Source organism: Equus asinus, chromosome 8, assembly GCF_041296235.1.
Source record: "Equus asinus isolate D_3611 breed Donkey chromosome 8, EquAss-T2T_v2, whole genome shotgun sequence".
NCBI classification, from domain to species: Eukaryota; Metazoa; Chordata; class Mammalia; order Perissodactyla; family Equidae; genus Equus; species Equus asinus.
This window is the reverse complement of record NC_091797.1, coordinates 23,066,914-23,633,902: the sequence shown is the minus strand read 5'-3', so window position 1 is coordinate 23,633,902 and position 566,989 is coordinate 23,066,914. Positions and strand designations below refer to the sequence as shown.

Genomic DNA, 566,989 nt, shown 5'->3' with positions numbered 1-566,989 from the left:
AGTGAGCAATCTTGACATAAGCATAAAGTTGAAAACAGTGATGATGGGGGCTGGCCCAGTGGTGCAGTGGTTGGATTCGCATGTTCTGCTTCTCGGCAACCCAGAGTTCGCCGGTTTGGACCCCAGGTGCGGACATGGCACCGCTTGGCAAGCCATGCTTTGGTAGGTGTCCTGCGTATAAAGTAGAGGAAGATGGGCACGGATGTTAGCTCAGGGCTGGTCTTCCTCAGCAAAGAGAGGAGGATTGGCAGTAGTTAGCTCAGGGTAATCTTCCTCAAAAAAAAAAAAACAACAACAACAATGATGATGGACTTAACCAAAAATTGAGATGCAATTAGGAGACTTGGAGAAGGGGTACAAGTGAGCTAAACTCATAAGATATATATCAGTCAGGATGGACGAAGATATTCTGTAGTAACAACCCTGAATTCTAAATGGCGTCATATAATAGATGTTTATGTCTTACACTACACTCCTCAAATGGGTTGCAGGAGTTCTGTTCCATACGGTCATTCGGGGACTCAGTCAGAAGCTCCACCAACTTGTAGCTACACCGTCAGGAACACCTGGCACCCTGGGTCCCAGGGAAGGGCAGAGAGACTAGAGAAGGATGCCTCGGACAGAGGCGATACTCACCCCTTCCTCTCATGACTTCACTGTGCAGAAGCAACCACATGTCCCTGTCTAATGGGAAGGGGACCCAGAAGCAGAGTCTTGCATGTGCTCTGAGGGGAGAAGGGCTGCTAATGCTCACCAGGGGCAGTTTCCAAGACAATCTAAAATGAGTGAGTCAACAGATAGCTATATGCCTGTAATTTTAAAATATAGACGTATCAGAACATGTTGAAAAGCTAAAAGAAAAAGGGAAAACGTTTCAGAATGGTGCCTCTGGGGAGCCTGGCATGTGAGCAGCATGGGGAGGGAAGCAGGGCGGGCTGCAGGGGACGGCTGGGTGGCGGTGTAAGCATTTTAGCATTGTTTGACTTTTTAAACTATCTGCATGCATTGTTTTTATTAAATTATACATAACATTTTGATAAGTTGCTTGAAAAAGACTGGAGGGAAACTCACAAACGTACTCTCAGCAGCCCCGTCTGGAGCCGTAGCTGAGGTCAGTGTTAGACAGCAGGTCAGCGGTTCGCAGAATCCCCATCCTCCTCATCGCTCCCAGGCCGCTGGCTGCCTGGCTGAGCTCCTTCCCTGGGTCTCGCTCAGGAGACTTGAATTTGCTTCGAGGACCGGGCACTGTCTCACAGCCGCTGAGCCCTTCCCAGGCTGCGGCTCTCTCTACCAATGTTTCCCTTACACTCTTGCATCCAAAGATGCTTCCCCTTGTGAAGACGAATACAAAAAGCCAGTTGAAGAGCTCTCACTCGCACCCTTCTCTGTTAGTAAAATCCCGTTGGTCCAAGCTTTTCAGTTTGTCCTGACAATCTCTTCTAACTTTCTTCTTGGAAACTTAAGTTTAAACTTGGAATTTATCTGAGCTGTGAGGACTTTCTATTTCCCCCTTTTTGTCCTCATTACATGCTCTGCTCATCGCCTTTATAGATGTCCTGCTAACACCCAGGCATTCCCGGAGACTGCCGATGCCGGTGCTTCAGATGCCTCCCCTTCCCTCCTCCACACCGAGGCCAGAGAGCGCGTCAGTGAAGTCCATTTGGTCACGGCATCCTTAGCAACTCCTCTTTGTCTTCTTAGCAAAATATCCTAGGCCCTTTCCAATCCGTCCTCATTCCCTTTCCCACCCCGACCCTTCCCTGCCCCGCGCTCCCTATGCTCTGGCCATACCCCTCTAGTTGCTGTGTCTAGGACCTGCCAGGAATTTGGGGTCGCCATCTTAGCTCCTGCCAGGCTCCCTTCCTGGAAGGCCCTTTCCCTGCGGAGCACATCTCACTCAGATTAGGAAGCCTTCCCATGTTCCTGGCAGCAGCGGAGGAAGGGACAGAGGCCCATTAGAATGGGTGGTGCAGGTTCAACACCCACTTCTAACATTGAGAAAGTCACTCGACTTCTCAGAGCCTCAGTTTCTCAGCTGTTATATTAGGTTGGGTCTGGATTATCACTAACATCTCATTCAGGTCAAATACTAGCCATGCTCTCCTCCCTCCTCCCCCCTCCCCCCGCCATGAAAATTACACTGAATTGTAATTTAGTTTTTAAGGGCACAGATTCTGGGGCTACAGCCGAAGAGATTGGGTTCAAATTCCAGCTCTACCACTTACTAGCTGTGTGACTTTGAGCATGTTACTAGGCCTCTCTGTGCCTCACTTTCTCACTATTTAGTGAGAGATAGTAATAGTATTTGTCTCATGGGATTGTTGTGAGAATTAAGTCAGAAATATATTACACATATACATATATTGTGACACATACGAAGCGCTCTGTAACATCTCTAGTAAACTCTTATTATCATTAGTCTCCACTACCAAACTGAGCAATTTAAAGAACAGGACCACATCTCCTTTCTCTCTAAATCCCCAAAGCCAAGGACTTTGCCCAGTATGTATAAAAAACTCAATAATTTTTTCCCAGTGAAAGGAGGAGAGAATTGGGATAAACGCAACCACATCATTTGAGTTAGGTTTTAAGAGCTTTGCCCAACCTCCTTGAACTGTCTTTCCTTCCAGGAAGTCACTCCACCAAGTCATGTCTGGTTTTTCACTCCACATTTGGAAGGCTTGACAGTAGAGACGAGGAGGGTAGGAGGAGGGTTGTTGTTGGGAGGAGAGGAGCTTGTCATAAATTTGCTAGGCCAGTCCCCGTGTCTCTGAGACTTCTGCAGGTGTGAATGTCTGAATTTAAGAAACCCGAGAAGCTACCTCCCTGGGGGGCTGAGAGTGGTTGAGCATTTAGCACACCCGGGAGCTCCCAGGAGGCCACGCCTCGACCCCTCTTTGGGAAGGCCCAGGGAGACCCGCCCTCCCTGAAATGTACAAAAGACCAGTGGCTTCTTCACGCCAGGCCCCTCCCTGGAGATGGAGGACATCGGGGAGGGGCAGACCGGGAGGAAGGAGTCGCTCCACTCCCCAGGGCAGCCTGGAAAGCATTGCCCAGGGAGGGGGTAAAAGCAGCAGCTGCTAAAGGCCACAGGAGTCCAGGTCAGAGCCCAAGAGAATGAATGATAATGGGGAGAGAGTAGAGCTGGGAATCGGAGAGGACCCCAGGGAAGGCAGAGGGAGGAGGCAGGTCTCAGGAAAGGCTGGGTATTAGGTGAATAATCCAAACTGAGCCGGCTCCCGCTGCCCGTTGTATCTATCGCGAGGTATTTAATAAAGAGCTGCCAGAGTGACTGCAAGTTCATTGCTAATGTGCCAGCGCCTCGCCGTTCTGCGTCTTAACCTCATTGCTGGGGCTCCAGAGACCCCCTACCCACCCCAGCCGCCCCCCCCCCCCCCAGCCCGGTGTCCCCCTGCAGCCACGGGGCGGAGCATCTCATTTTGCTAGAATGTCATCCATTTATCAAAGGACAGGATTAGCCTCCATCCTCCACGTTCGGAAGGCAGAGCCTTCCTCTTTCTAATTTCAACTTGGCAACAGCTTAGGTTATTAACCTACTGAAACATCCTCCAGGGTCTCCCTCTCACGCCACGCTGCTTCCCCCATGTTTTCCCAGCACTCGCTCCCTGATTCTCTCTTTCTCTCGGGCTGTGACACTTATAACTTTTTCCACCTTCAGATCTTTACATGTGGATGAAAGACATCCCTCTCCCCACGCCCGTCTGATGCTGGATGGGGGTGCAGGGGCACTGATGGTGAGCGGAGGGGCTGAGGGGTGCTCTCAGGACCAAGGGAAAGACTGGCTGCCACTTTTGGTGATCCATCAGGAAGCCAGGGAGGGAAGTGGCAGGAGCTCCAAGCTAGGAGGAGGAACCCTGGGTTCAGGACCTAATTCTGTCACTTACCTAGCCTTTGACCTTGGGCAAGTCATCTTCTCTGGGCCTCACTTTCCCTGTCTGAAAGGACAGGGATGGATAAGAACCAGAGTTTCAAGGACCAGGGGTCAGGTGGGCTACCCAAATGAGTGCAGTGGCCTGTGTAAGACGATAAGGAGTGGAAGGTACAGCGGAGCATCCATGTGCAAACTAAAGGCATCCAAATTTTAAAAATCAAGATTTCACCAACCAAAATAACTCTGCTGGACAAGTTAGGTCCAAGAATCATCAGTTTGTAGCCTCTCGAGAGTCCTACGAGGTCCCTTTCCATTGTAACTTTCTACCACATAATCGTCCACATGGATAGACCCCATCTTGAAAGTGCGCTAAGTAGATACGGCATGAATTCAGGAAATAGGTCTCCTGTCCACTCACCCTCCAGGCCCTGACATACAAGTGATACTATCTGAAATTCCTTGAAAAAGTGTGGTTGGGTTAAAATATGTCGACAAATTATTTGATACTCAAAAGGTAAAACCGAATTCTCCTCCTCTCATGTGTGAGTTAGGCTTAGTGACTTACTTTTAACAAATAGAATATGTTGGAAGTGATAACTTCTGAGACTAAGTCATAAAAAGCATTCGGCTTTCTCCTCCTCCTCCTCCTCCTCCCCCTCCTCCTTCTCTCTTTCTCCCTCTCTCTCTCATCACTCTCTCTGGGAGGAGCCAGCTGCCATGTTTTGAGGACACAAAAGCAGCCCCAGGGAGAGGCCCACAGGCGAGGCACGCGCTCCTGTCAACAGCCACGTGAGGGAGCATCTTGGAAGTGGATCCTCCAGCCCCAGGCAAGCCTTCAGGTGACTGCAGCCCTGGCCAACACCTTGACTGCAACCTCGTGACAGACCCTCAACCAGAATGAGCCACCTGAGTCACCCACACTCCTGACCCACAGAAACTGTGATGTAATAACTATTTGTTGTTTTAAGCTGAAAAGTTCTGGGGAAATTTGTTACACAGCAATAGAGAGAATAAATACATTAAGAAACAAGCTTCCCATTCCCCAGTGAAAGAGAAGACAAATTCACATTCCTGGGAAGAACAAAAGAGCACAAGTGAGCCCCAAAAATTAGAAGAAAGGGGGAAAGGCACTACCTGAGCTGAAGACAAGCTCTGCCAACTTTATAATCTGCTCTAAACCAACACTGGAATTATCATAAGTAAATCATTGTCAGAAATGGGGTGCTGAGCTGTATTATAAATCATAACTCAATGTCACCTAACTAGACTGCCTGCTGGACACCTTAAACTCAGATGGCCCCGTCACCTCCCCTCAACCCGTCCCACTCTCAGCCCAGCTTTTCCCCCTCAGGCTCCGTGTCTCAGAGAATGGGACCAACCATGCATCTAGGGACTGAGGCAAAGAGAGGGCCACCTCAGGCTCCAGGTTTACCACGAACCATGGATTTCACCTGAAACATTTCACCAGTTTAATGGCAGCAAGGAAACAGGGAGAGAAGTGGGTCTCTAAGTTTTTGAGAGTACTTCTGTTTCTTCAAGGACAAGCATATCTGTCTTTCCATGTGTTCTGGTTGGGTACCACTGTGTAACGAGCCACCCTAAAACTCAGTGGTTTAAAACTACGACAATTGTCAATTTTGCTTGTGAGTCTGCCACTTACGTGAGACTCAACAAGGACCACTTCTCCCTGCTTCACGATATCTGGGGCCCAGCCAGGGTGATTCACATGGCTGGAGGCTGGACAGCTGAAGGCTGGCCAGCAGCGGTGTGCCGAGGCCCATTTGTACCCGTCCACAGCAGCCATTTGTTAAAGATTCAGAAACGTTTACAAGCCAGTTGTTTTTCCATTTGTAGCTTGAAATTGGCCCTGGTGGGACTAGTCACACCCAGAAATCAACAAACACTATAAACCAGGACACAGTTTTTTGAGAGAGCAGGTTTACCAGCATACCACCCCTGTTAGCCAGGGATCCATCTCTTCCCTCCCTGCCACGTGGCTAGCTTGGGCTCCCTTACAGCATGGAGGTCTCAGGGTAGTCAGGCTTCCTGCAGTGTGGCCAGCTTCCCCCACAGCCACAGTTGCAAAAGATCTAATCAGAAGATGCACAGGCTTCTTATGACCTCAGAAGTCCCAGAATGTCAGTTCTCTCACATTCTATTGGTTAAGCAAATCACTAAGACCAACCCAAAATCAAGGAGAGAGATTATACTCCACCTTTCAATGGGAGGAGTAGCAAAGAGGGTGTGGCCATCTTTAATCTAACACAGTATAGTGACGGAAACTGAGGCTGGTGGACTAAATATCAGAAGAGTCAGGTCCAGCCCCTACCTCTACTTCCTATGGCACCTACGCCTTCAGCAAGTCATTTAATTTACTCGAACCTCCTTTTCTTCATGTGTTAAAAAAAAAAGAAAGGAATGGCAATAACCTTTATCCTGTCTACTTCTCAGGGTTATCGTTAAAAGCAAGTAAGATCATTTTAATGTACCTATATGCAACCTAGTGCCATCTAGATCCAAGGCTTTGTTGCAATTGTTTTCCACTTATGTGCTTTCACTAGGGTGACCACAGAATTCATAGTTCAAAACAGGGCACTGTGGGCCAGCCCTGGGGGCCTGGTGGTCAAGTTCAGTGCACTCCACTTTGGCAGCCTGGGTTCACTTCCTGGGTGCAGATCTATACCACTTGTCTGTCAGTAGCCATGCTGTGGCACAGCCTCACATACAAAATAGAGGAAGATTGGCAATAGATATTAGCTCAGGGCAAATCTTCCTCAGCAAAAAAGAAAAAAAAAAAGGACACTCTGCAGATAAAAAGGAGTGTTATTAAGAATTGTATTAAAGGTGGAATCAGGACTGACCCCAGCAAACCAGCTCACGTGGTCACCCAGTGCTAATAAATATACCAGTTTTCAGAGAAGAAACTGAGCAATGTCATTACCCAAGAGTGAGTATTTAGTGGGGAAAAAATAAAGAAACATCCTGGGAGGAATTTAGCAAATCAGAGATCTTGCTGAAAAATCTTTAATGGAATAAGGCATATATAAATATATAAAGTAAAAATAAGAGAAAAAATTTTTTCTACAGTTCAAATCATGCCTTCATTCCCAATGTCAAGTAGCCTGTCCAGATTCCCTATTCAATTCCCAACTGACGTTCTTGCCTCCAGTCTCACCTCTATCCAGTTATTTCTCCACTGACCCCCCCCCCACACCCCACCCCCCGACACAGGATTCTATCAAGAAGGCACCGTTTCTGTGTCACTCCCTGGCAGGAAACCCTTCAATGGCTCTCCATCACTATGGAAAATGCCTTCAACTCCACGCGTGGTACAAGCTCGCCGTGGTCTGGCCCTCTTCCTACCTGTCTCTCCAGCCTCCTTTGGCCTCACACTTTATTTACATTCTAGAAATTCCAAAAAAAGTTGTATCTCCTGGCACACAGTGCTGGGGTTTACATGGTGATGCCTCTGTCTGCCATCCTTTCAGCCTAGAATGTTCTTTCCCATTCCCTTTGTCTCTCCAACCCTCAGGGGTCATCTCCTCAAGGAGGCCTTTTTAGATGCCCAAGGCCAGTGTCAATGCCCTCCCCAGTGCTCCCCAAGCATCCTTGGGACACCCCTGACCTCAGAGTATTGTAATGTTAAGGGCACGGACTTGGGGCTCAGATGGCCTGGGTTCCAACCCCAACTGATCTTGGGCAAGTTACTTAATCAATCTATGCCTCAGTTTCCCCATCTGTAAACAGATTTGATAGGACTCACCTGTTGGGATTGTTATGAAGATTTACCGTGTTAATATAATACACATATCACTTAATATAGCGCCCTGGACATAGAAAGTACTCAGTAAAGAGCATCCTCCTCTTGTGACGTGGCCTTCGTCTGGCTCCCCCATGTGCAAAGCCTGGGTCTAACTCACATCTGTATCCCTGGGGGGTCCTGATAAGTATTGGTTGAAATGAACCAAGTTAGGGCTCTTGGAGACCTGCAGGCACAGTCTCTGCTCCCGAGGGAAAAGACTGGAAGTCAGAGGGTGGCAAGAAGATTAGAAGACAGACCGGCAGTTGGAGAGCGGACTACCACGATAGGGGGCATTGAAACGCCAGTCTCAGCTGGGGATGGGGTGACTGCCGTGAGGAAAACGGCCTTTGTACAAAGGCATGCTCCTCCTCCTTCAAAATCCCGGGGAAAACTCAGCTCTGGCCTCGCGGGCTCCGCCTGCGCTCGCCTTTTCTCTGTGTCTCCTTCTCCCCGCCCTGTTCCTGAGACGGGGGCAGCCTCCGACACCCCCCCTCTGGAACCACACCTGAGCCTAACCCCGTGAGGAGACAGACAGAGTTCATAAAGCTCCTGGTGTGCGTTTCCTCCCTCCAAGTCAGGGAGGAAGAGGTGCTCCCTCAACTCTCCTTTCTCTGGCCTTGCATTTCTAAACACACCCAAATGAAGATTTTATGAGCAAACCAAGTCATACATAAAGCACTTTTACATTCCTAAACTGACAGCGTGATTTAACTTCGTAAAGGGTGCTTAAAGTCTAAGTGTTACACATGCTTCAAAATTTCCTCAAATTTCCACTTAAAAAGTGGGAAAGGGTTTCTGAACAGCTCCAGAATTCCCAGACGTTTGTCTGCTCCGGGCCGACCCTTGAGCAGCGAGTTGCGTCCGTGAAGCAGCCTGTCCCATGGACAGCCCTCTGGAGCTGAGAAGGCACAGGCCTCACCACGTACTCTGTGTCCAGACCCCAGCGGCTCCACCACCATCCCCTCTCCCTGTGCCGACCTTCACAAAGAGAAGAGGTCACAAACAGCTGGAGTTGCCTCTGCAGCGTCCAACTCCCAGAGGCCAAACATCTGGGCAGCTGCCACCGGCTCCAGCTCCTCCACCCTCCTCCATTCCAGTGACAGGAATGCCCCTCTCTCTCCCCAGACCTCTCGACAAATGCCTTACTGCCTTATGGGAAAGGACACCCAGTAAAGTGCCTCATTGGGTCAAGGCAGAGCAGGAGAGGAGCCAGTCACTCTGCCAGGGTCCTGTCTGAATAGCTCTGGTGTCCAGGTGATGGATCCAGAACAAGAGGGCGACAGCTGGCCTTGATCTCACAACAGACAACAGGAGATGGTCAGAACTGTACCGGCAGAAATTCAGGCCCAAAGTTGCTGATAGTCAGATAGTGGGTGAATGAAGACCAAGATCTTTGCGATGAACATGTATACAGTAGGCACCCACTGTGATGTTGGCACCAGAGGCAATTTGACCTGAAGGCTCAGAGCTCTGGAGTCGCTCAGTCCTGGGGTTGAATCCTGGCTCTCCTGCTTACTGGCTGCGTCCTTGGGTAAATATCCTACCCTCTCTGAGCCTCAGCATCCTCACCTGTAAAATGGGGATGATAAAAACAGCATCCACACCATGGGTTTAACATGAGGATTAAATACAGAAGGGCCCAATCTAGAGCTTGACATATACCAAGTGCTCAGTAAGTACAACAATCACCATTGTTATTCCCAGGGTTTGTGATCCCTTGGAAGAATAAGGAGACCAGTCTGAGTCAGCACCTGCCTCTCCACCATACGACCGATCTGCACCATGGAGGCGGGGGTCCAGTTCCCTGCACTGGACAATCGCCTCAAGAAACTCATGCAGGCCCTCCAGGGGGCTACCCCCAGCCCCATGGAGATCCATAAGTCTTCCCAGTTACCTGTGTCCACCCTGGCTCCCTGCCCCACCCCACCCCACCCCACCCCAGCTCAGAGAGTGAGAAGTCTAGCCAGGACCCCAAAGACCCATCCACAACTCCCCACCTCCAAGAAAGGGGGCTCCAACAAGCCAGAGCAGTAATGAGAGAGAAGATCTGGGCTAATCCCGAGCCAAATGAGGGTCTAATTCGTGCTGTAAAAATCTGTCAGCTGCTAGTTAACAGTTCCTGCGGCCCTGAGCTTGGGGAGCCGGGAGGCCTCTGCTTGCTGGAGCATTTGGGCCTGTTCCTAGGGTGTTGTTTTTCTCTCCTTTCCTTGTTTTTTCATTTTTGGAATGTGAATATAAACTTTATGGAGGGGCCTGGTCTCTGTTCACACCGGGTGCTAATAGCCCACAGCTGAAAGCAGAGGTGCGGAGGAAAACGGGCGGTGGAGCCGCCCAGAAGGCTCAGGGAAGCTGGCAGGGCGGCGGAGGGGCTGGTGGAGGGGCCCAGGAGGCGGTGGAAGGATATTTAATATTGAATTTGCCTTTTTTTTTTTTTAATGTGGAAACTTTTAGACACAAACCGGCCCCTGTGTTTAAGTCATTAAAACATCTTTAAGCATTTTCTGGTTTGAGTTTGCTCCGCAGCCGTCCTGGTTCCTGGAATGTATTTTATTTTTCTTTTAAGTCGGTGAAAGCAGAAGGAGAAGGGGGGTGGCAGGGGGAAAAAGTGCATTTCCAACAGATTTTTCTTTTTCTTCTTCCTGGGGTGGGGAAGAGGGCGGGGAAGGAGAGAACAGGGCTCCCTGTGTCTGATCCTTAATCCCCAGGAATCCCATTCGGCCTTTATGGCCCATGCACTTGCTGACACGATACACCGATACACCGATACACTTTCCCCGTCGGTGTCAGGGGCGTCGCCCGCCCTCCCGGAGGACCCGGGAATCGCTACACGCGCGGTTTAAAGTCGCCGGGGCGCGGTGGCCGAGCGCCTCACGACACCGCGCGCTGGGTTGGGCGCCGCGGGCCTGGGGGTCTCGCGGCCCAGCCGGGCAGCCGGGCCCCCTCTCCGCCCCCCGCGCGGCGGAATCTCACCCACTTCCGCTTGGCACCCAGGCCCGGCGTCTGCCTCTGCCGCCTGGGCAGGGCGCCACCCCTGGCGGGGACGGTGACTAATGCGGCCACCCAGCTGCAGGGGACAGAACGCGCACGTGGCGGCCAGGGCCCGAGGGGTGACCGGACGCCTCGGTCCCGCCCTCCGCGCCTGATCCCTTGACCCCAGGGCGAAGCCCTAACGCTCTGGCACCAGCAAGCCTGACGACTTAAAGCAAAAGGCCTGGAATCCGGATTCCTGGGCTGCCGGGTCTGCGCCGCAACTCCGAAGAGCCGTGGCCAGAAGATTGGCTCTGGATTTCCGCACAGAAACGGCGCTTTCAGCAGAGCCGCCCAGGCCAGCAGCGCGGCTGGGGCTTAAATGTGGTCCCCAGGCCACGTCTGGAAAGTAGGGTAGTTACCCTGACACTACTCCATCCTCATGATCCGGCCAGAGGATTGGCATCCAGGGACCGAACCCCACACAGGCACCGGTAGGTGTCCAGTAAGGGCCGAATTGGAGCCCCATCAGTGGCAGGTCAGACTTTCATGGCCCCCAGAGTTCCAGCCCCACTCCCAGCTCTTCCGGGACCCCCTGCCCCTGCTGAATCTCTGTTTTTCCATTTGGACAATGGGGAGGGAGGAATGCTCAGTTTTCCAAAAAGTTCTTTTCTGACAAAATTGGAAAAATAGAATGGAGGTGCATCTAAGAGATGCAAATTGGGCTGGCAGTTCCAGCAGCGAGTGTGCTGAAATAGACAGACCCCTCAGAGAAACTCTTCATCTGGGAAAGTGCTCTTGTAAGGTGATCGCCTCCTCCCTGGTGGCAAAGAAGCTGCTGGGCCCAGAAGATTAGTCTACCTGCTCCCGAGGGGCCCCTCCCCACCCCAGTCCTCCTTGACTTGCAGGCAGGCCAGACTTGAAAGCTTAGCCTGGAACTGGATTCCTTTCTCTTTCCCTCCTGCAGTCTTTCAGGGTGCCCACACACTATGTGGGTGTGGGAGGACCAAGTGGGTTGTCCAGGAGTTTGCAGCCCTGTAAGGAGGAGGGAAAGCACCTTGTGTGGTCATCACAATGCCCGAAGTTTGACTCCTGACCTGGACTTTCTTACGGCCTTCTCAGAATGTAACTTGTCCTTTAGGGGATTTTGTCCTAAAATTAGAGGGCCTTTACAGGTCAGGAAACTAAAGCTCCAGGGGTCCCTGACCCTCCTGGTCCCATGGCATGAACAGCAGGCCCAGTCCATCTTCACACCACCTGTGCTGGCTGGTCTCCAGGCTTGCCTGGCCTCTAGCCCAGCACCTCATGCATGGCTGCCCCTCCTGCCCACCCAGCAGAAAGCATGGCAAAGACACATTGCTTAATTCCCCCAAAAAGAAAAGAAACGTGTCCACGACCAGCTTCATAAAAGACCCCTTCCTGATCCCCTCTCTCGAGGATCAGGATCCACGAGGGTCGGGGGAAGAGTGAGAGCTCGCACGTGCAGGCCAGATAGACTGCAGGCTGAGCGCCCTCTCCGCAGTGCGCGGTGGGTTTCCTGAGTGGGGCCACGGGGACCCGATGGACTCTTTTCGCAGGACCCCGAAAGCTCTCGGCCCTCCCGGGAAGAGCAGTACCAGCCGTCACCCGTGGGCCCTGCGCTGCAGAATCTGGGAACCCTGGCGGCGCACACGGCTCTTCCTTCCGGACGCAGTTCCGTCCTGCAAATGGGTGGAGCTCTGGCAGTCATTTGGCTCTGAAAATTGGTGCCACAGGAACAGCTGAGAGCTGGCAAGGCCGGCGCCCCTGCGGGTCAGCGTCTGTCAGTCTGCATTAAGATATGCAAAGCCACGGCGCCTGCGCGCAGCCCCTGTCGCCTCTCAGCCTGGTGTGTAATTGGTGTCAACTGTTTGATTGGGATAATTGCCACTGTCTGGGGAAGTGGATTCCAGGCCCGATGGGACACAGCCTGGTCTGCAGGCGCCTGGGCTCCCTGCTGGCCCCTGAGCTCCTCCCCGACCTCTCCTCTTCTGCCTCCTGCTCCCAGACCTGGAGGCCTGGGACTCCGGTGGGACACCTCCTCCCCCTCCCTTTCCCTGAGAGGGAGGGAGGAGTGGGGAGGAGGAAGAAGATCTGTCCCCCCCCAAAACAAACTGCTTCTCCTCATAGAGGGAACAGGAACTGGTAGGCTTAGGCCTGCAAGATGCACCCCAAGTCTGACCTTTCCCACCCCATAAGAGTCACGATAGCAGTTAGCTGCCTGGCCATTATCTTGGCCGACCCTTGCTGAAGCCTGTGAACCCATGCTTTAGAGATGAGAAGACGGAGACTCAGGAGGGTGAGGTCACATACCCTCTGTCCTGTATCTGGTAAGAGGCAGAGGCAGCAGGAGAGGGCAGAACTTGGTCCCCCAAAGCCCTCCTCTCTTTCCCATCCGACTGATGGGGAGCCTGCTGCATTTGGGAGTCTGTAGTCCATGCACTAGGCCCCATTACTGTGGGGTGTTTGGGGCTGTGGAGGCAGGGCCATTAGGGGGGAGCCATGCTAGCCCTCCCAGCCTTGTATCATCTCTTACAGGCTTGGAAAAGGAAAGTGGTTGTCCAGGGCATCTCATGATGGAGCTGGGCTTCTAGAGCAGGATTTCTCGAATTTGGGCCGAATAAGTCTGTGTCGTGGGGTCTGTTCTGTGCATGGTAGGATGTTAGCAGCATCCCTGGCTTCTACCCACTAGATGCCGGTAACACAAACACACCCCTCTCCCGGTTGTGACCCCCAGAAATTGCCAAATGTCTCCAGGGAGGAGGGAGACAAACTGCCCCCAGCTGAGAACCCCTGGTTCCAATGGGGCCCCATGGTGTCAGGAGCCAGACGTCTGACAAGTGAGCTCAATTCAATTCATTCAAATAAAAGTTCCCACATCACCTGACTCTGTACTGTACGAGGAGGACGCTAGGCCCGGGTTCGCAGGGGCTGCAGAGACGACTAGAGAACCCTTCCTGCTCTCAAAGCTTAGCGTAGTGGTCAAGCACATGGAGTTTGCAGCCAGACTGCCTGGGTTTGAATCTCAGCTGCCATTTACTAACCAAGTGAATGTCTGTGCCTCAGTGTCTCCATCTGTAAAATGGAGGCAATAATAGTAACTACCTCATAGGCCTATAATGAGGATTGAATGAGCGAATGTTTGAAAGTGTTTAGAACAGGCCTGGCACATTGTAAGCACTCAATAAGTGTTTGTTAAATAAAATAAGTAGAAAGAAAGTCCTCAGTGGCAGTGGAGGGAGTGGAGGGTGGGGGGTGGGGTCCTTTGGTGTCTACAAATAAGTATAATATGGGGCAGAATCAGGTAAGGGTTAGCCAGAAGCAGGAGTGATGGAAGAAGCACGACCCTGCCTGGGAGACAGAGGTGGCCTTGGAGTAGTGAGGAGACAGAGAAGGAAGAGATCCAGGCCCAGGATCCACATGCACTGGGAGCTCTGCCCTGTGCCATCACCAAGACAAAGCATGTCTTACCTGCATGCAGGAGCAGAAGCAGGGAAGGCGAGGCTCCTGACGGTAGCCTGCTTTAGAGCCTCGATGAAGACCTCCCTCCTCCAGGAAGTCTTCCCTGATCCCTCGGCCATTGCAAAATGACCCCCTGTCCTCAGTCTGCAACATGGCTCGCTCGACTCATTGGATGTGCAATCAAAGAAGGCCTGCTGCTGCCATTCTTAGCTGCCTACTTTGTGCCAGGAATATGCAAGCACTTTACATTTATTATTATATTTCAGAAGTGTTATATCTGTTATTCTGATGATTATTATATTCATTATTATACTTATTAGGCACCAGGCTATCTGCTCATTGCTTGTATGCGCTGTTGCAGTTAATCCTCACACAACTCCATACATCCACTGTGTAGAGGGCGAGAGCCTGGGCTCTGGAGTGTGAATCCAGCTCTGACACTCACCAGCTAGGTAAACTGGATGCATGCAACCCCTAAAAGCCTCAGTTTCCTCATCTATAAAATGTGCTTAATAAAACCTACCTCCCAAGATGGTTGTGAGCATCAAGGGAACTAAGGAATGTGAAGCACTCAATACAATGCCTGGACCACGGTATAGGTACTGTTAGAAACTTGCTACTTATTAAATAACAACAACAACAACAATGATGATGATTTAAATGTATTGCTATTTGCCTTTGTTTTCTTAACTTGCCTGGATTGGGAAGGGTTTGGATCAAAGGTTTCTGGAATTTGGGGCTGCAAATGTGCAAACCCCAATGGAGAAGCAGGGGTGGGGACAGTGGGAGCCGTCCACCTTGGCTGCAGGCAATGAAAGGGTTCATTGTCTGTAGAGAACTTTAAAACAATAATAAAATTGCCTCCAAGTCAATCTGCCTTTTTCTTATCACCGTGCACCAGCAATTCTGTGTCAGTGATAAAATACTTGTCCCTGAAAAAAGTCTTCTGTTGTGCTGTGTTCTAAGTAATTGCTGTGGTTACTGTTGAGTTTCAGTACCATCTACGTGAGCTTCCAATGAGCGCATCTCTGTTACTTATCCTTTCATAAGGATCGTCCGAGGCACGTGAGTTCATTTGAAGAACTCCCGCGTATATAGTCAGGCCGGAACACACAGAACCCGGCTACACTCCATTTCGAGAGGAAGTTTGTAACAATTCAGAGTCATTAGAGCTGCTTTCGGTCACAGTTCTCATGAGCTCCTGTAGTTCTAAACATTGTGGTGTTTAAACAGTAGGTTCAAAAATAAACAATGACGCATAGAGATGGCAAAGACAAAGTCACAGGCTCCAGCCACTTCAATCCTGCCTTTCTTCATGCAAATCATTCTCCGAAACTTGCAGAGTTCACTCTTTGGGGAACTTTTCTTCATCTGGTTTCTTCCCCTACTAAAAAAATATTAATATAATTTTAAAGGGCAATTGACTACTTTTGTCTTTTCTGCACTGTAATATTCATGTTATTTATTATTTATTTACTGGTATGATTATACAAAGTTTAATGGGAGAACATTTTCACTGTCTGATTTTTTTTTCTGGCCATTGTGATTATTTGTTATTTATTATTTATTATTATGACAATAATTTTGTTATATGAGGGGGGTGTTTAAAATGATTCATTCAGGGTGTCTAATGATTAGGTACCCCACTGGTCTGGAAAGGGTGCCCCACCAGGCTGCTGCTGCTCAGACCCTCATTGCTGCCCACCAGGCCCTGGGACCCTCCTCACCCTGGGGGCTGGCAGACAGCCCAGGGGGCAACGTGGACCGGTGCTTCCCTCCCCCACCCCGCCTCCCCAGGGCTTCTTCCGTGCTAGGTCCCTCCCACAGCAGCCCCCTCCCCACGCCCTTCTCCTCTGGCCGCAGCTGTGACTGGGTAGGGAAGGGTCTCGGAGGAGTGCATGTGTGACCTCAGGGGCAGGCACACGTCAACACAGGCCACCGCCTCCCGGCAGGACCTGAGAAAAGATCTTATTCAGATCCCCAGCGTACTGGGGACACAGAAGCCCAAAGAGAGGTGGTGCCCAGCCTGAGGTCAGCCAGCTAGTTAGTGGGTCAGGGTAGAATTAGAACTCATTATTCCCAGCCTCCAGGCTGGCGCCCCCCCCCCCCCCCCATGACACCACTCAGCCCTAGCCTCACAAGGACAAGCTAATAGTGAGGCTTTAATCATCAGAGGCAGGCCTCAGCGGATGCTCTTTCCAGCCAGGAGGACCGTCCTGGGGCCCCTTTCTGAGTCCAGAATAGCCAAACCTCCCAGCCTGCCTTTCCCTCCTTCTTGTTCTCCCAGTGTGAGCTGGGAGCAGGGCCAGGTGTGTGATGGAATTCTCTAGACTGGGTCCATGTGGCCTGCAGCCCGGAGGCATTGGCCTTTCCCCCGAGCAGCTGGCGTTGGCATCACCCCACACCTCAGGACCCTTGGCCTAAGCTGAGGAGGGGTGGAGTAGGGAGAGAAGGACTGTGTGACTCACATGGTGAGGATGCCCCTCTTGTCCAGGAAAAGGCAAACCTGGGGTCCCTTCAAGGGGAAGACTCTCAGCATCTGTGAGTTCTACTTCCAGGAAGCGCCTTTCCCTCCTCCCCCCGGTTTTGCTGCTGCTGAGCCGGCTGCTGCTCCCATTTCAGCCAGCACCAGATCCATTAATAGCATCAATTTTATTTGCACCAGCCTTGGCTCCCTCCCCACTCCCCAGGGGCACTCGATCCAGAATGCCAGGCCCTGCTTCCTTTTCTCCTGGAACACGCTGACTCCCTCCCTTGGGTGCCCGGGGAGTTGGCAGGATAATAACCTGCGAGAGGAAAACTCTCTTCTCCCTGCCTTCTAATCTTCAGCACTCACCAAATTAGAAAAGGCATCAGAAGCCCATCGGGCAGACAGCCGCAGGGATGTCATGCCATTAACCCCGGGCCTCCTTCTGCTGGTGTAGGCAACTGGGGGAGGATGTTTCAGGCCCCCCAACCCTTTCCAGCCCCCTGCCTCTAAGCAGGAATGGAACCCACCCCCACTCCCACTTCCCTGCCCCTCCCATCAGTTGGCATGAAACCCCTACCCCATCCTCTTCACCCTGCATCCTCCTCTCCCACCCCCCTCTCCCTATCCTCGTCTGCATCCCCACCCCGTCAGTTGTCATAGATTTCTAGAATAGCCAGAAGGGCCCTTGGAGTCTGGTCTGAGCCCTCATTCAATATGAGAAGATTGAGGCCCAGGGAGGGAACATTTGTCATTCTGGTCCTTCTTTAAGACCTAGCTCAATTGGCTCATCACTTATCCATCAACCAAGATTGACAGCTCCTACTCTACACCAGGCCCCATTCTAGGCACTGGGGACACAGCAGTGGGAAAAACAGACAAAGTCCCACCCTCATGGAGCTCACAAGCTACTTCTTCCTGGAGGCTGCCCCTCATCCCGAGGCTGGGCTGGGTGTCCCCCACATGGGACTGCAAATGTGAGTTTATTTGTCTGCCTCCCCACGAGGCAGAGCTCATCCTGGCAGCAGGGACCACATCTTGTTCAACTCTGTATCCTTAGCACCTGGTGTGGGCCTGGTGCATTTAGATGTCCAATACATCTTTACTGAAAAGTCAGGACTAACGCTTATGTAGCACTTACTGTATGCCAGGCACTAAGTGCTAAGTACTATCATTACTCCCATTTTACAGGAGGAAAATGAGTCCCAGAGAGGTTAAGTGACTTGTCCAAGGTATCCAGCTCACAAGTGATTTAAGCTCATGCAGTCTGGCCGCAGACTCCAGGCTCTTAACACCTTGCCACGAAGGAAGGAAGCAATGGAACCAGTGATGGGGATACCAGTCTTCTTTGGTCACCTGTTCCCATGCGTCAGGGCCAGAAAGTTCTTCTTTCTACCTAACATGGATCTCTGTAACTGCCACTGCCGTCCTGTGCTTTGTTTCGCGACCTCCACGGAGAAGGAGAGTGCAGACAGACAGCTCCTGGCCTCCATAAGAGCATCTCACTAAGGCCTGGAACCATGCTGGAACGGGACCAGGGTCCCCAGTGGTCCTCAGGTGTTCATTTCCATCTCCCTGCCCAGGAGTCCTGCCATCCCCATCCCACCCATGCCACCCCTCCAGAAAGCCTTCCTGTGCCTACAGCACCAGCCGGAGCAGGAAGAGGTCTAGGCCAGCCTGTGGACCACCCAGTGCGGCACAGCATTGTCCTTCCCTCAGATGACCTTGGGCTGCGCGCATCACATCTGCTAGGTAAATATTGGTTGTTTGACTAACTAGTTCTCCTTAGGTGATAAGTGCAAAGCCAGGACTGAATTCTAGTTCCAGCCCTGCTAAAATGCACTATGAGACCTGGGGCAAGTCATCCCCTCTCTGAGCCTCAGAATCTTCATGTACTTGAGGGGTTGGACTAGAAGGTCTCTGGGTTCCTTTCCTCTGTAGAACTCTAGGTTCTCCTGTAAACAGGAGTTCCCTTTACCGGTCAAGCAGGATCTCCTTCCTGACACTGGGCACAGCTGGTCTGCTGAGACAGGTCATCAAGTGAGGAGCATCTGCAAAATGGCCTGGAGAGGATGTGACACCTTCAGGGAGAGACTGGACAACCTCTGGAAAGGATCTTTCCGTGGAATCTGGGAGGCGGGAAGGAGGAACAGAAATAACACTGAGCCCCTCTCTGTGCCGGGCCCTGCCATGCATGAGTACTTACCTGTTTTCAGGTGCTCAGAGCTCATGGCCTCCCGGAAGTGAGCGTCCTCACGCCCACTTTACAGATGAGGAACTGAGGCTCCTCTCCAAGGTTACACAGCACGTGAGTATCTGAGGGAGGACTGGGGCAAGTCTGACTCCAAAGTGCGGGCTCTGCCCACGGCACAGAGCTGCATCCTCCAGCCGCCCTGGTCTGTGTGCCTGGACGCTCTCCTAACCCGGAACTGCGTGCCGGAACATGCAGTGTGCATGGGGAGGCAGCGGGGCGTGTATGGGGCTGTTGCGCTCACACTCTATCTGGAGAGCCACATCCGAGAGAGAGAGAGAGAGAGAGAGAGAGAGAGAGAGAGAGAGAGACAGAGACAGAGACAGAGACAGAGACAGACAGAGACAGAGACACAGAGAAATTGAGAGAGAGATAATCCACGTGAGCTGAGGGGAGGATTGGGAACCCAGAGGGGAAAAAAAAAAGAAACGGTTGAAAGAACAGAGGGAAGGAGTTAATATGCGGAGTAACGAGGTTGACAATAACAACAATAATAATAACAAGGATAGCACAAACCTTGCCTTTTTTTTCTAGCCCAATGTGAGCTGGAGCGGGGCTGAGGGGATTAATCTCTTAAAAAATAAGTGCCGTGTGAGGAGACAGGCAGTGATTAAGGTTTTAACTGATCAGTCTGCATCTGACAGTGAACCAGCTATTATCTTAACGGAATCAAACGAACATTCAAAGCCGTGCTCAGCCCCAAACATGAAAGGAGATGTCATCTCCTGGCAGCTGGCAAGCCGCAGGGGGAGCCGAAGGGGAGAGGGGAACGGCGGGAGAGGAGCAGAGAGAAGGAAGGGAGAGGAGAGTCACAGGGAGGGAGAAGGGAAGATGAAGAAAACGAGGAGTGACCACTAGCAGATCACGGTCCTCAAACACAGGTCCAGTCGTGTCACCCCCTGCTCAGAAGGCTCGGAGCTCCCCCTTCCTCAGGGATAAAGATGGGACGTGATGAAGGCTGAGGCCAGCGGGCCGGGCTGCGAGGTCGGCTCAAGTCTTGCTTTGCGGAGAACAGAGACCAGGACTCCTGTCCCTCTCTTTTCCCCACACTTCCAATATATCGAAGACTCAGTAAATTTTTCCTAAATAAATGAAAGAAAAGGGGAAAGGAAAAAGAAACAAGACAAAAAAGAGGGGAAAACACCTTTGTTACGCACTTAGGTTCATTTTCTCATTTAATTCTCCCAACAACGCAGCGACAAACGTCGTAAGGATCTTTGTTGTGCAGAAGAGGAAACGGAGGCCAGAGAGGTGAAGCCACTTGCTGAACATCACACAGCTTGAAAGAGGCAGAGCTGGGATTGCACCCGGGCCTCTCTGGCTCCAATTTCTCCGCTTTTCTCACCAGAAGGGGGTTCAAAAAGTGGAGACACACCCAGGAAGTAGAACGGCAAACCCAAGAGAAACAGGGAGGGTGACTCCCGTTCCTGCTCTTTATTCCTCAATATGGAGCAAAAGATGCCCTTCCCACCCCACTCTCCCAAAGGAGGGCACTGGGGGAGGGGGACTCCAGCGCTGGCTTGCCCCTGGTCCCCTGCGCTGGACCAGTGCCTGGCGCATCATTTGGGCTCATTATGTGTCTGTTAGAGGAGGGCAGAGGGAAAGGCACGCTCCCAGGACAAGGTTTGGCAGAGGCAAGATGGAGGGACTTCCCTGGTCTGTGACCCCACCCCACTCCTATTGGGGCCTGACCACAGGTCAGGAGGTGGCACAAAGGAAGGGAGCACGGGTCTCCTGGCCCTCAGGATCTGGCTTGAATCCCATGACCGCCAGGCAGAGGGAATACCAGGCCTGTGGCTGTGTGAGCTTGGGGGAGAGAGAAGGAAAAAACACTGGAAAAGGAAAGATTGAGAGAGAGAGAAAAAAGGAAAATATTTGAAAAATCAGAAAAATTGGCACACACAAGGACCCTGTCCATGGGACGATTTATTTGCTAATGTGGAACTGATCCCCTAACCTCACTTCCCTCTTCTCTTACGGACTCTCTCGACCACTTGAGGAGACATCTGTTTCTCAGAGAAAATAGACATATGGTGCCCCCCTTCCCTCTTTGTTACTCACTCACAGTCTCTCTCGTGCACGCATACGTACACAACAAACACACACGCACAAGCTCTCTCGCACGTACATACACAACAAATACACACACACACACACACACCCTTTTACGCACACACAGAGTCAGTCAGTGCTGGGACCCTGCTCGCTCTGGCACTCTGGGCCTGCAGGCCTGGTTTGGGTCACAGGCCCCTCCCAGAATTGCTCCTTTTGTTCCAGGTCCACACTGTGAGACCAGGTGGGGTCCAGGCCATTCTCTGTGGGTGGAGCTGGCCATGTGTCTCCCTGGTGTCCAGGTGCCCCTCCCCGAATGCAGCCTTCCAGCCAGGCCCAGAACGGAGGAAGCCACGCAGCAGCCAGCAGCCAGGCACTGGGGGCCGAATGGGCAGAAGCAGGGGGTTCCCCCAGAGCCACGGTGATTCTCTCTCCAGGCTGCCAGTGCCTGCCCTTTCCCTCTGCCTCCACCGGGGTCAGGACATGCCCCTCTCATGCCCCAGTTGAGGCAATAGCCTCTTAAGCCATTTCTGTGTCTTCAGCCCACTTCCACACCACGGCCAGGGGTCCCCTTCTGAGACAGCCCAGATGGCATCCCTCCCTTGTTAGAGACCTTTCAAAGCCCCCCTCAGCCTGCGTGGGTCAAGTCCAGTACCCCAGTGGGCTTGAAGGCTCTGCAGTCTGCCCCTCACCCTCCTCTCTGCCTTAGCTCCCCCCAACCCCCGACCCTGCCCCAGAATATCTCCCCCTGTATAAAGTCGCTCCCTCTCGGTCCCTGAGCATGACACACACATCTTCCTTCTTTACACACACAGCCGCCGTCCCCATCCCCCTGGGAGGCCTGCCCCTCCCCTCCAGCTAGCCAGTCTCCTCTCCTTAGGGGTGATGAGGGAAACTTGTTGAGTACTTACCACATGTCTAACGCTGCGGCTCTTTATAGGAAATAAATCGTTTACTCTTCACTTGAGGCTTACGAGATATACCCACGTTACAGAAGGGAAACTGAGGCCAAGAGAGGCTAAGCATCTTTCAGGGTCTCAAAGGCACATCCATAAAGTGGCAGCACAGAGATCTGAAAGCAGGGTGTTTGGCTCAGAGTCTGTGCTGACCCGTGAGACAGCCCTGCCCCTCAGCGGGCGCCCTCTCCCCGCTGGAAGCCCTCTCTGGCCACCCAACCCCCAAGCCCAATCTCTTTGTCCTCCACTTCCTCAAGTATGTTATCTGTACCTCTCATGGGCTCCTTAATTACACAATGCCTCGAATGAGTACTTTGATCGCAGCGTGTGTTAATTTTATCTCATGAACTAGATTATTTATTATCAGGAGTATAAACTGTTTTGCCGTTACTCTTATAGCCCCACCCCACCCCCAGCCCCCACCAGTTACCTAGCACAGGGCTGGCCCTTTGGGTTAGAAATAAAAATAGCACAGCTAACATGTACTGAGGGCTTACTATGGGCCAGGCACTGTTCCAACTACTTTCCATGAATCGATGTATCTGTTCTTCACAGATGAGAACACGGATGGAAAATCAGAAAGGTTAAGTAATTTTCCTTCCCAGAGTCACACAGACTGTTGTGGGTTAAAGGTGACTGCAAATTCTTGGTCACTCCTCCACCAGGAAGTGGCATTTATTTCTCTTCCCCTTGAATTTAACCAATAGGATGTGGCAGAAGTGAGGCTGTGCTATTTCTGGGCCTAAGTCTTAGGAAGGCCTGGAAGCTTCCACTTGTGTGCTTCTGGGAGCTCTGAGCCGCCGTGTAAGACGACTGGTAATCCAGCTGGAGACCTCAGGTGAGGTCCTGAGGGTCCACGGAGAGCAGGAGGCCCGGCCATCCCAGCATCCAGATCGGTCCTCCAGATGCCTGCCACCCTCAACTGCAACAATGAGAGACCAGCAGAGGAACCGGCAAGCTGAGCCCAGCGGCACACGCACTAGGAGAGACAGCACAATGGTTGTTTGAAGCCACTATGTTTTGGGATGCTTTGTTACACAGCAATAGAAAAATAAAACTGGTAGGTCCTGTTATTATTCCCATTTTTCAGGGGAGGAAATAGATGGAGGGCCTCAAGTTTACATGATTTGCTTGCCCAAGGTCATGCAGCTTTGTGAGCGGAGAGTGGCAGCTGAGGTTAGGGCCCAGGTCTGTGCGAGAATGAGTTGCTGCAACAGTTTGTGACTGAAGGCAACATGTTCTCATGGAGTGGGTGTCTGGACACAGCCCCCAACCAACTGTCAGGGTCAAGGGGGTGAGAAGACAGGACACTCTGGACACCACCCCCGACTCCCCACTGCCTGCGTTGATCTGATTTCTCTATAGAACTTCCACAGAAGCCTTCCTTTGAAAAACGCGTCCTGGTTTAAAAACCACTGGACCAGATAATCTCGAAGGCCCCGTCTAGCCCTGACATTCCAGGACTCCATGAATGAATGATGGAAGGAGTGGATGGCTGGATGATCAAACTGCCGTGGCTCCCGTCTCTGGATGAATGATGTGGAGGCACACAGGGAGGCAATGAATCCACGAAGCTCTGAGTGACTTGGAATGCAGGGGAGTTCTGGAACTTGGCAAGAGAAAGGTAGGGAGGAAGGTGCTAGAGACGTCTGTAGGGATGAGAAGGGATAGAGAAGGGTAGGCCTGGGTGGGGATGAGCTCAGGTGCCTGGCATTCAGCAGAGAAAGCAGGTGGCATCAGGGGTTAAGCACACATGCTCTGGAACTAGCGGGAGTGGGTTTGAATTCCAGCTCTGCTCTTTACTAGGTGTTGACCTGCGACACTGTTTTTAACGGCTCTAAGCCTCAACTTTCTCATCTGTAAAATAGCAATTAGGTAGCACTTATCTCATAGAGCTCAGGGAGCAAATGAGACAATGCAGGTGAAACGGGTGACCCAGTGCTTGGCACTTAGTGAGCAGTGGATACATGGGAGCCATGGCTTATTTTTAGGACATGCAGAATGACTTACATTAGCTGAAGCCCAGGAACATAGCGAACCCCAGGAGGCCCAGAGGTGCCCTCCGCGTGCACCCAGGTACACAAGGAATGCATGTTTGAGGAAGGGAGGTGGGAGGGATAAAGCAGAGTCTGAGCCTGATGGGGCTTCAGTGTCATGCAGAGAGAGAGCAGGGACATGTGGCAGGTACCCATGTACACCAGATACGTCCAGGCCTGCCAGGAGCTGGGGACCAAGCAATAGGCTGCAGAAGAGATGGTGGTAGGGCAGGGACAGGGCTGTGAAGCTAACGGGGATGTTAATGAGGTCACACAGTGGAGTGGACCACTCGAAAAGTCTGGGGATGAATGTAGGAGGCTCGGGTGCCATCCCACCCTAAGGTCCACCATGAGAGGGTCACCCCTTTGGCTTGTGAGCGTCCCCAGTGTAAGGCAAATAGAACCTAGTAAGGATTTGGCAGCTCACGGAAAGTGGGGCCAGGCCCAAGAGTGACACAGGACAGAGCCCTCCGGTCAGAGAGACAGTGTTCCCTGGTGGCCAAAAGCATAGACTCTGGAGCCAGGCAGCTGGGGTTCGAATCCTGATTCTTCCATTAACTAGTTGCATGATCTTGGGCAAGGTATTTAACCTCTCTGTGCTAAGTGCTGGGGCCATAGTTGTGGTTCCTGACCTCATGGTACTTGCAGTCTATCTGGGGAGAGAGATGCTCAGGAAAAGTTTGCTGACCTTTCTGTGGCAGGCGGCATACCCATTCACAGGAGAGCATCAGTGGCACGAGCTGGAGCTAAGGAGGATGGTGATGTGGGTTCACAGAGAGGGCTTCACGGAGCATGAAATGCCAGCTGGGTTTGGAGAGACTAAAGGGAAGGCATTCAGGGAGAGGAGAGCCTAGAGACAGGGATGCAAAGAGTCTGACCCACCGGAGCAGGAGGTGGGCTCATGGGGTGGGGGTGAAGGCTGGAGCGGCCCTAGGGAGCCAAGCACCTTGCATGGGGATGGAGAAGTCTGAAGCTCCCAGCTACATTCACTGGCTCTGGGCTGAGCCAAGGGGAGGGGACCCAAAGATGTGTCAGGAGGACTCACAGGTGCCTCTGCTGAGGCTGCATCCATGCCGATAGCCCCTGCCAGCTGCCCCAGCCTCCCAGGTCCCCAGGGTCAGGCCATTACAGGGTGAGATTGATCATGGGCAGGTGTGCTCCAAGACGGTATATTATCCAGGATTATGAACTGTAACAGGATAATCTCTCTAATGTAATTCAAGCTCTCGACATGGCTTATGGCTCCTTAATGTACCTCAGACTGAAGAATTACAAGAACATTCTCCCCCAAGCTGCCCATGTCCCCTCCCTCCCTCCTCTGTCAACCCCTAAATGATTTAGGCAATTGCCTGAAGCCAGATCGTGGCATTTAGTCATAATTCAGTGCAGTTCAGTAAACACGATGGGCAAGGAGCTTTCCCTGCCTGCCCTCCTCCCACGAAGGCCTCTCTCCTCCTCCACCCAAACCACCCCCCAGGGCCAGGATGGATGCAGGACAACGCAGAAACCTCACTACCCTGGGACTCACCCCATGATACCCTCTGGGCATCGAGGCTGAAGCGGCCAGGTTTGGGCTTGGGGTCCCCAGACATCAGCATGATACCCCCCTGGCCTTTGCACCCTCCAGACCGAGAAGATCACCCCGGAGCCACAGAACAAGTGGGACCAGGGGTCACAGCAATGCTCTGGTCCTGTGAACCAACCCTGTAAACTCGTGGCCCTCAGGGAAACATTCAAATCTTCTACAAGACATATCACAGAATGTTTTACCAAGGTTTACTTTCTATAGTTTTGCCTCTCCTGGAAAACAACCACTACCACCACCTTCCCCGGAGAGCTGTGGCCCCCACGACTGGAAGTCACTCATCCAACTCACTTCTTTCAAACGTCTAGGCGATGACGTTGTAACTCAGACAGGTCTTCCCTAATAATAGATACATTTATTGAGCACTTACTATAGGCCTTTTCCTAAGTGCTTGATATGATTCATTTACTTAATGCTTCCAACAATCTTTGAGTAGGTAGAGTAGGTACTATTATTCCCCATTTTACTGATAAGAAAACTGAAGCCCACAGAGGTGAAGCTGAGGCCACAGATCTATTAAGTGGGGAGGCTGGGATGTGAACCCAGACAGCCCAGGCCAGAGCCTGTGCTCTCACTGCCGTCTACACTGTGTGGGTCTTACAGCTCCTGAACCCGGAGCCCAGTGTGCTCCACCCCTGGTCTCAGGGTTTCCTCCAACTACCAAGCACCCTGCTGATGCAGCAGTGGGACAGAGCAACAGGGTCTTCTCCTGGCTCCTGGACAACGTCAGTACCTTTGACACTGGCCCTCAAGCCCACCTTTGCTCTCCAATCCCCAGGGTGGTCAGAAATCCAGGCCTCCCCTCCGCCAGCCAGTGGGAGGCTATGTGAAAGCCCCTCAGCCCAGGGCAGACAAGCAGCCCCCTTCCCCTGCTGCATTCTTTGTGTCGACCTCCCACCTCACCCCGCTCCTTCAGCCTAGAGCCAGAGTCCCCTCCAGGCTGCCAGGACCCAAAGAAGGCAGGAGAAATCTCCCCTGTGGCAGGAGGGGACCACAGGCTGGGACGCGTTCCTCCTAAATTCAGCTCCATAAGAACAAGGCAGCCTCACGGGCAAGTAATGGCCTCTCTCAGGGCCTTCTGTGTGCTTGGCCTTGGTTCCTCTTGATGGTGGCAAATCACTGGGTCCTTCAGTGACTCATTGTTCTCATCTCTACAGTGGGCTAATAATAGCAGCAAGGACTAAATCAGAAGATGCAGGTTAAAAAAAAACCTTGGATAAAGCACTCCATACTGACAACTGAAATACACACACACATACTCCCCACTCCGTTGAATTGGTCATTTAGCTGTGGATTTAGCCGTCACCCACCCTCATCCCTGCACCCACACCCCAGTAAAAAGAGAAAAATCCAGCTGAGTTGTCTATCTCTCATCTTTGGATCCAGAACAGATTAGCTCTGAGGTTATACCAGCCACTCTGGGTGCAGACTCTCTGGTGTTTGGGAATCTTTGCCCTGGGAGGGACGGCCGCATGGTCAGAGGCCCTCAGCGGGAGGCTGCCCCATGTGGAGGGAATTTGCAGTCTGTCCTGTTTGTTCGTTGAGTTGCATGCATGCCTATGATACTCGGTGTACTGGGATGAGCACCAGTGGAGCAGCGTATGGACAGCTGAGTCATGGTCCTGCCTCTGACTTCCTTTTCCCTGAACCTCAGTTTGCTCAGCTGTAAAATGGGCTGTGGGAGGAGGTCCCAGGTCCCTTCCAGTCTAACATTCTGTTTTAGGATTTACTTCCTTCGCCGGTTTGCCCTGTTCCTTTCCCAGGTCTTCAGATTTTCCCTCTTCTGGTCTCTTCCTGCTCCCTCTTTGTGGTCAACCCGGCCTGGTCTCTTCTTGCTCAGAGACCTGTTATTCCAGGAAGCACCACGAGGGGGAGCCTTCACTTGGATGTCTGGGGTCAGGGAGAAGGCCAACTCTAGTGTAAGGTGAGGGAGGTAGTCTACCAGTCCCAGGGGCCCCGAGATCCAGATTAAAGTAGAAGGTACGGGAGCCTAGGGAGGGGACTCTAAGATACAAAGACCATATGCTAAACTCTTGAAGGACTGAGACCTTGCTTCATGTTATTCTTGTCCCTCTGCCTTCCACTTTTCAGTGCATGTGGTAAGATTGTCCCATTTGACCCTCAGTCTAATCCATGAGTCATGCGGGACACCTGGAATTATCTATCACCTCTAGATCTGGGAGAACTGAGGCTCAGAGAGGTTCCAGGGTCACACAGACAACCTGGACCAGAGCTGTTGATGGCCCAAGTCTCCTGACACTGGCCCAGGTCTCACTCCGCGTGTTCCTGCTTCCCTCAGGGCCTGGCCCCAGGCTGGGCACACGAGGGACCTTCGGAGATGCTTCTTGAATGAGTGAGTGGGCCCTCTAGACTAGGGCACAACCTCCCTGGGGTGAGCCTTCTCTGCCTTGTGCTGGTCTGCACAGGCACAGAGCTAGCGACACCTTGACAGCTGACACCTCAGTTCCACTTTTTACCCCTGACTCTTACCTTTCCAAATCACAACATTCGTCTCTTACCACATCACTTCCAGGATCAGGAAGTGCTGGCCCTGCCGTCATACCCTCGCCAAGAGCCCTGCCCTCCTTTCTCTTTCCAGTCTGGCTCAGGTAAGTCACCTCCTCCAGGAGGCCTCCTTTGACAGCCCCTCCCACCATGGGAAGAGTTGGAGTCATTCCCTTGTCTGCCCCCAAATGAGGTGCCTGGTTATAACACGTCAGTCATTCATTAAAAATTATTAGATATTAGTCTGAGCTTCTCCAGCATGGGAACTGAGTCTTGTTCATCTTAGACTCCCAGTGCCCATCAAAACTCAGGGCAGGGGCCGGCCCGGTGGTGCAGTGGTTAAGTTCGCACATTCTGCTTCAGCAGCCCTGGATTTGCCGGTTGGGATCCTGGGTATGGATCTACGTGCCACTTGTCAAGCCAAGCTGTGGCAGGTGTCCCACATATAATTAGAGGAGGATTGGCAGCAGATGTTAGCTCAGGGCTAATCTTCCTCAAAAAAAAAAAAAAAAAAACCTCAGCGCAGCCATCAAAGACTCATCTTGGGTCCTGCCCCTTCTCCCCTCTACAGCATTAGGAGCCACTGTGCCTCTGCCCTGGGGACCTTTGTGTCAGGGCATTTGAAGCATATGAGCCCTGAACAAATGAGGGATCAATTAGCGATCCCCTCCCCTTCACCTCTCCTTGTCCCTCCAGTATCAGGAAAGGGGACAATTCCCTATTTCTGGAGATCCTTCAGGACCCTGCTCAACCCACCTTCAGCTCCTCTAAACCGCCAGCTCTTTCCTCCTCATGGGGATATTTGATACAGCTGGCATCCTTCGGCCTCTCCAGGGGACCAAAGGCCTCTGGCCAGAGGGGAGAGTGGTCCCCAGGAGTGAAAGGAAGGCTCCAGCTCCTTCAATAGGAGACGGAGTTCCTCTTCCATCCCTTCCTACTCACCAGCTTTCTCCAAGCAAGCCTAGCCTCAGGTCCTCCCCCTGCCAAACCTGGCCTAGACTTCCCGGCCCCCCTCCCCACCCCACCAGGCGAGCTGTAGAAGGCCTAGGATGGGATCTTTAACAGGTCAGGTTTAGGAGGAGCCATGGGACTCTCAGAGCTGAGGGGGACTTTCACTGGACACCGCTCACTCCCACAGGGGAGAAAAGCAGGCCACAGGCAGGACAGGTGCCCAGTTCATTCCTCCATTTGCTCATTCACGTGGCAAAGATGTACTGAGTGCCTACTATGTGTGAAGCTCCGTTCTAGCGCTGAGACCTGTTTTTAAAGCCTCTACCTTCAGAGCATCTACAATCTAGTGGGAGGAGACAGACAAACCAGTCAGCAGGAAATATGGAGCATGGCAGATGGTGACAAATGCTACTGACAAAGCCTTAGCTGGGAGAGAGAGGAAGAGGTGTAGGAATCTGGAGAGAGATTATTCCAGGCAGAGGGACTAGCGAGCGGAGAGGTCCTGAGGCAGAAGTGCCCTGTCCTGCCTGTGGAACAGGGAGGCGGCCAGTGGGACTGGAGCAGAGGAGCGGGAGGGACGGGCAGAGAGGGAATCAGATCATCTAGGGTCTTGTAAGGACCTTTTTCTCTGAGTGAGAAGCTCAACCATTATAAGATTTTGAGCAGAAGAGGGACATGATCCGACTTGGGTTTTGAAAAGATAACTCTGGCTGCTCTGTTGAGACCAGACTGAGGGGGATGAGGGATGCAGAGGAACAAGTTAGGAGGTGTTGCAATATTCCAGGCAAGAGAAGATGGTGGCTTGGCACAGTTGGGGAATGGGGAGAGTAGCAGATTCTGGACATATTTTGAAGGCAAAGTAAATAAGATGGGCTGAGGTATTTGGATGAATGATGACAGAAAAAGAGAGTTGGAAATAACTCCAAGATTTTCTTCCCGAGCGACTGGAAAGATGAAGTTGCCCTTTTCTGAGGTGGAGAAGACTAAAAGGAGCAGGTCTAGGGGAAAAGATCATAATTACAAAGTTGGACAAGTTGAGTTTGAGATGCCCGCTAGCCGTTCAGGTGGAAAGAGGAAACAGGATTTACAGGTCTGCCGATCAGGAGAGAGATTACGGTAGAACTAAGAGAACACAAAATCTCAAGTCTGCCGACTCCCAACAGAACTCTTTCCGCAGCCCGGAGAGGATTCTCCCGTGAGTTGGAGAAGTTAAATACCTGCGCTCAAAACCTAGAGCGCAAGAGAGGAAATACGGTAACCCTGTGCGCGCGCCCCCTGCCCCAGCCCGCCCACCGCAGGAGCTGGGGCAGGTCGGGGAGAGGGGCCGCGCCTGGAGGGGCCGGCTATCTGGGGGAACTTGGGCGAGGCCCGAGGGGGCCGAGGGCTCCGCACGCATCAGGGGCGGAGCGGGGGGGGGGGTTGTTACTCGGGCTCGGGGGCGGATCTTCACTGAGGTCTGGGTTTCTTCTCCCGGCAACGGTCTTGACTCGTTTCCTTGAGCCACCGTCAGATATTTATTTAACCTCGCAGTTCAGCCTCCCAGGGGCCGGCTGGGAGGGATGGAGGCAGGGCGGGGGAAGGCTGGCGGAGATGGGGAGCGAAAGGGGAAACCTTTTCTTCTCTCTGCACAGGCCGCGGCTACCTCGCCCACTCGTGGAGTCCCACCCCGAGCCCCTAGACCTTCGGGGCTCAGCTAGCCCCTTGGATTCCAAGGGAAATCAGGAATCACGGCAGTCCACTCCATCGATTTAAGAACGAGGAAACCAGGGGAGGTGTAACTTGTCCAAGGTCCTACAGTGAGTCTCAGGCAGTGCCAGCCTGCCAGTCTCTGGGGTCCCCCATTCCTTGCCCGTGAAATGAGCACCTGAGGCCCCGCGGTGCCAGGGGAGTCGAGAGCCCTGAGTTCTGTGCGCAGCCCCAACGTTTCCCAGTCTTGTGACTTGGACTAGACACTTCACCTCTCCGTTCCTCCGTTTCTTGGTCTGTAAAAAGGGGAATCATCACTCTCACCCCACCTTCCTTGTCTTGTTGAGGGACAAATAAGTTTTCTAAAATACCAGCTACCACTTGCCGAGCCCAGGAAGGCTGGCACTGTCCTGGGCGCCTTGCACGGGGCCTTGTGTCCTCCCAGCTTTGTACACCCCGCCGCCTGTCTAGCCAGCGAGGAGGAGGGGTTAGGGGGAGGGGCGAGAGGAGGTCAGAATCCAGCTCTCAGGTCAGAAAGGACCCCTCCCACCCCCGGCCCCCACCACTGGGCCAGGGGTCAGTACTAGGGGCACTGGGGGAGGGGAAGCTGGGGGCCAGGGGGAGCGGAAGTCCCCGCTCCAAGGCCCCACTTCCCCTCCCCCCCGGCCGGCCCGGGGCAGGTGAAGTGGGGACCGGGCTCCGCTCCAGGTGGCGGGGCAGCGACGGGGGTGGGGAAAGCAACAATAGCACTTTTATTTGGGACTGTTTGGTTCTGAGCGGGTGGGCGGAGGAGGAGGAGGCCGACGGGGCTGCGGGGGAGGGGGGTGGTCAGCGGCATCTGGCTACACACCTGCTCCTGCTTAACCCTGTGCGCGCTGGGGCCGGGCGCTCGGGTGGAAGGCTGGCAGAGCGCAGAGGGCGAGCCCCAGGCAGGGTAGCGCGCGGCTGCCCGGGTGGCCAGCCTCCCGGGTCCCTGGGCGGGCCTGGCGGGCTCGGGGCGTTGGGGAATGGGGATCCCTGGCGGGACAGTGGGGAAGTCCCCGTACCCTTGGCTGCCCCTCGACCTGCTCTGGCCTTTTGGGCGCAGCCCGCGCCTCCAGAGTCCGCCTCCAGTGCGCCAGCGCGGCTCAGGCGGGAGAGGGAAGGTGAGGGGTGGCTCCAGGGCCTCGGCACGGATTCCCCGCCGCCCTCCGGCTGTTCCGGGAAGCCGGCCTTCCGGAGGCGGCGCGGCGGCCACGGCCATGCCAAGGGCGCGGGGCGCGGGCCAGGCCCAGCGGGCGGCCGCGGGGCGGGAGAGCCAGCGCCGGGCGCGCCCTCTCGCGCTGAACGCTTCCTGGCGCGGCGCTGCAGGTGAGCCGGGCGCCCCGCGCACCCGCCCCGGCCCGGGCTCCGCGGGCGCTCCCTGCCGGCCGGGCCCCCAGGCCGCGGAGCCGCGCTGCACCTGCGCGCCGGGCCCCCGCACGCGCACCCTCCCACCCGGCGCTGGCGCGCCCGCCGGCCCGCGGCACAATCGGAGCTTGTTTGTGGGCGGAGGAGCCGCGCCGGGTGCGGCGGCCCCGCGCCAGCCCACTGATCCCATAAAATATTATTTGTGTTTAAAAATTCCAGTAATTGGCTATGCAGCCGCTTTTTCCGAGCCCCGTGCCAAGCGCAGTAAAATCGCAGTCCGGCTGGGGTTATTTTCATCATGCAAATTCCCATTTCTGCAAACAGGGTTAGAGCCCCTGGAAGAGGCCGCGCTGGACGGAGAGAAGTTAAAAAGAGAGGCATGTGCTCTGGAGTCTGGGAGTTGGTCAGACTGGGTCTCCATTCCTCCGATGACCTGAGTAACCTGGGGAGAGTTACTCAGATACTCCACGCGCGCGCGCGCGCGCGCGCACACACACACACACACACACACACACACGCATCGCTGTGCCTTGAAGACCAGTGCCTGGACTCTGCTGACTGCGTAAAATCCTGTTTCCTTAACTTTCCCTTCCCTTTTCTCATCTGAATAACTTACATCATCAAGTCATGGAGTCCTAATTCTTTTCTCCTTTTTCTTTTGGTCAGGAGCAGATGCGCTCAGAGAGGGGAAGAGACTTGCCCAAGGTCACATGGCAAGTTTGAGCCAGAGCCCAGGCCAGCACACAGATTGCCTGAGTGCCCTGCCATCAGGGCCCCTGTAGGGCTTGGAAGAGGAAGAGGCTGATGCAGGTGCCCAGTGCGACCAGCACAGAGAGCCCCCGGGACCTGGCTCTAGGATGCGGACTGTGGGCAGGTTAACTGGGGGAAGACCCGCTGCCTCTCCAAGCATGTACACTTCCTGTCTCTCAGGAGCCTGACGCCTGGAGAGGAGGAGGGAGTCCCTGCCAGGGCTCTGGAAACCCTGAGTAATGGACAGGGGGGCCTCTGCCAGCTCCACCCGGGGATGGCAGCTGCCCCCAGCAGGGAGCACCAACCACACATGTGGGAGGAACAGATTGCTTAGACAGATGCAGAAAGGCAGCCCAGATTCTGAAACCGGTGGGAGAATTGGGGCTCAGAAAAAAGTAAATAATAGTATATTATTCATAATATAATATTTTATTATGTATAATATATTGTTACTACATTGTATTGAGCCCTTAGGATGTGCCAGGCACTACTTCACAATGTCTCATGTAATCCCCACAGCAAGCCTAGGAGGTGGATATTAATATTATACCCACTTTCCAGATGAAGATACTGAGGCTTCAGGAGGCTCAGTCCCTTGCCCAAGGTTGCCAGGAAGGAAAGCTCACAAAAGAGGGGTTTTTTTGGGACTGGAAGACCTCTAGGTTTCCTTCTTCTTTCCTAACCCCAAGTTTTCATACCAGCCCAGGCTTCCTCCTGCCTCCTCCCCGATCTGCAGGCCACCTTCCCCTCCTCCTCCCTCCTCCTGTTCTCAGTCTTTCCCATCGCCTCCCCTTCTTCAAACCCTCGGCCCCTAAGGCTCAGAGGCTGAAGACACGGGGATAGACTCTCCCTGACGCTGCACTTGGACCGCTAGCTGAGGAAGGTTAAAGAAAGCAGGTTTTGGAGCTCTTTGCATAACAACAACAACAAAAATTCTTTTCCCAAGAAAAGTGGTGTGCGCTCAGCAGTGCCTCCTCCATGCACCTCTGAACACCCACCGCCCAAGACCAGGAGTCCCGGTTGTGGTTCAAGAGAAGGAAGGCATTTCTAGTGGTTCAAGCTTATTCGACAGCAGAGTGGGCAGCCTCTTGGGGCTCTGGGCCTCCCGTCACTGCAGATGTCTCAGCACAGGAGGGAGGTCCCCTGTCCGATGGTGGTGCCAAAGAAATTCCTGGATTCCCTTTCTCTTTCTTGCTGAGAAATCAATTCCAGCCCTGGGATTCCAGCTACATTACCGCACAAACATCGGTCCTACTTGTAATCAAATTGGATTCAGAGTTAGTGTGTACGTTTCTCGTCCATCTCTGAATAGAAATCTATCGAGGTGGCTGATGTCAAGGGGAGGAGAAAGGACCCCCAGCTGTGCCAGGCAGGAGGACAGCGGCCTGGGGGGGGAAGGGATACATTGTGGTGGTAATCTTGGGGTGGGCAGGGGGTTGAGAAAGGAAGGAAGACATGGAAAACGGCGTCTGGTGGATTGTGGGGGCACCTGCAGCAGAAGACTCTAGCATGGGGAAGCATTAGAGAAAGCCTGTTCCCAGAGTTCCAGGGGCCAAGCAGGGTCCCCAGGGGTCTCTCCCCCGTGGGGTTCATCCCAGCCTTCTAGATTTCCTGTCTTCAGCCTTGCTTCCTGCTCAAGCAGGGCCTTGAGAGGGTTACGTTCAGGCGAGGAGCCCTCTTCCTCCAGCCCTGCACAGCCTGGACATGGGTCTTTGGGCCCAGGGGTGTGTGAAGGATGCCTCCTCCTGCCTACGCCTCTGCCTAACGCTGGATCTCAGCACCCTCCTTCCCAGAGCCTGTCACAAGAATTAAGAAGTGGAGCGACGGCCTCATCCCTCAGGGAAGGAAAGAGCTCCCCAAGTGAGCCAAGGGCTCTCCCTGTGAGGCCTTCTGTGACACAGGATCGGGGGGAGATTGGGGTGCAGTGGTCTTCCGGGGAGCCCTCCCAGGCCAGGCTTGGTGAAGCTACCGTGGCTTCTCAGGGTGTAGACCCATGAGTATGATGTCACATGGGATTTGGAGGCATGGCTGGCACCTTGAGCTCATTTCTTTTGGGACCTTGAAGGACTGAGACAGGAGGGCCTCGTGCCCTCATGTCCCCACCCTGAAACCTCCTTTCCCCCATATGCTGCTCAGGCAAACATACCCCTCCCCCACTTCTCCTACCCAAGATATGAATGATCCTTTCTCCCTTAGTATTACCATCACCACCCTCAAAACCCGGTCCGTAACCAGTTGCAATATGTCGACCTAATTTGAACCTGATTCAAATAAGCCGAAAGGAAGATATATTTGTGATACAATTGAAAATTTGAACACTGACTGGATATTTGTTGATTTAAAGACAATTTTTTAATAATGCTTTTTTAGAACAGTTTTAGATTTACAGCAAAATTAAGAAAATAGTGCAGAGAGTTCCCACATACCATCCCCCCCCAGTTTCCCCTATTATTAATATCTTCCATTTGTATAGATACATTTGACACAATTAATGAACCAATTTTGATACATTATTGTTAACTAAAGGCCATAGTTTACTGAAATTTCCTTAGTTTTTACTTAGTACCCTTTTTCTGCGCCAGGATCCCCTCATTACATTTAGTTATCCTGTCTCTTCAGGCTTTTCTCGGCTGGGACAGTTTCTTAGACTTTCCTTATTTTCGATGACCTTGGCAGTTTCGAGAAGTACCGGTCAGATATTTTGTAGAATGTCCCTCTATTGGAATTTGATGTTTTTCTCATGGTTAGACTGGAGTTTGGGGTTTGGGAGAGGAAGATCACAGAGGTAAAGAGCCATTCTCATCACATCCTGTCAGAGGTGCATAGTATCGGCATGATGTGTGACTGTTGACATTGACCTTGATCACCGGCCTGAGGTGGTAGTGGTCAGGTTCTCCACTGTAGTTACTCTTTCCCTGGCTTTCCATCTTCTTTGGAAGGAAGTCACTATGGCCAGCCCACACTGAAGGGGTGGAAGCTATGCTGCCCGCTCCCCATTGAGGGCGGAGTATCTACATAAGTTATTTAGAATTCTGCACGAGAGGTTTCTCTCTTCTCCCTCATTTATTTATTTATTCAATTATTTATACCAGCATGAACTCTGGGATATTTATTTTATACTTTGGGTAATAATCCCATACTACCATATTTATTTTGTTGCTCAGTTGTTCTAACTTTGGCCAGTGGAGCTATGTCAGTAGGCTCGTGTGTCCCTTTGACATAACCCCACCAGTGTGGGATTTTTGTTTTCCCTTTGTTTAGCACTTCCATACTTTCTGGCCCTGTAAGACACTCCAAGTTCATCTGGCATATTTCCTGCCCAGTCCTGGAGTCAGCCATTTCTCCAAGGAGCCCTGGTTTGTTTTCCTGGAGAATGGTTCTGGAAGCCTAGATCTGGGTGCTGGGTATGCTCCTTGCTAGTGGGGTTAAAGATTTAATTTTAACTTTTTACATGATAATGGTATTGAAGTTATTTTTTAAAAGAGTCTTTATCTTTTTTTAGATACCTATGGAATATTTATGGCTGAAATGATATGTCTGCAATTTGCTTCAAAATAATATGGAGAGAGATGGGACAAGATTGGCCATGCATTGCGCATTGTTGAGGCTGGGTGATGGAATACACGGGGGCTCTTTATAGTGTTCTGTCTACTTAGTATATGTTTGAAATGTCTGGAGTAAAAATTTTAAAACAATAAATCAAAACTCAGTCCCAATCACCTCCTCTAGAAGCCCTTCTTGGTGACACTCTCTGGCCTGGCGTCTGCCCCTTCCTCCTGCTGGGTGTTTCCATCCTTTCCGCGCTGGAGCACTGCTCTATAGGTGTCCTGGCCTCAGCTCACTACCTGCCTGAGGACGGGGTGTCTCCTTGGAGCGGTGCACCACTGCAGGAGTCTGCAGGGGCTCCGCACCAGAGAGGGAGAGCAGCTCCCCCTAGCCGTGCCCGGGTGCTGCGGTGTGGCAGGCCCCATGCCAGGCACCTTCACAGGTACAGTCCCAGCAAGTGGGCATCATTCTTACTCTGAGTTTACGGATGAGGAAACTGAGGCTAAGAGAACCATAGAGTGCCCCTGACTGGGCAGCTTCCGGCCCTTCTGAGCCCACCCTAGGGAGAAGGGATCCAGGGTGCTAAATGTCTCCATCTGCCCTTCCACACCCACTCTCCAAATTTCTCCCCCCGCCTGTGCGCCCAGAGCCTGACCCTCTGGACTGCATCACTCAGCTCTCCGTCCTCTGGCTCCCCGTTGGGTTTGGCCAATGTAGGCACCGGCAGAGGGCCAGAGGGTGGAAGAGAGAAGTGGGGGTGTTTGTTCCCTCACTGTCCCAGCAGCCTTTCCTACAGCTCCAGCACTCACTGACTTAGGGAACCACCACCTCCCCTGCCCTTTCAGGCCCAGGTGCTAACAGCTTCACAGTCGCATTCGCGTTGTCAGCATCTGCATTCACATCCCTCATTGATTCTCTGTATTAGATGCTCCTCAGCCCTCCAGAGTGGAACCCTGTTGACACACCTGGTCCCAGTGAAGAAGGCTGGACGCTCAGCTGAGGGTCACTAAAAGACCGAACGCACCGCACTGGCCCCTGTGCACGGAGGAGACAAGAAGGGTCCAGAGCCCAGGCTTGGAGCAGGGGGATCTTTGGTTTAGGGCTGAGGCCTTTTAATTAAATAAATGTGCTGGGGGTTTTCTTCCCTTTTCTACGTTGCTGCCCCCAGGGATCCTTCTGTCACTAAACCTCTGTATAGTCCCCTTTCTCCCTCTCTCTGCCCCATTTCCAATCTCTGTCTGCTCAAGCATCTGTCTCAGCCTTTGTCATTTTGGCCTCTCAGTATCAGCCCTTTTCTTAGTGTCTTTGTGGACTTCCCTGCCTCTGGTGGCCTCATCTGTCTGTCTGTCTGTCTCTCCCTCCGTGCCCGGCTCCACCTCTTCGGCTCTGCTTCTATCTGCTCCATCTCTGTCTACCAGTGTCTTCTCCTTCTTAATCTCTCTGTTCCCACCCTTCTGCCCCTATTTTGTTCTGTCTGTTTCTGCCCCTCTCGCTGTCTCTCTTGTCCCTCAGGCCTGCCTCTGCCCAGGGGTCTCTTCCTGGCCTGAACAGAAGAGGCTGGATCAGGCAGGATCCCAACGGATTCACCCCCAGTTGGTTCAAATGACGAGACTTAAAGAAAGGGATCTTCCATTTAAGAGTTAAGAGGAGGAGCTGAGAATGTTGAGGCATGGAGACTACAGCATGGGAGGCCATTACCACCCCAGGTCTGGGGTCAGGGAGGAAAAAAGTGCCGGATGAGTCCAGTGCAGGCTGCAGTCCTGGAGGAGGGGCTGCCCCGCAGGAGCTGAGTCCTGGAGAGATGAAGCCACACCAGAGACCTGGGGCTGGGTCCCTCCTCCCCCTCCCAGAGCACTGCTGGCTGCTCCCATGGGCCGAACCCAGCAGGAGGCCAGAGGGCTTGGCCTCCCTGGCACAAAGCAGAGAAGGTGGGGAGTAGGCCTGGCTGGGATGAGGCACAAACAGGATAGCCAGCATATTGGGCGCCCTCCAGAGTCCTGGCTGAGCAAACCGTTGGGTCACCAACCTCCAGAGTAGGCTCCTCGGCCCCTGCGAAGCCCTCCATAGACCCAGTGTCTGAGGAGCTGAGGTGGAGGCCTTGGCCCTGCTCTTTACTGGCAAGGCCATACATCCCTCAAAGCTCAAGCGAGGGGATGCTGTGACCATCTGTCCCCCTGCTCCCAGGCAATCCCTGCTAGTGTATCAGTTAGAGTTAGGATTTTGCAAGTGTCAGAAAGTCCAAGATAACAGTTGCTTGTAAAAGGTAAAAGTTAATTTCTCTGACACCTACAGAAATCCCATATATAGGAAGCTCAGAGTCAGGTGGGTGGGTTCACAAGATCATTAGAAATCCAGGCTCCTTCTGTTCTCTTCTTCTGTCTTCCTTACTACATAGCTTCCATTTCATGATCCAAAAGGGCTGCTCAAGCTACAGCCATCACACCCTCATTTCAGTGAGCAGCAAAAAGGATCCTCAAAGAAGGATTCTCCTTCTATTTCAGAAGATTTCTGGAAGCCCCACACATTTTCATGACATATCATGAGCCAGGACCCTGTCTCATGGCCACACCAAGCTGCAGAAGAGACTGGGAAATATAGTCCTTATCTGAGTGGGAACAGGTGTAATAAAGGAATTGATGATTCTGTTACTAAGGGAGAGGATGAGAATAGATATTGGAGTCAATTACCAGCAGCTTCTGCCATAGTGGGAATGGTTGGTGCTGCAGGATTTGGAGATGCTGCGGAAACCGGGAGAGGGTGCATGTAGCAAAGTTGAAGGAAAAAGAAGAAACACAATTCAACCTCTCACCCCTCATTTGCTCTCTTCAGGGGACCTCCCCCCAGAGGTCTTCCCTCAGCTGCAGCCGAGTGAGCTTTCCTTCCTGCTGGTACTCAGTTCTCACCGACACGCTCTGCCGAAGCCACCCACTGTGGCCAAGACCCTCAGTCATTTTTCCGTCCTTACCTTCCTCCACTTCTTGACATGATGGCGGCACCTTCTCCTTGAAACCTCCTCCTCTCCTGAACCTCCCATCACCCTCTCCTCGCCCCCTCCCCCCGCAGGCTCAGTCACTCCTTACTTGCTGTCGCTGGCCTCTCTTTAACTCTAAATGGTGGGCTTCCTCCTTCCCAGGCTGGACCCCTTTTCTCTTCTATGTACACACTTTTCCCAGGTGGTCTCGTCCCAGACCACAGATTCAGAGATTCTCTTGCTTAAGGCCTAAAATTTTATCTCCAGCCCGAACTTTCCCTCCTGATTCATTTCTCCAACTGTCCCCCTCCCATCCTCACGGACATCTCCGGTGTAAGAGAACCAGGACAGAGTTCTGGTGTTCCTCCCCACACCTCCTCCCTCAGGCTTTCCCACTCAGGAAGCGCTTCTCACATCCGCCAAAACACTCAAGCCCACGGCTTAGGCGTCCTCTGGTCTCTCCCTTCTCCCCTCCTGTCCAGCCCATCAGCCAGCCCTGCTTGGTCAAACCCATCTTTTCTCACCACTTTCACTGCCACCAGCCGAGGCCAATCCATCTCCCCTCCAGCCTGACGCCTGCTCTGCCCCCAGTGGTCCCCTGCTCCCACCCGTATCTTCACCCATCGCTTCTTCTCAGAGCATCAGGGACAGTCTTGGAGCATTAATCAGAAGGTGTCACTCTTCTCTTCCCGATGACCCCCAACTGCACTTACAAGAAAATCGCAGTACCTCACAGTGGCCAACGTTGTCCTACGTACACATCGTGGCCTTTCGTTGGCCTCTTCCACTGATCTCTTCCACTGATCTCTCCCACTCTCCCCTTATTCCCTGTGCTCTTGCCTCACCACTGTTCTCTTTTTCTTTTTCTTTTTTGTCCGTTCTGCAAACAGGCTAAGATCTTTCCTGCCCTGTTACCTCTGCGCCATCCGTCCCTTCTGCCTGGTCTGCTGCTCCCCAGTTCCTCCTTGTCCTGCAGGTTCGACCTCCTCGCCATGCTCTTGGGTAACTGTCCATTTGAGCCTCTTGTTGATTTTCTTGCAATTCTTTTGCCATTGTTTTATGTGTCCATTGACTTTCTTTTTGTCTGTGTTTCTCCACCAAGTGGAAGCACCAGGAGGGCAGGAAATGTGGCTATCAACACAATTGGTCCAGCATAGTCCTTGGCACATCCAAAGTGTTCAAAAATTCTGTTTTGGATCCATAAATGAATCCGTCTGTATCCTCCATCGTGCCTAACTCCTGGCCAAGGCAACCGCTGGAACTCAGCAAAGATACTGCTGACCATTTAGTTCCCACCTTGATCCATTCCCAAACATTTCCAGAGTTTTTCCGAGGCCTCAGCACCAGAGATTTCTTTGAGCCTGCTCTAGGCTGCCTGCCATCTGGCTAGCTCTGCCTTCTCTCTCCCTCCTGCTCTCCCCAGGGCACACCCTCACCCACCACACACACAGGCGCTCACTCACCAACAAGCCTGGAATAAAGCATCATTTATAAAGCACCTACTAGGTGCCAGGCATGGATAGTCCTCACAACCAACTCCAGTGGATAGATTAGAAAAAGGTGGATTCTTTTCCAAATAAAAAGACACGCCCAAAGAGCTTAAATAATTTGCCCATGACCACACTAGTGGATGGTAAAACTGGATTCAAATCCAGGGCGATCTGGTTTACTTCCACTGCACGAAGCTGGCAGGTGGGGCTGTGAGAAGGTTCTGAAGCCCTCCCTCCCAGTAGCACACTCAGCCCCGCCCCCCCACACACACCCCCTCTCGCCCCCAGCCATGGGGTCCCACCAGGAGCAGGAAGTAAGGAAATGGGACCCTGAAGGGTGGAAATTCCGGGAGAGTAAGGTCAAGGTGATGGTGCAGGGGTATGGGGTTTGCTCTGGGGCAGGGACAGAGCTCTGGCTTCAGGGGGCACATGAAAGGAGGGGGTGGGAAAGGAAAATATGGGCAGAGAGGTTCCCCGGGAGGCTGAAGCACCCCAAACTCTCGATGCTTCTGCCTCCTTGCCTTGCCTATCACCCAGCTCTGCTCAGGAGGTTTGAGATTTCCCCTCAGGCAGGGGAGGGAGGGGACCCGTAGCCCCCCCACGGCCCACTTGATAGGCAAAGGGTTAGCTGGAGCCCTGGAGCCAAGGAGAGAGGAGAAGGGGCAGGCTGGATGGAGGAGGTTCTCTCCATCTTTGGGAGAGACGGTGAGAGAGAGAGGTGAGGGGGCTCTGCAGCCAGGAAGGAGGGAGCAGCAGGGCAAGAAGCCTGGGCTAGGGGTGGCACAGCTCCTCTGCCTCACGGATGAGGAGGGGACCTGGCAAGAGAGAGCAGGGCCAAGTGGCAGCAGAAGTCCCCCCCAGCCCAGTTCTGCCCGGCCTGGGAAGGGAAGTGGGGAGGGGCCCTGCTACCAGGAGACCCTCTGCACTGCCAGCTTTGTGCAGCAGACAAGCCCTCTCTAATCTGCTGCCTCCAGCTCCCAGGCCTGCTGGGATTCACCGCCCTCCTTGGGCCTCAGGCCTATGGGATGGGGACAGTAGGAGGTGTGGGAGCCTCCCCACGGGCCACTCCGAGGGTCAGCTGGGGCTGGTGGCAAACTCTTGCCCCAATTTCCGACCCTGGGAGAGGAGCGCCCAGGATCAAAGGGTGAGGTCAGGCTGGTCCCTGGTATCCCTGAGACCTTTTCGGGCTGCTAGACCTGTGCCCTGCCCAGTGGGTGGATCTACCATCCGGCCCACACTCGCTCTGTGGCCCTCTCCTTCCCTTTTCAGCACCCTCTTCCCATATGCATGAGGGGAAAGGTGGGGGACACTGGACTGAGAAAAACTCAGTTTAAATCCGGACCTTGCTTCTCGTGGCTGTGTGGCCTCAAGCAAGTCGCTTAGCCTCTCAGAGCCTCAGTTTCCCTGTCTTTAAAATGTTGTCTCTAAAAATCATAAATGTAGGAGCTAGACAGAGCTCATGACCTCTTGTGAAGACGGAGTGACAGGATATCTGGGAAGCCAAAAGCACCTCACAGACATTCTCCACAGGGCTCTTTTCCAGGGAGGGGAAGCCCTGCCGGCTTCCTGGAGGAGGTGGCTGGGTGGGTGGGTGGGCACTGAGGGGCCAGTAGGGGTCGCTGTGAGTGCGCAGGCCCATCGGGATCCCTTTGGCGCTGTGGGAAGAGGGGTGTCTGGTCTTGAGAGGACAAAGTAGAGCCTATGAGCTAACACCCACCCTCCACAAACACGCACCTCCCACCCTACCTCTGGTCCCTCACGGCCCAGGGCAAGACTTGGGCCGCAGCTCCCGGGTCTCCCGGCAAGGACCCCCCTGACCCACCCCAGGGAGGGCTGGCCTTCCCTTGGGGGGCCGGGGCCGAGAAGGGGCGCGTCAACTGGGCAAATTAACACGTAGGCAAACACCCCGGCACCTGGAGAAACAGGAGCCGGGCCGGGGCGGGCGGCCAGGGCCCTGGAAGTCGGGCCGAGCGCAGCGATAATTCACGGGCCGCGGCCGCCGCCCGCCCGCCCCCGCCTCCGGCCTCCGGTTTCAAAGGCGCACAAACAGCGCTCTGTGCCGCCGGCTCCCCGCTAAATCTTCCTGTCTTCGACTGCTCGTAACCCGAGCCCGCGAGGACCCTCCCTCGGAGGCCAGAAGGGTACTGCAGAGGAGGGAGGAGGGAGGAGGGTGGGGAGGGGGGAGGAGAGAGGGGAGGGGGGAGGAGGGGCGGGGGGAGGAGGATTCTGGCCACTTCCGCCTGGGCCTCAGCCCGCACCCATGCTGTCTGGATTGGCCGGCTTCTGGGCCCCCACCTCCCGCCAGCTGCCCCCTTCTCTCCGCTTTGCGGGGATCTCTGTGGGGCGGATGGTGCTTTAGAGGATGGCTTAGCTGTCACCTGCACCGCAGCTTTAGAGTGTGTTTGTGATTCTAGATGCTTCTGAGCATGAGTGTGTGTGTGAGTGGGGATGGGGGAGGCCGATGGGGGAAGCTCACACCTCAGCATGTGGAAAAGTCATTTTCCAGCTTGACTCGGGAGCAGACAGAGCTGGGAGGCGAGGGAGTCCCCTCCTCCTCCTCTGACCCCCAGGGGACAGTGGAGTCACCGGAGGAGCCTCCCACAGCCACTCCCAGCCTGAGACAGCACTGCTGCACCCAGAGTCCTCCTCCACAGCTCTTCTGACAATGACAAGGAGTGTGGCCTTGCAGGAGCAACCGGGGGCCAGAGCCAGAGCCCCATCCCCTCTTCGGGGTTTCACCTGGAGAGCCTGCAGGGTGGCCCCTTTGGGGTTTTCAGTGGGGGTCCTGCTTCAAGCCCAGGGTGGAGTGGATCTCAGAGCCCCCGGGGAGCTGGAGGCTTCCAGGACTGGCAGAGGGCGTTTAGTTAAGAAGGTGTGGGGGCGGGGGGGGGCGGTGGGGCGGCAAGGTTTAGAGCAGAGGTGAAGGGCAGGGCCAGGGCTGCAGTTGAATCAGGGCTAAGAGGGCAACAGTGAGATCTGAGGGTCAGGAAACAGATTTGGAGGGGTTAGTGTAGCAGCAGGCCTACAGTGAGGGGGGGCCACAAGTTAGTACTCAGAGTAGGGACACATGTGGGGACAAGGCATAATGGGAAGTCCAGAGTTCGTTCATGCCCTATCGATCAACAGTTACGGATGGAGCCCCTCCCAGATGCCAGGCACTGTTCTACTTGCTGAAAGTTTACAGCAGGGCGCAAAACACAAAACTCTGCCCCCTCCAAGGTCAATGTGTCAGTGGTGGGGCAGATAATAAAATTAAAAAGTGGGCAAATCCTGTGTGAGATGGTGGTAAATGCTATAGGGACAAGGCTGGGAAGGGATAGGGAGTGACGGCCCCGTATTACGATTTTTAATATGGCCTCCCTGAGAAGGTGACATCTGTGTCAAAACCTCAAGGAGGTAGGGAAGCCAGCAAGCAGCTATCTCGGTGAAGAGCATTCTAGGCAGAGGGAACAGCAAATGCACAATGTCCGCCGGGTAAGTCTGCCGGCATGTTCAGCTCAAGGAACAGCAGAGACTGGTGTGGCTGCAGGGCTGAGGAAGAGGGGAGGGCGTAGGAGGGGAGGAGGCCAGTATGGTGACGGGCTGGGGTTTAGGGGTAGAAGCAGAGTCAGGGTCTGTAGTGGCTCTGTCTTCTCCCTCTGAGTAATGGGGAGACCGAATGCGTGTAGGCAGAGGCCGGCGTGGAGGAAGGAGAGAGCGAGGAGACCACGGTGGGGGCAAATGATGCAGGGGGGCCCCTGGGAGCTCCAGGCCAGGAAAGCCTCTGGTTGGGCTGGGGCATCTGACTTCAGAACCTCTCCTGGTCTTCTCCAATGTCACTTCCCTTGGAGCTTGTCTTCAAGAACTTTGTCATCCCCCCCTCATTTGTTTGCTAATAAAAAGATGGGAGGGGGGCCTGCCTGCCTGCCTCCTCGGGATCGCCAGCCTTCTCCCTCCCTTCTCTCTGCCTCTCCTCTCCCTTTCTCTCCCCGAGAGCTGATGCAGTTAATTGGAGCATCTTGAAAGTGCACATTAACACACAGAGAGCCAAGGAGACATCTTGGCAGCGAAATATCATTATCACTTCTTGAGCTCCAGCCAAAATCCCCTCGCGGTCAAAACACAATTCTTTAAACTAAACAATTAAAGATTTGTGCAAGTGTGGCTGCCATGAGGTATCAGGCTGGGAGCGGCCGCCCCTGCCAGTGTCAGCAGAAGTTAGCAACCTGCTCCACGCTCAGAGCCAGGTGACTGCTAAGCGACTCTGGGAAGGAAGATAAACAGCAGGCCCACTGCAGATGCCTGGCTGCCAGGAACAATCTGGCCCCATCCCCAAAGCCAGATAGTCACAGGTTTAAGACCCCCAAAGGAAACATGGCAGCCCATCCAGGTCACCCTCACCCCTCATGGGGAGTTAGGGTTCGACATAGACTTTATAGTTATTCTGGACTCAGACAGCAAGGGGCTCAGTCCCTTCCAGAACCCCTAGGATTCTGAAATGCCAGACCTCCGACCCTTTTTATTCCCTGCTCCTACCAGCCCATTTTCAGAAGCCCCATGCCCTGGAATGAGAGTCAGTGAGCACCACAACACCCCCTGTGGCTGGGACTGTGGGTCTTTTCAGTCTGGGTCTCAGGGTTTGAAGGGGGTGCTCAAGGTCACAAGGCTAAGTTCCTCTGATTCTTGGCGCCCTGTGCCGTCCGCTGTATCACAGAGCCCGCTCCCTCCTTCCTAGAGCCCAGGCTCACGCCGCCGGCCCCCTCTAGCTCAGCGCTCTAATGCTAGTCACACACAGGGCCGTGCACACCACATGGCTGAGTTTGGAGCAGAGAGATGCTGGGGCCACCCCTCCAGCCCGTCCCCAGATGTGTAGTTTCCACCCTCTCCAGACCTCAGGGAGGACCCCACGTATGCTCATGGGGCGAAATCTGGACTACAGATCTCACCGATGTGTCACAGAGTAACTGTGGGGATCTCAAGCAAGTGCCTGCCTCTCTCTGGGCTTCCATGCTCATGTCTATACCGTAGGATTTGAGCTTGAAAAGTTCCTCTTGTGTTGTGCATTTCAGCAAACCAATTCAGTCCGACATTTGCCATGCCCTGGGCAAGGAGAATCGGGAAGTCCAGGGATGGTCCCTCTATCTAGAGCTTTTTTATGAGATAGATGTCTCTCTGTCTAGACTGCCAGGGAGCCTTGAGCCTGGTAAAGCAAAAACTCTGGAGCCAGACAGCCTGGATTCAGTCCCAAATCCCCACTTACCACCTATGCAACCTTGAGCAAGATGCTTAACCGCTCTGTGCCTCAGTTTCCCCATCTGTAAATGGGGTTAACAATAGTACCCACTTCTTAGGGTTGATATGAAAGTGAAATTAAAAAAAATATGGGCCAGCCCCACTTGAGTGGTTAAGTTCGTGCACTTGGCTTTGGCGGCCCGGGGTTTCGCTGGTTCAGATCCTTGGCACGGACATGGCACCGCTCATCAGGCCATGCTGAGGTGGTGTCCCACATGCCAAAACTAGAAGGACCCACGACTAAAAGACTATATACAACTATGTACTGGGGGGTGGGGGGGTAGGGAGAAAAAGCAGGGAAAAAAAGTGAAATGAGCTAAAATATGGAAAACAGAATAATGCCTGGTTCGTGGAAAGCACTCAGTGACTAGTAGCTGTTCTTATTGCTGTGGCTTCTCCAGTGGGAAAGCGTGGCAGCTTGTCCCTAAAGATGGCTTCTCAATTAACCACGCTTCCCCGCATTCATACTCTTGTGTAGACCCCTCTCATATTAAATCTGGGACAGCCCAGGGTAACCAATAGAACATGGCAAAAGTGACACTGTGACTTCCAAGGCTAGGCCAGAGAGAGCTTTCCTGCCTGGGCCTCCTGACAGGTTCACTGTCAGGCACCGTGTGAGAAGTCCAGCTACCCTCAGCCCGCCGTGCTCTGAGGAAGCCCTGGCTGGCCAGTGGAGCAGCCACAAGGAGAGAGAAAAAGAGATGCTTGGCCAAGCACCGGGCTGAGATGCTAGACCTGTGGGTGAAGAAGATGCCCTGGACATCCCACCCAGTCCAGCCTTCAGATGCCCCCAGTCCCAGCTGCCACCTGATTGAACCCCATGAGAAACCCCAGCAAGAACCGCCCAGCTAAGCCCAGTCAGCCTGCAGAACTGTGACTGAGAAACAGTAATTCTCATTTTAAGCAACTGAGTTTGGGGGTGAGTGGGAAGGCACTTTGGTGATCCTAATCTGAATCAAATCCTAGTCAGATCATGATGTCACCCACCTTCCCTTAGCCCCACAGTGGCTTCCCATCACATTCTGAATAAAATCCAACGTCCCCTCTTAGGCCTACCCACCCTTATAGGCTCTGTGCCCCACTCTCCCTCCCACCTCCTCTCCTGTCACTCTGCTCTTCCTTCCTCTGCTCCAAGTACTCTGGCCTCTGGTCATTCCTTGAATGTGCCAAATTGGCTCCTGCCTCAGGGCCTTGGCTAGTGCTGTCCCTCTGCTGGGAGTGCTTCCCCCCTTATTTTGTCACAGCTTATTCCTTCACTTTCCTCAGGTCCCTGATCAAATGTCACCTCTTTGAGGGCCTTTCTTGAAATAGGACCCTCCCCCCATCCTTTGAATATCCTTTTCCCTCCCTTTCTGCTGTATTTTTCCCCAGGCCCCTTGTTACCTGACTGTATGTCACACATTTCTTTGTGCCTTCGTCCACTGTCTCTCTCCCTCCACTGGAATGTGAGCTCCAGGAGAGGAGGGTTTTATTTGCGTGGTTGACCACTGAGCTCCAGGCCCAGACCTGTGCTTGACACATAGTAGGTCTTAATCCCCAATTGCAGGACACATGAAACTTCTCTGTCCCAGGTAAGGGAACTGAGGTCTGGAGATGAGACAGGGACTTGCCCAAGGCGACACGCCCACTGAGCCTGACCTGTCCCAGGGCTCTCTCTTCCCAGTCGCCCCCATCAGACCTGCATCCCCCGAAAGGCCTCGTCTCTCCTTTGCCCACCAGGCAGCAGCAGCCACTCCTGTCTGTCACTCAGGCAGGCAGATAGCCCTCAGATCTTCCAGTTGTTTCTATCACACAGTATTTACAATAAACTTTGTTTGAACTTTTGTCTAAGTGATAATAATAATAACACGATAATTATATGGAGTATAACGTACAGCCAGCTGTATTTAATTAAAGCTGTAATTTCACTAAGGGTTTCTGGAAACAGTAAACCGCAGGAGTTGTACCACCCGTACCCTGATGTGGGGGTTACGTCTGCACGGGAGCAGGGTGACTGCAGCAGAGGCCCCAGAAGCCAGAGGCCGCCAACAGGGTCCAGCCTCTGGAGTCTGGGGCTCCCATCCTGGAGCCGTGCACAGGGTGGGTCTGCGGTGGCCTCAGGCCAAAGACTGAGTCTGGAAGGTCTCAGAACATGTGTGTGGATTTCTTCTGACCTTTGCTGGCTTGTGGAAGGTAGTTCTTTCAAGACTCCGGAATAGAGGGCTGAGGAGCCAAAAAGACACCACATAGGAGCAGGGAAGATGGCACGGAAGGCCAGAGGCCCAGGGTGTGGGACAAAAGGAGGGAGCTAGTGCCAGCTGCGGGGGGCAGGGCCGGCGTGGACTCTGTCGGCAACATGTTTCTTGGTGTACATCACGTGCCTGACACGGGGTTAAGGAGATGTGGGTTTTGCACGGCTGAGAGTCGGGCTGAGCAAGGAGACAGCCTTATTTATATGCCACCCTCAAGAGGTAGGCCTCCAAGGAGAACTGGACAAGCCAGTGGCTGTGAGCTCTGCCCCTGGGCTAGAGCATGCAGGCGGAAGTCCTGGCTCCACCCTGCTCAGCTGGGCTTGCCTTTCACCTCTCTGTGCCTCACTTTTTTCTTCTGTAAAATGGGGATACTAGGATCTACTTCTGAGGGCGATTATGAGGATTAAATGGGTGAATCTGTGTCAAGTGCTTAGGACAACAGTAGAGGGCCTCAAGAAGTGTCAGCTAGTATTGTTGGATATTTCTGGGAGCACAGAAAAAGGGGGAATCATTTTGACCTGGAAATAGGGGGGCCAACCATCCTGGCTTGGATGCACAACATTCTGTGCTAAAACCAGGACAGTCACAGGAAAACTGGACCGTTGGCCACTCCACCTGGAAAGCCAGAGCTGGGTCTTAGGGAGAAGGTGATGTCTTAGCCAGGCACACGCTAAGGATGACGGGGACTTCGTTCAGCAGGAGGCAGAGAATGTATGGGAAAGTGTGGAACAAGGGATTCAGGCCCAGGTCAGTGGCGAGCTCCCTGTGTGACCCTGGGCTAGTCACATGCCTTCTTGGAGACTCAGTTGTCCTACCTGTAGTGCCCCTGAGAGGGGACTGATTGCTCCCTGGGGCCCCTCGCATGTCCGCAAACAGAGGAGACTGGGGCTGCAGGAAGGGCCTGGTGGGAGCACCTCATGGGTCCCCCCGTGTGCCCCCAGCACGCATACATGCACACAAATGCACACACACGCACACACACATGCATACACAGAACGGTAGGACAAGGGTGAGGGGCTGGCCGCACAGGATAAAGGAGACACTGCCACCTATCAAATCCCCTCTTTGGGGCCTGTGGCGGGGCCGGATCAGCAGGGTTAACTGCAGAGCCGGTTTTAATTGTCTAAAGAGGCTTGCGGCTGGGGGTGGGGGGTTGAGCGGGAAGATCTCTGAAGAGATGCAGAAATATTCCTGGGTAATAAAATATCCCCTTTTCAGTGTCAAAGTTAATGTTCCAGGCCTCAGGTAAAACCGGCTTCTTATCAGCCCGTGCTCTCTCCCTGGAGAAGACTGGGCGGCAAGCAGGGAAGGAGGAGGCCACCTGGCTCCCCTCACCCTCAGAGTGGGGGGGGTCGGTGGCCAGAGGAGGCTGAGCTCCTGTTGTGACCCCCCACAGTGTCCCCTGCACTAAGTGATCAGCCCAAGTGCAGGATGTGCCGCCTGGGTGTCAAGCTGGCCGGAGCTCTGTCCCCTCCTCCCTTTGCAGATACTCACGCATCCTGCCACCATCCCTGTCTCTCACTCACTGGCTCTTTCTCCTCCTTCTTTTCCCTCAGTGTTCTTTCCACCTGTCTGCCCCGGTCCTCTTGCATGTGCCTGCATCTGTGACTGTGTTTGTGTCTGTCTGTCCTGCTGAGGTTCTGTCCTCTGAGGCCAGGACAAGAGGCAGGAGACCTCGTGCACTCCCTGGGAGCAACATGCATGCACTGCACACTTGTGCACCCCCGTGCAACTCTGCACAAGCAGGCATGGGTGGGCAGTGGCTTTGCCCCATGCCGGGGGCACCTTGCCCGTGCCAAGAGCTGCCGCCTGCACCCCTGCCTGGGCACTGGGCCCCAAACATGCTGGCGTGTGCCAACGGCACAGCACAGTGACTCTGACAGGCCGCTGGTTTAAATATAGAGTTGTATGCACAAGACGGGGCTAATTTTAGCAGGAATGCAGTAGAAACTTTCTAAGGGCTCTGTTCTCTAGCTGTCTCCCCTGTGCTCATCGCTCAGGGCTGGAACTAAACCTGCTAGTCCCCCATTCCTCACCTTCCAGCCCCTCCCCTCCAAGTCACCCCTCTCCCCAACTTAGGCCCCAATTGCTGGCCCTGCTCCTTGTCTTCTCTGTGCCCTGTTCCCAGGGGTCCGAGCCCACTCAGTTGGGCTCAGAGGTTCTAAACCCCTCGCATCCCCTCACTTGCCCCAGTATCCTTGGCAATGCCAAGGCCAGTCAGGCCTAGGAATACGATCAGGCAAGCAAAATTTTCCTTCATCCTGCACCACCCCAGTGCTGTGTCCTGTTGGAGAAATACACCTGATTGACGTGCTGACACAGTCTGCCACTTGCTGAGCCATTGCTGTGTGCCAGGCACCGGGCTAAGTGCTTTATAAAGAGTCACTCATTGAATCCTCACAACCCTGAGGTAGGCATGAGTAATAGCCCCATTTTACAGACCAGGGCACTGAGGCCCAGCAAAGTTCAAGGACTTGCCCAACATCACTCACCACCACACTAGAGGCCACCAAATACGTTATCTTTCACAGGGAGTCCATTTGCCTTTTAAATGAGAACCCTGGAAAGGGATGTCATGTTTGCCTCAAAGGAATAACTCTGTGATGCAGGAACCTCTAGGACTACGATTCTGGAAGAGCACAGAGCCTGGGGGCAGGATTGGGGGAGCCCCTTGACCCTCATCCTTCCTGCGTCCCATTGCCCCACCCGGGGGCCTAGGGCAACAGGCCAGGCTTCTCCCCCACCCAGATTCTGTGTTTGTTTTTGTTCCTCTCCTGCCCTGCTTTCCCTTACCCATTCAAATGGCATTTATGGAGTACCTACTGTGTGCCCAGCACTATCGCAAGTGCCTGCCTACAACGATAAATGAGGCAAAGGGCAGAGCTGGGCTCCGAAGTCCTCACGGATCAGTTGGTGGCAGGCGGGAGCCCAGAGTAAACAATGAGCTGCGTTCTCCTTGGTAAGGATGCTAATGGGAGATAGGGGGACAGGGAGGAGAGAGAAAGTTGACATCCGGAAGGGGCTGCACCCCCCGCAAAAAACTCCAGAAGGCATCAACTCTTCCCCCTGTGCTGCCTGACTGTTCTCTCCGGCAGCTCCAGAGAAATGCCCTGTCTCCCCGTGGGGCCGTGTAACAGCGCTGCGTGGTTGTTGTGTTTGCGTGCGAGGACATTTCCCCGTAATGAGGATTAGAATAGTAACGAGGAGGATGACACGCTGTAGTTAGAGAGCAACAGACCTCCGGGGAGCGCCGGCCCACCCGCCACGGGGATGCCAGCTGCCGGGACCGTGACAGAGGCCGAGTCCCATTAGCCAGGCCAAGAGCCACCGGGCAAATGTCCAACTCTGGCCACTGTCCCTGGCCCACTCCACGGGGAGGGGAGCCGTGGACGGGGGCCCATAGGGCTCAGGCTCCTGCCCTGGCATTCGGGGCGGAGAGGGAAGCCCAAGAAGATGTAGAGGACGCACGTAAGGCTGCAGCCTCCTCACGCTTCTTTTCCTCCTTCGTCTTTCTCCGTAGCACTGAATTCCTCCTAACACACAGTATCACTTCTGTATTCATTGTCCTTACTGTCTGTCTCCCGGACTGAAATGTAATCTCCATGTTTTGTGCCCTGTTGTTTCTCCAGTGACTAGAACAGTGCCTAGAGCATAGTAGGTGTTCAAGAAAGATTTGTGCGTGAGCAAATAAATTTGGGTTTCCCCATACTTTGTGGACTTTTGGTACCTGTGGGATTCCGGATGTGTTCCCATGTGGCTGTAGTCTTTGTGCCTGTCTGTGGGAGGAAGTCTGTGAGCGGTGTATGTGTCTGTGAGGTAGGTGTGTCTGTCTGTGAGATGTGTATGTGTCTGTGAGTGTGTATCTGTGAAGTATGTGTGTCTGTGAGGTGTGTAGGTATCTGTGAGGTGTGTATCTGTGAGATGTGTATCTGTGAGGTGTGTGTGTCTGCATGGTGCGTATATATGTGTCTGTGAGGTGAGCATATGTCTCTGTGAGGGGTGTGTGCATCTGTGAGGCATGTGTGTCTGTGAGATGAGCATATGTCTCTGTGAGGGCTGTGTGTGTGTGTGTGTGTGTGTGTGTGTGCTTTCAACCTCATCACCAACTCCTTCACACACTTCAGCAGCTGCATGGTTGCACCGACTCAGGTGCTGGTCTGAATCTCCTCAGGCGAACACACTCGGTGAGCTGACGGACAGGACAGGTATGCATCTGCCTGCTGAGGTGGGGTGCCCTGTTTCCAGCTGGAGGATCCTGCTGATGCCCTCGCCACACCAGGTACCTGGGACAGACGCCACCAGGGCCGTGCCCACATTGAATCATGCCCCCCTTGGTGCCTGGGCCACCGTGCCAGCTTTCAGAACAGAGGCTGCTATCTGCAGGAGTGGGCACCACCCGGTGTGGCATTCCCAAGTGGGTGTGGAGAAGCCAAGGCCCATGAAAAATAATAAAAACGGCCCATTCTTTGAGTAGTGCCAGTTATGTACCAAGCGTTGTGCCAAGACCCTGAAGATTCTCATAGCTCTGTGAGGTGGATATTATTGGGGCGGATGAGGAAACAGAGGCATTGAGGGCAGAAGTAGCTTGTCCAAGGTGACACAACTGAGATGTGGGACATGGACATGGGTGCCGTTCCTGATGCCTGACGTCCTCTTCCTCTCTGCTACCCGGGCATTCCACCCGAATGAGACAGTGGGGCTTCCTCCCTTACCTGGATCCGCCACCTCATCCTTTTCAGGAGAAGGAATGGTGAAGGCGTGAAGGAGCTGTCTGCTTTCTAAGAGTCTTGCATGTGGGTTCATCACCCAACCTTTAGTGACAGCTGTCCCTGCCCTCATGCAGACATCCCCTGTAGTGGGCACAATTGTGTCCCCCAAAAAGATTTGTCCAAGTCCTAACCCCTGGTACCTGTGAATATGACTTTATTTGGAAGTAGTCTTTGCAGATGTTGTCAGGTTAAGATGAGGTCATACTGGATCAGGGTGGGTCCTAAATACAGTGATTGGTGTCCTTGTAAGAAGAGGGACATTCAGCCACAGACACAGAGACCCACAGGGGAGAGCACCATGTGATGATGGGAGACTGGCGTGATGCGTCTACAAGCCAAGGAACGCCAAGGACTGCTGGCAGTTAGCAGGAGCTGGGAGGGCGGCGTGGAAGAGACTCTCCCTCCGAGCCTCTGGAAGGAACCGAACGCTCCTTGCGCTTGATCCCAGACTTCCGGTCTCCAGAACTGAGAGAGAAGAGAGCCCTGTTGTTCTAAGCCACCAAGTCTCACTAATACAGCAGCCCTAGAAATTAGCACACCGCCCCTTGCTGGTGCAGAGGGCACATGCGTGCGTGCTGACACGTGCTCGCACACACACACACATGCACACACACAGTAACTTAAATACCCAATTACTTAGGCTCTCACTTCAACCAGGCCTACAGCCCATGTCGAGCGGCTCCTGTGCAAGGTGCGCCTGCTCACAGCTGCCCCACACCCAGCAGGGTACACACTTCCTTGTGCATCACTTAATGGCCTTTTCCTCCCCCAGGCCCGCCAGGAATGCTCAGTGAAAAGCTCCCTGGGGACAGAAGCCCTTCAAACTCCTTCCTTCCAACTCCTTCTGGGCCTTCCTCCCTAGTCTCCCCTTCTGTTTGCTTTGCAGCCCCCAGCCTCCTGGTCTGACTTTCTTCCTTCCTTCTCTCCTCCCACCCTCCCTCCCTCCCTTTCTTCCTTCCTTCCTCCCTCTGCCTCTTTCTCTTCCCCTCGAGTAAACATGGCCCTGTTGCGAGGCCCTGCCATGTTCCTGGAGAGCTGCACGTTGCCACCTGTTGCTATGGAGAAGCCTCTTTATCACAAACACTGGGTAAACAGCTGCTGCTGGGAGCCCCTTTCTGCTGGCCAGGGGTTTATTTGGAGAAAGTCAATAAGGAAAAATAAACATTCCCGGCCCTGTGTATATACAGCCTTGGGACTAGCGCTCCACGGCGGCTCAGACCTGCCAGCTCTCCAGAGGGTCGGGCGGGCCGAGCCCCACCCCTGCCTCTGATCCCAGAATCCTCCATTCTCAGTCGGGTGAGGATGAGGCAGCCACCACCCTGGGCACTCCATCGGTCTGTCTGTAGGCTGCACCCCGTACTCTAGGCTGGGCCCGAGCTGAGAGTTCAGGCTCTGACCTCCATTTCTCCCTCCCACCCTGCCTCTTCCAGGTCCCTCTGCCGGTGTCTTCTCGGGAAGTCCACTCTGAGCTCCCCCAGGAAACTGGAATTCCTGGGAAGAGACATGGTCCATTTGGCTAGGATTCTCTGTTCTTTGGCACCTTAGATTCAGTTGAATTCAACGTGCAAAGTGTTTAATAATATGACAATTCACTCATCCAGCACATATTTATTTAACAGCTGTGATGATGTCCAGGGGTTGTACTGGCTGTGCTGGCTCCTGTCCTCACGGTGCTTATGGTCTAGTGGGGAAGACACAGAGTCAGCTGTCACGATGCAATTGGCTAAATACAGTGCGTGCAGGCCCTGGAGGAGAAGTACAGGGCGCTGTGGGAGGGAGAGAGGCACTCCACATCTTGCTAATCTCTATTACGCGCGTTCGCTCAGTTAATTCTCCGAACAATACTGTGAGGTGGTAATATTTTTATTCCCATTTTACAGATGGGAAGTAAGTCACCTAAGATCAAACGGCTATTAAGTGGGAGACTTAAGCCTTAAACCAAGACTGCCGGAGGTGAAAGTCCCAGGGACTAAACCACTGTGAAGTTCCATCAGGCTAGCAGTAGAAATGCCACAGTCCTCAAGAAGCTCACAAGAAGAGCCCTCAGCAATGTTGCCATGACAGGTGGGGACAGGCAATAACAAGAGTGGCCAATGAGGAACGCCAGTCATTCAGAGGACATCAGTGTAATACAGAGGAATGGGAACCCGAGGCAGGTGGAATTTAGAGAGGACCAGAGGCAAGGGAGAGTCTCCCAGGGATGGAGCTGGGGACAGCCTGGCTGGGCTTGGGGAGAGGAAGACCTGTTTTGGAGAAGGGGGAGGAGGCCTCCACCTTGCTTCTCACCCCAGACCCCTACGCCCCTTTTAGAAACTTGCCTCCCTCCACACCGCCCTGCTCTGGGCCAGGACCTCATCCTGCATCCAAGCAGCCTCGTTTCTGGTCTTCCCACCTCCGGTCTTGCTCGGCTCTAATCCCCTCCCACTGCCCCCAGGATCTTCCAGAAACAAAATCCAGTCATGTCACCGCCCTCCCCTTGGCCCTCTCCATAGAAAGGTGCCCTGCTGACCTTGCTCCTGTCTCTTCCTCTTTTCCATGAGCATCCTGTGCACCAGGCTTAGAGAACCAGTCTAGTTTCCCGCAGGCATGGGGCCCTCCCGTGCCTCTGAGCTTTGCACATACTCTTCCACCTGCTCAGAAATCCTTCCTGAAGAGTCACGTTCATTCACAAACTCGTAATGGGCACCTACGTGTGCCTGGCACCGTTCTGAGCCCTGGAACAATACAGTGAACTAACAGAGGAAGATCCTGGTCCTCATGGAGTTGATTTCCCAGTGAGGAATGTACACTAAAACCAAACAAAGAAGTAAACTACAGACAACAGCAGGTGCCACTGAGTGAGGCGGAGGAAATACAGAGGGAAGGGAAGGTGGGGCCTGAGGCTGCTGTGATGATTCTGAGCGAGATGGGGACCCTTTCTGAGGTTTTACGAGGATCCCTCTGGCTGTTGCATTGAGAATAGATGGAAGGGGGACAGGGTGGGAGCAGGGAGACAGGCAGGCCATAGGAACTCAGGGTTCCCACTTCCCCACCAGGCCTTCAGGGCCTCTGTCTGCTCCTGCCCCCCAGGGGGTTCCTGAGGACAGCCAGGTATGAGAAGGCACCCCCTCCAGGCCTCATCTAGCTCCAATGGTCCCCACTGTGTTCTGGTTTAAGGGCGCATCCCTGCAGGCCTCCAGGCCTGGCATTGCCTCCCCACCCCACCCCCGCACCGACTCCCTCCAGGCGGCCTGCCCGTCTCCCCTCCCCGTCTCCCCTCCCAAGGCTCCAGGAGGATGAGCAGGACAAGGAGGACGGGAGCCCCGCAGAGCAGTGATCCGCATTTCAGGAGCAAGGGAATTAACATTCCCAGGCTGTAATTATACCTTCCACTGGTGACACCTAAGGAAGCATCTTTATATAAAAGCAGGTAAATTGAGGGCTTCTGGGATTGTGGGGAACGGGTGTATTTTTAGCACACTCCCCTCATCACCCCAGATTGCCAGAATCCTTGTTCTGGCGCCAGGGGCCTGAACTGAGGCTGGGAGCTCAGAGTGGGGTTGAGGGGTCCCTGTGATGGGGATCTGGGAGGCACTGTGGACCTGGTTAAGCCAAGGGAAACTCTAGGAAAGAAGCCTAAAGAAGCTCCCTCTGATGGGGGAATTATGGGGAGGAGTCATTCAGAAGCTGGCAGCGGTACATTTTTTAAATTATATCTATACCTACAGTAATAGTAACAATAATAGTAAGGATAGCTAACCCTTCTATGGTACTTCTTAAGTGCCAGACAGCGTTCTAAGTGCTTTTTGTATATTAATGCCATTCTTACAACAATCGTATGAGGTAGGTGCTGCTATTAACCCCATTTTACAGATGAGAAAACCAAGGTCTAAAAAGTTTAAATGTAATTTTGAGTCAGACATTGGAGATACATAGATACAGCTACACACACATAAAAGTTTGCTTACTTTGCTGGGTGAATGAATGAATTCCCTCACTCTGTGTTCTCCAGATGTTTACAAAGAGGCCTAAAGCTTGGCGGATTAGAAAGCTCTGAAGTTAGGAAGTCCCTACCTTTTTGGGCGGGGCCTCTGATCACACTTCCTGTTCCTCTTTAAGAACCTGACATCCCACGCCGCGCGAAGGCAGCCATCTTGGTTGGTGGGCAGCCCCGCCATGTTCTTGAGCACAGAAAACTAGAGTAAGAGGCTGCGATGAAATGTTTGAGGAGCTGAGAGCTGGGTCCCTTGTGCTTGCAGGGTCTTCTGCCCATTTAGAGACCTGGTTGAAATAGTGGATCTGCTGGTGTTGGAGAAAGTGTGGAGAGAGTGGAGGAGAAGGAGGGAGTGGGGTCTCCCTAGATCTTGTCCAGTGGCGGCTGCTCTCTGGGGACAGCCCTTCTCCAGTAAGGACATCAGCCTAGAGAAGGCACAAGAGCCAGAGAGGCAGGGGGCAAATGTGATTTTTAATGCAAGCCTCGGTAATCAGCTATTTGTGATGGAATTTTATCTGTCCTGGTCTCTGAGGGACGAGAAGCGGGAGTGAGGGAAGAGGGGTCAGAAATTAGTATGCAGAAATATCTGATCAGCCAAAGTAATTTTCTTTAATAATCGTATTCATCCTGCCTGCTCTCTGCTCACTAGAAGAATTAAGTATTTAATAGTAATATATTTCATCTGGCAGTGGTTCCGTTTCGTTAGGAACCGTGATGCTTCGTTGGGGCATGTGGATGGGTGGAGGTCTGGTGGGGGAACAGGTAGGAGGTGTGGAAGCAGAAAGAAAGAGATAAGCGAGCAGGAGGGAAGCGGGCACGGGTGGGCAGGCAAGGGAGCCGAGGGGGAGCTGCGTGCCAGGGTGAGCCCAAGGGTGCCTTGGCTGCCTGAGCTGGGCTGTCCAGCTCTGTCCTCTGGTTGCAGTTGATACCCACCTGAGGCCCCCGCTTCTGACCCAGTTCCTCCAGCTTCAACCCTAACCCCAAAGATAGATCCTTCTTTCCGATCTCTGGCCTGTCCCTGGCCTCCCTCCCTGAGACTCTCCCAAAGACGGATAGAGGAGCTGGGTACCAGATCCTGCTTGGGGAGCATTACACAGTGAACTCCAGACTGTGCTCTGACCTCCACATCCAAGCTTGGAGAGCTCCGCAGACGGATTCCTGGGGCTGCCTCCATGTGGCTCCCAGGCCCCCGGGGGAGCCTGCAGTTCCTGGCTCCTGCCTGAGCAGGGCTGGTGCAGGGGAGAGAAGCAGCCCGTGTTGGCTGAAGAACCTGACAGCTGCCTCTCTGCCCCGGGGCTGCAGGAGCAGCGTGCTTTAGCTATTACATGATCTTAATAGTTAAAAAGCAGGCCCAGCGCACGCCGGGGCCATAATTGATGACAGCTAGTGCTTGGGAACCCGATCTGCATTGGAAGCATTTGGAGAGGCTCCTTGCCTCCTCTGCCAGGCTCCCTGAGCTCAGCTGCCCCAGCGGAAACACCCGTGAGAGAGGTGCAGCCGCATTTGCCCGATGAGATTGGAGACAAAGAGAGAGAGGGCTGAGCTGCAGATAGCAGAGTTCAGCTTCTCCCGGTTCTTTTAAGAGCCCAACTCCACAAACTGATGTGCAGTGAGGCTGGCATTTCCAGGAGCCTGACAGGCTGGAATTAAACACCTGTCCGTTAAACTGACAGCCCAGGAAGGAAAGAGAGGAGAGGAAAGGGAGAGGGGTAGAGCTGGGAAGCCAACAGCAGGCTGGCTCCTTCCCTGCGGGAGGCAACATGCCTGCTAGAGAGAGAGGTCAGGGTGGGAGCCAGCAGCATCTCGGGTCTCTGCTCTCTGCTTTCTGAGGCAGCGTGTAGGCAGCTGACAGCAAACTAGTATTCAGACCTGGACATTGGGGATGGAGAGGGAGCAGGTGACACCACCAGGAGATTTATCCTCATTTGCTCTAAGCTGCGGCTCACTGGCTTGTTGTGCTCTGGCAGCCTCCCCGGCCTCCCCACATGCATGATCTTTGTCTGCTCTGAACCCTTTAGGCCTGTACCAGGCACTAGGCAACCCATCCCATGCTGGCCTGAGACACCTCTTGGGCAGCTGTTGAACATCTGAGGGAGTCTGTCCTGGCTCCCCCACTCCTGTGAGCTCCTAGAGAGAAGGAAGCTTGTCTTCTACTTCACGGCTTCCTCTGCAGTGCTCGGAGCATACTCGTGGTGGGGCTGTGGTGGAATGGTTTCATGGATGGATGGGGCTCATGGATGGAGAGATGGACGGACAAACAGATGGCTGGATACAATGCTGATGGTTAGGTGGTACATCCCAGTGTGCCTGTACTGGTTGCTAAAATTTCTCTACTGGTTAGTAAAAGTCATTGTCCCTAGCCTGTTGAATGCCCTACTCCCCACCATCCTAGATTTGCTGGACATCCCCAAGATTCAGCAACCAAACGTTAGCACCCAGCCCAGCAGGGGGCCTCAGGACCCTGCTCCATTGCTATGACAAGTGTCCGTGCTAACTGGTCAGTATATGAGCTTATTATTTTAACCAACACCCTTGGGTGGGTAGATGAGCAGAGGCCGTGACCGAATATTGAAATTCGATGATTTTAGAGAAGGAAGGACGGGAATGGAGTAGGGAGGGACAGAAATGCCAAATAGCTTGTCAGGTGGCCGAGTTTTGGTTTTTCACACTGGCCACCACCTTGGGCTATTCAGTTGAGCCCTCTGAGCCTCCATGGGCTCACCTGTCACATGGGGACAATATCTGCCCTGCCTCCCTTAGAGGGGGCTGTGCCCAGTTGGAACCTGTCCCTCAGTCTTCTGGTCATTATTCTTTGCTGCGTGCATACCCATTTCTCTAATAGATGACGAGCTCCTGAAAACAAGGATGCTGTCTAAAACATCTCTCTATCTTTGCTGCGTGCATACCCATTTCTCTAATAGATGATGAGCTCCTGAAAACAAGGATGCTGTGTAAAACATCTCTCTATCTTTGCTGCGTGCATTCCCATTTCTCTAATAGATGACGAGCTCCTGAAAACAAGGATGCTGTGTAAAACATCTCTATATCCCAGCGCACGCTTGGTAAACGTTTGTTGAACGGATGACTGCAGGAGTAATGAAGAAGGGAATGAAAGAAGAAGCAGACGCTGAAGAGCATAATGGGAGGGGGGTGCCGATGGGGAAGTTATTACAACATGGACAGGGAAGGAGGAGAAGGAGAGCTTGGAATGGTGCTGCCGGGGACCAGAAGGGATCTTCTCTCACCCTTGGCCAACCCCTCACATGCCTCTCCCGCCCCCAGGGATGCATCGGGCCAGCGTATGTTGGCAGAGAGTGGGCCCCAGATGGCACAGGGCCCATTTGGAAGGCTAGGGTAGGACTCTGCCTCCAGATCCTGCAATCTCAAGGCCCATGTCGGCCTCCTCCCAGCTTAGGACCACGCAATTTAGCACTTAATATTTCCCATCTTGCATGAATCTCCATTTGCTGGTGTGAGTGTGCGTTGCACTTGAGGGTGACCTCCCACGACATCCCCCTCCGACTGCCAGGGTTGATCCAGCTGATCTGTCTGGCGAGGCCACTGTTCTTTTCTACAGGGCTTCCAGCAAGAAGGAAGCTGCCGCAAGTGGGGGGCGGGGAGCAGCCTGCTGGGCCAAAGTGTGTGTGTCACTGCACCCCCTGCCAGAAATCACACGTGTGTGAGCGTGGGTCTTAGAGCCAGACCGCCCGGGGTTCAAATTCCAGCTCTGTCATTTATTGCCTGTGTGACTTTGGACAACTTAGTTAACCTCTCTGGATCTCACTCATTGGCCCTGCTCCCTTTAAAGGTTGTTCTGAGGATTTAATGAGAACAGGGCTGTGAAAGTTCTCTACAAGCCACAGGATCCACGAATGCACAGGAGCGGTGGGGTCATTACTGGGATCGTCGTCCTGATCACTGTTGGTTTAGGTGCGGTCGAGGAAGCAGGAAAGGGCAACGGCCAGACCTTATTGAAGTTCTACCACGGAGCAGAGTGATGCTGTGCAGACTCGTAGGGGAGAAAAATCCTTTGCCATCTGTTTGTTTAGAGCAGAGCCTTTTGCAGCTACTCCAGCCCACACCAGCCCCTCTGAACGCCTTGGGGCCTCAGCATTGGCACCGCTCATCCTGACATTCGGCCGCCCGCTGTCTCCGCTGCTCTCAACCTCCTCTGTCTGGTCCCATCTCCTCGCCCGGACTGTAAATCTCCCCTGGCCGGGATGGCTGCTGTGTTTCTGGCGCATCTTTATAGCATTTAGCACTGGGGGCGGGGGGGGGGGGGGGGGGGGGGGGGGGACGGGACACGACACAATGTGTGAAGGAAAAAAGAGAGGGAAGAGGGAAGGGAGGAAGGGAAGGAGCCGAGGAAGACTAGCACTGGCCTTGGGAGCTGCCACTCTCACTAATCTGAATGGCCTTCACCAAGTTACTCAGCCTCTTCGTGCCTCAGTCTCCCCATCTGCTAATGAACTTTCTGGCACCTTCTGCAAAGAGTCATTGAACCAGAGACTCTCAGATCTCATTTCTAGCAACCACATCCTCCCTTGGACCCATCTATACAGAAGCCAGCCCCATAATGTTCCATTTCTGGACCCCTGGGTCCCCCACGACCTTCCTCCCCCACTGTCCCCCCACCCATATCCTCACAGGGGCACCCCAGCTCCAAGCCCGTGTTTGTGAGCTCACCAGGAACAGCGGGACACGGGCCTTTCTCTCTGCCGTAATGAAACCCTTTAATCATATTCAAATAGGTTACTGTTCAGGGGGAAAATAGAAATATGGATTTGATAGCAATAAATTTCCCTGGCTGGCTAAGCCCAGTTCTTAATTGTCCTGTCCCAGGGCTCGCACATTTCATTGTTCGTTAGGTGCTTAAGTCCCCACTCTCATTTTGTGGCGGTGACATTACCGTTGATGGCTCTAATACTCTCATAATTTGAAAGGGGATTTGCATGATAGAACGCAGAGTATTAAAAGAAAAAGAAAAAAGGGAGAGTGAAAAATGGGGGGGCAAGATGGGAGGAGGAGCTCGGGAGGGAAGGGGGACGACAAGAGGGGGAGGGGGCGGAGGAGGAACTCAATCCAGCTTTCACTTTAAAAAAGTCACTTTCTTCAAAGTCAAATCATTGTTTTCATTAAAGTGAAAAAAAAAAAAGGAAGAAAGGAAAAAGCCGAGGCTGCACATTGGGCTGACTGGGCACTGGTATTCTCCTTATTGTTCCTAATGGTTATTAATTATTATTATCCGGCCGTGCCTGGCTCGGTGGACGTGATGTCCCCAATGTCCTTGGGGCAGAGTTAGGGGAGGGAGGGTGCCGGGGGAGGGGCTGACTCCGATGGGGAGATTTGCTCCTGGGCCGCAGGAAGATGCAGATGCCCACCTTGTGGCAGATGCCAGCAGGAGCCAGGTTTCAGTAAGAGGAGGGGAGAGGGGACAATTTCTTAGAAAGAAGGCCTCTGTTGGAGGAATCCAAGCCTCCTGGGTCCTGGCCAACTCTTCTTGAGTTTCCTAGAAGTTTCTTCTTTCCAAACGCCAGTGATTGGGACACAACCAGCCTTGCTGGACACAAGACAATTCTGGTCACTGGTGGGATCTTCGGAGTCCCTTTTGCAAACTGGATCCGTGCCGCCCCACTGTCCCAGTCCAGAACTGGAAGGCCTCGCACAAGTTTGGCTGGATTCCCAAAAGCGTCTCTCGTAACTGTATCATTGGGCATTCAGGGTCAGTGAATGCTGTGGCCAACCTGCCCTTTCTTCCCGGCTGGGGAGTCTTGGGGTCCCAATGACGTGTCCCCCAGCCCTCACCCTCCCACTTAGCATCTTTCTACCTAGGGCCAGAAGTTCTAGAAATCACTGCAGCTCTGGGTTTCTGAGGTTTGAGGGGTGGCTAATCCAGCTTTCAGGGAGGTGACAGTCTGTATTCCAAGCAGGGCCACCCCAGGGGATTCCTGAATTTCCTCAGACATGAAGAGGGTGTGTGTAGCTTGGTCTCCTTGGACAGACAGTGTGAATGTGCCAGGGAGCAGTGCAGGGGACCGGACGTGGCGTGTGTGACCCTGAGGGAGTAGGGAGGATGGCCTGTCAGGGCTGATGAGTTCGGGCGCATGGGCTCCCCCACTCCACGCAAACCCTATCCCTCCAGTTTTGTCACTTTCTAATCTTCACCCCCTGGCCCGGCCCCTGTACCTTCCCCCATGGGACAGAGCCAGGCCCCACAGAGAACAGTGGCCGGGCCAGGCTGTGAGCTGCTCACGTGTCTTTGCCACACCTCACACCTGCACCTCTCCTGTTCCTGCCAGTCCTCGGCGCCTCCCCGCAAAGCCTCACCCCCTCCACTTCCCAGGGACTCTCTTCTGGATTAGAATTTTAAACCAAATAAATTCTGGGATTGGAACAGAAGCTGTCTGCAGAGAGCCTGGTCGCACTTCTCTTTCTCCCTCTTCTTGGCCCCCTGCTGGAATTTGGGTGGTTGGGAAAGCACATCCTCAGGGCATCCTCAATCCCCTTGCCCCCAACTGCCCCTGCAGCCCACTTGGCTGCCCCACCCCCCTCACTCCTCCTCACTCTGGGCCCAGGACCACCATCAGTGCTGGAGGACACCCCATTCCTAAGGGATGGGTCTGGAAGCCACTTCCCCAGAGGGAGTTGCCATTGCTCAGCGATCTGCAAGTGCAGAAATCTAGATTATCCCCCATTTACTGGGGCTGAAGTTGCAGGGTGAGGGAGGAAGGAGTAAAGGAGCTGTGGGCGATGATGGGGAAGGAATCCAGACCATCCCAGAAAAAACTGTCTGCACTCGACAGTAAAACCCGAGGTGTCGACGTATTCTCCATTGTGTTTCATCATGAGGGTCCAAGTGGAGGATGGACAAGTGGCAGCCCTCTCCGCATCCTTCCCTCCACACAAGTGTGGCGGGGTCTCCCCCCATCACCAGGAGTGATGGAACGCCACAGACCCAGCCTTGTGCTCCCCAGCCTGACTCCTGGATTCATAACATTTTAGACCTGAACGGTCTTCAGAGGTGCACTCTGAAGCCACAGGGAAACGAACTTGGTGCCCCCCTCCTCGTGTCCCACCCCCAAGACCCCCAAGGAGAAGCTGTCTCCAGAAAGAAAAAAAAAAGCCAGAGAGACAAAGTGATTCTTAAATATTTTCCTTCTCTGCAGTCACTCAGGGAGGAGGGGGTGAGGGGCGAGGGAAGCTGGAAGGGGGGACAAAGGGGGTTTAATAGGCTCCGGTGACAGCACAGTGTCCACATTGGGAAAAGATTAATGACGAAAATTAATCGCCTGACCTTTCTTTCCAGGAGCTGGAGGTGAGGCGGGCCATTAAAGCCTCTTATGTTGTAATTAACGTTGGAGGGGAGAAGAGAGCTGCCTTCAGAATGGATGTGATCATTTAATTAGGCTCAGGCGTAGGTGCCACAACAGGTCCGGAGAAGTCATAATTTAACTATAGCTTTAAATTACGCAGGCAGAGTGGGGATGGCAGAGTTTGACGGCAGGAGAGCCTGCTGCGGAGCTCAGGAAAACAATTAAATAAACACCCCGAGTGAGGGAGAGAGACGGTGGCAGAGAGATAGACAGACAGACAAAGCGAGCAGTAGGCGCTGACAGCGAGAGAGGTGGGGAAGCGCGAGGAGGGGAAGAATTTGGAGTCACGTGAGGAAGAGAAAAGCGAGATCGCCCAGAGTTAGCAGGGGCCTGGGGAAGGGGTGTGTGTGTGTGTGCGCGCGCGCGCGCCCGCACTCGTGTTCTGGGGCGAGTGCCTCTGAGCACCGTTCACTCCAACGGAGATGCAAATTGCATTCCACAAACACATCCCGACCTTCGAGTATTTGCAAAGACACTAAGCTTAGATGGCGGAGAGGCCCAAGCTTTTCCCTCCGTCCTCGCGTTCGCGGCGCGCCTCTTTCCCCACAGTCTCCCTACCCGGGCTTGGCCGAGAGGGGGCGCCCTCTCTTCCTAACCTGGAGAGTCTGGGGGGTCCCCGAGCGAGCGCCACGCGGCGCCCACGTCCTAGGGGACAACCAAGGCCGCGCGTCCTCGGGCGGGTGCAGAGGCGCAGGGCGCGGGGACGCAGGGTGCAAAGCCCGGCAGGACAGCGGGAGCGAGCGGGGTCGGCGCCGGGCCGGGGAAGTTCAAGGCCGGGGCCCCGCGCCGCGCGGAGGAGGAATGACCCGCGGTCTCTGGGGCGCCAGGGAGGCTAGTTGCTCAACCTGCGGGATTAGTCACTGGGCGGGAGGAGCAGGACCGTCGGAAAAAGGCGCAAGGAGCGCTACTTCGAGGCGGGGAGGAGAGGAGAGGACAGAAGAGCTTGTGCCGAGGGAGAAGAGGGCCCGGCCACTCGGCCCAGGCCGGGATGAATGGCAGCTGGGGGTGGGGAGGGGGCGGGGCGCGGGATGGAAACCCCGCGGAGCTTTTGCCGAACGCTTTTATAAAGATGCCGCTGCCACCCTCTTTGTTCAGGGCAGTGGAGGTGCTTGACCCCGGACCGGGTCCAAGAAAGGCTCAGGGGGAGCCCCAGGACACCAGGGTCCCTCCTGTGCCTTCAGACGCTGGTCACCGTTGGGGCTTCCTGGTCCCCGGAGGACTGCGAGGGCCTCACTGTCCCCTCCCGCTGGAGTCCTTTGGGAGCTGGAGAGGACACCTGGAGAGAGAGAGACCAAGGGTGGAGTTGGGGAAGTGGGGCAGGTTGGGACTTCCCATACCCTCCAAAGGACTCCTGGGGTCCTGGAGGCACTGGGCTGAACCCAGGTGCCACCCCTTAAGGCCTGGCCAGGGGACAGCACCTCTCCCTTCCCCCACCATTTGGGTCGGAAGAAGAGAGTTATGGGTGAGGAGGAAGACAGAGATGGCCCTCAGCTTCCCATTCATTTACTAGCCCCCAACGCGGATGATCAAGCTATAAGGTCCTGCCTCCAGCCCCTTCCTCACAGGAGAAAAGGAAAGCCACCAAATGGTCGCCTGAAGGACACTTTTCCCCCTAGAGCAAAGCAGAGTTTCCATTTTGAATAAACATCTACAAATTCTCCAAGTTAGTGAACCTCTCAGTTGGGGCTTGGTGCCTGCCCCTCTGGTTGATTGACTGATGAATTGATTGATCATCTAACGGGTCTCTTTGGTCTCTGCCGCAGCTCGGAACTCTGTCCTGAGAATGGCCAGACTCCACTGGGGATAAAGGAGGAGCTGTGGCCTGGAGAGCCATGGCAGTGGGACTAGGCAGAGGTGCAGGTAGTGCCGGACAAGGGGTAGGGCTCCTCTCCTCAGACCAGGTCTCTGCGGGCCCATGAGGCTTGGGGTAATGTCCTGATTGTGCCCTGGGCTTTCCTTGCCATGTGGCTGTCAAAATGACCCAAAAGCCCAGATCCAGAATCCCTGAGGCCCTGGCTGAGTCAAATGGCGAGGCACAGGCTGCCTGGCACCTGGAAGGCCAGATGGAGAGTGTGGAAAGAAAGTGGGAATGGAGGAGGCACCTTCAGTGAAGAGAGAAGAGAAGGGGGAGGGGTGGGGGAGGGGAAGCCTGACCAGGCCCACAGGCTGCATTGAGCCCCTTGACTGAGACTGACAGAGAGAGCCCCTGTCCCCCACCCCCTAAGCAGGACACTGCATCTGTCACAGAACACCAGCTCATGGGAGACCTCTGGACCCTACATTTCAGGGGTTCCCCTCCTCCCTCTGCAAGATTGTGGCTTCCAGGGGCCCTCCCTCCAGCCCTTCTCATTTTGGTTAGGATGCGATCCAAACCCGACAAGGCCCACAGTGCCCAGGCCCCTCCTTTCCAGCTCAGTCTCATCTCCTCTTCCCTCCCCACCCTGCTCCAGCCACAGCTCCTGGGCTCTTCTCTCCCCCAGCTGGAATTTAAGCTCCATGAGGGCAGGACCAGGCTGTGGGGCTCACCTGTCGCTCTGCAGTGCCTAGAGGGGTGTTTGGCCAGTGAAAGCCACCAAGTAAGCATTTGTTGACTGAATCAGTCTGACACTTCTGTCTCTGCAAGCCCTCCCCCCACCCACTCCCCAGAAGGCCCCTCCCCTAATGGACCCTTTGTATCCTGTTTTAGCTCTTTCTTCCTACTCTTTGTATTGTTTCCTTTTCTGCAGAGACCAGAATTGATTGTCTCCGGAAGGGTCTCCATTACCCTGCAGCAAAATAAAACAGTCCACTTGGAACCCTGACCCAAATGGCCAGTGTGGAGGGCTCAGCAGGCAGTGCTGGGGCTCACCTGGTGGGCAGGTGCCCCATCCCACCCTACCTGAGGCTCTGCCAGCACATTCCCGGAAAGCAGGGATGAGCAAGCAATTGAGGGAAACAGCTTTTCAGAGTGGGCAGTGGGCTATCCCCTTCCGATGAGATGGACAGGAGCATGGGGGCCCTGCCTGGAGGAATTTGGTTGGGAAGAGTCTGGGGGTGGGGGAAGGGAGGAGGGGTCTGCCCCTCCGTGAGAACAGCCCAGGCCACTGGCCTGTTTGTTTTTCTGTCTGACTGTTTGTTGGATGGGGGCGGGGGAGATAAGGACGTGGAAACAACCTTAAAATAACCTCCACAATTCCCTAAGCGGTGCAGGACTGGGGACTGGGCGCCTGCATCTAGCTGGGGGCTTGCAGGCTTGTACTGTGGCTGAGGAGGGTGGGGTTAGGGGCCTTCTGGCCTGTGTGTATGTCTGTCTGTACGCATGCACTGTGCTCTGGCCCTGTTGCCAGCCCCGACTTGCTCCCTTGTGTGCTCCGGGTGAGCTGGAGTTGATTTCAGCCCTCTCAGCTGACATTAGCAGGAATAAATAATCCCATGACTTGAGTTAGGAGGCAGGGCCCCAAGGAGGCACGGCAACTGCATAAATCGTGAAGATGTGGGGCTCAGGTGGGCCCCCCCGAGCACGCAGGTCACCCCTTGGGAGTTACGACTCCTTAATTCAACACTTGCCTCCCCCTCCTTTATCCCTGCCCAGTTGCATCCCACACAGAAAGCTTAATCCTGGACCCCTGCCACAGGGCCCTGGGGGGCCTGGCCTTCTCTGCAGGATAGGCTGGAAGCACAGTGATGCTGAGACTCTCTTTCTCGGGCCCCATCTCCCCCCTACTCCTCTCCAGGACCCCCTTTCAGGACTCCCTCCTTTGCCATCCCCACCCTACAGAGTATCCACAGCCCAGCCATGGAAGCACCTACTCCTTCCCACCACCATGGGGGGTGTGGACCCAGACCTAGGGATCTACAGGCAGGATCAAGATAATCCACCCCTCCATATCTGGGCCTTTCTGTGCCCCAGGGTCTTAGATAAAAGTGCAGAGTGAGGAACATTTGCCTTGAAACCTGCCCTCTTCAATTGCCCTTCTCTAGACCCAGATTGGAGCTCCCACTCGGCCACCAGCCCAGCTCTGGGAGCTGGACCTTGAGCAAATGTTCCTCCCCTCTGCCTGTGGCCTGTAATATCACCCAACAAAGTTCTTTACTGCCTGGTTGAGGGATTGCATCTCCTCAAATGATTGTCTTAAGTATTAAAAGAGGGGCTTTTTAACCACAGTTTTGGTCGTTAGGTGGAAGTGTGAGTGTGGGGAGAATTTCTATGAGGGACTTTCTAACGGATGCCCCCTTGCCCACTTGGAAGGCCCCTTCAAACAGCAGAGAACTACCCATTGGCCCCTCCGCTTTCCAAAGGATGCTGGTCTCTGCCGTCATCACCCCAAACCCAGAATAGTTGGTGTGGGAGTTTTTTAATGTTTCTGAACAGAGGGGGCCCCAAACTGCCAAATATAAAATGATTTTCCAGTCTCCAATCAAACTGTAAAAGAGCGTGTCATTCTTCCCTTCAGACATTAAGCATTTATTGAACAACAAATACAAAGCACAGAGCACTCAGGTGAACACCAAGATAAGTCAGACAATCCAGATTGCAGCTGCGTGGTTGATGGTTTACAGTCCAGGAAGTCATTACGGCCATTCAGGAGATAGAGATACAGACAGAAAAAGGAATGGGGAAGAAGAGGGAAGGGATCCGAGTAGAGTTAGGGCTATCGCCCATCTCTGCCCTTGACCCTTCAGACAGATGTGATCTCTCTCTCTTGCTGGGGGGCTGATGCTCGCTGCTTTTTTTTCCACCCCAATTGTAGCTTCTAGATTGGGCCTAAAGCGAGACTTGCAATTTCAAGGAAGTTGGGTGTTCTGCAGCAAGTCACCCAGGGACTATTGTCGACTCCTTTCTTCATTCATTTCTTCATGCATTCAACAGGTATTTCCCAAGCACCAATTTTATGCTCAACAGAAGACTCCCAAGCCACCAGCAGATGAAGGACATCGCTATTCATTTGGAAAGATCGAGCTAATGGAGATGCTGGTCAGAGTGTGCTCAGCATCCCATGAAGGGCATAGACGGGCAGGGCTGCAGGAACTCAGCAGAGGGAGGTTGCACTGGGGTGGGTGGGGGTGGGCAGTGAAGGAAAGCTTCCAAAGGGAGATAGTACTTCACTTGTCTTTTGAAGAATACGTATGGCTGGTACAGACTGGTACAATGAAGGGAGAAAAATTTGGGCATTCAGGAGAGAGGAAGGATAAAGATGGAAAACCACACATCAAGCCAGGCAAGTGGGAGTGAGAGGGAATGCTAAGTTTTATGGGATTTCAAAGGAACTGGTTTGGCTGGAGCTGAGTTGCTGGAAATGGGGCTGGAGAGGTAGGTGAATGGAGACCTGGTTGGAGACGACCTTGAGGCTGTGTTAGTCAGCCTTTACCGCAGCAATGCTGCCTAGAAGTCGCATGACCACTCATGGTTTACAAGAACAAGCCTTTGTTTTTCTCACTCACAGACTGTGGGTTGGGCTCAAGACTACTCCACATTCTCCTTGGACCAGGATGGCAATCACAGGAACTCAAGAGACCAAGCCAAACAGCACAGACATTTTTAATCCGATGCTCTCGTCACGTCCACTGACACTCCGTGGCCAAAGCAAGTCACAAGGCCAAGCCCACCATCAGCGTGTTGGGAAAGTGGAGTCACGTGACAAAGGATGTGGGTGTAGAATCCTCTTACTGCACCAGGAGTGAAGTTTGGGGACCAATGATCCAATGTGCCTCAGCTACTAGGCAATAGCCGTCGAAAGTTCCTAAACAGTTGAGGGGTATGAGAACGCCCCGTGATTGCTGAATTCTTCAGTTTCTGAAGCGCTTTCACAGATGCTATCCTATTTTCATCTTCCCAACAATCCTCTGAAGGAGGTGTTGTTATCCCATTTTTCAGATAATGGAAGGAGACTCATAGAAGTGATGTGGCTTAACCAAATGACACAGCTGGAAAGAGAGGGAGCTGAGATTTAAGCTGGTGTCCTTGGGCTCCAAGTCTAGGCTCCTTGCTCTCCTGCACAGCTGATTTAGAAAGATGGATCCTCTGCTGTATGCAGGATGGGGGAGAGCCATGAGAGGCTGCCGATGGCTGAGAGCTGCGAGCTGAAAAGTGGTCCCAACCCTGGGAGGGGGTTGAGCTAGGCTGGTGGCAGAGGAGGGGAGACAAAGGTCTGAGTTTTTTGGTTCGTTTTTGCGTTTTCTTCCTTTATTGAGGTATAGTTTTCATTGAGGAAAAAAATGTATCTGTGTTATCAACACCCAGATCAAGGCAGAGAACCTTTCCACAATCCCAGGAAGTTTCCCTCATGCCCCTTCCAGTCATCCTTCTTCCCCCAGGCACCACTTTTTGGACCTCTTATCACCATAGATTAGCTTTGCCTGTCTTTGTACTTTATATAAATGAAATCACATGGTATGTTCTCTTTTGTGTCTGGCTTATTTCACTCAGCATAATGTCTTGGAGATTCATCCATGTTGCCTGTCGCAGTATTCAGGCCATTTTCCTGGAAGAGCTGGGCCAAGGAAACTTCAGGACCTCACACATGGAGAGCTCTGCCCTGGCCCCAACACAGAGGCCCAGAGGGCTGCTTCTGAATTTGGCTGTCAAAGGACACACTTGGATACAAAAGCTCTCCTTGATTAAAGTAAATTTTTCATAGAGAGTGGATGGGGTCTGAGGTCAAGATGGTGCTAGCCCATGTTTTAAAAATGAGTCTTGACCTCTGCCTCACAGCATACACAAAAATCAACTCCAGGTGGATCGTAGATCTAATTGTGAAAGATAAGATGAAAGAAGAAAAGCATAGAACATTTTCATGACTTTGCGAGTAGGCAAAGATTTCTTAAAAAGAGGACACAAGAAACACTTAACCATGAAAGACAAAAATTGATAAATTGTCCAACATTAAAATTAAGAACTCCTGTTCATCAAGACACTTTGAAGAGAGTGAAAAGACAATGCACAGGGGTGGGCAAAGATGTTTGTAGCATGTATACCCACTAAAGGACCCATATCCAGGAGATATATATCTCCTACGAATCAATACAAAAAAGACAAAAAACCAATAGAAAGATGGGCAAAAGACTTGAATAAGCATTCCACAAGAAGAGGATATCCAAATATCTAATAAACATTAAAAAAGGATTCAGTTTCATTAGTTATCAGAGAAAGGCAAAAATTAAATACCACAGTGCATTACCACCATCCATCCAGCAAAGCAGTTAAAATAAAAAAACAGAGAATATCGGGGCTGGCCGGGTGTTGCAGCTGTTAAGTTTGCACGTTCCGCTTTGGCAGTCCAGGGTTCACCAGGTCGGACCCCGGGTGTGGACCTATGCACTGCTTGTCAAGCCATGCTGTGGCAGGCGTCCCACATATAAAGTAGAAGAAGACGGGCACAGATGTTAGCTCAGGGCCAGGCTCCCTCAGGAAAAAGAGGAGGATTGGTGGCAGATGTTAGCTCAGGTCTAATCTTCCTCAAAAACAAAACGAAACAGAGAATACCAAGTGTTGAGCAGGATGAGAGGCAACCTGAACTCTGATGCATGGCTGGTGAGAGTATAAATTAGGTTAGCAATTACTGAGAACTGTTTGGCATTATTTGATAAAACTGATCGTATGCATCCTCTATGACCCAGAAATTCTACTCCTTGACAAATGTTCATAGCAACATTATATGTAACAGCAAAAATCCAGAAAAACTCAGCAGTGGAATACAGAAGCAAATTGAAGACTGTTCACACAGTGGAATACTACAAAGGCGTGAGAAAGAATGTGCTACTACTGCGTGCAACAATGTAAATGAATCTCACGGACATAATATTGAGTGAAAGGAGCCAGAAGCAAAAAGTGTACGCACTGTATGATTCCATTTTTATCAAGTTCAAAACCACACAAAACAAATCTATGGTGTTAGAAGCTAGTATAGCAGTTACTTTTTGTGGGGAGAGGGTGAGTATGGACTGGCAAGGGGCATGATGCAATATTTCAACGTTCTGTTTCTTCATCTGAGTGTTGGTTACATGGCTGTGTTCACTTTGCAAAAACTCACCAAGCCGTACACTTGTGATTTACGCTCGTGTCTATATGGATATTATACATCAATAAGAATATTATTTTTAATGGAAGAAGTATTAGACTTTGGGGAAAACTAGAGCGAAGGAGGCAAGTGACCCAGAGTGAAGGATGGCCCAGGGTTAGGGACAGGGTGGACTTCTGGAGTTTCTTCTGCAAAACCTGGTCCTTTCTCCTCTGACATTGCAGCTTCCCCTTGGGTCCTGGGGCTGAGGTGCTAGTGCCACTATGGGAAGCAAAGGCGGGCAGGCAAGGAACGTGGACATGGAGGCAGAAGCCCTGGCACACTGTCCGAGCCCTGCCATTACCACAATGGGTGTCACCTCTCTGAGCAGCAGTAAAATAAAAGAGATGCCACCCTGGTTGGCTGCAAGGGGCGCTGCAACAGCACAGGTGAATGAACCGGGCCAGGTGCGGAGGGCTGCCCCAGTGGGGCTGCCGGGGAGTCACAGCCTATGAGCATTTACTCAAAAGTATCCAAACAACAGAAAAAAAGAGAGACATGATTTAAACCCAGAGGTGCCCCTAGTGAGCATGGTCCTGCCCCCAGCACCATGCCCAGCCTCCTTGTCTCCCCCACCACCAGCACTGCTCTGTCTGAAAAACCCAGCTGCCCTCCTGCCCTTCAGCCTGGAATGTCCTCCATCACCTCCCTCCAGTGAGCCAGCACTCATTTCCTCCCAGACTCACTCCCCTCCGTCTTCTGGAAGCCCTGTTCCACTCCTGGGCTTACCGCATCATAGCTCTCCTCACTCACTGGCTGCCATGCTGTGTTTTCCCCTCTACAGGGAGCTTCTTGGGAGCAGGTCTTATTCACCTTTGTGTCTTTGGTACCCAGAACTTGGGAAGCGAACAATAAATATCCTGAAGGAAGGGAGGGAGGAACCTTCCCATAACTACAGTCAAATTGTAAGGAGTCTGCTAAACTCACTCACAAGAAGATGATAAGCTATTGAATTCCAGGGGTAGTTAAATAGGGGATAAATACCTTAGCCCAAAGGCTGGTAGTGGCATTGATCATGGACTGAGGAGGGAAAATATATTTTAGCTGGGATCCCTCACAGTGATGCATGGACGTCATCGTATGGGGAGCTGTCTCTGCATGTCTGCATATCCATCATCGTATCATCAGCTCCATCACAGTGGCGTACCAGACGCTCTGCCAGATGTGTTGTCCTGTTTAATCCTCACGATGACCCTATGAGTTGGCTACTATCAGCATCCCCATTTTACAGATAGAAATCTGAGGCATGGAAAGACGAAGCAGCTTGTCCAGAGAAACAAAAGTGCTCAGTAGCAGAGCAGGCATTTGCACTGCGGCTGGCTGACCCCCATGCCCGTGTGCTAATCCACCAGCTCAGCACCTTCCTATGACCCATCGGAACCATCCTCACGGATCGGCCTCCGCAGGGCAATTCAGGAGGTCAGGGTCCCAGCCTGCTTAGTCTCAGAGTTTAAGGTGAACTCACTAAGTTAACAGCAAAACGTATGAAGGCTGAGGGAGATGGGAGAGGGTAAGTCCTGTGTGTGTGTGCATATGTGTGAGCGTGCATGCATATGTGCCTGTGCTCACATTTGTGTGCAAGTGCATGTGTGTACATGTGCATGCATGCACTCATGGGTGCATGCGTGTATGCACGGGTTTGTGTGTAGATGTGTGCATGTGCCAGGGCTGAGGGGAGGGGTTTGCCAGTTAGGAGAAGTAATTGATGTGAAGGTTCCTCACATGGTCGGCACAGTAAATATTTGCAGAACTGAATTGAAATGCTAAAGAGAGTGCTCTACAAATGCGAAGTGTTATTATTACCATCACCTCCAAATTGCCGCCTCAGGAAGACAGAGACAGGTGGAGAGTCAGGAACAGGGTTACTCGGCTCCTTTCACTCCAGAGCGCACTGCACCGACACCCTGCGTGGACTCTCTCTGCGTGGTTTGCCTCCTGAGCTGGTTGAAGCAGGGATCTTGCAACCTGTGAGGATGGCGGTGACAATGACAGTAGTAACTAACACGCAAGGAGCCCTCTGTAAGGTCTGGCCCCATGCTAAGTGCTGTGCATGCCCGTTCTCCGTTACTCCTCCCCAAGCAGCCAATGAGGCGGGTGCCATCAGAATCCTCAGCGTGGGGCAGCCCCTATGGGCGAGTGGTTAAGTTCGCGCGCTCTGCTTTGGCGGCCCCAGGTTTCACCGGTTTGAATCCTGGGTGTGGACACGGCACCGCTCATCAAGCCATGCTGCTGCGGCGTCCCACGTAGCACAACTGGACGGACCTACAACTAAAACATACAACTATGTACGGGGCGAGGGGGAGGAGGGGAGAAGAAAAAAAAAAGATTGGCAACAGATGTTAGTTCAGGTGCCATTCTTAAAAAAAAAAAAACACCCTCAATTTGTTAAAATGATAATAATAATAATCCTTAGCATTCTCAGTGTGCAGAGAAGAAAAATGGAGCTCTGCAGGGTTAGCCGAGAGGACCTGTACGTGGTATTGAGAACAACTGGAGGCCCAGGGCTGTACATTTTCCGCCATTTCCACCCTGAGTCCTCCCGCACAACGCTAACACATAACAGGTTAACAGGTGGTCAGGGCCTCGAAGTGGCCTGAACAGTGTGGAGCCACAGGCCCCAGAGCCCGCCAGCCCTGAGCTAGGCACTGCATCTCCCACTCCCTCGGGCTCCTCCCTGCACAGTGGGATTGAATAATTGCCACGGCAGAGGGTTGCCATGATGAGAGAAGGTCTGTAAAATGCCTAGTACGTAGCGAGTGCTCACACATGTTGGCTATTATTGTAAATGTGCTGAGTTTTCACTTGAATCTAATATTCACTCCTCTCACAAAGGAATGAAACTTGACTCAGGGAACTGGAGCACGTTTAGGAATCATCTAGTCCAAGCCGCATCCCGCCCCCACCCTCCTACCCTGGGTAATGGGCAAGGAAAATTGAAGCCCAAAGAACAGCACTGAGGTGGCTGGCTGTAAGTGGCAGGGCCTAGATTCAAACGTGGACTTTCTGCTCCCAGGCAGGCCTCTCCACCTGTGCAGACAGCCTGTGTTGGGGGCTCTGGCTGCTCTCATGGAGCTGCCTGAGGGTGCAGAGGGGCCCAGGAGAGGTGTGGGTGGGGTGCCAAAGCTCCAGCCTCCAGAGGAGTGACAGCAAAGCCTGGGGGAGCACATCCTCCCACGGTAGATGCCAGGCAAGGAGGCCAGAGCGTGGGGCGACCCTGAGAGACCACAAGGTGGCCCGGCAGCTTATGCCAGACTGTGCCATTCGTTAAGGCTTGGAGCCCCTCAACCCTTCTGGTCTCATGGAGACCAGAATGCCCCTTTCTTCTCCCTGCTCACGCAGCCCCACTAGCCTGTGGTCTTTACCAGTTTGAAAGCCACTGACCAGAACACAGAGAGAGAGATCCTGGGAACTGGGCTGGCCCCCAACCCTCTCCCCTGCCCCTGCCCACCCCTTTCTAAGGCCTTTGTCCTCCTCCTCAGCCCCAGTCAGTCTCCCTCCTGACTGTCACATAAACCCAGAGCCCACAAAACACCCGTGTCAACGTGCCTCCTCCCCGGAGGTCCAGGGCCTTAAAACTTAATAGTCTCTCAAACGCTGTAACGCTAGAGGGGGCTTTTATGGACTCAACAGGGATAATGTTATGACGGGGCATTAGCCGCCTAGCTTGGGCTGCTCACAGTGGGCCACCCGCCCCCAGCCCCTCACACACACCTCAGGGGCCTCCCAGGGGCCCCGGCCTGAGAGGGCCACCAGTGCTCCACTCTAATGCCCCAGCCGCCAGCTCCTCTGCACTCTGATGAGGTCGTTAGAGAACAGTTCGCTGCAAACAGGGGCCTAGTGGGCGGTTGGGACCCCGCTGGCCCTGGCTGGATTGAAGCTAGACGAGTGGGAGGGGTTGGGGGAAATCTCTTGGTGACTAATGAGGGGGCAATTGAAAGCTCGATGTGTCAATGGGGAGCAGATGGGGAAGGAAGGCCTGGCCTCAGAGGTGTGGGTGGCTGGAAGGGAGGGGGCGATGGGGGGCCCTGCGAGGTCAGCAGGTGAGGGAGGGGGAAGGGAGAGAGGACTGGCCCCGGCTGTCACCCACAGAGCACCATGGCTTCTGGGACCCAGACCCAGGGGACCAAGCAGTGGACTAGGGACAAGGCCACTGTGTGTTCCGGGTCACTCGGCTGTTTTTCTTCTCTTCCAAGGGCCTATTTTCTGCATGTTCCTTCTTCCTCTGTCATTACCTTTCTTGCCCACGTGGTGGGCACCTCCTTGTCTGTCCTTGCCCTGCCCTCTTCCCCACTCTTCCTCCCTGTTCCCCCTTCTCAACCCTCCATCCTCTTATTCCTGAAAGACCACAAATAAGTTTTCTGCCCAACCTTCAGTAGGTGTGGGCAGCCCCCCCAAATAAATAAAATGCTAAATAAAATGCCCTGGCTGACTTGCCAAGAGACACACACACACATTTATCCCACACACACACACACACGTGCACACACACACACAGGCACACACACATATTGTCTTCATTACCTCCTCTAATACTGTCTTTTTTCCATCTTGAGTTCAATGTTGTTTTTTGTCTCTTTTCCACCCTCCCTCTCCACTTCCCCTCAATGTATTCCAGCTGTGAAAACCTTTTTCCCATCTCCTCTGTCACCCCGGCAGATAGGTGAGTGACAGGCAGAGGAGTCCACTCCGCAGCCACCGTTGGTAATGGATGCCAGATGTCGAGCTGGCCCCCGGCCCAGCCCCAGGCGGGGCTCCCGCGCCCCTCCTGCATCTGGGTGTGAAAGCGAGCTGCAACCCAGGCCTGGGTCTTGGTGGGATCAGCAGCCCCAGGCTCGGGGGATGAGGGTGGGAAGCGCTGGCTCCGGGGGCTACAGGAGGGAGGAGGCTGGGTGCTGAGGATGAGGCTGTGGGAGCCCCTCAGAAGAAGGTGGCCGCCCAACAGGTTGGCTGGGATGAGAGAAGCCAGGACAGGCTCCGAGCACGGGCTTCCGTCAGCCCCTTGTCAGCCATTTCATTTCCTGGGGGTGAAAGGTTTGCTGCTGCTGTTGTGTATAAGTATATGTATTTGGTAAAACACAAAAAGCCAATTATGACTTCTGGAATTCTCCATGATTATTCTACTACTAATGGTAATGAAACCAGCTAACATTTATGGTGTGTTTTAGGTGCCTTCTGAGTCGTTGGACATGAATTCACTCATCCTCTCATTTAATTTTCACAACGATCTGTGAGGTAGGACAACAGAGTTGTCCCCATTTTACAGATGCAACCAACGAGGCCTAGAGCACCTAAATGGCCTGTCTAGAAAGCAGGGGTACCAAGATCTGAGACCAGACAGTCTGACTCCAGAGACCACCTGCGGCTCCCAGAAAAGACTTTAAAATCTTAAAAGGTCACAGCTAGAAGGAACCTGGTCCAAACCCTTTTCTGAAGGAGGAGTGGAGGTCCAGAGGGGAGACCTGACTTACCCAAGGACATGCAGTGAGGCAGACCCAGAGCACGGCTGAATCCCAGGGCCCCTGGTCCCTGTTCAGAGCCCTTCACACAGCGCAACAGTTCTGACTCTGGTCTGCAAGCCCCTGGCTAAGCACCAGGCTTCCTGGAGGAGGTGCCTTTGTAGGAACAGGATGAGGATCAAAGACTGGCTGACAGGCAGGAGGAAGCACTTTCAGTGGAAAACATTCTGTTCAAAGACCGGTGTGTATGGAGGGCTACAGCAAGGTGGGGCTGACAGACATCACTAACTGCGTCTCTACTGCCAGGCACTGAAGTCACAAAGGGACTTAAAGACAAACTCTACCCTCAGAAAAAAAGAAAAAGAAGACAGGGCAAGCAGGACAGGGAGGACCATGGTGGGCAGTAGTAGGCTGTTTTAATATAGTGACAAGGTGATGTTTGAGCAGACCCTGGAAGAGATGCAGGAAGGAGCCATGTGGACATCCAGGGTAAGGGTGTCCCAGGCAGAGGGACAGCAAGTGCAAAGCCCCTGAGGCAGGAGTGGGCTTAGCCAGCTAACATGTCCAGAATACAGGGAGCAAGGGAGAGAATAACAAGAGGCAAGTCAGAGAAGGGAGGGACAGACCACAGAGGGCCTTGGCTATAGTAAGGGCCTGACTCCCAGCGCAGTGGGAGCCATGGGGGATTCTGAACAGAGGGGTGACATGGGACCGGAAGGGCAGCAATGGAGATGATGAGAAGTGGTATATTTTGAAATTAGAGCCCACCTGACTTCCTAAAATTTGGGTGTGTAGTATGAGAGAAAGAGAGTGGTCAAGGATGACTCCAGAGTTTTCAGCCTGAGCAACTGGAAGGCTAGAGCTGCCTTTCCCGAGGTGGGGAGACTGCAGGAAGAGCAGGGTTGGGGGCAGAGCAGGAACTTGCTTTTGAATCCGCTGAATTTGAGCTGGCTGCTGTCAGTGCGGCCACGGGCTGTACTGGAGACGGAGGCGACAAAAGCAACCAGTGAGACTGATCCTGTCTTTATTTAAAACTGGTCTTTCATTTATCATGGATTTTGGGGGCATTAATTTTGATTTTTTAAAATATTACATCAATATATTATTTATCTTGATTATTGAGGATTGGGGCCCCCGCTGCAATTGTGTATCCTAGTCTGGGCCCTGCCTGTTACAGAAATCCACATGGAAGGCGGGGGTCGGGCTGACTTCTCTCTCCATTCCCAGACACTCTCTCTGTCCACAGTGAGCCAGTGTCCCCGGGGTGGGATCTGTGGCAGGAATGTGACCTAAGGGGTAGCCACATGCAGCCAGGAGGTGGTCCTGAACACGGGGAGCTCAGCCAGGGTGGGCAAGGAGAGGACCTGTCCGGATGTGTGGCTGGCTGACCTAGAAGCAGCCAGAGGGTGTGAGTGCATCAGCTCACCGCGCCCCACCCGGGGCCCCTATGATGGATGGCATCTGTCTTCTGCTTTATTAAACTCACGCCGCTCAGTTCAGCCCTGGATTTGCAAACGGCTTAATAAGCATTTGGAAGGGATCGGGGAGGGAGGCCGGGATTTCAGGGGGTTACCAAGACCCAGACAGGAAACGGCTTACGCCCCCCGAGTGGGCCCCGGGAGGGAGTCAGGTGTCCGGGTGGGCGATTGAGGGAGTATTTGGTTTCACAGAAGGCACTTGGGGTCCCCAGAGGAGGAGGGACCTCAGTCCTTTGGTGCCACCCCTCCCCCAGTATTGCTGTTGCCACACGCTAGGAGTTCACAGCACCCAGAGGGGTGTTCTGGGCACCTGGGAGGGCAAGGGGTGCAGGGACTGATGAAGGATGGGGGAGGAGAAGAGGCCTCCCCATCCTCTAGGAGTTCCCAGCTGCAGAGGACAGAGGGATACACAAAACAGATGCCCCCCCCCCCCCCCGCACCAGCCACTCCCCACAATCCTGTCCCGCTTGGGAACCTCTACAAACTCCACAGCATGTGCCATTGGTTTGGGACCTCCTGCATAACACCTGGCACTGGCGCCGAGTGTGGGTACCATGTGCCCCTTCTCTTCTGAATGAGGCTGGAAGCTCCCAGGGGGAAAAGAGGGGCGACACTATAGTCATCTTCTCTCTGCACCGGCCACTTGGGCCCCACATGCTGGGGGTACTACAGGAGCCAGCTCACGCGGGCTTGCCAGAGCGGAAGGCAGGCATCTCTTCCTGACTCCCCATGGAGTGAAGGTCACTGTGGGAGCTGGGAGTCGGCCACGGTGGGAGTGTCTACACCTTGGAAACTGGCGAGCGCTTTTCTTTCCTCCTGGAGAGCCAGTTGTTGAACGTTTACCAGCGTCCCCCTGCCTCGCCTGCTCTGCCACCAGCAAGAACCACAAGCCCCTTCAGATTCTATATAAAAATTAGCTTTCCCTCCTGAAAAGGCTGTGCAGCTCCTTCTGGACGGTGGAGATCGGGACTGTGTGTCTCATTAATGAGGACAGTACGCAGTGTGAGAGACAGTCAGCTATCGCTATCGGGGTTCAAATCACGGCTCCACCGTTGAAGGGTTTGTGATTGACAGTGTTCTTCGGTTAGCTCTTGGAGGGGTTGTTCTGAGATTTAAATGAGATAATATCTGAAAGATGCTTTGGAACAGGGCCTGCAAACAGTAAGCAGCCAATAGATGTTAGTCCTTACCCTGAGTCTCTGGTGATGGCAAATACATTGTGCTAATGTGAGTCTACAACCACCCTTGAGGGAGACACTGTTGTTATTCCCACTCTGTGGATGGGGAAAGCGAGGCTAAGCTGTATTTGTCCTTTACCTGAAGTCAGGGAGTGGCAGAGCAGGGATTTGAACCCAGGACTGTCATGGTCTAACAACTCACCTTTCACTGGTATGCCATGGGACCTCTCCAACACCAGAGGGGCTGAGGATCTTAATAACGATGAAAGTGGTCCTTGGTTTTCCTCCTCGCTCCATCTTGCCGCCAGCAGAAGTGATGAATCCTCTTCCTATATGACCCCAAGAAGAAGCCCTCTCAGAGCCCTGTCCCCCAGCCCATCACCTCCACACCTGCTCCCGTCCATCAGACAGTCCCTCCAGAGGCTGGGAGCTGCCTTATCAGGGAAATTCCCATTTCCCTCTGGCATTTTCTGTCTATCTCCTTCCCAGCTCACTACCTTCGTCTCTGGGCTGCTTCCCAGTCTGTCTCTCCTTCCTCTCTCGTCCATGTCTCCCCCTGCCCATGATCCATGGACCCCTAGTCCTCTCAAGCTAGGAAAACACGTGCTCCAGAGCCGCTTGCCTCCGCAAGGGGCTCAAGGCCAGGGTCAGCAGAGCCGGCCCCAGCAAGGTCAAGGGCCCAGCAGCCAGCCTGCAATTTTCCTTCTAAGTCTCCTTTTTTTCCCTGATTCTTGCCAATTTCACCTTCTCTTCTTCCTTTTCCTCCCTGCATTTCCTTTATTCTCCTCAGCCTTGTTTGTCTCTTTGGTGTCTCCATCTTTATATCTTCTGTCCCTCCATCTCTCCTTCTGCCTTTGTCTCTCTCTGGGTCAGTCTGTCTGGTGACAAGTGTGTACGTGTGTGTTTCTCTCTCTTTGTTTTTTGTGGATGTCTGTGTGTGTGTCTGTCTGTCTCTCTCGCTGTCTCTCCTCCTCTGTCTCTCCTCCCTTTTCCCAACATCCTGAAGTGGTGGTGGGGGGGGGGCTCCCCATGTCTCAGAGTCTAATTCTACCTCGATGCCTTTCCTTCTCTGTGTCTGTCTGTCTGCCCTGACTCTGTGTGTCTGTCTCTGGGTGTCTCTCGGGGTCTCTCTCCAGCAGCATTTTGGAGGCTCCCGGAGGAGACCCCCAGTCACCCCTCCCAAAGTTCACTGCCTTGTCAAACGGAGCTAATCTCTTGCGAGAGGAAAAAGCCTCATTCAAACTTGGGAGCGGGGAGTAGGGGCAGAGGGGGAAGGGGAGGTCTCCTTGGCTGCAGCCTGAAAACGCCCCGGCCCATAATACCCCTTTTGTTCTAGGCTGGTGGGAGGGGGTGGGCGGTGGAATGAAAGAGGGGGGGATATTAAAGGAGCAGGTGAAAGACATGTGTCTTCAGCAGCCAGAGATAAGCGCTTACCCCTTCTAATCTGACTGAGGCCTATTATCTTCCCGCCACAGTCATTACTATTAATATTAAACACCCCCCAATCCAGCTAGAAAACAACCTGAACGGCTGACTCGCAGCCCCAGCCAGTTCTGACAGGGAGACGCTGCCCTGAGCCCTCCTCCTGCAGCACTTGACCACTCCTCGCCTCCCCAGACCCCTAGTCCTCTTGAACTTCCCCATGACCTCCCGCCCTCGAGAGCCCCCTTCTACTCCCCCTCCCCCACCCCCACCCAGCAGCCTCTCTGATCACCAGCCCTTTCTCTCTCCAGTGTACCCCTCATTTCCGCGTCATTTCTTGGGGTTCCTCTGCACCGCAGCCGTCTTCTCTGCACACATCTGCATAACCTGGGATGGAAGAAAGAAGCCGGTAGAGGTTTATTCCCTGAGTGTGACATCTGACAGAACTGGATTTGCATTCCAACACCACCGCTTACAGAGTGGGTGACCTTGGGCAAGTTCCTTAACCTTCTGAGCCTCAGTTTCTCATCTCTAAAATGGGGGCAAATTATAGTCCCTATGACACAGGGTTGTTTTGAGGATTATGTGAAAGAACAAATGAAAGAGCTCTTAGCATGTGCCTGATCGATTGTAATGGCTCAATGGTGGTCACTGTTGTGACTTGGACAAAAAGTGACCCAGGGCAACAGGTCTCTCCATTCATTTCCTCACTAAGCCACTGAACAATCCCTGGGCCCCTACTCCAGGCCGGCCTCCGTGTTAGCACCGGAGAGATGGGGTGGAGAAGACAATCGCCGCAGGAGTTCACAAACTGGTGGCAGCAAGAGACACACAAGCAGGTAAATGCAGCGCTGCACTGCTGGTTCCTGTGAACCACAGCAGTTAGGACCAAGGGCTTTGGGAACATGGGACAGTGAATTCCCTCTCTGTGGGTGATGTTGTGTCTACACTAGCAAAGAACTGATTGCCTCTTCAGTATCTACAAGGTGGCGGAAGCCAGTTATCACCATGCTCATGTCTGTGGTTATAGCCCCCAAGAGGAGAGGGTCATGAAGCTTCTGCCAGAAATGGCAGAGGTTTAGCCAGGGGCCATGTGTGGGGTCCCTTCCCTGCTCCCTGGATTGACGGAGCCCTGAGGGCCCTGCAGACACAGGAAGAAGAAAGTGAGAGCTGACATTTACAAAGTGTCTTGCTTGGAGCCAGGCACTGCACTGGCGTTTCCATGTTAGGCCACTTACTCCTTATCACCACCCCTCTCCCAAGCAGGCACCATGGTACCCATTTTACAGGGGAGCAAACCAGCTCAGAGAGAGGATGTGACTTTCCTAAGAGCACACCGCTACAAAGTGGCAGAGCAAGATTTTAAGCCACATCTCTCTGGCTCCAAAATCCATGTTATTTCCCTTCCTAATGCATGTCAAACTTTCCAACCCCATCTCCATCCTTAACATCAGAGAAGCTTAAAAAATACACAAGGGGTAGAAGAGGGTTGGATAAGGAAAACGGCCTACTGCAAGCCCCAAACGTTGTTGATATCTTCTTTTTTATCTTAGAAGTCTACATAAACTTTGAATTTTACTCCATAGTATAGCTATGTGTGTTATAAATAAAAATAATGTTTTAAAATGTCATTAAAATCTTTCCCTAAAATATCTTGGACTAAAATTTGAGGCTCCCAGAAGGTGTACCAAGTTTATTAAATTGTTTCCTCTGTCCCCCATGTGGGGGATACTTCTTGTTTGTGTCTCTCCAGCAGCCTTGTCCACTCTTGTTGATTGCATCCCCTCCTTCACAGAACAGCTGTTCCCGGATTCTGTGTAATTTTCTGGGGCTTCCAATCACCATTCCCCCATCCTCTGGCCTCAGGGTGGGACCACGAGCCAGGCCTAGCCAATCATTGCAGACTATTTTCCTAGCCACCTGATTTGTCCAAGAGGTAGGCACATGACCCAAACTAGACCAATAGGAGTCCTCCCCTAGGATTCTATAGACAGAGGGTGTTGGGAGGGGTGGAATGCTCTCTTTCCTGAGATGTGAGCGTGAAATGCTGCCTTGCTCTAGGCACCCCTCCTTGCCCTCCAGCAGACAGGAGCCCTGACATCCCTTTCCCTCCCCACTCTCCCAGTGCTGTTGACAGGAGGCCCAGCTGCAGTAGGGAGGGGCAAAAATGAGGCTTTCGCACATGAGAAAGAATAGCCAAGATATGGATGAGATCAAGAAAGAACGCCAGAGAGAAAGCCGGTGGTATCTTTTGAGGCATGGCAATGTGTGTGTGTGTGTGTGTGTCCTTCCTGGTTGAGTCAATAAATCCTTCCTTTGCTTGAACTACTTGGAGGTGGATTTCCATCCTTTGCTTCCTGAGCAATGCCTCCTGGAACACTCAGTCCTATTTAATTCCACCCAGCTCACCAGCACCTGCAGGCAAGAGAAGGAGCGGGAAGCTTGGTTTATGTATGGCATGGCTGTCTCGTTCTTCTACCCGGAACCTCCCGAGGGCTCTCCCTCCCAGAGTTTTGGGCTGGAAAGGACCTCAAGCCGAGGGGATGACAGAGAATCCATCCTACCCCGAGACCTCTCTGCTCTCTTCAGGGAAGACTGAACGTGACTGAATGAAGGTCGGCTTGCTGAATACTCTGAGGATTTGAATCCTGGTTCCTGTCCTTGGGTCTCTCAATAGTCCCACAGGGATGGTCATCAATTCTGGCCTCTCCTGCCCCCAGGAGAGGAGCTTCGTCAGGCAGAAGGAGCCTTGCAGCAAGTAACAAGAGAAACAAAAGCAGCCAACTCTGCCCTTTGTACAGCCCTTGACAGTGTCCAAGCTTCTGTCACAACACCACACAACACCACCAGGTAGACAGGGCAAGGGTCACTCTGAGCCTATTTTACAGCTGAGTAAACTGAAGTTTAGGGCAGTTATGTGATTTCCCAAGGAGAGACACAGCTTGCTAGTGGCCCAGCTGAGCCCACAGCCCAATCACCAGACTTAGATCTCTGTCAGTCACATCCCAGTGACCAGATGCTCCCTTCTTGTTCCCTCACGGCTGGAGACAAACAAAGCCTGGGCCATGCAGCACCCACCATGCCATCTTGGTCCATTGTGGTCTAGGCAAGAGGAGAGGGGTCCAAAAGCAGATGCCTCTGGTTGCACCTTCCATATATCTTGATATTTGGACAGCCCAGTGGGAGGGTGATGGAGTGGAAGGGGAAGCCCAGAGTCCCAGGAGTGACAGTGACTCCAGAGCACACAATGGCCCATTGTGCGCCTCCCCCCGCCATGGTCCCCTCTCCCTCCACCACACCCAGCACACCGCGTCCTGTTTACCTGCCTCCAGGACCTGGCTCCATCTCAGGTGTCACTCCAGTTGGGCCCACGCACAGGCATTGCCAAACTCTCTGCCCACGGGCCGAGGCTTGGCAGTGGCACACCTCCCTGGGACTCCCCCAGCCTTTGTCCTGCCCCACTCCCTTCCACCACCACACAGACACCTCCTCTTGGCTCCTAGCACAGTACCTCGCGCACACTAGGCTCTCTGGAAATCGTTCCTGACAATAATGAGTGGTTCCTTGGTGATGAAGATAACCTCCACGCACATGGGCCTCTGTGAAGGATGGACTTCTCCCAGCCTCAGAGGTGGGAGTTGGCATTGTGAAGGAGGGTGGGTTGGGGGTGAGTGTCAGCTGGACTTAGAAAAGGCATCCTTTCCTGCCCCCTTCCCTGAGCCTGGGATTCGGGAGGGAGGGCAGCGTGGGAATACAGAGCCTGCCAGTCTCTGGGGACACAAGACCCATATTAGGCGCTCTCTTGGTCCAGCTGGGATGCCATTCTCCCACTCTCTCAGAGGTCAGAGTTCAAGGGTCAGGGCACCCCCAGGCCTTTATGGACACACTCTCGGCCAAGAGGACAGATGGAGAGGCACAGCTTCTCAGGTCCAGGTTCTGTTCGGAGGTCAAGAAGCCAGGTAGAGGTGGGAGGGGGAAGCTGCCGGGGGAAGGACTCGAGCACCAGTTCATCCACACACTCTCCAGGCTGTGGGACTGTGGCAGAGGAAGAGGAGGAAAGAGAAAGAGAAGAGGCTAGCCAAGGGGAGTAAAAAGGGAGCAAGAGGGGGACATCATAGAGGAAAGCCAAAAAGCAGGCAAGAAATGGGACAGCAGAAATCCACACCCTCAGACGAGCAGGAAGATGAGGTTCCCACAGCTCAAAGGAGAAGCAGACATAAATGACAAAGGCTGCAATGGAGCCTGGAGAGCATCCAGTCCAACCCACTCATTTTACCTACGAGGAGTCCAAGGCCCAGAGAGGGGACATGTTTTGCCCAAGGACACTCAGCAAGTCAGGACTCAACCCAAACCAGAGTCACAGAATAGTGGCTCCAAGCCAGAAGACATTTCTAGACTTTCTGCTGAGCAAGGGAAAGGGGCTTAGGGGGGTCCCGCTCTGCTTGGCTTCTGGAGATGTCAGAGCAAGAACAGCCATCATGGCTCACCTAGCCCGTGGCCGGGTATCAGAGGGAGGAGACAACACATTCAAGGCCCACCACCCACTGCACACAGCATTGTCTACCCAGTGTCACCCGAGCCAGGGTCTGACAGGTTTTCTGTTTTACCCACCCATTTATTCCACCACTCCCACCACGGGGTGCCCAACACCATGCCAGGTCCTCAGGTTGGGAAGAAAGGACACAGGGAAGGGGACAGGAAGGCTACAAGGTGGTCTGTCCACATCCTTTGACAGAAAGACAATTAAAATGCACATTCAGAGCTCCCCATATGGCAGCTGCTTGCCCTGTATCATCCCATCAGATCCTCATAAAGTAGTTACTACTGTTAGTCCCATTTTTCAGATGATGAAACCAAGGCTCAAAGGGGCTCCGGAGTCCTAGATCCCACAGCTGATGTGGCAGAGCAAGAGGGTGACCTGTACCAGCCCCTCCTCTTAGCCACTGGCTGCACTGCTCCCAGGATGGACTTGAAGAGCTAGAGCAATGGGGCTCCCCCACCACCACCCTGGGGTCCATCACACCCCTCCTCCCATCCCAGGCAGGGTGAGTCAGTCCCTCCTCTGGGCACACCCTGAAGTTTTTCTAAATGCCTCACTTGGGCTCTTACTTTCTGCCTTCTCTTAGGATTAATTCCTGGCATGTCTGTCTCCCTGGTAAGTTTGAGGACAGACATGGTCTTCCATCATCTCTGGATCCCCAGTAGCTACCACAGGGCCTGGCACATGGCGGGTGCTCAGTGACTGCTTTTTGAACCAGTGTAGTTGGGTAATATGACATCCCCATATGAACAGAACATAAGGCCCAGTAGAGGCTAAAGCCCCCAGGGGCAAGGAGTCCCATCCAGCTCCATATCCTGAGTCTAGCACACTGCCTGGCGTACAGTAGGTGCTCATAAATGCCTGCGGGAATGAGTATGGTCCATGTGGATGATGCTCCAGATCTGAGGCTTCCGTGGGCCCTGGAAGGTGGGGTTAGGAGGTTTGGGACTGCATCTGGATTGGGGCCGAAACTCGGGGTCTCTCCCCCAAGAAGTCCGAGGCCCAGCCAGGCTGTCAGGAGAGCCTGTAGAGGACTGGGATTGGGGGTGCTGGAGGCCTCTTTTGGGAGTGTAGGCTGTTGCTGGGGCCTTTGCCAGGCCTGGCGGGTAGGCTGGATCTGAGTGAAGAGGAGTGGGCACATTCTCCAGCCTCTTCTGTTTGCAGGTGCTCCCAGCCAGCAACCTTCCCTGCCCCCTTGTACAACTGTCCCCAGCGACAAGGGAGGGGAATGACAAAAGGCTGTGCCGTGGGCTCCAAAGTCTGGGAGAGGAGCCACAGAGACTAAGAGATGGACAGAGAGAGGCCAGGAGAGACCCATGGAGGCCTCTGGGGAGGGGAAGAGAAAGTTGGGGAGGAAGGAAGTCTGCACTCCCAGCCAGCCATGCCTCTGGAACCAGCCCCACTGGGCCAGGGTCCCAGGGATTTATTGACTAATCCTCAAATGATATAGTCTCTCTGATTTATTCTCTCTCCCGCTTGCTTGCGCCCTCACAAGACCCCATTGTCTCCGGAAGCTGCTGGCCCAGGGCCTCCACCTCGGGGCCTCCTGCTTCCCATCCACTTCCTGGGGGAGCGGGAGATGGAGGCTCCCCTCTGCCAAGCACCACGACCCTCCCGCCGCTTCCCTCTCCCAGGGTGAGGGTCAAGGTGCCAGGCCACCCCGCAGTGCCAGGCAGGAGGCTGGCAGCACCTAGTCAACCTGAAGAGCAGCCGGTGAGCAGGGTGACTGCCTGGAGCTGCTGGCGTTTGTGCCGACTGATGCCATTGCTCCCCGAGTCTGAGGGGGGAGGCAGCGAGCGTGTGGGAAGTGTCACCAAGGAAATGGGTGTCAGGGTGCTGGGCGAGGGGGCAGACGAAGGTCAGAGTCGAGGTTTTCATTGACCTGAGTGGGTGGGGGTAAAGGGAATCCATAAAACGTTTCTTTCTTCTTTAATGGTCTTTCTTCCCGATCCGACGGCCGGAGGGCCGGGCCCAGGGAGCGAAGCCGGGCGGGGGCAGGGCAGGCCCTCCGCAAGTGACACTGAATTCCCGGTCTGGACTGGGCCGGCACTTGAAAGCAGCTAAATTAGCAAAACAGAAGTCAACTGTCGATTGCTTCATTGGAGGATTAAGTGTGATAAATGGGGGGTTTGTTCGGTCCCAGGTCCAGATGTTGTGTCTAAGTGAGGGTTTTTTCAAGTTTTTTTTTTTTTTTTTTACATTCTTGGCCCAGGGCCCATATATATTTTGGATACTGCTGGGAGTATATAATATCATTGGAAAATGATGCGGTCTGCTAACCTTTTAAATAACATTTCCTCCCTCCTCTATTTTCTAATAGTTTGTTTTTCTTTCCATGTTTGCCTTTTATTGGGGGAAATTTTTTTTTGGAAATTAATGAGGCTCAAGTTTGGAGACCAAAAATAAAAAAAATAGGGGGCGGGGGGAGTGTGAGAGGTAGAGGGGTGTGGAATGAGGTTGGGGTGGGGGGAGGGTTGCTCTTTGTGTCTTTTCAAACTTTCCTGGTTTGGTTTTTTGTTTTTTTTTAAGTTTTCTCGGCGGAGGCTGCCGTGGCCCTCGGCGGGGCTGCGCGGTGGCGCGCGCGGGCAGGGCGCCCGGGACTCTCCGGCGCGCCGGGCGCCCGCTCCCCAGCCCCGGGCCAGGGCTGCGCGCCGCGGGCCTCCGGGAACAACCTGCCTTCCCCGGCAGCCCGGCCCGACGGGAGAGCGGGTGGGGGTGGGGGCGCCTCCTTCCTGAGTGAAACCTACGGAATCCGGCAGGAATTCGGGCCTCCCAGATTTAAGAAAACAAACAAAGGAAAGATTGTCAGAGAGGGGCCGCCAAGAGCCGCCGGGCCGCCGCACTGCCCTCCGCGCTCACCCCCGGGGCGCCCGGGCCTCCCGGCGGGGGCGCAACGCGAAGCGGGGGGGGGCTCCCCCGGGTGGTCCCCGGTGGACTTCCCTGCTCTGGGCCTCGGCTAACCTGCCATCCCCCTGTCTCCGGGGCTGACGAGGTCCCAGGGCGCCAGGGGAAGGAGGGTGCCGCCGGCTGGCTGCCTGGTGGAGGAGGGGCCCTGCAGGAGTCCTTCGGGGCATCCTCCTGCCTCGAGGCAAAGCCCCGCAGAGCCCCGTCCCGCACCTGCCCGCAGCGGCCAGGTCTCCAAGCCAGGATTGGGGCTGAACTCTCGATGGCTCAGGTTCCTCTGGGGGCGAGGGCTCTTCCTCCGCGCAGTCGCCCAGGCTCCTCCTGCGGGCGGACCCAGCCCCAGGTTCGCCGGGGTCTAGCAAGAATTCTAAAAAGTGAGAACGTGAGAAGGAAGCTCTGTAAAACTGGAGGGGTGGACACCCGTAACGCGGCAGCGACCCGGCGGTGCCATGTGGGTCTCCTGGGCGGGTGCTCCCCGGCCCGTCCGCGCTTACTCCTTGTAGCCTTTGAGCCTCTTATTCTGTTCTCCTCCGCTCTGCCCTGCCTCTGTTTCCGAAAGTCTCTCCATCTCTGGCTGTGTCTCTCCCTCTTTTCTGTGTCTTTCTCCTAAATCTGACTAGGGCTCAGTGGTTCTGGTTCTCCCTTTATCTCTGCAGCTCTCTGTCTCCTTTTGAGAACGTCTCTCTTTCTGTCTGCCTCTCTTCGTGCGTCCCTGTCTCTGACTCTCTTTCTCTCTCTTTGCCTCGCCCTCCCTCCCCTCTCCCCCCACCCCGCCCCCGCCCTAGGTAGTTCGGCGGACGGGCCCCGGGCCAAGGCCGCCCCCGGCAGGGCCTTGCCCGCGCTGACAGAGCCTCGCGCCCGCGGCCCAATTAGCGCGCGGCGCGAGGGACGCGGCATCTGGAATTGCGCTGCGCTCACGGCCAAGGCCGATTGTTTAGTCTGCGCGGCGGGGCGGGCGGCCGGCGCGGTGGCCCCACATCTGGAGCCGCGGCCAGACGGCCCTGCTGGCGGCTGGCCGGGGTGCGTGTGCATTTTTAACTCTGGGATTTGCTGACAAGTTAAGAAGTCAGAAAGTCAGTGGCGGCGGGAACTGGCGAGGCGCGCGAGGAAGGGAGGGGCGGGCCGAGGCCCGGGCGCACACGCCGCGGAGGAGACACGCTCCCGGGGCGCGCGCAGCCGCTCGGCGCTTTGGCCCAGCGTGGCTTTCCCCAAATCCACTCCCACCCTCAGCTGGCAAGCGCCGCAGCCCGGTGTTGACTTTTCTTCCAGGATTGGATTCCCCATCCCCCATCCCCCACCTCCCCACCCCCGCCTGTATTCTCTCCCACTTCTCCTTCCGCTTCATTAATTAAGTGGCTGAATTATCCCGAAATCCCACACTCCGGATCTGGTCAGAGCTCCTTGGAGGCCAGCCTCTAAGGGGGAAGCCCTGGAATCTCAGGGCTCCCACGCTTTTGGAGGAAGCACACAGAGGCCCAGAGAGGGCCAGCGACTTGGCCGAAGCAGTTCAGCAGTTAAGCTAGGACCAGAGGCCAACTCTCTTGACCCCTAAAGGACTCTTGGCACAGCTCCGGGTCCCTCTTGGGACTGGTCCAGACTGACGAGTGTTCTCACATTGTCAGAGTGCCTTCTCATCCTTAAAAACGGACTGTGTATTTCCACTCATTCATTTAACTAATATCTGCTGCATACTGTGTGCCAGGCTGAGGGATACAACTGTAAACAAAACAAGCTTGTCCTTAAGCTACAGAACTTACGTGCCAGCAGAGAACACAGAGATGTGGGGAGACAGAGACTTCACAAGGAACAAATAAACTGCTTGAAGTTACGATTGGCAAGGAACAGGAACAAAAAATAATGATAATGTTTATTGAGCGCTTTTATATGCCAGTCACCGTTATAGGCATTTTCATTTGCACTAACTCATCAAATCCTCATAATGTCCCAATCAGGTAGGTGTGTGTCCCCACTTTGCAGATGAACAATCTGAGGCCCAGTGAGGTTAAGTGATTTGTCCAAGGTCACACACATGCACCCGTGGTGGAACTGAGATGTAGTTCAGGTTTGACTCCAAAACCAGGCCTCTTAGGCTGCAAGGGCCTGCAGGAGAATTTCATAGTTGTCCAGAATTGGGTAATGCAGGTGGTCCACAATTTCCTCCCAGCAGCCAACAATATTCACCAGGCCTCCACTGTAGTGATTGTCACTAGCATTTGTGTACAGCTTCCTTTTTGTAAGCTGTTTCCGCTCACTTGGTCGCCTTTAATCTTCCCCACGACTTAGACATGTAAGCATTATTATCATTTCCATTTCCACATCTGGAAACTGAGGCCAGCTAATGTGCCCAAGCTTCTCGGTGACAGGGACTTCCTTTCGTTTCCAGTTTTGGTCTGGTTTTCTCTTGTTCTGTTTTCCGTGGGAACAGACCTCAGCACCCACCCTCACCCCCAGGGAACATCGTGCCTTTGAGATGTCTCTCCAGGAGCAAGGAGAGACGGTACTGTGCTGTGGGCTCTCACACAGCCTCCTGGGGAGCCAGGCCTGCCTTTCAGGTTGTGCAGACCGAAGTGACCCACACAGCCACACAAGCTGAGGGACCCTGGGTTTCGTCTGTCCCCTAATGTGACCCAGCAGTTCATGTCCCCTCTCTTGGCCTCAGTATCCTCCCCTTTCAGATGGGAGATTTGGGGTAGGGCAAATCTACTTTTCTTGGGTCACAGGCCCCTTTGAGAATTTGCTGGAAGCTCCAGATTACCAACTTACAGCAGTTCATGTGCACACATATACTCACACGCTCAATTTTACATGTATTTTCAAGAGATTTAGGGGCTCTTAAAGCGTATCCATGGGCATCCCAGGGATTCCCAGACCCCCAAGTTAGGAATTTCTGTACTGGGCCGGCCCGGTGGCACAGCAGTTAAGTTTTCATGTTCCGCTTCGGTCGCCTGGGGTTCCCTGGTTTGGATCCTGGGCGCAGACCTACACACCGCTTGTCAAGCCATGCTGTGGCAAGTGTCCCATGTATAAAGTAGAGGAAGTTGGGCACGGATGTTAGCTCAGGGCCAGGATGTTAGCTCAGGTTGTTAGGTCCTCTGCAAAAAGAGGAGGATAGGCAGCAGATGTTAGCTCAGGGCTAGTCGTCCTCACCAAAAAAAAAAAAATTTCTGTACTAATGGTTTCTACATTTGCCAGCCATTGGCAAACCCCACTACCGACCAGAAATAAGGAACCACCGAGCATCCCACTGGATTCCCTTGGATCCTTTGGGATTCTTTCCACCGAGGAGTCAGCGATTCAAAGCCCTTTGTTCTTTTCTTTCTTGATCCTTGGCTGTTGCAGCTGTCACAGGATAGGAAGATACAGGAGAGAGCCCAGAAGAACACACCTGTGTGTTCTGACCCCAGAGCGTGTGTGAATAGTGTGCCACTGGGCACCTCTGGCTTGGCTAACACCCAGGTAGGGAAACCTCCCCGGCCCACACATCACAGCCACACCTTACCTGTTCTGAGCACTCCTGAAAGACCATTCCAGCTTACCACGACAGGGCTATGGGAAAATCAGAGAAGGTGGCAATGTCCCAATTTTACAGAAGGAGCTGATGAGGCCCAGAGTGGTCGTACATCTTGCTCAGCATCACTGAGCAAGTTAAATGAGTTAAAAACTGAGTAGTGGGGAGAATCTAGATTTTCCCAGCTCTTAGCCCATACCTCTTTTTGGTCCACAAATAATTATGGTGTGCCCACTGAGAGCAAAATGCTGCCCTGGACGCTGCAGGGATAGAAAAGAGAAGAGTTCAGCAGAGGATGCTATGACACCTCCCCCTCATCCTCTGGGGCTGCCTCGTAGTTCAGCCGCAGCTGTGATGGCAAGGGGGTAGTGGTGGGATTGTCCACCCCAAGGAGCCTTTCTGCCTCCCACCTGCACAGTTCCTCCAGGGCTGGGCCCAAGGGAGCTCTACTCAGCCCATAGGGTGGCTGGGAAGTGCCAGGCACTTACAGCCCCAGGGTCAACCCTCAACTAATGAGTGGGTGGATAAATACCCTGGCTGCTTCAGCCCTCCAAGGGACAGTTCTAAGATATGTCCTCCCCTGTGTTCTTCAGCGAGCCCCATTGCCACAGCAACTCGCTCATTAACCACCCTTTTCTCCCTCCCCATTCCCTCCCTCCAGCTTCCAGGGACCACCTTCCAAATAAACTACCTGCGCGCAAGTTCTTGTCTCCAGGTCTGTTTCCAGGGGACCCAAACTAGGACCCCCCTCCCCCCCGCCCCCCCCCCCACCCACACACACACCTGCATGCATGTCTCTGTGAAAAGACAGGGCACGGAGAAGTGTGCTGTCCAGTCGTGACTGTGTGGCACCTATGATAGATGCTGACACACACACAGCTCTCAGACTGTGCCCCTCTCTTTGCTAAGCACATTCTATACTCACTTCATTTAATCCTCATGACCATCCCATAATTATACCTATTTTACGGAGTAAGAAACTGAGGTTGACAGATTAACCTGCACCAGGTCCCTCGGCTTAGTGGTGAAGCCCTGTCCACCTCCAAAGCAGCCGTCCCATAATGACCACGTGTCTCCCAGGGGCCAGGGCTGTAGGAATGGAGCCCGGAGAGGTCCAGGAGGACTAACTAGGGGTGGGGAGACTTCCTGGAGGAGGTGGGGCTTGGCTTGGGCTTGAAGGCAGAGCCTGCTTTAACTGGCCGGATGGAAAGTTCTGGGCAGGGGGTGAAGGACTTTGAAAGCAACAGTGGGGATCTGGGGCTGGCTGCCCACGGGTGTGTGTCTGGGAATTGGAGCAGGTCGAGGCTGGGCTGTGGAGGCCTGAACATCATCAGCCCAGGGGCTGTCTTTTCCCTCCCCTCCCCCCTCGGGCTCTGTCAGAGGGGGCTTCTCCCTAGCTGTCTCCAGGAGCAGGGATGGGGGAGGTCGGGGACTGGCTGGAGGAGTCCTGCTCAGGTATGGGGCGCAGAGGGTTCCCACCAGGCCTGTCCCCTGTTTCCTGGCCAGGCACCCTGGACTCAATCATCCCCCATCTCCGAGTAGTAAATAGATGTAGAAAGCAACCATCTCCATTTAAAGCTCTGCAGGCCGGGGGAGGAGGGCCTGCAAGCCATCTGGGCCCTTGTTTGGCAATGTTTGTGCTCACAACAAACCTGATAGACAGAGATTTATCGCCGTTTTCATTAGCTGGGGTTGGTTTGGTTTGCTGGTTTTCCACCGGCTCCCCCCCACCCCGGCCCCCCAACACACACACACACACTCCAGAGTTTCAGATTTATGGTGAGTGAGAGGGCCAGGGGCTGAGGGAGAGGGGAGGGAGGAGGCTGAGAGCAAGGTGTGGGCTTGGAACAGCGGGCGGGGAAGGAAATCAGGGGCTCTGGAGGGTGGGACGGTGGCCAGGAGCACCCCAGCAACAGAGGAAGGACTGAGGGAGGAAGTGTGTGTGTGTCAGGGAGCTGCAGAAGGACACCTGCAGCAACACTCCCCACCCCCCGCCCCACCCCCCGCCCCCAACACACAGGCACATACACATCTCATAATCACCATAATTGTTGAGCATAGAAGCTAGCGAATTCTAAGCCATCACTACCAATGCTAGGCCAGAAGCCAGGAAGGATGCACCACTTTGGCTGCCTCAGGGTGCACTCTGGTCTGAATGTGTGTAACAAAGGCTTGTTACAGTGCTTTTCGCCTGCCAGGCACTGTTCTGGGGCCTTAGGCACAGGAACTAATTTCACCCTCAAACAACCCTCTGAAGGGGACACTATTATTCTTACTATTTCCTTGGAGCTGGTTCTTCCCCATCCGCTCACAGCAGGGCACACCACGCCCTCCTGTAGGAAGGAGCCTGCAGACATAATCATTGCCCCTCGATGCTCCTGTGAAGTCCCCACGGATACCACCTGGGAACCCCTTCCTTGGGCTCTGTCCACTCTTCTCCTGTAGGACTCCTGGTCCAGCCAGGCTGCCTCTGTGCCAGCATAGACCCTGCCTATTGTCTCTGTGTCTGCATCTTTTCTCACATCCTACTTCCCACCTGGTGTGCCCGCTCCACCCCTCTACGCATCAAAATCCTTCTAGCCTTTGAGTCCACCCGACTTCCTCCACGAAAGCTGTCCTGAGCTTTCTCAGTGTGGTTCAGGCCTTACAATCAGAGACACTGAGAGCAATTATCGGAAAAGAAGAGAAAGAAGCCAGAGTGGGCTCCCCACTTCTCAGAAGCAGAGCAGCTCTACTTTTTGGGCAGAGTCCTGTGTTGGATTTTGTTGGAATGACAGGTCCCATTGCTAAGAGGAAAAACCAAGGTTTAACCCAGTGATTAACCCTAGCTTTCTCATTTTATGGACGAGAAACCAAGATCAGAGAGGGTAAGTGACTTGCCCAAGGTCACACAACGAATTCACGTCTGGACCAGAAGGCAGGCCTCAGCTGGTGATCTTTCCACATGAAACTCCCCTGGTGTATATGCCCATCCTCCTATGAGATTGTAAGCTCTGGAGGGCAGGGGCCAGAATCAAATGTCTCTGTCTTCACTCAAAAGCAAATGATGGGGGCCGGCCGCATGGCTGAGTGGTTAAGTTTGCGCTCTCTGCTTTGGCGGCCTGGGATTTTGCTGGTTCAGATCCTGGGCACAAACATGGCACCACTCATCAAGCCACGCTGAAGCGGTGTCCCACATGCCACAGCTAGAAGGACCCACAACTAAAATATACAACTATGTACTGGGGGGCTTTGGGGAGAAGAAAAGAAAAAGAGATTGGCAACAGATGTTAGCTCAGGTGCCAATCTTTAAAAAAAAAAAAAAAAAAGCAAGTGATGGCTGAGTGTCATGTCAGGGGCTTTTGCTCCCCAAGTCGGGCAGCTTTCCAAGGAGCCCGTCAGCAGCTTGCCTCTGGGGTCCCCAGTAGAGACAGGCTGTGGGGCTAAAACAGGGTCAGAGTGGAGGAGTCCCCTCCACTGGAACCCACACGGCCAAAGCAAGCCTCAGAATTTCCAGCACACAAAGTCCTTCCTTTCCAGACCCATTCAGAGCCCAGGGCCCTTGCAGAGAGACGGCTGTTCTGTTTGTTTGCTTGTTTGTATTTCTGCCTGGAAGGTCCTCAGCTATAATCTGAGGGAAACCAAAGGAACTTCCTCTCCCCAACAAACCAGAACATCAACCCACCGTCGTCCTGCTAAGTGCCTACAACCCGCCATGGGCGTGCCTCGTCTGGGACAGGGCCTTGTCTCCAGTAGGTCTAAACTCCAGGAGACAGGCGTGTCACAGGAGCTGGGAATAAGGCCGGATTCCCGACGGGAAGGCATGGACTGCGGCCACACATTCTTGGGTACTAGTCCTGGCTCTGTACCTTATCCGCTGAGAACTCCTGGGCAAGTTACCTAACCTCTCTCTGCTCCAGTCTCCTCACATGCAAAATAGGGATAATAGTGTCTGAAACAGGATTACGTCCATAGGATGCTCATAGGATTATTAAAAGGATTGAAGAGCCCATGTGTCTAGGGCACTCTGCACAGTGCTGGGCCCATTCTTGCCCACGGGCATCTTCCTGTGAACAGGGGCCTCCAGAGTAAGCAAGTGAGTTGCTTGCAAGGCCTCCAGGGAATGAGAGGATGGAGAGGTGTTGCTTGAAGAGGCAGAGAACAGAGGGAGTTACCTGAAACAGCAGACAGCCCTGGGGCTGGGGGGTCAGGGGAGGGGCACCTGGAGGTGGGGGGGCGGGGGGAGGGGGGGCCCCTGGGAGGGACAGCCGGATCACTGAGTGGCCCTCCACGGGGAACTCCTGCAAGAGGGAAGAGAAAGATCCAGCACCAAAACCAACTTGGGACTCCTTCCTTGATTTGCCAGGAGCTGCCCCTTAGCTTGAAAGTTCCCTTGAACGGGCCACTTTATGTGATAGTAATAGCAGATGTTTCATAGAGCTTACCACATGCCCGCTGCATCTTCCCCCAGTACCTGTGAGGTGGGGCAATTAGGGATTGCCGCTGAAGCCCTGCAGGATGCAACAACCTGCCGGGGCCACGCAATCCCAAAGAGCAGAGCTGGGCTTTGAACCCCTGGCAGTCTGCATGCCTCAGTTCTGCTCTTAACCCTCTGGGCCCCGGTCTGTCCTCCCCTGCCCTAGCCGCACCATCCAAAGGCCTCCGCAGTCAGTCACCTGACTCGCCTTTCCCTAGGGGCCACATCAAGTCCACAGCTCCCACGATCAGGCTGGGATCTGATTCTCTTTCCAGTTTGATGGACATGACCAAGGCCCAGGGAGCCCCGGGTGGGGTCGGGGGAGGGAGGGTGAACAAGGCTAATAAGACATAATCCTGGCCCTGGGGGTTTTCCACTGCTCCTCCTGGACGGGCAAAAGTACAAATGGAGGCCCACATTCCATATGTCTAAATATTTAAAAAGTTATAAATCAAGTTAACAAACTGTTAAATAAAATGTGTTCCATTCTCCTATGCTGACACATACACCTTCTGAAGATCTGGAAGGCCACGTTCCCATTTCGAGTTCTCCGGCTTCCTGGAGTTCTGCACAGGGCAATGCAAGGAGAAACTGCCTCTGGGCTCCCTTAGTCCCTGCCCCCAGCCTGCCTCCTTTCTCTTCCCGCCCCAGGCTTCACCTTCAGCTAAGAAGGGCTTCAAGAGCTCTCACGGTGGATCCGCGGTCTGCACACCCAAGCTCTGTGCACATGCCCGCCCTCGGCCTGCAGCACGGCACGCTTCTCACTGGAGGGTGGAACTGGGGAGGCAGCCCGCACAGGTCCTGCATAAGAGAATTCCGAGGCTGCGGGCATCTGGAGAGTGACCTGCAAGGAGTGGGGCTCCCAGTGGGCTCTGTAGACTGCTTGCCTTGTGAGGAGCGCTGGAAGAGGTCCTGAAGTGGGGGCCCCTCGTATCTGGTCCAAGGGTGCTGGAGCTGAACGTGGGTCCCTCTCTATTCCTCTGTTTTCTAATCCTTTTATCCAATCAGCCAGCGTCTGAACCTCCTGGCCACTTTCCTTTCTAAACAGTTCTTCAAACCCCATCACGGCTGCTGTGGTCCAGTCCACTCTCACCTGCCACCGGATCACTGCGACAGCCTCATGATGGCCTCCCAGCCCCCAGTCCTGCCAGTTCCCCACCCACCTTCTCCACAGCCAGAGAGATCTTTCTCCAGCACAAATCAGATTAGGATGCGGTCAGGCCTGACACCCTCTGTGGCTCCCTACTGCCCACAGAAGGAAACCCAAACTCTTCCACTCGGCTCCCAGCCCTTGGGGGCCAGCCCCCCCATCCGCTCCAGCCCCCCCCACACCACTCCTTGCCTCTAAATGACGCTCTGGCCGGGCTGTGCTGCTCCCAGCTCCCTGTAACACGTGAAGCACGCACCTCAGCACTTCCTGTCCCCTCTGGCCCATCTCCCATCTCCTGTCTGGACCAATTCCTCCTTATTTAAGATTCAGTTCTGTGATCAAACCTCCGCAATCCTTTCTTGTCAACAGCCCAGCCCCGCCTCCAGGTCCGCCAGGCATCCCTGACTTGTGTGCTCATAATAGAGCGTCTATGCTGTATTAAAGCTATCTCTAGGGGCCTGTCCGGTGGCACAGTGGTTAAGTTCACATGCTCAGTTTCAGTGGCCCAGGGTTTGACTCAATCTAATTGTTTCACCTGTTCTCAGATCCTGGGAACGGACTTACGCACCACTCATCAAGCCATGCTGTGGCAGGTGTCCTACATATAAAGTATAGGAAGATGGGCACAGATGTTAGCTCAGGGCCAGTCTTCCTCAGCAAAAAGAGGAGGATTGGCAGCGGACATTAGCTCAGAGCGAATCTTCCTCAAAAAAAAAAAAATAATAAAATAAATAAATATCTATTTATCTATCTATCTATCTGACCACTTCCCAATACCCCAACAACCACCCAACATCAACCATCACCATCTTTTGCCTGGACTGTGGCAGTAGCCCCCTAACTAGTCTCCCTGCTTCTACTCTTGCCCCCACTCCAGGCTGTCCTACACCAGTAGCCAGAGTGAGCCTTGTAAAACATATGTTTGCTTATGTCACTCCCTGCTCAATATCCCTAATGGCTCCCATCTCACTCTAGAATCCAAAGACCTCACCGAGACTACAGAACCCCTCATGGTCTGGCCCCTGTTCCTTCTGACTCGTCTCCTCATCTCTTCCCCTCACGCATTCTTCTCCAGTCACACTGGCCTCTTGCTCCTCCTTGAACACACAGGCACCCCTGCCTCAGGACCTTTGCACAGGCTGTTCCCACCCTTCCCCCAGGTCTCTGCTCAAATGTCCCCACCTCCGAGATCCTTCTCTTCCCTGCTGCTTTTTTTCCCTTCACTCACTCATCTCTACCTGGCAGATGATATATCTCTTTGCTTATATGTTGCTTCCTGTTTCTCCTTCCACCATATAAGCTCCATGAGTGTGGGGCCTTGTTCTATTTTGTTTTCCTTGATGTCCCTGGGGCCTAGAAGATCACCTGGTACCTAGCAGGTACTCAACAAATATTTGGCAAAGAAATTAATCTCTTTATATTTCTATGTTCCAACTAGATCGTGTCACCTGAGAGCAGTGTCCATGACTTATTCATCCCAATGTCCCCACCACTTGGCCTGGTGCTGGGCACATAAATGGGTGTCTTCATTTGGATTGTGGAGGAGTAGAGGGTAAGAGGTGGGCTGGAGCTAAGGTGAGGTCAGGCCAAATTAGGGAAGAGCTCGAAGGCTCCTGGGAAGATGTGACCCTACCTGATAGGGAGCATGACAATGTCTTGGGCCAGAGAGAGGAATTTGATACAGAAACCAGGATTGGGGGGAAGAGTAAGCAGGAAGATAGAGAGGTGGAACTTACTTAGAGATTGCAAAAGACCCTCAGGCCCAAATCACAAAAGATCCCAGAGGAGCAGCGTCATCTTTGAGCCAGACACCTCAAGGCCGCCTCTGACCCTTCTGGACCTGCTGACCTTGGGCCAGTCAGTTTCTAACTCTCAAAAGTGGTTGTGGACACACCTGCCCTGACCCCCCACCCCCACCCCAAGGATGCTGGGATTTGCACGAGCAGGTGTATGAGAGAAGGGTTAAGTGTGAGGGTTCTCTAGGGGTGGGGTGGGCAAAGGACAGAGAGATTACAGTGGCTCTGCCCATGGGGACAATCGAAGGTCCCTTTTTGGCATCACCTGTGGCCCAGCCCTTGGTCACCAAGAAAGGCCTGGGAAGCAGGGCGACAGTGCCTCTCGGGTCTCTCCCCACCCCAACCCCCAGGCTTTACTCTGGGTCCGTTGGAGCCTGAAGTGGCTTTTAAGCTATTAGACTGAGCTCTGGGCACTTGCTAATCTAATTGTTTCAAAAGCCCTTGAAGGGTTTGAGTCTGAGCTCTTAAAATGCCAGAGAAGAGGGAAATCAGCGGTGGTGGGAGGTGTGAGGGCCTGGCTTCTCTTCTCCCGCCCCCCTTTCTGCTCTCCGTCTTCTTGGGGTTGGGGGAGGGGCCAGTTTGGGATGGAAGGGCCCCTCCCTCCAGGCTCTAAAGGTTCTGTGGCCCCTCCTCCGCCCCGCCTCAGGTCTCAGAGCAACCGTCTAATCAAACGCAACGCTGCCCCCGCTGAGCTGATGAGAACTAGGGCTGTCCAGGAGGCAGACACCCCGCCCCATGGGCAAAGCGTCTCACCTTCACCCCAGAAAACATGTCAACAGCTTCCCTGTGCCTGCACACCTATTCACGGGCTGGATGCTTAAGACAAAAAAGATGTCCCTGACCACAGAGAGCCCAGTGGTCCAGTGGGAGACCTGCTCTGGATGAACAGAAATGCGAGAGAAGTTGATCCTAAGAGCAGTGCAAACACAGTGAGCCCCAGGAACAGCGGGCGGGGTGGGGGGGGGCAGAACTGGATGAGAGAATGGGGGAGCGCTCGACGAGAGGTGGCGTTTGAGCTGAGCCTGAAGGGTGGTTGGATTTTGCAGGTCGAGTTGGAAAGGAGGACACATCACGAGTCCAGGGAATTAATGTGAACCACAAACAGGCCACGGGAGAGTGGAGGACCCTAAGGACCACCATCTCCTCATCATGCTCTGACTCAGTTTCCTTGTCTGTAGAATGGATCACTGAACTAGCTCCTTGTGGACTTGAGATGCGTTCTTCGAGCTTTGGAGTTCTATAGGGGAGCTTGGACCATTTCAGGGGGTAATCGGGGGAGCAGAACATGCGGGTCCAGCCCCCCACCCCCACTTCAACGAGAGCGAGAACTCTTAGCTGTTTTATATTTTGGATTTCAGTGTGAATTAAGTTCGTTAAAGGGTTGTACCACTTTTAAGCCCCTCTACCCTCTGTAAACTACTGGACTAGATGATTTCTTGGGTCTCTTCCAGCTCCGAGCTTAGAATTGTCTCCTTTCTCTTAGAGCCCTTTCTCTACTGAGAAGGACAGAGAGAGAAACAAATCCTGAGCTCTGATTGCCAGTGGCCCCGTTAGGAAATTCCACCCAAGGTCTGATGTCCTGGGTGGACTCATTCCCAAATGCCCTGAGGAGTTCAGCCCCTCCGCCAAAGCAGAATAAACTGATGAGCTGATTCCTGGAATTCCACTGTTAGAGCACCATCCCTTTCATTTAAGCCAAAGTCCCCCAATTTTTTTTCATGAGGATGAATTACATTTCCTTTCAGTGAATAGTGAAAAAGAGAGCTTGGGTTGCTGCCGATATACCTACAAGTTGTATAAGAAGATGGGGTTGTTATTATTGGCAAAGGCCAAAGTTTGGACAGCAGCCCACCAAAGGGCTCAGAGATGTCCCAGCTAAGGCTTTCAGAGGGGATGGAGGGTCTCCAGGAACGCCGAAGGAAATTGTCAAGTAATCAAAGAATGAATGGACAAACAAAGAGGCCATTGCCAAAATGGGCTTCTCTCTTGAAAGGGCCACTGTAGATGCTGTTATCAGTCATGTTTACCTTGGTGTGAGTGAAGTCTCTTAGAGCAAGAATTGGTGGGGAGGAGGAAAGGTTTTAGAAACTAGATGTCACTATATAAAAACATAACACAAAAAGAAAGGTGACGAGGGCAAGACAGTCACTCGAATAACTCTGTCCTGGCCTGGACCACCTGCCACCTCCCATCTTACCTCACCCAACCCCTAGCCTCCTCTTCACACTCTGCCTTTCTTCCCTGGAGGCCCAGCCCAGCTCAGGGCCTGGTGCTGAAAAGAGCTTTCAGGGTGAAGGGAAAGATATTTGGCCTGGAGCAGGTGGGGAGAGAAAGGGGGTGTCAGTCTGTGCCATCCTGATGGGTGTGGCCCACTCAGGGTAAACATGGAGGAGGGGCAGTGGCTTCCAGCCTCCTGAGCGATGGGGAGGAAGGAGCGGAAATTCCTACCTGCCTTCCGCTCCCTTCCCCACCTGCAGCCACAGCCCTGCACGTCACAAACAAAGCTCCAGTAGGAAGTCAAGGAGTCTTTGCAATGACATCTGCCCCTGCCCAGGGCCTCTGCCCTTGGCAGGATCCAGGACAGGCCTTGGCTCCAGCCTTCAGCGCCTGGACCCCAGGACCGCCCACAGTCTCAGAGGCCTCTGCCCTGGCCCACTTCCCCGGCCCCATTCCCCACTTAGGAGCAGCTTCTGTCTGCAAAGCCGGGGTAGGTTTAAAAAAACAAAATTGATAGAAACTCCAGCGGGTCTTGCACATTCTTGGTTGAGAAGTCAGGTGTGCAACTTAGAACAACAGGCCACTTCACCTCTCTGGATTTCAGAGTCTTCCTCAACGGACAAAATCAGCGTGAAGACAGCTTGAAAAGTATACAGCCCCTTTCAAGGGTCAGCAATAAATATTAGGCCACTTAATCGTGGGTTCAAATCTTGCCTCCACCTCCCACTAGCTGGGTGCTCTTAGCCAAGTTACTAACTTTTTGGCACCTCAGTTTGCTCATCAGAGGTGCTCCTGTGACCTATCTCAAAACTTTGGGAGGTGGGTTAAATGAGATAATGTGTGCAAACCACCCAGCCCAGGCCCCACAGGTAGCAGAGGTTACTTGTCTATGACTAAATTCCCTCGAACTGGAGATTGTAAGATGCACCGTTGTTTTATGTTCCACTAAGAAAGAAATGCTGCTGTCAATGGATTGAGAGACACATCTCGGATTTCAGAGACATGTGCACCTTAGAATTGATGAAATACTGTATCATTGGGAGGACGAGGAGGGGGCAACAAGAATGTCAGTCCCGGGGCTGGCCTTGGCAAGCCATGCTGTGGTACGTGTCCCACGTATAAAGTAGAGGAAGATGGGCACGGATGTTAGCTTAGGGCCAGTCTTCCTCAGCAAAAAAGAGGAGGATTGGTAGCAGATGTTAGCTCAGGGCTAATCTTCCTCAAAAAAAAAAAAAAAGACTGTCAATCCCAGTGGTAGTAGCTTTCCATTTGGGATGCATTTTAGACTAGGATGCCCAGATTGCATCCCAATTAAACCATAACCTCTGGGGTGTGGCCCAGTAATCTCTCTGTGCCTTGGTCTCCCGCTCTATAAAACTGGGATAATTCTAGAATCTACTTCTGGGGCTGTTGTATTGAATGAGCTAATTCATGTAAACAATTTAGAATAGTGCCAGGCCCACAGAAATGTTGAAATAAATGTTAACGATTACTCAACTCTGTACCTCAGGTCCTGGCACACTCGAGGTGCTTCCTAAATGTGGGTTGAATACAGGAGTAAACACAGTCATGTGACTGCTGCCCTGCCGGCCTGGCCCCCAACTGGGAGAGGCCCAAGTCTGGGGGCGGCCTCTGTCTGGGGGTGGGGGCCCAAGAAGAGGCTCACCTGCCCAAGGGCCTTCTGTCCAAAGTTCAAGGGAGCCGCACCCTTCCCTTCCCGGGCGCTGCACCCCGCCCCCTAGGGCTGCCGTGGGGTGGGCGCTCCCCCGCCAGACCCTACACAGCCTCCTGGAGTCAATGACAAGAAGCAAACCTCTCCCCCGGTCTCCACCCCTCCCCTTTCCTGCTTTTCTTATGTTCTTTTCCATAAAGATTAGTCTGTGTTGCTCCTCTATCAAGGCCTGGAGGATAAACATGTGGTCCAGAGGCAGAGAAACTCCAGGCTTGAAGGCCCCGCTGCCCCCACCCCGGCAGCGTAAACCCAGGGCTTTTAAGCAAGGAATGGTTTTCAGTAAATCTCTCCTATCAGCAGAAACCTTTGAAAGAGTTTGTTTAAAGGCCAGGGAGATAAACAGCAAGGAGAAGTGTTTGTTTAAGATGTATGTTCTGTGTGGCCACTCTGGGGCCCGGATTCACATCTAAGGGAGAGGAGCCACTCAGAGACCAGGGTGGGGGCCTCCCAGGGGCGCCCAGGGCCCGTGGGTGTGGACTCCAGCCCAGGCAGGGACGGAGTTGTCAGGGGAGAGAAGCGAGCTGGACTGCACCTGCAGGCCCCTCCCAGGCTGGGGCAGGACACGGGGGTGGAAAGGAGCTGCAGGAAGGGGAAGGAGCCCTCCTCACCCTGTCAGGAGGGGAGGGAGGGGCTCCCAGAAGGAGCTGCTGGTTGGCTGCAGGCAGAAATCCCCGGGGAAGCCCCCTGCCCCGCCCCCAACTCAAAGTTCAGAACAGGCCCAGCTCAGGGCCCACCCCAGATGGCCCATACTCAGCAGCGCAAAATAAACGAGGACTCGAATCTGGGTATCGCCGGCTCTGACCTTGGACAAGCCACCTACCCCATAACTCGAGCCCTACTTCCTCTCTGTTGTGAAAATAACATGCCTGTCTCAAAGGATTTTGAATATTCCTCTTTCCATCTGACGAACAGGCATTGAGTACCTGCTTTATACCAGATACTGTTCTGAGTGCTTGGGATACAACGGTAAACAAAATAAACCAAGTCTCTGCCCATTTGGAACCTAAAATGGAGGGAAATAGACAATGAGCATGATAATGAGTAAATTACATATTACATTAGAAGGTGATGGGGGCCAGCCCCATGGCCGAGTGGTTGAGTTCACGCGCTCCACTTCGGCAGCCCAGGGTTTCGCTGGTTTGGATCCTGGGCGCGGACATGGCACCGCTCGTCAAGCCATGCTGAGGCGGCGGCCCACATGCCACAACTAGGAGGACCCACAACTAAAAAAAAAAAAATACACAACTATGTACCAGGGGACTTTGGGGAGAAAAAGAAAAAATAAAATCTTAAAAAAAAAAAAAAAAGAGGCAGAAGGTGATGGGAGCTATGGAAAGAAATGGAGCAGGGTACAAGGAATTGGGAATGGATGGTCTGGTTTGGGCTCACTGAGCAGGTGGCTTTGAAGGAGATGCAGATCTCAGAGGGGAGAGGGGTCCAGGCAGAACCTCAGCCAGGGCAACACCTGGGGAACTGAATGAAATGCCCTGTGTGAAACGCATGGCACAAGCTCTGGAGCATGGTCCTGTGGTCATAAATAATCGCGGATGTTGTCGTTAAAGCAATTATTAGGGCAGGGGAGCTCTCAGGGAGGAAGCAGGACCTGAGCTGGGCTTCCCCTGGAATTCCTTGTCCCTACCAAGTAGACAGGAGATAAGGCATCTCTGGAGCAAAGCATCTTGGAGATGGGGAGACAGGCAGACTAATGACAGGGCTCGTGGTACCTGAGGAGTCTGGGGACAAAGGCAGCTGGATTCCTAGGAAAGCCCTCAGCCAGGAGCAGGAGTCTGGGCTCAGGTCCTGGCTCTGCCCCTTGCCTGCCAGGTCATCTGGAGCAAGTGAAGTGACTTACTGCTCCCTGGGTCTTTCTTTCCAGTAAATGGGAATAATATATCTTGCCCTCACAGGATGATCGGGAGGATGGAAGTGGGCACAGTGGGTGCTTGTGCCTGGGACACAGTAGATGCTCGGTAAACATTAGGTGTATTTTGGGCTCTCTCATTCTTTCAGAGTCCTTTTCGGTTCTTCCATGGGAGGCTGAGCTGGCTGGTGATGGGCCCAGCAGGTCCCAGAATTGAAGAAGCTGTTGGATCACTGAGCATTGTCATCATGCAGCTGCAAGGCTGTCCCACTGGGGAAAGTTTAGATTTGTTCCTGGGCTCCAAAGGGAAGGTGGGAATTCCAGGGAAACAGATTTTCACTGCTCTCGGGAGGAATTTTCCAGTAGCGAGAGCGGTGCAGCAGTGGAATGGATCTCTTGAGAGTTGGTGAGCTCCTGCTGATGGGAGTCCTATGAGCAGAGATGGCTGAGTTTTGGATGGAGATTAAGCAGAGGGGCCCCCTGCTCTGGGAGGAGTTTGGGGATCCCTCCCAGCTGTGAGATTGGGGGCCCTATTCGAGGCTCCACAGTCCACGGAGATCTGCCTACACTCCAGACTTCCTCCATTACCTCGTGAAAACTTGCCTGACCTGTGTCCTTAGGGTTCTGCCATGAGAGGCCAGCATATTAGTCCTGCCGGGTAACCCAGGGGCAGTTAACAGGGTGAGGATGTGTTAACTCAAAGGTATGAGGAACGGAGCAATTTCAGGCACCGTGAGAGACCGAGGGACAGAGATGTTTGGGGAAACGTGCCTGAGTAGTTTAGCAGATAATTCCTAGTACCCTGCAAACCCTACCTACAAGAAGATGAACTTCGGCTAAGATCACAGACCTGAGGGCCCCCCTCGACCCTCCTCAAGAACCAGCAGAAGGACCAGGGGATCTCTGGGCGCCTTCTCCCTGCCCCACAGATGCCTTGCCAAGGAGAACTCGCTTGCCTGGCAGCTGGAAGCCTGCACTTTTCTTTTCAAAGCCTCTGCATCTCCTTTCCCTCCTCCTTCCTCCACCCCCCCCCCTCAAAAGGAGGATGCCCCTTCTGTTGAGTACACAGCCTGTAATTTTGCTGTCAGATCTCAGCCAGGAGGTCAGTGTTGTGACTGACTGTGTAAGGATCGCTCCCTTAAGGGTAATTACACTAAATTCCCCTCTGAAGGACAGCTCTCTCTGGATAGAATACAAGAAAACCCCGCATCCCCCATTCACGGAAATTCATGATTTCTGTGGTTGTCACGGGCACCCGGGCAGCGAGACACTGAGACGCTCCAACTACTCAGAGGTGAGTGTGCAGGGTGGCAGGACCCAGGCAGGAGGAGGGGAGGGGTGGATGGTCAAGCAACAAGAAGACAGTGGATCTAGAGGAGCCACATTGCGGGGGGGGGGGGGGGGGGGGGGGGCGAGCATCTTCACACTGAGCTGGCCACTCCCTGAGCTGGAAAAGCAGGAAGGCCCCCTGCTGACATCCACCCCAGGAGAGGAGACCCCTGGATACTCACTCATTCCTTTGTTTAACAGGTTGGCTTTCGGTGCCCTTCACCTGCTCTGCCCTGTACTAGGCACTGAAGGGGGACCCCGAGATGGGCAGCAGCCCCCTCTGAAAAGAGCTGGAGGGCTCTTGGGCAAAACAAAGCAGTCCCACATGAAAAGTGAGTTAGTATCCAAGCCCCCCACCCTCCCCGCCACCACCATCCCCAGACCCCTTCAGAGGGGCAACGCCCTGACCTTTGTCCCCATCTGCCCGGAGGTAGGATGGCAGAAATGGCCAAGACCATCCAAAGGGAGTATCCGCACCTCAGCAGCCCCTGCACGGGCCCTTCTCCCCACCCCAGGGAGACCCAGCGAGAGTTGGGGAGTCACTCACCCACGACAAACAGTTAAAAGGAAGAAAGTGGGTCTGGCGATATCAATGCACTTTGATAACAATAAACTCCGCTTTTAATTTATGCTAATGTGTAGGGCTGTGGTGACAGTAAGAACTAAATTACAGAGTGGCTTTCGAGCTGGTAATTATCCCTCCATTTTTCGCTGCTCTGGAAGATGGACACACAATTATGCTCTCTTGCTGTATATTAATACAGATTCTTGACATCTTCAGCAGACCTGGAGCTGTCATCGAGCTTTTTGTCTCCTTTAATTGAAAATTAATGGTTACTGGGTTGCCACGGAAACAGAGGCCACGGACGCCAGTGGCGCTCACGTCTCACCGAGGGACTGCCGGCATCAGGAGTCCGGAATGACCTTGAAAGTTAAAAGAAAAAAAAAAACTTAAAAAAGAAGGGGAGAGGGGGGAAATGAGGACAGGAGGCTGGGAGAGTGTGTCAGAGCTGAAAGAAGAGAGGAGAGAGAGAGAAGAGAAAGAAAGGAGAGAAAGGAAGAGGGAGAGAAAGGAGAGGAAAAGAAAAGATAAGAATTAAAAAGAGAAAATTGCAGAGGTTGGGAGCAGGGAAGCTTGAGAGGGGACATTAAAGTGGTAAGTTTTACCTCTTGGTTTTTGTCTCTTACATTTTTTCTAAAGGCCCGTTGAAACACTGGGAGCCGGGTCTCAGCTCCAAAATCCTTGATTCTACAAATCTGTGTGAGGAAGAATGACAGCATCGCCCAGAGCCCCCGAGGGGAAGTGACAAAGGCTCCTGGGTGCCGTGGGCAGCGGCAGCAGACCAGGGGGCAGGGTGGAGGTGTGCGGTGTGGGCACCTCCCCAGGGCCAAGTGGACTGTGCTGTCGAAAACGGGGGCTGCAGAGGGGACTTTGTCATGGGGAGCCCGGGAGCTGCCCCAACATTGCTCCCGCAGCAGTGAGCAGGTGAAAGGGCTCTGTCGGCTGGGCCTTCAGCCTGAAGACACAACAAAAGAACTCAAATGAGTCAGAGATGGGGGTACGATGACGAAGCGGGAGGGTCCTGGCAGGGGGAGGCCATGGGTGGTTTGCCCAGGAAGATAAGAGATAAAGGGAGGCAGTTAAGTGAGCCTCTAGGACAGCCCTCCAGGGAGGCCAGTGGCTCTGGGCTTAGGAATGTTTTTTCCCTAAGAGAAGGTGGCAGGCTCAACTTAGGGGCACTGGGGACCCCTGAGCATTCTAGCAGGAAAGGTGGGCTCTTTCCTGATCAGCCCACCATACCAGTTCTTCAGTCCTGAGCATCAGCTCCAGAAATACAATTCAATTCAACAATTACTGGATGTCCACAGTGAACCAGGAGCCAAGCTAGTGCATCAGACGCAGAGCCGGCTCCCACTCCAGGCTGGGGGCAGACAGACACATTAACAAACAATTGCAAAATTAGCTGCCCCTCAGAGATTTCTCTGCAAGGATGTTCATCACAGTAGTGTTTATACTAGCAAAAATCTAGAAATAATCTGGATGACCAGCAATTGAGAATTGATAAAATGACATGCCTTACCATATACCCCCAAAGATGGCACTGCACAGTCATTTTAAATTATACTGAAGTCAAATTATATTCAGTGACCTGGGGGAAACGTTCACAATATTTTGTTTAGTGAAAAAAACAGTTTACAAAATGGTAATGTATTCATGATTCTATGATCCTGTTTCTAAATTTTTTGAGATATTTGTACATTAAGTATGTTATGCTATAATAAAAAGTTACATATGTGTATGTAAATGTATGAATATGTTTGTGAATGTTCAGGAGTGTGTGTGTCTAAGTGTGTGAATGTTCAGGAGTGTGTGTGTCTAAGTGTGTGAATGTGTGAGTGTGTACTTTAAAAAAGTGCAAATAAATCTTATCATGGTTGTCTCTCAGTGGTGGAATTATGGCTGAACTTTATCTCCTTTTTTGTCTTTTTTGTATTTCCCAAGTTTTCTACAACAAATATACATAACATTTATTGACAGGTAAAAGAAAAGATGGTTTTGAAATTAGCTTCTCCAGAAACCGGTCCCCTAGAGATAAAATCCCCAGCCAGCAGCTCCCCCCTCACATCTCTGCAGAGATGAGGCCCCCCGGCCCAGGTGCCTTGCCCAAAAATCAGACTTGGCAGACCCTTGCCTCAATTACCAGTACACCATCCCAGGCTCTCACTCCCACTCAGACCCTTCCCCACCCCCTGCTGGCAACCACAGTGTCCAGAGATGGGAGGAGGGGCTGAGGACCCCCAGGAGGGGCTGTGGGGTGAGCCAGGCTGAGCGGATCCTCAAGTATACAGCCCTGGAGGCCAGGAATGAGCCCTCCTTGGTTCCTGTGTGGATCTTAATCTCATTTCACAGACCAGGGAACTGAGGCCCAGAGACGCTAATTGACTTGTGCCAAGTCACACAGCTGGTCAGTGGCAGAGCCGGAACCCAACCCCAGGGACTGTCTGCTTCCAGGTTTGTAGCCTGTGCACCTTTCTCTCCTGCCTCGTCCCTCACCTGGTCCAGAGAACCCAGGTACAACTGGAAGCCTCTCGGAAGTGCTTGGATTTCTGGAATAAGCTCCATTCTGGGAAGGTCACCATGACAAACAGCATCTTTTCACCTTGGCAGGGCTGGAAGAGAGCAGTCATGAGACCCCAAGTTAGAGCTGGAGCTTTGGAGAAAGACTGGCTGGGAGTGGGGCTCTGGGGAAATGCATCCTTTCCCTCTCTCCCCGGGTACATCTTTAAGTCCCTGCCCCTCTCAGGCCCCCCACACACCCGGCAGATGGGAGCTCTGTCCCTCCCCACAGTTCACTCCTTCGGCCCTGCCAAGTCTCCGTCTCCAAAATCAGAGCCCACATTCCCTTCCTCCAGGAAGCTTCAGGCGATTATCTTCATGTTGCCACAATTATTCCTCCACTCTGCCCCCTGATAATGAACAAACTACCCTCATCGCACACGTCCTCTGTGGCAGGCCCTAGTCCAAGCACTTTTCATGTGTTCACTCCATCTTCTCAACAACCCTATAAGGGGGTGCTCCTACTTTCTCCCAACGAGGCATAGAGAGGTTAGCGGACTTGGCCAAAGTCACACCGCAAATCAGTGGCAGAGTCAGAATTCGAACCCAGGCAGCCTGAGACCAGAAGCCACACTCTTAATCACCCCACTAACAACAATGCAAGGGTTTGAGGTTTCACTAGAATTCTGTTGCACTGGATGACCTGGAAATTCAGCAGCCCATCTGGGCAGGTCAGGGTGATAGCCTTGCCCCAAACAGGGGATCTTGCATTTGCGAGCAGGTGGAAACAGGCTCCTCCCCTATCTAGAGGGTGTAGCACATCTGACACATTGGCCTGGTCAACTCTGTCCTCACTGCCCTGCCACCAACACTCAGGACAGGCTCTGCACATGGGGAAGACTCACAGCAGGGCTGGCTGGCCAACTGAGGACAGTCCCTGGGGAAGGGTCCCAGGGGAGGGCCCCCATGTCTCTGCCTGCGCCGGGCTGAGCCCTGAGAACCAGAGGAGGCCTGGCATCCTTTCCTCTCCACCAGCCTCCACCCGCTGCCTACCCTTCTCCACTTCTCCCCTGTCCTTCCCCCCACCTCCCTGCCTCGCCCCTGCCCACTTCCCTTCCCGCCCACTTTCCCGGAGAGAGAACAAACAAGAAGACAAACCAGCCAAGGAGGAGTCTGCGGAGGCAGCGAGGGGAGCGGGGAGCCAGCCTTCACTTCCCGGCTTCCCTGATCCCGACCTTAATCCCCCGCTCAGCATCCTGTCAGCCGGGTTGTTCTCGAGCTGACATTGCTGCAGGCGCCTTCTCGGCAGCCCTTCCTCAGATCTGCCTCCTCCGGGGACTTCTAAAGAGGAGCCTGAGGTTTCTCTGTTACAGCCGGCTTCACTCGCTGCCCTCAAGCAAAGCCTGGGCTCCCAGGGGGCCGTGGGGAGAGGGGGCTGCAGGGGGGCAGTGCTGGGCCTGACGTTTCGGAGGAAGATGGGAGGATGGAGGTGGCTGCACCCCAGAGGCTTCTAGAGTGAGGGTCAGGCCTGGGGCAGGAGCCCAGGCGGGGCTCTTCCTCTCCTCAAACAGGGGGAACCTTGCTCAGGTGTGTGAGCCTGAGAGGCAGAGGGGAAACTGAGGCTGGAGTCCAATGAATTCAGGCTGGCACTAGTTCAGGCTGTGGAGCAAGCAGAGGGGTCTGTGATTTTCTGAGTCTGGGAGATCAAGCTCAGGGTGGGTTTTGAGAAATGGGCAGCTGGGGTCTGCACAGTGTAGACGAAAGGAACCCACTTATACACAGTAATCAGTTGACTTCCTGAACACCTCCTGGGTGCTGGGTGCTAGGTGCTGGGAGAGAAACAGGAAAGGCAGCGAAGAGGGAGCTCTGCCATGCAGTAGCTGTGTGGCCTCGAGCCAGTCATTTGGCTTTTCTGAGTCCCATTTTTCTTATCTACAAGGTAGTGTGTGTGTGCGTGTGTGTGTGTGGGGGGGGAGTATGATAAAAGCTTCCTTGCAGGATCAGTGTGAAGTTTAGAGACATGTGCAGAGCACCTGGGGTTTAGGAGGATGTTTACTATTCATATCACTGTCCAGAGTTTTGTCTGGGTCCTCAGGAAGGAGGCTCTACGCACAGGGGCGTCACCGGAGAGCATGCGTGCAGGTGAGTGTCTGGGGCGTGGTTTGGGCAGGGCCCCCATGACACTGCTGGGTCTCTGTGTTTGAAATCAACATCCAGGGCAGTGGGCTCTGGCCAGCCCTGCCCCTCCCCCTACACTCCCACCCTCCTGCTTGTGACATACCCGTCCTGCCAAGGGGACAGGGATACAGGAGGCTCCTGCAAACCCAGGAAAGGGTGTTCCTTGAGCCCCTTCACGTGGCCCCTCTCTCCCTGGAACCCCATCAGAGCCACGAGTGCTCCCGGGACTAAAGTGGAAGGTAGTACCCAGGACCCCAGATGCCCAGCTTCCTGTCCTGGGCATTTGCCCTCAGGCAGAGAGCTCTGAGACCCGGGTGCAGGCCGTGTGGGCTTCATGCAAGTCCACAGGGTCCCAAAGGCAAGAGGCTGGGGGAGTGGCAGAGAGGTTGCCTCTGCATCCAATCTTTTCCTTCCACAGGTGGGGGGAGCAAGTCCTGGGGAGTGGGCTGTGATCATGTTCTGAACTCGGTTACTCTACCTCCTCACTACGATTCCTCTCTGGAGCAACTTCAAGAGCACTGGCTCTTCCTGTTGCCGGAATTTACATAGCTGGGTGGCCTTAGACAAGTTACTGAACCTCTCTGAGCCTTGGTGTCCTCCTCAGTCAAATAGGAATATTATTGCTTGTCAGTGTTGCGGTGCAGTAAAAATAAAGCAACTTAAAACAATGCCTGGCACGCAGTAAGAGCTCAAAGATGTGCAAACCACCTGAGCTGACACAGAAAGTTTTTTTTTGTTGAGTTCATAATAGTTTACATCGACGTGAGATTTCAGTTGTACATTATTTCTTGTCTGTCACCACATAAGTGCTCCCCTTCACCCCCTGTGCCCCCCCATCCCCCTTCCCCTGCTAACCACTGAACTGTTTTCTTTGTCCCAGTACTTGTTTATATTCCACATATGAGTGAAATCATCTGGTGTTTGTCTTTCTCAAACTGGCTTATTTCGCTTAGCATAATTCCCTCTAGGTCCTTCCATGTTACTGCAAATGGGATGAATTTGTCGTTTTTTCTGGCTGAGTAGTATTCCATTGTATATCTATACCACACCTTCTTTATCCAATCATCAGCCGATGGGCTTCCATGTCTTGGCTATTGCTAACACAAAAAGTTTTGACTCAGGCTGAGACGGGTATGTCTGTATGAGCATTACTCGGTAGGAACAAGAAATAGAATGTTTCAGAGACAGAGTTTTAGGTTTCAGAAATGGGTATGAATGTCAAAAAGTCAAAGCAGCCAGATCAAAATGTCATATAATCATGCTTGGCACCTAACGGATGTTGGTAAATTCTCATTTCCTTCCTTACCTCCCTCTCTCCTTTCCTTTCTTCCTCCCTCCATTCCTTCCTTCCTCCTTTCCTTTCTCCCTCCCTGCATTCCTTCCTTCCTCCTTTCCTCTCTCCCTTCCTTCCAGCCAAACCAGTGTTATCATTCTTCTGACCACTTCATTCCCGGCCTTCAGGAAAAGTCAGATTCCCCCCTACTCCATTAGGGTTAGACCTAACCCTAATGCTTCCTTCTCATCCTTAGGGGCAGGAGGAACTTCTGGGGCCCGCTTAGGGCTCTGTCGTCTCCAAGTCTTTGGGAAACCACTCGTCTCAGAATTCCCAGGAACTTAACAGCGATTCCCATTCCTGGAAACTCCCTACCCGCGGAACTGGCACCCAGGGGTGAGCCTGGGCATCAGCATTTAATAAGCTCCTCTGTGATTCTCACACCCACTGAATCTGAAAACCACCTCCTTGTGCTTTTCCTCTTTTGCACTGGGTCCACGCTGTGTGATCTCTGGCTTGTCAGAGAGTGTTTATTTAAAGTCCTTGTCTGGGGAATGTGGCCACTTCTCCCACCAGCCAGGAGATCCCTGAGGTCCAGAGGCCACTGGGCAGGACTGATCCCATGGTACCTGTAAACCCCACCCACCCCGCCCCGGTCTGCAGGAGTCAGGGGCTTCCTGGCCCATTTTCCACAGTAGACTCTGCATTCCTTGGGTTGGTACCCCTGGGTTTCCCCAGTAGGTGGCCTGGGACACCACTGGGGCTCCCTGCCCTGGCATTCAAAGAGACAGGCTCAGGCGGGGCGGGGCGGGTTGCCTTCAAACTTCCCAAGAACCTCTTGCACTGGGGTTTGCGGAGCAGGGCAGCTTTCTGCTGCTTCTTCCCTCCCTGGAGCGTCCCCCAAAGGATGGCTGCCCCAGTGACCGCGGGAGGACTGGGAGGGGGGCATGTCTCAGATCTCGGCCAGCTCACACCCCCAACATTCCAAGCCCCCACACCCTGGTAACTATTCCCACTGGCCTTAGCATGAGTTACGTTCAACAGAACTCCTCCACAGGAGGTGCCCCTGGGAGAAGAGGGGCAGTGGGATGTATGAGTTTGAAGTCCTGGCTATTCACAACCAGTGGAACAGACCATGGCAAGTCCCTCCTGGTCTCTGCACCTCAATGACCCCATCTGGGAAGCAGCAGCTGAAAGTGGTGGGGCCTCAGAGAGACCATGGACATAAAAGTGCTAAGTGAACACACGTATGGATCCCTTAATTCGTATTTTATAGAATGAACCCTTTTGTACCCTCCCCCCAACAGGTGCAGGCTACCTAGGAAGCCCCTGGTCCCACTGCCTCCTCTCAGGGAGTCCCAGCCTCAAGCTCTCTGGCTCTTGAAACAAATCCATCTGTTTAGGGGGTTTCAGAGACAGCTGGGAGGGGCCCCCAACGACCCAACTCCTTCCAAATCGGTGGAGTCGGGGAACCCCATTGGAAGGCAGACTTGAGCCGTGATGTCTGCTCTGGGGGTGTCGGGGGAGACAGGGAGGACAGGCACCAGGGGCAGAGGACTCTGGGAGCAGATCCCGAAAATCCCATGGGTGTGAGACCAGAAACCCAAACCCCAGGCCCCCACCCCACCCTTCAAGCCACCGTCCGGAAAAAATAAACGATTTCCTGCAACCAGCTCCGAAACAAAGTCTGTGAGTGAGCTGTGACACATGTTACATAAATAGAAGCCGCAGAGGGGAAAAGCCTGTTTTCTCTTTCATTATTTATCACTCTCTAACTATCTCCAGCTGGGTGAGTAAACAGGCGCATTGGCCCATAATGAGGAACAGACCGCTGCCGTGGGGCTGCTGGAGGGGCCCGTGAGCGTGAGAGTGTGTGCCTGTGTCTGTCTGTCTGTCTGTCTGCTCCGAGAGGGACGCGTGGGAGTCTGCGAAGAAGAAGGCTCATGGGGTCACCTGGTTCCAGACAGCAAGGGGCTACCCACCCGGTGCCTGCCGGCAGCCTCCCCTCCCTGAGGGCTGGGCTGGGGATCGGTGTGCTGGATGGAGGAGGAGTCAGAAGGGGAGAGACTGTGTGGGCGGGAGAGGATGTGAGAGGTAGAGCAGAGTGTGAAGCTACGAATGTGCCGGGTCTCGGAGCATGACCCCCCCAGGGGTGGCCTCTGAGTGTGGCCTGGGGGGTGTGTGGGAGTGGGGCGGGGCGTGAGGGCGTGTGAAGGAGGGTGCCTGGAAGGGCTGTGTGGGGCTGTATGTAAGACAGCGAGACTGAGGGGGAGTGTGTATCTGATGGTGTGGCCACATGTGAGTGTAGGTATGGGTGTGTGTGAGACCATGGGAGCATGTGTATGTGTGTGTGTGTGATCCTGGAGGTATATACAGATATGTGTGATTCTGTGACTTGGGAATGTGTGAACTATGTGTGAGTGTACATACCTGTGTGTCACTATGGGAGTATGGTATGTACATGTGAGTTTTTATGGCCTTAAGGTATTGCTACGGGTTGAATGTGTCCCCCTCCAAAAAAGATATGTTGAAGTTCTAATCCCCGGCACCTCAGAATATGACCTTAGTTGGGAATAGGGTCATTGTAGACACAGACGATGAGATCGTACTGAGGGCCGGCCCTGTGGCCGAGTGGTTAAGTTCCCACTCTCCACTTCGGCAGCCCAGGGTTTTGCCGGTTCAAATCCTGGGCGTGGACATGGCACCGCTCATCAAGCCATGCTGAGGCGGCGTCCCACATGCCACAACTAGAAGGACCCACAACTAGAATACACAACCACGTACTGGGGCCTTTGGGGAGAAAAAGAAAAAATAAAATCTTAAAAAAAAAAAAAGATGAGGTCATACTGGAGTAGGGTGGCCCCGAATGCAGGATCACTAGCATCCTAATAAAAAGATGTCCACATGAAGATGGAGCCAGAGATTGGAATGATGTATCTACAAACCAAGTAACGCGTGCGGCTATCGGGCCCTAGCAAGAGACAAGGAAGGGTCCTCCCCGACAGGGTCTCAGAAGGGACCTTGACTTTGGACTTCTAGCCTCCAGAACTGAGACAATAAAGTTCTGTTGTCTTCAGTGACTCATTGTGTGGTGCGTTGTTACAGGAGCCCTAGGAAACTAATCCTGATGCATATGAACATGTTGTGTGAGCTTGAGAGGCTGCAAATAAGTGTGGGAAACCATGGGAATGTGTGTATATGAGATCCTGGTAGTGAAGATGGGTGTGGGTGTGACTGTCTGACTATGGGAGTGTGTAAATACGTGTGTAAGACCAGGGAATGTGTAAATGTGTATGTTTGTCCCTATCAGCACACACACTCAGTACCTACATACCATCATCCTGGAAAGGAACCCAACAACCATCCTTCACTCCTGGCTGTCTCTGCATACCCCAGAACCCTTCCCTGACCTTGGGCAGCCCTGCCTGAGGCCAGGTCAGCCCTGGAGGAGGGCTGAGACAGTGCTGCTGAGGGCTGCCCACAGCCTGCCCCCACCCCAGGGTCATCTCGACATCAAGGTTTAAACCCTACCCCGGCCTGCAGGACCGAGTGCTCATCAGGGATCCTAATGGGGCCAGAGCCGGAGGCTGGAGGCAGTATGGTGTGGGGTCAGACTCCTTGTCTGTGGTCCTGGGCATTCTTGCCTGAAGCCTGATTCCTCTCTAGTTTGGGCTACTGAGCTGGTGTCACCTGTTCTGCATGGGGAGTTATAATGGAGATAGGCCTAAGCCCACAGAGTCTTGGAACAGAACTGGGTTCCTGAGCACCTGTGTTGACCAGGCCCATCCCAGTCGACAGCTGGGTGTCACAGAGCCAGCTGGAGACCCAGCCTCCCTGGCCACGTCCAGACCAGCCTGATCTCCTACTGGCCCAGCCTCTGCTCCCCAGCCAGGGGACACCACAATTATTCAATTACTCAACAAAGCATACATCCACACGTCCCAAGGCCCATGTCTCAGAATCCTCAAAGGTGTCCCAGAGATGTCTTGTGGTGAGACCTCCGAGGAGTCACTCACCTCTGAGCCTCAGTTTCCCCTCTGTGAAAATGGCACAATCACCCTTGCCTTGCCTACTTTATAGGAATGGTGTTGGGAGAAGGGGGTCTAACGGACATGAAGTTGTCTTATACAGAAAGACATGGCCTGACCTTGGTGAACGGCCCATCACAAAGGTAGCCCCACAGACAGACTACTGACGTCACCTCCGCCATCACAGTGGTTGGCTGTCTCCTTTTCCAGCTCCCCACCGTCTCTTCCCTTGGCTTTACAATCATTTGACTTAGTTCAGGGGTCAGCAAACTGGCCCCCACACCAAACCCTGCCTGTTTTTGTGTGGTCTGTGAGCTAAGAACGACTTTTACAACAGACGGACGTTTGCGGTCAATCTGATAAGAGGGAGCATTAACTCGAAACCCCAATCAAGCAAAATGGTACCCTTCTCCCAGCCGGAAATCCCATTCTTCTCATTAGCAGACCTGTATTACAAAAAATTATAGGTAGTTATTATTGTAATTGTAATCCCATCAATAAAAATTTTGCGGAAATTTGTTTTCTCACATATTTCTCTTATATTGTTATATAAGTCCCTACATGATGTCCTTAATTTTGCCTCAGCCCACAAAGCCTAAAATATTTACTATCTGTCCCTTTACCGAAAAAGTTTGCTGGTCCCTGCCTCCACTACTGAACTCTGCCATTACAGAAACAAGTGGGCCATAGTTTGCCAAGCCCTGAAGGAGAACACTAAGCCCTTGGCCATTCTGGTTGGTTTGGAGAGGGGCCAAGTAAATCCCTAGACAGCTCCCAACCAGCCAGTGTTTGCTGGAGCAGTTCACTGGAATGAACTGGGCAGGATGTAAGTCTGAAGGTGATGGGACGCCCTTCAAGGACTCTGAGACTGAAGCCTGTCCAGGGAAAGGCAGAGTTAGCAATGCAGAGAACCCAAGGGCACTGTCTTGAGCCCCTGGATCACACATCACCTGCAGCCAGCCCTACCCCTCGGTTTTTCAGTAGCACGAGCCAATCAATTCCCATTGTTATTTAAGCCCATCTGAAGTGAATTTTCTGATACTTGCACCGATCTAAGAGGACAAAAGAAGAGTCTAATCCAGCTCAGGGCATTCAAGGAAAACTTCCAAAAGGAGGTGTCACCTAAGCTTGGTCTTAGGGTCAGCTATGAAAGCAAGTAGAAGAGAGGGTATTCCAAACAGAGGGCATGGCTGGAGAGGAAAGAGCACAGCACAAGCCACAAATCCCCAGTAGCAGAGCTGGAAGTGGCCACAGAGAGAACTGGAGGTTCAAGAATGGACACCTTGTGTCCTGTGCACCAGGCCAAGGTGCCTTGAATTTGGCCCTGTGGGGATGGATCTTGAGCAAGGCGCGAGAAGTTCAGGTTGGCATTTTACATAGACCTTTTTGACCAATGTGGAGGATGGACGGGAAGGAGGTATGGGGAGGGGATCAGGTTGGAATCGGGGGGCAGTTAGAGGTTGCCGGAACATCCCAGGTAGACAACGATGAGGGTCCAGACCATTGGAGTGGGGTGGAGAGGAGGGAATGACCCTGAGTTCTATTTGGGAAGCCACGTCCACAAGACTTGGTGACTGACTGGATGTAAAAGGAAGGGACAGAAAGAATCAAGGGGGGATCCCTAGTTTCTAGAGTGATGGGGGTGGGGACGTGATGCCACCACTGGGAGAAGATGCAGAGGTGGGGCGTGCTTTTGGATACAGAAGAAGATCTGCGTCTAGGACATGTTGAGTACGCCATCACTGGAGGCTCACTGACATGGGGGTGGGAGCAAGGTCCAAAAACGCACAGTACTGGAGCCATCAGTGTAGACGAGAGTGTCCAAGAGGACATGTAGCTTTGGAAGAGTAAGGGGTCAAGGTTGAAGCCTTGAGAACACCAAGCATTCAAGAGTGGACAGTGGGCGATGACATGAACCCACAGAAGCACATGGAAAGGAAAAGTCAAGGAGAACAGGAGGGCAGGTGTGGCGGGCGCCATGTCTCTTGGCACTTACCTCTAAAGGGGAAGGCTTCTCGCTTCCAACACCTGCTCTTTCCTGGCCGTGGAAACACCCTTGGCTCCAGCTCAGGAAAAGAGAGTTAATGTGCCTGGAAGCAGCTCTCAACCAATGACAAAGAGGGAGTGGGTGCATAAACACCCCAGCTCCTTGCCTCTGGTGTGGACAACTTGAGGCATGTCTCATACATTTTCCGGAGTTCCCCAGCAGGATTGCACTGCTCTTGGTCACAGCGGTGGCATAAGGTGCCCTATAACCCTCCCTGTATTAGTTTCCTGCCCTTCTTCCTCACTTTCCCACTCTCCTACTGGTGTTTCCCAGAGCCATATCCCAAATAAGCTACTTGTGCTTGAACCCTTGTCTCAGAGTTCACTTCTGGGAGAATCTAAACTAAGACAACGGTGTCAATGAAAACCCAGTAAGTGGAAAATTTTAAGATGTTCTCTCCAGGTAACATTTGTTTTGGGGGGATCAGGTCATCTCTGGCCCATGCACAGTGCCCACCTCCCCACCGATGAGAGAGGCAGGCCAGTTTCTCCCCTGGTCCTGAGATTCTCAGCAGGGGACTTTCCACATCCTGAGGCTGGGCAGACTTCACTATCAAGAACCCTTTCCTACCTCTTGCCTCGGTTCCTCCTGCTTTCCAGGGGCTGCTGTGTGCAGGGAAGTCTGGTCACGGCCCCTTGCATAGAGCAAAGGCTTGGAAAGACTCCTCGGCCTGAGCCCACCCTTCCTTGGACCCCTGGCTCACTGCTCTCTCCTTCCAGCACTCCAGGTGCCTTTCCCTTTTCTCCCTTCATCGTATGTCCAGCCCTGTTGGTGTTCATCGCTTCTCTTTCTGTCTGCGATCCAGGGACTGGCTCTGACTGCCAGCCAGCGACCCACAGCAGGGCAGGGAGGGCTGGATGGCCTGGAAACACTCTCCATTTCCAGCTGACTCCTCACTTCTTACCTCTCAAGGCAAGGAACCAGGGGGAATGGCCTTGAACCAGAGTTCTGGGGGCAGGGCCCTCGAGAAGCCATGTAGCAGAGCGATGAAATGGACACTCCAGTGTGTCCCAAGCCAGGGTGTGAACACAGGCACCTCGCTTACGTTATTGTGGAACCATGAGTGAGTTCCAACCTCTTTGGGCGTTGTTCTTGTCATTTGTAAAGTGAGGATGATAATGGTATCCACCTGACTTGGGCTGGGTTCCTCAGAAGCAGGCCCTGGGACCACTATTCCAGTGCAGATGGTTGATTTAGGAGGCAAAGGACACAGCAGTAGAGAAGCGAGGAAGTCGAACAAGGAAGGGAAGGCAGGCAGAAAAGTGTGCTGTCAAGCAGCTGCTAGGTGGGCTCGGTCGTGTTGGGGAACCTCGGGAGTGCACATAGACACACACCTCAGGTGTCCCACCAGAGGGGTGAAGGAGTGGGGGTATTTATACACCAATTCCCATCCCTCACAAGTGGAGGGCTCCCCGGGAAAGGGTTAATTTCCCACACTTCTGCCTCATCCCCCCACAGTGGCAAAGTGGGCTCCAATGCCCAGAGGCAGCCCTCAGGCAAGGTAGGCAGGTGCCAGGGGCATAAGTGGTCAGGGTGAGGACATAAGGGCAGGGTGCCACAGCATCTGGTGCACCATCTCAGAGGGCTGTTGGGAGGTGAAATGAGGTCACGCGTGAAGAATGCTTAACACACTGCCTGATCCCTGGTCGGTTCCTCTCTCATCAAGATCCAGCCTCTCTCCAGTCTTCAGATACCTGGTTCTACGGACTCCCTTCTGCCTAACAACCATGAGAGAGATCTCGGGGGCTACAGGGCCGGGGGTCAAAAGCAGAGGGGACTGGAGGAGAAAAGGCCAGAAAGAAGAAGGAGTGCAGGAGAAGCAGGAAGGAGGTGGGCCCTGGGGCCCAGGCGAGTGTGGAATGCGACTCGGGCCAGTATGTGGAAGCCCCAGGAAACTGTGTGAGCCCCACTCCATGGGACCAACCAGATGCCACACACAATAAGGGACTTATAAAGACTCTCCATGATCTTCCCTTATAGCCACACTATATCCATTGCCTCTGCCAGTTGGGTTACTGACTTCTCTTAAAAAAATAACACAAAACATTAAGACCCTTGTGGGGATCAGAGATACATATAAAAAGTGCCTGCTAGACAGTAGGCGCTCAATAGGCGGTAGCTGTTTCCAGTGTGAGGTTACCTTGGTTTTGACCTTCCTCCTCCACATCCTACCTCACCCTCCAGCGCCAGCATCTGAGACCCCGAACCCCGGCCTCCAAGGTTCCATGGGGAAGGCATGCTTCCCTCGCCAAGCACCAAGTTCTGAAGGCACCCTGGGGGATCAACAGAAAGGGAGCACGGAGGAGCAATGGAAAGAAGGGGAGCACAGCCCTCTGGGAGAAAGGGATGGCCGGAGGGAGGGTGCTGCCTAGTCTCATCTTCTATCCAAGTCCCCACCCTGACCCCCAGCTCTTTCTCTCCAACCATTGCAGACACATTTACTGGAATCTTCTAAATCCCCCACCACACCTGCAGGGCGCTGACTTGCCCTAAAGTGTCAGGCTATTTTTTTTTTTTTACTTTGCTCTGAAGTATCAAATCCTAATCAAATCAAATCAACAAGCATTTACTGTACACCTACCATGCAAAACACACCACGCTGGGTGCAACAGGAAATCCCAAAACGACTAAAATTCGTGGGTCCCTGACCTCAGGAGTCTATTATCTGGTTGAGAGATGAGGCATAAATGGCTAAACAATTAACGAAAATTACAACGTGTTAAAAGTTACTAGGTGCTTATTAAAGAAAAGTTAGCCAACAACACATTGTAACAACAGCATGAGTGCTAAAGAGGAGAGGGAAAGAGGTGGAAGTAGCCTGGGTCAATCAAGAAATAAGGGGAGCAGCTCGTATCTACCCAATGCCCGTTTGAGAAGAACCCTACTGACTCATACTACTCCTCACCACCTCTCTGCCAGGCCCTCATCTTTCTCCCTGTTCCCAGTGGAAGAAAGCAAGATTAAGCCCCTTGCTTCAGGATTTCAGGCTAGAATGTAACAGAATTGGGATGTAAATCCAAGCATCTTCACAAGAGAGGAAGACGTAGCTCAGGTGCATCTTCACGTAGCTGCAAGAGCTCATGTAGCTCTTGAAGGATGAACCACACGAAGGGAGAAGGGGTTCTTTGTCTGTGCCCGCTCCATGGCGTCCTTGCCCCCAGGCACACCCCCTCCTCAGTGAATGGCAGGGTGCCAGCATGCAAGAGGGGACGGTGTTGGGTCTGCCCTCTTGGCCCATCCCTGTGTGTGTCCTCTCTCTCCTTGTAAGGAAATCCCTCCATGGAGGGGTCTCATGTGACCCCTAGACGCTGTGTTCTAATTGATGGAAAATTGTCCACTGCTTGTCAGGTTATTGTTCATTTCCTGATCCTTAATGACTCATTTTCCACCAATCAGCCCAGAGTCCCCTGCCTACCACCCCCTGGACAAGGCCTGAATCGGAGCCCCTAAAAGTGGCTACAGGGGGGCCTGCAAACATCCCCCAGGGCCTGGCACCAAGAGGGGTAGCCTGGCCCCACCCCCAGCCCTGGGTGCCCTGCCCTCCCCAGCCCCTAAGGACTGCTCCCCACACCGCACGGTCCTCTACTCAGGGCAATGTGGTAAGCTGATAAGCCTCTCCCCAGGGCTAGGAGCCCCCCTTAAAAAGGGGGGAGTCTGCAGAGTGCCTTGAAGGTTCCTGGCACAGTTCATTAAGATATCAACCCTTAATGAAATATTTCTTTGTTTAAATCATCATTTATCTTGGGGAATGGGAGCCTTTGTGGCAAAGGAGAAGGCTGCCCCCTTCCAGCCCTCCCCCATCTCCAGCCAGCACAGATCCTGGGTCTTCGTGAGTCAGAAAGATTGGGAAGCAGGGTGGGGAGGAGCAGCTAAGAGGTGGTGAAGGGAGGGTTCCAGAGTGCAGGAGCCACAGGGGGAGGGGGGAGCAACTTGACTGAGCAAGAGGCAAAGGAGGAGAGAGGAACAGAAGGCCCTGGGTGGGGGGAGGACACTGCACAGAAAGAAGCCTGTGTGCAGTGTGACCCCAATGGCCAAATGTCGGAAACAACCCAACTGTCCACCACGGGGAGGCTGGGTCCACTGATATGGCACAACGCTCTCCAGCAACCTTGCCAATCAACAACCTAGAGATACCTGTAGCAAAACTGAATTAATCTCAGCAACTCGAAGTTGAATAAAAACCACCACCAACACAAAGTCAAGCCAGGAGCAGAAGGATATTTTTCATCTAAAATTTCAAGATACCTAGGCACTACTAAATGATTAAGAGGGTAAAACTTACTTGGGAAGCTATCTACCAGCTTCAGGAAACTGGCTACCTCTGCAAGGGGAGGATGGAGGGAAGGAGAGAGTGTGGGGCAAGGAAGAACCTCAGCCATATCCGCGACCGTTTTTAAGCTTTTTATTTTTAAGCATAAAGAAAGATGTGTAAATCGTAACTGCACATCAGCCCAATTAATGTTCACAAAGTGAACACACTCATGTAACCACATCCCAAATTCAAAAAACACAGAACATTCCCAGATGCTCTTGCCCTCTCCCAGTCACTCCCCCACCGACAGCAGCCACGTCCATTAATTTGCTGGGTTTTGAATTTAGATAAATGGAATCATACAGTGTGTTTTCTCTTGTCTTGCTTTTATGCCCAACATTCTGATTGTGAGATTTCTCCCTGTTGCTGTGTGTGGCAACGGTTGGTTCATTCTTATTGCCAAGTCCTGGCCCGTGTACGAGAACACCAAGCTTTAGGCACCTATCCCACTCTTGATGCCTATTGAGAATAGTGCTGCTAAGAACATTCTAGTGTTCTTCCCACTTCTTGGAATTTACTCTAAGGAGATGTATGCACATTACTGCTTGGAAAAAAAAAAAGAACATTCTAGTGTATGTCTTTTGGTGAATACATACACGTATGCATTTCCGATGGAGCTGCTGCGTGATGCTAGTAAAGTTTTATTCCTTTTTTTTTTTAAAGATTTTATTTTTTCCTTTTTCTCCCCAAAGCCCCCGGTACATAGTTGTATATTCTTAGTTGTGGGTCCTTCTAGTTGTGGCACATGGGACGCTGCCTCAGCGTGGCTTGCTGAGCAGTGCCATGTCCGCGCCCGGGATTCGAACCGACGAAACACTGGGCTGCCTGCAGCAGAGCGCGCAAACTTAACCACTCGGCCACAGGACCGGCCCCAAGGTTTTATTCTTTAATAACTAAAAAAAGTTTGGGGGTAAAAATTAAGACTCAAACAGTCAGATGAATGGAAACATAAAATATCTGGGCCTCCTTGTGGCATAGTGGTTAAGTTCACATGTTCCCCTTTGGCAGCCCAGGGTTCGCAGGTTTGGATCCCAGGCGCAGACCTACACACTGCTCTTCAAGCCACGCTGTGGTGGCATCCCACATACAAAATAGAGGAAGATAGGCAACAGATGTTAGCTCAGGGCCGATCTTCCTCACACAGACAAAAAAAATAAAATATCTGGGCCTTGATGTGTCGGGACTGTGGGAATAAGGAGACTAATGTTTCCGGACACCCCCCAACCCCAAGTGCCATGCCTCGTGGTAGGAACTAGCTCACCCACTAGCCCACTTCATCCTCACAACAGGGAGGCAGCCTCCCCCGGAAGGGACATCTGCTTTGGAGCAGGAAGACTTGGGGCACGTCCTTGCTGCACCACCTCCTAGCTGTGTGACCTGGGGTAAGTTGCCTGACCTCTCTGAGCCTCAAGTTCCTCACCTGTCAAATGAGAAGAGCCACCATGCCCAGGTGATAATGCTGAACAGCATGTGAGTCAGGTGCCTGGCACACAGCAGGCATTTAATAAGTACCAAGTGCAGTTGTATGTATGATTTGCAGTTGTATGAGGTTGGTATTCATCATTGGTTTTTGTTATTTCCATCTTTTGTTTTTTAGTATACTTTTTTTTTCTTTTGGTGAGGAAGGTTGGCTCCGAGCCAACATCTGTTGCCAATCTTCCTCTCTTTTTTTTCTCCCCAAAGCCACAGTACATAGCTGCATATGCTATCTGTAAGTCATTCTAGTTCCTCTATGTGGGATGCCACCTCAGCATGGCCTGATGAGCGGTGCGTAGGTCCGTGCCCAGGATCTGAACCGGTGAACCCCAGGCTGCCAAAGTGGAGCGTGTGAATTTAACCACTTGCCCACGGGGTCAGCCCCAGTATTCCTCATTTTTAGGGGAGGAAACTGGGACGCACAAAAGAGAAAATGAGCATTCATGGAAAGCTCTCAATGAGCAGGTCCCCGAGCTGGAAGCCTTGCCCATGTTTTCCATGCTATCCCCCGCACCACCCCAGGAGGAGATCTCCCCGTTTTGTAGATGAGGAAACTGAGGCTCAGACAGCATGCAACTTGCCCAGGTCACACTGCTGGTAAGCGATGGAGGCTGAAGTTCAACCCAAGGCCACCGCCCTCCAGCCCCTGCACTCTTCACCATGGCCTGCCTGGTGTGGGGCCCTGCTTCTCGCCACAGCCATAGGCCCTGGGCCTGGCCCCTTTGAAGGAACAAGGACGGGAAGGGGAGGCCCCTGCCTGCTCCCAGTGGCTGCCTCAGGAGCCAGGGCCGCTCTTTTGAACCTTCTCACAGAGCGCTGGCACCAGAAGGAAGGGCTTTGGACTGGCTGCTTTGATTTCGAGGTGTTTGTTCTGTATCTTTCTTTGGTGAGGCCTTGTTTTCCTCACTAAAATGCCCTTTAGGGGACGACAAGACAGGTTGTCGGTCTCCCTTGGCCCTCCACCCCCACCCCCCCGTGACTCACAGGGTGCTGAGAACCGAGCCAGCCTGGAGATGAGGGGTAAACTGAAACGAAAGCATTTCCCAGGGAAATCCCTAGGGCAAGTGAGCCAGTGTGTGAGGGAGGAGGGCTGTGGCAGGAAGGTGACGGGAAAGGATTCAGTGGGTGTGACAGCCAGCCAGAAAAGAGCCGGAGAAGCCCCGTGGAGGTCACCTCCCTCCATCTCCCCTTCTTTTGTTCTCACCCCACACTAAGCCTCTGTAGGAAGGATGGGAAGGGGGCCCGAGGGGCTCATCCTGGCCCAGCTGGGCTCACCCAAGGACCTGCCAACTCCAGGCCAGGCCCAGGCCTGTCCACACACCTCCCACCAGGGCTGACTCTCCATAACAGATAAATCAGATCACACTACCACCGGCTTCCTTCCTCCCAAACTGACTCCTTCTCAGGAACCCACAGCAGGCCATGTGGCTTTAAAGACCTCCATGAGCTTCTTCCCTGTCCTCACTGAAGTGGCTCTGGGTGGAATCCTGCTTCATCACTTACCCTCTGTGTAAGCCTGGGCAAGTGACTCAACCTTTCTGTGCCTCAGTTTCCTCCTCTGTAAAATGGAGAGAATAGTAGTACTTATTTCATGGGATTATCATGAAGATGAAATGAGTCCTATGCCTGGGATGTGGGATGACTTGGATGTTAGCTGTTGTTATTTTGTTCTAATTGCTATTACTGGTGCTACACTGGAAAGGAGACTGTGGTATCCACATAAACAGCACCTAGAGGCCTCCCCCCAACAATTTCACACCTAGATATCTGAAAGGTTCCAGCAGGACCTAAGTATGCCTGTCACGCCCGCCCAGCTGGGCAAATACATAGGATCTGGACCTGGACAGGTACCACTAACATTACACAACTTCTGGCTATTTGCAGCCACAGAAAAGGAATGGCATAAGTAATGGAGAACAATCCAAGAGGGAGCCTTCTCTCTGGAAACGCTTTTCTTCCCAGCCCCATTGGAAAGGCTTCTCTTCCAAGAAATTCTCTCCCTGGGCGACAGCACCAATTCCTGAAGCACCCCCTCCCTGCTCACACTCCACAGGGGCATCATGTGTCTGCCCTGTCTCCACCTGCCTCAGGTGATTTGGGGCCAGAAGAGCCTTCAAGAGCCACTGCCTTCATCCAACAGCAGGGTCCCCCCTTGGTCAAGGGCTCTCCTTGAGGATCTCTGAGGCGTCTCTCAACCCTCCCTCCAACACAGAGAGACACCTGGGAGGTGTTTTCGGGGTGGAGGGTGGGAGGGAGGATTTATTCAGATTTCCACGGGTCTCTGAGTGGGACGTCTGCTACCAGCATCGCCCTCCCCCTTGGATCTTGGGCCTTTCCTCATCCGGACTTCCCCCTCCCAACCCCAAAACCTCCACCACCGCAATCCCTCCAGTTCCTTCCCTTCCCCACCCCACCTGTGGCAAAAGACATTGAGTTTTGTTTACAACCTAATTTGTCTGGATAATTGCCTCGACTTTGCACTTCGCTTTGACGGCGTGCATCAGGCTTGGGGGCCCCTTCTTCACTGGTTCACAGAGCACTTTATGGGAAATTCCCTTCCGGAGAGGGAGGCAGCGCGCGCCCGGGGTGACGGTTCACAAAGCCCAGAGGAGCTTCCCCACCTCCCCCACCCCCGGTTCAGAAAGCCCACCCCCAACCCCCACGCAAAGGGCAGCAGGAGGGAGGCAGGGAAGGACCCGGGCTGACACCAGGCCCCCGGCCACTCCCCGCGTCGAGCGCAGCCCGCCGGGAACCAATGAACCGTGTGGGAGCAGAGCTTGGCCGTACCTCCAGACTCCAGGGAAAGGCCAGGGCTTGCAAAGGGCGCCATAGGCTTCGCGAGGCCAGGGGGCATCCCTGCGGTCTCTCCACCACCCGCCTTTTTCAGGTCCGCAGCCCCATGTCTTGTGCCCAGACCCCCACTTTTCTTCCCCCGAAGTTTGGTCCACGTGGTCTTCCCTCGCTCACGGCTGGCTGCCTCGCAGGGTGGAAGTGGCTGCACCTGCTTTAGGCGAATTATGGTAGCGCTAGAAGTTGGTCTGCCCTCCCTCCGCCGCTCGCTCGCTCCCTCCTCCCGCTCTCCGCGCGCTCCCTCCTTCCCCTCCACCCCTCCTCCCCCGCCTCCTCCCGCCCCGCCCGCGCGCCGCCCGCTCGCAGCCACTCGCAGCCCGGGCTCAGTCGCAGCCCCTCGGAGTCCGGAGCCGGCCGCCCCTGCGGACTGGACAGCGCGGCCGGCGGCCGGGACGGAGCCCCCAGCCCGCGAGGAGGGCGCGGCGCAGGCGGCGGCGGCGCGGCGGGGAGGAGCCCGGGCCGGAACCAGGGCTGGGCCGGGGGCGGGGACGCCGGGGTCCCGGAGCTCCGGAGCCGGAGCGAGCGAACGAGCGTCGCGGGAGGATCGGGAAGGAGGAGCCCAGCCGGAGCGAGCGGAGCTGCCCACAAAGTGCGATGCCCCGGCGGAGCTAGGGCGCGCGGCGGCCGGCGCGGCGCGGCGCGGAGGGAGGACGCCCGGGAGCGGCGCGGCGCTGGGCGGCGCGGAGGGGCAGCCCCAGCGGGCGGCGGCGGGCCCGGGCTGCGACCCGAGCGAGCCCCATGCCCCGCGCGGGCTGACGGGCCGGAGCCCGCACGGAGCGGCCGGGCCGGACAGGTAGGTGGCGGGCCGAGCCGGGGACGCGGGTGGGGGCTGGGCCGGCGAGCAGACCAACTCCCCGGCTCGCGCACTCTCTCGCCTTCTCACTGGCTCACTTTGTGTTTGCAAACTGCCCGCCGGAGACGCGCCGGGCGCCGGGAGGAGCCGGGCCCAGGCCGGCGCACTTTGTTCCAGCCAGGGCCGGCTGCGGCGCACTGACCCCGCGCGCCCGCGACACCCCGCCCCCGGCGGGGCCCCCGCGGCCCAAAGCTGCCTTGGGAACAGGTGGGGGCTCCGCGCGGCGGCGGGAGGGGGCAGACAGCCGGAGGTCGGCCCGGGTGGGGGGGCTGGAAAGGCTCCTGAGGCCCGCCCTTCCCCAAGAATCTGGGCCCCGCCCCCTCCCGGCCTGGCCGCTGGGAATGGGGTGTAAGGGGGCGCGACCCCCCCCCCCACGCCCGGAGTCAGACAAAGACTACTTCCCGGCCCGGACTTTCCTGAGCTGGGGAGGGAAGGGGTGCAGTGAGCTCCTCCAACCCCAGTCCGTCCAGGACTCCCTAAGACGCGCCGGAGGCAGCTGGGGGGGGGGGGGGGTGCGACGGTGGACCGCGATCTCACCCGCCGCGTCGCCTCGGGTGTGGAGGGGACTCGTTTTGCTGGGGTCGCACCTCGAAGGTTTCTTTGACCAGTCAGCCCCTTTCCCCCATTCCTCGGTCAGCTCGGAGATGGAGCGGAAAACTTCTTGAGGACTTGAGAGTGTCTGGAAACGGCCCCTTTGGTTTTGTGCGCTGGTGCTGGAGGATAGGGGACTGACCTGACGGTGGTACCTTCTTCACCCCGTTTAGGGAGAGCCCCCACCTCGCCATGTAGGGGAAAGGGAGGGCGGCAGCAGGGTTCGGAGGCCGCCTGGAAAGCGTGTCCTGGAGTGACCAAGCGCCCCCCCCCCCCCAGGTTTCTAGTGTCTCCTGGACAGCCCCGCCACAGACACCTCTCTTTGACCGGCGGTCATCCCGGCCGCGCTCCTTCCTCCCGCTCCCCATTAATTCCAAACAAACTAACTTGGGCTGAGCCCGGGCAGGGCCCGTGGCGCTAGAATGCGGGGCGCCCTGAGAGACATGGGGTCCCTGGCTCCCTGGCAAAGGACCGTGTGATTTCGCGGGACGCGGATTCTGAGGCGGAGGCCCTAACGGCTGCGGATTCCTTCTCTCCCACTGGGGCGACCTCGTCAACACAGCCGCATCCCACCCGGCCCCGGACTCTCGAGGCTGGGGGAAGAGGATATGGGACCACGGAGACCTTGAGCCCATAGAGCACCGGGCTCCTCCCTTCGCACCCCTGGCCTCTTCTGCCAACCCCCGCCTGGCCGATTTCCTCGCGCACTTGGCGCCTGGGGTTTAAGGCGTCTGGAAATCACCGCGCGTCTTGCACCCCGGCCCGCGCCAGGTCTCCCTGAGGTTGACCGCGAGGCCTGGAGCAGGGAGTGGAGGTGGGGGGCCCGGAGGAGCAAACCTGAGTCTGAAGCTGTCATCCCGGCGGTTCCTGAGAAAGCCCTGGAGCATTTTGGCCCATGCGGGTTTTTACTTAAATTTAAGCATCTTCATCCCCAGCTTTAAAGCACCCGCCTGGATTATCCTAGAGCGAACTGCGTGGGGTCTGAGACTGAGGGCTGCGGGAGCGCAGCTTGAGGGGTAGCTAGGGCTGGAGCTGGAGGCTGGCCCGGGTGCCTCCTCCCACGCAGAAAGGGCGAGCAGCGGCATCCTCTATACGGAGGGTCTGACTAGTCCCGCCGCCAACACAGTGGGTAATGGACACCACTGGGAATTTGAGCCTAGAAGCTCACTTTCCTTGGAGAACCGGGACCAAACCCTATGGAAGCTGAGCATTTTAAGCGGGTGGGTGCTGGGGCTGAAGACTGGGCTGGCAGGGCCTCAGCTGCCTGAAGGGGAGCCACTCACTTCAGACAGCCGCGGTCCCAGACAGCCCCTGCCCAACCTGGCAGAAAACCGGCTGTGGAGAAGGGGAAGTGTGCAAGCTTGGGTTTGTTTTTTTTTTTAAACTTGAGAAACTTTGTCTTTCCCCAGGCCTGGCAGGAGGGAGGGCCCCCGGACTGTGCTGTGGGCACCTGGATGGCTCGCTTGCTCAGGCAGCCTTAGATCTGAGCCTCTCGAAAGCAGGGCTGTGCCTTGGGGGGCTCCCCATCTGATGTTGCTCCCACTCTTATCAGTGGGGCAAGGTGGAATGGGGAGGAAGTGGTGCTGTGGGTGCCCCCTCCCCCCCCACACACCCAGGACCCCACTAAGATCTGAATTGCTCCTCCTGGACCCTTCAAACGCTGTCTTCCGGGGCCCTAGCCTTGGCACTAAGTTGAGGGAGACTGCAGGAACCTTCTCTCCTGGCACTAAGTGCTGGGCTCCTGGGTGGGGTTGTCTATCCTTCTCCCAGTCCTGGGCAGGTTTCCCAGGAGTTATGGAGTTGGGGAACCCCTGAGCCCCTGGGGAGAGAAAGGCCTGACACCCATGCTGGGGAATGCCGGGGGCAGGGCAGGTTGGGCCCAACTTGCAAAGGGACCTGTCCTGTCCCTTTCTCTGTGGGTGCCCTTCTCACACCTAGACACCCCCACCCCACCCTCTTTCTTCCGCCTTTGGCCAGGAACTTCCTTTCTGGCTGCTGGCAGGTAGGTCCTTTCTTGCCAGGAATGTGCATATCCTGCTGGGCCCCTACTCCAAACACACCTCTTCCTTAGGGGGAGGAAAGTAGGGGGACGGGGAGTGGGGGCTTCCTTTGATCCAGTAATTCCCCAAATGTTTGCTGAGCCCCTGCTCTGTCTGGGCAGGTCCCAGGCTGGGCACTGGAGTGCCCAAGCCGTGAAGCTGGGGTTTGCTCTCTGGACCTCACACTGTCGGGGTAGGAGAGAGAGGTAAGAGAGAATAGCAGGGAGAGGAGGAGGTGAGCGGAGGTGTCTGTTTCAGATGAGATGTGTAATGTGCCAGGGGAGGGGAGGGTCGTCACCCCCAGAAACCTCCCCTGCTCGGCTGCACCCTCCCTCCCTGTATCCTAACCCTTTGCTGCCCTGCTGTCTTGGTGGTTTTCGTGTCTCTCCAGCCGAAAAGCAAGCCCCTCCACTCCCAACAGGCACAATGTCTTTACTTTTCCAACAGCCCAAACATGCAGAATAATCATTTCTTCCATCCAGGGAGCTCCACACAGTTTCCCTTCATGGTCTGACACTTCTCCCAGTTGCCCCACACCAAGGCACGATTTTTGACAGGATTCTGAGACTCCATTGGCTGAAATGGCTGCCTCGGACTTGGTTCCAGAATTCTGGAACCCAGGGCAGGGAACTCGGCTCCCTGGGGCAGAATACCGGTCAGAGTGGAAAAGGCTTCAGAACTTGCCAGTAGTGATGGGGCTCTGGGGAACTTAATTAAGCTCATGGAACCTCACTTTTCTTATCCTCACCTTAGAGAGCTGGTTTAGGAGTTGAAAGGGCGAGCAAGTGCCTGGCATGTGGTGGTGCTGACTCAGGGGTGGCCTTTCTGTTCCATTCCCAGCACTGCCAGGCCATGTGTTGGACTGAATACTGGAAATGCGTGAGTATGAACCTCCATTTTATGGGTTGGGAAAATGAAGCCCAGAGAAAGCAGCAACTTGTCTGAGGTTACACAGCTAGTTAGTGGTAGAACTGAGACTAAAATGTGGGGCTCCTAACTCCCAGTATAACCAGTAGGGCTTGAGCCTCTGCTGGGGGGCAGGAAGAAAGGAGGGCATGGGAGGGCCTGCCAACTCTCCCCTCTCTCCACAAGCTCGGGCCTGGGCCGCCCCTCTGCCCTTCACTGAGAAGGCTGTGTTTCCCCTTCCTGTCTTCCCCTTAAAGGAGGGTCTGGATTGAGAACCTGCTATTTCCCACCTACACACAACCCTAGAATGTCCAGTCGTATCCCCCCCACCAGCTCCAGCCCTCCTAAGGTACTCGTGGAGAGAAATAAAAATGGGAGAGAGAATTCCCCAGGACACAGAGCAGGAAAAATGGCTGGTACCATTTCTCCAAAATAGGAGACTTCTACCATGTGGAACCCTAGCCTACACAGCTTTATGGAAGACAAGTTTGGCAGCCAGTCTCAAAATCAATTTGGGACCTACTCCTGGATGGATCATCTCGAACAAACAAAAAGAAACTTCCCCCTGAGCCTGAAGTTGCTGGCCCGTTCAGCATCGTCGTCCTGGATTCTCTGTGGAAATGCACACCTTCTTTGCCCACTGCCGGTTAAGCCATGCTGGGCTCACAGCAGGAACTCTCTTGACTCCAACCTCGCAGGCCACCGATGCAGTGGTCTTGTGAGATGGCGCTCAGTGGGTCCCTCACAGAGCCTGCCTGAGCTAGACATCAAGAGTTCCCACACAAAAGGTGCACAGTTGAACTGGACCACAGGGCATTGGGCTGTGGAGTTCAAGCTTCTGGTGCCTGGAGGGTGCCATCCAAGCCTGAACCTGGCTGATGCCCTCTCTTCCCTTCATCCCTGTCCCAGGACTCCTCCCCCCAGGGTCTATACAGCCCTTGCCTTTCCCTCCCCAGCCCTGGCCATAGCCATGCGGCCTGTGTCCCGAATCCTACCAGCTCTGCCCACCTCCCCACGCTCCATCCTCTGTCCAACTGGAGCCTCCGGAGCTGGAACCTGAGGGTGAATGGGGTCGTTGGTGGTACAGGACGGGTTTTCTCTCCCACTGGGAATTTCTGATGGCACCTGACCTGGGCTTCCATCCAAATGAGGGAGTTGGGGGGAGATGGTGGGTTTTCTTCCTACGGTAACAAAGTGGAGTGTGTATAGAATGGCGACCCTCTGGCATTTGTTCAAGGCAGGCAAGGTCAGTGGGGCAGAAGTTACCCAGAATTTCCACTAGTGAAGGAGGGACAATTGATGGCAACTTGAGGGCAGGGTGGCTCCGGGAATAGAGACCCGGACTCCTCATCATCTCCATTCCACAAACGTTGTGGAGCTCTCACGGTCTGGTGGTGCGCAGAAGGGTGGCAGTGAAGAGGCTTAGTAAGAGGTGGCTTGCTTGCAACTTGGGGAATCAGAAGTGGAGCAAGTGCCTCAGCGCCCATCGTTTGGATTGGTACTGGTGACGAGGCAGCTCCCCAGCAGGAACAGGATGCCTATGTTGGCCCCCAGAGAGCCCTCAGGAGGGCTGCGATGTGTGAAGGGAACTGGGGAGTGGATGGGTGAGGGGGCTTCCGTTCTGGTTTCCTCAACTAGGCAGGCGCCCTTGGATTTGGTTCCTCAGCTCTGGAGCCCATGCTTCGAGGAGACCCTGGGGAAAGAAGTTGGTGCACAAGATGGTAGGGGTGTACTTCCTCCTTGCCTTCAGGGGTTTCCTGGACAGATAGCATCTGCACCGTGGAAGGAAAGTGCGCGGCCGGGAGAATTCTGGGGAGGATTTGCAGGAAACTCAGGGAGTGGCCGAGGCTGTAAAGCGCTGCGCGTGGAGATGTTCCCCAGCTTCTCGAGGCTCCCGCATCCTTGTATTAGAGATGGAGGCGCTTGTTTGCGAAGGTCGGAAGTCTGCTTGTTGAGCGAGGGCACAGAGTTGGTGCACTTGGGAGGATCTCTCCTTGAAGAAGCCTCCGCGATTTCCCCGAAGAGCCAGGGCTACCTGGTCTTCCTTCCCCAGTCGAGCGCGCTCTCCGGGCCAGGGCCAGCACTTCCTTGAGACCCCGCGAGCGCAGGAGTGCGAGTTGCAGAAAGCTCCTTGATCATCGCCGAGACCTGAGCTCCGGGATGCAGCGCCGGGTGTCTGCGGCCCTCACCGGAGCGCCGAGAAAATGCCCGGGCGCAGGCCGACTCCGCGCGGCGCTTGGGGGTCCAGGGAGGGCTGGAAGAGCTGGCGGCTCGGGCAGTGTGGCCTCCGTCTTAACCACCGGGAGGGCCGCCCGCGCCGTGTGCTGCCCAGGATCCTCGCTGTTGGGGATGACTGCGCGGCTGGGTCACAAACAAGTCTGGACTCTCCCGTGAGGGGTACCAGTAAGCGCACTGCTGCCAACTTCCTAATTCCTCTGTGGCCTTAGGCATGACCGTCTTCTCTCTGGGCCTCAGTTTTCCTAACTGTACAGCTGGCAAGGGAGAACCCGCACTTCCCTCTCCCTGGCCTCCCCTTCCCGCAGCTGCCGGTGGGGTGTCAGGCGTCAGGCGAGTAGAGCCTGGAAGGTCTCAGTGCATCCCCCTTTGTTCCGCCTCGGCCAAGCCTTCTGTCTCTGCCCGTCCTTCCGAAGGGGCGCTCTGGAGCACGGGGCAGGCGACCCTGCGGCCCAAGCTAGTCTCCTCCCCAATTAGGCGGCTGAGCCTGATTAAAGGGGGGCGCTGTCCACCCCCTCCCGCCCGATCCCCATCGACGAGATTTCTCTTCATCAGAATCTCACATCCTCCAGAAATTAATTTGATGCCTCTTGTTATCAATTAATTGAATCTCGTAGGGAGAGAGAGCTCAGCGAGGCTGGCTGCGGCTTGGCCCTGGTGCGTCGCCCGTTCTGCCCTCCCCCTCACACCAGGACAGCCTCACCCTTCACCGTTTCTCTTTTACGGCCTTGCTTTCAATTTTACTTATTTTCTAACATAAAACCACTGCTATGTCCAGCTTGGCTTGGATGGTACCCATGGGCTGGGCACTGCCTGGGATTCACTGGGTCTGCGCTGTGGGGGGCCCCTTCCTCTCCCCTTGGCCCCCTTTGATCCCACCTTAAATCAACAAAACCTCACCCTTTGGGAATTCGACCCTGACTCTGTGCTGCAGGGGCTGCTGGTGAGAAACTTGGAGAGGAACGGGGTGTGTGTGTGTGGGGGGGGGGTATCTGTCTGGAGAAAGACTCCAAGGAGACTCCCCCACTCCACACCCACCCTAGTTGGGGGAGCAGGGCACTGAAGGACCAGGCTACGGACCTGTCAGCCGCTGGGATTTTGTTCCTGTGAAAGTTCCATCTTTTTAGAAGAGTCATTTAAGAGCTGTTGCCCCCACCAGGGCTGACCCGCTGAATGCACAGGTGTGTGGTACCTCCGAGCTGCCCAACAGCCAGGTCAGGCATCTAGAGGAACGAGCCCTCAGCATTTCCAAGGACTCTTAGAAGCCCAGACTCTGCCTCCTGAATGGAAGGTGAAGGAGGAAGGTTCTAGAAGACGTCTCAATGTGGGAGGGGATTGTAGCAGGCACGGGTAGGACTCGGTGGTCACCAGACCCTGACTGAGAAATTGTGCCTTGCCGTTTCACATACCTCCTTGTTCTGATCCTCACAACCACCCCAAGAGATGCTCCAGGTATTGATATTTATTCCTCTCATTTGACAGGTGAGGGGCCCAGACCCAGAGAAGTGATGTAGCTTGCCCAGGGTCACACAGCTAACTGGAACCTGCCTCTCTGGAATGCTGGCCATAAGGACTGAGGTCACAAATTGACTAACTTCACCCCTTATGAGTTTTGGTGACCCACACAAAATTTATTACAATGGTAAATTTCACATAAATATCCCCACTTCAAGCTTCTTTTGAAAAAACCCAAACCCTGTCAACACTGAGGCTACATTTCTGTGTGGTTAGGATAGACAGGGTTTGAGTGCCCTCCGCTTATCACCTGGGAGGCCAGCCTAGCCCCTGAGGGCATTTTGGTTAGCAGCTCCATCAGGGGGATTTCACTTGTCCTCAGTATTCTTCAAGGAAGAGCTAGGAGGACCAGTGTCTGAGAGACTCTGCAGGGTCTGTACCAGAGCTCAGAAAAGACCTTTAAGGACCCCCGGACCCAAATCTAATCCCACACAGCTGCTTAAGAACTGATGGTGGTGGATAATTTTTTTCCTTCTTTTTACCATGGACGGAATTATAGGGTCTTGTGTCTCCAGGGGCCTGTTCCAAGCTGAAACCAGCCCGGCCCTGTCCACGTGAGCCCCTCTGTAAAAGTCAGTACCCTCCTACTGCCCCCCCACCAAACTTAAGGACTTTTTGTTGGGGCTGGGGGAGACTTTCTTCCAAGAACAGAGCCACTGGTGGGGACTAGAGAAGAACTGGGCAGACGTTGCCCTTCTGGAACTAATCTTGGAACAGGGAGAGAGATGTGAAAGGGTGCTGAATCTCGCATGTTCAAATGTGGATGTGTTTGGATGCCCCTGTGTTGGTGCCCAACATCCCTGTGAATGCCGCACCTAGATATCATCAGAGGAGACAAGGGAGGGGCCAGGGCATGTCTGCAGGCTGGGCATAGCATCGAGGGCCCCAGCGAGAGCCAGACCTAGCGCTCTGTCCCAGGTTGGCTGGAGCCCCTCCTGTGCTCACGGGAGCCCCCTGGTGCCAAGGGCACTACCAGAACTGGGCTCCAGATGGCCGCTCAGGTCCTGAGCGAGTTGCCCCCACCCCTTAACCAGCAGGCCCCCCACGTAAGACGTCACTATTTAATTAACCATCTCTGATTAACCAAACTTGGCATTCGGCTCCTCTTGCCCTCATCTTTCCCAGCTCCGAATCAATGGCTTTGATATGCTAATTAGGGAGTAATTTAATTTCAAAAGGCCGCAATTAACAAGGGTGTTGTGGACATGCTGTAGTTAAGCGGAGTAATCTAATTTGCATTAGTAACAAGCGGGGACTAATTAGAAGCTTAATTAGACACTTAGATGGCTCTTATGTTTACTTTCTTAATGAGATGGAGTGGGATCTTTGGTTCTTTTTCTTTTTTTTTCTTATTGTTAAGTCTTCCTTTTGGTCATGGTACTACTAAGGAGTGTGGAGGGAGGCCACCTTGGGAGGGCCGGGTAGGAGCATTTTGGAGCCGGAGCCAGTGAAAAGTGAACTGGGGGTGGTGGGGGCAGCGTGGGGGGAGGTTCAGATTCCAAGGAGATTCCAGAGTGACCGCCCTCCAGGCCTTGTACCTCTGAGGTGGGACTAGAGGAAGAGTACTGGTTTGGGAGTCAGAAGAGCTGTAGGGTTTCAGTTTAGCTCAGCCTCTTAGCAGTCAGGTGACCTTGTCAAGTCACTAGACGTCTCCTAAGTGTGGTTCCTTTGTCTGTCAAAGTGAGTGCCAGGCTGAGTGGGGAAGAGAGGAGGAGACAGGGTAGGGGAAAGGGCTTTCAAGGACTCGCTGAGTGGAATGGTTGTTATTAAGAATAAAATGTATTCACAAATTGTGTGCCCAGGCTTCACTTCCTTGGGGGGTCAGCTCAGAAGTCACCTCCTACAGGAAGCCTTCCCAGAGCACCGCCACTCCCTCTAGGCACTCAGAGCCCCCCAGTGTGTATTTAACATAACATTTGTAAAGTTGTGTGAGTTGTGTAGGGCAGAGGTTCTCAATCCTGGCCACACTTGAAGTTTAGCATGCTTGGAAAAACTTCTAAAATTATCCATGCCTGGGTCCCACTCCCCAGAGAGTCCAATTTAATTGATCCAGGGAGGAGCATGGATATGGGTGTTTTTTTTTTGTTTTTTTTTTTGATGCTTGTCTTTGCCTGTGTATCTCTCTTTCTCCTCCACCAAATTGTAAGCCCCCCCCCCACCCCAAAGCAAGGGCTATGTTTTATTCAGCTCTATATGCCCAGACCCCAGGGCCCACTGTGCTCAGCATCAGTTGCAGGCAGAGCCCAGCCCCCCCCCCCCCCCCAGCTACGTGCCTTGTAAACTCACCCAGATTTGACAGAGTCTGTAGGGTTGGGGATGCCTTATGCTGGGTCTGAGAATCTTCTGGAGAAAGAGCTGAGGAGAATGGACGGAAATCAGTAAAAAGGTGAAGGGCTGGAGAATCCTGCGACATGGCTGCATTGCTGAAGGGCAAAATTGGTGCAGATTTTATGGACATCAATTAGGAAATAAATGTCTCAAGAGCCTTAAAAATATGCAAATCCACCTTCTAAATATGTATCCTAAGCAAACAGTCAGAAATGTGGAGTATTCTGTTCCCAGAGGGTGTTTATTGCAGTCCTAGTAAAAATAGGTAACAGTCTGGATGTCCAGCTCTAAGGGATTGGCTGAATAATTTCTGGAACAGCAGCCCATTCGAGCAGCTATGTGACCACTAAAAACTGTTGCTTAAAATATTCGATGTCATGTGGAAATGGTTATGATAGTAAGTGGTGAGTGGAAAAATAGGAAAATTCAAACCATGTACAGATTATGACCCCAATTTCACTTTTTAAATGTTTGTATGCCAAAAGAGAGTGAAAATGGATGGATTGACTGGAAGGGGTGTGGCCAAAAGGCTGGCTCTCTGGATGGTAGAATTATGGGTACGATTTTTTTTTCTTTATACTTTTTTTTCCTTCCAAATTTTATACTAAGATGTCTAGTACTTTTATGACTAGAAAATAAAGTTATTTGAAACTTGGGAGAGAGCCTGACACTGATCGCCCAGGATGGCGGCTCACCTTCCAATCCGAGGCTTGTTGCAGCCTTTTATTGGTTTTTATTTTTTATTTTTCCTTTTTCTCCCCAAAGCCCCCTGGTACATAGTTATATATTTTTAGTTGTGGGTCCTTCTAGTTGTGGCACGTGGGATGCCGCCTCTGCATGGCTTGATGAGCGGTGCCACATCCGGCCCAGGATCCGAACCGGCGAAACCCTGGGCCACTGAAGTGGAGCTCATGAACTTCACCACTCGGCCACAGGGCCAGCCCCTCGTTGCAGCCTTTTAGAGAGCACATCCGCTCCCTGCCACGTGCACTAAGTATCAGGCAGAAGTGGGAGTAGGGAGGGGAGCCAGCCTCAGACCCACACAAGGGGGAGTCCTGAAGTCTATGGGCTTGGAGAGGGACTAGGCTTTTTCCGGAACTCAGGGAGCCCCGTCTGCCTGGGGAGGGACACTGCTGGCCTCATCAGAGAGCCACGTAGTCATGTGACTCACACCACCCCCTTCTGGTTTGGGGACCCATTGTGGAACCAGAGAGACATTCTGACCCTTGGGTCTTGCTCTTTCCTCAAGTGCTGAACCAAGGGCTGGGCTAAGGCAAGGGGATCAATTTTTAAACCATAGCCCCCTCAGAGCCGGGTTGTGGCAGGACCTTCTGCGCCCCCATAATGATAGTAACTACCCTTCTCTGAACGCCTTCTTCATGCAGGATCTTTCGATAGCACAGCAACCCTGAAAGGGGCTTGACTGATATCGGCTACATATGACAAATCAGGAAATCGAGGGTCAGACTGGTGACCGCACTGCTCCGGGCTCTTGTGACAAAGGTAGTAAGAGTCCAGAGAACGGTCTGCAGGCAGGATGGCAGATGAGAGGCTGACTAAGGGGCTGAGGTGAAAGTGGCTGCTGTCTGAACCACCAGCCCCCTCCCCTGGTAGCCTGAAGCCAGTGGGCCTTTGGGGCCTGAGCTGGGTGGGGGAGGGGGGCCCCTGGGCCTTTGGATGACAGACTGGGGAGCATCCTTCAGTTCCTTGTGATGTCAGTGCTTTCTGCTCTGAACAGCTCTCTGCTTTATGTCCCTTGACACAAGTAGGATCTGATAGCAGGATGGCTAGAGAGAAGGGAAAAGAAAGAGAAAGAAGGAAATATAAGGCATCCTCATGCTCTGTTCTATGTGGTACCCATGTGTGTGTCTTTTTATATAATCAAGAAATGTGTCCATTTCAAAGACTTTTAGCTCTGGAAAAGTCTGAAATTGGTGACCTCTCTTGTGAAATAAGGAAATTTGCATATGCCATTTGCCCTGCATTCAGTGTACACTGTGCCTGGCCAGTACCTACTCACCCTTCATTTCTGAGCGTATATGCTATTTCCTCAAAAAGAAGGCCTTCCCTGTCCCCTTCCATTTAAATTAGATTCCCCCAGTTATTCCCTGTACTCACATTTGATAGGATGTATTTTATTTGAGCTTATTTGAGTCCATGTTTATCATCTGCCTCTCCTCACGGGAACGTAAGCTCCTGGAGGGCAGTGCCTGTGTCTTTCCGATTCGGGTCTGCATACATGGAGCCTAGCACACTGCAGGTGCTTAAATAATGTTGAACCAATGAATGGATGAGGGGTCACTGCTGGTGAAATATGCTCCTGGCCAGCCACTGGAGAGAGAAGAATGACTTGGTTCCTGGCCAAAACTCTCCTAGTGACTAAACTTTCCAAAAGACTGCCAGTTTACCCAGAAAAAAGGGAAGGAGAATAGGACCTCCATCATTACCAGCTGCCCTCAAAGTATCTGGGACACTACAGCACTGGCTTGGTCGAGTTTTGTAAGCCTGCAGAGGGTAGGGGCCACATTTCCGTTTCCTGCAGATAGATCCTCAGTGCTTGGCACTAAGTCCCTGTCGAAAGAATGAATGGCTTTGGAGATGAAGTATCTTGTTCTGGCCACCAGGAAGCTCATAACTAAAGTCAGTGCTCGTCATTGGAGCCCTGTTGCCTTGGACAAGCAGTATCAGCATCACCTGGAAACTTTTTAGAATTGAAAATTCTAGGAGCCAGCCTGGTGGTGCAGTGGTTAAGTTCACGTGTTCTGCTTTGGTGGCCCAGGGTTCACCGGTTCAGATTCTGGGCGTGAACCTACGTACCACTTATCAAGCCATGCTGTGACAGGCCTCTCACATATAAAACAGAGGAAGATGGGCATGGATGTCAGCTCAGGACCAATCTTCCTCAGCAAAAAAAGAAAGAAAAGAAAAGAAAGAGGAGCTTGGCAGCGAATGTTAGCTCAGAGCTAATCTTCCTCAAAAAAAAAAAAAAAAAGAAAGAAAATTCTCAGGCCCACTCCAGACCTATTGAATCAGAAACTCTGGGCCTGGGTTCCAGCAATCTGTGTTTTAACAAGCTCTCCAAGGTGATTCTGATGCGCTTAAGTTTGAGATCCTCAGGCTTAAGGTTTTAGTCCGTTTATTCTCCTGCCTACTACCCCATGATAGTATATTTTATGAAGCTTTTATCTGTCTTTTATTGCAGTCTGCTTCCCAATCTCTCTTGGAAGTTGATGGGGGTATACATGATAAATAGCACGGGTAGTCCAGTTTCCTCCATTATACAGAGGAGAAAAGGGAGGAATTGGCCCAAGTCACACAGCAAGTTGGTGATAGAGCTGGGGCTAGATGCCAGGTTTCCCAACTTCTGGTCTCAGGCTTTCAGTTTCCTCGACTAGAGTATAGGTTTCCGGAGCGCTAGAATCAGGGTCTCCTAACTTCAACTCAAACCACCCCCAATTGCTCTGGGTACAGGTTATCTGTGTCCACGCCCCCACCTGCCAGCTCTCTCTTGAGAGCTGGAGATGTACCGCGTCTCCAGCTGTGCGCATGCACGTGTGCGCCCTGGGGGACGCGTGTCCCCGAGAGCGCGCCGGGGGCTACCCCCCCTTCCCTCCCTCCCTTGCTGGTAAACTCCCGACATCCATCAGTCTGTTAATTGCACTAATTAGAGATCGCGGAGGTGTTAATTGGAAAACCCTGGTATTGTGCCTGTTTGGGGAAGAAAACGTCAATAAAAATTAATTGATGAGTTGGCAGGGCGGGCGGCACGGGTTCGCGGCGAGGCGCAGGGTGTCGTGGCAAATGTTACGGCTCAGATTAAGCGATTGTTAATTAAAAAGCTACGATAATTAGTACTCCCTACGCCATATGGGCCCGCGGAAAAGGCACAAAAGGTTTCTCTGCGTATGGGGCTCCCCGTTCCTCTTCCCCTCCCCTGAAAGCACCCTAGCCCTTGGGTCCTCCCTTTGGCCCCCAGGTAGGTGGAATAATTCGTCACTTCCGGCCAGGGAGGGGACGGGGCGGACCCGCCAGTTTCTAGGCCGCCCTCTCTGCGCGCCCGCCGGGGTTCTTCGAAGGGCCAGGAGCCTCGGGGGAAGTGGGAGCCCCCAGTGGCCCACAGGCTCCCCCAAGCGGAAGAGGCGGCTGCGGCTTTGACCCAGCTTCCTTCCTTCCTTCTGACGGCGGCATCTGCGGCAGCTGCCGGAGCTTCGGGGCCTAGCTGAGGGCCCTGACGTGCTCTGGCTCCCCAATGGGAACCCTGAGAAATGGGAGACTAGGATCTGCATAAGGGCAGGACCAGAGCCCCAGACAGAAATCCTAGAATGCCTGAAATAACTCAGGCCACGGTGGCTGTCCCCTGCCCCCAAGCCGTGGTAGGAGAGGGGTCTGGGAAGGCCGGAGTGGGAGATCAGGGCCTCAATGTTGGCAGATCCTACAAAGACTTCTACTTCCCTCTTCCTTGCTTGTTGTATGAAGACAAAAAGAGCAACCAAGTGAGTTGGGTGAAGGCAGAGACGTGCCCAAGGTCACACAGTGGCCCTGGAAGCCAGGTGGTCTAATTCCCAGAGCTGTTCTCCTCTTCTGCAGGTGTTCATCTGCTCTTTGCTAAGGAAATGGGTGACTAGGGGAGGAGTGGGGATGGGAGGGTAGGAGTGTGTGGAGAGAGGCAGAAGGGCAGGAGTGAAACAAAGAGGGGGCTCGGGGAGGGTGCCGCCCTAGTACCAGAGCAAGCAGCTCAAGTCTACACTGGTGGAGCCCTTTGGGAAAGGGACCACAGCTGTGGCTCAAATGGACCCTCAGTGGCTCCACCAGCCCCTAGAACACTGTGGCGTCATGTGCCCATGCTTGACTAGGGAGTTTTACTCCTGGAGCTTCTAAGTCAGTAGAGACCTTCAAGACTACCTCTCCGTGGGGAAACTGAGGACCAGAGAAGGAGGAAGGCAAAGGAATCACAGCTGGTGATGGCTGAGCCCAGGCCACCCCATCCCCCGTCCCCTGTCTTCTCTAGCCCAGGTCCAGGGTCCCAAGGACGCTGACTTCCTTTCCCTACCCCCACACCCTTGTAGTTACAGGGCACTCATATCAAGGCTGGCCTCCAGCACCCCAGCCCATCCCCTCCCTAGCTGGCTGGGCCCCAGGCACCTAGAGCCTGCTCACCCGCAGTGCAGGGAACACCCCAGTGCTATTGCAACACCTGGTGGAGAGGTAGGCAGGAGGCAAGAGGCTGCTGGTGTGTTCATCCTGGGAGGGCAGGTGTCTCGGGGCAGAGGTGACGGTGGGAAGATGCCTGGTAGCATTCAGCCACCTGCAGGTTTGCAAGGGTGTTGGTGGGCGGGAACATGGAAGGAGGTGAAGGCCCAGGGAGGGGGCAGAGCGTGCCCCATGGGAAGTAACGCCATTCATACACCCTGCGGAAATGACTTTTCAAATGCATATAATCTCAAGCATGCAAATGAGAGGCTTGCTTCACCCTGTTTAATATGAATGATCGGCCCTTGAATAGCTATTATTATACGCCACATTGCAGCAATTATGTCGTTCACTGGGTGTCGCTCTGCACCCCCCCAATAAAAAGAAAAGAAAGGGACAGCTCTGTTTGCATCCTCCTTCCTTTTTTCTCCCTTTTTCCAAACTTGCTGCCCGATCTACAACTTTATGGTGTGTGTGAGTGTTGGAAGGGGGCACTCTCCCTTACCCCAGGGAGGGAACTGCTGGATTCTCTTTCCTTTCTCCTGTGCACACACACACACACACACACACCCCTGAGGCTCTGGTCTTTGTCCCCTGGGGCCCAGGAGTTCTCAGATCTCAGAGAAGCTAGACTTGGAATCAGGGCAGGCAGCTGCTCTCCACCCCCAGCAGGGCCAGCGTTGGGGGAGAGGGAAGGCAGAGTGGGCCCCTGCCATCTCCCCATCCCCCTCATGTAGCTGGAGCCCAGGCCTGAGTGGGGGAAGGTGCTCTGTAGGCTGCTGCTGAGAGGGATCTGGGTGGGTGGCTGGGGGGAGGGGGGGCCGGAGCCCTGTGCTCTGGCGGGTGGAGGATCGCGCCCACCCCATCCATCATTTGGCAGCCACTGGCCCTCAGGCTGACATGGCCATTAAGGCCTGAGACCAAGTGCTCAATCTCTTCCGAACCATCACCCCCAACCCTGCCCTTGCCCCTGGCCCAGCTCCTCGCAGAACCCAGGAGTGGGAGCAGCAGCTGGGGAGGGGGACAAGCCCTTGGGAACACACAGAGAAATGCACCAACACAGGACACTCCAGCAACATGGGGTCCCTCAGGAGGCCACACAGAGCCACTGGGACACCTGAGTCACAGATGGAGAGGGACCACAAGAGCAGTAATGTGGCACATGTGTGAACTGCTGGGCTCTCCATGGACCTTAGCAGCTCTCTGTTTCCATGGACCTTAGCAGCTCTCTGTTCCCCTACCCCCATGCCCTGACACTTCCCCCGACTCTGCTTCCAGCAGGGACAAAACCAGAGCAAGTGGCCCCCTTGTCGAGTGAGGGAAAAGAGCTCTTCTGGAGTGAAAGAATGTGGGGGCAGGAGGGAGATGCTCTTGGGAGCTGCCACCTTGCGGAGGGCACTAGGGAAATAACGAGTGTCTTCCAGCAGTTTCTCTAGTCTGCCACCTGCAAGGTTCAGGGAGACCTGGTGGTTGTGGGGTCTGCCTAGGCCAGAAGGGAATCAAGAAGGGAGGAAAGAACACTGGCCGGCTCCACAGGCCCCGCTGGATGCTCGTGGCTTCTGCCCCTTCATCTCTGTGATCTGGGCCAAGTCTTTGACCTCTCTGAGCCTCAGAGCCTTAACCTGATTGGAGCTTACTCTGCCAGATAGTTTGTCTGGGCTGTTTTATTTCCTCTTCCCAGGACTCTTAAGTGTCTGGGATTAATTACTTCTACAGGCAAAGAAACTGAGGTTTAGGGATTTTAAGACAAGTGTCAAAGGCCAGTAGTAGACACCAACCATGTCCTGTTTGACTGAAATCCTTGTTCCTCTCAAGGGACTGTGGCTTTGGGGATACTTGGGGACACCCCAGACTTTGAGAACAGCTCTGCATACTGCAGTTCCCCCGCCTGCATCACAGCAGGTGTGCACAAGCCCTGAGATAGCGGCACCTCCGCGAGGTGCGGATGGAACCTGGGGTCTCCTCCTCACCACCCTTGACCATCCCAAATGTACCTCTCTCTTTCTGGGGAGGTTTCCACCACTCCTAGAGAGACCATTGGGGGAGCCGGGGCAGGGCGTGGGATTCAGGCCTTGCCTCTTTACCTTGGGTAAATCCCCTATTTCTCTGGATCCTCAGTTTTCCCATCTGTAAAACTGGGATGATAACAACTCTCTCTCACAGTTCTCGTGAGAAGGAATCTTGGTGCCTGTGGAAACAGTGAATATTCCAGAGTGTCCTCCTTTGACCAGGCGCTGGGCCGAGGGCTTTAGAATGGAAGGTCAGAGAAGTGGGACCCCGCTGCCTTTGCTGCACAGCCCCAGGCCCAGCCAAGTATCAGGCTGCCAGTAGGTGCTGGGCAAATGGCAGCCGTTTTTGCTGTGGCACAAACACTGATTGGAGCCTTTCTATGTCCTGGGGAAGGAGACGCAATAAAGAGGCCCTGCCCCTGGGGAACAGACACAAAGGCCATTACAGGTGTGTGTTGGGGGAGGCAGTACCTGGGTCCCAGCAAATAGCTCATCCACTCTTAAGTCCTTGCAGGACCCTCCACCGGGGGTCCCTCCCTGTTCTCCAAAGCCCCTGTGGCCTGGAGGGAGAGGCCAGAACAGCTTTAGGACAGGTTGAAGGCATTCCTCCTGCCCTTCCCTGCTGGGGTCTCCTGGAAGTCGAGGAAATGGGGGTGGAGGGGGGACAGCGGGGCAGCCCAGCTTCAGTCTGGAGCTGCCCCTACCCGGCCTAGGGGGAGGGTGACCTTGGGAGGGGCCACACCCCAAGAGGGGTCCCAGGGGCAGCCTCCAGGAATGAAGAGGAGGAGATGCCCCAGGGCTGGGGGTGGGGGGATTAGAGGGAGGCCGTTGTGTTGTTGGGGGGCGGTGTTGAGGGTCATCGGTTGCTGCCCCCAGTGGAACGCGGCCTGCCCTCCAGCCTGGAGCCTCAGCCCCTCCCCCGTGCCTCTCCTCCCCCTCCAGGTCCCGCTAGAGCGACATGATGGTGGAATCCGCCTCGGAGACAATCAGGTCGGCTCCGTCTGGGCAGAACGGCGTGGGCAGCCTCTCCGGGCAGGCCGATGGCAGTGGCGGGGCCGGGGCTGCGGGCACAGCCGGAGGCGGCGCGGGTAGGGACGCGGCCACAGGCTCAGACAGCAACGGGGAGATGAGCCCTGCGGAGCTTCTGCACTTCCAGCAGCAACAGGTAGGAGCGGGCGCCCCTCCTTGTGGACTGGGGAGGGGGAGGGGAGCCGGCCAGGTCTCTTCCCACTGCATCCCAGCGACCTGGTGCCACTGCTCCCCGCCAAACAGCCTTGCTTTAATGTTCTGGAGAAAGTCTAGCCTGCAGGGACTCTCTCTGCACCCTCCCGTCCTGGTGGCCAACATAAGGCTGGGGAGAGAGCAGTGTTCCCAAGAGAGAGAAGTGGGACTCAGGGGGCCCTGAGATCATGGAGCCTAGAACAGTCTCAGAAATGCCCAGATGCCTGGGCAGCACGCTTAAGGGTGTGTGTGCATCTTGGGAGGTGGACACGGACTCTCCGATGGCACGTTGGCTAAGTTAAGGGGGTTGGGGAGGGAGACCCCACTTAGGTGTGTGCTCATTGGGGGAGGGGTCTGCGCACACAGGGTGTCTTCACTTTATTTGTATTATGAAACATTCACCACCTGCAGCTCTGCCTGGGCCCCTGATCCAAGCTGTGAAGAGATTAAACTTCCAGGCATCAGCAGCCAGGGCAGCTGGGAAAAGGCAGGCTGCCGTTTCTGGGCTTGAACTGGGAACCCTTTTCCGCACCCCCCTCCCCTCCTACCCCTCTGTCGTTCCTACTCTAAACTGCAGAGTTCAGGAGTTCAAGACCAGACTCTCCAAGGATTGAGAGGCCCTAGGGTGGGGACCCTGGTTGGGTGATGACAGAGCAGAGGCCCCAGGTCCTGGCCCCACCCGGGGGAAAAGGGGAGAATCACGCTTGACAAGTTCAGGAGAACCTGCCCAGCCAGCCCTGGCCTTGGGATTCTCCTTCTCTTAGTTGACTCTGCTCCTTGAGTCACTACTGGTGGCACTGCCCCTTGTGGGCTCTGCTGGGAATGCGGAAAAGTTGGGTCCTGCATGCACCTCTGGGCCCATGCTCCAACCTCTGCCTCTTGAGTGCACAGATATGTGTACCCACATTGACCTCATGCTCTCTCTCAGCTTCACCCTGGGGCTCCTCCCCCGACTCCATAGCCCCTAAGGGGCCCTTTCCCACCACACTCCTTGGAGCCAGAGGTCAGACTGGAATCAGCACTGTCAGATGCCCAGCACCCTGCACTGAGCTAGTCAGCCAGCACTAACACAGGAATCGAACAAACCCAGGTTAAGTGCCAGCCTGCCCCTTACCAGCATTGTGACCTTGGTCAAGTCCTGGGCCTCCCTGAGCCTTGGCCTCCTTGGCAACTAAAGTATGGGGGTTGTTAGGAGGGGATGCAAGTGGGGTGTGAAATGCCTGCACACACTGACTGGTTCGTGAGGATGTGAACAGAATCGAGAACTTTAAAAATCACTTCCTCTCGCAAACAGTGGAGACTTGAGCGGAGCGGGCCTGTCTCCTTTCCCCAGGGAGATGGTCCCTGGGAATTTGCTGGCATCTCGCAAGCCTTCCTAAGCAGGTTCTCCGGGGAAGAGACCCGCAGAGTCTGTGCCATTTACTGGGGACAGAAGGTCAAAGGGCGAAATCCTACCCTTTATCAAAATAATAACAAAACACACCCCACAAGAAATCTCCAAGGCCACCCATTGGGCATGGCCAACTCTTTCCCTCCCACACCTTGATGCAGACAGAGCTAAAAAATTTGCAGGAAAATTTTGAATGTGGTTGGGGGGTGGGGCGGCCAGGGGGAATACTGAAACTAGAAAGTTTCTTGTAAAAATTTGCATAAAGACAAGAGTGGACACAGCTATCTGGATAAGTGGGGAGGTGTGTGGGGTGGGAAGAGACAGAACTGTCTGTCCCGATCGGGTTTCTGCATCACACACAAGCCATGTTTTACCGTCTGTATTCCACGTTCCAGTTACTCCTGTTTGTTTTGGGGAATATCCCAAAGTCCTGGAAAATCCTATATCTGTTTCACAAATAAACTGGGGTGGAGATTTGCAGGCAGGCGGAGGGCTGTTTTATCCATTTGGGCTCACTATGGGCGGACTGCCCGGGGCCAAGGAAAATATTTGAGACTTTAAAAAGGTTTTGTTGGCTCCAGACTGTGAAAAGAACCCTGCAAAATTAAAATTACGAAATTTTCGATTAAAATGAAACAGAACGTGGGCCATCCTTCCACCCCCAAGGCTTTTGGGGGAGCTTTAGGGGTAACACTTTCTGGAACCCCCAACAGTTGTTCCTGACTATTTATGGGGTAGACCTATTGGAAAGAGGGCCTGGCCCAGCGGGGTCCTCCTCCCTCTCAACCCCAGCCTTCTCTGAGGAGGAACAAGCAGATACCTTGCGTCTGCTGGTGCTCTGGTCGTTCACGAGCGCTGTGTCATTTGGCCACCTCCCCATCCCTGAGCGGTAGATGTTGTTATTCCCATCTTGCAGATGAGAGGGCAGCAGAGGTGGCACTGACTTGTCCAGGCGACATGGGAAAGGCTACGGCTAGACCTCACACCTCCCAGTTCCTAGTTCAGGGCTCAGCCCAGCCTCCTTGCCGCTCCTCCTGCACTCATACGGTCCCCTGTGGGAAATGGAGGAACACAGTAGGTGCTAAATAGACGTCTGTTGGAGAGAGAACGAGAGCACCCCCACTCCCAACCCAAAAGTGCTCTTAAAACAGAAGCAGCTCTGCCTGCTGGCCCTAAGGAGCCCCTCTAGAGGGCGGAGGTTGCCAGTGGGTCGGCACCGGTCTGTCCTCCTTGTGCGTCTTTGGGTCTCTGAGTCCGTCTCCCTCTGTCCATCTGTCTGTTGGTCCCTGTCCCTCTGCTCTGGGTAAACAAGCCCTGGAAATGCAATCTTGGCCTTTGGGAGTAATGAGTTGACAAAGGAGTGGGAGAGATAAACAGGGCGAGTCAGAAGTCAGGCTGGTGACAGGACTTTAGGCTGAAACAAACAGCGCTGAAGAGGGCAGCCACGTCACTTTGGAACAAGAGCAGGCCCCGTTTCCATGCAACAGCAGGCCGGGAGCTTGTTTAAACAGAGGCTGGGGCTGGGGGTGGGGGCTGACGGGGCTTGGCTGCCAGGCCCTGTCGACTAGAGAGAGGGTCCCTGGCTGGCTGCTCCATTTCAGCAGTCAAGGCCCCAGCTTCCTGCTCCGTCCTCCCAACCCCCTTATGGGTGAGTGACAGAGCCACAGCACCTCTACCCTGTCCTTGAGCTTTCCAGAGTCTCCAATCCCAGCCCCTCACGGGAGAATCTAGCCCGAGAAGAAGGCACGGGAGTGTGGGGGCCTCGGACCATGCATTCACTCAGCAGACACGCATTGAACCCATTTTGCACCAGGCACCCTGCTGGCCAGCTGGAGCTGATGATCCCCAGCTGCTGTTAAAGAATACCCAGGACCCGCAGACCTGCCAGCTGCCCGTCCATCCGCTGCCCTCACCCAGGCAAAGTCTCCTTCCTCATTGTCCCTTGCCCCATATTTCCCTCTAAGATGGCTTTTTTCTTTAAAGGTTTCTCTTGCATTTTAGCCTCATCTGATTTCACCTGTATGAAAATGTTCCCAGTGGGGCTCAGGGAAGGGGGAGTGTCCCCAGGGACTCCGCCAATACCCTTTGGGCTCTGGGATGGGGGGCAGTGAGGGCTGGGAGAAGTGTGGGCCAGCTTTTGGGAGGTGGAGGGCCCGGGGAGGTCTTGGGGACCGGACTGGGCACGTTGGCCCAGGAGAGCTAGACTTGGGGGCCGTGAGGGCTGAGCCCAGCGGGGTGGGGGCAGGCAGAGCTGCTGGCAGCCGCTGAAAGGCGTCCTGGGCCCCCAGGGCCCGCACTCCCATTGTTCGCGGGTTGCAGGGGTGATAGGTCAGCGAGGGTCACGGGAGGGTTGCCCAGCGTCTGGGAACTCCCACCACAGTTGCCATGGTAACCAGAGCCAAATCCCACCCTGTTCACATCCTGTGAGGAGATTGAAAAGGGTTGGGGGGCTCTGCACATTAATGGGCTTTTAACTCACCCCCCTCCAGAGAGACGGGGGTGTCAGGGAGTGGGGCGAGGGGAAAAAGAAGAATGGAAGAGAGTAGTTTTCCTCCCCCATCTGGCTCTCCTCTGCCCAAGCTACTTAGGGGGGTTGGGGGGAGGGCGAGGCTTCAGAGGTGAATTAGCGCACCCCCACCCCACACACATTGTCAACAGTTGTCTTCAGGTCTGGGGCCCATTTCTTCAGTGTTTGGGACCCACCCTCATGCCCCACATTCTACTCTTTCATCTCTGTTCCCACACCTTCTGGACTCTGCTTTTCTCTCTGTAGAATGAGCCCCTCCCCAGGAGGTGCCGGGGGCCCAGAGGGAGAGATGGGGCTGCATTCCCCAGGGGGAGACTTAGAAACTTCCATCAGGAAGTCCCTGACTCTCCAACATCTGTGGGGCGGGGTTAGACCCTGCCCTTCCCTCCTCTGCCTGGGAACAGAGGGCAGGTGAATGGGGGGCGGGGTAGCAAGGGGACCCGGGTGGAGTTGTCCAGGTGGGGTTGGTGGGGTTGTCAGAGGACTGTGGCCGGGAGAGGGCCTTAACCTCCCCTTCTTGTGCCCCTCCTGGGTTACTAAACCACCCTGTTTTGTGGGTCTGCCTCCAACAATAAAGGAAGTTTCCCAAGGAGGGAGCTATGCTAAGAGTGGAGGGAAAGGTAGGGGAGAGGGCCCCGGCCGGGAAAGGGACCCTCAGACCCCCCGCTTTCTTGGGACCTGGAAGGAGCCAGCCCACTCTACCAGCAGGCTTCCCTCTTGATATGGAATTCTGAGACCCCCCTCTTTTTCTCCCCCTCTCTCCCAGAGTTCTTGTCCTTACTGATTAGGAGTTTGGGGACAGAGTGGGGAATTGGGGGAGGGAAGGTGAAAGTTTCCTCTTCTGAGGGTGAAGGATTGAAGTGGGGAGGGCTGCACCCCAGGGCCACCCATCAGTGAGTGAGCTAGGTTTTCTCCTAGGGGAGCTCCTTTATCCTGAGAAGCCCCAGGGAGTCCTTGGGAAGGGAATTGCATGTCCCCCACGGCCTCCACTCTACATCCTACATTTACAGCCCCCTGTAGAAGTGGCTAGTGTGGACGGAGTGGCTGGGTTCATGCTGGCTCTGAACCCAGACCTGGGAATGGACCTGCTTCCAGAGAACTCCACAGATACAGCGACACGCCTGGAAGGAGTCCCTGAGCACAGTGGAGAGCAGCTGAGGAAGGCGACGGCCATCCCCCACTCTTTCAGCTCCCTTCCAGACGTCCCAGGCCCTGCCTTTCCCAGCCCAGAGGGGCTGGAGGGGCAACCTAGGGCTGCACCAGGCAGTGGGGAAGGGAGAAAACGAAGGAGCCACTCAGAGGAACACCCTTCCCTTTTCAGGACTGTTGGGTTCATTTGTTACTTCTCATCTCCTGAGGGGAGAGGCTGGCTCCTTGCAGAGAGCAGGCATCTAGAGACACTTGGCGGGGAAGGGGTCCTGAAACCAGGCTATGAGTCTCCCACCCACGTGGGCCTGTCTGTATCTGTGCGTTGCTGGTTTTCATTTTAATGGTTCTAATTTGAGAATGCGCCGGTGTCATTTTTACGAGGTTGGTGTAAAAAAAATTTACAGCCTTTTCCAAAAAGCTTTTTTTTTTCCAAGGGAAAAAGGTGTAGAATCACTTCGGGGGTTTTATGGTCTCCTCTCCCCCATCCTCCTTGCCCCCCTTCTCTGTGTAATTTCATTTTTATGTCTCTTTGCTGGAGGACAAAGCCAGGCTGGTGGAGAACCCAGATCTCCCCCAGTCTGTACCCTCAGTGGTCGGGGCCAGTGACCTCTGACCCTTCTCCCTGCACATCTTCCCTTCACTCTCTGGTCCTGGAAGAGTTGCATTTCAGGGGGTGGATGGAGAGATGTTTCCTGCTTAATTCAAATCAACAAGTACTTATTAGGCACCTACTGTTTACTAGCAGTGGGTTACCTATCTACGGTCAGAGATTATATCACTTCTTGCTTAAAATCTTCCGGCAATTTTTCCTCAAGTGTAGATTGAGATAAAAAACCATTGTCGCCATGTGATCTGGCTCCTGCTCACCTCTGGGACTTCCTCTCAGGCCACTCGGCTTGGCCACACTGGCGTTTTTAGTCCACATGCACCAAGCAACCACCCCAGCGCTCTTGCACCAGCTCTTTGTGCCTGTGAATACTCTCCCTGAGAGAGCTGCTGTCTCATCTTGAATGTCTCGTCAGAGACAGCTTCTCTGGCCACACAGCCTAGGTAGCCAGCCAGCCATCGTGCACGTAGTGCTTAGCACCATCTCTTAGCTCGCTCCTGTGTTTTAGTGTCTTCTCATCCCTTTAGAATGTGAGCCCTGTGAAAGCCAGTGCACTGTGTCTCATGTCTAGGACAGTGCGAGTGCCCTGCGGGGCTTCGTTAAGTCCTTGCTGAATTCTTGATCAATGAGTGGAAAGTCATACTGTGGCCCTGGGGGAGAGGCGATGGGCTTTCCTGCGAGTGCTTTTCAGGTTTGAGATGGGCCAGTGCCCCCAAACACACTCCTAGTGCCCCTTCCCCTAAGTCTGGCCAGCTCCCAGTTGAAATTAATTATCGAGACAATTGAGATCCCAATTTTGCTGAAATTGGCTGATGCAGACAGAAGAAGTTTGGATTTTGTTTATTTCGGCTGCCCCTCACCACAGTCCAGATGAAACCAGAATTGGCTAGGGGGTCCCCCATCCTGCCTGGTCGGCTCCTGGCTCTGCTTCCCTGGGCAGAGCCCCATGGCAGGCCCAGGGGATTCAGGTTCTGCTTCTGCCACTGTGTGACTTTGGGCATGTCACTGCCCCTCTCTGGATCTCCGTTCCCTCACCTATAAAGTGAACTAGATCGGCGCTTTGCAGACTTTGTGCTTGAGATCTACAGTAAGAAAAATATTCTCCTTGGAGCCCAGCACACACATTTCATGACACAATGCTTATGCTTACCTGGTAATCTGATGTTTTCTTTTGTGTGTGTATGTGTGTTTTCCTATGTTTTTTGACCCACTAAATTGGAATCCTGACCCACCATTAGATCATGACTAGCAATTTGGAAAACACTAGACTAGATGCCCTCTAACATGACCAGTGCACCAGGCCCATGGTCTGTGCTTCTACCTCTCCATTCTCGAAGTTCAGTCCTTCAAGCTTGTTTCTCTGAGCACCACATCCCCACCCTCCCGAACACAAACACCGTAGGGCTGGGCCCCCAGTCGGACCTGGACTCCTCCAGCCTGGAGAAAGGACCGGTAAGCAGCCCTGCGCCTGGCTCCATAGGGAGACACCTGTGCCTGCCCTGAATCTCAGAGATGGAATGAGGGTGTGCTCTCTTCCTGGAGATGAGAGACCCCACTGTGCCAAGACTTGTTTTTCCTTTCACAGCAGCTCCCTGTTGCCCTCAAAGCATGAGCTTCATTCACCTCCACCCCAACCGCCCTCCCTGGATGCCATCCGTTATAAGCCATTTGTTCCTAATTGTGGAGATCCTGCTAATGACTCTGCATGGGCGATGGGGGGAGGAGAGTTCAGCTTCATTAGCGAGACTGACTTCTTAGGCTTGAGGGGGAATGAGGGTGGGTGTAGGCTGGAAGAGCGTTTGGTTAGCAAGTTCTTCCAGGTGGCACTGGACAAATGACCAGGAGCTGCCTGGGACGATGAAAGATTAATAGTAATGTCAATAGTTAACGTCCATCCAGAACCCACTTGGCGCCAGGCACTGTGCTGAGTACTCCATGTACATCATCCCATGCGCTCTTCACAACAACCCTGTGAGCTGAGTCCAAGGTTATTCCTATTTTGCACAAGAAGAAACTGAGGCTCAAAGAGGTGAAGTGACTTACCCAAGGCCACTCAGTATACAGTGGAGCTGGGATTTGGATCAAGATCTCTTTGACCAGGGTCCAAGCACAGAATGGACCAGTACTGCCTCCCTTAGAGGAAAACTAGACCTTTCTCCCCAAACCACAGAGCTGGGCATTTGGTTTTCAGGCCAAGAGGTGGAGGGAGGAGGAAAATGAGGTTTAAGAGGCCAAATGGCTCCCAGTTTTCCATTCTGCCCTGAGCCCATTCTCTTGTCCGCCGCTCCGCCCAGGCTCTCCATGATGGCTCCTTCCGGTGTGGGATTCTAAATGCCTTTTCCCACCCAGGGCTGTATTTGGGTATCTCTGGCCCCCAGGGAAGGGAACTGAGCCCACCTTCCTCCTGGAGATTCCTTTCCTGGTCTTCTCTGCCCACCTTAACCAGCTTCACCTCCCCTTCCCACCCAGGCAGCTGAAAGCGCACAAGATCCCAGGGAAGGCGGATTCACAGGACTCTCGGGACTGTGCCTGAGATCACGAAGGCCCCGAGTGGGGTGAAGGGGGCTGGGCAGTCAGAGGTGTCCACATTCCGCTTCCTAGCCATGGGACCTTGGGCTTCAATTTCCTTGTCTGTAAAATGGAGACAGTGACATCTGCCCTGCCTAGCCCAAGGTTGGGAAGTTCCAACTCAGTGTTTGTAGAAGTGCTTTGAAAACTGCCAGGCGCTATACAAAGGCTGGTTCCTAAACTCTGTGTCAGCCTGTGCCTGCCTCCATGTTCCGCCCAGACTCAAGTGAATTTCACAAGCGTGTCTGCTGTGTGCTGCTGGCTGGGGCGGGGGCGCAGATACCATTGACGACATCTATGTTTTGAAGGAGGCTGTGCCTGGTCAGCATCATCAGAGAAAGTGGAGCTGGATCTGTCAGGGTGGGGGGCTGTCATTTCCCACGTCTCTCAGGTGGGTGGTCCAGTGATGTATCAGGCCCTAGTCCCAGCAGGCAGTGTAGACGCTGTCGCCTGGTACGTCAGAGTGGAGCATATGAGTTGAGTGGGGCTTCAGAAAGTCTCAGACCTATCTGATCCCTTGGGTGACCACCCTGGAGGAGGACATCATGGGCTAGAGGGCCTCCCCACACCCCCCTCCTCCTAGAACACCATCTCTGGCTGGGGGTCTGGATGTGTGGACAGTGATGGCAGTGGTGGGGAGTGGAGAATGGAGCAGCATTAAATGAATGTGTCCAGGCTATCTGGGGAGGGGAGCTTTGACCCCAAGCCCATGGTCTGCTCATCACCCCCACCCCTGGGCGTCTACAGGGTGATCTTTAGGTAGTACCGAGTCCCAAATTGGGTCAGGGCTGGGCTGTAAGCAAGTTACGTGAAATGACCTTGTGTTGTCCACCATCGCCTCCCCACCTCCTCCAGGCACAGGGCCTGTACGTGGCAGGCGGCCATGGGTGTGAATGAAGGGAGGAGAGGATGAATGGTGAAGTCCCTTGAGGGCTTCAGACCCTGTGGGCTCCTCCAGCCTCTCCTGCCACTATCCCCAACACAGCTCGATTTTCTGCCCCTGGGAATGGTTTCAAGGTCACTGGACTCAATGGCCAGTTCACCCCTCTCTGGGGTGAGGGGTCGCCATGCCTGGAACACACTTCGCCCTCTTTGTCCACCTGGTGAACTTGTCCTTCAGGCCTCATCAGTGCTGCCCCCTCCTCTGGGCCCTGGTGCCCAATGCCCACCTCCACTTCAGTCTCTGGTACCTGCTGTCATTCACAGCACCCAAGCCGCGAGCCCCAGGGCAGGGCCACAGTCTGTTGCTGTGTATCCCCAGCACCGCGCATGATCCTGGCACCCAGCGGGCGCTCAGTAAACAGGAAGGAAGGAGTGAGTGGGAGAAGAGTGGGGAGTCAGAGGAGGGGGCAGCCTTGGCCAGGCGAGGGTCTCACCTGGCTCCTCTCAAGCGGCCTGAAGTCGAGGCCCTGGCTGAGGCCTGAGGAAAGGCCCAGGGTAGGAGGAGGGGCCTGTCACAGGGACGTGTCACAGGAATGAGGTTGCAAGGCTGTGTCGTTTTTTTCTGTAAATCTTGTAATTTCATGCTCCAGGGGACCACAGAGTAAGGGAGTCAGTGGGGAGTGAATCCAACTCCCCAGGCCACCCCACCCAGGAGGCTGCGTGGGGCTCCCCCAACTTCCCCCAGAAACCCCTCTTCTGCTGTTCCCCTCTCCCCTCCAGGCATCTCGGGGGCTTCAACTCCCCACCCTGACCTTTCCCCTCTGGGTTGCCTGGGCTGGCCAGCTCCTCCAAGCCATCCTCTTCCCCCATCTTGCCCTCTGACCTCTGACCCCTCCACTTCTTTATCCTACCTCTGCCTTTGGAGAATGAAGAGCATTTGTCCAACTCCCGTCTTTAGACATGGAGGGGTCACTAGAAGCAAGGTAGACAGGCAGGGGCTCCTTCCTGAGGACCACCTGGCCACCTCCCTTCCTCTCCTCGCCCCCTCCCCACTTTCCACAGCCTCTCAGAGCATTTTGACTCAGAAAGGTCAGGCTTCTACTTTCTGAAGTGAATCTTGAAGAGAAGAAACCCCAGGCCACCTCTCCAGGTGTGAGGTTCAGGGGAAGAAAGAGGGGTCGGGGATGCCTGGATCCGGGCGGCTGGTGAGAGCTCGCTGGTCTGAACTCCAGGTCTGTGGGGGTCACATTCCCATAGACACACCAGTGTGTGTTTAGGTGCCGTCCTAACGTAAACGAGATGCCAGGCTCCAGAGAGGCTCAGCTGTTCGATGACAACGAACGGGCTGCGAAGGGAGATGTGTCTGTATGCTCGGTACACAGTGGGCGCCCCATAAGTGTTTGCTGAGTGGCGAGTGTGTGTGAGTGCATCCATATTCTACCTTAGAGGTTTTGCCCTATCTGTGCTTGTGGTAGGGTAGGAGAGGAGGAATACGTAAGGACAAGTGTGCGTGTGGACAGATGTGCAAGTGAGCCACAAGTGGGCACAGCTCATCTAATAGGTGTGCTGGACAGGAGGCGAGGGCGAGAACTGTCCAGAGAGTTATGAGAAGGAAAGGTAGTGGACACTTTATGAATGCCAACTAAGTGCCAAGCATTGGTCCCTAAGCCCCCAGATTTAGAGATGGGCATTTCAGAGATGGGCAGTGCCCCAGTCTTGCAGATAAGGAGACTGATGCCCAGAGATATGGAATAACCTGCCCAAGGTCACAATGCTGGTAAGCACATTCAAACCCAGGTCTGCCTGATGCCTGAGCCCATGTCAGAGGCCTGGACACAACTGCTCTGGCTCCCGCAGAGGTCTTCGAGGAACCTGGAGGCAGGCAGGTTTTGTGCTCCTGGAATGGGGATTCAGGACGGGTCCGCATGTCCCCTGCCTCTGAGCCCCCCACTGACTCAGAGTAGGGGGATGGAGGGCTTGGCTGACCTCATGGAGAACTTCCTGGACCTCCCTGATCCCTCAGTCTCCTACCAGACCTCTCACTGCCCATCTGCCCATCTCAGGCCCACTGACTGGCTTGGGATGCTCCTGCAAACTCCATATTCTTCCCACTCCTATGACCCCGCTGGCTCACAGTCCGTGTTACTCGCCTATAGTGCAGACAGACCTTTCAGAACTTGATTGAATTCCCCCAGTGCCATGAGGTCCTGCACCAGACCGCCCGGACTCGGAAAGCCACACAGTGCTCAGACCTTGAGACCCTACCCTTCTCCCCCTGACAGGTGAATACTACTCCTTGAGCCCCCAGACTGACCACCTAGTAAGGCAGATGGCCTTGGAGCCAGGCTTCCTGGGCTCAGATGCTGGCCCTGACCCCTCCTGGCTGTGTGGACAAGTTACTTAACCTCCTGGAGACTCAGTTTCCTCATCTGCAAAATGGGCCTGATATCCCTGCCTCACAGCCTCACAGGAGAGGATGACATGACATCTTGCCTGTAAAGTGCTTGTCACATAGTAGATGCTCCACAAATAGTTCCATCATAACACCGCGAGTCCACCTGCTGTACTTTCCCCTGGGGGCCCCTTCCATTGGCTGTCCCCACTGAGTCCCAGCAAAACCTCACCACATCTCAGAGTGAGTCCCTAGGGGCTCTGATCCCCAAGGCCTGGCAACTCCTCTCAGTGACTCCTACCCTTGTCTTTACCCCAAAGGCCAAGTGGCCCTGTGACCCTCTCACCCCCAAGACCTTCCACCTTACCTTGACCTGCTCCCTTTTGCTACTCCCATACTCCCCCTGGATCCCGCATTGACCCTTGACCTCCCACCCGGCCTTTTGGGCCACTGCTGGATCCTGCAGGCCCACTGACCAGCCCTATCTTGCAGGCTCTCCAGGTGGCCAGGCAGTTCCTGCTGCAGCAGGCCTCCGGCCTGAGCTCCCCAGGGAACAATGACAGCAAGCAGTCGGCCTCTGCCGTGCAGGTGAGGAGGGCACCCCTCTGGCTCTGGCTGGGGCTGGGACTGGGGCTGGGCCAGGTCGGGAGGGTGGGCTTGGCACAGAGGGAGGGGAGGGACCAGGTGGAAGACTGCTCTGGCCACTCCCAGTGCCAAAAATTGGGCGGCTCCCAGGGAAATGCAGGCCCTGCAGCGGTGGGCAAGGAAGCGCCCACTTTCTCTCAGTTCCCACCTGGTCCCCCAGGCCTGCCTCCGCTTAGCCAGTCTCTGTCCTCAGAGTCCAGTCTGCACCCAGCTCTGTCTTTCTGGAGCTCCCCGCGTCCTTCCTCTTGCCTGGCTCTGCCTCGGTCACTTCTTAGGGCCTTTTCTCCGTCCCTGTGGGTCAGTCAGCTGCCCTCTCCGCTCCCCTCCCGGGCTCTCTCAGTTGCAGAGGCCACCACGTCCCCTGGTATCTCTCAGCCGCCACTGTCTGTCTCCCGTTTCCTGTCTCTGGCTGTCTCTCGGTCTCTTTTGTTTTCCTTTGCACAATCTGCCCTTTTCTTCCCCCTCCCTTCCCCGCAGCGGCTGGCCCATCTGGCTGGCGGGGGGAGGGGAGAGCTGTGGGGGGTGGGCGGGGGTAAGCCGGGCCTTATGTTTACCTTTTGTGTTACAAAGAACTTGGGAGAATTGCAGTCGGAGTCGGGTGGGTCACCCCTCGGGCAGCCCGCTCCCCCCCTCGCCCCGCAGCCAGCCTCCTGCTCCCCCCCACTCCCCACCTCCGCGGCGGGGGGAGGCGGAATGGGGGAGAGGATTAAGCGGGGCTTTGAAAGGAAGTTTATCTAAGGGAGGAAGGGCGAGCGGGATCCTGAGCGAGAAGCCTGGAGTCTGGCGGGCGGGTGCTCAGGGAAGGAGGGAAGCAGGAGGAGGGCGGGCGTGGGTGCAGGGTGCTGGAGCTGGACCCTGAGAGCGCCTTGAAGAAGCTCACCATGCCGACAGTTGGCCCTCTTAGAGGTCTTAAACCTGATGAGACGGCCCTCGAAGGGGAGGAGTCAGGCAATGAGGGGGTGTGGCCTGAGGGGGGGAGGGGAGGACCACATCTGGAAGGTCAGTAATTGGAAGAAGGGAAAGTTCTCACCCCATGTGGTGGCCGGACTGGGTCTCTTAGAATTAGGGACCACCCTGCCCATACTCCAGGGGTCTGAAGTGGCCCTCGGGCAGGGGCAGGCTGGGGAACAGGTATGTTCCCCCAGACCACAAAGGGCTTGCTGACCCAAGGCAAGAGCGAAGCAGCTTGATGGTAGTTGGAAGGATGGAGGTCAGGTATCAGGAGGGACTTTGTAGCTGGGTACACTGGGGAGGAGATCTGAAATGATGGAGGGAAGAGGGGAGGTGATGGAATCTTCCTTAGAATGAGAGAGATCTCCGCATGGCCTAGAATGAGAGGCAGAGGTTTTGGTCCGAGGGACAGATAAAATGGCCCTTTTCTCAGAACTTCTCTTTCCTCGCCTCCTCATCTCCTAACAATTGATTCATTCGTTCATTCAACAAATACTTACTCAGTACTTCCTAAACTAACAAGAGTGCTTACCAGGAGGCAGACGTTAAGTGCTTTACAAGTGTCATCTCATCTGATCCTCACGGTCATATGGGGTGGATGCTGTTATTAGCCTCATTTTGTAGGTGAGGAAGCTGAGGCCCAGAGAGGTTAAGTAACTTGTCCCAAGTCGCACAGCTAATAAGGGACAGAGCCAGGATTTGAACCCAAATAACTAGCTGCAGAGCCCACACTTTAATGCCTGCACTGTGACGCTGCCGTGTGCTTAGCACACAGTAATGCCCTTGTATCACCAGTAATCCCCAGGTACGGAGCCCGGGCCCGAGGAGTCTCTGGGTTCAGAGAGATGCGGGTTCTTGGGGCCATGTCTGAACTTCCCCAAGAGCCTGGAGCCCTGACTGTTGATCCTTCTCCTTCTCCTCCAACCGTGGATACCGTCTTTGCCTCTGGTCCCCACCTTCAAGCTCACGGTCTCCGGGGAGGTGGGGCCTCTGTCTTCGCAGTGGGGTCCAGGGCCGAGAAATGGCTTTTCCGTGAGCACAGGGCTGGTGGGGGGATGGGGAAAATGAGTAGGAAAGTGCATTTTGCTGATTTGGAGCTTGAGTGACTTGAATGCAGGGGGTCCGTGGCAGCTCCTTTCCCAGTGGCCCCCACGGGATGCTGCTCTGCTCCCCAGCTCCAGGCAGGATTGCCTGCCCACTCACCTCTGAGCCGTGTTCACCCCTTCTAGAGCCAGCTTCACAAGACTTCCTAGAGCAGATGGGGTCTCGAGTTCTAGCCTAGAGACTGCCTGGTTTGTGCCTTAGCCTGGGCCCCAGGCAGGGAGAGGGCCCATAGAAGGTGGCACTGGTAGCTGGGAGTTTGGGCAGGGGCTGGCTTCTGCCAGGCTCCTTAGCTCTGTCCAGCCTTTGTCTCATCTTCTCAGCGCCCCTGAGGCTTACCCTTCTGGCATGTCTAGAAGTTCTTCTTGGTCTCCCACCACTATCTTTCTTGCTGCAGCTCCAGCCCAGAACTAGTCTGAGGACTTCCTTCTGGTCCTTTGCAAGGGAGCTTAACCTAAACCAAGCTGTGGCCTGGTCTCCCCACTCACCCAGGGACCCCAGACCCCATACTCTAGTGGTTGAGTTTGGTTCCTTGATTCTTGCACCAAATTGCATCCATCCCAACCCTCAGCGTCAGCACCTTCCCTGCTCCTCCTCCTCAGGCTGTCCAGCCCAGCACGCTGAGTTCGGTGCGTGGAGGGCCTGGGGCCTGAGCAGGGCCCTAAGGGAGGGGGCTGGAGGCAGCTGTTGGCATTTAGCTTCGGCTCCCACTGCCAAGGCTTCAGTAAGCATGTAACTAGCCTGGCCGCTCTCCAGATGGTGAGTCACGGCCTTGCCGAGCTGACAGTGCCCATCCTGACACATCCCGGCCTGGTGAGGGGTCAGAGGAGACACCAGGGGAGCTCCAGCTCAGTTCTCAGCACCCCGAGGGATATGAGGGGAGATGGATGGGTCAGCCAGCTCAGGAGATCACCATGTGGCAGCCACCTCACTGACCTCTCTTGACCCCATTGGGCCACCTTAGAGACAAGTACCCACAAGGTAGATTCTTCCAGATCTCTGTAGCCGCCTCTCCAGCCAGCTGCTCAGCCAATTGGCAGGAACGGAGGGGCCGGGGAGGCCTTCCAAGGTCATCTCTTTCTCTGCCTTCAAGTAGGAAAGCCCCAAGGAAGGAAATGCCACATCCTTTCTTGCATGCCACTCGCAGTGACTCACAGTGCCGGTGCCTGGAGACATCTCCTGGGTGTCTGGTCTCAGTCTCCCTGCTGTGGGCCACGTCCACATCCTCTGGTTCAGTTCCTGCTGTGACAAGAATGCAGTGCCCCATGGTTTTCTCCTAAGTGACCCTTGCCATGCAGTGCCCTCTGGGGCCCCCGACGAGCCTCAGGTGCAACCAGGGAGAAGGAAGAGGGGAGGAGAATAGAAAAAGGAAGAGGAAAATCCAGAAGGTTTTAAAAGTAATTTTCTGAGCATTTGTATGGAATTTAATGGCATACAAGTCACTTGCACTGACTCCTCTTGATACTCTCTTCCCGGGGTGGCTGTGAAGATTCAGGGAGATAATGCACGCAGAGGGCTTAGCCAGGTGCCTGGCCCATCCTTAGCAGTCAACAGCATCCTCTGTGGGGTCCCAGGACGCAGGAGGGTGGGTGTTCCAAACCCAATTAGCAGATGGAGAAAGTGAGGCTTGGTGATTTCAAAGACCAGTCAGTGTCAGGGACAGGAACCTAGGTCACCTGACTCAGAGATCCAGGACTCTGAGCTCAACACCACCGTGTTGGGTGCCCCCCTGGGAGGAGGAGGAAAGAAAGGACAGATGAGCAGCCGCCCCGCTGCCTCGAGGCGAAGGACACAGGGGCTGGCTCTGAAAGGAAGTGGGTCTGTGCCACTGCCTGCTCCCCACGCCAGGCCCCTCTGAGAGTGAGGACCAGAACACCCCTGCAGCCTGGCCCCCCACAGCCTCCCCGGGGTACATGGTAAAGAGGGAGGTTGGCCTTTGGGGTCTCCAGCTCCCTCTCTGCCCCCTTCAGATGGTTGGTTCCCTTTCCACACTCTCCCTAACCCTTCTCAGGACCTGCTCTGGGGTGGGGCAGACAGTGTGGGTTGTGGAAACACCAGGAACCTGGGCACGCAGACCTCGGCTTGAATCCCAGCCCTGCCACTTCAGGCTCCTCACTGGAGACCCCCTCGGAGCCTTTGCCTTCATTTGCACAGTATGCCCGTGGCTAAAAAGCAGGGTTGTGCCCCTGCCAGACGTCTGCACAGAGACAGTGGAGGTAAAGGAGGAATGTCCAGGACTGGGGCTCAGCCCATAATTATGGGGCAAGAAGAGTTGGGGGCAGTGGACCTGCCTGATGTCTCTGGATCCACCACACTCCCCATGCCCCCCTGCCTGGGGACTCCCTAACTGGTGGTTTGAGGCTGAGTCCTGCCCCAGCCAGGGATCTGGAAGGAACTGACTCCTCCTCCCCTTCCCCACCCCCCGGGCTGGGGGGAGGTTGACAGGGGCCACAAGTCCCCTGGGGACCTAACCTGTCACGTCCTGCCCAGGACAAGTCCCTGCAGGACACTCCTCCCTGACTGGGGCGCCCTGCACCCCTCCCTCCCTGGCCCAGAGCTGGCAGAGGGGCCTCTGATCTGCTGGGGAAGGTATTTCAGCTCACGAGAGCAGATGCTTAGTGAGTACCTGCTGTGCGCCGGGCGCCTGGGAGTGAGACGGGGGTTAGAGAAGAGTCTTGTGCAGGCAGGGCTCAGAGTGGTGGGGGTGGCAGAGAGCCCCATCAGGGCACCCATCCTGCTAAGATGGGAACAAGACAGTGTTGCACCTTGGGCCTCGCTGGCAGTGACTGCACCAGCCTGGGGGGTTCAGGGGAGGTGGGGCTGGGCCAAGAATGACGTTATTGCCTTCCCCTGAACCTTTTGTCTGTAGCTAGATTCTCTGGGTCTCCTGTAGAGGCCTAACCCAGGGCAGGGGCCGGAGAGCTGCTCTACTTTGAGAATCCTGTGTGTTCCAGCTGGAAGGGGTCATCTCTTGTAGTCGAGTCCCTGTTTTCTGTTTGAGGAAACTAACACTCAGGTGACTTGCTGGAAGTCACACAGCGAGTTCAGTGCAGACCTGGGAGTAGAAGCCTGCCTCCTAACTCCCTGCCTGGTGTTCTTTCCACGCCACTGTAGACGTAACTGCACCTACACACACACACACCTCTCCAAGGATGGCACTCCCGGGGCTTCAGCTCTGGGGCTGTGTGTGTGCCATCTAGACAGGTGTGCTGGAGGATGTGACGTGTGTGTGAGCAGGGCCAAAGTCCAGGTCCTCCTGCCGCATGGGCCTCTTTCTGAATCCTTCCCGTCGCTGCAGACGGCCCTCCTGGCCAGGCCCGCCTTGTACACAGTGTTCTCAGGATAGATGAGCAAGAGTTGGGAATAGCTGGCGGCTGCCCCTCCCCATCACTGGCGGAGCAACCGTCCAAAGCATGGGCTCTACTGAGCAGTGTCCCTCGAGTCGTATCTTCCTGCCCCAAACATAACACACCCCACAGGAATAGCCCACCCTTAGCACTTGGTCTGTGCCAGGCTCCCATCTCAGTATTAGCTCACGAATCCTCACGACAACGTGGAGAGGTGGGCTGTTGCTCCTTCCATGTCAGAGGCAAGAGAACAGGGAACAGGGTGGTAAGTCACTTGTCCAAAGACACCCAGCTAGTCGGTGGCAGAGCCAGAATTTGAACCCAGGCTGTCTCACTGTGGACCCACTCTCCTGTACTGTGGGTGGGGCCTTGGCGCACGCCCTCCCCAGGGTGGGGCTGAGGTGAGCAGGCTAACAGGGCCGATCCCACAGGTGCCCGTGTCGGTGGCCATGATGTCGCCGCAGATGCTTACCCCCCAACAGATGCAGCAGATCCTGTCGCCCCCACAACTGCAGGCCCTGCTCCAGCAGCAACAGGCACTCATGCTCCAGCAGGTGAGTCTGGCCCCAGGGCAGCGGGAAGCCAGGAAGAGGAGGGCGGTGGGGGCAGGCTCCCACCTCCCACCTGTTTACTACCAACACCACTGAGGGCCAAAGCATGGCAGAAACCAGAGAGACTGCTTGGGCCGGCCTCGTCTGCATTCCTCCTGGGCAGCTGGGGGGAGGTCAGAGGTCAGGCCTCTCCCACAGCAGCCCTCCCATCCTCACTCCCTGCATGCTGGCCCCACCTCTATCTCCAGAACCCCAGAGAAGGGCAAACTACTAGAACATCCCGGCAGCTTGTCATGACCTATTCAGGAGACCACCAAGAGGCAGGGGGCTCAGAGGTGTGGGATGAAGCTCCGCTCCCTCCCGGTGCAGACCCTGCTCAGGGAGCCTCTCAGAGCAGACTAGGGAGAGCAGACCTCTCCATGCCCGGCCACAGTGAGACTCCCACTCCTGCCTCCAGGAGCCCAGTCACGACGGGGCTGGGGTTGCTCTGAGGTCAGCACTGCCCGAGGTCACCCACTCCCACCCCTGCCTCTGTCCCCCTCCTCCCGCCCCCAGCTGCAGGAATATTACAAGAAGCAGCAAGAGCAGCTCCACCTGCAGCTCCTCACCCAACAGCAGGCTGGGAAGCAGCAACCCAAAGAGGTAAGGGCGCTGTCACCTGCCGCCCAGCCCCAGCCCGGCCCGAGCCTGGGAGTCCCAGGGCCGTCAGGAGAGAATCGCCTTGTGGGAATAGTGGAAGTCAGGAAGAGGCCAGCGGAGGGGGTCAGGGAGCACGGGGAGGAGGGCTCACATTTCTCCATCCCCATGCCCCCCCCGTCCTCTCCTTGCCTTGTGTTGTTGGATTAAGGAGAGCAGGAAGGCAGAGCCCTGGGCTGTCTCTGTGCACAGGCGTGTAGACATGTGTATGAGTGACCGTTGCGTGGTCCGCTCTCATGACCAGCTGCCTCGGGTCATGCCTGCTTCCTGCCCACTTGTCTCTCAGTGACCCAGCACTTCAGCCCTCCACTCTCTTAGGAATCTCTCAGTCCCTCAGCAAACCACACGCCTACCCAGCCCTGCCCCCTCCAGAGAACTCCCCAGCCTACACCCCATGTCTCATCTGGGCCACGGTGCCTCCTGAGCTTCCCTCCTAGGCCCTGCTGCCCTCCTCCTAGGACCCAAACATGCGCCTCCCTCCTGCGGCCCACCACAGCGAAGTTCTGAGTCGTCTCTTCCCAGAAGGCTGCCCTGCTGACACCCAGTCATTCCCCAATGCCCTCAGCCTCCCCCCTCAACCGTCTTGTAATTGCTGACTGCATTCTCGGTGTTATCTCTAGGCTGGGTTTACCCAATAGCCAGCCCCCTACCCCACCCCACCCCACCCCCAGGGGAAGCAGGCAGGCAGTGACGTCCCTGCCTCCCAGGCACCCAGGACACGCTTGGCTCCTGACTTGCTGACAGCCTGACATGTCAGTGCCTGTGTGAAGAACTGAATCTGGAGGGGAGGGGGGCAGGGCCCAGAGCAAGAGAGAAAGAGAGCGAGACCTAGAGCATGCGAGGGAGCATGCACCTGGGCAGTGCCATGTGCCTGTTCCCTGAGCCTGGCCCTGATGACCAGCTGATGCTGATCTTTTAAAGTCAGTTGGACCACTTGATTATCTGTATCTAAGAAGCAAGAGAGGAAAGGAGCTGGAGGGGAGAATGCCCCCTCCTCAGAGCAGGTGGGGGGGCTCCCCGGGCATGTGGGAAGGGTGCCTGCCAGGCGGGAGTGGCCCCCGGAGTCTGACAGGCTCATCGATCATCGTGAGGAGAGCCCCCCCCAGCCAGGCGCGCACAGCTGTGGTGCGGGAGCAGAAGCGGCAGGAGGAGGGGGGCGGGAGCAGGGAGGGCGTCGTGCTGCGTGTCTGGGTCTGGCTGTGTGTGTGTTTGCGCGCGTGCGTGCGTGCATGCGTGTGTTTACTGCGAGGAGGCATGCAGCCCTATGGAAGCTGGGCCGGGAGCAGAGAAGCTGCAGCCGCGGACGCCGCAACGACAGCTCCGACAGCTCCGGGGGCTGACCGGCCCTGGGAGGGGGTGGCCGCAGGCTGGGCGCCAGATGGCACGCCCGAGGCTGATGGCACCCCTCTCTGCCCGCCCCCTCGGGCCCCCCACCAGGCACTGGGGAACAAGCAGCTGGCCTTCCAGCAGCAGCTCCTGCAGATGCAACAGCTGCAGCAGCAGCACCTGCTCAATCTGCAGAGACAGGGGCTGGTCAGCCTGCAGCCCAACCAAGCCTCGGGGCCCCTCCAGACCCTCCCGCAAGGTGAGTGGCCCGCCCCTCTCCCGGACCCAGCCCCACAGCCCTCACTGTACCCGGGGGCTAGCAGCCCCTGCTCCAGGGGCCAGGTCGGGCGTCCCTGCCAGCCTCCCGCTGCCTCTCTCCCACAGCAGCCGTGTGCCCATCGGACCTACCCCAGCTGTGGAAGGGCGAGGGTGCCCCCGGGCAGCCCGCCGAGGACAGCGTCAAGCAGGAGGGGCTGGACCTCACCGGCACGGCCACCACCGCTACCTCGTTCGCCGCCCCCCCCAAAGTCTCACCCCCCCTCTCCCACCACACCCTGCCCAACGGACAGCCCACTGTGCTCACACCTCGGAGAGACAGGTACGGGGCCCAGGCTCAGAGGGGGTGTTGCTGACCTGCCTGAGGGCACACCTGGACCCCGAGGAGGGCAGCCGTGGTGGGGGTTGGAGCTCGGGGACCTGGAAGTTTACCCCTCTCCCAGGGCACGCACACTGTGCCCAGCCTCTGGAAAACCCATATTAGGGACAGAAACATCACCAGCAGGGGAGCTGGGGCTGAGCTGGACCCACGGCTGCTACAGTCTTCAGGGTCCCTGACCACTACCTCTTTCTGCCCTCCTAGCTCCTCCCACGAGGAGACGCCCGGCTCCCACCCCCTCTACGGACACGGAGAGTGCAAGTGGCCTGGCTGTGAGACCCTGTGTGAAGACCTGGGCCAGTTTATCAAGTAGGTGTCCCCTCTACTCTCCTTTTCGCCCATCCCTCCCTCCTCCCCCGTGGCAGCCTTTCCACAGAGCCCCCTCACCCCTCAGCCTGGGCCCAACTTGCCCCTTCAGCCACCACCTACCTGCCATCCTCCCCCAAAGAGGGGCCTAGTTCCTTCCCTGCCTCCATCAACTCCCCCATCACTCCCACCCCCTCCCCAGTCTCTATTCCCCGCCCCGCAGGCTGCCCACCCGGCCCCAGGCTGCTGGAGCCCAGCAGGGTAGGGGTGTGAGGAGGAGAGGACTCCCCCACCGCCCTCCCCAACCTCCCCCAGACTCAGCCCCAGAGAGTGACGGCCTGGTGACGGCCGAAGGCCGGTGGACAGGCAGGGCCGGAGGCGGACAGGCGGCTGGCAGCGGGCGGCCAGCTGCCATGGCGGTGCCAGGCTCTGTCACTGACTGATTAACTCCACTGTCTCCCAGACCCTGGCAGCATCAGGGTCAAACAAATTGTTTTCACACTTCGTCAGAGGTTTACTTAATCAGTTCATTTGCAATTAGATCTCTCTGTAGTGGGGATTTTAGCAAAGACATCAAAGGAGGCTGACGAGAAAGTGGCTTCCTCCATCGCCCCGTTTTTTTTCCACCTCTTTCCCTCCTTTGTATCTTGGTCTGTCTGCTCTGCAGGCCGTGGGCGGGATTAGAGGATGGGACGGGAGGGTGGTGACAGCAGGAAAACCAGGCCCGACTTTCTCTTCTCTGCCCTCCTCCCTCTGAAGACACCTCAACACGGAGCACGCCCTGGACGACCGCAGCACGGCCCAGTGCCGTGTGCAAATGCAGGTGGTGCAGCAGCTGGAGATCCAGGTGCGGGCAGGGCCGCGGGGGAGGGGTGGCAGGCTCTGGCCCCACCCACAGGCTGCCTCTCCAGGAGGGGTTAGGAGGTCCCACGGAAGGGTCGTCTTAAATTTCTAGGTCCTAATTACCATGGTCAGGAGGTATGGGCAGGAGGTACAGGCAGCTGGATTGTGAGGGAAGCTGAGGTTAGGGGTGTCTGCTGGGAGACTCATACTAATAAAAACAACAAAAATAATGTTAATTGCTACCATTGAGCACTTTGTGCTGTACTGACTACTTGACCCCTGTAACTCAAGGGATCCTCTTAAACAACCGTATATGGTGGATACTACTATTATCCCTATTCTGTAGATACAGAAAACAGAGGCACAGAGAGGTGAAGTAGCCTGCCTCCGATCATACAGCTCGCGGGTGGCAGGGCCGGGATTAGAACCTGGAGGCAGTCTGGCCTCCCAGTCTGAGCTCTATAGCACGACACACTCAGGAGGCTGCTCAGGACAGTCCACAGGCAGCCAGTCAACTCTTGCCCATTTCCCTCTGGCCCCGAGCAGACGCCCTGCAGGGAGAGGGTAGACATGAAAGCTCTAATGAATTTATGAATGGGGCGAATGCGTCATCTGTCCTGTGCTCCATTCAGCATGTGAGGACCCTCTCGGGCATGAGTGCCCCTGAACTTGGGTGTTGTTCTGCCATAGCTTCTGCCCTTGCTGGGGAGAAGAGGCGTGCATTCTTGGGAAGGAGGCCCCGACTTACAGCTGCTGTGATGAGCCTGGGACACTCAGTCGGGAGGAGAAGCAGGGAGGGCTTCACGGAGTAGGCAGCCCCCAGGGCCTGGCCTTGAGGGTCAGGGTGAGGAGTCAGAGGGGCAGAGGAGAGCGGAGGCCTTCCAGGAGCAGGGGCCAGAGAGAGGGAGCCGGGGTGCCGAGGCAGAGAGGCGAGTGGTGGTGGGAATAGGGGCTTTCGGGGGAGTCTGGTGGGGAGAGGTGGGATGTAGAGGAGGAAGAGGACCCGGCTGCCTCCGAGACAGGTGCAAAGGCCCTGCTCACCTTCCACCTCTCCACAGCTCGCCAAGGAGAGCGAGCGGCTGCAGGCCATGATGGCCCATCTGCACATGCGGCCCTCCGAGCCCAAGCCCTTCAGCCAGCCGGTGAGTGACTCCCCTGCCCATGGCCCTCCCCAAACCCCTCTACAGCCCCCCGGGGACCCCCACCCTCTGGTGCTGGTCTCAGCGCCTCCCCGTTGCTCACAGCTGAACCGGGTCCCCGGCTCCTCCTCATTCTCCAAGGTGACCGTCTCCACAGCAGACTCGTTCCCAGATGGTCTCGTGCACCCCCCCACCTCGGCCGCGGCCCCCGTCACCCCCCTACGGCCCCCTGGCCTCAGCTCTGCGTCCCTGCACAGCGGGGGCCCCACCCGCAGGAGGAGCAGCGACAAGTTCTGCTCCCCCATCTCCTCAGGTAAGGGCCGAGGGGAGGGGCGTTTTCCCTAAGCTGGGCCCCCCAGCGGCTGCCTCATCCTCCGCCTGTCTCCCCCAGAGCTGGCCCAGAATCACGAGTTCTACAAGAACGCCGACGTCAGGCCACCCTTCACCTATGCCTCCCTCATCCGCCAGGTGAGCGGGAAGGGGACAGACTGCCTCCCCTGCCCCTGCGCAGCCCTCCGGAGGGTCCCGGGCAGAGGAGACCACCTGCCCCCTCACATCTGTCCTTTCCTCCTCGGCTGCACAGTCTCTCACACACAGGCGCGGCTGGGCACACGAACAGGTCTCTGGGGGCACACAGTATTTTTGCTACTCAACACCCACTGTGTCATTCATTCGCTCATTTCCACGTACACACTCCCGTGAGCCTATTTTCTGATAGACTTATGGTCACTCTTCGTCTGCCTCCTCCCCTCCCTCTCACACATGCACACACACACCTCTCCTCCCTTCTCATGTCCTCAGTGCTCACGTAATAGTCACACTCACACATGAACATACATTTACACATATGTCCTCTCGCTCTGATCTCCGCACACAGGGACACACCCTCACACGTATTCTCATACACACACACACCCATCCATCTCATGCTTAGGGTGCCCTTTGCCAGAATCAGGATCAATTCCGTCAGCCCCACCCCTGGACATCTCGCTCCTGAGAATACTCCTTTCGTTCCCACTCCAGGGCAGGGGTGCTGGGAGCCATTTTCACTCCACAAGAAATGTGTGTGCCCCTCACACAAGTGTGTAGGTTCCCTTTGGCCTCTGGCTGGGCTGTGAGCAGCCTGCCCCTCAGGGACCAGCGAGCACCCACCAGTGCTCTTGTCCACACACTTCGGAGCAGGTCTCCTCTGCTCTCAGGGTGACGTAGGGGCCAGGTGGAGGACAGATCCTAGGGGAGAGAACACAGGCCTGTGACCCTTCGAGGCCCAAACTAAGGGTCCCTTGGCATCTTCCTTGCCCACAGGCCATTCTGGAAACCCCCGACAGGCAGCTGACCCTGAATGAGATCTATAACTGGTTCACCAGGATGTTCGCCTATTTCCGGAGAAACACGGCCACCTGGAAGGTGAGGCGTGCCCTTTCCTCCTTGCCCAGGGCCCCAGCCACCCTTGGACATCTCTACATCCTGTCGAAACCAGGGCTGCCTAATAATTAGTCCCCTTGAAGAGCCGGTTCTACAGAAATGTCCCCACCAGGGTCCAGGCTGGGTAGTGGGGCCCTCCACCCCAACTCAGCAGGGGCCTGGAATGTGCTCTGACTGCCTCTTAATGACGCCTTCCTTCCAGCCTTGTGCTGCCTTCTTTCTGGGAAGAAACCCTCCTCCTCTCAGAAGTGCTCTTTCATGGGCCCCAAAGACTCCAGCCCCATGAAGTATGGCCTCAAGGTGTTGGTATGCCTGAGCCTGGTGGGGAGGCTTGGCTCACATTCACAAGAGACCCTAAGGGTCCAGCCAGGTAGCTTGGCTAAAGGCGCATGTTCTGAAGCCCAGGGTGGGAATAGGGGTTGCGCAGGCCCAGACACGCGCATGGACCAGGGCCCGTGGGCAATACACTGGGTCACAAACACAGGCACTCACACATTGTCCCTGGCTCTGCCATCGGTGGCAAGAAGATAATTGTCTTCATCCAATTAGTCATTTCAACATCTTCAGCCATAAGAGTTTTCCTGGGGGACCAGAGACAGGCAAGGGAGGGACCCTAGAAAAATGGAATAGGGAGATGTGGGCTGGGGCACTAAGCCATTTGTTTTTCTGTAGGCAAGATGGGGTGTGTGTACCTGTGTGTGTATCTGTCTGTCTGTCTGATGGGTGAGAATATTAGGGTCTGTGCAGCAGGGCCGGAGAGAAATATCTAAATTGGGAGAGAGTAGGAGGAAGGGGAAGGGAGTGTTGGCACCCTGTGGGCAAAGTTAGACGCCAGGGAAGGCACCCCTGTCTCAGAACCTTAATTGGATCTCTGGCTCTTGAGTCCCCCTGCTGGCCAATGCAGGAACTGCAGGTTACAGGCCACCTCCCCTCCTCCCCCCAGGTTGCAACAAGTGCCCCTGGGGAACTCGCAGCAGTGCCCGGGACTGGGTGGGGTCTGCACAGGGCCCAGCCTTCTCTACTCCGGGGGTGTGTAAGTGCAGCAGGAGGTGCTGCTCCATGACCCTCCGTCTCCCCATGCCCCATTCCCAAAGCTTGGGAAAGAGGCTGCCAGGCTGAGACAGCAGCTCGGATTGGCTGTGAGTGATGTCATTTCCCGCCAACCACAGTCCTGCCCTCTCTTATAGCCGGCAGGGCCTCCTTGGGACCACCTGGTCCTGTCTCCAACCTCCAAGCCCATTCGGATACCAGGTTTCATAAATGACAGCATCCCGTCCAAGCCCAAAGGGTCATCACGACCAGTGTCTGATGTTTACGTTAATGCTGCAGCTTCCTCCTCTGCCTTTAGGGTGACGTGTAGACAGTGTAGAGCCTGTCTTCTGTAAAACAGCCTCCTTCTTGGGGGCAGGGGCCACTCACCTCCTCTCCTCCTTTCCTGTTCTCTGTACCACCCCTCCTGCAATTTCTCTCCTTCCTGGAGGACGGGGAAGCTGGTTGGGGTGACTTGCTTAAACCTCTCAATGACCATCATGAAGCTGCTTCTCCCGTAGGCCAACCCCCTGGCCTTCCATACCACCTTCGACTGGTTGCCCAGCCTGGGTCATCTCAGTAGTGCGTCTCTCCCTCCCTAGTCCTCACTCCATCTCCCCTCACCTGGTCCAGGTCCCAACAGGAAGCTGGCTGAGTGACTGAGTAGGTGACCTTCCCAGTTAGTGGGGCTCTCCTGCTGCTTCCACCACTTAGGGCACTGCCTGTGCCCTCCTCGTGGTACAGCAGAATCCATCTCAGCTTGAGGTCCACTTTGACCTTCAGGATTTTGGCAGCCAAGCTTCATTCATGTGACTTGGGAGATGCCCCCTGGCCACACCCAGCTGTCTTTCCCTTCCACCTCAACTTCCCACCCATTTGTCTGCCCTTGGAGGTCCCACCTCATCTTCTCCTCAACTATTTCAACTTCCCTCCCTCTTCCTTCGCCCTTTCTGGCCCCTATCCTGAGATGCTGTCCACTTGAGACCAGGGCAGAAGGGTCGGGAGCCAGCGTGGGCCAGGCCAGCTGCTGCTCAACTGGCGACGGTGCTGCCATCTGCCAAGCTGATGGTCCTCGCCGGCCCTCCCCCGTGTCCATCCCTCCCAGGGCCCATGTTGTGGGCCCATCCTTTTGTTTACGCAGCCCCTGCCAGACCCCTTAAATTGCCGTTAATGTTTCAGCGTAACGAATTAGTCTCTCATCACGAATCAGGCTTCGAAATGAGGGAAAAAAGCCCCGGTGAGGCCATCCTCGGAAATTGGGGTCATTCTCATTTGCAAAGCGGAGGATCGGAGCCCCGTAATGCGGGCAAATTTATTCCGAGGCAGGAGCCCCGGCGTGATTAGGCCCTTTGTAATTATCGCTCCAAGAGATTCCACTCCAGCCGCCCGCCTCCCTCGTGGATTAGCGAGCGAGTCGGAAAAATACACAGGATTTAATTAGAGGCAAATTAAAATTGGTAATGAAATCGGGCCAGTTGCAAGTGGCAAGAGTTGGAAGGGAGAGAGGGAGAGGGGATCTCCAGGGGCACGGGCTGCCCGCCCTGCCTGCTTTCTTCCCCGTTTAGAAATGTAAAGAGGAGACAAGGATGGGGACAAGGGGGAGGCTTAGGGAGGACAGGTACCAGGGACAGGGCCAGGCACGGCTGAGGGCAGGCTGACAGGAGAGTGCAGGGACAGGACTGAGGGACCTGGCGGGAGGGTAGTGGGTGGATTGGGGCCCTCGCCCAGGCTCCCGGGGGGAATTGGGCCAAGCACCCCCGCCCTCACCAGAGTGTCCTACAAACCAGATGACCTCAATTCCTGAAGCTATCCTGCCAGGAGGAGGTGGGAGCGACAAGGTGACTTTTCCTCTTTTCTCTCTTCTTCCTGCCTTACAGCGGCTAAGCCCACACTCTCCTTTCGCCCAGTTTATTTATTTCAACAAGTATGTATTAGGCCTCGACTGTACACCTCGTGCTCTCAATAAGCTGTCTGTTCTGAGCCACAGCTCAGAGTCACGACGCCCACACTGCTGGGGTCGAGGAAGGTCGTGGTAAGGGTCTGAGCTATTGAACGGAGAGTCTGTGGGCACCAGAGACAGGTGTCCCAGGCTCCAGGTGCCGGGGCTGAGGGATGTCGTGCCGATCAGGAGCCCCAGGTCACAGCTACCTGTATCTGATTAATGATGAGGGGAAAACAAATTATGGCTACGTAGATACCATTTAGTTGGTAGACCGAGTTTCCCAAGGCATGGCAGGGAGAAGGGGAGCGGAGAATAACTGGGCTGTCGGTGGTAAAGACGCTGGGAGCCCCTGGCTCCAGGGGCAGGTGGGGGCCTGCCACCCCCTCTGGCTGTGTCTCCTCCCTGCTCGTCCCTTCGTCCCTGGACTGGGGAAGGTGGGACGAGGGGGCACATGAGGACTTTCCTATGCGTGCTCACCCGAGCGGAGGAGGAGGGCTGAGCACCTGCCCCTCGTCCCTGTGCCCCCAGAACGCCGTGCGCCACAACCTCAGCCTGCACAAGTGCTTCGTGCGCGTGGAGAACGTCAAGGGCGCCGTGTGGACCGTGGACGAGCGGGAGTATCAGAAGCGGAGACCGCCAAAGATGACCGGGTGCGTGGGCCCAGACCTGGGCAGGGGCAGCCACCCGTGTGGCGTGGGCCGGGGCCGCCCCGTGCCTCTCCGGGGGCTGTGCACCAAATCCTTCCCACTTTGGGGTGGGGCCACAAGACAAGGGGAGGAGGAGCCCAGGGAAGACAGGAATGTGGAAGTGACAGATGATTAGAAAGAAGACATTTATTTCTGTCTTGTTCTGTTCTTCTGACTGAGGGAAGGAGCCGAGGGGGACCTGGCACCAGAGGGAGATAGCAGCCCAAGGCATCCATGGCTAGAGCTGGGACATAGGCAAGTGCCAGCCAATGTGGCCATTGGTCAGGGAGCTGCCATCCTCGGAGCCACTCTCCCCCATCTTATCACAGGAGGAGCCAACCTCTGAGATCCCCAGGCTCTCTTCTTCATTTTTCAGGGAGAGGAGGCCCAGAGAGGGCAAGGGGCTAGAGGGAGGTCACACAGCAGATCATGGCAGAGGGGGTTCTCCGACCTCCTATCTTTTGTGTTCTGCTCTACCACACAGCATTTTCAGTGGAAACTGAGGAACCAGGGAGGAGGGGGCAACCTCTTCTCCTCACTTCCCTGCCAGTCCAGAGGCCTTCTTCCCCACCCCACCCCAAGACATCCCCCACACAGGCCACCCTCTGGCCTGTGCCTCTTGAGCCAGAGGCCCATGGGGAGGAGAGCAAGGTCTGAAGCAAGCTAGAGGCATAGCTCTGTGGGTGCCTGTTCCCCTCAAGATTCCCTCTCCCCCAATAAGAGCCTCCCCATGCCCAGGCAGTTGTGGGGGCTGGGCAGGCTAGAGCCTGGGAAGGGGAAGAAAAGCTGTCCCCTTCTGAGTGCCCCCACATGCCAGTCACAACGCTTGGTATCTTCATGTCTCATTACCAACCTGGCATCAGAGGATGTGGTTCTAGAATCAGAAAACCTGGCTGCAAGTTACATTTCTACTTCTCACCAGCTGTTTGTCCTTGGGCCAGTTCCTTAACCTCTCTGAGGCGCTCTGTAAACTGGGGGTCCTCACTGTGGAAGAGGGACAGCCCTTAAGCCATTGCTTTTCCTGACCCAACCCCTGAACACCTTCCTGTGCAGAAAAGCCTCTGGTGTGGAGCGTGTGGGGACAGGGTGAGCACACGGCTTATTAGATGTCCCCAAATTCAGGAGGGCCCAGTGTGGATTTTACAGATATGGGACTGTAGATGCTCTAGCTTGGACCTTGCTGAACACTGGAAAATCTAGACTGAAGAGAAAAAAGGCTAGAGTAGCAGGATGTGAAGACACATACGGGAGGGATCCCCGTTCCCACTTACCTGCTCTGAGAGGCGGGACAGTTCCAGAGTCCCTGAGAGCCCCAGCGCCTCCCCCAGGAAGGCGGCTGTCGGTCCCTGCTGGGCCAGGTCAGCTCAGGGTTGAATAAGATGGGGCACACACAGGGGCCAACCCCACTCCGGCCCCCCAGGAGAGGGGACAGCCCCTGGGCCGGAGCAGGCCCTCAGTCAAGGTCCAGGTGTGTGCGAGGAGGACGTGGGTGAGCGAACCGAACATCCTCTCTCCCCAGGAGCCCCACCCTCGTTAAGAACATGATCTCGGGCCTCAGTTACGGAGCACTTAATGCCAGCTACCAGGTGACCGGGCCCCGCCAGAGTCCACCCGCCCCCTCTGCCTCCTGCCCCTCCATCTCCCTCCAGCACACACACGGGCCTGTAGAAGAGACCCCCCCCCCCCATGCAGAAGGCCCATCTGTCAGAGGAGGGGACAGTGGGAAGGAGTGTGAAGAGCACTCCGGGGGGGCAAACCCCAACCCTCTGCTGACCCCGCCTCGGGGCCCGGCCCCCACCTCTCCTGACAAAGCTGGGTTCGGGCGGGACGGGACGGGGCGGAGAGCAGGGAGGTGGGCATAACCAGTGGGGTCCCTTCCCCAGCTTGTCAGTCTGGGGGTCCTCTGTCTCCCAGGTTCCCAGGAAAGCAGGTAGGGTCAGAGCTCTGGCCTTGTAGGGGGAGCTGTGTTCGGAAGGTTGAGCCTGGGCTGGGGGGCTGCCGAGAGAGACCTGCCAGCGGCCGGCACAGACACACACAAGGCTCTCTAGGGAGTGGGGAAGCCCCTGACGGGTGAAGCCCACTGACGGGGCCAACCCTGTGCCTCCAGGCTGCTCTGGCCGAGAGCAGCTTCCCTCTCCTCAACAGCCCTGGCATGCTGAACCCCAGCTCAGCCAGCAGCCTCCTGCCCCTCAGCCATGACGAAGTGGGCGCCCCCGTGGAGCCGCTGCCCAGCAACGGCAGCAGCAGCCCCCCTCGCCTCTCCCCACCCCAGTACAGGTGAGCACACAGCAGGGACCCCACCCGCCCTGGTGCCCCATCAGGAAGTTGGGATCTTCTCACTGTGAGTGGCGTCCCCATCTCACCAATCTCCGCCACCTCTTCCCAGGACAAGTGGCCTCTCTCCCTTCCCATTGGTCCTCCCCTCCTCTCTCCCTTCTCTCTCCTTTCTTATTCTCTTCTCTCTCCCTTTGTTTTACTTCCCTCCTTCCCCTCCTTCCTCCATTCTGGCCTCCCCTTCTCTCCTTCTCAGCCAAAGGCAATCTCGTCCATCCCAGCGTCCCCTTTCCCTTGGAGAGAGCCCTGGGGGACATCAGACCTAAGGCATCAGGCCTCAGTGGCTCAGGGATAGTGGGATCCTGGGGAGGTGAGCTGTGGACACCCCACTGTGCCCCCAAATTCTAGATGTGTTTGCGGGGGCAGAGGAAAGCCCCTGGGGTGCCCACAGGATCCCTTCTGTCGCAGCCACCAGGTGCAGGTCAAAGAGGAGCCTGCGGAGGCGGAGGAAGACAGGCGGCCCGGTCCCCCACTGGGGCCCCCCAACCCCAGCACCTCGGGGCCTCCGGAAGACAGGGACCTGGAGGAAGAGCTGGCACCGGGAGAGGAACTGTCCTAAGGGCCTCCAGGGGCAGGCAGGGCAGGGGTGAGACCCCTCCCTTCCGGAACCCAGGCCCCACCCACCCCCAGTCCACAGCCCCGCCCAAACCTCAAGGCACTTCCAGGACTCAGATGGGGGGCTGGGCCAGCAGCACCGCTGTGACCTGAGTGACAGACGCTCGGGGGGCAGGGACTGCCCCGCTCCCGAGGGGACACAGCACCCCTGGTCTGGGACCAGCAGAGGACACGGAGGGCCCAAACCCCTCCTCAGACCCTCCCCTATATCTGAATACCGCCTCCCCGCAACCACCAGCAGCAGCAGGGCCCTCCTCCCCCACCAGCTGTCCCCTACGGGGCCCCTCAGCGCCATGGAGACCCGCAGGCGGGGCTAAGCCACCCCTCTCAGACCCAGGGCCCCTCGCACCTGGCTCCTGGCTCCGGCAGTGATTTCTGGCCAGAGGCCCCCCCCCCCCCCCCCCCCCCCCGCTTCCCTCGTTCGTGCTCCCTTCCGCCGTCTTCTCCGTACTGTGAAGAAATAGCTCTCCACCCCGCCCGGGCCGGGATGGGGCAACTGAGGTTTCAGACCTTCAGACCGGCCCTGGGAGAAGCCAGCCCCCTCGGCTGTGCCCCTTCAAAAAGCCACAGCTGGGGCGGGACAAGTTGTCCCTTGACGGGGTCCCTGCCAGGCTCCAGCCCCTCCCCCCGACCTGAGCCAGACCCAGGCTGACCTGGGCCCTCAGCCTGTGTGCTGGGTGCTACTCCGCGACGCCCACACCAGGGAGCCCAGGCAGAGGCCCGGCGCGGCCGCCTCCCTGTGGACGGCTGTGCCAGGTGGACTCTGGACGTGGAGCCGCTGATAGGAGCCCAGGTGCCCTTGAGGCTGGGGTTGGGGCCAGAGGTGGCACCGGCTGGGGGAAGCACCCTGCCTCTGTCACCCGGAAAAGCCAGACTAAAAGGAGGCTGAGGGGCAGGTGGGATTAATACCGTGGCTGCTGTGACCTAACGGTCACCCTGCCCCCAGCCTACAGGTCCCCTATTGCAGTCTTCCCTCACCCTCGCTCAGCACCCCTGTCCCCAGTTAAACGGATGACCAAAGACCTTTCTTATGCCGGAAGCAAAAACCAAAACTTTTTGTTGGCTTTTTCCTTTGTCACCTCCCTGGCCCACTCCTCCTGCCCCCTCCCCTGCCCCAGGCTGGAACCCTCCCTCCACTTAAGTTATTGTTTAAAACCAAAGTTTACAGTGTCTGTTGGTGGCCAAGACCCTCTCCCTCCACCCTTCCTCCACCCCACCCTGAGAACCCTGGGACTCAGGAGAGGCTGGGGGCCCTGCTCACCCCCCTCTGCTCCTGCCCAGCCAGGGGGAAGGAAAGAGGGCAGAGAGGAGGAGGCGGGCAGCCCTCGGCACCCCGCGGGCAGGGGGCACAGGAGCCAGTTCCCACCTGGGGGCTCTCCAGACCCCTGTCTAGGACCAAGTCCCCCATCACGCTGGGAGTGTGGATTCCAGCAGAGGAGCTGGAAAAAAAGTGAGACTCTCCACAGACCCCCTATGGGGGACCCCACCTTAAGGCCAAGGACCGGGAGTGTTGGATGCTCAGGACACCCCAGGCCCCTTTGCTGAGAAGACTCCTTGGACTATTTCCCAAGAAACCCCCACATACACCCCTTCACAGCCACCCCTCCCGCGAGGCGGGGGACCCTCCGCCCCCTCCCCTGTGTACCCCCCACCTGTGTTCCGTTTGACCAGCACAGAAATATTAAACGTCCTCTATTCACCGGGCCCTGCGTGTGTCACCAAGGTGAGGGAGGGCCAGGGCGTTAACGTGGAAAGACTGCTCTGAGGGCAGGCGGTGCCAGCTGGACGTGGGGCTCCTGTGGGGACATTCTCTTCAAGAGCCTGAGTGCGAGGGTGTAGGCTTTTACCCCTGACACTGGCCAGGCTCCAGGTTTACAACAGGGCCTTTGGTCCTCCACGCCCCTCCTGTCCCCCTCTTCCGCTCATCATGGCATTCTCTGGGATTTTATTTCAAACGCGGTCTCTCCTATTTTCTTCCAAGGTCACAGCTCCTTGCCCCACTTCCTTCACAGTTTGGAAGCCGGGTTCCTGCCAGAGCGTTTTCAGCAGGTGGTCGATTCGTCCTGGGATGGGAAGGACCCCTGCTGTAGGGCCACTGCCTGGGAGCCGTCCCCCGGCGTGCCCGGGGCCCTTCTGGGCGCATCACCCATGTCTTCGTGGGGGCTGCCTGGATAGGCGCGTGTGTGTGTGTGCGCGTGGGGGGGGTGGCATCGAGATGCGTGCGGTGGGGCTGTCAGCTCATGCACGCCCATGTGTGCGGTGTCACAGTACGGGTGGGCTCGGGATCGGAAAAGGGGTTCTTCTAATTGCAAAGGGCACCCTGGACAGTTGGGGGAGGGAAGGAAAGGAGGAGGAGGTCCAAGTTGTGAAGCCAAAGGTGGGTCCTGACACCTCCCTCAGCGCCCCCTCAAGTCCCCAATCCCCACTCACCACCCCTCCCCACCAGGGGCGCCCCCTGCCTTCTCAGACCCAAGTGCTCATTACCAGGGTTATCTACCGGTTCCCTTCTTCGGACACCGTGGTCACTTTTCAGACACGCTCCTCGAGAGTCGGGGTCCCCGGGCCTCTGTCCTGGGGCAGAGCCCAGGAAGGAGTGTGTGTACTTGGGGGGAAGTGTGGAGACAACAGCAGAACTGGAAACAGTCACCTTTCCCACAAATCCCCAAATGGCTGGAACCTTCCAGAAGGCAAACTTGGGATGGAAGTGGGGCAGGCAAAAGGGGGTAGGATCCAGAGATTGAGTCTTTGTCTCAGGCCTGTCTTGTCCTTTCCCACGCCTTTCGACCATCAGCTGTTTCCTTCTGTCTCGCTTTCTGTCTGTCTCACCCGGTCCACGCCACCTCCACCCCCTAATCCTCTGGACACCGGCGTGGAGCCTGGGGTGAACTCCCTGTCCCTCCATGGAGAGGGCCAGGCCAGGGGAGCTGAGCCTGGGGTCTCAGAGTCGCCCCCTCCGCCCACCGTCCGGCCCCCCCAGACACTGTGTCAAGCAGCACCGCCGCGTGTTGTACTCTGCCCTCCCCACCCTCCGCAGAGGCCACCTGGGTCCTGTGCAGTAGAAGTAGCATGTGATCCCTGTGGACAAGGGCACTGTCTACAGTGCAATCAATTACCCGTGACTTCACCGCTTCCCCTCCCCCTTCTCCCCTCCTGGACCCACCAGCCCAATAGAAAGCCCCCTGAGAATCCAGAGTGTTGGCTGCCAAGCTCCCAGCTCCTCCTGCTCCACCGACAGAAGATCTGTTCCACAGGCTGGCCTCAGGGGCATCCTTTCCACACCAGGGACTCTAAAGGGACAAGGCTACGCCCAGCCTCACTGTCAGGACGGTCCTTCCAGTAGTCTAACTTCAGTTTTTCCTGCTTCCACCAGAGTCTTCTTTTTTATTCCCTCCCCAAAGGGATATGGCAAGTGTCTGGTTAGTGCATTTGGACGTGGGGAGAAGATCTTAGGTGTTGGCAGGAGGTCTTGCAACATCAGAAACAGAAGGTTGCTGTGGATCTCCGTCTTCTGAGTGGGCTTACAGACTCAATAATTAATTTTCTGACTGATCTGACAGATCCCACAAGGGTCAGCCCCCTGCTGCGTTATTACCTTCTAAATAAGAGCCAACTCTGCCATGCCCCCCAATCGTGCTTTGCTGTCAGGAAGTTCTGCATGCTGTCTAGCCTCTCTCCTTCCTGCTGTTATCTGCAGCTACTGGGGGCAGGTTCGCTCTGGCTGGCAGCTTGTCCTGGTCTTGGCATTTCTGCCCTGATGGGGCGAGGGAAGCTCTCTTCAAAACCTGTTCTCCGGCTGGCCAAAAAAAGGGATGCTCCAAGCCGGGCATTTTGAGGATGGGAAGGTAGCGCTCTGGGGTCGGCATTGGGCAGAAGTCCCCCCCTCCCTGTCAGAAAGCTCTTCCCTCCTCCCACCATTGACCGGCCACCCTTGCCCAGGGTCTTTTGCCAACGGCCAGCAGAGGGCGCTTTAGACAAAGCGGACTTTCTGCTCCTCCTCTGGACAAACTTAACCATGGGAGGAGGATGGGGGCAGGAGATGGACGACCGCCCTAGACCCCATCTCCGGAGAGCAGCCGCCAGCTAAGACCAGAAAAGGTTCTTTCTGCCATTGGGGGGCTTTCAAGACCCTCCAACCTGTGAGCTGTGAAGCATCCTGAACAGAAACAGGAGAAGGCAAGAGAGAGAAGAGCAATCTAGGGGAGCCTAGTACCCCAGCCCAACAAGGGGCTCAACAGAGAGTTTTACTGGTAATAATCATCACACTTAATGAGCTCTTATTACCTCCCAGACACTGTTCTAGAAGCCTTCTATTTCCTGTAATCCTCACAACAACCCTGAGTTAGGTGCTGTTATTCTCCCCATCTACGGATGAGGAACTGAGGTCAGGGAGTCAGCGGTTAACAGAGGAAGCGTGAAGAATGAGGAGCCTGCGCTTAGAGTGGGGAAGGGGGGCTGAGTGGCGTAGTCTTAGCTTTCTAGCAACACTAAATACTTTGGTTTCTCCCCTCACCCTTTCTTGGAGACTCCCAGTGGGGAAACTGAGGCACAGAGGGCCTCAGAGCGAGGCATTAGGCACTGGCTCCCCCAGCTGCTGTTCTTCTCCAGGCAGAATGAGGTCAGCTGGGGCTTGGGAGAGTCTGAGGGACAGTGAAGCGGAGGAAGAAGGCTGAAACACCCTACAAAACCATCAAATGGGGGCCTCCTGCTGGAGCAGGGCGTCAGCGGTGAGCACAAAGCGGCCCTTGTCTGAGGCGGGGAGCTCACACACACACACACACACACACACACATGCCAGCATACACCTGGCCTGTGCGCAGACACGGGCACACACACGTGCCGCCACTCCGATGTGTTTATGCCAAGAGGTCCCTTCTGCCTTGAAAGCCTGCGATTTGCCTGTGGACACCCAGGGCACCACCCAGGCCCGGGTCCCCTCCACACCTGCAGGCTGCCTCCACCTCAGGAGCAAAAGTTTAGAAAAACAGCCCCTCCCGAGAAGGTGGGCATGGTGGCAGCCAGGGCTGAAAGGCCCTCTGTCCTGGCCAGGAGGGGCCAGGGACGGGGCGCGGGGAGGGGTCTGGCCACCTTTGGAAGATGGGCTGAGTTAGCGGGGCCGTGCAGAGAGGCCTGGGCACACCGAGCCCTCTGGAGCCTCTGGTCCTGACTGGAAGGCTCCCACCCCAACCCTGGAACTCAGACTGTCTACACCAGGCCACTCCTGCGCGCAGGCGTGGGGGACGGCAGAGCAGCACGGGGCAGGCCTCTGCTCTCAGAGAGCCGCTGCTCGGGCTGGGAAACTGCTGGGATGGGCTGGGTGCTGCTTCAAGGGAGTCAACTCAGGCCCGGCGGGAGGCAGCCCGGGGAGGGTACAAATCTTGCCTCTGCTACTTATGAGCTCTGCAGCCTTGGGAAAGTTTCTTGATCTCTCTGGGGTTTGACTTCCTGGTCTGTAGAATGGGGGGGGGGGGGGTGCAATCATCATGGGCTTGTTGAGATTAAGGACAAAGCATAAAAAAAGGTGTCTGGAGAATATTAGGCCCATGACACCTAATAGGTGTTCATAAAATGCAGTCCTGGATGCCAGTTGGGGTCAGCGGGACTGGAGTGCTCCTGGAGGACTCCCTGGAAGAGAGGCTGGAGCAGGGGAGGGGAAATCGGGGTAGGAAAGGGGACAGGAGAGGCTTTCTAGGCCCGTACAGGGGCTGCAGTGGGGCTTGGGGAAGGCTAATGTGGCAGAAAAAGGACTGAGTGGAGGCGGCTGACGCAGTGGCAGCAGCAGGCGCAGGGAGGCCAGTGGGTGCCACCACTGCCATGGCCAGCCCACGTTTACCTCCTCCAAGCTGGGCTCAGCCTTGCGCCAGTGAACTGTGGTGCAGTTTCCTCGTCTATAAAGCACTGAGAAGAATGCCTGGCTACTCAGAAGACTCGGGAGGATTAAGCGGCACAGTCAATGTGAAGCCTGTCTCCAGGGCCCACACCTGTTGATACCCAGCAAGCAGTGATGCTGATGCTGATGCTGATGAAGGTAAAACGATGTGGTCTACGTCACAGAGGAGTTTCCAGCCAGAGGGGGATCGTCTTGTGCTTAAACAAATACACAACGGGTTTGGCAGGGGCCATGTCAGTGGTTTCAATGGCACACGCTGTGGCCTTCAGAGGTGTTCCAAGCAGGCTTCTTGGAGGTGAGGCTTACAGGAACCTTGAGGGAAAGATAAGACAGCAGGAGAGCATGGCGAGTGGGGCAATAGCTGAACGGAGGCAGGGGGGTGACAGGTTAGGACATTTGGGGGAGAGCCTAGAAGGCCAGAGACCCTGCAGTACTGGGAGATTATTCTGGAAAGGTGGGAGCCAGGCTCCTGGGGTGCCGAAGGCCAAGCTGGGGATCCAAGTTGGGGGCTGGGGCAGTGTGCCCCAGAGAGGGTCTAGAGCAGAGGAGTAACGATCAACATGGGGTTTGGAGAGAAAGTAGCTGGGGGGAGAATAGGCGAGGAACACTGGGGCTGTGCGACCACTTAGGTGACCACTGGGGTCGTCCAGGTGGCAGGTGAGGAAGTCCCAAATAAAGAGGTTGCTTTGGAGAATGATGTCAGGAAGCTTTTTGAACAACAGAGTAGCAGATGGAACTGAGTGGCTGCATGAGAGAAGAGAGATCCAGAATGACCTCAACTGGGTATAATCTAAAGGTCTTTTCACCTCCTAAAGGTGAGGAGGTAAAGCAAGTGTGGCACAGTTTTACAATGGAATATTATACTGCAGAGAAAAGGATAACCAAGAACTATTTGTATCTGCAAAGTAAATGAGAAAAAAGAGTAAGTGGAAGAAAGATATGTAGAGAGTGTATCCATTTACATAATGCTTGAAAACATGCATAATAATACTATATATCACATAAGGGCACATACACATGTAGCAGACATTTAAATAATTTGTAGAAACGGCAAATAACAAATTCACGATGGTGGCTGCCTCTCTGTGGAAGGGGGATGCGATGGGGAGGGGCATTCAAGGGTCTTCAAGCATATCAATCATGGTTAATTCTTGAGCTGGGTGGCGGGGTCATTCTGTTGCTCCCTGTACCGTTTCTGTGACTGGACTATTTCATTTAAAAACAAAGAGTGATTCCGGTTCAGGTCCTGTGCCACAGGAAGAATTCTCATCCTTTCAGCCCCTCGGGCTCAAGATAGGGCCAAGGAAGAGGCCAAATGTTCTGCTGGGCTCACAGGGCGGGCAGGACGTCCGGCTGCCCCCATGGAGAGGGGCTGGAGAAATGGACTTTGGTGGGGCACATCTGGGCCCCCGTCTGGTCATGGGGTAAGAGGCATGGCTGTGAAGGAAGGCGGGGATCATCGGTGGACAAAGAGGAGAGAGGGCAGTCCCACGGCCGAGGCAGCAGTCTGCAGGCACAGGGGCTGCAGGGTCCATGGACTTCAAGGCCTCGGAGACCCCACCACCGCCGCCGCACCATGGACTTCGGAACAGGTGGCCTCTGGTACCCTAGGACAGAAGGGCTTCCAAGGAGATTGAGAGCAGAAGAGGGACGAGTTAAGGAGTCAGTGTGTGGACTGGAAATGGAGGGTTGGATGTAATTTCTCTTTCAAGGAGTTTAGTAACAGAGAGAAAGAGAGGACCGCCAGAAGTGGAGGGGAGAGAGGACCGGCCGTGGAATGTCAAGCAAAGGTTTTATTATGAATTTTCTCAGCTGTGATGACGTTTTGTATTTGTATGTCTTTTGAAGGGGTGGGGAGAGGGCAGAAGAGGATTGGGCTGTGCTCTCCTGAGTGTGTGTGGGCCTGTCCTCACTCCTCCGTCAGACCAGGCATTTCTCGCATCTCCTTCTTCCTCGTTATCTCCTCCAGGACTGGGGATCCAGCTGCTCAGGGAGACGGGTGGGGACCCCCTCTGGGAGGGGGAGTCTGGACGCAGTCATGGGACTCACCTCTGGCTGGGGGAAGGAGGGAGGGGTGGGAATCCTATCCATGAGCAGAGGCCCAGGTCTAGACCTGATGGCACTCGGGGGGAGGAGGGAAGTGTCGGCAGCAGTGAAGATGAAGACGGCTCTGACACGTGTGCTGCAACGTGGAACTCCTGAGGTGAGCAGGAGGCGGGGGAGTGGGAAGGAGGGTGGGGGCTGTCCAGCTCGTTGGAGTGAAGAAGTTGCCCTAAGGCCTCACTCTTGGGGACCTACTTCCCGCCTGCTTCGCCCCTCTCCCAATGCACCTGCCCCTCCACACGTTTCTCTTCCCCCACCGTCTAAGTCCTTCCTCATCCTTCTCCTGCTCCCTGCTTCCCAAAGGGCTCTTGGCTGAGACTGACTGTTCCCAGATGCCCTCTCTCACAACCTACGTTGGTCCTCGCTGTCATGCCTTCGCCACCACCCCCAGGCCTGACCTAGGCTCACCTGGCCTTCCCGATTTTCCTTCCATACCAGAGAGTCACCCCAACCTGACCCACTTGTCTTCCCCTACCCCGGAGCACACACAGTCGTCTACAGATCCCCGTTGAGCACCTAACTCTAGGCCCAGGCTGGTGCTGGGTGCTGGGCGTCACAGCTCGGCACAGACCCTGCCCTCGGGGGCTCACAGAACAGCTGGGAAAGAACACTGCTGCCCAAGGAAAAGAATGGGTTGCGATAAGGCAGCATGGGAAGAACATACTCTTCTCCCTTATGCTCTCAGTAATCCCTGATAGAGAGAAGGTCCTTCTTCTGACTCTTTCAAGGAAAGTCAAAGAGATCTCTATTATCAAAAAGATCTTCCTTGGGGCCAGCTCCGTGGCCGAGTGGCTAAGTTCGCGCGCTCCGCTGCGGTGGCCCAGGGTTCGGATCCTGGGCGCGGACATGGCACCGCTCGTCAGGCCACGTTGAGGTGGCATCCCACATCCCACAACTAGAAGGACCTGCAGCTAAGATATACAACTATGTACAGGGGGGGTTTGGGGAGATAAAGCAAAAAAAAAAAAGATTGGCAACAATTGTTAGCCCAGGTGCCAATCTTTAAAAAAAGAAAAAGGAAGATTGGCAACAGTTGTTAGCCCAGGGGCCAATCTTAAAAAAAAAAAAAAAAAAAAGATCTTCCTATAAAGTTGTGGTTGTTTTAAAGATTTTATTTTTCCTTTTTCTCCCAAAGCCCCCCAAGTACGTAGTTGTGTATTTTTAGTTGTGGGCCCTTCTAGTTATGGCACGTGGGACGCCACCTCAGCACAGCCTGATGAGCGGTGCCGTGTCCACCCCTAGGATTTGAACCAGCGAAACCCCGGGCCGCCAAAGCAGAGCGTCCAAACTTAACCACTTGGCCAAGGGACCGGCCCCTAAAATTGTTATTAATATGGTGACAGTGGAGGCAGCAGCATGGAAAGGAGTAGACACAGACAAATAATGAAGTAGAGCTGTAAAGTCAATCATTCTTACATTCCACACAAATGAGTACTTACTGCATACAACGCACCACGCCCCGAAGGTACAGGGTGAAGAAGACACAGTCCCATCCCCCAGAGAGACAGATAGTAAGCAGAAAAGTGACAATACCACATGCTCGTCAAGGTTGGGAACTCAGATGAAGGCAGGCGCATCTTCCCTGGGGTAACTCGAGAAGCTTCGCGTCAGAGGCAGCATTTGAGCTGAGGCTTTTTTTGTTGTTGTTAGTGAGTTTTTTTTCTTCTTCTTCTTCTCCCCAAAGCCCCCCACTACATAGTTGTGTATCCTAGTTGTGGGTCCTTCTAGTTGTGGCGTATGGGACGCCACCTCAGTGTGGCCTGATGAGCGATGCCATGTCCGCGCTCAGGATCCAAACCCGCAAAACCCTGGGCCACTGATCAGAGCACATGAACTTAACCACTCGGCCACGGGGCCGGCCCCTGAGCTGAGTCATAAGAGGTGCACGGGCAGAGGGAACAGCGTCAGGCAGGGACCAGCATGTTCAGAGCAACCGTGCACAGCAGCAGTGGCAGGAAAATTAGACCCGGAGAGGAGAGGCAGACGGGAGTCGTATTGTGGAAACATGCCTGCCCAACTCAGAAATTTAGACTTTTTACTCTAGACAAAATATTTCCGAGCAGGGAGTGACAAGACCATGGCAGCTCTTTTTTTTTCTTTTTAAACAGTCATTTTGTAGGTTAGATGTGAAGAGCGAAAGCTTGAAGATCATCAACAGGCCATTCGTTCAAGCCTGGGTGTGAGAAGCCGGATCTGGGTGGTGGCTGTGAACAGAGAGGAAGGGACATGGGAGAGACACCAGAAAGGAAGAAAGAAGGAGGTGAGATGGTTCCACAAAGAGGAGGCAAGGGAGGTGGAGGTTCGCGGGGACCCTGAGGTTTAAACCTTAGGTAACAGGGCAGCAGAAGCCACCAGCAGAAACTAGGATAGATGGTGGAGGAGTTTATTTTGTGGTGGAAGATGAGGAAACTGGTCTAGGTTAGGTTAAACTTGAGGTAACAACAGAAACTCGAGTTGGACTTCTAGTTAAAGATGGCAGCTTGAGCGTGTGCGTTTCCCTTCCCGCCCTCCTGAAGGCCTGTTAGACCACAGTGGAGGGACTTTTTTTTTAAGGTATAGACTCATAGAAACGAATAGAACAAGGCGGAAGACAACAGCAATGAGTTCTGGAAGCTGGAGAGAGGATGACAGAGAGATCTGAGTCCTGAGCCGCCATGAGGAGAGCCAGCTGAGAGGCAGCCGACCCCACCTTCTGGACCTCCACCCGGGGCCCAGGGATCGGTGGCTGGCAGGGTTACTCCCAGACGTGGGGGTGAGGGTGAATTTTTAAAAAGTAAAAAAGTAGGTCGTTGCCAGGGGCTAGGGAGGTAGAGGGGTGACTAGGAGGAGCACAGAGGATTTTTAGGGCAGTGAAACTACTCAGTATGATGCTACAGTGTGGACACATGTCCTTATACATTTGTCCAAACCCACAGAATGTACACCACCAAGAGTGAACCCTAATGTAAACTACGGACTTCGGGTGGCGATGACACGGCAATGCAGGTTCATTGAGGGTAACAAATGCACCACTCTGGTGGGGGACGTTGACGGTGGGGATGTTGCACACGTACGGGGCAGGTGGAATATGGGAATTCTCTGTACTTTGCTCTCAATTTTGCTGTGAACCTAAAACTTCCCCCAAAAATAAAGTCTGTTGTAAAAAAAAAAAAGTGAACTGGTTGAAAGTCGGTTTAAGGAGCAGACAGGTCTCCAGATCGCTCGGCCATGCTGTGCAGGCAGGCCTCCCCTCCCTGTCCCACTGCGGATGACGGGAGATGCATAATAGAATAGAGGGTCTTGGGCTGGGGGACACTGAGGTCATCGAGGCAGGGGCACTCCACGGGGGTTAAGTGAGAGACTCTGGCAGCAGAGTTTCTAAAGGCCAGGGCGGCAAGGCCCACCGCCAGGCACAGAGCTTCTAGAGTCCAATTCTTCAACAGAAATCCGAGGACCAACAGACTATGAGGAAAGCATCTGACATGAAAACAGAGACCCACACAAACGGACGAAAGCAGCTGGGAGGACACTGCTGGGCAGATGGAAGAAAAGTTTTTAAAAAATCATTTATTCCAAGAGAAATATGATCTTGCACCCATGAAATAAGAATAAGATGCTTTAAAAATGAACACTCAGAACCCAAAATGAGGTCTTAGAAATTAAAAATAGAACAGAAGTGAAAATTAAACAGGAAGGCTGGAAGTTAAAGATATCCTCCCAAAACTACAGAAAACAAAATGACATCAAAGGAAAACAGAAGAAAGGATGGAGTTCAAGGACCAGTTCAGGAGGACCAACATCTAGACAACAGGAGATCCAGAAAGAGAGCAATATAGAAGAGGAAATCCCTAAATGGTAATTCAAGGGCATTTCCCAGGATGAATGGACAGAGTTTCCAAACTGAATAGGCCAAAAAGCATGTAAAAATGTCCCCTCACCAAAGCACATCGTCATGGAATTGAGATCCCTGGAGACAGAGAAGATCCTACAAACTTCTAGAGAGAAAAATAAGTCACATAAAGGGTCAAGACTCAGAACAGCATTGGTTGTTCAACAACGCTGCCACAGAAGATAAGGGAATATTGCCTTGAAGTTCTAAGAGAAAATTATTTCCAACCTGAAATTCCGTACCCTGCGAAACCATTAATTAGGTGCAGGATAAAAACATGTCAAGACAGGCAAATCCCCCCAAAACGGCAACTCCCCTTCACCATTTGTCACAGTGGGAGGGCGGAGGATGTGTTCCTCCAAACCTTAGAAAAAGGAAGCAGAAGATCAATGTAAGACAAAAGTTAGGGACCCAAACCAGGAGGAGAGCAGCCAGTCTGCTGGGAGAAGTCCAAGGGCTGTGGGAGCCATCTCTTCGAGAAGGTAAACTGCATGGAATGCCTAAAATTTGAGCAGATTGTGATGAGATCTCCACTACTGGGAAAGATTTGGGGATTTGTATAAAGAAAACTAAGCAGATGAAAAAGGGTAATTAATAGGGCTGGCCCGGTGGCGCAGCGGTTAAGTGCTCAGGTTCTGCTTTGGTGGCCCGGGGTTTGCCAGTTCAGATCCCGGGTGCGGACATGGCACTGCTTGGCAAACCATGCTGTGGCAGGCGTCCCACATATAAAGTAGAGGAAGATGGGCATGGATGTTAGCTCAGGGCCAGTCTTCCTCAGCAAAAAGAGGACGATTGGCAGCAGTTAGCTCAGGGCTAATCTTCCTCAAAAAAGAAAAAAAAAGGGGGGCAATTAACTCTAGAGAGAATGAAATGTTGAAAGAAAAGAAATAACAATGTACTACATGGTTTAGCTTTAAATACCATTTAGTCATAATAATGGAAACCCTGAACCCTAATCTAACTAAGCGGACGATGTGACCATATTGGGAGAAAGGGGAGACAGGCAGGGGTTCTGAGAGAAGGTTATGATGGGGAGGGCAGATGAAAGAGAATTTAATTTAATTATAGGGTGAGAACTTAATTGGCTCCTAAAACTGAAAAATCAGAAGGTAGTGATGCAAGTCTCTTTTCTACAGACGTGATGCTAGAATTCAAAGGGATCATCTAAAAGGACTGAGCGCGCCTATACTGGCGACCAAGGCTGGGAGAACAAGCCGATTCCTTCAACTGCGGCACGCAGGCCTCTGCGTCATAATTCCCTGCTTATCCCTCTGCCTGTCTTCTTGAATCTGAGCTCTACAAGCACAGGGACCAGGCCCCATTTATCTTGTTGCCCCGGCACCTAGCCCAGTACCTGTCACACCGCAGGCCCTCAATTACATGTTTGTGGAATGAATCATTGTAGGTTCAAGCTGGGAGGGAACTTTCATTTGAACCCTATCATTTTACGGGTTAGGAAACTGAGGCCCACAAAGAAGAAATGATGGGTTTCCTAGTGCTCAGGTGGTGGGTGGCAGTTCCAGGGTTACCCTGTCAACCTCTGGATGCTCTGTCCATTGCTCCTGCCACACCAGGGCTGCCTTCTAAGCTGCCTAGAAGTGACAGTTATGGGAGCTGAGCAGCTCTCTTGGGGAGACGATTGAAAGAGAGGGAGAGGGAACAAGAAGAGGGAAGACAAGCCACCCGGGAGAGGGAGGTGTTAGAGAGGGGGGTGCGGCTCCTACTAGGATGGTGTAATTTTGCCCAAGCCGAGGGAACAGCATCTCCCAGAAGAGGAGGTGGCCAGCCGGGACCCAGCAGGGGGCTCCTCCCTCTGAGGCCCCCCTGGAGCTCAGAGTTCAAGAACACACCCCGTGGCTGACATCCGGGACCAGGAAACTGCTATTGCTGCTGCCAAACCTGCTCTCAACAACCAGGAGGCTGGAGAATGGCCCCTGGAACGCTCCTGCAGAAAAACTGCTTTTCCACCGTCTCACCTCTGAGCCAAAGCCAGCAGAAGGGGCGCAGCCTGCTGTCTTCCAAATGGCACCGAGTGCGTCGACATTGGGCGGAAACCAGTTTGCACCTGAATCCCCATTGCCAGTGAGTTTTGAGATATGTGGCTTTCTGCTCTCTGACGTCTCCAGAGCAGAAGGGTGGAGCAGAGGTCGAGAGTGACACACCACCGACTCCTCTGTTGTTTCCATGTCACCCCTCTCATCTTTCCCTGTGGCCCAGGCAACTGCACCAGAAACGTCCCTTCTCTTCCCAGGCCTCCAAAGGATGTCCACCCGGGACTCAGAAAGCTCATGCAGACAGGTGCCTGGAGGGCCCCCAGCCCCCAAGTTCCACTCCTAGCCCAAGTCTGAATCCCACTGTGGGCTTAGCAGGGATGTCCTGCTCTGCAAGCCTAAGGAAATAGTGTCACTAACAGGCCACCTTGTCCTCCTCTCTCATCCGTCAGAGAAAGCATCCAGCATCCAGAGGGGAGAGGGATGTAAGGTTTAGCTTGTGACCTGAGAAGAATGTTCGACAGGATGTCAGAACATGACATGGAGAGGCAGGAGGGAGCAGTGGGGTCAAGAGAAAGGAAGCAGGGGATGTTCTCCACAGAGGGAGTCTGATGTGATCCCTCGGCTCTTGGACTCTAGCTCTGTGCCAGGGAGGTACCCAGCGCGGGCAGCCCTGTGACCGTCACAGCATGGGCACTAGGCAGCAGGAGGCTGGCCACCTGGGTCCCCAGGTTCGTGAGCTAGACAAGCCCAGAGACCTTTCCAGAGATAACATCCAGTTGGGACCGTGTGAAGAATGGTGGTATCTCAGGCGGGTGGGGGCTAGGGTCGACTTGGGTCAGAGAGCTCCCAGCCATGAAGACTCTGACTCCGAGAGCTCCTGGAGTCAACCTTCGGTGCAGACCTGGTCTCCCCGGTCCATATCTCACTTGCCCTCCTCAGCCAGCTATGCTCCTGTTGCATTACCAGGACGGTCCTCTAGGGGCGTGAGGTGGGCAGCACCATGTCCCTCCCTCCTGTGACTGGAACACAAGCACTGCCCTGGTCTTCTAGGCATCGGCTTGTCCTGCCCATCTTAGAGTCAGACAGACTCAGGTCCAAATCCATGCTCCACCACTTTCTAGCTGTGAGACTGTGGGCAAGCTGATGTCACCCTTCTGGACCTGGATTTTCTCATCTGTAAAATGGAGCTAAAGGCAACATTCTCCCAGGGATGCTGTGAGGCTCTTCGCGATGTTTGGCACATGTTTCAGTTATCTACTGCTGTGCAAAAACTGCTCCAAAACCCAGTGACTTAAAACCACAGCTATTTATGATTTTTCACGATTCTCGGGCTCAGCTGGGCAGTACCTCTGCCCCTCATGGTGGTGGCTGGGGCCACTCATTTGTCTGCCTTCAGCTGACAGGTCAGCTGGGGTGGCTGGAACGGGTGGGAGCTGGCTGGACCTCTTTCTCCAGCAGGGCGGGCTTCTTGCGTGGTGGCCCAGGGCTCGAAGAGAGTCCAGGCAGAAACGGTCAGTTAACGCCTTGGCTGGAACCGGCCCAGCATCCCTTCTGGTGCGTTCTATTAGTCAAAGCAAGTCCCAAGATCAGCCCAGAATCAAGGGGAGGGGAAACAGCCCCTGCCTCCTGGTAGGAAGAGCGACATGGCACAGGGATGGGGGAAATTGTTGGGGGCTGGTTTTGGAAACGTTGTAGCCAGCACACGCTGTTAGAGAGTGGTAGAGGGAGAATGGTGGAAGTCTGGCTTGGCCGCTGGGATTAGCGCTCTCTTGGAGTCTGGCCTAGAACAGTGTTTCCCAGACCAGCAGGGCTATATCTCTGGGGCCCGAAGATGATGCAGTGGGCCTAGATGTGGCAAAATGTAACTTTGCGTTTTGAATTCATTTTCAATCCTTTTTTTCAAAAGGAATTTTTTTTTTTAAGATTGGTGCCTGAGCTACCATCTGTTGCCAATCTTCTTTTTTTCCTTCTTCTTCTTCTCCCCAAAGCCCCCCAGTACATAGTTGTATATTCTAGTTGTGGGTCCTTCTGGTTGTGCTATGTGGGACGCCGCCTCAGCATGGCTTGATGTGCTAGGTCCATGCCCAGGATCCAAACTGGCAAAACCCCGGGCTGCTGAAGCGTAGCACACGAACTTAACCACTCAGCCACAGCGCAGGCCCCTTTCAATCCTTTTGATACCGTTAAAGAGAAGGATCTCAGCCTAGTGCTAGCCTGGCTCTAACACCTCTCTCACACTAGCTGTCTCAGCATTAGCAGCATCTGGCAGGCACGAGTATTGCTTTGTTTCCCCTGTATTCATTTACTTATTTTTATTTATTTATTTTCAAGAAGTTTATTTTTTTTTTAATTTTTCTTTTGAGGAAGATTAGCCCTGAGCTAACATCCGCCGCCAATCCTCCTCTTTTTGCTGAGGAAGACTGGCCCTGAGCTAACATCCATGCCCATCTTCCTCTACTTTATATGTGGGATGCCTGCCACAGCATGGCTTGCCAAACGGTACCATGTCTGCACCCGGGATCCGAACCAGCGAACCCTGGGCCGCCGAATCGGAACATGCGCACTTAACCGCTACACCACCAGGCCAGCCCCTCCCCTGTATTTATTTTTATGATTGTCAAGTGACACTGGCTTTCCATTCCTGGGGGTGATAGGGAGTTGGCTAAAGTCAAGAGAACCATCTCAACAGAGGGATCAGAACCCAAGGACTTCCCAGCTACAAGCTCTCCGGGCTACAAGCTCTCTCCTGATAAGCCCCCTTTCAGTGAGTCTGATGTCCCAGAGGAAATGCCAGTGCCCCCAGCACCCCCACCACCCTTAGTCTGTACTCCTGACCTCCAGCACTCATCAAACTTTTCCCCAACACTAACTTCCACTCCCTACAGAGGTTCCTTGGCATCTTCACAGGCCTCTTCCAGAAACTTCTGTGAGCATTACTCTTCCAAAATACCCTCCCCATTCTCTACACCCAGGCAGTATGGTTCAATAGGAAGCACTTGGGTGCTGGGGCCAGACCGCCTGGGTGGGGCCCTGGGTCCATCACCTGTCAGACACAGCTCCACCCTTCATGTTTGCAGTCTGGCCAAGAGTGTGAAGGATGTCCCCATATTCTACATCTTGATAGTTAAAAGTTACCAAGACAGCTAACAAACCATTACAAAAAATAAGTTCCAGCTTCCCAGGCTGACAATACATCTTCCTTATAACCAAAAAATATGTGTGTACGCACACAGAGCTATGGTGAAAGACAGAAAAATATAAAAACACTGAATTTAATTAATATTGTACATGTAGGGGAGGTTCTATTGAGGGGTTGGCAATGGCTGGATGAATAATCAACAAAAATATCCATACTGCATGAATTATTATATATTTATTCTATAACATTTTTTTTCTTGCTCTCATTTCATTAAAATCACCAATTATGTTTTTATAATCAAGATTCCCATGTAATTGTTTTGTTGACAGTAATGATATGAGAGAGTAAAACAAAATGTAATTGTGTTCAAAGTATACAATGTTTTAGTATATTTTTATTATAAATACCTTTTAAAGTAAGTGTAAAAAAATAAAATAATTAGGTTCTTTTAAGTTTTATTTTTATTTTAAGATAGTCAACATTGTCTATTATAATTTAAAAGGAAGATGCAAATTTCCAGTTGATGAATACCAATTGATCATTTGTCTGTGCGGGAATACCACACTGTAATTTTGTTCAAGACTTATTAGTTTTGAAATTAGTTAGTGTTAGTCCTCCTACTCACTTCTTCATTTCAAATTTGCTTTGGCTATTCTAGAGCCCAGTTTTTCTATGTCTGAAAAAGTCTTCAAGTGTCCTCCTTCATTTTTGAAAGATATTTGCACTAGGCGTAGAATTCCAGGTTGACGCTTTCTTTTTTTCCCCTTCAGTACTTTAAAGATGACTGTCCATTGTCCTCCGGCTTGCATAGTTTCTCGTGAGAAATGTGCTGTCCTTCCTTGTCTTTATTCCACTGGACGAGATGTGTCTTTTTTCTCTGGTTGCTTATACAGTTTTCCCTTTATCACTGGTTTTCAGCAATTTGATATTGATCCATCATGTAGTTTTCTTGATGTTTCTTCTGCCTGAATTGATCAAACCTCTTGAATCTGTTGTATTTAGTATTCATCAAATCTGGAAATTTTTTGACCATTATTTCTTCAACTATATTTTTTATCCCACTGCCGCAATCTGGATCTCCAATTACTCACGTGTTAGAGGGCTTGATATTATCTCAAATCTCATTGATGTTCTATTTGTTTTTCCCCCTCTTATTTTCTCTATGGGCTTCATTTTGGATGTTTTCAATTGCTATGTCTTCAAATTCACTGATCTTTTTTTACTTTTTTTAAAAAAAGCTAATCTGCTCTTAATCCAGTGTATTTTTTTATTTGAGATACTGTATTTTTTCATTTCTGGAAATCACATTTGGATTTTTTTTGTAACTTCTGTTTCTCTCCTCTTAAAGTTCATGTGTTTCTCTGTCTTCCTGAATATGTGAGGCATATGGAATATATTTATATTATCTCTTTCAATGTCCTTCTCTACTAACTCCTTCATCTCTTCATTTCTGGGTCTCTTTCTACTGATTGATTTTTTCTTCTGATTCTGGGTCATACTTTCTACTTCTTTGCATGCCTTTTTTTTTTTTTATTAATGTTATGACTGATTACAACCTTGTGAGATTTCAGTTGTACATTTTTGCTAGTCATGTTGTGGGTACACCACTTCCCCCTCTGTGGCCTCCCCCCACCCCCCCTTTTCCCTGGTAACCACCGATCAGATCTCCTTATCAATATACTAACTTCCACCTATGAGTGGAGTCATATAGAGTTCGTCTTTCTCTGACTGGCTTATTTCGCTTAACATAATACCCTCAAGGTCCATCCATGTTGTGAATGGGCCAATTTTGTCTTTTTTTATGGCTGAGTAGTATTCCATTGTGTATATATACCACATCTTCTTTATCCAATCATCAGTTTCTGGGCATGTAGGCTGGTTCCACGTCTTGGCTATCATAAATAATGCTGCAATGAACATAGGGGTGCAACGGACTCTTGAGATTTCTGATATCAGGTTCTTAGGATAGATACCCAGTAATGGGATGGCTGGGTCATAGGGTTTCTTTGCATGCCTTTTGTTGCTATTGTTTGTTTGTTTTTAGATGTGCTTTATCAGATTGTGGAATTTTCCTTCTATTCCTAGTTTTCTAAAAGTTTTTATTAGGAATGGGGGTTGACTTTTCTCAAATTTTTTTTCTATGTGTATCAAAATGATCAGATAGTCTCCCTTTTTAGTTTGTTAATATGGTGAATTAAATTGACTGGTTTTCAAACATTAAGTCAGCTTCCTGAGATAAACTCCACTTGGTCATAATATATTATCCTTTTTACATATTGTTGGATTTGATTTGCTAAAATTTTATTTAGAATTTTTGTATCGATGTTCACAAGGGATATTGGTCTGTTGTTTGATTAGATGCTAGACATTGTAAATTTCCCATTGATTGGTGTTGAAGTTTGTTGCATTCCTTTAAGTAGCATTCAACTTTGCTCTGGCACATAGTTAGCACACTTGGAAAAAGATGTATACTTTTGAGGCTTCCTTTTAAGATTTTTAGGACAGATAAAGAGTAGCTGTTCGTCTAAGGTAAATTTAGACCTCTATAAGGCAATACTCTTCTGAGGACTGTACCCCATGTATTACCAGGTCTTTCCACTCTGCCTCTTGGGAACACAAATTAATCCCAGCCCCGTGTGAGCCCCAGGCATTGCTCTGCCTTCAGTGGCTCTTTCCCCAGCCTTTCCTTTCATGTGTGTGCAAATCAGTACTCAGCCAAAGACTCAAGGAGACACCTCTGCAGACCTTTCTGGGTAAATGTTCAGCTGTCCTCCCTCGGACTCTGCCCTGAGAATCCTAGCAGCTTGGCCTCTTCAACTCTAAATCTGCCTTCTCAATCAGCAAGACATCCAGGCTCTGTTTGGATTCCCTCCTCCCCTCACTGAAGCTTGGAAACTGCCCCGGGCAGTGCGCCGGGGTAATTATAGGACTCACCTCATTTGTTTCCCTTTTCCCAAGGATCACACTCCTCAGTTGCCTTTGTCCAAAGTCTGAACATCCCTGTTTCATCTATTTTGTCTGGAGTCCTGGTTCTTGAAGGCGGGAGATTAAATCTAGGCCCTGTCACCTCGTTATGGCCAGAAGCTGAAGTCTTGTTCTGTTAATAAATTTCTTTTTTGTGTGGCTGTGACACGCAGAGCCTTCTAAAGTGCAGATCCCAGGTCAGAGGCCCCATCCCTACATCTAAGAGCAGGACTAACTAGCTGTGCTACATTGGGCCAGTTACTAATCCTCTCTGTGCCTCCACTTCCATTACTGTCAAATGGAGGGGACAAGAGTAGCATTGACCCAAAGCGTCGTTGTGAGAAATGGGTAAGATTTTACCTACTTGGCCCCTAAAACAGTGCCTGGCACATAGTGAGCGAGTGTTCAGTAAATGCAGATTCTTTCAGGGACCGTCAAGACCACCCAACCAGGGCTCCCTCAGTCCCCTCCCACCTTCGCTCAGAGAAAGAGGCGTCCTTCCTTTTCTTCTAAGGCCATAGTATCCCCTGGCTGATGAAGCAAAAACATCTTTTTTGGTGATGCTTCTCTTCATTCCTTTTTTTCCCCTAATATTTCAGCCTCTCTCTCTTTCCGCAGACTCTTTTCCCTCAGACTAAAACATATTCCTGTCTACTGCCTTCTAAACACAAACAAACAAAATCATTCCCTCCTTCCTACCTCCCCCTTTGAGCACCTCTCCTCTGGCTTTATTTCCTTTCACGGCCAAATTTCTTGAAAGAGGGCTCTGTCCTCCCTGCCTTCCACTCCTCACCTCATGCTCGGCCGACGTCGTCACACGCCCTGCACCGCCCAGACACTGCTCTTTCACAAGCCCGGCAACCTTCTCATGGCAGGGGCCACTTCTCCATCCTTGCTCCTCTCAACCTGCCAGGAGAATTCGACATTGGACAAAACCTCTTCTTAGGGCCTCCATGATTCTATCCAACATGGCCCTTAGACCTGGACAACAAGGAGTGCCTGACACGGCAAGGAGCTCACGGGGCCAAAGAAATAGGACTTGTCTTCTAGGCCATGCTCCAGGTGCCCAGATTTGGGAGTTCTTTGCCCAAACAGCCCTAGACCCACTGCCAGAGCCTGCAAGGTCTTCACTCAGTTTGCCCTCTTGAGGGTGAAGCATGACTAGCGTGTGCACCTGGGCCTGACAGGCGATCAGGGGCGGCCGTTTGCAGGTGGACAGTGTGGACAGAGCTGGGAGGTGTGGTTGGAGTGTGTGTGCACAAAGGTATGAGACCCCTCACTCTGCAAGTCAAGGTGGGAGGGTGAAAAGAAAGGTGGCAGGCTGTGAGCCAGGGGTGGTTGTGTGTCCCCAGGCCCTGCAAACGCTGGGGTGGGCTGCATTCTGTCCTCTCGGCCCTCCTGCTGCTCTCTGGCCACTTTTCCCTGTCTCCTTCACAGACTTTGCTCCCTCTCCCATCCTCCTGAGAAAGGCCTCCCCGAGCCAGGCTTTGGCCTCCACACTTCCCCTCCGCTGTGCCCGTCTCCCAGGGCACTAGCTGGGCAGTGAAGTAGGTCAGCGAAGTAGGTCAGCATCCACACATCGGCCTCCTCCTCCAGAGGGGAGGTCCTCGAGGGAGGGCTGCTGAGTTACCTTGGTTTCCCCAGCACAGAGCTGGCACGCAGTGAGTGCTCCATCAATGTTTGTTGAGTGGCAAAGGGAATGAACAAGTGCAGCTCACTCATTCACTCTCATTGTCTAAATTCACCCTGATAAACTTGCATTTCCCCAGCGGATGTGACAAAAAGACTAAGAGCAGGGGCTCTGGACTCCGACGGTCGGGCTGCAAACCCCAGCTCACCACTCACAACCTGGGTGTGCTCTAGGGCAGGTCACTCAACTGCTCTGTGCCTCAGTTTATCCTGCGAAATGAGGATAACAAAAATACCTACTCAAAGAGGATGCCATGAGCAGTAAAAGATCCACAGGCCTCCGCTTCCCTTCCTCTATGCCTTTGCTGGTGCTTTTTGTCCTACCTGGAATGCCACTGGCATCATCCCTGCTTAGTGAAGCTTACCTGTTCTTTAAGACTCAACTTAACCACACCACCTCCTTGCAGCCTTCCAAGATTCCCACAGCCTGGTGCCTCCTCCCCAGTTAAACAACCACGACATGCTTCCTGAAGGCCACATCCTACTCTGCCCCAGGTTGTGGTTATGCCTGTCCATGCCTCACTCCCCCTATGGAACTGGAACTTCTTGAAGACAGGGCCTCCATAGTTAGCACTTAATGGATACATAATGAACGAATGGCTGCAAGATATTCCAGACCCTCTGACAACGTTCTGATACATGTACAGGGACTGTGTCTCGGGGGTCTTGAATGGAGGCCTCTGAGAAAGCAAACACACCTCCTTTAACTAACCCTTTGGATTGAAAGGGACTTTGGCTTCCTGAAGAGCCACCTCCAACTTGAGAGCTAATTATTATGAGAGGGTAGAAAGGCAAGGGTCTTTCTCTCTGTCTGTGCGGTAAATAAGGAGACAGTACGGTGCGGTGTGCAGACTAGATGACACAATGTTTTAAAAGCCCTAGCAGAGTGCCTGGCGCAAAGCTGGCCCTCAAGAAATGGTGGAGTCGTCATCAACGGAGTTTGGTTGCTGTTGTTATTGGTAGGAAGAACCGAGTTTGCAGGGGGAGAGGGCTGGCAAGCTGATGCCTTTGCAATTAGTAAGTAGTAATTTCTGCTTGAGCACTGTATTTCCACTTCCCGCCCCACGCTTGTCAGTACATGTATTTCCTATTGCTGCCTTAACAAACTACCGCAAAGTCAGTGCCTTTAAACAATGCAAATGTATTAGCTCACAGTTCTGTTGAGCAGAGGCCCAACGCAGATCTCACGGGGCTAAACTCAAGGTGTGGTGGGGCTGCGTGGCTCCGTGGGGCCTGTGGCCCCCTCCATCCGTCTTCAAACCTGGCCACGGTAGGCCCTTATGGTGCCATCTCTGACCTTCTGTCGTCATAGTGTACTCTCTCTCTCTGATCACAGCCAGGAAAGTTTCTCTACTTTTAAGAATTTGTGTGATTAGATTGGATATCTCCCTTGGATAATCCAGAATAATCTTCCCGTCTCAAGGCCGCTACCCTTGGGCCTGCCCGGTGGCGCAGCAGTTAAGTGCGCGTGTTCCGCTTCTCGGCAGCCAGGGATTCACCAGTTCGGATCCCGGGTGCAAACATGGCACCGCTTGGTAAGCCATGCTGCAGCAGGCGTCCCACATCTAAAGCAAAGGAAGATGGGCACAGATGTTAGCTCAGGGCCAGTCTTCCTCAGCAAAAAGAGGAGGATTGGCAGTGGATGTTAGCTCAGGGCTAGTCTTCCTCAAAAAAAACAAAAAAACAAAAGGCCCCTACCCTAACATATTCATAAATTCCCAGGCCATCCTTGACAGGGCGGGGTCATTATTCTGCCTGACACAGAATACTATCTTACAAGCTGCCCTAAGCATGTTTTCTGTGTGGGCACTGTCCTGTCCCCTCTTCAGTGTGTCTCCCCGTCATCATCATAACTGCAAATCACTAGGTGAGGTTCACCACATGCCAGGCGCTGATCTCAAGGACTTTACATTTCTTAAATTACTCAATTCACACAAAACCTCATGACGCTCCCTACTCCTTAACTATGGGCTGTGCATAGTGACTTCACTCCAAAGAGTGCCTTCAGGAAGGAGGAAGTAACTGGACAGAAGAGAAACCTGACAAACACCACTCAGCTGGGTGACCAAGGTCAACATCAACAATCATAACTGTCGATAGTAGGTACCATTGACACGACATGATGAAAAGGGCACTGTACCCCTGTGATCGTCCTTCCCAGATCCATAACCCCAGTCCAATCATAAGAAAACCATCGGACAAATTCCAATGAGGGGACATCCCACAATATGCCTGCCCAGTCCTCCTCCAGCTGCCAAGGTCATCACTAACAAGAAAAGTCTAAGAAACTTACAGCCAAGAGGCCCAAGAAGACACGACAACTAAATGTAACGTCGTATCTGGATGGGATCCTGGAACAGAAAAAGAACATTAGGTGAAAACTAAGGAAATCCGAATCAACTACGGGCTTTAGTTAATCATAATGTATCAATCTTGGTGCATTAATTGCAACAAATGTTAATAATAGGGGGAACTGGCTGTGACATATATGAGAACACTGTCCTGTCTTCTCAATTTTTCTGTAAATCTAAAACTTTTCCAAAAAATAAAGTCTATTATGAAAATAAATAATTTGATAAAACTCTATACGCTGGATGCTATCATTATCCCCATTTTACAGATCAGGAAACTGAGGCACAAAGAGGTAACTTGTCCTATAAATGGTGGAGCCAGGATTTGAATCCAGGATTCCGGCTCCAAAGTCCATGCTCTTAGCTGCCCTGTTCTTCTCTTCTCTCAGGGCTTCCAATGTGCCCCATTCGCTCAGAAGTTCCCCAAGGTCAGGATCTGTCTCTTCCCTGGGACTAAGGAGAGGATTGTGTCTCTCTGTCTCGAGGGGCAGGGACCATATTTTCTGTCAGACAGAGCACCATCTCCTGGCCACTGGGCATGTGTATTGTAGAGCTATGCCCCTGGTTTTGGGGGATAGACCAATGCTTTTCAACTGGAGCTCCTTTGCTCCCCAGGGGACATTTGGCAATGTCTGGAGACATTTTGGGTTGTCACAACTGGGGGAATGCTACTGTTATATAGTGGTTATAGACCAAGGGTGCTGCTAAACATTCTACAATGCCCAGGACAGCTCCCCCAAACAAAGAATTATCTGGCCCCAAAATGTCAATAGTACCAAGGTTGAGAAACTCTGGGATGACCCTATTTCTAATACTTGCGCCCATTTTCCTTGTAAGGACAGTCATGTATGTCTAACCATGTGTACCAATTCTTGATTTGGGAAATATGGTCACCCTAAGTAGAGCAGTGACTGTAGCGGAGAGCTCCTCGCTCCTGTCTCCTCCAGCCCCTCCTCCGTTGCCTAGGCTACCTGACCTCCATCATGTCCTTTTGGCAGAGCCTCTGGAATGCCCTGCTTCCTGGGGCAGAAGGAAGTGACCAGCCGGGAGGAGATCACAGCTGAGTCAGCCCTTCTTGGCCTCAGCTCCACGAGCACATGGAGACATGGAAGAGACATCCACACTGTGGCTCACAGCTGGCTTGAGGCAGCCCAACCGGGAGGTGTGGCAGGGAGCAGGAAGTGGGCAGCCGAGTCAGCCCTGTCTTTACCCAAAGCCTGAGGCTTGCCAGACAGGCTCCTCATGGCGGCCGGGGCCCTTTGGACAAGTCATGACTTTCTGGACCTTGGTTTCTTTGTATGTTAAAAGTGGAGAACAATCACTTTCTATTTGTGAGAGGACAGGTAACCAGGGAGAACCTTTTTGTTGAGCACTGACTCAGGCACCTGTTCTGGGTGCTGGAGAAAGCATGGTGGACAAGCAGCACCCTGTCCTCAAGGAGGTCCCACTCTGGCGAGAGGAGACAGGAAACACACGGATGAACAGTGAATCTATTCCTAGTGGGGCTCTGCAGTGGCTTCCGCGACCTGCTGGTTCCCTGCCTGCTGGCGGTCAGCTTCACCCCGTCCCTTCTGTGTTCTGTGGGTGCTGGGAACCTGCAGACCACATTTCCCAAACTCCAGTTAGGCTCTGCCCATGGGAGGAACTGGTAAGAGCTGGGAAGGCACGAGGGAGGGAGAAGCAGCTTTATCTGCTTCTCCAGGTGACTTCTGACGTGGCAGCAGCGGTGGCGGGCACCTGAGGTCGGTGCTTCCGCAGCCTCAGTTGGCGTGCAAGCTGGTTGGGTGCTGCTCAGTGGCAGCTGTGCCAGCAGTAGCAAAGCAGTGTGGTAGCACTTCCAGCTGCTCAACGCCTAGTGTGGGCTTGTGGGTTCCAGCCCAGGGATGGTAGCAGCTTCCTAGCCTCTGAGCATCACCTCCTCCCTCCTAAGACATTTGGGACCAATTCCCTGTATTAAACCTCCTTCTACTTGAAGCACCTGGAATAGTTCCTGTTTTCCTGATCAGACACTGATACAGATGGCAATAAATTAGGTGATAAATCTGAAAATGCTCTGTTTCTTTTCTTTTTTTTTTATAGATTGGCCTTGAGCTAACATCTGTTGCCAATCTTTTTTTTTCCTTCTTCTCCCCAAATTCCCCCAGTACGTAGTTGTATATTCTAGTTGTAGGTCCTTCTGGCTCTGCTATGTGGGACGCCATCTCAGCATGGCTTGATGAGTGGTGCTAGGTCCGTGCCCAGGCTCCGAACCAGCGAAACCCTGGGCTACTGAAGTGGAGCACATGGACTTAACCACTTGGCTATGGGGTCGGTCCCAGAAAATGCTCTGTTTCTTATTACTGCAAGACACAAAGCAGAAAGGAAACCCAAAACACAAACTTTCAGTGATTTTCCCTTTAGTGGGAATCTGACATCATTCCAGCCACCAGCTTGACTGCTTTAGGCCAGACCACCTGTCACCCCCAGGGGAGTCCATGGGCATCTTCAGGGACCAAGATACACACCCCCAACCAAACACCCCCTCCTCTTCTATCACCTCCCTCCTAACCTGCAGTCCTGTTTTATTCTCTTGGCTATTTAGAAGCACTTTCTGATTATCTGACTCAATGCCACACTCTGTATTTTCCATCTATTTTGCTTTGTTTATTCTTTTCAACAACGTCAGATTGCCTCAAAAACTTATAGGCTCAGAACAGGGCCTCAGAGGTGGATAAAATTCTTTCTCTCTACCTCCAAATGCCACTCCATGCAGATGACTGAAATTCCATCTCTGGAGCAGGGCTTCGGATTAAGGCAAATAATCTTAAACGAGGCTTTCTGAGAGCCCATGAATCTCCCAAACTTGTATTGAAAAGCTGTGTTTAATTGAGGGGGATTTTTTGGGAGAGAGTGCCCGTAGCATCCATCAGATTGTCAAAGAAATATGGAGTCCAGGTAAAGATGACAGTGGATGGAGGCAAGTCTGCCTGTCAATCACGTATGCTCCTTCAGGAAGAGCAGCACGTCATTGGCTCCAAAGTGGGGTTCAGGAAAAAACACCTATTGATATTCACTGCTATTTACATCCAATTCTTTCATATTTACTTTTGTCTCACCCTTTCACTTTTGACTTTGATGTATGTTTATCATGTACATTATATATTGACACAATAGCGCAGGTATAGAATTTATAAGTAAGTAGACACATACCAGGATTGATGTTCAATTTTTAAAAATTGATCTAAGTGCCCTGTCAAAATAGTCTGGAGAGAGCAGGGCACAAACGGATACTTGTACACCAATTCTTTGCAGCGTTCTTCATAGTAGCCGGAAGATGGGAACAACGCGAGAGTCCATCAGTACATGAATGGGTAAACGAAATGTGGTCTGTCCATACGATGGAACGCTATTCTGCCACAAGAAGGAATGAAGTTCTGATACATGCTATAACATGGATGAACTTGGGAAATATAATTTGTTATTAATTCTGTTGGGTTGATTCCAACTCCTAGCCACCCTGCATACAGTAGAGCCGAATGCTGCCCAGTCTTTTCACCCCATGGTCTCACCTTCCATCACTATATTAGACAACGCTCTGCTGCTATTCATAGACAATTTTTTGGCCAGCCAGTTTTCATGGCCAATTTTTTCAGAGGTAGGCAGCCAAGCCCTTCTTCCTAGTTTGTGTTAGTCTAGAAGCTCTGCTGAAACCTGTCCACCATGGGTGACCCTGCTGGTATTTGAAGTCCTGGTGGCACAGCTTTCAGCACCACAGCAATACACAGCCACCAAAGTATGACAACCAACAGATGGCTGGTGTGGTTCCCTGACCAGGAACAATCCAGGGCCAGGGTGGTGAGAGCACCGAATCTTAACCACCAGAGCACCAGGGCTGGCAACGAAAACATGGTGCTAAGTGAAACAAGCCAGACACGAAAGGACAACATTGTATTTCACTTAAATGAAATATTCAGAATAAGCAAATGCATAGAGACAAAAAGTAGATTAGAAGTTATCAGGGGCTGGGGGGAGGGAGGAATGGGGAGTGTTATGGGTTGAATCATGTCCCTGCAAGATGACATGCTGAAATCCTAACCCCCACTACCTCAGAATGTGACGTTATCTAGAAACAGGGTCTGTGCAGATCAAACCAGGTTAGGATGAGGTCCTTAGGGTGGGCCCTAACCCAGCACGACTGTGTCTTTATAAAAGGGGGAAATCTGGACACAGAGACAGACAGACACAGAGGGAAGAAGATGTGAAGACACGGGGAGAAGACGGCCACGTGACTGGGGTGGTGCATCTGCCATCTGAGGAACTCCGAGGATTGCCAGCAATCACGGCCAGAAGGGGCAAGGCAGGATCTCCTGCAGAGCCATCTGAGGGAGCAGGCCCTGCCGGCACCTCGATTTCAGACTGCTCGCCTCCAGAACTGAGATAGTGAATGGCTGTTCTTTTAAGCCATTTAGCTTTTGGGACTTTGTCACGGCCACCCTAGGAAACTAACACAAGGAGTTATTGCTTAGGAGCGAAGAACCTCTGTTTGGAGTGATGAAAAAGCTTTGGAAATAGTTAGTGGTGATTGTTGCATGACATTTTGAATGTCATGAATGCCACTGAATTGTACAACTAAAAATAGTTACAGTGGAAAATTTATATATATATATACATAAATATACACACGTATATATATAAACTTTTTACCACAATTTGAAGTGATTAACAATGTCACATACCAAAAAATCATTGAATTGTACAGTTCGAATGGGTAAATTGTACAGTATGTGAATTATGTCTCTCTAAAGCTTTTAAAAAATAGTGCATCTGGAGACGCGAAAGACCCAGAACAGCCAACACAATATTGAAGAACAAAGTTGGAGGACTGAGGCTTCCCAACATCAAGACTTACTATAAATCTACAGTAACCAAGACAGTGTGGTACTGTTGAAAGAACAGACAGAACAATGAGACAGAACAGAGAGCCCAGACATAGACCCACACAAATACTGTCAACTGATCTTCTGACAAAGGAGCAGAGATAGTCTTCCACAAATGGTGCTGGAACCACTGGACATCCACGTGCAAAAAAATGAATCTAGACACAGACCTTACATGGCTCACAAAAATTAACTCAAATTGATCCATAGACCGAAATGAAAACCTAAAACTATAAAACTCCCAGAAGATAGCATAGGAGAAAACCTAGATGACCTTGGGGATGGCATTGACTTCGTAGATACGACCCCAGAGTCAGGGGCCATGAAAGAAATGATTGATAAGCTGAACTTCATTAAAATGAAAAACTTCTGCTCTGCAAAAGACACTTTCAAGAGAATGATAAGGCAAGCCGTAAACTGGAAGAAAATATTTGCAAAAGACATTATATGATAAAGAACTGTTATCCGAGATCTACAAAGAACTCTTAAAACTCAACAATAAGAAAACAAACCACACAATTTTAAAAATGGGCAAAAGAGCTAAACAGACACCTCACTGAGGAAGATATACACATGGCAAATGAGCATATGAAAAGATGCTTCACGTCACATGTCATTGGGGAAATGCAAATTAAAGCAACAATGAGATACCATTACACGTCTATTACACCCCTATACCTAACACCCAGCAGAATGGCGAAAATCCAAAACATTGACAACACCAAATGCTGGTGAGGACATGGAGCAACAGGAACTCTCATTCATTGCTGGTGAGAATGCAAAATGGTACAGCCCCTTTGGAAGATAATTTATCAGTTTTTTACAAAACTAAACATACTCTTACCATACGATCCAGTAATCATGCTCCTTGGTATTTATCCAAATGAGTTGAAAACTTATGTCCACACACGAATGTTTATAGCAGCTTTATTCATAATTGCCAAAATTTGGAAGCAACCAAGAGGTCCTTCAATAGAAAAATGGATAAATAAACTGGGGTACATCCAGACAATGACACAGTATTTAGCACTAAAAAGAAATGAGCTATCGAGCCATGAAAATACATGGAGAACATTAAATACATATTACTAAGTGAGAGGAGCCAATCTGAAAGGTCTAAAAACTATATAATTCCAACTATATGACGTTCTTGAACAGGCAAAGCTAGGAGCCAGTAAAAAAGATCGGCGGCCACTCGGGGTTAGTGGAGAGGGAGGGACGGACAGGTGGAGCAGAGACGAACTTCAGGACAGTAAAAACACTCTGCGTGATACCACAGTGGTGGATCCATGTCATCACACATTTGTCCAAACCCGCAGAACGTACGAGAGTGAAGCCTAATGTAAACGATGGACTTCAGGTGATACTGATGTGTCACTGTGGGATCACTGAGTGCGACATGTGGAGCCCTCTGATGGGGGATGTTCATGGGGGGGAGGGCGTGCATGAGGGGGTATATGGGAACTCTGGATGCTTTCTGCTCAGTGTTGCTGTGAATCTAAAACGGCTCTAGAAAACAAAGTCTATTTTTTAAAAATCCAAATGCTGGCAGTGTCCAGAAAATTTTAACAGGTTTATTTATAATTGCTATAAAGTTGAATTACTAAAAAAGAAAAGGGTTGGAGGCCACTGCCTGAGGGCATTGGTACGTGACTAACAGAGTTTGTGACCTGACCCCGGGACGAAAGGGAAAAGATCCTTCAGGAGAGTGGAGGACTGTCAAGGACTGGAGCCTCCTCCCTCATCCCAGAGAGCTGCGGGGCTTAAGCAAGTGGCTTAACGTCTCTGTGCCGCAGTTTCCTCATCTGTGAAATGGGGGGAATATTGGTGATTAATATTAATTGATACTTAGTATCGTGAATATTAAATTGGTTAATCCACGTAAAGTGCTGGGAACTGCGCCTGCCGCAGAGTGAGCACTGTGTCAGGGTTTGTAAATCAGACTCAGGACAACGGACATGCTGCCCTCGAGACTCCCTTGCTTGCCGCTGGGGGAGCCTGGAGGAAGGAAGTATGGGATGAGAGAGTTAACATTTGCTGAGAGCCAACGAGGGACCAGGTGCTCACTTAATTTTCCCCTGATTATGAGGTGGGAACTGTCCTTCCAGATTTACACAGGAGAAGTGGAGGTTCAGAGAGGTCAAGTGGTTTGTCCAAAATCACAGAGCTAGGTAGACTGACTGAGTCAGGATGCAGATTGGGTCTCCATGACAACAAACCAAGCCCCACTCTTTCTACTAAACTCTGCCAAGCTCCTGGTACCTTAATTACCAGTGAGACAGAGGAAGGGTGCAGTGGGCCATGTCTCCCTTGTCGGCAGCCAGCTTGGAGCTGGGGGACGCATTCGCAAGAATTTCACAGTTCTCTCACGTGCTGAAGGCTGTGTCAGGGATTGCAGTGAGCAATGCACCTGGCCTCAGGAAATGTGGTACAAGTCCCAGCTCCACCCACTACCATGTGTGTGGCCATGGGCAAATCACTTTACCTCACAGTGCCTCAGTTTCCTTATCTGTAAAATGGGAGTAATAACTATCCAGACTGTGTGGGTATTAAGGGAAGCAAAAAATCTAGAAATATCTAGCAAAGGGCTGGCATACAGAACATACCTGCCACCATCACCCCCCACACCAGGAGAGAAGAGAGAGATGGGACCAGGCCCCTCACCCCTCACATGTCATTTCTTCCTGGAAGGAGGAGGATTAGCGCCCCATTCCCCACCCAGTGCCCGTCAGGGAGGGGAGCTGGAAGTCCTCAGCCCCTACCCAGCAGCCTCCCCCCGCCACTCACAAGCACACCGCCTTCCACACAGCCCTCTGCAGAGATTGCTCCACAGCGTCCTGCCCCCATTCTCCAGGGCACGGCAGAGACCACAGCTGTGGTCCAGCTGTGGAACCCAGTCTGGCCTCCAACCGGCCCTGTGCCAGAGACAGGAAGCTGGGAAGAGCTCTGCATGCTGGGGAGGGGAGCTGTGCTGCTGGACACAGGGGAGCGGCGGATGCCAGGGGCTGGAGCTGGGCCCCGCCTTGTCAGTGCACCATGTAGAAAGGACTGTGCTGGAGGGCTGTGCAGGGTGGCTGTCACTTTTTGTTGCCTGGAGGCTTCTGGGGGTGGGGAGTGAGAATGAACCCCAGAAGGGAGGGGGGAGGAAGGAGCACTGGGTTGGGAGTCTGGAGACCCAGGATTTAGTAAGACTTTGCACCAACTCATTGCATGACTTGCACCAGCCCCTTCCCCTCTCTGGCCTCTTGTTTTCCAGGCCGGAAATAGTTACTGAGCGCTCTGTGGAGACACAATTCTAGGGAAAACACTAGCAGACAAGGCAGAGTCCCCCCTCTCCTGGAGCTTTCATTCCACCAATAAACAAGCAAATATGTAGTAGGAAAAGTAGTGAAAAGGTCTATGAAGAACAATAAGCTGACGTGAGGGGACAGAGAGCAAGGGGTCCAGGATGGCCTCTGTGAGAAGCTGACATAAGCAGAGGACATGAGGAAGGGGGCCGTGTGAATATCAAGGGGAAGCACATTCCAGGCAGAGTGAAGAGCAGGTGCAAAGGCCCTGAGGCAAGCACATGAGGCAAGTTGGAAAAACAAACTCAGGAAGCAGCAAGGCTGGAAGGAAATGAGGGAGGGGAGACAAAGGCCAAGGCAGGTAGTGCCCAGCTAATGGAACCTGAAGGCCATTGTAAGGACTTTGCATCTTACTCTGAACTGAACAGTGAGCCTCAGGAAAGCTAGGCCTGGGCCTGGGTACAGAGCTCACCTGGTGTTTGGGGTGGGGGGGAGGCACAAACATGCATGTGTGTGAGGGTATCTTCAACCTCCATTCATTTACCCTGGGGTCCTAGCTAGGTCCTCCAGGAAGAGACAGTAACAGGCCAGGGACCAGGGTGAGGTGTGTAAGGCCTAGAGTGAGTGAGGCACTTGGCTCAGGTGCAAAACTTAAGAGGACATCAAAAAACTCAATAATTAAGATAAACAATATTTTCCTAAAATATATCTAAAAATCAAAATTAATGCAAAAAATCATGATGAACAAAATGCCAATATTTCAAATAAAGACAGGATCTAACCCTGAACTTGCACCATTGTATGTCACTCACTTCACCCTAATCCTGGCCCTGGTTCCAATAAAACTTTATTTATAAAAATAGCAGCTGGCTGGCAGAGCTGTAATCTGCTGATTTGGTTTTTGAAAATATTTGATTAAAACATTATTTATCTTGGTACCCTCCTAAATTTTGCACCCTAGGCGAGAGCCTCACATTAACCCTTGTCCTGGCCCTGGATAACAATGAAATGATTGGGTTCCACACTGAGGGCCCCAATGTTCATCCCTCCTGAGGCTCAGAGAGGTGGAGGGACTTCCCCAAGGAAACAGTGTGGATGGTGGAGCTGGGCTCTGAACCGGTGTCCCCTGCCCAGACCTACAGCCTGGCCGTCACACCCTGCTATGCTCTGTCCGGGAATATTGATTTGAATGAGCATTGATTTTTTTTAACTTTTTATTCAAGTATAATAGTCATACAAAAAAGCACATATACCTAAAATGTTCAGCTTGCTGAATTTTCACAAACTGAGCACACCTGTATAACGAATATGTGAGATTAAATTTAAAGTATATTTTACATTTCAAAAAAACCAGACATATTAGTACCGGGCCAGATTCAGAGGACTTTTGAGCTCAAGCAAGCAACTCGGACAGGAAGGCTGGGGTACAGGCCCCACCCCGAGTTTAGGGACCCTGGATAATGATTGAGAAGCAGGGGGGTGTTGGTGCAACACTAGAGGCTGTGGTTGGGGAGAAGGACCTACACGCAGGAAAGGACAGAGAGAGAAGGACAATGTCCAGCCCCCTTTCTGCCCCACTCCCCACCCCACCCTTGGCGGAGGGTGAGGCCTAACCCGCGGGCCCAGGTAAGCCGGTAAGAATGCAGCAGTCGCCGAGCCCCAGTGCGGGCGCGTCCGGGTGACTCAGCCCTTGCCAGGAAGGGGGAGTCCACCCCGCTCTCCGGAGCGCCCAGACAGCAGCCTGATCCGGGCTGGCTCCCGGGCTGCCGGCCGGGCCCCCGCAGCAGGCAGCCCTGCCCAGGGAGCGGGACCCCCTCCTCCTAGCCCGGGGCCCCCTCTTCCAACCACAGCCGCCTGGGCTCATCTCGGGGACGACGCCGCCGGTGGCGAGAGCGCAGCGGGCGCCGTGGGGGCCACGGTGGTCCCGGCTGCGACGGCGCCGCGAGGACCTTTGAGCGCTGTAAGTAGCGACTGCGGAGACTGGAAGGAACCAAGGAGAAGCCCCAAGTCCCTCACTCGGTCCCCCGCATCCCAGCCCCCGATTCAAGCCCGGGCTGGAACGCGGGACGAGGAGAACTGGCCTGGCGCCGCCGCCTCCCTAATTGCTCACTGGCCCTCGTGGTGGGGAGCCCGGACTCGGCTCCCAGGCGGCCAGGGCCAAGTGTAGCCGAGACGCTGTCACCCCAGCGGGTGACTCCACCTGAGGATCGTCCCATCGGCCCGCCCAGCCCCACGCGGCCGGCCGCAGGCTCCATGCCCTCCCCCATTCTCGGGGACCTGGTCCCCGGGTCACGCTGAGGGTCCTTGAACCCCCTCGGACTGCCTGGCGGCGGCTCCTTCCCACCCCCACGGCCCTGAGGAGGGACCCAGCGCACAATTCCAGATGTGCCGCCAGGCTGTCCCCGCCTGGAGGGGCCCCTTCTCTCCCCTTTCCCCGCGCACCCGCGACGTGGAAGGTCTCGGATTCCAGGATGCAGCCAAAAGAAGGGCTGAGCTCGGAGAACCTCTCTTTGCCTCCAAAGTTGGTTTTCGGACACGAATTCCCACGCACAGCTGGTAGGGGTTGGGGGTATTAGGGATGCGCAGAGCTACCACAGGACGCAGGAGGCTAGCTCGTCACTAACCGGATTTCCCCGGAGGGACAACTTCTGGCGGGGCGGGCGCCAGGATCCAGCCGAGACCGAGGGGCTGGGCGAAGGGGGCCAGAGGAACTCGACCACTTCCATCTTTGGGACAACGAGATTTGGGGGCTACAGTTATTCAGACAATTGGCTCGAGGTGGTTGTGGTCACAGTGGCTTCTCTCTCTCGTTTCCTGATTTTCCTCAAACTTCGGCAGAGTTTAGCACAGGCGAGGGAGAAAGCGCAGCCCCTCGGGGCGCTGGGCCTGGGGGGCGGAGATGTGGGGAGCCGGGGCCCAGCGCGGCGAGCGCGGAGGAAGCGCGCTGAGCCGGCTTCCTGTGGGGGCTTCGGCCGCGGCGCCCCGCGGACAGACGTGTCCGGCCCAGGCAGCGCCCAGCCGGGCGGGGGGAAGGGACGTGGTGGGGGGACGACCGGCCGGGCGAGGAGGGGGCGGGGAGAGGGTGGGCCAGGGACGAGGGGAGGGGAGAGGCGAGCAGGGGAGGAGCGAGGGGGCTGGAGCGAAAGAAGGAGGAAGGAAGGGGGCGAGCGGCGCGCGCTGGCGCCGAAATGGGAGAAAGGAGCGAGTGAGCGGGGCGGGGGCGCGGGGCGCGGGGCGCGGGGCGGGCAGCGAGGAGCCGAGCGGCCCCGGCTGGGGTGCCTGCAGCCGGCGCGCATGGCAGGCCCCGCGCGGTGACCGGGCGGGCGGGAGAGAGAGCAGCGCGCAGCCCGCACGAGTAAGTTAGTCCGGGGCCCTGCCGCGCTGGAAAAGGGGCAGGCGCGCGGCTGCGGCTGGGTCCCCCCTGCCAGTCCCCCTTCCCCGCACGCGCGGGGGAAGGCCGGCCCCGCCCGCTGAGCCCTGTTTTCCACAGGTCCCGAGCCGATGTCCCAGGTGAGTGGCCAGCCCTCCCCTCACTGCGACGCGCCCCATGGAGCCCCGAGCGCAGCCCCGGGCCCAGGTAGGACCGGGGATGGAGAGCGAGTCTGGACGGGAGCTGGGTAGGCGGCTCGCGGGGTGGGTGGAGGTGGGAGGCGGGGGGGTGTTAATTCTCCCCCCTCCTCCCTGAGACGTGGAGAGACGGTTCGGGGAGCTCGGGTGGAGACCGGGACGAGGAATTTGGGTATCGGGGCCCGGGTCCAAGGGGGGCGGAGGGCTGGGGTGATGGGGGCAGGGCCCGAATGGAGGCGGCTGCCGCGCCAAGTTGGCTCCGACTCCCCCTACTCCCAACACCAGACACACACACACCGCAGTGTCTGTCTGTCCGTCTGGGATTTGCGTCCCGACCATTTCTGCCCAGTGTGTAAATATTTATGGGGGCCTCAGGCGTGGGTGGGGGTGTCTGAGTCCTTCTCTCCTTCCCCTCCTCCAACCCAACCAGAGCTGAGCGATTCCCAAAACTTTTGTCGGCCCCTCCCCTCCTTGCCATCTCGTCTTTCTCGCCTTCCTCCCCACCCGGGCTAGGCCTGGCTCTTACACACACGCACACTCACTCCAACTCTGTGCCCACAACCGGAGTGAAATGCTCCTTCCCCAACTCGCAGTGTCCGTATGGTCCCTGTCCCTGGGATTCCCACAGGAGCATCCCAACCCCAGGAGGGTGTGTGACTCCCTGAGGGTGCTGGGGTGGGAGCTCTGCGAGCTGCGGCCCTCGCTTCTCCTCATGGCGCCATGTAGGCCAGGCTCACAGTGGAACCTGGGGTCGGGGATAAGTCTGGACCACGTGGGATTTGCACGGGGACAGGCAGCGGGGTGAAGGGTACAGGCCCACATCTCAGGACTTAAGTGGCAGCTCCTGGCTAGGCTAGCTCTTTCGCCTTTCTCTGACCCACCCCCTTCTCCCTTTCCCCCTCTTCGAGTCTGAATCATGAAGGTCTGGTCCTGGACCTCTGACACTAACTCCCTGCCCTGCCTTGGACAAGTTCCTGCCCCTCTCTGGCCTCAGTCTCCACATCCGCCCATCAGGGCTTGTCTGCCTGTTCCGAGGGGCCTGTCTCAGCTCCCAGGGTCTGCCTGGTGTGGACACTGGGGCTCTGGACGCCCAGGGCTGTGGAGGTGGGAGGGGGTCTCCTAAACCCGAATGAGGACAAGTGGGACATGTCTGGCCAGGGGCCAGCACATAAATGAGACTAATGTGTCTGCTGCACGTCCCTGTTAACCCTCGGATTCCCTCCTGTCTGCGGGGCCCCTGGAGCGGGGACTGGGGGAGAATCAGTGCCTCCAAGCGCTGGCTCCTTCAGCCTGCAGGGAGAGCTCGAGGCAGGGGGCGGGGAAGGCTCTTGCTCTGTGTCTGGGAACCCTCTCTCTCCTTCATCTTCCCACTCTCCCCTGCTTTCTTCCCCCGCTTATCCATTTTCTCTGCTCTCTTCTCCACTGCCTCCTTCCAAGATCTGCTCCGCCGTCTGACCCATTCTGAGCCCCAGCAGGGAGAGGAGGGGGCTAAAGGTGCTCAGGGCAGAAGACAAGGGCCAGCGTGGACCACTGGGAGGGTTAAGCCCTAGGCTGTAACTTGAGGCCCCCCCACAGCACCCCAGGGAGCCCCCTCCCCAGCCTGGGCTGGGCCAGACAATGTGGCTTTCATAACAGGAGAAGGCCCAGCTCTGCCGCCTTGGGAGAATGAGGCTGCTGCCCAGGAAGCCCAAACCGCAGGAGACCCAGCCAAAACCCCACAGACGCCTAACTCCCAGACCAGAATCCCCCACGCTCCTTGCTGAGCACTGACAGAACAGCAAGGCCATAGCGCTGCCCCCAGGGGCCCTGCTGGCAGGACGGCCAGGGATCAAGTCAGCCCCTCCCTCAGCCACCCAAGTTGCAGTCAGGGTGCAAGGGGCCTGAGGGCAGCTCTGGTTGGGGCAGGTGGCCAAGCCCCCACACCCTTGGCTCCCCCAGTGGCCTCCCCACCCACCCCTGAGAGCCCCAGAGTCTGGCTCCCTAACCCACAGCAGATTTCTGCCTAGCACTGGGGCGTCACACTCCTGCGCTTGGTTCTAAATTGAATTTCCTGGGGAATTGGAACCTTCAGACCTAAAATAAAACCAACCCAACCCAGCTAAACTGGCCAGCTCAGGCCTTCTCCGGTCCCCAGCCTGTGTCACACGTGTGCATCAAAGGAGTCCACAGCCTCAGTTTCTTGGGATTTGGGGCCAGGTGCCACCCCTAATCCTTGCTGTCTCGTTCTCTATCCTTCCCCTGATCTGGGGCATTCCAAACTCCAGAACTCAGTCCTCACCAACAGACATTTGCTGAGTGCCCACTCGGGGTGCAGAGGTGAATACTGACACTGCCTGAAGGGACTGAGCTGGGGAGGGCTGCAGGCCGGTTGAGGAGCCAGGACTTCACTACCAAGTTATAATCACCAACGGGAGGCACTGGGTGCTCGGTTCTCAGCAAGTGGGCCGCTCGGAGGAGGGCCTATCGGCCGGGGGTCAGCGGGGGCTTTCTGGAGGAAGAGATGAAGCTCCAGCTGGGTCATGAAGGATTTGGGGAGTGGAAGGGGGGAGGGGTAGCACCATCTGGTCAAGAGGAATAATATAAGCATGGGTGGCTTGGTCAGCAGGCCCAGGGGTGGCCTGGGGCTGTGGAGAGGTCAGTTGCTTGAACCGCAGGATCCTTGTCCACCTTGAACAGCAAGCCCAGGAGAGACTGGAGGATGGGGCTCCAGGTGCTACTCTGAGCAGATCAGGTCCTCGTCCTCTCCCTCTGAAGACGGTCAGAGCTCCGAGTGGGGAGCCCGGATCCACTGACCATAAAGACCATGGAAAGGGCTAGACTTGAGGGACCAGGCACTGGAGCTCCAGAACGAGGGTCCTGTGGGCACTTTCCAGGTTTGGAGGGAACCCATCCCACCTAGAAGAGGTCCCCGTTCTCCTTCTCGGTCCAGGAGCACCCCCCGCCTTGGAGGACGGCAGGCAGAGGGAGCCCCAGTTCCTTGCTGAGATTGCTGGTCTCTCAGCCTTCGCTCTGGGGCTGACAGATTTAAACATGACTTTCCCACTCCCTTCTGGGGCCTTTTCCAGAACCCGGGGCATTGACTAGAACCTTGTCCCGTCTTAGGGGTGAGAGTGTGTCCAGAAAGGGCTGTTCCTTTCTGTATTTCCCCCTTGTAGATGAACACCTGTGAGAGGGGAGGTGCAGGCCTGAGGGCTTCTGCCCAGAGATGCCACCAGCATGGCTGGCCCCCTGTGCACATTAGAAAAAGGTGGCCCTCTGGTCAGATGGAGCCGGTATGCAGCTGGGTGAGCAGATGGCACCTCCGGGGAGTAAAGGGCCCCAACCAGGGACTCCAGCCCCACCCCTGCCCTCCTTGGCAGGCGCCTGTATACAGAACAAGAGTTGCACATCCGCACAATGGCCCTTGGCCTTTGCTGGCCACCCCCACATTTGGGTGGATGTGGCCCACCCCACATTTCTACCCTCTTGAACGTCCCTCGGGGAGTTTCTCCTCGGAGATGTTCTCCCTCTGTGGCTGGACAGCAGAGTCTCGTGGTCCCAAGAAGGAAAGCTGGGCTCTTTCAGTGTCTTGGTGATTGAGCACTGGGACTTCACCTCTGGCCTGGATTCTCTGCTCCTGTGTTCCCGGCGAGAGCCGCTTCTTGGCATCCGGGCCCTCTGGGCAGTATCTCATTCACAGATCGGGTCTTCCTGCCACTTCTTCTTCCTTCTCAGTCTGCTTCCATGTCTCTGAGCACTTGGCACAGTTTCCTCCTCTGACCTCAGTGTTGCTCTCTCGGGTGTCTGCCAGATCCCCTCTGTTGCCCCTCCTGGCTCCAGGAGGTCTGTCCCTCTGTGTGTCCAGGTCAAGATGACTGGACTGGATTTTCGTTCCTCCCTGGTTTCCTCCCGAGGTCTGACGCTCACCCTCGAATGGCAGGTTTCCTGCAGGAGGGGTCTCCTTGGGACTCAGTCTGTGCTCTCTGTGATTTCCTGTTCCCACCAGATTCAAGGTCACCAGCCCTGTAGATGACTATTAGGAGAGACTACCCAGAGAGTGGTGACACTGGGGGAGGAAGACAGAGATGGGGACCAATCTCCCTATCCCCTCTTCCTCCCCTTCCTGCCTCTCCAACCCTGGGGGCCAGGAAAGCTGCCATCCTGGCTCCTTCTTCTACAGGACCCACGGTGTCATCCCAGGGCACCCCAGTGACCTCAGCAGAAAGCCTAGGAAGTGACCACAGGCCTGCCATGCACCAGCTATCATTCTAGGCATGGCTCTGGTGTCCCTTGTTCACTCTGCGGCTGTTCACCCTGGGGCCCTTGGTTCCTGTTGCTCATCTCGAAATGTCCTTTTCTTCTTTGCTGACTGATTACTCAAGACCCACTGTGGGCATTGCCTTCTCCTAGAAACCTCCTAGACACACACACCACCCCCTGGGATAAGTGCCCGTCTTCTGCATTTCCACAGTTCTTCGGGCTGCCCCCTGCAGGAACTCTTGCCCCTCAGTGTGTGTGACCGCCTTGCAATCCACTCCTGACAGAGAAGTCCTGAGGTGGTGACCTGGTCTTTCTCATTTTGGCCTACCCAGTGCTTGATATATTGTGAGGTGCATCATCGCTGCTGGATACGTGTTGAATCAAACAGCACAGGGAGGCAGGGAAAGAGGGAGGGAGGAAGGACAGCGGGCAGGTAGGTGGCTGTGTGGATGGACGTGGTCGTGAATGGCCCCCCACAGGCCAGGGCTCTGCTGAGCCTTTCACTGACTCCTTGAAACTCTGAGGGATAAGCGTTAGGACCCCCCCTTTACACACAAGGTAACCCAAGACCCGCTAACTTGCCCCAGCTGTTAACTGGTAAGATCCAGGGCTGGGGTCTTCAGCATCTTCCCAGGCCTTTTTCATTACACCACGTGGGAGAGTCTGCACTCCCGATTCAGGGCCCTGGCAAGATGCCTCTGGGGCCAGAGGCTAGAGCTTAGCAGGCCCCCCTCCTGGGAGTGAGGACCCAAGCCCTGAGCCTCCCTCTTTGTGCCAATTTGGTCTTCGCCCTCAAGAGTTGTGTCTGAGCTGCTGCAGACCAGCTCAGGGCTAGGAGCAGCAGCGTGGCTCCTCCTTGGGAGTCATCTCCACTCGCCTGCTTCCCCCTCGCCCGACCCTGTGATCTTCCCAAAGCCTTGACCCTTCTCATTAACCCAGTTGATGAGGGGGCTCTCAACAGGCCCAAAGAGTGGATGGGACTGGAGGGCCCTGTCCCCTGCCTCCCTGGAGCAGCAGCAGGCACCATGAGGGGTCCCCAACACAGGATTCTGGGGCCCTCAGGAGTTGCAGGAGCCCCAGCCCCTCCCTCCTCCCTGCCCCAGCTCCTGTCTCCAGGCAGGGCCTGAGGTCTCCCTGGGCAGGCGTGAGCACGCCAGCTCGGCCTGTGCTCTCTGTGCTACCCACTTGGGTCCTCGGGCCCCTCCATCCCCCTAGCCACGGGAGACCAGGGTCTTTGGAACAAGGACTGCTCAGGGGTCTTTGAGGATCAGAGGCCACAGAGGGATGCTCAGGATCCAGGGAGGCAGCCGAGCCCCTGGATGGTCCCTCCCCTCAGGATGTTCCCCTCCCCAGACCTGCATGGTCAGCCTTCCTTTCTCCCTCTAATTATCTCCCTCCTCTTTTCTCCCGCTGTCGCTGTCGTTTGGAGATAGCTCAGAGAAGGACCATATGTTCTCTGGGATTGATTCCGCTTCTCTTTCCAGGACTCGTCTGTGTCTCTATCTCTCTGCCCCTCTGGGTGTGTCTCTCCCAGTCTCTCTGTGTAGTGTCCATGGGTGGGTGTGGATCCTTTTCTCTCTGGGTTCCACCGCCCTTTCTTTTCATCTTTCTGTCTCCCTGTGTCTCTCTCCTCTCCCTATGAGTCTCTCATTTCTTCCTCTCCCCTGCTCCCAACATGGCGTGGGGGGAGGCAAGGAGGCCACCCTCTTGAGGCCCCTGTCATTCCAATGGCACAACCTGGGGTCTGATTAGATGCTCAGGCAGCACCCTGTAATTGACTGGCCCGGCCGCTGGCCCTGGGGCCCCTGCTTCACCCTCTCTGCCCCCTGCTCACTCTCAGGCCTTCCCATCCCTGGTGACTGAGGGGCGGGAGCTTGGGCTCCTTTCTGCCTCCCTCCTCCATGTCCCACCTCCGTAATAGTCTCCCCTGGCCCGGGGGCCCTAGTGCAGCCACTCAGGAGCTGTGGGTTTGAAGGTGGCTCCATTTCTGTTTCCGCCCACCCTGCACACAGGGGCTGAGCCAGTCACTGTAATTACATGTGGCTGCGGTCCACCTCAGTCCGCCTCGTCCCAGCCCTCATGGGCCATGTCCCTGTCTCTCTTCCTGCCTGTAGGCCCTCTGCCTCAGGCCTGATCGCTCTCCTCACCCCCGGGGTTCTCTGACTCTTTCTCTCACTGTCATCCTCTCTCTCACCCCATTTCTTACTGTCCATCTCCCCCTCACTCTGTCTGTCTCACGCTCCCTTCTCCATCGCCTCTGTCTCTGACCCTGTCTTTGTCTTCCTCCCCATCGCTGAGTCTCCCTCCCGTCTGGCTGTCCCGTCCCAGCTGTCCGTCACAGGGTTTCTGCGGCTCTCTCTTCCCGCCCCATCTCCCGCGTTCTCATGCGCTATCTCTTGGTTTCTACCTTTCACTGTCCCTTTGATTCTTTCTCTCTCCCTGTCACTTTTGATGCCTGTCCCTAATCTCTCCATCACGACTGGCTGTCTGTTCTCTCCGGCTGTGTGTCTCTGCCTCCTCTCCCCACTCCATCTCTACCACGTGTCTCTAGCCCCCTCCTGGATACCACACACACATGTGCACACACACACACTCACATCCTTGCTCACTCACGGGTTGTGGTTTGGGAGCTTTCTATTTTGGAGTCTGGGGCTGTTGCCACATAGGATAAGGGCTGGGTGACTGGTACAGAGAGAGAGAGAATGAAGGCTCACGGCATTCTGGGCTTCAGGGAGGGGACCAGGGCAGGGAAAATATACCTCAGTTGTCTGCTTTTTCCCCAGCCCAGACCCCATCCCTCCCACCTGGGCTGGAGGTAGTAACAGGATCCACTCACCCTGCGGAGGCAGCGCTAGAGGAGGGCTCCCTGGAGGAGGCGGCACCCCTCATGCCCCAAGGCAATGGCCCCGGGGCCCCCCAGGCCCTGGACAGCACTGACCTCGATGTCCCCACAGAAGCTGTGACACGTGAGTCCTGAGGGGCCGGGGTATGGGGTGGCAACATGTAGGGGTTGCACGCGGGAATCCAATCCAGATGGGCTGGCAAAAATGCAGTGAGTGCCCATGTAAGCCCAGCCCTGGGCCACGGCCTTGAGATGTCGGTAATGGAAAGGCATGTGACACTGTCACCGTCCTTTCTGTCTAGGAAGAAGACCTCCACGTACAAAATGGTTAGTACAAAATGAGTGTGGACAGGCTCCAGGCAATATTGTTCAGGACCAGAGGGTGTGTGTTTGTGTGGAAGGAGGTGCCTCTCACCTCAGAAAGAAGCTGGGGGGCCGTGCAGGGAGCGAGAGCCCAGCCAGCCCCATCTTTCAGGGCATCAAGGACTATAAGGAAGGAGAGACGCCCCCAGTTGCTCTGGGCAGAAAGGACCAAACTTCAGCTCTGTTCCCAGGCTTGGCTCGACCTCTGAGGAGGTCCTGGGAGGGAGAGCATTCACCCTCACCCTCAAGAGCAGGAGAAGGGGCCGCCAGAATCGGGTTGTAATTACTAATAAGATGCGCAAAATCTCTAGCCACGTTTGCACTCTCCAACTTTCTTTCCCTGAATGATCTCACGTGCTCTCCAAGTCACCCTGGGGTGACACAGCGGGAGGGTCATGGCCAAGCCCACTCTGCAGACAAGGATACTGAGGTGCAGAGAACACTCACCCTGGACACAAGCTGAGGAACTCAGGGCCCCCGGCCCAGCGCTGTCTCCTGTGCCTGCCCAGCTGGCCCGGCCTGGGGAGCCGCCTCAGCTGGGACATCTGGGGCTACGCTGGACTCCCTGGAAGGCTGGGTTACTAAATCCCGCTAGCGCGCTGCCCTCAGCCTCCTCCAGACACACCCACCGGCAGCACTGAGAGAAAGAGGTCAGCGCCGTGGCCACAGAGGAGGGGGCCTGCATGGGAGCTGGACAGACACTCCTGTGTCTATGGGCCTGAGTGTTTGCTCTGTGACTCAGCCCCCACGGCCATGGCCACAGGCGGGCTCTGTCTGCCCGAACCTCCCGGGGCCCTCGGCTCACCACACACGCCCTCCCTGTGCCCGTGTTTAGGCAGCAGGGCAGGGGGCACTGAAGCTGGCCAAAGACCCAGCCCGGTCACCCCCCATGCAGCAAAGAGGTAGGAGCAGAATGATTCAGGCCTGACCACTTCCCATGGCCTTACCCCTGTTTACCCAGAGGCAGGCACCAGCTGGACCTCAGGGCCGAAGGCTCCCAGCGCGGAGCCTCTCCCATCCTCTCCCTGACTCCCCACCTTGTCCTTGCCTTCTTTCTCCCCATCATCATCCCCCACCCCCACCTCCACTTCCTAGCTGGGGAAACTTAGTCGTTTTATCCTCCCTGGACCTCAGTGTTTTCATCTGGAAATGGGGCCAATCAGAGTGGATCTATCATGATATTTAAAGTCACTATCCATAAAGCTCTTAGCACTGTGTCTGGCAGCTAGTAACAACTCAAAATGTGTATGCTGCTAGTTAAGAGAGTAGTGACTGTTGTGACAGTAGCAGCTCATTGCCCAGTCCCCTGTCTCCCAACCTCTGCCCCTCCCTGGCCGCTCTGCCCTCTGAGCCCTTGCATTCAGCCTCCAGCCTGGTTCTGTCTCTGACACATACTGGCTGTGTGACCCTGGACAAGTTACTGTACTTCTCTTGGTCTCAGTTTCCTCATCTGTAAGAGGAGGATGCTGCCCTGTAGAGATACTGAGAGGATTCAGTGAGAGAATAATTAGCTTGTCAAGCGCTTAGAACAGTGGCTGACGCAGTCAGTGTGCAGTGATGTGACCATTGCTAGAAGGCCCAGCCCCCTGAGTCAAGGAAAGCACGGAGGCCACCCTCCCCTCTCCTCAGCCTCCAGGGCACCCCAGACGTCTCCTCCCACCACAGTTCAAACACAGAGGCCTGGCCTGGACGGGGTTGAGGATCCAGATCCTGATGCCTAAGCAATGGAAGTGTCCCACGTTTGCACACTGACAGAGGTCCTCAGGCCAGAGGGTCCTGCCCAGGAGTCAGGGGCCGTGAGCTGAGGGGTTCCAGCCTCCTGGTGACCCCTTCTCGGTCCCCTCCCTGACACACACACACCTGCCCTCGTCTCTTAAGAACAGAACCGTGCCATCCAGGTGAGCACACCTAAGTGAGGGGAGGAGAGGAACTGGGTGTTTTGGGGAGATCGCCAGGGCCAGCTTCCCTGCACCCCACTGATAAGGCCGAATCTGGTCCCTCAGCCTGGGATGGGCAGGGGGTTCCTGGCCTTGGGGGTCTCCCCACTGGACTCCCTCTTCCCTTCTCTCCCTCCTCACCCAGACCTAAGGGCCCCTCAGCAAACTGCTTCTGCCAGCCGCCCCACAGAGGCAGGACGGGGCGGCGAGCAGAGGCGGAAGGAGCAGGAGATAGAGGGGCTCCTGTGAGGAGCCCCTGGATTCCAGGGCCAGGGCGTTCATCTCCAAACAGATGTTTCCAATAAATCACCCAGCACACCAAGGGCAAAAACAGCTGGGGGCTTGGCAGGGGCCGAGGCGGAGGTTAACCGCTTCACTGCTATCCTCCCACCCCAGCTGAACCATCCCTGCCCTCCATCCCCCACCACACCGCCCTCGCCCAACTCCTGGGACCCCAGGGGTCAGAGAATAGATTTCTTCTGGGGTAAGAAGGTGGAGTCCAGGGCTCTGAGCCCTCTCCCTGCCCCTCTGGGAGTCAGGAGACAGGCTCATCTCTGCTGCTATTTCATGGTGTGCCCCTGGGCAAGTCAGTTCTGCTCTCTGAGCCTCAGTTTCCCCACCTGCAGAATATAAGTCCGGCTACGTGACCTGTGGTGTATCTAGGAATGAAGCAGGCAGGGTTAGAGCAGAGCTCTGGAGGCTGTGCAGCCCCATACTTTCCTCCATCCCTCTTTCTCGTCATCTCTCTAGGCCAGCCTCAGGGGAACCCCTTGGGCTGCACCCCACTAGTGGCGAATGGCTCTGGCCATTCCTCGGAGCTGGGCGGCGCCAGGCAGGCGGGGAATGGTGCCCTGGGTGGCCCCAAGACCCACCGGAAGTTGCAGACACACCCGTCTCTCGCCAGCCAGGGCAGCAAGAAGAGCAAAGCCAGCACCAAGTCAGCTGCCTCCCAGATCCCTCTCCAGGCGCAGGAAGGTGAGCCCTGCGCCGCTCCCCCCCCTCCTCCCTGGAGAGGCCTCCAAACCCAAGGTGCGAGGCAGGGGCTGCAGCATCTTTGTCAGGCGGCTGGGGCGGAGTGGAATCTCAACCCCACGCCAAGCCCACCAGGCCTGAACCTCTGAGTGGGACCCAGGAGTCTGGGTTTTAACAAGCCCTCCAGGGAGTCTGGTGCAAGACTGTCAAATCAGAGAACCTTGCAAAGGACCCCTGTTGGGTAAAGTGAGGCATATCTCAAGGCCAACGCCTTCCCCTCCCTGCTCTCCCAGAGCTGCTGTAACAAGGAATGGAACCATCTGGACTGAACCAGCTTAAACCCCCCATGTCTGGACACAGAAATTTTCCTCAAGGACTGGAGCGTCTGTTCAGTGAGAACAGAGCACCTAGCAGAATGAAATTATGCACCATCAGATGGTTCATTGGAGGTGGGGCGGGGGCTGCCAGGGGCAGTGGGAGAACAGAGGACCTGGATACACCAGCCACTGTTCCTCCAGCACAAAGGAGGTCCTTGCCAGGGCCACCCTGGACAGCCAGGTCCAGCTCCCCCACCAGCATGAGTGACAGCTGCCTGTAACTCAGTGGTGCTTGACCTGCACCCCACAATTTTTAAGCAATTCCTGTCCATGTTGGGGGACTCTAGCTGGTCCTCTGCAAACAGGATTCAGTGTACGTGTTTGCACATAATGTGTTCATAAATCTTGCCACCCACAGAGAGGCTTCTGCCCAACAGTCTCACTTACGAAGCGGGTGTTCATTCACTTAAAGTGTCTGGGGCATCTGCTCTGAGCCAGGCCCTGGGCTGTGTGCTGGGTACCCAGTCCATGGCCTCATGAGAGAGGCACAAACAGCTCATCAAGATATGGTGAGATTTTAAATACGGTGATAAAGCCACAGGCAGGGGATTATGCACACACAGGGGGACACCCACACCAGCCCAGAAACCTGGGGAGGGGAGTCAGGAAGGCTCTGGAGGTGGCTAAGCAAGCCTTAAAGGACAAGTAGGAGGGTCTAGCCAGGGGGGCATTAGCACAGGGGTGAGAAATGGCTGGTGTGGGTAGATTATGAAGTTCAAGGTGAAGAATGGTGGGAAGTGAGGCTCCAGGCAGGCAGGGGCTCACTGCCTTGTAAACCTTGCCGTGGGCCTAGCGTTCATCTGGGGGCAATAGGGAGCCAAGGAAGGGTTTTTAACAAGCCACTGACCTCATCAGATTTGCGCTTGAAAAGAACTCTCTTATCCAGGTTGCAGATAGACTGTAGGGGTTCCAGCTGTACCAGACCCCAGTCCCTCCACACAGGAAGAGGGTGGGGGAGTCAGGCCCTCCATGGTGGTGTGAGTCTCCCACAGGACCAGCAGCCATGTGCCAGGGGCCCACCTGGTCAGGGGAACTCCACACTCTTCCCCATGGCCTGACCCCTGGGAGGGGTGACAGCTCAGCATCCTGGCAGCCGCCTGAGCGGTTCAGAGCACGGGCTCCAGAGCCAGGCCACCTGGGGTCCCAGCTCCACTTAGCAGCTGGGAGCCCATGGCCAGGCTCCTGTGTCAACTCATTTACCATTTATTTACTCAGCGCCTACGATGTGCCAGGCACTGTTCTGCAGACTTGTACTATATCAGTGACCAAAACAGACAGAGACGCCTGCCCTTGGGGAGCTTCCATCTTAGTAGGAGGAGAAAGCAGTGGAGTCGGTGGAAGGTGATCAGTCCTCCGAGAAATGGCAGAGCAGACCAGGGCAAGTGGTGGGGGGGAGCTGGGGGTGGGGCAGGCAGGGTGCAGTATTATAGAGCGTGCTCGTGGAAGGACAGACTCACGAGAGGGGACGTCTGGGCAAAGAAGGAGGAAAGGGAGGGAGCCGAGCGTGCATCTGGGACAAGAGCCTTCCGGGCAGGGCAGCAGTGCCCGCGGGACCAGGAGACCAGTGTGGCCACAGCAGAGTGATCCGGGGGTCAGTGGGAGAGGGGACCAGATCACGTGGGGCCGTGGGGGCCACTGTGAGCACTTTGGCTCCTACTCCCAGTGAGGCAGAGGCCATTGGAGGGTTCTGAGCACAGCAGGGGTGGAATGCGACTAAAGCTCTTCCAAGAATCCCTCTGAACGTGTGGGGAATAGACACGGGGAGGCCGTTGCCGTGGCCCCAGCGAGAGAGGAGCAGAGTGGTAGGATTCTGGACATGTTCTGCAGGGACTTCTCTGGGCCTAGATTTCTTCATCTGTGGAGTGGGGCTGATCGTAGCGCCACGTCATGGAGTTGTTGGAGGTTTAAATGAGTTTAATTCATGCCCAGCACCCAGAGCAGTGCCTAGAACATGTCATCGCTCCATGTGTTTGTTAGATAAATGGTGGAGGGTGGTTACGAGCAGGGACTCGGGATCAAGACGGCCTGGGCTCGAACCTCCGCTCTGCAGCATATGAGGTAGGCGTGTGCCACTCTGTGCCTCTGACGGCCGTCACCTATAAGGCGGGGCTCCTCGCAGTCCGCACTTGGTGGAGCTGCCCAGGGTTGCATGAGCTTAATTCCTGCCGAGCACCGAGCTCTCGGTGGACACCGTCCCCGCCGGGCTAGGTCCCCTGCCGCCGGCTGTCTCACCTGGCTCTCTCCACCCGCAGACTGCTGCGTCCACTGCATCCTGTCCTGCCTCTTCTGCGAGTTCCTGACGCTGTGCAACATTGTCCTGGACTGCGCCACGTGCGGCTCCTGCAGCTCCGAGGACTCGTGCCTCTGCTGCTGCTGCTGCGGCTCCGGCGAATGCGCCGACTGCGACCTGCCCTGCGACCTGGACTGCGGCATCCTGGACGCCTGCTGCGAGTCGGCCGACTGCCTGGAGATCTGCATGGAGTGCTGTGGGCTCTGCTTCTCCTCCTGACCCGCGGATTCCGGCAGGGGCTCCCCAGGGGGGCTGTGGCACAGAGGTTGATCGCCCGTCCCCCTGGTCCTCTCCCACCCTCCCAGGGCCCTCTCAGAACCCCAGCCCGTGAGAAGGGGGCGCTCGGAGGCCACCTCCATCCCGGGAGCTGAGCCCACTGCAGAGAGCCAGTCCTCCTCCCTGGTTACCAGGGACAGATGGCACCAAGGACCTGGGGGCAGTGGCTGGGGTGGGGGCTGCTCCTGGGCCAGCTGCCAGGGCTGCAGAACACTGTGAAAGTTGGGGTGGGGGCGCAGGAACATGGGGGAGGCAGGGACGCCGGAGCTGTGTGCTTCTCTACCTCTCACTGCTCCTGGCGTCCGCCTCCCCTGACCCCCAGGCTTAGAGGACAGCAAAATGTGAAAAGAGACCCCCACCCTACCCTCAGTCAAGCCCCTCCCTGTCTCCTTTCCTGAGCTCTTTTGGGGGCCTGACCCATACAGTGACCCCAGAGGGTGCTGGGCTTAGGCCTGGGGCAGGGCACGAGGGGGAACAGTATGGAAAAGACTGGAAGGGGAGAGGGAGGGCATGTTCTATTTGTTGCTGTAAATAAAGATGTTTGTCCATCTCCGATTTGCTCAGGACTCATGAGTAATGTCCATGGACCACGACTCTCAAAAGGAAACTCCCCACAACGTCCTTACAAGGCACCGGAATGGATGAGGCTTCCCTGCCCTCCGGCGTCCCTTCCTTCCCGTTCCCCCCTAAGGGGAGGAAGGAAGAGGGGTCCCGACTCCCCACCATTATTTCCCTCTTCCCACCAAAGGGAAGGGGAAGCCCAGAGAGGGAAGAGTTAACCTTGGCATAGAATTAATTAACAACAGATGTGTTCAGGTTTTGATTAATTAATCTCCTGCTGACTCCAGCTTCTCCAAGCCCTTCCCGAGATGGCTCCCAGGCAGAGGGTGACGCCCATGCCTCTGTCGCTTGCAGAGCAGTGGTGGGTAGGGGGCAACCCTGGGCCTGGGCTTGCTCCTGGGCTGCACTGGGAGGCCAGTGTGGCCTGGGTTGGGGGTCACATGGCCCAGTCTCAGGCCCAGTCATCCCTGAGACAGAATAAAACTGCCAGGGCTGGCGGGAGCCTCAGAGGCCAAGTGTCCAGGCCCTTGGTGTGCAGGGGTGGGGGCAGACCTGGGCACTGTGGGGTTCCCGGGGGAGAGTGGGTTCTGCCGGTGGGGAGGGCTGGCTGGACGGAGCCCCTCCCCACCCCATCCTGGACCTGGAGGAAGCCGGGAGGGGTCCAGGGTGAGTGAGAGAACTTGGATTGCCTCGTGGTTCAACTTGGATTGTCCTGATGAGAAGACGTGGCTGAAGAAGGCCTTGCAAAGTGGAGACCTCATGGGAAATCGGTGAGCACAGCTTCCAGGAACGAAGGCTGGAGAGGTCTGGAGGGATGCTGGAAGGAAGGAGGGAGCTCAGAAAAAGGGCCAGACGAAATCTGAACTCTCTCAAGGATTGTCAGGAGGGAACAGCCCACGCCCTCTGAGCGGCTGCAGTTACAGCAGGAGGAGGAAATGAGAGGGGCTGGGAGGACCCCCCCTGCAACTGCCGCACCTCCCCTACGTGTACACAGCCCTCACAAGGCCAACATTAAGGTTTTCTGACCTCTGGGAAACTCAGGACACAGAGAGGAAGTGAGCTGCCCAGGGTCACACAGTCAAAATCAAAGCCAGAGAGAAGCCCCGTCACCTCAGCCCCCAGTGTTCATTTATTTGTCTCGATTTTTTGCAAAGTTATTGCACGCCCAAAGTCCAAAAAGTTCAAAAGTCTAGTCTGTGCACACACAAGCATTTACACTTAGTGGGTTTTTTTTTTTTGGAGGAAGATTAGCCCCAAGCTAACATCCGCCACCAATTCTCCTCTTTTTCCTGAGGAAGATTGGCCCTGAGCTAACATCAGTGCCCATCTTCCTCTGCTTTATATGTGGGACACCTGCTACAGCATGGCTTGATAAACAGTGCACAAGGCTGCACCCGGAATCCGAACCAGTGAAGCCCCCGGCTGCCGAAGCGGAGCGCACAAGTGTAACCACTACGCCACCAGGCCAGCCCGACTTACTGGGTTTTTTTAAACAAAAATATTAGAAGCTATACACATTGCCCTGCACCATTTTCATCACCTAACCGTTTGTCTCGGGCCTCTTCTTCATCAGCACATTGACGAGCAGCCTGGAGTTCCACTGAGGGACGAGCCACAGTTCAGTCACCCAACTCCTGCTTAGTTCTCTCCATGTATTTCCCTTACAAACAAGGTTGCGTGAACACGTCCTTTTGTGTGGGCAAGCTATAGCTGTAGAATATTCCTGAAAGTGGGATTGCCAGGCCTCAGGGTGCATGCATTTGTGACTTTGATAGGACGGCCCCATGGCCCTCCGTGAGGGTGCGCCAGTCCCCTCACGTGGCCACGGGGAGCATCCTCCTCTCTCACTGCTGTGGCTGTTTGTCCTGAGGAGGACAGACAATGGTGGGAGGGCTCCCGTTCCGTCCAGCTCAACCTCAGGTCCTCCCCAAGGCTGGGGTCTGAGGGACGTTGGGAGGCCGGGCTGGGGAGGGGGCCCTCTGACCACCTCGAGGTCTGGTCCAGGTGGGCAGGAAGGCCCCCTCCCTGGGCCTCCCTCCTCCGTGGGGACCATGGGGGCCGCGGCAGGAAGAGGCGAGTCTGCAATCCAAATAGTGATTTCCTGCTGCAAGCTCCAGGCTGTTTTCTTTAGGACAGTGGCTGAAACCCGAGAGGCTGCGCTGGGTGGGGACGGACGGGGAGGATTTAGCCAGCCTCCCCCCAGTACACACACTCACTCACTTACTCACACACACTCCTTACAGTCAGACTCACATTCCACAAAGTCACACAAAGTCACACGTACCACACTCCCCCACCCCCACCAATACCCATACATGCCCTCACACACCGAGTTTCGGAGGCTGCAACCCCCGCCAGCCCTGATCAGCTCCAGGCTGTGCTGCAGAGCCCTGTGCCCCCTCCCCCTCATCCCATGCCCGCTCTGCCTGCCCCACCGCCCCCATCCTCGCCCAGGTGGCCCTCATCCTCGCTGAGAAGCGGATGGCGCTTGTCTTAGAGCCCACCACCCACCCACCCCTGCCCAGATATCCTCAAGGGCAAGTCCTAATTCGGGACCCCTCTCCTCCACTACATGGCCCTTCTCCGTTGGCTGCCAATTTCCAACCAGCTGGGCTGAGCCAGCTGTAGGTTCCAGCCTGGCTCTGCTGTGGGCCCCAGGGAAGAGACCCTTCACGCTCTGGGCCTCAGTTTCCTTACGTGTGGAATGGAGCAGCATTGAGATGCTAGAAATCTAATGGTGGCCACAGTGTTCAGGGAAATAGTTTGCACCTCCAGTTTTCTTTCATCTCTGGAGCAGCAAACTGGCCTCCTTTTGCCCAGGAGACTTCTCGAGGGGCCACCCTCAGGCTGCAGGTTGTCTAACCCAAGACAGGTAATAATTAGAACGCTTGTGGGAGGAGAAGGGGGTGGGGCCAAGTTAAGTGGTCCCTGGCCAGGCCTGCCATGACTACTGGGTGATCTTGTGTGCCAAACCCAAGAGATTTTGCTCCATGACCAAGCAAGTAGCTGAGCCAGGGGCTGGCTCGTGAGGGGAGGGCTGGTCAGCCGCCCCCTGCCCCATGGCCTCCATCAGCCTCTCCCCGTTCTTTGGTCCATTTAATAGGCATTCCCTCTGCTCATATGCAGAACCAGGCACACTGGGCTTCAGGCCTCACCACCTGCATGGCCCCCGGGCTGCAGGAAAGGACACTTTTAAGCAGCCCCAGGGCTGGATCACCTGCAGCCAGTCATGCCCCAGGGCCTTTGCCAGCAACCTGGGGAGATGAGGCAGGAGTGGGGGCCTGAAGGCTGGTCCCCAGGCTCTCAGGACAGTTGCTTCAGACACTCCTGGTTGCTGAGCAGTGGGAAAGAGTGCAGTAGCTCTCAGGACTGGCCCGGTACAAGGAGGGGTGGGGAAGAAGCAGGGGCAGGAGCCTCAGGCCACCGTGAAGACAGCAGAGGGGACAGAGATCACAGACCTGGCCCCTTGTCACCCCGGTGTTTGTGCTCCGTTCCACATTCCGACCTTCCTAGGATGATAGGGCGACAGGCATGGGATGGTTCCTGCAGCCACAGCCCCCCTACGGGTCCAGCTAGCCCCTCACCCTCCACCTCCTCCAGAGAAAAGGCCCCCAGCCTTCCTTGCCCCTCACCTGGTTTTATGCTTCCCCCGACCCTCTAGCAGCCTCTGTACCCCACGATTCCTGCCACCTCTGGGTGTGCCTCTTTCTGGGTTACAGCCTAGTTCCCTCCCACTGCAGACAGGTTGGGGCCGGGTACGGGGTGGGAAGGGGCGGGTGTTCACATGCTGTACCCACCTGGTGTTTCTCAGTGTTGCCACATCAGAGGTGCAGGGAAGGTGCTAAGGCTTATTCCTGAGCCAGCCATCACGGGGACAGAGGGCAATGAGGGCCAGGCCTCTTGGCCAGAGAGGGTGGGTTACTTGGCTTCCCCTCCAGAATCATGTAGAATCAGGGAGGGGAAGCTCCCCAAAGAAGTAGGGGTGCTGGAACAAAAAAAGCAGGAAAGGCTGGCAGATTAAAACAACAGAAGAGGATGCCAACTATGGGCTCAGACTACCACCAATGAGCCCAGAGCAGGTGCCTGGAGGAGGAGGCCTGACTGGAAACCTCGAGTCGGAAATGCAGCTCAGGGCTTTGAGCTGGAGGAGAGAAGTCCAGGACGATGGCCTTCATATATCTGAGGCTTGTCCTCAGGCTCCAGCAGGAAGAGGCAAGACCACGAGGCAGACAAGACAAGGAGACAGCACTCAGCTCCAGGCATGAAACACCCTCTAATTTTGAGAACTGACCCAGGCGGAATGGGCTGCAACTGTGGCAGTGGGGGCAATTCCAAGGACTGTTCTGGGGGAGGGTGTGTAGTGGGGTCCCTGCCCTGGGGTTGACTCGGGGCAGGGAGTAGAGCTGGTGGAGGGTTGTTACAGGTGGCCCCCGCAATTCCTGCTAACTCAGATCTTCCACGGCTCAACAATGCAGACAGTGATGCTCTGATAAGAGAGAAACAGAGAAGGAAGGTAGACTGGAGATGGAGAGAGCTGAAGAAAAGGAGGCGACAGAAAAGCGAAGCAGGCAGGCTGCGGTACGCATCCCTTGGCTCCTCCCAAGGTCGCCGCCGCAGGCTGAGGGGGCGGTGGTGCCCCTCAGCCGGGTCCCTCCCGTGCCTGGAGACTTGGCAGCGCCCGGCAGCTCAGCATTAATTAGGGGCCCGGCTAATGGCTCGGAAGATCGGCCGGTTCCAGGGACGCTGCTGAAGAGAGACCTCGGTGAGATTTATTCCTAATTTATCTCATTTGTCTCCCCCCATTACTCTTTATGGTTGGGATTTATGGGGCCATTAGTGGGGCCCGGCCAGGTTAAGACGATTGTGAGCCTTGAGATGCTTCATAATAATAACAATAACAACGCTCACCCTGGCCAGATTAATGGGGGATTTGCCTTCTGCCCTCCCTACTCACTGTCCTTGGGACCCCAGATATCAGCTGCCCACATATCCTTCTCCCTTTTGGGACCTCAGCTCCAGGTCTTCAGCCACCTGTGGAGTTCAAGCCTGTGGTGTCCCCCCTCTGCCCCGACTCCACCCCAAGCCTGTCTCTTAGCCCTTCTCTGGGGCCACTGATTGGGAGCTTCTCGGTAGTAGTGGTGGGAGGCTGAGTCCAACAGTAATGCCTCTGGCACAAGGGCTGTATCAGTAACTGATGAGTTTGGCTGCAAACAGCTGAAAACCCAGATAGAGATGGCTTAGTCTGTAAGGATATGTATTGTCTCCTTAACAAGAAGTGCCAAAGGTAAGTGACCCAAGCTGGTTAGGAGACTCAAAGATGCTGTCAAGGAGCCTGGTTTCCATCCTTCTGTTCTGTCATCCTCAGCATGTAATCCATATCTGCCTTCCTGGTCACAAAGTGGCTACCACAGCTCCAGGCATCAAGCTCGCACATAGCATCCACACAGAACAAAAAAGCCAGATGGGAAAGAGAAGCTTTCTCCTGCTGTACCTTTTACCAGAGAAAGGAAAAACATTTCCATTTCCAGAAGCTCCTAACAGATCTACTTACCTCTTTGCCCAGACTGGGTCACATGCAGTCTTAGGCTCCCCCAGAGCAGGCTCTCGCTCGGCAAGGCTTCGAGTGCAAGGAAGTTTGTGTAGGGAGGAATTCCAGGAAACACCAGTAGAGGAGGGGGGAATGAGACTGGGAGGGAAGGCAGCCAATACAGGGTGTGTTATCAAATTGGTTACCACTGTGGGCGCCTGGCGCTCAATCCTGGAGGACATATGCCTTCGAGGGGGCTGATGTATTTGTCCACCAAACCCGCAGTCACTGGTTGCAGGCTGCTCCCAGGGAGTGTCAGTTTTCTGGTACTTGCTGCCGGACTGGGCTGCTGAAGGGAGCCGCAGGGCAAAGGGATAGAGATGCTGGCCAGAGAGCTCTTCACTGCTAAGCCCCAAGGAGGCAGGTGGCCTCATCCCCTGCGATGGGTTTGCAGTGACAGGCAGCCAGACCAGCCTGGAGTCGCTGTCGGGCAGGAAGAAAGGGGTTAGCCGTGGGGGAGGCCACCACAGGGCCTGCAGCAGCCTTTCCTCACCTTCTCTCCAGGGGACCCTTTTGGACTCTGCCACCACAGGCCAGTCACAGGGGCTGAGCAATTCCACTTCAGGAGAACGCGGGGACAAATCCTTTAGAGAGAAGGCGAGTTTCAGCCCCACTCCTGTTAAAGTCATCTGAGTGTCACCTCAGCCTCCTCTCCCTGCTTAGCTTAGAAGGAAAGGCTGAGATGGTCCTTCTAGAGTCTTCCTACGGTCATCCACTCTATAGGCTGCAACTCTGTCCTCTAACCCCACTCCTGGGGTGTCACCTCCCCCGCCTTCCCGCTGCCAGCCATTCTCAGGGTGGAGAAGTCCCGTTTTTTTCCATCCAGGTATCAGTGTCCCCCCATTTTGCTGTAGGTAGAGGCGGCCAACCTCATGAGGGTGTCGAATGCCTGGACTCTTGCACACCATCACTGGGAGTGTAAATTGCTGCATCGCCTTTGGCAAAACCTACTACAGTGGACATACGCAAAGCACATGACTCAGCAATACCCTGCTAGGTACATACATGAAACAGGCATGTGTACACGCATGCTCAGAAGGCACAGACTAGAATGTTCACAGCAGCACTGTTCATGATAGCCCCCAAATGGAAACCCAACTGTCCAGTAATGGTAGAATGGATAAACAAATTGTGGTACATTCACATGATGGAATTCTACACAGCAGAGAGAATGGACGATCCGTAACCGCTCACAACAACATGGAGGAATCTCACAAACCCAGAGTCAGGGGAGAGAAGCCAGACACAAAGAGCATACAGTATGGTGCTTTTTGCATCAAGTTCAAGGACAGGAGAAACCAGTCTATGGTGTGGAAGTCAGTTACTGTTGCCCATCATGACCCTAAGAGGTAGGGCTGGGAGGGGGCGTGCAGGACTTCTGCAGGGCTGGTACTTTTCTGTTTCTTAATCTGGGTGCCAGTTAGATAAATGTGTTCAGCACGTAAAAATTCACCAAGCCATATGGTTATGGTGTGTGCAGTTTATGTGGAAATGCTGCACTTCAAGAAAAAGTTTTATGTATATATACATATTCCCGACCCACACACGAGAATGGGAAGGAAGCAAGGGGGTCATCCAGCCCTGTCCCCTTGTGTTACATAAGAAGAAACTGAGGCTCAGGGGGATGGAGACTAGCCCAGCCCCCTGTCTGGTTAGCACCCTGGGCGGAGGAGAAGCGGCTCTCGCAATGCCTGGCTTATCATGTTTTCTTTCACGTCACACCTGTGTGAGAACTGGTGCCCTGAAGAGGGCACGGGATTTTGACGCCTCTGAGAACAAGCCTCCCTCTGAATTCTTCCCTCCTTTGCATCGCACAGAGCCTTGTTGTACAGGGCGAGCAGACACATGCATGCTGAGACCTCACCGGCAGCATTTCCGGGAAGTGAGATTCCCACGGAGGGAGAGGGTAGTGCAGAAGAGAAGGGTCTTGCCAGAAAGAAGAGGGAACGAAAATTTAGTGAATAAACGCTGTATTTGTTATCTATCGCTATGTCACAAATAAACTCAAACCTAATAGCTTAAAGTAACACCAAATATTTATTCTTTCACAGTTTCTGGGGGTCAGGACTTTGGACATGGCTGAACTGGGTGGGTCTGGTTGGGGGTCTCTTGTGAGGTTGAGATCAAGCCGTCGGCCAGAGCTACAGTCATCTGCAAGCTTCTTGGGACTGGAGGATCTGGCCCAGGAGAGGCTCCCTCTCATGCCTGGCAAGCCTGTGCTAGCCACTAGCAGGGGGCCTCGGGTCCTTGAATGCACACTTCTCCAGGGAGCTGTCTGAGTGTCCTCACACCATTGGCAGCTGGCTTGCCCCAGAATGAGTGATCCAAGAGAAGAGGGTGGGAGCCACAATGTCTGTTATGACCTGACCTTGGAGTCCCATGCCATCATTTCTGCATTAGCCTCTTGGGTATAGCAGTCAGCCCAATCAGAGTAGAAGGGACACAAGGGCATAAGTACCTGAATACAGAAAGCCAGAACCACCGGGGGCCATTTTGGATACTGGCTACCGTATTTACTATGAACCAGACCCCATAGCCTATTCAATCTTCACTTATCTGTTGTTAGAAATTTGCATTAAGTTTCTATAACACGCCAGGCCCACTCAAGTGCTCAGCGCCTATGTAGTGGGAATCATTATCCCCATGTTACAGACGAGGAAACTGTCTTGGAGACGTCAAGTAACACTTTCAGCATGACATCTCCAGTGAGGCATGGCGCCAACCCGGACCCCAGATCTTCTGGCTTCAATGCCTGATCTTGTCTCTCTTCGCCACGCTGCTTCCTAGAAAGCAGAATGTGCCCTGCGCTAGGAGTCAGGGGTCCTGGGTTTGATTTAGGCTCTCCGCTAACTTACTGGGACACCCGAGCAGTCACTTGCTGGAGCAGACAGTGTTGACTGCCTGCCTGTGATCATTAGGACTCTGTCTGCTGCAAGTGTACTAGCCCTCGCGTAGACAAGTGTAGAGATAGTGCAGAGCTGGAATAGCGCTCTGCTCTTCGAGGTTCTAAGGCCCCAGCCTCCTCCAGCTCACTGCTCTGCTGTGACCCTTGTTCTCAAGGTCCAGCGTGGTAGCACCCACAGTCCTGGCAGCAAATGGAGGAAAGAAGAGAAAAGAGAGCAAAGGACTCATGGCAGATGTCTCTTCAAGAAGATTCCTGGAAACGTCTGTGTGAAACTTCTGCTGACTTTCCATAGCCCAGAACTTAGTCACAGGGTCCTATCCAGCTGCAAAGGAGGCTGGGAAATGTATTCTTTATTCCGAGTGGCCATATGCCCAGCTGAAATCTCTATTATTTGGGAAGAAATGGAGAATGGATATTGGGGGAGCACTAGCTATCTCAACTACCCTACCCAACAGCCATTAGTCTCTTCCTTTTTTAAGCAGACCCCTAATTTAGTTCACTCTCCTCCAATCAGCCACGAGCTTCCAGGAGGGCAGGCCTCAGCTCCAGGGGATGAATCATGACTGGTCAAAGCCAATCATGTGGACTCATTCCTTTGCCAGCGATTTACTTAAGAAGGGCATATGACACCATCTTGCCCAATGAGAAACAAGGGTAATCTCTGGAGGGTTCTAGGACATAAAACAGGAATAGTCCCATTTCTGCCCTTAGTAGTTGTTGTCTACTTATAACCTAGACAGAAACAGCCCCCTTAGGACTATGAGGGGAGCCAGTCTAGGAGATCAAGACAACCCTCCAAGGATTCCGGAGTGGAAAGAAGAAAAATATCTGTTCCTTAGAACATCTTTGAGTCACTGGATTAACCAACTCTGGAATCACACTACCTTCAAATACCGCCTGTTCAGAGTATGTGATAATTCGTATTCAAGCCACTTTAATTGGGCTTTTTATTATTTGTAGCTAAAAAACATAATGATTTGTGAACAACTATAAGCCAACAAACTGGACAATCTAGAAGAAATGGAAAAATTCTTAGAAACATATAATTTACCAAGGCTAAATCAGGAAGAAATAGAAAATCTGGATGAACCAATTACTAGTAAGGAAAATGAATCAGTAATAAAAAAAAAATCTCCCAATGAAGAAAAGCCCAGGACCAGATGGCTTCACTGGTGAATTTTACCAAACATTTAAAGAAGAATTAGCATCAATCCTTCTCAAATTCATCCAAAAAATTGAAGAGAAGGGAATACTCCCAAACTCATTTTATGTGGCTAGCCAAGGCCTCTCATTTATGAGGCCAATCCATTTTACCAAAACCAGAAAAGTGCACTACTAGAAAACTACAGGCCAATGTCCCTGATAAATATAGATGCAAAAATTCTGAATAAAATACTAGCAAATCTAATTCAGCAGCACATTATAAGGATTGTTCATAATGATCAAATAGAATTTATTCCTGGGATGCAAGGATTTTTCAACGTACACAAATCAATGTGCTACATCACATTAATAGAATGAAGCAAAAGAATCATATGATCATCTGAATAGACACACAGATAAAGCATATCACAAAAATCAACGTCCATTCGTGACAAAAATTCTTAACAAAGTAGGCAGAGAAGAAACATATTTCAACATAATAAAGGCCATATATGACAAGGCCACAGCTAACATTATACTCAATGGCAAAAGGTTGAAAGTTTTTCCTCTAAGATCAAGAGTGAGACAAGAGTGCCCATTCTCATCACTCCTATGCAACATAGTACTGGAAATCCTAGCTAGAGCAATCAGGCAAGAAAAAGAAATAAAAAGTATCAGAATCAGAGAGGAAAAAGTCAAAAATTTTCTCTATTTGCAGGTGACATGATTTTATATACAGACAATCCTAAAGACTCAACCAAAAAAACCTGTTAGATCTAATCAATGAATTTGGTAAAGTTGCTGGATGCAAAATTCAGTAGTGTTTCTATACACAAACAGCAAATTTTATGAAAAAGAGATAAAGAAATTTATCCCACTAACAATAGAATCAAAAACAATAAAATACTTAGGAATAAAATTAACCAAGGAGGTGAAAAATCTCTACTCTGAAAACTACAAGACATTGATGAAAGAAATCAAAGAAAACACAAATAAATGGAAAGTTATCCCATATTTATGGATTGGAAGAATTAATATTGTTAAAATGTCAATATTATCAAAAGCCATTCAATGTAATCCCTATCAAGACTCCAAAGGCATTTTTTACAGAAGTAGAAAAACACTCCTAAAATTAATATGGAACCACAAAAGATCCCCAATAGCCAAAGAAGTTCTGAGAAAGAACAGAGCAGGAGGCATCATACTTCCTGATTTCAAGCTATACTATAAAGCTATAGTCATCAAAACTGTATGGTACTGGCATAAAAACAAATAGACTAATGCACAGAATTGAGACCCAAGAAATAAACCCAAGCCTATATGGTCAACTAATATTTGACAAGGGAGCCAAGAATACTCAATGGAGAAAAGACAGGCTCTTCAATAAATGATGCTGGGAAAATTGGATCTTTACATGCAAAAGAACGAAACTAGACCTCTATCTTACACCACTTGCAAAAATTAACTGGAAATGGATTAGACTTAAATGTAAGACCTGAAATCATGAAACTCCTAGAAGAAAGCATAGGAATAAAGTTCCTTGATGTGGGCCTTGGTAATGATTTTTTGGACATGACGTCTAAAGTACTAGCAGCAACAACAACAACAAAAAAAACAAGTGGGACTATATCAAACTAAAAAGCTTCTGCACAGCAAAAGAAACCATCAACAAAATGAAAAGGCGACCTATGGAATGGAGAAAAATATTTGCAAACCACATATCTGATAAGAGATTAATATCCAAAATATATAAAGCTCTCATACTCAATAGCAAAAATAAAATAACCCAATTTAAAATGGGCAGAGGACCTGAATAGACATTTTTCCAAAGTAGATATACCAAAGGCTAACAGGTACATGAAAAGATATTTGACATCACTAGTCATTAGGGAAATGCAAATTAAAACCATAATGAGATATCCCCTTATACCTGTTAGAATGGCTATTATCAAAGAGACTAGAGCTAACAAATGCTGGCAAGCATGTGGAGAAAAGGGAACCCTTGTGCACTGTTGGTGGGATTGTAAATTGGTACAGCCACTACAGAAAACACTATGGAGGTTCCTCAAAAAATTAAAAATAGAACTACCATATGATCCAACAATTCTACTCCTGGGAATATATCCAAAGGAAACGAAAATACTAATTCAAAAAGATATTTGCATTTCCATGTTCATTGCAGCATCATTTGCAATAGCCAAGACACGGAAACAAACTAAGTGTCGTTCAATGGATGAATGGATACAGAAGCTGTGGTAATGTAAATACAATGGAATATTATTCAGTCATAAAAAATTAGAAAATCCTACCGTTTGCAACAACATGGATGGACCTCGACGGCATTATGCTAATTGAAATAAGTCAAAGAAGGACAAATACTGTAGGACCTCGCTTATATACGGAATCTAAACCAAAAAACGAAAAACCAAACACGTAGAAAAAGAAATCAGACTTGTGGTGACCAGAGGCGGAGAATGGAGGAAGGGGAAATTGGAAGAAGGTCATCAAAAGGTACAAACTTCCAGTTATAAGATAAATAAGTACCAGGGACGTGATGTACCACATGGTGACTGTAGTTAACACTGCTGTATGATATATAGGAAAGTTGTTAAGAGAGAAAATCCCAAGAATTCTCATCACAAGGAGAAATTTTTTTTCTTTTCTTTTTATTGTTTATATGAGATGATGGATGTCAGCTAACCCTATTGTAGTAATCATTTCACAACATACGCGAATCAAACCATCATGCTGTATGCCTTAAAGTTATACAGTAATGTATGTCAATTATTCAATAAGACTGGGAAAAAAACCATACTGACTGACCTACTTCCCTTCTCTTGGCATTAGCTGTTCTATGAGAGGAATGGAGAGGTTGTCCCAATGTCTCATTTTCCTGGCGAGGAATCCAGAGAGCTGTGTGTCTATCATGCTAGTGACAGAAATCCTATGCAAACCAGCTTAAGCAAAAAAGAAATTTATTGGCTCTCATAGCTGGAGGGAACACTCTGGTATTTGTAAAATTAAAGAAAGATCTTCCAGAATTGGTGGGAGCTGGGGACTCGCTGCCACCAGGATTCGCTCTCCCCTTCCATCTCAACTCTGTGACTGCTTGTGTGTTGACCTCAATGTCTCCTGTTGCAGACAAATCTCCTCCACATTGGTGGATAGGGAGAGAACAAAGTGGACAGGAATCAGAGGTGCCAGCAACCCCAGTGGGAAAAAGGATTCTTTGTAGATTTATCAATCCAGGGAGCATTCTCTGGATGGCTCTCTTGGATCACATGTCCATCCTCTGGATGAATCATGTTGCCAGGAGCATTGGACACACTGACTGATCAGGTTTGAGTCATCTGTTTACTCCTGTTGGGGAGGGGACTGGGGTAATTGAGACCCTCATCAGAACTACATGGAGGGGAAGAGGAGCAGTTCCCCAAAGCAGGGGTATTGTTGCAGAAGAAGCAGGGAAACGTTGCTTGGAAGACAAAACAAGAACAGAAGCTTAAGGCACACCCCGTTCCCCAAGGAAAGAGTCCTCAAGTGGTTCTTTCTACTGCAAGTTGCCATGCGTCTTTCCAGTACGTTGAGTGAAACCAACCCCTCTGCCCAGAGAAGGGCTTCCGCTTGAAAACCCCCAGGGGCCACTATTCACACTGACTCTCAGAATGGTGCCTCTTGAAGCTGGGCTTTGTATGGCAGCCCTGAACTGGATCATGCCTGGTTGGACCACGGATGAGTGGCTGAGCCTCGAAGGAAGCCAGCCATCTCTTGGGGTCTTGTCCTAAAACTGTAGCCAGAGGGGCTACTGCATTTTGAATGATGGCTCTATGAGTCTGGACCAGTTAGGAAAAGTCAGAGTTTTCCAAATGGTGCTTGTATTTGAGGGAGGGGGTGGAGGGTTTAATTCAAGAGATGGATTTAAAGGGCGTAGAAGAATTGAGAAGCCAACAGGATGGTGAGGCATCCCAGAGCTTAGCAACCCTGGGAAGGGATAGAGGGAAAACAGGAGGTGGTGTTACCAGAGCCCAGAAGCCAGGGCCAAGTGGAAGAAGCTAAACCACAGCAGGGGCTGCCTAGCAGAAGTTGCGCCCATGGAAGAGGGCTGTCTCGGGGAGCAGAAGCCACAGAGGGGACACAACTGCTTCTGGAGAGGCCACCTGAGGCAAAGAGAGAGGGAGACAAACACCCTGGCTGCTCCCGTCCTTCCGTCCTACCGTCTCCCTCCAGTGGCCTCCACTGGCTGAACTCGGATGGAAGTCGGCTGATACAGGAGCCCAAGAAACGCAGACTGCAAGGGCCAGTGTCTGGGATTGCGTTGAGTCTGTAGATCAATTTTGAGGACAGTTGAAAATTTAATCATATTGAGTTCTCTGATCCATGAACACAGTACATCTTTCCATTTCTTCTTTTATTTCAGCAATGTATTTTAATTTTTCCATGTACCAGTCTTCGTACACGGTATACTTGGTACAGTCTTTGTCAGATTTATCACTAAGTATTTCTTAGTTTTCAATGCTGTTATAAGTGTTTTTCTGGTAATTTTAGACTGACTAGAGGGTTATCAGTTGTACTGATTTTTCTTAAGGAATCAGCTCTCGGTTTCATTCATTTTCTCTATTGTTTTTGTTTTTCTATTTCCTATGTCATTGATTTCTGCTCTGTTCTTTATTATTTCCCTTATTCTGCTTATTTTGGGTTTCACTTGATTTTCTTTCTTAACTTTCTTTAAGTGGAAGTTCTGATCATTGGTTTGAAATCTTTCTTCTTTTCTAATAAAGGCATTTAGCAATGTAAATTGCCCTCTAAGTACAGTTTTAGCTGCATCCTACAAATTTTGACATGTGTTTTCATTTTTGTTCAGTTCAAAACATTTCCTGGAGTGTGGTGGTGATGAGGTTAGGAAGCCATGGAAGGACCTCCCTCCCTCCTGACCCCGGGCTGGCTTCCACGGGCTTGCCCTCCTCTGCACCGTGCTTTCTGTTTTCTCAGCTACACAGCTGGACGCTCTGCCTTTGGCAGCACTCCTGTCAGCACAGGCTGGAGCTGGAGGGAGCAGCAGCTCAGACTCCCAGAACTGAGGGGTGCCAGGCTGAAAGGATGTACAGCGAGGAACTTTCAGAGGATGAGGGTTCATCGTGGGACACTGAGGAATGTGCAGACACAGATGCGGAGTCACTCAGGGACTCTGAGCTTCCAGAACTGGGATGTCAGCAGGCTGTATGAAAATGACCTCTGGTGGCCTTCACTCTTCCCAAGGGAGAGGATCTGATGGGGCCGGCTGGCCATCGTGTCTGTCATTTGCCTATTTGTCCTCAGATCCATTCCTTGCCCTTCCTCTGCTCTGCATCTCAGGGACACTGGTCCTTGTAGCCTGCATTTCTCAGGCTCCTATATCAGCTAGGAATGTAAAATGACACAAACACTTTGGAAAAGGGTTTGGCAATTTCTTTAAAAGCTCAACATACAACCACCAAATGACCCAGCCCTTCCACTCCTAGGTACTCCCCCAAGAGAAATGAAGTATATGTCCACACAAAGACTTGTGCACAGATGTTCACAGCAGCATTATTCATAATAAGCCAAACTTCTAAACAGCCCAGTGTCTATCAAAAGGTGAATGGATAAAAAGTTGTGGTACGTCTATACAATGGAGTACTACTCAGCAATAAAAAGGAGTGAAATACTGATACACACAACAACATGGATAAATCTTAAAATAACTATGCCTACTGAAAGAAGCCAGAGGAAAAAAATGCTGCCTACTGTAGGATTCCATTTAAGTTAAATTCTAGAAAATGCAAACTAGTCTATAGTGACAGAAAGCAGATGAGCAGTTGCTGAGGGACGGAGGTGGGGTGGGAAGGAGCCTGAGGGAGGGATTATAGACGATCACAGGGAAGCTGGAGAGACATGGATGAGGTCACTATCTTGATGGTGGTGATAGTTTCATGGGTGGAAACATATGTCAAACTTCATCAAATTGTACGCTTCGAGTATGTGCAATAAATGCCAGTCACACCTCAAAAAAGCTATTTTAATAAATGGAGAAGAAATTATTTCATAGAGGAAAAGTGAGGCAGCAGAGAACAACTTAGTGGTGAGGGGCAGTATGTCATCGTGCCTGAGCACATGGCCTGGAGAGCCAGGCTCTCTGGTTTCCTGCCGTGGCTCCACCACTTACTAGTGCTGGACATTCTAAATAACACTGTGACGGGCATCCCCAAACACAAAACCTTCTAGCACATCTTGGAGTATTCCTGTACAGTCAATTCCTATATAGTACTTAACCTCTTGCTATCTCAGTTTTCTCATTTGCAAAATGGAGATAATGATATCTATATCATTGGGTTGTGGAATTAAATAACTGTGTGTGTGTGTGTGTGTGTGTTCTAGAAGAGTTTCCTGATCCATAGGATCCTATGTTACCAAAAGCCGCCTGGAAGCTACAAAGTCAAAAACACAGATGACCCCACGTTCTTGTGGTGTTGGCCGATGGTTCCCAACCAGATGGCCACCTCCTGGGGCTCAGGGACCGGGAAGGGGACACAGAGCGCTGGAAGGCATGAGGAGGACCAGGCGGGTGTGGGAGAGGGTGAGGGATGAGGTTAGAGGCAGAAGAGAGAGTTTGTTTTCTGGGCAAAGCCCCCAAGACAGAGAAAACCAAAATGTTGTGATAACGTATTTCTTCCCCAGATTTCATCCTGGTAGAATCACTGGCCAGTAATTATTTAGCAAATTAGAGAATCTACCAGGACCCCAATCAGGTATTTGAGGACGTAATTGTTCCTAATTAGAAAAAGTTCTCAAACAGGAGCAATGATCTCTGTTCTGTTTCCTTCCCTCCCCTCCTCAAGCTCAGTCTCTCTGCTTCCCCTCCCCCATTGGGCCTTCCTGCAGCTCCTGCTACTGGGGGACGGGGTGAGGCGACAGCTCAGGTCCATCACCACCACCAGCGCCTGCCTGTAGCGTCGTGCTAGGGATCCGTGCTGTGTTCCCAGGGGCCCCATGCCTCATCACCTTGTTTTCTGAGGGCCTCTTTACTGGTCTCCTCTCCCACTAAATTAGGCTCCCTGTGGGCAAGAGTTTGTCTTATTTATCTCCTGTCTCCAGACCCAGCTCAGGGCCTGGTATCCAGAAAAGGCTTAGAAATGATTGTCGAAATGAAATGACAACTCAGGCCCCAGAGTGATGGGGCCAAGTGTCTCCTTCCAAGCTCAGGACCCTCGCTCACCCTGTCACTGCCCAGAAATGCCATCCTGCCTGCCTCCGGCAGAGGAAGCCCTGTAGGAGGCGAGATCTCAGCCAGCCACCCGCGGGCTGCGTTGCTCCAAAGGTGGTGGGATGCTCTAGGTTGAGGGATGAGGGAGCTTCATGAGCAGCTGGTGTTGGGTTTGGGGAATTTGGAGTTACAAGGAAAAGCCAGCAGAGACCATCGTGGAGGGTCGGAGGTGGGCTGTCCGGGCAGGTGAGAGGTCTGGTCTGGCTGAATTATTGGAGATGCTCAAGGAAGGAAGGAGGCTGGGGGGTGTGATAAACCTTGGAGGGCCACCCAGGAGTGTGGGCTTCATCCCGTCAGCACTGGGGAACCATCCAGCAAAGACATTCCTGGAAGCTGAAGCCAGAGTTGGTGCTCATGACAGAAGGGAGAGGAGAGAGACGAGGGCTAGAGAAAGGAGGCAGGAGGTGGCGGCAAGGGAGACGGTAAGGGCCCTAGAGACAGGTAGCTGTCAGTGCAGGGACGACCCCAAACAACTCAGATGAGACGGTGAAGGCAGGAGGCGAGGAGGAAATCAAACCAAATGCCTCATTAGCAATTTCCCTTCTAGGAATTTACCCTAAAGAAGTCATTCGGCATGTGCTTGAAGGTCTTATGTTCCATGATCTCCATCACAGTATCATTTATAATAGTAACATGAGTGGGGAAAACATTAGGCCAAGTGAAAGAAGCCTTTCACTGAAGACCACATATTGCATTACCCCGTTTATACGAAATGTCCAGAATCAGCAGATCCCTGAAGGCAGCAAGTCAGTGGTTGCCAGGGCCGGGGCTTGGCGGGGTGGGGGGGATGGAATAGGGTGCCTGCTAATGGGTACAGGGTTCCGTTTTGGGGTGATGAAAATGTTCTAAGAATAGATTATGGTAACAGACAGACAATTCTGTAAATATGCTAAAAAACCATTGCACTGTACATTTAAGATGAGTGAACTTTATGGTTTGTAAATTATATCTCAATAAAGCCATTCAAATTTCAAACAGCGCAGGGGCGTCCAGGGCACCAGGGGGATCCTGTGCGCTGTGAGGAGAGTGCTTTCTGTGCAATGACCCACGGACAGCTCTGGACCCCAACACGATGAAGCTGCCCTGCAATAGGAGCCAGAGCCCCTCTGTGAAGAGGGTGACATGGAGTCATGGACAGGACAGCCTCCGGGAAACAGCTGGCGGGGAGGAAAGCCCACCCAGGGTGACCCTCCAAAAATGACTGTCGCCCCAAGTGCCTTCCTCGTGGACAGCCAAGCAGACGGGGCCTGCTCTTCAGGCTGCCATGCTCTACCCGCAGCCTCCTGTCTGCAGCGGGGTGACCAGGGTTGCTCTGTACCCAGCCGCCAGGTCAGGTCATGGCTGAGTAACAGAGGAAGGCAGGGTGCCCAAGGAAGGGGCAGAGGAGAGAGAAGCAAGAAGGAATCTGACAGTCCTGGGGTTGAATTCCAGATCTGCCTCTTAACCGGGTGTATGACCTTGAAGGAGTTCCTTAGCCTCTCTGCGTCGCAGTCTCCTCACCTTCCTCAAGGGGGAGCAGTTGAAGTTACCCTAAAGCAGGTGTGGGGAATGGGGTGCAATGCCTTAGGGGCCCCTTTCCATGGGAGCTGGGCAGGGGCATCATCACTCTGGGGCAAGCAAACCCTGGAGATGGGGGAGAGCCTCACAGGGCCCCCAAATCTCCATGACCAGAGCCAGTCGGGGCAGGGCCAGAGGGCAATAAATCACGGATGCCTGAACTGGAGGGGGGTACACGATGAGGAAGTGGGGCTCCCCCCGACACCCGTTGTCCCTCCTTGCATCCACTTCCCCACCCCTCCACCTTCCATTCCAGAAGCTTCCAGCATGAGGGTCTTTCAGGCTTCTCCGAAGACCGAACTAATTAAACCTTAATTGAACAGCACTAATTAGCTTCTTAATTACACGGAACCACATGATCAGCCACGCAGCAGACACTCACTGTTCATTAGGAAGCAGCCTCCCCTCCCCGTCCCGTTTCCTAGGACCTACCAGTTAAGGCGCCTGAGGGGCCCCTGGTAGGCAGCAGCCCCAGCCCCTAGTCCAGCCCCTGAGCCCATCCTGATCCTACAGGGGTCAGCTGGCACGGAAAAATCACAGTGCCTGGCCCGAAGTCATGTGCCCTTCCATGACAATAATATGAAAAATAGCAACTTCTATCATCTTGAGCATCTTAGATTCAGGACCCTGCGGCCTACCTCCTTCAAAACTCCTGACCCAAATCAGGGTGGAAGTGTGTGCTCTGGAGCCCCGAGTTTCAGCCTCCCTGGGGAGAGGGGAGCCCAGGGCAGGCCCAGCTTGGAGAGTGAGACAGAGGGACCCCACATCCATGAAATACCCGCCTGGTGCTGATCACCCCCCGCAGCCTGGCATCTAGAACCTCAGACACCCAGCAGAGCAGGTACTTTCCAGATGAGGAGACTGAGGCTCCACCAGAGACAGAAATGGACCAGGAGGGTCACACAGCTAGGAAGTCATGGAGCCAGTTTCAGACCTGGGTCTGACTTCAACCCTGAGCCACTTTCCACTAGTCCTACTTCCTCCTGCAGAATATCCCAGATCTCCATGTTCAAAATTGGGACCTGGAGCGGGAAGGTGACTTGTCGCTCCCTGCGGAGCCATTTGGCCCCAGCAACACAGCTCAACTTCTCTATCGAGCCAGGTGCAGGGTCCTCAGGGAACAGGGACAGGCTGCCTGAGTTCAGATCCCAGCTCTGCCCTTCTAGCTCTCAACCTCTCTGTGCCTCAGCTTGCAGCTCTGTAAATGGGGATGGTAATAGCACCCCGCACCCCAAGGCTCACTGTGAGGATTAGACGAGCCAACACGTGAATCCTCACCGACAGGTGCCCGCCTCACAAAGCCAGTGCTTTACAAGGGCAGTGGTTACTATTTTCTGTAATGGAAGTTGACGGTGCCTCCAGGAGAGCATCTTGGGATTTGGGGACCCCCACCCCTCCTTCCCACTCCTCATGGTCCCTCTCCACTGTCTTGCTTGGGAACCACTCCCAAGAGCTCCACCTTTAGTCTCTAGGTTGTCACCTCCTGAGATTCTGCCCCCAGGTGTGACTTTCTCTATATGCCTCACCCACCCCCAGCCAGCCTTTACTGGCTCCTGAGCAGGCCCCTAGGTGGCCAAGCCTGTCTGGTCAATGGGGGCACACAGATGCCCCAGCCCATCCTGCAGGAGGTGTGGGCAGGCAGGGGACAGACACTGTGTATAGATGTAGTGGCCACACATCTTGCTTCTCCCAGGATGGTCCTCGGTTTCACCTGTTGCCCTGGTGTCGTGATTCCTTGTGTCCTCTTCCACCCTCAAAGTGTCCTGATTTGGACAATAACTGATATGACCCCGCAGTGGACACCCCTCCCCTGCCTGCTAAGGATCAGTTGCCGTGCACACCAGTCCCGGGGAATCCTCAGCTAGGGGCTTGGGTTGTCGGCTCCCCGGACAGAAGGGGAGAAAACAAAGGCCCTGAGAGGTGGGTGGAGGACTTCCCCAGGTTCCCACCACAAGAAAGGGGGGAGTTGAGAGGCTAAGCCACGTTTGGGGGCCTCGAATGCATGCCCCTTCTCCTCCTGCCCTGCCACGCTCCTTCTCTGCATTGGCAAGAGGACACCATGAAAGCAGGGCCATGCGGGATAAGGAGTGCCAGAGGCTACTTTTGGGGAGCGTGGCCTCCGAGTTGGTGTTGGGTGGGCAGGGGAGAGGCACCCTGGGATATGGGGAAAGGGCTTAAGGCAGAGGGACCAGTGTGAACAAAGCCACGGCCAAGGGACCCGTGTGTGGGAACAGCAACTCGGCGTCTGGAATAAAGGCTGTCTGGGTCGGCAGGTGAGGGTGGGTAGGTGACTGAGTGGATTGGGAGCAGGTAAGAGAGAGGAGCCTGCAGAGGGCAGGGGACAGGGGCACAGGCTCCTATCCAAAGAACTACCCAACCAGACAAGGTGTATCCCCTTACTTGTGTTCTGCCACTGGCCTAAGGACTTGACATACACAGGGCGGGGGGGGCCCCAAAGTGCTTGACTGAGAGCTTCGTGGAGGATGTGGCACTTATGTTGGCTGGGGGTTGAAAGACGTACTGCAAGAGGGAAGAGCTCGTGCCGGCGCTGAAGAAAACCCATCTATGGTCTCTTCCAGGACTGGTGGACCTGGACCAGCTCATCAGGTCCTGGGACGGTTTCACAGACACGTGGCCTGTTCGCGGAGAGCTTCGGGTGCTCGGAGAAGTTTATCCTCACTGAGGAGTCCCGGGGAACCAGCCCCTGGGTGCCCATGCTGGCTCCAGGGTGGGGTGGGCAGAGATTTGCTTGCTGCCCATGCCATCTCCTCCCACAGCTTCTTGCCCTCCTGAGTCTTCTTCTGGTCCCTTTCCAGGGCTAGGATGCTCAGGATGACCCACCGCTTCCCTGCCTCGGTCCTTGGTGAGGGAGGAAGGGGAAGTGGAGATGCCCAGCTCCGGCTCCTGCTCCAGCAGCTGTGGGCACTGCCGGCCACCCCCCACCCCCACCAAGTCCCTGGTGTCGCTACAAGAGACACAGCAATTAGGTCAGAACGCCCCTCCAGATGCTCAGGCCCTCTCATTTTCTGGAAACTGTTACAGTGTATCAAGGAAAGCCCTCCCGGGGCGTTCTCCCAGCTGTTGCTCTATTTCTGACACAGGCTGCTCTCCCACCTGCGATTCCCGTGCACTGCCCTCCCCTTAGCTAAGGCTTTCTGTCCTTGGACTCATTACCAAGTCTCTCTTTGCCTTTTTCTCCTCATCTGTAATGTGGACACGACAGTACCCACCTCCTGGGGGGTCACAGAGGACTTTGGGGGTTCATTCATACAAAGCAAGGGCCCAGCACAGAGTAGGCGCTCAGGAAACGGCGGCTACAATTCTTCTCAAGGCCCAGCTCAAATCCCTCTTCCTCCAGGAAGCTCTCCCTGACTACCACAGCCTTAGGTGGGCCCTCTCTTCTACCTTCCACTGCCCACTCCTCAGTGCTTGCTATAGCCTGATGTGCATCGTTTGTCAAGATATACACCTCGCCCCCACGTTTCCTGGGGGCTCACCATGCGCCAGGCGCTAAGTGGCTTACTGTTAACTCATTAAACTCTCACAACATCCCTATGAAGTAGGTAAACTAATAATATCTCCATTTTACAGAGGAGGAAAATGAGACACAAAGAGGTTAAGTAACTTGCCCAAGGTCACACAGCAAGTAAGTGACAGACCCAGGCCAAGGACCCAGACAGTCGACATGCTTTTACCCCCTACTATAATCATAGATTGACAAACATTTGGGGGTGTGCTCAAGATATACACACGACAAGAACCCATGGGCTCTTCGGAGCTTCCAGTTTCACTCGTATGTACACTTGGGGATCTACGCCAGGGCTGTGTGTGTTCATTGCGTGTGTACAGAGCTGTGTCTAAAGGCTGCATGTTGCATGTATGCAGAGCTTAGACCCCACGTGGTCAGAGTGTGTGCACATGTGTATGCCGTCTGTGTGTGCACCCAGTGTGTATTTCCGCAGGGGCTTGTGGGAGGGCACGTCACACTCCTTTGGGTGGCTGTCATTCTGCCTTAATAACAGTTAAATCCTGGGGAGGGAAGTGGGGCAGGACTTGCATCCCCTCCTTTGGAATTGAGATGCTGGAGCCAGGAGCGGCTACCTGACCTGTGCAGTGTGTGCAAGGAGGTGCACATTATGTGATCTGAGCATGCGCACGCATGCGTATGCCTGTGTGCATGCTAAGTACACCATGCACGTGTGTGTCAACAGTGCCCGGGTGGATGTTTGCACAGAGCACTGGTGTGTGTATTTGGGTGCACAGAGGATGTGTGTGCTCTGTGTGGGATGAATATACTTGCACGTGCGGACCCGTGTGTGTGTTTGTACATTGAGAGGTACGTGTGCAAGTATCCATAAGAGGAAACGCGATGGAGGCAAAGATGGCAAAGTCAGACAGACTGGATTTCAGGCCTGCCTCTGCCACTGCCCGGCTGTGTGATCTTGGAGCAGTTGCTTCATCTCCCAGGGCTCCGTTCCTGCGTCATCAAATGAGAGACTAATCCCCGTCTCAGAGGAGAGTCAGAGGGTTCAGGATAACAGACGTGAAATGCAGTAGGGCGTCAATGCGCGCGAACTATGTGAGGACACGTTTGTGTGCACGCGTAAGTGTGTCCCAGGGTGTGGAGTGTCTGAGGGGGAGCATAACGGGGGCCCACGCGTGTGTGTCTAAGTGCGTGTGCACACTAAGGGTGTGCCCAGGGGGTGGGGTGCACAATGGTGTAACTGTAACTTGTGCGACTGTGTGTGTGCTCTGTTGCACACTCAGGGTGCGTGCGAGGGGCTGTGTCCTGGGCCCCTGGTCCTAGGTGGGGCTGGCTGTCAAGCCATGGTGGGCGGGGTGCCCCACCGGTGGGGACTGAGCCCCTGCTCTCCCACCAGGCCTGCCAAAATACAGCGAGACAGGGTGTAATTACCGGCACTTACTGCGGCCATTACCCCCCTCGCCGCGGCGCGTGACACACGACCCGTCAGCTCAGCGTTCGCACCATTAAGGGGCCTCATTAGCATCCCGGCTCAGAAGCAAAATTACCCTCACTGCTCATTTCAAGATGTCATCAATTTTAATTTAGGGCCCAAAGATAGTACAATGGGAAGGCCCTCCCCGGCCCGCCGCACACGGAAAGGGAGGAGAGGAGAAGGGAGGGGTGGGGGGGGCAGCCCAGCCGAGGGGGGCATAAGGGAGAAGAAGGACAGAGGTGGGGAGGGGGCAGAGGGCTGAGTGAGGAGGGAGAAAAACGCTGATCTCCCTCTGCCCCAGGAAGGTGCCCAGGCTAGGGCCTCGGCTGCAGCTCCTTGGAAAAGAAAAGGAATTGAAGACGCAGCCGGGGGAAGGGCCCTGACCCACCACCCCCTCAAGGGCCATATGGAAGTATGATGTCTGGAGCCACATCTGGAGCCAGAGGCTGTGCCTAGCACTTCCCTTCAGTTGTTCCTTTAATTCCCACAATGACCTTGGGAGGTAGATATGGCAATCCCCCACCATAGAAGGGGAAACTGAGGCAAAGAGACCCCCCCCCCCCGCCGCCATCACACAGCAAGCCATGGCAGAGCTCACATCTAAACGCAGGCCTGTTTGACTTTGCTGCCCCTGCCCTCCTGGACCAGAACCTGTGGGCTCGTGGAACGGTCTTCCAGTCCGCATGCCTGGGCCCACCAGCTTCATCGCTGCGGTCCCACCAGCCCTCCCATGCACTGGCGCCCCCATTCATGGGGCCTTCACACACTCCGTGCCCCATGCTGGAATGCCCCTCTCTCTCCTCATGAGCCTGGTCCCTCAGGACTCAGCTTTGTATCACCTCTGCCTTTCCCTAACCCCCTCGCTAAATCACCCCTGCTGTTCTTCATGGCTGTCTCCCCGCCTCTACCTGCTCCGGGCGGTGGGGGGGCGGCTGGCTCCTAGAGAGCAGGGGCTGACCCTTATCCACCTAAGCATCCCCAGCACCCAGCACAGATTCGGCTCAGAGTGGGTGCTCAGGGTTTGCTGAGTGAGTGAATGACCACTACCTCCCAGCCAGTCTTCCTGCCCTCCGGCGGAGGTGAGGGCTGCTGTCTGGGCAGAAAGGGACAACAGAGGTCTCCCCAGCCCACCCTCCATTGTTCAGATGAGCAGCTGGGGCTCAAGATGAGTTGAACGGGGCCTCAAGAAGAGCTATTTCAGTCTGTCCGCGATGGCGCAACAGCGAGTAGGCCACAAATGTTTGCTGAATAAACGATTGATTGAACACACGAATGAATGAACAAGCACATGAAAATGCCTCTCACTGGGCACTGTCAGGTCCCTCTGGGGACAGAATTTTAGCTATTCCCTCACCAGGCCTTGCAGCAACTTCACTCCTGGGGCATTTGCATTTTATGAGCCAAGCCTAGGCACGTGCTACGCCTTTGAAGAGCCTCTCTCTGAAAGCCGGAGCTTCCCAGGCCAGTGGAAGTTTTCCAGAAGGCCTGGTCCAGGAGGTTGGGGGAGACTTCTCGTGATTTCCAGCTAGGTCTGCCACCCTGGTCCATCGTAACTCACAGGGGGCCTCAGGTCAAGTCCCTGAATCCTGCGGGCCTCCATTTCTACAAGTGGAAAGGAGGCCATGGCCCACACACAGGCTCTTCAGGCCATGGTGGGAGGCTCGGTGACCGCGCGGTGGGGGAGTGGCGGAGTGGGAGGCTCTGCCAATCATCACACCTGCCCTCGCCCAGACCAGGTCCTGCCGGCCTCCTTTGCTGCCCGACAGCCCCTCCAGCTCCCTGCCATTGCCAGGGTGGGAGGAGAGGGAAGGGCCCTGTCCTGAGCCCCCGAGACAGGGTCCTCGCTGCGGCAGGCGCCACTCCCCAGCCTCACAGAAGACAGATCGCTCCCTTAATCACTCTGGAAAAGAACCCCAAGCCGATATAATATTATAATTAATTAATTCACTAAAAAGGTATTAAATTTCTCTCCCCCCTGTGGATATTATCTGAATTCATTGACCTTTAGAAAAATCACCCTCTAATTGTAACCAGGTCCAAAAGCATTTGCAGCCCGTCCCTTTTACATTAATAATATCTTCCCGGACTCGGCTCTGGCTGCTTAAATATTGTATAAATTCCACTGCCCCCCTCGGAAAAGAGAGAGCAAAGAAAAAAGATGAGGCTGGGGGAGCCTGAGCTGGGGCTGGGGGTGGACCCAGAGAAATGGGGGTCCCAGGAGGTGAGGGACGGGGGTGAATTGAAGGGGCTCTTTCTAGCTGCTCCAGCTGACATGCCAGGTGGCTTGGAGGGGCCCAGGAGGGGAACGGGCTCTGAGATGGGGAACGGGCTCTGAGATGGGGAACGGGGCGTGAGTTGGGAGCAGGAGTGTTAAACTGCGGTTCATTTTCAGGAGGCTGGGAGGGCAGGTGGATAAGATCCAAAGTGTGTAGCAGACTCTCATCCAAGTCCACGGCTCCAAACAGTGAAGGCAGAACTCTGATTTAAAGGCACGGTGGGTGATGGAATCTTGTGAAAGTCCGAGGAGGACATTCTGAGGGCCTGCTTCTCCCCTCCCAGGCTTCGCTCCAGTGCCAGCCTTCCGGACCGCCCTGTTCTACAGACGGTGGGGCAGGCCTCAGAGGAGATGCGGTTGGACATCCAGAACTTCCTAACGCTGATGAGGTAGGTACTAAGGAACAAAGAGCCAGTGCCACCCCCGGCCTGGCCTCAGCAGGGCCCACAGTCCACTCTTGGTCTTCTGTCCAAACAAGCAGAAGGGGAAATGTGCCCCGGAAAGCAGGGGTGGGAAGCCATCTTCCTGTGTGTACACACCGGTGAATGTGTCTACCTTACTCTGTGGGCCTCGGATCCCAACTGCCTCAAGGTGCAAAGAGGCGAGAAGCTGGAAGCAGGTGGGGAGAGACAGACAGAGGGAGTGGAGCTGAGGATGGCAGATCCTCACTCCGAGCACTCTGGCTCCTGCTTTGGGGCCCCACGTGGCACCCACTGGAGCTACAGCTGCTTATCCTCCCCCCACCTAGCTTGGACCCCTATCCCAGAGCCCACTCCCTTTTCACACCTTTGCTTGTTCTCAAAGCCTTGGGGGCTTCCTCAGTGAAATGAGGGGGTTGGACAGGTCCATCTCTGCTTTCTCACCAGCCCAGCCTACCCACTCTACCTTTTTAAAAATAACTTTTCCCTCATGGACCTGATGTCTGGAAAGGTGTTGTCTAGCAAATAAAGAGCACAGATGAAGAATGCACTCCCTTCTTCTTTAATGAGATGCTCATAACCACCAGTCGGAAGCTGTCGGCCCCACCCCATTCCAGCCACAAGCTAACTAATGGGCATGCAGACCAGTCTCAGACACTCACACTTTCTGTAGCTTGTTGAAATGCTGGAGGTCGTACCTGTGCCTGCCTTAACCAACCTGGTAGGACAGCAGGGTCCCCAGGCAGAACTTGGAAGGCACAATTAAGCTGCGACTCCCCGACCCCGACCAGCTGCCGGCTCCCGGCCCTGTGGCACCCTCTGGTGGGTGGAACCCCACTGACACCCTCAGTCCCGCCCAATGGGCCATCCAAGCTGCTTCCCGAGCTGCAGGTGGTGGCCAGGCTGAAGGAACCCAGGGGGAAGGAGGCCAGCAGGCTGGTGGACGGGGGTGATGTGGTGGTCTTGAGGGGCTGCGTGAGGAAGCAAGTGGGCAGCTCTCCACTCCACTGAGTCCCCAGGATGAAAGAGAAGAACAAATGGGGTAGGAGAGAGTTCTCAATGGCCTGACTGACCCCCACCCCCTCCCGTGCCACCACAGCCCTAGGTTGGACCCATCAGGTATCTCCCAGCCAGAGACCAGGGCTTGCCCCAGGCAGGTCCCAGGCAGTGGGGTGGGGCCTGGAGCTGGAAGGAGGTGCCAGCTGGCTCAAACTGCCCAAGGTCATCACAGCTTCATCTGACCTTGAGATAATCCCGCAGCCTCCGCCAGCCCAGCCTCCATCAGCGCCCACGCGCCCGGCCCCCTTTCCTTCTCTCCCCTCATGCGTTAATTGCTCCAACGCTGATTTGATCTCCCATTCTGCACAGAGGAAATTGCCCTCTTAGCCATTTTCATCCTAGGATTTCTTTATTTTTTTAATTAGGCCCCTTGGCCTCTCAGGGCCCCAGGAGGGGGAAGCCATTTCGGTCTCTGGGAGTCGAGGGAGAACTACGTAAAGCCCCAAAAGACCCTCGCCCCCCAGGCAGCTGGGGCTCACGAAGCTTCCACTCACTGCCCCAAGCCCATATCCCCATCCTGGATGAGGTCATACAATCCCAGGATCTTGGAGCAGAGGCCCTCGGAACTACTGTGCAGTGGAGGAACGAAGCCCAGAGGAAAGTGGCCTCACCGCGGGACAGCCCGGAGGAGCGGGGAGTAGAACCCGCATCCCTGGCATCCTGCATCCTGTGCTCCTGCCTCCTCCCCAGCTAGTTCATGCAGGTCCCTCTCTCCCCGAATCCATGGAAGCGCGCAACCTCTCAGTCACAAGGGAGCCTGTCCTGCTGGAGACACTAAGTAAGAGAGCAGACTGCTGCCCTTGCCTCCACAGAGCATGCAGCTCCACCTTCTCCAGCATGGTCTCAGCCCCCCTAGGGAGAGGGAAGAATCTGGAGAGGTTGTTGCTAGAACTGGGGGCAGGGAACAGGAGAAATATGCACCCCACCCCCGGCCAGGGCTGACCTGGGCCAACGGTGTCCAAAAGCAGCAGCTAAGAACAGTAACTTGGTTTATGAGCAATCGGGTACCCCACGTCATCGGGCCCAGCGTCTCAAGCCACAGCTGGAGGTGTGAGACCGGCGTGGCTGCAGTGCCATCTTGTGGCCCTGAGGAGGGACAATGCCCCTGTCAGCACCCAAGCCCCCTAAGTCAGGCCACTTCTCCAGCTTCCCATGGCAGGGCTGGGGAGGCGGGGGAAACCAGGTGAAGGGCTTGTTTCCTCCTCTCTGTATCCCCCTACCCTGACCCCCATCGGGGGCATTCAAACTCTGATTCCAGAAAGGAGCCCGCTGGCTTGAATCCTCCCTTATTGTCTGTCAGCCCCAGACCCACTCCAAAGAGACAGGACAAGCGGGTACAAAGCACAGTGTTTACTAAAGGCACAAAGTGGGGATCCTGGAGGGGAGCTGCTCTTCCAGCAGGCACCCCACACTCTAACCTGAACCCAGTGCCCCCTCTTCCGGCCACCCCCTACCCTCACACCGCCTGGTGGAGAGCTGTTAGCACCAAAGGGGGGTGGGAGTGCCCCACCTGTATGAGGGGGGAGTGCGAGGCCGGAGGATGGGCTTGTTGCCATCTGAGTCCAGCAAGGCAGGCCTGGGCACCCCCGGGACCAGTCGCTGCCTCGGAGAAGGAGCTTTCTGAACCCCCTGCTCCAACATGTCCTCCTTCATCGGTGGGGGGTGGGGGGGTCAGGCTCAGAAGACAGAACCCTCCCAGGGCCTCTTCTCACCTCTAGCACACCCTGTCCCCTCCCTTCTCCGCCTGATTTCACCTCTGGGAGCTGGGTTGAAGGCCTGTTCCTGCCCAGCCCATCCAGAGGGCTGCCCCTGGGGAGTACTGAGCCGGGTGGGGGGCTTCTCCTGACCCCACGGGCTGCCAAGCAGGCACTAAGTCCAAACAGGGGGCCGGCGGGGAGGAGTGAGGCAGGGCAGGTGGCTACTTCACACACAAGTGCAGCCTGAAGGGTGGGAGGGAGGTGGCCCTGCCCTCCCAGCCCCCAGGCCTGCCCCTGTTCCCCGACGTGGAGATAGCCAGGGTCACAGCACATCGCCCTCCTCCATGCTGAAGCTGCTCCGGCGGCTGCTGGCCTTGGAGGCCTCAGGGGACATGGTGGAGAACAGGGGGTCAGAGGCCAGTGGAAGCAGTGAGTCATCCAGGAGCATGAGGTCCAGATCCTTCTTGGACAGGTTGGGGAACAGGGAGCCATGCTCTGGCCCCAGAGGTTCGGGGTAGCCTGGGGGCCCTTCATCGCCCCCGTCCCCAAAGCTCAGGCTGTGGCTGAAGTCCAGGTGGTGGAATGAGGACGGTGGCTGGGGTGGCTGGGCTGGTGGGGGCAGCGGGGCCTGGGGGGGCAGAGCCGGCAGTGGCTCAGGGTCGGGGACCTCGGCCCCCAACAGCAGGGCCTCCCCTGGGCCCTCCTCGCTGGGCAGCTCCTGCTTCACCACCTGCTGGGCCAGCTCGGCCATGTTCATGCCCGATGGAGAGGTGGTGGGGAGGCCATGCACTCGAGCCTGCATCTCCAGCTCCTGTGGGTAGGGCAGACAGAGGGCTGGGGGCACACACCCATGTGCACCAGCTGCCCCCCTGGACCCCCACTTGAGCCTGGGCCCCTCCCGTGTGGCACCCAAGACCAAAAACTGTCTTAGCTGGAAGGAAGCATAGGGTAGCTCTCGAGTCTAGACCAGTGTTTTTTCAAACTACAAGTCGCAACTCATTAGTGGGTTGTAAAACCACTGCGGTGAGTCTTGACCAGCTCTCTCTCTCTTTTTTTTAATTGAAATAGACTTGCCTAGACTAGACTAGGATAGAAATTATCAGAATGCATTGCATCTATTAAGGATGAGGGTTCTTTCATGAAACTTTGATTTTTCACTTTGAGTATGGCCATGTGTGCTGGATTGTAATGTAAATTGTATTATCTCCTATGAGAAATAGAAAAGTTGAAAAGCTTCAGTCCAATCGCCCTTGGTGTAGATGATCAGGCTTGGGCCCAAAGAGGACAGAGGCCATCCACACAGAGCCAGGACGAGAACCCGCGCTCCAGGTAATTGACTCCCCCAAGCCTTCACTCTTTAGTTGGCCCCCGTGATGATTCTTAGCACCATCCACCAAACAGTCCCAGCTCTCTGCCTCCCACACATGGGGGTCAGCACTTTCCTGCCCCACTTGAGGTTAGGTGTAGATATGTACTTGCATTGATGAAGGAAATGTGTGCAGAAGCGACACAGGTCACTTAAGAGTGATACATGGCTTTAGGAGCCAGATCTAGATGTGCCTGTCTATCAGCCTGGGTCCCAGAGTGAGCATCTCACAGGACAGTACCTACAGCTGATATCTGTTGCCTAAAGGGGCCAGGGACTGTTTGTTACCAAACTATGACATCCTGACTGACACAGCCTCCTTCCTCATGGGCGTCATTCCCATGTCCCCAACTTCAGAGTGTAAGCATTGCCCCTGGGGTCAGGAGCCAGGCCAGGGGTCAGGGGTTAGAGCTACCCAAGAAGTCCAATTGCAGGGGCCAGACCTGGATGCGGAGCCAGAGCTGCTTGTTGGTCATCTCCAGGCGCCGAGAGTGGTTCTCAAGCTCCCGGGACTTCTGCAGGTCCTTCTGCATCCGCCGGATGTAATCAACAGAGGCCTTGAGGATGGTGCCCTTGTTCCAGCGCACGTCCCTGCAGGCAGCGCAGAATCAGAGGTGCACGCTCAGAGGAGCGGCCAGGTATTTGCCTTGAGCTCAGTGGGTGGAGGTCACACCCTGCTCTAGTTTCAGAAGCCTGTGTTGTCCATCCCAGCTTTGCCCACAAACCGCAGCCCTGGCCATCCCCTATTTATGGAGGAGGCTGATCTCCATCTGCAGAGACCAGGCCCTCCCAGGTGACCTCATTGCCACAGCCCACCTCACTAATACCAGGGAACCAAGCAATTCGGAGCAGCCTCCTTCCCCAGGCCTTCCATGCCTGCCGCCAAACCCACGCCTGCCCTTGCCTCTCACTGCTTCTACCCTCGGACCACCTCTACACCAGTCCAAGGACTCACGTGACTCCTCCTCCAGGAAGCCCCCCAGCCCCAGCCCCACTTCCAGGACATCTGCTCCTCTGTCTTGAGCTTTCCTGATTTGGCAATAGGCAATAACTCCTAGAAGGCTGCAATCAAGGGATTCTCTTCCTGTCCCTCCCCACTGGCCCGAGCTCAGGGGCTGGGTACAGATAATACCTGTCAGCTGCTACCCGCCCAGCCCCTGCCCTTCCCCCTAGAAACCCGCTCACAGGTCGTTGGCCTTGGGGATCAGCATTCCTAACTCCTTGATGCGGTCGTTGATGTTGAACCTCCGCCTCCTTTCAACTGCAGTGAACAGATTGCGGAGGGTGCATTTAGAGGGATGGGGGCCCCACCTGGGGAGAAGGCCCCAGCCCAAGGAAGGCGCCCCAGCCCTTCTGGGAAGTAATGGGTGACCAACGTGACCAACAAGTTGGGATTTCTACAGGGGTGAGGGGGCCAGGGCGCAGGCCAGACGCAGTTCAGGGGCCCTGGTCAGGCTGTTAGCACAGCACAGCTGCCTGGGGCAGGACTCCTCCCGCTGCCCAGAGTTCCTCCCCAGGGGCTCCCAGGTTCCACGCCCTAAGAAAACAATCTGATAAACTCATTCCCTCTGAGGCCTGGGGATTTCATGACTATCTCTTCCCTGGAGCCCCCTCTCCCACCCCCTCCTAAAGAGGGCTGGTGGAAAGACAGCAGGGCTGAGCCACAGGAGTGGGAGGATCTAAGTAAGGCTGGGTAGCAAGCCTTCCTAGAACCTGTGCAGGGCAGGGTCCAGGAGAGAGGGAGGCAGGGCGAGGCAGGGCGAGGGGGCTGGTGGGACTCACTCAGGTTGTGATTGTCTTTCTTCTGCCGCTCCTTGGCCAGGGCCCTGCTCTCAGCATCTGGAGGCCAGGGAAGAAGGAGAGAGGAGCTGGGAGGGAGGCAGAGGAGGCAGAGGAGGAGGAGGGAAGCCGGGGCCGCAGGGAGGCAGGGAGATGGTACCTGTAAGCTCTCGCTTCTGGGTCAGGTCCGCGGGGCAGGAGCTGCTGGTGACGCCCACCAGGGAGGCTGTGACCTGGGGGTCACCACTGTATACGTTCAGGTGGCTGCTGGACAGGGGCAGCTGTGGGGTGAGGTGGGGAGAGGAATGCAGTGAGCAGCCTTCTCTCTGTGAGGGGCCCTCCCCAGGGCCCATCGTCCCAGGAACAGCTGTTCCCAGAGATCCCCGGCGGGGAAGCTGTACTGGTGCCTCCTGGGCGGCAGTGTCAGCATTAAGGGGTCTGCAGCCAGCACCAGGGATGTCAAATTCACCCTGGGCCTCTTCCCCCAGCAATTCCACCTGAAAGCCTGCAGAGTCCAGAGTTGAATAAGGTGCAGCCCCTGCCCTCAGGGAACAACCAGCCTAGAGGGGCTGGAAGCACCGAGAGGGCGATCAGACCAGTGATAGTGCGCTGGGAGGATTACACCCTAGGCCTGGGAGCCCAGGGGAGGGGCACCTAATCTATTTTAGAGTTTCTGGAAGGTTTCCAGAGGGCGTGGAACTTGAATTAATTCCTGGCAAAGATGCGAGGAAGGGCACAGGCAGGGCAGATGGCCGAGCAAGAAGGCGGCTGCGCAGAGCGTGGCAGGCACAAGCAGCTCAAGCTGCAGAAGCGCAGGGTGAAGCGGGCAGGGCAGGAGGAGCGCTGGCTCCTGCAGTGCCCGGTTCAACTTGCAAAGACCCTGGGATTTTGCGATGAGCAGCCAGTGGGGGTTTAACCAAGGACAGATTTGAACTCTGGAAAGATCTCCCCAGCTCCTGCCACAGAAACACACAGAGGCAGTCACAGGCCCAGACCCCTACATGGTTCACAGGCATCTTACAGGGTACACGGAAGCCACAAAAAGGACCAAACACTCGTGCCCGCCCGCGCCCTCTCTCCCTTCCCAGCCCTCGCCATTGACAGGTTTCAGGCTCAACTGGCCCTTGCCAGCTCCTGGGGGCCACTGAGCAATGTCACCAGGGCAGTGGGGATTGAGGATTGATTCCTTGCCTTCCCACCACAAGAACTGGGAACTTCCCATTGGTGGCATGGGTGGGGGCCGAGCTTAGGATAACAGGCTCAGGCCCAAGGGGCAGAAGTGAGCAGCTGAGGTTCTAGACCTCCAAAAAAGGGGAGGGGGCACCCACAATTCCACCTGCTCAATGTAAATACCTGTCACCCTTGCACAATGCTTGCTTGCCCACAATTTCTCGCCTTATCTAATCTTCCCATAATCCTGTGGGTAGAAGGCAAATCCCCATTTTTGCAGCTGAGAAAACTGGGGCTTAGAATGGTTGAGGGACTTCCCAGGGTCATAACCAAAGCCAGAAGCCCGGCCTCTTGATTCCAAGCCTGGCTCCTTCCCACCAGCCACCTCATCTCTGCCCAGTAGGCCCAGAGAGCATTCACGCTTCCAGGAAGCTGCCAGAGGGAGGAGACTAAGCCAGCCCCATATCACTCGCCCCAGGGAGTGAGGGACACAGGCCTGTGCCCACTGGGCCCTGGGCTGGGTAGAGGAGGAGAGCCCCAGATCCCAAAGGAACTCATCAGCTCCAGGCCTTCCTGTGGCCATGCTGCTCCCTGCCAGGAATGCTCTTCCGCCTGCCCTGCGCTGAGGCCCAGCAGCAGAGCCTCCTACCCCAGCCCCATCCAGGAAGCCTTCCCCGACTGCCCAGCCACCTGTGCCCCTGAAGCCCTATCATGCGCGCAGGCTGAGGAACATCTCTCCGGATCCATGATTCTGCTTGGCCCTGGGCCCTCGCCACATGATTTGATGGAGGCGACTTTCATTTCTGCAGTGAGATGCCAGCTCTGCCCAGGTGAGGACCCGTCTCTCTCCAGGCTCAGAGCCACTGTAGGACCTCTGTCCCCTCCCTCTGACCCACCCACCCCACCCTGGCCAGCAGTACCGTGTTGGGCATCTGAGTTTCAGGATTGATGAAGCCCAGGACATTGTCCAGACACATAATGTTGTCGATGACATCAAACTGAAAGAGAGAAAAGTGGTCTGGGGAGGGCCCACCGGGAAAAGGACAAGGGGAAGAGGCACAGGGACAGGCACTGACCTGAAGGGATCTTAGAGCCCACCTCACCCGACCTGCTCATCGGGGGAGAAGGAAATAGACCCAGAGAGAGGATGGGCTGTCTAGGTCCCACAGGCCCGAAGCCCCAGGCCGGAGCTCTTCCCAAGGAGCCAAGGTGCCCAGGGAGGTGGCTTTATGTGCCTTCTGTGTGGACACAGCTTTGCAGTGTGTGGGGCTTTCCTGTATGAGTCTCCTGTTTCTCTCTAGCAGAGCTATCGAAAGTAGGGATGATGTTTCTCCTGTGAGACCAGGGCTCCCTGAGGACAGGGCAGTGTCTCCTCCCTCAGACTGGGACTCCCTGAGAGCGGGGCCGTGTCTCCCATTAGACTGGGACCCCCTGAGGGCAGGACTGTGTCTCCCCTCAGACTGGGCTCCCTGAGGACAAAGCCGTGTCCCCCCTCAGACTGGGCTCCCTGAGGGCAGGGCTGTGTCTCCTGTCAGACTATGATCCCAAGGGCAGCACCTCGCCTCCGCCATCAGACTGGCTGTCCCAGCAGCATACAACTGGCCCTGGCTCTGCTGGTGGCAGCCCCTGGCCAGCGGCACTCACCTCCCTCTCGGGGTTGGAGCCAATGTGCAGCATGGCCATAGGGCTGTTGGGGGCGCTGTTGCCAGCGGAGGAGGACAGCACGTGGCCTGGCCGCACCCCTGGGGAGGCGGCGGGCAGGGGCTTCGGGGAGCCCTGGGCCGGGCTGATGTGCGCAGCGAACTTGTTCCCGTAGGTCTCGGACAGGTACTCCCGCACCTTCTGGTCCCGGGACTGCTGCAGGTGGTAGGAGGTGGGGTTCTCCAGGTAGGACTGCACCTGGGTGGGGGAGAAGACAAGGGCTCTAGGGGGTCCTGGGAGCAGGGCGGGGCAGGGGGACAGGCTGGAGCAGGCCCTACCTTCAGCACCTCCCCGGGCACCGGTGGCGGAGACTGGAAGTGGACAGGCGTGTTGATGGCCGGGGTAGGTGGTCCCCCCAGCTGCTGCTGCTGCTGTTGCTGCTGCTGCTGCATGTAATGCATGACGGCCTGCTGCTGCATGCGCTCCCGCTGCTCCTCCTGCTGCGCCTGCTCCCGCATGAGCTGCATGCGCAGCCCGATGCGCGACGCCATGGCGGCTGCCGGAGCTGGCTCCCTGTGGACGGGGGACAGATCTGTGAGGCATGTGTCCTCTTCAAAGCACTGGGTCTTGGGGAGGGGCCAGGACGAGGGGCATCACGCCCAGCATGGAGCAGAAAACACTGAGGCCCAGAGAGGGGAAGGGAATTGCCCAAGGTCATCAAGCAAGTGGGTGAGAGAGCTGAGACTTGAATCCAAGTTTCCTGTTCCTGGGCCAGAAACGGAGACTCCCTCTCCTCCATCCATTGCAGTTGGTCGGCCCCAAAGGCTTGGAGTCACCCTGGGCTCCTCTCTTCCTCTCGCACCACGTGGTGATCCTGTCAGATCTGACCTCAGGTGCATCCTCCTGTGCCATCACCTTGCTGCCACCAGCGTGGGCCCAGCCTCTACCAGGCCTCCTCTGGATTGCTGAAGGAGCTCCTGATGCCTTGCCTCACAACATTCTCCTCGTAACTCAGTAATTAGAGGGATCCTGTCCAAACCTAAGTCTGATCCTGTCCATCCCTCTGCTCAGAACTCTCCATGGCTTCCCCTTCACTCAGAGTAAAAGTCGGAGTCCTTTCCATATAAGGCCCTCTCTAATCTGTCCCCTCTGACTCCGTCTCCTCCTGCTCTCTCCCTTGTTCCACCCACACCCGAATCCTCAAACACACCAGGCACACTCCTACCTCAGGGCCTTTGCATCTGCTTTTCCCTCTGCCTGGGATACCCTACCCCAGATAGCACCATAGCTCATTCCTTCACTTTCTCCAAGGCTCAAGTGTCCCCTTCTTCCAGAGACCTTCTACGACTCCCAATTTAAAATTGCAAAATGGCCCCCCACTCCATACGCCCCTTCCCTCTTTTATGCTTCTGCATGTCACTTATCACCATCTTACATATCATGCATTTTTGCCTAGTTATTTCACTCATTGTCTATCTCTTCCTCACTAGGAATGCAAACTCCCCTAAGGGTAGGCATTTCGTCTGCCTTGTCCACGCTGTGTCTTCAGCCTCTAGCCCAGGGCCTGGGACACGGCTGATGCTCTATGAATGTACGCAGGGAATGTTTACCATTTAGGAACCGGCCCTGGTGAGACAGCAGCAAGCCACTGTATGCCTGAGCCTGTGGAGTCTACAGTCCACTGAATGAGAATGGCAAGTCCCCAGGCCATTATAACCTGCTCAGGGAGGGCCACTTCAGGGCACCCGGGCCTGCCAGGGCCCAGGGAAGGCCACCCTCAACCCAGCAAGTCAGCCCTAATCTCTGATAGGTCTCTGTGGGACAGGGGGACTAAGGCCCCCAGGCCTAGTCTGGAAGGAGGGAGGACAGGACAGGATGAGTCCTGGAGCTGGGCCCACTCTGTCCCTAGCTTGCTGAGTGACCCTGAGCACATCCCTTCCCCTCTCTGAGCCTCCATCTCCCCAGGCACAAAATGAAATTGTTGGAGCGGGTGACTTCTAAGGCCCCTCCTAGCTAGGATGCGCCGGCTCTCTGAGCGGTGAAGGGCAGCCGGGGGTGCCAGGACTCCATAAAGGTCCTGGCAGGGGCTGGAGGTCCCATCTCGGGGACATTGCAAGAGGCAGTATGACTTCCGGTTGAGCAAGCACTATCAATCGGGGCAGACACGGGCTTGAATCCCAGCTCTGCCACTTCTTTGCCGTGTGACCTTAGGCAAGTCACTTAACCTCTCAGAGCCTCCGTTTCCTCATCTATAAACAGTTTCTACTTCAGAAGATCGGTGAGAGCGTTAAATGAAAATAACGTGTCTTGCACAGTCCGTGGTACTTGGTAGACTGAGAGGGTGAGTAAGGATAAGCACAAGACTGGCAGGGTCAGCCGCGGTGTAGACCAGAGGCCAGAGCTGCACCCAGGTCCTAAGAATGAGACCCAGACCTCTGAGGAAAGCAGCACAGGTTGACATGTACTGCCTGATGCCAGACATCGGCCTAAGTCAGCATTAGCGGAAGGTACCGGCAGATACTCAGTGAAAATCAGTGGATCATGGAAATAATAACAATTTGCATCTATTCGAGCGTTTACTGTGTACTGGGCACTGTTCCAAGCACTTTAACCTAGAACAGCCCCACTCGGCAGTTTTGGTTATTATCCTCCTATTACAGATAAGGAGAAACAGAGGCACCAGGAGGTTAAAAGGTGGGGACAGAGCTGGGACCCAATCCCAGGCAGCCTGGCTCCCCAGCCCATGCTGGGGGGTTCTGGAGACCACCGTCTCTGTGCAGAGCTGGGAAGGAGCTTGTCTCAGGTGGCGTGTCTGGTGGATGCAGGGCCAGGAGTGGAGCCCAAGCCACCACCGCTCCCTCTAGCACCACAGCTGCTTCCCTACCAAGTGGGACAGCACCATCCGCCCGGAGGTTTGAGAACTGGGTGACCCTTCCCTCCCCATCTGTCCTCCCTTCTCTGACCCCCAGGCCAGGAATTAGCGGAGAGGCCGCCTCAGCCCCAGGGGTCTCTCAACCCAGCTCACAACAGGACAGTCCCGAGGAGAAAGGAGCAGACGCCCCCTTCTCCACCCTTCTCCGCCCTGTATCAGGGACACAGCTGCACCTCCGCCCCTCTCCCTGCTCTGACAGAAGGTAGCCTGTCTCTGCCCACCCACTGCAGCCCTACAGACCTCAGGGCTCCAACCCCAGCCCAGCCCAGCCCAGTCCCCTCGCAGCTGCATCCCAAACGCACTCACACACACGGCGCTGGGGAGCCTGCCCCCTCGGGAACAATCTCACTTCAAATTGGCCCCTGGAGGGAGGGGGTGGTCATCGGGCCTGGCAGTGCCAGGCAGCCCGGGGAGGGCTTGAGAAGAAGGAGCCCCTTGTTCTCCAACAGAGGGCTGGGGCCCGTCCTGGGCTAGACTGGAGCTGGCCCTGCGCAAGGAGAGCCTGGGCTGGGCCCTCTTCAGCCTCAATGGCTGCACCAGCCTCAGTTTGCTCCTTTGTGAAATGGACACAGGTGTCCCCGCCCACCACCTGTCTGGGTGAGCCTCCCGGGAGAGGATATTGGAGAATTGTGAACAGCAAGGTGTCTGTGCATCAGAGTGTCAGTAGCCTTGGTGACTGAGCAGAGTGAGGCTTTCCTGCCCCCACCCCCGTTGTCAAAGCTGTCACCCCCCTCACAGGGCCGCTTCTTCCCACTGCGTCCCAGCCTCCTCCCCTGGCCCCCAGCCTGGGTTGCTCTGAGCTGGCCTGGGCGGGATGGGTGTGGGCTTAAGGGAGGGACATGAGGGGATCTGAGGGTGGATGGGGTGGTGGAGGAGAGACCCTGGGCATGCTAACCACAGACACCCCCCACGCCCCCCGGCACACCTGCTCACCCTCAAAGCCTGAGGGGCCACGCACAGCCTCCCCCAGTGCACAGCCTGGTCAGGAAGAACTGAGAGGAGGGACACGGGGAACCAAAAGGCCCCCGGACCCCTCCCCACCATCTGACCTCCAGACCCCCAGGCCTGGAAAGGGTCCACCATACATGTATTCAGCAATGCTAGGAGCCTCAGTGCCCACTCCGTGCAGACCCTGGGCTAGGGTGTTACCCTGGAGAGACTTCTCCCCTGCCCCCATCCCCAGGTAACACCCTCGTCCTGAGGGGACCAGGGGTCTGACGCCCCAGAGAATTCCCGCCCCTGTCCAGTCGCATGGCAAACACGGTAGGGGCTGAAGTGTCAGCTGAGGCAGCGAGAGCTGCCTCCATCTGCACCCTCAGAACCCACAAGTCCCCTCCCACTCTGTCCACCCAGAACCTCCCACCCGGCTCTACCTCTGCGCTAAGCTGGGTCCGGTTCTAGTATAGTTGTGACCAAAATAAGCTTCGCTGTCTAACAGGTGTGGCTTTGAAGCCCCTGCTCTGCCCACACTGGCTGGGTGACTGGGAAAGCCACTTAACCTCTCTGTGCCTTGGTTTCTTCCTGGATAAAATGGAGCCAATAACGGCACCTGCCACACCATGATGTTGGAGGGAGACCGTGGGGAAGCAGAATGCCCTAGCAGGCCCCTGGGCAGTTGATACCAGGCCGACACCGATCTCCCCTCCGAAACTGCGCTCCCCTGGTCAGGGCCAGAGCTGGTTTCAGACCGCCTGTGGGGGCCTCCCTCATCAGTCATCTACACCTCAGTGTAAGCAGGCTGGTCAGAACCTCCCCTGAGGGAGGATGTGGACAGAGGGAGGGGGAAGACAGGGAGCAAATCAGTGGACTCCATGCAGGAAAGGCAAGGAGAAAGAGGACCCCAGAACAGGAAAGTCTCAGATATAAGAAAGAAGATTTCAAAGACAGAGCATCAAGTGGAAAAAGCAAACTGCAGAATAAAACATACGGCCCAAGCCCATTTAGGCAGGAAATGGGCAAATGTGTAGAAAAGACTAGAAGGATCCGAATGCCCCTTTGAATGCTTGCCACGAGTCAGGGCTGGCCTATGTGCTTTTCAAATATTGACTCATGTATTCTTCACAACAACCCTATGAGGTGACTACTATTATTGCCCCTAATTTTCAGGGAGAAACTGAGGCACAGAGAGGTAAAATAACTTGCCCAAGATTACACAGATGATAAGTGGCAGAACGGAGATTTGAATGAGGCAGCCTGGTTCAGAGCCCCCATTCTTTATCCACCATTCTGGGCTCCCCCAACATCCCAAACTGTGTGCAGTGGTTACCTCCAGGGAGGTAGGGAAGGGGCAGTGAAGTGGAAAGGGGAGGAGTTTTTAGAGTTTCTCATTCTACTTTCGAAGCACTTAGCTCTTAGGACATGAATATGTGCTACTTGTGTAATTCTTTTACAACAAAGGGTTTGTGAGGGGCCCGACGTGCTTCCAATCACGTCCAAAGGTGGGGTCCCCCTAGCTGCATCTGGAGTCTGGCCCAAGCCCTGCCCTGCTCAGTGCAATGGTTGTCAGGCCAGTTGATGATCCTGGGTGAGGACACTGAGTGGCCATGAGAGGCACAGGGCCAGGGTCAGAAGCCACATGCCAGTTGGAGCAGGAGGGCCAGGACCCAGGGCCCAACTCCATTTCCACGACAGCCGCAGACAGGAGGCTTCAGAGGGGCACGATCTTTATGTGGTGCCCCTCAAACTACTCTTAGCTGAGGCAGGTCCCTTCAATTGCTTGTGGGGCCCAAACTGTCCTGGGGATTTTTCTGCCTTCCAGGTAATCCTTTAAAAATTGGAGCAGGAAGCAGAAAATACATATATCCCATGAGCCAGCAACTCCATTCCTAAGTATATGCCCAACAGAAAAGCACGCATGTGCTCACCAGGGAACATGCACTAGAATGTTCACAGCAGCACTCTGATAGCGCCAAACCTGGAAGACACCCAGATGTCCATCAACAGGGAAATGGATAGAGATGCTGTGGTCCATCCACCCACTGGAATGCTCCTCAGCAAGGAGATGGACTAGCTATTGCTACACACAACTCAGAGAACTCTCTCAGATGTCGAACGAAAGAAGCCAGACACAAAATGCTTACCACATGATCAATGCATATAAAGCTCAAAAAGAGGTGGAAAAACCTTCTGGGTTAGAAGTCAGAATCCTGGTTACCCTTGTGGGGAGTGACCGGAGGTGGCACAGGAGAGCCTGGGGTGGCGGGGGGACTAGGAATGCTCTGTAATGTGATGCAGGTGTTGGTGACATGGGAGTGCCGACTTCATGAAAATGCATCCAGCTGCTCACTCACCAGTTATACACTTTTCTATATGTGAGTTATGTAAATTTCATAAAAATTTACATAAGTCTGAGGGCAGACCTTAAATAATTTAAAAGAAGCGTTGAACAAATTACCCCCCACCCCCTACACCCGTACAGCTCCAACACAACTGCCCAAGTGTAGCTTGGTATATCCTCTTTGGAAAAGCAATTGGCAATATGTATCAAAACCTCCAAAAATATCCACTAGCCCAAGGAAGTAATCCTAAATGCATAAAAGGCTTTTATGCATAAAGATGCCCACACAGTATACAGAGAAAAATCAAAACTAATCTTGGAGAAAAATAAAAACTAATCTCAAGGTCCACAGTAGGATGGCTGAATAAATTATGCTGTGTTCCTCCTAACGGAATGTTATGTTTACAATAAGTAACATGGGGATATGTCAAGTGACAAAAAGTAGGATGCAACATTGTATATAAGATCTGGTCATCACCATGTACAAATCTGTGTAGAAAAACCTCTTGGGAAGAAATATACAAAAATAATACTGATTTATTTGGATGATGCAATCATAAGTGATTTTTTCTTTTTACCATTTGGAAGGTTGTTCTTTTTCCATAATGAACATGTATATCTTTCTAATAGGGAAAAATATTTTATACTAAGAGCTAAAGCTTATGCAGTACTTACTCTGTGCCAAGTATTATTTGAAGCACCTTATTTAGTGATCACAATGACTTCATGACATGAGTACCAGTAAGTACTGCCCTCCTGTTATGGATGAGCAAACAGGCACAGAGAGGCTGCACTCACCAAAGGTCACAGAGCTAATAAGTGGTGAGGCTGGACCCCAGCAGGCTGGCTCCACCACCCTAACCCTGGAGCTTAGAGTCCAGCCTCAGTTCTGCACTTGGGCTGAGGGTTGCCACATTTTATTTTAGGGATCCCACTAAAGAAGACCCGCTACAGTCAAGGGGTTTCAGCAGCTGATCTCTTTCATCCAGCCCAGGGGCCAGAGGGTGCTTGGGACGATGGAATGGTCTGGAATCCTCAAACACAAGCAGAAAAAACTCTACCCTTCCTCAAAGGGCAGAGATAATTTCCTGTGTTCCCAGAAAAACACATGTCTGGCGGCTGAAACAACAAAGTGTGCAAGCCCAGCGGCTCGGGTGCCTGTTTAAGCCATTTATTACGTCCTGTGCCTCTGTGGTCGGAAGACGTTTTCTTCTGATCCAGTCTGTTACAAACGGCCAGTAGTGCAGGAGCTGTCCGGTTGTGGAAATCAAACCCACCACGAAAGGAAGGCCTCCCGAACAGGTGCCAAGACTCCCGGAGGCTGGGGAAGGACCCCGTGACCTCCTGGGCAACCTTTCAACCTTGGAAAGGGCAGAGAGGGGAAGATTCCAGGATTGGGGTTGGTTTGGTCTTCTCTGAGCCCCTCTGGCAGAGGAGGTGGCCAAGGAAGGCCTGAAGAACTGGGAAACAGAACAAGAATGTCCACACAATCTCCCTGCCTTAGAACAGGCCATTCCAAATTACCAAAGCAGTCACAGGTCCCCGCAAGGCCTAGGGGGGCATCAGTTGGGTTGGACCCAAAGAGAGCCATGGGTGGGGAGGTGTCCTAAGATTCCCGGGAGCCAGCAGTCCTGCCTACAAGATGCTGTGGGAACCTGACATCTGGATGCTTGGGTTTGAGTCCCAGCCTTGGGCCCGACTCAGTGTCTGAGCCCAGCCTCAGTATTCCCATCTGTCTAGTGGGGCTTACCAGCTGGGGCCACCTCTCCCATACAGCTGTAGTGACCTAAGTTGGGATGCTGAATGTAGGGGCCCCCTGAAAGGGTGAAAGTGTGGGCAGAGGGAAGATATCGCCATTTGGTCACTGTTCATTGTCACTTCATCCATGCCCAATAGAGATGTCCCTGGACGGGTCTCCTCTTTCTGTTCTAAGTTTCTTTTGAGAACAGGGTCCCATCCATTCATTCATTCATTCACACACACACACACACACACACACACGCCCCACATCCAGGCCCCAGGGTAGGGCAGAAAATCATAGTGGTAACCGGAGCCTCTGTCCCTCCTTACTGGACAAGGGCAGGAAGACCTCAGGCCAGCTTTTCCCATTGAGGGGCACCCTCTATTTCCTCTCCAAAAGCCTTGGGTTTTAAAAGATTTCCTTCTCCAAAGTTTGTCTATCACCTAATTCACTGCAGTGTGATGGGAGATGCAGGTAGATAAGAAAGATGCCCACCTCTTTGGGTTCGAAAGAGATCATGAGCCGGCAGAGTACCTACACAGTGCCTGCACGCTGGAGACACTTAGAATACGGGTTGTTGTTCTGTTATCTGGCCCAGTGGTCCCCTGCAGGTCGTGAAAGGCAAGAATGGGGCCCTCGGGCTACTTCCAATACTGAAAAAGAGCAAATGGAAGGGACACTGGCCCCTGGTAAGTGGGCACTATTTGAGTGGAAGGTATTTGGTACTGGGAGTAGGAATGAGGTCAGTAGTACATGCTTCTAACATTTTTATTTTAATGTTCTGGCCTTGTTTCTTTTTATTGAGGTAAAATTTATCCTAGCAAAATGCACAGGTTTAAAGTGGATAGCTTGATGAACTTTTACAGATGCGTACCCCTGCATCATCACCACTGAGGTCAAGATGGAGAATGTTTCCATCGCCCCGGGAAGTTCCCTCTAGGACCCTCCCCAAGAGGGAACCTCCAGTCTGACCTCCATGCGGCGGGCAAGTGTCACCTGACCCTGGACAGACATAAAGGCTATCATGCAGGATGTGGTCCTCCGGGTCTTTCATGCCACATAATCACTCTGCCAAGTGGGGACACTCGGCACACACTCGTCACACCTCTGTTTGTGATGAATACAGTCTGGGGAATGAATAGTGAAGGACAGCAGGAGGCTAAGGCTCCAGAAGGGTGATCTGCACACCAGCGGCAGCACAGCAAGACTTGAATCTAGGACGCACTCCATTCCACAACGCAGAGCGCCTGTCTCTCTGGGACCCACCGCAGGACGCTACAGGAGGCTGCAGGGCTGGGGACGGGGGTGCCATTGGGGGCTTGTTTTTAAATCTCTGAACAGAGAGGGGAGAAGGGAAAGGAAGGAGGAGGGGAGGCGAAGGGCAGCCACAGGAGCTCCCTGCCTGCTTAGTGGCCTCCAGTGCCAACAGCTCAGGCCCGTCAGCCCCACGTCCCAGCTCACATCCCGCAGAAAAGGGTGGGAGCTGGCACCTCCTGGCTGGCCGGCCTGTTGCCTGGGGCAAGGCAAGGCAATTGAACAGCAAAGAGGGCACTTCAAAGGCAATCCCAGACCAGAGAGGCGCCTGTGCTGTCCCACAGGGACCAGTGGGCCCTGGGTGGAGGCCCGCCCCCGGAGGACTGCCACTGAACTTTAAAGGACAGGGGGACATGTAGCTGAGGGAAGCATGGAGAGGAAAAACCAGAAAGGTCCTGGGAAATGTCCGGTCTTGTGATATGCATGGAAATAGCCCAGCCACACATGCAGACCTTCTGTCTGTCTTCTGTCTGTCTGTCTGTCTCTCTCTCTCTCTCACACACACATACATACGTACATTGTAGAATCCCTCAACCCGCCTTTCTCCTGGTTGGAGTGGGGACCCCTCTTCCTTCGCTCCTGCACCCCCCTTCTGGACACTCCATCCACTTGAGCGTCCTGCCCGTGGCCACACTGACCGCTTGAATGAGTTGTTTCCTGGCCACCCATCAGTCTCCCCAGCTATAAGGGAGCTTCCAGAGAAACCAGCTTTCTTCCTCAGAACCCCCACCCCATCCCACCCCGTCCAACTTCCCAGAACGAGACTCGGGGCCCTCGGATGCTGCTCGTCGAATGGCCCAACACGTGCTCGCTTACCACCTGCTCACTCATTCAGCACAGAGTCCCTACTGTGGACCAAGCACTGCCCTTAGCACACGCCTTACATTGGATCTCGTTTGTCCCCCGCAAACACCGCACAGGACACAGAACACTTCGGGCAGATGAAAAAACCGAGACTCAGAAAGGTTAAGTGACCTGTCCAAGGTTACCCTGCAAGAACACGGTGAAGTGGGGATGCAAGCCCCGGCCCCTCCCACATGTGTGACCACCACCAGCTCCTGCACAGATGAGGGAACCGAGGGCCCACAGGAAGACCCATGGAGATGGATTATGGTCCCCCTAAATTCCCAGCCCTGCCCCACTCCCCCCACTCCATGTCGCCTCAGTGAATCCCACAGAGGGTCCCCTGACAGGCCTGCACATCCCTCGGCCCTCCCAGATGCCCCAGAACGCAGGCCAGACCCCACCCACCTGCAGACACCCTTCTCGCCTGCAGACAATCTCTTCTGCTAAATGGCCAAGGCCGATCCATGCCCAGGGCTCAGACATACATCTGGATCTCACCGAGGCGGGGAACGTGGGCCACGAGAGGGCCTCAGGGGGAAATTATATCAAACTGGCCAGACAGAAATGCAATTAATGGACCAGAGACCTGGCACTGGACAGCAGCAGAGGTGAGTGTGGTGGGAGCGAGGGACAGGGAGGGGAGTACAGCCCATAGATGGCTCCCCAGACAGGAAAGAAGCCTGAAGGGCAAGGCAAGGTTTCAGGATGGGACTCCACGGGCCCCAGCCCCCTCTGACCTCCCCCTGCCCGCCCCAGAGGCCTGCTCCCTTCCCCTGAGAGCGAGGATCAGCCACGCGTTTGTGGATGATAGGTCAGCCAAGATTGTCACTGATGCCCCTCACCAGGGAAGTCAAGGCCCAAGACCACCTGGCTGGTCAGTGTGTGCCATCATGGATTCAGGGCCCAACAGCTTTGACCCTCTGTTCTAAAAGGGCAGGGTGGGACTGGAAGACCTGCATTTGGCTGTCCCATCGCCCAGCTATGTGAACTCAGGCAAGGCCTGTCCCCTCTCCAGGCCTTGGACCCCTGACTAATAACATGTGGTAGCTGGATGGGACCTCTGGGAGCCCCTTCCTGCTCTGTCCAGGCACACTGAGGGTTGGGCAGCATGGACATGTCCGAGGCCAGGTACTCACGGAGCCAGCCTACCGGGCTCAGCAGGGGGCAACCAGGCACTGCTTCTCACTGTCACTTCTGCTGCTGCCCAGCACTCAGGAACTCCCTCTCCAGACCTTAGGGCCCACTGCAGTTCCCTGACAGCCATGGTCCAGCTCCTCGCCCATCCCCCTCGGCTCCATCTCATCCTGCTGAGTCTGCTCTCTGGCAGACAGTTGGGTTTAGTGGAACACTCATATGCTCTGGACCCTGAGAGACCAGAGTTCAAGTCTGTCTTTGCCACTTACCAGCTGTGGGACCCAGGACAGGTACTTAACCTCTCAGAACCTCAGTTTCTCCATCTGTAGAACAGGATAGTGGTAATGCCACCTCCCTCGGAGCAGGAGAGGGGATCAAAGGAGCTGAGCGTGTGACGTGCCCAGCACCCGGGGTGGTCCATGAGTGTTAGTCCTCTGCCTGGGTGAGCAGCGTCGATCCAGCTGGAGTTTAGATGGGAGAGGGCCTTGTAAGGCCTCACCATGCAAAGCATGACCCCCAGCCTCACATCCCCTGGGAGCTGGTTAGAAATGCAGACTCTCAGGCCCCAGCCCAGACCCACAGAATCCGCACTTTAACATGGCATCCTAGGAGATTTGTGGGTACATTAAAGTGACTGGCAGCCTTCTGGGGGCTTGGTCACCTGGTTCTAAGCCTGCAAACTGGTGACAGGTAGGAGGAGACAGCAGGGAGGGGCAGGCCCTTGGTGGAGAGAAATACTCTGAGGGGCAGGCAGGGCGCGTCTGAGCCCACAGTGAACCTCAGCCAACAGCCCTGACCCTCAGGCCCAAAGCCAAGGTGGAGGCAGAAGGCAGAGCTCCAGGCCGGCCCTGCACTCGGTGCTCACTGGCTGCCGGGGCTCTGGCTTGTGCAGGAGGGGAACAGTGAGGTCTGTGGGAAACAGCCTGGAAGCTGACATGGTTACTGGTGGGAGAGTAACCCAGAGAGGCCATGTGAGACACACCTACTCACAAACACAGCACCCCTACACACACACCATTGCACACACATGCGCACTCACCACACACACACTGCCCCAGGACTTGCCTGCCCAAAGAACAGCTCCCACAGACAGCAGACAACCTTGAGGACAGGGTGTGCCTGTGCCCGTGTGCCGTGTGGTCCCCAGGAGGCATGGCAGGTGCTGGAGCCCCCATGTGTCAGGCCTAGGGGGCCACCCTTTCCTCCATACTGCTCTGCACCTCCTCACCTGCCTGAGCCCCAAATCCACCTAAGCAATGAGAAACCCAAGCCCTGCTCCCATGAAGTTGACAAGGACCCACATGTCAACTGGTCACCTGCAATGTGCCTGCTGACTGGCCCCCACATGCATGAAACCCACCAGCCCAGGTTGCTAGGGGGTACAGAGCAGGGCAGAGCTCTGCCTTCAGGGTCCCGCTGAGAGGCAGCAACACAGAGTGGAGGCTGTACCCGCCCCCCTACCCTCCTCTGCCACAAGTTCACTCAGAGCAATAGCAAGGCCCACCCTCTCCCCAGCTCAGAGCTTCAGGAGAGGCAGGGACCCCTGTCCACCCCACCTACGGATGAGTGACAGCTCTCACCTCGACACTCCCACCTTCAGTTCAGAAACACACACCCCACTGACCTCTTTCACTACCATAAACTGGACTGCTGGGGGCCCCCAGGCTCATGGAGACTCCAAAGAAACCGTAAAATGTGGGGCCAGAAGCTGTAGCAGGCCTAGGATGCCCAAGAAAGAACCATTAACTAGCGGAGTGACATTGGTGCTGCTGCAGGGTATGTGATGTCATGGGTTCTGGAAAGGCCCTTGGCCCCAAAATATCTCCCCTCGGGGTCCGGAAATCCCTCCCAACCCTCTGAAAGTCACTGCCAGCAGGCTCCCACCGAAATCTCTTGTCAGCTCACACCCCGGGGAGAGGCGGCTGAAGGCTGGCCTGAGAGTGGCAAAGACGAGCAGGGGATGGGTGAGTGCCAGCCGGGCAGTGCTGACAGCCAGTGACCGTCATCTCCCCGGGGCCGCCCCGCCTGCGAGCTCTCGCCGGGAGGGGGAGCCAGCACCTCTTGGCTACGGACGGGGTGGGGGGTCCAGCAAGGGGAGGAGCTTCATGCACTCCCTCCACATTCATGCTAGGGGAAATCAGGTCCTGTCCCGACTGTCCCCTTGAGGATGGCAAAGTGCTGGTGACCAGGAGGGGGTGGGAGCCCGGAGAGAAGAGAGGTGGGGGGACAAGAGGGGGAATTAACCAGGTTCCAAAATAGCACAGCTGGTTCTGCCTCGCTTCACCCTGCGCAATGTCTGGCAGCTTCTGCTTTCGGTCTGACTCACGCCTGGTGGGGGCAGGACAGGGCGACCGGCACAGGCAGAGGCCGGGGACAACGACAGGCTGTTCTGCCCTCACTATACGCAACTACCCCCTGGGCCTCCTCCTCTGCCCTGCCCGTGAGCTGGGCTCCTGAGAACAGTCAATGGAGGCAGGAAATTCAGAGGTTCCCTCACCTGGGTCCTATTCCAGCCCTCCCCTACCCCAGGGCCACTCCAGTGATGGCAACTGCCCAGACCCAGACCTCAGCTTCACTCCTGCCCTGCCAGGTACACACCAGCTGGCACCTCCACCCATCTCCACCTGGGGAGCCAGAGGGGCCAGCCTCTCTCCCCACAGGAGAAATGGCCTTCGACAGCAGCTTTCCCACCCTGGTCCCCGGAATGAGTGAGCTGCCTCCACTGGCCATGACCCCCACCCCACAGATATGAGAGGAACACCATGGTCTTACTCTCAAAATTCACAGAGTGGCTTACCCACCCCTTTCTTCGTCCTAAACACCACAAGAAGCACTGTGCCCTTAGCTGGGCAGAGAGATGAACCGAGGGCCCTGGATTTTGTGCGTGTTGGGGTGGGGGAGGAGCATCAGAGCCTCTGGTCTCCCCTTCCCTTATCTCCTGCCCAGCCTATCTCCGTGTCCTTCTGCCTTCCGGGCTTCCCCCATAGAGGTGGGACCCGGGCAGCCAACCTGCAGCTGCCTTAGACCTCCTCCCTGGATCCAAGATGCTCAGTCTCCCACCTGAGACACCATCAGAGAGCCTCATCATCAACGCCACCTCCCCAGCCCTGTCCAAGTCATCTCCGTTCTCCTCCCAGCCCTCACACCAACACGCCTGCCCGGAATAAGGCCAGCCACCTTTCTATCCAAGTGGGGCAGGTACACGAGAGATGTTCACTCTGCCAATGCCAGCCCTGCCCACGGGGTGGGGAATAGATGCCACTAGTAAGTAGGGGGGAGAATGTCAGAGGTAACGAGGTTAGCCAGCACAGGCAGACACACTCCTGGCCCCGCATCCTGGCACACGCACCCTGACCAAACCCGGTTTGGAAGTGAAAACATCAAGGCGAAAGGCTGTAGGCAGCAACTGGGGAGATGAGTCAAAGGGGCTGAAATTTGGCCTGCCTGCCTGTGGCTATGGGGTTGTCAGTGTGGATGAACCCACCAGGCCCAGTGCCCGCCCCCTCTCCTCTCTTGCTCTTCCCCCGCCCCCACACCAAAAGCCTCACCTACACACCACTTCCCTCTCTTAACTCTTCCCATTCCCTGGGCCCCATAAGGCATGAGACTGTAGTGTGAGTCTGCAGGATGGGAGCAGGAATCAAGAGGGAGGAGGCCCCTCTCCAGGAAGTAGGCACCGGGCAGAGCCTTCACCAGGGACAAAGAAGGGTGCCCTTGAATAAACTGACCCCCCCACCCATTGCCCTGTGAATTGCATCCTGTTCCCCATAGAGACACAAAGGGAGGGCGCTAGAAGGCTCAGTTCCCGAGTGACTAAAAGGCAGCCACGTGGCAGCCGTGGGGCTAGTGGCCCCAGGAGGGGAAGAGGCAGGGGCAGTGAGAGAAGGAAAAGGAAGTCAGAAAAACCACTACAATCACAGTCTCAGGATGCTAGGGCTGGGAGGGGACTCGAAGGTGGCTCCAGGCTATGTGCTACCCAGCAGGTCGGTGTGGTAGCACAGAGAAGTTGGTTTGCCTCGGACGGGCCTGGAAGGGGCTGCCAGTCTCTGGCACATGGTAAGGACCCCATTTGAGGTGGGTCCCTTCCCTCTGCTCTGAGCGCCTCGAGGGATCCTGACAGCTTCCTCTTCTCACCCACGATACCTGGCACGTAGTAGGTGCTCCTTAAGTATTGAACGCAATGAATGTAGTCCTGGTGACTGGCCCCAGTGGGAAGGGTCTGCCCAGGGCAGGTGGGGGGAGGCAGCTTTGTGGGCACAGAGAGAAGGGAGATGTGGGAAGAGGACTGGATAAGAGGCCCACTCCAAGGGCCCCCAGGCCTGGACTCAGAGAGTGCAGCAGAGGCTGTCTGTGCCCAGCCACATCCCCTGGACACTCACAGTCCAGCCTTCCCACCTGAGCACCTCTAGCTGCCAGCACCTGCATTGGTGCCAGAGGCGACGGAGGTAGCACCTGCCCTCCTCCAGCAGCCAAAGACCAGGGGAGCTAGTGAATAAACACCCAAGTCCCTCCACCCCCACCCCGCTGGGTAACTCAAAAACACATTCTACAGAGACCCGCAGTGAGACGGAGCTCCAGGTGGCCACAGCAGTCACCTGCCCCCTAACACAGTTTATCAGCTTCCTTCCCTTCCCTGTCTCACTTATCCCACCTGCTACCCATGTTTCCCGGGGTCACCTCCCAGGTAAACCACCTGCACTCACATCCTTTTCTCAGCCAGTGGGGCCTCAGGAAGCAGTTCTGACCTGAAATTGAGCAGCCAATTCGAAAGCTTAGAAAGAGAGGCCAACAGCAGGGCCAGAGTAAAATGAGGCTGCATCCCGCAGAGCAGCTGAGAGGCAGGCGTGCAGGAGCCCAGTCACCGGGGGAGACTGTGTGGCTGGATGCAATGGCCATGCATGGACCCAGAACTTTCCCACCTGTGGGAGGTAAGACTGCCCTCAGAGGCAGAGTTGGCCGGATGGAGAGAAGACCCAGGGACAGGCCAGGGTTGCAAGTTATGTGAGGAAGAAGCCCCCCTTCCAGGGCGGTGACAGCAGCATTAGGCTACTGCTTGCAAATGCAGTAGGACTAGAAGCCCAGCACCACCTCCCACCCCCGGCTGCGCCTAGGATGGAACTACAGAACTCCAGCATTCTAGAACCTTAGCATGCCTGCTCATCCAATAGAACGGCTCTTACATTCCATGCTCAGAACTAGGCTCTGGGGACACCAAGGGAGGCCATTTGATTCAACACCAAGAGCAAGTGTTTTGAAGCAGGTAGAGCTGAATCCAAGATCTGTTGCTTACTGGCTGCATGACTTTCAGCTACTTATTTAACTCTATGGGTCCCAGTGTCCTCATGTGTAAAATGAGGATAATGTCCATCTTGCAGAGTTTCTGTAAGGATTAAATGTAAAGTATCTAATATAGGTGCTCAATAAATATTTGATGGATGCATGGATAGATGGATGGATGCATGGATGGATATAATGAGTGTATGCATGGAAGGATATAAGGGATGGATGGATGGATCTAATGGATGGATACATGGATGGATATCATGGATGCATGGATGGATACAATGGATGGATGCATGGATGGATATAATGAGTGGATGGATGGATATAATGGATGGATGCATGGATATACTGGATGGATGGATGTAATGAGTAGACGCATGGCTGGATATAATGGATGGATATAATGCGTGGATGCATGGATGGATATAATGGATGGATGGATGGATGGATATAATGGATGGATGCAAGGATGGATATAATGGATGATGCATACAGGGATAGGTGGATGGATGTTTGAAAGGAGACAGAAGACACACAGTAGCTGTCTGCAATCTGGTTCCCATCTGGTTCAATATCCCTTTCTTCTAAATTTAATAACAAGAAAATGAAGCCCCATCACTCTCTAATTTATCTGTTAGAGAAATCAGTGTCTCCATTTATCAGGTTGACAAATGCAAACTAAGATCTTCCTAAAGAGCCTTAGCCACATTACTGGGGGCGGGTCATTCCCTGAAGGCGTAGAGGGCTATGTCAGAACAGAAGGTATCCTCCTGGCTCAGTCTCCATCACACTGGTCCCCACCATGTGGTCCCACCATGCCGGTATCCCTCTCCCCTCAAGCCCAACTCCACCCAGCCCCTACCCTAGAGAAGGTGGGCCAGGGGCCAGGAAGAAGAAGCGGAAGCCAACAAAAGCAGGCAGGGGGAACAGGCCAGGACGGCTGAGCAGATGAAGTCAAGAACACAGTGTGGACATGTGGGATGGGGTGAGCAGGGATTCGAGAGAAGGGTTCATCGTCTTTGGAGAAATAGAGGAAGAAAATAGCCCTGAGGGAACAAGGGAGCAGAAACAAAATGGACTGAGCAACACAGGAAGGTCACTCCCCTGCTCCATCACCCCCAGTGGCTCCCCGCTGTCCACAGATAAAGTCTAAACTCCCTAGTTGGGCCTTCAAGGCACCCAGGATCCCCCTGCCTTAAACAAGTCCTGGCTCAGCTAAAGGGGCCTCCTCACTCTCTCTCTCTCTTCAACACAATCCAGGCCTCCAGATGCTCTCCCGCCCTACCCACTTCCATCGATTGATTCCCACTCGTCTCTGGAAGCTCTGCTCCAAGGCCACCTCTTCCAGGCAGGCCACCCTGCCCTCACTCTCCTCTGATCACCATTTGAAAACAGTTACTTAATCTGCCCCAAGCCAGACTCTGGGCCTGACACCAGGATGCTGAGATGAATACGACAGCACCTGCCCTCAGGTACTCACAATCTAGTTTGGAAAAAACAGCACTCCCTGATATCATATATCGTACTTCTTCTACCACTAGTGGTAGGACTACTACCACTCTCAGACCTGAACCGAGCACTTCCCATTTGTCAGGAGCTGTGTCTAAGGTCTTCGTCATGGATTAATTCCTCTGACCTTCCCAACAACACCAGTACGGAAATGTTAATGTACTCATTTTACAAATGAGAAACTGAGAGACAGAGAGTTACCCTGTCTCATTTCCTCAGCTGCTGTATAAGCTCCCTGAGGGCTGTCCCCAGGTTTTCTCTTTCTTGGCATCTCCCAGGGAGGGGGCACTCAAATGTGACGCTGCTCGGCTTGGCATGCCCACGACTGTGGCCTTGGATGACGATGTGTTGGCTGGTTGGTGGGAATGGCATAACCAGAGAAAGATGTGCCCAAGCAGAGTGGGGAAGGAGAAAAGGCTCCCAGGTAGGGTGAGAAAGGAGCCAGCCTCAGTGGCCCTGTCTAGCTTCTCTCTTCCCCACCTGTCCCCATGGCCCAACCCTGGATTTCACAATCTTGTGGTCACCGCAGAATGCCCTGTCCATTTGCTGAGTGGGCTGAGGTGGCACTGAAGGACGGAGCCAGGCTACATGCCCAGGATGGACAGGGGACAAAGAGGGTGGGCCGAGGAGAAGGGAGGAGCGTCATCTCTGCCCAGCCCTGTGGGGTCAGGGCTCGTGGAGCACATAAGTTGAGCCCAGAAAGTGAGACATGGGGCAGACCCCATAAGAGTCACATCTGGGCACCCTCCACCTTGGCCTAAGGGGCCTGGGTGCTTGGCAGAGGCGGGACCCCCTCACACCCTAGAACTGGACTGTGCCCCCGCAGGCTCCCCAGCCTTAGAGGCCCCTTCAGGCTGGGAAACCTGAGGAGACGGGGCAGCTCAGGACTCACTCTCAGAATAGAAGCAACTGGAGGCCTCAGCACCCCCACCTCCAGGGGAGTCTAGGTTGGGGAAGGGGAGCTTCCCGGCCAGCCCGTGGAGCACAGGTAAAGGGGGTGAGCCCTGGCTGCAGCTCACCTCTACATTCCTGTGCCTTCCCAAGAGGCACAGGGTATATACAGTGCAGGTGGGACAGGCAAACTGAGGCACAGAGCGGCCCTCCAGTTCTAGAGACCTGCTCTGCCTGCCCGACCACCAGCATCACCACTGTGCTTCTCCCAAGTACACAGGGACTCCAGACCCTTCTGTTCCAGGGTCCCCTTCCATCCTAGGGACATATACCTTCCCGGGCCTGCCTCGCTCCCCTAAGTTGGGCTGGAAAGAAGGAGGCCTGCCTTCTCCCGAGCCCTGACTCAGAGGCCGGGGTGCAGCTTGGTAAGCGGTGCACACTCTGGGCCCAGGCTGCCCGGGCTTGAACCCTAGCTCCGCCACCTGCTACCTGTGTGACCTTGGGTAAGTTCCTGAAGCCTCTCGATGCCTCGATTTCCTCAGTGAATGGGCATGATGCTCCCTGCCCTTGCACCCCACAGTTGATGAGAGAAACAAAGGGCCTCATTTGGCTCTTCAGGTATCTGAGTGGTCCCGGCCCCTCCATTCAGGACCCGCTCGCACCTAATCACCAGTCCCCTTTCCTCCTCCTCACCAGGGGCCCAGTGGCTCGGGCAGGGGGTGCTGAGGAGCGGACGAAGCCACTGCTGTCGATAGAGCTGGTGCCAGGCCCACGGCGGGCAGAGGGCCCAGGCGTACAATGGGGCTGTGTGTGCACCCAGCCTTACTCAGGAGCAGAGCTGGGCAGGCCGGCATCTGGGGTCAGGCCAGGAATTCATTTCCCTGGAGAAGGCCTCCCCACCCCCTCCCAGGCTGCACAGCTCAGGAAGAGGGGACAGACACCAGCCACTCCCCTGCCCAGCCCAGGGAGTGCAATGGGGACATGCCCTGTGGAGGGCACTGGGGAATAGGGACTCCTGAGTCCAGACGCCTGGCAGCTCCCAGGTGAGGCATTTTGGACCCATTACACAATCTAGGGCTGCGGCCTCCCCTGGGGGCAAAGGGAGGGTGAAGTCTGCTGCGACCCCTCCCCATACAGAGGGCTCCCTCCTCCCTCCCCAGCTTGCTGGGGCCCTGGGCTCAGCACCAGGGCCCCGGGGTGCCCAGGGAGAGGAGCCAGCTCATTCCCCAGGGGAATGAGTCACCAGCCGCTGCAGCCAGGCCGGCGGGAGACGGTGGGCAGGTGGAACCTCTCCTCTCCCCTCGCTGGCAGGTCTTCTCCAGCTGGAAAACCACTTGGCTAGCATGGGGTGCTGACCACGGCGTCCCAGCCAGGCCTCTGCAGGCCACTTCCTCTGGTGCAGGGCATTACTGGCACCAGGATTTGGGGGCTTGATGCCCTCCTGGTCCCCACACCGGCTCTTAGAGCTGCAGGTATGGACCATCCCATGAAATGCCCCTGAGAAGGGACGACGACTTCAGGTCAAGGCAGCCACTTACCCCTGAGTGAGAAACGGGGTCTGAGACAAGGCAGGAGAGGGAACACAGGCCTCTGGTGGGTGGGGGAAAGGGAGGAAGTCAGGCCACCCTATACCTCAGATTTCGGCCAAAATGGGGAGACGGGGAGGGGCCCCTTTGCGTAAATCACTCTTCATTCTCCTCAGAGCCTGGGAAGCTTCCAGCCACAGGAGATAACTGCCCTTGCTCCCTCACTGGCTCAATTCACACATCCCCTCACACCCAGTCATAACGACACAAATATGTGCCCTACGGGCTGCCACCCACACTCCCAGAAGGTCATACATGAAAGTCACGGTGGTGGCCCCAGCCCAGTGGACACAGTCGGATGCTCACCCTTCCCCTCACACCTAGAGGCCCCCAACTCCCAGCCGAGCCACAGCCCAAGCACGTCACATCCTCGAGGCCCCGGTGGGAGCACCACAGCACCCCAATCTTCACCTCAGGAGAACCTGAGGGCTCCTGCTTGGTGAGAGGGAGGCCTTCCCCAGCCAGGCCCACTTCACCGAGCCCCTCGTGTGCGTGTGCGTGTGTGTGTGACCTGCCCTGAGAAGAGAGGCCGTGAGAGCCAGAAGGGGCCTTCTGAAGCCGAGCCCGTCACCCTCAGGTTACCCATGAGTAAACTGAGGCTCAGCTTGGGGAAGTGTCTGGGGAAGTGGGGAGGCTCATTTCAAGTTCATGAGCAAAGCCGAGCCTGGACACCAGGGCTGGGGTGGCTTAAGCCTGGTTAAACAAAGCAGGGGTGGGGAAGGTGGAGTGAGGAGGGGGAAGGAAGTGGGGAGGGGAGATCTGCCACCCCCTCCGAGGTACCGCTGTCCTGGGATGCTGCGGTGGTTCCACTTTATTCATTTCAAACATTTCGTGAGCACCTACCACGCGCCAGTGCTGTGGCAGGGGCCTTTCTGCCCAGTCGCAGCCTTCACCCTCCTGTGAGATTTTGCTTCTGGGATGGAGTACTGTCTTCAGGGCACCCACGTCCCGCAGGCAGCAAGGCCGGGCAGCACGCAAACCTCTCCCCAGAGGAGCGGCCTGGCAGCCCCCCATGCCCCCACGCCCCGAGGGGAGACCCGGAACCCCCAGAACAGGCCACCTCCCAGAGTCAACGCCGAGCCGGACGGAGGGCACAGGCGTCAGACAACGAGGAGGCTGGGAAGTCACCCACCAGACTGCCAAGCTGTTTTTAGCAGCAGGATCCTTTCCTCAGGCAAAATTTACCTGGAACCTTAATACGTAAAACATGAGAATGAAGCAGCTCTGGGGAGAGGCGGGGAGGGCCAGACCACCTGGCCTCCCACTGGGGGCCTCCCCGGAGCTCCCAAACTGCCCCCAAAGCATCCCCTGGGGTTTGGAGGAAGAGTCTGAAAACCAGTTTTCTCTGCCTCTTCGTGTTCCGGAAGCTCAGAGGAAGCACAGGGAGAGCTAGGACCATGGCCCACACCCTCCAAACCTCCGGGCCAAGCTCTCCTTCCTGACCCCCAGGCAGCGGCACCCATCCCTCCCATCGCAAGGGGACACAGCAACCGCCCCCCGACACAAACACACATGCAGAAAAGAGTCTCATGGATTCAGCTCCTACCTTGTGCCCAGCACTGGGCAAAATGCTCCACGAGCATCAAAAGCTTTATTTCCACAATAATTCTATGGCCTATGTATTATCATTTCTGTCTTGTAGGTAAAGACCTGGATGTTCAGAAAAGTGAAGTGACTCATCCCATCTGGGAAGGGCAAAGCCCCCATTCCAACCCACCTGTGTGTGCCTGACCCCCGCGCCACAGCCTGGCAGAAATCACTGCCGTCATGACAGCTGGGTGTCACCACTCCCTCTGAGCCCCACCCCAAGCTTCCCCTCACTCAGAACACCAGAAGTCTCCTTCCCAACTCGCTCCAACAGGACGGCACATACAGAGCTCCTCGTTAGGAATAGTAACAATAGAAATAATAAACTACCATCACCTCCTTATTTTACAGAACCTACTATTTAGGGACTTCATAGATTATGATCACACTTAATCCACATGACGCTATACTCGCATCCTCACCTCATAGATAAGGCAACTGAGGCACAGAGAGGTAGATGACTTCCCCAAGGTCACAGCTAGGGAGCAACAAAGCCAGGTCTTGACCCCGGGCAGTCTGGTTGCAGAGTTTGCAAGCCTAACCACTGAGCTACACTCCCTCCCTATAATGCCTGCTGGCTCCCCCTTGGGTGCTGGCTGTACCAAGTGGCCTAGCTTGGGGCTTGCCTCTCTCCTCTGAGGCCTGTCTCTGCAGGGGTCAGAGGCCGACTGGAACCCCCAAGGGATGGACATGGGAAAGCCTACCTGATGGGCATCAAGGGTGAGGGTAACACCCATCCCACCTTTCCCACCCCCAGGAGCTGAGCTGGAAGGATGAGATCTTGGGAGGGCAACCAACACACAAGCATGAGCAGGACGCCTACTGCGTGCCCAGCTTCAAGTTGCGGCAGGTGCAGGAAGTAGAAGACTGTCTTTGCTCTCCTGCCAGAGGCTCCAGTCCCCAGGAAGGTCCAAAGGGGTCTCCCCGGCCACCCCCACCCCCTTCGGTACTGGCTGCACCAGATGTTGGCAGCACTTAGAAACAGGGCTAAAAATAGCCTCTACAATGAGTCAATGCTAAGAATAACTCGGGCAGGCAGCCCTCCGGGAGAGGACACTCTCTGCCAGGGAGGCACCACCTCTTCCCACCTTCCACCCCCGCCCAGCCGACCCCCAGCCTTTCACTTGGAGCCCTCATAGTCAGCAGAGGGCCAGGAATATATACCCCAATGCTATGCTGACAGAGACGTGGGCATGCCAGCGTGTACTCCCATCACTCAAGCCAGGTGGCCAGCCGCCCTATGCAAAGTGGGGGTTTGGAAGGGGTGGGCAGAAGCTGGAGAAGACCTCTGTGCTCAAGGCAGAGCCCCACTGAGGCTCCAAGACACTGGAGTTTCTTTCCCCACTCTAACACCAACTCCCCACAGGAAATGAGGAAATCACGGCCCCCGCCCCTCCCCTCATGTCTCACCTGTGAACTGGGTCCCTGGTGTCAGCCAGACTGGCCCACTTCCCAGGTGCGCAGGGGGAGTGAGATCAGAGAGGGACAGCAACACACTAACTAGAAAGCAGACATCAACAGTGGGGCAAGCTGGAACTCAGGGGTCCAAACCGCGCCAGGCCCCGCGGTCTCCTGCAGGGAGGTCCCCCTTATTTCTTCCACATTCTCCCCTCCGCATCCCCAGAAATGACAAGAATCGTTAGATTCATGGACACCTGTACACGAAGTGAAAATTAAGAGAACACACGCACATAAGGTATCAGAGCTGTACCTGTCTGTAGCTCCAGACGAAAAATGAGAGGAGGAGCTTCACCCCACAGTGGAGCGGACTGAGGCTCAGAAAACCGAGGGAGGTTTCAAGGGGCCCCACGGCTGGGATGAAGCCTTACTGCCTTCAGTCACCCCGGGAAGCATCTCGCAGGAGCCCACATGCCTGGCACAGCCTCATCTCCCAGCAATGCTTGAGGGAAGAGGACTACTGGGAGCCAGAGGGAGGGGGCTGGAAAGGCAAGGAGCCTTCAGGAAGGGAGCAGTACTACACACAACATTTCTCTGGGAAGAACAGAGGACGGGGGGTTGGGGGGGGCGTGGAAAGGAAGGGGTGTCCCAGGAGGAGCACTGGCCACGGAGTCAGGAGCCCTGGTTCTAGTCCCAGCTCTGTTACAGATAACTATATGATCTGGGAAAATCATTTCCTAGGCTTTGCTTCAGGTCTCAGTTTCTCCACCTGGAAAACCGAGCTTTGCACACCAAGCCTTTGAGATATCCTGGGGGATATCATAACATTTTGAAGGTGCACGATGAATATTATGACCATGTTGAAGGCTCTGACAAGTCCTGCAGCAAAGAAACCCATTTCGCTTTTTTTGACTCACACTCTCCCACACCTGCTTGACCACCAAACCCTTCTACAGAACACATCTTGGGAAACCCTGGAGTAGATTTGGGGTCAACAATGCAAAGGCCTGCAGGGGCCAGGAGGAAACCTGAAAGCTTGAAGCAGGCCCAAACAAAACCCATCAGGACCTGCAGTTAGCTGCAAGCCCCCAAAACCCTCTGGCAGCTCTGGGGGTACAGGGAGTCTGGCACTTCTGTTCTATGAAGGCCTCCCTCAGGACCCACCCAGGGTTTTGATCCCATCTGATCCTCAATAATCCTCCTGAGAGGGACGAGGGAGGGGTCAGCACCCTGTGTCACACAACTGAGGACACTGGGGCCTGGGGAGACTGGAAAACTGGTCCAGGACCACATGGTGGCCGAGGGCTGAGGCAGGAGAGGTCATGAAGCGGATCCCACTTAGGGCCCTCACTATTAATTCTCACTACAACTCCTTGAGGAAGGCACTGGTGCCCCCACCTCACAGAATAAGAAACTGACGGTCAACGAGACGAGAAGCACTCACTGTCCAAGGTCACAGCCAGCAAGTGGTACCACCCAGCTTTCAACCCTGGCAGCCTGAATCCAGAACTCACGCCCTTGGCCCGGCTCTGCCACTCACTAGGTAGCCACCCTAGCTGAGAAACTGAACCATTCTGGGCCTCAGGTTCCTCACCTATAAAATAGGATGATAAAAAGATCTGTGTATGATGTTACTATGAAGATCAAATGTGCAAATACATGAGAGTACTTAGCACAGTGCGTGGCACCCAGGAGGTGTTCAATTTTTGTGACCTATCATTAAATACCACGTCCACTGTGGGACTTCACACCTGAGCCTCTGGGCTCTGGGCTCAGCAGGCTGGAAGACGCCACGGCCTCCTGGAAAGCGGGGCTCTGCCAATCAGTCCCGGGGAACAGCCCCTTCCACCTTGCAACACAGACGTCCAAGCTGGGGCTCCTGGCGTGCCCCATGTAGGTGGCGGCTCTGGAAGTTGGAGTTCCCAGACCGAGGTCAAACCTGGGTCTCATGGTCTGAGGCCCCTACCAGGCCACCTCCTCCTCAGAGCCGGGGATATCCCCAGCTCACCATGGGTCACGGGCCTCTCCCCGCCATTGCCCCACAGCCCCAGGTCACGGGATGGGGAGGCAGGGGGCTCTCCAACCAGGCAGCTGATGTCCTCGTGACCTTCCCCGGCCCTCCCAGGCTTGGATATGACAACAACAACCCATCCAGAGCTCTCCCCACTTCCCACAGCCGGCTCTTCCACGTTAGGTCACAAGATGGACATCATCACCCAGAAGGCCGGCTGCTGAGGGGCTAGTATGCCCACTTCACAGATGAAGAAACTGAGGCTCCGACTTGCCCTGGGCAGGGATCTAAGTAATAGAAAGGTTTCTGGCTCCTGGACCAGGGCTCAGGGCTAAGCCAGGTTCCAGCCCAGACAGGCCAGAGCCAGCTGGGGCAGCAGAGGGGAGGAGCAGGCTCAGGAGGCCTCCGGAAGCTGAGGGGGAGAGAAAATGGCTGAGCCGTGGGCCCTGGGTCTCACCCGGTCACTGCAAATCCAGCAAGTCCTGTGGGTGGGGGGAGCATCAGTAACCCTGAGTCCTCCTCTGCCCCCACCCCACCCCAGCAGAGGAGATGGGCACAGCTCTTGTCTAGCACTGAGATGACCCCCACCCAACTCTCTGCTCTTGCTACCATGGGCACCTCCGCCATCCTGGCTCTGCAGCCCTCTACAGACAGGGAGCCCCCGCCTCCCAAGATGGCTCTCCAGCTCCAGACCCCGAGCCAACCATTCACCCCAGGCATTGTCTCCTCTCACTGCCCCCCAACATGTGGGCATCACTCAGAAGCCCTCCCTGCCATCCCTGCCCTCTACCTCTGCTGACCCCCACATGGCCCACTCGCCCAGCCACCTCGCTAAGCATTGGGTCTCCACTGCCCAGTCTGGCCCCTGGCATACGGCTCTGGGTCTTGCACTAAGTAGGTGCTCCAGAAACATGGCAGCAAGGGACAGAGAGCATCTCTAAAGCAGTGGCCCCAAATATTTTGACCAAACATATTTTCTTTGGCCCAGCACACGTGCACACACACACACGGAGTGCATATACACATGCATATGAACAAAAAAAGTTGTGCAAACAATGCTTACAATACTGTGCAATGCACTTGGATGTTTTCTATGATTCTTTTTCATTTAATATATTACGTCTTTTTCATTTCATTTTCATGGAGACCAACTAAGCTAATTTCACGGCCAGATGAGGGGCCAGTCAGTGGCCCTGATCCGCAGTTCAGATAATGGCCCTCCAAGGATGTCTGTGCAGCCCAGCCCCCGACCTGGCACACCACCCTGTCTGTAACAGGTGCCTAATAAAGGCATCCATTTGTCAGACACTTACCCGGGGCAGGCCTGTGCTCAGCATTTTGTTATGGTATCTCATTTCATCCTCACCATCGCCCTCTCGCCCTCTCGGAGGTAGGGGCTGTGAGGAATTTAACATGTGAAGAAACCCAAGGTCACACCGTCAACAGCTCAGGCAGATTCAAAGCCAAGTCTGCCTGAATCTGGAGCCACATCCCTAACCACGGCTCACACTGCCTGCCGGGTGAGTGGCCCTCAGCCCTCTCCTAAGTCTGCACACCAGCAGGAAGCTCGCCCCAAGGAGGGCCACTCCAACTCCAACTGCTGAGAAGCTGTCTCTGTATTCACTGCATCCTTTCTGTGTGTTGACTATTCGACTGCAGATGGGGCAGAGAGAAGACAGGGCTCCTGGCAGAGCCTCTCACCCCTCACAGCAGACCCCGCTCCCTCCTCCCCACCTGCCCACTGCCAGCTGACCCCAGAGAAAGCCCTGGGATGGAGGTGGCGGGTCCACCTCAGGGCTCAGGAAGACCATCCTGCTGTCTTCATCACCGATATTACTGCCCTGGGGCAAGTCCCTTGACCCCTCTGTGCCCCCATGAGCCCATCTGGGGTGACTGTGAGGTTTCCAGGGGCTGATCCAGGTCATGGAGTAAGGCCTGGGGAACACAAGCTCTTATTATTATCAACTTGAATTCCCACCATCAAAAATAATGCTCTCGAACCCTGGGCAACTTCTGCTGTTTGCACACAAACAGACTCTCGTACAGGTAAACCGTCACCTGTGCAGGGCCTCCCTCACCTGGCACCACACACCCGCTGAGCACTCAGCATGAACTAAGTCTTAATCCTCAGGATGAACCCACACGGTGGGCATTCTAATTGTCATCTCCGTTTAACAGAGGAGGAAACTGAGGCACTAAGAGGCTAAGCTTCCCAGGATCACAGAGCTGCAAGAGGCAGGGCCAGGATTCAGACCCAGGCAGGGCGTCTGCTCCCGGGCCCTGATGGAAGCGGGCGTTTCCCGGTGGCCTGGCCGGCGCCCAGCTAAGCACCTCCGCCGTCACTCCTCCCGGGGACCTGAAGACAAGCCCGGGAGACAGCAGCGGAGGCTGAAGAGCTTAGAGAGCCCGCCGGGGATGGGGGTGGTCCTCAGAGGAGGCCCTGGCAGCCGGCTCCCCATTTCGCAGGGTCTCACCATCCCCGCCCCTGAGCCTGGGCAGGGGGCAGGGGGCAGGGGGCAGGGGCCCCTCCCCTGCACCACCTGCCTCCCCAGCCCCAGCCCGCTCAGTATCTCCCCTACCCCGCCTCAAGAGACATCCCCATGCCAGTGCTGCCTGCGTGACCTCGTCCCCAATCTCCCACCTCCCCAAAGACGCCACCCGCACGCACACCCGCACACACGTGCGCGCACACGCCCTCCTACCTGGGGGAGGGCGGCCCCCTGCAGGGAGGCCCCCTGGAAGGCTCAGCTCCTCGGGGGGCCGCAGCCCAGGGCCGTGGCCCTGCCCCAGCGCCAGCCCCAGTTTCCTCATTTCCCCCGCACTGTTTCTCACCCAGCCCCCTGCACCTCGGCCTGAGAGGAAGTTGCACAATCCCCTGGGAGCTGCAAATGTGGCGGAGGATTACTCACGGCGCAGGGTAAGTCCTCGAGCAGCGGCCAGTCGACCAAACGCGGACCTGGCGGCTCCCAGCTCCCATGTCACCCCCGCGGGGCCTCCGGCCACCTCCAGTGCCCCTCCCTGCTCCCAGAGAGAGCCTCTGGTAGCCCCCCACCGCCCTCACAGCCTGGCCTCGGGGCCCCAGGCCACGCTGCCCCCTGCACCAAGATGGAGAGGCGCAAAGGGGCAGGAAATTGCAGAAATACTACCAGGTCCAGTGTGGCCGAATCCTAACCCACACCTCTTCCCAGCCCCGCCCGGAGACATGTGTCCTTTTAGCCAGAAGCCCCACAGTTCACCACCTCCTTGACTGACCACACACCTGTCACCTCAGCCTTGGGCCTTCCCAGGGCCTCCACACATCCAGATCATGGTCTTACCGTAGCCCACCCTGAAATGGACCCTGAGACCAAGCATATTCCTGTGAAGCTCTGGGAAAATCTGAGTCACCGCATAATTTCCACTTGTGGGAAAACTGTCTTGCTACACATGCAATTTCAGAGGTTCCTCAACCCCCAAAGTACTTCTCTTAACAACCTGTCAAAGAAAGAGACTTGACATTTCACTAGTATTTCTTTCTGGTGGCCAAAAGATTCCCATCTTTAGTAGATAAATAATAAATACTCCTTGTCAAGAAAGGCTGGCAGTCACTACGCTGTTATCAGCCATCTGTACCTCATGGCGGTGAGTTGAGTAGGCCCTTTCGTGAGAGTAGGTTTCAGGAAGGGACAGTGTAGCAGAGGGAAGATTAGGCAGGCCATAGCTCCTGGAGAAGGCACAAGATGCCACGGGGGTGAGGTGAGCCCCAGAATGGGGAAGTCAGAGAGGCCCAGGGAGCTCTGACCCACTCTGGCCCAACCTTGGGCCCTCCCTGGGACAGCAAACTCTGGAAGGACACAGAGGGTAAGGAGGAGCCTGGCCTGGGTGTGCAGAGACCCCAAGGATGACCTCTGGCTCCTATCCCTCGCTGCCTGGACTTGCAATGGGGCCTCAGATAAGGAGAATGATATGCACCTCTTATCACCCCACACAACCTTGGACTCCCACTCAGCTGCGGACAAAGTCAGACATGGTTTTGCCTGGGCCCCAGGGCTCTCCAGAGAGCCCCTTATTTCTGCAACCCTCATCAAAAGGCTGGGGCCCTCTGGGCAGTTCCCTCACAGCCCTCTGGGGCCTGGACAGCAGCAACCAGCAACGAGGCTCACCTGCCGCCTCCAGCTCAGGGGACTGGGAGCCCAGTCAAGGGGGAAGGGCCGGCGAGGGAAGGCCCTCACTCTGCCGGAAACAGTGGCCACAGGCCCCTTTGCAGGGATGCCTCCCAAAACAGCCTCACAGCCCGCCTCTCCCCAGTCCTGACGACAAGGCCATGGAGGGAAGGGAGCAGAAACCCTTGCTACCCTCATTTTCAGACCAGGAGACTGAGGCTCAAAGCCCGTAGTGGCTTCCCTAAGGCCAGGCAGCCGGTTCACGGCAAATCTCGGTTTCCTGGCTCTTTTCCCAGATCAGAGTTTCTCAATCTCAATCCGACTGACACTTAGGACCAGAGAATTCTTTGTTGAGGGACAATCCTGAGCATTTCAGGATGTTTAGCAACATCCCTGGCCCCTCCCCACTAGATGCCAGGAGCAGTCCCTGAGCTGTGACAACTAAAAATGTCATCAGACATTGCCAGGTGTCCCCTGGGAGGCAAAATCGCCCCCGGTTTGAGAACTACTGGCCTAGGAGCCCCTGAAAGATGAGCGTCAGCCAATTCTAAATTGGAGGTAGCTGCAGGGGGCTCTAGAGGCCCACTCCTCAGCCAGATGCACCAAGGAGAAGGCCTGAAGGCGTCTTCATCTGGGTGGTAGTTAGCTGGGTGTTCACTTTTCTAATTATTTTTTACATTATATATATACATATATATACACATACATGTGTTTTCAGCAATTATGCTATACTTCTCAATAAAAAGGGAGAGAAAAAGATGAGATACAAATAAATAGACATTCTAATATTTTCTTCTCACTCCTTGCTTTGAAAACCACTATAATTAGGCCAAAAAAACTGGATGAGAACCTATAGTCCATCACAGGTCTGGAGTATCCAGTGATACTCAGGGCTGTGTGTGGAGGGACTGGCGCAGCTGGCCCAGCTGCTGGATGCCCCTCAGCCCACAAGAGTTGGGCACCACAGCGCCTTTCATCTCCCACCCCTTCCCCAGGGCGTCCCAGCCACCACAAGCGCCTTCCTGGCCAAAGGCAGGGGGCTGCCTCGGCCTGGGCACCCTCACACCCGCCTCACCCTGCCCTGGGCCATTCTTCTGGGCCCCCAACAGCAGAGCTTGGGGACTCATGCTAGGAAGGCACTGAGGGAGCAGCGTGGGCCTCAAAAACACCCTCCAAACACACACAAAGAAGGGAGGCAGAAAAAATAAGTTGAGGATGGAGAGAAGCGGAGAGACACACACACATGCACTGAAGGCCAAGGTTCCAGATGTCGTGGAACTACATGGAGGGTCAGAGGGATAGGACATGGGGGCAAAGGAAAGCAGGCGAGAGAAGGTACTGGAGGGGAGGGCAGCAGACGCATGGCCTCAGGTTCCAGGCCCAAGTCTTGGGGCTCAGCAACAGGCAGCTCCAAAAAGGCCTGAGTTGTTGGGCCCAACTTAGCACCACAACCCCAGGGCCCAGGGCTTCAAGTGGCAGGTGGGTGGCTCAGGGGCCTCCCTGTGGCCTCCCCTCACACTCAGCACCCTCTAGTCTTCCTGGAAGGAAGGACTTCGTCCAGGAAGGAAGGCTCTCGGGCCTGCAGAGGTGATCCCCAAGTGACAGGACCCAGGGGCCCGAGGGCGGGCAGAGGTCTCTATGCTGGCATGGGCCCTTTGTAAAAACTCTCTCTGGATCGAAGAAGAATGCTCTTCAGAGTGAAGGGCCCGGCACCGACAGACACCTCTCCATTCAGTGAGGACGTTATTCTGTGCTATCATGCTCTGTCCTCTGGGGGGGTGGGCGGCTGTCAGCATTGAGGGAGCAGCTGCATTCTTATTCCCACCACGCTGCTGGGCTGGCACAGTGCTAGGCCCCCAGGGGGGCTCAGTCCCACCTGTTGACCCCAGTGGTGCTCAAGGCCATGGGGTGCAGGAGTGGCTTCCTTATGCTCCCTGGGCCTCAGTCCCCTCCTCTGGATGATGTGGAGGCAGCAGCAACCGGCCTCTAAGGCCCCCAGTCCCACAGCCCCAATCAGCCTCCAGCAAAGCCAGCCAGCACTTTCCTGGCAGGGGCAGCCAGGAGTGCACCTGGCTACAGCAGGGAGGGGAGGAGACGCAGTGGGGGTGGACAGTATAGTGTGTCACCTCCTGGCCACTCTGCACCCTTCAGGAACTGCAGAGCGCTGGGGCAGGTGCTGTCCCGAAACCAATTATAAACAAGGCAGAGGACAGGCTGTGACTTCCCTTGGCAAACAGGAGAAAACAAACCAGAGCCCCACCCCACAGCCCCACTGGTAGAACTGGGCAGGGGGCGGGGGTGCTGGCAAACTCTCTTCAGGGAGGGACAGACTGTAAGCCCATGCCAGCCAGAGCAAGGCTGGGCCTGCATCACGGGGGACGGAGGCAACGAGCGCTTCCTTGTCCAGCTGTGTGCAAGTCCCTGGGTCTCAGATGGTAATGCTCCTACAGGGCAGAGGTCACCCATAAGGCATTTGTTGTGTCCTCATTTCCAGGCACATGATGCGGGCTCAATTCACGTTCACCCACTCACTCCACAAAGATTTCCTGAGCAGCCACTATACACCAGGCTCTCTTCCAGGTGCTGGGGATACCACATCAAACAAAACAGACCCAACCCCTGCGCTCAGGATGCTGATGTTGGAGCGTTCCATTCATCTGTTCACTGGCTCAGACTCCAAGCTCATCCGCCACCCTCCTACAGGGCTGAAGGACCTGCCACCACTTCTTACTGCCTACCAGGCTTCACCCCAACTCTCCCAGCTTCCAAGGAAGACTGCACCCCCACAAGCCCAGGGGTGAGCCCCAGGATCACTCAACTATCTGCTACCCTCAAGGCCCAGGACCGCCTAGAAGATGATGGAGACAGCCACCCGCCCTCCCTACCTCTCCAGTCTGGAAGAGGAAAGGAGAAGGGCACAGCTGCTTTTTCTGTGTGTTTTATGGTTTTTATTATTAACAGGAAATACAAGTCAAACACTGATCCAATACTTGCCCTCCACGGGGTGGGAAAGTACAGTAACACGATGGGTCTCTCTACAGCCTCATTTCAACAAACCGAGGGGCCGCTGTGGACACCTCCCCCCCAATCCAGTCATGCTGCGCTGGCTCCAAGCACGTTTGCAGGAGCTTCAGACCCTGCCCTGCATTCTGACCACTCTCAGGGCTAGTGGTGTCCTTCGTGGTCCGCCTCATCCTGCCTTAATTGAGCAGCAAATATTTCCTGAGCACTTGTCCCAGAGGGTGGGGCCCACACCACAGGCTGGACAGTGGTCAGTTTACCGGGAGGTGGGGAAGGGAGGGCTGACTATACCAGGGACTGGGGGGCACCAAATGGTCTCAGAGCGGTCCCTGTCCCTGGGGATCCAGCTTGGAAAAGGAGACAAGCCTAAGAGGCCCCGGAGAGGCCCACAGCAATCAGAGGCCCCGGAGACAGAAAGCTCTTGCCTGGGTAACTGCAAAGAGGCAGGTTCTCAAAGTGTGGCCTGGGGACCAGCAGCATTAGCATCACCTGAGAACTTGTCAGAAGTGCAAATTCCACACCAAATGGAGTTTGGAGACCCACTGCAGCCCTGCTGATTCCAGACCCTCTCAGTCAGCAACCCTGGGAGTGGGCCCAGCGAGCCGTGTTTTCACAGTTGCTCCAGGTGATTCTGATGCCCACTCGAACTTGAGACCCACTGTCCTAGAGAAGGGGCATCAGAATCATTTGGGGAATTTTTAAAAATATTGATGCCTAGGCCCCTCCCCCAAGATTCAGATGCAATGGTATTTTTTAAGAGCTCCCAGGTGATCATAATATCCAGCCAGGGCTTCGGTCAGATGAACAGTCCCCTGGTCTCCTGGAAAGGTGTGCCTTGACGGACAGAGGATTCGGTTACAAGGAGGGGAGCAGGGAAGGGTGTGGCAGGAGAAGGGACCAGCATGAACAAGGGCTGGGAGGAGGGCATGGGGATCATGGGTTTCTGGATAGTCTGTTGGAATTCCTGGATTAATCCTCACGGCATCACACTTTACCCTGGGAGCCTCTTTGTGGATAAGAGCCAACGAGGAGGGCTGTCCCCAAGGAAGCTGGATGGAGGTAGGGACGGCCAGACTTCATTTCTCCTCCTCCCTATGCCCCCAGTTAAGGGCCAGGAAAGAAAACTAGTGATGACTCTGCCTCTTGCTTCTGCCCCTCCCGACTGCCCTTGGCTCTCAGCCACTGCCCCATCACCTCACAGCCAAGCACTTCCGGTGGGCACAGTAAGTCCAGATCCTGCCCCATCGCTGGGATTTTCTCTGCCCTCAGTGACATCGCAGCCAAGGGCATCTGCACCTCTGGTGCAGAAAGAAGGAGGGGCAGGCAGCAGGCATGCAGGGAAGAGCAACAGGTCACCAGTGGGTAGTAAGCGGCCAGGCCAGATGCTACCCAAGGAATCCCGAGGGGCAGGGCTGGAGTGGGAGTGATGCTGCAGGCACTGCAAGTCCCCTGTGTTATCTTGTTAAATGTGGAGACTAGGCTGGGTGTGGTACAACAGGGAGTGGTAGGGACTGTGGCCATGGAGTCTACAAAACCCCAGGTAAGGCATTTCATTTGAAGATGTTAGACGCACCGGGCAGGCCTGTTTGCAACCCATGGGTCTTTATTTCTTCCCTAGAGCTCTCTATGCCTCTATTTTCTCACTTGAAAATGGGAAATCAAGAAATAAATGAGTTGTAAGACTTAAGTATGATGATAACTAACATTTCCTGAACATGGCACTAGTCTAAGTCCCATCCATGCAGCACACATCGACACGCTCAGCCCTCACTACAGCACTGTTAGGTAGAGCTACTATAACCTCGCTTTTCAGGGATGGCAATGGAAGCACAGTGGGGTTAAGCAGCTGGCCCAGGGTCACACAGCTAGTAAGTGGCAGAGCTGGGGTTCCAAGCCAGGCAGCCCAGGCCCGGAGCCCACACTCCCAACAACCCCTGGTGAGGCTACACTTCACTCAGTGCTTGATACATGGCAGCTGCGGCTATGTCTAAGAAAGCCTGGCTGGTCACTCCACCAGGGCCAGCCTTTAGCTAAAGCTCTATTGAGGGGACTTCAGCGGTCCCCCAGACCCCATGTCCCTCCCTTTCTGAAACCTCTCCTGTCCGGGTGCCTTAGCCAAAGATCTGCAGAAGGTTCTCATCAGAGGGGACCCCACAGGTGATCTAGGTTCACAGATATGGAAACTGAGGCTGAGAGGAGCAGCGCCCTGACTGAGGCAGCGTGCGGTGCCCATGTTCTCCTCATGTTTTTGCTGTGTTTCATTGTCCCCTAACAGTCCCCACAGCCTCTTCTCCACATCTGATTAAACAAGTTAACGTCTGAGGTTTCCAAGGAGACCCAGGAAGCCTGGTTGGAAGCCATCTCATCCTCAGGCCAATCAGGAGTGCTCGCCAGGGTCCTTTGGTCTCCTGTGTCTGCAGCTCAGAAGAGCAGCAAGGAGACGAGTGTGGTCCTGGGGCAGGAGCCTCAGCAAGTCCCCACCCCTGCTCAGAGTAGGAGACCCCGGATGGAGAAAGAAGTTTCCCAGACCACCACACCTCCACCTTTTGAGAGAACTCCTAGGGCCGGCCCCATGGCCTAGGGGTCAAGTTCAGCACACTCTGCTTCAGCAGCCTGGGTTCGGTTCCCAGGCACAGACCTACACCACTCATTGGTGGCCATGCTGTGGCAGTGACCCATGCACAAAATAGAGGAAGATTGGCACAGATGTTAGCTCAGGGTGAATCGTCCTCAGGAAAAAAAAAAGAGAGAGAACTGGGAAACCCTGCAGTGGTCTTCTTTAGGGACTGAGAACACGCATCTCGGAGTCAGCTGGGCCTGCTTAGAATCCCTACCGCTTCCAGGCTGTGTGACTTCAGGCAACTTGCTTAACTGCTGTCTGAATCAGTGTAATGAAAATAATAATTCCTACCTCACTCTAAAGAGTAAATGCATAATAAATGTTGGCAACTATTGTTTATAACTAAATTTCATTATAAAATTGTCTTATAGCATAAAAAGAATAGATGAATATTTTATTAATATACTCTTGTGTTATTGTTACATTCCCATAGACACACGTAGACAAAATTCATCTATACACGTGTACCTAGATACCTGCACTCTCACAACCACACACACAAACTCCCTTTGGTTACACACACCCCACACTGACACACAGAGCAACACCACGGGCTCACCCCGTGCCAGCACTGCTCCACCCTGAATCCTCACATGGCCCAGCGTGCATTTCATCGCCCTCTCTTCAGATGAGGATGCACACATCACATGCATATACGCTCGCTCTATCCTGGTATGTGGACACTTCTGGCAGCTGTGGAAATCCTGACCTCCCTCCCTCTGTATCAGAGGAGGTCAACCCAATGTCCACGGTCACCTCCAGGGCAGCCCCACACCAGCCCCCAGTGCTGACGGCCCCCCATCCCTAGGACAAAGGCCCAACCTGGCTTTCATGCCAGCTGCGGTCCGGGAAACCCCTGCTGCCACTGGTAGAAATCAAGTTGACTTTGAAAAGGAAGACACAGAAGCCAGGGGGTGGCTGGGCCACTCCCTGTGGGGGCAGGTGCTAAGTAACTCTATAAACTCCTCATGATGCAATTACAGCCATAAACAGGGCCCCAGGAGGGATCAGGGCCAGAAGCCAGACCCTCAAAGGGCAGCCCTGCCTGAGGGGTAGGAGGCCCACTCACCTACTTTCCAACTGAGAGGCTGAAAGGAGGGCCTGAAGGGCAATGTGGGGAGGCACTGGGTATCCCCACAGCCCGGGGCCCTGAATGGGCTCCTGCCTGCCCTGGCCCAGCCCTGCCATCAGCCCTCAGAAGCCCAGGTGGTTCTCCGGGGACTCAGTGCTCACTTGAGATGTCCCCTGCTCCACCCCCTGCACCCCTTCCATGGACCAGAACCAGGAGACCTGGGTTCGCATTTGGCTGCACCTCACAGAGTTGAGCTGAGGACGAAATAGGATTGCAGCCGTAACAGGCCTTGTCAACTATAAGCAATATTGGCTCCTCTCCCAGAGAAGCAGAGCTTAGAGTCACCTAAAAATCACTCTCTGGTTCGCAGCTCGCCCATCCCAGTAGTCAAAAGTCAGGCAGAAAGAAGGGGGCCAAGCAAATTGCTATGTTTCCCATGGCTGGGGAAACTGAGGCATGGTACAAGCTTACAGGCAGACTACCAGGCACAGCTCTCAAGGCAGCCAGCCCTTGCTCTTCCACTGCCTCTAAGGCTGCTGTTGCTGGCTGGCTCTCTCCCAGATGTGATCTGCCTGCCCGAGGGCCTGGGGGCTGTCCCCGAGGCTGGGCACAGAGAAGGCCTCAGAGGGAATAGGCCAAGGAGCCAAGAACTGTGTTCTGATATGAGCCACCTCCCCTTCAACCCCCCCCCCCCCCCCCCCCCCGCGTCTGGCCGCCGCCCTACAGGAAACCAGAGACCAGCCCCCCACTGCCCCCCCCACCCCCACCAGTTGCCCAAGAGTGCCGGGTCTGGGGCTGGTGGAATCTCAGACAGGGTGGGCGCAGGGGCCTGAGCCCACATCCCACAGGTATCACTGGGCGCCCACCCCGGCCTTGTCCCCGTCCCTGCTAGACTAAGCAGCCCCTCCCTCAGGGTGGGAGGCGGGAGCTGGGCGGTAATTAACTGACACTTCCCCGCGAACGCTAAACCAAAGCTCTGCGCACAAGTTCAGTCCAGAAACTGTCGGCAAAGAACCGTTCCCAGAACAGACAGGCGAGTGGGCGACGGCTGGAGTTGACGCGGGATCGGGGAAGGCCGCCACCGCGGCGAGGGGCTGGCAGGGATCGGGGACGGGGGAGCCGGGGCAGTGCGGGCGCTCGCGCAGACGAGCCCCGCCCCGGGCGCCCTCCCGCCCTCCCCCCGGGCGCGAGGCTGGGGCGCGCCGGGCGGCTGCGGCGCGAACCTGCTCTCGCAACCCGGAGCAGCTAGGGGCAGCCGTGCGTGAAGCCAAAGCCCGGGCCGGGAGGGGGCCGAGGGGCGGGGACCCAGCTGGCATCGGCCCGCTCCCTTCGAGGAGGCAAGCGCACGCGCTGCCGCCAATATCTGACCCGGGTACGGGGAGGGGGGAAAAGAAGGGGCGCTGATTTGCGGGCCGGACAGCCTGGGGTTGGGCGCCGCGGACTCAGGGAATAGGGGGAAGGAGGCGTGTTTTCTGGGATTCGGGAGCCAGACGGTAGGGGACACTCGGGGGGCGGGCAGATGGCTGAGAGCTCCAGCGAAGGCAGAAAGAGGGACTCGCGGAGGGTGAGCTCTGGGATTGGGGTTCCCTAAGGTCGTGGAATAACGCAAGGGGAAGAAAAAGGCTGCGCTCAGGGATACCAGGGGACGCGGGCAGGGGCGGCCGCTTCAGGAAACCAAGGGGGAGAAAGGGACGGGAAGGGAGCGAGGGATGGTACTTCCCCTCGCCCCCCCTCCAGCAGCCCAGCCCCCGGGGCGTGGCGCCGCTCCGGCCCTCCCACTCCCCCGGACCATCCAGGCAGGGCCTGGCCCGGCCGGACTCGGCCCCCGCACACCTCCCCTACCTCCGGCGCCCTCCCCAGAACCACCCGCCCCAGCCGCGTCCGGTGGAGAAGAAGTGGGCGCAGGGCCCACACGTCCCTTAAACTTCTTGCAAGTACACTCCCACGCCTCCCGCCCCTTCGACTCCCAGCTCCCCGGCCGGGAAGGCCCATGCCCGCCCCGGCCCCTCCCGCCTGGTTACATAAGGTCGCAGAGAAGCCGCCCCCGGCCCCGGCCTGAACGGAGAGGCCTGAGGGGCTCCCGGGCTCGGCGAGCAGCCCCGCTCTGGCCACGCGCCAGGCGTCCCGGGCTAGACGGACAGCGGGGCGGGTGGCGGCGCGGCGCACACGGTCCCACTCCCCTCTCCACCCGGCACCCCCACCCACCCACCTGTCTCCCGGACCCACGGGATGGGAGCGGGGGAAGCCTGGGGCGGGGGTTCCGGGCCCTCCGCGCTCTCCTTGTCCCCCAGCCCCGCTCACCTAGCTCTGAAGGTCAATCCGTCCGCCGCCCGCGCCCCGCGGCTCCGGCAACTTGTCCCAAGTTCAGGTGTCCGGCCCGCGAGCTGTGCCTGCCGCCCCCTCCCGGGCTCTCCGGCTCCGCGCCACCAGGGAGGCCCGCCCCGTCCGCCCTTCCCGCTGCCGTCGGCGCCGCCGCCGCTCCCTACGTCCAACCCGCGGCCGCCGCCGTCTCTGCTGTCACCGATCCCCGCGCCCGGCGCCCGGGCTCCCGCTGTCACTCCGCACCCACTTCCCGCCGCGCCCGGCAGAGGGCAGCACCCGCCCCCGCGACTCCGCCCCGCCCCTCCCCGCCCTGCCCCGCCCCTCGTCGTCCCGCCGCGGCGCCCGCTGGGAAGCGTAGTCCTCGCTGCGGCTCTGCCAGGCACGCCGGGATTTGTAGTCTCGCTCTGTGGGCCCAGGACTGGATACAGGGACTTGGCCTTGAGCTTGGAACCATCCTTCCGGTTCGTATCTGCCCCCTTTTCAAGTTTTCTTTCACCTCTCAGGCAGTGATGTCCCGAACCAGAGATATACCCTCTGGCCTGCCTCACCCCAAGGAGAGGCCTGCAGCAGGCTGCCTTTCCTGAGTCTAGGAAAGATGTAGGGTCCCAGATGGTGCGCTGTTGCCATAGAAATTCCTCCATGCCAAACCTGTTACCCTCCTGGTTTATAGTAGGGTACCTGAACTGGATCTGGAGCTTTCGCCCTTGACCCTGAGCGTAAGGGACAAGGTTAGGGTCAGCTAGTCAAGGACAAGGTGAAAGAAATATGAGTGTAGAATGGAACCCACCTCCTCTCCCATTATGAGTTTTCCATTTATACTGCCTCTACACTTGGGCCTCATCAGTCTGAGCTTGCTAGTACCCCCCACCAACATCAAAAATCAGATATGTTCTGATCTCCTTTCATGTCCACTTTCCTTGTTGGAAGTTACAGGGTCCTGAACCATCATACTCTGCTTTCTCCTCCTCCTCCCCATCCCATGCTGCCCTAGCTTTCTGGATCTTTTGCTGGATGGCTCCTAAGGAGAACATGGATGAAGTCCAGAGGGACAAGACCTCTTGATCAGTTGGTTAGAGCAAGTGGGTTTGATTTCCATGTGATTCAAGTAGCTATTCCTCCTACCCACCATTGAGGGCCAGCCCTTCTTCAGATACAAGCCCTGGGACATAAGGGTTTGGATGAAAAGAAGCTCAGCTTAACTCCGCCTAGACCTTCTGAAGTTTTCCTGGAAACAGGGTCTGGTGGCATCACCCTCCTTGCTAAAGGACCCATGACTGTTACAAGTACACAGAGGCATCCAGCATTCCTCAGAAATCTCCTAGTGCAAACTTATCACAGAGAAGGAGGCGGAGGCCTAGGCTGGAACGCACTGGACTCCTAGTCATACAGCTAGTGGACAAACATGGAGACATGCGTGTGGACATGCATGGGCTAATTCTGCTTGTACTTTTGGGATATTAGGTCAGCAGAGCATTCCAGGTTGAGTAGGGCTCCTTTGCCCATCAGAACAGAATGCCCTGCCTTGTGCCACTACCCACTGTCTTCCCTCTCCAGGGAGAAGCTGTGAAGAGACTCCGAGGGGTACAGGGCCCATCCCCAAGCCTCACCTTATGCTCCAGTTCTCTTAGAATCTCAGTGACCCATCCAGAAACCTCCTAGCACCTCGGGGAGAACGTGGTCCAGCAGAGGCAAATCTGCCCCTGGCTCTCTCTCTCCCATTGCCCTACAGGCCACAACTCCCCTCTAAAAACCATGAGCTGGCCAACATGGAGAAGAATCATCTATTAGGAGAGAAAGTTGAGAGTCCAGAAAAGGAAGGCTGAATCCAAAGAAGCACAGAGAGAATCCCCTGCAGGGTGCGGGGCCGAGAGGAAGAAGAGAGCTCAGGGGGCCAGGCACTGAGTCTAGGTGGCAGTGGCGAAACCCACCCTGTTGTTGCCCATGCCGTAGACAGAATAGTAGGACCTGAGGAAGACGTCCCGGAGGACTCACAGGGGCTGGCCATTCTGGGAGGCCAAGTAGGTGGGTTTGACCCCCACAGTGCAGTAGCCATTGTTCTGCACAACACAACCGGGCAGCACTCATTCATTCACTCACATGTGGCCAGGGCACTGCTCAGCCCCGAGCCCCGGGCCAGAGGCACAAATGCAGAAATGAATGAGACAGGGGCTCTGCCCTTGAGGACTCGCAGGCCAGCTGAGTCACCAGCAGGCGGGCTAGTGAGAGAACATTTCTGGAATGGGTGAATGCAGGCTGCAATGGCCGTCTGCAGGGTCTCCTCTCCCTGTGTTCCCTCCAGCCTCCCTCTTGCTCCCGATTGGGGCAGGTCAGCCTGGTGGTAAAGCTTTCAAGTCAAACCAACCTGCATTCAAACCTTAGCTTCACCCTAACTAGCTATATAGCCTTGGGTCACTTACTTAACCTCTCTGAACTTCCAAGTTTTCACTTGTAGAATGAAATTTAGAACCCTCCTCATCGCATGTTGTGACAATTAAGTGGGATAGTGTTGGCAAAGTGCTTCGCACAGCTGCTGACCCTGGTAAGTGCTCAACAAAGAGCCCAGTGCTTCTCCCCACCAATTAATAATAATAATTAATAGTAGATGACATGCTTCTATGTCACAGCCTCGTTCCAGCGAAGGGAATTTAGAATCAATGAATGGGGAAAATAAGTCAGCGCTGCGAGCAGTCGGGAAATGGCACAAAGTGAGCAGACCGAGCATTTCTGGCCCCGCCCCCCTGCCTTCCTCCCACCCTGACTCGTGTCCCTCCTGGCTCAGCCTGCAAGGACCACGACTTAGGTTGAGGATGTAGGAGGAGGGTGGCAGAGAGAACTGCACACCACTGATGATAAAGGAGAAGGTGGGCAGGTTCTGGGTGCTGTTACAGTCCACAAGAAACTGCAGAGAGGAACAGGGCCCACCTGAGAGTACCTGCCACCCCCGCTACCCCAGCCCCTCTAGTCCCCAGCCTGAGCCCCAAGTCTGCTTTTGGACTTGAGGTTGCAACACTAAGGGAAAGTCTTGTGTAAATCCTGCTGGCGTTACACATTTGGACTCACGCACAGTAGGTGGCATTTGGGGACACCTGAGCATCTGCCCCCTAAAAACATTAGTCTTGCCTGGATTTCTTCATGAGAGATTGAAATCTATGCCCCTTCTCTGCGAGTGTCTTCTTAAAACACATAGGTCTGGAGAAGGAGTAGCCCAGCAGCCCCTCAAAGTTAGTGGGATGCACGAACTAGGCAAACACTTTGCTGGGCTCAGGAGAGAGGCAGAGCAGCGGGCACGGCCCTGTAGAGGTGAGGGGCTGTGGATTTAAGGGTTGCCCCTGTCTCTCACTGGCTTGGCCCCCAGGACTGTTCTTTTGCTCTTACTCCGAAGCCCAGCAAGTGTTTAACCTGTTTCCTCTGAGGGGCTGAAGCTCAGAGGAAATTCTGCCTAGCGGTAACCTCCCCACAGCTCCTCAGCACAAGCAGCTGGCCCCCCCCCCCCGAATCAGCCTCCAGGCCCCCAGGCTGCCCCCAGCCCCAGCCATCCCAGTTCCCTGCACCCTACTCCCACCCCCCACCCCCCCCCACCCCCCACCCCCCCCCCCCCCACCAGTGCCTTGGGGCAACTAGAAGCTTGGAGGCCGAGAATCAAGCTATTCCTGTGCTCCCAGGAGAAACCATAAATGCCTCCTGGCTGGCCTCTCCTAGGAAAGAGGATGCCTCCACCAGACACACCTGTCCGTACTGGTCCTCCTGGGTCCCCGTGGCCTGCAGAAGGGCACTCACATATTGCTGGGGCACAATGAGCAAAGATGTACCTGTGTCCATGATGGCCTGGCAGCCCTGGGAGCACTAGCAGGAGGCCTGGCCACCAATGAGGAACCTGAATGGTGTGAAGATGAACAGCCTCAGCACCCTCCAACCCAGATCAGCTGGCAGGTAGGCTTTCCCCACCACTGAGGGGCAAACAGCTACAGCCACAGAGTCAGGGTGCATCTCAGGAAGGTAAGAACTTTGCAGAGGTCAATCCAGCCATCCACCTGCCTCACACCATACCAGAGTCTATCTAAATGGCCATGGAATCTGTTTCTAAAAAAGTTCCAAGGAAGATTCTAGAAACACTGAAAGCCACAGCAACTGATTCATTGTAAGTACTTTGAGCAAATTAGTTCTCACTGCACTCACATCCCAGTTTCTAATCTGTAAACCCATAGGGTTGGACTAGAGTCTGGAGTGTTTGGGATTCCGAGTCCTGCCCCTTCCTATGTTGCCTCCATCTCACCCCTCTTCTCTAGGCTGAGCTGGGTCTTGAATCTCCAGAGGGCAGCTGTGGCTTTGTAGGGGCAGGCCTCAGGGGTCCTCTGTCCCCACCCCCCAGCAGTACCTGGATGTGTGTGTGTGACGTGAAGTGCCTCAAAGCCTGCTCCAAGGAAGTGCCCACATCCCCAAAGCCCTGCCACAGACTCACTCAGCACCGATCTGCCAGTGGAGCTCCAGAGTGATGGGGGCCTAGGAGATGTGCCACGTACAGCCTGTTGTCCACACCCTCAGAGGTGACTGCTCCCCCGTCCTGAGACCCCTGCTGGCTGCAGGAGGTGAAAGGAAAGGTGAGTCAGGGAGTGGCTGTGGAAAGGGACTTCCTTGTTGAGCAGTCACCCTCAGAGGAAAACAGAAGTCCTGCTCTGGCTCCAGACCGGGGCTCCCTGAGGCAGAGCCATGTCCCCCCTCAGACCGGGGCTCCCTGAGGCCAGGGCCGTGTCCCCCCTCAGACCGGGGCTCCCTGAGGCCGGGGCTGTGTCCCCCCTCGGACTGGGGCTCCCTGAAGCAGGGCCATGTCCCCCCTCAGACCGGGGCTCCCTGAGGCCAGGGCTGTGTCCCCCCTCAGACCGGGGCTCCCTGAGGAAAGACAATGTCTCCCCATATCTCTGACTGGGGCTCCCAGGCTGAGCCTATCAGAATTCCCAGTGCCTCAGGCTCCCAGATTATGCTGCTCCACAAAGTCCTGCCTGTGGGGAAAGCACTGGTTGTCTGGCCCCTCCTCCTGACCCCCTGTTTCATTCTCCTGTCCCTTCCACTTCGTGCTGCTAGTGCACTGTGTCACTAGGAGCCTGACCTGGGCCCAGCTTGTTACTTTTCTGCTGGGACTGAAGGGAGGTAGAGCCTTGGTGGAGAGGATGGAGGGACATTCTGTGTTTGTTGCGGAGGCCTCGCCTGGTAGCCGAATGTGAGCGTGGAACTGGATGGTGCTCCTAAAAGCCAAATTCAGAGTAATTGTAAACAGAGGTAGAGAGTAAGTCAGCAACATTAGTAACAGGGTAATATCATAGAAAGTCCCACTCAACTGATTAAACTCCAGATACTAGATGCTGCCAATCTCTAGAAAGTGGTTGGTTAATTCTGGCGAGGAAAAAAGCAAAGTCCATCCCAGGCCACTGACCCTCTTCCACCTCCCTGGGTCCCAGGCCCATCCCTGTAAATAACCTGCATTTACTTGGTAACTTGTTAGGGGTCAATGGCGGACCTAGCCCAGAAGACTCCAGGACCTGGCTGGAACAATGGATCAAAGGAGATGAAGCAATAGATTACCATACAAAGAGGTGTCCCGATGGAAAATGTTTGGTCAGAAGACAATGAGTTGACTGGGGCGCTGGGCAGGAGGTAAATCCAAGAGGTACTGAGAATCAGCAGCAACACTCACAGCAAAGCTCAGCTAGAAGAGAAGAGATTCTGTTGTGACCAAGAAATGCAAAGAAGTCAGAGTGGGTGGGGACAGAGGCAGGGGTCGGGGAGAGGGGTGGGGTGCGGGAGGAATCAGAAGCCCAGGAGGGAAGGCCCTAGGACAGCAGTGGCTGGTGCCAAATGCCTGCTGGGAGGCCTCCAAACCCCAAAGCATTGAGCCTCAGTTGTCCAGGCCTGGGGCGGGGGGGGGGGGGGCGCTGGGAGTTGGGGACCTGCAGGCAGGTCCTCACTTGCTGAGGTAGACGCTGAAGACTGGGCTGGTGAGGGCACCCTCCTGCAGCAGGCCCTGTAGGGCTGTGGTGGCCTCACGCATGGCCAGAGCAGGGTAGGCCCTGCTCGTGATGCCTTCAAACTTCAAGTAGATGAAGTTGGCCCCAGCCCGTTCTCACTCAGGTTGAACTTCTGGTTGGGGGCATGGATGCTCTGGACCTGGAGGGGCCACAGAGGATGGGAGGTGACAAGTGTAACTTCGCTCCCCATCCCACACTCCCCCAGAGACCCCTCAACACTCGTTCTTCATCCCTCCCTCACTTTTGCTCCTTCCCCTCTTGGCAGGTCCTGAAAGAGCCGCTTTCTCTTTCAAGTAGCCTTCCCTGATGGCTGAAGCACTCGCCTTACCATCTCCTTCTTCCCCAGGCTTTCAGCTCCTTAAGGAAAAGGACCTGTCACCCCATTCATCATGATTCCTCAGTGCCTGGCACATCATGGCCCCAAGTGAGGGCTGGAGGAGTGAATGAATGAGCCTTTATTATACTATTTCCTGTCCTGTACAGTAGAGCACAAGGTGTTTTTCCATATTCAGGGTGTCTGGCTCAGTCTCCCCATCAGACTCCGTGTCCTGGCGTGGGGAGCGGCAGACAGCATCACTCACCATCAGAGTGTGAAGAAGCCGGTGAGGCTGCCGCTGCCATACCGCATGCAGCGAGAAGGTCTGTCTGTTGGCAGAGTGGGTGAGGGCTGCCTGGGATTGAAGTGGGCGTGGTCAGCTGCAGGGTGAGGGAATTCTGGCTGGCTGGTTGGGGGCTATCCAGCTGTCAAGCCTGTAGGGTTTCCCACCTGTCTCCCAGCCTGTGCTCACATCCTGGGACTTCAGCACTCCCCAGGCCACCCAGTTAGGGGTAGCCAACCGAGGTTCCTGGAATTGGAAGGTGCATGGGAGCTGGTCAGCCTTGGCTCCAGAGCCCCCTCTGACTTACAGACTCTTGGGGTACCCTAGGACTGTGATCTCCCTGTGGCGGGTTGCATGGAATCCATCTCTGTCTTGCTTGCCCCCAGCAGATCGCCTGGCACAGAGTAAGTGCTGAGAAATTACTCATCAGATGAAGAAGTGAATGAGGGTCTGGGGCATCCCTGCATTCCCCCGACCCTCACCCAGTCAAGATGCTGCCGTGCCAGGATCCCAAGATAGTATAGGGCAGGGCCAATGAGGAACCCTCTGGACTAGAGGGGTCAGGACCCAAACCCCAAGGCTTCGGCAGGGACCAGGGCAGCCTTAAGAAAGTAAGTGAACATCGCCAGTCTCCAAATACAGGTTGGGGACCACATCCTGTATTGTTCTCCCATTTGCCTTGGAGAAACTCAGTGAGAACTTTGTAAAGAGTGGAGCAGAGTGGGGTGGGCTGGAGACATGAAGGACTATGAGCAGAGAAGGTAAAGGGGCTACACAGCTCCAGAGCCAGCTTCCCTCTGGCTTAGGTGTGCCGTGTGACCCTGGACAAGTCCCTGGTCCTCTCCAGGACCGAAGCTCCCCCCAGCAATCCCTATTGCTTGGCCATTTTCCAGAGGGTGTCAGTGCCCTGCCTGCTCGCTGCGCTCCCCTGCCCAGCCCAGCCCTCACTGCGGGCCTGGCTCTGGCAGTAGACAGAGGGCACCCACAGGCTGGAAGAACCCGTATCAGAAAGGCCCAGGAAGTTCTGTGGTGGGGTCCCAATGCTGGTCTTGCCAAAGCAGGAAGCCTGGGGGGACATGAGGCAGTCTGTTAGCTCTGGAGGGATCCAGGGAACATCAGGCCCAGCCTCCTCCACGGACAGAGCAGGGGAGGGACCAGCCCCTGCCCTACAGCCCGCACCAGAAGCAGGGGCCTGAGCCTTCCTTCCATACTTGCCCAGAACCTACAGACCCTCAGCCCATGCCCACCCAGGGCAGCTAGCTGCAAAGTTCTCTCAGTGGACTGAGCTGCCAAGTGAGCAGGGGCCCTCCCGTGCTCTGCCCAGGGAAGGCAATCTGGGCTGGCAGGTCTGAGAGAAGGGAGCAAGCTACAGGGGACGGGTGGGAGGGTGCAGAGAGGAGGGGTGCAGCTCATGGCCCTGGCCTGGCCCTCAGCCTTTGGCAGCAGGGAGAGGGGTACCCCCGGGGAGGGTCAGGACGCACATCCTTGTAGGCCATGGGCTCATAGGCCACGCCGAGGTCGCCAAGGCAGTACTTCCGGACGGGGCTGTACTTCTGGGTCCTCTGGAGTTCCTTCAGTAAGCCCTTTTCCTTCGTCGTTTCATGGACGGACTTTACTTCTCCAGGGGGACTCCACAGCAGGTTGGGGGTCAGGGCGCTTCTAATAGCCCTGACCCCCAATCTCTCTCCACTCTAATGTATGCCTCAGTTTCCCTGCCACTCTGTCCCCCCATATGTGTCGCTTGTGTGTGTCTGTGTGTTTCACTCCTCCTCTGTCTCCGTCTCTGTCTCCATCTGTTTCTCTCTGTCTCAATGTCTCTTTCTATCTCTGTCTCTGACTTTTTCTCCCTCTGCCTCCCTCTTTCTTCCCCTCTCCTTCTCTTTCTCTTTTCTTTTCAAAACTCTTTTCAGGACTTGCTCCAAGATTCAGAAAACAATGACCTTCACCCATGCATGCCCCTGCCTCCCATCTCAAGGGTCCTCACCCCACCCTGGTCCTCTTCTGTCAAATAGCCCATAAATTCCTTCCCAGGAAGGGGAGAGGAACTCCAGGCATTGTCCTTTGAATATGTGCATTTTTAAAAAGGTTTCCGAGATGGCCAAGTTCACCCCAAAGAAAGTCCTCTTGTGTGGTGGCCCTCAGGCACCCCGCTGGCTGAATGTGACAGACAGAGCATGGGTCTAGGGGAACACGGCTAGACTGGGACTGAGAAGACAGGATCCTAGTTCTGCCCCTCCTGCTCATTGTCTGCCTGGGGCCAGTCACAGCTCTTCTCAGGACCCCAAGACAATGGGGAAGCTGGCCTTGGTGGTCTGGAGCCCGGATCAGCTCTGGAATTGGGAGTTATGAATTGTGGGTTTCTGCCCATGTCACCCTCATTCTCCTCCTCCCAGACCTGCTTGCTGTCATTGCCTAGGGGGTCTCTGCTGGTCCACCCAGGCCTTGCTCCAGGCTGCGGAATTCCTTGCATTCTCCAGAAATTCTCTGCTAAACCCATCCACCTTGTTGCCTCATCCTAACCACCTCTACAGAATTTGCATATTAAAAGAAGTTTCTGAGAGGAGCCATCTCTTTTCCCAGGAATCACTCTTTAATGATGGAAGAGCAGCAGTGTGGCAGGCCAGGAGCTCCCGTGATGTCCTGTGAGCCATGCCACCTCACTCCCTTTCCCCTGACACCTCAGCATATGGAGATTACATTACTGGTGTTTCTGCTTGGATGATTTTGGCATCTGCCAAATAAATTTGGGGCCTTAAGGAAATTTTTAGCAATGTCTCCCTACCCAGAAATATTTGTTCCCTTCGGTGGGAGGAAACCACACCTGCCATTCAGGTCTGCTTGGGCAGTAGGACCCCTACTCTCTCTTTCGCTCTCTCTTTTTCGGGTCTGCCTTTTCTCATCAGATGGGGGAAGGGATGGTGCTTCTCCCTTCGACTGGAGTTTCCTGAGGGCAGAGGCTCTATCTCCTCCCACCTCTGGGTCCTGTCCTACACCTGCTCAGGGAGCCTTCTCTGCCCCTAGCAGAAATTCCAGACCAGAGATAGATTGGGTGTCTCCTGGCCAGGCTGCCCCTCGCAGGGTTTCAGTCTCCTGCTCAAGCTGCTGCACCACTAGCCAGGCCACAGACTTACCTGACCTCTGCTGCCTCCAAGAGCTGAAGGCCGAAGGCCACCACCGTCCACTTCAGGACGCCGATTCCCAACTGGCCGCAGAGGAAAAGCTGCTCCAAGTTGTGTGGTCACCGTGGAGTGAAGGCCTGGGCACTCCCTCTTCCTTTATACCCCGGGATCTGGTCCAGTCCCTGCCTCCCTTCCCTGGGCAAACACGACCTCAATCCCGGGTGTACCCTGTGCTCCGTGTATCAGTTGTTTCTGTGTGTTTTCCATCTCGATGGTGGCCGCAAAGGACTTTTCATCTTATTGACTTTTTAATACAAGCAGTGGAGGCCAGGAGGTGTGCGCGATAAGAGAGAACAAAGTTGCCGTGAGATGGAGCAGTGAAGACCACTTCTTGTCCAGGACCCAGAAGTTTGACAGGGGCATTTTGGGGTGAGGGCCATGGGATCTATAGGCAGGTGTCTCATCCTCGGTACTATTGACATTTTGGAACAAATAATTCTTTGTTGGGGGGCTGTCCTGTGCCCGGTAGGATGTTTAGTGGCACCCCTGGCCTCTACCCACTACATGCCAGCAGCAGTGCCCCAGCTGTGACAACCAAAAATGTCTCCAGGTATTGCCAATGTCCCCTTGTGGAGCAAAACTGCTGAGCACCACTGGTCCATGGGTGACGTGCTCGAAGGTCTGGCTCAAGTCCTGGTTCCCAGGACCCCCAAGCCTTTGAGGGGTGCAGTTGGGGGGTCTGGGGATGATGGAGTCAGTAGCTAGGATGATGGTAATGATAATGGCGGTGGTGAGGGTGGTGCTGATGGTGGTATCATTAGCCCTGATGCAGGTGGTGCAGCTGGGATGCCAATGGCTGAAGTCCAACCTATTTGGGGCAGCTTCAGAGGCTTTCCTGGTCAAATGGGGCATTTGGAGAAATTCTCATCATAATTCAGCAAGTACTCAGGACACACCCATAGTGTAAGCCGCACTGGCTCCTGCTTGTGCCTCTCACACTCATCTGGAACAACAGGAGGCCTGGGCAGGAGCATAGGAAGAGGGGACAAGAATGCCCTTGCTTCTCTTCCTCATTGTCTCTCTTCTCCTGCCCCATGGCGACTCTACCCCCATCTTGAGGTCTCCTAAAACTCCTGTGTCCCCCATTACCCTTCTCCCAAGCCCCCGTCTACCCTTTGTCCTGCCCCCAAGTCTGATCCATCATGTGCCTCTAACCCTCGTCTCCGGCAGCCCTGCTTCCCAGCTACAAGCTTCTCATTGCCTGAAGTGACCCGAGGCTGACCCAGCGCCCGCTAACCTGGCACAGGAGAACCCCTCATTTTGGGGTGAGTGGAAAAAGTCCCCATGCCAGTACCCTGTCTGTCACCTCATACCCTGCACTCAGGGCTCCAAACAGATTTGTCAGGCCCTTGAGCCCCAGGCAGAAGGCCAAGACCAGGCCTGCCAAACACCGATATAATTCAGCCAGTGGGGGATTTTCCACTCTGGCCACCACCACCCACAGCCTGGCCAGAGCCCTGGAGCCTCCCCTAACCCTATGATGGAGGGGAAGGAGGGACCTCGAGGTCTGCCCAGGCCTGGCACAGAGAGGGAGGTACCTGCCTGATTGTGTCTGAAGGCCAAGTCAGCTCTCATGCCTCCCTTCTGTCCCCAGGGACACGACGGACTCTGGGGTGGAAGGCAAGGTAGGGAGGGAGAGCCTTCCCTGGGGTGGGAGGGTCTGCAGATTTGGAAGAGCAGGCAAAAGAAAGTCATAGGATCCTTGGAATCTCGCCAACTCCTATGAATCTAGCAGAATCCATGGGATCCCCTAAGTCTTGTTAGGCCTACCAGACCCCCCAGCATGAGCCTCCAGGGACCCTTTCTTTATCTGGGAGGACCCTAGCAGTATGATGGCTGCCAGGCTATCCTTCTCCAAACCCCAGTCGCACTACATCCCTTCTAAGTGTCCCTGGCCTACTGCATCAAGCCAGGGCATCCTGATTGACTGCCAGGCCTTAGGGTCTACAGCCCCTGCCTACCCAACCTGATCTGACAGCTCAGTCACCTCAGTGTCCCCAGACATCCCAAGTCCTCGTCTGCCCCTGGTCTATCCCCGACCTGCCCCCCCAACTCCCGACCATACCTAGAAAGCCCATTTCTCTCCCTTCTGCATGTCCAAGTTCTGCTCAAGGACTCTTTTCCTAGAGCCAGGATGTGCAGAGTCTGAGGACACCTTAGAAGTCATCCAGGGCCACCTCCCACCAAGGACAGGAGCCCCAGGACGCCTGACCCACTGGCTGCTGCCCAGGTTCATCTTCTACCCCTAAATGCTGCACGCCCAGCTGGCGCCCTCCCCTTGGTGCTGGATCCTATGTGGTCTAGTTGTTTCCTGGGGTATGGTTCCTCTCTCCACAGACTAGAAGCTCCTAGAGGCAGAGGCTGCAGCTTCCACCTCCCTGGGCCTGGCCTGGAGCTCAGGAGTCCTGAACCGTAGATGGAACCCAGGGGATTGCTCTCAATGGGGCTTCGTTATATCTCCCGCACCCCATTATCCCACTGCTCTAATTTCCACCCCACGCTCCAAAAGGATCTTCTCAAAATCCAGGGCCTGGGATCCTCTCATAGTGGTGGTCTCCCAGGAAAAACCATTTTGTCATCACTCTCTGGTCTCATCTCCCTCTAAGTACCACCTGCCTCAAAACTTGTCCAAGTCCCCGTGACTAACTGAATAAAATCCAAACTGATCGCCCTGGCTGTCAGGACACGCTCTGTCTGGCCCCTCCATCATTTCCAGCTCGTCTTCCACCACTATCCTACGCCTGCGCTACCCTCCAGCCATAGCGACCTCCTTGCTTCCTCCCAAGGAGGCCTGTTGCTTTCCAACCTCCATGCCTTTATCCATGCCGCACCCTCTATCCTGAATACCCTTCCCAAGCATCGCCACCTGCAAAATCTTATTCTTCAAGACCCAGTACAAATGCCACAAAGCCTTCCTACTGTGCCCACCTACTCTCAAATGGGCCTCTGCTGCAGAAGACTTTGCCTTTCCTCCCCTTGTGGTACATATTTCATTCCATCTTATATCCCAATGACTTGCCCCAAATCCTACTGCTTGTGACTAACAGAAGAGGTCTCTTCCTGCACATAGCTCCTTAATTAGCTCATTGATCTTTCAGAGTGTCTACAAAAGTGACACTGGTTGCTGGGAGTGTGTCAAGAAGAGATGGCAACAACATTGCACGCACATTGCCACTGCTAATCCTTCACCCTGGAAGACATCACTAATCAAACATATCGCTCTTGCCCATAGTGCTGAGACATGGCCTTAGGATTCTTACCAATCTAGTGCACCATTCAGCCATTCTCAATCAATCTTGAATTGACAATCCCCAAGACCTTTAATGGAGGGGTTTTTAAAAAAATTCTGGATACTAAATTTCATTTAGAATTCTATACATATACCACTGGTTAAAAATCAAGGCAACTTGAAACGACAACTATTTGTACCATTCTAAATTTTCTTCTAGCTCTTAATGTACACACAGATTGTAATGTAGCTGTAATCAGTGTGTAAATGCAACTTCTGTTCTGCTCTTGTCACTTAAGATTAATACATACACATTTCTGTGCATTGCGATAAGCCACATTCTTATCACTCTCAGTGGCGATGCAGTGCTCTATCAGCTTGGGTTACTTAGTCCTATTCATGTGGGTTAATTCTGATTTCTCATTTCTATCAATGGCACTTGGGCTCACAAGCTAAAAATCATCCAAAGGAAGAGAGTAGTGAGCTCCTCATGATCGGAGGCACTCAAGCAGAGGCTAAAGGAGCAGCTGTTGAGGAATACTGGTGGAGGGGTCTCTTGCTGCAACTCTTGTGAGATTGGGTCAAGGATCTGAGTTCCTCTGTGTGCTCTCATCCCAGAAATAAGCTCGCGGAGCTAAAAGACCTCCCCTCCGCTGGGGGACAGGTACTCTATAAACTGGAAATCTTTGGCAGCTATCTTCATGAATTAAATTATAGCTTCAGCTATTATCTTGGTTTTATAGTTTTTTCCTTAAATTTTGCATGTCGTTTATACTTACATCATTAGTTCAAGCAAACCTATTGGGGACAGACTGGACCTGAGATTTTTCTTTTCCAGTTCAAGGATTTATGCTTTTTTTCTTCCTATTTTGATATAATTTTCAACTTACAGAAGAGTTGCTAACATAGTATAGAGAGTTCCCGTATACCTTTCATCCAGAATCCCCTATGTTAACATCTTACGTCATAACCATGGTATAGTGATCGAACCCGGGAAATTCACCCTGAGCTAATACTGTGAGCCAATTGATAGACCTTACTTGAATGTCACCAGTTTTCCCACTAGTGTCCTTCTTCTGATTCAGGGTCAAATCTAGGTTCCCACATCACATCTCGTCATGTCTTCTTAGTCTCCTCCAGTCTCTGACAGTTCCTCAGTTTGTCTTTTATGACCTTGCTACTTCTAAAGTACTGAACAGTTATTTTTGTAGAATGTCCCTCAATTTAGGTTATTCTGATGTTTCCTCATGATGAGGCTGAGAACATGAACTTGAGGGCGGAAACCACAGAAGCGATGTACCCTTCTCTGTGCATGATATCGGGAGGTACGTGTTATGGATGTGTCTTATGACTGGTGATTTAACCTTAGTAGCTTGGTTAAGGTGAAGTTTACAGGTTTCTCCACTGTGCAGTTACCATCTTCCCCTTGATAAGTAATAAGTAATAAGTATCTTCTCGGGAGACACTTTAAGACAATGCGAGTACTCTGTTCCTCACCATTCTTCTGCCCACTAATTTTAACATCCATTACCGCTTCTGGCCTGCAACGGTCATTAGGTGGTGCTTTTCTGTTTCCATCATTCCTTCTACATCGATTAATTAGATTAATTAGAATTCCACCGTGAGGAAGAGCTGAGTTCAAGGTTTTAAAATGGACACTTACTCCCAAAATATCTCATCATTGAAGGCATGCTAGGCAGGCTGCTTTACATTTGTTTAATCAGGCAACCCTCACAGTGATACCACAAGATAGGTTACCTTATCCCCATTCGACAGAGGAGTCCATTTTATCCATCTATATCTCAAACAGCTGGATTGCGTGTATAAACATTTAAATAGATAGACTGGTTGCTTTTTCTCTGGTCTATTGATTAATGTACCTTTGCTTGCGGACAGCAGCTTGCTTGTCTGGCTTAGGTGGAAAGGGGGATGCACTGGATGGATGGGTGGGTGGATGGATGGATGGATGGACGGGGAGGCTTGCCACATTGCAACCAGCTGCAGGAACAGGAAGGATGGGGCAGAGCCTCAGGGTCAACTGGAATCTGGGATGCAAATACCACAAGGACCTTTCCTCTGCTTCTCATTCCTGCTTCCCTTCCCCTCCCCTCCCCTTCCCCTCTCCTCTTCTCCCCTCCCCTCCTCTCCTCCTTTCCCCTCCCCTTTCCTCCCCCCTCCTCTCCTCTCTTTTCTCTCTCTCTCTTTCACTGTAGGCTGGCTTTCTCCACATAACTGACGACCAGCAGTTGAGTTTTACATTTCCCGAGAAAGAATGAAACCAAAATACCCAGGAAAGCTCTCTGATTGGCCCATCTTGGGTCAGGTGCCCACTCCTGGACCAATCAGTTGTGACCAGCAGGCAGGGCCCTGTAAGAACTTGGCAGCTCCCTCAGGAAGCATTTTGAAGGGTGTAAACAGGAGAAGTCTCCAGAAGTAGGGGATGTTTCTGGGAAAATTATCTCAGAGCTGTCCATGCAGATTTATTTCTGATGACATATTCATCCACCCCTCTTTGCACATTAAAGAATGTGATGGAGACGTGTGACACAGAATTGACTTCAGAAGACCAATCCCCATCACTTATTGACCCTTTGACCCCGACAGTTCACTTACCCTTTCTGAGCCTGAGTTTCCCTGACTGTAAAATGGGGGTAATCATCTGCCCCACAGGGTTGCTGTAATAACCCAATAAAGCCCTGACTATGATGTGCCCTCAACAGCCATGAGCTGAGTCAGAATCTTTTTCTTTAAATTGGGCAGGAGGCTGAAGAGGATAAAGGACCTTTGGGGAGGGCTGATAATGTTCTCTTTCTTGACCTGAGTTCTGGTTGCACGAGTCTGTGAGCTGTTACTCATGATAGGTGCACCTCAATTACAAGTTTTATAAAGTCACATTTTAAAAAGAAGAAAGAGGGCCAGCCCAGTGGTGCAGCAGTTAAGTTCACACGTTCTGCTTCGGCGCCTGAGGGTTCGCCGGTTTGGATCCCAAGGGCAGACATACACACTGCTTGTCAAGCCATGCTGTGGTAGGCATCCCACATATAAAACAGAGGAGGATGGGCACAGATGTTAGCTCAGGGCCAGTCTTCCTCAGCAAAAAGAGGAGGATTGGTGGCAGATGTTAGCTCAGGGTTAATCTTCCTCAAAAAAAATTAAAATTAAAAAGAAGAAAGAAGAGGAGAAGGAAGAGAAGAAAGGAGACAGAACACCTGCCCTCAGAGAGCCCCAAAGATGAAGGGGGAAGGCAGCGCCTGATAACATTGTCCACCACAGCAGAGAGGCACAGATGACGTTAGTGAAATAATGCTGAACATGTCTTCTTTGCATAGCTGTGTATTTATTATGTTTTAGCACCGATGTATAACAGGCACATCACACCCACGATTTCATGGACACCATGGGTTAAGACAGGCTCCTAACCAAGGGGTGTCAGGAAGCAGCAGGAGGGGTGTCAGGAAGCAGCAGGATTGCAGCCTGAAATCCTTGTTCCCTAGGAGTTTGTCTCCTAGGCTGGCCACCAGGGGAAGGGGCAGAGCCTGCAGTTACCCGAGGACCTGGGGCCCCCAGCCCTGGAATTTCTATTTTTTTTAATTTTTTTATTTTGAGGAAGATTAGCCCTGAGCTAACTACTGCCAGTCCTCTTTTTGCTGAGGAAGCCTGGCCCTAAGCTAACATCCATGCCCATCTTCCTCTACTTTATATGTGGGATGCCTACCACAGCATGGCGTGCCAAGCAGTGCCATGTCCGCACCCAGGATCCGAACCGGCGAACCCCGGGCCACTGAGAAGTGGAACATGCGAACTTAACCGCTGTGCCACCGGGCCGGCCCCCTGCCCTGGAGTTTCTAAGGGTTAGATTCTCCCTCCTCCTCCTCCTCCTCCTCCTCCTCCTCCTCCTCCTCCTCCCCAGCCCTGGGCCCCATCGGGGAGGGGCAGTCTCCTAGACATGAAATCCAGCCAGGACTCTCAGCCTGACCCCCAGCCAAGGCACTGCCCAGGGATGGCTCTCTCCTTTTGACAGGCAGGACAACTATGAGCACACAGTCAGTTGGCATGCCAAGTGGGCACTCCACGTCCGTGGTTCTGTCCACACTGCCGGCTCCACTTCCTCCCAAACTCCTATCCCACATCTCCAGAAATGGTACCTTGCAGAAGTCAGAGACGGAGTGACCCCTGGCATGGCTTCTCCCTACCGTCTACATCAGTGGATTCTAACCAGCGGCCACACACAGACAGCACAAATATCATGAGGGTGGTATTTGAATGACAAATTTGGGACCCCTATTAAGAGGGCGTGAACATTGAACAGGTGTGACCCCCGTATTCAAACCCCTGGGCTCCTGCCTTGCTCCCCAAAGCCAGAGCCTACAGAGCTGCTTTATTTGGGGTCTGCCAGCTCTCAGCCCTGAGAAGCAGGGTTTGGCTGGAGTGACTGAAAGGTGGGGGCTCCCCAGCTTCTGTGAGACCCAGAGACCCAGAATGTGTGCCTCCAACTGGGAGATAGGCAGGGCCAGTCCACACAGCAGTGGCCAGGCCCACCTCATTGTTGCCTGTGTCAGAGATGGAGCAGTAGACTCAGGAAGCCACAGGGGCCAACAGCTCTCCAAGGGCAGGTACATGGCCTGGAACTCCAGGAGGCAGTGACTGCCCTGTCCTGGAGGAAAAGGAGTGAGTCTGCCAGCCGGCAAGTCATACTAGGTTAGGAAAAAGACCTGAACTCTGAAATCAGAGAAGCCTGGGTTCAAATCCCAGCCCAGTTCTGACTAGCTGTGTGACACTGGGCAAATCACTTAACCTTTCTGAGTTTCTGTTTCCCCATCAGTTGAGGGAGGGGGATAATGTGACCCATTGCTGCATTCTGTGTGATGAATACAATTTAGGCAGGTGAAGAGAGTGAGAAAACAACATTTCTGGCAGGGAAAATAGCACATGCAAAGGGCCTGAGGTAGGAAAGACGAAATGATGGGGCCAGGGAGGCCAGACCGTAACAGTGAGAGGGGTCTGCCGAGGGAGGCAGAGGCCCAACCACCAGGCTGAGGACTTGAGGTATTATGACCACAACCCACAGTTAGAAATATATTTTACATCATAACCTTATACACTCACACATATGATATATAATTAAAACAAAAGCCTCGCCTCACCATAAAAATTCTGGTCCAGAGGATGTGATGAGCCCTAATTTTTCTATTCTGTTTAATTGTTTCTAAAGTGCTGGGTCCAATCAACTGAACTGATTTCTAGAGGATTGTGAGCTGCGATTTGAAAAACACTGATCTGTGAGGCGTCGAGCACATGAGTGGGCACACACACGCATGTGGTCTTGCACTCTTAGCGGTCATCTCGCACGTAAGTAATTCATCCCAAGTGTCTGGAGAACAGGACAGTGTCTCTTCCTTCCTCCGTGGCCTCCGACAGTGGAGGCCCAGAAGATGCTCCATGCGTATTAGTGACTTACGAGCAGAGTTGTGGGCTGGGAGAGAGGCGGGCCGGGCCCACCACAGCTGGAGGACTGAGTAAGCTGAAGGGACCTCCTGACCGCCCTACCTCTGCTTTGGCTTCAACCCCTCACCCTGGGCAAATGGAACGGGGACACCCCACGGGTAGTAAGTACCAAGTTTCGGGCTTAAGAAGGGGCTGAGTGACCACCCGTGGGAGTGATGGTGGCACCCACTCCTGGGACCATCACGAGGATTTGAAGAACAAACGTGCACGGAGCCCTTGGCACAGCGCTGACACCAGGAATAGGAGCCAGTGTTCACCGTTCTATCGTCTTCTGTCTACTGGCCCATTTCATGTCACAAGGACCTGACGAGGTAAACACTGTATCATCACTATTTACAGATGAGGAAACAGAGGCTCAGAGAAGCTAAGTGACTCGCCCAAGGTCACAAGGCTTAGAAGTGGCAGAACAAGGATCCCCATGCAGGCAGATTGGACCTCCACTGTTAACACATACTGCATCTCAGAAAGCTCTGGAAAGACGGTGGTTCCTGGCATTTGTTGAAGGAGCTGATAAAAATGATCCTTAATGTCTTTGGCAAATCTGACATTCCAGGACTCTAAGGGCTGCAAACGGGTTCCCCTTCACCTGGCCTCCTGCGCTTTCCCCCACGGCCAGGCAGGAAGGAGAGGGAGGAGAGAGACGTAGGGCACGGGGTGGGGTGGGGGGTAGGAATCACAGGGATGAGGTACTGAGGGCCCAGCAGGGGAGATGGACGCCATTGACTGGGAAGGTGATGTGGGGTGGGGGCAGCTCCAGCCACTGCTGCAGTTGGTAACAAACTGGAGAAATAATAAGGGATATGGAGACAGGTGGTCAGCATCTGCTCCCATCAGGGCTCCCAGGCAGAGGTGGCCGGTCCCACAGCTCAGAAATCCATCCTGCTCCCAAATCCTTCCCATCTGGTCCCTCATCCTCCCAACCTCCCTCTCTCCCACCATCGCAGATGCATCCTCACCCTAGAGGAATGCCTCCGTGAAGGCACCAAGATGGCGTCCCAGAAATATGAGGAAAAGGCTGTCGCTGGGGGGCCTTTGAGGGGGAGGGGGCAGAGCAGGGAGACTCCAGTGCACCTGGCCTTAAGCAGCTGGCAGGGAAATGACACTCAAACCCTTTGACACTAGGATTTGGAAGGAGCCCTGCAGGTCGGTGCACTCACAGTGGGGTCGGGGCGCCTTCTTTTACTTGGCTGTTCCCTGGGACCCCGATGAGCTGTGTCAGCTGATAAAAATCTTCTCGGGGACAGGGAGGTGCCTGTGTCCACAACAGCCAGGCAGCCCTGGGAGCACCTGTCAGTGGCCTGGTGTCCTATGGACAACCTGCAGGAGGAGTCATCAGAGGTCAGAGGTCATGGCATCCCTCCCCCAGCCTCCAGGCAGGCTCCCCCTTAGAGCCCTGCCAGTCCCCAGGTCTGCTCTGGGCTGGGAAAAGCCTTGTATTTTTCCCAAAGGAAGACCCCCCAGGCCTCTTCCCTTGGGTGGGGGGTTGGGGGCCCATGGGATTTGAATCCACCCAGCCCTGGAAGTTGATCTGCCAGTAACCTTGGGCAACCACAGGGCTCCAGGAGACCTCGCCTGTATATAGCTGGCTATATTCACCCCCAAAGGAGACTTCTCCCATGGTGGTGTTACCTTGTCAGCTGTGGACCAAAGACACACCAGACTTGGGAGGAGGCAGCTGCAGGGTGATGGGACCCCCATTTCTGAAGGCTACTCTCTGGATCAACCCATTAGGCCTGCTCCCCTTTGCCACCCTCCTGCTCGTCTTGGACCCCCACAGCCCCTGGCTCAGGGTGAGGCTTCCAGCTGGTTCTCCATAAGCCCCTGTCCAGCAATGGGTTGACCGTTCGAAGAGTAGAGGAGGAAGCTTCCAGGCAGTGGGATAGAAGCTATTGAGACAGAAGCTGAGTAAGGGCACTAGGATCGAAGTCCACTTAATAAAGCCATCCATGACTGTGGCGGCCCAGGCTGCAGAGGTGGAAGAGGAGGACAGGCCCTTGATCCCCCTAAAGTGGATGCTTTTGAAGATGGTGTCCAGCTCCATCTGGCTCAGGCCAAACAACTGGTTGGTGATGGCTGAGCCCTGGATCTGCTCGCTGAGAGGAGGGGAATGTCTCCCCTCAGACCGGGGCTCCCCGAGGGCGGGGCCGTGTCCTCCTCAGACTGTGGCTCCCCGAGGGCGAGCCGTGTCCCCCTCAGACTGGGGATTCCCGAGGACGGGGCTGTGTCTCCCCTCAGACTGGGCTCCCTGAGATCAGGGCCCTGTCTCCCCTTTCTGATTGGGGCAGGAGAGAGAGGGGCACTGTGGGCTGGAGCAGGGTCTGTGTAGGATCGTTGAGGGACAGGGGGCCTGGAGGAGACCTTAGGGGAGAGGCGGCAAGTCAGCAGAGTGTAAGACCCTTAGAGCAAGGGAGCTGGGTGGGGCTCAGGAACTAGTGTGTGACTGCACTTGTAGGAGGAGGCTCTGAGGGCCCAGGGGTCCTTGTGTGGGACAGCTCAGGGAGGGCAAGGGGCTTGCCCAAGGCTACCAGGAGATGGTGATAACTTCAGAGCCTCCCTCCCTGTTTTCTGCTTCCCCACTCCCTAAATGTCACACTTGCAGTCAGTCACAGAGGATCCCCTGTGCCGGCTCATGCCCTGTGCTGACCCCCTCTTGAGAGGGGTCTTTCAAACCAGGAACCTTGTCCATTAGTGGGTGGTGAAGTCAATCTGGTAGATCCTGACGAGACTTGTATTTTTAACGCAACTGATTGGGATAGAGTAGATGGGAGTGCAGTTCAGATAATAGCGCTGTGCAGGGCTTTCTCTGTGTGTGTGCATGTGCCTGTGTGTCCTGGCTGGTGATGCAAAATGCTAAAAAGGCCCCATGCTCACACTGTCCAGGATGTGCACACACCAATGTGCATACACATGCAGGCGCTCACACCCAGCCACGGGCTGCACACAAGCTCCTGCTCCCCCACAGAAGAGGGGTGTCGGTGTGTGTTCCCACGTGCACAGACACACATTCCTCTAAGCAGGGCAGGAAGGAAGACCTCCCCATCATCTCCCCCCGTCAGCTCCCCCTCAGCGCTGTCCCTATCCAGGGCTGTGCCCTCTAAGCCCTTGCTGAGGGTTGGATAGACCAGGACCTCCTCTCACCGCAGCATCTGGGACTGGACCAGGGAAAATCCCTGTGTGATGGTATTTCCCAAGGCAGAAACGAGGACCAGTGGTTGGACTTCAGCACAAGACATTTGACATCAGGCCAGTCCCGACTGCCCTGTTCATGGGATCGCCCTGTCAATCAGCTCAGCTTCCCTCAATTTCTTCCCCAGAGAGAGTGGCCCACTTAGCAGTGGTGGCTGAGAACTTCCAGAGACTCCCTCCCATTCTTCACCAGTCTCCCTGGCAGAGGGGCCAGGATCCCGTGCTTCTGTGCCTGAGTCCTCCTGAGACTGGATGGGCGCTGGGGGGGAGCAGCAGGGGGCTGAGCAGGTGAGATAGGCCGTGGGGAGGGGTTGTTTGGACTGAGGTGGCCTTGGCCTCAGACTGGTCTACTTGGGTGGGGGAGTGGGCAGTGCTGGGGTTTGGGGATTAGGTGGCAAGGAGGAGAGACCTGTGTCCCAGGCTCAGGCATGTCAAAGGCCAGAGAATCTGCTTACCAGGACCTGGATAAGGAGCAGGAACCAGTTCTAAAAGTCCCAAACCAAACACTGATAATGGACCCAGGGAGCTCCAGGTCTGACCCTTTCACCTCTCCCCTTTTGTGGCCCCTAACTGGGCCTCAAATGCATGCGGTTATGGTCCCAAGCCCGTGGAGCCAGGACTGGCCCAGCCCAGATCCCAGCCGATCTAGCTGGGGTTCTAGAGACATGAGTCTGTGAGTGGCTTGCCCTCTGCCCAGGGCTCCTTGTGTGGGACCCCACCAAAGTAGGGGCCAGGGACCCAGGACAGGGAGCTGGGAATGGGCATCCTCGGGAGGGACCCCCCTGCACCAGGCAGGTACGGGCAGCCACACCAACTCTCCCCAACGTCCAGACATTTGGATGGCTCGGCTCCCCATGCCCACTGTCCAGGGAAATCAAGGCCTGGGGCAGGAAGGGGGCCCCAAAGCCTCAGGGGGTCCTCATGCACCCAGCAGTGATGGAGGAAAGGAAGGATCCAGAGGCCTTGAACACTCCTCAAAGCCCTCCCTATTCTTCCCTGGCTGACCACCCCCTTTTCCATATGCTGAGGATGTCTGGAAGAGAGGTCTGGGTGACCTTGGTCAGCCTCCTGCCAAGTCTGGGTACCCCTACTCCCACCCTGCCCAGATGCCAGGAGGCTGAGACTGTGATCCTGGGGCTCCAGGAGGATTTCTGAGGGTCTCACTTTTGTCCCTTTGCAGGAGAAAGTGTCACTGCTGCTCAGTGCTGGCCAGGGGTTCCAATGGGTTGCCCTCCAGGGACTCTCTGCCTACCCAGGTCACCCTCTCTCTGCTGACCTCCCCCAGGCCTGCTCTGGACATTAGACATTAGCACCTCCTCCCACCTACAGCGCTTCAGCCTCACCTCCCAAAGCCCCGGGGATGGGGTGAGGGCTCAGCATCCAGAACACCACTGTCACAGGTCCCACAGAGAACAGACGCCGAATCACAGGTGCCGGAGCTGCAAGGTGGGGCCTCTGCCAGGAATGGCCTGGCCCCCAAGAATGTGAGAGTGCTGGCGCCCTCAGCTCTGAGTCCGTGGTGCCTCTAGTTCCAACGGGTCACTGTGTCAAGGGGCCCCCCCTGGCCTCTAGCTCAAATCTGTCCCTCCTCCCTCCACATTCCTTTCCCACTCCATGAAAGGCCGCCCTCCCTGCAGGTCCTGAAGAAGGAGCCCCAAACCTCAGAGCCCCCTTAAAGCCTCCTTTCCCCTTTCCCACACCCCCCCATCATTTCCACTGGTGATATCCCAAATCTGTCCTCTTCTCTCCTTTTCCACTGCTGCCAGCGGGCTCCAAGCCGCCGTCCTCTCTCCCCTGGGTTACCGCAGCAGCCCCCCGACAGGTGTCCCTGCTTCTGCCTCTCCATGCCCCTCTCCGTCCTCCGCCATCTCCAGAGAGCAGCCAGAGCCATCCCATTGAAACTGAAGTCAGATCTCCTCTGCTCTGAACCCTACAGCTAGTCCGATGGCCTCCGCTGGCCCACCAGACCCCGCGCATCCTGGAAGCTCCCCCTGTGCCTCCTCCTCAGCCCTCGCCCTCCTTCACCCTGCTTCAGCTGACCGGCCTCCTTTGACCCTTTTGCCTTTCCTGAACTCTTCAGGGCCTTTGCACCTGCTGGGCCCTTTGTCCGGAACTTCCTTCCCTCGGCTGTTCACCCAGCCCAGCCTTCTTCATGGCACTCAAAGCTCTGCTCCAGTGTCACCTCCCCTGCAAGGTCTTCCCTGACCTATTCCTCCCCGCCACTCAACCATTTAACCCCTTCTGCATTGTCTTCAAAGTCATCTCTTCCCTGAACTTGTTCATTTAATTAATTTGCTGGTTAGTCAGCACCCTCAGTAGAACGTAAGTTCCTGGGGGCGAGGGTCTTATTTGTCCTCATCTCCGCTGTCCCTAGCACCCAGCACAGTGCCCGGCACATCACGGATGCTCAGGAAATGTTTGTTGAGCGAGTGCATGAATGCACGCCCGCATCTGGTCTGAGCCCCACAGCCCACCCCCTGCATCCACACACAGGCTCACAGCCAGTGGTTCCACGGCCTCCGCCTTCCTCCACCACGCTCCATCTTCTCCCCCAGCGCCACGCCCCCCGGCTCCCGTCCTTCCTACAGCACAGTCCTTCCCTTCCCAACCCCACTCCCTAGGCTAATGCCTAAAGCCCACACTCCTCATTCCTTCCCCAAATTCTCTTCAGCCTTCCTGGCCCACCACCTTCAGCAAGCTTTCCCATGTCACCCAGCTGTTGCTAAGCTTGGGCTCTGTGCTAACCACCCACTGAACGCTTACGTGCATTTTCTTATTTAACACACAACAACATTAGGAGGTAAGTGTTATTAGTGTCCCTTAATAGATGAGGAAACAGGTTCAGAGAGGTTGAGCGTTCTGTCTGAGGTCACGCAGCTATCAAATGGCAGAGGCCCAGGTTCTGTAATCCTGTCTTGTGCGAGTCTCACTTCTCCACCTGGTCTGTGAGCTTTGGAGAGTTGGGGCTTTGTCAGAACTTAGCCTACATGACCCAGATCTTGAATCTTAGACCCTCTGGGTCCAACATTTGCTTAGGAAATCAAGGCCACCATATTATTATGACTGCACATTGTGCCCCTGACCCCAACCCTAAGATATCAATACATTGGTAGATTCCTCAGACCCTTTAATCCCGGGAGGAAAGGAGCTCAATAAGGAAAGAGGCCAGCAACTGTCCATTTGGGCCAGAGAGGCGGGGAGCCTCAAAACACCTGGAAACTCTGCCCCGGCCCTCCAGCCCTCCTTCCATCGCTGCTCCCATCTCCCCAGCCGTCCGCGGACTCGGCGGCCCACTCTCCCAGCCCAGGCAGTACCCGGGCAAGATGAGAGGTTTCATTGCATTTACATTGCTTTTCCCCAGAGTCAGAGCCCCCAGTTCCCCATCTCCTCACCCCCACACCTTGTCCCGGCCACACTCTTTCTGGGACCCTCTTCCCGGAGGGGAACCAGGCCAGGCTACAGGGGACAGGTGGAGGGAGGCGACAGGGAGGACCACCCCCTAGGGGCCATACCACACCAGCTAAAGGAGCAGACCAGAGGGAGAAGGGTGGCTGAGGAAACCCCCCATCAGTGTCAATCAGCGGGCACAAGGTGGGGTGGAGCTGCCCCCCTCAACACACTGCTCATTAACTCAGTCATTATATTAATAATCCCTTAGGAACAAGCATAATGACAACCTACACGGGGAGCACGAGCGATGCTGTCACACGCCTGACCTCCCCAGCCCCACTCGGCAGGTATCCACAGCGGCTGTGGGGCAGGAACGTGCATCCCCAGAAAAAGGGGGCCCAGAGAGGCCAGGAGAGGGGTCCACCTGGTGAGCAAGGCAAGTGGCAGGGCAGCTTTCTACAACCACAGGCAGGCAGAGTGAAGCTTCCAGAGGAGCTAAGCTGAGGGCCCCAGACGCCGCAGCAAACCCTCATGATCCGCCCCCCATGGACAGCCTTCTCTCAGACCCTTCTCTCTGACGCTCCCAGCCCCCATCTCTGCTCTCTGGTCACCTCCAGGTTTACGGCGAGAGCTGGTGCCTCTAAACGCCAGGACAGACGCAGACTGACAACAAGAAATGTCACTGAATGAATGGACAGTTTGGACTTTGATTTAATGAGCCAAGGACTTCAATTCAGATGGGAATTGAGGGGTGAAGAATTCTCAGATATTTATATGGAAAGACCTCGTGGTTCCGGGCCAGCTCTGAGGTCCCAAGAGCCAAAAGGGACAGCGACGTGAATACTCACTTGAGCTGCATTAATAGGAGTATAACATCTAGAACAAGGGAGGTGTTGGGCCGAAGGAAGGTGAGGGTCAGGCCCAGGTACTGCACTGAGTTCTGGGTCAAACTGGAGCACAGAGCGGGAACACCTTTCTGGCTATGCCAGAAATAACCATGTTCAGGTGAAAATTCCTGCCATTTGCTGAGCACTCACTGTGGGCCAGCTGCCACGGTTCATGCCCGGCAGGCATTCTCTTATTTGATCCTCACAACGAGCTCATGACGGAGGGCCTATGAACTTATCCCTATGTCGCAGATGAGAAAACGGAAGCACTAAGAGGTCAAGTTGTAAGTGGCGAAGCCAAGTTTCAAAGTTCAGCACCGTTGGCAGAGAGGCCAGACTTAGCCGTGTTTGGATCAGGGAGCAGAATCAGGATCCAATAAGAGGCAGTTTAGGGACCTCATAAGACCCGAGTGGAGGGAGGACTTGGGAGATAGTGAGCTCCCCATCCCGGGAAGTGTATGAGCAGAAACCTGATAAACACGTCCAGGAATCCTGTCGAAGGGATCCCTGGACGGGCCCTAGCTCGGCTGACTTGGGAGATTCTATCCTGGACTCTGTGATTCTGTGACACAGAGCCCTGAGGCCCGCACAGCTCCTCTCACCCCTGCCTCAGCTCTCGCTCCACCTCAGTCTCCCACGAACGTTCTGGTATCCCAGGGGTCCCTCATTATAAACCCCCCTCCACCTGTGAGTCTGACTCCCCTTTAAGGGAGAGGCCAGAGAGCACCCCAGAGCTCAGGAAGGGCCTGGCCTCCTGGGAGGCTGGGAGGCCATCAGGAGAGGGCGGCAGGGGCAGGTGAGGCCAGCCTTCTTCCTGCACACTCGTCCACATAAAGGGAGCCTTTCCGGGCCATCAGATGAATAGAGAGGGCAGGGGCGGCAGGTGGGCGGCGGGTCAGCCCTCGGGGGAAGCAGGTTCACCTTTTTGTGAACCAGGCAAGGCCCTGGCTTGGAATTCAAAAGGATTCCTGAGTGGGAGCACTAGAATGGGCCCGTGCTGACACTTGGCCCACTCGTGCAGTGAGGAGCACCCAGCGCGCTCTCTCCGGAGCCCACCTGAGACAATAAAGCCCCTTCAGGCCAGGTCGGGAGCATTGGTGGGGAAGGACACACGACTGGCAGGCGGCCCCAGCTCAGGCTGCTAATTAGCTTCACGGCCTGAGGCAAGTCACTTCACCTCCTGGCCTGCTTCCTCCTCTGCACAGCGGTGATAACAATCCAGCCCCGTGAGCCTGAGAGAGATAAACGGTCTGCAAGGCCCTGTGGAAAGCCAACTGTGTTTATACTATCGTAAAGTGCTATTATTACCCAGGGTGGGCTTGGGGAGGGCCCCTCCTGGTCTGACCTGAAATGTCACTCCTGGACAGGATGCTGGCTCCTGTCCTTTCCTGAAGGCTGCCCAGGGGGTGGGTAGGGCCTGTTTCTAAAGAGGAGAACTGAGCACTCAGCAAACATTCACTGATGTTGGTGATGATCTTTGGACGATGATGGCGATGGAAACGGATTCCATTTGCACGCCACGCCCTGATGGCGGCGGGGCAGGCTTGAACGCAGCGGCTGTGGCTGCCCTCCTGGGCCTCACTCCCACCCGCCCCTTCCCGCCAGGAAAGCTGTCCACTCACACCCCAGCCAGAGGAAAATTCCTGCAGTAGACCTCGCAGGTCCGAGGCAGTGACCTGGCAAGGGGACAGGGATGGTTGGTGGCCACGCTTGCTGGAAGACAATTCCTGGGACACGTCTCCTGGACCCCCCGTGCCCCACAAATATGTGTCCTGAAGCGATTACGACCTGCTCTGGGAGAACCCCAGGGGTCTGACCGGGATCTGGCGAGCCCAGAGAGTGAGGTTAACTGCCCCGCTCGTCTTGGTCAGCAATAAGCCTGAGGTCTCCGGGGCTGAAGAGCTGTGACTTTCAGTGTTTTTTTCCCTTGGAAACAGTTGGGTTGTTAACGCAGTTTGCCCGGGCCTGTCTACTTTCCAAAGTGGTGTCATGTTCATCATCTCATTGACCACTTCTGACAACTAGCTCCTGTTTTCCGGGTGCAAAAACCGCAGCCCCTTTGGGTAACCAGATGCTCACGAGAGCAGAGATAATAGCTGAATCAGGACCAGAGCCCAGTCTCTTGACTCAAGCCAAGCCTCTGGCTCCCCCATGACAGTGTCCACAAGCCTGAGCAGACCCGTGAGTCACCAGCATGGCCAGGACCCCAAGGCCTGGTCCCGGCATGCACATACCTGCCCCCCATCTTGGCTCTCCTTCTTGGAGAGACCACCACTCCTGACTGTGGGGGCCACAAAGAGGAGCAGTTGTGTGGGAGGCCATGGAGAAAGCCGGATTGAGCTGCCTGGGTGAGCTGCAGAGAGGATGGCGTCTCCCCACTGCTGCGTGGGACCACGCGCCATGAATCCAGCCTGCGGCGGGCGATCGCTCTGGCCCAGAGATCAGGATGTCAGGGAGAGAAGGGTTTGCTGCCAGCTCTCGGGCTATAGCAGCTGCCCCCTGAGGCCCTGCAGGGCCCCAGGTGAAGGGCCTCTCACGTCCTCTTTCGGCCAGTCCTCCTCACTTCTTTCATGGACAGTGACACCCAGGGTCGGGGGTTCTGGAAGCTGGTTAGTCCAATCCCCACCCAGGAAGGGGCCCTCCCAGAACTAAGGTCCAGGCAGTGGTGCTCTGGACAGCAGGAGGAGAGGGAAGCAGGGGGTCCCCGCCCAGGCCCGTTTCCCTGCTGGGAGGACAGGTCTCCTCGCTCCACAGCGCAGGGAACTGGGGTACAAACAGTGACCAAGACAAGAAGGCTTGTCCCTAAGTCTTGAACAAACCCTGCTCCCGCTCCTCACCTGGGCCCTGAGTGGCACATCATAGACATTAGATTTCCTTTAGATTAACCATTTATGGGGTTGACATAGAAATGGAGTCTTGGAGGCAGGGAGGCCGGCGAGAGGAGGGAGAGGAAAGAGGCCGCCTCAGGACAGGGCAAGGGTGCTCCTGCAACAGCATGAGCGGGTGGCATGTGCGGCCCTGCGTAGAGCCGGGACTTCCAGGCAGGTGTGCAGCTGTGGTGGCTCTGTGAGGGCCCTACCCCTGTGCTAGCCCCAAGAGTCCATTCCTGGGGAGCATTTCTCTGGGGAATTCATACTTTGCAAGCCAGATTATTTAGTCACATTACACCATGTTTTGCTATTCTTGGGCTTTTTGTAAAGTCCTGTTTAAAAGTTCTAGCCTTGACCTAGCCCTGCTGGGGACGCCAAGGGAGGATCGAGGGTCCACTTTGGGCCAAGGTGTTAAAGGAGAGTGGCACCCATTGAGACCCGGCCTGGTGGCAGAAAGGAGAATGAGTGAGTGGTTCTAGAGAAGGCGAATCTGGTCCAGCGCGTCCCCACCATCTCCCCGCCCACTGCCAGTCTCAGAGGGCCAGGGTTTTATCTCATTACAGATCTCCCCTCTGCATCTAGGACTCTAGCTGTCCTGTCTGCCACTTTCCTTTGATAGAGCATCCACCTCTGACAACTTTAAGTTGTGGGCCGGGACTTCTTGGAGGAGAAAAAGAAATGGAGAAAGAAAAAGAAAAAGACTTGTCCCCAAAACCACAACCACACCAGACTTCCCGGAATGAAGCCCCTCCCTCTCTTGGGCCTCCCCTACGTGCCCCCAGAACCATGCCAGAAAAGACTCCCCAAGACTTTGACATGATCCACCAAGCCAGAATTTAAAAATAATTATATTAATAATAAATATGTTAAATTACATTTAAAACAATAAATAGAAAAATAAACTGATAAATAAAATCAACAGGTACAAAATGTTCCAAAATTTCAACCAAAAAAAACACGCAGACGGCAGACAAGACAAATGGACATAACGGGAGGATGCTAAATGCAATCACAGGGACCCTTCACAGTTTCCATCGTGGCTCCCTCCTTGCCTGGTCACCCTCTTCTCTCCCCAACTTGGAGACCAGGACACTCAGTGGCTGATATCTTTAGGGACTCCGACCAGCACGGGGAAGCATCTGGTCCCACCTCAATGCCCTTCTGTGAAGCGACCTTGAACCCTGGGAGTGTGGGTTCAGAGGACGGAACGTGAGGCGGAGGCTGGACCGTGGCGGGGCGGAGGGAAGTCCCTACAGAGGCAGGTCGGTGCTGTTGTGCCGGGTTTTCCTAGCGGTGCCATCATCTCGGGGCAGAGCCCTCTGCAGGTTGGACATGGCCACGGTCTTTTTGAGGTCAATCACGGCATAGGAATCTGAGCTGCGGGCAGGGTGGGTGGTGGGCACAAGGGCTCGGGGGACTGAGGGGTTCTGGGGCCCCTTGGGACGGTCTCCGCCCCAGCCCTTCAGCTCCACCTGGATGTAGTTGAGCTGCCTTGGGGGCTCAGGGCCTGGGCGGCGGAAATCAAAGTTGAAGACCCTCGGGGAGCCTCGGCGGCGGGTCAGTGGCACAGGGAAGCTGCTGTGGCTGCGGAGGGCAGCCCGGGTGCTGGTGGGCTTCTGCAGGGGGGTCTCGTCCTCCTCGCCATCAGGGAAGCCATTGGAGGAGGGTGTGAGCCCGTCCCTCGAGTCCCCATCATCCCCGGCCTCCTCCCCCAGCTGCTGGGCTTGGCTCTCCCACACAGGGGGCAGGGAGGGCAGGTTCTCGTAGTGCAGCAGGGCGGCCCTGCGGTGGGCAAGGCCAGTCCAGCCCGGCTCCTCTGGGCTCAGTCTCCAGCTGGCCCCTGGCCGCAGCCCCCCGCTGACGTTCTCATAGGTGCACTTGGGCTGGGCCGGGCACTCGGAAGAGCCCTCATTGTTGTTGTGGTGCTGGGGGTGGTCATGCAGGCTGGGGCAGAGGCCCTGGCACTTCATCATGTGCCGCCGAGCAGGGGTTGGGCCCAACACAAACTTCACCTGGCCTGGCTGCAAGAACACCTGCGGGTCCCGTGCATCGGGGCCCTGGGCCTGAGGAGGGAAGGGTGCCCGACCCTCAGGCAGGGGCTGCAGGCAGTGCCGGCTCGTGCGGTGGTCATCCTCACCAGTCGGCGTGTTGACGTAGGTGTGGGACTAGGGGAAAGAGTCCAAAGAAGCAGGAGGTCCAAGGGCAGGGAGCAAGGAGAGAACAGAAGGGTTAGGATGAGAGATGAGAAGCACAGGGAAAAGAGCTGGGGTTTCCTCCTCTTCCTTGTCCTCCAAACCTTCCAGGGAAGCTGCCTCCCTTTCTGGCAACAGGAAGGGACCCTATCAATTTTCCTCCCTCCCATGATCCCTACTGGGAGGAGACACCACATGTCCCAACCCCCCATCCGACCCAGCCCAACGAGGAGGGCAGGGCAGCAGCCTGCTCACCTGTTCGTCAGGGGCAATGAGGGCATGGGTGGACTCTTCCCCAAGCGAGGGGTGTCGCAGGCTACTTGTCGAGGGGCGCCGGGGCGCTGAGAACCGCGGGCCCTCTCCCGGGCAGCCCGGGAAGCCGTTGGAGAAGCTGGAGACAGTGTAGCCTAGAGCTGGGCGCAGAAGAGACAAGCCCAGATAAGGGGGCCTTAAACCACCTGTGACCATGTGTGTGGCATCCTGGGACTCCTCTAATGGGAGGGGAGACGCTCCCTGGGCACCCCCAGGGAATCGGCAGTCTCCATCATCTTATGCCTCTCTGTTCTTCAAACTCGGCCCTGTCCCTCAGAGCTCAGCTTGAGCCCGACCTCCCCCACAACAGCCTTATCTGAAACAGTCGAGGCATACCTAGTCATTACCGGACTGTCCCTTCACCTCATTCTAGCTCTGCTAGCAAGCTCGAGGGAAGCTCCTCGAAATCAGGGACTGTGTTTCCATTTCTTCTGCCCCCACGGGCCAGACCATGGAGTGCACAAACAGCAGGCGCTCAGTGCAGACTCCGTGGATGAACAAGCAGAAACTGTGGGAACCTCTCCAGAAAAGAGTCATGGGCAGAGACGCCTGCACCAGCCATCAGGAAAGGTATGTGGGTATGACCCAGGAGACAGAAGGAAGGAAGCAAAACAGCTCCAGACTGTCGTTTCCATGGAAACCTATGTCTTCCTGTCTGGTCCCCGACCATCAGTCGATTCAAGGCCTAGGACTCCCCAGCCTCAGCTTGAGTCACCTGATTGGCCCGGGCCAGGACTTACGCATCCCAAGAGTGGCTCTGATGACGGATGAGTGTCCTGGAAGGCTGGCTCACCCAGCCATCCTCCCACCTGTCTGCCTGCCTCGCGCCTCCCAGGCTGGGGCTTCCTGGGCTTGTGCTTACGTGTGCGTGGGCGCGTGTGTACTGGGTACCGAGGGTGCGGGGCTCCTCACCAGTGGGCGGCTGGGGGGCCCGAGGGAGGTCGAGCTCAGCCGGGTGGCTGTTGCGAGTGATGATGACTGGCTCTTCCATCACATTGATGCTGTTGCACTGCATCAGATCCTGAAGGAGGTTGAAGATTTCCTCGGCCCGGGAGCACTTGAATGCAAATATCCCTGAAGAAGAAGAGGAAGAAAGGAGGCTCCTCTGACCCTGTGCCCAATAGGGAAGGACCAGAGAGGCTGCACAGTTGCACAAAGCTCAGGAAATGTCCCTGACCTCCAGTCCCAGGCCTGCGGGGGGCCGGAGAGCCCCTCCTCATCCTCAGCACTCTTCCCAGCCACTCTAAAACCCAAGAGCCATGGGAGGAGCCATGACCAAGGCCCCTTGCCCCCTACTACTCATTACCATCATCTTGAGATCTAACACTTCAGCTATATTCCTCTGAGGCTAAATCATTTGATGAGGATGAGGGGTGAGGGGAAAACAAGTAAAAATCGAAGTGGAAAAGGATAGCAGTGGATGAGTGACCACTCCACTCCACACGCTCCCCCAGCTCCCTCTGACCACCCAGGTTATTTGCTCCCCAGAAAAATAAGCTCCATCCAGGGCACCAGCCCTCAGCGTGCTGCCCAACAGCCTCTGAGCATTGTGAGGGCAGGAGGGTCTGTCCCGTTTCCTGCTCATTCACTGGGTGCTTAGCCCAGTGCCCGGTCAGAGAGCAGGTGTCCACTGTGTAGAGCCCCTGACCTCCTGGAACCTAAACTCCAGTGCAGAGAGGGAGAACGGATGGGCCACTAGCTGACGGACAAATACATCAAGGCGATCGCGTGGCTCCTTAATGCAGCTGGCCTTACAGCCCCTCAGACTCCACTGTGGCAACTCACAATCCCGGGGACAGCAGGACTGGGCTGAGCACCCGTGACTCAGGGAATCTAAAGATGCCCTTGGGGTGTTGGGCCAGCGTGGAATTCTGCATTCCTCTGTAACAGTGGGGCCCAGGACTGAGGGGAGGCTAGTTGGGTGTGTGCATGCGTCGAGCCACAACAAAGACAAATAAACTAGGCTGGGGTGCGGGACAGCTGAGGTTTGCAGGCACGGGATAGGAAGGATAGAAGGGAAGAAGAAGGACTATTCAGGCAAGATGTGTTGAGGGCTAGAAGAGGCTGAGAAAGCCCACAGCTTTAGGAGAAGCCTGTGCTGGGGCCCAGGGCAGCCCCTCGGGGATCAAACACCACCCGGAGCAGGGAAGGCCCTTCCTCCCCTCTCTCAGCTTAGCCAGTGTTAAGTGCCTCTGCCGCCTGAGCTCCCAGGGTAAGATGCTCGCCAGCCAACACAGCCTCAGAGACTCACTGTCGCGTTGGCAGCCTCGTCAGAGGAGCTCCGTCATCCCATCTCTGCAGTCACAACCCCCAACTGCATTTAACACAATCCTGGGCGGGACTCCTTCTGCAGAGCTTAGATCTAGTCCTAAAAGATAAGTCCAGACCAGCCGCTCCTTCAAAGAGCCATGGCTGGCTCCAGCCTTGACCTCATGGAACAACCCATCACTCTCTGACCTCTGGCTGCAGAGAGTTTGGGGAGGACGGGAGAAGATATCACACTCCACTGCCCACAGGTGACGGGGGACAAAGACGAACCTCTTGAGGATTCCTCTGTACATTAGGGACCCAAGAGTCCTGCCTCCCCAAACCTACCACTCCCAAGCCACTCAGCCCCAAGGCAGCCAGAACCTCCGGTCTGACCTTTCATTAGTCACAGGGTCGAGGGTGTGTGACTTGCGGCTGCAGAAGAAACTTTGTTCCTACTTAGGGGGCAACAGGGACCCTTGAAACTGAGTAACAGAGGCAGGAGGAATCGCTTGCTTTCCCAGGCAGCCTCTGGCCTGGGAGCACTGGCTGTTTCCCCTGGGCTGTGCAACAAATACGCCCACAAACAGACCCAGACCAGAGCTGCAATGAGCGAACAGAAAGAGCACTGGCCTGGGAGTCCGCTTATTGTGCATTAACATGCTGTGTGCTCTTGGCTATGACCCTCTCCTCTGAGCAATACCTGCCCAGTCAAAAGACTTCCCCACAGTCCCGTGAGCTGACTTCCAGCCCTAGTATCTGCCCCAGGCGCACAAGCCCCTATCCCAGCACGGGGCAGGGGCTGGTACTCACCCTGGCCCGTCTGACACCGGCGGCCACTCTCAAAGGAGAAGAGGTTGGAGTCGTAGCCATAGCGCCGCAGGCAGAGGTAGGGCCAGCGGACAGCCTCACGACGATGCAGGTGCAGCACCAGCTCGCTCTGCGTCAGCTCCATCACTCCGGAGCCCAGCTCCACCCCCTCGTCATCCACATTTGTCACCTGGGGGGCAGGGGACAGAGGATCAATGATGAGTCCAACAAGTGTGTGGATGGGTTCCTGAGCCACAGGGAGGCAGGCCGACGCAGGGCCAGAGCTGGGGGCACCGAGGGGCTCCCTGATTCTACCGCAAGCACTACTGAACGCCAAGTGACTACTCGGGCTGGGCCAAGCAGTGCCACTGACCCACGACAGTTCTCTAAGCCTCAGTTCTGTCATTTGGACAGTGAGGGGAGGGGTGGTTAGTTGACCTCCAAGGTCAGACGGTTAGATGACCAAGGTGAGATGACCTTGGACAGTCCAGTCCATGGCTTAGTACCCAAGGACTAGATGTTAACAGGGGAAGGGGTTGATCACAAGTTTCAGAATCTGAAGACCCTGGGAGAGTCGACCGCAAGGCAGAGCCAATACCTCCGCCTCCACCACCTCCCCAACTGCAGAGCCTTGCTGAGAGCTCCCTCTGCTGGTGAGCAAGCGCAACCCGTGCCTCCACAGCCCAGGGGGAGGAGGGGGCTCCCCCTACAGGGAAGGGGGAGGTGGAAAAGGCCAGGGGTATGCAGGTCCATTGGGCCTGGCCCTAGCCTCCCAAAGCCAACAGCAAACCCTCATATAGAGCTTACCATGTGTTAAGCACTGTTCTAAATACTTTATATACATTAACTCACAAATAGAGACTTTTGCTGCTTTCTCCAAAGAAGTTAGATGTAAAGTTACAAAGACACAGTGACAGGAGCGAATGTTCTAAAAGCATCATTTTTGCTGCATTATTGTGGCATTTCCTCATTCTTGGTAGTACCAAGAGCTGCACAGATGGCAGTGGCCTGGGCCCCTGGTCCTCAGGCCCTTCAGAGGCCCTGAGCTGGAGGAGTCTTCAGGAGCGCACAGCCTTGGCCTGTCATTCTGCCTTCTCCAGGGCGGCTGAGGCAACTCGACAGCTCGGGGCCTGAGCCCAGGAGGCTCTGGTGGGAACTCGGGAGAGGAGCAGACTGTGGGTACCTTGAACTTGGTGGGGTGGTTGTCTGGGACGCTGTCTCTGTTCAGGCAGCTGCAGCAGCTCCCCATGGTGTCAGAGCAGCCAGCCCGCCCTAGGGAGAAGCAGAAGGGGTAAGAAGCTATCAAGGTCAGCTCCAAAAAGCCCTGCTCTGGGGACCTCAGAACCACCTTGATGTGATCACCTATTCTGTCCAAGGAACTGTATGCCACAGTCTCTCCCTCAAGGAGTTCCCACTCTCAGTCCAGGGCCAGAGCCACAGTGGATAAACGTTAATTCAAGTTAGGATGTGTGAAGGATTAATGCTGACGGGGGGATGGAGAGAGCTCCGCAGAGGCCACATGAAATCTGGATTGAGAAGTATGGAGGATCCTGGCTGATGTAATGAAAGGGAAGGGAAGCCTGGGCAGGAGGAGCATCATGGACAAAAGTAGGGACCCAGAAGCAGTGACGTCATCAGGAGCTGGGTACCAGTCCAGGGCCCTCAGCCAGGTTCGGCAAAGAAACTGTAACTTGGGCGTCCCAGACACTCTGGCCTGCACTCTTCTCCTTTTTCCTCCTTTCTCACCTTGCCCATCCCATCTCATCCAAGTTCTCTCTTTTCCTACCTCACTACCATTCCAACATCCACCTCAATTTATCTCTTTGATGTCCTCTTCAAATGAAGTGTTACCTTATGGTCGAAAGATACATTTAGCAGACTGAGCATTTAAAACAGACCACAGTGTTGCTAATCCTGATTAGGTATTTCTCCATTGAAAAAATAAATGCTGAGTTTGCTCCCCTTTGTCCAAAGGGGAGACTAGAGGTCTTACCATCTGGTTTTTCCCTCCAGGATTATGGCACTTGGATTATATGTCACAACAGTTGGGTCTGTGCCTAGGATGGGGAGGACACCACTTGAGGGAGCAAACAAACGCATGGGCCCATCCTATCTAGAAATTAAGGGGCTGCAACTTGCTGTAAGATATGAGTCTGTGAGATTAGATTATCCTTCTAGAACGCCAGCTCAATGTGTAAGCCTTGATCAATCCTGACCTGCATGCTCCATTTCTCCCAACTTAGGAAACTCCTGCAAAGTGGCTCCTATACACAGCTCTCACCTCACCCAGGCCATCGGGGAGCTGACCACGGGAGGGGCATGGGGAAAGACCTCCACTTTATTCCCCCTGTTCTTGGTGGGGCGTCATGGCAAGCAGGCTGCAGAGAAGTCACCTGGATTCCTCTGGGACACACCTTGGCTCACCTAGCATAGGAGACAGAGACCACAGGTTAGTGGAAAACTTCCATCCTCACCTCCAATTGTTAAGGAACCTGACTCGCTTTTAGTCCATCCCATCTGGATATCTGTTCCAGGTCCTAATGGAACAGAAAAACCAATGAAGAAAGTGAGATCAAGGGCAAAGGGACCACTAATTTCAAGCCCCATAGGCCCTGAGAGAGAGACTCCCAGAGCACCAACGAGTCTGAAGTCTGAGACAGCCCAAGACCTTTTAAGTTGCCTTCAGACCCCATCTGAATCCTGTTACAACCAACACCAAAACCACCACCTTACCTTTGCAGAGAACTTGAACCCCACAAAGAGCTTTCTCAAAACGACACTATAATGTGTTGGAAAGAGAGCTAGTTTAAGATTCAGGAAGGCAACATTCGAATCTGTTTTGTTGCTAGCAAGTATCTGAGAGACACTGCCAAGTCAATCCCCCCCAACACCTCCAACTCCCACACCAAGGCCTTAGTTTTCAAGGGACACATCTGTACACTGTGTAATATCTGTAAAGCTTCTAGCTTAAATAACCTCTAGAGGCAGGATGTAGGACAAATATCATTAAAATCGACATTTTCCTTTCCCAAGACAGGCTCCTTCAATCTAACATTTGGAAGCTTGATCGATTTTCTGTTCTCCAAGCTCTGAAAGTCCTAAAATTTTAACATAAATGCTAACAATAAACCAAATTTCAGGGATCTGGCCTCAGGTAGACAAGTCCACAAGCCGGGACCCTTGACATGCCACCCTCCTGCTCTGGAACAACAATGTCATTGCCCAGGGCCCCTGTGCTCCGCATCCTTGGACAACTCTCCAGGTAAAAGGACCCCCGCCCTCTCGGCCTGGCTTATTCTCTGGAAGGAGAAAGCAGACTGCGGGAGGGGTCACAGCCTATAGCCAGGCGGCTGGGAAAACACTGGGCTTGAGCCACCAACAGAGAGCTGGGGGTGAAGGCAAGAACTACAGGGTGTAAGCTGGGGGGGTGGGGGGCATTGCACCTTTTCCTGACCCCTTCTCTTCTCTTTAAGATATCAGGGCACATCATGACAGTTCGTGAGGTGGGAGGGGAGGAGGGGGTCTGGTCTGGGATAGGTGTGGACTGGGGGCGGGAGTTAGAGGGGGCCGTGGGCACGCAAAACATATGAGCGGGCTGCGGGAAATGTGAGCGAGTGTTTTGGATTTGAGCATGGTGCAAAAGGAATGAGGGTATGAAGGATCTGAGGAATTTCAGGGCGGTGGAAACACTGGGGAACATCCAGGGAGAATGGTGGCTCTGTGGGTCTAGCAGGGGAATTCGCAGGAGTGAGGGGGTTCCGAGGGCTCCAGGACACGCGAAGGTGTGTCCGGGAGGTGGGGGTGGGGGCGGTGCTGCGGAGTGGGAGGCCAGTTTAGGTGGCAGGGTGGTCAGGGAAATTTCCAGACACTGGGAAGGAATGGGGGAGGTCGGGGCCGCGCGTCGTCCCTGGATCCCCGCCCCCAGCCCCGGGGCTCCGCCGCCCGCCGCCCTGGGCTTCCTCGGGAGCGAGCGGAGACTGCGGCGCGGCGCGGTGCGGCCTCGGTGGAGCCGCCTCGTCCCCGCCCCGCCGCGCCCCGACTCACATCGCCCCGCGGCCCCGGCCGCGCCGGGCCCCGCTCCCGGGTCCCGCTGCAGCAGCCGCCGCCCGCCCGGAGCTAAGGCCTCCCCACCCCGCCCCGCGGCCGCGGGGTCGGAGGTCACCGGCAGCACCAACGAGACGCTGCGGGCGGGCAGACCCGATCAGGGGCGACCGGCGCGCAGCCTAGAAGGTCCCTTTGGAGGACTTTGCAGTCGGGAGCAGGGAGCATGCGCAGACGCCAGAGGGCGCTCCTGGCCAGCGGCTGGGCGAGCCTGGCGGGGCGGGGCGGAGCCTGGGGCGGGGGCGGGGCCGAGGGGACCAGAGGTGGACCCAGAGATTTCGATGCCCGAGATCAGAAAGTGGACGGGGATGGGGGAGAAATATAAAAGATAGCGGAGGGGTCCGAAGGGACGGAAGGGAGAAGGGCAGGACGAAGGACCTCGGAAAAGGGCTGGGGACAATGGGGAGGAAACTAGAGGAGGTGGGACACACTGAGAGGGGCGGGGCTAGGAGGCCAGAGGGAGGGTCTCGGGGGACGTGCAGGCTCCGAAAGGCGTTCTGTTCAGCTAGTGTCTGAGGACCCAGGATAAGCGCGGCTCCCAGGTGTCTACTTCGGCCCCGCGGGGGCGCGGTCCCCGCACCGAGAGGGGGCAGTGGAGCCTGCACACTTTCCACCCCCCGAGATCCCACAAATCTTTTCCTCCGTCTGCAGCCCCAGGCCCCTCCCCGAGCTTCCCGCTCTGCCATCCCGGAGGGGCGGGCAAGGGCTGCAGGGGGCGTGGGAGAGGAAGGGCCACGCGCTCCCAGGGCGGGCAGAGGCGGGCGCTGAGGCCTCGGGGTGGGGACCCGGTTAGGCGCTCGGCGGCGGGATCTGTCCAGAACGGCCCGGACAGCGGCGCGCAGCAAGGGTGAGACCCCGGCGGAGTCCCCCTCCCCTGGACTCCCAGCAGCCAGCCTGCGCACCGCAGCGGAGTCGGGAACCACACCACGCCCCGCCTCGGAGGTGGGCCCAGCGAAGTCCAAGAAAAACTCTGGGGATCTGTCCAGAGGGCACTTGGCGGGACCGGACACTTCTCCTCCCCTTCTCCCTCTCACTGTCCCGGGAAACCTCCCCGTCCCTCTACCTCCCCAGTCCCTAGGGTCGCTCGGGGTCTGCTTTTCATGGCAGGGGGCGGTTGGGAAGAGAGCTCCTGAACCTGGCTGCGCCTGCGCGGGGGCCGGGAGCTGGGGTTCAGCCTTGTCTCTTACCTGAGGGAGAAGCGGGCGGCGAATTCTGGGAGGAATCAGCAAGTTAGTAAGGTGGGGTCCGATGCTAAGTGGAGGTGGAGTTAGGCCACCCTGGGAGGGATGGAAGGGTGAGGGCTGATTTCTGAGCGTTGTTTGTGTGTGGGACAATTTCATGCAAACTAGAACTAACCTAGAAGAGAGAGTGCAAGTCCCCTTCTGGAACTCCGGATGCTCCCGCCTCCCCCGCCCCCGTTCCCATGCCCACCCCCTCCCCCAAGCACCTCTTGCTGCCTGGGGCAGGGGCAGCTCTGTTAGGGGAAGTGGCCCTGAGTGTGAACAGCCCATCCTGGCTGCCTTCCACAGGAAACGACCTGAGGGACCGAATAGGAAGGAAGCAGAGGGGTGTGGAGCCAGGAAGCCGGGAAGGGTGGCACAGGACATCGGAAGCGGGGCTCAGGGGGCTTCAGGGCTGGGAAGGAATATAACTGTTGTAGTTTAGACCCTGGTCCTAACCTGAGAGCTGGGTCTTATAGAGGCCAAGGACTGCTGATGGGCCTCCTGTGCCCAGCTGCCATCAGAATCCATCTCAGCTCTCAAAAGCAACCTCCTCCTAAAGTTTGCTCTGGTTGTATTTCTTCCTAGGGTGCTGTGTATATCTGCCCACAGCGCTGGCCCCATTCTGCCTGGTTTGATCTCTGTTTACCCACTAGACTATGAACTCCTTGAGGGCAGGGCCCATGCCTTTTCTAATTCATTAGTCACCCCCTCCCCCCCCCATCCCCAGGATACTGCAGTCCTACCAGGGCTGGCCCAGAGGAGGGCTGAAGAGATGTGCTTAGAATTATCTAATGAAATTGCCACTGTCGATAGAAGATAGAAACACAAGAGTTTCCTCTGTCCTCGGGGAGTTTATAGACTAGATGAGGAGCTGAGAGAGACACAGGGAGCAAAGAGAAACATTAGGTGCTAAATCTTGGGGCTGAGGAGATGGGGAGAAGGCTCACCAGAAAGGCAAAATGCCCTGTCCTTCCACTGTGGGCCTCCTCTTCCAAAACTCCATCCCAATCTTGGGAGACCCCAGACTTGGAGCTTCAGAAACTCTGGAGCCGAAAGTCCTGGCCTCAACATCTGGCTCTGCCGCTTACTAGCTGTGTGACTTTGGGCATACCATTTATGCTCACCGAGCCTCCTTTTGGCCATCCGAAAAATGGGGACAAGAATACACCTAACTTACCTGGTGGTTGGGAGGAGTGAGTGAGACAATGCCTGTACAGCACCCAGCGCTGCCTAGCACATTGTCAGGGCCCAAGCAATGGGAGGTGTTTTTGTTTTCTGGGCAGACTTTGCTAGCAATGTCAGTGCTGAACTCTGTCTGGTCCCACCGAGGGGAGAGCCTCGACCCCCTGGAGCCAGGTCCACCAGCCAGCTCAGACAGCCACGCAGGCCACCTGGCAGAGGAGGACCCTGAGGAGACCTCTGCTCAGGTAGGATGAGTGCCCCGCTTCCCTCTGAGATCAACATGCCCTCCATCCTTTGGAGCTCCGCGCATTCCCACCAATACCTTTGTGCCTGACGTCTTGCAGCCTTTTTCAGGAATCCCTGTCTCTACAGCTCCCTCAGGATATGGGGGTTCGACTTTAACCTTATTCGCATTACGTCTCCCAGGGGATCTGTGTTGTCAAGGCAGACCCTGGGGGCTTTGGCCCTACAGAGTGAAGGAGGTGACTTCAAGCATAAGAAGGGAAGCTGACTCGGGGCGCGGGATCTCCCCAACCTCCCTCAATCAGACCACAAATGCAGGAGTGGGTCAGCGGTCCTTATGTCTTGAAGAAGGATCCTCCAAATGGAGGAGAGTGCTTGGAAGTTGTTCCAGCTAGGAGAGGAGGTTGCAGTGAGGAGGGGAGGAAAGAAGGGGAAGGGAGGAAAAACCTAGCTTCACTCCTCTCCCTCTGCTGTGTCTCCTCAGGATCCTGAAGTTCTGAGATTGGGGCTCCCTGGCCTGGATACCAGCCAAGCCCCCAAGTGGCCTCGGCTTCGGACCCTCCTGCAGCAGCTCCCTCCACAGGACAGCGATGTGGGTCTCCCTCGGCCCAGCTTCCTTCTCTCTTCCTTCCCTCTCTTTACTTTTTGCGGGAAGAACCTTGGTTCCGAAGTCAAGGGACATGCATTTAAGGCCTAGCTATGCCACTAATGGGGGAAGTCACCTCCCACCCCCAGCCTGAGTTGTTACGTCTGCATAATGGGTGCAGTACCATCTGCTCTGCCCACCACAGTGGTTAGTTGAAGAGCAAATGAGAAAATGGACGTGAACGACTTTCAAAACTGATAATGGAATGTACAAATGTAGTGAGTATAGTTGTTAAATATTTATTGAGGCCCTACGTGTCCCCAGCCTAAAGGCTTACAGTTCCATTGGGGAGGCAAAACAGAATATGGAATAAATAGGGAAAACACAATGGGAAGCGATATGGAGCTGCCATTCATTGGGCGCAAGGACCTAAATATATGGTGACAGGGCTGAGTGCTGCAGGGCTGTCAGGACCTGAGGGATGATCATTCTAGGGGGAAGTGAGACTTTCCCCTCTCCTCCTCAATGCCTTTCTATGCTGTCATCTCTTGCACCTCCTTGAAGTTCTACAGCCTTCCTTTGACCCAGCAGCTAAGCCTTCTCTCCAATCAATCTTCAGTCTTGCCTGCTGGGGATCTCCCAGTCACAGTGGAGGCCTGTTTCTGCAGGAGCGCTACTGCCTGGCCCTTGGGGAGGAGGAGCTGGCGGAGCTGCGGCTCTTCTGTGCCCAGCGGAGGCGGGAGGCCCTGGGACAGGGGGTGGCCTGCCTGGTACCTCCCAAGCTGGAAGAACGCACCTGTGAGAAGGTATGTAGTCCCCGGCCTCAATATTCCCCTTCCTCTGCTCTTTGTCCTCTCACTTCTGCAGAATGGGCTAGCTTCTGGGACTCTGGTGGGAGAAAGGGTTTGGGGATTGACAGTTTGGCAAACTTGAAGAAAAAGGGAAACCAAGTCTAGGGGTTCTTGGTGGAGCCTATAGTAGAGGTGGCTTTGCCAGGGGTATGGGGAAAACAGTTGGGTTGGGGTTGGGGTGGAAGAGCCAGGAGGGAAGCTAGGAGGGTGGTGACGCCTCTGATCAGCCCAGCACCCCCGCTGGCAGTGCAGAGAGCGGCTGAGGCCAGGGGAGTACGGAGTGTTCGCAGCCCGGGCAGGAGAGCGGCGCTGCTGGCACCGGGCTTGCTTCGCTTGCCAAGCCTGTGGCCAGGTCCTGATGAACCTCATCTACTTCTACCACGATGGGCATCTCTACTGCGGCCGTCATCATGCTGAGCTGCTGCGGCCGCGCTGCCCTGCTTGTGACCAGGTACAGCCCCGAGGGGAGGGGCTGGGGGGATCTGCCCAGGATCCAGTGTGGCAGGATGTAAAGGGACACCTCTCCCAGTACCGCGGAGTGCAGTACGGAGAACTAGGAACCGCCCGGGACCTTTGTGTTCCCTGTGCTGTGACTTGAGTTCTGGGCATGTGGGACCCGTTGCCTTTGTGCCCCCAACCCCCGCAAGGAGAGTCCCCCAAATTTTCTTGGACTGAGAGAATTTGTCCAGAGCAGGGACTCTTGGACAGACGTTCGTCTCAGTATGCCAGTGCCCAGTGCTGTGCCTGACCATGCGAGGAACTCCTTTAATGTCGGCACTAGCGGCAGCGCGGCACCCTGGGCAGGGAGTCCAGGAGACCCGGGTCGCACTTCAGGCCGTGCCACCTGCTAGCTGGGGGATCCTGGCTAAGCCAATCGGCCCTGCCTGCGTCCAAGAGTGGCTGAGTAGATCAAATGGGAATGTCCGTAGACGTGCTTTAGCGTTAACCGGGTGGAAGGTGTGGTTACTGGATGATGAATGAGTGAATGAATGAATGAATGAATGCGCTGTTCCCCTCTCCCACTCCCAGCTGATCTTCTCCCGGCGCTGCACTGAGGCCGAGGGATGGCGCTGGCACGAGAACCACTTCTGCTGCCAGGACTGCGCCGGGCCTTTGGGCGGGGGACGTTATGCCCTGCCGGGGGGCGGCCCCTGCTGCCCCGGCTGCTTTGAGAGTCGCTATTCGGACGCCGGCTCGAGCCGGGCCCCGACTGCGGAAGGACGGGCGTCCCTTGGTAAGGGAGGAGAAGGTGCAGATCAAAGGGGAAGGGGGCAGCGGCTTGGACTGGGCTGAGGAGGGGGTTCTCCCGGGCTGGGACCCTCGCCCCGGTCCCACGCTGTCCCGTCCCTCCAGCAGCGCCCCCGTTCCCCCCCACCGCACCCCCCAGACCCGAGCCTCGGGGCCCGCAGCTCTCACCGCGCGTCCCTGGCCGGAGCGCTCCGAGGGCCTCCCGAACCCACCCCGCGCGGCGGTTGGGGCTGCGGCGCGGGACTCGCTCCCGGACTGGGGCCGCGGCCGCCCTCTGGTGGGCGGAGGCGGGGGCGGCGGGGCCCGGAGAGGACTCGCCGCGGCGGCGGCGGCGGCGCGCACGGCCCGGGGGCGGGGCGGGAGGCTGGGCCCCAACTGGGACTGGCTTCAGGGGTCGCCCCGCCCGGATCTGGGAGAGGGAGACTCGGGGCTCTGAGATGGGCGTTTCTGACGCGACCCGCAACAGGGGAGGCGGCGCTCGAAACAGTCGAAAGAGGGGACCGCGCCCCACTGACCACTGCGACCATCTCCCGAGCAGCCCTTCTCGCCGCTGCCGCCAGCTCCAGTCCAGAAACCCAGAGGGGGCTGCTTGGGTCCAGCCCGGAGCAGGAGTGCCGAGCTGGGGACAAGGCGGAGGCACTCAAAGGGCGGGAGCACGGCCGCCTGGAGACGCCCCTTGATCCCGAGGAGGACGCCCCCTGTCCCACCTGCTCCTCTTCCTCTGACTCAGAACCCGAAGGCTTTTTCTTAGGCCAGCGCCTTCCCCGGCCCTGGAAGACCCCCAGAAGCCTCGAAGTTGGGGACAGCGACACCTCCAGGAAGCACTGCACCATTTGCTAGTGGCGCAGCCCTCAAAAGGGCGGGTGGGGGGTGTGATCTGTAAGGCAGGAAAGCGAGGCTCTCCTCTCCCTATGAAAATCCTAGACTGAACGCAATCAGGAGCACGCCTGCGAGAGGCGGCGAGATGATAAACTTGAAGTGCTCCCTTTGCAGCCAGAGCATTCTGTGACTTTTGATGGAGAATTTCTTGGGGAACCGCATTCCCCAAAGCTGTTCATCCCCTGTGAGCTAGCCCCTACCCCCGCCCCCACAGGCTGGGACAGCCTCATCCCCAGCATCCTCCTCCTGAGCCAATGAAGTCATCACTCAGACGTCACGTGTGATGGTGACCGGCTTGGCGCGCCTAGGGCCTGGAGGGAGCCGGAGGTGGAACTGGACCAGGGGACACGAGAGCCGGGCCGTGCTCCTCCCCTTGCAGAGTCGTGGGCGCGCGGCCAGAGTTCCTCTACTCCGGGTGTCGGACACACCCGGAGCAACGGCGCCCCCTGCCGGCCGGCGGAAGTGGGAGACCGGAAGTTGCGTGCTTCCTCCGCGCCGACACGGGGCGTCTTGACAGGCTTTGCGGAGCGCGAAGGTGCTGCTATGGCTTCCCCTGGGGTTGGCGTGAGCGCGGCCGGCTCGGCAAATGAGACTCCCGAAATTCCGGACAACGTGGGAGACTGGCTTCGAGGCGTCTACCGCTTCGCCACCGATAGGAATGATTTCCGAAGGTAACCGAGCCCGGGAGCTTGTCCCTCCGCGCCCGCGTGCATCCCTATTTCCCTTCGTCGAGGTTGGCGCCCCCGGGTTTTTACGCCGCCAGCCTCTTGGCCTCTTAGTGGCTCCGGCTGTGCTTTGCTGAGGTCCCGGGCCGGGAGAGCTCCCCTGCGGCGGCAGCGGTCTCTTCAGTCACCGGGCTGTGTCTAGAGAATCTCACCCTGACCGGGGAGGGGGCACGGCTTTTTGGCCCCGGACACGTGCTGGCTTGGCCTTTGTATTTAATCCTGGTCTTATGAGACACAGAAGCTAACTCTAAATAACTATGTGGGTCTTGGGCAACCTACCATGTAACGATGAACGCTGCGGCACTCCTAGAACAGTGCGTTTGCCTCGGGGACACTTTTCCGAGTGGTGATGGTAAGTCTTTTTTCCCCCAGTATCTTTCGTTAACCAACGACAGGTGACTCCGTGACCACGGGGTTAACGGAATACGTTCTTTTTCTAGGAACTTGATCCTCAATTTGGGACTTTTTGCTGCAGGAGTTTGGCTGGCTAGGAATTTGAGTGACATTGACCTGATGGCACCTCAGCCAGGGGTGTAGCCAGATAGGTAAGCACTTAACCACCTCTCTGCGCGTCTTAGGATTCCTAGAGGCTGGGAGAAGCAATAACGTATATCATCTATTCACAAAATATAGGAAAGAGACTTGACATAAAACCCTTGGCAATTTCCTAGTTAAATGTGTTTCCAGATGTTGCACGGGACTTGAGTCTCTTACCAATTCCCCTGCAGTGCTTTTACATTTCTAATGCCACCTGTTGTCCTGTCGTCTGCAGACACTTGGAACCCCTGTGCTGCACTTGAACCTTCCAAAAACAGAGCCTCCAGTCTGTGACCATCACAAGACTTGCCCTGATGGCAGCTGAAGTTGATTCAGACGGGCACTGTCCCTTCCCTGCCTGATGTCCTTTGCTTTGCTGAGTGCACACAGGATCCCATTCTCTGGTCAGCAGTCAGGCTTCAGCTAAAGTGTTGTCTTCTGTTCCGTAAAGTTCTGTTCCTAAGTTTCTGCAGGGGGTGATCTCAGCTCTTAGGGAATAAGCTAATGGTATTTTAATAAATATCTGAAATAAAGACTGCACACAAAGACAGCCATTTTATTCTTTTAATAAGAAACTTCAGCTTACAAAAACAAGGTGTAAAAAGTCAAGATTTACAAAAATCATAAAAACATGATTTATATTTCACACTCAAAAGAGAGAGGAACAAAGCCCAAACATGGATTGTAACAGAGGTGGTTTGCTTCATAATAAACAAAAAAAAGAAACGGAAACTGTAGCCACTGTGAAGCTTATTCTGGAGGAATTTGCATTTTTGAGCCATACTAGGGAGGAAGCTATTTGGTGTTGCATAGCATTTTAGTGTGTGGGGGGAGGGGTGTTCCAGGCACCAGGGAGGCAGTGTTGCTGTAACAGAGTGAGATCTTTTGGCAGAAAGAAGGCAGTGGTGTGCAGGTGGAGGCAAGGTGTAAGTAAGCCTGGGCAGTGGGCACTAAAGTGACACTGCTTGAGGAAGCTGCTTCCTTCACAAGGAAATAGATGTTTTCTGACCCTAAAATTCATGGCAGTGTGACTGTCCAGGAGTTTGGGTTTCTTTGGAAATGGAATATGTAAGGAACTGACATGGAAAGAGGCGTGTAGGTTTAGAAAGATGTGGAGACAGAGACAGGTGCCCCTTGGCAATTTTTTTTAGTTGATTTACTTCTACTTGTTTTTCCTACATTTTAAAAAATACTGCTTTTCAGTGCCAAGTCTCCTATGGAACGGGTATGAGGTTAAAGGACATGAATTGGAAAGGCGGGTCAGTATAAATGCACCACAGTGGCCTAGTTGTTACAGTTGACAGATGTTGTCTCTAGCAGTCTGTTCACTAAAGGTAAATAGGACAGACTAGTCCTCCTCAACCCTGCCAGCATAAATCTTGTTAAGAAAGCTGGGAATTGTTTGAGAATTATATATATATAATAAAAAGCACCATTTTCTTGTGAGTATTAATCAGGCAGCTCCCATATGTTAGGAGAAAGGAGTTTGAGCTTGTGTGAATTCAGGCCTGTGGCTCTCTTAACATGAAACCAAGATCCGTGAAGAGCCTACACTGGGACCGCAGATCATTTGACAGGTTTATGGATGTTAAGATGAGGACGGTTCACATAGGCTGGTGAGCAGGAAGGAGACGTTTAAGCCATAGCATAGATTCTAGCCCCCTTCAGACCTGCACCAGACGCTGCTAATACAAGAAATAGCAGCACCTCCCGTTCTTTATAGAATGAAACTTATATCCTTGAAGTCTGCTACCCAATCAACTCATAATTGTGAATAATTCTATTTGATAAAAATTTTCAAAGTTGAAAATCAAAATCTCGCAAAAATTAAGACATGGCAGCTTCCAAAGGCAGAATTCAAATTTCACTCAGAATTTAATGTTTTAGTTTCAAGTAATAGTGTTTACTGTTGGTTGGTTTGTAAAGCCATAATGCAGGTAAAGTTTCATTTAAACTAGCTTAATTCCTCAATGTGATAAGAATTTAGCAAATAAAGCAACCAAATTTACAATTTCAAGAAATATTGATAATTATTCTGTAAAAGAAAGTGCTGGCTTTTACCATTCTAACACATAACATTCTCCCCAAGGGAAGTCAGTTTTACATTCTGTCACACAGTTTTCAGCCCTGGCTAGTTAACACAGTGCTAGGAAAATCCCTTATATACTACCTAGGTTAGGAAACGTGCCAGCAGAAGTAAGTATGGAAAGAGTCCATAAAAATGACCACTTGCCTCAATGTGGTAGTAGCTCTGGTGTATTTAGAGCAATGTGTGGTTGAACGACTACACAGTGGTTAAAGTGAAAGCCCTAGACCAAAAGATGGTTAATTTAAATGTAGAAGATAGAAACTAGACTCACAGTCATATTTAGAAGGCGCTTTTCAGCTGTAGTGCTGACTTCAAAAAAGAATCCGAACCACCAAGGAGCATACTTACCCAGTAAAAAACTAAGTGGCCATGGGAGGTTTTACTTCAAAGATAGAACCTCCTTACCTAATTAGGCCAGTAATTAGGCTGAGGGACCCAATTATCAAATGTGCTTTCAGTGGTGAGCTTTTTAGACACCCTTTGGTGAAGTCTCATGAGCTCAGTGAAAACCTTAAGGTCGCAGTAAAAGGAACATGCTAGAAACAGTCTTGCAGGTGAGCAGACTGGGTCTCCTCCACTCTCACAGCCACTCAGCACCATCCAGGGCAGCACCTGATGAAAACGGGCTGGGGGGCTGGGACAGGTTCTTTGAGCCATCCCTTTTGCATATTACACAGTGCACTGGCATTGCCTTACAATCTAAAGGTTCACATATGGGGGATTGTGTTCTATACTGCTTCGTGAAATGTGCAAAAGAACTTCAGAACTAATGAAAGTATGACTTCAGGAGCAACCATTTTTGTCTGACTTCTACCATAAGTTGCCCAGCATTAGAAACAATAAAAGGCCTTTCCTGAACATTTGTGCTCTCCCAACCAGCTGGAAAAGCAACCCTTCCACTCATAAGATACAACCCAAGATAGGGATATAATATATGTTTAGGAAGGGATAGCCTTCCCATCCTGATTTGAAAAGACCTGACCGAGTTAATGTTTGTACCATAAAAGGGATGGTGAAAAAGAATGGGGTACATAGTCTACCTTGAAAAGCAGCCATTTGATGAATAATTACAAATACAAAGATTTTGGACATTACAGTAGAATTTCAGCACTTGCTGGTAAGGATAATTTGCTTTCACACGCAAGAGATATGAAATGCTTTAAAAAAGTCTGATACCAAATGTCCTTTACACTATACAGACCCATTTGCCACTTGAAATGACAAGAAGGAATCCTTCCCCTTAATCTTTTTCAGTTCCATGCAAACCATAATTGGGTACAAGGCACCAAATTTTATGAATTGTATAAAATTAGTTCACAAAGCTTTATCAGTAAGTAAAACAAACTCCGTTTCTCCCTCCCTGCCTGCCCACCCACATTCCCACCCCCTACCCACCCAAGTTTTCACTCTGCACTACTGTCGACCTCTCTTGGGCTTATGCTGGGGCCTGGCTAGGGCCGTGCCCCACTGCCAGCCAACCAACCTCATTAGTTCTTGCACTTGGATGGAACTGTAAGCATAGCCAGAGTAGGGAACTCATACAATCAATGATTCTAGAAGCCTTGCCGTTAAAAACAAAAATAAACTCTGCTATTGAGTCCATAGGACACATTAACACTTCTACAGTTTTCAGTTTTATTCATGACGTTTTAAGAGACATCTGGAAATTCTTTACATTGTGGCACTGCCCCCCTCAGCCTCAGAGGAGCTGGGTCAAAGCTGGCAAGAGCTCTGCCCACCATTTAATAAGAGCTTCAGTTCCTGGCTGTTGAAAGCATTCCTAACTTTTTTTACAGTAGCATGGATGCTCATCTCAGGCAACCACAAGTATGAGGGTCAAGCTAGATTGAGGTAAAAATCATTTTTGAGGGCCAGGGTGCGTTCACCTTGGCTGGTTACAGCAGAAAGTAAACACACCAGCCAACTGCAAAGGGTTCCTGGAACAGGACTCTAACTACTCATCTGGGAGAGAAGCAGGCCCATAAGGTTCAGTTAGGAGATGCGGGATGTAATCTGGCAGCTTCTAGTCAACTTCTACCTGGTGGTTGTTTTCTTCTCTTCAGAATGTTTCAATTTAAAGATGCAACTAAGAACTTCATCTACTTCCAGTATGTAAATAAATTAAAGGCAAAGGGACATTTCCCTCACAACAGCTACTGGCTTATGCAGCAGGGAACTCTTTTTTAATAAAAATCTCCATAAATACTAACTTCTCAACAGCGTCTAGTGCTGCTGCCTCTGGGTACCTGAGGTGTCTGTGACTGCAGGGGCACCGTCAAGAGTGTGCAGCTCGGTGAGGACTCTGATATTGAGTTCTATTCCAACTCGCTTTAAATGATTTTATTCATTTGATACATGGGTTAAGCAGTTATTTTACAAAATCCTTAATCTGCTTAATAACCCTTATAATATTTGGTATAAAACTATTTTTTAAAATTAAATTTGAAGATCCTTTTTCATTAAATGCATATTTTATTTTTTTTAAGTATTTCCCCCTGGACAGCCTGAGGGATGAAGTAGATGCTCTATTAGTTTTTCTCCATTTGTAAGTTCTCTTTTTCTAGAATAATAAATAGAGCATTCAATGAAAGGTGAGGCACAGTTTCTATTTTCCTTTCCTTTTTACTCTCCTTGGTTTTTTTGAGTTAATGGGCTTCTCTAGAAGTCATTGCCAATCATGCTGACTTAAAAATGTGGATCTAGAGAGTATAGCTTCACATCAGAGCCTCTGGCAGCATGGGCAGCTGTGACACTTTAAAACAGCGTCCAGGAAGAGGGTGAGCCCTGGCCAAGCTTGTACATAAGAAGCCTGCAGTAGACAATATAAACCAAACAGCATAAAAAATGCCATACGCTATCGCTTCCAAATAAAAGCTGAATATTACAGAAATCTCACAGTGTTGGAAAAAGCAAGTTTAATTTAAAATATAGTCACTCCCCCTTTATCAGGGTGAGCCCTTTTCTGTCTGAATTTCTTCCATGTCTCAGTGCTATCTGGCAGGTCCTATGGGAGAGTTCATCTCAAAAGAGGTCAACAGCAGATGCTACAGATCTGCTTGGGAAATGTGGCTCATCAACATCACTAAAGCTACGACCCTTAATCTTTAGCGTCTTCCCAACTTCCCACCCCTCCCCAAACTCCCTTCCACATCTACTCCCTTCAAGTGACAACTGTACTTCTACCTGAATTGAAATATTGATATGATATACTCAGTCAAAAGATGAGCATTCATAGTGACAGGCTGAGGCAGGCTGCAGCAACCCCCACAATGGGAGTTATGGTTTGCATTCACTGTTACTGGTGAGTCTAAGCAAAGGATTGAGAAGGGAAATTCAGTAGTGCCCGATGGGGAGGAGGTTTTTCCATCTGGGCAATTTCATTCCACTTAGAAACTGACCCAGTTTTAAAAGAAAGATATTTTACTAGCACTGGGGTAAAGGACAGGGCACTCTTGCTTTTCTCTGATGGACTGAGTGTGGTTGGGTAAAGAAACAGTAGAGATTTTCAGATTTTGGAGGAAATAGGCCAGGGCCATCAGCAATAAACTGCTCAGACATATAGGGGGCAGGTTCCTAAGCCCTAGGAAAGCAAAAGCTCTCAAACCTTGTGGTGAACAAGAATATTCTAGCCCTCCAGGTACAAGGAAGAAGCTGCAAGCTAAGAAAAGCTGCATGCTGCACCAAGGTGAGAACAGGTGATAGGCATTCAGATAAGGTGGTCCAGTATCCCTGCCCACCCTTAACTGAGTTCTGAGAAAGCCTCAGACAACTGACCTAAAGGCCAATTTAAACCAAACCCTAGACCTTGACCTGACCTGAACCAGGAATAGAACTGGATAGCCAGGAGTGCCCAGAGGCTCAGCATGCAAGAAAGAACATGTCAGGTACCAGTTTATTGTGTCCCCATATGAACTGCTCCTTCTTTAGAATGAAGGGATGTTCATGCCAGCCTCAGAAGATGTGGAATGGTTAAATGACAGCAGCAGCCAGGGAGGCTATGACACTTGAAAATCCTCCCATTTTGCATGGGGAAATTTGCTCCATGCATTGCATTCCACTCTTCAACTACTACCCCCTAAAAAAGGAAATCTGCAAGTTTTCAACCCTTGAGTTATTTCCTTTGTAGAAACAAATCCTTAGACTTCACCTCCCACCTTGGAACCAATCCCATCCAGCAAGCTGCCAGCCCAGGGCCCCTCCTCACGTGCTCTCTCCAGGGCTGCTCACATCAGGAGGGTTCTTCTGAAGCTGTAAGGAGGTCCTGATTAGCAGCGGAATCACATAATGGAAAGAAACATGGCTGCTCTCCTGGCTGGATATAAGCAATTTACTCCCTCTTTTCTCCACCCAGATCCCTCTATATTCAGAAGCAACTGATGAAAGAATCTTCATAGAAGTTACTCCTTTTGATTGGTTTTATCAAAGGAGAGAATTTCCAAATGCATTCAAAAGAGACTATAAATTTTATGATAGGACATGAGTCACCTGGCACCTTCTGCTCTAGACCCAGTGAGGCAAACCTAGTAATCTGTTCCTGCAGTAAACCTTATTTCCTATAAGAGGAAAGATGAATAGACACCAATAGTTTAAAAGCAAGCCAGTCCTTGATACATGCCTCCCATTCAGGGGAAGGTCCGTGGTCTGCCCTCATCGTTGTTGCTGGACTGCACCTGAGCTTGGAGTTGGGTTTCTGAGATTCTTGCATTGCCCTGAACTGTTCTTTGAGTGTAAAAAAGGATGTAGGCTTGAGTTTTGCACACTTCCTCGACACTGCATACATTCAGCTTTGAGTCATTGCAGTGGACCCAAAAACCTAGGAAACCAAAGGAAAGAAAGAGAGAAAATGACTACCCAACTTATATTTCCAGTTACCAGGCAAAACCAGGAGATGAAGAAAGGGACAGAGGCGTTCTGAATACAGCCAACCCTTGATTATGGTGGTGGGGGAAGAGAAAAGTAAATGAAACCAACAGACTCCTGTAACCATTGGATTTAACCCCACCAAACTGCACAATACTGCTTAGAATATTGACTGTAATTTTTGTCCTCGTTCTATTCAGGCTTTTTCATTGCCCATTAGGGCCTTCTACAAAGACAGCCAGCAGATGGGGACTAAGAGAGAGAAAGAGAAGGGAGAAGGAGAGGGGAAATGTAAATAGTGATAACAGAAAATTTAGAAGGAATAAAAAATTATTTGTTCACAGGCTCCCCCTGGCTGCCCCAAGGACTGAGGAGTTCAAGACCGGAACACCGCTGAAAACACACCCACAGCCCACCCCCCTCATTGCAGTATCTGGGAGGCTCCTTGGGAGGGGCCCTTGAATCCCCACCATCCCACTGTGAGGGAGGTAGCAAGACACAGTAAGTGGTCAATAGATGTCCTCAGCTGTATTATGCGCTGAGGCTAGTGAGATCAATACACCATCTCCATGAGGTCAGAGAGGTCATGTCATTTCTGCATAACCAGGAAGGGAACTGAGGTCGCAGCAGAAGTATTAATAATAACAATAACTTCAGACATTAACTGAGCATTTTGTGCTAAGCACTTTTACATGATCCTGTCAATTCTTAGAACAATCATGTTGTTACTTAGTGATATATCCAAATTTGAATACAACTTCCATCATTCTTTCCACTGAATTTTAATGTATGTAATATCTCTTTATGGATGAAATAAAAGGAACGCAATGAAATGTGGACAACCAGCCCTTTTCCGTGTCCCCCACCCCACAGAGTAAAGCGCACGCACCTCCCTCTGTGTTGTAGCAATAGGCTGTGTAGTGTCCTGAGCCAAACCCTTTCCCGTGATGCATGACCACTGCGGAGAGATCATAGGCAAAGGTCTCTTTGTCAAGAGAGGAGAGCATGTCCCTGCAGCAGTAAGGTTCCATGGTTAATACCTGGTCAAAGACGACATGGACCCCAATCTTCTCTCGATGATTACGGCCAGACCACCTAGAATATGGATATAGACTTCTTACTAGTAAAAAATGGCATATGCAGTCATAGGTAGAGGTAGGTAAACAGGGAACTGAGAAAACCTTCGGGCTTTGGTTTTCATGCCAATAAAACAGCCAATGTCCACATATATTTCCTGTGAATATTCCATAATATACCCTGAAACTAGAAATCTCTATAAACAAGCAATTCAGTCAATAATCTTTTTGTAGTTTACTGCCTGCCCTGCTTTTCAGATTATCTCATACTTTATTCTGAAGGTGACTCTATAAAAGGCTAGAAAATCTTCAGGCACAGACATCCGGGGCTGGCCAGCCAATTAAACAGGGCCATGAATGTGGAAGTCCAGTCCTGCAGGGCCCCAGCATCAACCTGCCTCACTGGGCAGGAAGCACTTAGCCTTCATGGAATGTGCAAGGTCTCTAGGGAACAAAGTTCCCCTCCCAGCGCTAAAGCAGACATTTGCCCTCACTAAAGCCTTTGAAACAGCTATTCCCACAGCTCACAGTCACCTGGGATGCCCCAGAGCAAGCTCACCTGAATCTTTTAAGGTGCAGCCGGAGGACCTGAGGTAGTCTGTAGATCATTAACTGTTTTCTAGCTTCACTCAGAACAAGGGGTTTTGGATTGGATTTTCGTCGTTTGCCTATATGGTTTGGAAAGGTATAAGACATAGGTTATGAGGAGTCACATTCTTTCCAAGCTATGACAGAGACAATGACTTGCCACTCAATATGCATTCTTCTTATTTCTCAGTATTTGAATCTCCATTTTATTTGAGGCAGCAATGTGACTCTCTGTAAGACTGTATTTCCCAGCCTCACATGCCTGCAAGGTGTGGCCATGGAAGTTCTAGTGAGATTAAAGCAATGATTGTGTGGCTCTTTTGGGATGGCTGCTTAGGAAGGCTGACTCAGTTGTAAGGTACATCCTTTGTCCTTCTTACTGTTTGCAATTGCTGGAATTCTACTTGGACCATGAGGTAACCTTGAGGATGGAAGCCCTGAACTAGGACAGTAAAGCTGAAAGATGGGGAAGGAACTTGGGTCCCCGATGACCATGCAGCCACCATGCCCGCCCTGAATGTCCTTCAAACTTCTTTTATATAAAGAAAAGAGTTCTATCTCGTTTTAAGTCACCGTTATTTGAGTTGACTTATAAGCAAACAAACTTAATCCTAATACATCCACTTTCAAACTTTTGCCATCAGCAGTTTCCAAAACTGGTATGGGTTTAGGATGGTATGCTCCTGATGTCATGGATTTATCAATGGAATATAATGAAGGTCACAGCAACCACATGCACATAGATGCATATGTTAGGGTTCTATGCCTTTATATATGAGCTTATCACTTAAATGATGATGCAGCATAATATAACTTAAAAAGCTTTTTGTTTTCATCAGAGAGGCCAAATTCTATTTCCTGCGTACAGCTATTTATGCCATTACATAAGTTATTCAAAACTCTGAACCTCAGTTTCCTCTCTTCTCAAGTGGGGACTAATGCATATATTTCAGGTTTAGGAAAAAGGAAGAGACATACGATTACCAAAGGACAAAGTATTTCAACATATTTTTTTTCAGCCTGATTTTCAGGCACATAAATATTCAGAAAAGAAACTTTGCTGGTTTTATATTTTTATGAAACATGTTTTTGAAACATGTTTCTTGGATAAAAGCAGACTGCTGGACATGCAGGACAAGGTTGAAAGGCTGGCCAGACTTACCCAGTGCAAAGCAGAACCCGTACTCAGACTCCCAATTTTGGTTCTAAAGCTACTGAATTGTGCAGGAAATGCATTTCTAAATTACAGCAAATAAACAATGGAAATAAAGTTCTTTTAATTTCCATCAGAAGCTTTCTCTATAACCATTTACTGATGACTGCTCTGTTATTATATTAATTAAATCAGTGAATGGATGGGAATATAAAATTAGTTAGTGGTCCACTGTGGTGCCTGCTAATTGTCTTTGAACTGTTGATATCGTGGTCTGTGTCTGAAGAGCTTGGCATCTGACTCCAAGTCCTGTCTGTACCACTTGTGAAAGGTAGCAAATCACAGCCAGATGACATATCATGGAGCTTTCTGTGACAACTGCATGTGGAGCTATTGCTTTTTATAATAGATTGCCCCAGAATGAGTGTGCCATAGCTTTTGCTAGGGCTGGCAGTGATGATATGTGGGGGCCTGAACAGAAGGAGAATTCAAAGAGGGCCCTGGCCTTATTTTACACTCCTATTCACCAGCAGATTTCTGAAAATTACTGCAGCTCTGCTTGGAAACCCTGGCAGTGACTGCCACGCTCAGCAGGGGGAGTATGTGAGCTAAGATGAAGACAATATAGAATCTGGCTTTGTTTCCCTAAAATGAAATTCACAAAGAAAAAGAAATTACTGATTCGATGGAGATTGATCAGTTCTGTTTCCATTTGACTGAGCTAGCCACACAGAGAGGTGGGCAGCAATCAATGCATTTCATCCCTTCCCCATAGCCTTCCTTCCCTGTATTCTTTGAACTTGCCTAGAGAAATCCTGATAAACTGGCACCTTTGGCAACCAGAAAAACAATCCTTTCTTGCAAAAATAAATAAAAGTATTTCTTGCCTAATCTATCATGTCTGAAAGTGATGGAGTTAAAACGGTTAACATACTTCTGTTCCTTACAAGTAAAAAGCTTTATGAACCACTATTTAAACAGATCCTGCTCTTAGAATTTAAGTCACTGCCTTTATATCAATGTGGAACAGGAGTGGGGAGTCTACAGTTAACCAACTACAGCATTTCAAATTTTGTTTTAAAATGGCAAAATGATAGCAAGTATCGCTTTTCATTTTTGTCCTGATTCTTCAGAGAGAAGTTTACTACAATTTACTATTTTAAAAAAACATATGCAATTATATTAAGAAGATTAATATATTTTTGGTTTTATTCCCAAAACTTTTAGTCAAAACTACTATATGGCTGCAAATTGAGTTCTAGATCTCTGAACAATCCATTAATTTTAGTTTCCAAATTTTTATATGCCAAAAAACCCAAACATGAGCTTCCAAGTATTTCTTCTGCATTTCCTCTCTATGTGCTCGGTTAGCAAAAGCATTAAGTGTTAGTGGGGCAAGATGCCCACGTAACCACATGCAAGTTCCACTATAAAATTAACGCCATGATAGAGAAATACTTCCTTATGACCCCTTCCGAGATTCGAACATTTCAGGAATGTGAAGAAACAAACAAATGCAGAAAGTAACTGTGAAGCTGCTGTGGAGCAATGGACCTTATAACTTGCTTTCTGTTCTCATTTTACGGATCCTTAGCATCACTGCTGACATATGTAAATCCACAAATTCAGTACAAAAGTACACTTTTCTGATACCATAGCTCAAACAGGCTATGCTACCTGAATTTAGATTAAATAAAAACTGTGAGACTCTATATTAATGAGTTTTTAGCAGGACCCTGTAGCACTATGAAGCTAAGTACTCACATTCTTAGAGACCCCATTTCAGGATCCACACTTTCAAACGCTTCCCAAGATAACAACTAATGTCAGTCACAGCAGGAGTCAAAGGAGGCACAACTATTAGGTTCTGTTTTGTTTTTTAATATATAATGTCCATATGCTTGTTTTCAGTAAAATGAGAGAAAAAAATCTTTAAAATATGCTTTAGAACCACTCAATATTATCAGTATTACTTTTGACGAAAGGGGCAAAAGAATCACCTTAAACTGATATTCCAGTTGGCCACCGCCAATCCCCTCACCCCCAGCACTCACTGTTACACTGGTCACAAGCGTAGATTCTCCCTTCCAGGGCCTCTGTTTCTGTGAACTTGGCCAGCATCTCAGTGAGCAGGCACTCTGTCTGATTCAAAGGGATAAACCCCTTTTCTATGCAGTGATAGCGTTCAGGGAATTCCAGGGACAGATCCCAAAAGGGCTCAATGGTATTGGATTTGTAATTGCATGATATACATGTGACCTAGAATGAAAAGATTGATTTAACAGGTTATATAACTTCCATGCTTACCACATACCTGTTTGCTCACTTTATACAAGACAGACCAAAACTAAGTGTACAGTTTTCAAAAGAAGTTTATTGGGGTCAGCCCCATGGCTGTTTCGTTAAGTTTGCACGCTCTGCTTTGATGGCCGAGGCTTTCACCGGTTCAGATCCTGGGCACAGACCTAGCACCACTCATCAAGCTACTCTGAGGCAGCTTCCCACATAGCACAACCAGAAGGACCTACAACTAGAATATACAACTATGTACTGGGGAGCTTTGGGGAGAAGAAGAATTTAAAAAAAACTTTATTGTAATATTAAAATAATAAACAGAACTTTAAGAGAATTAGAGCATATTACTTCTGGCATGTATTTTGAATTGTGATGCTAGCTGGAATTGGAAAAACATGCAGCACAAAGATTAGTACCTCTCCCTTTCTCCCTAAGCATGCAATACCATTCAATACTGCAGGAGTACAGACTGCAAGTTATCATGGAATCTGTCTGAAATGGACAATTTGCACATTCCTGTCTGCTTCTCTCATCCTCACACTCCATCCTCCTCCAGACTTTGCTCCTTCCATCCAGTCCAACTTGCCTCTTTTTGACTTTGTTTCTTGGGCATCCTACACAGATCCCTGGGTTCGCAGAGCCTCAAAGTACCTTGAGATTAGACCTCCTCTCCCATTATAATCTTCCCAGATGCTCCTCTCTTCCTATGGACCCTCAGGGAGTAGAGGAAGTACCCATAAATACTCCCCTTTCACATGCTAAAAAAAAGCGTAAACTTTCTCTTCCCATCCTACTCATCATTCTTTTAAAACTAAATACCAAGACACAAAACCTAAACCTCAGCATAGGATAGAGAGTCTCTTAAGTTGCCTGCCTTTTTAACTCTAAAAATTCTTTCTGCATATTCTCACAAAGCCTTGTTTATAAGACTTTGCTTACATCCCTACATGGCTAAAGACTCAGGAAATAAAAGGTGATGGGGAGCAGGAGGGAGGCTTGGTTAGGCCTTTGGCATCCTCCTAGCCACCTCCCTTCCGTGTACGTAAAGAATGCACGGGAAGAATACTCTTTCAAACTACCATGGAACCAGGGTTACGGGCAAACTTCAATTTCCCAAAACTGATCAAAGGATGGTATGCCAACAATCGGTACTTAAATATAACAATGAGAATATTGTATTAGCCATATTGGCATTAAAGGTAAAGACAGTCACTGAAAATGAAGTGATATGGCAAGTGAAACTAAAAATCTGCCCAGAAAGAGACAGAAGGCAAGTTCACCAAAAAGGCCATCACAAAGATTACTACAATGAAAGGTACAATGGCCACCTTCAATTACTCTGCATAATGTCAGCAAATGTTAGGTACCCTGGTGAGCCCAACAACCAAGGGAGGCACTCACAGGAAGCCCAAACTCGAACATATAAGCCTCCCTCCAGGTGATGGGCAGAGTGGGGGTTAGGGTGGGCACACACCTACCTGACTAAGTAGCTGCCCGTGAAATATGGTATTCACCACCTTTAAGACCTGTTTGGTGAGCTTCCTCTGGGAGAAGGGGATGAGGATCCGGTGCGTGGTGCCCTCGGACTCGAGTTCCTGCTGCACTTTGTGCAACAGCTCGCAGAGAAATTCCTGCGCGTCCTGCTGGTCGTAGCCGCGGAAGGCAGGGATCAGGCTCCACACTGAGTGAAGCATGGCGAAGGGTGACACCAGGGCCCACTTGCCAGACCACATGACTCGGAAGAGGGTGTGCAGTTCGTGACAGAGGGAAATGTGCTTCGAGCTCGGCTCCTTGTTCTGGATGAGTTCTAGGCTCCGGCTGATGGAGGCCCCGCCGTTCAAGCAGAGGCCCTCCCGCTCGCCCGACTCAGCCCTGTCGCTCCTCGCAGACAGCTCAGTGGCCGAGCTGCTGGCCGGCCTGCCCGACAGTGGAGCCTTCCCGTTGGTTTTGGGAAACAGGTGTTCCGTTTTGGAAGGGTCGAGGTTCAGAAAACACTCTCGGAACTTTTGGAGGTGGCTGAGCACCTGGAGGATGGAGTTCATGTAGCAGGTGTTGCCCAAGTTGCGCAGGCCCGTGACGCCGGGCGCCATGGCGGGGGCGCGGCGCGGCTGGAGGCGGCCCCCGGCGGGCGCGCGCGGCGAGGCGGGGCGCGGGGCCGCGGCCCGGGGCGCGTGCAGCAGCAGGCGCGCGCTCTTGCGCGGAGGGGCGCTGGCCAGCTCCTCCAGCAGCCTCCGCTTCACCTCGCGCCGCCGCTGCCGCGCCTCCTCCTTCTTGCGCTCCAGCGCCTCCTCCTGCCGCCGCTGCTCCAGCTTCGCCTGGCCCCGGGAGCTCTTCTCGAACCAGAGCCGCAGCGTCTTGGCCAGCAGGCGCTGGCGCCGGTACCACAGAGCCGTGAGCATCTGCGGCTGTCCCTGAGGGGCATGCTGCAGCGGGATGGCGTCCTCGCCCGCGGCCATGGACCGCAGCATCCGCCCGCGCCTCACCGGCAGGTCCTGCTTCTGGCCCCTGACGGCCAAGAGGGAGCTTCTCAGCAGCTTCAGGTCCCCCTCCGGGTTATCATTGAGCACATAGTCCTTGCACAGGTAACAGAACACGTAGAGATCCCAGACCTCCATGGCAAGGGGGTGTCCAGTCTCCTCAAAGTGTTTAAGGGCGTGATCCTCAATGTACCGGCCGCAGGCCACGTGGGAGCACTTGAGACAAGCCCACACGGACTCGGTGGTGGTGCACTCCCTGCAGCACCACTTCTGAGGGTTCAGGATGGAGTGGTCCTGGGCGAGCCGCAACCGCCCTACATGTTTGCATCTATCCATGTCTTATGGAAATCTCCACTCTTTCAACCTGGCACGACACAGTCCCCAAAGAGAGAGAGAGATGGGAAAAAACAAAACAAAACAAAACAAAAAACCTTTTAGCAAAATATTTTCCTAGGAAAAGGCTTGCACTGACATTTTCAACTCAATACTCATTAGTTTTCAATTCAAAATTGGTTCCTTTGGAAGGAAGTTAAAAGTAAAGCAAATTTGGTATAGATAGAATTACAGAGGGACAGTTAAATTCCTTAAAAAGGAAGAATCATAAAATACTGTACGGGGGGGCCTTAGCACCAACTTGATGTTTACTTTTTCTAAGCCTGTTGTAATTCTTGAATATCAACTAATTTTTATGTTAGGCTGATTTGTATTCCTTAGGAAATGTCATTACCCTTATTTCACATCGCACCCAACTGGCCACCAGGGGAAAGAACTTGTATTCTGAACCATCTCCGAATTGACGGTGCCTGGAAGTGAAACCCCAATGTCTCATACTGACCAAGATCCTAGTTGTATGCAGAAAGGGACAGGGCAGAGGAAAGGGGAGGAGAGACATAGATAGTGCTTCGAATTCAAGAGATGAAGACTCTCAAAAAGGCAATCTTAGGTCGGTTTCAATGTATTTCAAAGCAGAGAGGACAGGATACGGTAGAGGTAAGAAAGAGAAAGTCCTCTGCAGTACACTGTATCGTTTTTATCATCTTGAGTCCAAAGAAGCTGGCTAAGGAGGTGACTGTGAGCCTCGATCTAAATAACATTTTATATGTCTGCTTTGGTCTGAATGTTTGTGTGGCACCCCACCTCAAATGCCTATGAGAAAATCTTAACCCCCAAAGTTAAGGGTGTGGTATTAGGAGGTGGGGCCTTTGGGAGGTGATTAGATCGTGAGTGGGTTGACCTTCATGGGATGAGCCCTCAGAGGGATTAGTGCCCTTTGCCATGTGAGGACACAGAGAAAAGCCAGCTGTATGGATCGGTATGAACCAGAAAGTCCTTAGCAGACATGGAATCTGGTGCCCTGATCTTGGACGTCCCTGCCTCCACAACTGTGAGACATCAATGTTTGTTGTTTATAAGCCGCCCAGTCTATGGTATTTTTGTTATAGCAACCCTGAGGGACTAAGACAATGTGTCTTTTTGAAAAGAACATTTACATCTTGTAGCAAGGGTGGGCAAACTTTTACTTTCAGAGAAAGCATTTTATTTCTCAAATCTTCCACTTAGACCAACACTGTCCAATAGGACTTTCTACAGTGATAGAAATATTCTTTATTTGCGCTATCCAACACTGTTCTAACTAGCCACATGTGCCTATTGAGTACCTGAAATGTGGCTAGTGAGACTGAGGGACTGAACTTTTAATTTTATTTAGTTTTAATTAATTTAAATCACCGGATGTGGCTAGTGGCTGCAGTACTAGCACAGACTGAAAAGTAAGTACAGAATTAGACAGATCTGACTCAGGACAAGAGGTGGCAGGGGTATTGGTGTTATAGTATTTAACCAAAGTCCCAAGACAAAAGGAAAAAAGCTAATCTTCCAGATGATCTATGTGAAAATGCTTTTTAAAACACTGGTAACATACTGAGCTTTCTTTCTTTCTTTCTTTCTTTTTCTTTGTCTTCCTAACACTGTTTCTTCAATATTATTTATCAGAGAATCCCAATGGACAATTTCTCTAAAGGAAAGAGGCTAGACAACTATTTTAAAAGAAAATTTTTTATTCTTTGGGACCTTGACAGGTCTTTTTTTCAATACCAGAATTTGAAATTCCCTAAAGGTAGTTCCTCTTATAAAGTGAACTTCCTTCACCTCCATTTCTTCTGCACTTTCATTTCTGTGAGCAAATGCAGTTCCATGATCATGGGGGAATCACCCAGAGAAATTCTAAATCCAATGCACTCTGAGTAGTCCCTTTAGTTGGTTTTCCAAATGCCATTCATGGCCTGGCCCTACTGCCAAAACCCACAAATATATCACAGGATCAAATTAGGATCTTTCCCATCTTTTATTGCCCATTCCAGATGCAGAGACCATGTTCCAATAAGAAACCCTCAAATCTTACAAAGGAAAGCAACTTAGATTATCTTCAATCAACTCAGGTCATACTTTTCCTTTGAGTACTGTCAAGATCTAGTTTCTACTATATTATTTTTCTAATTACTGACTTGTTGCTAGGTGCCCTTTAAGTGATTTCTCTGGATATATTTATCCATTTCCTAACTAGATATATCTCCTTCAGAGAGGAGGTCATATGTTATACTTCTTTTTCTTGACTTCATTAATTCCACGACTTCTGGGTTCTCAACTCTTAGTGGTTAAAGGTGTTCTGTCATGGGGCCAGCCCGATGGTGCAGTGGTCAAGTTCGCATGTTCCACTTCGGTGGCCCAGGGTTTGCTGGTTGGGATCCCGGGTGTGGACATGGCACTGCTCATCAAGCCATGCTGTGGTAGGCATCCACATATAAAGTAGAGGAAGATGGGCATGGGTGTTAGCTGAGGGCCAGTCTTCCTCAGCAAAAAGGGGAGGATTGGCAGCAGATGTTAGCTCAGGGCTAATCTTCCTCAAAAAAAAAAAAAAGGTATTCTGTCAGAATTACCTACCTACACAGTCTGGAATGGTAGTGAAATAACCATTTCTGTTTACTTTTCATAGGGCATAGCCAAATTAAAACATGCATACATTAAAAAGATGAAATGGTAAATAAATGAATTTTCTTTCTGCTATTTATTACCAGTCAAGAATTCAAGTTGGGGACACATGATGCTTACAATCAATTACTGATGACACAAAAGAAAGTCAGTAATGAAAGAATGAAGTGGGGTTGGGGTGGGGGAATCAAAAGATAGGCAATCTCCAAGTTTCTAACTTAACATTTTTCAAAATGTAATTCCTGAACCACCTACCAACATCAGAATTCCCTGGAATACTTATTATATATACAGATTTCTGGTCACAACTCCAAATCTGATGAATCAGAGTCTGGGGAAGGGTCTAAAATCTCCATTTTGAACAAGCTCAGCAGATGATTCATCTGTACATTAAAACTTTAGAACCACTGCACAAACCCAGTAAATTATATATGGATGAAGAACTCATAGAAATCAAAGAAAGAATTTTATTTCTCAAATCTTCCACTTAGACCAACACTGTCCAATAGAACTTTCTGTAACGATGGAAATATTCTTTATCTGTGTTATCCAATACTGTATTAACTAGCCACATGTGCCTTTTGAGTACGTGAAATGTGGCTAGTGAGACTAAGGGACTGAACTTTTAATTTTATTTAGTTTTAATTAATTTAAGTCACCACATGTGGCTAGTGGCTGCAGTATTAGATAGCACAGACTTAAATAAACACACTAGGACACAGTATCTTTAGCTCACTTGGTTTTTCATTTTCTTTCCTTCAAAGGATTCAGTACTCAGTGAATCATATCTGAATAGCCTCTTCTTGTAACTTAAAACCCGGCAAATCCTCATTTTAGCCAATAGGAGCCTTGATGTGTCTTCAGGAATTTAATTGCTACTGAGATCTTACATGAAACACAGCACAGCTTCAAATCCTACAGAGAGAGAATATTTCTGTGAACAGGAATATAGCAACACAACACCCAGAACATTATGCCTTACAAAATCAATTCCTGTGCTAGAAAAAATATGCTGGAACAACCAAAAGCCAAAATAGAAGAACACTAAAAAACCATTCCACACACTCTCCACGGAGAGCTGTCAAACAGAAAGGGCACTCTGGAAATTCTCTCTTCCGATTTCATTTTCTGATCTATAAATCTGCTGATCACGCACATCCTTTCCTGCACAGCCCTTTTCCCATTACAAATCTGTCGTGGCGACTCACTAACCTGCCATATGGCAGAGTAAATCCATTCAGGAAGACACAGGCTACTCTGCACCTCACCACACTGAGTTAAGCTATGCAGACTAACTTCTCCAGCAGAAAAACCTATCTGATCATGAAATGGAAATCACCCAAAAGTGACACAAAAGAAAAGCCATCTTAACCAACACACAAAATATAGACTAAAGAGAACACAATCTCAGGTATACTCAGTTCAAGAAAGACAATGTGTTCAATTCACCTCTCCTACACATTCTGACCACTTTACGTAAGAACAAAGCCTAAGACCCATAGGCATAAAGAAGAACTCTATTTTACATTTTTTTGACATCTACCTCTTTTCCTTCATAATTCCCCAAAGTCATCATAGTCCTAACATTTCCATTTAAAACAGATCATCCAGTGTGACAGGCACCCAATATCCAAAAGAGAGAAACTTGCAGTGTAACTGGGAAACAGCACAATGTGCCCTAACAGTTCGCCATCATTAAGTGGATCAGCCACTTTAAATAGATGTCCTACACACTCTGGATCGATCTGCATGTGGGGAAAGGAAACCTGACAAAATATTAGCCTTTGCTTCTTTAATTACCATAGTTTTATTTAAAAACTGTGAATCAACTGGAGCTAAAAACCGTAACATTTAAAAGCATTCTACTATAGTTAATATCACTAAATATTAAATTAAAAGAAGGTAATGAAATCTTTTCAATTCTTGTCTTTTGTTCTGATGAGAAACTTCTAGATTTATCACATCATTTTTAACAAAGTCTTTGTAGGAGAGAGATGACTGAACATTACAATCATCTTTCCAAAACCTATAGTTTGAAAATACAATTTGTCTTTTAACTGGACTATTCCAATTATTCTCAAATAGCAAATTTCACAGCTGATCCTAAATGCATAACTACATCACCAGAAATAAAATTTCTGGGGAGGAAATCAACAAAAACAAAATAGGAAAAAGATAAAGAGAATTTCTTTTGGAGAGATTTCCATTTCTTCTCTCTCTCTCATCGTATTGATTTCTTCTCAATTCTTAACTAACGACGGTGGAATAATCCTGCCTGGTCTTGGTGAGACCAAGTGGCATAAATTCCAGCTTCAGAGAGACTAGACACTATGGTAACATGCTGACAGCCTTCATTTACATAAAAGAATACTAATTACGTGGTATCATCAACATCTGCGATTCTGCTCACTGCCATATGCGACAGCGCAGGGTATTTTAACCCTTCGACTTACTAAACGTACCCTAAATTACATGTGCCACAAAACCTGCAAACTGCGTGAAGAGATAGAGTGAATACATTTTTACAAATAACAAGTGTTAAAAATGTATTTTCAATTTGGCTAACATTTTATTTCCAAGAAATATGGGAAAATATAATTTAATATCAATATACAATTAAGACAGATTTAAAAAAACAAGGTAGAAATCACATTAAGATGCAATTAATAATCCAAAAGGGAAGAATGATATATTCTAGAGTACTATGTAGAGCTTTAAAAGGCTGTATTATAATTACAATGAAACTAACCTTTTGAATTTTTATATTATGGCTAAAATAAAAACAAAACAAAAATAAACACAAAATAATAATAAAAACAAAAAGTAGGGGCAGAGACTGAGAAGGTGAGACAGGGAAGGAAACTATTCAGAATCCTTTGCTAAGGGCAGTGTGTGTGGGACGAGACGGCTAAATGGGTGGAGTGTCCTCACAGGCTGCTGGCTTTCCCTTTTCCCCTTCGTTACCATTCTCCCTGAATGTGGGAGTGGATGGGTGGATGAGGGATAACCTACAGGTCAGAGCGTAGCTCAGAGACCCCTGGAGAGCCTGAATTCTCTGAGAGGGGTTCGGAAGCTCTGAATAAACGTGTTCTTTAGCTCTCTGACCTGAGGAGCTGGAATGGCCACTTAAGCAGCAGCTCCTGGCCACAGGCAATGGTATACTGGTGAGCTGGGTGTGCAGGAGCCCTGTGAGGTGTGCTATCACTCATTTGGGGTCAGTAATCAAGTGCTGATGTTCAAGAATGAGTTTGTCTAGTCATGGGTTACAGCAGATTTAAGACCATGTTCACATGATAATGACTCTCTCACTTGCATCTGGATCTGCTTTCTTCAATGAAAAAGGAGTAGAGTTCATCTAGGGAGGTGGGCCTGGCAAACAACCCTGGTTTGCCCAAGGAAGGGGTCATGCCAAAGACAGAACAACCAGCTCAGTACAAATGCTTTGGTCTGCATCGAATACCAACTTCTCTAACTTAAGTAAGACCCAGAATTGCGTCTAAGCCCTCCGTACCTTCAGTCAGTGCTTTCTTTTGTTTGCCTCCTTCCTCTCTAGTTACAAATATGGCCAAGTCTCTCCTGTCTAAAGAGAGAGAGACAGATACAGACAGACAGATGTTTGCCCTGCCTCTAGACTAGGCTTGACATTATTTTTAGGCTCTACTTTATTTCTGGAAGACTAATATGCAGCTTCAGCTCCCTCACAACTCACTCCTTAACACCTTCGTTTCACTGAAACTATTTCTCAAAGGTCATCAGCAATTTCCTTACAGCTAAGTTCATTAACCTTTTCTCAGTTCCCATCCACATCTATTCTGTACTTGACACTGCACACACGTTCACTCCTGCATTTTAGGCTACTGTTCCTCTTCCAGTTTTCTTCCTATATCTATAATCACACCTTCTCTGTTTTCATATGTGTCTCTCTTCCTTGAGATGTAGGCATTCCTTAAGGTTCTATCCTTGGCTCAGGTCTCAATGATTTCATGTATTCCTAGAACATCAAGTATCATTTCTATTAGATAATGTATTTTAATTCTTACAAATACTTTTTTAAACCACGTTGTTGAGATATAGTTTACGTACTATAAAATTCACTCATTTAAAGTGTTCAACTCAATAATTTTTAGTATATTCACAGAGTCCCACAAGTACTTTTGAGTATAAAATCTTTCCATTTCATTGCAGAGACTCAGTCTCGGGTTGAATTTTCACCTTCTGATAGCTGCATTATGGTATACTACTATTCATGATGTTTGCAACATAAAGCTAACAAACACGTTCTGAACTTTTTTGTTTGTTTGGCAGCAGTGAGGATCATGCGCTGGGCTATACACACTGTTTCATTCAGGTCTCCTGGTGATCAAGATATGTAAGATGACTGATGGGCGTTAAGGAGATGCCACCTGTGGAACAAAGCTAAGCTAGCTGGTCTTCAAGGGATTGGACTTTTTGATTCATTAACCTAATACTCTTGCCAAAGAGGTCTGTGCCTAAAACTTAACTCCTTTTCCAGGAGGACAGCAGACTGGAGGCAGGGTGGCCAGAGAAAACGTCTCATATTAAATTCAGAGGAATTCTGAATACACTGGGAGAACACACACACACACACACACACACACACTCTCACTCTCTCTCTCTTAGAAATGCTGTCTCTGACTCTGTGCAGAGAAGTGGCAGCCAAGAGTGGAGGATAACCAGGTAGGCTTTGTAAGATTAAACAGGTCTTCTTCAGAGCTTAGTAGTTTTGCTGCTTCCAGGTCAAAGGAGCCTACCTGCTACAAACCGGTATTGTTTTAACAGCATGATCTCCCTGACAAGCTAGTGTTAAAGTAAGGTCCAGACTAAAGGCTTCCTCTTCTACTCCATTGACACATGAAAAATTCTATCGCTACCACTGAGAGAATCAGGGTTTACCCTTCAAAATCCTGACCACAGGAAAAACTCCACAAATTCGGAGAGTGATGTCAGAATCATGGTGGCATGAGTTGTCCGCTTAGTCTCTCCCCTTTAAGTTACAACTAAATGGACATTCATTAACCAGTAGATGATTCCTTGCACAGCACAACAGGAGAGCTGAGAGATCTACACAGCTGTGCATCTGAAGCTGAGTGGACTGGACCCCAAGGAGGCAGTGGAACTGAGTGAGTGCACCCCTCCCCCTCCCTGGCGGCAGCAACCTAGGTCACAAGTCTTCATACAGCAGCCAGCCTGACTGTAAGAGGAGGCATCGGCAGCCCAGCCTATGCAAATACTTTCAGAGTTGTAGCCCAGCCCGCAGGAGCACCCACTGTGCTGCAGTAGCCTGGCAATGGGAATGCTCCCCACCAAGTGACATGGCTTAGTCTCCATGAAGAAGCCCCCACGAAGTACAGCAGTTTGGCCAAGCACCAGCAAGAGCAGAGCTGGCCACACACAAAAGAAAGCACCCTTCCCCTCCTGCCTAGAGCACCAGCTCAGCCAGTCCCCTGCTAAGCACACTGGTCCTGCACCAGAGTGACCCACCACTGGAGCACAGAGGTCCCACCTGCACGTGCATGCCTGACCTGCCAAGTGACTGCAGCCAGTGCACAAACGCAGAGATGCCCTACTGGCACAACTTCTGGCAGATGGGGCAGAATCAAAAGACAGCTCCTGCCCCTGCTCCAGTGGTGGCAGGTGGAATCTGTGACCTGATACTACAACAAATGCACCAGCAAAGGATCACTTCATCAATCACCATGAAGAACCTCATTAACACTTAAGAGCAGAAAGAAAATGATAAGTCTCCAGAATCCAATTTACAATCAAAGTGACAGAGAATTCAGAGTAGTTATCATAAAGAAACTCAACAAGTTACAATAAAACTCAGAAAGACAGTTCAGTGAACTCAGGAATAAAATTAATGAGCAGAAGGAATACTTCACCAAAGAGACTGAAACTCTAAAACAAACAAACAAACAGAAATTCTGGATTTGAAGAACACAATTAATGAGATAAAAAATAATCTAGAATCCATAAAAAATAGAGCTGACATTATAGAGGACAGAATTAGTGATTTAGGGGATAGAAATATAGAAATGCTTCAGGTGAAGAAGGAGAGAGAACTAAGATTTTTAAAAAGTGAAGAAATTCTTCAAGAAATATCCAACTCAATTAGGAAATACAACATAAGAATTATAGGTATTCAAGAGGGAGAAAGGAGCAGAGAGCTTATTCAAAGAAATAATATCTGAAAATTTCCCAAACCTGGAGAAGGAACTGGACTTACTAGTATATGAAGCCAATAGAAGTCCTAATTACATCAATGCAAAAAGACCTTCTCCAAAGCATACAGTATTAAAACTGGCAACAGTCAATGAAAAGAAAAAATATTAAGGGCAGCAAGGCAGAAGGAAATAACCTACAAAGTAACCCCTATCAGGCTTTCAGCGGATTTCTCAGCAGAAACCTTACAGGCTAGGAGAGAACAGAATGATATATTCAAAATCATGAAAGACAAAAACTTTCAGCCAAGAATAGTCTATCCAGCGAAACTATTCTTCAGATATGATGGAGAAATAAAAGCTTCCCCAGATAAACAAAAGCTGAAGGAGTTGACTGCCACTAGACCTCCCTGTAAGGAAAGATGAAGAAAGCCCTCCTACATGAAACAAAAAGGCAAAGGTTTACAAAGCTTTGAGCAAGGAGATAATTAGATAGACAAGATCAGAAAATTTCAGCTCTCTATCAGAACAGGTTAGCAAAAAATTGTAACATAGAACACAAAGAGAAGGAAAGCATCAAAAATAACTATAAACATTTCAATTTAGTCACAAACTCACAACACAAAAAAGAACAATCTGTGACAACAATAACTCAGAAGGGGAAGAGGATAGGTCACAAGTCTTCATACTTAGGCTAATGGAGACAAGAGGCTATCAGAAGATGGACAATTTCATCTATGAGATCTTTTATACAAACTTCATGGTAACCACTAAGCAAAGAATCAGAACAGAGCCATAAATGATAAATAAAAATAAAAAAAAAACTGAGAAAGCGATTACAGAAAACAACCAAACTGAAATGGGAGTGAGAAATACAGGGGAAGAGAAACAATGGAAATAAACAACAACCAGAAAACAAGAGATAAAATGGCAGCATTAAGCCCTCATATATCAATAATCACTCTAAACGTAAATAGATTTAATTCTCTAATCAAGAGACACAGACCGACTGGATGGATTAAAAACAAGACCCAACAGGGGCCGGCCCACTGGTGTAGTGGTTAAGTTCACACACTCCACTTCAGTGTCCTGGGGTTTGCATGTTCGGATCCTGGGCATGGACCTAGCATTGCTCATCAAGCCATACTGTGGTGGCATGCCATATACAAAATAGAGGAAGATAGGCACAGATGTTAGCTCAGGGCTAATCTTCCTCAGCACAAAGAGGTAGATTGGCAATGGATGTTAGCTCAGGGCCAATCTTCCTCACACACACAAAAACAACAAACAAGACCCAACAATATGCTGCCTCCAGGAAACACATTTCAGCTCCAAAGACAAATACAAGCTCAGAATGAAGAGATGGAAAACAATCCTCCAAGCAAATGGCAAGCAAAACAAAGCAAGTGTTGCCATACTTATATCAGACAAGGCAAACTTCAAGATAAAAAAGACAGTGAGAGACAAAGAGGAGCAGTATATAATGATAAAAGGGACATCCCACCAAGAGGAAATAACACTTATGAATATATATGCACCTAACACAGGAGCACCAAGTATATAAAGCAACTACTAACAGACCTGAAGGGAGAAATTGACAGCAACACAGTAATAGTAGAGGACTTCAACACCCCACTTACATCAATGAATAGAGTATCCAGACAAAAAGTCAACAAGGGAACAGTGGCCTTAAATGAAACACTAGAGTAGATGGACTTAACAGATATATATAGAACATTCCATCCCCAAACGGAAGAATACACATTCTTCTCAAGCGCACATGGAACATTCTCAAATATAGGCCACATGTTGGAAAATAAGGCAAGCCTCAATAAATTTAAGATGACTGAAATCATATCAAGCAACTTTTCCAACCACAATGCTATGAAACTAGAAATCAACTACAAGAGAAAGCTGGGAAAGTCACAAATATGTGGAGACTAAACAACATGCTACTGAACAACCATTGGATCAATGAGGAAATCAAAGGAGAAATAAAAAAATAACTGGAGACAAATGAAAATGAAAATATAACATATCAACTCTTATGGGAGGCTGCAAAAGTAGTTCTAAGAGGGAAATTTATAGCTATACAGGCCCACCTCGATAAATAAGAAAAATCTCAAATAAGTCATCTTAAACTACACCTAATAGAACTAGAAAAAGAAGAACAAAGCCCAAAGTCAGCAAAAGGAGGAAAAGAATAAAAATTAGAGCAGAAATAAATGAAATAGAGACTAAAAAAAACAAAAAAACAGTAGAAAGGATCAATGAAACTAAGAGCTGGTTGAGAAGATAAACAAAATTGACAAACTCTTAGCGAGACTCACTGGGGAAAAAAGAGAGAAGGATCACATAAATAAAATTAGAAATGAAAGAAGAAAAATTACAACAGATACCACAGGAATACAAAGGATTATAAGAGAATATCATGAAAAACTATATGCCAACAAAATGGATAACCTAGAAGAAATGGACAAATTCTTAGACTCATACAGCCTCCCAAACTGAATCAAGAAGAAATAGAGAATCTGAATAGACCAATCACAAGTAAAGAGATTGAAACAGTAATCAAGAACCTCCCAGAAAACAAAAGTCCAGGACCAGATGGTTTTTCGGGAGAAGTCTACCAAACATTCAAAGAAGATTTAATACTTATCCTTCTCAAACTATTCCCCAAAATTGAAGAAGATGGAACACTTCCTAACTCATTCTATGAGGCCAACATTACCCTGATACCAAAACCAAACAAGGACAACACAAAGAAGGAAAATTACAGGTCAATATCACTGATGAACACATGCAAAAATCTTCAAAAACATATCGGCAAAGTGAATACAGCAATACATTAAAAGGATCATTCACCATGATCAAGTGGGATTTATACCAGGGACACAGGGATGGTTCAACATCTGCAAATCAATCAATGTGATAAACCATATTAACAAACCGAAGGATTAAAACCACATGATCGGGGCCAGCCTGGTGGCACAGTGGTTAAATTTGCATGCTCTGCTTCGGCGGCCCAGGGTTCACTGGTTGGGATCCCAGGCACAGACCTACCCATTGCTTATCAAGTCATGCTGTGGCAGGTGTCCCAGATATAAAGTAGAGGAAGATGGGCACAGATGTTAGCTCAGGGCCAGTCTTCCTCAGCAAAAAGAGGAGGACTGGTGGCAGATATTAGCTAAGTGCTAATCTTCCTCAAAAAAAACCCAAAATGAAACCAAATGATCATCTCAATAAATGCAGGGAAAGCATTTGACAAGATCCAACATCCATTTGTGATAAAAAAAAAAAAACTCTCAATAAAATGGGTATAGAAGGAAAGGACCTCAAATAATAAAAACCATATATGACAAACTCACAGCCAACATCATACTTAATGGTGAATAACTGAAAGCCATCCTCTGCAAACAGGAACAAGACAAGGATGCCCACTCTCGCCACTCCTATTCAATATAGTACTGGAGGTTTTGGCCACAGCAATTGGTAAGAAATAGAAATAAAAGGTATCCAAACTGAAGGAAGAAATGAAACTCTCACTATTTGCAGATGACAAAATTCTATATATAGAAAACCATAAAGAATCCACCAGAAAACTATGAGAAATAATCAACAACTACAGCAAAGTGGCAGGGTACGAAATCAACTTACAAAAATCAGTTGCATTTCTACATACTCATAGCAAAGTAGCAGAAAGAGAAGTCAAGAATACAATCCCATTTACAATCGTGTCAAAAAGAATAAAATATTTAGGAATAAATTTAACCAAGGAGGTGAAAGATCTATATACTGAAACCTATAAGACATTACTGAAAGAAATTGAAGAAGACATAAAGAAATGGAAAAATATTCCATGCTCATGGATTGGAAGAATAAACACAGTTAAAATGTCCATATTACTTAAAGCAATCTACAGATTCAATGCAATCCCAATCAGAATCCCAATGACATTCTTCACAGAAACAGAACAAGAATCCTAAAATTTATATGGAACAATGCAAGACCCGAATACCAAAGCAATACTGAGAAAAAAGTACAAAGCTGGAGACATCACAATCCCTGACTTCAAAACACACTACAAAGCTACAGTAACCAAAACAGTATGGTACTGGTACAAAAACACACACACAGATCAATGGAACAGAACTGAAAGCCCAGAAATAAAACCACACATCTATGCACAGCTAGTCTTCGACAAAGGAGCCAAGAATATACAATGGAGAAAGGAAAGTCTCTTCAGTAAATGGTGTTGGGAAAACTGGACAGCCACATGCAAAAGAATGAAAGTAGACCATTATCTTTCGCCATACACAAAAATTAACTCAAAATGGATTAAAGCCTTGAATGTAAGACCTGAAACCATAAAACTCCTAGAAGAAAATACAGGTAGTATACTCTTTGACATTGGTCTTAGCGGCATCTTTTTGAATGCCATGTCTACTCAGGCAAGGGAAACAAAAGAAAAAATAAACAAATGGGACTACATCACACTAAAAAGCTTCTGCAAGGCAAAGGAAACCCTGAACAACATGAAAAGACAACCCAACAACTGGGAGAAAATATTTGCAAATCATTTATCTGACAAGGGGTTAATCTCCAAAATATATCAAGAACTCATACAACTCAACAACAAAAAACTAAACAACCCGATCAAAAAATGGGCAGAGGACATGAACAGACATTTTTCTAAAGAAGATATACAGATGGCCAATAAACACATGAAAAGATGTTCAACATCACTAACTATTAGGAAAAAGCAAATCAAAACTACAATGAGATATCATCTTACACCTGTCAAAAAATAACAAATGTTGGAGAGGATGTGGAGAAAAGGGAACCCTCATACACTGCTGGTGGGAATGCAAACTGGTGCAGCCACTACAGAAAACAGTCTGGAGATTTCTCAAAAAATTAAAAATAGAAATTACATACGATCCAGCTATCCCACTACTGGGTATTTATCCAAAGAACATGAAATCAACAATTCAAAGAGATTTATGCATCTCTAGTTCACTGCAGCATTATTCACAATAGCCAAGACGTGAAAGCCACCCTAGTACCCATCAACTGATGAACAGATAAGGAAGATGTGGCATATCTATACAACAGAATACTACTCACCTATAAAAAAAGACAAAACTGTCCCATTTGCAAAAACATGGATGGACCTTGAGGTATTATGTTAAGTGAAATAAGTCAGATAGAGAAAGACAAATACTGTATGATTTCACTCATATGTGGAAGATAAACACATGGACAAAGAGAACAGATTAGTGGTTACTAGAGGGGAAGGGGTGGGGGAAAGAGGTAAAGGGGCACATATGTATGTTGACAGATAAAAATTAGACTGTTGGTGTTGAAAATGATGCAGTTTATATAGAAACTGATAGATAATAATGTATACCTGAAATTACATAGTTATAAACCAATATGACCTCAATAAAATAACTGAAAAAAAAAATCTGACCACAGGAGGCAATCCTGCAGTATGCCTCTAAACACTACGTTCTGTACAGCAGCTAGGCAGTTATCAAAAATGTATACATATGTGTGTGTATATATATGTCAAAACTTTTTGAATTGTGCCTTTTAAATATGTGCAGTTTATTGTATGTAAACTACACCTCAATACAACTGTTAAAAATTACACAGCCAGACACATACACAAGTGACTAATTTACCCCTAATGAATTAACAGACCTAGGCAGCAGCTCCTTAAATTACTAGATAAAAGGAAACTTCATAATGGATGGATAAGGCTGACAATACCTGACTCCTGACACTGATCAACTTTTACACTGAAAGCAGGACAACAAGGCACTACATGCTTTCCCGACATGATGTAATAAGAGGTTCACAGTAGCATTCCCTATAAAGTGCTCTTTGACCAACAGGTTATTTTCCAGTTGACACTGTGGAATATGTTTTCCCATAGAAACAATGTTATGAATAGCACTTGATCCAGTTAAAAAGCCTGTTGAGCCCATTGTGTATCTACAGTATAATACTAGAATACTAGTGCTACTACTATGGAAGCTACCAACCAAATGTATTATTCTGAGAAAATTAATTCAAAGTTTCAACCCGAAATGACAAGAACTGCTTTCCCAGCTGCAGCCTAGGCAGTGAAATGGGGAATCTTCCTCCTCCCACTTTCCCCACATGGCTGGAGAAGGCTTTCCACACATGGCCATTTGTATGGAAGACACATAAATACATTAGGAACTGCCTGCAGAGGGAAAAAAGGAACAATTTTTGTGAAGAGGAAATAAATCTGACTAGAATTTACAAATGGATGATAGTGATTAGATGCCAGTGTTGGTTATTTCAGTGGTTGTTCTAAGAAATGGGAATCCCATCCTGCTGATGTCCTGTTTCTTAAAATGAGAGCAGTACATTTGGTCCGGTGCCTTCCCCAACAATACACCAAAGCACATCTGTCAGGACGGAGGCCCATCATATTTGGCATGAATAAAGACACAACTTCTAAGCACTTTATTTCAAGAGCAAAGAAGACAAATGTCCAAAGAGAAGAGACCAAACACAAAGGGGCATTTGTTCCATACATACAAAAAGAGAAAACTGGAAGCTACAAAGAGAGCACTCAGGCACTTTAACAGACAGCAGGTTAAATAAATTGTAAATTGGCCATATACCAGAAGCCACCAGTTAGTTGTCTTTTGCTTTGTTTTGCTTTTTCAAGAGGCAGGCCTAAGTGTATAACCATTCAAAATACAGTATGTGAAAAAGCAAAGGGGCAGAATGGTGTAGATAATATGCCATCATGACTCTAAAAAACTACACACAATCTTTTTCTCTCTCTCATATAAAATTAAGAGGATAAACAAGAAACTGGTAACACCACATGCCCTGTGGGGCCAAACTGGGGAGTGGAGATAGAAAAGAGATTCAGTCATCAATCTTTGTACCTTTTTGGGGGAAAAAATCATGTATTATCTATTTTTAAGAAACAGTCTTAAACAGTCTTGAAACAGTCTTAAAAATTCATACATCAGCAAGATGACTAAAGATAAGCACAGAGCATATATGGTTTATTATGCTTTCATTAGAAAATAAGATTTAGAGATAAGCTGCCTGATGGTATTTATGGTGTCTGGAGAACCTAAGGAATTATCTTCCAGTAGCACTAACCATTGCAAAAGGAACCCCGCCCCAGCTCCTTTTCCATATGCTTATGACCAGCAAAGTGCAGACTTCTTCGGCTTACTGCAGAGTGGCAATATAGCAGAGCCTCATTTGGTTAAGTGTCAATCATTTGAAATTTCCTATCAACCAAGATAGCAAGGTAATTTCTACTCTACTTCCCCAGGGGCCACTACCAAAAACTCTCCAGAGAAGTGAATTCCGTGGGCAGACTTTTCATTCCTAACTCTCAAGAGATCTTCCTTTCCTTCATGCAATAGCTCCTAACATTACTCCAGTTTACTAGTCAGCAAAAGATACCTCTCAACACCCAACTAACCTCTCTGAAGGAGTGTGAGTGAGGGTGTGAGTGTGTGTGTGTTAGAGGATGGTGAAGGGAATCAGCTGAATGGTGGAAGACCTCTCCTCCACACCATTCAAAGAACAAAAGGTCCCCTATAAGCCTCACTTGCTCAGTCTGTAAAATTGAGGAGCAATAATATCTACTTCAGAGTTGTTCTGATGAGGGCTCAAAAGAGATGGCCATGTAACTGCACTCTGAAAGTCATTGACTCTAACCAAAATACTGGCTGACTTGGCCACCTTGTCGCTCATTCTGAAAACAGTTCTTTTTGCCTCCACAGCGCCTAAAGTCAGGCTGGCTAATTGAGCAGCTTCGAGTGACTGACTCTTTGGCCTTGATTTTATCCAGATAGTTTCATCTAACAAGGTATTCATAATAAAATATTCTTAAACAAGAAATTAGAGGACACTTCTATATTAAAATGAGAAAAATCACTGTTTTTCCAAAGCAAATTAAAGGGTTTTTCTAATATTATCTATTTTTCTTAGGTCTTTAAAAATTGTGTTTAATAGCATCACAGTGCAAGGACAGTAAAAGTCCAATTAAGATGTTAAAAACAAACACACAGCACCATGAAATGCAGTTGAATTAAGAAGCAGAATCAGTCTCAGCTCCGTCTCCACTGGGGTAATGCCCAGTGAATACTTACAGGTCCAACAGAATGTGCTGTGTGGCAAAAATATAAAAGGGGCCTTCTTTCAAATAAGGCATAGAAGGCATTTCAAAGACTTGAACTGTGCATGAACCCTCATCTCTCGTATAAGAATAAAGCAGAAGTACTTCTGGGAACTCAACTACAGAGAGCAGGCAAAAGAGAAAAGAGAGCCAGTGCACACCCAGGCAATGCACTTTGTGTAGTTCAAATCACACAAATCCAGACACTTCCGCTTCTGTTTTAAAGTTATCAACCTTCCTGGCCTGCCAGAGTCCCACCTTCTGGATTAAGACATTGACTTCCCTATTAAAGGCAAATATAGAATCTTATAAGGGAAACACAAACCTAATCAACTGCTAGTAACTAATGCAGATTAATTTATCAGAGCAGGAAGTAGAAAGCAGAGCTCCGAGGGACAGGATACTATATAGGTAAAAGCAGCAAGAAAGAAACTCTCAACGAGGGAGAGGAAAGTATGAATCACTGCCTGAGACTCCACAGAAGGAAGACTTGAGCCTTAAGGGGTAATGGACACCAAGAAGAGAGGTCCCTAAAAAAAATATATGAGAACTCAAAAAATAAGTCTCACTGACTTGCTAATTTTTTCCAGCATCCCTTCCACGTTGCTTGTGGTAACTGTGCTGAACATTGTATATACCCATCAAATTATACTATCAGTGAGGTGTGATGAGAGAAGGTATATACGTAATTCATTAGGCATAGCTAGCAATATGTATGAACAACTACAAAAGTAATTATTCTAAAGGTAAACCTTTTGTTCATGAACATGTGTTGTCTGAGCCTGACTTCTCAGTAAACTTCAGTTTGTTACTTTTAAGTTAATGGTCACTAAGCCTGTAGTGAAGGGCAAATAAAGTCCCCATCAAACCACCTAACTCAGCCACAGCCAATTTATCAAAACATACATACCATCATCACTATACCTACCACTCACATAAGAGCTTACCAGAACTACTAAGAACTAAACTGCTTTGAGGGAACTATCAGTAAAAAACATCATATCTAATATTGGCTGAAGCAAAGTAATAGACATTACATATTCAAAGAGACCAACCAACAGACCTCTAAGGGACCATTTAATGCATTACTAATTCTAAGAAGCCAGATTTTGAGTCTGCCAGTAAAGAAAATATCTCATAGAATTATTCCAGATATGACCTGGACCTTAATGGAAAGGGGGCAGGACCATTAAGGTGTTGCTATCATTGAGCAGGTTCAAGAAATAAGGAATTATCACTTTGTACATGGCAATGATATAAAATGTCTCCAAAATAGCAGATAAGGCTTTATCTTCTGAGACTGAAGTTTGAAAGAAAAAAAATGTAGTGGACACAATAATGCATCTGTTAAAAATACCAAAACCCTGAGGTCTGAGTGACTGCAGAGTTCTGGGGAGCCCCTCAAACCCAATCATTATAACTCAGGTATAACTTCCGTCAGCCAGGGAGAATATGACTGTCAAAGACTGTCAGCTTGATCACAGACTGGAAGCAGTAGGAAGGGACATCCTCAGAGCAATAATTAGGCAGTGCTCTTCCCACGTGGCTGAGGGGAGCAGGTCTCCCAATTGGTAAATACAACTAGTCATGCATTGCATATACAACAATGGTCCCATAAGAATAGTACCACAGTCTAGGTGTGTAGTAGGCTATACCATCTAGGTTTGTGTAAGTATATGCTATGATGTTTGCACAATGACAAATCCACCTAATGACGCATTTCTCAGAATATACATCGTTAAGCAATGCACGACTATACTCGAGTCTGGTGATATCATTTGAGGACCTGATACCATTAGTCACTAACACCATTCAGCAGACTCCCTCTGCACTGACTCCTTGCACAGAAAACCAAAATTGATTTTCCACACAGCTTGCCTTCAGGAAGAGAATGCAATAACCACCAAACTCAAGTACTAGTATGCTTAACAGTTCTGTTTCTCACTGTAAATGAACCTTCACTCTGATAATTTTGACCACATAAGTCAGTTCTTAAGAAACTGATCATCATATATTGTTCTCACAAAATTGAGACTCTGAACCTTTAAAGTCTACACCCTACTTATGACTTCGCCAAGGTGATGTCACCTGGGAGGGCTCACAGTACGAAGCTAGCTCGCTGGCCCTTTCAGGGGTTGCTCTCTATTTAGGATCTCTCCAAGTAGAAGACATTTTGATAAAATTTGGCTGGGGCCAGATACTTTTCACTACTTTTATAATTAACTTGCATTATCAATAATCAACTATCATTTATTGAACACTTACTACATCCAGGCACTGTTCTAAAACTTAATATATCATTTATTCTTCATGACAACTTGATGAGGTAGTGATTTTTAACCCCATTTTAACAGAATAAACAGACTGAGAAATTACGAAACCTCTCAAGGTCACAATGCTGGTACCCGCTGAGTTATGAGATAGATTCCAAAACTTGCTCTTAAACAAATGATTGACCACTGTCAGAATTTTAGATTTTTACAATCTGATATGAAATGACATCTCATTGCTTTAGTTTGCATTTTATTGATTACTAGACTAAGGTTGAACATCTTTTCTTATATCTATTGGCCATTTTATTTTCTCTTCTGTGATTTGACGGAACACACATGTACCACTATACCTACCACTTGCATAAGAACTTACCAGAACCAATAAGAACTAAACTGTTTTGAAGGTGCTATCAATAGAATATAGCTAATACTGGCAGAAACAAAATAATAGGCATTACATAATCCAAGAGATCAACTAACTTTTGCCTATTTTTTTTTTTCAGATTGTATTTTTTTCCTTTTTCTCCCCAAAGCCCCCCAGTACATAGTTGTATATTCTTAGTTGTGGGTCCTTCTAGTTGTGGCATGTGGGACACCATCTCAGCGTGGCTTGATGAGCAGTGCCACGTCCGCGCCCAGGATTTGAACCTATGAAACACTGGGCCGCCTGCAGCAGAATGCGTGAACTTAACCACTCAGCCACGGGGCCAGCCCCTGCCTATTTTTTTAAAGGGTTCTTCCGGGGTTGTTTTTTTTTCTCTTCTTCTTCTCCCCAAAGCGCCCCCAGTACATAGTTGTGTACTCTACTTGTAGGTCCTTCTGGTTCTGTTCTGTGGGACGCCGCCTCAGCACGGCTTGATGAGTGGTGCTAGGTCTGCACCCAGGATTCAAACTGGAAAGCCCTGGGCCACCAAAGCAGAGCACGCGAACTTAACCACTCGGTCACGGGGGCCGGCCCCACTTTTGCCTATTTTTTGACTGGGCTGTCTGTCTTTTCCTCATTAAGTGATTAGAGTTCTTTATATATTCTGGATACAAGGCCTCTGCTGGCTAGATGCATGGCAAATATCTTTTCTTAGTCTACAGCTTGTCTTTTGTTTAAGGTATCTTTGTCGTGGATAAGCTTTACAGTTAATGCAATATGATGCAATTTATGATTTTATATTTTATGAAATCCTTTCTTACCTCAAGGTAATAAAGATACTATCTTATAGTTTCTTCTAAAAGTTTTAGTTTTACACTTAGGTTTTTAACACATTGGATTTTTTTTCCTGTTCTGTTCAGTTGGCCTATTTGACTAGCCCTTTACCATACCATTACCGCACTGTTCCAATAACTACAGAGACAAGTTCTATAAATCTTGCCAGCCTACGGTGCCTTCTCTCCAATAATCCTTTTTCAAAGTAGTCATAGCCATTTTTGCCTCTACTTTACTATATGAAATTTAGAATGAGCTTATAAAATTGTCAAAAAAATCCTTTTGAAATTGATATTGCATTGAATTTAAAAACTTATTTGGGGGGCTAACCTCTTTATGATAGTGAGCCTTCCCATCCACGAACACAGTATCTCTCTGTTTATTCAGGTCTTTCAATATGTTTCCTCCACAAGACTTATATATTTCTTGTTTAGATATTTCCTGGATACCTTTGGGTTTTTTTATGGCTATTGTGAATGGGATACTTTTAAAATATAAATTTATTAACTGGTTGTTGCTAGTGTACAGCAATGTGACTGATCTTTCTATGAGGTTGAATCTTATGAAACTGCTGATGTTTGACCATTTTGACCTACAAAAATGATAATTTCACATGGTTCAACCACAAGCTTGCTAATCTGATGTTCGGCAACTTGCTGAACTGTTCTAGCTCTAATACTTGGTGGATTCTCTTGAATTTTCTATGGATAACCACATCATCTTCGAATACCAACAGCTTTGTCCTCTCTTTTCTATTTCTGTATTTTATTTCTTTTTCTTGTCTTCTGGCATTTGCCAGGAACTCTAGTTCATTACTGCATAGTAAGGTGATAGTGGGCATCATGCCCTGTTCCTAATTTTGGAGGGAATGGGTCCACAGTTTTACCATTAAGTAAATAAGGTTTTTGGTTGACTTTGAGTTAAGGAAGTTCCTTTTATTTCTAGGCTGGTAAAAAGAAAATTTTAGTTAGACTAAATATTAAATTCCATCTGAACCTATTAAGAAAATCATATGACCATCTCCCCTTAAAAATTATTATGTTGGCTTATATCAATGATGGATTTTCTGATGTTGAACCATCTTGCATTTAATAATTAAAAAAACTATTTGGTCATGATGTTTTTTTTAATACAATGATATATTCAATTTGCTAATATTTTATTTAGAATTTTCATATCCATATTCAGAAGTGAGATTAGTCTTTCATTCTCTTCTATTGTCCTTTTCTGTTTTTATAACAAGATTCTGCTAACCTCAAAAACACTAACCTCAAAAAACGAGATGGTTAGCTTTGCCTCTTTATCTCTTCTCTGAAACTGTTTAATTTTTCCATGGTTTATCTGTTCCATGAAAATCTGGTAAAACTTACCTGTAAAGCTATGTCTTCTAGGCATTCTTTAGGATTCTTTTAGTGGTGGCTACAGCTAAATTCAGAGTAAGACTCATATATCCTCCCAGTGATCACAGGTCTCCAAGCCTTGGGAAAGTTAGTCTTGGTAATCTAGTGTCTACTTTAAGCCCTGCAGAAATTCCATGTTAGTTTATACTTTTGAAACTATTCAAATAAATAGTAAGTTAATAGTAGAAAGAGAGACAATAGTAGGGTAGACAGAACAGATTTGCAAATAGTTCAAATTTATGAAAGCAGTATGAAGCACCAGTGCTGACTGGCCAAGAGACTATTATACATTGGTGCTACTTATGCAACTGATGGACCTCAGAGTATGACAGGCACCTCCAGACAAGATAACCTGCCTTATAGCTATAAAAAGTCGTGTTATTATTTTTGAACTAATCATTCCCTTTCACCACTAGCTCTCCTGAGCTTCTAAATCTATACTTCACATTAGCCATTGCTCCAAATTAAAATGAAAAACCAAAAAACCCCACAACTACCACCTTTAACAGCTTGCCACTACCTGTATGATAAAGTCCAAGTTCCTTAGCTAGACCTTCAAAAGTATTCCACACAATCTGACCCTAAACTAGCTTTCAATATTATCTCATACCCTTTCTTTACAACCAAACAGTCAGACTGTCTACTCACAGTTTCCTCAAAAGTCCCGAGAACACCCACTTTACCTCCTTGCAATAATATCCTGCCTCCTCTAACTAATCCTTCAAAGCCTAGCTTAGGTCCTATCATTTCCCTAAGGCTTTTCCTGACCACTCCACTATACAGTGAATCTCTGCCTCAAAGAACGCCCCATTATCCATAGCCTTCGGTCGTTTATCTGGTCTCCGAATCACAGTCCAAGCTCCTTTAGGCAAAAGCCAAACCACTTTTTACCACTACTTACCCAGGGCTCTTGATATAGAGAAAAACTAAGAACTTGATCCCAAATCTTTCCTGGGCATCTTTTACTCATGTTAGCTGCCAGTGTTGATTTTTAATCCTAGGTGGAGCTCCTTCACTTTGATAAATAAACTGAACTGCTTTGCATTAAGCAGAGAAAATTATCTTCTGAAATTCTGCAATGACTACTTAACTCATTCTTCTCCAGTTCCAGTTCCTTTGAAGGACACTTTACAAGACAGCCATGCTTTCCTAGCTACATAGGTACTAGTAAATGCCTAGGTCTTAGCATAAACAAAATTTGGTATATGCAGGTAAAAAAGTCAAATGTTTAAAGAGAGTTGCCTTTCTAGATAGTTCACACACATGGTGTACTCCTTGCAGAGAGAAAACAAGCATAGTAAGGATACCATTGTCAATGGCTCCCAACAAAGTGACATATTTAAAAGAAGTTAGTGTCTTTCAACTGGAAATTCAGTGCTATTATGAGGACTGTATTGTTCACAGATACCAGCTTCCATGAAAGGACATTTTTGGCAACAAATATTTTATCACTAGAAAGTAATCTGGTCAATAAATATTTACTGAGAGTTCACCTATGAAGTACCAAGCAGTATGCTTCAGGCACAGAACGAGTCAAAATAGGATTACCAACATCATACTCAATTAACTCAAACAATTGACTACTTTGATATCTTAAAACGCTAGAATAAACATAATTCAATATTGCTTTTATTCTTTTGTGATTGAAGATCTTGTGGTACTTCCAGTACTTCCAGCTACCTTTTCTGGCCCCCACCTTTTGTTTTGTGGGGTGGTGTTCTGTCTTTGACTTGAATTTTAGTTAATGAAAAATTTAGACCTATGTTTAGGCAAGTAAATTTTTTTTTTTGAAGATTTTATTTTTCCTTTTTCTCCCCAAAGCCCCCCAGTACACAGTTGTATATTTTTAGTTGTGGGTCCTTATAGTTGTGGCATGCGGGATGCCACCTCAGCATGGCCTGATGAGCGGTGCCATGTCCGCGCCCAGGACCCGAACCGGTGAAACCCTGGGCCACCGAGGCGGAACGCACAAACTTCACCACTCGGCCATGGAGCCGGCCCAGGGAAGTAAATTTTTGTTATTGTTTATTCAATATAAAATGTTACTTCATTAGTTCTTATAGTTGAAATAAATGAGAAGTAATTTAGAATTAATAGGCGATAAAGTGTTTAAGCACTTCCATGCAACATTGCTCCAACGGTTCTTCCACATTCTAATAATACAAGGTTTTGGAAAGTGACTCTAGTTTGAAATTCGAACTACAATTTCAACTAGTTCAAGCGCAAAAAATTCCACATGAACCACCTACCTACCAAGGCTTTTCTCTCTCTAGTTCTCATTGGTATGAGTGAGAATTCTGTTCTACCTGCCACACATCACAGGTGAGGATCTAGGCACAAATAAGGTAGAAATGGATAAGATTATCACAGTACAGGTGGAAGGGAAATGTAAGAAACAGTAGCGAGACCTCTGTACACCAGAATGGGTCAAATAATGAAGAGTGGGCTGACAGTTCATCTGGAAAACCCCATTTATTAACCTAGCCCAGGCAATTCAGTGTCTGATTTCAAAACTGTCTGGGCAGTGTCTCTTAAAAAGCTGTTGTAGAATTCTGCCCTTTTGACAAAACACTGCCAATGATGCTAAAATGAATACAGAACTAGAAAAATGTGTTGTGTATATTAGCAGGTTCACTGGCATATCAACAAACAGGGCTTTAAAGGCAAAATGCTGACATATTTCAATAGCTAAAAATACTGAAAGATGCATGTCCATCACCATAAAGAAATCAAAGTGGGAAACTAAAGGAAATTTGTTCCATCTAGGTTTTCATGAGTTCCTCTGTAGTATGGGGCATTCTCAGGTCTCTGACGTCCTTAAGATGTCTGACCCTATGATTCTCAAGTTTATAACTACCAACTTTGCTCCTATGACTCTCATACTTTACCTCACTCTATCATCACATTAAGTACAGTCTAAGAAGGCTCCCATGCTGTTGAGAAAATGTGAATCATGGTCATATGATAATAATAGTAATTAGTAAGGTGACACCAAGTATCGAGTATTTTTCACAACTTCTCTAGTCCTAAAACAGCCAGATACTATTATTTTCATTTTATTTTATTTTTTTTAGGAAGATTAGCCCTGAGCTAACTGCTGCCAATCCTCCTCTTTTTGCTGAGGAGGCCGGGCTCTGAGCTAACATCCATGCCCATCTTCCTCTACTCTATATGTAGGGCGCCTACCACAGCATGGCTTACCAAGTGGAGCCAGGTCTGCACCCAGGATCTGAACCAGCAAACCCCAGGCCGCCAAAGCGGAATGTGAGCTCTTAACTGCTGCGCTACCAGGCCAGCCCCATAAATCTATGGAAATTAAAAAGCACACTCATAAATAACCAAAGCATCAAAGAAGTCACAAGGGAAATTAGAAAATACCTTGAGACAAATGAAAATGAAAAAACAACATACCAAAACTTGTGGGATACAGTGAAAGCAATGCTTTTAAGAAAGAAGTTTATAGCTATAAATGCATACATTTAAAAAAAGATAGATCTCAAATCAACAACTTAACTTTACACCTGAAGAAAGTAGAAGAAAGAACTAAACCCAAAGATATCAGAAAGAAGGAAATAAAGATTAGATCAGAAACAAAAGAGAATATAAAAACAACAGAAAATAAATCAACGAAACTAAGAGTTGTTTTTTTGAAAAGATAAAATTGACAAACCCTTACAGCTAGATTACCTAAGAAAAAAAGAAGGAAGACTCAAATAACCAAAATCAGAAATTATAGAGGGGGCAGTACAACCAATTCCACAGAAATAAAAAGGATTATAAGAGAATACTATGAACAACTGTACACCAACAAACTGGACAACGTAGAAGAAATGGGAAAATTCCTAGAAACACACAACCTACGAAGACTGAATCATAAAGAAATAGAAAATCTGAAAAGACTGATAATCAGTAAGGAGACTGAATCTGTAACCAAAAACCTCCCAACGAATAAAAGCCCAAGATCAAATGGCTTCACTAGAGAATTCTACCAAACATGCAAAGAATTAACAAAAATCCTCCTGAAACTCTTCCAAAAACTGAAGAGGAGGGAATACTTCTAAACTCATTACATGAGGCCAGAAACACCCTGATACCCAAGCCAGGCAACGACTACAAGAAAAAAAACCCTACAGACCAATATCCCTAACAAATATTGACACAAAAAAGCCTCAACAAAATACTAGCAAACCAAATTCAACAGCACATTAACAGGATTATAAGCTATGACCAAGTAGAATTTATTCCTGGAATGCAAGGATGGTTCAACATACGAAAATCAATCAATGTAATACACTACATTAACAGAATGAAGAACAAAAACCACATGATCATTTCAACTGATGCAGAAAAAGCATTTGACAAGATTCATCACTCTTTCATGATAAAAACACTCAAAAGTCTAGGAATAGAAGGAAATTATCTCAACATAATAAAGGTCATTTATGAAAAGCCCATGGCTAACATCAGTGGTGAAAACTGAAAGCTTTTCCAGACAAGACAAAAATGCCCACTCTCACTGCTTCTGTTAAACAGAGTATTGGAAGTGCCAGCCAGAGCAATTAGGCAAGAAAAAAGTTAAAAGGCATTCATACTGTTAAGGAAGAAGTAAAATGACCTCTGTTTATAGATGACATGGTATTATATGTAGAAAGCCCTGAAGGTTTCACACACACACATCCCCCAAGTTAGAACTATTAAACAAATTCAGCAAAGTTGCAGGATACAAAATCAACACACAAAAGTCAGTTGTATTTCTATACACTAACAATGAACAATCTGAAAAAGAAAACATTCCACTTACAATAGCATAAAAAAATAATAAAATACTTGGGAATAAACCTTACCCAGGAGGTAAAAGACTTGTACACTAAAAACTACAAAACACTGCTGAAAGAAATGAAAGAAGACACAAACACATGGAAAGACATCTCATGTTCGTGGATTGGAAGACTTAATATTGTTAAGATGTCCATGCTACCCAAAACAATCTCCACTTCAATGAAATGTCTATCAAAATCTCAATGGCATTTTCTTTTTGCAGAAACAGAAAAATACATCCTAGATTTACATCCTAAAAATCATATGGAACCTCAAGGAACTCCAAAGAGCCAAAACAATTTTGAAAAAGAAGAACAAAGTTGGAAGATTCATACTTTCTGATTTCAAAACCTATCACAAGGCTACAGGAATCAAAACAGTGTGGTACCAGCACAAAGACAGACACATAGACCAATGGAATAGAACAGAGAGCTGAGAAACAAACTCTTGTGTATATGGTCAAATGATCTTTGGTAAGGGTGCTAAGAGCACTCAATGGGGAAAGGAGAGTGTCTTCAACAAACGGTGTTGAGAAAACCGGATATCTACTTGCAAAGGAATGAAGTTGGACCCTTATCTTACACCATATACAAAAATTAAGTCAAAGTAGATTAAAGACCTAAATGTAAGATGTAAAACTATATAACTCCCAGAAGAAAACGTAGGGTAAAATCTTCATGACATTGGACTTGCCAATGATTTCTGGTATATGACACCAAAAGCACAGTCAACAAAAGCAGAAATAGGTAAGTAAGAATACATCAAACTTAAAAACTTTTGTATGTCAAAGGACACAATCAACAAAGTGAAAACGCAACCTACAGAACGGGAAAAAATATTTCATATTATATATCTCATAAGTGCTTAATATCCAGAATATATAAAGAACTCCCACAACTCAACAACAAAAAAATCAAATAACCAAATTAAAAAATGGGCAAAGGACTTGAATAGACATTTCTCCAAAGATAATATACAAATGGCCAACAGGTATATAAAAAGATACTCAACATCATTAATCATCAGAAAAATGTCCACTGATGGATGAACAGATAAACTGTGGTATACACATACCATGGAATATTATTTAGCCTTAAAAAGGAAGGAATTCTGACACATGTTATAACATGGACGAACCCTGAGGATATTATGCTAAGTGAAATAAGCTAGCCAAAAAAAGGACAAATACTATATGATTCTACTTACAGAAGGCATCTAAAAGAGTCAAATTTATAGAAACAGAAAGTACAGTGGTAGTTATCAGGGACTGAGGAAAGAGGGGGAAAGAGTATATAGAGGTTTAGATTTGCGTGATGCAAAAATTCTGGAGATCTGTTTCACAACAATGAAAATACTTAACACTACGGAATTGTACACTTAAAACTAGTTAAGTTTTCTTTTGTACAGTATTATTTCCTCATTAAAAGTACTTTTATTATTTCATTTTGTGCTTCCTACAACTCTGTTAACACAGTTATGGTACATATTTTTAGTGTGTCATTTATACATAAACTGAGAGGGAGTACAGCATAGAAGTTAAAGTCAAGCCAAGCTGCCTGGTTTGGAATTCTAGCTTTGTCCTTATTAGTTGTATATGACCTTGGGCCTCTCTTTGGGCCTCAGTTTCCTTATCCATAATATGGGAACAATAATAGTTTCTACCTCATAGGGTTGTTGTGAGGATTAAATGAGTTAACATACGTAAAATGCTTAGAGCAATACCTGGCACACAGCGCTCAAGAAATGACAGTCATTATATAGAGTGATCCTGTGACTTGCTCCAGATCACAAGCTGACACTGCCAACAAAGTCAGGACTATGACTAGCTTGCTCTCTGCTAAGATCCTTCCACTTGACCCACACAAACTCCCCTTCCCCTTAGTTGCATCTTATAAAGGTAATGTATAGGTAATTTTCAGCAAATTATTACTCTGTTCTCTTATTAGTTACCTTAAGATAGGTGCCTGGACCCAATTCCAACATGTGGAGGCTTCCCCACACCAACAAGCAATTGTCGGATACCAGCAGGGTGTCCACATTTCCTCTTCTTAGAAGGACACGAGTCAGGTTGGATTAGCGCCCACCCTAAGAGCCTAATTTCAACTTACCCATCTCTTTAAAGGCCCTATCTCCAAATACAGTCACATTCTGAGGTAGTGGGGGTTATGACTTCAACATAAGAATTGTAGCAGACAAAATTTAACCCATAGTACCTGGCTAACACCAGCAGGGTGTCCAAGAATTCAACTCAATTCTGACACTACCTGGAGATAGAATCAGACTTCACAGTCAAAGGGCTCAGTCCTACAAGACGGCCCTCCACTTCAGATGTCAATTGCAAGCCCAGGTCATTCATTACCTGTGCTTCTCACCAACTGGCTACAAATTGGAGGTTCCAACGACCCGCAGTCGAACTCAGGATGCCAATCGCAAGTCCAGGTTGTCACCCATATTCCTGACGCACTCTAGAAATCAGAGGTTCCCACGACCGTCTCCTTGGGTTCAATTAATTTACTAGAACAGCTCACAGAACTCAGGAAACCCATTTACTCAGTAGATTAGCAATTTATTACAAAGGATATTAAAGGATACAAATCAACAGCGGGGATGAAGAGATACATAGGGCAAGGTCCCGAACACAGGAGCTTCCGTCCTTGTCAAGCATGAGGGCTGGCATGGTAGCACATGGAAGCATTCTGGTTCCCCAGTGTGGAAGCTCTCCAAACCCCATCCTTTTGGGTTTTTATGGAGGTTTCATTACGTAGGCATGACTGATTAAATCATTGACCATTGGTGATTGATTCAACCTCCAGCCCCTATCTCCTCCCCAGAGGTCAAGGGGTGGGACTGAAAGTTCCAACCCTCTAATTACACAGTTTGCTCCATGAGCAACCAGCCCCCATCCTTAGGTACTTTCCAAAAGTCACCTTATTAACATAAAAAAAGTCACTTTTATCACTCTCAGCACTCAGGAAATTCCAAGAGTTTTGGAAACTGTGAGCCAGGTACTGTGGACAAAGAGCAAATATATATTTCTTATAAATCACAACATTGTACACCCCTTCAAGTAAAATCCAACTGCTTAGTCCCTCACAATCTGATCCTGCCATTTTAATGCTGTAGGTTTGTTTACAATTTAAAAAATTACCTTCTTTCAGACTCCTTTTTCATTTGTACAACTCAAAACTTGACACACTTAAGGCATTAAGAACTTGTAATATTAATAAGCTCCACCACTTTCAGTAGCCTCTCTCTCAAGCATGCTTTCTGAAATTCTCTGCTTTGCATTCCCAAGGAGCTGCTGTGTGATGAGCTGAAGAGAGATAATTCATGCAGAACAAGAAAAAGAAACACTTTGAAGATATACTAAAGCAAAACTTCAAATGATAAAGCACCACTGGGGACTCAGAGAAATCACAGTGGCAGATAAATCTAGGGAGCATTGATGAGCACCTGGACTATTTCTTTCTGCAGAGAGGATGGCAGGTGCCAACTGTGCCAAACTCAGTACACGGAGCCTGCAGCTACAAATCTCAGACCAGTGTGGGCAGCTGGTGGGGATCCGCTGGCTAGATAGCAATTACTGGTCAGTGGCTGTCATCTTCAGCTACAAAGGCTAAGGTGTGGCTCTCTACATCAGCATTCTTCAACTGATTATTCATCTCAGTGTTAAAGGGACAGTTGGCCTTGAGGCATATTTACCCATCTGCCTAAAAAATAAAAATAGAAAAAATCATACACGAAGGCAAAACACACAATGGGTTTAATAAAATTTGTATTGAGCCATGTGATAGGTTATTTCCTTTCAATCCTCTTTGTATCTTACTATAGAAAAGTCCCTTAAAATCTAAGGACTCAAGTCACATAGATAAGTTTTAATGAAGTGTGAAAGTAAGAGTTGTTTTTTTACCCTGACTAGCCACTCTTCCTCTGTAAGGCTATGTGTTTCAGGAGAAGCTGACCTCAGCACTAGTTCCAGAGGTGGTTCCTAAGAAGTCTCAGCCAGTTTGTACATGGTACTCCCTGGCAATGGTGATTAGTCCACCAATGGGCATGTAGCCTAGGCTTGCCAGACAAACTGAAGGGAAGCGCATAATCCACATGCAGGGGAGAGGTATTATTTCAGTGTTGGCTGTCTTTTTTACATTAGTTGAGACTTTCCTGGTTTTTTTGGTAGGCTGAATAATTTTGTATTCTATCTTAGACATTTTGAGTATTATGAGACTCTGAGACTTGTTAAATCCTACGGAAAATGTTGATATTTTTGTTTTAGCAAGCAATTAACCTGGTTGGATTCAGGCCACAAATTCCCACCAGCCTTCTGTGGGGTATGATTTAAATATGAGTTCCACATTCAAAGCCTTTGCAGAGCTATTCAGATCTGTCTGGCATGAGCGCTACCCAGTGGCCAGTCTAGGATCTGGACAGTGATTTATCTCATAGTTGAGTTCTCAAAGTTGTGGTGTGCTGTTTAGGACCAGATTCATGCATGTGCTGTCTGGGGTGAGCCTAGGAGTTCCGGAACAACTTGACGGGGCTGCTTTCCCAAACTCCTCCCTCTCCACTATCTCCCAGGGAATTTCAGTTCCTTGGAGCTCCCCTTTTCTGTCTTCCAGCCAGAAAGCTGTGGCCTTTGTTATCCCATTCTACCACACATTTTGGAGGCTAGGCAGCAAGAAGCTAGAGAAAGAGAAAGGTGATGGGATTTCACCCTACCTTTTTAAGACTACTGCCTCTCCAACTGGAGAGGAAAATTCCCCTCCCCTCCCATTTTAGGCATCTGTGGTCCCTGCTGCTGTCACTGCATCAGCACCACAAGACTGCCTGGGGCTGGGGCACAGAGAACAGAGAGAAACTGTTTAAAGAGGGGAGTTTCTACCACTCTTTCTCCGAGTGTTGTAAGTCTCTTTTCCCATTCACATCAGAACTAGAGGGTTTATCCTGGAGCTCTCTCTTTCCATGCCTGGTGCCCATTTCTAGTTTGGGGCTGCACTGAGTCCAGGCCAGTCCTTGAGACCTGGAACAACAACCATGTCATTATCATCTTTGTCACCCAGGCATCACACAGAGATTTCTGTAGATCATCAGTAAATGAGGATTCAATGAATGGATGCATCTCCTGAAACCACGCTTACTACAGACACAAAACCACAATGATTTCTCTCTTAGTAGAAGCAGCTGCTATACTATTCAATTAGGTTACTGTCAACCAGGAATTTAGCAGACATCTTAAAGACTGTGGATAAGGACCAAATGCAAATAGGGTGTGTGTGTGTGTGCGTGCACATGCACGCACATAGAATATGGTAGTGTGTCAGGGGTGGTTTTCAAAATCCTAAGGTCTCCATCTGTATCTAGCCTAGCATTGCTGCCCATCACTCAGGCATTCTCCTGGCTGCTGAACAGTCAAATCTGTCGCTAATTAGAGATCTACCAAAACCGAAGGAAAATCCATTCTATGGTGAGAGACTTTTCCCCTTCATAATAGGTGTAATCAATATTACCTTTTCCCCAATGTTGTAATAAAAAAGGAAATTTGCATGATAATAGGTATCTAAGCTTGTCTGCTCCAGCTGCTTTATTCTATTAAATGAAGTTAAAATGTTCATGTTATGAGATCACTGTGTCCCCTATCTCAGTGATCAAGACTTCTTCTTCACCACCTCCCACATCCAGCCAATCCCTAAATCCTATTGATTCTTCCTTATAAATCTTGACTCTATTTCTCTCCATCACACTTTTTACAGTAACCAATAAGGCCCGACATAATCAGACCCCCCTTATCTCTCTGACCTCATCTCCCATTATTCTCCTCCTCACTTCTTCCTCTTCAGCCACTGGCCTCCTCACTGTTCCTCCAACACACAGACACTCTCTGATCTCAAGACCTATGCAGTTCTGTTTTCTCTGCTTCAAATGCTCTTCCCTCATATACCCACATGGCTTGCTTCCTCACTTCATTCGGAAGCGTGCTCAAGTGTTACCTTCCCAGTGAAGCCTTTGCTGGTTGCTCTGTATAAAACTGTTCTCCACTTAACACTCCCTTATCCTCATCCTCCATCTTGATTTATCTTCCTCTCTGGCAATTACCATTATCTAAACATAGTATCTATTTTTATCTATTGTCTTTCTCTCCACTAGATTATAAGCTCCATGAGAGCAGAGAATTCTATTTGGTCACTGCTGAATGCCAAGTGCCTGGAACAGCACCTATCAAAAAACACGTGCTCAGTAATTATTTTCTGAAAGAATGAACAAAACGACTTCCAGCTTCATTACCTCTAATCTAATTTAGACCAGCATCAATTCTAGCCCACATTACTGTAATTGTCATTTAATAGGTCTCCCTGCATTCAGCCTAACACCCAAATATGTCAATTCTCCCTGCCCAAACTCCTCAACATCATTCATGAAGTCTTTTGTGGTCTGATTCTGCACACCTCTCTAGCCCATCCCTCTTTCCTCACGCCACAGCTATGCTCCAGGTGTTCTAAATTATTTTTAGTTCCCCTAAAAAACTGCTCTCTCTCACTTCTAAGTCTTTCCACAAGCTGCTCCCTCCGCTAGAATGTTTTCATCATTACCCTGGCCACCCACTCCTTCCTTAGACTGACTCTTCTTTATCCTTCACATTTCAGTTTAGCGTTACTTCATTCAGGAAGCCTTCCACTACCCTCCAAGACTGGTACCTTCTGTGTGCTCACATATGTACTTTCCCTTACTCAGCTCTACCATGTTGCTCTGTAATTGACTACATCACAACTGTAACTGACCTGAGGCAGACATGCTGCCACGAAAATAGCAGGTACTTATGAATGAAAGATTGCACGAATGACCTTCAAACTACAGATTTAAAAATACTAAAGATTACTCAAAAATACAAGCACATATTACCTATCAAGAAACAATGTGACTGAATGAACAAACAACTTTCTACTTTAGCGTTTTCTTTGACAAATTAATAGTTATGTCTAAGATTCCTTTTACACACCCTCAGAAGAGAAAATATATCTTGATAAAAACTGAAAAGGCAAAAGTAACTTTTAAATTGGGGTCTGAAAAACAAGATGATCTATCTGATCAAATAGAGGACTTTAAATCACGATGAAAGGGTCCAAAGATAAACTAGCACACCAATGGAAATGGTTGCAGACAATATAAAAAGAGAGAAAGTATTTAAAATAATCTGTATCTAAATGTTGTATACCCTAGAATACTTAATATATTGGTCAAAGCCACTATCTAATAGTTCCATTTATGGAAGACTCACGAATTAGTGGACCTAGGCACTGATCATCAATGGCTACTAACATCACACAAAAACAGATAAGCAGACATTATTCACCTCCTGATGGAAATATACACCAACACTTAAGTATTTCTTTCAAAGAAATATAACCTAAATCTAATTAGTCCCTAGATTTAACTATAAATTTACAAAGAACAGAGTGAAGGACTTAATAAATGTTAACTGACGCCACTGGGTCACAGTCACCAATATTCAGACTGGAGAGAACTCTAGGACAAGACTCAGTTTCTTTAACAAACAGATTTCAAGGAAAGGAAAAAGAGAACAGGGGACACAGTCACCAATATTCAGACTGGAGAGAACTCTAGGACAAGACTCAGTTTCTTTAACAAACAGATTTCAAGGAAAGGAAAAAGAGAACAGGGGACACAGTCACCAATATTCAGACTGGAGAGAACTCTAGGGCAAGACTCAGTTTCTTTAACAAACAGATTTCAAGGAAAGGAAAAAGAGAACAGGGGAGGCAAGAGGAAGAGATTCACTCAACTAATTGCAATGTTCACACTTTATTTGGATCCTGATTCAAACAGCCAACTATTTTTAAAAATGAAATAGAGGAAATTTGAACATTGACTACTACATATTTGGTGATATTAAGGAATTACTGTTAATTTTTATATGTGTGATAATTACTGTGATTATGTTTTTTAAAAAAGAATTCTTATCTTTTAGACGCACATAATGAAATATTTATGGATGAAATAATATAATGTCTAAGATTTGTTTCAAAATAATCCATAAGTAGGGTAAGAAAGTGGGAGGGTATGATATAGATAAAGTTTGAAATTTTCCATAATAAAATATTTTCTTTTAATTATGTAAAGCAAAGTTCATTATAGGTTTAGCAAAGAACTGGAGTCCTTCTTTTTTCATATTAATTTTATATACTTAAAAAGATAAAATATGTGTACAGAATATAAAAATTCCAAGAGTAAAACTTTCCTTCTGCTGTCCATCCCTGGTTGCCTCTCTAGAGGTAACTACTGCTGGCTGAACATCCTTCTGGGGCACACTTTCAGGAATAGTTTATGCATTTAGAAACATAATTTTTAATATAAATTGAATCCTACCATACATATTACTCTACATCTTGCTTTTTTTTTAACTTAATGTATCTTCGGCATTTTCCCATATATCTGGCTTTACCTCACTCTTTTTAAAGACTGTATCATATTCTATGATATAGACTGCATAATTCATTTAACTAACTCCCTTGCAAGTGAAGAATTATGCTACCTTCAGTGTTTTATTATTGCAAACAATGCACCATGGATATTCTTGGGCATATATCATGACTCACTTATGCAAGTGTGTCTGTGAAATAATTTACAGAAGACAAATTGCTGTGTCAAGTGATATATGTATTTAAATTTAAGATAGATATCATCAAACTGCCCTTCAAAAAGTTTGCACTAATTTATACTTCCTCCTTCACCTCCCACCAGTAGTATGAGAGTGCATGTTTTCCTGATACTGAGGATTAACACATCTTTAAATAATTTTCAATCTGACATTTGAAAAATTATATATACATATATATTTTGTTTGTATGCCTTTAATTATGGTGATTATTGATTTTTTTTTCTCTTTATGTGAACTGTCAATTCATCTCTTTTACATTGGGTTCTTGGTCTTTTAAAAATTGATTTGTAAAAATACTTTGTGGCCCGGCCCAATGGCGCAGCGGTTAAGTTCGCACATTCTGCTTCTCAGTGGCCCAGGGTTCGCCGGTTCAGATCCTGGATGTGGACATGGCACCGCTTGGCAAAAGCCATGCTGTGGTAGGCGTCCCACATATAAAGTAGAGGAAGATGGGCATGGACGTTAGCTCAGGGCCAGTCTTCCCCAGCAAAGAGGATTGGCAGTGGTTAGCTCAGGGCTAATCTTCCTCAACAAGAAAAACAAAAACAAACAAACAAAAAAACACTTTGTGTGCTAATGAAATCAGAGTACTTGCTTTCAAAAAGAAAAAAAAAAGAATGACCTTCAAACTACAGATTTAAAAATACTAAAGATTACTCAAAAATACAAGCACATATTACCTATCAAGAAACAATGTGACTGAATGAAGCCATCTTTCTATAATAGTGTATAATATGATTACAGACATTCATATAAATGTCAAAAAACAAAGAAAGGAATACAGAAAACTTGCAAGATGTTCATAACTCCAAGAAACAAGAAATTCCCATGTAATGTTTAAATTTACTAATTTCCCCTTGTACTTCTCCCCACCTTTCCTCAGTCCTAGATATGGCACTTCTATGCACCTGACTTGAACACTTGGACATTCTCTTTAACTCCTTATTCATGTCACAGTCAAGTCAGTCACCAAAGCCTACCAATTTATACTCAGCAATGAAAGCGCCAGACTTGGATCTAGGTTCTTTGTTACAACAGCTCATTTAAGAGAATGGATTCAAATGTCCCCCTACCCCAACTTCTTAAACCTGATTACTTTCCACATTACTACTGCTACCTCTCCCTCCAAATCCAGGCCCTTCACACTGCACTCCTGCATTATTACTGCTTTAACTGCTAGTTGACCTTAATGAGGCCTATCTTTCTAGATCTACCACAGATCTTAAATATTATCATGGTATTAAACAAAAACAGCATTTTCATCCAATGCTGTATTCCCACAACAGCTATCTATTTAATATCCAATAGTGAGCTGATACAGGTATAGTGTAATAGAAAGCATATTCATTTTAGAAACCTATCTCAAACCTGGTGTTACCTTTTACTACAGCTGTGCCTTTAAATTTGTTTCCGTATTCATTAAAATGAGGTATATTATCTATATGCCTCACAGAACTGATGTGATGATTAGATGAAATAATTTATGCGATAGTGCCCAGCATATAGAAGGTGCTCAAAAAATAATAGGTGAATAACAATAATGTGAATGAATTTTATAACCTTAATAGAATTTGAAGAGATTTTTAAATTAGAGAAAAGATCAAGTGTCTACAATTCCTGGTATGTTACAAGCACTCAATAATTTATGTTAAAACCTGGGCTTCCGGTAAAACATGGTAGAATGAACACACGTTTACCTCCTCTCCTCTCAAAATCCCAGTAATATCACAGTAAAGCGCAAAAAAAGGGCATAAAATTTATAAGGACAGAAAGAATGGGAGAAGATGACACAACAGCACATAAGAGGTATCATCAAAATCTTGGAATATGGAATGTAAATGGAGGAATGGAAAGTGTAACAGCAAGAGCATGTGGACCACCCCAGGGTGAAAGAAACAAGCAACCTGGCTGGAACTTCAGAACCTGGAAAGGCTCAGGAATTAGAGGCTCCACATACCTTTGAAGGTAGAGGTAAGATGTGGAATTAAAAATAAAAAGAGGTTGGCTGGACACCTTTGAAAGGATCCTTCACAGTTTCCCCCAGCTCAGCCCTGAGCAGCCAAATGACTATGTCTCTCCCACTTTGGCAGAAGACTGGGGTTTCATTTGAACCTTACAAGGTCTAGTCTTTGGTACACCAAGCACAGCTAAGAATGGGGCGCCTGGCAGGTAGCAATGCTGAACAGACAACAGCCATTTGGTGCATTCTTATTAAAAAACTCATTTCACACCCTCAATGAAGGGAAGGCCAAATGCCATCCAATTAAAAAAAAAGCTTCTATTAAAGTGCATCTTAAAATTAAAATAATCGTTAGAGACAGTTTTTGGTCACTCACATTTTGAATGTCAGTTTCTTTTTCCATTAATATTCTAATGGTATTCCCAATTGTCTGCATTTGGAAACGGCTGAAGTTAGTGAGTGATATGATAGACATCCAGCTGGTGAGCAGGAGTCTGATGGTTGCATTAGTTAACCTTCAAGTCATTATTAAGTGACTCAGTCTAATGAGCCAAGTAATCTCTTTCTGTATAAAAGTCTATTAAACAAATTACAGGGTCTTGGGAGCAACTCATCAGGCAAGGAAAATCTTCTGCATGTATGAACATTTTTCTTCAAATAATAAAAAAAAACTAGAATAAATTTAACATCAATTGGTATTTAATCTTTTTAAAGTTAAATTGCTTGACAAAAGTGGCACTAACTTTGAAAACAAAATAAGATTAAAACAACTACAAGGGTGCCTGGATAGATCCACTTTAATTGCTATATTGGGGTTCCATGTAAATCCCAAACCTTTTGATGCCTTTTTTTTTAATAATCAAAAATCAGAAAATCTCAAGCAGTTCCCACTATCCTTAGCATTCAGCCACTGAGAAACACCAGTCAGTGTTCAAGATCCACAGTGGCTGTCATCAACTCTGAAATTCCCCTGACGAGGGAGCTGTGACTAGGGCAAAGGATTCAAAGGCTGGAATGGAACTTCCATGAGAGTAGAGTTTTTTCTGCTTTTATTTTGTTCACTGACTTATTTCCAGCCCCTAGAACAGGACTGGAACACAGCAGATGCTCAATTAGTACTGTAAAATAAAAGGCTGTCCTGAAAGGTCCTTTTTGTACTCCCAAAGTTGGGAGCAACCAATGCAAAGAACATTCCAAATTTGGTAGATAGCAGTGGGGTCATAGGAAAGGTTGGACTGTGTTCCTACGTAAAACCAAACCCCCTCCTTTCTCCTTTAAGTCCAGATTTCCACAGTTCTTTATAATCTGGAACATACCCTGTAGAACAATTATGAAAAAAGACTAGAATTTTCAGTTCTCTAGACTGGGAGACACAGCCTCAATCTATCAGGATGTCACTAGAATCCATAGGGAGGTGGTGGGCACTGGCCAGCACTCACAGTCTACCCAATCACTGGAGAGGGCACCATGACTTTCTGGCCCACATGAGGGTCACTGTCATGTTCTAATGTAGAAAGAAACCACAGTGCTTCTCACTGCAAATCTAGTGAGAAGAGTGGTCTTATTTTATCTTTTTGCAAATCTTTTTAATATCTGGATTATGGAAGACAGCTGGATTCTCCCATCTGTTTCTGTATTCAGTTGGTTGCACATCATGTAGCCTTTGGAAAATTCTACTGCAAACTAGTAAGCAAGTAATGTTTTAGTATTGTTATGAAAATAGTTTTGACTCCTGAAAGAGCCTCAGGGGCCCCTGGACCACTCTTTATGACACTGTTGTAAAAGACATGTACACTAAAAGCTTAACTTTGATCAACATTTAGAAGGATTCTCAAACAAGGGAATGGAGTTTAAAAAGATGGAGAGAGGAGAGAGGAAAACATCACAGGCTATGTGTAGCCACACTTTACAGGGAAGCCAAGACATTTTATCAGTGTACTTTTTGTCACTTTAGATGTCCTTCCTCTTTGTACTTTACCATATTTCAACAGGAAACGAACTACTTAAAGAAAAGAAAAGCCAGCGTTTCTCTTTGACAAGACAGACCCAAGAACAAAAACCACATACTACAACTCCTTCCAGTTCCCATATAAATGTCAATTGTTAATGTACACTTACTTTCTAGACCATCACTTACAAGGACATCCTATTTATAAGACCCACAAGTTACCTTTCTCCTGCCTTTTCTTCCCTTGCATAACTTTCTACTGTCTGCCATTCAAATATTATTTAACAGACAAAGAGCAATTTCCAATTACCAATCAGTTCCAAACTGCTGCACAGCTCAATCTTTCCATCTGCGTATTTCTATGAATAGCAGCTAAATGGTAACCTACGAGTCAAAGCATTCTAATCCCTTTTAAATATGTATTGGTCCTTAGCTAGGTTCAGGCGATGTCTATATACTGGAAATGATTTGTAATCAAAGCAGCTGTAGGGGGCCTGCCCCGGGGGCTGAGTGGTTAAGTTCGCGCGCTCTGCTTCAGCCGCCCTCAGCCGCCCAGGGTTTCGCAGGTTTGGATCCTGGGTGCGGACCTAGCACGGCTCATCAAGCCACATCGAGGTGGTGTCCCACATGGCACAGCCAGAAGGACCTATAACTACAATAAGCAACTATGTACTGGTGGTTTTGAGGAGAAGAAGAAGGAAAAAAAAAGAAGATTGGCAACAGATGTTAGCTCAGGTGCCAATCTTTAAAAAAATTTAAAAACCCAGCTGTATTTATTTAAGTATGGAGAAGAAAAGTAATTATTTTAAAAATAATTATTGGGCTGGCCCAGTGGCATAGTGATTAAGTTCGCATGCTCTGCTTTGATGGCCAGGGGTTCACAGATTCGGATCCCAGGCACAGATCTTTACACCACTCAACAAGCCTTGCTGTGGTGGCATCCCACATAAGAAATAGAGGAAGATTGCCACAGATGTTTGCTCATGGCCAATCTTCCTCAAAAAAGCCAAAAGACAAATAATAAAAAAATTATTATTATTATTTACATAATCATCTCACTGTCATTTTTCCTATACTTAAGATACATGATTTCAAATTTTTCTTCCCCAAGGCAAGGAAAAACAGTTATGGTGACTTTTTCAGGAGATATTTGGCTTATTGTCTTATTTAAATTCACATCCACCTCAGCAAACCTTATGAGTGTATTAACCCCAAAGCTCAGGTCCTGGAGCAGAGGACCTAGGGTTGAATCCTGAAGCTGTCACTTGCAATGCCACTTTGGGCAAGTGACTTAATCTGTGCCTCACTTTTCTCTGCTTTTAAAATGAAGAGAACAGCATCTGCCTCATAAGTGGAAGACAGGATCAAATGAGATAACGAGTAAATGAGTAAAACACTTAAAACAGTGCCTGATACATAATAAATACTCAGTAAATGTTAACTTCCGCTTTTATACACTAGTCTTCTAAAATATTCGCAGCAGACAGAATAGTCCATATAATCTAATAGAGCCCCAGAACAACACAGGAGGAACATGTTAAAAAGGGATGACTGTTTGTGTCCTTCCTTCTAAAAATAGGTAATTGTCTGCACCACCTAATACTGACAAGCCATGGAAAAGATATCAAAGACATTTTCAAAACTCTTATGATGCTGTGAAACAAAAGAAACTCAACAAGACTTGTCCTTCAAAATAGACTTAATGGAAAATTTGACATGGCTATCTGGAAACAAGAGAATAGTGAGTCCTGCTTGACATAGAGACTTTTATGGCAAGACAGATCACCACAGCCTGAAGACAGTTGTTTATTCATATCTGCCTGTCACCATCATCTATACCACAAGACACGCAATGAGACCTGAAGGTGTGTAACTCTATTCTCACACATAGTCTAGACCATACTCTGGGAGAAACGAAGTCTGCAGCCAAAAAGAAAACTTTGATGGAAAAATTTAAAAATCATTGCCACCACAGTTAACCTTATCCAAGATGGTTTAACTCTTGGAGTAGATCAGAAAAAGCTTCCTCTGTGGAGAGATGGTACATAGAAATGCTAACTGGGACACATATGAGAATTAGAGCTAACCCTTACTGAACACTCAAAATGTTCTAGCCGTTATTCCAAGTTTTTTATATGGATTAACTAGTTAATCCTTAACATTGCTATGAGATGGGCATTTACTGTCCCCACCTTATACCTGAGGAAGTGAGGCACAGGGACATTAACTTGCCCAAATGTCAACAGTGGCTAGTCAAAAAGAGTCTGGCTCCTTGGGGCCAGCCCAGTGGCACAGTGGTTAAGTTCATGAACTCTGCTTCAGCAGCCTGGGGTTCACAGGTTTGGATGCCAGGTGCAGACTACACACTGCTCATCAAACCAAGCTGTGGCAGCATCCTGCATACAAAATAGAGGAAGACTGGCACAGATGTTAGCTCAAGGCCAATCTTCCTCAAGCAGAAAGAGGAAGATTGGCAACAGATGTTAGCTCAGGGCCAATCTTTCTCACCAAAACAAACAAACAAACAAAAAAAACCAGTCTGGCTTCTAAGCTCAAGTTTTTAACCACTAGGCAAAGAAGAAGGTTGCACAAATACATAGGAAACACCTATGTACTTTGGGAAGAGGCTAAGATTCAGGTAGAGGGTTTTAGTTATCTATAATGCTTGAATTATTGACAATAAGAATGTATGGACTGGTGTAATTAAGAAATTTTATATTTCATAAATTTAGTTAAATCTCTTATTGAGCTTTCTCTGGAATCCTATTTGATTATCATCTGACATACAACCTGCACTGCCTCAATGAATGGGATCCCCATGCTGAGCTGAACACCACAGCAGCTGGCAGTATTTGGAGAGGAAGAAGGGGTGGTTGATATTCTTGATAGGTCACGTCAGACAGTCTCCATCCAACCACCATAACCTTCAAGACCTACTCTAGGCTTGTTTAAGTATGCTTGCTGGTCTCCAGGTCTCATCTTTACCTTTAGATATGGCTGTGTCCCTCTTAGCTTAAGTTAGTTCATAGTACTGAAAACTTCACAACAGTTAACAAAGAAGAGGGTGGAAGTTTAGAATGGGGATAAGACAAAGATAGTCACTCATCACTCACCCTATTAGTATTCCAACCTCAGCCATGTATTACAGATTGGCCATACATAACACTCTTAGGAATAGTTTTCATTAATAACTTTTCATTACAGTTTAATTTCTTACCCATTAAACAAGTTTTTTCCATCTTCTTCCATATTATTCCATAGTCATTGGTTAGGTTTCCTCTTCTCTGTTACCTATGGGGGAAAACAATCTGTAAGAGAAAAGCAATTTCATGAATTTCATTTATAAATTCAAAGAAAGGATTGGTATATTACAGTGCAGTTTAGTAAACTCACTACAAGTCCACAAAACTGATGTAAAAGAGTGGAAAAAGCTGTGGTCTTTTTTTCAGCTAAGAGCAATCAAAGATTCAGTCACTTAGGAATAGGCTGATTCATAAGTGGAAGTATGAAAGTGTGCTTCCTGAAACATGTACTTTTGCATTTGTTTTAGGTCTTAAAGATTAAATGTTGTCTTTGCAAACAACTCAAAATTGCCAGAAAAACAAAATTCATGGTAACAAAACACTTGAGTATCAAAAGCTAAAATATCAAAACGAAAGACACCAAGAGGTGGCTCCTCTGTGTTAAATGAGTTCATGACTTTGAGGTAAGCAGCATGCTTCTTTAAAAGCAGCATACCTTCTATACACAAGGATATTATATTCGTCAAAGATATCTAGAGTGTAGGATACGGACAAATTGCACGTATAATCATTTTTTTAGGTTTCTGACGCTTTATTCAGGAAGTAGGACTCAATAAAACTTGAGATTAGTATGCCATCAGCTGCCATGAAGCAAGACGAAAAATTCTCTATTTTGTCATCCTAATAACTAACACAAGACTTCCTCTTAGAAGGAATTTTCTCTGTGAAAATATGTTCTCCCAATATGGGTCCCCCACCTCTCACGTCCAGTCCCCCTGAGTGGATGGATCCCTGCAGAATGGCTGTCAAGATGCCAGAGTGGCTGTCAAGAAAGGGAAATTGCTCTGAACTAGACAAGAGGAGGAATTTGTTATTTTCTCTCTGAAAGGAACAGAGAGAAGAATGATGAGCAGAGGGAAAGGAAGAGAAGAGGAGTTATTATAGTGGAGCAAAGCTGGGATTAGGTGGGGGTGAAGTTCTCAGGTTAAGGGAGGTCTGAAAACATTTTAAGAACAGGGCTGCCTCACTAAGAAGTTGTTTGCATTAATGCAATGTAAGGCTCACCACACCTCTATTTTGCCTCCTTTCTTCAGTTAGGTGCACTAAACCCACAAATGCCCTGTGTGAATGGGGCCTTTCTGAAAATCAGAGAAGCCAAGTTTCACATCTGGGTGCCCTATGGTGTACATCAGAGGCACATGACAAGAAAACATGGGTCCAGGAGGCAGAAGTGGTTGTAAGATGGTAAAACCCAGGAAATGCACAAATACTTTTATGAAGAGCTTACAACTTCCACACATTCTAGGTTGGGGGTCTGAGGGAACCTTATTCAGAAAACTAAACTGACACTGTACGAATGGTGGCTTTATATTAATAAAATTTCCCTCTTTCCTATCCAAATAACTATACTTTCAATATAAGAACACCAAAAGATTAAAAGCTAACTTAATTAAATTTAAATCCAAGTTATCTGAATTAATTCTGGATGCTCCCCAAAAGCTGACCACAATAACCAGTTCTATACTAAATAGCACCTAGGATATAGAACTACATAGAGTTCAGGCTTAAAAGCCCTATGAAACAGCTATTAACCTGAAGAGTAATGACTTCAATAATTTTGATGGTGATCTTGACAATGGGGAAATTATAATAAGTCAGCTTAATTCTCAAAACTATTAAGAAAACTCCATACATTCAAATATTTTCCACCTAGGTCCCACTTACATATCATTTAAACTACTATAATATACTTTTGAATGGGGGGTATGGAATTACAGATATATAAAACAAACCACTACAGTAGGAACAAAATAAAAATGTAGATGACATCCCTTTAAATGGCCATTAGAAATAAGTCCCCAACAAGCATCTATTAGTGAAACTTGCTGAACTCTCAGGCTTTGTGGTGTCATGGAAGGCAAGAGCACAGGATGTAGAGTAACAAGAGACCAGTTATCCTCATGATGTCCATTGACTAGTACAAGACCCTATACTAGCTACTTAACTTCCCTGAGCCTGTTGTCTCATCTGGTTCATAGCAGTGGTGTAAGGATTAAATGAGACTGCACGTAAAATGCTAGTCCACTGTCTGGTACATAGCTGATGATCAACAAAGGTTCAGTTTCCTTCCTTTCTTTTCTACCTTTAGTTTAGAGCAATTTTCAAGGCTTGAGAACGAGAAAATCCATTCTTGAAATCTTACCCAAGGGGCCGGCCCCGTGGCCAAGTGGTTAAATTCGCACGCTCTACTTTGGCGGCCCAGGGTTTTGCCAGTTTGGATCCCGGGCACGAACATGGCACCTCTCATCAGGCCATGCTGAGGTGGCATCCCACATGCCACAATTAGAAGGACCCACAAATAAAATATACAACTATGTACTGGGGGTCTTTGGGGAGAAAAATTAAAAAAAAAAAGAAATCTTACTCAATTTAGTCTTATTCTGCCAAATAATAATAATAATAATGATGATGACAATGTTGATGATGATAGCTGTTAACACTTAGCCTTTAATGTATGCCAGACACTCATCTGAGCACTGTTACACATATTAACTCATTCACTCCTCACAACTATGAGATAGGTAATATTTTTATTCCCATTTCACAGACATGGAAACTAAGGCACAAATAAGTTCCAGAGTTAATAAGTGGCAGAGATAGGATTCAAACCCGTTTCTGCTCTTAAGATACACTAGCACCAAGGACTAACAACAAGGTGACAGCAGCAATGCTCTTTCCTTAAGAGCTCTCTAATATTAACGTAGTCGGGGAAGGAATGTTCGGATAGCTTACCAAATAGAACAGACCCATATTTTAGGTATTAAGGCTTTATATAGATATATTTTTAATACAGTTTATATATTTAAAAATAGTTTATATATTATACATCTCAAAATATTTTAAACATATTACATATTGCATAATATATATTTAAAAATTTAGAAAGTCAACCAAGAGAATATTAATAAATTTAAACCAGAAAAAATTTAACCAAGATTTTATACCGTTTCCAGAAAAGTCACTCATGTGGCATTCTAAAATACAAACATTTATTATTCTATGTTATATCTTGTCTGTAACTGCCTTCCCCTGTAAGGTCCTGAAGGACAGCAACAGCATCTTGTCTTACTGTGAACATCAGTGATGTCTAAAAAAGTGCCTAGTCTTTTCTAGGTGCTCAATAAACACTGATAAAAGAATGAAGAGGCTAGACATTAAACAAAAAGACTTTCAAATCCACCTATTATTTCCATTCACATTCTAAGGCACTAACACTCTAGGTTATTTCCCACCATTCACTCCATAATTTTACTATGAGTAAGGCCTTGTTGGATTTAAGTGTTTTCCTTGACCCAGTCACATTTTTGGCCCATTCCAATTTATAAGCTCATGTAGCAAAATGTCTGATGACAAAAAGTCTCAAGCATACAATTAATCAGAAGATTCATGCATGAATGTATGCATGCAACATGTTGTTAATAGCACTTTCTGATTTTCTAAGTGCTGCGACACACAACTCCCAGGTGCCTCAAGACAGCCCTGAGAGTAGACAAGGCAGGTGTGATACTATAGGACGCTGCACCCAATGCTGATTGTTTGGGAGTGGAAACATATTTTCATTGCCACTGCCAAAAAAACCACTGGCTCAGAACCTAAGTTAGGCGCTTTCTCTGTAGGTTGGGTAGAAAGTCTACAAAATGACATATTTTTAAGTCAATGTCATAAATAATTTTTTAATCATACACGATCAGTCAAATCTAATCAAAGTAAAAACAAGTCAAAAGCCTAGGAAGATACAAAGGTAGAGGAAACTCCCACAACTAAATAAGGAAACATTTTACACGCATCTACAACTAAATAAACCGCATGTAAGATTTTAAGAACAGCACAATTAAATCTCTCATGGCCACTAAATTAGGAAGCCAAATATGACTGGTGGGAAGAGAGAGCCAGACTAGTATCAAGAGGCCTGGGTCTCAGCGCACACTCTGCCACTGAAGAGCTATGTGATCTCTAGAACCACTCAAATTTAAAATTCTAAAATTTTGTATATACCACCCAGAGTAAATAATAATGCAAAAAGAAACATATAACATTTTACATTTCAGTGCACAGCATGGACAGCATGAACAAAGGCTCAAGATCTGCCCCTTTACTGCTCTAAGATTCTAAGTTATTAGTTTGCCATTGGTTTTACCCATTAACGGCTCTGGATAATGGTTTAGGGTCAAACTCAAGACTTCTGCAGAGAAAGTGCAAAACAGACAGATTTATGATTTTCTGTGAAACACAAAGGGTGCTAGGATTGCATTCACACACACTGACTGTGGTTCAGAATTATCTAGGTGGTAAAATCTAACTCCACTTGACAGATGAATTGATTTCTTATAAACTGTTTATTAAAATGCCTTTTCACTATTAAACAGAAATATGGTCCACAGGCTTAGGAAGCTGTTATACAGCATACATGGAGTGACAACCTAACCTAAACTGTGAGCTTCTTGAGGACAAGGACTGTTTCTTGTTCATTTTTGCGTTCTGCTGACTTTACGTATATTGTTGTTTGAATTAATCACTCATAGAGGATCCCTTCTTCTAAGTTTATCTCAAATTTTACTTCTTAGGTGATATGCTTCCTAACATTTACAAAGTATTCTCAGTTAAAAACTTCACATGGTATTTACCACTGCAAACTGTAATTTTATCATCTCCCCACAAGTACATTTTTATATTAGAACAAAACATTTCATATTGTTTTAGCCTTCTTAAATAAAAACAATTTGGAGCAGCCAGTCTGGTGGCATAGTGGTTAAGTTCATCTGCTCTGCTTTGGTGGCCTAGGGTTTGCAGATTCAGATCCTGGGTGTAGACCTACATGCTGCTCATCAAGCCATGCTGTGATGGCGTCCCACATACAAAATTAGAGGAAGACTGGCACAGATGTTAGCTTAGAGCCAATCTTCCTCACAAACAACAATCAATCAATAAATAAAATACATAAATAAAAAGATATATATATATAAAACAATTTGGAATCAATTCAATGATGTATAAGAGATCCACAGTCTCAGACTGAAAGATGGTCAAGCCCAACATTAGAAATTTTCTTCCCTAAATGCCTGTGTGGTGGGTAGGATCAAAAAGGCTTTAGAAATCCACCTGCCTTGTTGACTGGCTTCCATATCTAACAAGATACTAGATGGGTCTATTTATAAGGGGCATAGGATTTGGGGAGAGTGAAAAAGCCTTAGATTTAGAATCAGAAGGCTTGGGTTGAAGCCCCAGGATATCCACTTATTAGCAGCGCAACCTCAAGCAACTCACTAACGTCTTGGGACCTCTACGTCCTCACATGTACATGGATATAACTTCAGCTCTACTCCCTTCCAAGGGCGCTGGGAAGATCAAATAAGAAAACTGTGTGTAAGTGCATTATAAACTGACAAAAGCTGTACACGTGGATTAGCTATTATTTCCTTGCTACCAAAGAAAGCAAAGACTTTACATCTTTTTTTTTTTAAAGATTTTATTTTTCCTTTTTCTCCCCAAAGCCCCCCAGTACACAGTTGTATATTTCCAGTTGTGGGTCCTTCCAATTGTGGCATGTGGGACACCGCCTCAGCATGGCCTGACGAGCGGTGCCATGTCTGTGCCCAGGATGCGAACCGGCAAAACCCTGGGCCGCCAAAGCAGAATGAGTGAACTTAACCACTCGGCCATGGGGCCGGCCCCTACGTCTTTATTCTGGTGAGAAGAGACATTGATATTCGAACTTTCCGGGGGCTTGGGGAGTATGCTGGGATAAAAGAGCATGATCATTCAGGTAGAGCTCAAGAACCCTAAAATGTGTTTGGTATCTGGATCTTTATTTTAGTTAAATAACATCCTAGTCTTAACAGCTTAATAAGGATTAAAGAGCATAAGATCTTAGCCAGATTGGGAATTCCTTCTCATCAAAAAATAAAATGACCTAAAAGCAATAGCATAATATACTTGCATTCTCCCCAATCATTCAAGATAAACATATGCAAACAAAAGCAATACCAGATCCCATTTCATTTGTAGAGCACTTGTGTCAGCCACACAAATGACTTTGCATATAGCATACACCAGAGTTGCTATTTCATCATTGTGCTTAAATCTAATCCTGCTTCTTATATCCCCACATATAATAAATATTATACCAAGCACATTTTACAACAGCAATTTTAATGGGAAGAGGACATTTATGAGCATTTATTTTACTCCTACCAGATACCATGCTGTGTGAGGTGTTTTCACATATATTTGCTCAGTTAATTCTCACAATGAGGTAGGTGTCAGCAGCACTTTACACCCGAAGAATGGAAACTCAAATTGGTTATTAAGTGACTATCCCAGGACCACACAGCAAGAAAAGAGCAGCACCTAGGCCCAAGATAATTGCTTTGAATTAGCGCAATTCCAGTAACCCGACATCAGTGGCACAGAACATGAGGTTCATTTAAGTAAAGTTTGGTGCCAGGGTAAAACTTAGATGGCAGTTAATAGTATCCTGAAGCACCTTATGTGCTAAAGATATAATAAGGTTTAGATAAATGGGTGGACTATATACCTGTGCCAAGCAATGCAAAGTTAGGAGTGTTTGGACAAGATCTAAAGCCTGTAGAGCTTTCCAACTAAATGATTCTAGCAGAAACAAGACAGAGTTTGATGGTTACACTGTTAACTGGTTAGAGTAGTCAAAGATATCAAATAAATACAGATCTTAAAAATATAAAATTGGAGGCCAGCCCCTTGGCCAATTGGATAAGTTCGCACGCTCTGCTTCGGTGGCCCCGGATTTCACTGGTTTGGATACTGGGCGCAGACATGGCACCACTCACTAGGCCACACTGAGGGCGGCATCCCACATGCCACAACTAGAAGGACCCACAACTAAAATATACAACTATGTACTGGGGGGCTTTGGGGAGAAAAATTTAAAAAAAAAGATTGGCAACAGTTGTTAGCTCAGGTGCCAATCTTTAAAAAAAATTTAATTTTTTTTTAAATTTAAAAAATATGTAAAATTGTGTCAAATTACTAAACAATATTCTAATTAGGTATAATAGTTAAGAGAACAGGTTTAGGGGCCTGATTGGCTGGAGCAGAATTCCAGTGGGACCAAATTCCTAGCTCCATGCTCAGTTTCCTTACCTGTCTCATACAGTTGTTGGGGAGTTAGGATGTGTAAAGTGCTCAGAAGAGTCAATGGCATGGGATAAGTGCTCAATAAATGTTACTTATTATCTTTCTAGTATTACCTTGCATAAAAAACATGTGTTGGTGAGGATATGGAGAAAAGGAAACCCTTGTGCACTGTTGGTGGGAATGTAAATTGGTGCAGCCACTAGGGAAAACAGTGTGAAGGTTCCTCAAAAAATTAAAAATAGAACTACCACATGATCCAGCAATTCTACTTCTGGGTATTTATCCAAAGAAAACAAAAACATCAACTCGAAAAGATATATGCGCCTCCATGTTCACTGCAGCATTATTTACAATGATGGATGGATACACACAAACACACACACACACACATACAATGGAATATTAATCAGCCATAAAAAAGAATAAAATCTTGCCACTAGTGACAACATGGATGGACCTTGAGGGCCTTGTGCTAAGTGAAATAAGCCAGAGAGAGAAAGACAAATACCATGTGATCTCACTTATATGTGGAATCTAAAAAGGCAACAATAACAAAACCCCAAGCTCAGAGATACCAAGAACAGATGGTGGTTGCCAGGGGCAGGGGGTGGGAATGGGTGAAACGAATGAAGGGAGTCAAAAAGTACAAACTTCCAGTTATAAAATAAATGTGTCATGGAGATGAAATGTACAGCATGGCAACTTAGTTAATAATACGGTACTGCATATTTGAAAGTTGCTAAGAGAATAAATCTTAAAAGTTTTCATCACAAGAAAAAAATGTTTTTTGTAAATATGTATGGTGACAGATGTTAACTAGACTTATTGTGGTGATCATTTCATAACATATACAAATACTGAATCATTAAGTTGTACACCTGAAACTAATACAGTGTTACACATCAACTCTACCTTAATTAAAAAAATAACAAAATAAAATATACATGTAAAAAGACTGAAGGCCTTCCATTATTGAGCTATTTTGCTTTCAAGTCTAGAATTTAAAACATAATAAAGAGAGGCTAAATCCTAACTTTCTTGATAATAGTCAGGATAGTGGTTAACCTGGGGTGGGACACAAGGAAGGATCACACAAGGAAGTTTTTACACTTAGAGGATGCTCACCTCAGCTTTTGTTTTACTAGTCTTTAAAATGTACAGGTTTCCCCTGCTATCTGAAAAGTTTGCTTTATGACACTTTGCTTTTATGAAACAACTACATTAGTACCTGTTTTCACTAATGGAAAGAAATCTGAACAGGATTTTCACTTTTACAAAAAAAAGTGAAAGGTGAAAATAGCATTCAGCATTTGTTTTGCAGTGAGCCATTTTAGAGGCTAAGCAGTCAAGCATATTGTCATATTTCAAGACTTCCACATCAGCCACAGCAGACAATGAACATCAACCTTCAACACTGAGGCAGGCAGTCATAGAAGAAGGTGTAGACATTAGTGACCTGTCCACCCTGATGGATTCAGAAGATGATGAGATGTTAATAGATGGCATTCTTCCTATCTCTCCTATACCCCCGTATCCAGTACTTCCCACCATCCCAACCTCCGACGACTCAGCCTAACACACCAGTATCACCACCACCTCTCAGCCTTCCAGTGTGCTCCTTGTCTTGCTGATTCTGGCAAGTGAAACGACACTGTAAATACATGATTTCTACTTGATATAGGCTGTGTATTTATGATTTCATTGCTTATTTTACCATATGTTAGTGTTATTTTAGGTTTTATGTGTTATTTGGTATGATTTGGTAGGTTATTTTTGAGGTCTGGGAATGCTCAAAAATTTTTCCCATATAAATTAACGGTAATTGCTTCTTCACTTTACGCCATTTTGGCTTAACAAAAAGTTTCACATAAATGTTCTCCTTTCAGATGGTGGGAAACCTGTATCTTATTTCGTAATGAAAAATAAAAATTAGAAAAAGTATAAATGAATACATTTCCAAAGTATAATGAGAAAGCATTGTTTAACCCTAGAAGAGGTGGAGAGAAAAAAAACAATGCTCTATCATTCTAAGTGTTCTAGGTTACTTCAGATTGTTTGCAACAGTTTAGCTCAGCCATGGAAAAATTTCCATTGGATTCTATTCAATCCTAAGAGACATTATTCTTCTTTGTTGGTCAGTGTCATAAAGGACATCACTGATTCATTGGGAGCACCTCTGTTTCTTTTTTTCTTTTTTTTTGGTGAGAAAGATTGGCCTAACATCCATTGCCAATCTTCCTTTTTTTTTGCTTGAGGAAGATTAGCCCTGAGCTACCACCTGTGCCAATCTTCCTCTATTTTGTATGCGGGACACTGCCACAGCATGGCTGGTGAGTGGAGTAGGTCCATGCCTGGGATCTGAACCCACGAACCTGGGCCTCCGAAGCAGAGAGTGTGGAACATTAACCACTTGGCCGTGGGGCCGGGCCCAAGAGTACCTCTTTATGATCATGAAATCTGAAGGCTGTAAGCAATCTCAGAGGACTTGTCTTTCAAAATGTTTACTTTTCAGATAAGGGAACATTAGACCCCTTAGCTTCCAAACAACAGGTTTTCCCCACTCTGCTCCTAGCTATTATTACTAGTCAGGAATGAAACACAAAGGAAGGGGCACTAATATGTGCCCCAAAAGATGCGAGCACCTACAGAAGAGCCAGTGCTTCAGCCAAAGAAGGCACTCCACAAACATGTGTGTAAGTGAATTTATTCAAAAGATTAAAGCACGGTTTCTGTCCCCAAGAATTTTACATATAAATGAAAATCACCAAAGGTTTCTATGTCAACATATAATGAATTCAGTGATGTTCTGGAGCAAACAGTACACAGCACAAAATATAGGAGGGAGGGGAAAAAGGTTAAGGGGTAAAATGCAGGAAGGGTTCTTGGAAGAGGAGAATTGAGCTTTGAAAAATTGGTAAAGAAAGCAGTCTAGAATTTCTCCAAAGAAAGTTGTTGACATGTTTACAATACCTGCTTCCCTTTTCCACATTATTTAAAAATTTTAACAGGCACCCTAATTTTTTCTAAACAATTTTACCTGCTATAATTATATTCAGGAAAGAGTTTCCACTCTATTCCACAGAGGACTTTTGGGATCCACTGAGAAGGGAATAGTAGGAGGAAAAAGAAAACTTTTAAATGCTCAATATAAATTCTTTAAAACAGAAATATCTTTAAATGGCAGGACATAAATTTTCTCAAGTTTTAAAGTTTATCAAAATAAAACTAGACCCCAAAAATTAACAGAAAGAAAAACATAAAAACATAAAATCCCATGACTGCAACCTGAAACCTACACTAAATTAATGGGACATTTGGGTGACATAAAGGGCTCCTCTTTCCAGCTACTTTAATGAGAACAGAATCATGGTGGCAAGAAAAAGAATACTGGAGAAGAGACTCTGTTCTAGTTCTAGACAGAAGAGTGAACAAAAGTAAGCCACTTCTGCTCTTGGGGTCTCAGTTTCCACATCTGTAAAAGGAACATTTAAGTTACTCAATGACCTAAATTTCTGTAATTCTATCTGTAAACTCCCCAGTCATTCAGATATCATTCTCTTACAGCAAGCTATAGGTTAGGCATTAATCCACAGGGGTAGCAAAAACCAAATGAATTTATGTCACATGCAATTCTGCCACTGCAGCAAAATTGTGCAATTGCTGTAAGCCAACAAGTCTTGTGTTGAAACAGGACATCAAAGAAATAAGCTTGGATTTGCAGTGAAGCACGATGCGCTGAAACCTGCATTCACCTCTGCTCTCTCCAGAACTCCACTAAAATGGCATTAAAAATGTAAAATCCTAAAGCACAAAGAACAGGTGAGGAAACAACCACAATAAAGTTTCTGGAAGCTGAAAAGCAAATGAATAAGTTAATTGATTTAGTTGAACAAAGAAAGCAAAAACTAAGAACATTTTAAGGGGAAACCCAGAGCAAACAGAATTGTGCTGGGATGCACCAGAAAAGCTCAGAATGCCTCTGAAATTGAGGTGAGCAGGCAGGGCTGAAAACAGGAGAAGAGGCTGAAAGTCCTACCCCAAGATCCTGACTCCAAATAGCCATCAGTCAGAGGATGGGAAGTTTACTCTCTGGAAACTAAAGAGACTCTGGACAGGCATAACGAGGAGCAGGCCTACCAGACTTGAAAGATAGGGGTTAAGGGAAAGCCAATATCCACAAGGTAAATGTCCCCAGCTCTCTCTCCACTCAGCTCCCCAGATACTGGAGCCACGTGTGTAACCGATGATTGAAGCATTCTCTCTGGGGAAGAACCTGGCCCAGAGAAAAACACCTACAAACACTGATGCTGCAGATGACCCTCCAAGGAAGCTGGGTCCCTGGCTAATCACCTTATAATGAAGATGACTAGTTAACTTTTAGAAGCCCCCACACTCCAGCAATTCAGCTTTCAGTTTTTCAATGGCTCATTCTGGAATATGCGTAAGATGGCCAAGGCTATACATTTAAGGAAATTCCATAACTGAAAGACCAAAACAAATGATCAAGTAAAGGTATTTTAAGGGAACAGAGATAGTCCAGGAGGCTGAAGAAATTTTTTTAAATTATAATTAAAATACTCAGAGAAGAACTATTCCACCCATGAAACAAAAATAGAAAACTATTAAAAAGCAACAGAGAAAAAAACTCTTGAAAATTAAAAATATGATAGCAGAAATATAAAACTAATTAGAAGAGTCTAAAGATGAAGTTCAGGACACTTCCCAGAAAGTAGAACGAACCAAAAAGATGAGAAATAGAAAAGATGGGAAAATTAAAGGACCCGTCAGTTCTAAGTTCCAAACACAAATAATAAGAGTTCCAGAGAGAAAGAATACGAGAACTGGGGTCAAGGGGGAGAAGGGGGAGGCTGATTAGAATTTAGGAACTCAAGGGGCCGGCTCCATGGCCTAGTGGTTAAGTTTGGTGCACTCTGCTTCAGAGGCCCGAGTTCGGTTCTCAAGTGAAGACATACACTACTTGTTGGTGGCCACGTCTAGGAAAATGGCATTAAATACCAAAAGAAACAGCTGGAAGAGTAGAAAATGGAGAAAAGGCAGAATGTTGGGGAGAGGAAAAGCAGGTAGTATACTTTTATGCTATATACAGGCTTAGCACTGATAAATATTAAATTTTAAAAGATTCTTAAAAGGTTAAAAAGAATGTTTTAAAATCATATCTAGGGGCCAGGCCAGTGGGCACAGTGGTCAAGTGCGCACGTTCTGCTTCAGCAGCCCGGGGTTCGCCGGTTCGGATCCCGGGTGCGGACATGGCACCACTTGTCAAGCCATGCTGTGGTAGGCATCCCACAAATAAAGTAAAGGACGATGGGCACGGATGTTAGCTCAGGGCCGGCCTTCCTCAGCAAAAAGAGGAGGATTGGCAGCAGATGTTAGTTTAGGGCTAATCTTCCTCAAAAACTATAAATAAATAAAATCATATCCAAAAATATGGTTTTCCAAGCAGGATTTCTGAGGGAAAAAAAGAATGAAAAAAACAATTTTCAAGGCAGAGAAAAATCAAAGTATTTGGAAAACTCTACACCTTAGCTTAGTGTGTGGCTTTGTTTGAAAAAAATTAAGAGTAGGAAATAACGTTTTGCAGATAGACACTTATTTAGAAGTCTAACCACAAAATGAGCAAAAAAAAAGGAAAAATTCTAACATATTATGGGAAAAGTTCATGGTTTACAGCTGCATCAATCACGTCACAAATTAAAATTCTTTTTTCACTCAGTCAAGCAGATGCTAAAGCAAAGTCAACAGAACAACTTCATTGCATCACATTTTGGTCAGAAATGAAAACACTTAAAGAACTCTATTACTTCCTCAGGAAAGGAAAGCACAAATCCTGTGAATCTGCTGGAACAAGGAAAAGAGCATTCTGAGTCAGAGTCGATCCTTCTTTCCTGAAGAGTGAAACAAGCAGTAGTGGGATCCATGTGCAAATCTCAAACACCTGCTGCCCAACTTTCTCTACGACCCTAAGAAGTGGCACCTCAACTAAGAAGTAGGCTTTTCTCTATCCCCAAATACTTTAAAAATCGAAACATCTATGTTTTCTATTGCCCTTTCATAGAAAAATAAGGAGTATAACGCGGTATTTGTTCATCATATTTAATATCATCTACTTATATTCAATGAGTTTTAAAACAGTACTTATTGATGAATGTTGGGCTCTTCATGGACAGACAAGTAGAGAAGGTGTTGCCTGCTACTTACTCAGCTGTGGGACATGCAGGAAGACTGTAAACAGGGGGAAACAGCCAGATCTGATTTTTTGATAATCTTCTACTGATTTGTGACCAGGGGAGATTTTTTTAAAAAACTAATATGAAGAGGCACTTTCCCACCAAATTTACTCTGGGAAAAACATTTGCTTTCAATTTTCAGCATTATTGAAGACAATTAGAATAGATTAGCAAGGTGTTTTAATTGTAGCATACTTTATAGCTTTCAAGTTGAATGCTTAAAAAAAAGTTTGTTTCATTGTATCTTGGAATCAGGAAGAAAACAATACTTTAAGCTTCTGCATAAAGTATGATGTTCTTCCCTTTTTGAAGTTTGAGAAAATACATTAATATCTTACAAAATATAATGCATAACCAAAAGTTCCTCCAGCTTAAATAAAAAATACTATGTTCATTCTTTCACGCTTATTTCACAGAAGGGAAACAGCTAACTAGAATATGAAGAAATGCTCAAACTCACTAGTAATTAGAAAATACAAATTAAAATGAGACATTACTAAATGGCAAAAATTAGAAATGTTAACAATACCAAGTATAGGGGAGGTTGGGAATGCACTGCCTGTGGGGTATAAACTGATAAAACCATGCAGTAGCCTGATAGTACTTATGCCACAGTACCACTCCTGAGTCTGGATCCCAAAGAAATTCTCAAATACATAAATAATAGACACGTCCAAAACTGTTATTGGTAGCATTGTTTATGGTAGCCTAGCATCCATTACTATGGGAACGGATGCACACCACAGAGTACTAGGCAGAAGTTAGGAGCAATTAGCTAAATGTGCATCCAAAAACATACATAGATCTTAAAACACAGTGCTGAGTGAAAAAAGTAAAAACCAGAGTAAGATCTACAGCATTTTTATAAGGAGAATTCTATAGCTAAATTCTACAACAGTGGGATATAATGAGCAATTTTGCAATTAAACATACATATACAAAAACATCACTAAGTATTTTAGAAAGATGCATATAGAATTGAGGACATATATCGAACACATCAGAGAAGGTGCTTGTGGGGTAGGAGAGGAAAACAGGCGTGGGAATGGGGGCTGAACAGAAGGCGTTTATACATCAACGCTAGACTGTGCCCAACTCATAGAGCATGAAGTCCAAAGTCAGAATAATATTTTTCATTCATGCATATGTTAATTTAGTCAATAAAAACTTACCAAAGACCCCTTGAGTGCCAAGCACTGTGCTTAAATATAAGTTTTTCTTGCTTTTCTGAAGGTTTTTTTTAAACCTCAAAACGATATGTTTTAAGACACATTTTAACAAGAAGTAGAAGGAAAAAATAATTTACATTAGAATATATATACTATAAAGTGAGAAATTCATCATTCTTAAAAGTTTTATAAATTTTTTAAATCAATTATAAAGATACCTTGAGTTCTTTAAATAACAAACTTAAAGGAAAAGTTGAAATACAAAAAGAACTCTAAAGCCCTACAAAATTACATTGTTACATCTCATCCACAGGAAAAAGATCTTTTCTCATGGCTTTCAGTAGTGAAACAATTTGTTTTTGAAGGAGAAATTTTTTCTACTTTATTTGTTCCATGTAACTTTCCCCCCAAAGATATTTCAACTGCTCAGGAACACTTCTCATCAGATTTCTGTTTTCTAAAAGATTTCACAAGCAGACTGCTGGCTGCCAATGTAGGTGTTGTAGCTAATATGCTCATTACACTGTACTGCTAACAAAAACTGATTAACACATTCAGTGCAAAGTGACACATCTATTCCACAATCCCACGGGCAAAGAAAATGATGTCTTCCCCCCAGATTACCTGCTCCAGTGTTTTTTACAAACCCCAAATGTTAACTAGTATACATGATAATATTGGTAAACAAAATCAATAGCAACCTGAAGGACATCACATGTCTAATTTAAAATTGTAACTCTTCAGTGTTTCAGACTTTCACGCTAGGTGTTAGTAGGTGAGAGGATCAAAGGTGAAGAATAGGAATAGTAGGGTCAGCCACCAAGACTAGTGGAAAAAAATCCAAGATACACGATCTGTCGGTGGAGTCACCAGAATCGTTACCACACATAATAAAAGCTATCACGTTAATTTATTCAGGCTTACAAAAGATAATGCATTTTCATTCAATAATAAAAGCTAACACTGAGCACTTAACTATGTGTCAGTCATTGCTCTAAACATTTTATGTACATTATTTAATTTAATCCTCACAACAACCCAATAGACTAGATACTATTATCTCCATTTTATAGATCATTTTTCAAATCAAAAGCACGCTCTTTATCATTGCCTTTAGAACTTCCACCAAAGGGCCTCAAGTTCCACTATATCCCCTCTCTCTGCCACTGTAGTCCTCATTTCTGATTCAAAAACTTGACTGATGTTATCTCATACGAATGAAGCAGTTCTCTTCTCTGGCCAACTTCTTTCTCCTCCCTTACCACTACAGAAAGTTCCTTTATGATGTTCTCAGTTAACCCTTTCCTTACACTTATTACAAGTAAACACTATAGAAGTATATAGAGTAAAAAATGAATACCTCCCCCCAAAAAAGGGAACACCTCAATAACAGTCCTTAACATTTTACAAAAGTAGGAATATTCTATACATATTGTCCTATAATGTGACTTTTTAAAAATAACTTAACTATGGATGTCTTTCTATACCAGCAAATAGAGATCCATTGCATTCTTAAAAACGTAATGGTATTCCATTGTGCGGACTCATCATACATTATTTATCTGGTCCCTAATTAATGGACGTCATTTTTTTGCTATAACAAACAATGATGTGAAGAAAAACTTCGTGCTCATAGTTTTCACACAAGTGTCTGAATATATCTATAGGAAAAATTTCTAGAAGAGGAATTGCTGGGTCACAGGCTATGCACATTTTAAATTCCAACAGACATGGCCAAATTTATGTCCAAGAAAACTGACATTCCCACAACAGTGTGTAAGAGGTCCAACTCCCCCACATGCTCATCCACTACTGGCCATCGTCAACTTGTGTAATCTTTCAATCTGACAGGTAAAAGCAGTAATTATACATTTTATATTTATTTAAATGATTAGGATTAATGAATATATAGCTTAAATAGATTTTGAATTTATTATTAGTTGTAGGCTATGCCGAACTGCCATGGAGAAAAAAATTCAAGAAGCACATTAATTGGGGAGACTGGTAATGTTTAACCAATTTGGGAATTTGGGATTTTAGAATGGAGTAGACAATGATGCCAACCACAAATGAGTTTGGTCTCTTGATTAAAGCACACTTACCTTTCACTTGAAATGCACTGTTAACAGTTCTTTAAGCTATGTCATGTTTAAGGAATGTTTCTTTTAAAAGAGTATATTCAAGTCCATAGTCATATATTCACTTTCTCATCTTACTTACTCATAACACCCCTCTGTGTGATCAGTCCACTTTGATGATATTTTACTTTTTTATATACAAGGTTGCTTATTAATCTGGCTTTTTAACCTCTTTTAGATGTTAAAGCACAAGAGTATAATTACTATATAGCCATGAACATTCACTATAATTAAGACAATTGATATAGGTGGTTTTATTAGAAAACACAAAAAGGAGAGTAAAAGATGATGATGTTAGCAATGGCCAACCACAGATCCCTACAGCATTCTATGCCACAGATGTTCTAGACATTCAGTATTATGAAAACAAAACACTAAAACAGCCCCACATACTCTATGAGTGCTCACATAACTGAGACATCCTCTGCTCATGAATGCTGATTCACTGCCAAAGGCTAGATGTCTATGATTATAATACTGTTAGCAAGGACGGCTGAATTGAGATCTTCACACATTTTCTTACCTGATTTTCTTTGTGACTGCCTCCAGGTAACAATTTTTGTCAGGGGGACTCTAATTAGCTCTAACAGGGAATTTGACCTTATTGTCCTGATAAATTAGTATCCATAATTGTAAAAATAAGTACCACGAATTATCTAGGATTCTAGAAAGGTTTTGGCTCAAAATTGATAAATCAGTAAACTCTTCTCTACCCTTCCTTTAATTCCCAATTAAAATTTATATTCCTCACAGAGCAAACTGATCCTCAAGACTTTATTTCAAAGTCAAAAGGTCTTGCTACTTTCATATGTCCACATGGCCTATCTGAGTGAGCACATGACAGACACTACACATCATCTCTCTCATGTCAGAGATTGAAATAGAGAGAGCAGGGTGCAGGAAAGAGCAGAACACCAATGTGACAAAGTGCTAAAGCCAAGCTATAAAATTATCCTTTGGTCACTCACGGCTACATTTTGAAAAAGGTGATGCAAAGGTAGCACCTATCCAAAAGGCATCTTCCTAACTCACTAGCGACAGTGCTGCCCTCCCACCCCTCACATAACCTGCCCAGCAAGAGAACCACTGCTGGGTTCTAAAGACAATGACAAGAAGCTCTGTATTCCAGCAACGACGGGAGAGATCAGAGAAGACCAGCTTCCTGGGCTCTAAACTACGGCAGACTGCCCTGCTAATCCTCCCCAAATCCCACAACATTGGGGTGGGGGTGGGGAGGCAGAAGAGAAAACAATCCAAAGTTGAATCAAGGACAGTAGCTCTGGATTACAGGAGGTCATAACATTCCTATTTGAATGGGGGGGAGGGGCAGCAGGGCAGGGGATGGGCATATACAAAAGCCTATACGTTTATAAAAACAACACAAAAATACATTTTATCTGTGATCCTTCTGATGTGCTAACCAACATCTGCCCCCAATCATTTGCCAGCCCAGGCTGCACGGAAGGCACAGAGTAGCAGGCATTTTCACACAGTGAGGCTGAAAGAGATGCTACTAGAGTGTAAATTACTAATTAGCTCAATAGAAGACAAAGAGAGAAAATACCTGTCACAGAAGGCTGTTTACAACTTGACATATAATAAAAACAACGCTGAAAATTTCAGAAGAGCGTCTTACTTTTCAGACTTCTATTAACATGTAAATGGCAAAGGAACAGTATTATAGTCTTTAAAAACTGCCCAAGTCTCAGAAACAATAATGCATGACTGGGAAGAACACTTTCCAAATAATTTGTAATTTTCTCATCCTTATGAAAGCAAAGTGTTTTTAATTATTACAATCAGCTTTAATAAGGAGCTATATTTCATAGCTTTGATGATCACTTAAGCAGGGGAGAGGGAAAGAAGCCCACAAGTGCTGTAGTTTACATTTGTGGGAATACAGCTAATAGTCCTTCCAGTGAACTCAGACAAGCCTCATTTGGCAGGTCACGTCTTTATCAGGCTACCATTTTAAGGAACATGAGGATGAGCTGGAAGGTAGCAGTGGGGATGGGGTCAGTTAAATCTCCTTATATGATGACAAGTAGAGAGACTCCAAAATTTTAGGTTTATTTTAGGGGGAGGCAAGGGAATGTTAAGATATTTATATTCATCCCCTTACCATAAGGCAAACCTATTTATATTAATTGTAACCAATGTTCTTAAGGCGGAACATTTTGCACTTAGATCTTTTCCAGCCTCTTGAAGCTACATAAAGATGTTCAAAATATCTATTTCACCTAAATATGTCTTAGTCATGGTGTTAAACAGACCTGTGGCTTCTGTTTTCACATAATAATCAGCCGTACATCATCACTAGCTGGCATATTCTGGGGACCCACTTATGTGTGAACACACTATGGCAGGTGCTAAGGAGGTCCCCAGTAGAGGGGTATACCATGACGCAGTCTTAGCTCATGAGGGAAGGGCCTACAAACTCCTCGTTGACAGGTAAAAGAATGTTTTCCAGAATATACTGAAGACAACAAACCATAAAACCACAAAATCCACTCTAAATCCAATCTTGCAATTTCTTTGCGTCACATGCATGACTAATACCAAACACATACCAACTCACTGATATAGCAAAACATTCTTTCCTTTTCTTTTGAAAATTAAGGTCTTCATAACCTTTTGTTTTTCAAATTTACTTGTTTAAAAATATTCAAGTGAGAGAAAATGATAAAGCAAATGGGGCAATATGACAACAATTGATGAATTTGAATAAGGGTATACAGAAGTTCCTTGTACCATTTTTGCAACTTTTCTGTAAGTTTGAAACATTGTAAAAAAGACCAAAAATCACAAAAAAACAGAGTATTAACAAGAGAAGCTCCCTCAAAGGGTTGTTGTGAGGTTCAAACAATTCACATACTTAGCTCATGCTGGGAACTATTAGTTATTTTTTAAAAATGAGTGCATCAGTTATAACAAATGAACCGCTCTGGTGAGGGATGTTGATAATGGGGGAGGCTATGCATGTGTGGGGCAAAGGGTATATGGGAACTCTGTACCTTCCTCTCAATTTTGCTGTGAACTTAAAGCTGCCCTAAAAAAATAAAGTCTTAATTAAAAAAAAAAAAAGAGTGGACCCATTTATTTAACCAAATTAAAGCATGCGTAAATGTACTCAGTATATTGCTTACACAGGTGCACACAAAGAGAAAATAGCAAAAAGTCAGCAAGCGTCTGGACAGATTTTGCTTATGGATATGTGCCCTGAAGTCTGAGCTCCATTTCTCCTCAATGGGCAGCCATCTCTCAAATGCAAACCTGTAGGGTATATAACAAGTCCAGGGCCTTTTTCTAGCTAAAAAGGTAGAGAAGTAACAATCTGCAATTCAGTTAGGCATTTTAATGGTTTTGGGTTGTTTTGTTTTATAAGTACAATTTTCTCACCAAAAAAATAGTATAGAAGAACTCTGATGTAATCTTTGCATTAGACATAGCCCTTATGGTGTTTGTCCCAGGTTCCCCATTTAATAGGTTAATAACAGAACAACAGGGATAACTTAAGGACTGGCAAACCAGTTAGGGGATAAAATAAACCAGCACTGTTTAATCAGGAGAAGAACACGGTGAGGGACCACTTCACAACAACAAGCAGAGGTGATACCAGAGCACAGACTGCCTGCAAAATGCCAAGGTTCGAATTCTATCCCCACGCCTGGTAGAATTCTACTGTATGAACTAAAAAAAAGATTAAATATATCATTTAGTTACTACTTGACAAAAAACAGTAGTATCTGTGTGACAAGATTATCAATTATCAAACTAGTAGTTGTAGAAATGTGTGAGAATAACCTTGGGCAAGTCACTTAATCTCAGGGAGCCTCTATTTCGTCCCACATAAAATGGGAATAGTGATAGCGCAGACCTCATGGGACGGCTACTGAGGAGTAAATGAGTTACGGTCTGCAAAGAGCTTACGACAGAGTCTGCCACAAAAGCACTACACATGCGTAGCTACTATTGTCAGGTTTATGAAGAGCTAGGGTCTTCCCAATACTAGATTCAGCAGACATTTTTACTCAAAAATTCAGAATGGGGCAAGAGAGAAGAAATATAAACATAGCATTAAGTGTGTGCTGGTTAGAGAGAAGACAGACTGTCCTTATGGAGAAAATAATTAAATGATGGAAAAGATTATCTACAAAAGTTGCCACATTACCTCTGAAGATTTACGAAAATAGGATAAACGCTTATCTACCTGGGATGATTTAAGTGGGATATTGACTGAAGTTGCAGGATAAACTAGAGGTCCTTTCAAGGTCTCTTCCCATCCAAAGAATCTACGATTAACCAGAAAAACATTTAATTATGTACACCCTACCCATTCAAATCTGAAAGTATAAACTGAAAAGTTTTCCGCTTAGCAAATAAGATTATAACCAAAATAAAGTTGAGTAGAGTAGAATTCTACTTGATGAACAAATAAAAATAAAGCTTAAATTTATCATTGGAGTCCTTATTGATAAATAATATTATTTGAACTAAAAAGTTATCCATTTTTGGTTTTAGAAATATCACACAGAAATAACCATTCACAATGAGAACTGGTGATTTAGCACACTATGGCAGCATGCAGAAACAAAAGACAGGATCCAAATGGACTCTTTCCCTTGGCTGATCTTATAGTTTATATTTTCTTTTTCATCAATATCAAATAAGTCTAAAGTAATTCATATAAAGATATCAAGCATAAAACAATTACATTACAAAAATGGCAATACCATACACAGAGTATAACCTACTAGTAATGCCAAACACATCTAGAAAGGAAGGGAAGATGCAAACATATCTTACAGAAACAGGTGCCTCATACCAAAGTTACTCTTCAGCTTGAAAGTTAACATTTCAGACGAATCCTCTTGAGACTTAGCAGTAAAAATAGTAATTTTTAAAAATCTTCTGTTAAACTGCTAAATCAATCTAGTCACCTTGAACACCTGCTTAACAGAATCCAGAATCCATGAACACAGCAGCTGAATCCAGAAAGACTTAAGATCCTAAATTATTCATGTATATTAACAACCAATGTTTCTGATACCCACTAATCAAAATCTAATCTTTGCTATTATAAATGCCATCAACTTAATCTTTGTTTTAGACCAACACCCATAAAACAGTGGCAATACAAAATTTACACGATTTTGAAAAAAAGTACCTTTGTGTATCTGAATGTACACTAATGAAATAACCTAAAATAAGATTCTCAAGAACAGTCTGCATTTTCTTAAGTAAATTATATGCTATCCTCTGCATCATCAAATGCAAAGTAACAACCATTCATATTCTTAGCTAAATGTAAAAGGTTCAGAATAAAATCATCAAAACAAAATACTCAGTAAGAATAACCTAAATTTTGTCCCAAATTTCTTCTTTTTAATTTCCAAATGTGTCTTCAAAATCAAAAGCTTCTAGAAAATTAATATTAACATAGCCTTCTTTATTCACAACTACAAAACAGGAAAGGCAGTGGAGCTGTCCAAGGCTGCAGCTTGCATTATCTCCAAGAGGTTTTTTCACGATAAAAATTACTCATAAATTCATTATTTAACCTAAAGGGTAAGTCCCACTCTAAAATTCTCCACTATTCTACAAATCTCCCTTTCTCTATTCCATTTTGTTAAATGGGTGAGTTACCTACTACAGTGTGAAATGTCCCACACAAAGCTAAAGGCAGCTTAGGAACTCAAAGCCCTCACAGCCCTGATTTAAATCTCTTCCCCAGCAAACTTCCCTGGTTGGTTATTTGCCTTTCTCTGAAATGATTCTCACTATTCTCCAGCCACTAAAAAACAATCAGGCAGAAGTCTGGTTCATTAAGCAAAACAAAAAGATTTTCATCTTTCTCTTTCTCAACAGTGGCTCTCCATTGAAAATGAAGCTGCTGTCGATAAAGCACTCTGCCTAGCACTTGTCAGGTCCAATACTGCTACAACGCAACACTAGCACACTACACAGGCACAGCCACACTGTAAATAAATACAATCCATCATCACAACACTGGTGGAATGCAGGTTTTCAGCACCGAGTTGGCGCTTTATCATTCACACAAGAACAAAATCAAATCAAAATGGGTCTCATCTTTTCAAAGTGGACATGAAAGTTGAATTAAAAGCAATGAAAGGTGGAAGCAGATTCAAGATTCCTTGAAGAGAGAAAGAGGTTTCTGGAATTCCTACTTTTATGGACAAAAGGACTCACAGTTTCAAGCCACTTATAGTTCTTTTCCCAACAAAGAATTCCTTTCCTGCACCTCCCCTCCCCTTACTTTTTAGTTTTTACCCCTCGCTCTAGGTCTCTTTCCACTCACCATGGTTCCTCCTCTTCTGCACCAAAGGCTCCCTACACTTGATCCTTCACTACAGCGTCTGTGCCCTGACCCATGCAGACCTTCTGGAGCATCTCCCCACAACACGCACATGTGATGCCCAGCTCTGTGCAGTCTACCCCAGTTCTACATCCATCAGGACCCTCCCAGCTTCCCTCACTGTTCTCTTCCCTTACTCCCCATCTCATCCTTTAAATCCTGGGGCCCATCTCTTCCGTGCTGCTCTCACCATCTGCTTTAAGCCCTGTCTCTTCGCCTCACTGTTTTTACCTCGGATCTTGCTGAACCTCGTCAATCAGCACAATTCCCAATTACCCTGTCCCAGACGGCCATCACTTCCTACACCCTTACTCTCTTCTCCTTTCAGCTTTTTGGTCCTGAATTGTCCTGTAAATGCCCCGGGTCTCATCTCTATTTCTTTTCACCCCTCCACTACGCTCTTATTCCCGACTCCACCTGGTGCCAGTCCAGTGTCTCATTCACCCTCCTTCACTTTCCAGAATTTACACCCACTGCCCACCCACTAACCCATACCTTTCTCAGAAGCTCGCAGTTCCCACCCCACCGCCAGTCCCAGTCCTTCAGCTCATCTCGCTCTGCACTAGTTCACACCCTTGTCACGTCTGGCTCTTAATCACTCTCTCTCCTCTACTTCCAACTATCACCCCAGCTCTGCCTCTCCTTGCCTTCCACTTCCAACTCTCACCCCAGCACCTCTCACCCCACTACCACCCCCTACAAAGCTTTCCCCTCCAAACCTCTGCTCTTACACCTAACCCCAGGACCCCTCTTCCTAGCCTTGCGCTTCCTAACCTCATCCCCTGCCCGGCTTCCTCAACACCCACCCTGGGTTTTGCCTCCTTCCTACCTCCTCGGCTGGCTTTTTCTCACTCCTCCTCTCCCTGCCTTCTAACCCTTTCTCCCCTTAATCCTCGTCTCATTCGCAGACCCGTTCCCCTCAGCCGCCGCCAAGCCTGCCTTCCCTTCTCCCTCAAAGCTTTTACCCCAAGCCCAGTGGTCGCCCACCCCGCCAAAACCAGGCGCCGGCGCGCCCTGACTGCCGGCCCCCGCCCCGGGCGCCCCCAGCCCGCCGGCGCCGCGGTCCCGCCCCCTGCCGCCGCTCCTCCCGCCCGCGAGGCGCGCGCCGCCTTTGTCGCCCCTCACCCGGTGTGTGAGGATTTGGCTTCTTTAAAGGGGAGGGCCAGTGTGCCGGAGACTCCTGTCCCCGCCTCCGAGTCTTAGAATGGGCTCCCTGGCCGTCGCGTCCTCCCCGGTCCCCGGCCCCCCACCCCCTGGAGCTACCCGCCTAGTCGCCTCCCCACCTCCTCCGCCCCCTCCCCCGAACCCCCCCTCTATTTACCGCCATCATCAGCACGCGCGAGCTGTCACCAGGGCGCGAGACAACCGAACACGGCCCCGCCCCCTGACCGCCCATTGGCCCGCCCGCCGAAGCCCCGCCCCCCGGGCCCCGCATTGCGCCAACGGCGCAGCGCGGGGCCCGGACCCCGACACAGACAGCGTCTCCGAGGGTTCGCGCCGCGGGCGCAAAGTTTAGGGTCAGCCACAGACTCGCGGCCGCTTTGAGCCAGGCGTAAGGGGCGGCGGCGTAGAGGGGCGTTGCGAATCGCGGGTCGAAGTTTGGTTGAAGCACAGGAGGGTAAATAAGGAGGTTTCCAGACAAAGAGACTCTTAAAGGTACAGAGTCTTATGTCTGTCCCTCCTCCTTAAAGGGCCAGACACTCTCCCGGGCCCATCTCCGCCCCCTTGTCCCCAGCCATTCAGCCCGCGGAATAGGAAAGGAATTTTACTTTGGTTACCCGCACTCTTTCTGGAGCGCCTTTAACATCTCACCCCACTGCCAAAGGGGACAGCCTTTCTCACTATCCCGTCTACGTTTTTGTTTTGTTCTGTTAAAACACTAAGTTATTTTCAACCATGTCGTTCCGAAAGAAGCAGCCTCTGAACCGTGGGGTTTCCTGCGGCAACGTTTACAAAAGTTACTATTGGCTCCCAGACGGGCGAGCACGTGTCTAACTTTTGCCACAGAGGGCCCCGGCGGGTCTCAGCTGTTTCACGGAAATCTCCCCCCAAGGAAGAAGTTCGCAGCTGTAAACTGAAGCAGTTCAGCAGAGTCTGGTGATGGAGGCCACAGGGAAACAGAACAGCGGCTATTTCTACAAGTCTTCTCTGCCTCGGAAAAAGCTTCCTTCCGCAACAGCCTCCTGGGTGCATTGTCCTGACATAACTTGCGGGGGGTGACGTTACCCCAAATAAGACCAACGCTGTTACTTCACCCAACACATGGCTAAAGCAGAGAAAGGCTTACATTTAAATACGAGGACAAGGAAAAGGAAGAAACGTATGCCTTATCGGTTACACTGGCTCAAGGCTACAAACTTGTAAATATTAAGCAGAGAAGCACAAAAGCCAAAAAACACCACCAAAAATAAATAAAGGGGAAACAGCACGTGCATGTGTAAACATGAAACTACAAGCCTGGAGCCAAGCGCAATTAAGTGCGAAAACACTTCCAAAGGTAATTAACTTGGACATTTTTAAAAGGTTTTATGGAAGGAGAGGACCCGGTGATTGACTGACTCACTAACTGATTTGGTGAGGAGACGCCATGTGGTTCAAGAGCTCAGAGTTAGATCTAAAATTTCCTTTGTAGATCTAGCATTTCCTTTGTTGTCCATCACCTTTAACATAATTCTAAGGAATTCTTATCTTACACTGTAATTTCTTATCTATTTTCTCCCCTTACTCCCCAATCCCCCAAGAAAATTACTGGAGAATAAAGATTGTATCTTATTAAATGTTAATTCCCTAAGAAAGTACCTGACACATAATAGGTGCTTTTGTTGAGTGAAGGATTTTGGAGCCACTTAAGACTTCTGAAGGAAGGGGTGCTCTCAGAATAGCAATGCCGGCGGAAAAGATTCTCAGTGCTGTGAGCATGTATTAGATCAGTGGTTCTCCAAGTGTGGCCTGTGGAGCTCTGGGGACCCCTGAGACCCTTTCAGGAGGTCCCTGAGATCAACACTATTTCATAATAATAAGACATTATCTGCCTTTGTCACTGTGATGACATTTGCACTGATACAAAAGTAACAATTGAGTAAAATTGCTGCTGCCTTAGCGCAAACGGCACTAAATTGTACCAGCATTCAAGGTATTCTTCACTGCCACCCATTCACAGGGAAGGAGGATACCTGTTTCACTTAAAGAAGTCCTTGATGAAGCACTAAAATTCTTTGTTTTATTAAGTACACATCTTCTCAATAATACTATTCCATGTGACTAAATGGATGTATGCATAAAGCACTTCTGTTCCTTACCTAAGTACGATGTTTTCCTTGAGGAAAAGCACATGTGCAGTTTCTCTGAATTTTGAGCTGAATTAACAACTTTCTTCCTGGAATACCATTTTTACTTGAAAGAACAGCTAACAGATAAACTGTAGTTCTTTAGCCTTGGGTGTCAGACAGATATTTTCCCAAAAATAAACAAAGTGAGCCTGACAGCATTTGTCAAATTCAAGCTCTCAAGGAAAACTTAGAATTTTTGAAAGCTTGTATCCGCCACAGTGAGCTTAATAGCTTCCCAAGATTTTTCTGATGGAGACTGGTAGTGATATTAACAAATATGATATTTTGATATTGTATAATGAAATGTGTCAACATTTAAAAGATCTGCAGTTTTTTCCAAATGACCAATGCATGATGCTACACAATCATGCATCAGTAATAAAAGATCCCTTCAAGGTGTAAAATAAACCAACGAATGTTAATATAATAGAGTACAAAAAGTTCACTGATAGAGTCTAAGATTCCACATTGCAACTAACCTTTAGCGGAGTTGTGACATAGTATCAAATATCCACAATTATCTGAAAAGATTATTAATATACTCCTCCTCTTTCCCAACTACACATCTGTGAGAGGTTGGATTTTCTTCATATTCTTCAACCAAAACAAACTGCAACAGATTTAACGCAGAAGTAGATATGAGAATCCACTGTCTTCTATTACACCAGACATTTAAGAGCTTTGCAAAAATATAAAACAATACCACTCCTCTCGCTATATTTTTGTTTGAAAATAAGTTTTTTCATTAAAATATTTTATTTATATGTGATGAGTTTGTTACTTTTAAATGAGTTAATACTTTCATTTTTTTCCATTATAAATTTTAATAAGATAAATATCAATAGATATAACCTACATAAACAGAAGCTCTTACTCAAAATTTCTTTGCAGTACTCAATAATTTTTCAGAGCATCAAGGAGTCCTGAGACTGAAAAGTTTGAGAATTGTGTATTAGATGGAAGCAGAAAGAATAAGAAGAAAGCTATTTTAGGTAATTCAGATATTAAAAGACTCTGCAGAATAGCTAACATATAAGGTTTTATTGCAGCCTCAGAGTTAAGGGCTTCAGTGGTTCATCAGTGAGGAATGGAAAATACAATCAGGGACACTGAACTTTCTTTAAGGACACAACTGGTATGGAGTGCAATCACAATATACATGGCATAAAAAAACACGGTTCAGAGACAGCTACAATTAAGGCTTGGGAGCTAAGGAGAAACAGAGATGGATGTGTTCTACAAAAAAGTTAAAGTCATTTCTACCCTACTTTTTTTTTTTTTTTAAAGCCCAGCCTTTCTTCCTTTAGGTTGCAGGAAAACAAGTAAAATCTCATCACTGTAAGTACACGTTAAAAACATATTTCCATGTTCCAGAGATGGTCCATACAACTAGGCTTACTGATCTGATTAAAAAAATACACGAGTATGATGAATACTTTCTCTGAATCTTCTTTCCATACGGCTCATTCTCTAGCACAACTACATTCCTTGCATTGGGGAAAAATTTTAACCTGCCACCAAGCAGTAATGACCCCATAACTTCCCAGCTTAAACATCTTAACCAAACACCAATACCTTCAGCATCATTAAAAAAGACACAAGAGCAGAGACGGCATCTGCTTGCCGACAAAGCACTCCTCACATCTATTCTCCCTTGAGCCTCTCAACAAGGCTATAAGGCTATGAAATAGGGAAAGTAGGGATCACTATGCCCACTTTACAGATGAGACTCAGAAAGGCCAACTTGATTGAAGTTACCTGGCAAATTAGGGACAGTATTGTGGCTAGCACCCAGCCATCTGTCTGCTAAAGCAGTGCCCTCTTCCCTTTAGTAGGCTGCCTCGGAATACCTGTCACCTCCACATTTCAAACCCTGCCTTTCCTACATGACAAAAGAGTCCCAATATTGAATTATGTGGTCCCTAAATTCTCTTTTTCAAAGCCTCCAAAGAAAATTCAGTAGAATTCATATCAACCTTAAAAACAGGTCAATGCCATCTGATGAGACAAAAATGTCTTGGGAAATAAAACAGAATGCAAGAGAATTAGGAATCTTTGCCCTAATACTTCCAAGAATTTTTTTTAATTTGCTAATTTCATCACAGAGGTGAGGAACTATTTCTCTGCCTCATCAATCACATCATTCTGAAAAATGAAAATATACTCATTATGCCAAATTCCATTACAACGGAAAACTTTTCAGATCCCATGGAGTATGTCACAATGGAAGAGTAACTCCTGGGGCCACAAAGGAAGCCATAAAGATTGCTTCATACATATTTACTCCTCCTTGTTTCTAATAGGTTGTGTGTATGTGTATGTAGACACGAGAAGGGGGAACCTATAGGAAAACAGTCCAGCTTCCCAGAAACTTTCAGCCCTAAAGGACACTAAAATGAAGGAGAATCCCCGGAGAGGACCTCAGATGAGGGGTCCAAAAGGCCTGGGACAGTCTTGCTCACAATAAGCCAGCTGGACATATCTCACACCTGCTTTCTCTTTATCTTCCTGCTGTTTCCCTTCAGGATCTGTTCTCCCTTTAGCGATTCTTTGGATCGTGGATTTTTGAGATATTCTTACGACCCCTGTAAATCCTATTCCCAAAAAACTGCACATATACACAAAAGTGTGTCTGGTTTCAAAGCGTCTTAGGCCTCTTGAGGCTCCCCTCAGGAGTGGATAACCTGCAGTAACATTAGAACCCTTACTTCAGAGTCATAGTCCGCTCTTACTCCAGCACCAACTAATGATAAATTCTCTAAGCACAATACAGTCTCCATGACCTGGGAGGGAAAGGACAAGTATGTTTTGTTTTGTATTGATTTTTATCTCAAAGTTAATGAGAAAAAGAGATGAAATACACAAGGAAGAGATTTTCCTAGATAAGGCCAAGTCAAGGCTGCACAGCCTCTGGGAGGGATGGTGTCAAGACTTGAGGACTGAGTGATGGTCAAACTACGTGACCTAAAGAGTCCCTTCTAACCCAAGAGACTTGTTTTGGAATGCTCTACACAATGGCAGAAACTCACCTTGGGGGAGAGCCACCCCCAAGTGACTGCACAAAGGCCAAAGAACCAACTCCCAAGAGAGGACCACACTTGCAATATAATTGGTTTCAGCCATTCCACATGCAATTGTGTTTGGGGCCTGCTGCCCAAGGCTCCCAGACAGCAGTAGCAGAGAGGGAGGCTGTGGTGAGGGAAAGGCAATATCGGGAGTTAGAGGTATGGACTTGAGACAGCAAGGCCACATATCAGTCCCACCTGGCACTGGATCTACTGTAAATGTCCTCAAAACGTTCAGTCTATTGTAGACCTTCCTATCTTGTATTTTGAGAGCTTCAACTGTTGACACCTGGAGGACATGCTTAGGTGGGAATTTCTAACCCCTCCCGTAACCCTCCAGGATGTGGAGAGAAAAATTTCACTAACTACCTCATCATGAAGCCTCAGGAATGAATACTAGACACACTGGGTTGGGGTAGACCTAGTGGCAGGGAGCAGTGGTCAGTCTCTAGGCAATTCCTTCAGTGAAGCAGTCACACCAATACATGGCGGGGGACATGTGACTACTTGGTACTCAAGACCTGAAGCAAGCAAGCAGGAGGCAGCCTGAGAACCGGGGTACAGAGAATCAGAACAGCACTGGAGAGACAAGGGGAAAGCACAGTCAGAGCAGGAACCATCAATGGACACAGGAAATGGACTAGAAACATATCCCCAAATCCCAGCATCCGTCCTGCCTCCAAAAATTTTGCCATGTGCACGTATCACCTGTGCTATAACTTAACAGTTCCCTTTAAATGGACTCTTTTTAAAAAAACTTACCTTCATCCTAAGGAATAAAGTGCTAGCTATACTTCTAACACACAGTGGAATCAAGTATAAGTACTGACATAAAATTGTCTTCTGCATTCCACCTAAAATCACCTGGCACCACACAGAGGTCCAGGTGTCACGCTCTGACACGCTGGTAGCTAGGAGGCCTGCACCTTGAGTTCGGTCCTGACCCCAGCCTCAGCTCCCCGCATGATCTCTCTGGGAGCCACAGTCTCCCCACCTTGTAGTGAAGGAGAACAAGACGAGCCCTAGAGCTGCCCCGCAGAGCTCTGACAGTCAAGGCTGGCCGATTTCTATGTGGTTCTGGGAAAGGTACCCACTGAAGTACTGGTTTCCTAGTCTCTCTTCTTTTATGGGTAGCCACAGATGGGGAGGAGGGTAAAGCACCTGGAAGCAGAAGAAGGAGGGGCAGGAAGACAGTCTAGTGCAGAAGGAAGAATGTCAGATTTGAACCAAAAACATACCATCTCCATTTAGTTGCTGAGTTTAAGTTTTTTTCATTTATAAGCATAGCTATGCCCTTTTTTCCTTAAATTTATACAAATGCTCCTCAACTTTCATTCAACCCCAACTTTCAAAAATTATACACTGACAATCCTAAACTATTTGTGAAAGCCCCATTCAGACCTGCACACACAAGCTACATGACATCTGAGTCTTTCCTGCTAGTGAGCGTTCAGTTTTGGCAACATTGCTACCCACCTTTTTTAGTGACAAACTTCCTTTAATTGACAAAAAGGACAAAGATGGACAAAGGTACCCAAAGTGGGTACTTAAAAGTTTGATCTGATGTTCACTGGACTGAATGCTGGTCAACTATGTGCTCAAAATACAAGAAAAGAACAAAAGTGAAGAACACTGGAAATGTGTGAGCCAACCCTGTGTCTAAAAGGCAAAGTAGAGTTAGGGATCCTGTTTATACTATTTTTTTAGTTTTTAGGGAACAAAATCTCTCCTTACCATGTCTAGGTCTAGAGTCATATTTACCACACTCAATTTCTATATATTTTCAGGAACATATTATGTTCAAAATCCTGCCTATATGCTGTCCTATTTCATAAAAGATTTGAGGGAGCCTACAGAAAAATACACAGATAAACCTGGACAAGAGCAAATATAAATCAGACGGCCAACAACATAAAACCTGTGCATTTTATTGTGTGTAAATGATATCTAAAACAGACCTCAATTTTAAAAAAGCAAAAACAAAACAAAGAAACAAACAAAAAAACCAATGCAGAGGACAGGTCCTGCAGTTATAAAGCTGAACTGAGTTTCCTGCCAGCCAAAGATAGAATGGAAACAAGACCACTACCTGATTCTTGCAGAGGCTTTAGATCTGAAAACAATTTCTCTCTAGATGGCTTCGATGAGTGACATTATCCTAATGTACGTAATGTAATACGTACATTAACACGTTTCCTAAGACCATCTCTGCCTGAATATCTCAATGTTAGCCTGACTGGACATTTCCACAGCAGGAGTGGGGTAGGCAGGCAATGCAGGTCAAATGAGCACTTGGAGGCTCAAATGAGACGAGGAGCAAGAGCTCAGGAAACCACGAAGCACAGTATAAGTATCAGGTCAACTGCTCTAACCCTAAGCTCTGGGTGCATGAGAACTGGAGGGGCCTTGATCCTGTGACTCAGGCAAGGGGTGCAGAGCTGACTTCCTAGTGTGACTAATCCAACGGAACTGAAAGTGGCTCTGGCATCAGCCCCATCTCAATCCAATTCATAAACAAATGGCTTAGGTAGAGGGGGTACTCTGGGCAAAACCACAGCCAAGGGCATTTCTGGGCATGTCCACTGACCTCCACGTAGGAACGGCCACTAACTTGGCCCCCATATCCATTTTCTCCTTCATCTTTTAGTCACAGAACCCCGAGTTTTAACTTGGAACATGACCACCCAAATAAAAGGCTCTATGTCCCAGCGTCCCTTTCGGCAAAGCATGGCCATAGCGATTTGAGCAACTCCACATCATATTCTTTAAAAAAGAAACTGCTTTTTCTCTCTCTCTTGCCCCAGTGGAATGTGGACATGGAACTGATGAGTCTGCTTTGACCTTGCGGGCGAGGACAACACCCTAGGGATGGCTGAACAACAAGACAGCCCGAGTTCCTGATGACCTTGTAGAGTGAAGGCTGTCCTGGACCATCTGTACTTACTACAAACGATACAGATTACCTCTGTACTATTAGGAGACAGAAGGATAAACTTCTACTAAGAGCCACTGTACTTTAGATTCTCTTTGTTATAGCAGCTTAGCCTATGGTCTAATATAATTCACAACAAAATGGAAAGATGTCAAGGGAGACTTCAAAGGACTCGGGCAACACCCTAGAAAAGTCAATTCACAACCCACTGCAGCAAACAGGTCAAAAAAATGGCAACCATCAAAGAAGCTGTGCCTCCTACTCCTTCCTAGGAGAGGCCAGCCTATATTACAGCACAGCCAGACACAAAACGCAGCCTTTCTGTGGTAGGCCTAGCCAATCCTCCACAGTTGGAAGTACAGACTGCCTTCCCCAGTGACACTAGGCAGAGACACCCCTGTCCTACCTTTTCCCCTAAAGCAGGAAAGCTCCAATCTTCAGCACTCGTCATAATTACCATTCTTGAGGACAGGCCACCTTCAATAAGGCATGGGGTAAAACAGCTGTTGGAGGACTGTGTGAGGGTCAGGGAAGGGGAGTCCAGAGCCCCAGAGCAAAAGCCACAGCCGGGAACCGGAGAGTGAGAGAAGCCTCCCTGTCTGCCCTGGGTTTCTGGGGTCCAGGGGCCTGAGGGTGCAGCACCTGCTCCTCCTGTGGAGTCCCCCTGGTGACAGAACACAGCCAGACAGAGGCCAGTCACTAACGAATCCCAGCCACCGGCACCTGCTGCTGCTTGCGGATCTTGTTGAAGAGTTCCATGTACTGGACCACGGTATCTGCTGGGCCGTAGACCGCATCGTGTCTGTTCCCAAATACTGCGGGAGCCCCTGGTGTGTGGCTGCCTAGAAAACTCTGTAGGAACTCAAGCAACAGGCTCCAGCAGTCGCTAGGTACCACACAGGGGCCATATTCCACCTGGGGACCAAAAGAAGAGAGAATGAGGGTGAGTGAGGGCAAGGATGAGGTCTTCTGCTTCAAGTGTGCCTCTTGCCCCCTGGTCCCATCTTCCCCAACCCTGAGCCAAAGACACACACCTTCTAGCACAGTATTTCCACAGGAAATACTCAACCAAACACCAAGGATCAGACACATTCAGCATCATTCCCTTTTGGCATCTGTGACGTGCTCATCTTGGAGTTTCAACCCACAGCCCTGCCCACAAGACCCAGAGGCAGATCCAGGCCCCTTCTGGTTATCTCAGAACTGTATGGTCTCTACCATGCTGGGTGAAGATTGAAGGAGAGCTCAGGAAAATTCTGAGAAAGAAAATGAAGAGTAAAAGAAATTAAGTGCGTGTGTGTGTTGGGGGATCAGTAGAGGGCAGTCTAGACACACATGCTGCTAAATCTCTTCAAGATCAAAGATTATTCCCAAGGTAAACCCAGCCTGAGCTCTGACCCTAAGAAATAATTTCCCAACCAAGGCGGCATGGGCCAAAAGGTAGACATCTTAGGTTTTTTCATTCCCCTCTCCTAATTTTTCACTGGAGAGATGGCAGGGGGAAATTGTTGGTAACCATACGGAGAAAGAAGTAAAGAAACAGCCGGGGTGTGTCTGTACTGCAGAGTTAGATATGTGAAAGGGTCAGGACACCTTGGCCCCAGGGGCCCCTGGAGTTTCAGAGCAGTAACTACCACTAATGCCCTTTTCTCTGCCTGGGATGCTTCTTACAACTCACCGATCTCCAGGTCTCTGCTAAGTCTCCCCTTAGATGCTACTCATGCAGGAGCCTCACAGTCCCCAAAGTCAGCAGGGCTTTCACTGGCCTGAATTCCCAGAGCAATCTCTACCTCTTTCATGGCATTTCTCACAGACTAACTTCAAAAACAGTTTGTGTGTTTCAGCCTTGCTCTCTTACTAAATCATAAATTTTCAAAAGGCGGGTAGCTACAGGTAGCTTAGTTAGTTTTTTATCTCACAGTGCTGGGCACATGGTAGACTGTGGACTGGACCCAAAGCCAGCTACTGCCACATTCTTTCTTTGCCATTTTCAATATATACATCTAGCCTCAAAGATGAAGCCATCACACACCCCTTTCCACCATGAAAGAAAGGAGACAGCGTATCAAAAGGAAAGGCACATCTTTGCTACACAACTTTTGAGACCTATCTTGAAGTGTACTAAGGAGAGGTGTGTGGACATGTGATTTAGGGCCCACCTCCCAATGTTCACTGCACTGAAAGTTGCCCTGTTCTGCTCTAGGACTTCTTGTGATGGGCAAGTGGTCCCTCCACATCATAATTCACCTGCCTCCCTTGACTATCCATTCCCTTCTCCAGCGAGCCAGCCTTCCTAAGCTTGCTTTCTGCTTTCTGCTGTGAACCCAGCTTCCCATTCCCATCCTAGGCTACAGGGTCCCTGGATGACTATGGAAAGGGTAAAAGATGCACAGAGAGGGAACACAGATGCTCTGGAGACAGGGATTGGGGAGGCAAGAACATCAGCTTGCTTTCAGAGGCATGTGGAAATCGGCAGAGCCCTTGCCTGAGAATGCCCTTCAGCACATCCCGCTCCAATGTCACCAAGGTCTTACCTCCACAGAGATGCCTCGGGCACTGGGTCCCATTGTGACCGTGCCCACCTTCACTAGGAAGTCACAGTACTGGTAACGGGTGCCCCGGGTCTCAATCTTGCTGGCCTTGGCACTCTGGAAAAAGCCCTTGAGCTTCACCATGAGCACATCAAAGTTGGTGTCGGCAATAAGGCATGGGCCATTCTCAAAGAGGGCGAAGCAGCTCAAAGGATACTCTGAGTTGTGCATCACATACATCAGCTTCCCGGCCTGACCTGCAGGGATGGAGAGCCTACTCAGCATGAAGACCTTCGTCGGCAAACCCCAGAATAGAGTCAAATGCACACGAGGCCAGATGGCAATCTGGCATTAACTGGGCAGTCTTGGAGGGGGGTAGGGGGAATCCCCTCACTGACAGCCTTTTCCAGAGATGAAGGGAGAGGAAAAGCAGGCAGGACAACAGATGGCAAAACCCACCCGCTCCACAGAAAAGGGTGAGAGGCCCACAGGGAACCTCGATGAGACTAATAATGGTTTAATTCTTTTTTTTTTTTTTTAAAGATTTTATTTTTGTCCTTTTTCTCCCCAAAGCCCCCCGGTACATAGTTGTATATTCTTTGTTGTGGGTCCTTCTAGTTGTGGCATGTGGGACGCTGCCTCAGCGTGGCTTGATGAGCAGTGCCATGTCCGCGCCCAGGATCCGAACCAACGAAACACTAGGCCGCCTGCAGCTGAGCGCGTGAACTTAACCACTCGGCCTCGGGGCCGGCCCCATAATGGTTTAATTCTTAAGTTGAGCGACAGGCTCACAGATGGATGCTTAATGATGATGATCAATAACTCACAGAGACTTTATATACAGTCTTTTGTATAATCATGTATTACATAACAAGGAAAATAAAATAAAAGTACCAGTATTTGAGTATGACAAATGAAGCAGATGCTCTGTTCTTCTGTCCATCCCTACCTTCCCTGGCGTCCCCACTCTGTGATACAGGAAGTGGCCCCACAGAAGCAGCAAAGGGGAGTATCTGGCATAAGGCTAGAAGGGTAGGCCAGAACCAGGCTGGGAGAAGTCTTGCCTTCCAGGCCTCAAGAAGTTTGGACTTCTTCCTGAAGGCAACAGTGAGCCCTTGGAGAGTTTTAAGATGCCAGCCAACTTAGGAAGCAAGCAGCACAACTTTGGCAGAAAGAACTCAGGATCTGGAATCAGAAGATCCAGTCTGAAGCCCCAGCTCACCCCTTCCACTCTCTGAGAAATGAGTTTTCTCATTAATTACCACAGGTTTTCTGTAAGAGGGAAGGAAAGCTACATATATTTGGTTAAGTGGGAAATGGAAGAAGGCAAAAAATGGAAAGCAAGATTCTTCTCTCAAACATTACAAGAGTTATGGATAGACTGCCATAATCGCAAACATTTATTAACTACTTAAACTCTTTCTAGCTCTGTGCTAGGGTTCAAGGGGCATAGAAGTAGAGGATTTAGCCCCTGGCCTCAAAAAGCTGACACTCAACAGAGAAAGAGGCAAAAAACTTTTAAAAAGACAAAATAAGGGGCCAGCCTGGTGGCACAGTGGTTAAGTTAGCACCCTCTACTTTGGCAGCCCGGGGTTCAAGGGTTTGGATCCCGGGTGTGAACCTACACACTGTTCATCAAGCCATGTTATGGTGGTGTCCCACATACAAAATATAGGAAGACTGCACAGATGTTAGCTCAGGGACAATCTTCCTCAAGCAAAAAGAGAGGATTGGTTGGGGCCAGTCCCATGGCCAAGTGGTTAAAGTTCTGCATCTTTTGCTTTGGTGGCGTGGATTTGTGGGTTCACATTCCCGCGCGGACCTACTCCACTCATCAGCCATGCTGTGGAGGCATCCCACATACAAAATGGAGGAAGACTGGCACAGATGTTAGCTCAGGGATAATCTTCCTCAAGCCAAAAAAAAAAAAAAAAGAAGAAGACTGGCAACAGATGTTAGCTCAAGGTCAATCTTCCTCACCAAAAAAAGAAAAAGGAAGAAATAAATAAAAGACAAAATAAAACAAAAGTGATTATGTGGGATAGACCAGAAGTCTTTCGGAAGGAAGGAAGACTTCATGGTAGGAAGAGATCAAAGTGGACAAGAGTCAGCAGAAAACACTTTCATGGAAAAAATAGGACCTAAACTAGGATATGAAGGATTCAGCCACACAGAGAAGGAAAGAAGACAGTCTAGGCAGGAATAAGAAGGTAGCAATGCAGAGTGAGGAGACAGGTGGGGCAGGGCAGGGGGCACTGTGACTCCTCTATACATACCTCTGCTCTGCACCACTTCCTGATCACAACAGGCTCTGCACGAACCTCCCCCCATCCTGCCCGACTGCTTGCTGCCAAGTCACAACTTTTACCTCTTTCTAAATCTAGTTCAAAACATTTCAACCCTCAAAAAGAAAAAGGACATCAAAGCTGATCTGCCATTCTGTTCCTGTGCAAATTTGCTGTAGTTACATATTTAATCCATACTATGAGTCTGCAGGTGTTGTTACTGTCTTGAAAATATTTTGAAAGTCAACTAAGGTTTTGGGTTTGTTTATTTCTTTATTTATGTTTTGAGGAAGATTAGCCCTGAGCTAACATCTGCTGCCAATCTTCCTCTTTTTGCTGAGGAAGACAGGCCGTGAGCTAACATCTGTGCTCATCTTCCTCTACTTTATATGTATGCTTGGCTTGCTAAGTGTTGCCATGTCCGCACCCGGGATCCAAACCAGCAAACCCTGGGCCACAGAAGCAGAACATGCTAACTTGACCACTGTGCCATCGGCCCGGCTCCGTAAGCTTTTGTTTTTAATGAAGATGGCACTTCCAGTTGTTTGTAAACAATACTATTTTTTTAATCATAACAAAGTACTTTCACATCTGCCCCAATCTGTGAAGGAAGCAGAACTAGTGTTACTGTTCCCCTTTTACAGATGAGGAAAATGAAGCTGGCGGGTCCCAGGCCAGCAGCAGCAGCAGCAGCAGCACCTGTAAACTTGTCAGAAACGCAAATTCCCCGCCTCAGCCCCAACCTTGTGAATCAGAAACTCCTAGCATGGGGCCCAGCAACCTGTGTGTTAACAAGCCCTCCTGTGATGCTCATGCTAGTCAACTGTGAGAACTTCTGATCTAAAGGCACAGAGGCAGTAAACAGACAGAACTGGAACTCCAAGCCAAGCCTCTGACCTTAAGCTCATCACTCTTTCCGTTGGCTGCCACTGATGTGGTGTCTCCCCAGCTAAACGATAGCTCCTTGAAAGTAAAGGTCTGATCAGGAAAACAGCTCACACAGGTAGTTTCACAGAAGTAGTGTGCCATCTTATATCTACATACAAACGTCTTGTTTTCCAAATGCTTTCACAACTTACCTCTTGTGTTTCCTCCTTCCTTCTTATGGAAGGCAAAATAAATGGTAACACTGCAATTTTATCAATGATGAAACTCAGTACAGCTCCGACCTACCATTTATTAAATACTTATTACATGACAATCTCAGCTCTAAGTGCTCTGCATGTATTAACTTACTTAATTAGCACAAAAACACTAGGAAGTAAGTACTATAACTATCTTCACTTTAAAGATGAGCGAACTGTATTAAGGAAGGGTACAAAAACAGAGTCCACACCAGATAGCTTCGTTAGAGGGGATTTAATACAGGGAGCAAAACACAGGGGTTGGAAGAACTGAAAAACAAACAGAATAGTGAGGCCACCCAAAGATTAGCAACACAGGGAGCCACTACCATCGCTAAGGCTGAAAGGAAAAGGAGAAGAGGTGATGTTACAAGACCCAGGAACAAAGGCTGCCTAGCAGGAGCTGGAGCAAGGAGCCAAGCCACTGCCCAAAGCAGAGGGAGAGGGAGAGACATACTGTGGCCTCCCTTTCTCCCGTCTTCTAATCTTCCCCAGTGCCTCCCACTGACCAAAGGTAACTGAAAGGGGGCCTGGCAGATATAGTGTGCAGGCCAAGTGCAGGGAACAGATCTATGGGAAAATAGGCAAATGACTGACACAGCAACAGTCACAGGCTGTGGGACTTACCTAAAGTTGCAGTTAGCACGCGGTACAGCCAGTACTTAGTTACCTGGTTCCGTGACCTAGGCTCTTAATCACTGTGGTATAGAACCATCTAAAGTCAAGTTACTGCAGAGCCAAGACTAAGAGAACTCAGGTTCCTTAAGTCATATTCAAAGATCCTCTTTGCCTCCCTACCACCACCACCATCCACAGCCCATCTCACATCTCAATACATTTAAAACAAACGTGGATTCAGTGGTCAATGTTACGGTAATAAGCTGGCCAAGGGCACTGGCTAGGTGTGGGCAACAGGAAGGCTTTCTGCAGGAAGTTCTAAAAACTCTAAAGCTCTAAAAGAATCATATACAGAGACTTCTGAGACTAAAAGGAGTCTTTCTCAAACTTTAGAGTGTATAAAGATCATCTGGGGAACTTGTTCAAATGTAGATTATGAGGCCTGCAGTACCAGTTGGTAAGCAGAGCCAGGAATCTGCACCTTTAACAAGTAACGCAAATGATTTAGTCAGTCAGTGACCAACCCTCCAAGAAACACTGCTCTAAGAATGTAAAGTGTAAAAAGACTAAAACCTAGGCCCAGTCTAAAAGATGAAGGACCAAGAATTAAAGAATTCAGAAACACATGTGCCACATGTTCAAGAATACCACTCTTAGCAGAAGAACAGAAAGATTTCAATGAACATGAACGTCGATCAATTCCAAGCCAGGTTCCACCCATCCCGCAGATCCCGCACACTGACCTTGACTGCCAAGGGTAGAGGAAGCTGTGTGGTAGGTCTCACAGTCTACACAAAACGTTCCTTGCTTCTCTGCCCCAAGCATCTCCAATTTCCGGGTGAGGAGCTCCACGGTCTGCTGGACACTCTTGCCCTCAGCCACAGGCATCTGGGACACACTGGAAGGGAGAGGACCAAATATCAGTATGCAGAGACACACGTGCACTTGCTGAGCCACTCACCCACAGAATCACAGCTCATCAGGGCCAGGAGTTACCTTCCAGACCACTGACCCTGACCCCTTCATTTTAAAGGGGAGGAAATACCACCATCCCTGAGAACACCATTAAGAACTAGAGCACACGTGTCACAACTCTCAGAGCCGTGCAGTGAACTTCCTATCTGTCATACCAGCACTTCCTGAGTGTGAGAAGATTTTAGGTGGCACACGGACCAAGCATTTGATAACACCGCGTTGTATAATAAGCTTTGCAGTTCTTTCAGTTCTGACTATATCAAGGAGAAAGCCTCAATTTGGGATTAGTATACTTTTACCAACTCTCTAACACTTTGAATGTATGCTGTCCAGTACAGTAGCCACAAGCCACACCTGGCTATTTACACTTAAACTACTACAACAAATTAAATTAAAATTTCAACTCCTCAGCTGCACCCACATTTCAAGGGCTCAAGAGCTCAACAGTGGCTGGGGGCTAGGGTACTGGACACTGCTAATATAGAACACTTCCATCAATGCAGAAAGTTCTATTCCATAGCTCTAGGATCAAAGAGAAAGCAAGCCTCAAGTTTATAATCTTTGGGGATGAGAGGCAATAGTATGTACAAGAATTTAATGAAAACAATGAAACAAAAAATGTTATTTCCAAGATTTCCTTCTATGGTGACTAAAACTGGCTTCCCCTTTAGAGGGGTACATAACAATCACCAAGCGCCAACTACGCGCCAGGCAGTGTCCGAAGGCCTTCAGATGAATTAACTCTTCAAATCCTCACAACAGCCCTATAAGATGTGCTATTATTTATCTCCTTGTTACCAATGAGGAAACTGAATAACTGGCATAAGGTCACTTAGCTTGGTGTGGTGTAGCCAAGATTCAAAGCCAGGCAAGCTGGCTCCATGTCTATGCTCTTAACCACTACACAAGACTGCCTCCCAAGGGATATAGTTACCTGTTAAATACTTTAAAGGAAAATAAATAGATTTAAAAGAAAACATTAACAAATAATAGTACAGGTGGTACCTGGCTATGCAAAAATCATAAAGACGGTCACATGTGACAAAGTTGGGGGACACTTCATTACTTTAGGATCAGTCAACTAAACAAAGCTATAAAAGTGGAGTCCTGATGTTGCTAATGATCGTCACTACTCTCCATCAGGAAAAGCACTGATAAGCAATGATGATGATGTGCCTTATTTTGAAATATCAGAATCCCTAAACTGATGCTACTGGGGTCAGAAATCCTAGGAGTCTGAAAAAGTTGATAAAGGTCCCAAGAGACAGAGTCTTTTCCTCTGTCTGTCTTCTCTATTGCAAGAGCAGGGGCCTCCAGGGTTCCATGACTCTTGCTGCAAACTTTGCATTCCCATCCCTCATACATGCCCTTATACAAGAGGACTCAGAGGAGGCTCATTATGTCAACTGTAGGAATCAAAGGTGCAATCACTGACAAACCTCATGAACCTGGGCCACCAGGAGTAGTAGTGCCCACAGGTTCTTATAGACAAGCCTATGGCCACTGCCTTCAGATATCCTGGCCTCCAGCCCTCTCTGGCTGGAAAGACAATCACACTTCACGATAAAAAAAAAAAAAAAAAAAAGCCCTGAAATCTAGCATTTTGGAACTAATGATTCCAAGAGCATCAGGCCCATACCTCTCCCCTGTCACCCAGACTTAAAACATGTCAGCGATAAGTCCATAGAAACTAGACCAACCATGTAATTAAACATAGTAGGAAACGGTCCCGAAGAGATGAGGCGCCTGGAACCTCAGTCTCCTAATTCCCAATAGTTTATTTTTTTCTCCACGCCGAGGATCTTAAAATGGCCAATCTAGAACTAGCCACAGGCTGGTCTAACTGCATTTAGTGGCTTTAGGTACGGGCAGGCGAAAACCTAAAAAAGATACTGCCTCCTCCTTGCCTATCCCCCAACTCCTCCAGCCGTGCCTGCAGATGGGTCCGAATCCAGACATCCTATTTCCGACCCTAAAGTTCCACCCTGGGCAGTACTATGGCCTCACGGGAAGGAAGATGGAGCAAGAAAAAGGGAAGGAGGTACACAACCATTGACGGGTTCCTGGGATAAAACCTTTTACCTGCCGCCTTCCAGGAGGAAGGGGCGCATCTCCGAGGAAACAGGCCTCAAGAATCCGTAGCCCTCACGGTGTGCCCCTCACCCACAAAATCCGAGGACATCTTGCTCAGCTCCTGGGGGACGGCGGACCCAGGTCTCGATCCTCCTCCGGGGTACACTCTAGGCTCCGAGGGCCCTTCACGACCCCAAACCCCGCCCCACACAATCCCCAGCAGTCCTACCAAGTCACTCCCATGGCGTCGGGCCGGGACGCGGGCAGGATTACACAGCCGAAACGCAGCGCTCCTTGGCGGCCCACGCTAACCGAAGCCCCCTAACGCGAGCTCCGGCGGAGGGAGGTGCTCCGGAAATGACGCAAAGACAGAGCGCCCAGTTGGCGCGCCCATGAGGAACAGGGGCGTGTCTAGGCACCTCCTCGTTGACGCCTTTCGTGACGTCACTGCCCGACTGCAGCCCCCAGGCTTGCACCTCGTGAGATTCCCATTTGGCTGGGCACCCTGGACCTAGACCCATGAAGCTAGGAAAGCGTGGCTCGGACTGCCACCATTTAGAGACGGCAAGGTTAAAGGCAATGAGTTTATTCAGGAGTCCAGGCACTCCTGGCCTCCGAACGCTAGGGGACGCTGTGATCTCCGTGCGGCCTCATGGGCGCTGGGAGTTCACTGCGCAAGCGCACTCAGGGCTTTTTCCTCCGTTCCCACGTGTGAACGTTCCCGGCAAGGTTTTCGACAATAATGCCCAAATTCAAGGCGGCCCGCGGGGCCGGGGGTCAGGAAAAACATGCGCCCCTGGCCGAGCAGATCCTGGCTGGGGACGCCGTGCGAACAGGGGCCCGGGAAAAGCGGCGGGGCCGCGGAACCAGAGAAGAGGAGGAAGAGTATGTGGGGCCCCGGCTGACCCGACGGATTTTGCAGCAAGCGCGGCAGCAGCAGGAGGAGCTCGAGGCCGAGCATGGGACGGGGGACCGGCCCTCAGCGCCGCGGGAGCGCACCACGCGGCTGGGTGAGTGGTGAGAGGTGGCTGCGAGGAACAGCGTGGTTAGTGGGGGGATGGAATGCTAAAAAGTGTTTGCCAGGGGAATACCTTGAAATTTAAAAAAAAAAAGACGGGGTCCGTATTACATCATTGCAAAGGTAATGGGATGGGAGACCCAACCCTGGAGCGAATTGAGGGTGGTCAGAATCCTCCACGCCCACTTATAGTTTTAGGCACTCGCCTGTAGGCACCCCCGAAGTTACGCCAACAGGAAGTGATTGCTCACGCCAGTAAGTTGTCGTAGCATTTATTCATTTGTTCTCTAAATACTAATGGAATGTTTACTACGTGTTTCGCATGGTGCTAGCTTAAATGGTTTGGGTAAAGAAGTAAACAAGATAAACATGTGCCTGACTTCAAGATCTTAAAGTCTAGCCCAGTCTGTTTGAGAGAAACAATTAAATAGACAGTACATTCCATGTTAAAGTATAGTTTCTCAGATAACAATAGCATTAGTCTTGGGGGTCAGGCTTCTCAGATTGCATGACCTTTGTGCTGAGACCTGAAAACCAGTGCAGAATGTTCTGAGCGGAAAGAACAATATTGTGTAGAGGCTAAAGAGGGAGAGAGATTAATTAGAAGATGGCCAATATTTTCTTATTAGGGTGAGAGTGTTGACTCCAAGTTGCTTGATCCATTTCTCAGATCTCGTCTTTCATTTGTCCCAAGAGCAGCATTTGACACAACACTGGCCACCTGCCTACAGTATCTTTGTTGGCTTCTAAGACAGTACATTCCTATTTTACTACTTCCTCACCTCTCATTATTCTTTTCTAGCTCCTCTTTTGACCCCAACCTCTTAACATTAACGTGCCACAGAGTTCAGTCCTTGGACCTCTTCTCTTCACTTCTCTAGTGCTGTCCTCACTTTCATGGTTTAAATACCATCTGTTTGGTGACTTATATTCTAGCCCTGATCTCTTCCATGAAACCCAGATTCTTATATTTCAGCTGTCTATTTGGCATTTCCAGTTTGAAGTCTAATCGATGTCTCAAATTTAACGTGTCCAAAACAGCAGTCCTGACCTTCTCGCCAAACCTGCTCCTCCCACTGTCTTCCTCAGCTCGGTTAATCGAGTGATATCCTTCCATCTGCTCAAGACAAAACCCTGGGCTCTTCTCTTTCTCAGTCCCCATCTGATCTGTTAGGGAATCCTGTTGACTCTACCTTCAAAATATATCCAGAACCAGATCACTTCTCACCACCTTGGAACACCATCCTGTTCAAGCCACCACAGTCTCTCACCTGCAGGATTGCAGTAGCCCCCTAATTAGTATCCCATACCCCCTATAGTCCACTCTCAACTCAACGGCTGGAAGATTGCACTGGTCTGCAAAGACCTGTGTGATCTGCCCCCGTTGTTCTCTTCACTCCACCCATATAGGCTTCATTGTTTCTGAAACATGGCAGGTTAAAGCCTTTGCCCGGGTGCTTCCTTGTGTCCTCATACACCTGTAGGCTTACTCCCTCAGTTCTTCACATTCTCAGTGAAGCCTACCCTGACCACTCCATTAAAAATTGCAACACCCCACCCCTGTCTCCACACTTCCAAACTTCTCTACTCTGCCCTATTTCTTTTTTCATAGCATTTGTCATCTTTTAACCTAATATATATTATGTGTATTTGTTCGTCTCTCTCCCCCATTAGAATGTAAGCTCTATAAGGGCAAACACTTTAGTTTCTCTTATTCGCAGATATATTTTCAGCACCCAGAACAGTGCCTCACATACAGCAGGGCACGCAGTGTTTGCTGAATTAATGGATTAATGAATGATGGTGAGGTAGGTAGGAGCCAAATCTACAAAAGGCTTGGAGGCTGTGCTCAGGTTTGAAAGTCATCCTAAAGACAATGGGAAACAATTGGAGAATAAGGAGACTGGGTAGGGGATTGTTGAATTAATCCAGGCAAAAGATGCTGCTGCTCTAGGCTTAGACAGAGCTGTGAAGGATTTGGGAGACCTTCTGTGAAGTAGAATTGAATAGGACTTGGTAATTGAGTGTTGGCAGTGAGAGCAGGGGACGAGGCAGGCCTGCCTCCCATGTTCTGGCTTAGCATTGGGCAGATGGCGGTGCCATTTACTTAGATGTGGAACACAGTGAGTAGTGTAGACCTAGGAGGGAAACAGAGTGAGTTCAGTTGATGATGGGTGAGGTTCGAAGTGCCTCTGGGTCATCAACTGGCTGTACAGGAGGCAGCTGGAGTTAGGGGTGGAGCAAAGGGAGATCCACCGACAAGTACAGATTTGGGAGTTGTTAGTATGTGGAGACAATACCTCTGGCACCACCACCCCCCCCCCCCCATTTAGGTTTTATCACACACTGCCTCTGTTCTTTTTATTTATTTACTTATTTATTTAATTTATTTTCCTGCTTTATCTCCCCAAATCCCCCCAGCACATAGTTGTATATCTTAGTTGCAGATCCTTCTAGTTGTGGCGTGTTTTTTTTATTTTTAATTTTTTTTTTGAGATTGGCACCTGAGCTAACATCTGTTGCCAATCTTCTTTTTTCTTCTTATTCTCCCCAAAGCCCCCCAGTACATAGTTGTACATTCTAGTTATAGGTCCTTCTGGTTCTGCTGTGTGGGACGCTGCCTCAGCATGGCCTGATGAGCAGTGCTAGGTATGGTCCCAGCATCCGAACCGGCGAAACCCTGGGCCACTGAAGTAGAGCGCACAGATTTAACCACTCAGCGAGAGGGTCAGCCCCACACTGCCTCTGTTCTTAATGAGCTGTTCATATGTAGCATTTCTTCTCCCTGCTTGGATTATCACAGACCTTTCCAGATGCACAGCCTGCTGTAGCCTTCCAATAATCAGTTATTCCAATGGTTGGTCCCTTGAAATGTGAACTCCACTGCCTGGCCTCAAGGCCCTCCACAGACTGGCTTCACTTTACCCATCTAGCCTTATTTCTTGCTACTGCCTAATGCTCTTGTAACCAAGCACTTTTGCCAGTGTTATCCAGATGTGGAACACACTCCTCCAGCTCCTTTACTGCCTATCCAGAGGCTAACCATCCTCTGTACTCATCACATAAGTGCCTGTGGTATATACTGTCTCTACCACTCATTTTGGCATAAAATCAGGCCCTACCAGGTGTGTACAATGAATATGAGGAATGTACAGTCTGGACCCAGACTGCACGTCTTAGGCATATTACTTAACTTTTCTATACTTCAGCATCCCCATCTGAAACTAGGTATAATAATAGTACCTACTTCTTGGGGTTATGTGGGTTATGTACAATGTTTACAACAGTTCCTGCTGTATACTGAATATAGAGTGTTAACTGTTATTTATTGGTTCTATTTATTGGTTTATCTATCTCATTGGTTCATACATGTACATTTTGTTTCTCAAGCAGAATTGTAAGCCCCTGGGGATGGGGAGATAGCATGTGCATCATCTCTTTCACTGCATACATCTGTATATATTACGAGCAGTTGTGAGGCCTGTACTATACATGATGGTTAAAGGTAATTGACCTCTAAATCCCTCAGCCACTGCTTGCCTTGATCATCCATTTCATCTCCCCCCTTCTAGGTCCAGGAGTGCCGCAGGATGGATCAGATGATGAGGACGAGGAATGGCCCACTCTGGAGAAGGCTGCAACAATGACAGGGGCAGGCCACCATGCAGAGGTGATTGTGGACCCTGAGGATGAGCGTGCCATGGAGATGTTCATGAACAAGAACCCTCCTGCCAGGTAGGGCTGGCACAGCCTGAGATTTGGGATACTGGGTCCTGGTAGCAGCTTCCCTGCTACCAGGGAATCATCTGCCCTGGCAGAGTTTTGATTCCCTACCTTTGGGAAGGGCCTGAGCATTGCTAGCTGTGGGGAACCATCTTGACAAAACTGTCCCATCCTCAAAAGACCGTTCTGAGTGAGAATGACCCAGATTCAAAATACCTCCTTCCCCTCCATCCACCTGTTCTAAGCTGCCTGGATTACCTGGGGAAACAGCTACAGGGGCTTTTTATGTCTCTGTGGAGCTCTATCCCAGTGCATTTAGTCTTGCTATGCTCAGTTTTCTTAGTGTAAGCTCAGTTTCTTTGGCCAAATCTCTTTCATACCCTATGCTGAATTTTATCCAGGACTTTTCAGCCTCAGCACTATTGGCATTTGGAGCTGGATAATTTTTTGTTGTAGAGGCTGTCCTGTGCAATGTCAGATGTTTAGCAGCATCCCTGAGCTCTACCAACTAGATACCAGTAGTGACCTTCCTCCCAATTGTAACAACCAAAAATTCTTCAGACATTGCCAAATGGATTTATTTCCATCTCTAATAAATGCTCGCTCCACAACATGCAGGCATTTAAGCTCCTACGGTCAAACTCCTGAGCCCACAGATTTTGGCCCAGAGGAGGGGAGTCTCGAGTAAGGGCCCTTAGCCAGTTCATTCTGATCCTGCAATATCAACATGACGTTGTTCTTGGTTCTTCAGGCTGTTTTGGGTTAATGTCTCTCTCATTGCTAATAATACTGTAAAAAGACAGGGAAGCTGAATGATAAGTTCTCTGGTAGCTTATGTGAGAGCACGGATTGATGCCCAGCAGCTGAAATAGCTATCACAGAGCATGTACTTGGCCTCCTGTGCTGTCCCACCAGAGCACCTCCCAGCTGCTCACTCAGCGCCTTATAATTCCTTTTTGACAGAGCGCTCTGACATGCTTGGCAGGATGGTTTTCCAGCTTGCAGTAAATAGAGCAGTGAACCTGCTAGAAGTAGAGACTCCTGACAGTGCTGAGAAGTGACAGCCGGCATCTTCAGAAAGCAGGCTCAAGCCACATGAACTCAGCAGTCAGAGGCCATTTAGTTTGGGGGCACAGTCTAGCACACTGTAAAGTACCTGAAAGACCAGGGTTGGACTCATCCCCCGACTTGAAAGCTCTGAGACCTTGGGTGAGTTATCAACGTCTCTGAGTATCAGTTCCATGTCTGAAAAAGGGGAATAGTAATCCCTCGTATAGGTGTTGTACGGACTACCTGAGGCATCCTCCAGAAAGCCCTGCACTCGCGACCTGGCATTGAGAAGGACCTCAGAAAACAGGGGCCGTTTTAAATAGACTTCAACAGCCTCTGAAGACACCATTATTATACCAAAGCCCAGCGTACTGCTAATTCTGAATCATCACGGTGAGATTATGTTGGATTATTCTGTTTAAGGAAACTGAGAAAAATATTGATCTTAGACATATTTCCATAAATTTTAATAAATTAAAATAGGGGAAAATATGTGCTATCACCTCTCCATAATGATCCCAGCTACTTGAAATCTTGGTGTGTGATTGAGATGTGTTTGACTCTCTAGAGAGGTCAGGCCAGGATCTTGTAATTAGAGAGTCCTCAGCATATTGCCAGCATATGATGGATGTGTTTGAAATAGGCAGCACTTATTACATATATGCTGTGTACTGATAGTTCCAAGTGACATACGTGCATTAACTCATTTAATCTTTACGTTAACTTTTTGAGGTCGGTACTGTCATTATCCCTGTTTTACAGATGAGGAAACTGAGGCATAGAGAGGCAAACTAGCATGCCCAAGGTCATGCAGGGAGTGGTAGAGCCAGGACTTGAACCCAAGCAGACTGACTTCAGGGTCCGGGTTCTTAACCTCCACACGACTGTCAGCTTTGTCCTAAGTTAAATGACTTTCAGGCCCTTTGCGCTCTGCAGCAGTTCTGTAGTGGGTGGGCCCAGAGGGGGACTGAGGCTTCCTCCACCCCAGCAAAATCACAGGTTTATTGGAGCTCACAGGGACCATGTGGGGAGTGTGGCGTTTCCTGCCCTGTGACCACAGCACTCCCACCTTCTTCCCTCCCCTACACTTAGGCGCACCCTGGCCGACATCATCATGGAGAAGCTGACGGAGAAGCAAACGGAAGTTGAGACGGTCATGTCAGAGGTGTCGGGCTTCCCTATGCCCCAGCTGGACCCCCGGGTCCTGGAGGTCTACAGAGGGGTCCGGGAGGTAAGAGCTGAGAGGAAAGCCATCATCCAGTACCCTCGCAGGGGCTGTGGGCTCCCACCTAAGGCGTTGGGTGCCCACATCTCTCAGACAAATAATACAGAGATCAGACTTAAGAGTCCAAGCGCATGGGTTCAGATTCCTGCTCTTCCAGCGTGATTTGGCAGCCTTGGGTAAGTTACTTAACTCTCTGGGCTCAGTTTCCCTCATCTGGGAAATGGGGATGATGAGAACGCCTCCTTATAGGTTATCGTGAGGATTGAGCGAGCTAATATATGGAAAGCACCTGGACAAATACCTGGCACTGGCACGCGGCAAGCTGTATATATGTTAACGACAATGATTTTACTCCCTCATCCCCAGGTGTTATCTAAGTACCGCAGTGGGAAACTGCCCAAGGCATTTAAGATCATCCCTGCGCTCTCCAACTGGGAGCAAATCCTCTATGTCACAGAGCCGGAGGCCTGGACTGCAGCGGCCATGTACCAAGCCACAAGGTAGCATGGATGGGGGTTAGGGTTCCCTTGGTCTGCGGGTGAGGGCTGGGCGTGGGGCATGCAGGCTTTCCCTGCCTTTGTCGTTACATTTTAGCTTTGCCCCAGAGCCCTCTTTTGTGCTTCTTTCTATCCTTGATTTCTCAGCTTTTCCTGTTAAATGTTTCAGGGTCAAGACCCTGTTGAGAATCTCCTGTGATGAGTTTCTAGGAGAGAGCTTCTAACTACCAGGGTACAACCCTGATGTGTCAGAGTGGCCTCAGAAGTCTGTAGCTTCCCTGGCTTACTCAGGTCCCGTGTGACAGCAGGGTAGAGAGGACCCATGCTGGGGAGAGGAAGGTGGAGAGCTGAGTAGCCATCAGTTGGGAGAGCTGTGGCTCTTCCAAAGACAGACAGCATTCACCCTGCGTGGGTGCATCTGAGAGTCCCCTCCTGTTCTCTCTCTAATCTGACTTGGGTATTGTGTGCACACAGCTCACTCACTCCCACACACCCCTCAAATCTCTTGCATGCACTGTCCACAGTGATATTTAAAGGGCCAGCTCCAGACTATCAGGTGACCTGGGATCTCTCCCCCTTCCCCTCCCTGCAAAACTAGGATTTTTGCCTCTAACCTGAAGGAACGGATGGCCCAGCGCTTCTACAACCTTGTGCTCCTCCCCCGGGTACGAGATGACATCGCTGAGTACAAACGACTCAACTTCCACCTCTACATGGCACTCAAGAAGGCCCTGTTCAAGCCTGGAGCCTGGTTTAAAGGTGGGAGCCCAGGAGGCAGTTCAGAAAGGGAGGGACTGGAGCTCCTGCAGGTGAGAGCAGCAAGCCTGGCTTGTGCGATGGCTGTCTTGGGGGTACGTGGGGGGGTGCTTCCTGCTGTACCTCCTTTCTCTCACCCTGGGCTCAAAGTGACCTCCCCTCTGACCCTCCCCAGGGATCCTGATCCCACTGTGTGAGTCAGGCACCTGTACCCTCCGGGAAGCCATCATCGTGGGGAGCATCATCACCAAATGCTCCATCCCTGTCCTGCACTCCAGGTAGTGTCGGTAGAAGCAGAGAACAGCTGGCAGTGGATATCCACAAAGTAGAACTGCCAGGATCTCGGGGGTTGTGGGGGGCAATGAGGAAGTTGCCAAGAATAGCCCTGGGTTTATGGCTTGTTGAAGCCAGTGGGTATCATTACTGCACTAGATGGTAAATTCCGCAAGGACAGGATGCCAGTGCCTGGCACGCGGTAGGTGCTCAGTAAATTGTTGAGTGAATGAACAGGGAACATGGGAAGAAAAGGAATAGGTTAGGGGTGGAGATCTCGAGACATCTGGACATATTCTAGTCAGGTCCTGAGACAGACAGTCTGAGCCAGAGGTTGGGATGTGGGATGAATCAGCATGGAGATCGTAACTGGCATCGAGGGAGTATAAAAAGTGGTAGGTGAGAAGGAGGCCTGAGATGGCCTCCTTGGAATTCCACAGTGTAAGGGCCAGCAGAGGAGGAAGAGAAGAGGGAAAAGGCACAGGGAGGGAGCACTGACCCAAACCCACCTCCCTTTCCCACCAGCGCGGCCATGCTGAAAATCGCCGAGATGGAATACAGCGGTGCCAACAGCATCTTCCTGCGACTGCTGCTGGATAAGAAGTACGCGCTGCCCTACCGGGTGCTGGACGCCCTGGTCTTCCACTTCCTGGGGTTCCGGACTGAGAAGCGCGAGCTGCCTGTGCTCTGGCACCAGTGCCTTCTGACTTTGGTCCAGCGCTACAAGGCAGACCTGGCCACAGATCAGAAGGAGGCCCTCCTGGAACTGCTCCGGCTGCAGCCCCATCCACAACTGTCCCCTGAGATCAGGCGTGAGCTTCAGAGCGCAGTCCCCCGAGATGTGGAAGATGTTCCTGTCACCATGGAGTGAGGAAACAGTCATCCTGGTCCAAGGGATGTGGGAGGACACCAGGATCCCTGTTGGTGACTAAAGGTGACACTGAGCCTTTACAGCTGAAGACCCAGATCAGGACAGTGAGAGGTCACAGGCATCTGACTCTCCAGCACTGGATAGGGAGGACTGAGGGCCTAGCTGGCTCCTTCGATTCTGGGGCTTTGTTCCTGCTCAGTTCTGGGGCCTGACTTGAGCTTCCTCACCCCAGCATTCTCAGTCCCTGGCTGAGGCTTGGAATAAGTACTTTCTCTCAGGCCGCTGTGTCAAGTCACTGGGATATGGATAAAAATGAAGGCAGGTATTTATTGAACTTCTGTGTTCTGATGTGCTCAATGGAGATCTTTCTGCCTTCCTTCTTTAGCTGGAGGTGGGGATTCCTCTTCCCTGTTCCTGTTTAGGAGTGGATCCTTGCCCAGTTTACACAGGACACCCCCTTATTCTACAGGTTTGTTTCTCTAGGCTGGACCCACCCTGTCAGCCCCTAGGGGACACATCCTCTGCCTTCCCCTGGCATGGGCTACTTTTGGAGATGGCCAGCAACCAGAAGGTTGTTCTAAAGATGGTCTTATCTCAGCTGTGGATGGAAGAGCTACAGGAGAAAGCCTCTGGAGGAAAGTGGAGGTAGAGGCAAGAAAGGTCAGAGAATAAGGTTGGGCCCGGGCATGATTACATCCAGCGGTTACCACCAGACAGGTTCCCTTTCTAACTTCCTTGGCCAGTGAGAGCTTTAGACCAGGGGTTGGCAAACTATGGTCATATGCTCTTTCTCTTATGGCCCATGAGCTAAGAATGATTTTACATTTTTAAATGGTTGGGGGGAAAATGCAAAGAACAGTCTTTTGTGATAGGTGAAAGTTCCATGAAATTCAACTTCCAGTGTCCATAAATCAGATTTTGTTGGGACACACGCACGGCCATCCATTTACATGTTTTCTGTGGCTGCTTTCATGCTGCAACAGCAGAGTAGGGTACCATTCTGCTGTAACCCTTGTAGTTGCTTTTGAAAATGTGAGTTCGTTCTAACCGAATTTATATATTTGGGAAGAATTTGATCACAAAGCAGATTTCACATTTGTTTAGGTGCACTTTTGTCCCTGAGGAAATCTAGGTGAAAGCAGAAAACTGTACCCAGCTGAAGCAAGCCAGATAACACACGCACTGCCCTACCTTGAACGCGTACCACCCCCTCAGTTCACCTTGTGGTTTGGGAGCCACACCCACATCTGGTGTTGCAGCTGGCCTTCCACATCCTTCCGACCTCCACGTCCACAAAGGCCATATCTATTTATTGTATTTGTGTGTTTCTTAACCATTTAATTTATAAAAACTTATGTTATCCTTTTTTTCTTTATGAAAAAAAAAATGACTCATTTAAGTTTTTTGAGTGTTATGCCTTAAGCCCCATTTTTTCCCATAAGCCCTGTGGTTTTATTGTGCAATATCGCATGGTGCAGTGATTTTTAGGAACGTGTACATCACATTGTAAAGCAAAACTAACTATATCTGGGGCAGAGACCATATGGCCCACGAAGCTGAAAATATTTACTCTCTGGCCCTTCACAGAAAAGGCTCAGTGACCCTGCTGGAGACCTTTGATCTCCGCCCTCTTTACCTCATGCAGTCTAGAAATAGGCTTTACCCACATCACCATCCAATCCAAGAAGCCAAAGCCAGTTTTATTCCAGAATCTTTATTAAGGTAGCATGATGGTCCTGGGCCACTAGCCTGGACCTTGTGGCCTTAGGAAAGACCTGTGTCAACAGGGCTTGCCTCCCTCTCCAGACAGGGGTCTCGGTCGCCTCCAGGTCATCCCTGTTTCATCCCCCTCCCAGGATGGAGCAGAGGGCCAAAGGGAGAGGAGGGCATGGCCCCACCCCAGGCTGTAGCAGCTCCTCGGCCACAAAGATCCTCTAGCAGCAGCAGAGGGGAGGGATGCAGCAACCACCAGGGTTACCACCACTCATGGGGTAGACAGGCCCCACCATGCCCTCTTACAGTTGTACTCAAAGCAATTAATAAATTAAAACAACCTCTTCCTTCAGCACTGACCCCCCTCAATCACACAAGAGAAGCTGAGCGGAAAGCAAAGCAAAGAGGAATTGGTTGGTTCTTGCCCCGACAGAGGCCTGGGCCCCTCCCTCTAGGAGCAGCTGTGAAGACGGATTATGCAGAGCCTCCAGAGTATGTTCAGAGGAGCCGTCTAGACTGTTTCCCCTCACACGGTCTATCAGAACATCTGAAATTTCTTCAGAAAGACCCCAATCCAAATGCAATAACTAGAAGGCACTGGTGCATTTTGGCAGTTGAGAACATGAGAGCCCCAGAGCTAAGGGGGCCTCAGAAAGGAATGCTTGCACATGTATCTTACCTACTTCAGTTTGTCTCTGACCAGCCTGGCCCACCCCGGCTAGAATCAGGGGAGGAGCTGAGCTGGCTAGACGCGGGGAGGAGGAGCCTGACTAGCTGCGCAGACACAGTAGGCCAGGCCCCTTAGTGCACACTGCAGGGATAGGTAGGGCCAGACCCCTTCGGCTTTGCAAGGGGCGGATAGGAAGGAGCCCCCTCGGGCTTCAGATGTGGCCTGTGGTTCATTCTGCAGGCAGGAGGGGGGATGGCAGTGTCCCCTCCTCTGCTGTCGGTGGCCACTCGAGGGGGCCTCTCCGGGGCTACAGGTGGATGGCTGTGACATCTGTGGGAGTGCTAGTCTGGCTGGGTCCCTGGCTGCTGGAGCCCCTGGGGGCTTTGGGCGCTGGGCTGGGGGAGGTCTGGGCAGCTTCCCTGAGGCTCTCCCTGAGCGCAGCTTCAATCTGCTCCTGACAGGCCCGCAGGCAGTCCTGGGAACAAGGGGGAACAGTGAGGAGGGGCTGTTGGGTGGAATAGAGGAAGGTCCCCTTTGGAACTAAAGTTCCACTTCCTTCCCCCCCCACCCACCCCCCATAGCATCTGGCAGCAGGTATAGGGGAAAGGACACCTCACGGCACACAGGGAAGTCGGGAGGTTAGGCCACAGCCCAGCCCCAGGAATCAGCCTTCAATTCTCAGAAACTGGCAAGAGGATGTGGCAAGAGGGTGTGAGAGCAGCCCTGTGTCTGACAGCAAACCCCTACCCCTACTCCGGCACATCATTTGGCAAGAAAAGGGCACCCAGGGACAGTGCCCTTCAACCCACCCAAGCCACTTGCTCTTCTCCAGACCAAGGGAGGAGATAAACGGCCACAGAAGCCCCAAGGGTGGGGCCCGTGAAACCAGGACTCGGGACCAGGCGGGGATGGACACCTCCCTCTGCTGGAGGCTCAGGGAATAGCGCTGCTCCAGGAACTGACAGGTTGCTTCCCAGCTGCCCAGCACTCACCACTTCAGTGCCTGTGATCCCCGCCAGCAGCTCCGTGAGCTCGTCCCCGGATGTGGAGCATGCGCCCAGGCCTTGCACTGCAGCCCCAATGCTGCCTGTGGCAATCATGGATGGCGGGTACATGGCAAAGGTGTAATCTTGGAAAGGGAGAGGGAACCATGAGGCAAGGAGGACTTCCAAGGATGACAGCCTGCACAAACTTCCTATTCCTCAGAAAGTGTGAGGCAGCATGAATAGAGCAGGGGGCATACTGGGAAACCCCAGCAGTGAGTAGTCTAAGAGGCAAGGGAGAAAGGCAGGAAAGTGCCTCTTCTAGAGAGGATTTGGGTGAGTAGGAAACTTCCACAGGTCAGGTCCAGGGTGGTCTCTAGGTGATCCTGGCCAGGGACCGGGGAGTGAACAAGTCTCCCTGGGGTGGAGACAAAATAGGGTCAAGAGACCTGGATTCTGCTTCCAGTTTCATCACTGTGAGACCCTGGGCAAGTCACTTCTCTCTAAGCCCTCAGTGTCCTCACCTACATTCTGGGGATCTCTAAGATCCCATCCAGCTCTGATTATGTTCTGCTGCTTTCTGCTCAGAAGGGATAAAATTTTCACAAATAAATTTTGAGAGGAGTATAAACCAGAAGTTAGCTCTCACCCTAACAAGTCTTCTGATTTTCCTGACATTGCAAAAAATGTGTGTAGGGCTCTTACCTGTAGCACAGAGGGCCAAAAAGGTCTGGGCGTGCTTTTTGACCAAGGCCTGTCGGTCACGGGGCAGAGAGAGCCGGTGCAGAATCAGGGCCAGGAAATCATGGGCAATCACAGCAGCCAGGTCCCACTTGAGTTTCCCCAGGACCAGCACCTCCCAGTCCTGAAGGTTGGGGAAGAGGGTAGGGTCAGTGGCTGAAGAAGGGAAGGGGAGGCAGTAAAGCAGAAGTTTCATGGGGAAGGAAGCCCATCAAACTTGAAGGTCAAGACCCCAGTTCTGTTTCTGGATTTAGGGACTGGCACTGTGGAAGGGAGCGTCCAGGGCAGGGAACAGCTGGGGACATTTGCTTTGAGTATCTACTGATCGTTTACTGGGTGCCAAACTACATGCTCTACATGAATTGTCTCTTTAATCCTATTTGGTTATCTTTCGAGGGGCCAGAAATCCAGACCTCCTCCTGACTTTGGACAGGGCTCTGAGCACTTCTCCAGCCAGGGTTGAAAGAAAAGACTACAGCAGCAGATACCACCAGCATCACCATGAACTTGAGTCTCTTCTGGGGTGAAGCAGAATGATTCTCCATGATCCCAAGGATTTGTGAAAGAGGAGATCAGCACTAGCCCCTCCCCTAATTCTGCCTCCCAGCCAAGTCCACACATCTTAAAAGAAACCGAGTGAGCATGAGGCATCCTGTGACACAGCCACTGAGCTCCCCTGAGGTTCCTCAAAGGGAAGGTTGCCCAACCCAACCCACATCCCCTTGGTGGGACATCAGGGGTGGGTCCTGAGGTATAGCACCCTACTCCACCCCTTCAGCTGGAACCCTAGTGCCATTTGAGTCTCAGGAAGTGAAGTGGAGGCCACCCCAGACAGGATGGGTCCAGGTGATCCCTGAGGGACCAAGCCCTATCCCCACCTGCCCAAGCCTACATACCACTGCCAGATGCGAGAGGGAGGCTGTGAGCCCCACCCCACTCCACTCATCTGGGGTTCCCAGCTCTGGCCCCATTTCTGAGTTGCACACATGAGGATTTCTTCACTGTTTTATCTCAGGAAGGAACTCATGGGTTTGACTCCTTACTGAGGCAGAAATGGCAACCCCACCCAACCTCTTCCAGGCCCCCAGCCACAGCCGTCCGTCTCCTGGCCCTAGCCTAGGTGTCATCCTCCCAAATCAGCCCCAAGGGTCTCTCAGAGCCCCACAGAAAATAGCCTGGTCAGAGCCAGAAGCTGGGCAGAGAAGCTGGCATTTTCTTCCCATGCTTGTCCCAGTGGCCAGACTCCTAAGTCAAAAGTAAACAGAAAGCAGCTAGTCTCCAAGGAAACATCTAGACGGCAACTTAGAGTAGGCTCTCCCTGTGGGGAGGCACGGGGTCCTGTGTAAGGGAAGGTGGCCACCTCACCCTGGGTCCAGGCAACCTCGGAGAATCTCAGCCCTCGAGTGGTGGAGAACATACCTGTGGGAGCCATTAGCTGCAGTGGCTGGCAGCTCCCCTCACATCCTAGCCTTTAAGGCCACCTGGGCTACCTAGAAGACCCACATTCCCCTCATCTGCTTCAGCGATGCTGAGGCAGGACCCTTCTCTCCTCTGGGCCTCAACCTTCCCTGCTGCGCGAGGATTTGGACTGACTGCAGTTCTCTGAGGTCCCTTCCAACTCTGACCTTCTAGGAAGTCATCTGCACGCTCCACCCCCAGCTCAGGCAGAGAGAGTGGGGGAAGAGTACTTTTTGCCTGTTCTAAAGAACTCCCGTCACACAAAGGCACACATACCATCCCAATCTTTTCACAAAAAGGAAGTCCCCTTCTACCTTCCAGGCCAAACCCCTCTAGAAATATCTTGCTCACCGGCCCTTGAAACCAGCTCCACCTTCAGACTTGCCAAAAACTACCAGATTCATCACAAAGAACTGTGGGGCCTCCCAGATTCCCAACTCTGGCCTCCTACTCCCATCTCTGAGAGCTACTTGGCAGGAAGAGGAATCCTGTTCCTCGACAAGCAGCAGTCGGGGGCCCCAGTACCCTGGCTTCCTGGCCAGCCAATCACAGCAGCCTGCATGCTGCCCTCCTCCCCGGGAGATGGGGCCCAGAGACTCCTCTCAGGGTCAGGAGAAGACTTGGCGGACAGACTGAGAGCAAGGTGGGGGAAGGTGCCAGCTCACCCACCCTCTCCCCCAGGCCTCCCCTGGAGATGATCTGCGTGCCCTAAATAACCTCTTCCAGATCCAAGCTGCGCCCCCACCTCTTCTCCAGGCTCAGGGGGGGAAGAGAACCAGGGGCTCTCCTGCCCCGGGAAGAGCCCAGCCCAAGTTCCCAGCAAGAGGCCCAGGGAGCCACTTCCCAAACCACAGGAGTGACAGCAGCTCCCCACAGGGTTATGAAAGACCTTGGTCAGAGAGGGCGGGCCAGGGGAGGGGGCATCATTATCACATCCGAAGCAGCTGCAGCTCAGCTCCCTGTCTGTCCCTCAGCTCCAGCCTTTGGCTAAGGGGGAAAGGGAGAGATGGTTCCACCAGGCCTGGAGCAGCTGCTCAAGTTCCTCAGAATGAGGACAGGGAATGGAGGATTAGGAAGGAGCTGTCTCTTCTGGGATATAAGGGGAAGGAAAGAAGGTGGGATGAAACTCCTTGGCCGTTCCTTAGAGCAATCAGGGCCTGGCTTTAATCTGCTCTGGGCGGCTTTTCAATCACAAAGTCCACACTGGGATAAAGACTCAACCAAGGCAGCCCCCCTCCCCCACATGAGGCACATTCCACTCCCCCACTCCAGTGGGGGTGTACAGGCATGTCCTGCTGCTGCCAATAAATAACTCATGGTGGCTGTGTAAACCCAGAGGCAAAGTACTAGTGAGTGTAGACATGCAGTTGGACTTGTTGGGATCTGGGGAAAAGACCAGGAAGGAGTGGCACCCCCTGGAGGTCAGGAGAAGGGGATTTAGTTCCTGCCAGGAGCTCAAGCCAGGCTGGGGCTACCCTGACCATCACACCACACTGCCCCATCTTTTGTCCAAAAACACAACCTCTGCTAGCCATGCTCCTTCCCCAGAGGGCAGAAAGCCTCTGAGATCTTAGCTTTCCTTTTCCCGGTAAGTGAGGAAGCAGCAGGTGTTGGGGGTGGGGGGAGTTAGGCACGCACCCGCAGCTGGCGGGGAGAGACTGAGTGGTCGGTGTAGATGCACAGTTTTTCGATGGTCAGGGGTGTAGTCTCGCGCAGCTTGGAGGCCAGCAGCATGCAGACCGCACCCAGGAGCTGCAACTGCGCCTTGCGGGTGGGGACGCAGGACAGGTAGCGATCCAGGTAGTTCATGGCCAGGGGGAAGACTTCTTCCTCACAGCGCTGCTCCTCACATACCTGGTGGGGAGGGCGCACAGTCACTTCTGGAGCAGGGGCGTGGGAATCGCAGCAGCACTAAAGCGGGGGTGGGGGGCGCTGAAGGGAGATGGAATGGGGAGCAAAAAGGGGAGGGGGATAAGTGTACTCACAACGTCAAGGACTAATACGGAGCAGGATGCGCCCTCCCCAAGGTGACGCCCCCCCCTTCCTCCGCGTTGCCTCCTTCCCCCTCCCCTGGAGGGTGGGGGACGCCAGAGGCTCCCTTCCTTAATAAGGATTCCAAACTGAGACTCCCCTCCCCCATAGCAGTGGGGGGGGTTGGTAACGGAAGAGTCACCCATGGTAGCCAGAGACCTGAGACCTTACCCCCCTCACCACCACCTACTGCACACACCCAAAGGGAAGGGAGGAGACTCCTGCCGCTGCCTCCCGCACTTTTCATTTCCCTGACGGCCGGAACAGCGAGCGCGCCACCCCCACCGCCTTCCCCGCCAGAACCCCGCGACAGACACAGGAACCGGCTCCGGGGCGGGGGCGGCCGAGCCCAGGGTTTTCCAGGCGCGCGCTCCAGAGAAGACCGGGCGGGGGAGGGAAGTAGGAGACGCTAAGAGAAGCCGGAGAGAAGAGGGTGGCCCTTGTCCCGCTTTCCTGGCCCGAAGAGAGGGGTGGTTAGGGTGCCAAACGACTGGCAGTCAGAGTCAGGGTTGGGGAAGGGAAAAGGGCACAGAAAGGCAGCCGGCGAGGATGCCCGAGTGAAAGGCCACGCCTGGGGATCTGGGCCACCGAAGCATCTTGCTGATTGTTGTTGGGACCAGGATGTCCCTATAGGGCGGCCCCGGGATGTCCGGAGCCCGGGACGCAGGGGCGGCGGGGGAGGGGAGACCCGTCCCGGCCATACCTCCAGCATCCAGTACGCCAGCATCTTCCGCATGTGCGGCTTGATCTCCCTCTGCACGCACTGGAAGTAGGAGGCGCGGGGCACGTAGCGCTCCTCCAGGCGGAGCAAGCTCTGCAGGACACGCTGGTCCCCCAGCAGTCGCGGGTCCGGCCCGGCCCGGGGCGCGTGCCGGGTGCCCTCGCAGCACAACAGCTCCATCCTCGGGCAGCGCACAGGCAGGGCGGGAGTGCGGGCTCGCGAGCCAGAACGCAGGCGGCGGGCCGGAGAGCGCGGGGCGCGGGTCTGGCGCTGGCGCTGGCACTGCGCGGCCGAGCCCCAGCCCGCCCGCGCCGGCGCGCGCGCCGCTTCCCTGACAGGCGCCCCGCCCCTCGCGAGGATGTAGCAAGACTGGAAGGCTGAGCGGCGCAACGTCCCGAGGGGCGGGGCTGCCGGCGCCCGGACGGAAAGGGCTGGCGGGCGCTCCCCCGCCCTCCCCGCCGCCGCATTGGTCCGCGCGGCGCGGGCCGGCCGGCTTCCGGGCGCTCCGGGCCCTTCTGACCACCCAGTGGCGAGCACCGTCTTGGAGGTGGGCCTCTTCCCCACCGAAAGAGCCCTCCCATTTTGCTTCTCTGCTTTTCCTTGCCTAGGAAAGAACCTTTCTCCAAAGGTTATTCATTCATTCGTCAAACCCTGCTTCACCCGCTGCTTGCTCTAGGGGATAAATAATAACTAGTTTTTAGTGAACACTGTTCTAAGCGTTTACTGTGTAATAACTGATTAAATCCTCGCGGAAACTCTATGAGTTAGGTATTCTGCTTATTTTGCAGACGAGGAAACCGAAGCACAGTCACTGTGACAATCATGCAGTTAGTCTGCGGCAGAGCTAGGATTGGGAAGCCGACAGTCTGGCCCCAGAACCTGTCCTCCACACCATTGCTACTTAAACTGGGATCCCCAGACCAACAACATCTGCTTCGCCTGAGAGCTGGTTAGAAACGCAGCCCCTCGGGCCCACCTGCTGGACCCAAATCTGCATTTTAACAGGATCCCCGGTGATTCCTGCGCATATTAAAGCATGAGAAGGGCTGGTCGAAATCAGCACATTACAGAAACACAACAGGGCGGAAAGCCTATGGATTCAAGGCCTCACCTTGTCATTAAGTTGGCTGTGTGGCCTTGGACAAGCCCTGAAATCCGCCTTAGTTTCTGTTTGAGGAAAACGTGGGCGGAGAAACTAGATCCTCTCTGAAAGAGTTTCTTGCTCAGACTATAAAATCTTCCAGTTGCGATTTCTTCTACCTCCCAAATTTGGGATTACTTTGTAGTTTCCCCAAAGCTGGATTCCACATGACCAAGAGGCAGACCACAGGCCTCCAGTTATGCTCCAAGTGGAAGGAGACCTTGGGGATTCCTGCCTCTCCTGGGGTCCTCCCAAGAAAGGAGACACTAAGGAAGTGAGTTACTAGAGAAATGACACTGTACAGAAAAGGCAAGTTCTATGTGAAGCATTTTCTCAATGAATTGCTCTTTTCTATAGAATAAATTTTATTGTAGTTTCCATATCATGGAAATATTCATTTGCATTGCAAAACACTTGGAAAATACAGATAAGACACAAAAAAGGGAAAATAATAATTACTTGCAATTTCACCATCCAGAGATAACTCTTTAAAATGTCAATGTTTACTTTTCTAAAACTATTCTATAAACACATTTTTAAAAATGAGATCATTACAAATTGTTTTGTAAGCTGTTTTTGTCAATAAAGAATATACCGTTAACACTTTTCCATGTCATTAAATATTCTACAACATTATTTTTAATGGCTACATAGTATGTTATTGGGTGTATCATACTGCATTTTACCAAATCTGTATTGTGGGAAATTTAAGTTGTTTCTAGTTCTTCTCTATTGGAAACAATATGTAAAATATTTTTGTGGTAATATATTTGTGCACACTCATGATTATTTCTAGAACTGAATTAATTTCTAGAAGTGGAATTTCTCAATCTAAGGTTATGAAATATTCTAAGGCTTTTGATACAATTCTTATTACCAAATCTCCCTGCTGAAAGGCTGAACTAATCTAATGAACAAACATTAGATATGTATTTTTTTTAAAACCACAACTCTTGCCAACTGGAGAGATGAAAAGTAGCTTATCAGTAATAATATATATATTTTCTAATTCGAGATCTTGTTGTGCCAACATGAATGTGTCACACGCTCTGTCTAATCTTACAAATTCTTTAATCCTGTCCCCAGAAATACAAATATGAAGTTTCTTTAGCTAATTAATAATTGCAGTGCACTTTTTCATTAAAAAGAACTTGGCCCCATGGCAGGGTGGTTAAGTTCACGCGCTCTGCTTTGGGGCCCCAGGGTTTTGCTGGTTCGGATCCTGGGCGCAGACCTCGCACCATTCATCAAGCCATGCTGAGGCGGCATAGTAGAACTCTCGAAGGACCTACAACTAGAATATACAACTGCGTACTGGGGGGCTCTGGGGAGAAGAGTGAAAAAAAGAGATTGGCAACAGATGTTAGATCAGGGCCAATCTTAAAAAAAAGAACAATAGACAAAATTATGAAGATTAGGTATGAAGTTATGGGGAGGCAAAGATGCTAAAGTGTAAGAGATTTTTAGGGTGCAGGAAAACTAAAAATCTAGCTTTGGAAATAAGTGCATAACCAGAAACCAGATCTGTCTTGGAGGAAGGTGTCTCTCTACTTTCAGAATTACTGAATAGGACTGTTCAAGTTAGAAGACTGTGTGTCTTTGATGACAGTAAATCACCATTATTTTAAATTTTTTCCCCCAGTTTTATTTTTATTTATTTTATTTATTTATTTATTTATTTTTTTGAGGAAGATTAGCCCTCAGCTAACTACTGCCAATCCTCCTCTTTTTGCTGAGGAAGACTGGCCCTGAGCTAACATCCATGCCCATCTTCCTTTACTTTATACATGGGACACCTACCACAGCATGGCTTTAGCCAAGTGGTGCCATGTCTGCACCCAGGATCCGAACTGGCAAACCCCAGGCCGCCAAGAAGCAGAACGTGTAATCTTAACCACTGCGCCACCAGGCCAGCCCCTCCCCAGTTTTATTGAGATATAATTGACATATATATCAATTATATTAGTTTAGGGTATACAACATAAAGATTTAATATAAGTATATATATTCCAAAATTATCACCACAATAAGTTTAGTTAACATCCATTACCTCACAGTTACAATTTTTTTTCTTGAATGAGAACTTTTAAGATCTACTCTCTTACCCACTTTCAAATATACAATACAGCACTGTTAACTATAGTCACCATGCTGGACATTACATCCCCGGAACTTATTTATCTTAGAACCGGAAATCTGTACTTTTTGACCACCTTCAATCATTTCCCCCTCCCCCATCCCCCACCTCGGACAACCACCAATCTGTTCTGTTTCTACCAGTAAGGATTTTAGATTCCATATGTAAGCGAGATCATACAGTATTTGTCTTTCTCTGTCTTATTTCACTTAGTATAATGCCCTCAAGGTCCATCCATGTTGCTTCAAACGGCAGGATTTCCTTCTTTTTATGGCTGAATAATATTCCATTGTATATATATACCATTTTTCTTTATGGAGAAAGAAAACTGGAGAGATGAAAAGTGGTTTATCGGTAATAACATTTTGACATATAAGACACTTACATTTATTATATAGATTAATTACCTATTCGTGTCTTTGTCCATTCTTTTATAGGGATGTTTGTTTTCTTATTGATTTATACGTGCTCATTACATTTTCAGGATATTAACCCTTTTTCATATTTTTTTCTTTGTCATATATCTTGCAAATTTTTTCAGTTCCCTGTCTTTTATTTTTTGCTCATGGTGAAGTGGTTTTTTTTAAACAAATATTTTTATTTATTTATTTATTTATTTTTTGAGGAAGATTAGCCCTGAGCTAACTACTGCCAATCCTCCTCTTTTTGCTGAGGAAGCCTGGCCCTGAGCTAACATCTGTGCCCATCTTCCTCTACTTTATATGTGGGATGCCTACCACAGCATGGCTTGCCAAGCGGTGCCATGTCCGCACCCAGGATCTGAACCGAGGAACCCCAGGCTGCTGAGAAGCGGAACGTGCAAACTTAACCGCTGCGCCACCGGGCTGGCCCCCCAAATATTTTTCTTTTTATGTAGCCTTATTTACTAATATTTTCTTTAATGATTTCTGCCTTTGAATCATGTCTAGAGTTATATAGCACTTATATAAAGTACTAAAGTTATATAAGTACTAGAAGAAAATGTAGGAAATACTCATAGATGATTTTTTTTGATCACCCAGGGAGCTTGTTGAAAATGCAGATTTCTGGGCCCTGCCTCAGGGCTCTTCATTCTTCCAGTCTGTGATGAGGCCCCCAAAATCTGCATTTTCAGGAGTGCATACAATAAAATTTTGTTTTTTCTTAACGTGTAAATTGTTACCTACATTTATTCAGCGTATCATAGTAAGTGGAGCTTTAGCTTTGCTTTTCCCAAATGATCAGCCAGTGTGTCCCCCGGCCCTGATTTAATAATCTGTTCCTTATTTCCCTCACTTCCCTGCCATGAGCACCCCCGGGCCTGGCTCTTGCGTCATAGATGATGACTTCTTTTGGTCGTTGATGGCCGAAGACTTTCCCCCGGACACTGGCCCTCGGAATTCCTGCTGCTTTTGTCTAAGGAATCTCACCTGGTCTTTACCCCAGTGTCAGGCATAAAGCTGCTTAAGAAAGACATCAAAAGCTCACTTAGTCTAAAATAACCACTGCCCTCCACTAGAGAGGACTGGCCATGGCCTGCAGCAAGGGGGATGTAAGTCAGACAGCAGGGAAAACTCCAGTTAGACAATGATATGGGAAAGAGAGAAGAGCAGCAGAATCTTCTCCTCCATAGACCTCTGAAACCCTGGCAGGTCCTTCCTTGCCCTCCCCATCCCCCCATCTCCTCAGTCCCGGCTCCCATCACTAGTCAGCCCATTTATCCTCTCTGCTCAGTTCATGTATTCATCCTTCAAGGCCCAGCTTAGGTCCTACCTCCTCCAGGAAGCCTTCCTAGAACAATCCAGCTGCGAGAACCAACCCTCTGGCCTCCAAACTTGTGCAGATCCCACTGCACATGCCCTACGTTTGGCTGGCTGGTTCTGGACCTGCGCTCTCCTCCTAGCTAGAGAGTAAGTTCCTGGAAACGGGAAGACGATCCACATGAAGTGAGATGTAACTATGCACCAGGCACTGGGCAGGGTGCTTACAATTCACCATCTCACCCTCTAAGATTTATCTTCAGATGGGAAAACTGAGGTACAACGGAATGAAATAACTTACTGAAGGTCTATGTAGCTCCTCCCAAACGGTACCCTTTTTAATCCTATCCTGCCTCCCCTCGAGGACAGGGATTGTGTCCTATATGCCTGTGTCTCCTCTGCAGGCCCTAGCACTGTGCTGTGACCACCAGTGACAATAACAGCCCTCCGTGGAGTCTCCACTGTGTTCCAGGCACTGTACATGCCTGACAGGTATTAAATCATCTCATTTGCACATCCATCTTATGAGAAGTAAACTATTATTTCTCCCCCACTTTACGGAAAGAGAAACCCATACTCAGACTGGCTAAATAATTTGCCTGAGGTCACACAGCTAGTAAGTCATAGAGGCAGGATTCAACCCAGACAGTCTGGCTTCAGAATCCCTGCTCCTAACCACTCCATCTCCTGCCTCTAGTGCTGTTCCAGGAGTGTGTCCTGATTCATTAGGGGTTGACTTACTGAGGAAGGGGCACGCAGAGACTGCCCGGTCCTGGAAGCCGAGGTGTGACCCTGCACCATGGGGAAGGGAGCTCCTGGCGAGCAGGGTGTTTTGAAAGCCACCTCTGCCTCGCCCCTGGCTGCGACTGCCATGCCCAGAGCAGAGTCATCCTGGAGCTCCAGGGCCAAGGAGCCGGTCACCTAGAAGCTGGCTGTCCTCTGAGGAGGCAAGTAAGCTCCTGGAAGCCTGGCTGGTCTGCCTGGGAACTTTACCATTCACCTCCATCTCACAGGAATAAGGGGCTATGCTTGTTTTTCCCATAAAAGAAAAAATAAAAGCAATGCAAAGGGCCGATATGGGGAGGAGTTTCTGCCCAGGTGCATTCAATTAGAAAATGTCACTCAATGAAATGGCAAATTTGAGGAGGGGTGAGAATGGAATGTCACAGGCAGACAAAAAGCCCCAAGGAGGAAGGCTACAGGGCTTTCTTCCTTCTCCCACTCCTCCTCCTCTTCATCACTGAAGTCAGTTCTCCCATCTGAGAACTGAGGGCGTGAACAAGGTGATGGGTGAGGCCCATCACCCCACGGTCTACACTACAGCTCAGCTGCCTTCAGACCCATTGAGATGACAGGTAGAGGCAAGCAGCCTTGGGCTGGGGGTGGGGTGGGGTCCCCACAACAGGGAGAAGGACAAGGCTCTGGAGTCAGGCTGCTGGAGTTCAAAGCCTGGCTCCACGCCTTGGGCCTTTGAGGGAGTTACTAAAACCTCTCAGTCTGTTTTGTCCAGTGAGGATGATAACAGTCTTTACCCCACAGAGGGGTTCTGAGGAGTAAACGGGCAGAAACATCTCACATGTGCCCGGCGCATGGCAAGCATTCAAAGATGGTAGTTTCCGTTGTTGTCGTTTTATTATTATTCTCTCTCTCAAGGAGTATCCTTTCTGCTATGGACATGCACCCAGAACCCCTCAGAGACAAGCAAAAGTTTGAGCAGCAGAAGCCCTCCCTCCCGGGACGGCAGCTCTAGCAAGCTTCAAGGACCCAACTCACGATGTTCAGTGTGTGGTCGGCAGCGGGTGAACACTGCAGGGACCAGGGCCACACCGCTTTGCCACTCCACCCTCACTGGCTGTGTGACTCTTCGCAAGTTACACCACTTCTCTGTGCCTCAGTTTCCTTTTCTGAAAATGAGAATAGTAGTACCTATCCTATAGAGTGGTTGTGAGGATGAAATAGTCTCATCTGTGTAAAATACATAAAACAGTGCATGGCACATGGTGAGCCCTTAAAAAAAGTTAATTGTGACTCTGGTACTCAAAAGCACAAACTTCTTCATGTATATGGACTATTTATGATCACAAATGTAATACAGTGGACATGGGAGCACTTGGAAAATAAAAAATTCCAGGATTACTACTGTGGTGGAGAAGATCTGGCAAATTCTTTGCTTCAGAAAGAGTGAAGAAGACAGTGTTACAGTCAATAAAACAATCTAGTATATTAAAAGGGGTCTGACACACCATTACAGTCATGTGTCACTTAATGACAGGGACATGTTCTGAGAAATGCAAACATCATAGAGTGTACTTATGCACACCTAGATGGCACAGCCTACTACACACCTAGGCTGTATGATACTAATCTTACGGGACCACGGTCGTATATGCAGTCTGTCGTTGACCAAAACATCGTTAGGTGGCACATGACTGTGTTGGATTTCCTAGTTTTCTGAGATTTGGAGAAAGCTATATGAATACTACTTCCCCCTAACTTTGTACTTTGAAATATTTCAAACCTATAGGAAAGCTGCAAGAATAGTACAGTTCACACTAATATACCCTCCACCTAAATTCCTATTTCAGCCTGTCTCTCCTACGAATGTGACAGTCTCCCACATAACCACAAAACGATTAGAAAACTTACATTAATATAATACCATCAACAATCTATATTCAAAGTCCCCAAGTGTTCCAATAATATCCTTTCATGGCTTTTTTCCTTCTCAATCCAAGATCCGATCAAGGATCATGTTTGCATTGTCTCCCTAACTCCTTAATCTCCTTTACTCCGGAAGAGATTATGACCCTTTTGTTAAAAAGTCTTTGATTACACTGATTTTTTTTTTCTTGAGGAAAATTAGCTCTGAGCTAACTGCTGCCAAACCTCCTCTTTTTGCTGAGGAAGACTGGCCCTGAGCTAACATCGGTGCCCATCTTTCTCTAATTTATAAGTAGGACGCCTGCCACAGCATGGCATGCCAAGCGGTGCCATGTCCTCACCCGGGATCCAAACCAGAGAATCCCGGGCCCCCAAAGCGGAATGTGCTCACTTAACCGCTGCACCACCGGGCTGGCCCCAACACTGATATTTCTGAAAGCCAACTGTTTTACGCAGCATGCTCCAATTTGGATTTGTCTGACCGTTTTCTCCTGATTAGACGAGGATTAAATTTCTTTGGTGGAGATATTACTTAGGGGATGCTGAGTCTAAATGTATATTTTATAGTGGAAAAATCAAGCATTAAACCAAACTGAACACAATTTTGCTTTTCCTTTGAGGATCCAGAGGTGCTTTAGTATTACACTTACAGTGTTCCAGGTCACTATTCTGAGCATCTGTTATACTTGTACAATAGTTCAAATCAGTAATCTTCAAAAGTTTTTGCTTGTCCACTCCTCAGTAAAAACTGAGCATATTTCCCTCCCTGCTACTCTAATACATCATGTACATTATAGAACATACTAGGAAATGTTAAAGGATAAGATAAAAATGCATAGCATTTTTCACATTTTCTTCCCACTCTATAACGGAATGTCTTACACCCAGAGTTCACCATTATTTACCTATCCAGCTCCCAAGACAGGCTTCACTACTGATCAAGAAACTCTTTCCTACTGAGCCTGGATGGGCCTTAAATATCTCAACACAGCACTCCAGACAGTGCAACCCGATCAGAGCTGGCATGTGAGGTGACCCGCTTTGTTTCTGTTTTACACAGGAGGCTGCCTTCTGAGCAACTCCACATGGATGGCCAACAGGAGCCATTAAACTCAGCTAGTCCAAAACTGAGATTCCAATCCTTCCCCTAAAAAATCTGCTCCTCCCACAGCCTTCCCCATATCAGCAAAATGGCAACTCCAGCCTTCCAATTACTCAGGCCAGAACACTTAGTGTCATTCTTGACTACTCTCTCTCAAATCCCACATCCATCGGTGAGCAGAGCATAGACACTCTACTCTCAAAATGTCTCCAGAATCCACTCTCCTTTTTTCTCCTCCTCCTTGGTCCAAATTCAATCCCTCTTTGTCTTTCTTTATTGGTCTCCCACATCCAAACCATTACCCGTTTCTGGTTGATTCTATGTCTAAAATACATCTCCAATCCTTTCCTTTTTTCTACTTCCACTGCTAATGCCCTGGTCTAAGTCGCATCACCTCTCATCGGATTACAGCAGTAGCCTCCTGAGCCTCCTGATGTGTGTCCCTCATCCACTCATGCCCCTTTCAGTCTAGTCTCAATCCAGCAAACCTCCAGCGCTCTCCATGTCACTCACGGTGATTGCCAAAGTCCTCACGACGCCCCAAGACCCTCTGTGATGTGCACCCCCACCCCATTTCCCACCACTCTCTCTCACTCTGCTCTGCCCACAGCGGCCTCCTCATTGTTCCTGGAACATATCAGGCATCCATGTTCCCTTTGTATTTGCAGCTCCATCTGCCTGGAATGTTCTGCCCCCATATCCACATGGCCCACTCCCTCACTTCCTTCGGGTTTTAACTGAAGTCACATTCCTCATATCTCTGGCCATCCTACCCCAACCCTGATCCTTCCTAGGCCCTTTCATTGCTTCATTTTTCCGCTTACCACTAATCACTAACATACGACATACTTTCCTTAAGCGTTCTGTTTATAGCTTGTCCACTCCCTCACCACCCCACCAAAACAGAATGGTGCCTGGTTCAAAGGAGGTGTTCAGAAAATCTTCTTTGAATGAATGAAACAAACTGGATGTATGAAAAACACCAGCACAAGCCACATGATAAATGGTAACTCATCCACGGTACGGGAGCCGGTAGGGAGGGGAGGTTTTGGGCACAGAGGACAGCACAGGTCTCACCTAAAGCCCAGAGGAACTGCTTAGCTCCAGCCTTTGCGACACCCTGGTAACAAGTGTGGCCATGATCCTCCTCGTTTCCAAGGCACACAGAATGCTCTATGGACTGGATCTGAGCGGCGGGGAGCAGTTTGTAATTCCAGTGCACAAATTGCTTGTGAAAAGAAACCTCAGGTACTGGCCTGAACCTGTCAAGTCTCTCCTTTTCATAAAATTAGAATACAGCCTATGTTTTTACACATTTGCTTTTCCTCCCTCTTTTTGGCTGTCTTGATTCTGAATAAATGAGGCTTTCCTGTCCTGTTATTGTTTGAGATCCCTGTTCCACAGCTAAGGGTGAGGGGAGCCTCTGGGCCTCCAGTGTGATGGATAACTTGCTACAGCAAAACACCTGGGCTCTCAGCTGGGCAGCAAGGAAGCCAGTATCCTTCATCCTAGACACAAGATAGCTCCGGCATCGGTTTAGCATCGTGATTAACTAAGCAAGCTCTGGAATTAGGTTGCTGCCCAGCTCTGCCACTGCCAGCTGTGTGAACTTGGGCAGGTTACTTAACTTCTGTGTCCTAGGCTTCTCATCTGCAAAATGGGGACAGTAATAGCACTTATCTTATGGGGTGGTTGCAATATGGGAAAAGCACCTACAACAGCGTCAGGCTCATGGTAAGCGCTCAATAAGGGAAGCTATGATCATTAACCATCCACATTTATCTATTCCCTCCCTGCCCAAGACCACAGCAGGCTTTAGGGTGTTGTGAGACATGCCAGACACGAGTCAGGGACGAGAAGCCTCCATTTTAAGAGCTTCCAGTCTAAAATGGGTGACTCTGATGATCCTGCATCTCAAAGAAATCCTGAGATGTCATTAAGATAGAAGACTTTTACCTGGGTATTTGCAACACTCACCAGAGGCAGGGTACTTTATGTGTGAATGGGAAGGGGGGTGGGCTGCACTGGGAGTGGTGGGGGTTGGTGGTCCTGGTCACCTGAATTCCAAGAGACAGCCTATGGTGGAAGAAGTGAGACTCCAGGAGCCCAGAGAGTAAGTGGGGTGAGAGAAGAGAGAGGCAGGCAGGGAGCACCCAGAGGAAGTTTAGACGGGGGTGGTATGTCCCAACTGTGGGGCAACTACCCACGGTAGCACACCAGAGAATAAATTACACTTGCTAAGCACCTTCTCTTAGCCGGGCACTGAGAGCTTTACCAATCTGCCCTATGAAGTACAGGGGCGTTATTACCCTCATGTTACGGGCGGGAACAGAGGGACACAAAGAAGTTAGGTGACACCCAATGTCATACAGCCAGCAAGTGGCTGTCTTAGTTTGGGCTCCCCAGAAGCAGGCTCTGAGACAAGGATTCAAGTGAAGTAATTTACCTGGGAGGTGATTCCAGGAAGCACCAGAAAGGAAGTGGGGAAATGAGACGGGAAGGGAAGGAAGCCAGTAAAGTGTGCACTATTAAGTTGCTACTGTGGGCAAAAGGAGCTCAGCCTGCTGAGGAACTCTGGGAGAGGATGGTCGTGCACGCCTGGGAAGAGCTGCAGCCAAGGGGGGGTGGGGGGGGGGGCTGGGATACCTGTCCGTCAATCCCCAACAGCCAGTGTTTGAGGGCTGCTGGGGACGGAGGGCGGGGCCTGGAATTAATTACCCAGCACTTCCAGCTTTGGGGGGGGGGGGCGGGGGTGCACAATGGACTCTCAGGGTCACAGTGCTGGCGCTGGGAAGTGGGGCTGGTGCACTCTACGATGCTGAATGCCATGGCATCTGAGTGGACACCAGCTGCACGGGCGACCCTGGCAGAGGTGGGATTCGAACCCAGTCAGGCATCAGAGCACGAGTCCTAACCCTGCATAAATATTTTTAACAGTTTTGTGCTCCTTTTAAGTAGTGTGTGTGTGTGTGTGTGTGTGTGTGTGTGTGTGTGTGTTTTATGTATCAGAACATCAAACCTGGGACTTTATCAAGTTTCCCTTTAAAGTAAATATACTCAATGAAAAACTGTTAACTTTAAAAATATGAAGTAGCAATAGCAGAGGAGGCTCATGGATGTGGCCACTGTGAGGGTGGCATGTAAATAACAGACAACAGAGGATTCATGGAAGAGCAATAAAAGGGCAGACATTGGAAGACCTCCGCTTGAGTCCGGGGACTTGGCTCTGTCCCGACTACAAACATACAACCGGGCAAGGATCTCAACTCTGGGAACCTGTTCCCCGTCTATAAAAGGGGAAACCACAAGCCCAAACTGCTTAGAGGGCGGTTCTGAGACCAGACGAGATAACACACGAATTAAAAAGCACTAAGTAGGGCCAGCCTGGCCCAGTGGTTCAGTGGTTGAGTTCACGTGCTCCGCTTCGTGACCCAGGGTTTCACCGGTTCAGATCCTGAGCACGAACATGGCACCGCTCATCAGGCCATGCTGAGGTGGCGTCCCACACAGCACAACCAGAAGGACCTACAACCAGAATGTACAACTATGTACTTGGGGAGCTTTGGGGAGAAGAAGAAGAAGAAGAAACAAAAAGAAGATCGGAAACAGACATTAGCTCAGGTGCCAAACTTTAAAAAAAAGTAACCATCAAAAAAATAAAATAAAAAGCACTCAGTAAATTGCCAAGTGCTCAGCAAATCTAAGGGGTAATTCCAAGGAATCCTGTGGAGAACCAGTAGGACGGGAACTCCTACCATGCCCCTCTCTGTGTAGCCCAAAGAGCCCCCACCATCACCACCCCAACTTCTGCCTTGCATTCAGAACCCAGATTTTGCTGCGGTATCAAGCGTTTGTGTGTTCCCAGTCAGGCCAGACACTCCCTTGTCTCAGAGGCTGAATCTACATTACTCCAAACCAAATCATGATCGTTCCACAGCTGGTTTCGGAATGGGCACTTGCCATATTCTGGCCAATAAGGTGTGAAGCAAGTTGGCTGAGGGCCTTCAATAAATGGTGTGAATGAAAAACAGATTTATTGCTGCCCTGTGTGAGAATGGAGTAAGATATGCTAATATTTATTGTATGCTTACTATGTGCCAAGCTCTATTCTAAGAGTTTTAAAAAAAAATACCTAATTCATTTAATTCATATAATATTAAACATTTCAGGTAAAGTACTATTATCATCCCATTTGACAGAGAGGTTAAGCAATTTAGCCAACATAATATAGCTATAGGATGTGGAACTGGGTTTGGCTGCAGAGCCCACACTCTTAACTATTATGCAGAAATGCCTGGAGCAGCTGCAGCCATCTTGCAATGATGAGAGAAGGAGGTGACACCTGAGAATGACAGCTAATAGATCAGAATAAATTTCTCTCCCTGATGATGTTGTTCAGCTGCTGAGTTAACCAGTCCTGGAACCACCTACCTCTGGACTTTTTGTGATGTGTGAGATAGTATATTTTCCTATTGTTTAAGCTACTTTCACAGCCCCCAAGTAAAAGTTCCTTTCACTACTATCACCCACATGATGGGACACCCTTCTATATCAAACAGTTCTACCAAACAGTCAAGAAAGAAGTAATTTCAATCTTACCCAAACTGTTTCAGAGAATGTAAAGAGGCTTCATTTCTCAACTCATTTTTAGTGTAACTTTGACTCCAAGACCCAACATGAACAGTATGAGAAAAGAAAATCACACTTAGGACCACGAATGCAAAATCCCAAGCAAGATATTAGCAAACTGATTCCAGCAATATATCAAAAGGGGAATATGTTGACTTTACACCAAAAAATGCATGGTTAGTTTATTTTGAGAAAATTAATATAATTCTTCACACTAAAAGATTAAAGGGGGAAAAAATCATATATCACATCAACAGATGCCAAACGAGATGCCATTCACAATAAGAAAAAACTCTTGGCAAAACAGGGATTGATGGAAACTTTCTTCGTCTGACATAAGACATCTACTAAAACCCTACAGCGAACATCTTATTTAGCAGTGATACATCGAAAGTAAACCAGACAAAGTACCAAACATGCCAGGCCAGTGGGCAGAACTTCCAGGGCCTTAGCAAAGGCTGGGAAAGACACAGAGCACCTCCACGGTCCTCCTCCATGACCAACCTGGCCGGTCCTTTTGGGGACCAGCCAGGCCACCTGTTCCCAACGTTCTCAATGTAGATCATCATCTTCCCACCCCTCTCTCAACTTACATATTTTTATAAATGGCACCATCTTTCTTCATAGTCCTCAGATTTTAAGTCCTGGTGCCATCTTGGATTTCTTTGGTTTCCTGTATCCAGTCAGTCACCTGGCCCAACGAAACCACTTCCTGAAGCTCACTTAGATGCCACCCTTCCTATTCCTCCAAATCAAAATTTGCCACCAGAGTAAACCCTTTACAGCAGAGAAGAGAGAATGCATCTCACGGAGGAATCTGGTAGCAGAATCTGAAACTGCGCTCTGCAAACCTGAAATTTTTTGAAGTCTAACATTCTGCCTTACAAATGTTTATACATTTAGGATTCTGGCCCTTAATATAGCCATAATTGGTATAATATAAAAATAATGGTTTAAATTACTTATGGTTAAGGAAAATTGAAGTCCATGGAAGTCATGTGTATCCTAAGACGGGCAGGAGTTTCAAACCCTCTTTTGAAAAGCTGGGCCTCCATTATAACACGACTATTGCAACAGCCTCCCTGAGCGCCTCTCAGTCTTCACACTGCTTTCCAATAGATCCAGATCAATGGCTCAGAGCCATCAGATTAATCTCTCACAGACACTCCTTTCATCTCCAGTCCAAGGACCTGCTTATCGGGTCAAATTTAAAAGTCAACCAGCCTGGCTTTTAAAGTTCTCCTTCAAGAGGCCCCAGCCACCCCATCCAATTTTATCTCAGCCGGAGCACTCCAGCCCACCTCAAGGCCTTATCATCCACCACTGGCATCCTACTCCTTTCTCCAAATCCAGCTCCTTTCAAGGCCTAGCTCGTGGTCCACCAATTCCATGAGGCTTCCAATGTTGTAGGATTTAAAGACGAGGGAAATTGAGAGCCAGAAGGATCAATATCATCCAGAGAGGGGAACTGACTTGCCAAGGGCACACAACAAGTTAATGGTTGTTTTAAACTTTTCTCATTGTTTCCTGTAAACAAAACCTATTTCTCCCCAAAGATTGGAAACTCCTGGGGGTAGGCACCACATCTTTTTAATCCCCAATTTGGTTAACCTACCAACCTACCAAAGGAGGTACTCTCTGCATAAAGATGGATGCTTGGTTCCAGACTCCTGGCTCAGGCAATTCCCCTGCCTGGAAGGTCTTTCCTCCACCTTTTGTCAGCCATTCACACTTGCAAAATCCAGTTTAAGATTGCTCTAATTGTAGGTTATTTACTTTTTCCTTTTTAAATTGTAATTAGGGTTGTTAAAAAACTGAGCAAAAAAACACATTTTTAGGAAAGATCCATCCTTCCCCCAAAATGCACAAATCCATGCCAGGTGACTCATTCTATTCTTTTACATTCCCTCCAGGAGAGTTGGTAGCATTCATTCTCTCATTCGTTCATTTATTCCACAGATCCTTATTGACCCTACCAAACCCCAAGATACTCGTGGGGCCATGAACAATACAAAGACAAGTAAGAGAGTTTTTTCTTTTAAAGAGAATACACAATCTCTTGGGGAAATAAAATGTGCTTTGCTTTCCTTCTGAATAATTTACCTTTACTTGATTCTTTAATTGACTCAAGTATGTAGGTTTTGGGGCTTTGACTCATCATGTGGCCAGAAAGTTCCCTGAAATCAGGAATTGAATCTTCTAGTTTTTTGGTATCTAAGTAGAATATGTTCCAGTTAGTACGGGTTGTCCTGATATAATTATTAATGGTGCGCCCTCTCACTCTCAAAAGTGTGCCAGCTTGGAATAACAAGTGTTGGTGAGAATGTGGAGAATTTGGGGAGCCCTCATACACTGCTGGTGGGGATGTAAAATGGTACAACCACTTTGGAAAATAGTTGGGCATTTTCTCAAAACGTTAAACATAGAGTGACCACGTAACCTAGCAATTCCACTCCTAGGTATATATCCAAGAAAAAGAAAAACATACATCCACACAAAAACTTGTACACAAGTGTCAGAGCATTATTATTATTCATAACACCCAAAAAGTAGAAACAATCCAAACGTCTATCCACATATAAACAAATACAATGAACGTAACTTGGCATATCCACACAACAGCATATCATTTAGTCATTCATAAAAAGGGCTGAGGCACTGATGCATGCTACGACAGAGACGAACCCTGAAAGCATTATGGTAAGTGAAAGAAGCCAAGCAAAAGACCACATATCATATGATTCCATTTATACGAATCGTTCAGAATAGGCAAATTTATCGAGACAGAAAATAGATTAGTGGTTGCCGAGGGCTGAGGTGGTGATGGTAAGGGGGAGAGACTGCTAATGGGTACCGAGTTCCTTTCTGGGGTGATGAAAATGTTCCAAAATTAGATTATGGTGATGACTGCACAGCTCTGTGAATACACTAAAAAGCACTGAATTGTGCACTTTCTATAGGAGAATTCTATGGTATGAAAATTATATCTCAACAAAACTTTTTTAAAAAGTATTCCAGTTTGGATAATAAATTATATGGTCATTTCCTACTTAAGGAGGTCTTAACGTGAGGGACTGAGCGCACAGGTGCTTTTGAGTTGGTCCTGGGCCTGAATCCACTTACTTGTTGTGTGACCTGAAGGAAATTATCTGCTTCTTTATCTGCAAAATAGGGTAGTAATGCTTACCTCAGAGGCCCACTGTAATGTTAAGTGAGATAATGCATGAAAAGTGCTGGGAGCCCCCCAACCCCGTGTTCAAAGTGCTTAACTTTTAGCAGATATTTACGCTGGCAGAAGTCTGATACAGAATAGATGGACAGACCAACGGATGGAGCAAGGCTGAAGCAGCCCAAGATTCGGAGAGCAGATTATACCCATCCCATAAAACGAGGTGTACCCCCCTACAAAGGAACTCAAAGAGAAGCAGCAGACGAAGTTCACCACTGCTGCGCATTCTGCTTGGTCATCCGGCTCCCCTCATTAGTGTTCTGAGGCCCATCGTGTGCAAAGCCCTAGGCTGAGCTTCCTGGAGAATAACGGAGGAGAGGTCAGGACCTCCACTTTCAGGAGTTTCCCCTCAGCAGTGGGGGGCTGGGCATGTGCAGAGGAAGAAGGGAGCCTGCACAAAGGCCATGTAAACAAGCCCAGGCTGACCGGAAACACCCCTGGTCTGAGTGCCTCTGAGCAAATAACCCGGACCAGGTAAATAAATAACCGTGTGCTCCCCCTGAGATGTGGCCTCCATCGCCCACCATCTGATACTGAGGTGTGTCAAATCGTCCCAGCAATGCCTTAATCAAAACACCAGTTCCTCTTTCCTCCACCCGCCTCCAGAACTACAAACATCTTCCAGGGCTTAAGTCAAGGCTCTTGTTTTCTCACGTACACCTCAGAGACTTCACTGGATTCCTTCAGCCTCCTCTTTCATGTTTCTCCAGCTCTAACCACCATCACAAACTCCCAGTGCACATCCCTACCTGGATGTCTCACAGATGCCTTGAACGCAAGATGCTCAAAACCTGTCCCCCCTCTTTTGTATTCTGTGTTAGCTAGCCATGGCCCACTGAGTCACCCAAGCTAAAAACACTGATGTTATTCTCGCTCGGCTCCTCCTGCTCCAACTCTCCACGTTAACCTGTAAACAGACCCTGTTACCTCTTCTTGCAAAATGTCCCTGGAATCCGGCGCCTCCACTGAGTGCTCAGGCGCTCCCGTCTAACACTCGGACTGGTGCAATAGTCGCCCTCCTCACCGGCCCGGATCTCTACCTCCATTCACCCTCTCCAGCCCACGCGCCCCACTACCGCCTAAGCACCCTTTCAGAAACCTCAGGAAGGCGTGTGCTTCCTTTGCTTCTTAAAACCTTAAAATCCCTACGTCTACAGGATAAAATCCAGACTGCTTATCTGAAATGGACATGCAAAGTCCACCATTAAAAAAAAAATGGCTACTATAATCTACCCTAAATTCTCCCTCCAGTCTTATCTCCCCTCCCCTCAAAACACACACCTTTCCCATACCTCTAGTCCAGGTCCACTGAATGGCCCAACACTGACACTTTTGCTCAGCCTTCTTTCTGCCTAAAACTCCATCCTCACCTCTCCTGAAATGCTCCATGGCCTTCAAGGCCAGCTCAAATACCACCTCTGCAAAGACACTCACCTCAGTTCCTCGGCTGAAGTCTCAAGGAAGGTTTGGTGGGACAGTGACTGCCCACAGAGGCCACTCTGACTACTGACCAGGGAGGGGGAATTTGCCTTTGCCGAGTCCATATTTGAGGGTCTTGTCCCTAGCTTTGCAGGAGAAGCGTGCTTTTTGAGGCTGCCTGGAGAGTAGACACAATCTAATTGTCTCCAATAAAGGCCACAGAAAGAAACGGACAGAAAAACAGAGCCACCAGGAGAACCTGAATAGCAAGCCAGCTCTCAGCCCATGCTGTCCTTGACATGGGAAGCCAAACTCCAGCCCCAGGGTCGCATGGCAGACAGCGCCAACCTGCCCTCAGCCAAGGCACACAGTGTGTCCCACAGAAGACAATGTAGAGTCATGGCTAACAGTGTGAGTCAAGAGTTACAGAACCCAGGTTTGAATCCCAGCTCTGCCACTTACTCTGTGACTTTAGATGACTTATTTAGATTCTTGGTTTCCTCATGTGTCAAATGGAGCTAATGATTGATCCTCTTTGTCACAGTTATTCCATCTGCCTGTACCACTCTTCCCCTAGATACCTACATGGCTCCCTTCTCCCCTTCCCTCATGTCTCTGCTCAGTTTTTACCTTTCCAGAGATGCTTTTCCTGACCTTCCTAGATAAAACAGGAACCTCTTCTGCAACCTCTAGACTCCCCATCCTCCTTACTACCCTGTCATATTCCCATGCCTGCACAGGGATTGGCAAGAGACAAGAGTTCAACAAATATAGTAGAATAGATGAATGAAGCATTCCTACCCTATAGAGTTGTGGGGATGTAAAGTGTTTAGAACTGAGCTCGGCCCACCCCGAAGATCCATAAATGTTAACTTTATTAGCAGGGGCTCCTACTGAAAGCCTGTCACTTGATGGGCACCCAGAGATGCCCAAGAGGAGTTGGGCATTCAGAGTCTTGTTGGAAAGACAGATGGAAGCCTCTGGAGAGGGGCACCTGCTCCAGCTCCTGCATGTGTGCGTGTGTGCGTGCGTGCGTGTGTGTTTGCGTCCTCTCCCAGGGAAGACTTAGTGATGCTGCAGTGAGGCATGAGAACCTGATATATTTGGTGTGTGGTTCAGCGCCGCCAGCAGGCACGATGCAAGACAGTATGGCGGTAGGAATCGGGGCTGGACAGGAAGGCGGGGCCGATCAGAAAGGGCGGCAGGAGAGTTTGAGTTGTGCCTCAAAGGCAATGGAGAGCCATTAAAGAGTTTTAATCCAGACCAGAACCTGAGCACAGAGCATTTGGAGTTTGGAAAGGAGTAAGTAGAGAGAGTAGTTAAGAGGTTCTTGCAATAATCTAGTGAGAACTTCTGAGGGCAGCTCATGACAGCAGAAGAAATGCAAGGGACAGAATCATGGGAGCTCTGTGGCCGTTGGATGGTGGTGGAGAGTCCAGGATGCCTCTGGGGATTCTGGCTTCTGCAATTTGATGGAAGGTGTTTCTATTTCCTGAGATTAGGAATCTAGTGGAAGAACAGATTGAGAGGAAAAGATTCTCGATTTCACATGCTGCTTTTGAGGTGCTCCTGGCCATTTGAGAGAAGCCCCACATGAACCGGACATGAGGAACAGGTACCATTTATAGAGTTCTTACCGTGCGCTTAGAATGCCTATTGTCTCTTTTCATCCTCACAACAATCATAAGGCAGGGAGTACTATCCCATTTCACAGGGAAAGAAACTGCGACTAAAAAATATTGTAAAGCAACTTGTAAGGTCCACAGCCAGCAAGGGGCCCAGCAGGGATGTGAACTCCAATCATGTCTGATGACACCCTCCTCAGAACCTTAACCTGATGCCTTGAGTTTGGACGTGAGGAGTATGCACCTCTGGAAGTCCTGAGCAGGGGCAGCTGAGGCCTGGAATGGACGCTGCCACCCAGGGAATGTGGGGAGGGTGGAATGCAGACAACAGCCACATTCAAGGGGTAGGCCGAGAAAGAGCCTCAGAAAGAAACACCCAGAGAGGCCTGGAGAAAACAGAAGCTGGAGCAGAGTTGAGCCAGATCACAATGCCGCCGGGGGTCGGCTGGCCAGGACCCCTCCCTCAGCCCACACAGTGTCAGACAAACCGGCCCAAGCACCCTCCCAGCCCCACGGACGCATTCTTTCTTTAGATATGTTAATGGAGGCCAGGGGTTAAGTTCGAGCTATCTTTGGCTCGGGAACCTTTGTGTCTCTTTAAATCAGTTTGCATATCTTTGCTCTGACCCAGTATGTAAGGATTTTACAGTTTACATCAGAGGGTTAATTAAAATTAACAGTTTACTTCAATTTCTGGAAAGTTTCTTCCAGGCTGACCTCCTGCGGTATGAGATGTAGCAAAATGCATTAGGCCTTTAGACTCAGACTTAGATTAAAATAGGGCTCTGCTATGTGACCTTGGTCAAATTACACAAACCTCAGTGTTCCTACCTATAAAATGGGAATAATATAAGCGGCCTGTAGCGATGGTTAGGAGGGTGAGAGAAATGTACCTAGGACGTCCAGTTTATAGTCTGTGCTGTTATGATTACGTTGTCTTCATTTACTGCTTGGCTTCCTTCCTGATCACCTGGTGGGCTTATTAAGAATTCTGATGCCCCTGTTCCACTCCCAGACCTGGATGTCAGAGTCTTTAGGCGTGAGACTCAGGTTCTCTATGTTTAGCCCCGGGTTATTCTGAAATACATTCAGGGCTGAGAACAACAAGCTCCCCCTCTAGCAGGAATTACTCTCTCTTCCACTCTCGTTTATATATCTTCATTCTGAATTTATCAGTCTATTGTAAACCACCTCTTAGTAGGCAGGTCTGTCTATTCTGTGATTGGGAATAATTCTCAGAGGGCCACCCCCTCCTAGAATGAATGTGGTTATTCTCAGGGCAACAATCTATCGAGCCTCTTCATCCACTGTGACAATCAGAGGGCAACCTGGAGCTCTCTAATTTATTAATTTATTCACTCATTTGCAGTTGCCCCCTTAAGCTCTCTACAGCATGAATAATTGAGAATTTATGCAAATTCTGGGGCAAAACTAGAACAAATGAACAGAGAAGAAGTTTAGCATGAGTTCCTCCAAGTCTCCTCCAGGTATTAATAACTGCTCCATAATTAATAACAAGACCAACAGCAACAATTATATAGCAATTACTTTGTGTCAGGCATTGCTCTAAATGCTTTCCACACATTATTTTAATCTTTAAACTTATTGTCTCCCCACTTTACAGAGGAGGAAACTGAGGCACAGAGAGATGAAGTGACTTGCTCAAGGTCACACAGCTAGTAAGAGGTAGAGACAGAATTTGAACCCAGATAATCTGGGTCCAGGATCAGGATTTAATGCTTTAAGGACAAGCTAAGGAGACTTGGGCTCGGCAAGCCCCGGAGGGCCGGAATCAGAGAGCACGGAAGAAGAAAGCCTGATGCTGTCGCCAGGCCTGGGGAGGAGCTGGGAGGGGGCTGGGGAGTGAGTCCCAGAGAAACCAGACTGGGGGGCACAGCTGACCACAGGCCGAAGGCTTCCTGGATTCCCTGGCAGAAGAATGAGAGACATGAAAGGGAAATTCCTCCAGGAAAAGAAAACATTTTTGAGGGTTTTTTTTGCCTGATCTCCGATTTCAGACCCATGGTTTCCTTGCTGAGTCATTGAGGACATTTTGAAAGGGGTGGGGTGGTGGAGTAGTGTCACCTCCCCACCGCCAGGGCTGCAGAGCCCTGGACAAGCTGGGGGCCTCCTGGGCAGGCCAGTTCCCTGCCCCTGGAAGGCTGACGCCAGACAGCACCTGTTCTAAAAATAGTTCACCAAGAGGCAGCGGCTTCTTCCGCTCGCTTCCCCATCTTCCCCTGAGTCTCTTCAATGAATAAATAAGGACATTAATGGATGCTTGAATGAATAATCATGTCAATAAGTAAGTGATTCAACAAACATTTACTAGTCCCCTGCAGAAGGCTGTGAAATCAGACACACCTAGATTTGATGCCAGCTCTGCCACTTGTGACAAATGACGGAGCCTCAGTTTCTTCATCTATAAAATGGGGATATTTCTTTCAACCTACCAGCTTAGGGTGAGGGCCAAACGAGGTAGGTGAGGCGAAGCTCTTGGCACACGGGGGGGCATTCCATAAGTGGAATTCCATGTGCCAGGCAGCGAGAGGGGCTGGAAATCAGAGAGGAACATGAGCTCAGCCCTCTAGGAGTTCAGTGTGGTGGGAGGGGAAATAGAGATGTAATGAATCAACATAATGGATGACTGCTAGATGGGAGGCCGGTTCCCAAGGCTAAGGACGCCAAGAGGAAAAAGACCAGCTGCCAAGCGAATGGCTCTGGTCCACCGCGTCTCAGACAGTTACCTGCACAGAATCACCACTGGCTCTGTGAAAATGCAGATTCCCATTTGGCAGTCCTGGGTGGGGCCCGAGAGTCCGTATTTCTCTGTTTCTTTAATTTTTTTTTTTGGAGGTAACATTGGTTTATAACAAGATTCTGCATTTCTAACCAGCTCCCACAGCAATTGTGGGACCACAGATCACACTTAGAGTCCACAGTCGGGCGGTTTTCAGCTGTTCTCACTCACAGACTTCTCTATTATACTTTGTATCCATTTCAGGGCAATTTGCTCAAAGTGACTGCAGAACCTGCTAATGAGGCAGCTACCTGAGCCCCTCCCCAGATCCCAGATACACCCTGGTGAGTCTAACGCACGGTTCTCATGCGCATGAGGATTTACATCCTCGAGGGTGGTTATTTATTTGCTTCCTCCAGCCTTCCCCTTTCTAAGCCAAATCATCCAAATGCCTCAAATGTTTTCATATCCGGTATTTTGTAATGAATTCCCTTTAAAAGGTCATAGATTTATGAGAAATGAGTTTAATTATGAATCTTTCATTAATGTAAACCATCTTCATTCCATCTCAAGTGGTAGAGAGGGAAAGCTGTATTGGAAAAGATGAGAATTTCTTGCTGATTTGACATAAAATACTGATATCAGCGAAGAAACATTTAGCTGACACAAACAGGGTAAGAGGGTCACCAATTCAAAGATTATTTTAGATGAATCACTACACCAGAAAACACGAAATGTCCTAAAATCTCAGGGCTCATATATGGAAGCAACTTCCATGGAGGTTTTCCCAAATTTGACAACTATCCTAATATTTATACAGCATTACCAATAATGACTTGTGAAGCGGAATTAAACTTTTCTAAGCCATCAATAAAAAAAAAAAAAACCACTTCCAATCGACCATATTAGAGGAACACGCATTATCTTTTTTATTTTCTCTATGGAAAATACTACAAAATCATTGTCATATGACGATGCAACCAAAGAAGATGCAGCCAAGAGACATAAGAAAAAGGCATCCCAGAGGAGTGTCAAGTAGTTAACACAAATATTTTGTTATTTTTCTGGATTTTGTGATATTTGTGATGTTTTAGCTTTAACATTTTTTCGAACGTTGTGATTTCATTTCAAAAGCTAAACAAATACTCACTTTTGTATCTTTTATAATGGTGATTTTGTATTGTGATTTTCTTAAAGAGGGCCTCCAAAAGTGCATAAGCTTTGGGACCAACAAAATCTGAGTATATCCAGGGTATACTGGAAAGCACATGGGCTTTGGGGTCAGACCTGGGCTGGCTGTGTGCTGTGTGGCCTTTGACAAGTTGCTTAACTTCCCTCAACCACAGCTTTCTCCTTTATCTAAAACGGAATGGTAATATCTATCTTGCAGGCTTGTCTGAGGATTAAATAAGATACTGCAGGTAGAATGGCTATTATGTGGCCACCTCAATGACCACATAAAGAGACAACTGAGACAGTGAGAGGGTCATCTGAGGTCACATAGCTGAGGACATATACTTTAGAAAGAATCTGGATTTCAAATTTATATTAACAATCCTACTTCCTCTCTGACTCCCACTCCTTTTCAAGACAGGAAGGAAAAAGGCAACCCTGTAGTATCCCCAAGCCCATGCCAATCTAACCCATCCCTCACTCTTCCAAAGAGAGGTAAGAGATGTTCCCCACCAGCGGCACAATGCCCCTCCATGCGGGGCAGGTGAAATGAGCACCCCTCTGACAGTGCCCGTGAAAAAGAATGAATCAGGTGAAATTCAATACTTGGTCTTTCGTTGAAATCATATATTTGGTTACCAGTTTTGCATTCTTATTTCCACCAACTCAAAACAACCCCGAGATTCTTCTCTTCTTTCCACAAATTTGTACCAGTTTCTTTACAAGCATTGTCTCATTTCATTCTCACAGTGACCCCATAGAATAAGTACTTTTTTCCCCATTTTGTGGATAAAGAAACTGAGACTCAGAGAGGTGAAGCACCTTGCCTGGATATGAATCCTGGTCTGTCTGTCTGTCTTAATCACTAGGACATGTTGTCTTCCTGCCAACTGCCCCTCTTGAATTTTTCTGCACAGTGGAATTGGGACTTAGGTGTGTGCTGGAATAGGGGAGTGGACAATCAGAGGATCCTTGTGGTTCCACATTGCCCTTGAACCCTAGCATTGCCCAGCCATGCCAAACCATTCTTGTTTCTCCTAAACCTACCCTACTGATTTCTGCTTTTGCTCCCAATGCTCCCTGCAGAGTAGAGCTAAGAGCCCTTTGCCTCTCGAGGAGCCACAGGGTGGGCATCAGAAGACCCTGGTTCTAATCTGGTTGGGTCACCATCTCACCCTTAGGCAACTTGGTTGATCTCTCTGGAGCTCATTTGCCACAATTTTAAAATAAGGTAGGAAAGAGATACTTCCAGGATCCTCTTCAGGTCCAACATTCTCTAAGTGAGTCCATCCGGTGTACAGAGAATGCAAGTAATTGAACGTGTTCTTGCTGATTTTCTGAAGATTCCTCTGCAAAGCGACAGCATCCTCTGTTTCTAGGGCACCATGAAGGCTGTACAGTATCTATGGCAGTTAACATGGTGTGGCCATGGAATTTAGATAGCCCTGGCTCTGAATCCCGGCTCCACCAGGCCCAGGCTACGTGGCCTTGGGCAAGTCCCTCACCTCTTGAAGCCTCCTTTTTCCTCCTCTATAAAATGGTGGTTTCATCATGATCCCCGTCCCATGAAGCTGTTGCAAGAAGAGAGGATGCCTGGCAAGTGCTCGGTACCATGCTGAGGATTCAACAAATGAAGGCCGTATGGTCATGACTGCGCATGATGTCCTCAGGCCTCCTCCTCTGTCTTTGACCCGGGATGCAGAACCCAAACGGGGTAACTTCAAAGGGAGACTGAGGTGGAGAGGGGCAGAAGGGGCAAGGGACACGTGATGGACAGATGGTGTGACTCCAGCTGGCTGCACATGGCTGATCTGGGCAGGAGAATGGCTCACTCTCTGCCCAGCCCCACCTCACATGTGTCTAGGCAATGTCAATAGATGTTGGGCTGGAAAATGCCAGAGAACGCTAAAATATCCAAAGTGGGAATTGCAGCTATTTCTGAAATGCATCCCAAATTTTCTATCTCAGCAGGCAATGCCAAATCCCTGGGCTACAGCACAGAGTCTGTTCTTTCCTTCTCTCCACACTGGCACCATTCCTAATCAGAATTTCATTCTCCATTTAAGCAGTTGACTCGAAGCCTCCAATTCTTCTAGCCTCTCAGAGCTCAGTCCATCTGCTCTAAATCCTTTAAAACAAACAAACTGATAAACCAAACAACATTCCTACCATTTCTCTCTCTTTTAAAAAAAATCTTGGCATTTATTTATAATAGTGAAAAAATGGAAACAATCTAAATTTCCAACAATAGAGGATTCATTAAATAAATTATAACCTTAGACTATTATACTATAATAGAATATTGCACTATATCATGTAGAATACTATATTATATATTAAAATTGAATATTAAAAGCTACCATGGATATAGAATAGATGGGTGGTTATCAGCGAGAGCCCTGGAGTTGGACTGACCTGGGTTTGACTCCCAAATCCGCCACATACCTGCTGTGTGACCTTGACAAGTCAGTCTCTCTCTGTCTTAGGTATGCATTGGAAAAATGACAATAACAATAAAAAGAGCTCTGACTCTATGGTCAGACTTCCTGGTTTAAATCCTGATTCTGTCACTTTCTAACAGCTGTACAATCTTGGACCGGTTAATGAAGCCTCCTGTTCCTCAGTTTACTCATCTGTAAATGGGATCTACCACACAGGGATCTGCGGGGTGGGGGGGGGGGGAATTAAATGAGATAGCACATGCAAAACCCTCAGAACAGTACTCAGCACAGCTAACATGATACTATCATTCCTCCACCCTCATCCCGCCTCTAACCCCCCAAGCAATTTATAAATATAAATGCACATCCAAGTCCCTCAGAACACGCCACCTTGAAAAGGAATACCTGAGCTACGCCAGATGTGCAACATCAGATGCGCAACATCAAGCTGCGTGGAGCTGAGGCTGAGGTGAGGCTGAGGTGGGCCCCTGACAGAGGTGTGTGTTAACAGGAAGAACTTTTTAAGTAGGCACTAACCCTCTCCCCTCTAACAGGAGCAGCTGGGGAGTGCTGGGGCTCACTTTGGTTCCAGCAGAAAAACAACCACCTGAGTTCAGTGTATGGTGAGCCACGTGTCGGTGCGCCCTGCTCTTGAGTTTATCTGGAAATTCACCGGCTGTCTCCAGAGGGCTCCTGATGGAGGGTCCCAAGTGCCCTAGTTACCACTCAACAACAGCCCCACTTAGCTGGGGTCACAGAGAGGCAGCCACCTGTTGAACCACAGCATGGTTCAGTTCCCATCTTAGCTCTTCCTCTGGGTAAACCCTGGCACTATTATCAATTTAACCCTGCAAAGGGAGCTGGGGGGTGAGTGGGGCCAAGCTGCTATTTCTTTTGAGCCTAACTGTCAATTCCCCACAGTTCTTGGCTGCCAACAGAATTAGGGTAATTCATATGGCACGTTATACTTTTCAAAGAGTTTATACATGGGTGATCCCATTTGAAAAGGATGGTCAGCATTCACAGGTATATAATGTCTAACCATTTTAGAAAGTGCTTTCTCCTCCACTAACTGGTTTCATCTTCACAAGAACACTGGAGGCTGAAGTGGAGAAACTCTAGTGAGGGGAAGGTGAGGCCAATGGAGGTCCGGGGCATTGCCTGAGGAGGCATGCCACGTGGGTGACATGACCTTAGTGAGGGCATCTCACACCTGGGCCGGCCCCCACTCCTGGGGGGGGGCCTCAAAGTAACTAGTGCCCCAAGATAGTGGCACACCCCACCCAGCCAAGTATAAACCAACAGTGGGAGACACAGCTGCCAAGTGGACAGAACAGAGACACCAGAGCCTCTGGCTGGCACATTCTCTCCCTGTGGCCCCTTCCCCCGAGGTGGCTAAAGGAGAATCAGAAGGGGGCTTGGTGGTTAAGGGAGTGGAACTAAGGGAGGCAGCCACAGGGTTCCAGTGTTGGGGGCACAGGAGGGACTGGTGACTCTTTCCACAACAGGGAAGATCACCAGGCCAGGCCAGGCCACCTCTCCACTCAGTCACCTCTTGCCTTTTTTTTTTTTTTTTAAGTATCCAGGGCTAACAGACCTTTCTTCGTAGATATGTTAGTCTTCTGGTTGTGACGATTAGGCCTCGTTGGTCTGGAAGCCATTCTGTCTGTCTCTTTAAGGTAACTGCACACCTCCGCTCCATCCATCCTGTTCTGATCGAGTCTTTACCTCGCAGAGTCTAACTCTTCTTTCCAGCTCTGGGCGGAGGTGAGAGAATAGGGAGAGACGCATCTCTGTGGCTAGTTAGATGGTATAATAATAATAATAATTCTCATTTTATAAGAAATTGAGGCTCTGAGAAGTTGTGACAACAAAACCATCTTCTGTATATGAAAGATATCAGACTATAAGCTCCTTGGAGGAGAGATTCAGCTGGACTGACCTCAACAACCACTCCTGGCCCCCCAGCTCTGAGCCCAGGGCCTCCCCACCGGGAGCCTTCAGCAGAGGCTTCTAATTGGAAAGAGAGGCTGCTGGTTGCTCAGGGCCAAGGGCAGCTGTCCCTACAACAGACTGACTCACTGCCAGGAGGGCATGTTCAAAGGACGGCCCATGAGTCGTAGTGGCGGAGCAGTGCAGCTCCCTGCACGTCTTTACCAGGCCCCCATCTAAAAGCTCACATTTGCAGAATGACTCACGGGCAGGAGGGGTCCAGCCTGGACCCTAAAATGAGAGAATCTCAGGGTCAGAAGGGGATTCAGAAGCACCTACTTCAACCTAACCAAATTATTCACTTTCCCCACAACCCCAGTTCCTAGAAATTTACATTTCAAAGACCAATAAAATTTCCCCCAAAATTTTGGAGACCAAAAAGTAAGACTGTTGCCAAGTAAGGTTATTAGGGAAAAAACCTATAGTTTATATATACCGTATTTCATAAAATAAAGAATACCTGAACACCAAACCCTTAGAGATGGCTCAGAATAAAGGACAGAACTTTTAATGGAATGAATTTAGTTATATGTAAAACCCAGTACATCATCTGATGAAAGCTGGCCTGGAATCACAGTCCGGTACCAGCTCCCAGTGAGCCAATGCGGTACTTGGTGGAACTTCTTCAACGAAGCAGCTCACCATTTCTGAGACATCTCAACCTATTTTCAAAATATTTCAACTACTAAGATTTTTTTAAATGTGTAATATATAAATATATTCTTATGAAGAAAATTAAACTGGTAGGGATAAAGCTTTAGTAACCTTCATCTATCTACTCTGCGCCATGACATCGTCTGGAGCCACCTTCAGCACCAATTCCATTGAGGCCAGGTCCCTGGGAATAACACAAATAACCACTAATATATAGAGTGCCTACTATGAGCTGAGCACTACTCTAAGTGGTGCATATGTATTCACTCCATCACTTCTTAGAACAACCTTATGGGGTAGGCACAATTATTATTCCTGTTTACAGATTTTTGAAAAGCACAGAGAGTAATTTGCCCAAGTGAGTGGCCAAGTTCGGATTCAAACCCTAGCAGCCTGGCTCCAGAGCCCATTCTCTGAACCACCAGACTTATCCAACTGGAATGCAGAAAATACATTTTCCACTTCCCTCCTCCTCCTGTGGCCCCTGCCCCAGTTCATTCTCTCCTTCCTTTTCTACTAGACTACTGCAATGAACCTAAGCCATACCACTGCCTCCATTCTCTCCATCCAATGTACTCCCTCCAATCCTGCACACGTTGAAGCTGTTAGTTTAAATTCATTCGCATTATAAAAGTAGTTATTCTCAAAAATGTGGAAAATATAGAGAAGTATAAGGAAAAAAAAATCCAACTTAGCCATAGTGTTATCAACCACCGAAATCACCTCTATTAAACATTTTGATAATGTTTCTTGCAGTCTCTTTTTTTAATACATAAGCCTTTTTTTTCCATACATGAGATTTTTTTTAAAACCTTGGCTCTAACCATACTATATCTAAAATTTTAGAGAAAATTATCTCATGGACGTTTTGTCACATTATTAAACAAAGAATCGTTAGCATAAAGTTAAGCTCTGATCATATTAGTTATTATCAAAAATTTCCGGTAGCTCCTCCATGCCTATCAAATAAATTTCAAATTCCTTAGTTTGGCATTCAAGGCCCTCTATAATCTATTGCAGGGTGCTTTATCCTCTATTTTTATATACCCTGCACTTTTTCCACACCTTCTGGACCTTTGCTGACACGTGTTCTAGATTTTGGAGGACACACCAATTTTGATTGGTCTGTGCTTAAATTGAAGTCTCATTTCCCTTACAAACCTATTTCTACGCCCTACTCCAATCCTAGCTCCACCAGCATTTGCTCAGAGCAAAAATCTTGGAGTCATTTTTGACTTCTATCTCACACGTCCCACATCCAATCCACCAGCAACTCCAGAGGGTTTTGCCTTGGAATATCTATCATGTATTCAAACACTTTTCAGCACCAGCCCCGTGATCTCACCATTCCAAGCCTCCTGTATTTCTCACCCGTGCTAATGTAACAGCCCATGGTTGGACCTCCCGGCTTCACTCTGGCCTCCATTCAGACTGTTTGCAATGCAGCAGCCAAATGGTCCGTTAAAAAAGTAAATTAGAACAAACCACTTCTTGCCTTACAATGGATTTCCATCACATTTAGAATAAAACGAAAATGCTAGACCATGACTATCTCTTTGACCTCACTTATTACCACTCCCACCTTCCTTTACTCCCCTCCAGCCACACTTGCCTCCAGTGGTACCTCAAACTCAAGAATCCATTCAGGTCTTAACACCTTTGTACCTGCTGTTTCCTTTGCCTGGAAAGCTGTTCCACTAAGATCTGCACTGTCCAATATGGTGGCCACAGGTGTCTACTGAGCACTTGAAATCTGGTTGGTCTGAACTGAGATGTGCTTCTGAATGTAAAATGCACACCAGATCTCAAAGACTTAGTGCAAAAGATGTAAAATATCACATTAACAGTTTTTATATTGGTTATATGATGAAATAATATTCTAGACTATTAAAGTAAAATATATTATTAAAATTAATGTCACCTGTTTCTTTTGACTTCCCAAATGAAACTACTAGAATATTTAAAATTCCCAACGTGGTTTGAATTGCATTCCTGTTGGACAGAGTTGCCCTAGAGCACTGGTTCTCTACCCTGGGTGCACCTCAGAATCGCCTGAGGAACCTGAAAAATACCGCTGCCTGGGTTCCATCTCCAGAGATTCTGATTCAATTGGCCCAGAGTGTGGCCAGGGCTTTGGGATTTTTTCAAAGGTCTCCCAGGTGATTCTAATGTCCAGCCAGGCCTGAGAACCACCACAACTCTAGATTTTCTTACGGCTCCTTGCGCAGGTCTCAGCTCTAATGTCACCACCTCAGAAAGGCCTTCCTTGACCAGCCCAATTAAAATGGAACCATCACGCCCAGGCTTTCGCTCTCTATGCCCAGCCCCTGCTTCATCCTCCTTCATGATTTCTTCACCAGCAGACATTATATTACATACTCATTTGTTTATATGCTTATAGTCTAAACTCCCGTCAGAGCTTGTAAGCTTTCCAAGGCAGAAAGTTTGTCTTATCCCTGCAGTATCTTCTCCACCTAGTATCACCTAGAACAATGCAGAGCGAGGAGAAGGTACTTAATAAGTATTTGTTGAATGAATAAATGAATGTTCAGGCCATGGACCCATGAAGTTGAGGGCCCCAGCTGCTGGAAGGAGCCACCAGCCATCCAGCTGGCCACTTCTCAGCAACTCACCATAAATAATGGCCATGTGCTGGGCATCCCCTAGCTTTCTCCCTCTGTCCTTTCCTCCCACACTTCCTTTCCATTAAAATATTACTTCTAGAGCGTAAATTTGATATGTTTCTGGAAGACAATTGGACAATAAGTACAAAACGCTTAAAAAATACTCATATTCTTCTAGGAATCTAGTCTAAGGAAGCAGAGAAGGATATAAATATTTACATATACTTGGATAATCATCTCAAGATTATATAGAACTTTCAAAGATATGGAGAAATGCTCACCATATTAAGTCAGAAAAAATGAAAAACAAATTTGAGCAGAGAAAAACGGTTAAAAACAAAAACAAAAACAAACAAACGAAAAACCTGGCTAGAGGAGATGATTCCCACCACATGAAAGTATCAATGCCTGATGCAGGGTGGGGGGAGTGCTGACCTTCTATCTCTGGATTTGATGCTTTGTGCTTGTCATATGACACCTGTGATTTGTGCCCCTGTTTTATGCCCTGAGAGAAATACTCTAAAATATTACTATTGGTCATGCCTACATAGTGGAATTATGGTTGATTTAATATTTTTCTTTAAAAATGTTATTTTCTATAATAATGTTATTTCCATACTTAGGAAAAAAGTGAAAAAAATTTTAAACCTCACTCTGATTATAAATGATCATGCCTTATTACAGGCATGGAAAGTAATTTATCAATAGGTATCAGGACCTTTAAATATATTCAAACCAGACATAGAAAAAAGTTGGAAAAATCCATAGCAAACCATTAACACTGATCACTTCTGGGGAGTCTGATTAGGGAAGGAGGATGTTGGAAATTTTTCCTTCTTTACTTGGTATATTTCAGTACAGTTTATTTATTTAGCAATGAGCATGTGCTACTTTCAGAATCTCATACACACACACACACAAATCAAACCCTTGACCAGGAATCCTATCTCTAGAAATCTATCCTTAAAAAAATTTACTAACAGACAATTTGAATAGGCCTATATCTATTAAAGACATTGAATCAATAATTGATAACCTTCCAAAAGAGAAAGAATCAGGCCCAGATGGGTTCACTGGTGAATTCTACCAAACATTAAAGGAAGAAATTATACCAATTCTCTACAATCTTTTTCAGAAGATAGAGGCAGAAGGAATACTTCCTAATTTATTCTATGAGGCCAGCATCACCCTAATACCAAAACCAGACAAAAACATTACAAGAAAACTACAGATCTCTCATGAACATAGATACAAAAATCATCAACAAAATATTAGCAAAAAAAAATGTACAAAAATTAGACACCATGATCAAGTGGGGTTTATTCCAAGTATGCAAGGCTAGTTTAACATTAAAAAATCAACTAATGTAGTCCATCACATCAACAGGTTAAAGAAGAAAAATCACATGATATCAATAGATGCAGAAAAAGCATCTGACAAAATCCAACATCCATTCATGATAAAAAGTCTCAGCAAACTAGGAATAGAGGGGAACTTCCTGAACTCAATAAAAAAAAAAAAATCTACCAAAAACCTACAGCTAATATCATACTTAATGGTGAGGAACTCTAAGTTTTCCCGTTAACATCAGGAACAAGGCAAGGATGTCCCTTCTCATCACTCTTTTCAACATTGTACTGGAAGTCCTAGATAAGGCAATAAGATAAGAAAAGGAAATAAAAGGTATACAGATTGGGAAGGAAGAAATAAAACTGTATTTGTTTACAATAAAAAGATTTCTGAAACTAATAAACGATTATAGCAAGGTTACAGGATACAAAGTTAATATACCAAAGCCGACTGCTTTTCTATATATCAGCAATGAAGAAACGGAATTTGAAATTACCATTTACACTAGCAACCTCCCAAAAATGAAATATTTTTTTATTTTTGCTAGATATATACTTAGGTACACATCTAACAAAATATGTACAAGAACTAAATGAGGAAAACTACAAAACTCTGATGAAAGACATCAAAGAAGAACTAAAGAAATAGAGAGATATTCCATGTTCATGGATAGGAAGACTCAATTTTATCAAGATGTCAGTTTTTCCCAGCTTGATCTACATATTCAACTTAATCCTAGTAAAAGTCCTTTACCAGGACTTTTACAAGTAGGAATAAATCCCACTTGATCATGGTGTATAATTTTTATACATTTTTGGATTCAGTTTGCTAATATTTTGTTGATGATTTTTGTATCTATGTTCGTGAGAGATTTGTAGTTTTCTTGTAATGTTTTTGTCTGGTTTTGGTATTAGGGTGGATATTTGACAAACTGATTCTTAAGTCTATATAGGGACACAAAAGACCCAGAATAGTCAACTCAGTATTGAAGGAGAAAAACAAAACCAAGGAGCTGACACTACCCAACTTCAAGACAGTGTGATATTAATGAAAGAGTACACAAATAGGTCAGTGGAACAGAACAGAGAGCCTAGAAATAGAGCCATATAAGTATAATCAACTGATCTTTGACAAAGGAGCAAAAGCAATACAATGGAACAAAGATACTCTTTTCAATAAATAGTGCTGGAACAATTGGACATCTACATGCAAAAAAATGAATATAGACATAGCCCTACACACTTCACAAAAATTAACTCAAAATAGATCATAGTCCTAAACATAAAATGCAAAACTATAAAACTCCTAGAAGATAACAGAGGAGAAAACCTCAATGACCTTGGGTATGCTGACGACTTTGTAGAAACAACACCAAAAGCACGATCCATGAAAGAAATAATTGATCCATTAAAACCTTCTGCTCTGTGAAAGACAATGTTAAGAGAATGAGAAGATAAGCTGCAGATTGGGATAAAATATTTGCAAAAGATATAGCTGATAAAGAGCAGTTATCCAAAATATACAAAGACTTCTTAGAGCTCAACAATATGAAAATTAACAATCTGATTAAAAAATGGGCAAAAGTCCTGAACAGATACCTCACCAAAGAAGACATACAGATGGCAAATAAGTATACGAAAAGATGTTCAACATCATATGTCATTAGGGAATTGAAAATTAAAACAAAAATGAGATACCACTTGTATAGGAAAAACCTCACAGTCCTCCTCCTTTCTCCTTTATTCTCACGCTACTACCACACTCACAACACTTCTGACACCAGATGAATAGAGGTTTTTCCCACACCAAGCAATTGTGCAACACTAGATGCGCGTCCTACAATTTAACTGAATTCTGACACTATCTACCTGGAGATAGCTTTAGATCCCACAAGTTAAGGGCTCAGTCCCATGAGACTGGCCTCCACTTCAGATGCCAATCGCAAGCAGCAGGCCCCCAGTAACCCATAACGTCTGTCCAACTTGTCTACAAATCAGAGGTTCTCATGACCTCCTCCCCCTTGGATTTGATTAATTTGCTAGAGCGGCTCACAGAACTCAGGAAAACATTTACTTACGTTTTCCAGTCTATTAAAGGATATGATAAAGGATACAAATGAACAGCTAGATGAAGATGTACATAGAGCCAGGTCTGGGAGGGTCCCAAGGGCAGGAGCTTCTGTCCCCAGGGAGTTGGGGTGCATCACCCTCCCAGTACGTAGATGTGTTCACTCACCTGGCAGCTCTCCAAACCCCATTCTATTGGGATTTTTATGGAGGCTTCCCTACATAGGCATGATTGATTATTAACTCCATTTCCAGCCCTTCTTCCCTTTCTACAGAGTCGAGGGACAGGGCTGAAAATTCCAAGCCTCTAATCATGGTCTTTCCGGTGACCAGCCCCCACCTAGGAGCCACACAGGAACCCATCCAGAGTTGCCTCATTAGAACAAAAGCCACTCCTACCACCCAGGAAATTCCAACAGATTTAAGAGGCTTGTGTCAGGAATCAGGGTCAAAGACCAAATATGAGAACAAAAGATGCTCCTAGAGCTCTTATCACTTAGGAAATTATAAGGGTTTTAGAAGCTCTGCGCCAGGAAGCGGGGGCAGAGGCCAATATGTATTTTTTCTATTACTTCACACCACTACACACCTATTAGAATGGCCAATATCCAGAACATTGACAACACTAAATGCTGGCCAGAATGTGGAGCAACAGGAACTCTCATTCACTGCTGTTGGACATGCATAACGGTACAGCCCCTTTGAAGCAGTTTGGTAGTGTCTTACAAAACTAAACATACTCTGACCATATGATCTGGCAGCTGTGCTCCTTGCTATTTACCCAAATGAACTGAAAACACGTCCACACAAAAACCTGCCCATGGATGTTTACAGAAGCTTTATTCATAATTACCAAAATGTGGAAGCCACCAAGATGTCCTTCAGTAGGCGAATGAATAAATAAACTGTAGTACATCCAGACAACGGAATATTAATCACAACTTAAAAAAAAAGCTATCAAGCCATGAAAAGACGTGGAGGAAACTTGAATGTATATTACTAAGCGAAAGAAGCCAATCTGAAAAGGTTACATACTGTATGATTCCAACTAGATGACATTCTGGAAAATGCAAAACTGCAGAGAGAGTGAAAAGATCAGCAGTTGCCAGGGGCTATGGAGGAGGGAGGGACGAATTGATGGAGCACAGAGGATTTTCAGGGCAGCAAAACTACTCTGTATGACACTACAGTGGTGGATATATGTCATTATACATTTGACAAAACCCACAGAATATACAACACCAAGAGTGAACCCTAATGTAAACTGCGGACTTTGGACGATAATGACGTGACAACGTAGGTTCATCAGTTCTAACAAATGTACCACTCTGGTGCCGGATGTCAATAGTAGAGTGGATAGTGGGAGAGGTTGTACATGCGTGGGAACAGGGGTATATGAGAACTCTCCACACTTTCCGCTCAGTTTTGCTGTGAAAACTAAAGTTTATTAATTTAAAAACTTACTTATGCATAACAATATACAAAGGGTTATTTATAATAGCAAAATCTTGTAGACAACCTTACAGTCCAATGGAAGGGACATGACTATACGAATTACATCCCATGACCACTAGTTATATTTATGAAGCATTTATAAAAAGCAGGGCAAATGCAGGAAAGTTGAAAAGAGTAGGTATATATAATGGTATGAATGGAAAGATAAAATTATGTATTGCAGAATGACTAGGAGGATAACATACTGAGATGTTAGCACTGAGTTGTCTTTGGGTTTTAAATTTTGTTTTGTAAATGTGTATTCTTTTTATTGTAAAACTCATGATAGAAAACTTTAAAATACAGAAATACATAGCAAACAGAAACCACTCATAATCCCATCATCTGGAGATAACAGAGGTCACCTTCAATTGTGAGACTGGGTGACTTTCTTTTCTTTCTGTGTTCTAGTATTTGTAGATTTTCTAATATTAGTAGAAAATTCAATATATACTTTTATACTGTAAAATCCTCTTCAGGAGTCAGTTCTAAGGCCACTGTCAGCCTTTCCACGGAATTTTTCTTTCTTTTTTTTTTTTTTTGAGGAAGATTAGCCCTGAGCTAACCACTGCCAATCCTCTTCTTTATGCTGAGGAAGACTGGCCCTGAGCTAACATCCATGCCCATCCTCCTCCACTTTATACGTGGGACACCTACCACAGCATGGCTTTTGCCAAGTGGTGCCATGTCCACACCCAGGATCCAAACTGGCAAACCCCGGGCCGCCGGGAAGCAGAACAAGTGAAGTTAACTGCTGCGCCACCAGGCCAGCCCTCCATGGAATCTTTCGAAACCTTGAGTTTGAACGGATCTCGCATCCTAGTTGATACTCTGATTCATGTCTGTTTTAGCACGTGACATAGTTTACTCTGCATGCTTATTAATTATGTACTTGAATTTCCCTTGCTCCTTACAGGCAGGGACAAGTCTTACTCATTTTGATGTCCTGCCCCACCCCCTCCAGCACCTAGCCCTGTGTCTAGAAATTTATTGAGTAAATGTCCCTGCCATGTACCCCTGCCACGTCCCTGCCAGTATCCTCGTCTGCCCCTTCCCCAGCCAGCATGATGGATGCTCAGAGAGGATCTGTCTTCTTTTAGAGGAGGTTGCCAGCCTAAATCTCTCCCAACTTCCTAGTTTGAATGCTGCTCCATCTCTCCCTCACACAGATCAGGACACAAAGGGCGGGGCATTCTCTCCAGTCATAATGCACCTTTGTATGCAGCAGCAACCTTTGCACCGGCTCCAATTAGTACTTTCAAAGGAATCCATTTATCAGATTAACCAGTTGGCTCCGACATGCAGATGTGACCCAGGGACAGAGATACAGGAAAACTAAGGTGGGGTGGTGAGGGGGTGGCAGAGCTGAAGATCTCGGTGGTGGGGAAAAGGGTGAGTGTTCTGGGGTGGAAAAGGCAGACTAGGGGTAAAACAGACAAGGGGGCAGGGATGAGGCTGGGGCGGCCGGGATTCAGGAGGCCGTTAAAATAGATGTCACCTACTTTACCAGAGAGCTTAGAGTCAAAGTCTGAGCTGAAAATCAGGTGCAGCATGAGAATCTGGCTGAACACCAAGAGCAGACACATGGTGCTGTAGGTCACCTCTAAGGGCCTTTCCAGTCTGTCATTTCAGGATTACAGGCAACCATTTCTTTTCTGTCCCTAATGGTGACAATAACTGCAATTATGTAGCACTTACATTGTGCCAGTCACTGGTCTATGCTTTTTAGGATATTAACTTGCTTAATCTAACAGCCAGAGGAGGTGGGTATTATGTTCCTTATATTACAGATGAGGAAACTGGCACAAAAAGATTAAATAACCTCCTCAAGGTCCCGCAGCTAGAAGTGGCCCAGCTGGAGGGTGACCCCATCAGAATTTGCGCTCAGCCATGCTCTGCTGGCTCCTAACTGTGAAGAGGGCGCAACGAGATCTTCCCTTCTAGCTCCAGTCCCTTGGGGTCTCTGCCCAGCCCTGTCACTTTTCCTTTCTGGTTCTACAGGAGGAAGCAGAAGTGTCAGAAATCCTCGAGCACTGAGGGGATTTTCACTTGCCTGCAGGGGCAGTTTAGAGGTGACCAATAAACAAGTTGTTAAAAAAAAAAAAAGGATTTGGTGGTGAACACGAGGCAGTCTACAGAGAAGCCGAAATATAAAGATGTACACCTGAAATTTACACAATGTTATAAACCAATGCGACCTCAATAAAATGATTTTTTTTTTTTAAAAAGGAGATTCTCCTATCCGACTGCGCAGCATTCAAAAGCTCCCTCCTGTGTGTGTATGTGTGTCTCTCTTAGCTCACCCAAGTGCTGAGTTTTATGTAGCCTTGCAAATGACCTCTAAGCAACTCTTGAGAATGAGAGAATTCATGCATTTAAAAAATACTTATTGTATACCTACTATGTGCCAAGCACTGGTCGAGGTACCAAAATAATTTTTCCTTGGCTGGAAGGATTATTAAAGTGAACAAGATGGCAGGAAGACTTGAGGCTCTCATGGAACAGGAACAGAACACATGGGACTGCTGAGGCGATTCCCCTCTGCTCTGCGGCCCAGGCCTTTACAAGAACAGCAGCAACAGGAATCAGGAGTGGCTGATGTCAAAGACGTCACTGAGGCAGCTATGGCCAAAAGTGGTTAGAAGCCCAAGAATCCCTTTTCCTCTTCCTGGTACACAGGAAAACTACAATTCCCAGCTTCCCTTGCCGTTAGGCTGGGGCCATACCACTGGGTCTGACTGGTGGAATGTGAGCAGCGACGATGTGCCTCTTCAGGCTTAGCCATAAAATGCCTGGCATAGTTCTCATACTCTCTCAGCTAATCTGAGAGCAGAATGCAGAAGAAGCTAAGAGAGGGCTTCCAGGCTCCAGACACTGTGTCACCAGAAGACGTAAAGAGCCTGGATCCCTGAGTCACTGCTTGGAGGTCATAATGTGAAACAATTTTATGTAACCCAGTCTGTTGTGTTGGGAGAATGATAGACAATGGTTCTGATATGTTTGGTGGCAATGGGAAAATGGGCTTCCCCTGGTCTGCAAGTTTTCCCTGACTTGGTCACCCTCCCCTGCACAGGGCTCACCTCTTCTGCAGGGTCTCCTGAAGCACCTTGTATGAATTTCTACAAGAGCATTGCCAGTGGCTGTTTTAGGGTCAGTCTCCTATTAGATGGTGAGCTCCCTAAGGATAGGGCTTAGCATAAGCCCATCACTTAGGTGCTCAAGAAGCTGAAAAGATTTGGTGGGGAGAAAGGATGAAGAATTTAGCTTTGGACAGAATGTTTTAAATTGATGGAAAGATATTCAAGTAGTCCTCCTCTGCTAGCATTTTAAATAAGGGCTTCAAGATCAGGTAAATGATTAGATAACTAACCTGAGATGATTTAGATTTCAGAAAAGTGCCAACGTTTAGAACTTTAATAGCATAAGAGATCCTTGAGATCAAGATCTTGGTAACCGGGCACTGTGCCGAGCACTTTTCATGGTTATTTTACTTGATTCTCAGAACAACTCTATGAAGTAGTTATTATTATTCCAGCTTCAAAGCTGAGGAAGCTGAGGCTTAGAGAGGTGATGTATGGTCATACACTGGTAAGTTGAAGAGCTAGAATTCAGGTAAAAGCAACAGCAACACCATAACCATAATCATAATCATAAAAATGTTCAGTTACTATTTATTGAATACTTACCATGCCCCAGATAATTTAGTACTTTTAATACATTCACATCTTGCAACCACCCAATGAAACAGTATTTGCAAATGCAAAATGCAAAAGCATAGCTCTATTAACCGACTAAGCTCTTAACCACTACGGTTTTAAGTAAGCTTTTGGGGACACTCACTGTGAAATGGCTAGAATAATAATAATTTGCAAAATACTTCACAGTTGCAAAGTGATTTCACATATCTCATCTCATTTGATTCTCACAACATGGTGAAGGGGGATGGGGAAGGTAAGAGTTTTTACACCCAAATGAAAGATAAGGGACTCCAGGATACAATCAAGACTAGAATAGAGGTTTATAAAATTAATAAGTCGTGGGAATGTAATGCAGAACATAGGGAATATAGTCAATAATATTGTAATAACTTTGTACAATGACAGATGGTAACCAGCCTTATTGCGGTGATCATTTTGTAATGTATATAAATATCGAATCATTATGATGTACACCTGGAACTAATAAGATATTGTATACCAATTATACTTCAATAAAAAAAAAGACTATAACGAAGGTCTTCTGACTGCTAATCCAGGCCTCATTAAAAGCATAGGTAGAAAAGAAACAATACATAGAGACACTAAAAGCTAAATGATGGAAAAAATATACTAAATAAATACTAACTGAAAGGAAGCTGACCCCAAATATTAAAGGAGATAAAGTAGGTGCTAAGGCAAAAAGCATTCTAAGAGAGAGTCACTGTATGATGATTTGAAAATTTGCTACAATAATAATTTGGTAGAATAACACAATAATTCTAAATATGTACAGCCCAAACAACAAAGGTTCAAAATATATAAAGCTAGGGGCTGGCCCGGTAGCACAATGGTTAAGTGCACATGTTCTGCTTTGGTGGCCCAGGGTTCCCCGGTTCGGATCCCGGGTGCGGACATGGCACCGCTTGGCACACCATGCTGTGGTAGGCGTCCCACATATAAAGTGGAGGAAGATGGGCACGGATGTTAGCTCAGGGCCAGGCTTCCTCAGCAAAAGGAGGACTGGCAGCAGTTAGTTCAGGGCTAATCTTCCTCAAAAAAACAAAAAATATATATACAAAGCTAAACTTCAGAAAACTATTAGGAGAAACTGATAAATCCCCCATCAGGGTAGAAGATTTTAATACATCTTTTTTAGTAATTGACAGATTCAGCAGACAAAAACCAGTATATGTATGTGTGTACGTATATCAAGCTTGTTAAATAAATATACATGTGTGTATGCATGTGTGTGTATTAGAGAATACACATTCTTTTTAAGTGTACAAATTTACAACATATTAGATCATAAAGCAAGTCCCCAAACATTTCAAAAAGTTAGTGTTATAAAGAATATATTAATTGACCAAAATGCAATTAAGTTAGAAATCACCATTAATAACTACAAAAAGTCCCACACATGGAAATTTTAAAACACACTGCCAAATAACTTATAGGTCAAAGAAAAAAACCTTTTAATGGAAATTTTTTAAGAACTAGAACTAAATGATAATGAAAATACCATATCACAAAACTTACGGGATGCCTACACTAAGACCCAGGTTTTGTACTTCTAGGCACCTACCCAAGAGAAATGAAAGCTTATGTCCATAAAAGACTTGTACAAAGACGTTTATAGGTGCAAAACAGCCGAAACCTGAAAACATCCAAACATCTATGAAGAGAATATGGATAAACAAATAGTGTCTATCCATCCATATAATGGGATAAACTTGGCAATAAAAGGAACAAATTAACTAATAAACAAACGTGCTGAAAGTGACTGAAAGAAGCCGAATACAAAAGAGAATATACTATATGATTCCATTCAGATGAACTCCTAGCCAAGTCTAGCTCCACACTGACTAACTCTGGAGGAGAAGGGGAGAGCGATCCAAAATGGGCCCCATGGAACTTCCCAGGACGATGGAAATGTCCTATATCCTGATTTGGATGACGGTAACAGGGCTGTTTACATTTGCCAAAACTCATAAAACTTTAAACTTATGATCTGTGCATTTTATGACATGTATATTCAATAAAGAAAAAAAACTTTATAGGATGTAAATTAAACAACACCTAAGGAAATATATAGCCTTAACTGCCTATATTAGAAAAGAAAAAAGATTCAAAATTGATAAATCAAGCACAGAAGCTAGGAAGTTAAAAAGAGCAGCAGAATAAATCCCAAAAATGTAGAAAGAAGGAAACAACCAAATAAGAGCAAAAATTAATGAAATAGAAAGTAAACAGTAGTGGGGCCAGCCCAGTGGCACAGTGGTTAAGTTCATACTCTCCACTTTGGCAGCCCAGGGTTCACAGGTTTGGATCCCGGGTGTGGACCTATACACAGCTCATCAAGCCAAGTTGTGGTGGCGTCCCACATACAAAATAGAGGAAGACTGGCACAGATGTTAGTTCAAGGACAATTTTCCTCAAGCAAAACAGAGGAAGATTGGCAACAGATGTTAGCTTAGGGCCAATCTTCCTCACTACAAAAAAGAAAGCAAAAGAAAATAAACAGTAGAGAAAATCAATAAAGTCAAAATTTCATGTTAAAAAGACAAACTAGACAAGACTTAGGTAATACTGATCAAAAAAGATACAAATAAACAATGTTAGAGATTTAAAAAGTGATATATTTAAAGCTACAGCTGGGGGCCGGCCCCATGGCTGAGTGGTTAAGTTCGCGTGCTCTGCTTTGGCAGCCCAGGGTTTCGCCAGTTCGAGTCCTGGGCGTGGACATGGCACTGCTCATCAAGCCATGCTGAGGCGGCATCCCACATGCCACAACTAGAAGGACCCACAACTAAAAATACACAACTATGTACTGGGGGCTTTGGGAGAAAAAGGAAAAATAAAATCTTTTTAAAAAGCTACAGCAGAGTTTTAAAAATGAGAAAACTATGAATAACTTTATGTTAATAAATTTGAAGCAGACCAATTGGACAATATTATACAAAAATATAACCTACCATAATGAACTCAAAAAGAAAGAGAAAACCTATATAGTCCTATACACAGAATAACCATGTTTTATTATCCAAAGCAGAACATCTTTGAAAGTGAAAGGGGGCATTAACAAACATGCCAGGGAACAGGCATAACCCAGCACTAGCCCAAGCAAACCAGGATGTATGGTCGCTTTTCTTGTAGCCATAACAAAATTTAAAATCTTCCTACAAAGATGATTATCAGGCCCAGAAAGTTTTCTAGGACTCTTCAACCACACATTCAAGGAAGCATCAATTGCAATTTTATGCCACCGTTTCTTAGAGATTAAAAAAAGGAAGAAACAATCAACTCACAAAAATCAGTTGCATTTCTATACTCTAATAATGAGCTAAAGAGAACTCAAGAATACAATCCTACTTATAATCACAACAAAAAGAATATCTAGGAATAAATTAACCAAGGAGGCAAAAGACCTATACAATGAAAACTATAAGATATTACTGAAAGAAATTGAAGACGACATAAAGAAATGGAAAGATATTTCATGCACATGGATTGGAAGAATAACCATAGTTAAAATGTCCATACTACCCAATGCAATCTACAGATTCAATGCTATCCCAATCAGAATTCCAATGACATTCTCCACAGAAATAGAACAAAGAATGCTAAAATTCATATGGGGCAACAAAAGACCCCAAATAACTAAAGCAATCCTGAGAAAAAAGAACAAAGCTGGAGGCATCACAATCCCTGACTTTAATATATACTACAAAGCTATAGTAATCAAAACAGCATGGTACTGGTCCAAAAACAGGGACAGAGATCAATGGAACAGAATTGAAAGCCCAAAAATAAAACTACACATCTACAGACAATCTTCGACAAAGGTGCTAAGAACATAAAATGGAAAAAGTCTCTTCAATAAATGGTGTTGGGAAAACTGGACAGCCACATGTAAAAGAATGAAAGTAGACCATTATCTTTCGCCATACACAAAACTAAACTCAAAATGGATCAAAGACTTGAAGGTAAGACCTGAAACCATAAAACTTCTAGAAGAGGGGGCTGACTCCATGGCCGAGTTGTTAAGTTCGCGCGCTCCACTGCAGTGGCCCAGGGTTCGGATCCTGGGCGTGGACATGGCACCACTCGTCAGGCCACGTTGAGGCGGCGTCCCACATGCCACAACTGGAAGGACCTGCAACTAAGATATACAACTATGTACAGGGGGGCTTTGGGAGGATAAAGCAGAAAAACAAAACAAAACAAAACAAAATTTCTAGAAGAAAATATACATAGTATACTCTTTGACATTGGTCTTAAAAGGATCTTTTTGAATACCATGTCTACTCAGACAAGGCAAGCAAAAGAAAAAATGAACAAGTGGGACATCATCAGACTAAAGAGCTTCTGCAAGGCAAAGGAAACTAGGATCAAAACAAAAAGACAACCCACCAATTGGGAGAAAATATTTGCAAATTATATATCCAACAGGGAGTTAATCCCCATAATATATAAAGAACTCATACAACTGAACAAACAAAAAACCAAACAACCCAATCAAAAAATGGGCAGAGGATATGAACAGACATTTCTCCAAAGAGGATATACAGATGGCCAAGAGGCACATAAAAAGATGTTCAACATCACTACTCATCAGGGAAATGCAAATAAAAACTACACTAAGATATCACCTTACACCTGTTAGAATGGCTATAATCACTGAGAGAAAAAATAACAAATGTTGGAGAGGTTGTGGAGGAAGGGGAACCCTCATATACTGCAGGTGGGAATGCAAACTGGTGCAGCCACTATGGAAAACAGTGTGGAGATCCCTCAAAAAACTAAAAATAGAAATACCATATGACCCACCTATCCTGCTAGCGGGTATTTATCCAAAGAACTTGAAATAAACAATTCAAAGAGACTTACGCACTCCTATGTTCACTGCAGCATTATTCACAATAGCCAAGATGTGGAAGCAACCCAAATGCCCATTCACTGATGATTGGATAAAGACAATGTAGTATATATACACAATGGGATACTACTCAGCCATAAAAAAAGACAAAATCGTCCCATTTGCAACAACATGCATGGAACTTGAGGGTACTAAGTTAAGCGAAATAAGCCAGACAGAGAAAGACAAACACCATACGATTTCACTCATATGTGGAAGATAAACAAACACATGGACAAAGAGAATAGTTCTGGGGCCGGCCCCGTGGCCAAGTTGTTAAGTTCGTGTGCTCTGCTTCAGCAGCCCAGGGTTTCACCAGTTTGGATCCTGGGTGCAGACATGGCACCGCTTATCAGGTCACGCTGAGGTGGCATCCCACATGCCACAACTAGAAGGACCCATAACTAAAATATACAACTATATACCGGGGAGTTTTGGGGAGAAGGAAAAATAAAAAATCTTTAAAAAAGAGAACAGTTCAGTGATTACCAGGGGAAGTAGGTTGAGGGGTGGGCACAAAGGGTAAAGGGGAGCACTTACATGGTGACTGACAAATAATAATGTAAAACTGAAATTTCACAATGTTGTAAACTACTATGACCTCAATTAAAAAAAAAGGAAGAAACACTCTCAACTTATTTAATGAGATTAGTAAAATCTTAATTCCAAACCAGCCAAATAGAGCATGAAAAAGATAAATTACAGGTTAATATCACTTATGAGCATAGATGCTAATCCCTTGTTTAAAATATAAGCAAACCAAACCCAGAGGTATATAAAAGAGATAATATATCATGACCCAATTAAGTTTATCCTAGAAATGCAAAGGAAGTTTAGTATAAAAATATTAATGTACTTTATAGCATTCACAGATGAAAAAAAAACCCATAATATTATTTCAATAGATGTAGAAAATACATTTGATAAAATTTAACCATAAATTAGAAATGAAAAGAAACTTGCTTAACCCATTAAAGAGCATTCATCAAAAACCTACAGCAATCATTATCATTGGTGAGAAACCATTAGAAGCATCTCCTTCAATTTCGGGAACAAGTCAAGGATGCTTGCTATTCCTGTTTCTAGTTAGCGTTATACTGGAGGTCCTAGCAAAAGCAGAAAGCAAAGGAAAATGAATTAAAGGTATCGAATTGGAAAGAAACAATGTCCGTGTTCAAGGATGATATGCTTGTCTAGATAGAACCCCTTCAAATCCACAAATTATGAAAATTAACCAGAAGAATGATAAAATAAACAAAATTCAGAGAGTCTCAATGGAGTTTACTAGAAGGCTGATCCAGAAAGGGGGACACAGGAAGCTTCCACGGAACTGGTGATGATGTATTTCTTGCGTTGGGGGGTGGGTACGTAACTGGTTTTGTTTTATTATCTGCTTCATAATTTTTATATATATACATATATATTCATATATATGCATTTATATTCTTTTGTCTCATCTAATTCATAATTCAACTTAAAAATTTAAAAAATGTATTTTACTTTCTATATTACCCATTTATTAGTTGCTTTATTCTTTTACAACGAAAACGTAAAAATGTCTATATTTGGAAGAAAAAAAGATTAAAGAAATATAAAAGCAAAAGCGAACGAAGGGAGGCTGAAATTTCACGAAGGGTTTGATGGATGGGCTGGTGGGTGGCAGTGAGGGTGGCTCATAATACCAAGTTCCATTAAAGTCAGGACAAGGGCTTGGCCAAGGATGGAGAAGAGGCTGGTAGATTTGGAGGGAAGACCGATAGCAGTGACCTTTAAGAGGGCAGTTTTTATAGGCTGTCAGGAGGCGGGGCCCAAAAGGAGGGGGTGAAATCATGAATGACTAAATAGCAAAAAACTGGATACCACCCAAAGGCCTAACAATCAGGGCCTGGTGAAACAACCATAGTGCCATTCATAGAAGAAATGATGCTGTGTCCATACACAGATGGGCCTACAAAATTAGGTGACGTAAAAAATCTCAGGACACAAAATAGCGTTTGTGCAGATTACAATTATGAAAGGACACGAGGGCGCAGGGAGAAGCCGATAGGATCGACAAGATCAAGTCGTGTTGGTGGGCACCGCTGTAAGGCTCTGGGATTTTCTTTTTTCTTTTTTGGAATGCTGGCAATTGGCAAACAAAAACATGTAATGTTTCTTTAAAATAAAAAGAATGGCTGTTGAAGAAATGGAGGCAGCAAGGGAAGACCACTCAGTGGAGAAATCTGACAGTGACAGGAAGGAATGAGACAGCGGAGCAGCTGGAGGAGCGTGCAAGGCTTGCGCCAGCAGCTGGTGGGGGCCAGCAAGGGGCTGCCCGGGAAAGGGTGGAGGAGAAGGGGAGCCCGTCAATTTCCTTTACTGCTTATATTTCCTTTATTAACAAATTAAAAAACTAATAACCCTCCTTGTAACAAATGCAAACAGTCCAGAGTGTGTGTGTGTGTGTAGCGACAGAACCCTCAGCCCCACCCTCTACTCCCTACTGCTAACAGTTCAGAGTTTAGCTTTCCAGAGCTGTATCACTTTCTATTTGCCATTTATTGGCTTTTAATCACAGAGTGAGATGGGCTCGTTAAAATACAGGATTAGAGAATGTACACAAAATCTCCCACCCTCCAGAGCTAACTTCTGTTGGTGGTCTGGAAAGGGTCCTTCCAGACTTTTTTGTCTGTGTGCATGTAAATAATTGTGTATATATTCATGTATAGCTTTATGGTTGGTTGTTTTTATAGGAACATTTTCTACCTAGAGTTGAGCAGTTTCACTCTACAGTATGTCATGGTGGCTCACATCCAAGTCACTACATAGAGATTAACTTCACGCTTCTGAATAGCTGCTTAATATTCCATAGCATAGGGTTGAAAGGTAAGCTTCAGAGAACACAGGGGCATCTCTTTCCCTACACTTGGCAGGGAAGGAGATACAAAGACAGAAGATTCAAGATGGCAAGAGGCATTGCTTGGAGGGGGGACTGGCCATGGGCGTGGGGAGCAGGCAGAGGGTCCTCTTCCTTCCCTCTTCTCTGAAAACCATAGTCCCAACCAAACTGAGCTAAATCGCACAGGACTGCGAGAGGGAGGGTTGTGATTTGAGCCTGGGTGATAAGGCCACGTTGGGGGCCCCGACTTCCTTGAGTGACCTGTTCCTCCCCTAGGGGTGGTTAGGCAGAGCACACTTATCGGAAATCTTAAGGGAGCCCTAGAACAATGGTTCTCTAGGTGTGGTCCCTCTGCCATCAGGAGGGGCATGACTGGGAGGCCTCACCTCAATCCTAGGGAACCAGAATCTCTGGGGGTGGGACTCAGAGATCCCTGTTTAACTAGCCCTCCAGGGGATGCAGTGTAGCTCAACTCTTAGTACCTTTGTTCTGGAATGTGGATTTGAGTCTGATCCCCATCCCCACCCCACCCCCATTCTCTTAGGAGACCAGGAGGAGTCAGCCCTGAAGGGCATAGGTTGGCCAACTTCATAATTGGTCTTCTTCAGCACCTTAGAGTTTGTAGGCAAAATCAGCCCCCTAGGTAGTCCCTGGAACAGCCCTCCCATCTCTTCCAATGACACCACTTCCCTCTCTCCACCTCCCCTTCTAAAAAAAAGGCACCACAACAGAAAGTGAGGGAGGCAGCGCTGACCCACTGCTTTCCACTTTCCCTGAACGGTGTCCCCTCCCAGTTTGAAGCAACTCCTCTTGGCAGCATCTGAGGGCAGGGCGGAGGAGGGGAGAAGTCTTTGGATGTTGGGGAGGAAATGGGATGTGGCTTCAGTGTGGCTGGGTTGGGGAGGGAGCTGGAGGGAGAGGAGAAAGGAAGGGAGAGGAAGAATGTCCTCATTTCACCCAGCTGCTTCTGCCTGCACCTGTTCCGCTGAGGCCCGAGGAAAGACAACAGTAAATGAAACGCAGCCCCACCCCGTCTAGAGGGGCGCCTTCCCACACTGCAGTGGGGCCCGGGTTAACTGACAGGAAAACTGTGAATGGGTTCAGGTGGCTGAAATGAGGGGCTAGGGGAAACAGCTGGGCTCCTCTGGGGGGTGCAGCAACTGTCTTCTGTCACCCCCCAGGCTCTCAGAAGTCTGGGCAGGGAGTCGGGGCGGGGGGGGGGGGGGGGGGGGGGGGGGGTTGGGGGAGGGCGGGCAAGCGGGGACCAGGTCAAAGACCCACCATTTTCTCTCTGATTCTGAATGGGACACCAATGCAGACAGGGAAGCTTGAGTAGAAATAGTCCACACCCGAATACTAAGGAGGTTCCCCATTGTTAAGCCCTACAACATTCCACAACATTCTTTAGTTATTCTTTGGACAATAACCTTCATTTAAAAAGAAACAAAGACTTTATTTTTAGAGCAGTTTTAGGTTCACAGAAAAATTGAGCTGTGAAAATTGACAGGAAATTTTAAAAGTTTCCGCTTAGTCCGTCCCCCATAGAAACACACGGCAGCAGTTCACCCAAGCGGTCGATTGGCCAGTCAATTATCATTTTATAAGCATCCAGTGAAGGCTTTCAACAGCAATCCTCAAACCTGTAAGAATCACTGGGAAGTTTATTTTATTTTATTTTCTTCTGCTTTTTCTCCCCAAATCCCCCCAGTACACAGTTGCATATTTTAGTTGTGGGTCCTTCTAGTTGTGGCATGTGGGACGCTGCCTCAGCGCGGCCTTACAAGCAGTGCCATGTCCGTGCCCAGGATCCGAACCAGCGAAACCCTGAGCCACCAAAGCGGAGCATGTGAACTTAACCACTCGGCCACGGGGCCGGCCCCTGGGAAGTTTATTAAAGAAGCAGGCTCCGAACCTCCCCACCAGAGATTCTGCTTCAGGAGGTGTGGAGCGGGGCACTGGATTGTGTGCGTTTTGACACTCTCTGCAGGAGATGTTGATACAGTTGACACACTGGGTCTCGCTCCGAGACACTCAGGCTTGACATAAAGGTACAAGGGTCCAGAGGCTCTGGTGGGAAGGGAGGAAGCAGTGAAGATAAAAGCCCCAAATCCTATCCCCCCTGCCCACCCCAGAACTGAGGCCACACGAATGGATCAATGTAAACTGAGGCAGTGCGGGGGGGGGGGGGGGGGGAGATGGGCACTCAAAGACCCTGACAATCTCAGAGGGGGAGGCCACTGACTAGAATGCTCACCAGCACTGAGATCCCTTCTACAGCAACCAGCAAGGACTCAAGAGTGAGGAGGAAATAAGCCAGATAAATGTCAGAGAATCGTCGTGTTGTGAGACCTTGAGCAAGTCAATCTTTCTGTGCCTCCATTTCTTCATCTGTAAAATGGGGATCATGATGGTGCCTACCAGAGAGGGTTAAAAAGAGTCCTATGTATAAAGAGTTCAGAACAGTGCCTGTCACATAAGAGCTAGGTAAACGAAAGTTGTCATTGCCAGGGAAAAGAGGAGCCCCAAATGGCAAAAGGGAGTGGAGAGGGCCGGAAGCAAGCCTTGAGTCTGGGAGAAAGCAAGAGTCCTCTTAAGGACAATTAGCGTGGTTGCAGCAGAGGGACCACATATGAGGAAATGCAGGATTAGGCTGCAAAGATGAGGTAGGGGGTGTAAAGGGTTGAGCTGTGTCCCCCAAAATGATATGTTGAAGTTCTAACCCCCAGTACCTCAGAATGTGACCTTATTTGGAAATAAGGTGGAAACAGATGTAATTGCGATGAGGTCATAAGGGAGTAGGGTATGACTGGTGTCATAAATCCAATATGACTGGTGTCCTTATAAGAAGAAGAGAAGAGACATAGAGGGAAGACGGCCATGTGAAGACAGAGGCAGACTGGACTGATCCAGCTACAGGGCAAGGGACACAGGCGGTTACGACAAGATGGAAGAAATAAGGAAGGATCCTCTCCTACAGACCTCGGAGGGCCTGCTGACACCTTGATTTCGAGTTCTTGGCTTCCAGAACTGCGAGAACATACATTTCTGCTGTTTTGAGCCCCCCAGTCTGTGGTCCTTCATTATGGCAGCCCCAGGAAATGAATGCAGGGGCATTTGGATTCTTTGTGATGGGCAACATGGAGCCACTGTGGCATCTCGACAGGGAACTCATTCTTGATGAGTAAACCAAAGGAACCTGAGGATCCATATCAAAATCTTCTACTAGTCTTAGCCCATTTTTAAAAGAGACTGCTTAAAAGTCCTTTTCCCACCCAACAAAAATGTTGATGTCATCAAAGACAAAGAAACACTAAAGAACCATTTCAGGTTAAAGGAAAATTACAGAGACATGACAACTGACTACAACCTGTGATCTGGGGCCTTTTTTTTGGCTTTGGTTATGAAGCATATCACTGGGACTATTGTGACATTTGACTGTAGATTAGATACTAGCATTGTATCAATGTTAATTTCCTGATTTTGATCATTGTATTGGGGTTATGTGAGAGAAGACCTTGTTTTAAGAATATACACCAAAGTATTTAGGAGTAAAGGGACATTACGTCTGCAACTGACATTCAAACAATGTATATCTATATTAGAGAGAAAAAATGATAAAGCAAATGTGATAAAATGATAACATTTGGGGAATCTGGGTGAAGACTATATGAGGATTTTCTGTAGAATTCTTGCAAGTCTTCTCTACCTAAAATTATCAAAAGAAAAAGGTAATGAGGGACAGTCCACCAACCAGCCCACAGCTCTCCTGCTGAACTTTCTCTAACCCTCTGAAGTCTCTGGAGCCCAGATCTGGCCACCAAACTAAAGCGGTCACTGAAAGAATTCTGAGAACTTCTGATTTCTACGTACTAGGATTCTACTTATGCCCTTGGTGGTGGCTGGCTACTAAAATGTGGTTAATGTGGAATTATCTACAAGTTATTTGCAGAAAATCCTTTCTTCTTCTTCTCGTGCACATTATGACCTGGAACTAGAAGGAGCCATACATTCGTAATCCAAGTGTCTACCAGATTCGTTATATCCTCATTAATATCCTGTGACAGGTGAATCCAGGCTCTTTTTAAACACTCTCGGAGAAGGGAATCTCATCCTCTTTCACAGTTCATTCCATTACCGGTCAGTTTTGACCATTAGAAATTTCCTCAACCTACTGAGCCAGAACTAACCTCTGTCCACCGATCCTGGTCTTGTCTTCTGGATGATGTCACAGGACAACCCTTCCACCACCACCACCATGATCTTAGTTATTCTCCCCTAAACAAGTTCAGGTTTGTCAATGTCCTTCTAGAATGTATTTGCAATGCTCCAGGTCCAGCTTGACAATTAGAAAGCCGGAGGAACACGACCTTTTTAGTGCTGGGCATTCTGTTCACACAGCCTCAGATGGAATTAGGGTTTTTGGCAACTGCATCACACAGTTGACTCATAATGAATTTAGACCCAACTTAAACCACAGTTTTCTCTTGTGAACCATGGTTAACTGCTGCTTGTTTCAGGAGTTATCACCACCCGACATCATGTTCTACATTTGTTTGCTCAGTGTCAGTCTCTGCCCATGAGAATGGAAGCTTCATGAAGGCAGGGGCTTTGTCTTCTTCTGAATCCCCAACACCCAGAACAAGTCCGAGCCCACCGCATGCATTCAGTAAATACATGCTGAATAAATAAGACTGTTAAGCCATATCTTGCTTATCCTGTACTTGTGTAATTTATTTATAATTCACACCCAGTCTACTAACAAGAAGGTTTTGAGGTGACTTGCTTTGTAGAAGATTTTCTCTTAACTTCCGAGCAAACTTTGTTCTTGTTGCAATTTATATTCTATTAAATTTACATCGTTAGTTACAGCCTGTTGAGATCTAATTCCTGGTTCTCTTAATCAACATAGCGGGCTCTCCCTCCCAGCATCAAGCCATTCATTCAAGAATGACTCTCTCCTGCAGCCACACTGGTCTCCTTGCTGTTCCTCAAATACTCCAGGAAGCTTCTAGTCCCAGGATCTTTGCTTTGGTTGTTCCCTCTGCTGCGGGACACAGCCTCCCACCATCCAGAGAGCTACACTGCCAATGCCCCACCTTCGAGTCACTGTTCAAATGCTACCTTCTCAGTGAGGCTACCACTGGTCACCCTATTTAAAACTGCAAAATGTCCTCCTCTACAGTACCATCCCCCTTACCCAGCTCTGTATTTATTTTTGTTTTGTCTACAGTGCTTTTCATCTTTTAACGAGCTTTATAATTTCGCTCATTTGTTGTATATACTACTTGCTGTCTGTCCTGCCAGTTCCTTGCTATACAAGGGAAGGAATTTTTGCCTGTCTTTTTCACCAGTGTATCCCAAGTACACAGAACAATGCCTGGTACATAATAGATACTCCATAAACGTTTGCTGAACGAATGAATGGACAACTGCTCTGGGCCCAGGAATGCGTGTGACACCAAGATGAGTAAGACACAAAGGTGCCAGCTGATCACACACCACCCACGTTACCTCCCAAGTCACTGGTAAAAATATGCAGTGAGACAGACCTCTTCCCCTCCAGAACAGCATCAATCTATTTTCTTTTTTAAAGATTGGCACCTGAGGTAACATCTGTTGCCAATCTTTTTTCTTTTTTTTTAATTCTTCTCCCCAAAGCCCCCCAGTACATAGTTGTATATTCTAGTTGTAGGTCCTTCTGGCTGTGCTATGTGGCACGCCGCCTCAGCATGGCTTGACGAGCAGTGTGAGGTCCGTGCCCAGGATCCGAACCCGTGAAACCCTGGGCCGCTGAAGCAGAGCATGCGAACTTAACCATTCGGGGCCGGCCCCAGAGCAGCATCAGTCTATTAATCAACTCCGTCAGTGCACAGTCTTTCAGTCAGTCAAACAAAACAAAACACCATAATGACCCTATTTCAAAAAATATTTTAATGGCAGTGGAAAATGTGCATCTTATATACAACTAGATCAGCGGAGGACATAAAACCATAATATAGCATCTGATCCCAATTATAGGAAGATAGCTGTCTAGACAGAAACAAGACTGGAAAGAAATACACTAAAGTGTTAACAGGGATTATTTCTGAGTAGTGGGATTATGGTTCATTTTCTTCTTTATATTTTTCAAAGTGTCCACAACATCCAAGTATTTCTCTTACTGTGAGAAGAACTGCAATATATGGGTACCTGTTGTCCTGACCATATACCATTATCTGGACCATGCAGCCACACTTGTCCTCACTAAGGCAGAGAGAACCCAGGTGATACTTCCTGAAATTCACTCCACCCTTAGAAAGTTTCTAATCTACTTAATATCAGTAGCAAATACATACACATACATACTCATTTTAATCCCAAAACAACTTTATGAGGAAAGGACCATTATCACCTCCAGATTATAGATGAAGGAACTGAGGCTCAAAGAGGTTAAAGCAACTTGCTCAAGGTCACATATCTGAGCCCAGTCATGGATCGGAGCCCGGATTTTGAACCCAGGTAGTCCAGCACCAGAATGGACGCTCTTCACCACTCCACCGTGCCGTATAAACTCAAACTAGCAGCTCCCAAGGAATGAGGACACCGTGGTGCTGAGGGCTGTAAACGGGAGGGTGGGAGGTGACATTAATTGGAGGTACCAGGTGCTTGATATATACTACTTCATTTAGTTCTTGCCACTACCCTGGGACAAACATTTTTTTTTTTTAAGATTTTTTTATTTTTCCTTTTTCTCTCAAAGCCCATTGGTACATAGTTGTGTGTTTTTAGTTGTGGGTCCTTCTAGTTGTGTTATGTGGGATGCTGCCTCAGCATGGCTTGACGAGCAGTGCCATGTCCGCACCCAAGATTCGAACCGGCGAAACCCTGGGCCACCGAAGCGGAGCACGTGAACTTAACCACTCGGCCACCGGGCTGGCCCAAAGATATTATTTTTATCTCCTGGTTAGGAACGAGGAAACTGATACTCAAGTGTTTGAACCTCTGCTGTGATACTTAAAGCTTCCTAACACCTTTGCCCTTCAGTTTCCTCCTCTTCAACATGAGGATAATAATAGTTCCTACCTCATTGTTGGGAAGTATTAAGGGAGAAAATAGATTCAAAACACTCATCACGGTGCCTGGCATATGTTAAATGTTTCATAAATGTTAGCTCCTGCTACTACGATTCTTGATGCCAAAGTTCACACTCTTTCAACTGCAACAGGTTGACTTGCTAAGTGAGCAAAGGAGAGGTGTTAATTCTGAGCCATCGGAAACGTCTGATGCATGAATGGAGTCACAGACGAGGTGCCATCTGAAGGGTCTTGATGGAGCCTGCTTCACTAGATGGAGGAGGGCAGCGGCACGCCCTGGAAGCACAAAGGGGCAAGGTTTGCTCCTGTCCCTCGCCCTGACTCTCTCTGCACTGCACGCTGCTCCTCTCTGGCGGCTTTCCGCCTCTGTTCCTCACTGTAGCCTTCCTTCCGCTTCTCCCCCACCCCCCTCTGCCCGGGGTCCCTTGTCTCAGCTGTTTCCTTAATCAGGGCCCCACAGGCTTTGCAGCAGGGAGTGGGAGCCCCTGGCCCTGGGATGGCCCCTGATAAACAGCTGGAGCCTTTGGTCGCAGAATCTGTCATCTCCAAAGGAAAAGCAGAAACAAACCACCAGAGCCAAGGGGGGACGGTTGATAATAAGTCACGCTGCTCTAGGGGCCCCTCCCCTCTGTCCTACAGCCTCTGCATCTGGGACCTCCTGTTTGTCCTTCAAGACTCAGTGCAACAATGTCTCCTCTCCATAAAGCCTTCCTTGACTGCACCCCCTGCCCCCCACGCTTTGCAAGCTCCCACTGCACACAGCACAGAATCCATTCCTGCCATTTATTACACTAAGTGGAAACTGCTCAGGTGTCAGGAGCCCAAGCAGCCTGGGAGCACCAGAAGGCAGGCATTTTGTCTCATGGGCCTGGCACAAAGCTAAGGAAATGTCCATGGAAATCCTGCAACGACTGAGTAAAATATGGGTGGACTATTATACAGGCATTCAAATATCCAGATATTGATAGAAAAAGCTGTTTGTTACAATGTTATGTAGGTAGAAGTCAAGGCCTGGGAATTTCTAATTATTCCAAAATAATAATGAGTATTTTCTATTTTAGCCACAACATATTCACTGGAGAGGGCATTTTTCATTTCACTTGAGAGATCTAAAGAATATGCATTTTTCCTTTAGTTTTATATGCCCAAAACAAAATAAAAAAGGTATCTCCCACGAGTTTTAAAGATACTTTACCTAGATATTAAATGTTAATGTTTTAAAATCATTTTGGGGGCCGGCCTGGTGGCGCAGTGGTTAAGTTCATACGTTCCGCTTCTCGGCAGCCCGGGATTCACAGGTTCGGACCCCGGGTGCGGACATGGCACCGCTTGGCACACCATGCTGTGGTAGGCGTCCCACATATAAATTAGAGGAAGATGGGCACGGATGTTAGCTCAGGGCCAGGCTTCCTCAGCAGAAAGAGAAGGACTGGCAGTAGTTAGCTCAGGGCTAATCTTCCTCAAAAAAATAAATAAATAAAATAAAATCATTTTGATTAATCAATGAGATACTTCAGTCATGTTCTAAAATGTACAAATTAGATATTTCTGTGTTTTCTGGCAAACTACATATTTTCAAACAGGTGTTGTAAACTGGAGTCTATAACTGTGTCGTGCACTAAGGGGATGGATTTGTTTTGTACAATGTCAGAAACTTAAGTAAATTTACATAGGATAAAAAATGTTATGTAAAAAAAGGGAAATGCAACACTGAGCACACAAAATGACCCTAACTTTGTAAAAATAAAAATGATGGCATGTGAACAGTATTCTCTGATCTTCTTTTAAAAGAATAAAACTATGAGTGTATAGGCACAGAAAACAGGTTCAGGACACATACCAACCCTGAACACTGGTTTTCCCTGGGGGATGGGACTTGGCGGGTGGGGTGGAATTTGTACCTTTATTTTCTTCCTGTCTGTAATGTGTTTTTAGAACAATAAAGTTTGTTTTACTTTTATAATTACAATTTTTTATCATTCAATTTAATGAATTGAATTAAAAAGTTAAATATAAAAATTAACAATCATTTAAACAGCTGTTTAAATAACTGCATGACCATTATTTAAATAATAAAGACGTAAGACTAGAAGGAACCACACAAAATATAAACCAGGGCTGTCTTTGGGTGGTAAGGACTAGGAACAATTTTTCTAACTTTTTCCTATTTTTCTATATGTCCAAATTTCTTATACTGAGCAAGTATTCATTTTTTTTTTTTTTTTTTTAGGAAGATTAGCCCTGAGCTAACTACTGCCAGTCCTCCTCTTTTTGCTGAGGAAGCCTGGCCCTGAGCTAACATCCATGCCCATCTTCCTCTACTTTAGATTTGGGACGCCTGCCACAGCATGGCATGCCAAGTGGTGCCATGTCCGCACCCGGGATCCGAACTGGCAAACCCGGGGCCACCGAGAAGCAAAATGTGCGAACTTAACCACTGTGCCACCAGGCCAGCCCCAAGTATTCGTTTTATAATTTTTTTTCCCCTTCTTCTCGCCAAAGCCCCCTAGTACATAGTTGTATATTCTAATTGTAGGTCCTTCTAGTTCTGCTATGTGGGACACCGCCTCAGCACGGCTTGATGAGTGGTGCTAGGTCTGTGCCCAGGATCTGAACCGGCAAAATCCTGGGCTGCCGAAGCAGAGTGCGCAAATTCAACCACTCGGCCACGGGGCCAGCACCCATTTTATAATTTTTTAAAAGCCTTAAAAATAAAGGCTGAATGAATGAATGAACGCATGACTTTCCCAAGCCCTGCTCTGTGCTTGAATCTGACCCAACCTGCAGGAAATTCTTGGCTGTCTCTCTGTCCTTTGCTTCACTATGTGGATCAGGTCCTCAGAAGGACCCTGTCCACGGATGTGCATGGTTCAAGCCTCCATCCACAGTGCCCTCCCCACGTCTGGACACCTGCATGGTGGTGAGGGGCTGAAGCAAGAATCCCTGACTCTGGTCCAAGTGGTCCAAGATGGTCATGGCTCCTGCCCTGCCCTCGCCTCCACTTCCCAACCCTCCAAACTCCACCTGTTCACCTCCAAAGACCACTCAGCTCTCCCAGAAGCCTTCCCTCATTCCTCACTTCCCTACTCTTCCTTGCCTCGGAATGCCCACAGCATAGAAAGCCTGTACCCCAAGACTTCATACTTGCAGTCTTCATTCTCACTGTCTCCCCTCACTCATTTGTTGGACCAACACTTATCGAGAGAGTATCATATGCAGTGATGGGCACTGTTGGAAACAAGGACTGGGGCCCAAAGGCATCAGTCATAGAACAGCCATCCTTCATATGGGCTGAATGAGTGAAAGAAGGGTGGAGGCCAACGAAGAAGGAGACCCTGTCGTCAAGGGGCTCACAGTCTAGTAAGGACAATAAACTGGACCCACACATAACACACACTAGGACAACTACCCAGGAAGCGGGATATGTGGGAGGAGCAGCCGCTGAGTGGATCTAAACTGAGCCTTGAAGAATGGCCAAGTTTGGACAAGGCAGGGTGGATGGGAGGAGGATGAAGGGCCTTCCAGGAAGGGGGACAGTGTGAGCAAAGTGAGGGAAACAAGACCACCCCAGGATGTATCAGGTACTCTCGGTGGCAGGAATAGGGCATAAAGGTTGATCGTGGGTCAAAGGGCTGGAAAGGTGGGTTGAGCCCAGATGCTAGGAGAACCAGAGCACCATGGTAAGTCAGATCTGATTTCACAGGCCCTGGGAAGCCCCTGCTGGTCTTTGCGTGCTGGTGCTGTAGAAACACACAGTAATCCAGGCTGGTGCTTGCTCATAAAGGTCTGGGGTAGGTAGGCAGGCAGCCACAGGAGCAGGGAAGAGAGGCAGAGAGGATATTGCAAACCTTGTTCCCAAGTGCAGAGGATGCCCTTAAAGGAAGACATTAACACGCATTGAGCACTGACCATGAGCAAATCCCTATTCTATTGACATCAATCCTTGAAACGGTCCTGTGAAATGAGATAGCCTGATCCTACAAATTAACTTGCCCATGGTCATCTTGCTAGTAAGCAGTCCAAGTGACGTGAAGCCATGTTGGCCTGAATCCAAAGGCCAAAGCGCCCATTCCTCATCTCTCTTTCTTCTATAGGATCTTTATATTTGCCAGCATCTGGCACTATGTTGATTCAGTACACACTAGAACGAGTGAAGGAAGAAATGAATGAACAGGTGATTGGATCCCAGCCTGGCAAAGAAGGCCTCTCAGCACACATCACAGGGGTGGAGGTGGGGAAGAGATGCAAGGGTAAATGGAAAATAAAACAAACAATCGTTTTGTTACCACTTCCTCTGGGGCCGGGTCATGGTTTTTAACGGTGTGCAGCAGGCACATACAGTCTGGCACGCGCACATCCACAAAGACACACAAAGAGCTATTTATTTACTTCCTTTGTGGGGGGTAAATAAAGCTCAGGTCAAAACAGGCTCCCAAACCGCTAGGGGGTCTTCCCCAGGTGTCGATGCAGCCCTTGGCCTAGGGAGGTCACAGGTGGCTGCCTGCTCATGTCACCCCACCTCCCTTTGTGCATGTGTGGGTCTGCTTCACCAGGGAGGCCTCATGTTCAGTGGGGGAAGTAGCAGAGGGGAGAGGGAGGAAGAGCAAGGCTTCCTTACCCCTCCTCCAGTGTGGGCCAGGGCAGCAAAATTCACCCACCCACCTAAAAGAGTCAACAAGCAAGATGGCACGGGTGCCAGCCCAAGAGTCGGCACAGGGTGCTGGAGCCCCTGCTGGGCCAGGCAGCCAACCCTTAGATTGCTGAATCTTAGGGGAAGGGCTGCACCAAGGGGCATCTCTGGGCAGCAGGCATGCACCAACCCCACGTGGAGGTATAGTCGACCCTCATTATTCGCGGATTCTGTATTTGCGAACTTGCCTACTCACTCAAATGTATTTGCAACCCCCAAATCAATACTCATACCATTTTCACCGTCATTTGTGGACATGCACAGAGCCATGAAAAATTTGAGTCATCTGACGTGCATGCTCTTCACTGAGGTCCAACGAGGCACGCTCTGCCTCCTTGTTTCAGCTCTCATGCCGCAAATAAGTATCCTTTCAATCTATTTAGTGCCGCCTTTCCTGCATTTTTGGTGTTTCTGCTGATTTCACTGTTTAAAATGGCCCCAAACGTAGGGCTGAGGTACTATCCAACATTCCGAAGTGCAGAAGGGCTGTGATGTGCCTCACACAGAAAATACGCGTGTTAGATAAGCTTCGTGCAGGATGAGTTACAGTGCCGTCGGCCATGAGTTCAGTGTTAATGAATCAACAAGATATATTAAATAACATGTCTTTAAACAGAAACACACATAAGACAAGGTGTTATATCGCTCAGCTGATGAAAATGTCGTGACCAGAGGCTCAAAGGAACCTGACGCCGTGTTCCCCTAGAAGCAATGGTTCGGTGTTTACAGCAAGTTTATAGAACATAACTACGGGGAATAACGAGAATCAACTGAATTGCGTTATTATAATCCTCGGGCCGCTGTATCTCTGGGTACTCGTGAACACCAGTCTGCATCTACCCATCCATCCACCACCCACCATCTACTGAGCACCTGCTAAGTGCAAAATCCTACATTAAAAACCAGAAGATGGGGGGCCGGCCCTGTGGCTGAGTGGTTGGGTTCACACACTCCACTTCAGCAGCCCAGGGTTTCACTGGTTCGAATCCTGGGCGCAGACATGGCGCCGCTCATCAGGCCATGCTGAGGTGGCGCCCTGCATGCTGCAACTGGAAGGACCCACAACTAAAAATGCACAACTACGTACCGGGGGGCTTTGGGAGAAAAGGGAAAAATAAAATCTTAATAAAAAAACCAGAAGATGGAATGACCATCTTAACCACAGAGATGGGGACACGTGACTCTGAAGGTTTTTTTTTACTTTTCTGGCCTAGATCCCTGAGTTTATATACCAGTGTTGGGGCCTAACACCTTTGCCAGTGTTTTCATCATAAAGGCAAACACCTGTGTTATAATAATAGCTTAACACTTGCTCTGTGCCGCGCATCGTTCTGTGGGCTTGTGTACACGAGGCCTCCTAACGACCCTGAAAGGCGGGTACTACTGTTATCCTCATCTTACAGACGGGTACTGAGGCACAGAGAGGCCGGGACCACACAGCTGCTGGGTGGGAGAGACAGAGGGTTTGTGCCACCGCCATTGACATGAAAGGAAAGAGGACAGACTGCATCTTGTGAGGATCTCAGCCCTCCCTCCCTCGGAGGAGGGGTCCCTCCCCTTAGCCAGGCCACTGGCATTGTTCAGCAGCAAGAGAGCATGAAGTGGCACTGGGAGCCACTCAGAGGTCCAGGAAGGAGTGAGGAGGCTGAACCAGGCCAGGCCTCAGGGACTCAAGAGAGAAAAGCAGACGCACGCAGGCACAGAGGGTCTGGGATATGCTGAGGGAGGAAACAGGGGCCAGGGCGGCTCTCTGGGGTGGTGAGGGCACGGTGCCTCTCTTCTTGGACTAGCTGGGGAACTGCAAGGCCAAGAGGGGCCCAGAGAGGAGCCTCAGAGAGCAAGGGCCATACTGGAGGAAGTGTCCCCACAGAGATTTCCACTTCCCACACCACCCCCTTCCCTGGAGCAAAGAGGTACAGTTGGGGCACCGGGGTCACGGGTAGTGGGAGGCAGGGATCCCACCTGAACCGGAGCAGCGGAGGGAGCCAGGGCCAGAGGAGGGTGTGAGAGGAGACATCTCCCCTGGGCTCAGATGAGAAGTCACAAACCTCACCCACCGAGACAAGGCAGATTCCACGCCTGGTATGTGAGAGAGAAGTGAAACTGCCACTCCATGCCTGCTCCACCCCCTCCCCACTAGCACCCCCCACCCCCAGCCCGCACTGCACCCCGCCACCCCAAGATGGCAGGCATCCGGCTCCGAGGTGAGGGCCTGCCGCATGCTTTCACAGGCCCCCGCTGGGCCTTTTGAGCTCTGAGCCACAAGGTTGGCTCTCTCAGAGCTGCGACGGCCTGGCCTGGCCTCTACAGGGAGGCAGAAAGGGGACGGGGGAAAACTGAGGGCTTCGAAGCTCCATGAGGTAAAGGACTGGGCCTGTCCTGTTCTTTTCTCTGCCTCCTAGACTGAGCACGGTGCCTGGCGCAACCACAGAAGGCATTCAACAAACAGACACCGAGTGGATGTATGAGTGCGTGAATGAGCAAGCCAGTGAGCGACCACTGGACCCAGAAGACTGCCCGTCAGCATCTAGCCACCTGGAGACTCACATCGCCAGAGGAGGACCGTTCCCTTCATTTTTGACAAAGCTGGACCTCCTGCTTTAACTCTGCTCACTTTCTGTCTCTGAGACTGAGACTGGCCCCCAGAGCTCTAGAACTCTCCATCTGTCTCCCACCTTCTCGGTGTCTCTACCTCCTGATGCTCGAGATGATTACACCCTCACTGAGGAGTGGGTCGTGACCCCTTCTACCCCACCACAGAAGGGCAGGCCTCCCCAAAGGGTGCATACGGTGCTCTCCAATGGACCCCACCCTGAGCCTACGGTGCTCATGGGACAAGGGCTCCATGAGGACCTCCAACGGCTTCTGGTCGAGGCGAGGGAGAAGCAAACCTCTACCTTTGACCAGATATGAGGCAGCCCAGGGAAGAGGGCATTAGCCAAGGGGGGTGCCGGCCCCTCTGTCCTGGGCCTCCCCCAGAGAGAAGTCCATCTGAGAACACTTCCCCTCTCAAAAGTTTCACATAGAAAAGCCATCCTCAGGCACATGACACAGGCTCTCTTGGTCCCTGCCCATCTGGATCCTGTGGCAGAGATTGATAATTGCCCCCCAGAATCCATTTCCCCTTCTAACACCTTGCGAACTAGAAGGCCCAGCACGTATGACCCCCAAACTCCCTTGCAGCTGAGTGTGGCGGGTGATCAATTTTCAGCCAAAAAGACAAGTGATCTGGCAATTTTGAGGCCGTGTCCTGAAAAGGGAGGCAGTGTCCCCTCCTTCCTTTTTCTCCCTTCCCACTGGCAGGGTCACAGACGCAGGAGATGTGTGGTGTGCTGCTCCCACACGCGACGGCATGGAGCAGCAACATTACAGGAGGAGCTCGGGTCCTCAACCCTGTAGGGGGCAGATCACCCACCCAGACTTGTACGTGAGAAACTTCCCTTTGGTTTCAGTCCCTGATTTAGGGGTCTCTGTGACAGCAGTCTAACTTCTCCCAATGCCTGGCACAGCCGCTCTCTGGAGGCAGAGATGGGATGCCGATGGGTAGTGGTGTGTGGGAGGGGCCTTCCTCCTTATTTGGGTCCTCAGCTCTCAGTTCCCTACCACCTGACTCCTTCAGATCTGCTTCCCCAAGTGTCGGAGAGACCTTCCAGGTAGATAAGACACCCCCTGAACCGCCCTCCCCGCCAACTAAGGCAAAATTGCGGCAGGACGTAAAGGCTCCCCTCCCTCACAATACACAGTTTAGTCTTCCCTTCAATTGACCATTTCTCAAAGGATTCATCTCCTTCGTGAGAAAAGGCCCTTCCATGCTCAGGGACCTTGCCAGGCCAACCCCGCCCTACGGGGAGAGGGTCGGGGGGGACAGAAAGCATGCGGGCTTCAGATCTGAGCCCGCGTCTCCTCTTTACCACGTCCCAGCCTTGTAAGCCTGGACAAATCTCTTAGTCTCTCTAAGCCTCCATTTCTTCCTTTAGAAAAGGAAGATAATATTAATTGCTTACAGGTTTGTGGAGGGAATTCAAGATTATACACTTGTAAAGTCCCTAGTAGCCTGGCCGGCACACAGTCGGTGCTCACTAAACCGTGGCTGTTATCACTATGCAGATAAGTGTGGGAATCTCGAGGACACAGCTGGAGGAGAGCACTGAATGACCTCTGCAGTGATGGGGTGGAGGAGAGAGTTGGGGGGAAGAGACTGCAGCCATAAAGAGGAAGAGGGAGGCAGAGCTGAAGGTGCTATCAGGGGAGAGGAGAAGAGAGGGCTCAGAGATACCCACACTGGGGGAGAGGGTGGAGGGCACGGCTGTGGTGTCTATCAGCTGTCTCCAGCTCACACAATTCCTCGCCCATCTCACCTCCCCACCCTGCACTTCTGTCTGGGTTGGCCACCCTCACCATCATTACCATTGTTGCCGCACTGTCAGCTGCTGTTTCTTGCCTCATCTTCCTTCCTGCCCTTGATAGGGCAGAAGAAGGGGACGGGAAGCACCTGCCTTGCCCAGCAACCTCCCTACCTCTATAGGCTAGAGCAGCCCAGGGTGGTGGTGGGGAGCCCAGGCTCTGTAGACAGACGGTCTGGGTTCCATCCCCCGCTCCAGCCCTTAAGAGCTGGTGATCTCAGCAAGTTATGTGGCTTGTCTAATCCTTCAATTTCCTCGTCTGCGCAACAGGGAGAATAGGGCCACGGAGAGGAAGGCGTGAGATCATGCACAGTGAGCCCCCAGCATGGTGTCTGGCGCACAGCAAGGGTTCCATAAATGTTAGCTATCACCAGAGCTGTCTTCCTGGGCACATGACCTGTGCAGTCACACAGCCCCGTGCTCAGAAGGACCCTGCGCTTGGTTTAATGCTCTGTGGTCACCATCTTGAAATTCTTAATAATTTTTGAACAAGGGGTGCTGTAAACCATGTAGTCAGTCCTGGCTATTATTAGCATGCATTTTTGAGTCTGCTGGCTGGGGGGTGGCTATGTAAGGGAGGAGATACCCAGCAGTCTGCTGGAGATGTGAGACATTAGAGCGCCTTGGGGACCTCAGGGGAGTCCTTTAAGTACAGTGATGTGGGTCCTTGCCAGGTTTCCAGTTAGGGACTGAGAGGGTAGTGAGACCCCCATGCACACCCGCACAGGACACTGGGGATAGATGGGGGTGCCTTCCCCTCAGACAGCCAGGCTAATAGGCGGCCTCCAGAGCCCACCACTACCTTCCTCTTTCAACTCGCCTCCCACCAAGGGCAAAGGTGCCTGGGCAAACACCCACCCATCTGCCCCCTGGATCTGATCCTCTGTATGCCCAGGACAGAGGCCATGTACAAGTCAGGAGTACAGGAGTTATGTCCAGAGCCCCTACATCTTTGGGACATGGAAGTACTTCATGGCGGGAACCAGTGCTGCCCTGAAGCCCCTCAGTGCCCAGGTCCAACTCAGTCTTGCTGTTCAGGTTGGACCCGGGATGAGAGTGACGCAGAAGAAGGGACATCGTTAACTACTACTGCTGGTGGCCCAAGGGTTGGCCCAGCCCCAGGAGACAGAAAATGTCTGCTCCTTCTATCTCCTTGACCTTAAACCCCAGGTTAGCACGTCTAGAAAGCAGTCTGAGGTGATTGGGGCGGTGACTTGAACCCTCAGGAGACATGGAGCCTTGCAGGGGTGGTTCCTTGGAGTTGGGGGTACCCCACAGCACTATGACGAGGAATGACCCCCCAGAACTGCCATAAGCCACCTCGGGAGGCACATCTGGTGCCTGCTGTCTGTCTCCCCTACTGGATTCTGAGTTCCTGGAGGGCAGGGCCCACCCACAGTGAGAGCTGACCAGATGTTTGCAGACACCCTCCTCCCCAACACCCCACACTGCCCCAGGTCCTGTCCCATGTTCCCCAGCCTCGCCACCACAGCCCGGCCCTCTTCTGTTCCTGGGCCTTCCTGGGGTAGCCCACGTGTGAGTCTGAGGGTGGCCGGGTCTGGCAGGTGGAGCCTGGCCCTGGATAAGGCCCCTCTCCATCCGCCTCCGGCCACCTGTCCTGAGTACTCACTCCCTTCCAGACAGCTGGAGAATGGCCCCGGAGCCTCTGGTTAAGGGAGGGGGCGGGTGTGGGAAGGTTCTAAGGGAGCTGAGCCAAGGCCAAGGGGAGGCCCTGCTAGCTGATGGGGATGCTGAGTGTGCATGTACAAGGGGTGGGGGTAGGGGAAGGCACTGGGGAGAAGTGGAAATTGGGGGTGGGACCAGAGAATGGAATGTGGAGTTCATTCTCCTGGGGGCACAGCTGTTTATTTTGATCTTCCCGTCAGCTGCGGCATATTCCTTATCTTCGGGCTCAATCCAGACTCCACCCCCTTCTCTGTTGCTGAGCTGGGGAGGGCAGATACTGTGGGATACAGTCCTGCTCCCTGCTCTCACCACCTTAGGGTCCTTGCTGCTCCAGGCACTAAAAGGGACAAGGAGAGAGCAGGCCCCCAAAAGAAATGCCTGCTCCACACTTCAGACCCACTCTGCACCCATCCATGGGTAACTGGGTTTCGAAAGCAAGTCAATTCACGTCAAGGCCCACGCCCACCTGCCATGACAACCTGAGCTGGTCAGCCTGGCGTTGTGTGCATATTTCAGTTTTATCGGTGCCACAGGACTTGAAGGGCCGGCAAATAGTGCCAGCTTAGTTTGGAACTTGGGACAGAGGCAGCTGTTACCTCCCAGACCACACCAGGCTCTTCTCTGGGCTGACACACTGTAGTCCTCACGCCAGCTTTTTACTTGGCGCCTACTGTCTCCAATGATATGCTATGAAAATAATAAGAACTGATTTTCTATATACTTATGGAAACACGACTCATGACTTGTTTTGCATTTTTCATGTTATTGCAGAACTGGAACATTTAGAAAAAGAGAAAAAAAAACAGAAAAAAAAAGATCACTCACAGTTCTACTACCCAAAAAACAAGCACTGCTAACATTTTGATATATTTTCTTCCAGTTTTTTCTCTATGTATGTGTGTGTGCATGTGTAAAATATATAGTTGCAAATATATTGTATGCACAATTTTGCATCCTGATTTTTTCTTTAATATTACCATAGAATTAATTCTTGTGATATCACACACTTTTGCAATTGACATTTTTAATGGCTATCTAATACTCCATTTAACAGACGTACTATACTTGACTTAACCATTCTCTATTGCCAGGCATTTCCGTTGTTCCAAATTGCTGTCACTGTACAAAACAGTTTGATGAAAATCATCATGGACAAAAGTTTTCTACAGCTAGAATTATTTAAATTAGGAAATTTAAATTAGGAAAGTGGAATTACCGAGGCAGAGGGTCAGAATATTTTGGAGGCATTTGATTTTGATACTTAGAACCAAACTGCTTTCTGAAGTGAGACTTTACCACATGACAAGGCCACCAGCAGCGCAAGAACATGCCCATTCAGATCCACTATCGTGTGAGGACGCCACTCACTGTTAGAAATCTTTTTACGTGTCTAAGTCACGGTACCTTTCGTAAACTATTCTTTTTGGCTGCTGAGCATCCAGTTCCTTTTCCAGCAGCGCTCCCACTCCCTCTTTGCAGATTCCCTCTTCCCTGGTGCAAATCCAGGAGCCAGCCTGCCTGCATTGCTCCACGGAAACTGGTGGGCCCAGCCCAGCCATTCCCACCATGCCTGGCCATGCAGAGGTGACTGGCCAGCTACTGTCATCTGCCTGTAGGTCCCTCTGCCCAGTTCTCGGGCACTTTGTCAGTTTCTGCCCATTTCCAAACCTGGTTTTCCAGTCTTTCTGGTGAGACTGTGTGTTCCCGACCTTCTTCCAACAAATTCCCTTTGCCTTATATTGGACAATCTGTCTCTGTCGCTAACAGAACCTTGAGAACACCAATGCCTTGCCAACTTAGTGCTTTTCAAAATGCAAGTCAGGACGCTTTATTGGGTCATGAAGTCATGAAGCTAATCATGATCAGCATTTTTTAAAAACCAAACAACAGAATGAAAAAGAAAATATCAAAAGTACATCATCTGGAGTGAGGGTAAGTATTGTTTGGTGAAACCAGTTTGTTTTATATATACATATACATGTGTGTTTATGTGTGTGTGTGTATAAAATGAAAATATTTCTACTTTTGCAAAACACTGCCCTGACTGAATTGGAGTTACTTGAGAATAAAGAACAGATCATCTCTCCTAAGCGTTTTTTCTATTTCTCCCTAAATCTTTAGTACCTAGGAAAATGTACTTCCTTGCCAAAAGAATGGTATATTTCAAGGTCTACCCACTATCTTCTTCCTGTTCACAGCTGGACATTTCCTCCTACCCTTTACCTAATGATACTTAATGATAAGGAACAAATTTTCCTCCTGGTCTTTAAATTTCTGTTAATGACACCAATATTCTTCCAGCCACCCAGGTTGAAATATTCTGGAGTAGTCCTTAATTAGTCTCGTTCATTCATCTACTGAGCACACACTGGATTGCAGCAGGAGAGAAGGCATACAAGCACACGCTACAACACATGGCAACATACTCCATCTTAGAAGTGTGAATGGTGCCTAACCGGGCAAAGGCAGAGCAATCTCGCAGGGCAGATAATCCTTCATGACTTCCTACCAAATAATTACTAAGTTCTATTGCTTCTACCTTCAAAGTATTTTGCCAAATTACCCCCTCATTTCCATTTCTACTGGCGTCACCCTAGTTTCAATCCTTTTTATATTTAGTATAGACACTCTCTTGCCAACTCTATCATTCAACTACTGCTCTAGAAATCATCTTAAAACAGTTCTGATCCTGCCACCTCCTTGCTCAAAAGCCTTCGATGGCTCCCCATTACCTACCAAATAAAGTGCTAACTCGCCAACTCAACACTGTTGGTTTGGCTTCTTCACCATTGCCCAAAAGGTTTTTTCCAGTTCTATGTCCCACTACACCAGCTATCCTCTAGACCAGTCCAAAAAGTTCTCCCTTTCCAACGAAATGTCAGTCTGAGGCCAGATTTTCTTCACATATGTCAACCGAAACAACATATTGCAACAGACTGAAGCAGAAGCAGATATGATAATCCAGCTGCCTTCTAGCCAGCCAATAAAGAGATTTACAAAAATAGAAAACAACGCCTCCCTTCTCAGTAATACTTCTTTTGGAAAATTCAGTTATTATTTTATAAAAAATATGCTATGTTACCATGCAATGAGGTTTTTATGGTTAAAGGAATTAATGAATATTTTTTAAACTTCTCACTTAAAACTTTTTAATAGCAATTAAACGTCAATAGCGAGAACTTTCAAAAACAAAAGTCCTTTGGGATCGTCAATAATTTTTAAGGGTGTAAAGTGCTCCTGAGACCAGAGAGTTTGAGAACTGCTGCCTTAGACTTCACACATCAGTTTAATTCATTATTCACGTTTTACCCCCCGCCCCAGTGTGTTGCTGGAGATTTTAAACCATTAAAAAAACAAGTGGTCATATTAAGAACAATTATTGTTACACAAATAATAATCATTATAGAAACAGCCACTAGCTATTTCAGAAAGAATAATAAAGAATAAGTAAGCCTAATAATTTCCATAGAAACAAGAATAGAAAAGCGATTATTTCTATAACATGGCTTTCAGTAAAAAAACTCAGATATTCAGAAAAGTAAAAAGATACAAAAGTAACCGCCATTTAAAACTGCTCCTCGATAATTTCTCATAAAGTCCACTCTTCTTTTATTTTCTCAAATGGCACCTTTGAGAAGAAATTCCTGGTAATCCATCCGAAGGCAACTGCTCCTTCCTCCAGATTCCCCCAGAACTGTCACTCAGACCTTCCTTGTGGCCCAGGGAGTCCGTAAGAGCCCGTGAGCGAATGCAGGCTGAATTCCTAAATGTGCACATTTAACTGAATTGATTGAACTGATCACAAATTCAACTATACCTCCTGGAGGAGATACCAAGGAAGCACAGAAATCTACGCATTGTTTATACAACGTGGTCCCTTAACCCAAGCTCAACACAATGTTCAACCAAAGACTCAGCTGACTGTCCCAGTGAAAACTAGCTATGCTGGAGATTCTTAGAGATGGAAGAGGATGCCCAAACTATGTATACTGTGTTTTATGAGCAGTTTAAGGAGACTTCAACAGTAATTTTTTTTTTGAGGAAGATTAGCCCTGAGGTAACATCCGTGTCCATCTTCCTCTACTTTTTATATGTGGGATGCCCGCCACAGCACAGCTCAACAAGCAGTGCGCAGGTCTGCACCCGGGATCCAAACCGGTGGACCCCAGGCAGCTAAAGCAGAACGTGTGACCTTAACGCTGTGCCACCGGCCTGGCCCCCTTTAACAGTAATTTTGATGTGTGTTTTGTTTTTACACTGCCTTAAGCCAACACTGCATAAAATGTGGCTCTACTGGAAATGAGGAACGGACAAGACCTCCAGGACTTACAGACATTATTGGAAGGATATACCAGGTGGGTGAGCCCAGGAATCCTAGACCCATACGTCCTGTCCTCTGGACAGGGTATGTAGCTGTTTCTGGGTGGAATATCTTGTAGGTGAAGGTTACAGGTCCAGCACTAGAATCCAGTTTAACCACCAACTCCAGAGGCATGCCCTCTGCCACTGCCCTGGTGCCACACCCCTGCCAAAGCCTGAGTCTGGGGGAGACAAAGGGAAGGAAAATGAGCGTTGGAGGGACAGCTGGAGGAAAAGCTTGTTTGCACCACCACCGCGGTTGGGGCGGCTGTGGTCGGGCTGATTCATCCAGGGTTCCCCAGATAGGTCAGGGCCCCAGCCCCACCTAGCAAAGCTCACATCGCCACCACCCACTCCCGCTTCCTGGGTCGTGTGCAACACCTGATCTGCCTGCTAGGGCAGGGCTGGGCCACCCTCGCTCCTTCCCTTCCTTCTTGCTTGGCTTACCGGACAACCCCAAAGCTCTGAGAGATGGAGGTGGCTCTGGGCTTCCCTGGGGAACTTGTATCTACACTACCACACCTCCGCACAGATGAGCAAGTCACCACCAATACACCGTCACACGGAGAAGCAGCCCAGGGGCCTCCCAGCCTGCTCCACCTGTCCTGACGCTGTGTTCAGGACGTCTCAACAGGGAACCTGGGTCATCTCACACTCCCCCTGGTGGGTGGGCATACACACATGATGTGCGCGGAAAGTCTGACGGGTCAGAGTTCTTCCAGCCACCAGGCTCTCAATACCGACCCACTGTATGACCTCGGGCAAGTTATTTAACCTCTGTGCCTTATTTAACCCTGTTTAAATAAGTTAGTTAACCCAAGTTATTTAACCCTGTTTCCTCTGGAAAATGAGGGAACCTCATAGGATTCTTGTGAGGAATAAATAAGAAACAAGTTAATAAATATACATGTTTATTATAAACTTACGTATCTACAAATGGTATATACTGTGTGTAGGCGTTTACAACAGTCCCCAGCACATGGAAGTATTGTGCAAATATACGCTATGATTATCCTCAACATCTTTGCTGCCATGTGCCTGGGAAGAAATGAGGGTTCAGAGGAAATCCACACAATAGATTCCTACAAAGAATACCGAAAATGACTTCCAGAAGCTGTGTCAGAGGAAAGGCAGGGAAGAAGCAAGACTTTCTGAGGACCACCCAGGCGGCACCAAGCTCACACCCAGTAGCTGTAAAGAGAGTTTTGAGTTAGAACCCAAGGGGCTGGGCCCAGGCTGAAGAAGACTCAGTTTCCTCAGAGACCAAGAAACCTGAGAGAAAAACTCAGCCTGGTCCTAGAGGAGGAAGTCAAGTCAATGTGAAGAAAAGATGGAGGCTGCCCCAGGACCAGCAAGAACTGACTGACTAGAAGGAAAAAAGAGGCCTAGAAGAAACTAGAATGTTCCACACCCTGGCCCATGCTCAGTCACGCAGCACATCTAAGAGTTTGTAACCCCAAGATCCTCTCTCACTGTGATGAAAATAGAGTCCACATCTGAACAGTCTCCAAGTTTACGGTTCTGTAGTAGATACTGCTGAGAGAAAAGGATTGGAGCTGAGAGGAAAGGAAAAAGCAGCCTTGACTCTCAGGGGCCTGGTGTTGGGAAGAAACAGCACTCCTCCCCCCAGCTTGTGATATCCACTTGCCAGAGCAGAATAAACCCTCCCCTGGGTCCTCTTCAGAGCTGCTTCCTCAGCACCCAGCAGAGGAAGCTTAATAAACACAGCTTAGGAAAGAGTCTGTGAAGGCTAGACAGATGCCTTCCTGGGCATGGCGGCCTGGGGGCCCTCTGTGCCCCAGCCTCCCTTCCCTGGGCGTCCACTCCTCCTCCCACAGCCTCTAACACCTCCAGCTGGAGCCCAAGTCAGAGCCCAAGGTTTGCATCTGCCTGAGGCCCTGCTCGGGCTTCCTTTCCCAGAACTCAGGGCCCCCAAGGGAGGGGGCAGGAGGAGCCGCCTGGAGGAAAGAGAGCAGGGAACAGGAGGGAGGGTGAGTTAGAGCAGACAAAGCTGGGGCCAGAACTGGGAGTTTCTGGGACAGTCCCAATTTCGAGGATTCTGTCCAACTGTCTGACCACAGGCCAGAACTTGTGGGCCGATTTTTCTTTTAGACAAAAGGATGAAATGAAGTCATAGGTGGGATGGTGAGGAAAGAAACAAGGGCTGCCTCCTTGTTTTTGGACAGCCCCATGCCCGCCCTGAGGAGCTCCATCTGGGAGACGATTATGACGATGATATGATGATGACAAAGGGATCACGTATAAGGACTTAGGACACGCTTGGCACTCGGTGGGGCTTCATATGTGTTAAGTGAGGAGGGTGGGCTCTGAAGCCTCAGCCTCTTTCTCTGTAACCACTCTGTGCCTCAGTTTCCTCCTCCGTAAAGGCATAACAGTGCCCCCCTCATAGAGCTGTTGTGAGGACACAAAAAGATAATAACCGTCGTAAGGTAAGCATTCAATGACTATTAACCATTGTTAATCCTCACAATGACCCTTGAGGTAGGGACTACCGTTACGCCCACTTTACAGATGAGGAAACGCAGTGTCACACAGCCAGGAAGGAGCCAAGCTAGGACGTAGACCAGAGCAGTTTCTCTACTGAACACAGGCTCTCTCGACCACTCCATGAGAGAAAGCTCAGATGAGGGGTGAAGTGCACAAACTTTACAGCCAAATGGCCAAATCAGACTCCCAGCTCAGCCACTCACCAGTTGTGTAAATGGAAGCCAACTGCCTAACCCTTGGTGCCTTGCTTTGCCCATCTATAAAATGGACAGCCTGCTGTTGGGGGAAATACGTGGGTTACTAAGTGCTTGGAACACTATTATTATGGCTGGCCTCTTTCTCTGGGCCTGTCCTTCATGGTGCCCTCTGGCCACAGGCCTTGTAACTGCCCTCTCTGTCCTTGCTCAAGCTGGGCCCTGCCTGCTGTGTCCCTGGGGCCCCAGCAGCTCTGTGCCTTTCTAAGGGTCTGGGTGGCAGCAAGCAGATCTGGGCCAAGAAACGGGGCACCAAGTCCCCCCACCCCCATCTTTCCTAGAGACAGTGCCTGGGCCCCTGCTTTCTCTCCTTAGGAGTGGCTGATCCTGGGGAATTTCAACCAGGGTGGAGGAACTGGTCAGGCTGCTGAGGGCAAATAGTTTCAGAGAGGTGTGTCTTCTGAGGCCCCTTAAAGGAGATGACATGGGTGTCATGCCTTTGAAGGGTAAGAAAGGCCGTGCCACATTAGGTACGATGCCATGCTCACAGGGGCTGCCGGCCTTACCCTGTGCTCCCAACACATGGGTCCTTCTATCTCAAGGGCAAAGGAAGGTCAGGGAGGAGAAAGAGAAGGTGCGGGAGGGAGGAGGTCCCTGACCTGGAGAAGGCAGCCTGCCCCAGGGGCAGAGGCCAGCATGTTCGGGCCTGAGCCGGGAGGAGACCTGGAGCACATTTTATGGGGGCCGTGCTGGGTCAAAAGTGGTGCTCTGGGCCCTGGTGTGTAGACAGCTGGGGATGGGGTGGGCAACAGGCACCAGGAAACCAGCTGGCAGCTGAAGGATAGGTGGCGCTCTTCACCCCATCCAGCAGCCCCTGGAGCAACACACTGGGCAACAGCCCCACCTGGTGGACAGATGAGGACCACCATCCGCCAGGGAGCGCGGAGGAGCAAGGGGACCACGTGGAAGGGGGGTGCGGGTAAATAATCATATGGGGGGTTTCGAGAGGGACTGGGCTTGGAGGTCTTCTCGCTGGCAGAACCCCTCCTAAGCACGTGCTCTAGACTCCCCTAGACGAGGACTCACTTCCTCAGCAGGGGACTAGGCAATTATTTGTCAGGAAGTTCTCACGCTTTTTGGAAATCTGCCTCCACCAGTGTCGCCCCCTCGCAGCCCCCCGCCCCCACCCACCCCCCCCCCCCCCCCGCCTGCCACCTGAGGGCTTCCAAAGGCAACCTTTCAAATATTTGAGCACCGTTATAATATTCCTCTTGAACTTTCTCCCCATTTGCTTCAACCTTCTAGAGTCTGACTTCAACCTTTCACCTACTGCATCTTTTTCTCACTCAGTTATCCTTTTTAAATAGATGAACTTTCAAGGAATCCCTGCTAATTCTGTGCCCAAAGCTCATCCTCTCCCCACACCTGCAGCATCACTTTTAAAACGCCTTTGGATCTCAATGTCCCTATTGTTCAGGGTCTGATATGTTGGGGAAGCTGATGCTCTGATTTGGGGGTTAATTTAGACGTCAAGGGCACTGGCTTTGAAATCAGGCAGACAAGTGTTCAAAGCTGGGCTCTTCTAATGACTAGCTGCGTGACCTCAGGGAAGTTTCTTAGCCTTTCTGAGCCTGTTCCCTCATCTGTAAATTGAGGGTAGAGGTATTTACTACCTGGAGTTGTGGTGAATATTAAGTGAGATAAGGCAGGTAAAATACCTAGCAAGATGTGTTGCTCCTGGCAATATCATTCAGCTCCTAAATGGCCATTATAACCACATGCCTCTGAGATTAAGGGCTGTAGGGAATGCTTCGGGGAAGAGAAAGGTGAAAGGGCAGAGAGAAGGAGAAAGGGAGACTTTCTAGGGTTAATCAGCCTTTCCCAACCGGCAGGAATCCAGGGGGAAATCAACAAAGAGGTACCTTGTTCCAATCCCTTTTCCAGGGTGTCTTTGGCCCCCTGCTGCAATGGGGCAGGGCTTGACGGCTCTTTGAAACTCAAGAGAGTTTAAAATTTAAATGTCTTTGAGGGCAAGAGAAACACACCAAAATAAACACACCTACCACCACTCAGCAGAGAAAGGGAAACTTGGCAGGGGCCCCAGAACTTTCCCCACCCCCAGCCCTCCCTAAACTTCCTCTTGTGGTTTTCTCAAGAGTACAACCTGTTCTCCCCAGCGCCTGGGTAGGGGGCCGGGGCATGCCAAGGGTTCCACTGCACCCCACCCTATGCTGAGGGAGGAAGGGCTGTGTGTGTGTGGCAGAGGAGCAGCCTGGTACATCGGGCTTACCTGTTATCTCGGTGTGGCCACCTGTACCCGTAACTTCCAGCATCAACACCCATCCCCCCAACACACCCCCCCTTTCTCAAAGACGGAGGCACGAGGTGGTTTGATTGCTGGCAGAGAGGGACCGTCTTGGGGCCTCCCCAGATCAGTGCAGAAGGCTCTTGTGAGAAACCTAGAGTTTCAGAGAGGCAATGGAAAAATGGGTTCCCATGGAACCTCTGCTGAGGCCTGGCTCACATCATGAGCAGTGTCCCAGCCTGCTTGGAGGGATGGGGTTAGACACACAGGTGCACCTTTGGGAAGAGGAGTGAGCAACTTAAGATTGCTTCCACTCCTTGACCATCTTCCTTACTTAGCTACCAAGTTGGACTGTTCCTCTTGGAATATAGAATATGAGGGTCTGCGTGATTCTTAAAGATTCCCAACAAAAGAGGTGTCTTGGTTTTCCACAACCCCAGATGCTGGCACGTGACATTCATGCTGTGTTCTTTCTTGCATCAAACCTTGGTTTGTTCCTCTTAGTGAGTGAGGCTTACTCAGGAAAACACACACACACACACACACACACAGGGCCATTCAGAAAGGATACAAGCTCTGTACAGTCGCCATAACCCTATGGCCCCGGGGCCTGGTGGGGCTCCTTGCAAACAGTACCAGCACCCACACTCAGCTAACAGATTGCTGTCCTCTTTATCACCCAAGATACAGGACCGTGGACTCCCTTTCGGAAATTCTTAAGCCCCTGGCTCAAGTGCACATTCTATGTGGTCAGTCATGGAAGCAGGCTAGCCTAATGGTTAAGAACAGGGCCCCCCAAATCAAGTGACCTGGGTTTAAATCGCAGCTCTGCCATTTATTTCTGATGTCCTCTTTAGGAAAATCACACATCTCCTCTGTGCCTGAGCTGCCTCACCTACAAAGTGGAGATAAGCCTAGTGCTTACCTCATAGGACTGCTGGGAGGATTAAATGAGACATTACACCTACAACATTTAGAAGAGCACCTGCCAGTGCTATACAGTGTTAGCTAATATTCTGAGCTCTCAAAGGAAGGAAACAGGAAAGAGAAGGCGCTTGGGACCACGGAGGTCATGGTCTCAAGGACTGGACATATACTGGGATCCTCCTGGAATTCTCAGAGATCCTTTCGATTCCGAATTGCAGGGGGGTAGAAGCTCTGACTTGTTTACCATTACATCCCCAACATCTAGCCTGTGCAGGCAGAGTAAGGCCACAGCAAACAGGTGATGTGTCCATCAACTCTCAAAGCAGCCCCAGAATTGAAAGAGCAGAAGAATCTGCAGGAAAGCAAAGGGGGCTCCTGTTCTCATCACCCATGGTCTGGTCCCAAAGAATACTGAGTTGGGGGGCACAGAGCAAGCATTTGTTAGAGGAAACAGTCCTAGAGTCCAGAGATGGGCTGTGGGTGCTCCAAGATTGTGTGCACTGTCACATCACCCCCGGGTGGACTCTCCCAGTTGCACCCAGCTGGGAATTTCTGGGTTCTTAGGGATCAGCCCAGAAACTTGCCTTTCCCGGAATTCATCTTGTTCATTCCCACCTCTTTTTCATGCCTAGATATTGGGTTAGAGAGAGCAGGAACCGCATCTGGGTCCTCATTGTATCCCAGTGCCCCACAACACTGTCAGGCTTCAGCACAGCTCCGTAGAACAAACAAGTGCCCCCAATGACTTCCCACCATTTCTCTGCCTAGTGACTTTCATCATTCAGAATCCAGCTCAAAAGTCGTCTTCCCTCTGAAGCATTCCCGGCCACTCCAACTTGGTACCCTATCTTTGTCAGTCTATGACCCACATTAGCTGTCGATGACGAACATCACTGCACCCTCAGCATCCCATACCATCCCAGACACATAGTAAGTGCCCAATTAATGTTTGCAAATGAATACGTTAATGCTCCCTTAGTAGCAGCAACCAATTTCTTCAGTTATTTCTCTTGCTGACACATTAAAAGACACAGAAGAGACTAAGGCCATCACTTGTGTATCCATCAGACACCAGAGGCACCAACACTGAGGGGTCCCTCCTTCCATCCCATCCTCTGGCCTCCTCCCTGTGCCCTGGCTGGCAGGAGGACCCGAAGTCTCCTTGCCCACACTGGTTCTGCCCTCCTACTAGCCTCCCCGCCCCCGCATCCGAAGTATGAAGAACAATAGCCCAGCGAAGCCACTAGGCTTCCAGGTCAGCTTGGAGGCACACTGTGTGCACATAGCGGGCTGAGGACTTTAAGGGGCTTCTCTGTCCTTCAGCTACTTGCAAACACCTCACTCAGAGAGAAAATGAGCCGAGCTTCGGGGGACAACGGGGAGGTGATGAGGGTGCGGTGACCTCCTTAACCCACCCATCTCCGACCCCCCTACCCCGAGTGACCAGCCTGAGCTGGAGACCTCAGCGAAGGAGGGAGATGCTGACACTCCCTCTGTCTTGGTTTCTCCAGCCCTCAAGCCTACCTTCACGGCAGGTGAGCCCCCCGGAGCACCGATTGTGGCCGCAGACACTCTCTCCCGCCGCCTCTGTCTTCTGTCTTTGGGCAGGTTGGGGGGGGGGCGTCGCAACTTCCAGCCGCGGGGGGGGGGGGGTGTGCACCCCTCCCGCAAGCGCCCAAACCGAACCAGTCTCCACCCCCGCAGGCGCGGCGTGTTTACAAAGTGCGCTCCGCGCCGCAGATCCCGAGTTTAAAGCTGGGCAGGAAGTGGGGAAGAGGGGGCGGGGGAGACAAAGGGGCTGGGTGCTCGACTCAGCTAAACTTTGGGCCCCGACTCCTCCTGGCGCGGCCCCGCGGCTCACCCTGCGCCGCGCCCCCCGCCTGCAGGCCCCGCCCCCCGTGCCCTAGACGAGGGGCGGGGCAGCCCCCAGGCTCAGGTGCGCGCTGCAGGGCAGTCGCGGCGCAGGTTCCCAGACTTCTGCCTTCTGGGTATTCCGCGTCCATCCGCGCGCTTTCCGGGAAATAAACAACAACGTTAGGCGCTGTTTCTTGACCTCTTACTCCAACTCTGGCACCGTGGCAGACCCTTTGTGTAAATTAGCTCATTTTCCCCCCTGCTTTCAATCCCAGCCCAGTTTCACAAAAGGGGAAACTGAGGCACAGTAAGGTTAACGTGCCCGAAGTCCCACAGCTGGCGAGTGTTGGGATTCAAACCCAGCGTCTGCGTCCCGCCAGGCGCCCGCAAACGGAGACGAATGAGGCGCGGTGCTGTCACCGCACGAAGAACCCCATCCAAAGGGACTGACGGGCGAGTGACCGCGGAAAACCACAGGCGCCGCGTGGACGCCACGCCCTGGGAGTGAGGCAGGCAAGGGACAGCCTCCCGCCGCCTGCGCCTCCCGGTTCGCCCCGCAAATACCTGCGGATTGACTGAGGGCAAGAAGGTAGCGGGATGCAGAGGAAGACCTGCACTAGGTGTTCGTTAGGCTCTGGTTCCAAGTTGGACTTTGGAACTGCGGAGCTGTCAGCACAAAATAAGGTTTCCCAAGTTTCCCGCTCAGGAGAATCACCCGGAGAGCTTAACAATACAGATTCCCAGACCCCATCCCAGAGAGTGTCACTGGGACTGGGCGGGACCCAGCTAGGTGTTGCTAACAGGCAAGTTTGGAGCGTTCCAGGGGTGTGCTCTTTAAGAGAAAAGATTTCATCTTGAAAGAGGTGTGAAACCGATGGCGCATCTTCCTGGCCAATTCGGGGCCCCAGGAACCCGTTGCTCACAGAAGGTCACGTGAGCCGGGGTCATCAGGTGCACCCCCTTCTGGGCTTGAGGGCTCGCGCCGCCCCGCCCCCTCGCAGTGCCGCCCCGCCCCGCGACTACAAGTCCCATCCTGCCCTGCGCTTGCGCACATTACGCCGAGCAAGATGGCCGACACGGCGGCCACTGCCGGGGCCGGCAGCTCCGGAACGGTAAGGGCGGGAGGCGCGGGGCCGAAGCCGAGAGTGTCTGGGCATTCTGTAACTTTCCTCTAGCCTGGGTAACAAGCTCATACCCAGAAATCCAGCCCCACCATAAGCTCCGAGTGGAGGAGGGTCTTTCAGGCCGTACGTGCCCCCCCTCCTTGGGACTTGGCGGCGGCCTCCTGAGTTGGTGGATCTGTGTACTGATTGGCTCGTTCCCTGGTGGGTGTTGGGAACCCGGAACACCTCCTGATTGGTCCGAAGAGGACGTTTTCGCCTCCTTATTGGCCAGCCAAAGTTGGGAGGGATTCCTGTTTCAAAATATTTAGCTCTCTTGCTTTTCTCGTTATCCTTCGCCCTCCTCTCCTCTGCATCGTGTGTTGTTTTAGTTTTCTTGTTAGTGAAATGGTGTAGAGAGGGGAGGAACGAGAGATTTTTTTTTCTGAGAGGTAGACATGAATTCACTCCCATCATGAGTGTTGCTTTAGTTATGTAATATATTCTGATAATCTGTTAAAATAAAAAGTAAAAAACAACCAATTTGTGTTACTGGAATTTTAAGTTTTAGATAAACAGAAAGGCTTTCTCTGTATTTAGAGTCCCTTGGGTGTTCACTTATCACTCAGTCAAGATCTGTAAGTCTAAACATCGGGGGCTACCACATTTTCTTAAGCACTGTTAAATATTTAGCAAAAGAACCTTTGCTTGTCATTGACGATGTGTGAAACATGTGATTTCCTCCCTGTCCTGTGGATGAAAATCTCTCTTTCTGATTCACAGAGATCAGGAAGTAAACAGTCTACTAACCCTGCTGATAACTACCATCTGGCTCGGAGGCGAACCCTGCAAGTGGTTGTGAGCTCCTTGCTGACAGAGGCAGGGTTTGAGAGCGCTGAGAAAGCATCTGTGGAAACACTGACAGAGATGCTGCAGAGCTGTGAGTACTGGCAAACATTAGGGCTTCTTCGAGGCAACCAAACGTCTGTTCTGTCTCCTGCGTTGTGATAGTGTTAGAGAGGATTGAAGAAGGAAGAGGAGAGTATAGTAAAGTGACTTACAGGCTTTAGAATCAGATAGACCTGGGTGTAAGTCGTTACTCTGTCACTTAACACTCTTTCACTAAACCTCCTGAACCTCAGTTTCCTCATTTGTGCAATGGGTTAATAATTTACACCTAATGGAGTTGTGGATATAAGTGAGACATATCTTTAAAACAATCGATGCTGGGAACATTGTAACCTCGATGACTTGTGGGTGCTGTTCTTAGTGCTTTTTGCTCTCTATACTCAAAGAACTTTACAGTTTGCTGGAGAGTCTGGATTAATTCCCATGAAATAGATGCCACACATTATATAACCAAATGTTATATTATGTGATACAAAGAGTGAGGGTGAATAAGTTTTATAGAATGGAAAAAAACACTTTTTTTTTTTAAGATTAGCACCTGAGCTAACATCTGTTGCCACTCCTTTGTTTTTCTTCTTCTTCTCCCCAAAGCCCCAGTACTTCGTTGTCTATTCTAGTTGTGAGTGCCTCTGGTTGTGCTATATGGGACGCTGCCTCAGCATGGCCTGATGAGCGGTGCCATGTCTGTGCCTGGGATCCAAGCCGGTGAAACCCCAGGCTGCCAAAGCAGAGCCACGAACTTAACCACTCGGCCATCGAGCCAGCCCCGAAGAAACCACTTTTGAAAGGAAGTGTCTTGAGGTTTAGGGACGTAGAATAGTCTCACCTAGGCTTTGCTGCATATACAACATGTTTCCCTGTTTGGACCTTATTTTTTTTGAGTAGGATGGCATGGGGATGAGTGTATGTAAGTTGTTTTTGTTTTTTTTTAAAGTGAACATTTGTTCCTTTTTTTTTTTTAAGATTTTATTTATTTCCTTTTTCTCCCCAAAGCCCCCCTGTACATAGTCATGTATTCTTAGTTGTGGGTCCTTCTAGTTGTGGCATGTGGGATGCCACTTCAGCATGGCCTAATGAGCAGTGCCATGTCTGCTTCCAGGATTCGAACCGGTGAAACCCTGGGCTGCTGAAGTGGAGAACAGGAACTTAACCACTCAGCCACGGGGCCAGGCCCTGTAAGGTGTTTTTAAGGGGATCAACACCTATGAGTGGAAGTGAGAGAAAGGTTTAGGCAGAGGGAGAAGCTGAACTGCAATTCAGGCCAAGCAAAGAATTAGGCAACTCCCTGGGGAGCTCTGAATAGCTTATTACCCATCAGTATCCCACATCAGGCCACAAAGGCCCTGCGTTTGTACTCCAGTTCTTCATCAGTCACTAGATGTGGGCTCCCCAGGGAGGGCATGACATGGGATGAATTGGCTCTCTGCAGCTGATGTTCAGACGTTTAAATACCAAATGTTTTCCTAAAGCAGCGATCTGAACCTTTTTTGGTCTCAGAACCCCTTTAGACTCTTAAATACTGAGGACCCTGAAGAGTTTTGTATACATGGGCTTTATATACTGTACAGATATTTGCCACATCAGAAAAGAAAACTGAGAATATTTTTAAACATAAGAATGCACAAGCACACATTCCATTATCCAGCAGAGCTGTGATGTCATCACAGGTCATATAGCCTCCAGAAAACTACATGAGAGAATGAGAAGGAAAAACTCAAAGAATGTCTTAATTTTATTATGAAAATAGTTTTGACCTGTGGACTTTGGAAAGGATTTCAGGGAGGCCCTGGGATTCCTGGAACGCCCTGAGAACGTTTGTCCTAAAGGAATGGACTCATAGTTCCCAACAGATAAGAATACAGTCCTTGAAAAGATCTCACCATTCAGAGTGTAAAGGGCCTCATGGTTGAGGCGGTTCTTTCTCATGCCGCTGGATGAGGCCTTTTTTCTCTCAGAAGAAATGGTTGCCACTAAAGGGGATGGAGCTGAAATACTTGTGTTGGAAAGGTGAGTATTAGAACTAAGAGATTTGAAAACAGTATAAAAGTCGGCCCCTTCAGCCAAAGGAACGCCAAGGATGGACGGCTTAAGCTGAGGGCTTGCTAAGACTTGAGCACCTCCATGTTGTCCAGAGCTCTGGATAGCAAAGTTTTAGGATTCGTGTTAGTTAGAAGCATCGGACAGAATTGTGCTTGTTAACTACAATTGCTTTGTTTCTAGGGACCCCAATCTTAGACTGGGTTCAGAGCAAAGTCTCCGTGTTGTTTTCTACATTTCTTGTACGTATCCTTTGACATCCTGGCACCTGCTGGCATGAAAAAAGCCAAATAGGTGAAGATATTTTAACCGCCCCCTGGCTTATTTCTAAGATGTTCTACCAGGATTCTAATTAGATTTCCCCACAGTAAACAGATACTGCCCAGCGTTTTCCTATGTAGAGGCCGATGTTAACGACCTGCTCAGAGGAGCGTGGCGTGTTGGTGGTAGGTCTTCAGGTAGACGCCTTCCCTCTGAAGCACCACTCGCTCTTAGCTTCTGAGCCATTAGGCCCCTTACCTTTTTGGGCCCCTTTTACATCTGATGAACTCTGTGATCCCATCCCCAGAAAAAGGCTTTTTTTGTATGGAAAATTCAGCACAATTTCAGAGTCTTCATGGAACTGCCCATCCACCTCTGAAGCCCGTTCATGGCCCCCAGCTTCATACTTCTTTCCCCTGAAGGACTTTAACATAACTCTTAAATAGAGGTTCAGCTTCAGGCAGAAGAAACAAAAACTTACCCTCTAGAGAGTAAGACTTTTTGTGTGCGTGTGGCAAGATATACATAACATTTACCAATTTCACTTTTTTTTTTTTTTTGCTGAGAAGGATTCACCCTGAGCTAACATCTATTGCCAATCTTCCTCTTTTTGCTTGAGGAAGATTCGCCCTGAGCTAACATCTGTGCCAGTCTTCCTCTGTTTTGTATGTGCGTCACCACCACAGCATGGCTGCTGACAAGTGGGATAGGTCTGTGCCCAGAAACTGAGCTCAGGCTGCCAAAGTGGAGCATGCCAGACTTAACCATTAGGCCATGGGGCTGACCCCCAAATTTAACCAATTTTAAGTGTAGAATTTAGCAGCATTAAATACGTTCACAATGTTCTGCAACCATCAACACTATCCATTTCCAGAACTTTTTCATCATTCTAAACAGAAACTATGAATCCGTAAACGATGACTCCCCGTTTCCTCTCCCCTCAGCCCCTGGTAGCCTCAATCTACTTTTCCTCTCTATGAATTTTCTTTTTTCTAAGTATTTCGTATAAGTAGAATCTTAAAATATTTGGCTTTCTGTGTCTGGTTCATTTCACTTAGCATAATGTTTTCATAGTTCACCCATGTTGTAGCGTGTGTCAGAATTTCATTCCTTTTGAAAGCTGAATGATATTCCATTGCACGTATAGACCACATTTTGTTTATCCATTCATCTGTTGGTGGCACGGTGTTGTTTCCACCTTTTGGCTATTGTGAACAATGCTGCTGTGAACATTGGTGTACAAGTATCCGTTTGAGTCCCTGTTTTCAGTTTGCTTGGGTGTGTACCTAGGAGTGGAATTGCTGGCTCATATGGTAATTCTGTGTTTAACTTTTCTTGAACCGAGAATGAGACTTTATGCTGTGATCCTTCCCTAGACATTTCAGAAATTGGGAGGAGTGCCAAGTCTTACTGTGAGCACACAGCCCGGACCCAGCCCACACTCTCAGATATTGTGGTCACGCTTGTCGAGATGGGTGAGTACGCCTCCAGTTTCCAATTCTTCGATGCAGCTGAGTTGGAGTTATGGGACAGAGGAGTCCCCAGCAGTCAGCCGTGGAATTCCCTCATGAGTCTCCTGGTTTGCTTTTAGCTTGAGAGAGTTATCAAAAGAGGGTCCCTCTGAACCCCTTTGAGAGACCTCCTAACTCCCTGTTGGGGGATTCTGCTGAAACTTCTTTTGAGTGGCTGCAAAGCACTTGAGTTAGGAATTTAAGCTATTTCACCACAGTATTATTCCCCTTTCTGTGTTCAATATCCAGTAGTCTTGGCAGTGATTTTTGTTTTCCTGCTTCTTAGGTTTTAATGTGGACACTCTCCCTGCTTATGCAAAACGCTCTCAGAGGATGGTCATCACTGCCCGTAAGTGACTTTGAACTGAGATACTCAGTAAGTGCTCAATTAATGCCTGTGGGATGAACTAACTGAATGGGGCAGGGATTGGTTTGTAGCTGCTTCCTTGCTGCAGGCTTCCTTCCATTATTTGGGGCTCCTTGCGATATAATCTTTATTTGGGCTCATAGGATTAGGATGTGAAGTTCAGTCACCAGAAAGTAAACCATCTCTGAGCTGTTGCTGTGGTTCTTGTGCTTCCGCCCCAGAAGAGCAATTGATGCTGCTTGAAAAATGTGAAACTTCTTGTTCTTTAGATCAAGGGTCAGTAAACTAAGGCCTGGAGGCCTAATGCAGGCCACCGCTTGTTTTTGTAAATAAAGTTTTATTGGAACACAGCCATGTTTACTTATTATCTCTGGGTGCTTTCACACTAATGGTAGAATTGAGTAGTTGTGACAGACTGTGTGGCTTGCAAAACCTGAGATATTTACTCTCTGTTCTCTTACACAAAAAGTTTGATGACCTCTGCCGTAGATAAACTGAGTGCCGTAGATAAACTGAGTGCCGTAAACTGGGTTGGGAGTAGCTAGTTTGGGCCTAAAGGACCTGGAGAGAATTCACCAGATTTTTTTTTTTTTTCACTTTTTTCATGCTGGCATCTTTTTTAAGAACTTCCCTCTCGAAGTAGCAGTAGAAGGTACCATTCTCAATCCCCTGTTGCTGTCATTAGCCCACACTTCCTTATGTGGCTGACTGTAGGTCTCTGTTATCTGGGTTCTAAGAAAAGAGAGTTGGCAGCCCACCCACCTCCTTAGCTGCTCAGCATGCTCTTTCATGTAGTTAACTTGGCACCGCCATCCACTCACTTACCTAAGAAGTATGCAAGCAGGTTGTCATAGATGGAAATGTCACCCTGGGTCATCAGCAGGACTGGGCATGGTGGAGGTGGCCTGCTCATATCCTCAAGCCATTAAAGGCCTTTTATCGATAGAAATACAAGGTGCCTGTTGTATAGAACATTAAAGTGCAGGATTGACTTGGAGAAAAGGAGGGTTTGGGTAGAGACCCAGGGCTTTGGGTGAAGGAGTAACCACTTGTGACTCTGTTGCAGCTCCAGTGACCAACCAGCCAGTGACCCCCAAGGCCCTCACGGCAGGGCAGAACCGGCCCCACCCACCACACATCCCCAGCCACTTTCCCGAGTTCCCCGACCCCCACACCTACATCAAAACTCCGGTGAGTGATGAGGCCGCGCTGAGGACTGTGAGGGATGCAAAAGCAGAGTCAATTCCTACGGACTGTCAGACTGGAGTCCAAAAGTTTGTTGGTAAAAGGGTAGTTCAGAACCCAGAATGTCTTTCCTCATTGAAAAATAATTAGGCAATGGAGAATTATGTTCTCCAGTTTGCTGACAAAAGTATAGTGAACGAAGAAATGGAAGCTGGTGCAATTTTACCTGTCCCACCAAAACACAAAATTACCTGGCCACACAGAGAAAAGACATATTCCACAAAATGTTCTTAGCAATTCTTGGTGGAATTATAGGTAACTTTTGTTGTTTTGTGTGTGCTTTTCTAGATTTTCCAAATTTTCCATAATAGAAAAGAGTTACTTTTGAAATTAAGGAGGAAAACTTATTTAAAACATACTTGGTAATATCATGAAAAGGAAGTTTTTGTAACTCTGAGTTCTGGGTCTGTATGAGGACAAGTCAAGTTGTCCTCTGTGGTTCAAATGTGTTCTCATTTGCTGGACTAGCAGTTTCACCCTCCCTTGGGAAGGGGTGTGCAGAGGCGTCCCCACGGTTCTTCCACACGCTTCCTTTGTCTACACCACATTTTTGTTGTTAGTCCCGTGGAGTCAGATCTGACTCCTAGCACCCCTGTGTACAGCAGAGCAGAACTCTACCCGGTCTTTTTGCACCATCCTCTCACCTTCTGGCACTGTATCAGATGATGCTCTGCTGCTATTCTTAGGGTTTTCATGGCCAGTTTTTTCCGAAATGGGTGGCCAGGTCCTTCCTCCTAGTCTGTCTTTGTCTGAAAGTCCCACTGAAATCTGTCCACCATGAGTGACCCCACTGGTATTTGAAATATCACTGGCGTAACTTTCAGCCTGGCAGCAACACGCAGCCACCACAGTATGACAACCGACAGACGAGTGGTGTGCTTCCCTGTCTGGGAAAAGAACCCGGGCCCAGGTGGGGAGAACACCGAGTCTTAACCACTAGAGCACCAGGGCTGGCTCCACACCACGTACTGGTGCGAATATGGCCATCACGCAGGCTGTTGGAACAAGTCCTTCAGGACATTTCCCCACACCCATCTCTATATTCAAAAATTTGAAATTAAATCCAATCCAAATTCTTTTATATGTAACTTATAACAAATTTCAGAAGTCAACAATGATAAACTATAAAATTCAGAGAAATAATACATGGCATTCTATTTTAGCAGCTGAGAAATATATTCATAATGCAGATATTAAAACTGATACAAGGTACTGGATGTATATCCTACCCGCCATGGCCAGAAACCCTATATTTGACAGTGAAACACTGTCTATTATCAGAGTAGTGATGGATACGTGGATACGGGGGAGAGGAATAGAGGGTCACCCACCATTGCAACACAGCCATTGCCCTTGACCATTGTCTCTGTAATTAGCGTCCTAATGCTGCCAGAACAAAGTAGGTGGCTTAGAACAACAGAAACTTATTGTCTTATAGTTCCAGAGGCTAGATGTCCAAGATCAGGGTGTTGGCAGACTCCCTCTGAAAGCTGTAGAAGAACCCTTCCTTGCCTCTTCCCAGCTTTGGGTGGGTGGTTGGCAGTCTGTGGCGTTCCTTGGCTTAGAGATGCCACACTCCAGTCTTCTGTCTTCACATGGCTGTTTTCTTACAAGGGCACCGGTCACGTTGGCTTAACATCTCCCTGTTCCAGTATGATCTCATGTTAACTGAGTATATCCTACAGTGACCCTATTTCCAAATAGGATCATATTCTGACGTGCTGGGGGTTAGGACTTCAACATATCTTTTTTTAGGGGACACAATTCAACCCACAAGAGTCTCTGACTCTTCTATAGTGTGTCTCTATCAGTAAAAATATTAAGCCCATACTTTAATATTTGTTTGCTTATTTACATGAATTCTATAGTGTAACACTGTACTCAAATAATGTACATTAAAAGATAGTGTGACCCTTATCGAAGGTTCAGGAAACCTGTTTGCTCCTTTTTGGTGGCAGCTGTGTGATTGCCTCTGCTTTTTTTATGTTTTAAAATCTTAGTTTAATACTTGATGGAATAATAGGTTGGAGATTTGATTCTCAGATCAGTTTATTTCGATCCTTTAATAGCTCTCAGAATTGAAAAAGGTATATTACAAAGAAATGTGGCATCATTGGCAGCCCATAATAACTCATAAAATTAATTAATTTTTTTCATTCTCATCTACCAGTTATTCGAAGAATTTTGTTTAAAATTTTCTAGTAAACTTCCAACTTCTTGAGTGTCAAACAATTAGTTTAAAAATAATTGTAAGATCTTGCATTTTAAAGTTTTTAACAAGTATGTTGAAAATCCACTCAAATTCTTTATTTTGGGATTTTAAACATGTCATAAAATCCTGTTTCTTTGTTTAAATGTAGATATGGGAACTGTATAGGTAACACATTGGAATGAACATTGATAGCAGTGGAAATGTTTCCAAGTACCTCCTTTAGAAATCCTCTCTGTATCGTGAAGAATATTTACTTCTTTGGTCATTTTATTACTTATTTCTTTTTTAAATGCAGTAGTACCTTCTTTTTTTTAATTTGCTGGGAAAGATTGGCCCTGAGCTAACATCTGTTACCAGTCTTCCTCTCTCTCCTTTTTTCCCCCCAAAGCCCCAGTCCATAGTTATATATCCTACTTGTCAGTCCTTCTAGTTCTCTGTGAGCTGCTGCCACAGCATGGCCGCTGACACACCAGTGGTGTGGCTCCACACCCGGGAACTGAACCCAGGCCACTGAAGCAGAACGTGATGAACTTTAACCACTGGGCCATCAGGACTGGCTCTTTTTTGGTCATTTTTAAAATGTCACCCTTACCATTACAATTTAAGATTGTTTTGGCCAACTTCTCATTCTGATTAGCTCTTGATCATTTTTCTCTCCATTAACATGATTGCTGAAGAGCTTGTAATTAGGAGCAGGAGGAGTGTCAGGCCTGCCATTTTCTTGTTCACTTGCACTTACATTAGCGTCTTCAGTCTATATTTCTTTGAGGGGATCTTTTGTGACAATGTGTCCATTTTGTGAGGGTTGGTTTGAGAAAACAAGACAGTACAATCCACAAAAGGGTGGAAGGACCTGGCATCACCAAGGCAGGGACCCTGGGAGAGCAGAATGACCCGTTGATGCTACTCTGGTGTCTTTGCTCTTCTCTTTTAGACGTACCGTGAGCCCGTGTCAGACTACCAGGTCCTGCGGGAGAAGGCTGCATCCCAGAGGCGAGATGTGGAGCGGGCACTCACCCGTTTCATGGCCAAGACAGGCGAGACCCAGAGTCTTTTCAAAGATGACGTCAGCACGTTTCCACGTGAGAGTCTCTCCCCTCTGTGGATTCTGTCTTGTCTTTTGTGATAATCACACCATCTCCCCTTTCTCTCAGCAGGGTAGGAAGAGACGAATAAGCTTGGTCCTTGTCTTGGGTTTTAGCTTGTTCTTCAGACTTCTGGCTTCTTTCCCCAGGTCTTAAGGGCCTGTCTCTAACTGATAACTCCAAAACACTAACGGCCTCTATCAGGATTGGCCGCTTGAGGTTCACTGAGTTTAGGTTACCTCAAGGGTGACTGAGCCCTAGGCTCATACCAGAGAGGTTCAGACAGTAGAAGTGGCAGCCCTGGTAGGAGAAGGGACACTGGCATCAGGGGACAGGGCAGTTACGGAACATCTGCCGGGCTTTGCCCTTCACGATGTCCTCTCACAGGTACCATCTCATTTTATTTGTCATCTCAGCACTACCATTTGGCCATGTGATCAGTTACTTCATCTCCATAGGCCTCAGTTTCTCCAAAGGTAGAGGGAGTTTGGTTTGGGTGATTCAGTCATTAAGTTCCTATTGAATGCTTGCTGTGTGTCTGGCCCTGCGATAATAGCAGCTAAGAGTTATTAAGTGCCAGGCACTGTGCTAATTGTTTCCCATACACTGTAATTAAATCCTCATGTGAGCCTGTGTTAGGAGCCGTTATCACCATCATTATAGGAAGCCGCCGCTTAGAGAGAAGAGAAATGAAGACGCTCACCCAAGGTCACATAGCGAGTAGGTAGCATTCAAACCCAGCTCTTTCTGACCACAGGACCCCACATCCGAGCCACATCTAAAAATAATCTTAGAGTGTCTCTTGATAATCACGTTCTGCCGCAGAAGTGTACGTGAGATTTTCTTTTCATTTTTTTAATCAATAGTTTCTTTTTCTCATCTGCAATGCTTTTTGGAAGAACTGGAACACTCTCTTACCTGACATGCCCTCTAGATCACTGAATATGCCTACATGGGGAGTTCTCAAGTCCAGCATTTGGACTTGAGTCCTTCATGCTGAAAGGATCAATATCCTTGCTCTAGAAATGAGGCCAGAGGGGTTAACTGGCCCTGGGTGCAAGATCACTAAGCTGATGCTTTGCTAGGCTTTAGCCCCAGTTCTGTCTGATTTCAGTTGTACTTGGTAAAAGTGGGCTCTGAAGTCATATTGCCCGAGTTCAAATCCTGCTCTGCCACTTTCTGTGTGCCTGAGCAAGCCACTTAACCTCTCTGTGCCTCAGGTTCCTCATCTATAAAATGGGGTTGGTAATTGTACTTACTTAATAGGATGGCGGCGAGGATTAAAGATAACATGTAAAGCCTGAGGGACATGGCCTGGCCTGTGGTAAGTGCTCAGAGTGCAGTGCCATTACTGTCACTCGGTGCTGCTCACTGATCTGTTGGAAGGCTCCAGGCCAGCTGCCGGAACTCCATGACAGTGGAACCGTGCCTCTCTTCCAATTCCCCAGTGATTGCTGCCAGGCCCTTCACCATCCCCTACCTGACGGCTCTTCTGCCGTCTGAGCTGGAGATGCAACAAATGGAGGAGACGGATTCCTCGGAGCAGGATGAGCAGACGGACACCGAGAACCTCCCTCTTCACATCAGCACGGTGGGTCCTGCCTTCTGCCTGCTTCAGCGGCCCCCTACACTAGCCCATACTGCCCGCAGCTGGTCACCATGGCAATTGGACATGACCTACCCTGGGTCTCTGGCTTTGTGTTAGGCTTTGCATGATGGGTTTGTAATGATCCCAGTGTGACGTGATCTCCAGCTTGAGAGATAAGCCCATGCCCTGGGGATTCATCCATTCATTCAGCAAACATTGAATGAAGGCCTGCCAGAGCCAGGCAAGTTCCAGGTGCTGGGGAATTAGTAGGAGACGAAATAGACAAAGTTTCCTGCTTTCATGGAGCTAAGGAAATATAATAAATTAGGAGATAGGAAGTAGCTATGGGCCTGAGGGGATGTGGTATTAGATAGGGTGACTGAGAAGGTGACATTTGAGTAAAGACCCGAAGAGAAGAAGGCTTGCACATATCTCGGAGTAGAGCATTTCTCGCAGAGGGAACAGCAGATGCAAAGGCCCTGAGGTGGGAGCTGTTGTGTTAAAGAACAACAAGGCCATCAGGGTCACCAGAGTGGTGTGAACAAGGGGGAGAGAAGCAGGGTATGAAGTCAGAGAGCTCCTGGGGGGAGTCAAATATTAAAGGCTGTATTAAACACTTGGGCTTTTTCTCAGTAAGGTGGAAGCCATTGGAAATGCTGAACAGAGGTGGGTCGGGATGTGAGGTCGGTTTGTGAGCAGGATCAGTCAGGTTGCTGTGCTGAGAATAGACTATAGAGGGTAAGGGCAGAAGTGCAGAGACCACTTAGGAGGCTGTCGCAGTAAACTTCGAGATGGTGGTAGAAATGGAGATAATGAGACATTGTCAGGTAGATTATTTGGTCAAATTCTAGATTATTTTCAGAGCAGAGCCAACTGATGGAGTGGATGGGAGAGAAAGAGTCAAAAATAAATGCAAGGTTTTTTGCCTGAGCAACAGGAAAGGTGGAATTGCCTTCAGCCAAGATAGGAAAGGTGGTTGGGTGGAACAGGTGTATGGGGGAAAGCCAGGAGCTCAGGTTTAGATGAGGTAAGTTTGAGATGCTTATTAGACAGGCAGGCAGCGATGTCAGGTAGAGAGAGGGATGTAGGAGCTGGAGTTGGAGGAGTCTTAGGGCTAGCGATGCAAACTGGGGAGTCATCAGCGTGTGGACAGTGTCTAACACCGTGAGTCTAGGTGAGCTCTCCTGGGGAGTGAGTGAGGATGCAAAAGAGAAGAGGGGCAGGACTGAGCCCTGGAGCTCTCCACGTTCAGAGGGTGAGGAGATGAGGAGGAACCAGCCAAGGAGATGGAGAAGGCACAGCCGGAGCGGTGGGAGAACTGGGAGGGTGTGCTGTTCTGGAGACCAAGGGAAGGAAGTGTTTCAGGGAGAAAAGAGTGATCGGCTGTGTCAAAAGCTCCAGTTAGGGGCCGGCCCAGTGGCGCAGCGGGTAAGTTCACACGCTGCACTTTGGCAGCCTGGGGTTCGCCAGTTCGGATCCAGAGTGCGGGCCTAGCACTGCTCGTCAAGCCACGCTGTGGCAGGCGTCCCACATATAAAGTAGAGGAAGATGGGCACAGGTGTTAGCTCAGGGCCAGTCTTCCTTAGGAAAAAAAAAAAGCTGCAGTTAGTTCCAGTAATATGAGGACTGAGAATTTGTCCATTCGATTCGGCAATGGGAATGTAATTTGTGACCTTGACAAGAGCGATTTCAGTAAGCATAAGAGCAAGGTTTCTGGAGTGAATTCAGTGATGGGAGAAGAGAAACTGTAGTCAGTGAGTATAGACTTAGTTGTCCATTATGGTAGGCACTAACCATATGTGGCTATTTAGATGTAAATTAATTAAAATTGAATAAAACTAAAAACGCAGTTCCTTAGTCACCCTAGCCACATATCAAGTGTCCAATAGCCGTGTACGGCGAGTGGCTACCATCCTGGGTAGTGCAGATATGAACATATCATTGCGGAAAGTTCCAGTGGGCAGTGCATATATAGAGAGTTGTTTCAAGGAATTCTGCTGTAAAGTGGAGAAAAATGGAGTAGTAACTAAAGGGGAGAAGTTGAGCAGTTAAGAGAGGTGTTTTTATTTTTTCTTTGTGTTTGTTTTTTAAGATAAGAGGAATAACAGGATTTATATGGTCTGTATGCTGGCGGGAATGATCTGGTAGAGAGGGAAAATTGATGCAGGAGAGGAGGCATCGTTTGGAAATGATGTTCTTTGATAGGTGAGAGGGCACGGGAGCTAGTGCCCAGAGGGGAGGTTTGGCTTATCGTGGACATTTCATACCCAGGGCAGGAGGTAGAGTGTGGGGGCACAGAGACAAAGGTGGGTGAGATGCGCTCGTTGGGACTTGTGGATGTTCTTTTCCGGTTATCAGTGTGTTGTGCTTGGCAAGTAAAAGAATAAGGCTCTGCTCTTGATCCTGCTTCTTGGGAGAAAGTGCCGAGTAGAGCCACAGAGCTGCTGGAAGCTCTAATGCCTTTAAGGCTTACGGGACCCTTATAGTCAGGTTACCACCTTCCATCCTTTAAGATTGGCCCTAGCTTTTAAGCAAAGGATGCCTTAGTGATTGCAGTTGGACCAGGTGTTCCTCCTGTTCTCTAAGGTGCAGTGCACCAGGTGGCAGCCAGCAGCTCCAGCGTGCAGGTGGGGAGTGCCAGTGCTGTCTCTAACATTGCTGCAGGTCTTCCCTGCTTGAGCACACGTTTCTTTAATGTTGATTATTCCTTCCGGAATTAGGGCTGGGAGCCCATGGCTTTCCATAAAGCAGAGGAACTTGTTATTCTCCACTTCTGTTTTGGACTCAGTTAATTTGGTCTGAGATATGGTGATTGGGTCATGGACTAAGATGAGGTTCACCTTATGAGAAGGAGGAATCTTCTAAGCAAACATCACCATCCCTTTGTAAGTACAAAGTTGTTAAAGGGCCTGCAGATATGTTATCTAACATCCAGGGAAGGACATAGGTGAGGTCATGGTGGTGAGTGAACCAAGGCTGAAAGAATGCCAGGAGCTGCCTGAGGATTCCTGGATGCCGAGAGGCCAAAGCAGACAGCAGGGAGTAGAAAGACCTGATGCTCGGAGTCAGACTAGCCTGGCTTCAAATGCGGACTCATGTACTTCCAGACAATGTGACTTTGGTTGCGTTATCTAACTTCTGAGTCTGCTTCCTCACAAGCACAAATTGGATTAGGAACTCCTACCTCAATGGGAAGCGAGAAGCCTGAGGTAAAATGAGCTGTTGCAGACCAGGTGCCTGGCACGTGGCAGCTCACGGCGCCCATTGTTCCCACCCCTGCTGTTTTAGGCTATACAACCACATGCTCTTCTGTGAAAAAATAAATGAATAGAAAGACTTAGAGCAACAACATATGTACGATCAATTGGACTTGTTCATGTTATTTTGTTGAACTGGCAAATGTAACCATGTGTTTCAAAATTCAGAATGTACAAAAAGATGTGTGGTGACAATTCTTTCTCTCATCTTTGCTCCCTGTCATCCACTTTCCCTCTTCCAAAGCAACCCGTGTCCCCAGCCTCTTGTGTGTCTTCTAGAGGCATTGTTTTTTTACTGTTTTAAACATGAACAGCAAATCACAAAATGGTTTTCCCCTTGCTTTTTTCCCTTATTGATATATCTTGGTGATCATTCCATGTCTGTATATAAGGAGTTTTTCTTCATGCGTCACAGTTTCCTCAGATTCCATCGTATGGATGTTAACAATTGAATTTAACCAGTCCCTTTGGGACGTTTAGGTGTTTTCTATCTTTAGCATTTACAGACATTGTTACAGTGAGTTGAATAGCTGCTATTTTAAATTACTCTTTATCTGTAGATGACAGCACCTTCCTCAAGGACTGTTGCCAGGTAGTTACTTGGTTTAACCTGGTTCTGGTTTCTCCATCTACTTGAACATAAAGGGACTATTTATTTAAAATTAGCGTATAATAGAATTTTTTTTCTCATCCATTTGAGCTAGCTACCTCCTGCGGGCAATCCCAGTGCCTAAATTTTTACTCTCTTATGAACCGTATACCGTTCATTTATTCTGCAAGTATTATTTAGTGTATGGCCTGTGCCAGACACTTTTCTGGGTGCTCAGAACACATCACTAACGAGAAGAAACAAAATATCTGCCATTTGGGAGCCTGCGTATTGGCAGTGGGGGAACAACATTAAATATGATCTATAAGTAATTCATTATATAGTATATTAAAGATGAAAGTGGTGTGGGAGGGGGCTGCGTAGGGGAAGACCCAGGGTGCAGGGTGGAGGGTTCAGTTTTGAATCGGGTGCGCAGGGTGGACGTCACTGAGAAGGTGACATGTGAGCAGAGACTTGAAGGAGGTGGGGAAGTGAGCCATGTGGATATCTGGGGAAGAGTGTTCTGGAAAGGGAACAGCTGGTGCAAAGGCCCTGAGGAACAGCACCAAGGCGAATGTGGCTGTGGCTCAGGAAAGCAGGGAGGGAGAGAGAGGGGTCGGATCAGGTAGAGCCTGGTAGGCAGTTTTTACACCTAGGTTCTTAACTAGTTCTTAACTGGGTGAGATGGGAGTCGTGGAAGGGTGTGGAGCAGAAGAGGGACATAGCTGAGCTTCTTCAGGGATCGCTGGCTGCTGTGATGAGAATGGACTGTGGAGGGAGGGCCGTTAGGAAGCTGCTGCAGTAGGCTAGGCGAGAGACAGTGGTAGGTCCGACCAGGGTGGTCACAGTAGAGGCAGTGGAAGTGGTCAGATTCTGCCCGTATTTTGAAGGTAAGGCCAGGAAGTTTTCCTAACAGATTGGATGTGAGATGTCAGAGAAAGAAAAGAAGCAAGGATGACTGTGGAGGTTTTGGCTTGAACAACTGGAAAGATGCAGTTGCCATCACCTGAGACCCAGAGGACCTCGAGCAGAGCTGTTTAGGCATAGGGAAGGTCCGGAGTTCATTTCCGGCACGTTAAGTTTGAGATGCTTACTTGACACCCAGGTGAGGATGTTGAGGGAGCAGTTGGCTCTGTGAGCCTGGAAGTCAGGAGAGGTGAGGGCTGGAGCGGTACATGTGGGAGTTGTGGGTGTGGAAATGGCACTGAAAGCCGTGAGACTGGATGCAGTCACCCCAGGCGCGTGGAGTCCGTTAGAGCCCACATGTGTTCATGTGTTGCTAAGTCTGGCCTGCCAGGCTCAAGGAGCTCTGGACGACTCTTCTCCTCCCACGTTTTTTTTTTTTGCAAATCTGTCAGTTTAGTACTTCCTTTATCTACCCCTCCCCATCTCAAGGCTGTCAGTGCCTGAAGGGACATTTCCAGAAGCTCTACTTGGGAGAAGAGAAGCTGTTGTCCATGACTCGGGACCCACATCCCAGCTTTGTGAGGCATAGTGATTGAATCGAGGGAACCTCAGTGCCCTCTAGCTGTGGTCCCAGGTGGGCCTTTCAGCACCCCGACCACGTTGCCTCTATCCTTATATCTCAGAAAACACTTAAGGCACGGCTGAAGTAAACTTTCAGTAACTTCGAAGATAGGGTGTTCACCACAGAGAAGTTACAGGAGGGAGGTGGGAGTGAGTGACTAAATCCAGCCGTCAAGAACTTCAGAAAGGTTGGGAGCCAGATACCCAACACAGGTCTGGTTGTGGTCAGACGTCGTGTCTGGCATGAGCTAGGTGGATCTGGAGCCATCCTCTTTCAAGAGAGCCTCCAGAAGGTCCACAATGGCTCTAGGTTGCCTTGTGGTCCAACCGGCTCCGGTGTTGGAGAGGGTCAGCACGGGGACCCTGGATGGAACTGGGTCTTTGGGGAGAACAGAATCGATGAGACATCGAGAGGGCGTGTGGTGGAACTTGGAAGTGATCCGATTCCTTCAGGTTCATTAAGCCTGAGGCTCGTGTCAGCATCCTGGGCCAGCGGTCTCTGTGGGAGAGCCTGCTGTTCGTTTCGTGCCATCTGGTCAGCCCCCTCAGCCTGTTGTCTTTTGACAGCAGAATCTCCTGGTTGAGGTCCTCTTTTGCCTCAAGTTACAGAACAGGAATCTCAGTGACAGAACCCTTGGCCTGTCACCAGGGGGCGCAGCCCAACCAGCTTCTTCTGGTCACAGTCACCTAGGCCTGAGCTTCTAGGTCAAGTTCTTCATGTGACTTTACCCCCCTTCCCTTGCAGCTTCTGCTCATTGTAAAGAACTTGGAAAATAGACAAAAATATAAATAAGGGAAGGAGAGTCAGTCATCCCTATTCCTGGAACCAGTTTGTAAAATTTCAACATATTACTTGTTTCTATGTCTATACACAGTTGTGATTTAAAAAAACTCTCAAGTGGGATATTGAATATATGTAAACTTATAAACTTTTCTCCAAAATCACTTTCCTCAAAAAATAAACACTGAAAGACCTGCTCACAAGTCACAGATGGGGCGATCAGTGGCGTTCAGTGTTGGCTTCTGCATGCTCTGCTTTGCCTTGGTGGGCACCCTCAGGGCTCGAGAAGTTTCTGGCCTCTGCTGCAATATGATTGTCGGTACCATGTTGCAAGTAGCAGATATTTGAGAAAGGCGTGGGGGGTCTGTTATGATTTACATCAGCTTCAGTCCGGGAGACGCCCCGTGCACGTGATTTGTTCTGGCCCTGTGTCTCAGTCCTGTGAGGCATCAGAGTCACTTCTCTTTTTCTTTATCACCCCACAGGCCAGGCGTCCTCCCTGAGGCATCTAAATTTTAGCCGCTGACTCCCTGCCGCTCCTGGGTCTCTGTCCTTTCTCACTCATGTCCCTGCCTTCTCAAGAGCTTCAAGGCTTTGTTTTCTGTGCCCGACTGTGTCAAAGCGGTTGGTTGCGTCTTCCTCTGAGAGCCAGGCGGGCCTGGGCCTCATTTCTTCCAGGGCAGAGATAGGCACGTTGCAGAGAAGGTGGTCCCTGGGCTTCAAATTTCTCAATGAAAGGGATGCTGATCGTGCTTCTTATTATGGGCATGATCTCTTTCCTTATGCCATTGGTGTTTTTGCTTTGTTTCGGTTTTTGCTCAAAGGATGATTCTGGAGCCGAGAAGGAGAACACCTCCGTCCTGCAGCAGAACCCCTCCTTGCCGGGGAGCCGGAACGGGGAGGAGAACATCATTGATAACCCCTATCTACGGCCCGTGAAGAAACCCAAGATCCGCAGGAAGAAGTGAGTTGGAGGCTGGGGTGCTGAGAGGCATCTCTGGCCAACCGAGGTGGTCTTCTCTGCTCCTTGGCGGAAAGGAGAGGCTCACAGTGGGTCTGCATGTTGGGGAGAGCTACTCTGGTGAGAGGAAGTATTTTCCCTTCTCTTCTCCTTCCTCATCTCCCGTATGTACCTCTCGTTCCATGGAGGTTGAGTGTCCTGCAGCTTAGGGACCAACCCTCACGGCCCTGGAGTTCCCCTCTAGAAGGAGAGCAGGTGGGGCCTCCACCAGGCAGGCTCCATGGATTCCTCTTCTTTCTAGGTCCCTCTCGTGAGCTGAAAGGAAGCCTGCCTTGTACAGGAACGTGGACACCACCCTCCTTGGGGAGTTAAAGCCACTCAAGGGAAGAAGAGAGGGTGGCCTCCTCGTGGTCATGCCCAGGCTGCCAGAGTGTGACCGGGCATGATTTTAATAGCAAACTCTATATAAAGATGACCTATTGCCACTGGATGTTTGGGGTGAGAAAGCTATGATGGTAATAATGAGGCTTTCTTAATCAACCAGGCCATACTGTGGGGTATAGGAGCAGCCGGTGACTTCATTCACTGTCATGGGACTTGATTCCTTGGAGACCTGGAAGACCGACCTGGGAAGGCAGTAGGAAAGAGAGGGTTCTGGGCCTGCTTTGCCTCCTGCCAGAAAGACTGTTTGTCTGGTTTGTTTTTCAGGATGTCTAGACCCCTTTTATTGACTCACAAATAATTTATGGCACCAATTTATCATCCTAGAACCTCATTCTTGTTTCTCTCCTCACATGGGCTCCAAGTGCCCTGTTGAGCTGATCAGAGGTGACTTTACCCTCCATCATCATGTTGGAAACAGGCCCACACACCACAACCCTGACCTGGGGCTGGCAGGAGTCAGGAGGCGGGAGCAGAGACGTTCATGTGGAGGAGAGTGACTCGTAAGGGTTCTCTCAGCGTCTGATGAAAGCTCCCTAAAGCCGGGCAGCACTCTCCTGACAGATTTGTCCCTCGGTGGGATGTGTGCTGGGGAACTACCAAGTCCTGCCCCATCCTGGGAAAGAGGTTTTCTCTGACAAGAGCCTAGATCGGTGGATATATCATGCTGTGACTTGATACAGGAATCATTGATTTTAAACAGGAAAAGGATTTGATAGGGGTGGGGGGAGGGATGAGATTTTGAGAGCTGGGCCTGGCTTTGTAACCTGGCCAGTCTGCTGGAAGGCTGGCGTGGAGGGGAGGCCATGTTCCCACCTTATGGTGGAAGTGGGCTGAGAGGAGCCTGCAGGCCAAGCCAAGGTCTGCTTCCAGGAGCAGGTCTGAATCCGTTCAACCTCCTTGCTTCTTGGGGGAAGAAGGCTTCATCCCTGATGTACCCTAAAAACCAAAGTACAAGTGTTTAAGGAAGATGCTGGGCGAGCTGATACACTTTGGCTGGTCTCCAAAGGAAGAGATTTTAAAACCAAGTCCAAGGAAGAAATATGCCGGCGATACCTGGAGGTTCCTGCAGGATAAACGGGGAGTTCCCTAGGTTAGCATCCGACGGTCCGTATTGAACCTCCTTACACTCAGCTTCCACAGTCATTTCCTGATCTTCCATCCTCCTGGTGAATTTGAAAACTCGAAAAACTTGGTGACTAGACAGCAGGCTCCGTGTACCTCTGGCCTCACTGTTCTCTAGGGCGCTCCATCCAATCGCCTGGAAGGAGAGAGCTGCGTGTCAGCAACTGAAGAGGGGATGCTAGTGAGAAAATCAGATTCCCCGACTCTGCACCAAATAAGAGTTTTTCATGTTGGTAGTGACGTGAAATTCTTCCAGTTGAAAGCAGTCGGATCGAGCCTGTGCTGAGCCCTCGGAGTCTGTGATTTGGCTCTTGGCGATTCTTGGCCTGCTGAGTTTAAACCCGGGTTTGAGCCATGGCACATGCAGGGCTGGAGCCTTCCCGGCTTGCTGTTCACACTGCTCTCGGGAGCGGCCATCCCAGTCAGCATCTCTGCAGGTCCTCTTTGGCCGTCACCATCCAGAGCAAACCCCTGTCGAAGGCCTCATGCTAAAGGCTGACGTGGGGTTTGGAAGAAGGGACGTTTCTGCTGTCGAGATTTCAGAGGCTGCACTGCCGTCATTCTGTTCTGGATGAGAGACACTGAAACGCTGACCCCACTATTGTTGTGTAAAAACTGCATAATGCTCAATGTATATTTATAGATTTTTATTTTTTATAACTTTGGGGGAATTCCTGGAGGGAAAAAGTAGTAAACAGAGCCAGATTAAAAGTGTCATTTATGAGCTCTTAATAAAAGGTCATAATAAAAACTTTGCAAATGAAACAGAATTATAAGCTTTGAACTTAGTTTGTATTCAAACCTTTCAGCAAAGCATAAGGCTGTAGACAGAAAAGTAAAGCTTAGCCCTTCTCTTGAACTAAAAACTCCTGGGAATGTCTAAAACTTTTTATTTTGGAAGTTTTCAAACACAAAATTAAAGAGGAAAGTATATGTACTTTCTTTATAAATCCTTCTCCCAGCTTCAACACTTACCAACATCTTTTCATTTCTGTTTCATCTGTTTCTCCCACTTTTTTTCCTTTATTTTTACTTCCTGGAGTATTTGTTAAAGCAAATCTCAGAGCTGTGTCATTTAATCTGTTAATATGTCATTATGCATCTCTGATAGACTTTTTAAGATAATTTTGAAATAATCATAGATTCACAGGATGTTGGAAAAAAGGTGTTCAGGGAGGTCCCTGAATGTACGCTGCACTCAGTTCCTGGCAGTAGCATCTCACGTAACTGTCGGGCAGTACCGAAACCAGCAGGTTGACACTGGCACAGTCCACAAAGCTTATTCAGATTTCACCCTTTCATGTGTGTAGTTATATGCAATTTTGTCCCATAGATTCCTGTAACCACCACCACCATCAAGATACAGAACATTTCCGTCACCACAAGTCTCCCTCGGGCTATCTCTTTGTAACCGCATCCACTGCTCTCCTCCCCTTCCCTAACTCCAGGCGACCACCGCGCCGTTCTCCATCTCTGTCATTTTATTTACAGAATATTATGTAAATGCATCATAAAGTTGGTCACCTTTTGAGGTTGGCTTTTTTCAGTATCAGTGAGTGAGAGCCAACTAGTTCCTGTCTTCTTGTGGCTGAGTCATATCCATGAGATGGATGCACCAGTCTGTTTAACCATTCACACACTGAGGGACATCTAGGCTATTTCCAGTTTGGGGCTACTATGAATAAAGCAGCTATGAACATTTGTGTATAGGTTTTTCTGTAAACATAAGTTTTTGTTTTTCTGCAATAAATGCCTAAGAATGCAATTGCTGCGTCCTATGGTAACTACAGGTTTAATTTCATTTTATTTATTTATTTATTTATTTTTTTGAGGAAGATTAGCCCTGAGCTACCTACTGCCGGTCCTCCTCTTTTTGCTGAGGAAGCCTGGCCCTGAGCTAACATCGTGCCCGTCTTCCTCTACTTTATACATGGGATGCCTACCACAGCATGGCTTGCCAAGTGGTGCCATGTCTGCACCTGGGATCCGAACTGGCGAACCCTGGGCCGCTGGGAATCAGAATGTGCACACTTAACCACTGCACCACTGGGCTGGCCCCTACAGGTTTAATTTTAAAAGAAACAAACTTTTCCAGACTAGTGTACCATTTTGCATTCCTACTAGCAATGTATGAGTGATTCACTTTCTCTATATCCTCACCAATATTTGATGTTATCATTATTTTGTTTAATTTAGCCATTCTAATAGTGTGTGGTAATATCTCATTTTCATCTTGATTTGCATTTTCCTCAGGACTAGATGCTGAACATCTTTTCATGTGCTTGTTTGCTGTCTGTATATCCTCTTTGGTGAAATGTCCATTTGAGTCTTTCACACATTTTCTAATTGGATTGTTTCTTTGTTTTGAGATTTCTTTATATATTCTAGGTACAAGAACTTTGTCAGATGTGTGGTTTGCAAATACTTTCTCCCACTCTGTAGCTTCTCTTTTCATCCTTTTCACAGGATCTTTTTTTTTGCTGGGAAAGATTCTTCCTGAGCTAACATCTGTTGCCAATCTTCCTCTCTCTTTTTTTTTTTTTTTTTTCCTCCCCAAACCTCAGTACATAGTTGTATATTTTGGTTGTGAGTCTTTCTAGTTCTTATGTGAGCTGCTGCCACAGCATGGCTACTGACAGACAAGTGGCGTGGTTCTGCAGCCAGGGAGAAAACCTGGGCTGCTGAAGTAGAGTGAGCCGAACTTTAAACACTCAGCCATCAGGGCTGGCTCTTCATAGGATCTTTTGCAGGGCGAACAGTTGTTAATTTTTTTTTTATCAACCTTTTTTTCCTTTTTTTTTTGTCTTAAAGATTGGCACCTGAGTTAATATCTGTTGCCAATTTTTTTTTTTTTCCTTTTTCTCCCCAAAGTCCCCTGGTATATAGTTGTATATTCTAGTCATGAGTGCCTCTGGGTGTGCTACGTGAGGCGCCACCTCAACATGGCCTGATGAGCAGTGCCATGTCCACACTGGGATCCAAACCAGTGAAACCCTGGGCCGCCAAAGTGGAGCATGTGAACTTAACTGCTCGGCCATAGGGCCAGCCCCAAAAAGTTTTTAATTTTGATGAAGTCCAATTTATCAATTTTTTCTTTTTTGGATTGTGTTTTTAGTGTCAGGTCTAAAAACTCTTCACCTAACTCTACATCCTGAAGATCTTTTTCTATATTTTTCCTAACATTTTTATAGATTTATCTTGTACATTTCAGTCCTTGATCTATTTTGAGTAAAATTTTTTGTAAGGTGTGAGGTTTAGGTTGAGTTCATTATTTTGCCCGTGGATGTCCAGTTGGTCCAGCAG

The 566,989-nt window shown here is 50.6% G+C and overlaps 12 protein-coding genes and 6 long non-coding RNA genes across 44 annotated transcripts; 8 read left to right on the top strand and 10 right to left on the bottom strand.

Moving 5' to 3' along the window:
- Nucleotides 1–14,788: 14,788 nt before the first annotated feature.
- Nucleotides 14,789–22,091, bottom strand: LOC139045836 (uncharacterized). 2 transcript variants are annotated; one of them, XR_011504982.1, is made up of 3 exons: nt 21,823–22,091; nt 18,587–18,737; nt 14,789–15,528 (listed from the first exon to the last, which is right to left on the bottom strand). It is a non-coding gene; the product is annotated as an uncharacterized lncRNA (long non-coding RNA). The 2 variants fall into 2 exon arrangements; XR_011504981.1 differs by lacking the exons at nt 18,587–18,737; nt 21,823–22,091 and adding exons at nt 18,815–19,245; nt 19,376–19,521.
- A 6,489-nt stretch (nt 22,092–28,580) lies between these two features.
- LOC139045835 (uncharacterized) lies at nt 28,581–36,604 on the top strand. 2 transcript variants are annotated; one of them, XR_011504980.1, is made up of 3 exons: nt 28,581–30,198; nt 30,576–30,740; nt 32,686–36,604. It is a non-coding gene; the product is annotated as an uncharacterized lncRNA (long non-coding RNA). The 2 variants fall into 2 exon arrangements; XR_011504979.1 differs by having other exon boundaries at nt 28,587–30,139.
- Nucleotides 36,605–79,819: 43,215 nt separating this feature from the next.
- Nucleotides 79,820–85,620, bottom strand: LOC123287711 (uncharacterized). The gene is made up of 4 exons (XR_011505618.1): nt 84,528–85,620; nt 82,280–82,350; nt 80,744–80,870; nt 79,820–80,515 (listed from the first exon to the last, which is right to left on the bottom strand). It is a non-coding gene; the product is annotated as an uncharacterized lncRNA (long non-coding RNA).
- Nucleotides 85,621–91,290: 5,670 nt separating this feature from the next.
- On the bottom strand, nt 91,291–93,518 carry LOC123288300 (uncharacterized). The gene is made up of 4 exons (XR_011505617.1): nt 93,115–93,518; nt 92,907–92,953; nt 92,624–92,746; nt 91,291–92,499 (listed from the first exon to the last, which is right to left on the bottom strand). It is a non-coding gene; the product is annotated as an uncharacterized lncRNA (long non-coding RNA).
- A 14,532-nt stretch (nt 93,519–108,050) lies between these two features.
- On the bottom strand, nt 108,051–111,908 carry LOC123288262 (uncharacterized). Of its 2 annotated transcripts, XR_011504977.1 has the most exons (4): nt 111,673–111,805; nt 110,512–110,627; nt 108,645–108,973; nt 108,052–108,380 (listed from the first exon to the last, which is right to left on the bottom strand). It is a non-coding gene; the product is annotated as an uncharacterized lncRNA (long non-coding RNA). The 2 variants fall into 2 exon arrangements; XR_011504978.1 differs by lacking the exon at nt 108,645–108,973 and having other exon boundaries at nt 108,051–108,380; nt 111,673–111,908.
- Nucleotides 111,909–129,331: 17,423 nt separating this feature from the next.
- On the top strand, nt 129,332–180,109 carry FOXP4 (forkhead box P4). Of its 4 annotated transcripts, none has more exons than XM_044776657.2 (17): nt 129,332–129,471; nt 147,287–147,509; nt 159,573–159,668; nt 165,556–165,678; nt 166,231–166,317; nt 167,809–167,956; nt 168,085–168,295; nt 168,557–168,661; nt 169,418–169,505; nt 170,560–170,643; nt 170,782–170,953; nt 171,032–171,108; nt 171,946–172,047; nt 175,565–175,686; nt 177,242–177,308; nt 177,830–177,999; nt 178,465–180,109. In XM_044776657.2, exons 2-17 carry the CDS (start codon nt 147,303–147,305, stop codon nt 178,613–178,615), a joined length of 2,010 nt encoding a protein of 669 aa, XP_044632592.1. In that variant the 5' UTR covers nt 129,332–129,471; nt 147,287–147,302; the 3' UTR covers nt 178,616–180,109. The 4 variants fall into 4 exon arrangements, with proteins under 4 accessions (XP_044632592.1, XP_070371063.1, XP_044632591.1 ...); XM_070514962.1 differs by having other exon boundaries at nt 170,746–170,953; XM_044776656.2 differs by having other exon boundaries at nt 168,082–168,295.
- A 32,414-nt stretch (nt 180,110–212,523) lies between these two features.
- On the top strand, nt 212,524–228,287 carry MDFI (MyoD family inhibitor). 4 transcript variants are annotated; one of them, XM_044776659.2, is made up of 5 exons: nt 212,524–212,829; nt 214,360–214,446; nt 221,459–221,641; nt 224,568–224,792; nt 227,419–228,287. In XM_044776659.2, exons 2-5 carry the CDS (start codon nt 214,371–214,373, stop codon nt 227,673–227,675), a joined length of 741 nt encoding a protein of 246 aa, XP_044632594.1. In that variant the 5' UTR covers nt 212,524–212,829; nt 214,360–214,370; the 3' UTR covers nt 227,676–228,287. The 4 variants fall into 4 exon arrangements, with proteins under 4 accessions (XP_044632594.1, XP_070371062.1, XP_044632593.1 ...); XM_070514961.1 differs by lacking the exon at nt 212,524–212,829 and adding an exon at nt 213,533–213,647; XM_044776658.2 differs by lacking the exon at nt 212,524–212,829 and adding an exon at nt 213,988–214,074.
- Nucleotides 228,288–256,807: 28,520 nt separating this feature from the next.
- On the bottom strand, nt 256,808–302,025 carry TFEB (transcription factor EB). Of its 3 annotated transcripts, none has more exons than XM_044776661.2 (9): nt 301,791–302,025; nt 263,464–263,698; nt 263,129–263,383; nt 262,405–262,482; nt 260,475–260,595; nt 260,318–260,374; nt 259,721–259,796; nt 258,979–259,126; nt 256,808–257,980 (listed from the first exon to the last, which is right to left on the bottom strand). In XM_044776661.2, exons 2-9 carry the CDS (start codon nt 263,674–263,676, stop codon nt 257,492–257,494), a joined length of 1,437 nt encoding a protein of 478 aa, XP_044632596.1. In that variant the 5' UTR covers nt 263,677–263,698; nt 301,791–302,025; the 3' UTR covers nt 256,808–257,491. The 3 variants fall into 3 exon arrangements, with proteins under 3 accessions (XP_044632596.1, XP_014686434.1, XP_070371061.1); XM_014830948.3 differs by lacking the exon at nt 301,791–302,025 and adding an exon at nt 291,337–291,469; XM_070514960.1 differs by lacking the exon at nt 301,791–302,025 and adding an exon at nt 286,937–287,112.
- A 258-nt stretch (nt 302,026–302,283) lies between these two features.
- On the bottom strand, nt 302,284–313,184 carry PGC (progastricsin). Its single transcript, XM_044776662.2, is given in 13 exon segments — nt 302,284–303,891; nt 304,608–304,710; nt 305,538–305,685; nt 306,271–306,312; nt 306,314–306,388; nt 307,772–307,922; nt 307,925–307,970; nt 308,397–308,527; nt 309,379–309,496; nt 309,912–310,119; nt 311,562–311,632; nt 312,904–312,989; nt 313,148–313,184. Coding segments are annotated over 13 exon segments (1,392 nt in total). The 3' UTR covers nt 302,284–303,715.
- A 4,794-nt stretch (nt 313,185–317,978) lies between these two features.
- LOC106824588 (uncharacterized) lies at nt 317,979–320,894 on the top strand. Its single transcript, XR_011504976.1, has 3 exons — nt 317,979–318,689; nt 320,051–320,187; nt 320,683–320,894. It is a non-coding gene; the product is annotated as an uncharacterized lncRNA (long non-coding RNA).
- A 10,595-nt stretch (nt 320,895–331,489) lies between these two features.
- On the bottom strand, nt 331,490–346,089 carry FRS3 (fibroblast growth factor receptor substrate 3). 4 transcript variants are annotated; one of them, XM_044776666.2, is made up of 8 exons: nt 345,840–346,089; nt 344,369–344,460; nt 338,519–338,661; nt 337,421–337,509; nt 336,241–336,427; nt 334,093–334,254; nt 333,124–333,281; nt 331,491–332,841 (listed from the first exon to the last, which is right to left on the bottom strand). In XM_044776666.2, exons 4-8 carry the CDS (start codon nt 337,484–337,486, stop codon nt 331,927–331,929), a joined length of 1,488 nt encoding a protein of 495 aa, XP_044632601.2. In that variant the 5' UTR covers nt 337,487–337,509; nt 338,519–338,661; nt 344,369–344,460; nt 345,840–346,089; the 3' UTR covers nt 331,491–331,926. The 4 variants fall into 4 exon arrangements, with proteins under 4 accessions (XP_044632599.2, XP_044632601.2, XP_014686301.3 ...); XM_014830815.3 differs by lacking the exon at nt 345,840–346,089 and having other exon boundaries at nt 344,369–344,675; XM_044776665.2 differs by lacking the exons at nt 344,369–344,460; nt 345,840–346,089 and adding an exon at nt 340,282–340,483.
- On the top strand, nt 340,759–346,604 carry PRICKLE4 (prickle planar cell polarity protein 4). Of its 2 annotated transcripts, none has more exons than XM_014830823.3 (7): nt 340,759–341,185; nt 342,845–342,988; nt 343,471–343,578; nt 344,241–344,378; nt 344,671–344,874; nt 345,453–345,657; nt 346,138–346,604. In XM_014830823.3, the coding sequence occupies exons 2-7, from the start codon at nt 342,857–342,859 to the stop codon at nt 346,509–346,511; spliced, it is 1,161 nt and encodes a 386-aa protein (XP_014686309.2). In that variant the 5' UTR covers nt 340,759–341,185; nt 342,845–342,856; the 3' UTR covers nt 346,512–346,604. The 2 variants fall into 2 exon arrangements, with proteins under 2 accessions (XP_014686309.2, XP_014686308.2); XM_014830822.3 differs by having other exon boundaries at nt 340,762–341,280.
- A 199-nt stretch (nt 346,605–346,803) lies between these two features.
- Nucleotides 346,804–355,656, top strand: TOMM6 (translocase of outer mitochondrial membrane 6). 2 transcript variants are annotated; one of them, XM_014830833.3, is made up of 3 exons: nt 346,804–347,221; nt 347,716–347,820; nt 355,106–355,656. In XM_014830833.3, the coding sequence occupies exons 1-2, from the start codon at nt 347,094–347,096 to the stop codon at nt 347,810–347,812; spliced, it is 225 nt and encodes a 74-aa protein (XP_014686319.1). In that variant the 5' UTR covers nt 346,804–347,093; the 3' UTR covers nt 347,813–347,820; nt 355,106–355,656. The 2 variants fall into 2 exon arrangements, with proteins under 2 accessions (XP_014686319.1, XP_014686318.1); XM_014830832.3 differs by lacking the exon at nt 355,106–355,656 and adding an exon at nt 348,048–348,544.
- USP49 (ubiquitin specific peptidase 49) lies at nt 352,611–438,405 on the bottom strand. 7 transcript variants are annotated; one of them, XM_044776663.2, is made up of 8 exons: nt 438,291–438,353; nt 405,194–405,267; nt 361,352–362,714; nt 359,633–359,837; nt 356,397–356,505; nt 355,651–355,856; nt 354,517–354,714; nt 352,611–354,149 (listed from the first exon to the last, which is right to left on the bottom strand). In XM_044776663.2, the coding sequence occupies exons 3-7, from the start codon at nt 362,684–362,686 to the stop codon at nt 354,524–354,526; spliced, it is 2,046 nt and encodes a 681-aa protein (XP_044632598.2). In that variant the 5' UTR covers nt 362,687–362,714; nt 405,194–405,267; nt 438,291–438,353; the 3' UTR covers nt 352,611–354,149; nt 354,517–354,523. The 7 variants fall into 7 exon arrangements, with proteins under 7 accessions (XP_044632598.2, XP_070371052.1, XP_070371053.1 ...); XM_070514951.1 differs by lacking the exon at nt 438,291–438,353 and adding exons at nt 426,157–426,238; nt 429,448–429,511 and having other exon boundaries at nt 352,611–354,714; nt 405,194–405,284; XM_070514952.1 differs by lacking the exon at nt 438,291–438,353 and adding exons at nt 426,157–426,238; nt 429,448–429,511 and having other exon boundaries at nt 352,611–354,714.
- Nucleotides 432,674–447,662, bottom strand: MED20 (mediator complex subunit 20). Of its 2 annotated transcripts, none has more exons than XM_070514959.1 (4): nt 447,484–447,662; nt 444,950–445,104; nt 440,183–440,436; nt 432,674–438,563 (listed from the first exon to the last, which is right to left on the bottom strand). In XM_070514959.1, the coding sequence occupies exons 1-4, from the start codon at nt 447,495–447,497 to the stop codon at nt 438,348–438,350; spliced, it is 639 nt and encodes a 212-aa protein (XP_070371060.1). In that variant the 5' UTR covers nt 447,498–447,662; the 3' UTR covers nt 432,674–438,347. The 2 variants fall into 2 exon arrangements, with proteins under 2 accessions (XP_070371060.1, XP_070371059.1); XM_070514958.1 differs by having other exon boundaries at nt 447,264–447,587.
- Nucleotides 447,663–447,794: 132 nt separating this feature from the next.
- On the top strand, nt 447,795–458,743 carry BYSL (bystin like). The gene is made up of 7 exons (XM_014830820.3): nt 447,795–448,264; nt 451,845–452,007; nt 454,138–454,276; nt 454,637–454,770; nt 455,366–455,526; nt 455,699–455,801; nt 456,322–458,743. Exons 1-7 carry the CDS (start codon nt 447,997–447,999, stop codon nt 456,665–456,667), a joined length of 1,314 nt encoding a protein of 437 aa, XP_014686306.1. The 5' UTR covers nt 447,795–447,996; the 3' UTR covers nt 456,668–458,743.
- CCND3 (cyclin D3) lies at nt 458,366–543,129 on the bottom strand. Of its 4 annotated transcripts, XM_070514957.1 has the most exons (6): nt 464,967–465,368; nt 464,463–464,672; nt 463,871–464,086; nt 460,739–460,898; nt 460,043–460,179; nt 458,366–459,525 (listed from the first exon to the last, which is right to left on the bottom strand). In XM_070514957.1, exons 1-6 carry the CDS (start codon nt 465,162–465,164, stop codon nt 459,358–459,360), a joined length of 1,089 nt encoding a protein of 362 aa, XP_070371058.1. In that variant the 5' UTR covers nt 465,165–465,368; the 3' UTR covers nt 458,366–459,357. The 4 variants fall into 4 exon arrangements, with proteins under 4 accessions (XP_070371058.1, XP_014686311.1, XP_014686310.1 ...); XM_014830825.3 differs by lacking the exons at nt 464,463–464,672; nt 464,967–465,368 and adding an exon at nt 542,361–543,129; XM_014830824.3 differs by lacking the exon at nt 464,463–464,672 and having other exon boundaries at nt 464,967–465,496.
- Nucleotides 543,130–543,731: 602 nt separating this feature from the next.
- TAF8 (TATA-box binding protein associated factor 8) lies at nt 543,732–564,456 on the top strand. Its single transcript, XM_070514949.1, has 9 exons — nt 543,732–543,802; nt 544,574–544,730; nt 548,374–548,472; nt 548,795–548,857; nt 549,942–550,066; nt 553,267–553,414; nt 554,866–555,008; nt 561,984–562,123; nt 562,422–564,456. The coding sequence occupies exons 1-9, from the start codon at nt 543,758–543,760 to the stop codon at nt 562,432–562,434; spliced, it is 933 nt and encodes a 310-aa protein (XP_070371050.1). The 5' UTR covers nt 543,732–543,757; the 3' UTR covers nt 562,435–564,456.
- The last annotated feature ends 2,533 nt before the right edge of the window (nt 564,457–566,989 follow it).

What these genes read in the sequence shown, in the direction of transcription:
- CCND3 (XM_070514957.1), bottom strand. Translation starts at nt 465,164, where the DNA reads ATGGAGCTGTTGTGCTGCGAGGGCACCCGGCACGCGCCCCGGGCCGGG. An exon ending in TTTGGCCCTCTGTGCTACAG is followed by an intron (nt 460,180 to 460,738) that starts GTAAGAGCCCTA and finishes TCCCTTTCCAAG; the next exon opens with ATTACACCTTTGCCATGTAC. An exon ending in GGATCACAGGCACTGAAGTG is followed by an intron (nt 459,526 to 460,042) that starts GTGAGTGCTGGG and finishes CCTTGTTCCCAG; the next exon opens with GACTGCCTGCGGGCCTGTCA.
- MDFI (XM_044776659.2), top strand. Translation starts at nt 214,371, where the DNA reads ATGTCCCAGGTGAGTGGCCAGCCCTCCCCTCACTGCGACGCGCCCCAT. An exon ending in GAGCGCAGCCCCGGGCCCAG is followed by an intron (nt 214,447 to 221,458) that starts GTAGGACCGGGG and finishes CTTTTTCCCCAG; the next exon opens with CCCAGACCCCATCCCTCCCA. An exon ending in CCCTCTCCAGGCGCAGGAAG is followed by an intron (nt 224,793 to 227,418) that starts GTGAGCCCTGCG and finishes CTCCACCCGCAG; the next exon opens with ACTGCTGCGTCCACTGCATC.
- FRS3 (XM_044776664.2), bottom strand. Translation starts at nt 338,844, where the DNA reads ATGGGGCTTGAAATTAGTGGTCCCTTTGCCCTTGATCTCACTTTCTTC. An exon ending in ACCACCCCACCAAGTTCAAG is followed by an intron (nt 336,428 to 337,420) that starts GTACCCACAGTC and finishes CCTGCCCCCCAG; the next exon opens with GTGACAAATGTGGATGACGA. An exon ending in TCATTGCCCCTGACGAACAG is followed by an intron (nt 332,842 to 333,123) that starts GTGAGCAGGCTG and finishes TCTTTCCCCTAG; the next exon opens with TCCCACACCTACGTCAACAC.
- MED20 (XM_070514958.1), bottom strand. Translation starts at nt 447,292, where the DNA reads ATGCGCCCCTTCCTCCTGGAAGGCGGCAG. An exon ending in TTCCTCCTGGAAGGCGGCAG is followed by an intron (nt 445,105 to 447,263) that starts GTAAAAGGTTTT and finishes TCTCCCTTCCAG; the next exon opens with TGTGTCCCAGATGCCTGTGG. An exon ending in CTCTACCCTTGGCAGTCAAG is followed by an intron (nt 440,437 to 444,949) that starts GTCAGTGTGCGG and finishes CCATCCCTGCAG; the next exon opens with GTCAGGCCGGGAAGCTGATG.
- USP49 (XM_070514955.1), bottom strand. Translation starts at nt 362,686, where the DNA reads ATGGATAGATGCAAACATGTAGGGCGGTTGCGGCTCGCCCAGGACCAC. An exon ending in ACGGGCAGCTACTTAGTCAG is followed by an intron (nt 359,838 to 361,351) that starts GTAGGTGTGTGC and finishes TTTTCATTCTAG; the next exon opens with GTCACATGTATATCATGCAA. An exon ending in CTGCACCTTAAAAGATTCAG is followed by an intron (nt 355,857 to 356,396) that starts GTGAGCTTGCTC and finishes TCCATATTCTAG; the next exon opens with GTGGTCTGGCCGTAATCATC.
- TAF8 (XM_070514949.1), top strand. Translation starts at nt 543,758, where the DNA reads ATGGCCGACACGGCGGCCACTGCCGGGGCCGGCAGCTCCGGAACG. An exon ending in GAGGATGGTCATCACTGCCC is followed by an intron (nt 548,858 to 549,941) that starts GTAAGTGACTTT and finishes ACTCTGTTGCAG; the next exon opens with CTCCAGTGACCAACCAGCCA. An exon ending in ACACCTACATCAAAACTCCG is followed by an intron (nt 550,067 to 553,266) that starts GTGAGTGATGAG and finishes CTTCTCTTTTAG; the next exon opens with ACGTACCGTGAGCCCGTGTC.
- TFEB (XM_044776661.2), bottom strand. Translation starts at nt 263,676, where the DNA reads ATGGCGTCGCGCATCGGGCTGCGCATGCAGCTCATGCGGGAGCAGGCG. An exon ending in TGCCCGGGGAGGTGCTGAAG is followed by an intron (nt 263,384 to 263,463) that starts GTAGGGCCTGCT and finishes TCCCCCACCCAG; the next exon opens with GTGCAGTCCTACCTGGAGAA. An exon ending in AAACTCAGATGCCCAACACG is followed by an intron (nt 260,596 to 262,404) that starts GTACTGCTGGCC and finishes CTCACCCCACAG; the next exon opens with CTGCCCCTGTCCAGCAGCCA.
- BYSL (XM_014830820.3), top strand. Translation starts at nt 447,997, where the DNA reads ATGCCCAAATTCAAGGCGGCCCGCGGGGCCGGGGGTCAGGAAAAACAT. An exon ending in GGAGCGCACCACGCGGCTGG is followed by an intron (nt 448,265 to 451,844) that starts GTGAGTGGTGAG and finishes CCCCCCTTCTAG; the next exon opens with GTCCAGGAGTGCCGCAGGAT. An exon ending in GCCATGTACCAAGCCACAAG is followed by an intron (nt 454,771 to 455,365) that starts GTAGCATGGATG and finishes CTGCAAAACTAG; the next exon opens with GATTTTTGCCTCTAACCTGA.
- PRICKLE4 (XM_014830823.3), top strand. Translation starts at nt 342,857, where the DNA reads ATGTCAGTGCTGAACTCTGTCTGGTCCCACCGAGGGGAGAGCCTCGAC. An exon ending in AAGAACGCACCTGTGAGAAG is followed by an intron (nt 344,379 to 344,670) that starts GTATGTAGTCCC and finishes CCCCGCTGGCAG; the next exon opens with TGCAGAGAGCGGCTGAGGCC. An exon ending in GCTGCCCTGCTTGTGACCAG is followed by an intron (nt 344,875 to 345,452) that starts GTACAGCCCCGA and finishes TCCCACTCCCAG; the next exon opens with CTGATCTTCTCCCGGCGCTG.
- TOMM6 (XM_014830833.3), top strand. Translation starts at nt 347,094, where the DNA reads ATGGCTTCCCCTGGGGTTGGCGTGAGCGCGGCCGGCTCGGCAAATGAG. An exon ending in GATAGGAATGATTTCCGAAG is followed by an intron (nt 347,222 to 347,715) that starts GTAACCGAGCCC and finishes TTCTTTTTCTAG; the next exon opens with GAACTTGATCCTCAATTTGG.
- FOXP4 (XM_044776654.2), top strand. Translation starts at nt 147,303, where the DNA reads ATGATGGTGGAATCCGCCTCGGAGACAATCAGGTCGGCTCCGTCTGGG. An exon ending in GACCTGGGCCAGTTTATCAA is followed by an intron (nt 168,662 to 169,417) that starts GTAGGTGTCCCC and finishes CTCCCTCTGAAG; the next exon opens with ACACCTCAACACGGAGCACG. An exon ending in GAAACACGGCCACCTGGAAG is followed by an intron (nt 172,048 to 175,564) that starts GTGAGGCGTGCC and finishes CTGTGCCCCCAG; the next exon opens with AACGCCGTGCGCCACAACCT.